At 41.4% G+C, this 576,716-nt stretch overlaps 2 protein-coding genes, 1 non-coding gene and 1 pseudogene across 10 annotated transcripts; 3 read left to right on the plus strand and 1 right to left on the minus strand.

Moving 5' to 3' along the window:
* Positions 1-29,376: 29,376 nt before the first annotated feature.
* Positions 29,377-277,323, minus strand: LOC126271856 (proton-coupled folate transporter-like). 8 transcript variants are annotated; one of them, XM_049974247.1, is made up of 12 exons: positions 277,263-277,323; positions 276,768-277,071; positions 196,391-196,514; positions 194,228-194,506; positions 193,080-193,254; positions 189,960-190,146; positions 180,160-180,307; positions 178,465-178,566; positions 177,014-177,151; positions 174,138-174,221; positions 173,791-173,947; positions 171,359-171,797 (listed from the first exon to the last, which is right to left on the minus strand). In XM_049974247.1, the coding sequence occupies exons 3-12, from the start codon at positions 196,491-196,493 to the stop codon at positions 171,716-171,718; spliced, it is 1,455 nt and encodes a 484-aa protein (XP_049830204.1). In that variant the 5' UTR covers positions 196,494-196,514; positions 276,768-277,071; positions 277,263-277,323; the 3' UTR covers positions 171,359-171,715. The 8 variants fall into 8 exon arrangements, with proteins under 8 accessions (XP_049830194.1, XP_049830186.1, XP_049830177.1 ...); XM_049974237.1 differs by lacking the exons at positions 171,359-171,797; positions 173,791-173,947; positions 174,138-174,221; ... (3 more) ...; positions 276,768-277,071; positions 277,263-277,323 and adding exons at positions 29,377-29,720; positions 31,833-31,989; positions 32,180-32,263; ... (2 more) ...; positions 38,808-38,955; positions 199,263-199,332; XM_049974229.1 differs by lacking the exons at positions 171,359-171,797; positions 173,791-173,947; positions 174,138-174,221; ... (1 more) ...; positions 276,768-277,071; positions 277,263-277,323 and adding exons at positions 29,377-29,720; positions 31,833-31,989; positions 32,180-32,263; positions 35,159-35,296; positions 199,263-199,332.
* Positions 95,058-95,175, plus strand: LOC126290328 (5S ribosomal RNA; annotated as a pseudogene).
* Positions 277,324-533,712: 256,389 nt separating the features above from the next.
* LOC126271898 (proton-coupled folate transporter-like) lies at positions 533,713-553,489 on the plus strand. The gene is made up of 11 exons (XM_049974284.1): positions 533,713-533,739; positions 540,263-540,382; positions 541,946-542,224; positions 542,402-542,576; positions 544,442-544,628; positions 544,730-544,877; positions 545,856-545,957; positions 546,508-546,645; positions 546,912-546,995; positions 549,037-549,193; positions 552,820-553,489. Exons 2-11 carry the CDS (start codon positions 540,283-540,285, stop codon positions 552,899-552,901), a joined length of 1,452 nt encoding a protein of 483 aa, XP_049830241.1. The 5' UTR covers positions 533,713-533,739; positions 540,263-540,282; the 3' UTR covers positions 552,902-553,489.
* A 12,832-nt stretch (positions 553,490-566,321) lies between these two features.
* On the plus strand, positions 566,322-566,396 carry Trnap-cgg (transfer RNA proline (anticodon CGG)). The gene has a single exon. It is a non-coding gene; the product is annotated as a tRNA-Pro (tRNA).
* Positions 566,397-576,716: the final 10,320 nt, after the last annotated feature.

Below are 576,716 nucleotides of genomic sequence, written 5' to 3' on the forward strand. Positions count from 1 at the left end.
TGCTGCCGAAGAAATGTTCAAACCAGAAGGAAGTTTCCGAAACTGATAAACGCCGAAACAAAGGAAAGCTGTGTATTTTTTACATTCTGGATGAAGTTCGATCTGATAAAAGCTGGATCTGAGATCAATAGAAGACAACACTTTTACACCAATAAAATTTTGAAGAAGTTCTTCCAACGTTTGCGGCCTGTCTGCTTCAGGAATGATGATAGTATTGATTTGTCTCGAATCTAAGACAAGCCTGATCGATCCATTTTTCTTCTCAACAACATGTAATGGATTGTTGTATGAACTTACTGCAGGCTCAATAATGTCCTCGTCAAGCATAGATTGTATTTCTGTTCTAACACGATCCCTATAATGTGCCGGAATTACGTATTATCTAACACAGAATTTAGTATGCTCACGAACACGAAATTGGTATTGAAATCCCATGATTGTTCCTGTTTTGTGAGTAAAAACTGTGGAATGTGCTTGTAAAATCTCAAAAAGGTCTTGCCTATCAGTGTCATTACAATTCTCAATTGTTTGAATTTTATTCTGAATTAACTCATTACATCAAATCCGCCGTCGATATCATCCATGTCAGTACTTACAGAGTGATTGTTAGTGTCAAGTTCCGTCGAAAATTCCGAACTGTTGCCTAACAGGAGGTAAAACCGATTAATTTCTCCTCATGGTTTGAGAACCAATCTTCAAATTTCAAAGCTATTGACTTACCTTCTTTCTCTAAACTTATTTCAGCATCGTGAAAATTTCAGATTGCTTTGTATTCATTCAAAAAGTCTACTCCCAATATAATTTCCGTCGACAATAATGGAACAATAAGAAAGCTGTGGCTTTGACAAAAGAATTCTAAGTTGGTTTGTTGGCGTCCATCTACACTTTTTCCAAAGATTGCACCTTGTAATTTAATCTTACGTAACGGAAGTGTGGGGCAATCATTCGATTTGTTGCATTTGCTAAAGGCTGTTTCACTAATTACTGAAATGGGACTGCCAGAGTCAAGTACTGCCGTAAATTTTACGTTATTTACTGTAATGTGAATCACAGGATATGCAATGTTGTTATGTTTTACGTCGTCTTCCTGGAGTAAGATGTCCCTAATGTCTTCCATTTTTACGTAATTACTAGCTACGGCAGCTGCGTCGTCAGTTTCACAAGTACCTTTTGTGGCTGCCAGAGGTATGAGTCATTGCCTATTGTGTCTTTGTTGGCGCGCCTCGTTATTGGGATTTGGAGACCTAACTGCTACAAATTCACCTTGTCGAGAGGGCCCTGCCCTGTTTGAATCCCGCCAGTTCTGATGCAATTCAGGTCTGTCGTTACGATCATATCGTCTGTCGTCATGTCGGTAGATTCCATAGTTTCTTTCTTGTCGGTCACGTTGTGGAGAATTTCTCCCTGAATCGTAACTGCGCGCTGGACCGTTGCGTCTATTCTGTCTCCCTTAATAATAATTATTTTGGTTCCCATATTGTATGTTTCTCTGTTTATCTCTGTGATAGTCACTACCACGGAGAGATGATCTTTCCCTGTAATTATTACTACTCTTCCAACGGTTGTCATATGGGTGGTGTCTGTTTTGGTCACGATTTGTGTTGTGAGAATAGCCTTGTCGTATCCAGTTATTATTTCTTTCATCGCGGAATTGCGACGGATGTAACCTGTATTTGTTGTGTTCCTGTTTTAGCGTTCCGCGATAGTCATTGTCAATTTCTAATTCTTGTAAGAGTCCCTGAAAAGCTTAAATGTCGTCTTTGCAACGTCCTGCCAAAATAATATGTCGTAAATGTTCAGGTAATTTGATTAAGCAAATGCAGATGAGTTCTGAGGGGCTGTATGGGTTTGACAGGCACTGATTCGTGTGCAAAATGTCTTCAAAATATTTCACAAGACTGGAAAATTCAGATTGTTCGAAATGTTTCATCATTATGATGCTATATTTTACTCGGTCTTGTGTAGCTTGAGACCAATATGCTGAGAGGAAGGCATGATAAAATTCTCCTTCACTGTGACAATCGTGAATGACCGATCGCACTCTTTCAGCTAGTTCATTCTCTAAATAGCCGCACATACATTCTAATCTGTGCTCTAATGACCATTTGGGAGGAAAACAATGAGAGAATTGATGGAGCCACGCTTGTGGATGAATGTCGTTGCCAGAATTCTTAAATGTTAGTCAAAATCATCGTGTCGGCGAGTATCATATCGGTCATTGTTACGTCGTGTGGGCGGTTCCATATCAGAATTCGGTGCACCTTGCCAATTTCTTTCATAATTTCCGAAATGCCTTGTGTTATTATTTTGTGGCTTTTCCGTATTTCTAAGTCCCTCTTCCCGTGTTGGAGAGCGAGTGTCCTCTGAAATATGTAATTTTTGTGTTACTTGTGCCAACTGATCTTGTACTTCCCGGATTTCTCTTTTGTGTTGCGTATTAATTTGATTCTGATTTTGTTTGAATTTCTTAATTTGTTCATACTCTTCTGTGTCAGTGCTGGCTATAGGTCTTGTGTCATTCAGATCATCATCTACCTTTGCAGATAAGTTAGTGAACTGATCCGAAAGTTCGGCTACTTTCTCCGATAGTGTACTTATTTCCTCAGTGTGTTTTTCTAAACCAAGTTTCACAGTGTCCATTTGTGTTGAAATCGTATCTACTGTGTCCTTTAAGTTTTCCTGAGTTTTTGCAAGTTGCGTAACCGAATCGGTAGATGCAACTGAGTCAATTTTGGCTTGCAAGGCCTCATGATTTTCATGAACAATAGTTTGCAGTTCTTTTATGGCCGCTTCGTGAGTCTGTAATGTATTTTCATGCCGCGAAAAAATAGGTTGGAAATGCTGACAATTTTTTTTTTACGTCATTACAGACTTTTGGCATTTCGATTCGATTTTATGTAACTCAGTAGTTAAATCTTCATGTGTTCCTTCAAGCGTAAGTTCCACTGAGTCTAACTTTTGAAGTTTTTGTTCCATTGCGTCTAACTGTTGCTGTGTTTGTCTCTGGTGTTGTTCCATTGTGTCTAACTTTTGAAGATTTTGTCCCATTTGTTTCTGATTTTGTTCAAGCGTTGTGTCTAACTTTTGTAGCCTTTGTCCCATTTGTTGCAGTAATTGTAATAACAATGCACTGGTGTCTGAAACATGTTCTTCAGTGCTTTTCGGCAGTGAAGTTGCACCTGCAACATTCACATTTTGACAAGCAGAAAATGTGTCTTGACTTATTTGAGAAAACGGTGAGGACCCAAAACCTGAATATGCAGTAATTGCAAGATTGTGTCCTGTTATTCCCGATTCCTGAGGCGGGCTGTTGCCGACCGATCGATCGATAATGCTTCACTAATTGTTTCACTGTCTACACCATTGTTTGCCGCCCGCTCCATTTCCCTATGCACAATTACCAAATTACTATCTCGAACGTTAGTTAATTCATTACACGGTGGCGCTAACACACTGCTTTCGTCTTCACTGTCATTTCTCAATTTACTTTGGAGCCTAGTATTACGTTTTTCATACGCCATAATTGTCACAATATTTCACACGATAACACAGAAAAGCACAATTTGAAGAGCAAAAATAAGAAAACACATTAACACAGCACTGAAAATAATATCTAGTTAATCGCAAGCGCAGCTGCGAAATACTTGGTGCAAATATACATGCATGCCACAACTGTTTTACTGTACACCAATGAAAGACTGGAACTAAAAAGGAGATTCTCTCAACAATTACGTGCTAGCAATAAACAAAAGCTACACTAATTACACAAACTACAAGAAAAAATCAGAAGATTCCAGTGAGGTATCCTCGTCTAAGGGTCGACATATGAAACGTCCCCTTTGAACAATTATACATGACTGTGATTAAACTGACACTCTATATTTTTAGCGCAACGCAATCTGACTTTCGAAAATTTCAACAAAAGAATGGCCCTGACTAACATTAACCTATACCTTTCACGAATCACTTACCTCACTAAAATCTTCGTTACTCGAACTGCTACAACACAGCGAGCGCCACTACTGCCAGCTTAATATTGTTGAAAAGTCATATTATACATATCAGTTCATGACATCCAGTCTTACAAATGTACTGTCTCTGATGGATACACGTCCAGATCATCCGCTCTCAAAAATCTGCCATCTCACTTCCCCACGTCCACCACTGCTGGCGGCTCACCTCCAACTGCGCAACGCTACGCACTGTTAACATCCAGCTGCCCAACACTACAATAGCCAACAAAAATGAAAACCAGCCACAGACTGCACACAGCACAGCCAGTGATTTTCATGCAGAGCGCTACGTGGCGTTACCAATAAAAAAACCCAAACAGCCTACTTACACCTTTAGTCAGCCATAGTGCCAGTAGTGTCAGTGTCGTTGTAACTGCCGTCTGCTTCACATTTGCTATGCAACGAGCTATGTAAATGAAAGTATTAACTGTGTTTTTCTTAGTTGTCACTTCTTCTTCTGTATGTTTTTGCTTTTAGGAAGCTTTAATTTTCGAGTACTAGTAATAGTTCCATAGATTTCGAGTTTGTTTTGAATACCGTCAGAGAGAGTCCCTTTAGTTAGCCATAGTACCTGTAGCGTTAGTGTCGTCGTAACGGCCGTCTGCTTCACATTTGCTATTCAAAGAGCTATGTAATGTATGGATTAACTGTGTTTTTCTTATTGTTCACTTCTTCCCTGTGGCTTTGCCTTTACGAAGCTTGAAGTTTCGAGTACTGGTAGTAGTGTTCCATAGACTTCATATTTGTTTTGAATACAGTCAGAGAGACTCCCTTTATTCATCTATAGTGCCAGCAGTGCTAGTGTTTGTTTTGTATAGCGTCCAGAGACAGTTAGTGCTTATTTTCATAGTTTTCAGCAAGAGTGTCAATAACCACAGTGTTTCCTACAAGAGGTGTCTAGTAACCACAGTTTAGTCAGCTATCAGCCGCCTATAGTGAATTAGCAATCTAGTTAAAAGTTGATTAACTCTCTACAGCAAATTGATTTCTTAGGATGGATAGGATATGTGACTGCTGTGTACAGACGCAGGAGGAGCTGGCCACTGTTGGCGAACAGCTGAACGTGTTGATGGCCGCGGTCAGCCATTTTCCAGCTGCTGCCTCGGAATGTAGTGGCAGTGGGGAGGTTGTGCATCGCATGATACACCCCAGGTGTTACATGCTTCACTCATGGTCACTGCTGTCGAGACATCTTCGCGGGTACCGGGCGCTGTTGGGCCACCCTCTCCCCAAGGGGAGTGGCCTTTTCCGTGGTGTTCGTGATGCATGAGACGGTGGTCAGTGTGGAGGCTAACCGTGTGGCATCGCCCACTCTGCCTGTGACTGGACATGTGGCTCTTCCTTCAGCAGGGTCGAAGCAGGCACACAGGGGAGGGGTTTATTAGTGATTGGGAGCTCCAATTTTAGGCGGGTGATGGAGCCCCTTAGGGAAATATCGGAAAGGTTGGGGAAGAAGGCCAGTGTTCACTCTGTCTGCTTGGCGGGGGGATTTCATCCGAAATGTGAAGGAGGTCCCACCGGCGGCGATAGAGAGCACTGGGTGCACCCGACTGCAAATTGGTGCTCATGTCGGCACCAATGACTCCTGCCGTCTGGGTTCACAGGTCATCCTCAGTTCATACAGGCGGTTGGCGGAGTTGGTGAAGGCGGAAAGCCTCGCTCGCGGAGTGTAATCTGAGCTAACTATTTGTCGTATATTTTCCAGAACTGATCGCGGTCCTCTGGTTTGGAGCCGAGAGGAAGGCTTAAACCAGAGGCTCAGACGATTCTGCGGAGATCTGGTGTTCAAATTTCTCGACCTCCGCTATCGGGTGGAGAAATGTAGGGTCCCCCTGAATAGATCAGGCGTGCACTACACGCAGGAAGCAGCTACAAGTGTAGTCGAGTACGTGTGGAGTGCACATGTGGGTGTTTTAGGTTAGAGAATTCCCTCCCTAGGCCCGACAAGACACCACGTGAGACGTGGCAACGTAGTAGTAGGCAAAACGCAAGAGCGAATAACAATATTAATGTGGTAATAGTAAACTGCAGGAGAGTCTATAGAAAGATCCCAGAACTGCTCTAATTAATAAACGGTCACAATGCCCACATAGTACTAGGGATAGAAAGTTGACTTAAACCAGATGTAAACAGTAATGAAATTCTAAACTCACATTGGAATGTATACTGCAGAGACAGATTTGACAGTGAAGGGGAAGGCGCGATTATAGCGATAAAAAGTGAAACAGTATCGAAGGAAATTGACGGAGACCCGATCTGTGAAATAATTTGGGTGAAGGTCACGGTTAAAGCAGGCTCAAACCTGGTAATTGGATGTCCCTATAGGCCCCTGGCTCAGCAGCTGTTGTGGCAGAGCACCTGAAGGAAAATTTGGAAAGTGTTAAGAGCAGATTTCCCGACCATATTTTAGTTCTGGGTGGACATTTTAACTTGCCGGATATTGACTGGGAGACCAACCATTTATAATGGGTAGCAGGGACAAAGAATCTAGTGAATTTTTTTTAAGTACATTACCTGAAAACCACTTTGAGCAGTTAAACAGAGACCTGACTTGTGGCGATAACATATTAGACCTTCTGGTGACAAACAGACCAGGGCTATTTGAAACAGTTAATGTAGAACAAGGAATCAGCGATCATAAAGCGGTTACTGCATCGATGATTTCAGCCGTAAACAGAAATATTAAAAAAGGTAGGAAGATTTTTCTGTTTAACAAAAGTGACAAAAAGCAGATTTCAGAGTAGTTGACGGCTCAACACAAAAGTTTTGTCTCAAGTACAGATAGTGTTGAGGGTCAGTGGACAAAGTTCACCACCGTAGAATATGCAATAGATGAGTATGTGCCAAGCAAGATCGTAAGTGATGGAAAAGAGCCACCATGGTATAACGACTGAGTTAGAAATCCGCTGCGGAAGCAAAGGGAACTTCACAGCAAACATAAACATAGCCAAAGCCTTGCAGACAAACAAAAATTACGCGAAGCGAAATGTATTGTGAGAAGGGGTATGCGAGAGGCGTTCAATGAATTCGAAAGTAAAGTTCTATGTACTGACATGGCTGAAAATCCTAAGAAATTTTGGTCTTATGTCAAAGCGGTAGGTGGATCAAAACAAAATGTCCAGACGTTCTGTGACCAAAATGGTACTGAAACAGAGGATGACAGACTAAAGGCCGAAATACTAAACGTCTTTTTCCAAAGAGGTTTCACAGAGGAAGACTGCACTGTAGTTCCTTCTCTAGATTGTCGCACAGATGACAAAATGGTAGATATCCAAATAGACGACAGAGAGATAGAGAAACAATTAAAATCGCTCAAAAGAGGGAAGGCCGCTGGAGCTGAAGGGATACAAGTTCGATTTTACATAGAGTACGCGAAGGAACTTGCCCCCTTCTTGTAGCGGTGTACCGTAGGTCTCTAGAAGAACATGGCGTTCCAAAGGATTGGAAAAAGGCACAGGTCATCCCCGTTTTCAAGAAGGGACGTCGAACAGATGTGCAGAACTATAGATCTATATCTCTAACGTCGATCAGTTATAAAAGTTTGGAACACGCTTTATGTTCGAGTATAATGACTCTTCTGGAGACTAGAAATCTAGGAAACAGCATGGGTTTCAAAAAAGACGATCGTGTGAAACCCAGCTCGCACTATTTGTCCACAAGACTCAGAGGGCCATAGACACGGGTTCTCGGGTAGATGCCGTGTTTCTTGACTTCCGCAAGGCGTTCGATACACTTCCCCACAGTGGTTTAGTGAACAAAGTAAGAGCATATGGACCATCAGACCAATTGTGTGACTAGATTGAAGAGTTCCTAGATAACAGAACGCAGCACGTCATTCTCAATGGAGAGAAGTCTTCCGAAGTAAGAGTGATTTCAGGTGTGCCGCAGGGGAGTGTCGTAAGACCGTTGCTATTCACAATCTACATAAATGACCTTGTGGATAACATCGGAAGTTCACTGAGGTTTTTTTGCGGATGATGCTGGTAGTATATCGAGAGGTTGTAACAATGGAAAAATGTACTGTAATGCAGGAGGATCTGCAACGAATTGACGCATGGTGCAGGGAATGGCAATTGAATCTGAATGTAGACAGGTGTAATGTGCAGCTAATACATAGAAAGAAAGATCCTGTATTATTTAGCTGCAATACAGCAGGTCAGCAACTGGAAGTAGTTAATTCCATAAATTATCTGGGAGTAGGCATTAGGAGTGATGTAAAACGGAATGATCATATAAAGTTGATCGTCGGTAAAGCAGATGTCAGACTGAGATTCATTAAAAGAATCCTAAAGAAATGCAGTCTGAAAACATAGGAAGTAGGTTACAGTACACTTGTTCGCCCACTGCTTGAATATTTCTCACCAGTGTGGGATCCGTACCAGATAGGGTTGATGGAAGAGATAGAGAAGATCCAACGGAGAGCAGCGCGCTTCGTTACAGGATCATTAAGTAATCGCGAATGCGTTACGGAGCTGATAGATAAACTCCAGTGGAAGACTCAGCAGGAGAGACGCTCAGTAGCTCGGTACGGGCTTTTGTTGAATTTTCGAGAACATATATTCACCGAGGAGTCAAGCAGTATATTGTTCCCTCATAAATATATCTCACGAAGAGACCATGAGGATAAAATCAGAAAGATTAGAGCCCACACAGAGGCATACCGACAATTTTTCTTTCCAAGAACAATACGAGACTGGAATAGAAGGGATAACCGATAGAGGTACTCAAGGTACCTTCCGCCACACATCGTCAGGTGGCTTGCGGAGTATGGATGTAGATGTAGATCCCATGGATTATATAGAGTTTTCAAGACAGGTCTGATAGTTTGTCCACGACTCGAGCTTTTTGTCAAACGCCTAGTAGACACACTGGAAGGAAGACTAACGTTATTCTTCCAGAAAAGGGGGAACTACGTGAAGAAAAATATTGCACTTGGGTTCTATCACAAGTGTGAAAAATGGATCCACCAATAGAAATATCGTCGCCAACTCAAGTGCCCCATGCCAATTGTGAGAAACTAAGAGAAACTAAGGCACAGATAAATAATAAACGGTATGTTCATTAAAACAAACTTCAGCCCTCCTTCTTCAGAACAAACTTACTCAACGCAAATAGGATACCGCAACCAAGTGCCTGTCCTTGAAGTGAAAAGAAATTTGAGTTCATAGGACTGCAAGCTACGGGAAACTAAATCCCAATTTCTAGAGTTAGTATAATGGTCCATGAGGAGTGGTTTGTCTTGTTACACAAAAACACTCGTTGGTCAAAAATACTAAGTCCAAGAGGTCACACTGTACATGGTAAAATCCAGCGTGGCTCTTAAATGACAGTCGGCTTCTCCTTGTCACAGCGGGGGAGACGATTCCCTTATGTGGTCTGGTGTTGGACGGCAGGTTGCGGGATGTCTCCAGGAGGGCTTCTGACTGAGGAACAGCCGCAGCCCAGAGAACTCGTCCGTGGAGAACTGGCTCGCCGTAGCCGTGTGTTGGCCTAAATACCGTTGAAGCGCCAGGATATGGTGAGACCTGTTTTCGACCACGTCGGCCTGCAGACGCGAGTGGGTTCGTGCTCACTGCGCCATGTTGTAGCGCCACCACTACTGCCTGTAGTCCTTTGCTCTGAACTGCAGTGATATCGTTAGCTGATGTAGCCCTTGCGACTTGTTCAGCCGCTATGCACTACTGTTTAGCTGGAGTGCTATGAACCAAGATATAGCAATAACTGCCTGGTTCACAAGGCCAGAGTCGTGTTACAGCAATTTGAGCCTCGCGGGGTAGCCGCACGGTCTAGGCGTCTTGTCACGTTTCCCGCTGCTCCACCCCGTCGGAGGCTCGTCCTTCCTCGGGAATGGGTGTGTGTGTTGTCCTTACCGTACGTTAGTTTAAGTTATATTAAGTAGTGCGTTAGCTTACGGACCGATGACTCAGCAGTTTGTTCTCTTAGTCCTGGCCACAAATTTCCAGCAGTGAACACACTTTAAGGTAGTGGCCAGTGGACTCGTCTTGATTTGGATCCACCTATGGCGCTATCGGGTGGCAGCTTTTCGCACACAAGCCATGGGCCCGTAATTTACGGGAAATGCGTCTACTGTGGGTAGTGATATGGTGTCACTTATCCCCAGTACTCTACCTAGGACTTGTTGACTCCATGCCATCAAAATTAAACAAGTGATCGTTATGTTTTGTATTTATGTATGGGTTTTATCATGGAGACGCTGCTGCTACTTGTAGAGAATACGGAATACAATCTTCTAGCCACAGAGTACCAGTGTCAACACAAAATGAAATTTGTTCACTGTTGCGAATACGGACAACCATCGGCTGTTCAAGGAAGTGACAACGAAAATTTGTGCCGGAACGTGACTCGAACCCGCATTTCCCGCTTTACAAGATCTTCTGCTACTCGTGTGCGACTCAGGCCCAGGCCCAAACTTCCATATGTCGTCGTTCCCACGTCACAACACGTTCGCGCACGCACATTATGTAATTGCCATACAAGGGAAGACATTTCAGTCAAAAGTCGCTGCCTGGTAACCGTATTCGCAACTACGAACACATTTCACGTATTACGTAACGGCTGTAGTCACCGCACAGTCTGTCCCTTCGGGCTCGCATGCCTGCCCGAAGGAAAACTGCATCGTTGTTCCTAACAATGCGGGCACTACAGTATCGTATGGAGTCGTGTTCACTCGGTTTTTCTCTTAGGGGCTCCGACAGCTCTGTCTTTCCAATGTTAAAATAGCGCTTACAAATAACATGTTTTCTTAGAAAGTATTCTAGCTAGGAAGCTGAAATATTTACAGGTTATTTATTGGGGTGTCGATTTCAACTCAACAGATTTTTACAAATTTGAATTCGGTTGTTAGAGATTAATTTGTCTGCTGCAATGAAAATTCACTACTTTTGTGGCTTTTTTGGTTACAAATTCAACAAGGTTTTTGAAAAAAAGCTGTATTAAGTTACGCAGAAGGGACTGTGTAAAATTTCCTGAAAATTTGAAGCAATTTGGTTGTGTAATTCCTGAGAAAACATGTAATTTGTATTTAAAAAAAAACTTTTGGTAATCGGGCGACAAAATTTGGATTAGGTTTAAGGGCATTCCAGGTCCATAGGATATATTATCTTAATCTTCAACAAACTCCTCCAGCTTTCTCTTTGTTCTCCTCCTGTTTACTACGACTTCTATTTCTAGGCTATTTACAGCACTGTCATCAGCCCGAAGACGTTCCTTGACTAAAGCAAGCATCGTTTGTACCTTGTTGAAACCAATCTTCATTCCCATATTTCGAAATATTTTGCAGTTTACAATGAAAGTTGCGAGCTCTTTCTTCTCTTATCTTGTGTTTTCTACTGAAAATCTCGTGCTTGTACTCTTGTTAACTTTACTGTTACGGAGATCGCCTAAACTTTATTTTTCTTATTGGTCCTGTGGTAACAAGTAACTTACTTGGTCTTTCTGCTGCCACTGCTGGATCTGCTGCATTCCATTATTTAACAAAAGCATTAAAAAAACCTATTATTCATGCTGAGTGCAATGCATGTTCTGTATGGCGGCTCCTGCTGTTGATGCTTACTACAACCATATATAATGCAAGAGAAAGGGTTTGGTCAAATCTAAACTCGATAAATGATAATCCAACCAAAAACCTATATTCTGAAAGCGATTCTTTCTCTATCAGTTAAAAAAACGCTAGAAGCTATTTGAACAATCGCATCGTTTGTAAATCTGCCTCCAGTAGCATTAAAGTAATATTACAAATTAGTCAAACTCTTGAGACAGACTGAAATACTTCACAATTGAATACATAGTGAAACAATTCCCCGACAATTACAAAAGAAATCAATGACAAAAATCAATACTTAATCTAGCAATGGTTTCCCCTTAAGAATTCGACTCCTATCATTATCAAAATTACCGTCTGCTGCTACGCACATACACAAACCCTTTTCTTTAAATTAATAAGCGCGCTGCAAATTATAAAAAAATATCAACTCGCTACCATATCCTGTGTCGCTGCTGGCGGACACGGCAGTACGGCGACGACCCCTCGCCCGATACACGTGCGCACAGGAGCAGGCGGGCTCCTACACTGGCTTCCAAACTGCCGCTAGTTAATCCGTGCGCTGCGAGGCGCCACAACAATATCTTAGATTCCAGCGCTTGTGTATTCACGCTGTAGCCAACCTTTACATCCTAATAGAGTATTGCCAACTTTCAACAACATTGCCATCATTAAAAGAGTCAAAAGCTTCACACACACCAAAGTGAAGTATTTGTGTTATGGCGAACACAGTCTCGGGAATTCTTCACAATATATCACTATTTACATTTTCATTGGAGTTTTGAATTTGTACATGAACACACGTTTTCAGTAGTTCAGTTTCTCCTAAGTCTCTCAAAATTAGTTTCATCACCTCCAACAGCATCAGATAGACTTTGTTTATGAGAGTACACTTCACCAGCGAGCAATGCCTTGTTGTACTTATACCAACTGTTTCCCTTTTGGAACACAAGTAATGATGGGGAGTATCATCGGTTGAAAAAGTAGGGGAAAAAAGAGCCCAAACAGCATTCTTCATTTCATCGACATTGTGTGTGTTTTGCCGAATGTTGTTGTTGTGGTCTACAGTCCTGACACTGGTTTGATGCAGCTCTCCATGCTACTCTATCCTGTGCACACTTATTCATCTCCCAGTACTTACTGCAATCTACATCCTTCTGAATCTGCTTAGTGTATTCATCTTTTGGTCCCCCTCTACGATTTTTAGCCTCCACGCTGCCCTCCAATGCTAAATTTGTGATCCCTCGATGCCTCAGAACATGTCAAACCAACCAGTCCCTTCTTCTTGTCAAGTTGTGCCATAAACTCCTCTTCTCCACAATTCTATTCAATACATTTTATATCCTCTCGACAATCATCAGTTATTTTGATCCCCAAATAGCAAAACTCCTTTACTTCTTTAAGTGTCTTATTTCCTAATCTAATTCCCTCAACATCACCCAACTTAATTCCATTATCCTCGTTGTGCCTAATAGCTATTCCATAATAGCTCTGTATTTTGTTAATTACACTGCCAGTTAACCTTCCCTTGCCATCCAATCCCTTAACAAAATGGCTCTGAGCACTATGGGACTCAACAGCTAAGGTCATCAGTCCCCTAGAACTTAGAACTACTTAAACCTAACTAACATAAGGACATCACATATATCCACGCCCCAGGCAGGATTCGAACCTGCGACTGTAGCAGTCACGGGGTTCCGGACTGACGCGCCTAGAACCGCACGGCCACCACGGCCGGCAATCCCTTAACAATTTTTGTTTCTTTGAACATGGCTTTCAGTCGCCGATGCCTTGATCCCATTCGTTTCTGTACCTGTCTAACACACTCAAATTTCTGCACCATAACATAACGAGAAAACTATCGTCTGCATCCCTCTTTTTCTCGAAGGCACTGAATCTGCTGTGAATAACAAGGTTACAACCCGCTCATATACAATTCCCACCGCATTCTTGTATGTGAAACACCGATGTGTGGAGAAATTGCAAATGAACGAGTAATTTCATCAATACATTATACTGATGATTTCACTTTCACTCGTGACGGTATCAGTAACTTGGAGGAATGAATGGCACACAACGTGCTGTCTTGGGTACGTTTATTCACAACTGGTTTCGATCATCGATTATCTTCACTGTGAAAAATATTGTGACAACTTCACATGTCATGCATGCTCTTTATCCAGAAAATACACCATTTCTGACTTGCAGACGTCAGAAAAAAGTAGTTTACGCAATAATAGCGGCTTAAACCAGTAGAAAACACTGAAAACATGGAAAAGATGAAGCCACGTAACAGCAGCGAGCACATAGCACCATTGTTCAGGCACACCAACATCTAGTAGATAACACACAAGAATGAATAACGCTAGTAACTCTGGAGAAAACGTGCACGCCACTGTAGAGACACACTTACCCTAGCGTTCCTCCGTGAATGTGTGGTGTGGAATGATAGTCATTTGACTAGTGTGTTACTTTGACTTCTGTCATCTAGACTTTCTCTAAAACGTACTTCCAACGTTATTAGCGGAGGTTCCTTTGGCTATAGGGAAGGGTAAGCTCGAACGGCATAGCAGGGCCCCTGCTCATCGTAACAACATGGCCCTTTGAGCAACGAACGAAATCTCGGAAGCTATCGCACTCGCCAGGCTGAGAGAAGGGGGCGGGGTAGCTTGTGGCAGTGTAAGTAGGCTGTTTAGGATTTTTTATTGGTAACGCCGCCGCAATGTAGCGCTCTGTATGAAAATCACAGACTGCGCACAGCACAGCCAGTGATTTTCATACAGAGCGCTACGTGGCGGCGGCGTTACCAATAAAAAATCCTAAACAGCCTACTTACATAAAACAGCCTACTTACAGCAGAAGCGGGGCTGTGGTTCGTTGCTCGGTCTGCGGACGACAGCATTCGCCACCTGTCTTTGCATAGTGATTTGGCAACAGTCTTGTTTGGCAAAATGGCTGGTCAGGAGGTGGCCGAATTCCACCAGAAGCACGCAGTGCGGTCCGTTCGTGAGCTCGGCTACAGTATACTAAGCCTGTCGGACTCTGAGAGGCACTAGTCCCAACAGGAGATGTAAGATGTATCGTAGCTGTGTAAGAATTAAATACGTGTATTAAATTAAAGGTCTCGTGAAGACTAAACAGATAAGCCCTTTGTAGTGCAATTATAAGGGTCGATCAAAAACTTCCCGTTGGAGGGCGTTGCTGGAGCAAATACAGTATACTATATAGCCTGACTTCGATGCGGGTGTAAAAAGAGTTCCACCTAATTTCGCCACCTTATAGGTTTCCGAAATGATGCAAAATGTGAAAAATGTAAATGGCTAGGGACGTATCTATGTCAGAGGCCTAAACAATGTGCAGGAATGCACACTATATATATAAGCAAACGTCACTTGCGACTCAAAGTAACTTTTATTTTTTTTTTGAATGGTACGTGAATGTTTTTTGATACTGAAGTTAAAACTAGAGGTATAACTAGTGATGGCAGAATTGTTTCACAGCTACAGGTGTGTCAACTGATGGCACAATTGTTTCACTGCGGTAAACGTTATACCTTCTGGAGTACTTAGACTTTAATAATGGAAACGGTGTTACAGTTTCTGCCGTAATGCTGGAACGCCGTAATGCGGGTTGCCGGCATTGTTCTGGAGCAGCTGTAGGCAAACCCTTGCTCTGAGCATTGCGGCTGAAACTGTGGCACCGATTGCCTCCATTTAATCCACGCATTTCAGAGGGTATTAGGTTTAGATCAGTGAAAACAAGTTTGCAGTCACTAAACGTACCTCTAGTCTCCATCTCTATAGCAAGAAACATACACATGCCATTGAAAAAAAAAAAAAAGAAAACAAACAAAAGTTTGTGTTAAATGTGAAGTACACCTACTTGTAGGTAAGGGATTAGAGTCGCATTGGTGGGTTCCTGACGGGCGTGCTTTAGATTAGGCACCGTGAACTATGCTGACCTTATTACCACGTGCATCCAACGGGACCATCGTGCTGTTTAACAAACTCCGGTACAGAGCCGCCGGAGACTGGAGAATGTGTACGGGGCAGCATATCTGTCGAAAACCAGCGCTGTGGAGTGGTGCGACGAGTTCCGTGCTGGCCGCGACTGAGCCCAAGACGCCAGCCCATCTGCGGCACCAGCCTCAGGTGGGACTCTCTGGGACACATGCCCTGTAGTCCTGACCTCTCCCCATGCGACTACCACTCCTTTGGTCCCCAAAAAAAGCCCTTGAAGGGTCGACGATTCCTGTCGCACGAGGATGTGCAGCAGGCTGTTAGGGACTTTTTCAAGCAGCAGGACGTGGTGTTTTACCAAACGGGTGCCTTCAAAGTGGAGCGTCGGTTGGATGATTGCTTCAGTCCTCACGTCGAATTTTCCGGACTGGCACAGCGAATCTGCACAGTGCGCCTTCTGACGGATGCTTTTTGATCGCCATTTATCATTTATCAGCTGTAGAGTGGTACAGACCCCGTACAATGCATTGTAAACTAAGAAAATTAATCAATTTTATCGTATTAAGCGCCCACTGCTGAGAGTCGGCTCAAAAGAAGCGTAAATCGAAGTAGAATACTGATCTAGTATTCATTTTTGTAAGTTATTTTAGTAAAAAAATTATCACAGGTGCTCATTAAAAGTAAGAAACTCGATGTAGCGTGAAACATACATCTGCACACAAATCGACTAAGGTCTCTCAACCTGTGGTGCACCTCAGTCTGATTCGAAAAGTTGACCATTGAATCGCATCAGGAAATGCGATCGCAGTTGCGACCATCCAACACCGCACTTAAGGAAACTTTCTTTGTGTAAATTTTTAAACTGCAAAGAACGATTTCAGTATTTTAAAGATCGTGGGTGAAATAATAGTTACAGAGAATTTATAAATACAGGGTGAGATGCGAGCTGGATAGACGTGTCATGTAACATGCATGATACATATGTAAACTGAAAAACTTTACAATGTTGAAGCAAAATGTTATTTCAACGGCACTGCGAAGCGGTCACTGTGACTCGAAACAGGAGTGCAAGCGTCCTCTGAGAGCGGTCTTTTGTTAGCCTGGGTTTCTGACAGTCATGTCAACGAGCGCAGTGATACGATTTGCGTAGTGAAGAAGTGTTGCCAAATGAGTGGCGAAACTGCCAGGATGTTGGAAGAATTCTGCTACTTCTTAGGCTGTGGGAGTTTGGTAGGTGGTGAATTCTGAAATGTTTCCAACAGTAGCAGGGCTTAGTCATCCCGCGGGGTATAGGTAACTTTGTACTCTGAATAGTTCAAAGAAAGCTCGGACTTTGACTATTATGTGTGAAATTGGAATATGATGGGAAATTGAACATAAGTGCACTGCTTAGTAGCCAACTATATTACATGCGATTCACACTGCATTATTTTGTTTGAAGATTCAATAAATTTAGTGAATTTTGATAAACAGTTACATTCAAAGGATGTCCCTGTGACGGTATTTTGTTAATAAGAAGCGCCGCCTTTCTGAGACCTGCTGGCTATTCTTTATTTTGATTGGTATGAAAGTAAAAAGCTAGTACCCCCGCAGGGTCCCTTTAGACACAACTCTAGGTACATGAACATTTATTTTTGATGTCCCAGTTGACGGGCAGCGTCGCAACATTCTAACCGTCAGGTGACACTTCATCCAAATGTAACGTTTTCTGGAAGATGTATTGCAGAAATGGTAACGCTCTTCGTCACCGCGGTTTCCAAGTCTTATGCTTTTAGATGTCCCGCTGTGCGTCTTATTGAAATTCGTAGTCTATAAAGGAAAACACAAGAGACTAACTGATCGTTCGGAAGAGAATTCGAAACTACGTTGAAAATGGAGGTCGAATTCACGAAAATCAGTTTTGAGCTTAATCATTAGTCTTCGCTTACTACCTTGTGTAAGTATTTGTTTGGGCTACTTTCTAATAGCTGTAGTCTATTGGACGTATGTTAAGTGGAATGTTGTGTTCGAATTATTCTACACTTCCACATCCTAAAATGTTTACTATTGGTCCTAAATATGGGATAGAGGTATGTGTTGATGTCAGGCGACGTCCGCTCTCGGTATTATAACGATGAACATCTCTGTGTTGCACACACACCTCTCGTCGCGTCTGCCCCTACAGTTTCTTGAACATCGCCTTAACGTCCCAAAACTTACTAAAGGAATCCGTGACGAAACACATGGCTCTTCTCCTCCATGTTCTCTATTAATGCTACCTGTAACGAATTCAGATTGACAGTTGTATTATTGGAGATGGTGACAATTATTGCACTACATGAAACAATGTAAATTAGTTACACAACTGCGACGGGCATACAATTTATTCAATATCTATACGTCACTACAGATATTAGGGTTTAGTTTATGACATGTTCGAAATGCCTGCCATCATTGGCGATGATGCAGCGCAGACGAATAGTGAAATTCTGCATGGCCCACTGAAGTGTCTGAGCAGAGAAGCTGTCGATGACTTCCTGAATGACTGTTTCCAGCTCAGCGAAGGTTATGAAGTTATTGCTCTTGTAAGTAGGCTGTTTACATTTTCTTATTGGTAACGCCACATAGCGCTCTGTATGAAAAATCACTGGCTCTGCTGTGCGCAGTCTGTGGCTAGTTTGCATTGTTGTCTGCCATTGTAGTGTCGGGCAGCGGCAGCTGGATGCTAACAGCGCGTAGCGTTGCGCAGTTGGAGGTGAGCCGCCAGCAGTGGTGGACGTGGGGAGAGAGATGGCGGAGTTTTGTAATTTGTAAGACTGGATGTCATGAACTATCATATATATTTTGACTGTTAAGGTAAATACACTATTTGTTCTCTATTAAAATCTTTCATTTGCTAACTATACCTATCAGTAGTTAGTGCCTTCCGTAGTTTGAATCTTTTATTTAGCTGGCAGTAGTGGTGCTCACTGTATTGTAGTAGTTCGAGTAACGAAGATTTTTGTGAGGTAAGTAATTTGTGAAAGGCATAGGTTAATGTTAGTCAGGGCCATTCTTTTGTAGGGATTTTTGAAAGTCAGATTGCGTTGCGCTAAAAAATATTGTGTGTCAGTTTAAGCACATTCATGTATAATTGTTCAAAGAGGACGTTTCACATAGACCAGTCGTGTATAAATTTTTCAAAGGGGACATTTCATATGGCGACCCTGCCAGGATACCTCACTGGAATCTTCTGATTTTTTTCTTTTAGTTTGTGTAGTTAGTGTAGCCTTTGTTTATTGCTAGTGCGTAATCATAGAGAGAATTTCCTTTGTAGTTGCAGATTTTCATTGTTGTACAGTAAAACAGTTTTGGCATGCATGTAGTTTTTGCATGAAGTATTTCGCAGCTGTGCTTGCAATTAACTAGTTATTATTTTCAGTGCTATGATAATGTGTTCTCTTATTTTTGTTCTTCAAATTGTCTTTTCTGTGTTGTGTGAAAAATTGTGACAATTATGGCGTGTGAAAAACGTAACACTAGGCTCCAAAGTAAACTGAGAAATGACAGTGAAGACGAAAGCAGTGTGTTAGCGTCACCATGTAATGAATTCACTAACGTTCAAAGTAGTAATTTGGTAATAGCGCATAGGGAAATGGAGCGGGCTGCAAATAATGGTGTAGGCAGTGAAACAATTAGTGAACAGGGAAGCATTATCGATCGATCGGTCGGCAACACCTCGCCTCAGGATTCCGAAATGACAGGACACAATCTTGCAAATACTGTAGATTCAGATTTTGCGTCCTCACCGTTTTCTCAAATAAATAAAGACACATTTTTTGTTTTTCAAAATGCGAATATTGCCGGTTCAAATGTACTGCTGAATAGCACTGAGGAACATGTTTCAGACACCAGTGCACTGTTATTACAGTTAATGCAACAAATGGGACAAAGGCTACAAAAGTTAGACACAACGCTTGAACAAAATCAGAAACAAATGGGACAAAATCTTCAAAAGTTAGACACAATGGAACAAAATCTTCAAAAGTTAGACACCTTGGACCAAAATCAGAGACAAACACAGCAAAAGCTTCAAAAGTTAGACACAATGGAACAAAATCTTCGAAAGTTAGACACCACACTTGAACAAACACGTGAAGATTTAACTACTGAGTTACATAATATTGAATCGAAATGCCAAACAATCTGTAATGACGTAATAACACAAATTTGTGAGCATTTTCAACCTATTTTTTCGCGGCATGAAAATGCATTACAGAATCATGAAACAGCCATAAAAGAACTGCAAACTGTTGTTCGTGAAAATCACGACACCTTGCAAGCTAAAATGGACTCAGTTGCATCCCTCGATTCGGTTACGCAACTTGCAAGAACTCAGGAAAACTTAAAGGTCACAGTAGATTCGATTTCAACACAAATGGACACTCTGAAACTTGGTTCAGGAAATGTGTTCACTATCGGAGAAAGTAGCCGAACTTTAAGATCAGTTCACTAACTTATCTACAAAGGTAGATGATGATCTGAATGATACAGAAGAGTGCGAACAAATTAGGAAATTCAAACAAAATCAGAATCAAATTAATACACAACACCAAAGAGAAATCCGGGAAGTGCAAGATCAGCTGACACAGGTAATACAAGAATTACGTATTTCAGAGGACAGTCGCGCTCCAACACGGGAAGAGGGACTTAGAAATGCGGAAAAGCCACAAAATAATAACACAGGGCATTTCGGAAATTATGAAAGAAATTGGCAAGGTGCACCGAATTTTGAGATGGAACTGCCGACACGACGTAACAATGAACGATATGCTACCCGCCGACACGATGATTTTGACTATAAGCTGTTCATTACTGCACGTAAATTCAAAACATTTAAGAATTCTGGCAAAAACATTCATCCACAAGCGTGGCTCCATCAATTCTCTCATTGTTTTCCTCCCAACTGGTCATTAGAGCACAGATTAGAATTTATGTGTGGCTACTTAGAGAATGAACTAGCTGTAAGAATGCAATTGGTCATTCACGATTGTCATAGTGAAGGAGAATTTTATCATGCCTTCCTCTCAGCATATTGGTCTCAAGCTACACAAGACCGAGTAAAACATAGCATCATAATGATGAAACATTTCGAACAATCTGAATTTTCCAGTCTTGTGAAATATTTTGAAGACATGTTACATAAGAATCAATATCTTTCAAACCCATACAACCCCACAGAACTCATCCACATTTGCTTAATGAAATAGCCTGAACATTTACGACATATTATTTTGGCAGGACGTTGCAAAGATGACATTGAAGCTTTTCAGGGATTCTTACAAGAATTAGAAATTGACACAGACAGTCGCGGGATGCGGAAACAGGAAAACAATCACTACAGGTCACATCCGTCGCAATTCCGCGATGAAAGAAACAATGACTGGACACGACAAGGCCATTCTCACAACACAAATCGTGACCAAAACAGACACCACCCATATGGCAACCACTGGCAGAGTAATAGTTACAGAGAAAGATCGCATTTCCGTAGTAATGAATATGACAGAGATAACCATAGAAACAGACAATATGAGAACAAAACGATTATTATCAAGGGAGACAGAATAACTTCAGACGCAACGGTCCAGCGCAGTTACGATTCAGAGAGAAATTCCTTACCACTGAGCGACAAGAAATTAATTACAGAAATTACCGACATGACGACAGACGATATGATCGTAACGACATACCTGAATTGCATCAGAACTGGCGGGATTCAAACAGAGCAGGGCCCTCTCGGCAAGGTGAATTTGTAGAAGTTAGGTCTCCTAATCCCAATAACGACGCGCGCCAACAAAGAAACAGACAATGACTCGCACCGCAGGCAGTCGGGTGCGCCGGCTGACTCAGAGAAAAATACATAGACGCTAACCTTGAGAAATATTTTAGCATTCCTTACCGTTGTATACAAGATGATAATTGCTTTTCAGTTGAAACTCTGCGTACTAGGAAGAGTAAAGGTTTACACCACATTTCACGTGTAAAACCGTTTATTGAAAGATAATCTGCTCTTTAACTTTGTCTTTGCCATAAAACATTTCACTTCACATTTCTAGTATGCTTTGTCACACTGAGAAACTGTTAACATGCAACAATGTCTGAAGTTTACTATCCAGTCTAGAACCTACGGAACATACACTCCTGGAAATTGAAATAAAAACACCGTGAATTCATTGTCCCAGGAAGGGGAAACTTTATTGACAGAGCATGCACAATGTCGGCACTAGTACAGTGTATATCTCCCTATCGCAGCAATGCAGGCTGCTATTCTCACATGGAGACGATCGTAGAGATGCTGGATGTAGTCCTGTGGAACGGCTTGCCATGCCATATCCACCTGGCGCCTCAGTTGGACCAGCGTTCGTGCTGGACGTGCAGACCGCGTGAGACGATGCTTCATCCAGTCCCAAACATGCTCAATGGGGGACAGATCCGGAGATCTTGCTGGCCAGGGTAGTTGACTTACACCTTCTAGAGCACGTTGGGTGGCACGGGATACATGCGGACGTGCATTGTCCTGTTGGAACTGCAAGTTCCCTTGCCGGTCTAGGAATGGTAGAACGATGGGTTCGATGACGGTTTGGATGTACCGTGCTCTATTCAGTGTCCCCTCGACGATCACCAGAGGTGTACAGCCAGTGTAGGAGATCGCTCCCCACACCATGATGCCGGGTGTTGGCCCTGTGCGCCTCGGTCGTATGCAGTCCTGATTGTGGTGCTCACCTGCACGGCGCCAAACACGCATACGACCATCATTGGCACCAAGGCAGAAGCGACTCTCATCGCTGAAGACGACACGTCTCCATTCGTCCCTCCATTCACGCCTGTCGCGACACCACTGGAGGCGGGCTGCACGATGCTGGGGCGTGAGCGGAAGACGGCCTAACGGTGTGCGGGACCGTAGCCCAGCTTCATGGAGATGGTTGCGAATGGTCCTCGCCGATACCCCAGGAGCAACAGTGTCCCTAATTTGCTGGGAAGTGGCGGTGCGGTCCCCTACGGCACTGCGTAGGATCCTACGGTCTTGGCGTGCATCCGTGCGTCGCTGCGGTCCGGTCCCAGGTCGACGGGCACGTGCACCTTCCGCCGACCACTGGCGACAACATCGATGTACTGTGGAGACCTAACGCCCCACGTGTTGAGCAATTCGGCGGTACGTCCACCCGGCCTCCCGCATGCCCACTATACGCCCTCGCTCAAAGTCCGTCAGCTGCACATACGGTTCACGTCCACGCTGTCGCGGCATGCTACCAGTGTTAAAGACTGCGATGGAGCTCCGTATGCCACGGCAAACTGGCTGACACTGACGGCGGCGGTGCACAAATGCTGCGCAGCTAGCGCCATTCGACGGCCAACACCGTAGTTCCTGGTGTGTCCGCTGTGCCGTGCGTGTGATCATGGCTTGTACAGCCCTCTCGCAGTGTGCGGAGCAAGTATGGTGGGTCTGACACACCGGTGTCAAAGTGTTCTTTTTTCCATTTCCAGGAGTGTATTTAGACAGTATTTACGAGTGCATTGTTATAGTGAACAGACATCACTGTGTTATTGCGTGTGTACATTTTTGCTTGTTAGTTGCACAATTACGTAACAACTATAAGGCTCACATACTTAGAACATTTACCAGTATTGCTAATGAGATTTTAATGCAACATTTTGGTTTACTTGAAAATACATTCTGGATTTAAAGTACTTTCTGTGAGATACCAGATGACACAGTGGTTAGTTTATGTGACAGCTACACGATTTTATCACGACGCTACTAATGAGTGACAATTTACAATGTTGCTTTTGCAGTTTATCTGTTTTATATCTGCACAGTTTTTCTGAATTTTTCTGGAAAGTAAAACATGTTTTGGTAGTAACGTTTGTAGTATAGCTACAATGAGACAGCCTTTTCTCTAGCACAACAATACGTACAGTACTTACTTCATCACCGCAATAAGCGTAATAACTAAGATATCTATACGCAAAGCATTTCAATTTCGTTTATCATGAGGTAAGTACACTGACTTCTGCAGAACTTAGCTTTCGGAGGACAATAACTACGACACTTCCACAGAGATTGTCTTACAGCAAGACGCACATTTAGCGCTACAGGACACGCATTAAACTATTTATTTTTCAACATATTTGAATTACAAAGAAAGTTTTCCGTGATACATTTCATTCCATTGCTGTAATCTGTAACACCTGAAGATATAATTACATTATTCCTCAGGGGGGTACACGCTTACTTTGTGTACCATGTGTTTGGCCAACACAAGGAGCCCTAGCTAATATGATATTTGTTTATACAACTTTACACATCGGTACCATATTTCTCTAACACATAAATTACACAACTATATGATCATTTAACTGAGAGAGACAAACATTTACTTTACTACATCAGTGACAGATGTTTACGTAATTACACCATTGGACAACTTCACACTTACGAAGTTGTATTTTGTCTGTACTTTGTGAACTGTTCATATTTTTTCAGAACCATTGTGATACTATGAGAGCTTTGAATGATGTATTTGGTATGGGGTCATGATTTTTAAAGTACGTTTGAGGTAGATGACACTTTTGACATGAGCACAGATTTTTTTTAGGTTATGAAATAGGAAGCCACGACGATTTTGAGATTTGGTTGAGGTTTTATGATGTTATGATGACGATGTGTATTACGCTGTTGTGGTATGTTTATGATCAATAGGCTGATGCTATGTGAGGAATTTGATTGTGCTATGTATTTCTTATGATTAAATATTGAAGAAGTGTCGACAAATATGTATATGTGTAAAAAGGTAAGGAATAATGAGTAGTGGTTAGGGACTCTGGTTTGTGAAAAAGGATGTTGGAAACCGAGAATCGTACTTTAAGAGTTATGAAATGTGTGTATATGCGTGAATGTATCACTATGCTGGCGAATTTTTTTTGGAAACTGATATATTTACAGTATTTTGTTTCTACAGATTTGAAACGCAAATTCTCGACCTGTGAAATTTTTTTATATGAGACTGTCACTGCTGTCGTAAATATTTCGGTAAGAAAGTTAAGTGACCACCTTCACATAATGCGTCATGGGCACCCTGCTGAGCAACAGTCGCCTGGAAAAAAGCCATTAGTGTGTGCCTTTCAGAGGCACAGGTGGGGAAAAAAAATAAGAGGCCATTATCCTCACTATTGACATTCCTTTGTAGAAAGCATCGTAAATACCGCACCCTCAAACTTGAAAACATGATTACACTGTAGAGTTCTTAATTTATGATATTTACTGAAATGAAACGATGAGAAACATTTTATATCTATTGTCTTTCTAGCTGAGAGATTGCTCATTTTGTTTAATATTCAGTTTCTATCTGCACTGCAGCATTGGTTAAAATAAAATTTAATAGATGTACTAATATCACTATTTTCTGTCTACAGACCCAGTAAAGAATCATTTTATGATTTACTTTCTTGGAAAAGAGAGCACAAATAGACATTTCCCTTCACGGGAATTGCAAAAATAATTTTTTAACGATTTGGTAACTTATCTGCTAGCGTATGTTCTCGTGATGCATCACTCTAGTGTTAAGATGTGACATAGGTATTAAACATTTTTACGGTAATATTTTTTCTGCTTCAGCTTTGTCATGTTTAGATATAAATTATTACATTTATTGCTGCTCGCTATGCTTACTTGCATTTTTTTTTGTCATTGCTGTTTGTATTAATTGTTTTGTGCTGCTGCTGCTGCTGCCTTGTCCCTTAGTTAAGCATCTGAGCTCAGTAGATTTAAGTTAGCTTAAGAGAGGGTAGCCTATATAAGAGAATGAGTTGTGATGAATTTGAAGAAATGCACTGAAAGGTGCACAGAAAGCAGGTATAGATAAGACTTTTTGGAAATAATGAAGAACGAAGGGAGATCTCCGAGAAGTAAAGAAAGTTTTGTTTGCAAAATACTGCAGTAAAACAAACCCTGCCCTTTCCTTGTGTTATCCCACTATGTGTTTGTTTACCCTTGTGTATTTATGTTCTTCCTGTCTTTATATGTTTATCTGATAAGACTTATGTTGCAGAATTTTTCTAATACTAAGCTACATTCACTATGATGAGGAATACTGTTATCCTCAAATATAATTTGAATTAATAACATGTTATTTACTTTGTAAAGATGTTTACACATTATTTATTCTGTTTTGTTCTAATGCTCATGTGTGAAGTTGATGTTTCAAAAGTTATTCTGATCTTTTATGTATGTACTTATGTTGTAATTTTTGTAACACTGATGTATTTGCTATTTCGATTCTTTTGTAAAGCCTGTACTACTACAAATGTTATCTGTATTGTTATGTTCTTTAATTATATATTTTGTACCTTTGTTATTGTATTCTTATGTTATAAAATTGTAATTGACACCAGTTCATCAAATTAAGTAACTTGTAAGTTACATTTCACTGCACACGTTTCTGTTGGTCATAGTATATGGACAATATGTGAGAAGTAGGGGCTGATAGTGTTTGCACATGTGTTAATAATTCAGTAAGGGACTGGATAACAGCATTGCTGGTTGTAAGGACATTTCAAAAACAATTTTTGTGAGTGCACAAGTGGTGGTTATGGACTTGCTATATTATCCGCAAGACTCTTCAATGGTGATTGTGCGCCTGCACAGTCAAACAGATGGCTGCTGGCCATCTCTACAAGGACTACATTGGGTCTACACCTTTGATGACCCACCAATACCATTATTTCTACAAGGACTGCAGTGGGTCTGCATCTCTGGTGGCCCACCAATAGTAATCTCTACCAGGACTACAGTGGGTCTGCTCTGTGATGACCTACCTACCGATAATCTTCAACGTCGACTAACTCTGCTGTGGCCTATTACCTGTCTGCATGTCAAGAGTCAGCACTGTCTTTCGTTGGAAGGACAACACTACTTCTTCAAGACTGCTTAGAAATCCACTACTTCCAAGTGCAATTTCTTTTATTGCTCAGACTTTGAAAAAAACAAAAAAAAAACACTGCAATTTTACTATGATGAACGATCAGGACTGTCTTCATGGACTGTGAGAGAATTTTAGCTTTTGACCAACATTGTATCGATAAGTGTGTGCATTTCATTTCTTTGTTATTGTAATTATGAAAAAAAATTTCAAATCTATATTGGCCATGGCCCAAAACAATTTGTAAATTTTTTTGTGGGGAGCATGAGGGCTATGTAAGTAGGCTGTTTACATTTTCTTATTGGTAACGCCACGTAGCGCTCTGTATGAAAAATCACTGGCTGTGCTGTGCGCAGTCTGTGGCTAGTTTGCATTATTGTCTGCCATTGTAGTGTCGGGCAGCGGCAGCTGGATGCTAACAGCGCGTAGCGTTGCGCAGTTGGAGGTGAGCCGCCAGCAGTGGTGGACGTGGGGAGAGAGATGGCGGAGTTTTGTAATTTGAAAGACTGGATGTCATGAACTATCATATATATTTTGACTATTAAGGTAAATACACTGTTTGTTCTCTATTAAAATCTTTCATTTGCTAACTATACCTATCAGTAGTTAGTGCCTTCCGTAGTTTGAATTTTTTATTTAGCTGGCAGTAGTGGTGCTCGCTGTATTGCAGTAGTTCGAGTAACGAAGATTTTTGTGAGGTAAGTGATTTGTGAAAGGTATAGGTTAATGTTAGTCAGGGCCATTCTTTTGTAGGGATTTTTGAAAGTCAGATTGCGTTGCGCTAAAAAATATCGTGTGTCAGTTTAAGCACATTCGTGTATAATTGTTCAAAGAGGACGTTTCACATAGACCAGTCACGTTTCACTCTACACCTTCTCGTTAATGTAGCCCTACAAAAAAGGAGACGCATATCTTCAGATCCGGAGAATATGGAGGCCAATTTAGGCCCATTCCAGTGGCCTCTGGGTACCGCAGAGCCGAAATGCGATCCCCAAAGTGTTCCTCCAGGACAAAAACACTATCCTGTTTCTATGTGGTCGAACTTCACCTTGCATGAACCCCACCTGGTGGAAATCGGACACTTTGGATAATGGGATGAAATCATCTTCCAAAACCTTCACGGACATTTCGGTTGTCACCGTGTCAGCAATGTCTCACCGACTATTTCGTGACTGGACATTGCACACCACACAGTCACCCGTTGAGGGTGGAGAGACTACTAGATCACGAAATGCGGATTCTCAGTGCGCAAATGCTCTAGTTTTGCTGATTGACGACCCCATCTAAATGAAAGTGGGCTTGCTATACGGATATGCATGCCAATTCCCATCATACCTCAAAGCCAACCGTGCATTTGGAATGTCTTAATGTAAACCGTTCAGAAGTTATGACTATTTTATTTCATGTAGTTATATTGTCACCCTGTATATTCCTAACAAGAGTTGTGTATGTCACATGAATATGTGATTTACAATTCATTAGGATCCGAATAGCTTTATGCGGTCGTTTCACTGTACACCTGGCCTTTCAATGTGAAAATTATGAAACTTAGTGGAAGCAGAGGGATTCACAAAGTCGTCACATTGGCATAATGTTGTAAGATACGTGAAGGAAGTAATAATGAAAGCGTGGGAGAATGAATGTGTAGAGGAAAATGACAATGAACAACGACTATCTCAGTAAATTCTAACAGCAGTTCCAACGACGAATTAGGTGACAGTGGAAGTGATTGAGATATACGTGGCGTGCATACGTTAACGGTATAATGTGTCACCAAGAATTCAGTTGTGTTCACCTCCTACATTTTTCTGCGCTTATTTAGTTTATTACTTATTTTGAGACATGTTCGTTAGTGAACGTTGCTTTTAGTGGTGTTGGTCGCTTACAACAAGTATTCCGATATCTTAAGGCATCACCATCGCTACTCCACCATTACCTACAAAGATGTTGGGAACAATCGCTTAGTGGGGTACTTGTCTATTTTCTGGAGTGTGTGCAAGTATCAGTCGCATGAGCGCTTTGGCATGTTCCGAAAGAACCGACAACGCCGTTTTCTACCACTACCATCCGTCAGTCACAAATTAATTTTAATCGGAGTACATCAGTCACATTTTTTTCGAAAATTATACAACACTGCCTACTGTAAAGACAACTATAAACTTGAACTTCAAGGAATACTGCGGGGCAACAATATGAAGCATAAACAGATTGAAGCTAAGGTTGGTTTGGAAATAATTAGATATTGGTACTCAAAAAAAGGGTGAATCATTGCAGTGTATATTAAATCTCAGTTTAATTAATGCACGGACCCACGATGATTCAGTTCTGTATATTATGGATGAAGTGGAAGTTGGAATGTGAATGCGTATTTATTTGTCTCCTGAGTCGTGTTGCCGTTTTTCCTTTTATCGGGTGATTTATATTTGGTCGGACTTTAGTACTGGAAAATCATGAAGATTCGAGTGAAGTTAGCGTTTTCACATTTTACATTTCCAGGTGGTACGTTATCTTCTAAAATTTTCATACCCTCCGTGAGAGATATCGTTCCGAGAATGTAGGATCGTAACTTGCTGTAATTGTTGATTAAGTTAAAAATGGTTCAAATGGCTCTGAGCACAATGGAACTTAAATTCTGAGGTCATCGGTCCCCTAGAACTTAGAACTACTTAAACCTAACTAACCTAAGGACATCACACACATACATGCCCGAGGCAGGATTCGAACCTGCGACTGCAGCGGTCGCGCTGTTCCAGACTGAATCGACTAGACCCGCTCAGCCACACCGGCCGGCGATTAAGTTAAAGATAGTTGCTTTCTGTACAAATGTTTATTTCATAAATTCTAAAATAAATAATCTTTCACTTATACAGAAAGTAAGGAATTACAATGTTTTATTGGTACATCAGAATAAATTCTGTAAGTAATGAAAACACGCAGCAATTATCTCCAGCTCTTCCACGACGCGCTCATTAGTTCTTCTATGCAGCATTGTAGTGAACCCACAACTCGGATTATAAAAGCGGTCATTTCGTCGCTGCGCGATTTCTTGACAAGACGATCCGCCTGCCACTTTACTGCTATTCCTTCAGGGCTAACGAGCCGTGCGGCAGTTGAGATTCGATGAGATGATGACAAGACAAGTTTGAAGGTGCAGCCTGTGGCGTCTTAGGCCGACGGTGGTAAAGCCCTCTGTTTCCGTTGCTCATTCTCTTCTCTTACGGCCCCTCGATTGAGGTAACACGCAACCCTGTAACAAGCAGTCACAGTGATTCATATAGATACTACTGTTTTGCCGACATTCTACATGTGTCTTCAGGCACTAAACGAAATTTGTCGTCAAGGGAAATCACTTTTCCAGCTGCTCGTAATAGTTCATGTGCCTAAGTATCAGTAGGTTAAACGTGAAAGCAACAAATAACAAAGTAGGTTTAAATTTTGGTCATTTTGTCATCTAGTTATACTTGGGGAGAGGACGATATGTAATAATATAAGCTGTCATGAATAACGCCGAAATTGATTTCTCCAATATTAGCTTACTACCTGATTATTTATTTTCCATATTATTTAGATATATCTAGCTGTACATATGAATGTATATATGAATGTATCTAAGCGAGTGTTTATGTTCCCTATGTCCTCCTAAACCAGTGGATGGATTCCAAGCAAATTCATAAACACAACACTTATTGCCTGTAAATAATTACTTTGTGTTAAAAACCATCTGACAACGGCCTTGCCGCAGTGGTAACACCTGTTCCCGACAGACCACTGAGCTGTTGGGCTGGGTTAGCACTTGGATGGGTGGCCATCCGGTCTGCCGAGCGCTGTTGGCAAGCGGGGTGCACTCGGCCCTTGTGAGGCAAACTGAGGAACTACTTGACTGAGAAGTAGCGACTCCGGTCTCGTAAACTTACATAGGGCTGGGAGAGCGGCGTGCGGACCACATGCCCCTCCATATCCGCATCCAGTGACGCCTTTGGGCTGGGGATGACACGGCGGCCGGTCGGTACCGTTGGGCCTTCCAAGGCCTCTTCATATGGAGTTAGTTAGTTAAGAAGCACCTAGATCCCACTGGGATTGTGATGACTTTGGAGGTGAACAGAAAGAGGAAGGACAAGAAGATTGACTGTAACAGGGGTGGTGGTGGGGAGATATTGAGAGTTGAGAGAAGAAGGTGGACAGGAAAAGTGGGGATAGGGAGATGGACAGAGAGAGGATTGAGATGTGGACGGAGAGAGGAGGAAGGAGGAGATGAGTGTAATATAAGTGAGACGCACGTACGTGAGCGAGGCAGCGTGTGAAAAGCTAGTACCTTATAAAAATGTATGTATGTACGGTTGGCTCCTCCTTCTAAACCACTGGATCGGCTTCGGCTAAACTTAATGTCTGCAAAAAAAGCGCAGCCGAGGTAAGAACCACCTGCCTCTCATAGCGGTAGGGTCAGATGAAAAGGACGGAGGGTGCTATAGAAAGATAACTAAGGAAGACAACCAAATTTTGTATCTATACGACGTGTAAATTATTTTTATAGAAACACTGTGAGTGTAATATATCCCTACCATCCACAAATGTGGAGAACAAAAGTAGTGTCAAAATATAAATATATGTAAATACTATAGCATAACAGCGCGTTTTAGTATCGAATCGATAATTTTCGGAGTCACTTGGCTTATTAGTGACATCTTGATGACGTTCCACCTCTTGGGTGAGAGGGTGTGGGACGGGGTGTGGTGCGAACAAAGTCAGTGACATGTTAGCATATCTCTGTAACACCTATACCAAATCTGGTACATGTATCACTTGCACAGGAAAGAAAAAATTACTGACACCCCTATGGGTACGAGCAGGAGCGAAATGACTGGCACAAAAGCATAACTCACGAAGGCATGGAACAGTTTCTGCTAAATTTAGTATATAAATTATTCATTGTATGTATAAAAAATACTATGGGAATAAGATACCACTACTTCCTCTAGGGATACGTGTTGGGATGAGATGGACTGACACATAAAAATAGTTCTTGCTGCTCTTACATGACTTGGAATGCCTAAAACTACGGAAATCCATCTGTCTCTTGCAAGTATTGTTCAGTGCGTCAACCAGGTCGCAAGAATGAGCACTGTAGGAAGCCAATAAATTTGTCAGGTCGAAGATCATGCCACACGGTACAATACCTCAGACCCGTTTAACTCCCATGGTGTAAAACAACAAAGCATCAAATACTTGCCCACGTGAAATATACGTGACAGATGAATACGCGGGTGTAGTAGCTAATAAAACTTTGAGCTTCAGTAAAAATTACTACTGACCGTTGCAGATGCTGCCTGTTGAAGGAAATTAATAGTACAGCAGTACTCACAGCAGCAGGATGAGATCGAGCACCAGGATACCGACGGAGACGAAGTAGTAAGCGCCAGGGAGTGTGGCGACGGTGGCCTCGTAGACTTGTCCGTAAATGAAGGATCCCAGCAGCGGCGCTATCGCTTCTAGAGTCATCACCAATGCGAACACCTGACCTGCGCACGATAGACGAACACCTCGTCATTGAGAACTAAGCAGCCAGATACTCACATGAAATGGCAGTCAGTTTTCTCTTGAGCACATAACGTGTATTTGTTTGTCCTAACTCTTATAAAAAGTTGACAAAATATTTTACGAGAAATTGAAATAATAAAATACATAACAAAAAACCATAAACAGGCTTACCTATCTCGTCCATCGTCACCAGCCTCACCAACATAGTTCTGGCCAGGACCCACACCATTCCACCAAAACAGCTGACAGCACCACCTGCAAATATACAATATTTTGTTTCTTCACTCAGATAGTGACGGTGCTACTTTGGATGGAAGTATGGGAGAGGATAGCGGCAACATAAACCAACCAATCGGGCCTCGGCTATTTTCTTCTCTGACATTTGTCCCATCGGCTGGGTTTTTCATTGTAAGAATCATTCTAATATCACATGTTCCGGGAGTTCAATGTTGTGTATGTGGGCTATGACCTCCTCTCCACATACAAACACCGCTACGTGCATCGCACTGATACGTGAATCGCTATCTGTGGATTGTGGTTCTTCCGCCTTTCCACTGTGGTGACTGACCAGAGAGAGAACCGTGCTTTACCATCAGCAGCGTCATATTATCTCATTTCTCTGTGAAATGAGACACACCGTGAGTGAACTCATACAAAACATACAGACTTAACGTGCTTCTCACTTAACAACAAGGCAGTTCACATCCATATCAAGATTAGTTAGAGCAACGTTGGTACTAGGAATCGGGATAAGTAAATGAAAATGTTTTGAATCAGTTGTTACGATAAAGTCGAGATATGAAATTGGGATGATACATTAATTACAAATGAAAATATATGTACCGCTAATGACAATGTTTTTGAATAATACATACACTAACAAGTATTGGACACATGGTTTGATGCAACTCTCACGCTGGTCTATCACGTACGAACCCCTCCGTCTCTACATAACTTCTGTACCCTACATACATTTGAACCTGCTATCTGTAGCCAAGCCTTGGCCCCGATCTACAACTCACCCCCCTCCCCTCCCCACCCGATCCACACACTATCATCAGCAATTTGGCGATTCCTTGATTCCTCATTACTTTTTCAGTCATATGATCCCATCTTTTAGTCACGTTGCACCGCAAATTTCTTTTCAATCAGTTCAGTAGCTCTAGTAGCTTTACTTAATGAGCCACTCATTATACCTTCATTGCAATTGGGTCAGTTCATCGGCCCATTATGGCGCCATCTTTCAAGTGAGCGTACGCATTCAGCAGAAAGGATATTGCAACAGAAGACTAAAGGAAGCGAAACAAGCATTTCCAGTAGCTTGTAAGAAATGTTGCAAGAATCTCAGTCTCTTTCGCAGGAGCGGATAGAGAAGAATTGACACATAAGTTAACAGCCTGTTAAGTGAATATAGCAAAATAAGGAGGTTACATTCGGTCATTACGAAATTAACCTCACGTCATACTCTCATGCCAGCTCCCTTTAAATACCCCAGCTCTCCAGCTCATGTGATAAGTTGACCATTGGGACCGATTACATTCATAGTAATAGCACTCGATTCCATGGCTACAATACAATAGTGAATTTACGTCCTAGGTACTCCAGCACACTCCAGCAACTAGTCGAAGTTGTGCTCGAGCTGATGGCCTTCACGTGATGAACTTCATGCTGCTCGCCACCTACCATCTACGGTTGGAGAAAGTGACTATCTTTCGACAAGAATACATCACAGGGGGCTGCCAGCACTGAACTTCAATGCGGGACAAGAAACAGGGCCTCTCGGGGTCGACATTCCAACACTCATGTTCTCTGGGTGCTGAAACCTAGCAGGAGTAGGGGGGAGATCAATTGACCATAGAACTACGGTACGATGTCCATCGCGAATGGGTCATCAACGGTCATCGTAGAATTTGGAGAGGGGCCAATGACACTCCAGCAGCCAGCCTGAGACCGTTTTGCGCTGGGCAATGGCCTCGCCTGCTCGCGGCAGCTCACTACCTGGGCTCACGCAACTTCACCTGGGCGTGCAAAAGCGGCGCTGAGTGGACAGACGTCAGCTGGAATCCAACACGTAGCTGATGAGCAACAGCAGAGGCTGGTGCGGAAGGGCGACGACTTGTCAACAACGAGAATAAATGGTTGAACTCTGTTTTCTTTTTGAGTCATCAGTCTTGTGACTGATTTGATGTGACCCGCCACGAATTCATCTCCTGCGCTAACCTTTTCATCTCAGAGAGGCAGTTGTAAACTACATCTTCAATTATTGGCTAAATTAATTCTTATCTCTGTCTCCCTCAACAGTATGTACTTTCTACAGCTCTCCAGTACCAAGGAAGTTATCTCCTGATGGCTCAACAGGCTTCGTCCGTTCTTCTTGTCCGTGTTTTCTATACGTTTCTTTCCTCGCCGATTCTGTGGAGAACGTCATCATTCCGTACCTTATCAATTTACCAGATTTTTACAATTCTTCTGTAGCACCATCATTCAAAGGCTTCGATGCTAGTCTATTCAAATTTCCGCACAGTCTATGTTTCACAAACTACAATTCTGTGCTCCAAATAAACATTCGTAGAAATTTCTTCCTCAACTTAAGACTACTGGCTTCTCTAGGATAGTAGTCCCCTTTTCGACAGTGCTATTCTGCTTTCTATGTCCTCCTTGCTCGATCTACACGGATTTTCTTGCTGCCTAGGTAGCAGAATTTCTTAACTTCATCTACTTCGTGATTCCCAATTCTGATGTTACGTTTCTCGCTGTCTTCCTCTATTAGTTTTCATTATTTTCATCTTCATTTGATTTTACTGTAATAACTTCTCAGTAGCGTCGTTTTGCTTCACAGGTTCCAAACAGATATCCTGACTTCACAGAGAGGTGTCTCCTCTAGGCCTTCTATATTTAGACTTACACTGTACGTTTTTGGTAATGCTGCCTGTACAAGCAAAAATGTCACCGGAAACTGAAAGGTATTTTGCTTCAGAAACAACAGTCGTTAAACGTAGGTGACATCGCGCATGACTGTTATGTCATTGGATCCCAGAAAATCCTCGGTATAATGTTTTAAGAGCTATCGGATATTAACGGTGCATTAAAAAAGAGAACTAGAGGCCAGTACCCTTACGTATACGAGCATGCTGTCATCCGTTTACTCACCTATATACATAAACCTCCAGTCTGGAGCTATGGCGTACAGGATGCTGCCGACGATCTTGCAGCCGCAAGTAATGACAGCTATCCACGCGTCGTGCAGTCGCAGCCAGCGCACGAACACCAGGACTCCAATCAGGGTGCCTGTAAAGCACGTCTCCTCAGGTCATTGTCTTCTCTCTCACTGTCACGAAGCGTCTAATCTGGGGTCTCTCCTGGTGTCTAATCTCACCGAAAAGGCTCCTCACCCGTATTCTTTTGCAAGCCAGTTCTGAGTCATGTGATTAAGTACAAAATTACAGATACTAATCAACGTTTACGATTTTTGTCTTCAATTTATATGGAAGAGTGAATGGTAAAATCGTTTCTGTTTCAAATCAACCACAATTATTGCTTATACGTACTGCAATAGCACAAATGCTTGAAACTGCTGGTATTTGCTTTGATATTTAGATTTCAATATTTAGCGTTGCCGTATTTTCTGTGAATCGATTCTAAATAATTCACAACGAAAAAGTGTGATACTGAGATGGCATTGACAAGTGTCATATATCGGGCTCATGTGTACTGTTACCTACACTGGTGTCATAGTTTTGAAGAAGATGAGAAGAGTAAAAGCGAATTGGAATTTTCGAAAACTGGAATACAGACTCCCTCGTATCGTTTCATGTTTTATAGTGCAATGTGTTAATCCCACTGCACGGAATGTACCGGCAAGAATGGTCAGTATTCAGGGATATGTGAGGAAGGTTCAAAGGAGTCAAAAAAGGATATTGCGAGTCAGGGCTTGGCCAGAGCCTATTGGATGTTTCCAGAATGAAATTTACACTCTATAGCGTAACGTGCGCAGATATGAAAACTTGTGGTTAGATTAAGACTGTGTACAGGACCGAACTGGACCTAGGGAGCTTTACCTTTGGCGTGCACGCGCTCTACGAATGCGATATCGAAGCTCACCACACTGCTTTACTTCTGATAGTATCTCATCTCTCATCCTTAAACTCCAGCGAATCTTGCAAGACTAGTTCTCCTGGAAAAAAGAATGATGCGGTGACAGTTATAATTTGCCAGGAATTTTAGTTTCAGCGTACTCTCCACTGCATAGAGAAAATTTTATTCTGGACACATCTCCCAGGCTGTGGGTGAGCCATGCCCCTCAATATCCTTTTTTCTATGAGTGCTAGTCTTGCAAGTATCGCAGGAGAGAATCTGTGAACTTTTCAGATGCGGTACTGGCGGAAGCAAAGGTGTAAGAACGGGTCATCAGTCATGTTTGGACACTCAGTCGGTAAATCACTTGACAGCTAACAGCAAAGGTCCCGTATTCGAGATTCGGTCCCTCAAACAGTTTTAATCTGCTAGGGGTTTCATAAGAAACCTTGTCACTACTGAAGCTACAACTCATGCTCGATGTGCTGTTTCCATAAACTGTGCTACAAACAGTAATATTCAAATAATAAGGTACTGCTGAAGTTCAGTAAAGACACGAAATGCCAATTAGTTCTTAATAATTTGCTTAACCACAAGGGTTTGACATACTACCGTTGGTTGCAATGTCCCAAGTTTTTGCTACCGTCTTAGATCCTATAGGCTTATAGCCTATAGCAAAGTAAGTGATAGTAAAACTACTTAAGCCACAGTGCAAATAGAAACGTGTATACAAAATAAAATGTTAAAGGTTTTAAATGGAGTTGAATAGTTATTATGGACGACTTACCTAGGGCTGTGGTTCCGTTATTGTAAAAACCGTACAGCTGCGTGTCTGCTGGTCCCCACTTCAATATGTCGTTATAGAGATTGTAAGCGGGAATTGATTCACCTGCAAAACAAACAGCAAGTAGGGATTAGAGGCAGGAGAGATTTCGTGAACAGCCGAGATTACAAAATGTCACGCTTCTGCCTTGAACAGGACAACTCTACCACTGTTGAGGAGAAGGAAACACGCGAGCGGGCTCTTCGTTCCGTGGCCAGCGTAGATGCCCGCCAACACGAAAGCACCTAATTTAGTCGCAGCCGTCGCCCTACAGGCTGGAGTGTTACTGTCGTATAGGACTTGCTCTGCCCAACAAAAAAGCTAGAAACTGAGTACATATCCAGTGCTGGCCATTAAAACTGGTATACGGCGAAGGCATAAAACAAATATTTACTATTAAAAACAGGCTTGATCACGATTTATTTATCAAGGTGACCGGTTTCGACCACTACTGTGGTCATCTTCAGACCATTGAGTAGGAACCTCTTTCAGATGGAGAAGCACTACTAGTGATAAAGACTGTTTTAATAGTAAATATTTGTAAGACATTGATTACTGCCTCTCCCATAATGGATTCAAAAGTAATTCATAAAACAAATGATTAGCATTTCGGCGGAATGGCAAAAAATAGGTAGGAATAACGGCACCTAGTTTTTTGGAAGAGGAAAAATTGTGCAATAGATACGTCATTGAGATATCACAATTAATATTGTTTATGGGAAGACAGTGTTGTCCTTTGTGAAAGGTGGCGAATCGGGTCTATCGGGACTACAAGCTACCTTCCCACGATCCGGTTGCTAGCGTTGGTCGTGACCCTATAAAAGCAATGCTAATACTGAATCGACGGTTGCAGGAGAGCTACACTCAGCTCCATCCATGGTCTAAGGGTCCTACACAACTAGCGCCCGAAAGGACAGGCATTGTTCTCTCGGCCATGCGCGACCATACAGTCGGTGGCGTACCCTGAGTCAGGCAGGAAATGGGCTCGTTTGCAGCGAGAGCAGTCTCCATAAGTCCGGGGCTACCGGCGAGGACTGCCAGCACTGAGACAGCTGTTGCAGATTCCAATGGGAAAGCAGCAGACAGGGTCGCACCCAAAGACAGCACTGGACTCAGGAGGCCCACAACATCATCTTTTCGGAAGCCTACCAGTTCTGTGTACAGCAACGCGATGGACGTATCAGTGTGTCCAGGCTCTGATGAAAACCGATGTCACCACACTACATTAGTCATCATCGTAAAGGTTCAACAAAGGGTGTGACGGAATTCCGTGCCAATAAGTACACCACACGATCATCAGTCGTTCGCATAGTTTTTAATGAACACAGCAGACGCGCTGTCTCTTACGTTTTAAGGCCAGTACCTGTGAGCTGACTTGGAGACCTGTGAGACGCCATTCTTCAATAACATAGAGCTAATACTCAAGTTGCTGGTGCTGTCCTGGCCCACACAGGGTGTTCGACTTTTGTCCTTGCCAGAACGTACTTCAAACGTTTCATTCACTGAAAAGACCTAGTCACGTATCTCCGAGAACCTGGTTTGAGATAGTTCACCAGCCACTACGATTGATAAGTCCTGGCACAAAGCTGAATGCCCGCGGAATGACGTACCCGCGTGTGCGATCCAAGCTCTGTGATAACCAGTCGGACGAGAATTGTTTATGCTGTCAGCTCCGCCCACTCTGTACCCCAAATCACCTAGAAATGTAATATTTTTTCCTCTTCTGTTGGGTATAAGCACGATAAGTAAAATTTCGTTATTTACGATCTTTCGTGATGTTGCAATTTTGAAGGATATCAGGGTACGCTAAGATCATTTCTTTGAGCAACATTTAGTTAATGGCTGTATTACAGGGATATCAAGCGAATGTTTAACACATCTCTGAATAGGTTGAGTGATTACCTATAAAGGTGAGCATGCCGCTGATGACGACAAAGATGACGATGAAGATGGTGGCCCGGCCGTTATGTGGCCGCTTCTTGAGGCACGTCTTGAGCGCGTCGCGCACCAACTGCGGCCGGAAGATCCCCTTGCAGCAGCCACAGCTCTCCTGAGGGCAGCAGACACACCAACGTTTTAGAAGTATTCGTTCTGACACGCCCTTCAACAGCCACACCTTCATCGAGCGAATGATCCACACTGAGTTGACAAAAGTCATGGGATACAGATATAGAAATATTTTTTGCAATTTGTTTTTACAAAAACATTTCGATATTCACACTTTAGCTTCACATTTATCACCATAGTAGTTATTTAAACTGTCATGTCCACATCAGACTTTGGATGTGGCGAGTTCATCGTATGTGGAAACATGGAAATGTATGTATAATCACCTGAAGATGTGTGCAATCCCGAAACTCGTTGTCTCATAAACAAAGCACTTTCACCGTATAAAGAGACAGTAACGAAGTACAACAGCCTTCATTATGAATTAAATTAACTTGAGTTCTATAACGTAACAGGGGTGAAGATGTGCACATATTTATGATAATGCTCGAATAAGCAGATTTTTATGGAATATACAGCAAGTAGTCTCCTCTTTTATTCAAGAACGTGACCTCCTACCACCATACAGTGTGTGTGTGTGTACTCTCATGATTGTATAGTTACACTTTCGTTTTCCTGTTCTCTCTCTAAAATAATTTCAGGCAAAATTCCTTACGAATTGTCGTGTAAACCAGCACGCTGGCCAGTTGTTGTGTATCATCCTTTCTGCAGGCGGGCATGTGTCATTCAATTGTAGGACACTGAACTGTGGAGTTCTGAGAACCAACAAGCTTGTCTTTCGTTAATGATTTTCATTGTTTGTTAAGCTCACTAACATGCTTCTTCCAGTTTAAGTTATGGTCAATATGTGCACCCCAAAATTGGCAGCTTTCTACCCCAGTCACTGATTCTTCTCATGTACTGCATCCATTGCTGATATGACTTTATTTGTTGAATAGTAAAGAATGCAGTATGTTTATCAAAAATTTACAGAGAGTCCATTTTAGGAGGACGATTAATAATTCTTTGGAAAATATCATGTACTAATTCTTCTGTTGCTTTGTCTCTAACAGAATTTATGAAAGCACTAGTATCATTTACTGAAGTACACATTTTGCTTGTTGAATATTAAATGAAAGTGAATATTAAGTGAATGTGGTAAATTATCCACTTATATAAAAATAGGAATGGACCCAAAATTGAACCCTGTGGAACTCCTTTTGTGAATTTACTCCAATCACTACATAATTTTCTCCATTTCCTACGCCGTCTGAAATATTCAGCACAACATCTCTGCATTCTATTTGTCAAGTATGATTCGAACCAGTTGCGTGTAAATCTATATGTTCTATAAAACTTGTATTGTTCTAATGTAGTAACATGGTGTACACAAACGAAGGCGTTGCAGAGATCACAGAAAATACCAAAAGGCGATATATAATTATTTAATGCTTTTGCTATTTGATGAGTGAATGTATAAATTGCGTTTTCAGTCAAGCAACGCTTTTGGAATCCAAACTGTGATATGCTAAGTAAATCGTTTCGACTTAAGTGTGCGACTACTTTGGAGTACATTACGTTTTCGAATATTTCGGGAAAAGATGTCGGTCAGAAAACTGGACGATAACTGTTTAAATCTATCTTGTCACCTTTATTATGTAGTGGTTTAATACTTGCATATTTTAACATGTCTGGAAAAATTGCTGGAGGCAGTGCTGCACTGCGTATATCACTAACGACATCCTTATTAAGTTCTAATTACGTTTCAGAACTCTGTCTGAAATTTAGTTAATCTCACAAGAGCTATTGTGTTTTAGAATTTTTATAATTGTTTTAATTTCAGTGAAGGATGTTGGCCCTTCTTCTAGCTGCTTAAAGTTTTATGGAATGGCATTCTTAATATGTTCTCTTGCTTCTTCTACTGAACCATTTAAACCTATATTTGCTGCTGAACTACTTGCAACTTGTGAATTATCAGTGACAACATTGTCATTTAGTTTAAGTGTTGTGGAGTCTTGTACACTGCTGGTTGTTCTGTCTCCCATTTGACAGTGTCCCATGCGGCTTTAATTTTACTATCGGCATTATTCATTTCTGTCAGGACACATATACTTCTTGAGATTATAATGGCTGTTTGTTTGAAGTTCTCGTTCTTCGTAGCACGAAAGACAGTACGAAAAAATTCACAAGCCTTGTGGACCGCAGCCTTCTTCGAGGGACGGCAGAAATAGTGTAAAGGACAGCAGTGACTTACGTCCTCCGGCGGGGTGTACGGCGGCACGGTCTCCGGCAGCAGGAAGATGGCGTAGAACAGACACGCCAGCATGAGGCAGGCGGCCATCGTGTACACGCCGTAGTACTGCAGGGCGGCCGTGATGGGCGCCGACAGCCCCGAGCCCAGCATCGTGCCTGTGTACTGCGACGCGTCCAGGATTCCCAGCCTGCGGCAGCAAAAGGTCTCAGGCGGGATTCGCGGAATGCCGGCGCACAGAGGGCAAACATAAAGCTTATACCACAATCTGACGTTAACAAAGCAGCGAATGTGCATCAAATAAACTTGTTTCCTGAAATGTAGTTATTTAATACCTCGTATTATTGAAGTAGTCGAATTAAGTCAGGTGATGCTGAGGGAATTAGATTAGGAAATGAGACACTTAAAGTAGTAAAGGAGTTTTGCTACTTGGGGAGCAAAATAACTGATGACGGTCGAAGTAGAGAGGATATAAAATGTAGGCTGGCAATGGTAAGGAAAGCGTTTCTGAAGAAGAGAAATTTGTTAACATCTAGTATAAATTTACGTGTCAGGAAGTTGTTTCTGAAAGTATTTGTATGGATTGTAGCCATGTATGGAAGTGAAACAGGGTCGATAAATATTTTGGACAAGAAGAGAATAGACTCTTTCGAAATGTGGTGCTACAGAAGAATGCTGAAGATTAGATGGGTAGATCACATAGCTAATCAGGAAGTATTGAATAGGATTGGGGAGAAGAGATGTTTGTGGCACAACTTGACTAGAAGAAGGGATCGGTTGGTAGGACATGTTCTGAGGCATCAAGGGATCACCAGTTTAGTATTTGAGGGCAGCGTGGAGGGTAAAAATCGTAGAGGGAGACCAAGAGATAACTACACTAAGCAGATCCAGAAGGATATAGGTTGCAGTAGGTACTGGGAGATGAAGAAGCTTGCATAGGTTAGAGTAGCACGGAGAGCTGCATCAAACCAGTCTCTGGACTGAAGACCACAGAAACAACAACATTATTGAGGTAATAAAACGTGCTTACCACGTCGTAGTGGACACGAAAATAAAAAAAAAACGACAAACAATTAAAAAACGTACGATACTTTTATTCGAACAGGCAGTCTAGGTAGTGTGTATTGCAATAGTTGGTCTATATAGAAGATGCCAAACCTAGTCACAGTGCTCTGTTTACTTACTAAGAGAACCGACAGCAGTGTATCATAGCACCTACTATAATGTTGTTTTAAACATCTTCCCCAGCCTGGACCACTGGAGAGCTTAGGTCCTTTTCAGCTGTCATCCAATGAGATGCGACTGGACCAGGAAGGTTCGAAATCTGGAATATTTGCTTTGGACACAGCATCTTCGAAATTTGCTATACAAAAAGTAACACCTCCTGAAAACTTGCTTCAAAATTCAGGGATTACCATAGAGACGTTAATGATATCGCATTGTAGACTCGCGGTGCAACTGCATCTAACGTACACAAACTGTCGAGGTCAAGTTTCATAACTGGAATACTGTACTTATATATTTGATCTTTAGACATCTTACTTTGTACGACTGTTTTATAATTTCAAAAGTGTTTTTATGGATACGTAGAAAAGACATTTTTTCAATACTAGACTATAAACACAAACTTTTTGTTTTTCTTTCTAATAGAAAACTCGTAAAGTAAACACCAGGGCAACTCTGGGGCTGTCAGATAAAGTCTAATTAAAATTACTTGATAGTTGACGCTTCATGTGTTGGAGGTGTATTCATCCAGTCAGAGCGCTTAACATCACGCCTGAACTGTACACAGTTGCCAGACTGCCACAGAATGGCCAGTTAGTTAAAATACAGTTCCTTATCTAGCTTTTCTTCATGTTGCGTTTGGATCCCGAATCCTGTGTCTGGCCCTTTTATTTCGCATTTTATGACACACACACACACACACACACACACACACACACACACACACACACACACGACGATGGTAGTGAAATATGCACATTTCGTACACGCCACTAGCCAAAGACTGCTGGATTCTTTCGTACAAGATGCTATTTGGATTCAATTATCATCACAGAGATCGGCCTACAGTAGGTAAACGTCGTACGACATGATGTAAAACCGAACTTTTTGCACGCAGAAAATGATCGTTGCAACTGACTTTGTATTCAAATAAATATAAGGACGTAGTCTGAAGCTCCTCCGCAGTGTATGGTAACACGGCAGTGTACAGCGTAAATTAGACGGGTTCGCATATCGCCAGGTGAGAAAAACGGTTTTTTCATTCTTAAATCTTTACCAAAGTAATTCTGATTATAATTGTTTCTAATTACATGGTTTCAATGAAATATTTTATTTTTAATCTTTTGGTGGATCATTTTGATCTTCGTATTATCTTCTTTATTTGCTCTTATTTTCCTTCCTATCGTTTTCGTTTCTTATGAAGTCTGCTATTGCCGCCTATAACCTATAAATCTGTTACAATCAGAGCTGCTCGTCGCTGGCATCGCATCATAGCGCTTAGCAGAAACAAAAAGTCACAATTTGGTTTTAAGGTTGAAACTGAGTTTCTTTTTGTTTGGAATTTGCTCCTACATGTCAGCTTTAAAAGCCGGGAGCAAAACGAGCCTGATTTACAGTTCTGTGACAGGCTGCTGAACGCCATTTTGTTGAATAAAATACACTTCAAGAGGCTGTGTTTATGTTGTGACACGACTGTAAGTTCAGGGTTATAAAACAGGTTGTCTGCCAGAGTTCAGTGACTGGTCGTTTAAAATCAGAGCATCTCATGTTCCCGCCATTCTTGATGGCAGCAGCTTACAGTGTTGCTGCACGTTACATGAACAGCATTTCAGCAGCTGTTAAGTATTCCGCCATATTTGCCTTTAACCGAATGATAGGCTATGTGGCAACATTGTAGCGCCAAGTGACAGATGTCAACTTCAAGTAATTATAAGCGTATTATAGAAAGTGGTATAATGGGAGTACCGTTCAAAAAAAATTGTTCAAATGGCTCTGAGCACTATGGGACTTAACAGCTGCGGTCATCAGTCCCCTAGAAATTAGAACTACTTAAACCTAACCAACCGAAGGACATCACACACATCCATGTCCAAGGCAGAAGTCGAACCTGCGACCGTAGCATCGCACGGTTCCGGACTGCACGCCTAGAACCGCGAGACCACCGCGGCCGGCTGCGGGAGTACCGTCTGTTACGCACTTCACAGACGGTCGCCAGGTGTAAAAGTAGGAGGAAGAGAGGCGCCAGCTTCAGCTTGCAAGGACGTACCGGACTGCCTTGTCGTCGACAGGGGCGACGTCCGCGATGTAGATGTTGGCCACGCCCATGAGGTTCATCACGCCGCCGCTGAAGGATGTCACCACAGAGGGCAGCAGCAGCAACTCGGGCTGCAGGTCTGGCACCGCCGACAGCACAGCCCACGCCACGTACGCCACGGTGTTGCCTGAGCACAGCACACATAGTTTCCGTCACACACCCGGCGGCCACTGTGCGCGATCAGTGAAAACCTAAGCGTCGGTCATATTGCTCTGTGCCAACTATTTGGATTGAAAATACGCAACAAATATCGAAAATACCAATGTATGATATGTATTTGTAGTCTGAATACGGGAAACCGTTGGCTGAGTAATGAAATGACGACAAGAAAAATTGGTGCCGCGCCTGGATTCGAATACTGATTTCTAACTTAGCGCAAACTGTCGCCTTATAACTGGGCTTTCCGAGCACGAATAACGGCCAGACACAAACATCTATAGCTCGTCGATAAAGTGTCTACAACCCTCAATAGTATATCCATTACGTATATTCCTATACAGAGGAGACATTTTAATTGAATGTCACATAACTGGTTTAGGTGCAGAAGTGTGATACATCAAACTTATCCGCGGACAACGGGCAAACGACTTTCAATTAAAATGTTTCCCCTGTATGGGAATGCACTAATGGATGTATGAGTGCAGGTTGTAAACGCCTGGTTTGTGTCTTGCTCGGAGTGGAGCTTGGATAGCATAATGGTAAGGAGACTGCTCGCAATCAGTGGGAAATCTGGGTTCGCAATACGGATCTTTGACTCGAAATGATATTTGTGTACAAACTGTTACTTCCACTCACGTTAGCTTCGCAGATACTCTTCCGATGATACCTTCGTGGAATTCTGGTTTCTTACCTAATTATCTGCTATGGTAGTGTAAACAGTGATGGAACCGTGGTTAACGTACCGAGGAATGACCATATGAAGATGGGGCGGCGACCGAACTTATCGCTCCAGCTGCCGATGAATAATGCGACGAAAGCGGGGACCACCGACTCGATGATGGTCTTGTTCATGATCAGCGTGACGGCTTCGGTGCGCTTGTCGTCCGGGCAGTCGGTCGTGTCTTTCATGCGGCACACGCGCTCTGTGAGGAGGGCGCCAACGAACGAACCCACTGCCGTGTTGGAAAACATGAACAGCAGCACCATGGGCTCCACCGTCGGCCGCACCCGCCACCATTGCGCTGAAATATCCTTAGGTTAGCTCCACGCAGCACCGAACAAACTAAAAAAATTGTATTGCTTGCCTCAACGTGAGACTGGAGTCAATAAGGGCATAGAAATTTCTGTACGGGAAGTGATTTCTGTGCAAGAAAAAAGTCTATGTGTGAATGAATGTGAGACTGACAAGCAATGCCTTCTCTAATTTAGCAAGTGATCATTTAGAATATTTACAGGACAGTCCACGAGCACAATATTTCGGCGAGAAAACTCTCTTGGCACCGTCAGGTGCACTGACGTACTGACACGGCCGCATCCCCTTCCACCATAACATGGGGGGGGGGGGGGGGGGGGGGTGGTAGTCCGTGCTCGAAGGCGCACCCCACCTAGGCAAGGGAAAAACCCACCGATTAAATCGATACTAGTATTTTAGTCCGTGACAGTCGGGTATTTCTTTGGTCTCGGTTGTAAGAGATTTCTTCCATTTTTCAGTTCGCCATAGCAGCAGTACAAAAATTTTTGGTTTTTAAATAAAACTTGCTTTTAAAAAAAAGATTAGTGTTTGTTCGTACCATTTTTACATAGCTTTGAAATAATGGTTTATTATGGATACTGAGAAAAGCAATCAGCATTATTTTAATAACATTACCTGCAATTAGAAACTAGCAACAAACGACGTGGCATAAGAATTGGTACAGCATCGCAAAGACAATAATGTACCTGTTGCCATGTGGCGTGGTCTAATGGACTATCTGTGTGTGCGTGCAGTGGCCGAGAATAACCCCCACCTTCTCTATTAGGGATGCCGAAAACAGACAGGGTAAAACCGATACCAGTACTTCAGTTCTTATTTACAGATATTTTTCGATATTTTTTGCTCTCTGTTATAATACGTATTTTTTTATTTTTAGTAACAACTGAGTAAAAAACTAAAATATCAGTTAGCCACGGCAACAGTAATAAATTTTTCGTTTTCAAATGAACCTTTTTTGCAAAGAGACGAGTAATTTCTATTCATAAAATTTCCATTGCTTTGAAATACTGGGATATTACGGAAATTGGTATAAATTATGAATCAAAAAATCAAACATAAATCAATGATATAATAATGAAGAGTTTATTTATTGTTAAGTGATCAGCACAATTTTAATAACAATGGCAATAGGAAACAGCAACACAGGCGAGGCATAAGAATTGGTTCAACATTGCTTAGACAATAATTTATCTTTTACCATGTGGCGTGCAGTGTACTACGTGTGTATATGTACATGGGTGTACAAAACTTCCTTCATGTTGTGACTTATCGCTGTCGTCGTCGGGCATTATATTGGTCTTTCTATTATTTGCTGTCAAAGTGTGAACTGGACTACACGTTACGAGAACTAGATCCGAATAAAAGATTTGTTTATGTCTCGTGCATGAAATCAGTCCGTGAAACGCAAGTATCGACTTACGCAGTGCTCTAATGTTGAGATGCTACGTTCTTGTAATGGATCCTTGATATTACATCTCCTTGAATTTAAGAACGTTTTTGTATCACGTGTTGGACACTGAATGACAGACTGCTAACACGCACAAGCATTGTAAGCATGTGGTCCCAAATACAGAAACAATGTTATAGGGTGTCTTCTATTTTACATTACCTGTATATGAATTCAGTTACTTTCAAGATTGGTCAGTTAATTACGAAATGTTGCTGATGTGAGTAACCGTCTTCCGTTTCAGACTATACTTTCTTCCTTCAGCATCTTATAAGACTTTTTTTGTGCAACATAGGTGCTAATGATTTTGACATATCTAAAGGTGAATAGCGTCTACCATTATAAATTGGTGAAAATGAATGTCTATAATCATTGTTTATGGGCCGCTGTACTGCACAGAGCGCGCGCTTAAAAGTATTCATTTCGCGCACACTTCTTGTTCCCAATGTCACTGTGGGTGACAGATATGTCAGATTGCGAGAAACACAAATCCAATACTTTTTGGAGTTACCTCTTGGTTCATGAGGTAACCGCGCATGACATGTTCCTCACACGAATCTGAAGATATTGTAACACTGGGGCGTTGTGCGAAAAATTAGCACAGTTCTCCCGTCATATTCGAACACTATACTTCCTCTATGAGTGAGTCAGCATACTGGTTGCACCATATATACTATGGTATAGTCTGCATTTCATTACATCTCCCAAACTTACACTGTTAACTCTTACAGATGTATTCTATCATTTCGCAGATAACTCTGCCTCCTCTCTCAAGAAATGTGTCGTTATATTCGTCCATTATGTACTCTATGCTCCACACTAAGACAAAAAATTTCGCATATAGATATCACTGAAGTAAACTTAGCACTACCGTTTCGAGCATTCTCCTGAAGAAAGCGGAAGCTGCGTTCAGTGTTTTCTGAGGTCGGCGATTCCATTCGCGTCCTGGACTGCATTATGACCTACGATGCTCTACAGTGTCATCCTCTCGCACAAACAAGTACTGTCGAATGACCTTCATCGTGTACAGCTGATATTATTCGACGGTACATTCCATTTAGTAACGTTCGTTCACATTGTTGTTGTGGTCTTCAGTCTAGAGACTAGTTTTGATTCAGCTCTCCATGCTACTCTGTTCTGTGCATGTTACTTCATCCCCCAGTACCTACTGCAACCTATATCCTTCTGAATCTGTTTAGTGTATTCATCTCTTGGTCTCCCTCTACGATTTTTATCCTCCTCGCTGCCCTCAATTACTAAATTGGTGATCCCTTGATGCCTCAGAACATGTCCTACCAACCGATCCCTTCTGCTAGTCAAGTTGTGACACGAATTTCTCTTCTCCCCAGTTCTATTCAGTACCTCCTCATTAGTTATGTGATCTACCCATCTAACCTTCAGCATTCTTCTGTAACAACACTTTTCGAAAGCTTCTATTCCCTTCTTGTTGAAACTATGTATCGTCCACGTTTCGCTTCCATAGGTGGCTACACTCCATACAAATACTTTCAGTAACAACTTCCTCACACTTAAATCTATACTCGATGTTAACAAATTTCTCTTATTCAGAAACGCATTCCTTGCCATTGCCAGTCTACATTTTATATCCTCTCTACTTCGACCATTATCAGTTATTTTGCTCCCCAAATAGCAAAACTCCTTTGCTACTTTAAGTGTCTCATTTCCTAATACAATTCCCTCAGCATCACCCGACTTAATCGACTATATTCCATTATCCTCGTTTTGCTTTTGTTGATGTTCATCTTATATCCTCCTTTCAAGACACTGTCCATTCGGTTCAGCTGCTCTTCCAGGTCCTTTGCTGTCTCTGACAGAATTCCAATGTCATCGGCGAACCTCAAAATTTTAATTTCTTTACCATGGATTTTAATTCCTATTCCGAATTTTTCTTTTGTTTCCTTTCTCCAAAGGTGTCTAATCTTCCTGTAGGGACTATCTATCTTACCCCTAGTGATATACGCCTCTACATCCTTACATTTGTCCTCTTGCCATCCCTGATTAGCCATTTTCCACCTCCTGTCGATCTCATTTTTGAGACATTTGTATTCCTTTTTGCCTGCTTCATTTACTTCATTTTTATATTTTCTCCTTTCATTAATTAATTTCAGTTACCCAAGGATTTCTATTAGCCCTCGTCTTTTTACCTACTTGATCCTCTGCTGCCTTCACTATTTAATCTCTCAAAGGTACCCATTCTTCTTCTACTGTATTTCTTTCCCCCATTCTTGTCAATCTTCATTCTTAATGCTCTCCCTGAAACTCTCTAAAACCTCCGGTTCTGTCAGTTTATCCAGGTCCCATCTCCTTAAATTCCCACCTTTTTGCAATTTCTTTAGTTTTAATCTACAGTTCATAACCAATAGATTGTGGTCAGAGTCCACAACTGCCCCTGGAAATGTCTTACAATTTAAAACCTTGTTCCTAAATCTCTGTCTGACCATTATATAATCTATCTGATACCTTCTAGTATCTCCAGGCTTCTTCCATGTATACAGCCTTCTTTATGATTCTTCAACTAAGTGTTAGCTATGATTAAGATATGCTCTGTGCAAATTTCTACCAGGCGGCTTTCTCTTTCATTTCTTAGCCCCAATCCATATTCACCTACTACGTTTCCTTCTCTTCCTTTTCCTGCTATTGAATTCCAGTCACTCATGGCTATTAAATTTTCGTCTCCCTTCACTATCTGAATAATTTATTTTATCTCATCATACATTTCATGAATCTCTTCATCATCTGCGGAGCTAGTCGGCATATAAACTTGTACTACTGTGGTAGGCGTGGGTTTTGTATCTATCTTGGACACAATAATGCGTTCACTATGCTGTTTATAGTAGCTTACCCGCATTCCTATTGTTTTATTCATTATTAAACCTACTCCTGCAGTACCCTTATTTGATTTTGTATTTATAACCCTGTATTCACCTGACCAGAAGTCTTGTTCCTCCTGCCACCGAACTTCACTAATTCCCACTACATCTAACTTTAACCTATTCATTTCCCTTTTTAAATTTTGTAACCTACCTGCCCCTAAGAACGCCAGTTGCCTTTCTCCTGATAACAACGGCTACCTCTATCGTTGAGGCATGCAAGCCTCCCCACCAACGACAAGGTCCATGGTTCATGGGGGGGAGCATTCGTTCTTACTGTTCCGAAAACATTCCAAAGTCTGTGCTAGGTTTATGTAGTACTAATCCGAAATACTCATCAGTAATTACACTATGATGAAATATCACTCTCAGCTGGTTTGCTCAGGCTATTCCTATTTGCCAAGTGAAGATCATAATATTAATATTCATATTAGTACGCTCAGCCAGATATAACACAACATGCACCGGGACAGAAAAGAGATGAGATAATACAAGTTCTCCAATCTTTAGAATGAACAGTTACGCCGACATCACTCTAGCAAGGTTTGAAGACGACATGTGTACACCATTTAAATTCAACCTCCTTTATACACCAAAGGCAACTACGTGCAGAATATCCCGTTTTCTTTGGTACGTAGGACACTATATATTTTCTCTGCTATAGCGCGTGTTATGCCCGTTTCACAGTTAAAAGCTTTTCGTCGGGCTGAAGACGTATGTGACAAGGTTCCGTTAAGTGCGGCATATGTCATATGTGAGTGCAGGAGAGCCGTGCCTCTCGTTGTATCATTTACGATACCTTTGCGCATGGTCAGAGCATTTGTGAGTTTTTTTATCTATTGACTGAGACAACTTAGCTAAAGTCTTGATTCTAACTATAAACGAAGCCCGACGATCCCTTAAGTGTCAGCGCAATTACAATCAGATTCAGCTAAGTAGCGAAACCTAAAGGGTACGAAATATCGATATACATTCTTATAGCTACAGGCAGAAACAGAAAGAACACATGACAACGTAAAAATCTAAATATTTATAGTGCTAGAAAACTGCCTGCAAAGAAATAGGACTAGTAAATTGCTCTTTGGCCTTTACATACGACAATTATCTGGGTGGTACACGCTGTCTGGTAGCGATTATACTCACCTTTGCGTGAAGACTTGATTTCCTCCCCGTCATTGAGAATGGCTGACTGGGGGTCGGTGCAGGACACATCGTCTTGAACTGAAAGCTTCCGTTCGGTGTCCATGGTCTTCAAAGGGCAGAAACTCTGCAAATAACCCAGCAACTATTACATGCATTGGCTTAGATTGTTGCCAAATGAAGAGTAACTACTTGTTTACTCTAATGACAGAAGAAACATGAGTATTACTTCAGTCATTGTAAGATGTTTCGTTGTTGTTCTTCTGGGAGGGGGGGGGGGTATGGAATTCATGAGAGGATAATCCAGGTCAGCTGATACAGAAACGGTCCTGTTTCCAAAACTGCGATAGTGTGATTGGGTGTGGTCAGTTTACTGCCCTGGTTTACACAGTTAAAATGAGCTATGTCTCCAATGGAGAGACACGATCGTATTCGGTTGACAGCTTTGCTGTATTTGCTATATGCGCATTGCCACTAGGTATCTCCTACTTATTATTTATGTTTTCTGTTGAACATTAAAACAGATCACTAAAACCACCACTCAAATAGCGTGTTGATCCACCTCTAACGCTGAAATTGGCTGCAATGAAGGTAACGAACATGTCCTCCGCAGTAGACTTGGTCCACATGCATATGCAATGCGCTTCCTGTACGTTCCGAGGAACGATTTGTGATATCTAATCTGATTCTGTGTAATCTGCATCGAAACAATGGTACTTGAGGTTCAGGATATCAAATAGAGGTTCTTACCATTATCATACAGTATGAAAAACTTTCCTGCGAGATATTGCCCCCACCATCTGGCCCATGTCCCTTGAAGCATGTGTCAAGCTAGCGTTCTCCAGGAAAATCACGAATCCTGAAGGAAACAGCTTCATCTCACAAATCGACACATCTGTTGCTTTCTAGTCCATTGGGGTTGTTTACGTGGCGTGCCTACTGTAGACTTTGTCACCGAGTCACACGTACGAGTCGTCAGCTGCAGAGGCCCATTTGCAACACTGCGCCGTGGACGATGTCCTCCGTAATACGTGTGCTTTTACCATCGCTGACTGTTACGTCACTACAGACTGCTCACAATACCGCTCTAACGAGTTGACGAAGTAGTTGTGACGTCAGTGGTTCTGCGTGGAGCGCGGCCGCCCAGTACAGTGCCGCTCCTCCGTGACTCGCCCTCTCTGAGGAACAACGAGCCGTTCCGTCGGTGTCGTCGCTCCTCTTGTTCTTGTTGCCCAGCCACCAGGCCGTCGCTGTCGCCCAAGTCGCTTACACCGTTAGCTTCTCCACACTTCGTAGACGTGTTTTCGCCGAATTATTTCTCAGTATCTTCGATTTTTTTTCTGTTAGTATCTTTCGCGGACAGTCCAAAAGCCATTGGTCGGCCCCTGAGTATACAAACAGTATAGTCCAATTGGTGATTTTATGTTGTAATAAGTGCCGCTTGTTTATTATGTTACTATAGCAATTGGAATAACAAACTGCGACTTTCATACCAGTGCTGGGGATGGGATTATGCAGGAACATTTCCGATCATTCCACCACGGCTGCTGTGTTACTGCCATGTAATTACATTGAGGCGCGAAAAGTCATGCGATACGTCCTAATATCGTGTCGGATCTCCTTCTGCCCGGTGTAGTGAAGCAGCTCGATGTAGCATGGACCCAACAAGCCGTCACAAGTCCGCTGCAGAAATACTGAGTTGTTCTGCCTCTATAGTCGTCCATAACTGCCGAAGTGTTGCTAGTGCCAGATTTTGTGCTCGAACTGACCTCTCAGTTATGTCCCATGACTTTTCAATGGGATTGATGTCGGGCAATCTGGATGGCCATATTATTCACCGGAATTATCCAGAATTATCTCAATAGCGAGGAGTTGTGGCCCAGTGACATGGCGCTTTGTCCTCCATAAACATTCCATCGTTTTTAGGAAGACTGCAAATGGTTTCAAAGTAGCCGAAAAAAGCCATTAACAGTCTCAATAATCGATACATTTGCACCAGCGGACCCAGTCCATTCCATGTATAGTAGCGGGAGCCATTATGGAGCCAGATTGCACACTGCCTTGTTGACAGGTGGGGTCCATGGCTTCGTGGCATCTGCACCACATTCGAACCCTACCCTCAGCCTGCAATCAAGACTCATCTGACCAAGCCACGGTTTTTCAGTCGTCTACGGTGCGATCGATATGGTCACTAGCTCCAATTACCATTCCATATTCAAAGTTGTTAATTCCCGTCGTGCTGTCATAGTCATCTAGGAAATCTTTTAACATGAATAACCCGAATACCAAATGAGACCTCCTCCAGCACACTGCCCTTTTATACCTTATGTACGAGATACTACCGCCATCTGTATACGTGAATATCGCTATCCCATGTCTTTTGTCACCTCAGCCTATATCACAACTAGTTTCTTGTGTGAATGTTCCGCTTCCTTCAAACGAGGCAGTACCTCTTTGGTTATAATTTTCTGAATCGCCTCCATATCAGTGCGGAGCAGAGGAACAGTAACCATATGTTCGTTGCTGTCTGCTGCTTTCACAAGAAAGAACACATTTACCACAGCTTCTAGTAAAGTGTGGACTGCACTTACTCATTACTGCAAATATTTTGTTGTAAACTACTTGCGAAGAAAAAAATCAGAATATACTGGTACAGAATGATTTCAGAGATGTGGGTAGACATTAAACAAACATTTACAACAAGGAAGTACTTTAGATGCACTGTCGAGAGTAACGAATTTTACAAAGCGACGGAATGAGGAGACTGGGATAGGACATAGGAGAACGCAAGAAAATACAAGTGGCCTCGTGAAGCTCCAGTGCAGAAAAACCTGATATCAACCAATGCGGAGCGTAGTTCGTCAAAAAGCAAAGGAGGAGAAGAAGATCGTAACAGTCATCTTTGACGAAGCAAATACTTTATTTACTATGTACGACTAGAGACGCAAGCATCATAATCATTTTAGGCAAATAAATCAATACTAAGAAACGCAAATAATAACTGAAATTACGCTAATCAGGTTCAAATGGCTCTGAGCATTATGGGACTTAACTTCTGAGGTCATCAGTCCCCTAGAACTTAGAACTACTTAAACCTAACTAACCTAAAGACATCACCCACATCCATGCCCGAGGCAGGATTCGAACCTGCGACTGTAGCGGTCGTGCGGTTCCAGACTGTAGCGTCTAGAACCGCTCGGTTCCTGCGGCCGGCCGCTAATCAGGATTAGCAGTGTTGGCCCATGTACTACTGCCCTACACAGAAATACAAGATGTTGTTGTTGTTGTTGTCTTCAGTCCTGAGACTGGTTTGATGCAGCTCTCCATGTTACTCTATCCTGTGCAAGCTGCTTCATCTCCCAGTACCTACTGCAACCCACATCCTTCTGAATCTGCTTAGTGTACTCATCTCTCGGTCTCCCTCTACGATTTTTACCCTCCACGCTGCCCTTCAATGCTAAATTTGTGATCCCTTGATGCCTCACAACATGTCCTACCAACCGATCCCTTCTTCTAGTCAAGTTGTGCCACAAACTTCTCTTCTTTCCAATCCTATTCAATACCTCCTCATTAGTTATGTGATCTACCCATCTAATCTTCAGCATTCTTCTGTAGCACCACATTTCAAAAGGTTCTATTCTCTTCTTGTCCAAACTAGTTATCGTCCATGTTTCACTTCCATACATGGCTAGACTCCAAACAAATACTTTCAGAAACGACTTCCTGATACATAAAGCTATATTCGATGTTAACAAATTTCTCTTCTTCAGAAACGTTTTCCTTGCCATTGCCAGTCTACATTTTATATCGTCCCTACTTCGACCATCATCAGTTATTTTACTTCCTAAATAGCAAAACTCCTTCACTACTTTAAGTGTCTCATTTCCTAATCTAATTCCCTCAGCATCACCCGATTTAATTTGACTACATTCCATTATCCTAGTTTTCCTTTTGTTGATGTTCATCTTATATCCTCTTTTCAAGGCACTGTCCATTCCGTTCAACTGCTCTTCCAAATCCTTTGCCGTCTCTGACAGAATTACAATGTCATCGGCGAACCTCAAAGTTTTTACTTCTTCTCCATGAATTTTAATACCTCCTCCAAATTTTTCTTTTGTTTCCTTTACTGCTTGCTCAATATACAGATTGAATAACATCGGGGAGAGGCTACAACCCTGTCTCACTCCTTTCCCAACCACTGCTTCCCTTTCATGCCCCTCGACTTTAATAACTGCCATCTGGTTTCTGTACAAATTGTAAATAGCCTTTCGCTCTCTGTATTTTACCCCTGCCACCTTTAGAATTTGAAAAAGAGTATTCCAGTCAACATTGTCAAAAGCTTTTTCTAAGTCTACAAATGCTAGAAACGTAGGTTTGCCTTTTCTTAATCTTTCTTCTAAGATAAGTCGTAAGGTCAGTATTGCCTCACGTGTTCCAACATTTCGACGGAATCCAAACTGATCCTCCCCGAGGTCTGCATCTACCAGTTTTTCCATTCGTCTGTAAAGAATTCGCGTTAGTATTTTGCAGCCGTGGCTTATTAAACTGATAGTTCGGTAATTTTCACATCTGTCAGCACCTGCTTTCTTTGGGATTGGAATTGTTATATTCTTCTTGAAGTCTGAGGGTATTTCGCCTGTCTCATACATCTTGCTCACCAGCTGGTAGAGTTTTGTCAGGACTGGTTCTCCCAAGGCCGTCAGTAGTTCTAATGGAATGTTGTCTACTCCGGGGGCCTTGTTTCGACTCAGGTCTTTGAGTGCTCTGTCAAACTCTTCACGCAGTATCGTATCTCCCATTTCGTCTTCATCTACATCTTCTTCCATTTCCATAATATTGTCCTCAAGTACATCGCCCTTGTATAAACCTTCTATATACTCCTTCCACCTTTCTGCCTTCCCTTCTTTGCTTAGAACTGGGCTGCCATCTGAGCTCTTGATATTCATACACATGGTTCTCTTCTCTCCAAAGGTCTCTTTAATTTTCCTGTAGGCAGTATCTATCTTACCCCTAGTGAGATAAGCTTCTACATCCTTACATTTGTCCTCTAGCCATCCCTGTTTAGCCATTTTGCACTTCCTGTCGATTTCATTTTTGAGACGTTTGTATTCCTTTTTGCCTGCTTCATTTACTGCATTTTTGTATTTTCTCCTTTCATCAATTAAATTCAATATTTCTTCTGTTACCCAAGGATTTCTAGCAGCCCTCGTCTTTGTACCTACTTTATCATCTGCTGCCTTCACTACTTCATCCCTCAGAGCTACCCATTCTTCTTCTACTGTGTTTCTTTCCCCTATTCCTGTCAATTGTTCCCTTATGCTCTCCCTGAAACTCTGTACAACCTCTGGTTCTTTCAGTTTATCCAGGTCCCATCTCCTTAATTTCCCACATTTTTGCAGTTTCTTCAAGATACTTAAAAATAAAATACGGAACATTCCTTCCAAAGTCATCGTCTGTCACTTTTTGTCACATAAAGACGAACTGAGTGCGAATATATTTTGAAAAAGCATAATCGTTTGGGAAAGAAGTGATGTGGTGAGAGTAATGAATGCAGAGAACTTGAAAGAGAATCAACTATATATACGGTCTGTATTCTATGCGGATCAGTCACAATAAGGTGAGAGATACGTCTCAAAATACTTTTTATTTAATAAATTATACAGCTGGGGAATCGAATCTGGCAGGAATTCTTTAATTCACGGTCTCAAATAAATTATTTCTTGCAACGCCAATACTGTCTTACATCAAGCCGAATCACTTGAATAACTGTGTGACTGGCTGATACAGCTTATCACTATTGCAGACGACGTTTCTTCTCATAGCGCTAACTTACAGATACGACAAACAAGCATCGTAGCTTCTTACCTGTGCTCGGCTGTGTTCCGCGGCAAGTAGACTCAGGCTCATTGTGCTTCACTTTAAATATGGAGAGACCGGATGCCTGTCAAAGGGGTTTTCACAGAATCCTAATGCTCCGCTCTGAGATAAAAGCAACAAGTATCTCAAGGCTCAAGCGAAATGTAATCAAGATAAATATCAAGTTTTACGATAGCTAACAGTTGCGTAGATTGTATTCTTATCGTTTCCTTCCTGTCACGGTCTGATACGCGCCGAAGGTAGCGACAGATGCGGCTTGTAGGTGGCGATTAGTTCGGCCGACAGTATGTGTTAGTCCGAAACCGATGGAACCCGCCTTAAAATGATGAGGATAGTGGTATCTTTTGTTGCCTCGCAGTTACGTAGTTGACTCACATGTTTGTCGGTACCTTTGTCCAGTAAATGGTTTCCTGATGAACTCTGTTCCTAACTTCCGCTAGTAGTTTTATCTCTGTGCGCCTACTAAACTTAGTTTTTACATTTTATCAGCTCTGTCGGTACTTACTGTTCTTTCTATTTACCGTTCCGTTCAGTACCAAATTAACTAGCGCTGGTTGTTTTTATAGATTTCCCTCTAATCTGTTCCTTCTGTTTGTAGTGGTTTTCCACTGATTGCTTTCCTCGTCTTATTTTCTAACATGTCGTCACTTCATACTTTATTTAAGGGGAAATTGTATGTACTAAGCCGCCAATGTCAAATTATCGAATTTTATGAGCAATTATCCTGGAAACTTTTTAAGACACTAACTTACCATTTTCTATAATTATTGAATGCACCTTTCTAGATACAATGAACTAGAATTATTACTAAAATTGTATTGTTGGGCATGTTATCTTTTTTTCCAAACACTCAATTTTTTGACAGAATTTTGTAAATAAATGAACATAAAAACAAAACAAGTTCAGGATATTTTAATTATTCTAGTTCCATATGTTTTGCAAAAACAGACATAATGTCTTTTGGGACAACAGCAATCAGTGAAATTATAATGTTACTTAAAAACCGTCTTGATTGCAAATATTTTTATTCATATGACCGGTTTCGGTTCATTCAGAACCATCTTCAGATCTGATATTTCAGTTACAGGAGTAACCCGTCCAAATCCAGCAGTTCTGAATGAACCGAAACCGGTCACATGAATAAAAATATTTGCAATCAAGACGGTTTTTAAGTAACATTATAGTTCCATATGTGTTGAGTCTCGCACTTGGCATGCTGTGAAAATTTCACGTCTCTACGATCAGCACTTTTTTTAGAAAACGGCCGTTTACTGCAAATTAATGTAGTTCAGAGATATTGAGATTTAAAACGTTTTTTATTACAAACTCTTATACAGACTCTTATACGTCTTTGATGCATTAGAATTGCCCTCGCCCATAGTCTGTGTCTTATTCAGTGTCACAACAGCCCACTTCTTACGCCCTCATTTTCTTTATTGCTTCTTATGTCATTTGCTGAGCAGCTAACTCTGCTTCACGTACACGAAACTCATCCAGTTCCCGCAGTGCGTTAGCTGTGTTCTGTCCAAATCTTACCCCTAACTTCTCCAGAATCTTAAGTCTTTCATAGTTACCACAATTAAAAGTTATTACAGCATCAGACACTCCTCACTTTAGAGCCATAAGGCAAGCAAATACGTTTTTAGGCACATGGCACCATACAACATTACTGAAGGACTCATTCACATTCTGGGTCTTCCCATGTACACATTTCTTTAGTAGCTCAGGATTCACCAAACCTCTGTGAATAGGTTTGATTGCCTCCATTACTGCCAAAGAAAGAGATTGTTTATGCGTAAATTCATGCAGGGGGCCAGAAAATTCAGGTTGCCTATAATTACACCAAGTGTTTGGTGGAGGTGGACACAAAGCATAACATGGCTTGTCATCGGTTGATATTCGATGAAAGGAAGTGCTCCACACAGCTCTTTTCATCTTCTCTAAGTTGTCACAGTTATCTATAATGGCCTGCCCATTATCTTCCTGTAATTCATCAATTACTTTGTCCGTTAGTCTTCGAGCACATTTATTGTCTTGCCATTCGACAGTTTTGTGTTAAACAGTTTCATATTTAGGTTACGCAGCCGTGTTCCCATCCTATCCTTTCCTTGACATGTCCTACACACTCAAGTTTTTGTATAGGAACATCATATGGCTTACTGTTTTGTACTGCAATTAAAGCCTTGCTATCTTTATCACCTAAGTAAATCACATGTCTGACACGTCTCCTTCTGCGAACGCTGGGAAATATTAGCTGCTCCTTTTACCTCCATTCCTCCACTTGTGTCATCATAATTTTTTATACACTGCTGCTTATGAAGTAATCTGTTCTTCTGGTTCACTGTACAACATTGGCAATACTTACTTCTCCACTGTCAATAGTTATTGCAGATGTAAAACCATTTTTAGAACCAAACCCACGCTTTTGCCAGAATCCAACCACAGAAATACTGATTTCTATGTCACCCTCATTTATTTCAACAGCTTCTGATGTAGCAGCAACCATTAAATCTTCAGCTAAAGCATTTACAGCGTCCCCAATTGGTGTTACATATTTCGCATACCTAGAAGGTGGTTTTGGCAAATTCAACACAGTGCAGAGAACATTACCAGCCCTTGCTCCTTTACCAATGCATCTAAGGCCATAGAACAGTCTCATATTAGTTTCATACAATTAATTACCTGAACTGAGCCGTGCATGGCTCGTGTTCATCCCATTAATGGTTTGTCAGCTTCTATTACGGTAGTGACGCCTCGTTTTCTTATTACATTTACTGGCGTCACTAACTTCCTGCTTCACTTGCCTATGAGTGGCAGCAGCAGCACGTATCGATAATCGCACTGTCGTACCATCTCTGGAGCGACCGATAGTATTTCCAGGTCGTTGTTTGTTGGTAGTCAGTGAGTGGGAGACGCACCAGTAGTGCAGTCGCGACAGAGCAGCAGTCGCGGACGGACCAGCAGTCCAGTCGGTCGGTTGGCGTGGAGCAGCAAGCAAGCCCCCATAGCGTGGAGTCGGGCTGGAGCTGCTGGCGGCGTGCACGCCCGGTTGGGGTGTGAGGTGCTGCTTGCGAGTGCTACGAAGTTCGTCGCCCACCGATCTTGGCCATGAAAGTTGAGTCCTCAATCAACTTACTACCGAGCCTCAACTGTTTAAATTTCTTCGTTTGATCCTGGTTGTCGCTTTTGGGACATTCCTGCAAGCAACAACGTGTATGTATTTAAGTCGGCTAAGATTTCAGCTGTCTTCCTGTGAAAATTAACTTAATTATTCCTTGTTATGGACGTTCACCAGCGGTATCTTCTGCCTTGTGGCCGTTGACGTTCCGGTTACCTGCCCGGGTCGTTGACGTAATTTTAGGTAGTGTGGTGGTGGTGGTGGTTAGTGCTCAACATCCCGTCGACAACAAGGTTATTAGAGAAGGAGCGCAAGCTCGGGTTAGGGAAGGATTGGGAAGGAAATCGGCCGTGCCCTATCAAAGGAACCATCCCAGCATTTGCCTGAAACGATTGAGGGAAATCACGGAAAACCTAAATCAGGATGGCCGAAGACGGGATTGGACCGTCGTCCTCCCGAATGCGAGCCCAGTGTGCTAACCACTGCGCCACCTCTCTCGGTTTTTGGTAGTGTACTTTCCTTGTTGTGCTGGGCTGTGCAGCGTGACGTGTAGTTAGACAGCTGACGTGTTGTTGGTCGTTGTGGGCGCCATTATTCTGTGCGTCGTGTATTGAAGTCTTGTGGTCGTTTTGCTGGTTGCGTGGAGCGGAACTAATTTGGTTGATTGGTCGGTCGGCTGTCTGTCCGTTGGTTTGCCTCAAGATTAAGAAGTTGTTGGACAGGCTGCTTGTCTCATATAAATGGGCGTTAGTGTTACAAACCCAGGTCGACGCTTGGAAACTTCTGAGCGCCGTTCCTTGTGTGTTATGTAGTAATTTCCCTGTTTGGATTTTAGTTATTTGGTTGGTCTGCATCTACATCTACACCCATACACCGCAAACTACCCGACGATGTGTGACGGAGGGCACTTTGAGTACCCCTATCTGTTCTCTTTTCTATTCCAGTCTCGTATTGTTCGTGGAAAGAAAGATTGTCGGTATGCCTCTGTGTGGGCTCTAATCTCTCTGATTTTATCCTCATGATCTCTTCGCCAGATATACGTAGGGGGGGAGCAATATACTGCTTGACTCCTCGGTGAAGGTATGTTCTCGAAACTTAAACAAAAGCCTGTACGAAACTACTGAGCGTCTCTCCTGCAGAGTCTTCCACTGGAGTTTATCAATCAGCTCCGTAACGCTTTCGCGATTAGTGAATGATCCTGTAACGAAGCGCGCTGCTCTCCGTTGGATCTTATCTATCTCTTCTATCAACCCTATCTGGTACGGATCCCACACTGGTGAGCAATATTCAAGTAGTGGGCGAACAAGTGCTCTGTAACGTACTTTCTTTGTTTTCTGATTGAATTTCCTTAGGATCCTTTCAATTCTTCTGGCATCCGCTTTACCGACGATCAACTTAATATGACCATTCCATTTTAAATCAGTCCTAATACCTACGCCCAGATAATTCACAGAATTAACTGCTTCCCGTTGCTGACCTGCTAGTTTGTAGCTAAATAATAAAGGATCTTTCTTTCTATGTATTCGCAGCACACTACACTTTTCTACATTAAGATTCAATAGCCATTCCCTGCACCATGCGTCAATTCGCTGCAGATCCACCTACATTTCAGTACAATTCTCCATTGTTACAACCTCTCGATATACCACAGCAACATCCGCAAAAAGCCTCAGTGAACTTCCGATGTTATCCACAAGGTCATTTATGTACATTGTGAATAGCAACGGTCTTACGACACTTCCCTGCGGCACACCTGAAATCACTCTTACTACGGAAGACTTCTCTCCATTGAGAATGATGTGCTGAGTTCTGTTGTCTAGGAATTCTTCAATCCAATCACACAATTGGTCTGATAGTCCATATGCTCTTACTTTGTTCATTAAACGACTGTGGGGAACTGTGTCAAACGCCTTGCGGAAGTCAAGAAACACGGCATCTACCTGGGAACCTGTGTCTATGGCCCTCTGAGTCTCGTGGACGAATAGCGCGAGCTGGGTTTCACACGACCATCTTTTTTTAAACCCATACTGATTCCTACAGAGTAGATTTCTAGTCTCCAGGAGAGTCATTATACTCGAACATAATACGTGTTCCAAAATTCTACAACTGATCGACGTTAGAGATATAGGTCTATAGTTCTGCACATCTGTTCGACGTTCCTTCTTGAAAACGGGGATGACCTGTACCCTTTTCCAATCCTTTGGAATGCTACGCTCTTCTAGAGACCTATGGTACACTGTTGCAAGAAGGGGGGCAACTTCCTTCGCGTACTCTGTGTAAAATCGAACTGGTATCCCATCAGGTCCAGCGGTTTTTCCTGTTATGAGCGATTTTAATTGTTCCTCTATCCCTCTGTCGTCTATTTGGATATCTACAATTTTGTCAACTGTGCGACAATCTAGAGAAGAAAGTACAGTGCAGTCTTCCTCTGTGAAACAGCTTTGGAAGAAGACATATGGTATTTCGGCCTTTAGTCTGTCATTCTCTGTTTCAGTACCATTTTGGTCACAGAGTGTCTGGACATTTTGTTTTGATCCACATACCGCTTTAACATATGACCAAAATTTCTTAGGATTTTCAGCCAAGTCAGTACATAGAACTTTACTTTCGAATTCATTGAATGCCTCTCGCATACCCCTCCTCACAATACATTTCGCTTCGCGTAATTTCTGTTTGTCTACAAGGCTTTGGCTATGTTTATGTTTGCTGTGAAGTTCCCTTTGCTTCCGCAGCAGTTTTCTAACTCGGTTGTTGTACCACGGTGGCTCTTTTCCATCGCTTACGATCTTGCTTGGCACATACTCATCTAACGCGTATTGTACGATGGTTCTGACCTTTGTGCACTGATCCTCAACGCTATCTGTACTTGAGACAAAACTTTTGTGTTGAGCTGTCAATTACTCTGAAATCTGCTTTTTGTCACTTTTGCTAGACAGAAAAATCTTCCTACTTTTTTTGATATTTCTGTTTACGGCTGAAATCATCGATGCAGTAACCGCTTAATGATCGCTGATTCCCTGTTCTACGTTAACTGTTTCAAATAGCCCTGGTCTGTTTGTCACCAGAAAGTCTAATATGTTATCTCCACAAGTCGATTCTCTGTTTAACTGCTCAAAGTAGTTTTCAGGTAATGTACTTAAAAACATTTCACTGGATTCTTTGTCCCTGCCAACCGTTATAAATGTTTCGTCTCCCAGTCTATATCCGGCAAGTTAAAATGTCCACCCAGCACTATAACATGGTCGGGAAATTTACTCTAAATACTTTCCAAATTTTCCTTCAGGTGCTCTGCCACAACAGCTGCTGAGCCAGGGGCCTATAGAGACATCCAATTACCATGTTTAAGCCTGCTTTAACCGTGACCTTCACCCAAATTATTTCACATTTCGGATCTCCGTCAATTTCCTTCGATACTATTGCACTTCTTATCGCTATAAGCACGCCTCCCCCTTCACTGTCCAACCAGTGTCTGCAGTATACATTCCAATCTGAGTTTAGAATTTCATTACTGTTTTCATCTGATTTCAGCCAACTTTCTGTCCCTAGTACTATATGGGCGTTGTGACTGTTTATTAATGAGAGCAGTTCTGGGACCTTTCTATAGACTCTCCTGCAGTTTACTATTACCACATTAATATTGTTATTCGCTCTTGCGTTTTGCCTACTACTACCTTGCCGCGTCTCAGGAGGCGTCTTGTTGGGCCTCGGGAGGGAATTCTTTAACCTAAAAAACCCACATGTGCACTCCACACGTACTCCACTACACGTGTAGCTGCTTCCTGCGTGTAGTGCACTCCTGACCTATTCTGGGGGACCCTACATTTTTCCGCCCGATAGCGGAGATCGAGGAATTTGCACCCCAAATCTCCGCAGGATCGTCTGAGCCTCTGGTTTAAGCCTTCCACTCGGCTCCAAACCAGAGGACCGCGATCGGTTCTGGAAAAGATACGACAAATAGTTAGGTCAGATTACACTCCGCGAGCGAGGCTTTCCGCCTTCACCAACTCCGCCAAACGTCTGTATGAACTGAGGATGACCTGTGAACCCAGACGGCGGGAGCCATTGGCGCTGACATGAGCAACAATTTGCAGTCGGGTGCACCCAGTGCTCTCTATCGCCGCCGGCAGGGCCTCCTCCACATCTCGGATGAGACCCCCCAGCAAGCAGACAGAGTGAACACTGGCGTGCTTCCCCGACCTTTCCGCTATTTCCCTAAGGGGCTCCATCACTCGCCTAACGTTGGAGCTCCCTATAACTAATAATCCCCTCCTCCCGTGTGCCTGCTCGGACCTTGCTGAAGAAGCTGCCGCACGTCCACTCACAGGCAAAGCGGACGATGCTACACGGCCAGCCTCCACATTGACCCTCCGCCTTGACCATCGCGAACGCCACTGAACCCGCCACTCCCCTTGGGGAGAGGGTGGCCCAACCGCGCCCGGTACCCGCGAAGATGTCTCGACAGCAGGGACAATGGGTGAAGCATGTAACACCTGGGGTGTACCATGCGACGCACCAGACTCCCCTCTGCCGCTACACTCCGAGGCAGCAGCCTGAAGACGGCTCACCGCGGCCATCAACACGTTCAGCTGTTCGCCAACAGTGGCCAGCTCCTCCTGCGTCCGCACGCAACAGTCACACATCCTATCCCTTCTATGAAATCAGTTTACTGTAGAGAGTTAATCAACTTTTAATTATACTACTAATTCACTAAGGACTGCTGATAGCTGACTAAACTGTGGTTACTAGACACTTCTTGTTGAAAACCATGAAAATAAGCACTACCTGTCTCTGGACTGTATTCAAAACAAGCACTAGCACTAAGGCACCACACCTGATTAAAGGGACACTCACTGATCGTATTCAAAACAAACACGAAATCTATAGTACTCGGAAATTAAAGCTTCCTAAAAGCAAAAACACACGGAAGAAGAAATGAAAATTAAGAAAAATACAGTTAATACTTAAATCAACGTAGCTCGCTGCACAGCTGATGTTTTACATTCAGCCGAGTATCAGTATCTCTTAAATTAATGTTCTTGTCTTGCCCTTAAGTCAGAGACCGGCAACAGGCGGACCGCGGTCCGTATACGGACCGCGGAAGTTCGAACCTTGGACCGCCAAATATTCTTAAATACAGTCCGACGTCCAATTAAGTATCCAGGCGCCTCGTTCGCACTAAGCTAGTAATTTAGTCGAGTACTGAGTAATTTAGTAACTAAATGTGTCTGAAAAGCAAAAATTTAGTCGAGTAGATTAGCAAATCATTTAGTGGAGTCCATCCATTGCATTCTATATTTCTCGGCGGTTAGCGCCTCCCACCACGCGCCACTGCTCACTCGTTCATTCATTAAACAAGTCCGAACCTGTCGTTTTAGTCAAAGAGAGCACAGTGGGCGGTCGTTCTTTACTTCGTTTCGTCAATCGCACGCAGCCCGCTGAGCAATTATTCATTTGTTTTACAATTTGTCGTGTGAAAAACCTTTTCGTACATACATACCTACATTAATAATGGGTCCTAAAAAGCGAAAAGTGGACACTGAAAATAGGAGATTTTTGACTGAATGGACTGAACAATATTGTTTTACGCTGCCTGATAGGCCTCAAGCGGTTCCAGTTTGCTTAATATGTAATAAAACTTACGCTGTTTTTAAAAGTGTCAATTTAAAGCGACACTATGAAACATCTCCTCAGCAATTCCACAAAAACTTTCCTCTTGGCAGTGAGGTTCGTAAACAAAAACTACAGGTAATATTAGATAATGTATAAATGTAATATGTATAACTGCTTTGTAAACTTATCACGATAAAATTTAAATTTAAATTACAGGAATATCTCACTTCTTACGAAAAAAGCACGAAATTGCTGGTTCGCTGCATGAGTGAGCAAGAAAAATCGGCAGAAGCAGCTTTACGTGTGTGCTGAATACTTAGTAAACACCAAAAACCATTTTCAGATTCTGAAATAATGAAAGAATGTATGTTGGAAGTAGCCTCGGCACTTTTAGAAGAAAAAAGTATGTTGTCGCTGCAATTCAAAGTATTCCAATATTGGCAAGAAGTAATACAGAAGAACGATAATTTTAGCTACTGATAGAAAAGTACTCTACTTAAACTTTTGGAAAAGGCACCATGCTACGCCATTGCACTTGACGAATCATGTGACATTGTTGATGATGAACAAATATCTATTTTCGTTAGTTTTTCGACATTGAAAATAAGATATTCAGGGAAGAATTGCTCGCAATATTGCCTTTGAAAGGTAACACTCTAGGAGAAGGTTTATTCAAAGGTATTGACGAATTTATTAATAATTCCAACATTCTTTATGATAAAAGAGTGTCGCTTTCGACTGACGGCACCCCAGCGATGATTGGCAAAGAAAAAGGTATGGTAAAGAAAATCAGGGATCAGAATCCAGGTCTAATATCGTATCAGTGTAAATTCAGACTGCCCTTTGTGGAAAACCCAGTGCTACACTGAAAGAAGTAATGAACAGCTTGGTGCAGTTGATTAATTTTATGAGATTTCATTCTTCTCATCAACACCGAAAGTTCAAGAAGTTTCTTTCAGAATGTGATGCAGCGTATTCTGACTTACTGCAATACAACAATGTTCGTTGGTTAAGTAAAGCTAAAGTTGGTGAACGTTTCTGGCTAATAAAGGAAGAAGTAACCTCCTCCTTGCAAATATTGAATACGCAGAGAGCAAAGAAGCACTTAGAGTTCATAGCAATCGAGCGCAATATGCTAGCTGTGGCTTTTCTGAAGGATATTCTGAAATATTTAAATGCGCTCAACATAGAGTTACAAGGGAATGGGAAATTAATATGTGATCTGATACAAAGCGTGTCTGCTTTTCGTCGTGAGCCAGATATTTTTGAAAACGATATTTCAAGGCACAAATTTATTCATTTCCCAATAATTCTTGAGTATAAAAAAGAGAACTCTGAAGAAGACATTGCAGTGTTTGTAAGATTTCTGTCCGATCTAAGGGACGAATTTGCTACAAGATTTAAAGACTTTGCAAAAATTGGAAAGCTGTCTCAATTCCTAAAATTTCCTTATGAAGTTGATGCATAGGCAGAATTGACTGATGTGGCTGCTAAGTTGTTCAGCGTTTCAAAGTCTTCACTTCAAGTGGAGTTAATCGACTTGCAAGAAAATATTTCTTTGCAGATGTATAAAACTGTATCCACTGAAGAATTTTGGAGTAAACATGTCTCAGAAAAATATGAAAATTGTAAGAAAGAAGCTATCAATCTGGCCACTATGTATGGTTCGGTATATATATGCGAATCGTCGTTCTCGAAAATGAACTTTTCGAAGAACACATATCGGTCAAGGTTGACGGACGCCCTCCTCGAAGACATACTTCGTATTTGCTGTACCCTTCGTATACCGAACATTAAAAAAATACTGGCTCATGACCGTCTATTTAATTTCTCACATTGGAAACTAACTCGACTTGAAAACAAAATAAATAGCAGTACCTTTAAATTATTAGTTTTTTTCTGGACCTCCATAAAAAATTTTAAACCGAATCCGGACCCCACTGAAAACTACTTGCTGACCCCTGCATTAAGGCATCAGATCGTTATATTTTTATATGAAGCCTTCAGCCGAATTTTACTGGAGAGGTTTTAAGATAAGGCATTCTGCTTTTTAGATTGAAATTCTTTCTAGGCCTTAAGCTGTTAAACATATTTTGTTGATATGTGGCTTTCAGCCGAGTTTTAATATCTCTTAAATTAATCATCTTCTCTTGCCCTTAAGGCATAAGATTATTATGTTTTTGAATGGGGCCTTCAGCCCAATGTGCATGAAATGTTTTAAGATAAGACCTTCTGCCTTTTGATTGAAACTCCTCTTATTGCTTAATATGCGACCTCCAGCATAGTTCCATTAAAATTAAACTGCTAAGGCGTTCAGCCGATTAGATTGCAGATTTAGAAAATATTCTTGGGTGAAACCTCCAGACGAACCTCGTATTTCAATTTTGCTTAAGCCTTGTGTCTTGGATTTTGAATGCGGCTTTCAGCCGATCTAAAGTTAATCAAAGAAGGTCGATTAAAGTTTTGAGTGTTTTGCGTCCTTGTTGTAATATTGTGTGTTGATAAATAAAGTATGTATGTTGAGTGCAACTGACACGAACTCATTGTGGCCCCTTTCCACAAACTAACCCGCTCTGTCCTCCTGGCAAAGGCATTTCATGAACACTCTGATGAAATATGAAATCCTTTTTCGTTTTTGCACTTCTGACATTTAATGATTAGTTTAGACACAACATCTATACCCGCAAAAACAGCAAGAGACAGTTTCAGAAAGAACTTGTGCAAGGATTTGTAGATCATCAATGACGTTGTCCATAATATCGTTACTTTTACCACTGTCACCAGTTTCTAAAATTACTTTCCTTTTGGATGCACTAGGGGGCGTGGTCACTTCAGAAACATTATCGTGGTTTCCTTGACTGCTAGCACACATGTTTTCAAGTACTTCAGAAGAAAATGCAGGTCTCACAAATCTGTTACCCGCAAATTTGCGTTTCTTGAACTTACTTTTACTCTTAGTCATTTTATTTAAGTACAAAAAGCAATAGAAATTACCTCACTACAAAAATAGATGATGATCACACTAACTCCACGAAAACTAGTATCAGAAAGAAAGGACTGATGAGTTTATTCGTAATGCCAACTTCAGAGACGTAGCACTAGGTACAAAACAAAGCAATTCAAGCCTTCTAGACTGTGTAGTTTCCAAGGTATGACTGCTCAACTGTGGCAGTATATGTGTAGCCGCGAAATTTGACAGTCACACGTCAACATTCAAAATATTATTTGAAGGTCTCACAACTATCTGATTTTAATGTATTATATACCAAAACGTTCAGGAAAGTCCAAAGACTGTTATGGAGTAGAAAACAGAAATTTTCAAATTTCAACGAATTTCATGTTCAATGTCCCGTTAACAGTGGTTAATAATATAATTCGGGAACATTTTCATCACTGTTCGACACTACGAAGGAACACTTTGATTGCGATTTCGCGAAAGGCCAGTGATATGTATGGTATTTGACGCCCTACATACTGTCTACTATGCATCCAGGATATTTGGCTGCTAAAGGCATCCGTGGATGGGACTTGAGATGTTCAATGCTGAGCACAGCATGAGGAGCGTAGTTTAACTGCCTAGTCGACGAGTAGTTCACAATAATTCTGCAGTGCTAGCGATGTTGATACAAAGCAAAGCAGTAGTAACTATAAACAAAGTGTACGTTGCCTCATATCTATAGGAACATCGGCCGAAGTTGACATTTTGTCAGAAAGGAATTTCGCAAGCGAGAAAGAAGTAGCAGATGAAATATTAGCTTTCCTTAGAGACGAGTCAGTGGAATGTGTGCTGTCCAATAAGCTTGACTGTATGGACAATGTACGTGAGGAGTACAGTGATACGTGATTAACAAGTGAAAGTGACAGCGAAACAGGTGTCCAGCCATGTACTTCATCCTTGTTAGGCAGGGAGTCACAAATCCCATCCCGCATCAAGTGAGACGTAGTAAAGGACAATCGTTGTCCAAGGAGCGGGTACTAAACATAATTACGTAAATAGAAGATCACCTGTGATGTAATAATAAAGAGATGGAGAGATATCGAATAAGCCCACAACAGTATGACAGTACAGTGCACAAGAAGAACTACGGATATTCAAGGGAGGACAAGGCACACTTGGCACAAGGACTCATGTGTGCGCGTTTCAAGGATGCTCGATAGACTGTACAGCATGTGTACGACAGTGACTTTCTGCGGTAGCACATCAAATTGCGAGCGACGTAGATTACAGTGTTTTCGAAGGAAGCAATGTGTGGTAGCATAACTTCAAACAGCGCTACAGAATTGGAAGACGTAAGATAAGGAAACTTCAAACGAAGCGTCAGCTTGATGATGCACAGCAAACTGTGGAATCTGCCCGAAAATTTGTGCATATGATAAACAAACTTATCCCATCGTTCAGTAAGGAATTTGTTTCCTAGTCCGACCAATCGGGATTTGAAGAGGAAAGGCATATGAAAGAAATCCTTGAAATTCGAGGTACGAGGAGAGTTGTATCAAAATCAACGAACATAAATGCCTTGGAGCATTCATATAGAATTACGTCTACTGTTAATCTGGATGGTAAATTGGGTGGAGAGTTATATACTGTGCTATGAGAAGGTGAAGGTACTCTGTCCCCCTACGATTCTTTGTCGTGTTCATGATCTTGGAAGGACACGAGGGAATATATACGTCACAGCAAGCAAGAGTGTGAAAATGGGAGTAAGAAAACTACAACTATGGTATGAGCGCTGCGTTAGGGCAATAGCTGGTCAAAAGAATTTGCTTTTGGTTAATTCGTTTTATGCGTATAAAAATCATGCTCCTTTAGAGCAAACTACTCCTCCTGAAAAGTATTTGACATTGCAATTCATACGACCACGAGCCAACGGGAAGTTCAGCCTGTGGGTGTTTGTTTTATTTTATTCATGCTTATAAAACATACTACCGCACTATCTGCAGCTACGCCTGGGAGGACAGCCGGTTTCACGATAAGCTCTACGACAGACTCTTTCGCATTCCGTTGCAAGCCATCAGAATCCATCAGTTCATCTACATCTACATGGATACTCTGCAAATCACATTTAAGTGCCTAGCAGAGGGTTCATCGAACCACCTTCACAATTCTCTGTTATTCCAATCTCGTATAGCGCGTGGGAAGAAAGAACACCTATATCATTGCTCACGAGCTCTGATTTCCCTTATTTTATCTTTGTGATCATTCCTCCCTACGTAAGTCGTCGTCAACAAAATATTTTGCATTCGGAGAAGAAAGTTGGTGATTGTAATTTCGTGAGAAGATTCCGTCTCAAGGAAAAACACCTTTCTTTTAATGATATCCAACCCAAATCCTGTATCATTTCTGTGACACTCCGTCCCATATTTCGTGATAATACAAAACGTGCTGTCTTTCTTTGAAGTTTTTCGATGTACTCACTCTGTCCTATCTAGTAAGGATCCCACACCACGCAACAGTATTCTAAAAGAGGACGGACAAGCGTAGTATAGGCAGTCTCCTTAGTAGGTCTGTTACTTTTTCTAAGTGTCCTGGCAATGAAACACAGTCTTTTGTTAGCGTTCCCCACAACATTTTCTATGTGTTCCTTACAATTTAAATTGTTCGTAATTGTAATTCCTAGATATTCAGTTGAATTGACGGCTTTTAGATTACACTGATTTATGGTGTAACTGAAGTTTAACAAGTTCCTTTTAGCACTCATGTGGATGACCTCACAATTTTTGTTATTTAGGGTCAACTGCCAATTTTCGCACCATTTCGATATTACTTCTAAATCGTTTTGCAGTTTGTTTTGATCTTCTGATGACTTTATAAGTCGATAAACGACAGCGTCATCTGGAAACAACCGAAGACGGCTGCTTAGATTGTCTCCCAAATCGTTTATATAGATAAGGAACAGCAAAGGGCCTATAACACTACCTTGGGGAACGCCAGAAATCACTTCTGATTTACTCGATGACTTTCCATCAATTACAACGAACTGTGGCCTCTCTGACAGGAAATCACAAATCCAGTCACATAACTGAGACGATATTCCATAAGCACGCATTTTCACTGCGAGCCGCTTGTGTGGTACAGTGTCAAAAGCCTTCCGTAAATCCAGAAATACGGAATCGATCTGAAATCCCTTGTCAATAGCACTCATCACGTCATGTGAATAAAGAGCTAGTTGTGTTTCACAAGAACGATGTTTTGTAAACCCATGCTGACTGTGTGTCAATAGACCGTTTTCTTCGAGGTAATTCATTACGTTCGTTATATTCTAAAATCCTGCAGCATATCGACGTTAGCGATATAGGCCTGTAATTTAGTGGATTACTCCTACTTTTCTTGAATACTTGTGTGACCTGTGCAACTTTCCAGTATTTGGATACTGATCTTTCGTCGAGCTAATGGTTGTATATGAGTATTAAGTATGGAGCTCATGCATCAGGATAAACCGAGAGGAACCTATTTGGTATACAGTCTGGACCATAAGACTTGCTTTTATTAAGTGGTTTAAGTTGCTTTACTTCTCCGAAGATATTTACTTGTACGTTACTCATGTTGGCAGCTGTTCTCGATTCGAATTATGGAATATTTACGTCGTCTTCTTTTGTGGAGGCATTTCGGAAGGCTGTGTTTAGTAACTCTGCTTTGGTAGCACTGTCTTCAATAGTATCTCCATTGCTATCTCGCAGATAAGGCATTGATTGTTTCTGGCCGCTAACATACTTCACATACGACCAGAATCGCATTGGATTTTCTGCCGTGTTTAGAGACAAAGTTTCGTTGTGGAAACTGTTATACGCATCTCGAATTGAAGTCCGTGCTAAATTTCGAGCGTCTATAAAAGATCGCCAATCTTGAGGATTTTGCGTCTGTTTAAATTTGGCCTGTTTGTTTCGTTGTTTCTGCAACAGTGTTATAACCCTGTGTACCAAGGAGGGTCAGCTCCGTCGTTTGTAAATTTATTTGGCATAAATCTCTCAATTTCTGTGTTCAGTTATATGATCTCATATGTATTTTTTAAAGAGGGAATACCTAGCTGAACGTCCTGCGGGGATTTGTAACTCCCGGGGAGTTCATCTTCGGTCTTGGTGGTACGGACCTTTGAGATCACTCCATTTTCCATTCGATATTGATGATGCAAATTAATAGTTTGTTTTGAACATTTCTTGAATGTCGGGGATATTCATTTTGTGAAGTAAAATACATGCATCCCATCGAAGTTTGAACTCTGCGCTGTAAGGTTAGCCGCATTTAGTAGAACTAATCGGCCGCCAAGTGCTGGCAAGAGGTAACATGAATTTGACATACGGCTGCACGCCAGCGGGCATCGGTTCAAAATGATTCAAATAGCTCTGAGCGCTATGGGACTTAACATCTGTGGTCAGCATTCCCCTAGAACTTAGAACTACTTCAACCTAACTAACCTAAGGACATCACACACATCCATGCCAGAGGCAGGATTCGAACCTGCGACCATAGCGGCGGACATCGGGGCTCAGGGCTGAACGAAGGCCGGATGTCGGCAAATCGCAGATGCAGCAGCTGGACAGTGGTCGCTCGGTTAGCAGAAAGCATAGGCGGACTCTAATACAAGCTAAAAGGAAGAGTCTTACAGCTCTTTGAGAGTCCATAATAATTTACAGTCAAGTATTAAACACAAATCTCAATACATCTGCGTTCCGTTAGCCTCCCATTTCATCTGTACATCATGTTGTTGTTTCCAGTGTGTCTCTGAAAAGTTACTTTTTTGTCACCCTTGTGCCCACTAACATCCACAATTAGTTTCCGATTTACAGCAAATACTATGCAATACATAATCCAAAACCATTGACATTTCTTTGTTACGATATTTAATGTTTTTTAAATGCATTCACGAGTGAGGTCATAAGATGCCCTCTTATTTGCTATTATTATTTTGATAAAAATTTCATGTGTAAATCAATGTTAGTTATAAAAGAACATTTCTCAACCTATGTATTGTAATTTTTAAATATATGTTGGCACATGTATACCTATGAAAAATACATGTTAATTACTTGTGGATATAACAGTAGCATTATAATCCTTATCAAATCTCAATGTTAATAATTGCATATACTACTTGTTAAACTATTTGTTAAACTACTGGCCAGCAGGATGTTTATACGAGTCTAACTACAACTGTATTCAAAGTACTCCTATCGTTGGGCATCAAAAGATCGTGCGATCTCATGGCTCTTGGCTTTGTCATGGATGTCGTTTTAAATATCTGTGAACAATAAAGTGCACTTCTGCGCACACAAACAAACACAAATGAATGATTGCCTCTTCCTCATGTCATGCTCTGGGATGCTTCCTGCGGACAATCATAAACTACATAGCAAGTTTAGTGCAAAATTATTGGTACTTCATTTAATCACACTGTCTGGTTTACATTTATCGCAGAGTTTTGATGACAAATCCATACATTCATTACAACAAGACGAAGCTTTTCCACATGTCAGAACAGTGACTGCAGTACATATATTTTATAAGCCTGCTGATTGCAACTAATCTAACACACATCCCCTACTAAGTATAATACTTCGCCAATAACTAAATGCTGGTAGTACCAAACAATGTAGAGCGAAAATCTCCAATTGATGAAAATTTCTCATTTATTTTTCATGCGAGTGGCACCAGAGCGTCTTAGGGAGAGATAGATGTAATCGTCTTATAAGTGACCAGCTACTAAAAAAAAAAAAAAAAAAAAAAAACACGATCGCAATGACTATGTTACCGCATAAAAAGTGGTCTTGTTTCTGCTGGCGCACACAATTAGTGCTAACGATAACCAAGTTAAAAACTATACAAGCGTTAAATCCAGGCATGCTACAGTTTCTGAATAAAGTGGTCCTCCACACAAATATCGCGACATTGGATATAAATGTTGTTCACTAGGGTGTATATTAACACACTGAAAGTGGGGTTACACGCCGCCAGTGGCGTAATCTCGCAATAAAATCACCGAATTTAGAAACCGATTCGGCTAAGGAACTTGGTATGGAGCCAGTACTGGCAACTGCCTGTTGTCGCCGCTAGATGTTTCTCCAGTATTTGTAATGCATTACATCACGATGCCAAGTGAGAGGTTCTGCGATACATCCATTGGGTTATAGGCAAAGGAGTATGATAGTGGATAGAGAATGGTCACAGTATACTATACGACGAATCACTTTGAAAAATGCAATGCTAGATTGAAGCTGTAAGACATATACAAAATCTTATGACCAATACCCCAGCTTTTCAGATCTATAGCGTTATACTTTTCGGTAGAAATGCCGTCTGTGATTTGGAATCAAGTCTTTCCATTCAACCACATATGTGCGTTGGGTCCTATGGAGATGTCTTTTAATGATTACAGTCACTAGTGAATCATCTTTGTGGCTCTCTCATATCTCGAAATGAGTCATATTTTTCAAACTTATCTGTTGCAGTAAAACTCCAACATGGTTTTGTGGACAGTCCCTGTGCATTTGTACTGTTCCTCAATATTTGCCCTGATATCCCCGCAGCTATGTCCATGTGATCGTTCCAATGTAAGTCGGAATTGAGGAGAAGTCGGAGAGCTCTATATCTACCGCCATCTGCAACCTGTGTAGAAACAGGGTGAGACGAGTTAATGCAACAGGACTGTGTTTCCACCACTCAGTGTAAATTGTAGCATGTTGTCATAGCTCAGCCAACTGTGTATGACGATTAAGGCCAGCGCCAAATCAAGCTGTCTCGTGCAACATGAGGCAGTAGTGGAAAAAGTAGTTACAGGCACTAGGAGAAGAACAAGGATTCTGCTGATGCCATGCAATGCGTTTCCAAGCTCTTCGTCCCTCAGGGAGCATTCACGTCTCTCATGCAAATATTGTCACCACTATCGTATTCCGTCCCATCCACCATAGGAAAATAGCTATGAACTATAAAAGGGCCGGTAACATTATCCAGTAGAGAACTTGATAAGATATTACCGCAGCCCTCTCTTCCGAAATACAGATCAAAAAAATACCGTCTGTGTGCTGGCATCGAGGATATGTGGCGATCCTATTAAAAATACAGGTGGTCTTCCACTAAGTGATCGAATTCGCCCACACAGAACAGTGTAAAATTCCCTCCCCTGTACCGTGGGAGAACCACATCCGACAGACTATTAATCGCAAGAGAGGGTCCCTATTTTGTTGTTGTTGTTTGATACATTATTCCTTGTCGTGTAACTTATCCAAGCAGTGCAGTGACTGCCAATAACATGTCTCAATCCATTGACTCCATCCTGTTTTGGCACTCTCCTGTAGATGAACGAAGATTTATGTGATATACTCCGTTCCCCTGCCGCAATTCGGGCATAAAAGTGATTCTTTAGTTTCATAACTACGGTGATTCTAAGTTAGTGACAGGTGTTTGTTAAATACTGCAATACCCAAGTATACATCTCCTTGACAGATGTCCTATTTACAGAGTTAATTGTAGCACTACATGTAAGTTAACATGTCGAGCACCGCTGCTACATATTTGTCTGTTTCCTTATAAGAGGTATTCTCTGTTACTAATGATCATATTATATAGGACTTACGAGAACATAGCATAATTTCTGAACTTTGATCGGATGTGGAAAACTGTATTGTGCATGTATCACAAAGACTCTAGTTTTAAGGAAGTAGTGTTATCTTATTAAAGTCTACCACCATAATCAGTGGCAAAGAAAACTTGTAGAGTGAATGTATGTCAAATGTTGGACATTTATGTCTTTCATTAGAGTGCATGCATGTGTTTATGTTCTATGATCATTTCTCTTTTACCAATACCTTCTTGGTTCTGACCACAGACACCACAAAAGTGCTTTAGTATTGATAGCACAGTTGATTTACATATAATGCTTCAAACTACGCCTGTTTGGAGTTTCATCATACTAAAAAGCACAGGTTTTTTCTTCTTAAACATCTGTTGCATCATCTCAGCACTATCATATCTACAGGAAACCGATAACGAAGTGCTAAATTCCTCGAAATGCGCTCATGTGGAGAAATCTTGTGCACTTGGATAGGTGCCATGTATAAGATGGGCGCAGAACAGTAGTTATGTACTCGGTTTGCTCTGGTCCTTCATGAGACGTGGAATGTAGCGGTTTACTTTTGGTCAGATGCAGATTAAATTGGTGAGTGTTGCATGGAAGGTTGGTCAAAGACAATGCAAGGAGATCTTTGTCTCTAACTTTATCCTAAGAATGCAAAAATTCTCTATGACTCCCATCTGAATAGGGAAAGATAGGCAATCATAATCGTAAATTATGCACTATGACTGAAGTACTAGAAGTATATGGATCGTTATCTGCTATTCCTCCATATATATATATATATATATATATATATATATATATATATATATATATATATAATTCGAGAATTGACTATGAATGGATATACTACACAGTCATATATCTACATCCGCAATCTCGTATATGATACTCTCAAAGCAGAGGAGGTTTGGTTTAGCAATGATACAGAGACTGGGAAACATGCTACTGTGTCACTGGTAAGAATTATAATTATGACAAAAAACTGGTAAAATTGCTAAAATTTATCACACTATAAACTGTAATGCTTGTTACAATACATCGATGGTGTCTTTTTGATCCCAATCATCGACTGGTATGCTGTAGATTACCAGATGTTGATTGATTGACATCACTTGTTCAAGATGGAGAAAAAGTCTTGGTGGATGGGCATCACCTTCTGGGGATGGCTTGTATCAAAACAGTGACCACATTCATGACCACAGTATGAGTAATCAATCGAAACGGAGCACCAAGCCATCTGTTACTCCATCACAATGAAAGATGAGTTTAATTGTAAAGGTCATCAATCATCTTCAGACAGATGTTTGGAAAAGCTCCACAATGCCACAAAACTCTTCCAGTTTGCATATGTTGTGATGCCTTGTGCATTTTTGTCATAAGAAACACCTCCTCTGTCACTTATCTCAATAGTCCTGTGTGTGATGTGGGAGCAGCAGCAACTTAATTTACATCATGTCATGTCCAGCTTTCAGTCTGAGCCAATGGATCGAAACGTGTTAATCCCTCTTTAGAACCTGACAAAGACCTCAAGGTCGTGAGAAAAAAACCCACAGAAGAACAGACAATGTATGGAACAACAAAATATGGACCCTCTCTTGTGACTAATAGTCTGTAGGATGTGGTTCTCCCTCGGTACAGGCGATGGAACTGTACACTGGTCAGTGCAGGTGAATTCGATCGCTGAGTGGATGAATACCTATATATTTAATAGGATCGCCACATATCCTGGATGCGAGCACACAGATGGTATTTTTTTCGATCTGTATATCAGAAGACAAGGCTGCGGTAATATCTACTGGGTAATGTTACATGCCCTTTTATATTTAATAGCTTTTTTCCTCTCGTGTATGGCACAGAGGACGACAATGGAGGCAACGTTTGCATGACAGATGTGAATGCTCCTCCCAGAGGGACGAAGAGCTCTACCAGCGTGTAGTTAGGAAACGCATTCCAAGGCATTAGCAGACTCCATGTTCTTCTCTTAGATTCCACAACTGCTTTTGCTGTCTTTTTCTACTACTACCTCATGTTGCAGGAGAAAGCTTGATTTGGCGCTTTCCTTAAACATCGTACTAAATTGGCTGAGCAATGACAATATTTTACCATTTACACTGAGTGGTCAAATGACGGTGCTGTCGCATTAAGTCATCTCACCTTGTTTCTACATAGGTTGCAGAAGGCGGTAGACATAGAGCTCTCCGACTTCTCCTCAGTTCCGACTTACATTGAAACGATCACATGGACATAGCTGCGGGGATATCAGGGCAGAGATTGAGGAACAGTTACAAGATGCACACTGACTGTCCAAAAAACCATGTTGGAGTTTTACTGCAGCAGATAAGTTTGTAAAATGTGACTCATTTCGAGAAATGAGAGATCCAAAAAGATGATTAACTAGTGACTGTAATCATTAAAAGACATCTCCATAGGATCCACCGCAGGTATGTGGTTGAATGGAAATACTTGATTGCAAATCCCAGACAGCATTTCTATCGAAAAGCGTAATGCCATAGATCTGAAAAGCTAGTGTATTGGTGAAAGGACATTATATATTTCTTACGGCTTCAATCTAGCATTGCATTTTTCAAAGTGATTCGTCGTATAGTATACTGTGACCATTATCTATCCACTATCATCCTCCCTTGCCTATAACCCAGTGGATGTATCGCAGAACCTCTCACTTGCCATCGTAACGCATTACAAATACTCGAGAAACATCTAGCGGCGACAACAGACAGTTGCAAGTACTGGCTCCATACCAAGTTCCTTAGCCGAATCGCTTTCTAAATTCGGTGATTTTATTGCGAGATTACACAACTGGCGACGTGTAACCCCATTTTCAGTCTGCTAATACACACCCCAGCAAACATCATTTATATCCAATGTCACGGTATTTGTGTTGAGGACCACTTTATTCAGAAGCAATACCACACCTGGATTTTACGTTTGTATAGTTTTTAACTTGGTTAGCGTTAGCGATACTTGAGTGTGACGGCAGAAACAAGACAACTTTTTATGCAGGATGACAGTAACACAATCTTTGCGATTCTGTTTTTTTAATAGCTGGTCGCTTATAAGACGATTACATCTTTCTCTTCCTAAGAACTCGCAAGAAAAATAAGACGTGGCTTATAAACTATGTGTACTGTGTCAATGTTTCGACATGTGCAAAGAAAATGTCTTTGTCCTGTCGTAAGGAATGTATGGATCTGACGACGAAAAATTTGCCATAAACGTAAAGGAGGGGAACGACACGTGGAAAAATACGTCCAGTCATGAGAATGGTACAGATTTTCGTATTTCCAGAGCCGCAACCGTCAAGGGGGGGTGGGGTGGGGGGGGGGAGATTGTCGGAAACTAGTGCAGTTTCCTTTCCTGAACCCGTCCATCTGATTAGCTACAGCTTATTCTATATTGTTTTACATTTTAACGTATTTAAATATTCAAATCTTGACCACTGTCACGTTCTAAATCAAGTAACAATAATATCCATTACATAATAAACGACAAATGCTTTTACACAAAACCAATACAATTTCGTTCTTAACTCTGAATGTTACGGCCACTAGCCTTGCATCAATGTGCTTTCTGATAAATAAAGTACAAAAGTAACTATTATGTACTAAACTTTGCAAGAAATATTCTTTTACCTAATGATTCAATAAGGTGCCATGCTGTCATCGTTACATGTGTTATGTGTGGAGGAAATGATGATCTGATGCATAACTGAAAATACTGATAATTTAAATTTACTGTATCTTTTAAACAAATAAAGTTAGAGATTTGATATTTACAACGTTTATCATTTTAATGATGCGCTCTGTACGAAATGTCGATCGTTAAGATCGACCAAAGCGTTCAGATTTTAGCATTCAGGTCTTTGTTAGAAAACTTGTTAATTTTACTTTACTATTATAACTATTATAGATATAATCAGTATGATATAATCAGTATTCAAGGATTATTGGGATCACCATGAAAATTTATTAAGGATGGCAGATTAAAATTACTGTGGCTTCATTCTCTGAATTACTAAAGAATTAAATAATGTTCATAAATGTTTCTCTTTATGGTCGATCTTATGTCCGCCATATTTAACAATGCTACGTCTCCCTGACATTGTAATTCTGTCAGAGACAGCAAAGGACTTGGAAGAGCAGTTGAACGGAGTGGACAGTGTCTTGAAAGGAGGATTTAAGATGAACATCAGCAAAAGCAAAACGAGGATAATGGAATGTAGTCAAATTAAATCGGGTGATGCTGAGGGAATTAGATTAGGAAATGAGACACTTAAAGTAGTAAAGGAGTTTTGCTATTTAGGGAGCAAAATAACTGATGATGGTCGAAGTAGAGAGGATATAAAATGTAGTCTGGCAATGGCAGGAAAAGCGTTTCTGAAGAAGAGAAATTTGTTAACATCGAGTATAGATTTAAGTGTCAGGAAGTAATTTTTGAAAGTATTTGTATGGAGTATAGCCATGTATGGAAGTGAAAGATGGACAATAAATAGTTTGGACAAGAAGAGAATAGAAGCTTTTGAAATGTGGTGCTACAGAAGAATGTTGAAGATTAGGTGGGTCGATCACGTAACTAATGAGGAAGTATTGAATAGGCTTGGGGAGAAGTGAAGTTTGTGGCACAACGTGACTAAGGGATCGATTGGTAGGACATGCTCTGAGGCATCAAGGGATCACAAATTTAGCATTGGAGGGCAGCGTGGAGGGTAAAAATCGTAGAGGGAGACCAAGAGATGAATACACTAAGCAGATTCAGAAGGATGTAAGTTGCAGTAAGTACTGGGAGATGAAGAAGCTTGCACTGGATAGATTAGCATGGAGAGCTGCATCAAACCAGTCCCAGGACTAAAGACCACAACAGCAACACGTTTCCCTGGCCACAAACAGCTTCTACGGGCCTTCTGTATGATGTAGGTTCCTGTCTGTTTCACTTGCACACTACAGCGCTTGGATCTCATTCAGCACAACACACGCCTGTGAATTTCCCCATCTCGTTGCGAATCTGCACTCTTTGTGGCACACGGTTCTGGATGACAGAGTTCTTTTCACAATTCCTGAAGGCTGACTCTTTCAGCCGTATACTTAAATGAAAGCAAAATGCTCGTTACTCACAAAAGCCAACAGCACCCTCTAGTGGTGATGTTGTGAAGTAGTTCTGTTGGACTCTGGACCTCAAGGAATGCACAGGATGCAGCTACAGCCTATGACAACTGAAACTGTTTAAATAAGCAATGCACACAATATAAAAGCTTATGTCCATCCTATCTGGGAGCCCATCACAGCCTGAGTCCTTTTTCTGCCAATTTCCAGATGGGGTGGGGAGGGGTGGCAGTGGCAGGGGGAAGGGGGATGAGGGGGTGGAGTTAGGTTAGTGGAGGTAGCCCAGTTGACCTATTTTCTCTCCAAAGTCTTAACTTCCTGCCATGACGTCAGTGAGATGTTGCCATATCTATGGTCCCTGTCTTGGATCTGCCATCTTGAGTAAATCTGGCAGCAATGTAGAATGGGGTGGTCAACCATTTAGGTTACTACTAATGGCCACGATGTTTCTGGAGGTTTCATCGCACCTGGAAGCTGCGTCCATAGGTGTATTTTTGCGAAAACTTTGCCTCTGGCAAAACGCGCCATGATGTCCTCCACTTTATGAATAGGTGTGGGTTAACGTCAGACGTGACATTGATGGCTGTCTAAAGGTCTCCATAAATTCTTGAGTAACCATTTTGTTATTCCATTATCACCATTGGGGTGGCCCAGTGATTATTTTTAACGAGGTCTGAATTCTATCATCCTGCATGAACTGCAGTTTGAAGTGAACTTGTTCCGTAGAGCATAAGGATAGTTTTCTACCTTAAAAAGTCTGAGCGTCGCCGCAGGCAATAAAGAGACGTTACCTCAAAGCCAGTGACGCTGACTGATGGATGTGAGAACACTGAGGTATATTTTCAAGAAAGGTTCTGTAGGTAAGAGCTTTAAACGATCGTAGACGCTTTGAGTGTCATCTGAATGAGAATCCATAGGAGTCCAGTTGGGCACCATCAACGTTCATGTCCTTGGGTGAGTGGCACATCTCTGTCATGTGTCCATTTTTCCCCACAGGCTGTGCTCTTTGACCTACAAAAGTAGAGAGGCTGGCATGTATGTGTTACAAAACAGTTACTGCATGAACGTAATTTCTGGGTGTGCGACAGTCTCTACAAAGGCCTTGCAACCAGGCGTTCCACTCTCTATACGACTGCTCATTTTGTTTACGGTAATGTTGTTGTGGTAGATTTGTGCTACGTGCACCTCTGAATAATAATAGCTAACAAACAGAATTAATTTTAAGCGTTCATAGGTGAAGCATGTTATTCAACATCAGGACTGAGGTGCTGCAGTAGGTGAGAAACTTATGCTTCTGCATAGATAAGGAAAGTGTATGTTGCTGGACATCGCCTGATATACGATGGATTATGTAGTGTTTTCAAGGCTGGTCACATAGTTTGCCCACGCTTGAGCTTTTTGTCAAACGCCTGTAACGCTGGAGTAGCGACCCTTTCCCAAGGAGTCGATACGAGAAAACCTTTTGGAGATTTCTGGTGTCGTGGTGGTGATGGCAGCCATCTACTCTAAGATCAACTCTTGAGTCCTTTGGTTGTGTTGGAGAAGCATTACGACTTGGTCACGTCCGTAGTAGATACACTGCAAGGAAAAACGAACGTTGTTCTCCCAGGAAAGGAGAAACTACGTGAAGAAAAATATTCTACCTGGCATCTATCACAACTGAAGTGGTCCAAGCCAGTTCTGGCACAGAGAAACTAAAGCCCAGGTAAACATTAAACGGTATGTTTATTATAACAAACTTCAGTCCCCCTTCTTGAGAACAAATTTACACAACACAAATAGCAGTTCGCAATATGAAGTGCCTGTCTTTCAAGTGAAAGGAAATATAAGTCCATAGGACCACAAGCCACGGAAAACTAAATTCCAATTTCTTGAGTCAGTATATTGGTTCGCAAGGAATGGATTGTCTTGTTACACAAGAACACTCTTTTGAGTAAAAAAGTACTAGGTCCAAGAGGTGGACGCTGTAGAGGCTAAAATTCGAAGTAGTTCGTAGATGGCAGGTGGCTGCTCCACGTCACAGAGGGGGAGACGATTCCTGTGATCAGTCTGGCGCCGAACGACAGGTTGCGGGTTGACTCAAATAGGGCTTCTGACTGAGCAACAGCCGCAGTCTAGAGAACTCGTCCGTGGAGAACTGGCTCCCTGTAGCCGTGCGTCGGCCTAAATACTGATGAGGCGCCAGGTTATGGTGAGACCTGTTTTAGAGCACTTCGGCTTGCAGAAGCGACTAGGTTCATGCTGATTGCGCCCTGTTGTAGCGCTACCACTGCCGCCTGTATTCCTTTGCTCTGAACTGCAGTGGTACTGTTTGCCGATGTAAACCTTGTGACTTGTTGCGTGTTTCACCGCTATGCACTAGTGTTAAGCTGGGTGCTATGATCCAAGATATAGCAATAACTGCCTGGGTCACAAGGCCAGAATCGTGTTACATCAGTTTGAGGGACATAACAGTGAACACATGTTAAGGTTATGGCCAGTAGATTCGTCTGATTTGACTCTATATCTGGCGCTATTGGGTGCCAGTTTTGCGCATACAAACCATTGTCCGCAATATACGGGAAATGCGTGTACTGTGGGTAGTCATATGGTGTCGCTTATCCCCAGTACCCTACCAAGGACTTGTTGAATCCATGCGATGCAAATTAAGCAAATGATGGTTGTGTTTTGGCTCATCACTGTATTTATGAATGGATTTTATCATGGAGACACTGCTGCTGTTTGTGGAGAATCTTTCTTCTTTTTAGAGTTCAACCCAGAGATTGGGTTGCATCAGAGTGCCATTCCTCTCGTCTTTCTGCCTTCCTTTTCATTTCCATGTATGTGTTACATCCAACGGCATTCATGATCTGTTGCGTGTATGAAATTTTTGGTCGCCCCCGTCCGATTCATTCCCTCATCAGCTCCTTCTCCTATTGTTACAATGATGTTGGGTCGTAGGATTTCATGTCTGGACGTGCCTCCATAGAGAGAATACAAAAGACAATCTTCTAACCGCGGAATACCAGAGTCAACAGTAAATGAAATGTATTCACTGTTGGAATACGGAAAACCATCAGCTGTACAAGGGAATGACGACAGTGAAAATTTGTGCCGGACCGTGGCTCGAATCCGGATGACCCGTTTTACTCTAGAGGATCCCCTTAACCGGTTTTGGTATCCGTGCACTACTCACGCCCAGACCCAAACTTCCATATGTCGTCGTTCCTGCGTCGCAACATCTTCTCGTATACACGTTATGTAATTCCCAAAGAAGACAAGACACTGCCTGGCATCCGAATTCGCCACTACGAATACATTTCATATATTTCATAACGGCTGTAGTCCCCGCACAACCTGTCCCTTGGGACACACATGCTCGCTCGAAGCAAAATTGCATCGTTGTTCTTAACAATGCGGGCACTACAGTATCGTATGGAGTCGTGTTCACTCGGTTTTTCGCTTAAGGCACTCCGGAACCCCCTGTCTTTCGAAAAAAGCGCCTGTAAATTACGTGAATCCTCAGCTAGTACTTGACCTAGAAAATAAAAACAATTACAGGTGTTTTAATGGAGTATTGGCTACAACTTAATACAGGGATTTTTAAAAGTTTGAGTTTCTTGGTATATTTTGTTTACAAATTCAACAATACTGAGATTTTTTGAAAAAAAGACTCTTCAGTTACGCTCAAGGGACTGTGTAACATTTCCTGAAAATTTGAAGCAAATTGGTTTCGTAGATCCTGAGGAAACATGTAATTTGTATGAAAAAATAAAACTTTTGGGAGTAGAGCCACAAAGCGTGGATTACCTTATTAGTACTTTCTAGGTCCATAGGAAGGTTTATCTTTATCTCCTGCAAACTCCTCCTCCATCTTCCTCTTTGTCCTCCTCCTGTTTACTCTGTCTTGTATTTCTAGGCTCTTCACAGCCCTGTCAGCAGGAAGAGGTTCCGTCTCTACAGCAAGCATCGTTCATACCATGTTGAAACCAATCTTCATTCCCATATTTCCAAATACTTCGCATCTTACAACGTTGCCATCATTGAAAGTAGCAACAGCATCGTACACACCAAAGTGAAGTGTTTCTTTTCGAACGGTCTTGAGGATTCTTGATCATATAACACTATTTACATTTTCATTGGGATCTTGAGTTTTTCCATGAACACACTTTTTCAGCATTTCAGGATCTAGTAAGTTCCTGAAAATAGATTTTATCCCCTCCACTACCGCACTAGACAGACTATGTTTATGAGCGAACACTTCACCAGTTAGCAATCCCTTTTTGTACGAGGGTCACTCCAAAAGAAATGCACACTATTTTTTTTTTAATCCATCTCTGATTCTACATGTTTGAAAGTTTTACAGTGTGTAGATACATCCTTTAGGCACAATATTTTCATTTCTCCACATAATTTCCATCCCTCTCAACTGCCTGACGCCATCTTGGAACCAACGCCTGTATACCCGCACTGTAAAATTCTGGACCAACCTGTTGGAGCCACTGTTTGGCAGCGTCTACAAGTGAGTCATCATCTTCAAATCTTGTTCCACGTAGAGAGCCTTTCCGTTTCCCAAATAGATGATAGTCACATGGAGCCAGGTCAGGACTGTAAGGCGGCTGTTTCAGAGTTGTCCATCCGAGTTTTCTGATCGTTTCCATGGTTTTTTGACTGACATGTGGCCGTGTATTGTCGTGCAACAGCAAAACATCCTGCTTTTGCCGATGTGGTCGAACACGACTCAGTCGAGCTTGAAGATTCTTCAGAGTCGTCACATATGCATCAGAATTTATGGTGGTCCCACTTGGCATGATGTCCACAAGCAAGAGTCCTTCGAAATCGAAAAACACCGTAGCCATAATTTTACCAGCAGAAGGTGTGGTTTTGAATTTTTTTGCTGGGTGAATTTGCATGATGCCACTCCACTGATTGCCTCTTCGTCTCTGGTGAAAAATGATGGAGCCATGTTTGATCATGTCACAATTCTTCCAAGAAATTAATCTCCACCATTCTCGTAATGTTCCAAAGATTCGCTGCATACCGTTTTTCTTGTTTCTTTGTGAGCCACTGTCAACATCCTGGGAACCCACGTGGCACAAATCTTTTCTAACGCCAACACTTACAGTGATCTGCAAACACTTCCTTCCCCTATCGCAATGTAGCGTGACAATTCTTTCACTGTGATGCGTCTGTCAGCAGTCACCAATTTGTTAACTCTCTGCACATAGTCTGGAGTGTGTGCAGCACGAGGCCTGCCGCTGCGAGGACAATCCTCAATATTGGCCGTGCCCGCTTTCGTCACATAACATGTTTGCCCACCGACTAACTGTACTGCGATCGACAGCAGCATCTCCATACACCTTTTTCAACCTCTTGTGTATGTTTCCCACAGTCTCGTTTTGACAGCTCAGGAATTCTATGACAGCACGTTGCTTCTGACGAACGTCAAGTGTAGCAGCCACCTTGAAGACATGCTGTGACGGCACCACTCACGGGAACAGGTTGAACTAAGTTTGAAAACAAGTGGGAAGGATGTATCTACACACTGTAAAACTTTCACACATGTAGAATGAAAACTGTATTCTTACAGAAATAGTGTGCATTTCTTTTGGAGTGACCCTCGTACTTGCACCAACTTTTTTCTCCTCTGGGAGACGAGTAATGATTGGGACATTCATCAGATGAAGAAGCAGGGGAAAAAAAGAGTCCAAACAGCGTCCTTCATTTCATCGACTTTGTGTGTTTTGCCTAATAGCCATCCCGTAATAGTTCTATATTTTGTCCATTACGCCGCCAGTTAGCCTCCCCTTACTATCCATGCCTTCACCATCACTAAGTTTCTGTTTCTTGTACGAAGCTTTCAGTCGCCGATGTCTTGATGCCATTCGTTTCTGAACGTGTCTAATACATTCAAATTTCTGCACTACAACATCGTTATAGGGCTTCAGTTCTGGAAGGTGTTTGAAACTTTTAGAACCACCGGTACCAATGTAATTTACATGTCGTACTTTATCGCGCGAAACACAACGTCGAACTTTAATTAGCTGTGCAATTATTTTCATGAGTACCTTTAGTTTTTTGCGGACACCTAGAATATTTAGATATTACTGCTACGTCTAAAACTTTCCCAATATTCATACCGGTGGCAGATACTACTCTATGAAGAGATGTGTGCCCCCATGTATGCCAGGTATCATTCAATGCTGCAGTCAGTTCTCTATGACCAGTGTTTTCTATTACTGAAGCTTCAACAGCTTTCTTCATAAACTCTATACAGACATCTTATACTTTAGACCTTGTAAATCTATTACAGTTCCGTAAAATTGGTGTGGGGGGGGGGGGGGGATGTGGAAGATTCATCGTGACAAAGGAAACTGTACCTGCAGTAACATGCTTAGTAGCTGTACGCAAAGCACAAATAAATCTAACAGATTTTGCAAAAATTCCGTTGAGAACGACGTATCAGATATTTCATTCACATACGATTCTTGCACAAAACATTCATACGTTTCACTAACTGAACCAGGCATCCTCTGCGAAGAACTTTCTCCATTTCTTAAAAGCCTTCGGAGGATTTGTAATCACTTTACGTTTACCCATGATTATCCTTTAATAAAAAAAGAGACTTCATTGATCAAAATTCACTACGAATAGTTTCAAATATTTTCAGGACTACGAAGAGTAAATAAACATGAAACACACTACAATCGTGCGAGTAATAATATAGGACAGTCACAGGTTAGCCAGAACACTTATTTTGTAACATTTTTTTTCTCTTACATCACTGAGATGTACATGATGAGCATGTACATTCACTAGTACAACATTTGAGAGCAGTTTGACAGCGCCACTGTGGGTCACGCCGATGCAGAAAATATTTCAAGAAAATTTACAAATAGTTGGAATTATCTGACCTCCATAAATTATAAATCAGTTGAAAGGTGAAAGTCTATAGTTTTTTAAAATATAAAATATTAAAAACTGAACATTTCATGATTTTGAACATTCCAGGAATTCCTTAGCTGCATGAGGCTGATGCAGTACCGCACATTCAAATCTTATCTGATAGTGCTAGAAGTACAAGACGATATTCACTTGCTAGAACACAGTTCTGGAAAAAAAAACACACACTGGATTTCTCCACACATCGGTATTTCAGAAACAAGAGTGGAGTTGGAATTGTATATGAAACGTATGTATTCTTTTTATTTACAGCGGATTCAGTGCTCTCGAGAAAAAGAGGAATGCAGACGATAGGAATTTTGTCGTTGGCTAGTTGCAAATGATCGAGTAATCCCATTAACACATTTGACTGATGATTTCACTTTCACTCGTGAACGTAACAGTAACATACATGGTACATAACATACTCTCTTGAGTACATTTATTCACAACCGGTTTCGTTAATTGATTATCTTCACGGTGAAAAATATTGTGACAACTTCACATGTCGTACATGCTCTTCAACCAGAAAATACACCATTGCTGACTTGGAAGTGTCAGAAAAAAGTACTTTACGTCCTAATAACGGCTTAAGCCAGTAGAAAACACTGAAAACATGAAACGATGTAACAGCAGTGAGCACATAGCACCATTGCTCAGGCACACCAACATCTTGCACACTGGACACGCATTCGGGAGGACGACGGTTCAATCCCGCGTCCGGCCATCCTGATTTAGCTTTTCCGTGATTTCCCTAAATCGCTCCAGGTGAATGCCAGGATGGTTCCTTTGAAAGGGCAAGGCCGACTTCCTTCCCCGTCCTTCACTAATCCAATGAGACCGATGACCTCGCAGTTTGGTCTCTTCCCCCCAAACAAACCAAAGCAAACCAAACCAACGTCTAGTAGATAACACGCAAGAATGAATAACGCTAGTAACTCTGGAGAAAACGTGCACGTCACTGTGGAGACACACTTACAATAGCGTTCCTTCGTGAATGTGTGGTGTGGAATGATAGTCATTTGACTACTGTGTTACTTTGACTTCTGTCATCTAGGCTTCCTCTAAAACGTACTTCCAACGTTATTAGCGGAGGTTCCTTTGGCTACAGGGAAGGGTAAGCTCGTACGGCATAGCAAGGCCCCTGCTCATCGTAACAACATGGCCCTTTGAGCAACGAACGAAATCTCGGAAGCTATCGCACTCGCCAGGCTGAGAGAAAGGGGCGGGGTAGCTTGTGGCAGAAGCGGGGCTGTGATTCGTTGCTCGGTCTGCGGACGACAGCATTCGCCACCTGTCTTTGCATAGTGATTTGGCAACAGTCTTGTTTGGCAAAATGCCTGGTCAGGAGGTGGTCGAATTCCACCAGAAGCACGCAGTGCGGTCCGTTCGTGCGCTCGGCTACAGCATACTAAGCCTGTCGGACTCTGAGAGGCACTAGACCCAACAAGAGATGTAAGATGTATCGTAGCTGTGTAAGAATTAAATACGTGTATTAAATTAAAGGTCTCGTGAAGACTAAACAAGTAAGCCCTTGTAGAGCAATTATAGGGGACGATCAAAAACTTGCCGTTGGAGGGCGTTGCTGGAGCACATACAGTATACTATATAGCCTGACTTAGATGCGGGTATAAAAAGTGTTCCACCTGATTATGCCACCTTATAGGTTTCCGAAATGATGCAAATGCAAATGGCTAGGGATGTACCTATGTCAGAGGCCGAAACAATGTACAGGAATGCACACTCCATAAATATAAGCAAACGTTACTTTCGACTCAAAATAGCTTGTATTTCTTTTTTGAATGGCACGTGAATGTTTTTTTATACTGAAGTTAAAACTAGAGGTATAACTAGTGATGGCAGAATTGTTTCACAGCTACAGGTATGTCAAATGATGGCACAATTGTTTCACTGCGGTAAATGTTATACCTTCTGGAGTACTTAGACTTTAATAATGGAAACGGTGTTACAGTTTCTGCCGTAATGCTGGAACGCCGTAATGCGGGTTGCCGGCATTGTTCTGGAGCAGCTGTAGACAACCCTTGCTCTGAGCATTGCAGCTGAAATTGTGGCACAGATTGTCTCCATTTAAATCCACGCATTTCAGAACGTATAAAGTTTAGATCAGTGAAAATAAGTCTGCAGTCACTAAACGTACCTCTAGTCTCCATATCTATAGCAAGAAACATACATATGCCATTGAAAAAAAAAGAAAAGAAACAAAACTTTGTGTTGAAAGTGAAGCACACCTACTTGTAGGCAAGGGATTAGAGTCGCATTGGTGGGTTCCTGACGGGCGTGCTTTAAATCAGGCACCGTGAACTATGCTGACCTTATTACCACGTGCATCCAACGGGACCATCGTGCTGTTTTACAAACTCCGGTACAGAGCCGCCGGAGACTGGAGAATGTGTACGGGGCAGCATATCTGTCGAAAACCAGCGCTGTGGAGTGGTGCGACGAGTTCCGTGCTGGCCGCGACTGAGCCCAAGACGCCAGCCCATCTGCGGCACCAGCCTCAGGTGGGACTCTCTGGGACACATGCCCTGTAGTCCTGACCTCTCCCCATGCGACTACCACTCCTTTGGTCCCCAAAAAAAGCCCTTGAAGGGTCGACGATTCCTGTCGCACGAGGATGTGCAGCAGGCTGTTAGGGACTTTTTCAAGCAGCAGGACGTGGTGTTTTTTTTTTAGCAAACGGGTGTCTTCAACGGGTGTCTTCAACCCTCACGGCGAATTTGCCTTCTAAGGGAAACTTTGTATCGCCCCTACCATTTAGCAGCTGCAGAGTGGTACATATGCCCTATAATTTATTGCAAATTAAGAAAATTTATGAATTTTATTGTATTAAGTGCCAAAGCTGAGTGTCGGCTCAAAAGAAGCGTAATTCAATGTAGAATACTGATTAGTATTAAAAGTCGGGAATTAACATTTATTTAGAAATTAAAAATTTTATCAAAAAATATTGGAGGTGCTGATTAAAAAAAACTCGACATAGCATGAAACATAGATCTAAGGACGACTGAGGTATCCCACCCTATGGTCCGATTCGTAAAGTTGAGCGTTGAGTCGCATAAGAAAATGCTATCGCTGTTGCGACCTCCCAAGGCGGCACTTAAGCAACAGTTCTTCGTGTAAATTTTAAACTGCAAACAATGACGTCAGTATTTTAAGGATCGTGGTTGAAATAATAATTACAGAGAATTTACAAATACATTGAGATGCGTGGTGGATACACGTATCATGTAACATGCAAGACAAGAATGCAAACTAAAAAAATTTTCAATGTTGAAGGAAAATGTAATTTCAACGACAGTGAGTAACGATCACTGTGGCTCGAAAGAGGGGTGCAAGAGTGCTCGTGAGGGCGGGGTTTGGCTAGACTGGTCTGCGAGCGGTCGAGCTAACGAGTGCTGTGATACGATTTGCGTAAGGTAGAAGTGATCGGAGTTGAGTGGTGAAACTACCAGCATACTGGAAGAAATCTGCAGTTTGTTAGGCTGTGGGATTTGTGGTAGGTGTGGAATTCTGAAATGTTTCCAAGAGTCTTTAAGAGTCATTCAGAGTAGTGGGTTATAGCTAGCTTTGGACTCTGAATAATTTAAAGAAAGTTCAGACTATGAATACTTTGTGTGAAGTTGAAATATGATTGGAAACTGAATGTAAGTGCGCTGCTTAGTAACCAGCTAAATTCCATGCAATTCACACTGTATTATTGTGTTTGAAGATTCAATAAATTTGGTGAATTTTGATAAACAGTCTCATTCAAAGACTGTTGTTTGTTAAGAACAAACAACGTTTTCCTTTGATTTCTGTTGGCATAAACGTAAAAGTTAGTACCCTTCAGCGGGCACTCTAGACAACCTTAAAGCTAGGTACATGAACAATTATTTTTGAAATCCCAGTTTACAGGCAGAGTCGCAACATTATAACCGTTAGGTCACACCTCACCCAAATATAACATAATCTGGAAGACGTAGAGCAGAAATGGTCACGTTCATCGTTAAAACAGGAAAACACAAGTGACTAGCTGATCGGTCGGAAGAGAATTCGAAACTGCGTTGAAACTGGAGGTCGAATTCAATTTCGAGTTTAATCATTAGCCTTCGCTCAGTACCTAGTTTGGGTTACTTTCTAATAGCTGAACTCTGTTTCCAAAAAGAATTGGGCGTGTGTTATGTGGAATGTTGTGTTCGAATTATTCTACACTTCCACATCCTAAAATGTTTACCATTGCTCCAAAATATGGGGGAGAGTTATGTGTTGAAGTCATGCGACGTCCTCCCCTCGGTATTTTACCAATGAACATTTCTGTGTTGCATACACATCTCTTGTCGCCTCTGCCCCTGCAGTTGTACTGAACATCACCTTAATGTCCCCAGGCTTACGAAAAGAATCCGTGACGAAACATATGGCTCTTCTTCTCCATGTTCTCTATTAATGCTACCTGTAACGGATCCAGACTGACAGTTGTATTAACGAGCAGTACCATCTCAACAAGAGTTTTGTAAATCACGTGAATAGATAATTTACAATTCTTTAGGATGTAGATAGCTTTCTGCGGTCGTTTCACTGTGCACCTGAGCTTTTAATGTAAAAATCACGCAAATTAGCAGAAGCCGAAAGACTGACAAAGGGTTATAAACCGAAGTTTGTCATCATATTGGCATAATATTGTAAGATACGCGAAGTAAGTAATAATGAAAGCATCGGAGAATGAATGTGTAGTGGTAAATGACGGCGTACAACGATTATTTCAGTAAATTCTGACAGCAGTTCCAATAACAGCACAGATGATAGTGAAAGTGATTGAGATTTAAATGGCATGCATACGTTAATGGTATAATGTGTCACCAGGAATTCAATTTCGTTCATCTCTCACATTTTTTGCGCTTATTTAGATTACTACTTATTTTGTACATGTTTGTTACTGTAGGTTGCTTTTAGTGCTCTTATTCGCTTATAACTTGTATTCCGGTATCTTAAGGCATCACCATCGCTACTCCACCATTACCTACAAAGATGTTGGGAACAATCGCTTAGTGGGGTACTTGTCTATTTTCTGGTGTATGTGCAAGTATCTGTCGCATGAGCGCTTTGGCATGTTCCGAAAGAACCGACAACGCCGCTTTCTACCACTACCATCTGTCAGTCACAAAGTAATTTTAATCGGAATACATCAGTCATATTTTTTTCGAAAATTATACAACACTGCCTACTATAAAGTCAACTATAAACTTGAACTGTCTAACTTTCCAACGATTTATAATGAAATATCGTTCATCTGCTGTTTGCAGCTCATCTACCATTAAACGTATTGTGACTAAATTGGAAAGTACCTAAATATGAAGCTTCAGCTAACAATGCGGCACTGCTGAAAGCATACTGTGGGCCAACAATATGAAGCATAAACAGATTGAAGCTAAGGTTGATTTGGAAATAATTAGATATTGGTACTCCAAAAAAGGGTGAATCATTGCAGTGTATATTAATGCTGAGTTTAATTAATGCTCTGACCCACGATGATTCAACTCTGTATATTATGGATGAAGTGGAAGTTGGAAAGTGATTACGTATTTTACTTCTCTCTTGAGTCGTGTTGCCCTTTTTCCTTTTATCGAGTGATTTATATTTGGTTGGACTTAAGTACTAGAAAATGATGAAGATTTTAGCGCTATCACATTTTACATATCCAGGTCGTACGTTATCTTCTAAAATTTTCATAACCGACGTTAGAGATATCGTTCCGAGCATGTAGGATCGTAACTTTCTCTAATTGTTGATTTAGTTAAAGATAGTTGCTTTCTGAACAAATTTTAATTTCATAAATTTTAAAATAAATAATTTTTCACTTATACACAAAGTAAGGAATTACAATTTTTTATTGTTACATCAGAAAAAATTCTGTAAGTAATGAAGACACGCAGTTGATTGTCTCCAGCTCTTGCACGACGCGCTCATCCGTTCTTCTGTGCAGTAGTCTAGTGAACCCACAACTCGGATTAGAAAAGCGGCCATTTCGTCGCTGCGCGATTTCTTGACAAGGCGATCCGCCTGCGACTTTCCTGCTGTCTTCAGGGCTAGCGAGCCGTGCGGCAGTGGAGATTCGATGAGATGATGACAAGACAGGTGATGACGTTGCAGCCTGTGGCGTCTTAGGCCGACGGCGGTAAAGTCTTCAGTTTCCGTTGCTCATTCTCTTCCCTTATGGCCTCTCGACTGAGGTAAGACGCAACCCTGTAACAAGCAGTCACAGTGTTTCATATAGTTACTACTATTTTCCCGATATTCTACGTGTGTCTTCAGGCACTAAACGAAATTTGTCGTGAAGGGAAATCACTTTCCTTGCTGCTCGTAACAGTTCATGTGCCCAGGTATCAGTAGGTTAAATGTGAAAGCAACAAATAACAAAGTAGGTTTAAATTTTGGTCATTTTGTCATCTAGTTATACTTGGGGAGAGGACGATATGTAATAATATAAGCTGTCCTGAATAACGCCGAATCTCACTTCTCCAATAATAGCTCACTGCTCGACTATGTATTTGCCATATTATTTAGATATATCTAGATGTATATATAAATGTATGTATGCATATATCTAACCGGATGTTTGTGTTCCCTACGTCCTCCTAAACCAGTGGGTGTTTCCAAGCAAATTCGTAAACACAACACTTATTGCCTGTAAATAATTACTGTGTGGTAAGAACCATCTGCCAACGGCCTTGCCGCAGTGGTAACACCAGTTCCCGTCAGATCACCGAAGTTAAGCGCTGTGGGGCTGGGTTAGCACTTGGATGAGTGGCCATCCGGTCTGCCGAGCGCTGTTGGCAAGCGGGGTGCACTCGGGCCTTGTGAGGCAAACTGAGGAACTACTTGACTGAAAAGTAGCGACTCCGGTCTCGTAAACTAACATAGGGCTGGGAGAGCGGCGTGCGGACCGCATGCCCCTCCATATCCGCATCCAGTGATGCCTTTGGGCTAGGGATGACACGGCGGCCGGTCGGTAACGTTGGGCCTTCCAAGGCCTCTTCGGACGGAGTTGTGATGACTTTGGAGGTGGACAGAAAGATGTACTGCAACAAGGGGGGGGGGGGGGGTGGGAGAAGAGAAGAAGGTGGACAGGAAAAGTGAGGATAGGGAGATGGACAGAGAGAGGATTGAGATGTGGACGGAGAGAAGACGAAATAGGAGATGAGTGTCATATAAGTGAGACGCTCGTACGCGAGCGAGGCCGCATGCACGTATGTATGTACGGTTCGCACCTCCTCCTAAACCACTGGATCGGTTTCAGCCAATCTTAATGTCTGCAAAAAAGCGCAGACAAGGTAAGAACCACCTGCCGCCCATTGTGGTAGGGTCAGATGAAAAGGACGGAGGGTGCTATAGGAAGATAACTAAGGAAGTGTGAACCCATGACAACCAAATTTTGTACCTGTACGACCTGTAAATTATTTTTACAGGAACACTGTGAGTGTTGGGACTAAAAGTAGTGACAAAATATAAAAATAAGTAAATACTATGTCATAACAGCGCATTTTAGTATCGAATCGATAATTTTCTGAGTCACTTGACTTATTAGTGACATCTTGATGACGTTTCACCTCTTCGGTGAGAGGGGGTGGGACGGGGTGTGATGGGAACAAAGTCAGTGGACATGTTACCATATCTCTGTAACACCTATACCAAATTTGGTACATGTATCACTTACACAGGAAAGAAAATTTACTGACACCCCTGTGGGTACCAGTGGGAGTGAAGTGGCCGACACAAAAGCATAACATACAAAATATTTCTTGCTGTTCTTAGTTGACTTGGAATGCCTAAAACTACGGAACGCGATTTGTCTCTAGCAAGTTTTGTACAATGCGTCAACCAGATCGCAAGAATGAGCACTGAAGGAAGCCAATAAATTTGTCAGGTCGAAGATCGTGCCACACGGTACAATACCTCAGACGCATTAAACTCCCATGGTGTAAAACAACCGACCGTCAGACACTTGCCTAGGTGAAAAATACGTGACAGATGAATACGCTGGTGTAGTAGCTAAAAAAAAGCTTTGTGCTTCAGTAAAAATTATTTACTGACAGTTGCAGATGCTGCCTGTTGAAGGAAATTAATAGTACAGCAGTACTCACAGCAGCAGGATGAGATCGACCACCAAGATCCCGACGGAGATGAAGTAGAAGGCGCTGGGGAATGTAGCGACGGTCACCTTGTAGACTTGTCCGTAAATGAGGGATCCCAGCAGCGGTGCTATCGCTTCTAGAGTCATCACCAATGCGAACACCTGACCTGCGCACGATAGACGAACACCTCGTCATTGAGAACTAAGCAGCCAGATACTCACATGAAATGGCAGTCAGTTTTCTCTTGAGCACATAACGTGTATTTGTTTGTCCTAACTCTTATAAAAAGTTGACAAAATATTTTACGAGAAATTGAAATAATAAAATACATAACAAAAAACCATAAACAGGCTTACCTATCTCGTCCATCGTCACCAGCCTCACCAACATAGTTCTGGCCAGGACCCACACCATTCCACCAAAACAGCTGACAGCACCACCTGCAAATATACAATATTTTGTTTCTTCACTCAGATAGTGACGGTGCTACTTTGGATGGAAGTATGGGAGAGGATAGCGGCAACATAAACCAACCAATCGGGCCTCGGCTATTTTCTTCTCTGACATTTGTCCCATCGGCTGGGTTTTTCATTGTAAGAATCATTCTAATATCACATGTTCCGGGAGTTCAATGTTGTGTATGTGGGCTATGACCTCCTCTCCACATACAAACACCGCTACGTGCCTCGCACTGAAACGTGAATCGCTACCTCTGGGTTGTGGTTCTTCCGCTCTTCCGCTGTGGTGACTGACCAGAGAGGACCGTGCTTTACCACCAGTAGCGTCATTTTATCTCATTTCTCTGTGAAATGAGACACACCTTGAGTCAACTCCCACAAAACATACAGACTTAACGTGCTTCTCACTTAACAACAAGGCAGTTCACATCCGAATCATGATTAGTTAGAGCAATGTTGGTATTAGGAATCGGTATAAGTAAATGAAAATATTTTGAATCAGTTGTTATGATAAAGTCGTGATATGAAATTGGGATGATACATTAATTACAAATGAAAATATAAGTATGGTTCATGACAATGTTTTTGAATAATACGTACACTAACAAGTATAGGCACACATGGTTTCATGCAACTCTCACGCTGGTCTATCATGTACGAGCCCCTCCGTCTCTACATAACTTCTGTACCTTACATACATTTGAACCTGTTATCTGTAGTCAAGCCTTGGGCCAATTTTTCAACTTACACCCCGCCCCCCCTTCCCGACCCACACACTATCGTCAGTAATTTGACGATTCCTTGATTCCTCGGTATTTTTTCCATCTTCTGATCCCTTCTTTTCGTCATGTTGCACCACAAATTTCTTCACGTGATGAACCTCATGCTGCTCGCCACCTACCATCTACGGTTGGAGAAAGTGACTATCTTTCGACAAGAATACATCACAGGGGGCTGCCAGCACTGAACTTCAATGCGGAAACAAGCAACAGGGCCTCTCGGGGTCGACATTCCAACACTCATGTTCTCTAGGTGCTGAAACCTAGCAGGAGTAGGGAGGAGATCAATTGACCATAGAACTACGGTACGATGTCCATCGCGAATGGGTCATCAACGGTCATCGTAGAATCTGGAGAGGGGTCAATGACACTCCAGCAGCCAGCCCGAGACCGCTTTGCGCTGGACAATGGCCGCGCCTGCTCGCGGCAGCTCACCACGGCCCTGGACTCACACAACTTCACCTGGGCGTGCAACAGCGGCGCTGAGTGGACAGACGTCAGCTGGAATCCAACACGTAGCTGATGAGCAACAGCCGAGGCTGGTGAGGAAGGGCGACGACTTGTAAACAACGAGAATAAATGGTTGAACTCTGTTTTCTTTTTGAGTCATCAGTCTTGTGACTGGTTTGATGTGACCCGCCACGAATTCATCTCCTGCGCTAACCTTTTCATCTCAGAGAGGCAGTTGTAAACTACATCTTCAATTATTGGCTAAATTAATTCTTATCTCTGTCTCCCTCAACAGTATGTACTTTCTACAGCTCTCCAGTACCAAGGAAGTTATCTCCTGATGGCTCAACAGGCTTCGTCCGTTCTTCTTGTCCGTGTTTTCTATACGTTTCTTTCCTCGCCGATTCTGTGGAGAACGTCATCATTCCGTATCTTATCAATCTACCTGATTTTTACAATTCTTCTGTAGCACCATCATTCAAAGGCTTCGATGCTAGTCTATTCAAATTTTCGCACAGTCTATGTTTCACAAACTACAATTCTGTGCTCCAAATAAACATACGTAGAAATTTCTTCCTCAACGTAAAACTACTATCTTCTCTAGGATAGTAGTCCCCTTTTCGAAAGTGCTATCCTGCTTTCTTTGTCCTCCTTGCTCGATCCTCACGGATAATCTTGCTGCCTGGGTAGCACAATTTCTTAACTTCTACTTCTTAGTAGCGTCGTTGGCACTTCACAGGTTCCAAACAGATATCCTGACTTCACACAGAGGTGTCTCCTCTAGGCCTTCTATATTTAGACTTACAGTGTACGTTTTTGGTAATGCTGCCTGTACAAGCAAAAACGATGCAGGAAACTGAAAGGTATTTTACTTTAGAAACAACAGTCGTTAAACATACGTGACATCGCACATGACAGTTATATGTCATTAGATCCCAGAAAATTCTCCCCAGATGTGTTGAGTGTTATCGGATATTAACGGTGCATTAAAGGAGAGAACTAGAGGCCAGTACCCATACGATACCAGCATGCTGTCATCCTTTTACTCACCTATATACATAAACCTCCAGTCTGGAGCTATGGCGTACAGGGTGCTGCCGACGATCCTGCAGCCGAAAGTAATGACAGCTATCCACGCGTCGTGCAGTCGCAGCCAGCGCACAAACACCAGAACTCCAATCAGGGTACCTGTAAAGCACGTCTCCTCAGGTCATTGTCTTCTCTCTCACTGTCACTAAGCATCTAATCTGGGGTCTCTCCTGGTATCTTATGTCACCGAAACGACTCCACACCAGTATTTTTTTGCAAGCCAGTTCTGAGTCATGTGATTAAATACAAAATTATAGATACTAATCAAGGATTACGATTTTTGTCTTCCCTTCATATGGGAGAGTGAATGGTAAAATCGTTTCTGTTCCAAATCAACTACAATCATTGCTTGTATGTACTGCAATAGCAAAAGTGCTTGAAACTGTTGGTATTTCCTTTGATATTTAGATTTCAATATTACCCATCGCCGTATTTTCTGTGAATCTATTCTAAATAATTCACAACGAAAAAGTGTGATACTGAGATGGCATTGACAAGTGTCATATATCGGGCTCATGTGTACTGTTACCTACACTGGTGTCATAACTGGAATACAGACTCCCTCGTATCGTTTCATGTTTTATAGTGCAATGTGTTAATCCCACTGCACGGAATGTACCGGGAAGAATGGTCAGTATTCAGGGATATGTGAGGAAGGTTCAAATAGGCAAAAAAGGATATTGGGGGCCAGGGCTTAGCCACAGCGTAGTGGATGTTTCCAGAATGAAATTTACACTCTACAGCGAAACGTGTGCAGATATGAAAACTTGTGGTTAGATTAAAACTGTGTACAGGACCGAACTGGACCTCGGGAGCTTTACCTTTGGCGTGCACGCGCCCTACGACTGCGCTACCGAAGCTCACCACACTGCTTTGCTTCTGATAGTATCTCACCTCTCATCCTTAAACTCCAGCGAATCCTGCAAGACTAATAATGCTGGAAAAAAGAATGATGCTGTGACAGTTTTAATCTGCCAGGAATTTTAGTTTCAGCGTACACTCCACTGTATAGTGAAAATTTCATTCTGGAAACATCCCCTCATGTTCGATATGCTGTTTCCATAAACTGTGCTACAAACAATTATACTAAAATAATAAGGTAGTGTTGAAGTTCAATAAAGACACTAAATGCCAACTAGTTCTTAATAATTTGCTTAACCACAAGGGTTCGACATACTGCCGTTGGTTGGAATGTCCCAAGTTTTTGCTTCCGTCTTAGATTCTATAGGCTTATAGCCTATAGCGAAGCAAATCATAGTAAAATTACTTAAGGCACAGTGCAAATATAAACTTGTATACCAAATTAAATGTTAAATGTTTTAAATGGAGATGAATAGTTATCATTAAACGACTTACCTAGGGCTGTGGTTCCGTTATTGTAAAAACCGTACAGCTGCGTGTCTGCTGGTCCCCACTTCAAAATGTCGTTAAAGAGATTGTAAGCGGGAACTGATTCACCTGCAAAACAAACAGCAAGTAGGGATTAGAGGGAGGAGAGATTTCGCGAACAGATAGACTACAAAATGCGTCACGCTCCTGCCTTGAACAGTACAACTCTACCACTGTCGGGGAGAAGGAAACGCGCGAGCGATCTGTTTGTTCCGTGGCCAGCGCAGATGCCCGCCAACGTGAAAGCAGCTAATTACGTCGCAACCGTCGCACTACAGGCTAGAGTGTTGCTGTCGAATAGGACTTGCTCTGTAAAACAAAAAAAGATAGAAACTGAGCACGTATCCAGTGCTGGCCATTAAAACTGGTATACGGCGAGGGCATAATGCAAATGATTAGCATTTCGGTGGAATCGCAGAAAGTAGGCAGGAATGGCGGCACCTAGTTTTCTGTAGGAGGAAAGATTATGTAATAGATATGTCATTGAGATATCACAATTAATATTGTTTATGGGAAGACATTGTTGTCTTTAATGAACACAGCAGACTCGCTGTTTCTTACGTTTTAGGGCCAGTATCTGTGAGCTGACTTCGAGACCTGTGTGACGCCATCCTTCAATAACATAAAGCAAATACTCATGTTGCTGGTGCTGTCCTGGCCCACAGAGGGTGTTCGGCTGTTGTCCTCTCCAGTACGTACTTCAAACCATGCATTCACTGAAAACACCTAGTCACGTGTCTCCGAGAACCTGGCTTGAGACTGGTCACCAGCTACTACGATTGATAAGCCCTGGCGCAAAGTTGAATCCCCGCGGAATGACGTACCCGCGTCTGTGATCCAAGCTCTGGTTGACTCGATACCAAGGCGGACGAGAACCGTTTTTGCTGTCAGCTCTGCACCCTCTTACCCCAAATCACCTAGAAATGCAGTAGTTTTTCCTCTTCTGTTGGGTATAAGCACAATAAGTAAAATTTCGTTATTTACTATCTTTTGTAGTGTTGCAATTTTGAAGGTTAGCAGGGAACGGTAAGATCATTTCTTTGAGCAACATTTAGTTAATGGCTGTATTGTAGGAATATCAAGCGAGCGTTTAACACATCTGTGAATAGGTTGAGTGCTTACCTATTAAGGTGAGCATGCCGCTGATGACGACAAAGATGACGATGAAGATGGTGGCCCGGCCGTTATGTGGCCGCTTCTTGAGGCACGTCTTGAGCGCGTCGCGCACCAACTGCGGCCGGAAGATCCCCTTGCAGCAGCCACAGCTCTCCTGAGGGCATCAGACACACCAACGTTTCTTTAGAAGTATTCGTTCTGACACGCCCTCCAGCAGCCACACCTTCATCGAGCGAATGATCCACAATGACGTGACAAAAGTCATGGGATACAGTGTAAGTAGGCTGTTTAGGTCTTTATGTTGGTAAAGTCACGTAGCGCTCTATATGAAAATCACTGACTGTGCTGTGAGCAGTCTGTGACAGGTTTGTATTGTTGGAATTTGCTATTGTAGTGTTGGGCAGTGCTGTTAACAGCGCGTAGCGTTGCGCAGTTGGAGGTGAGCCGCCAGTAGTGGTGGATGTGGGGAGAGAGATGCCAGAGTTTTGATAGCGGACGATCAGAGACAGTAAATTTGTAAGACTGAATGTCATTATATAATGACTTTTGAACACTATTGAGGTAAATACATAACAATGTTCTCTATCAAAACCTTTCATTTGCTAACCATGCCTATCAGCAGTTAGTGCCTTCAGTAGTTAGAATCTTTTATTTAGCTGGCAGTATTGGCGCTCGCTGTATTGCACTGATTCGACTAACGAAACTTTTTGTGAGGTAAGTGATTCATGAAAGGTATAAGTTATTGTTAGTCAGGGCCATTGTTTTGTAGGGATTTTTGAAAGTCAGATTGCGTTGCGCTAAAAATATTGTTTGTCAGTTTAGTGTTGATTGGAATAAGTAAAGGGAGAAATGTCCAAGTACGTTCAGCTTTGCTCAGCTGTTTGAAAATCAAATAATGTAAGAGGTTTATCAGCACGGTCATTCATTCATTTTTCTAAGGGGACGTTTCAACAGATATACACATATTTTTTACAACTTTTTTACAAATATATTAAATTTTTCACACTTTAACTTGACATTTGTCACGAACTTCCATGTCCACATCAAACTTTTGACGTGGCGAGTTCATCGAGTGTGGAAACATGAAAATGAATGTATAAAACCCTGACGATGTGCGCAATCCCGAAACTCGTTGTCTCCTAAATAAAGCACTTCCAGTTTTGACTGGTAATGCATCTTATTCTACACCATATAAAGGGACAGTAACGAAGTACAACAGCCTCCATTGTGAATTAAATTAACTTCAGTTCTATAACGTAACAGGGATGAAGAGTTGCACAAATTTACGATAATGCTCTAATAAGCTGATTTTTAAGGAATGTGCAGCAAGTAGTCTACTCTTTTATTCAATAGTGTGACCTCCTACCACCTTACAGTGTGCGTTTACTCTCATAATTGTATAGTAACACATTCGTTTTCCTGTTCTGTCTCTAAAATAATTTCAGGCAAAATTGCTTACAAATTGTCTTGTAAATCAGCACGCTGGCCAGATGTTGTGAATCATCCTTCTGCAGGCAGGCATGTGTCATTCCATTGTAGGACACTGAGCTGTGGAGTTCTGAGAACCAACAAGTTTGTCTTCTGCTAATGATGTTCACTGTTTGTGAAGCTCAGTAACATGCTCCTTCCAGTTCAAGTTAAGGTCAAGATGTGCACCCTTAAATCAGGAGCTTTCAACCCCACTCACTGATTCTTCTCATGTGCTGCATCCATTGTTGATATGACTATATTTGCTGTGTAGTAGAGAATGTAGTGTGTTTATCCAAAATTTGCAGAGAGTCCATTTTAGGAGAACCATCAATAATTGTTTGGAAAATACCATGTACTAATTCTTCTGTTGCTTTCTCTGTAATAGAATTTTTGAAACCACTAGTATCATCCACTGAAGTACCCGTTTTGCTTGTTGAATATTAAATGAAAGTGAATATTAAATGAAAGTGCAATGTCATCCACTTATATAAGGAATAGTAGTGGACCAAAAATTGAACCCTGTGGAACACCTTTTGTTATTTTACTCCAATCATTACACTATTTTCTACCTTTTCGATTCTGTCTGAAATATTCAGCACAACCTTCTGCATGTAAAGCCATCAATTCTATAAAACTCGTATTTTTCTAATAGAGAATCATGATGTACACAATCGAAGGCGTTGCAGAGCTCACAGAAAATACCAACGGATGATTAATTATTATTTAAAGCTTTTGCTATTTGATGAGTGAATGTATAAATAGCGTTCTCTGTCAAGCAACCTTTTTGGTATCCAAACTGTGATATGCTAAGTAAATCGTTTCGGCTTAAGTGTGTGACTAATTTGGAGTACATTACTTTTTCGAATATTTCGAAAAAAGATATCAGTAAGAAAACTGGACGATAACTGTTTAAATCTGTCTTGTCACCATTCTTATGTAGTGGTTTAATACTTGGATATTTTAATGTATCTGGAAAAATTTCTTGAGTCAGTGCTGCACTGCATATATCACTAATGACATACTTATTGGGTTCTAATTACGTTTCAGAACTCTGTCTGAAACACCGTTAATCCCACAAGAGCTTTTGTGTTTTAGAATTTTTATAATTGTTTTAATTTCAGTGAAGAACATTAGCCCTTCTTCTAGGTGCTTAAAGCTTAATGGAATGGCATTTTTGATATGTTCTCTTGCTTCTTCTACTGAACCATTTAAACCTATATTTGTTGGTGAAGTACTTGCAACTTGTGAATTATCAGTGACAACATTGTAATTTAGTTTAAGTGTTGTGGAATCTTGTACACTGACTGGTTGTTCTGTCACAGTGTCCCATGCGGCTTTAATTTTATTATGTGCATTATTCATTTCTGTCAGGACACGCATACTTCTGGACATTTTAATGACTGTTTGTTTGAAGTTCTCATTTTTAGTAGCACGAAAGACAAAAATTTACAAGCCTTGTGGACCGCAGTCTTCTTCGCAGGACGGCAGAAATACTGTAAGGGGCAGCAGTGACTTACGTCCTCCGGCTGGGTGTACGGCGGCACGGTCTCCGGCAGCAGGAAGATGGCGTAGAGCAGACACGCCAGCATGAGGCAGGAGGCCATCGTGTACATGCCGTAGTAGTGCAGAGCAGCCGTCATGGGTGCCGACAGCCCTGAGCCCAGCATCGTGCCCGTGTACTGCGACGCGTCCAGGAAGCCCAGCCTGCGGCAGCCAAAGGTCTGAGGCGTGATTCGCAGAATGCCAGCGCACAGCGGGCAAACAAATCGCTTATACCACAATCTGACATTAACAAAGCAGCGAACGTGCATCGAATAAACTTGTTTTCTGAAATGTAGTTATTTAATACCTCGTATTATTGAAGAAAAAAAAAGTTGTACTTACCAGTTGGTAGTGAACACGAAAATAACAAAGGACGAACAAATCACAAACGTATGATACTTTCATTCGAACAGGAAGTCTGGGTACTGTGTATTGAAATAGTTCATCTATATAGAAGATGCCAAACCTAGTGTTGTGTACATAGTTCTGCGTAATCAGCACGTACACAACTTTCCTACTAGAGCGCGCCCTGCTAAGCACAACAGTGCAGGCGCAGCGCTCGTCTGTCTCCGCACTACGAGATGGCACTGCCATAGAGACAGACCAAATTCTGCTTCTGACAATCCACGTATTAATATGTAACGCAGCCAATGAGATTTCTACTAGCGTAGAACCTTTTCTCCTCACGGATCACACTCGTGCAGTGATACATGATAGCGTGAGGTATTATAGCGAGTGTACAGACCTCCAATTAGTCAGTCTGCATTTGTCTGCACCAGTCTGTACCAGTCTGCATTTGTCTGCACCAGTCTCTAACAGTCTGCATTAGACTGCACCAGTCTGTACCAGTCTGCATTAGACTGCACCAGTCTGTACCAGTCTGCATTAGACTGCACCAGTCTGTACAAGTGTGCATTAGTCTGTACCAGTCTGTACGAGTTCTACATTTGTCTGTACCAGTCTATAGTCAAGTTTCAGTCTGCGCCAAATAAGATTGTCATATTCCTGTACATAGCCATGAAGTTAAATGTATACACACTTTTGTCAAGTATCAGAGATATATATGAGAATAAGGTTAACACACCAATACCAAAGGAACTTCAGATTGTCAATTGTAAATAACATCCAGAGCCAAGGTAAGTAATTTTTGTGCTGGTTATTATTTTAATAAATGTGTGTGAAAATTAATCAAGTTCTGTTGAAAGTTGGTCACCATCAATTTGCTACTCTAAGCATGCAAGTGACATTTCTATCATCTGACCGAACGGCAGAAGATAAACACGCCATGATAAGACCACGAGACACATTGTTGACACTCGCCTACTTCGTTAGAGCGACAAGTCAAATAATCTGATGGTGTGTGTACTGAAGGTCTTACAGTACGCACACCACACCTAGCCACAGTGCTCTGTTAACTTACTAAGAAAACCGACAGCAGTGTATCATCGCATCCACTAAGATGTTGTTTTTAACATCTTCCCCAGGCTGGACCACTGGAGAGCTTAGGTCCTTTTCAGCTATTATCCAATGAGACGCGATTGTGCTAGAAAGATTCGAAATTTGCTTTACAATAAGAAACACCTCCTTAAAATTTGGATCAAAAATCATGGAATGAAATCGCATTGTAGACTCGCAGTGCAAGAGCGCCCAATGTACACAAACTGTCAAGGTCAAGTTTCTTAACTGGAATACTGTAATTATATATTTGTACATTAGACATCTTACTTTGTACGACTGTTTTATAATTTCAAAAGTGTTTTTATGGATACATAGAAATAAAGACCTGGCATTGTGGAGTAGATGCTAAGTCCCAATATAGACCTAGTTATGTATATAGTAATATGCCTTTTACATTGTATACCCACTCCTGTCGTAAAGTTAGTAATGAAGAGAAAATACATGTATGGATGAAAGGACTTGGTGTACTTGAGGAAAATGTAGCTCTAACTGGTGATGTAACTCTGTACTATAATTATTAATAAAGTGTGAACTGTAGCATCAGCCATTAACCGGACAAGGTTGCAAGGAGCTCAAGGATGCAAGAGTTTTAAAAAAATAACAAAGCGTAGTCAATACTTGACTATAAACACAAACTTTTTGTTTTTCTTTGTAATAGAAAACATGTAAAGTCAACTCCGGGTTTCTCAGATATAGTCTGATTAAAATTACTTGACAGTTGACGTGCTGGAGGTGTATTCATCCAGTCAGAGCGCTCAACATCACGCCTGAACTATACACTGTTGCCAGACTGCCAGAGACTGGTCAGTTAAGCTAAATTACAGTTCTTTGTCTAGCTTTTCTTCATGTTGTGTTTGGATCACGAATCCTGTGTCTGGCCTTTTATTTCGCATTTTATTACACACAAACACACACACACACACACACACACACACACACACACACACACACACACACACACACACACATGACGATGGTAGTGAAATACGCACATTTCCTACACGCCACTAGCCAAAGACTGCTGGATTCATTCGTACAAGATGCTATTTGGATTCAATTATCATCACAGAGACTGGCCTACAGTAGGTAAACATCGTACGACATGATGTAAAATCGAACTTTTTGAACGCAGGAAATGGTCGTTGCAACTGACTTTGTATGCAAATAAATATAAGGACGTAGTCTGAAGCTCCTCCACAGTGTAGTGGTAACACGGCAGTGTACAGCGTAAATTCGATGTGTTCGCATATCGCCAGGTGAGAAAAACGTTTTTTTCATTCTTAAATCTTAACCAAAGTAATTCTGATTATAATTGCTTTTAATTAATTGGTTTCAATCAATTTTTTTATTTTTAGTCTTTTGGTGGATTATTTTGATCTTCATATTAACTTCTTTATTTGCTCTTATTTTCCTTCGTATAGTTCTCGTTTATTATGGAGTCTGCTATTGCCGCCTATAACATACAAATCTGTTCCAATCAGAGCTGCTCATCGATAGGCATCGCATCATAGCGCTTAGCAAAAACGAAACGTCACAGTTCGTTTTTAAGGACGAAACTGAGTTTCTTTCTGTCTGGAATTTGCTCCTACATGTCAGCTTTAAAAGCCGGGAGCAAAACGAGCTTGATTGACGCGACTGTAAGTTCAGGGTCATAAAACAGGTTGTCTGCCAAAGTTCAGTAACTGGTCGTTTAAAATCAGAGCATCTCATGTTCCCGCCATTCCTGATGGCAGCAGCTTCCAGCGTTGCTGCACGATGCATGCACAGCATTTCAGCAGCTGTGAAGTGACCCACCATGTTTGCATGTCGCCTATAACCGAGTGCTAGAATTTATGGCAATACTGTCGTGTCATGCGACAGATGTGAACTGTCAAGTAATTTTAAGCGGACTATAGAAAGTGGTATAACGGGAGTACTGTCTGTTACGCGCTTCACAGACGGTCGCCAGGCGTAAAAGTAGGAGGAAGAGAGGCGCCAGCTTGCAAGGACGTACCGGACTGCCTTGTCGTCGACGGGGGCGACGTCCGCGATGTAGATGTTGGCCACGCCCATGAGGTTCATCATGCCGCCGCTGAAGGATGCCACCACAGAGGGCAGCAGCAGCAACTCGGGCTGCAGGTCTGGCACCGCCGACAGCGCCGCCCACGCCGCGTACGCCACGGTGTTGCCTGCGCACAGCACACACAGTCTCCGTTACACACCCGGCGGCCACTACGCGCGATCGGTGAAAACCTAAGCGTCGGCAACCTGCTCTTGGCCAACTATCTGGATTGAAAATACGCAACAGATATCTAAAATACGTATATATGATATGTATTTGCAGTCTGAATATGGGAAACCGTTGGCTGTGTTATGAAATGACGACAATAAAAATTTGTGCCTCCCCTGGACTCGAATACTGATTTCTTACTTATCGCAAATGGTCTCCTTATAATTTGTATGTCGTAGCACGACTAATGGCCATACACAAACATACATATCTCGTGAACCAAGCGTCTACAATGTGCACTCGCACATCCATTATCTATATTCCTATCCAGAGGAGACATGTTAATTGAATGCTGCATGCCGAGTTTGGCGGATAAGTGTGATATATTGCAAACGACTTTCAATTCAAAAGCTTCCCCTGCATGCGACGGCACAGAATGGATGTATGAGTGCAGGTTGTAAGCACGTGGTTTCAGTCTTGCTCGGAGTCGTGCTCGCTATCAGTAGGAAATCTGGGTTCGAGTACTGATCTGGCACAAATTTTCAGTGTCGCGTTTCCGTTATACGGCTGATGGTTGTCCATCCAGTCTTGTCCTGAGGAAGGCTGTTGTAATACGGTCGAAACGTTGGTTTTATAGTATACAATTAATGTATTTTACACAATGATGTGGAACAACAGCCATAAGAATTTTAATCATCACAGCAGAGGCTGCAGTAGACTAAGAGTTATCTTTAATATAAGTCATACAGATCTTTGACTCGAAATGATATTTGCATACAAACTGTTACTTCCGCTCATGTTAGCTTTGCAGATTCTCTTCCGATGACACCTTCGTGGAATTCTGGTTTCTTACCTAATTATCTGCTACGGTAGTGTAAACAGTGATGGAACCGTGGTTAACGTACCGAGGAATGACCATATGAAGATGGGACGGCGACCGAACTTATCGCTCCAGCTGCCAATGAATAATGCGGCGAATGCGGGGACCACCGCCTCGATGATGGTCTTGTACATGATCAGCGTGACGGCTTCGGTGCGCTTGTCGTCCGGGCAGTCGGTCGTGTCTTCCATGCGGCACACGCGCTGTGTTAAAAGCGCGCTGTCGAATGAACCCACTGCCGTGTTGGAAAACATGAACAGCAACACCATGGGCTCCACCGTCGGTCGCACTCGCCACCATTGCGCTGAAATATCCTTAGGTTAGCTCCACGCAGCACCGAACAAACTAAAAAATTTGTATTTCGTGCCTCACCGTGAGACTGGAGTCAATAAGGGCATAGAAATTTCAGTGATGGAAGTGATTTTTGTGCAAGAAGAATAGTCTATTCGTGAATGAATGTGAGACTTATAAGCCTTGCCTTCTCTAATTTAGCAAATGATTATTTCGAATATTCACAAAACAGCCCACGATCACATTATTTCGGCGAGCAACCCTGTTGGCATCGTCAGGTGCACTGACATACTGACCCGGTCGCATCCCCTACCCGCCGTAACCTCAAGTGGCAGTCAGCGCTCGAAGGCCCACCCCACCTAGGCAAGGGAAAAACTCACCGATTTAAGTCGATACCGGTATTTTAGTCGTGGATACTCGGAATTTTCTGTTTTTCTTTCTCTCTTTCCACTTTTTTGCTAACAATCAAGTCAAAACAGAATGTGAGTTCTTGTGCTAAAAGTTTTGTTTTGTCTATAAAACTTGTTTAAAAAAAACGAGTAACGCTTTTTCGTACCATTTCCATAGCTTTGAAAAAACGGGCCATTATGGAAACTGAGAAATGCGATCAGCACTATTTTAAAACATTACCTGCAGTTAGAAACTAACAACAAACGACGTGGCATAAGGATCGGTACAGCATTGCACAGAGAATAATGTACCCATTGCCATGTGGCGTGGTATATTGGACGATCTGTGTGTGCGTGCAGTGGCCAAGACTAACACCAAACTTGTGTGTTAGGGATCCCGAAAACAGACAGGATAAAACCTATACCAGTATTTCAGTTCTTGTGAACTGATATTTTTCGTTATTATTTTGCTCTCTGTTATAATACGAGTTTTTTATTTTTACTAACAACTGAGTAAAAAACCAAAATATCAATTAGCCATGACAACAGTAATAAATTTTTAGTTTTTAAATAAACCTTTTTTTGCAAAAAAGTGTAATTTTTACTCGTAAAATTTCCATTGCTTTGAAATATGTCCACAGCTCGTGGTTGTGCGGTAGCGTTCTCGCTTCCCGCGCCCGGGTTCTATTTCCGGCGGGGTCAGGGATTTTCCCTGCCTCGTGATGACTGGGTGTTGTGTGATCTCCTTAGGTTAGTTCGGTTTAAGTAGTTCTAAGTTCTAGGGGACTGATGACCATACATGTTAAGTCCCATAGTGCTCAGGGCCATTTGAACCATTTTTTTTGTGAAATATTGGAATATTACAGAAATTGGGAAAAGTGATCAGTACAATTTTATTAACAACGGCGATAGCAAACACCAAGACAGGCAAGGCATAGTTGCTTATACGATAATGTGGCGTGCAGTGTACTACGTGTGTATATGTACATGGGTGTACAAGACTTCCTTCATATTGTGACTTATCACTGTCGTCATCGGGCATTATATTGGTCTTTCTATTATTTACTGTGACTGTGTGAACTAGACTATACTTTCCGAGAACTAGATGCGAATAAAAGATTTGTTTGTGTCTCCTGTATGAAATCAGTCCGTGAAACGTAAGTATCGAATTACGCAGTACGCTATTGTTGCGATGCTACGTTCTTGTAATGGATCATCGATATTACATCTCCTCGAATTTAAGAACTTTTTTGTATCACGTGCTGGACACTGAATGACAGACTGCTAACATACACATTGTAAGCATGTGGTCCCAAATACAGAAACAATGTTATAGGGCGTTTTCTATTTTACATTATATATAGGAATTCAGTTACTTTCAAGATTGGTCAGTTAATTACGAAATGCTGAAATACAACAATGGTAAGTCTTGCTGATGTGAGTAACCGTCTTCCGTTTCAGACTACACCTTCTCCCTTCAGCATCTTATAAGACGTTTGCTTTAATTATCCTAAGTGTTAATGATTTAGACTTCTCTAAAGGTGAATGGCGTCTAACATTATAAACTGGTGAAAATAAATGTCTATAATCATTGTTTATAGGCCGCTGTACTTCACAGAGCGCACGTTTAAAAGTACTCATTGACTGCACACTTCTTGTTGCGTTTGCCTCTGTGGGTGACACATACTTCAGAATGCGAGAAACACAAATCCAATATTTTTTGGAGTTAACTCTGTTGGTTCATGAGGTATCCGTGCATCACATGTTCCTTACACGAATCCGAAAGTACTGTATTTGTGGAACGCTGTACGAAAACTTAGCACAGTTCTAACTTCATATTCTGACACTATAACTTCCTCTGTGAGTCAGACAGTACACTCATATACTGTGGAATCGCAGTAGTCTACGTTTCACTTAATCTCCCAAACTTACTCTGTTAAATCATACTGATGGATTCAACGATTTCGTAGATGACTCTGCCTTCTCTCACTAGATATATGATATTATATCTCTCCATTATGCACTCTATGCATCACACTACGACAAAAAATTTCACATAATGATATCACTGAAGTAAACTTAGCACTACCATTTCGACATTCTCTTGAAGAAAGCGTAAACTGTGTTCAGTGTTATCTGAGGCCTGCGATTCCATTCGTGTCCTGAACTGCATTTTGACCTACAATGCGCTACCGTGTCATCCTCCGGCACAAACAAGTACCGTCGAATGACATTTATCGTGAACAGCTCAGATTCTTCGACGTTACCTTCCACTTTAATAACATTCGTTCGTACTGTTCCGAATACTTTCTAAAGACTTTGCTACGTATATGTAGTACTAATCCGAAATAATCTTCAGTAGTTACGCGTTGATGAATTATCACTCTCGGCTGGTTTGCTCATAAAGATCATAAAATTAATATACATATTATTATGCTCAGACCAATATTATACAACATGCACCGGGACAGAAGTGAGATAATATAATACAAGTTCTCGAATCTCTCGAATAAACAGTTACCCCGAAGTTATTATATCAGGGTTTTAAGACTACATGCGTACGCCGTTTATTTGCATCCTCCTTTATGCACCAAAGCCTACTTTGTGCACAGTATCCCATTGTCTCTGGTTCGTACGACACTATATACTTCATCTGCTATAGCTCGTGTTATATGTCTGTATCACAGTTAAAAGTTTTTCGTCTAGCTGAAGACCTATGTGACAAGGTTCCGTTAAGTGTGGCGTATGTCATATGTGGCTTTGAATGCAGGAGAGCCGTGCCTCTCGGGGTATCATTTACGATACCTTTGCTCATGGCCAGAGTTTCTTTATCTATTGACTGAGACAACTTAGCTAAAGTCTTGCTTCTAACTATAAAAGAAGCCCGACGATTCCTTAAGTATCCGCACAATTACCATCAGAGGCAATGGTGTCAGTCGCAGAGTGAAACCTAAAGGCTACGAAATATCGTTATACCTTCTGACAGCTACAGCCAGAAACAGAAAGAACTGAAGACAATGTAAAGACCTAATATTTATAGAGTCCTAGGAAACTGCTTACAAAGAAACAGGACTAGTAAATTGCTGTTTGTCCTTTACATACGACAATTTCCTGGGTGATACACGTTGTCTGGTAGCGATTATACTCACCTTTGCGTGAAGATTTGATTTTCTCCCCGTCATTGAGAATGGCTGACTGTTGGTCAGTGCGCGACACATCGTCTTGAACTGAAAGCTTCCGTTCCGTGTCCATGGTCTTCAAAGGGCAGAAACTCTGCAAATAACCCAGCAACAATTACATGCATTGGCTTGGATTGTTGACAAATTAAGAGTAATTACTTATTTACTCTAATGATAGAAGAAACAGGAGTATTACTTCAGTCATTATAAGATGTTTAGTTGTTGTTCTTCTGGGAGGGTGGGTATGGAATTCATGAGAGGATAATCCAGTTCAGCTGATACAGAAATGGTCCTGTTTGCAAAACTGCGATAGTGTGATTGGGTGTGGTCAGTTTACTGCCCTGGTTTACACAGTTAAAATGAGCTATGTCTCCAATGGAGACACACGATCGTATTTGGTTGACAGCTATGCTGTATTTAGGTATCTACTACTTATTATTTATATTTTTTGTCGAACATTAAAACAGATCACTAAAACCACCACTCTAATAGCGTGTTGATCCACCTCTGACGCTGAAATTGGATATGCAATGCACTACCTGTACGTTCTGAGGAAAGATATGTGATATCTGCTCTGATGCTCTGCAATGTGGATCGAAACAATGGTACTTGAGGTTCAGGATATCAAATGGAGGTCCTTATCATGATGTTACAGCATGAAAAACTTTCCTCCTGGATATATCCCCCACCATCTAGCCCACGTCTCGTGAAGCGTGTATCAAGCAAGCGTTCTCCAGGAAGAACAAGAATCCTGACGCTGTGTGAAGGAAACAGCTTCATCTCACAAATCGACACATCTGTTGCTTTCTAGTCCAATGGGGTTGTTTACGTGGCGTGCCTACTGTAGACTTTGTCACCGAGTCACACGTACGAGTCGTCAGCTGCAGAGGCCCATTTGCAACACGCGCCGTGGACGATGTCCTCCGTAATACGTGTGCTTTTACCATCGCTGGCTGTTACGTCACTACAGACTGCTCATAATACCGCTCTAACGAGTTGACGAAGTAGTTGTGACGTCAGTGGATCTGCGTGGAGCGCGGCCGCCCAGTACAGTGCCGCTCCTCCGTGACTCGCCCTCTCTGAGGAACAACGAGCCGTTCCGTCGGTGTCGTCGCTCCTCTTGTTCTTGTTGCCCAGCCACCAGGCCGTCGCTGTCGCCCAAGTCGCTAACACCGTTAGCTTCTCCACACTCCGCAGACGTGTTTTCGCCGAATTATTTCTCAGTATCTTTTTTCTGTTACTATCTTTCGCGGACAGTCCAAAAGCCGTTGGTCGGCCACTGAGTATACGAACAGTAAAGTCCAATTGGTGATTGTGGCACAGTGACATGGTTCATTGTCATCCATAAAGATTTCATCTTTGTTTGGGAACATGAAGCCAATGAACGGCTGCAAATGGTCTCAAAGTAGCCGAACATAACCATGTCCTGTTAACGATCGGTTCAGGTGGACTGGAGGACCCAGTCCATTCCATGCAAACACAGCCGACGCCATTATGGAGCCATCTCCAGTTTGCACACTGCCTTGTTGTCAGCTTGGGCTCATGGCTTCATGGGACCTGCACCGCACTCGAACACTACCATCAGCTCTTACCACCTGAAATCAGGACTCATCTTACAAGGCAATCGTCTAGTGTCCGATCGATACGGTCACGAGCCGAGGAAAGGCGCTATAGGGGACGTCGGTTTGTTAGCAAAAGCACAAACATCGTTCGGATGCTGCAGTAGTCCATTAACGAGAAATTTCACCGCATTGTCGTAACTGATAGGTCCGTCGTACGTCACAAATAGATTTGTGCTGTTTTTGTTTTCATTTTTTTTTTTTTTTTTTTTTGCAGTGTTACGTTCTGTTAGGACAGACAGCTCTACGTATACGGCACTGCTCTCTGTCGTTAAGTGAAGGCGGTCGGGCACTGCGTTGTCCGTGGTGAGAGATAATGCCTAAAATTTGTTATTCTCAGCACACTCTTGACAACGTGGAAGTCAGATTATTGACTTTCCTAACGATTTCCTAAACAGAAACTTCCATTCTTCTAGCTCCAACTATCATTCCACAAAATTACCACATATGGAGCAACCAGTCTCGAAATCACGTTTTATTAACTTTTGCTAATCGATTTCAACTGATTAACATACAATATCTTCCCTGGGTAGTCTTAAGCAGAGATCAATCTTAAAGTCAAACCACATGGAGCCCACCATTCATATCATTCCACATTCAGAGTTGTTAAATCCCATCGTGCTGGCATAATCATGTCGGAAATCTTTTTAACATAAATAATCGGAATACAAATGTCAGCTCCACCAATGCACTGCCCCTTTATGCCTTGTGTACGCAGTACTACCGCCATCTGTATAGTGCATATCGCTATATAATTTCATTTTCAGTTCAGTCTATATCAAAACGAGTTTCTTGTGTCAACGTTCCGCCTCCTCTTCAAACGAGGCAGTACCTTCTTTCGTTATAATTTTCCGAATCGCCTCCATACCAGTGCGTTCACAAGAAAGAACTCATTTACTTCAGCGTCTAATAAAGCGTGGACTGCAATTACTCATTACTGCAAATACAGTATTTTGTGATAAACTATTGGCGAACAAAGAAGATCAAAATATACTTGGACATAAGGATTTCAGAGATATGGATGGACATTAAATAAACATTTACAACAAGGAATTTCTTTAGATGCTCTATCGAGAGCAACGAATTTAAAACACGACGGATTGAGGAGACTGCGACAGGAGGACACAAGAAAATACAACTCTGCGCGTGAGGCCCCAATTGAGGAAAACCTGATATGAACCAATGGGGAACGCAGTTCGTCAAAACGAAAAGGAGAAGAAGAAGATTGTAACCATCATCTTTGATTAATCAAATATTTATTTTACTATGTACAACTAGAGACGGAAGTATCTCGCGGTTCTAGATGCGCAGTCCAGGACCGTGCGACTGCTACGCTCGCAGGTTCGAATCCTGCCTCGGGCATGGATGTGTGTGGTGTCCTTAGGTTAGTTAGATTTAAGTAGTTCTAAGTTCTAGGGGACTGATGAACTTAGACGTTAAGTCCCATAGTGCTCAGAGCCATTTGAAAGGAAGTATCATATTCATTTTAGGCAAATAAATCGTCACTAAGAGGCACAGATAATAACTGAAATTACGTTAATCAGGACTAACAGTGTTGGCCCATGTACTACACAGTGTCCACCTACACAAAAATACATGATACTTTAAAACAAAATACATGGGGAACTATAGAGTGCAACATTCCTTCCAACTTTATCTTCTATCACTTTAAGTCACATAAAGACGAACTGAGTGCGAATATCTTTTGAAAACGCATCATCGCTTGGGAAAGAAGTGGAAACCACAGTGAAAATCAGAAACATTTTATTTGCAAGAGTTAGCTACACTTTTTAGGTACTTCTCTACATAGTCGCCGCTCCAACTTAGACATTTGTCGGAGCGTTATACCAAATTTCCAACCCCATCGTCATAGAAGGCAGTCGCCCGTGCTTTCCAATAATTATCTACGCTGGTCTATAGCACGTAGCCTTCGCTGAAGTGTTGTCTTCGGATCCAGCGTTTCATGTGATCAGAGATGATACTCAGGACGAGCCAATTAGGGCTGTGTTGTTGGTGATCGAACACTTCCCATAGAAAAGGCTGCAGGAGGATCTTCACTGCCCCTGGAGAGTCCTGCTGAGAATTGCCATGCAGAAGGAAGTGCGTGGCAGTTGTGTTAGGTGGGCTGCATTCATTAAGGCGAAGGCTTAAATCTGACACTTAAATCTATACTCGATCTTAACAAATTTTTCTTCTTCAGAAACGCTTTCCTTGCCATTGCCAGTCTACATTTTATATCCTCTCTACTTCGACCATCATCAGTTATTTTGCTCCCCAAATAGCAAAACTCGTTTACTACTTTAAGTGTCTCATTTCCTAATCTAATTCCCTCAGTATCACCTGAGTTAATTCGACTACATTCCATTATCCTCTTTTTGCTTTTGTTGATGTTCATCATGTATCCACGTTTCAAGACGCTGTCCATTCCTTTCAACTGCTCTTCCAAGTCCTTTGCTGTCTCTGAGATAATTACAATGTCATCGGCGAACCTCAAAGTTTTTATTTCTTCTCCATGGATATTAATACCTACTCCGAACTTTTCTTTTGTTTCCTTTATTGCTTGCTCAATATACAGATTGAATAACATCGCAGAGAGGCTACAACACTGTCTCACTCCCTTCCCAACCACTGCTTCCCTTTCATACCCCTCGACTCTTATTACTGACCTCTGGTTTCTGTACAAATTGTAAATAGCCTTTCGCTCCAAGTATTTTACCCCTGCCACCTTCAGAATTTGAAAGAGAGTATTCCAGTCAACATTGTCAAAAGTTTTCTCTGAGTCTAAAAATGCAGGAAATGTAGGTTTGCCTTTCCTTAATCTTTCTTCTAAGATAAGCCGTAGGGTCAATATTGCCTCACGTGTTCCAGCATTTCTACGGAATCGTAACTGATCTTCCCCGAGTTCGGCGTCTACCAGTTTTTCCATTCGTCTGTAAAGAATTCGCGCTAGTATTTTGCAGCTGTAACTTATTAAACTGTTCAGTAATTTTCACATCTGTCAACACCTGCTTTCTTTGGGATTGGAATTATTATATTCTTCTTGAAGTCTGAGGGTATTTCGCCTGTCTCATACATCTTGCTCACTAGATGGTACAGTTGTGTCAGAACTGGCTCTCCCAAGGCTGTCAGTAGTTCTAATGTGATGTTGTCTACTCCTGGGGCCTTGTTTCGACTCAGGTCTTTCAGTGCTCTGTCAAACTCTTCACGCAGTATCATATCGCCCATTTCATCTTCATCTACATCCTCTTCCATTTCCATAATATTGTCATCAAGTACATCGCCCTTGTATAGACCCTCTATATACTCCTTCCACATTTCTGCTTTCCCTTCTTTGCTTAGAACTGGGTGTCCATCAAAGCTCTTGATATTCATGCAAGTGGTTCTCCTTTCTCCAAAGGTGTCTTTAATTTTCCTGTAGGCAGTATCTATCTTACCCCTAGTGATATAAGCCTCTACATCCTTACACTTGTCCTCTAGCCATCCCTGCTTAGCCATTTTGCACTTCCTGTCGATTTCATTTTTGAGACGTTTATATTCCTTTTCGCCTGCTTCATTTACTACATTTTTATATTTTCTCCTTTCATCAATTAAATTCAATATTTCTTCTGTTACCCAAAATGTTTCTACTAGCCCTCGTCCGTTTACCTGCTTTCACTACTTCATCCCTCAAAGCTACCCATTCTTTTTCTACTGTACTTCTTTCCCCCACTCCTGACAATTGTTCCCTTATGCTCTCCCTGAAACTCTGTACAACCTCTGGTTCTTTCAGTTTATACAGGTCCCATCTCCTTAATTCCCACCTTTTTGCAGTTTCTTCAGTTTTAATCTACAGTTCATAACCAATAGATTGTGGAATTGTCTTACAATTTAAAACCTGGTTCCCAAATCTCTGTGTTACCATTATATAATCTATCTGATACCTTTTGGTATCTCCAGGGTTCTTCCATGTATACAGCCTTCTTTCATGATTCTTGAACCAAGTGTTAGCTATGATTAAGTTATGCTCTGCGCAAAATTCTACCAGGCGGCTTCCTCTTTCATTTCTTTTCCTCTTTCTCATGAGGCCACCTGGCGCCTCAGTTGGAGCAGCGTTCGTGCTGGACGTGCAGACCGCGTGAGACGACGCTTCATCCAGTCCCAAACATGCTCAATGGGGGACAGATCCGGAGATCTTGCTGGCCAGGGTAGTTCTTACACCTTCTAGAGCACGTTGGGTGGCACGGGATACATGCGGATGGGCATTCTCCTGTTGGAACAGCAAGTTCCCTTGCCGGTCTAGGAATGGTAGAACGATGGGTTCGATGACGGTTTGGATGTACCGTGCACTATTCAGTGTCCCCTCGACGATCACCAGAGGTGTACGGCCAGTGTAGGATATCGCTCCCCACACCATGATGCCGAGTGTTGGCCCTGTGTGCCTCGGTCGTATGCAGTCCTGATTGTGGCGCTCACCTGCACGGCGCCAAACACGCATACGACCATCATTGGCACCAAGGCAGAAGCGACTCTCATCGCTGAAGACGACACGTCTCCATTCGTCCCTCCATTCACGCCTGTCGCGACACCACTGGAGGCGGGCTGCACGATGTTGGGGCGTGAGTGGAAGACGGCCTAACGGTGTGCGGGACCTTAGCCCAGCTTCATGGAGACGGTTGCGAATGGTCCTCGCCGATACCCCAGGAGCAACAGTGTCCCTAATTTGCTGGGAAGTGGCGGTGCGATCCCCTATGGCACTGCGTAGGATCCTACAGTCTTGGCGTGCATCCGTGCGTCGCTGCGGTCTGGTCCCAGGTCGACGGGCACGTGCACCTTCTGCCGACCACTGGCGACAACATCGATGTACTGTGGAGACCTCACGCCCCACGTGTTGAGCAACTCAGCGGTACGTCCACCCGGCCTCCCGCATGCCCACTCTACGCCCTCGCTCAAAGTCCGTCAACTGCACATACGGTTCACGTCCACGCTGTCGCGGCATGCTACCAGTGTTAAAGACTGCGATGGAGCTCCGTATGCCACGGCAAACTGGCTGACACTGACAGCGGCGGTGCACAAATGCTGCGCAGCTAGCTCCATTCGACGGCCAACACCGCGGTTCCTGGTGTGTCCGCTGTGCCGTGCGTGTGATCATTGCTTGTACAGCCCTCTCGCAGTGTCCGGAGCAAGTATGGTGGGTGTGACACACCGGTGTCAATGTGTTCTTTTTTCCATTTCCAGGAGTATATATATATATATATATATATATATATATATATATATATATATATATATATATATATATATATATATATATAGTGTGGTCCATTGATCGTGACCGGTTCAAATATCTCACGAAATAAGCGTCAAACGAAAAAACTACGAAGAACGATACTTGTCTAGCTTGAAGGGGGAAACCAGATGGCGCTATGGTTGGCCCGCTAGATGACGCTGCCATAGGTCAAACGCATATCAACTGCGTGTTTTTTAATAGGAACCCCCTTTTTTCTTACATATTCGTGTAGTGCGTAAAGAAATATGCGTGTTTTAGTTGGACCACTTTTATCGCTTTTAATAGAAGGCGCTGTAATAGTCACAAGCATATGGCTCAGAATTTTTAGACGAACAGTTGGTAAAAGGGAGGCTTTTTTTTTAATTAAAATGCAGAACGTAGGTACGTTTGATCATTTTATTTCAGTTGTTCCAATGTGATACATGTACCTTTGTGAACTTATCTTTTCTGTAAACACATGCTGTTACAGCGTGATAAAATGTAAATATCACAATCCATCTGGCAATACGTGTAACGACATTCCTCTCAACAGCCAGTAGTTCGCATTTCGCCATGTTCGCACAAGCATTGACATTGTCAGACGTTGTCGGTGGATCACGATAGCAAATATCCTTCAACTTTCCCCACAGAAAGGAATCATGGGACGTCAGATCCGGTGAACGAGCGGGCCATGGTATGGTGCTTCGACGACCAATCCACCTGTCATGAAATATGCTATTCAATACCACGCGAGCTATGTGCCGGACATCCATCATGTTGGAAGGACATCGCCATTCTGTCATGCAGTGAAACATGTTGTAGTAACATCGGTAGAACATTACGTAGGAAATTAGCATACATTGCACCATTTAAATTGCCATCGATAAAATGGGGGCCAATTATCCTGCGTCCCACAATGCCACACCATACATTAACCCGCCAAGGTCGCTGATGTTCCACTTGTGGCAGCAATTTTCGATTTTCCGTTGCCCAATAGTGCGTATTATGCCGGTGTACGTTACCGCTGTTGGTTAATGACGCTTCGTCGTTAAATAGAACGCTTGCAAAAAATCTGTCATCATCCCGTAATTACTCTTGTGCCCAGTGGCAGAAGTGTACACGACGTTCAAAGTAGTCGCCATGCAATACCTGGTGCACAGAAATATGGTGCGGGTTTAATCGATGTTGATGGAGCATTCTCAACACCTTAAGTAACGTAATATCCGGCGAGCGGTCCGGACACTTGGATGATGTCGTCCAGGATACTGAGCAGCATACACAGCACAAGCCCGTTGGGCGTTTTGATCACAATAGCCATACATCAACACGATATCGACCTTTTCCGCAATTGGCAAACGGTCCATTTTTAAACGAGTAATGTATCACGAAGCAAATACCGTCCGCACTGGCGGAATGTTACGTGATACCACGTACTTATAAGTTTGTGACTATTACATCGCCATCTATCACAAAGAGAAAAAAGTGGTCCAACAAAAACATTCATATTTGTATACGTACTAGACGAATGTGTAAAAACAATGGGGGTTCCTACAGTTCCTACCATAGCGCCATCTGGTTTCCCCCTTCAAGCTAGAAGAATTTCGTTCATCGTAGTTTTTTTATTTGATGCTTATTTCGTGGGATATTTGCCCTGGTCATTATATTTAAATGCCCGGCAGTCTGTGTTCTATGTGGATCAGTCACAATAAGCTGGGAGATACGTCTCAAAATACGTTTTATTTAACTGAGGAGCTGGAGGATCGAAACTGGCAGGAGATGTTTAATTAACGGTGTCAAATCAATAATTTCTTATAACGCTAATGCTGTCTTAAATCAAGCAGAATCACTTGAATAAATGTGTGACTGGCTAATACAACTTTTCACTATTGCAGACGACACCTCCTCTCACAGATACAAATATAAACCAGCATCGTAGCTTCTTACCTGTGCTAGACTGTGTTCCGCGGCAACTAGACTCAGGCTGACTGTGTTTCACTTTAAATTGGTAGGGACCGGATGCCGCTCTCAGGTGTTTTCACAGATTCTAATTGCCCGCGCTGAGATAAACTTAACAATTAAAGTATCTAATGACTCAATTGAAATGTAATCAAGACAGATATCAATGAGTACGATAGCTAACAGTTACATTAATTGCCTTGTTTTCGTTTCCTTCCTGTCGCGGTCTCACACGCTCCGAGGGTAGCGACAGATGGGACTTGTGGGTGGGGATTAGTTCGGCCGACAGGATGTGTTGTCTCACAGTGACATAGTTAACTCACATCTTTCTTGGTACCTTTGTCAAGTAAATGATTTTTCTAACGTCATCAGTCCCTCGACTGATTTCCTGATGAAGCAAGTCCTTTTCTACTTTCCGCTAATATTTTTATCACTGTGCGCCTACTAAACGTAACGTCTTTAGTTTGTACATTTTATCAGCTCTGTCGGTACTTATTGTTCTTTTTCTTTACTGTTGCGTTCAGTACCAACTTAACTAGTCCTGGATGTTTTTATAGATTTCTCTCTAATCTGCACCTTCTCGTTGTAGTGTTTCTTTTCTCCTTATTGCTTTCTCCGTCTCGTTTTTTAGCGTGTTGTCACTTCATATTTTATTTAACAGTGGCTAATGATATCATTCGAGAACATTTGAATCATTGTTCGACAACAAGAAGGAACCCTTTGATTGCGATTTCGCAAAAGGCCAGTGATGTGTATGGTATTTGACGCCCCACATACTATCTACTATGCGTCCAGGATATTGGCTGCTAATGGCAACCGGGGATTGGACTTGAGGTGTTCAATGCTGAGCACAGCTTGAGGAGCGTAGTTGAACTACCCAGTCGACGAGTAGCTCACAATAATTTTGCAGTGCTAGCGGTGTTGATACAAAGCAGAGCAGTAGTTACGATAAACAAAGCGTACATTGCCTCATGTCTATAGGAACAGCGGCCGAAGTTGACATTTTGGCAGAGAGGAATTACGCAGGGCGAGAAAGAAGTAGCAGATGAAATATTAGCTTTCCTTAGAGACGAGTCAGTGGAATGTGTGTCAGTGGAATGTGTGCTGTCGTATAAGCTTGACTGTATGGACAATGTACGTGAGGAGTACAGTGATGATGATACGTGATTAACAAGCGAAAGTGACAGTGAAACAGGTGTCCAGCCATGTACTTCATCCTTGTTAGGCAGGGAGTCACAAATCCCATCCCGCATCAAGTGAGACGTAGTAAAGAACAATCGTTGTCCAAAGAGAGGGTGCTAAACATAATTACGTAAATAGAAGATCACCTGTGATGTAGTAATAAGAAGATGGAGAGAGATCGAATAAGCCCACAACAGTATGACAGTACAGTGCACAAGAAAAACTACGGATATTCAAGGGAGGACAAGGCACACTTGGCACAAGGACTCATGTGTGCGCGTTTCAAGGATGCTCGATAGACTGTACAGCATGTGTATGACAGTGACCTTCTGCGGTAGCACATCAAATTGCCAGCGACGTAGATTACAGTGTTTTCGAAGGAAGCAGTGTATGGTAGCATAACTTCAAACAGCGCTACAGAACTAGAAAACGTAAGATCACGGAATTTGAAACGAAGCGTCAGACTGATGATGCACAGCAAACTGCGGAATCATCCCGAAAATTTATGCATATGATAAACTAACTTATCCCATCGTTCAGCAAGGAATTTGTTTCCTAGTCCGACCAATCGAAATTTGAAGAAGAAAGGCATATGAAAGAAATCCTGGAAATTCGAGGTACGAGAAGAGTTGTATCAAAATCAAGGAACATCAATGCCTTGGAGCATTCATATAGAATTACGTCTACTGTTAATCTGGATGGTAAATTGGGTGGAGAGTTATATACTATGCTATGAGAAGGTGAAGGTACTCTGTCCCCCTACGATTCTTTGTCGTGTTCATGACCTTGGAAGGACACGAGGGAATATGTACGTCACAGCAAGCAAGAGTGTGAAAATGGGAGTAAGAAAACTACAACTGTGGTATACGCGCTGCGTTATGGCAATAGCTCGTCAAAAGAATTTGCTTTTGCTTAATTCGTTGTGTACGTATAAAAATCATGCTCCTTTAGAGCAAACTACTCCTCCTGAAAAGTATTTGACATTGCAATTCATACGACCACGAGCCAACGGGAAGTTCAGCCTGTGGGTGTTTGTTTTATTTTATTCATGCTTATAAAACATACTACCGCACTATCTGCAGCTACGCCTGGAAGGATAGCCGGTTTCACGATAAGCTCTACGACAGACTCTTTCGCTTTCCGTTGCAAGCCATCAGAATCCATCAGTTCATCTACATCTACATCTACATGGATACTGTGCAAATCACATTTAAGTGCCTAGCAGAGGGTTCATCGAACCACCTTCACAATCCTATATTATTCCAATCTCGTATACCGCGCGGGAAGAATCAACACCTATATTTTTCCGTACGAGTTCCGATTTCCTTTATTTTATCTTTGTGATCATTCCTCCGTTTGTATGTCGTCGTCAACAAAATATTTTCGCATTCGGAGGAGAAAGTTGGTGATTGGAATTTCGTGAGAAGATTCCGTCGCAACGAAAAACGCCTTTCTTTTAATGATGTCCATCTCAAATCCTTTATCATTTCTGTGAAACTCTCTCCCATATTTCGTGATAATACAAAACGTGCTGTCTTTCTTTGAAGTTTTTCGATGTACTCAGTCTGTCCTATCTAGTAAGGATCCCACACCACGCAACAGTATTCTAAAAGAGGACGGACAAGCGTAGTGTAGGCAGTCTCCTTAGTAGGTCTGTTACATTTTCTAAGTGTCCTGCCAATGAAACGCAGTTTTTGGTTAGCCTTCCCCACAACATTTTTTATGTGTACCTTCCAATTTAAATTGTTCGTAATTGTAATTCCTAGGTATTTAGTTGAACTTACGGCTTTTAGATTAGACTGATTTATCGTGTAACAGAAGTTTAACAAGTTCTTTATACCACTCGCGTGTATGACCACACACTTTTTGTTATTTAAGGTCAACTGCCACTTTTTTCACCATTTCGATATTTCTTCTAAATCGTTTTGCAGTTTGTTTTGATCTTCTGATGACTTTATTAGTCGATAAACGACAGCGTCATCTGGAAACAACCTAAACGGCTGCTCAGATTGTCTTCCAAATCGTTTATATAGATAAGGAACAGCAAAGGGCCTATAACACTACCTTGGGGAGCGCCAGAAATCGCTTCAGTTTTACTCGATGACTTTCTGTCAAGTACAACGAACTGTGACTTCTCTGACAGGAAATGACAGATCCAGTCACATAATTGAGACGATATTCCATAACCACGCAATTTCACTATGAGCCGCTTGTGTGGTACAGTGTCAAAAGCCTTCTGGAAAACCAGAAATACGGAATCGATCTGATATCCCTTGTCAATAGCACTCAGCACTTCATGTCAATAAAGAGCTAGTTGCGTTTCACAAGAATGATGTTTTGTAAACCCATGCTGACTGTGTGTCAATAGACCGTTTTCCTCGAGGTAATTCATTACGTTCATTATGTTCTAAAATCCTGCAGCATATCGACGTTAGAGATATGGGCCTGTATTTTCGTGGATTACTCCTACTTTTCTTGAATATAGGTGTGACCTGTGCAACGTTCCAGTCTTTGGGTACGGATCTTTCGTCGAGCGAACTGTTGTATATCATTGTTAAATATGGAATTAATGCATCTGCATACTCCGAGAGGAACCTATTTGGTATACAGTTTGGACCATAAGACTTGCTTTTATAAAGTGATATAAGTTGCATCACTACTCCGATGATATTTGCTTCTACGTTACTCACGTTGGTAGTTGTTCTCGATTCAAATACTGGAATATTTACTTCATCTTCTTTTGTGAAGGCATTTCGGAAGGCTGTGTTTAGTAACTCTGCTTTGGCAGCACTGTCTTCGATAGTATCTCCATTCTATCGCGCAGAGAAAGCATTGATTGTTTCTTGCCGCTGACGTACGTCACGTATGACCAGAATCGCATTGGATTTTCTGCCAGGTTTCGAGACAAAGTTTAGTTGTGGAAACTGTTATAAGCATCTCGCATTGAAGTCCGCGCTAAATTTCTAGCTTCTATAAAAGGTCGCCAATATTGGGGATTTTGCGAGTGTTTAAATTTGGCCTGTTTGTTTCGTTGTTTCTGCAACAATGTTCTAACCAGTTTTGTGTACCAAGGAGGATCAGCTCCGTCGTTTGTTCATTTATTTGGTATAAATCTCTCAATTGCTGTGTACACTAATATGATCTCATATGCATTTTTTAAAGAGGGAATACCTAGCTGAACGTCCTGCGGGGATTTGTAACTCCCGGGGAGTTCATCTTCGGTCTTGGTGGTACAGACCTTTGAGATCACTCCATTTTCCATTCGGCGTTGATGATACAAATTAATAGTTTGTTTTGAACATTTCTTGAATGTCGGCGATATTGATTTTGTGAAATATAATACATACATCCCATCTAAGTTTGATCTCTGCGCTGTAACGTTAGACAATTTAGGCGAGCAAATCGGCCGTCCAGTACTGGCAAGAGGTAAGACGAATTTGACATACGGCTGCACACTAGCGGGCATCTGGGCTCAGGGCTGGACGGAGCCCGGATGTCGGCAAATAGCAGAGGAAGCAGCTGGACAATGGTCGCTCGGTTAGCAGAAAGCCGAATGACCAGCATAGGCGGACTCTAATACAAGCTAAAAGGAAGCGTCTTACAGCTCTTTGAAAGTCTAAAATTATTTTACAGTCGAGTATTAAACACAAATATCAGTACATCTACATCTACATCTACATGACTACTCTGCAATTCACATTTAAGTGCTTGGCAGAGGGTTCATCGAACCACAATCATACTATCTCTCTACTATTCCACTCCCGAACAGCGAGTGGGAAAAACGAACACCTAAACCTTTCTGTTCGAGCTCTGATTTCTCTTATTTTATTTTGATGATCATTCCTATCTATGTAGGTTGGGCTCAACAAAATATTTTCGCATTCGGAAGAGAAAGTTGGTGACTGAAATTTCGTAAAAAGGTCTCGCCGCGACGAAAAACGTCTATGCTGTAATGACTTCCATCCCAACTCGTGTATCATATCTGCCACACTCTCTCCCCTATAACGTGATAATACAAAACGAGCTGCCCTTTTTTGCACCCTTTCGATGTCCTCTGTCAATCCCACCTGGTAAGGATCCCACATTGCGCAGCAATATTCTAACAGAGGACGAACGAGTGTAGTGTAAGCTGTCTCTTTAGTGGACTTGTTGCATATTCTAAGTGTGCTGCCAATGAAACGCAACCTTTGGCTCGCCTTCCCGACAATATTATCTATGTGGTCCTTCCAACTGAAGTTGTTCGTAATTTTAACACCCAGGTACTTAGTTGAATTGACAGCCTTGAGAATTGTACTATTTATCGAGTAATCGAATTCCAACGCATTTCTTTTGGAACTCATGTGGATCATCTCACACTTTTCGTTATTTAGCGTCAACTGCCACCTGACACACCATACAGCAATCTTTTCTAAATCGCTTTGCAACTGATACTGGTCTTCGGATGACCTTACTAAACGGTAAATTACGGCATCATCTGCGAACAATCTAAGAGAACTGCTCAGATTGTCACCCAGGTAATTTATATAGATCAGGAACAGTATAGGTCCCAGGACGCTTCCCTGGGGAACACCTGATATCACTTCAGTTTTACTCGATGATTTGCCGTCTATTACTACGAACTGCGACCTTCCTGACAGGAAATCACGAATCCAGTCGCACAACTGAGACGATACCCCATAGCTCCGCAGCTTGATTAGAAGTCGCTTATGAGGAACGGTGTCAAAAGCTTTCCGGAAATCTAGAAATACGGAATCAACTTGAGATCCCCTGTCGATAGCGGCCATTACTTCGTGCGAATAAAGAGCTAGCTGCGTTGCACAAGAGCGATGTTTTCTGAAGCCATGCTGATTACGTGTCAATAGATCGTTCCCTTCGAGGTGATTCATAATGTTTGAATACAGCATATGCTCCAAAACCCTACTGCAAACCGACGTCAATGATATAGGTCTGTAGTTAGATGGATTACTCCTACTACCCTTCTTGAACACTGGTGCGACCTGCGCCATTTTCCAATCTGTAGGTACAGATCTATCGGTGAGCGAGCGGTTGTATACGAGTGCTAAGTAGGGAGCTATAGTATCAGCGTAATCTGAAAGGAACCTAATCGGTATACAATCTGGACCTGAAGACTTGCCCGTATCAAGCGATTTGAGTTGCTTCGCAACCCCTAAGGTATCTACTTCTAAGAAACTCATGCTAGCAGATGTTCGTGTTTCAAATTCTGGAATATTCCATTCGTCTTCCCTGGTGAAGGAATTTCGGAAAACTGCGTTCAATAACTCCGCTTTAGCGGCACAGTCGTCGATAACAGTACCATCGGCACTGCGCAGCTAAGGTATTGACTGCGTCTTGCCGCTTGTGTACTTTACATACGACCAGTATTTTTTCGGATTTTCTACCAAATTTCGAGACATTGTTTCGTTGTGGAACCTATTAAAGGCATCTCGCATCGAAGTACGTGTCAAATTTCGCGCGTCTGTAAATTTTAGACCATCTTCGGGATTTCGCGTCCTTCTGAACTTCGCATGCTTTTTCCGTTGCCTCTGCAACAGCGTTCGGACCTTTTTTGTGTACCACGGGGGATCCGTTCCATCTCTTACCAATTTATGAGGTATGAATATCTCAATTGCTGTTGCTACTATATCTTTGAATTTGAGCCACATCTCGTCTACATTCGCATAGTCAGTTCGGAAGGAATGGAAATTGTCTTTTAGGAAGGCTTCTAGTGGCACTTTATCCGCGTTTTTAAATAAAATTATTTTGCGTTTGTTTCTGATGGATTTGGAAGAAATGGTATTGAGCCTAGCTACAATGACCTTGTGATCACTAATCCCTGTATCAGTCATGATGCTCTCTATCAGCTCTGGATTGTTTGTGGCTAAGAGGTCAAGTGTGTTTTCGCAACCATTTACAATTCGCGTGGGTTCGTGGACTAACTGCTCGAAATAATTTTCGGAGAAAGCATTTAGGACAATCTCGAAAGACGTTTTCTGCCTACCACCGGTTTTGAACAAGTATTTTTGCCAACATACCGAGGGTAGGTTGAAGTCCCCACCAACTATAACGGTATGAGTGGGGTATTTATTTGTTACGAGACTCAAACTTTCTCTGAACTGTTCCGCAACTGTATGATCGGAGTCTGGGGGTCGGTAGAAGGAGCCAATTATTAACTTAATTCGGCTGTTAAGTATAACCTCCACCCATACCAATTCGCACGGAGTATCTACTTCGACTTCACTACAAGATAAACCACTACTGACAGACACAAATACTCCACGACCAATTCTGCCTAATCTATCTTTCCTGAACACCGTCTGAGACTACGTAAAAATTTCTGCAGAACTTATTTCAGGCTTTAGCCAGCTTTCTGTACCTATAACGATATCAGCTTCTGTGCTTTCTATTAGCGCTTGAAGCTCAGGGACTTTTCCAGCGCAACTACAACAATTTACAACTATAATTCCGACTGTTCCTTGATCCAAGCACGTCCTGTAAGTGCCAAGCACCCTTTGACATTGCAGCCCATCCCGCACTTTCCCGAGGCCTTCTAACCTAAACAACCGCCCAGTCCTCGCCACACAGCCTCCGCTACCCGTGTAGCCGCCAGCTGAGTGTAGTGAACTCCTGACCTATTCAGCGGAACCCGAAACCCCACCACCCTATGGCGCAAGTCAAGGAACCTGCAGCCAATACGGTCGCAAAACCGTCTGAGCCTCTGATTCAGACCCTCCACCTGGCTCTGCACCAAAGATCCGCAGTCGGTTCTGTCAACGATGCTGCAGATGGTGAGCTCTGCCTTCACCAAATCAGATAGCCGCTGGAATCCAGAGAGAATTTCCTCAGATCCAAAGCGACACACGTCATTAGTGCCGACATGTGCCACCACCTGCAGCTGGCTGCACCCTGTGCTCTTCATGGCATCCGGAAGGACCCTTTCTACATCAGGAATGACTCCTCCCGGAATGCACACGGAGTGCACACTGGATTTCTTCCCCTCCTTAGCCGCCGTATCCCTAAGGGGCCCCATTACGCGCCTAACATTGGAGCTCCCAACTACCAGTAAGCCCACCCTCTGCAATTGCCCGGACCTTGAAGGCTGAGAATGATCCTCTGAAACAGGGCAGGCAGCTGCATCTGGCTCAGCCAGAGACAGTGCCTGAAACCGGTTTGTCAGACGCACTGGGGAGGCTTTCTGATCAGTCTCCGGGGACGCCTTTCGCTGCCTGCCACGCCTTGGAACGACCTCCCAATCAATCACAGGCGAGGGCTCAGCCCCACAGCGGCAGACCGATCTGGGGACAGACGGGACGAGGTTGACATCCCCGTGATACACAAGTCCGGCTCCCCACAGTGGTGCCCATTGGCAACAGCCTCAAGCTGCGCGACCGAAGTCAGCGCCGATTGCAGCTGTGAGCGAAGGGATGCCAAGTCAGCCCTCATCCGAACACAGCAATCGCAGTCCCTGTCCATTCTAATCGATGTTGAACAACAGTTACCGAAACACGAGCCCGTGCCTAGATAACGCAAGCGAAACACGCAAAGAATGTATCAACTAACCTGTACAGATGCCTAACGACTGCGCTACAATCTGCTGAATTTACGATTACAGTAACTAAAACTCGAAATTGCACCTCCTATACGAAACTCACACGCAATTTAAATAAGAATCTACGAAGTAAACAGTAAAGCGCGATGCATGTGTGATTATAGAAAAATGAGGCGCATCCAGTAACTCAACAATAAAATCAATATCTTTAAAACAATAAAAGTTAATAATTTACAATGACTAGATATTTGCACACTGAACCTCTGAATAAACAGCTTTTAATTGCTTCAAGTGATTGCAACATACGATACCTCAGATGATAGCTCTCCACTAAAGCTATCGTCACTGAAAGCTAAGTATCTGTATCTGTTTAGTTTCTTGATTTGTTACGTTTTAATATCTTTTTTATTACGGAAATATTTGTCAGAAGGTCGTATTCTCCACATTTATACAGCAAATGGACACAGCATCAGTACCTCACATTTTGTCATATTTGTTTTTTCTATAATGAACAGTTTACTATTTTGCTAGTGACTTTATTCAAAGGTTGATTGTGTGTGGTGTTAAATAACTGTGCTAATTTAAAAGTGGTCAGTCACATGTTTTAGCTGACACCACAATTGAAAATACAACCAAAACACACTCCTGTTAAGAAGGCACAAATAATTCTTTATATTATGTCTGGTGCTAATCTGTAGTCATTTAACGAGAACTCACACGCGCGAGAATACTGACTTATTTAGTTATGTACCATCTATTACTTAAATTTATTATAAATGAGAGAAGGTAAATGAATGTTTATAGCTTTTTCTTTATTAAAATGTTGTTGTACTATATTAGTTGACTGCTGAAAAGTGATCAAGATGAGTCAGATCATGTATGTAGAACAAGAGGATGATATATTTTTGGTGGGGACGGCCTTCAGCCAATAAGAGTTGGACACCGGCGGAACACTGCAGGAGTCCAGTAGGGACTGGGCCTTTCCAAGTGAAGAGCTCAAGAGCGCTGCTCTGGACACTTTACGTCGAGTGCTGGAAGGAGGCAGACCTTCCAGTGGTAACGTGCGTGGTTCAGTCGTATAGGTGACTGATTCTGGGCAGTGAACGGCTGCAACAATACTGTAACTGCTGAAGGGACTTGCATTTCGAAAGGTCTGAATGTGCTTCATAGTAGGACTAACTTCTGCCGCATTATATACGGAACTGAGAATTGATGCAGTATGAGTTACTGTTATTTGCATTGCGTGTGTTAATGTGTGAATCATAAGGTTGAACACTGAACTATTTTGATCTGAAAAATCTCTCGTGTATTGTAATCAGGAAACGGACATTGTTTCCGGGAGTCTTTGATGACTGTTTAGGAATTTTGCTACCATCTCGAAACGCTCTTGACGGAACTTTACCACGCTTGATGAGGGTGTTTCCTGTCTCTCTTTTAACTGAATATCGTAATACCCCCTCCCGTTTATTTGAGATGTCCTTTCTTGAATAAACAGTATGCAACATAATTTTCTGCCGTCTACATCGATTTCAGACGTTGTAATAGATCACTTGTTATTAAATTGTTCATCTACCTTTTACCTTAAATTTCTGTCTTCTTTAGTAATTCGCAATTCTAGCCAGTTCAGGATAGCCAGGCTGCAGGACAGGGCCTACAGGTTATTATTTGCAACGAATTAGGTGTGGTGCAAGACAGCAGAGTAGCGCGGATCACCCCTAAAAGTACATCAAAGTGTTCTTTCTAAAACAGAGCCGTGCATTGTCCAAGTACCTAAAATACGAGTAACCGCAGGTAAAGACGCAACTGGGGTGCTCGTATTGACTGCAATTTGGAAGAGCAACTACTCTAGCAGTGAGAGTTAGGTAAAGTCGCAGCACCTCTCCGCAAACTCATTTTCTGCGCACTCCTGGTGCACGTGGTTAGTCATTAGCAGTTAATATTTTTCATGTCATAACTCTTAAGACAGTGCTTTTAAATGAGCCTAACTAAAGATTAGTTCTGCAACCTCGCACTCAAGGGGTTCCTTGTAAGCAAAGATTTTAGTGAATAGATCTTCTCTGACACTAGAATGACGTGAGTGTGCGGAATTGTTCCAGTGCAAACATATGGATTGTACATGACCTTACTTGCCATAAGCGTAAAACTGTGCTTTTCTGGATGGCCGTTATTGGAATTTGTGCCGTTAATAGCACCAAGAGCATGACTTAATACTGTTGACCTGTTTAGAGAACTGTTTACGGGGCATGACACACACGAGCTGTTGCTGCCTAATGGGCCACTTGCTAGTAAGGGACGATATGGCGCAACAAATTGGCGGTTGCTGAAAGTTATCGGCTGACACGGCACCTGGATCGTACTGATCCAGAAGGTGCACCACATGCTGAAACGATTGATGTAACTGTTTCAAAATTTGTCTCAAAGTCTGACATCAGTCACATTGTGCAAAATCACATCACGCAATGTAACATCTGAATATAAAGCACCACAAGCACATTTGAAGTTGCGTTTCCTCGCCATACCCTGAAAATCTGTTACCAACTTCCGATAAATTTATTCTGACTGTTTCTTGCAACGAAAGAATTGGTACCTAGCTGCCACCACATTCACTTGTTGGCCATAACAGTTAGTTAGCGAATCTACAACCTGACCATAGGAAAGTTCACTCGGAGTTCTGTTAGGGAATAATTTCTAAACGATCCGAAACACAGCACTTCCTACTGTTCACAAAAAGTAATGTCGTTTCATAGCACCTGGTACGTTGTGAACAATTATGTGGGCTACAGACTGCAACCACTGGAGCCATTCCTCTTCTTTTTCATTAAACTGACGAAAACGTTGTATATCACTTGCAGCTACGGTGGTTGCCTGTTGCACTGTATTTGCGGCTTGATTCGCCAGGAGCTGCTGTACCATGTTTAGCAGCGAGGCAATTTACTGGTTCTGAAGCTGAAACGTCTGTGTTAGCTGCGTTGCACCTATCGCTTGCAGGTGAGGCGCCTGAGCAAGGGGGGAGGGGTATGGGGGGAAGGAGTGGGATGCTCATTTTGGACTGCGAAAATGCAATAAACAGACAAGGCAAGCAATAAAAATAGGCGCACAAGCAAAGATAAGTTCTGCAATGCCTATTTGAAAACTGATTTGTAAAAACTATCCATGATACTACTCCATGGGGCTGTAAAAGTAATGTGCGCAATGAATAATAATGAACGCTAAAATGATGATTGGCTCTGTCTGAATATCCCCCTGAGCAGATCTTAGAATCTCTTAATGCTCTTTAACATATAAATTACAACCTAAACATAAATAAATGATTAAGGCAACTAACACTATTCAATAATGAACGTTGTTTCTTATTATACACTTACTGTAGATTAAAACAACCATCCATTTATTACAAACACTACCTTAAAAGATGATCTACAGTGGTGTGGAGCCTCAGTGGAAAGAAACTAACGTGATTACAGCTGTTTAGCTTTATAGCCCCAATAAGCCGAAACACCATATGTACTGCGTCCGGTGCGTTTGAGTGATGGTTCTGGTACACGCCTGCGACGATGGAAGAACTCCAGCCATAAAATAACCTCTTTCAAACATTAGGACGGCAGAAGGCGGTCCTATGACTAAAACATTATAATACTGTCTTCTCCTCTCTGTGTTCTAAAGACGAGAAACGCAAACTCTCAGTCACAAGGAGTTCAAATAACGTCTCAACGTAAGTATAAGCAGAAGAAGTGCTCTCAAACACTGAACACTATGTACTCAACGACGACTTCCAACCTGGAGGTGACGTCCAGAACCGTATAAGTTCGCAACAGTACAGCACCTAACCGTTCTAATGATAAACTCTTCTGAGAGCAAAGAAAGCAAATGAGTCTCTACCAACAAAGCTGATACTGTGCGACCGTCACACAGGGGCGCTCAAAAACAGAAGACCACTTCTCTACACCGCTGGCCTCCCAGCACAGCTCGGCTCCCTCTCCCTCGTAACTCGCAAAACTAATCATCTTCTCGAAACCACGGAATATTCACCCTCTCTAAATATTATTCCAAATGCTCACCAACCATATTTTAGTCTTTTGGCATCAAGCGTGGAAAGTTTGCGAGGAAATACCTATACTCATATAATGGTATGCTTCTGAGTAAAAAACCCTGGAAATAACCCAGCCTATGTGATTTCTGAGGTGACGCTTCCTCGTTCCTCTTGGCTTCATCCAAAATTTTCGTACTTTTCGAAGTGTAATCCTTCCGGCCTAGCTACAATACCAGCCAGCCACTCCATCACCTTTCATGCAAAACTTTTAACAATTATTTGCAAGAGTAGATACCTTTTGTACATTCTGGACCACTAGACCAATCTTATACAAAATAAAAAATTACTCTCTAACACTCGCAATTTTTTATTTTCCATAAGATTGATCTAATGATCAGGAACATACAAAAGGTATCTACTATTCCAGTAATATAATATAATATAATAGTATAATTACAGCTATAAAAATCATTTATTTTACATACATTTCCCATAGGTGAATGTAATGTAATTAAATATATTAGAGAATTAAGTATTGTTTTTTAAATATCTTAAAGAATAAGTATATAAAATTATTTACTTTCTGCTTTCACAGGCATAAGATTATTATGAGTTGTTGTTTGTAAATGCTTTTTGATATAAGACTTAGTTACAGTCTTACCACATTCACAAGTAACTTTAGTTTTCTTACAATCTTTACATACATAAGAATGTCCACCAGTTCGATATTTTTCTTTATAAAATTGTTCAAAACTTTTTTGGTCATACATTCACTACACTGTCTTAATTGCGGCTTGGCACAGCTTAAAGGCTGCTTTACCTGTCGCTTAGTGTTGTCCATTTAAGTTAAATGAAATTAATTAGAAAGTTTTTTTAAATTTCCCATCATGAAACTCATTTTTTCTATTTTTATTTTTCTTCATTCCTTTATATTTCAGTTTCATTTGTTCTTTTTTAGTTATTTCAAGTTCCCAAGGATCAATTAACTTGCAATATCTATCTGGTAAAATACATTTAAAATCATTATTAAGTTCCATGCATATTTTTTTTCATATCTAGTATTTAAATATTCACAGTCAGTAATGTTATACAAAACATTAATCTCAAGTTCAGCTATTTTTTTTATCTCTTTCGAGACACTGACATCATTAAGCTTCTTGATTATAGTCTCCATTTATATAGAAAAAAAATTCTTCAATTTATACATAATTTTTATTAGATTATGAATAATGAGTAATGACCATACAGTAATGTATCTGTTCTATTTTCTAAAACCCATCTTTGATTATCATGACACTTAGTGATTTTTTGTTTACTTGAATTGTATATATTTCATTTTTTTCACTTTAAATTAAATTAAATTTTCTATATTGTTCTATATTGTTATACAAACAATCTTTATAATCTTCTAAACATATTTCTTAAATCCTTTAGATTTCTTTTCTATTTTGTCACCAATTTATAAGCATGCGTCTTTGCTCTTAAACCGCTAATTCCTTCTGTTATTTTTCCATTACATTCATCTTTCATTTTCCCAACAACTTTTTTGTTTACTTGTGGGGTATTATATATGTTATCTGTTGGATAGTCACTTGTATCAAAATGATCAAGCATCGATTTCGTATCTTCGTAGAAATCTTCGATTTTAATATTGTAAATTAACTATCTGTATCTTGATAACATAATTCAATATTTTCTCCATATTTAGGGTTCATAACTCTTAGTGAAAATCGTACATCAATTCTTTAGATAAATCAAGTATACTTAATGCAACATAAATAGGTTTATTAATTATTATTTTAGTTTTATTCATATGAATAGCAGCTAAATTTTCAGTGAATGTAGTTCTATGTTTGAAGTTTGGCTTAGTTCTAAGTTTATCACATTCTTTATTATCTGAAGCTAATTTCATATATTGCCTATTTCTTATATTTTCCATTGTTTTACCAAATCAAGAATTATTCATTAATTTATAGAAATCTTTGTCAAAATCATTTATTGCTTTTATTTTTAACTGTGTGTTTGGGTAAATATAGTTCTTTAACCAATTAGATTAATTAAATTTAAAAACTTTATGTATTTGTGTAAGTTTAATTCCGAAATATAGATATTGTTTAAGATTTCTATAATGTACAACATATTTATGTTTTTCATTAAAAAGTAGTTATTAATTTACTTTCATTTGTACCTGTAAGATGGTTTGATTCAGGAGCTAGTGGTAAATCTTTATCTAAATAACGTAGTTCTTTTGAATATTCTAGATCTACTTCAAGTATATATCCATATTGACTATTGTTTGACATTTCACATATTTCTGTAGAATTAAAGGTATTTAGTTCATCGCATTTAAATCCTCCATATGGTAAATATTGATTCATAGCATAACTATATAAATTATTTGCATCTAAATACATTATATAATTTGATATTTCTTTATTATTATAAGTATTAAATATTTATTATTTACTTATACATATCTATTACAACATTCTGAAATTCCACCTCTTATTCCTTTTTCAACCATTAGAAGCATATCATAGACATATAATAAATCAAGTTTTTGATTTGTAATATTTAACATTCCATAAGCCTGGTGCTGTAAAATACCAAAATCGATCTAAATTATATGTATTTATGCATGTTTTTCTAAAATTTTCAAAAATATCACTTAACAATAATACATCAATTTTAAGATATAAATCATTATATTCACCAAGATTTTTAATTTTGAACTTTTCCCAAACTAATTTTGAATGTTCATAAAATTCATCACTTATGTCACATTCATTTAATTCATTATATAATTTATCTTTTGTTGGTAATTGTGTTTCTATAAAAATTTTTCCAAGAATCCATGTAATCATGTGGATAAACACCTTTTGTAACTATTAAGTTAAATAATTTGGGAGAAAAAACTTTTCAATATTTTTAACTAATTATTCTCTAAATTTGATGAAAGTTTATCAAGTGAAGAAGCCATGAATCTAAATGTATCAACAAATATCATTTTTAATTTTTTTGTATATTTACCAAAACCAATATATTTATTTTCATTATTTGAGGTTAGTTCTATTTCATTATCATCATAACCAACTTCTTTTACAAAAAGATGACAATCATAACCAGATAAATAAATAGGTACAAAATCGGGTTTGTTTAGTTTTAAATTACAATTATTACATAATGGAGCAATACATTTTCCACTTAAATGATCGTGATGATGTACTTTATTATTCTTTTTTCTATAAGAACATTTACATAGTGTACAAATTTTAGTCATGAAACACTTTATATTCATCAAGTGTAATTGGGTTCATTTCCTCAATTTTTGAATAAATTCTTCCAATTTCTTAAACTTCTTATTTTATACATTCTATAGATTTTTTATGGGAACTATATCTTCTATAAACAACAAGATCTTTATAATTTCCATATACACATTTAATATAATTACAAAATCGACATGGTTCACATTTTTAATATTTCATTGAATATGGTGTTTCTGGATTTGGCTCACAATTATCCATTTTTAAAAGTAAACTTTCAAAATCAGCATAAATAACAAATGGAACTTTATGTGTAAATTGAAATTTTTAAAATATACACATTCTCCTTCACCGGGCATTTCAACTTTTAATGGTTTATTAGTTAAACAGTTTGTTGTATGATTGTCATATATTTCCTTACTATTAAAGTGTAGTAAACATAAATCACAAATAAATTTTACTTCAGTATGTTTAGTCATTTGACTTGATACAAGTCTAGATAAAAAATTTATGTAACAAAAATGTGAATTATTACATTTCTTGAAATAAAGTAGATTTACATGTTTTTCCTTTTTAGATTTTGTTATTTTTAATGGATACACTTGATAATTTTTATCTTCATCATCAAATGAATAAACATTAATAGATACATTAAATATTTTTTCTATTGTTGGAATATGATCAACTAGTGCAGGAAATTCAATATTTTCGAGTTTTTTAACAAGATCAAGACCATCACGTTTATATTTTGTTATTCTGTCAGAATGATCATCTATTATTTTTCACATTAACACATGCTATCTTATTTTTAATTTTATCTGGTAACTCAATATAAGATGCTCCACTTAGTGGAACATATTTGTTAACTGCTAGCTGTAAAACAATAATTCTATTTAATGACCATCCAGATCCCTGTGCTTGAAAATTAGAGAATTTTCTAAAAAAAATATTACCATTTGAATTTTTTATTAACATCTTTTTCTGTTAAAATAGTATAGTTGGTGTTTGTGTCCAAATTTTTTAACTTTTTCATTTATTTCATCTCTTTGTAGTTTATATTCAAAATATAAATTGATATTTATCTTTACACCATGATGTACTTTCAAATAGTCTTAACAATTTAAATTTTTTTAGTTTTTACAGCGTTTAACAAATGATAAGGATATAGTATATCTATATTATTTTCTAAATTTATATTTTGTAAACAGTTACCAAATACCATTTCAGCTAAGTAATTTATATTGTTTTACTATTTTTTGGTTTTACAAATATATTTGTAGATAATGGAAATATTCCTTTTAATGGTTTACCTTCTTTAGTGAGAAAATCATCACAAACATCATAAAATGGTACTTTTCCCAGAGATTTTCACTAAATTCAACTTTATTATTTTTAATAATATTTGTTTGATTATCATTTACTTCTTCAGCAACAGCTGTCGCAATTTTAGAACTGTGTTCAGGTATATAAACTTTAACAACATTTTTATAATTATTACTTACTTCAGTTACATAAATTTTACTTACTTCATTTGTATCACTTTCAGATGTATTATTTTTAACAATTTTTGTATTATTTTCTGATATATTATTTCTAAAAACATTTGGATTATTGCTAATAATAATTGAACGAGCACTACTAATAAATTTAAATAAATCAGCTATATTTTACTTTTAATATCCTTGGAAATGATTTATTCTACAAAATTCACAAAGTCTTACAACAGGAAATTGTTGATTAGCAAGTTGTTCGAATTGAACAGCACTGTGTTTTTCCATTTTGCACTTCGTTTTATTACTACAATGATTTATTTGATTGTACAGAATATAGTTTTAATAAAATGATAATTAAACAAAAAAGGTGAGGATTATTATTTAATAAATAATTAAGAGCGAATTACCTTTTTGTTTATTTTAACAATCAATTAGTTTGTAAATGAGTAGTTTATTTTTTAATTTAAGAATCAAATATTTAGGTCTTCTGTTTAATACAAAAGTTCATTATATTTTAAAAATCATTGTTATTATTAAAATGATAGCTTATTTATCATAAAGGATTATTATTTAAAGTTAAAGCTTTCTTATTCTATATATATTCTAAGGAACATTTCTTACAATTATTATTATGTTAATCTTTATATGATGGATTTATATAAAAACAATTTCAATCTTTAATTTCTTGATTAATTTTACATTTCTTAATTTCGTCTCTTATAACTTCATCAGTATTATCTTTGTAGGATTGGATTATCCTAAATTTTTTATTTTTAATGTTCTTCACTTGGATTTAGTCTTAAATGTTCTTTAAATTAGGATTTAGTAACACTTTTTCCACATATGCAAGAAATTCGATATTTATTATAATTCTCTACATGATATTTATTTAAACATTGTCTACATGTAATTCCAAAACCATCTTTCGTTTACTTTTCTAAAGTGAAATTATCAATTAATTTCTCGATATAACAATATTTACAAAATTTAGTGTTTGGGGAACAATCTTGTTGAACTTGTACATGCTCCATTTATATTGAAAAAAAATTACTGGAATTGTAAAAAAGTAATTTTTTGATATTTTAATTTATTCATATAAATTGTTTTAAAACTAATCATCAACAATAATCATTAACATAATCATCATCAGATTCATAGTACTTTTCTAAATTGTCAATTTCTATCAAATAAAGGATCAAAAGAGTGTGTGGTTATTGTTAAAGAATCGAGTGTAGCTAATATTTATATTTTAATGTTGGTTCTATATTTCTAATTAAACGTAATCTTAAATACAAACTACAAATTTCACATAATATTTATCTTCTCAAAACTAATAAAAATATTTCTCTTAAATGGAATCGATTGTAGATATGTTCAACAACAGGCTCACATATGACTATAAACTAATTTATCATTATTATTGATAAGAAAATAATTCATGGTTTGAAGCTAAAGATGTTGCTGATATTTGAGAATACAAACAACAATTATGCAATTACTAAGCATGTTGACTCAGAAGATTAAGGAAGTTTTGCTACTATTTTGGGCGTCACATAATGCAAGTCCACAAGTCCACATCTAGAATTGATAAACAAACCATTTTCATCAATGAATCTGGATTATATCCTGTAATTTTAAAACCAAAAACCAAAAAGAGGCTAAACAATTTTTAAAAAATGGGTTGCTCATGAAGTTATACCACCAGTTAGAAATCATGGTGAATATAAGATTAGAAAAGAGATGATTGATGCTTATAAATATCTAGTAAAGCACAAAGATTATTGTATACAACAATAAGAAGAATTGAGTAATAATATTTCACTGAAATAATTCAATTAAAAGATGATAGAATAAAAATTAAAGATAATAAATTAAAATAAAATATGATCATATTCAAAATTTCAGAGAAACAGTTAATATGGCTTTGGAAATAATAGGTAAAAGAAATGAAGAAATAAATAATTTATTACCACTTGTAGTTCCTAAAACAATTAATGAAAAGTTAAGACCAACTTTCATTCTTTTAAAGTTATTTGATGATGAATGTGAAAATGTATATTATGTCATTAGAACACTACAAAAACATTTATAGAAACAACTATATAAAATTGAAAATAGACATCCAAATTGTGAAAAAATGTTACGAGTCAATTATAATCCTAATTAAATAAATCTGTATCAAAGAATGAAAGAAAAGGATTGACTATCATATAAACTATTTCAATATTTTGAATAATTATACATACGAACAATTGCTTCATGAAATAATTATACGTAATCAAACAGAACTACTATAAAATAACTATCTTTATTTACCCAACTATTGTGTGAATTATAAACCTGACTATTTCTCATTAACTTTATTATCTGTCCTTTTTAAAAGTTTTTCAACTAAGTATACATCTGGATATTTCTTTTTCTGTTGTTCTTGTTCATAAAAATTACCTTTTATATCATTAAACTTAAATGTAACTCAGGTAGAATGAATATTATCTTCAATTTCAAATATCTCTGTTAACCAATTAGCTGTATAACCTTTTTCAAATGGCCTTCTAATTTACAAATGCCCTTTTTATCACCTTTAATTAATTAGAGACAATATTAGTAATTTTCAAATTTTTAATTTCCTTCTATTGCCTTCATTTTTATTGTAGAATGTTTGGTGTTATATTCATCAATTAGATTTTTAACTATATTTATCCATTTATATTTTCCTTGTAAAGAAAATTTCTTTCATATCTTTTCTTTAAGTGTTCTGTTAAAACATTCAACAACAGATGCTTTTAATTCCGAAAAAGTAGAATTAGTATTAATGTTATATTTCTCCATTAATTCTTTAAATTCTTTATTTTAGAATTGTTTACCATTATCTTTTTGTAAATTATTTGGTTACCTATCTATAAAACTTTTTTGAAAAGCATCTACTATATTTTAAGCTGTTTTATCTTTAATAGGAACAGCAAATGCATATATAGAAAAAACATCTATTATTGTTAATAATGATTTATAAGCTTCCCATACTTTAAAATTTGCTTTTAAAGTACCAGAATCCATTTCAACTAAATCAGATTGCCATAATTCATCTATACGAAAAGAAACAACATTTGTTCTTTTAAAATTCTTGCTCATTTATTTATGTAATTCATTAATTATTCTTCACGAATATTATTATTTAGACCCTCACCATTTACATTTTTTTTAACAAATTTGCCCTCTTTTGATTTACAAACCGTAAAAGACCTGTAATACTTTGTCTACATTCTTAGTTGTTACTCAATGTGGATTCTGTCTATCAGTAAACTTTTTACAGTTTAAACAATATCTATGATTGTCATTTGAAGTATGATATACCATTTCTATAGATGAAAAGAACTATTAAGTTTTTAATTATTTTACCAGATATAATTAACTTTACATTAACTGAAAAATGTTAAGGGAACTTTTAACATGACCTTTTAATTGTGCATATAAAAAGGTTGATGTGTGTACTGGTATTGATTGATTATTGTTATTTATTTATGATATTCACTATTATTTAAACTTACTGATATATCAAAATCATCAAAGTCTACATATCCATTTGTATGTTTAGCAAGGACAATCATTCTTCTATGTATGAAAAGATATTCAAATACCTACATTTTTGATTCCAATGACCTTATATTATATGATGATTCCTCATCAGTTTTGATCTTATTTCCAAACATGTCGATTTATTAAATTTAAAATATCATTAAAATTATAACATAATTTTAAAATGAATAAACATAAATGACAACATAATACTTCATCAAAATTTTGAATTCTCTCTGTATTTTAATATAATTCTCTTTTTCCGAAATAGTTCACTAATTGTGTTTGTATATTACTGCCAAATGAATCAAAAACAAGATTTTTATCTTTATTTTTATAATATCAAATCCAATGTGTACAAGGATTATCAGATGTTTCTAAATTTACTATACCACTTCAATTTTAAATGGCTTATTTGGTAATTCATCAATCATAATTACACCACGAAAGTGTTTAATTTTTAATTGTTTAGTAAGTTTCTGTATATCGAAAATACTTAATGCACTAGGATATTTATTAATTATTTTTTCTAATTTTTTTCTTTATTCCAGTTCCTGCTTTCTTTTCCATTTCTAAGTTACGTCTTTTTTTCTTCAAAATCTTTTCAGCTTTCTTTTGGATTATAACTGCATCTGCAATTGCTGCAGATCCACCAGCTAAAGAACCAATTGTTTCTAAATATGGTAATAATAATTGTAAAATCCAGCCTTCATTTTGTGTTAATCGTTGACCATCTTTCTTTTTTGTTAAGTATTCCATAATTTTTTAACAACAGGAGTAGCTAATTTTACAAGCAAATTTCCACCAACTTTCTTTTATTTCTTCCTTTTTTGAACATCTGTTAAAATAGCTCAATTTCATTTAGTTGTTCATAATTGAACTTTAATTTAATTGACTTTGGTTTAGTTTTGCCTCTAGGTAGCAAAGGATAATAAATTGTAATATAAATTTTAATATAAAATAATTTATATAGCAAAAATTTAATAAAGATTTTTTAAATATATAATCCCCAACCATTTTCATCAACATTAATTCCCATACCTAATTTTCGTTTTCCATACATTATTCCTCTAACTGCTGTTGCTGCAACTTTCTCTTTTAAACTACCATCACTTACATGTATTCTTTCTTTTGCAGCCTACTGAAGTTGTTTATCTGCTTCATGTCTAGTTTGTAAATGTTTATGATCTTTGTATGCGATATCATGCTGTTTACAAGCTTCATCTAATGGATTTATTCCTGGATCAGCACGTTTTAATCTTTCTTCAAGTTTAGTAAATGATTCACAGTAATATTTTCCAAAATTTATGTGGAAGACTATTCGAAAATCTAGATATGGAGTGCCTTTTTGTTATCAATTATAAATCACTATATTTATTGGTTAACATTTGTGCAATATTAACATTTTCATTACGATAATTCTTATTTCCAGCTAGTTCTTCACCATGAATAATCTATCAATTAATTGTCTATCATCATTCATTCAAACATATTCAATTTATTTATCTTTTATTTAAACCTTCACCTATTTTTTCAGGAGAACTTCGTCCTCAGTCATCTATGGTATGTCTTCTTAAGTTTGGAAAATAATCATCAACAATTGATGTTATCAAATGTTTATATTTATTACCTTTACTAAATCTTATTTTATTTGGATTGCTATCAGAATACAATGCACCTGAATTATATAATATATCTGCATAATTTGATAAATCTAGACCACCGAAATTTTCATTCATATCCTCTATAGTAATTTGTTTTTCATTTATATGTCTCAAAAATCCATCTCTACTTTCATATGTTTCCACAACCATTTTTAATTTATCTACACTAAATTCTACAGGCAAATTACCAACATATGGAAACATGCCAACAGGATTTAAACCAAATCTTTATCTTCACTATGATTAATGTACTTTTACATTCTTTCAATTATATTTATATTTTGTTTTCATTTTGATGACTACTTGATTCGTTTTCTTCTTGGTATTTATTTAATACATCTTGAATTTCTGATTCACTTAATGTATAATCATATTTTCCAGGATTATCATCAGACCAATCTTTTAATTGTTCAATTGGTGACAACTCTCGAAAATCATCTATATGATGACGATGTGGAATCATTTGTTCTTCAGCTTCTCTATTTTCTTGAATTGCTTTGAGAACATTATCTCATAAACCTTTGATTCCTTGTTTAACTTGTTCAATTGCATAACAGGTTGATCTTCCTTTTTATATTTTTCGTATTCTCTTCTTGGTTGCTTTTTACGAAGCTTAAATTGTTCTTTCAATTCTTCAACTTTCTTTTTATTTTGTTTAGCTTGTTTAACAACTATTTCATCCTACTTTGCAAACATTTATTAAGGAAGAAAAACCATTAATTATTTTTATGTTTATGTTTAACATTTATATTTATGTTTAAAGTTTATGTCTACAATTTCGATTAAGTTAATGTTAACATTTATGTTTTTAATTTTTGAATACATTTATATTCATGTTTATGTTTAAGTTTAAAAAAATAAATAAGTTAATGCATTTTACTTATACTTTTATCATAATAATAACTACCACAAGTGTCTGGTCCACATGTAGCATTATCATTAGCATGAACAATTTGTAAAATGTTGACTATAAATTGATTCTACTTTTTCTGATTTTTTATATTTTTTAAGTAATTAAGAGCTTCTTTAAATTCATTTATATGTTCAGGTAAATACCATCATCATGGTCTAATAGATATATAATATCATTTCTTAAATTGTCCATTTATTAGAGATAAAAATGTTTAAATATTTATAAAATTTCTGAATTTACCTTCATTTGGTTTTCTTGGCATATATATTGTGAAAATACCAAACTCATCATTCCAACATTTACTACATATTTCTTTAAAATTATGAAACTTTAAATCTCCACCAACAATTTCATGATAAATGTGATTTAAATTTGTACCATCTTGTCTCAAGATATTTAAAAAATTGTGTCTTAACTAACCGTTTAGTTATTTTCGAATACGTTTGAGCTAAATATAAGCAATCTATACCTTTGTGTCTGCCTCTAGTGAAATAATCTCTTACAATATCTTGATTTTCTAAAATGAAATCATCGAATATCACAACTGAATTATCTTCACATTTATCTAAAGGAAAAATTTCTTCGTTGTTTTGAATAAAACTAACAATATTTTTAATAATTTTATCTTCAATTTTTTACATTGTTTTATAAATTCTTGATACTTTGGCTGATCTTAGCTTTTTGAATAAACATATAAATGATTAATTTTATTCCAATTTAACCATCCTGGACCTAAAATACACTTATCAATCATTAATGTTATTTTTCCACAAACACTTGGTATAATTATTGCACATCTAATAGAATTTGGTAAATGTTTACCATGTTTGTTTTTTAACTTATTTTATAGATTTCTTACTTTAGGTTCCCAATCTCTTTTATTCATTTATTTGATAATTTTTTTCAGTAGTTATTGGGTAGATTATTTCAACTTAGTGATAAATCTTCAATACTTAGAAAATGATTAACTGTTCCAATACATGATTTATTGTGATGGAGAAACGATAGAAATTCCTATTAGTCAATATAGTTTTAAAAATTTAGAAAAAATTATTAATTCAAAAAAGCCTGATATCCATATTAAAGCCAATGTAATTTTAAACAGAATTGTTATTGAATGTGATAAAAAATTGTATATGGATGTAGCAGATAGTATTGGAAGTTTACTTGGTTTTTGTAATCGAATTATTTTCCTAATAAAAAAGCTGTAACTAAAGACGTTCCTAAAAGTTTTCCTTTGGAATTAATAAATATAAATTTTAATGTTGCTGATGGAATGTATGTAAAACATGATGATCATTATCATAAAGAAACTAATATTATTGCTTCATTTAAACATAATGCAGAGTTTGGTGGATCAATAATTTATAACCAAAATATCCTGTAAATGTTCCTATTTTTAATACAATTCAAGATATAGAAGTTATTATAACTGATGATGATGATAATTTAATTGACTTTAATGGTGCTACTGTAACAGTTGTTTTAGAAATATGTTAGTCGGAGACTAAACTCTGCTTTACTGTCGCTAGTAAAATTTTTTCCTTAAAGAATAATTAACTGCTAAAACAATTTTAACCGCCTCATAAATAAAATTGAAAGTTATCAATTGTATTCAAGTCCCTGTGAATGAGAAAACTAAAAATAATTTAAATGTTCCTGACAAGGAAGCAGAAATTGAAATAAATATTGGTGATGGTTGACTTCATCCAAAATAATGCACAATAGTAAATGAATTTTAGTAATATTGGAAATGATAGCACAGATTATCCAACTCATGATGGAAAATCAAACAAAAAATTAATTGATAATTATGTAGCAAAACTGTTTGATGTTATAACGATCAAGAAAGGAAATAATGTATATCTTTGTGGATTTCTTAAATACTATAAAGAAATTATGTGTGAAGGAGATTTAACTGTAATTTTTACACATAGTTCATCTCCTGGAGACACAAGTATATGTTGGTCTGATAAAAATGATGCTGGAATTGAAATAAAAGGTACACTTCCTAAAGAAGGAAAAATTGAAATACAGTCAATGGAAATTCATGTACCAGTTGTTAAATATGAACCAAATTATGAACTTGAACAATGTGAAATTCTTCTTAAAAATCCGAAAATTTCTATTTCTTTTTATGAACTTCAAATACAAGAAGTTGCCGGATTATGTGGGAAAAACAATTTTGAACTAGATATTACAAATTACTATAACTCTAATAAATTTGATATACCATAGTTCATATTTGTTACATTTCAAACAAATCGTATAAATAATTAATTAGTTGGTTTATCGTTATTTGATCATGTTAAACTACAGAATATTTATTTAAAAAAGTTTAGAAATGAAGTTTTTCCTCAAGAAATGTGGAATATTAATTCGCCAAACTATTTTCTGAATGGACATGATACGTTTCTTGATTTTAAAAGAATAACTTTACTAAAATCGGATTTTGATATTAGTCCATTTACTTTTATAAATAATTATCCGATTTATGTTATCAATATGACATGCGGAAAGAATGGTGTAGCTACACAGAAAACTACTATGAAACTTTGTGCAATTTGTAATGATAAAATTCCAAATGATATACTTGTTTATGTAATTATGTATGGTAAAAAGAATCTTACATATGATGCACAACATAGATTACTTATGGAAAATTTTTAATTATTAACATTTTCTTCTATGTAAATAAATGAGGAACTTAAAAATTTATAAAAGTGTTAAATTCTTGCTTATATACATTTCGGAAACATTTTAAGGAAGATAGAAAAAATAAACACTGAAAATTTTAGTATCTTACTTTCTTAAAGATTTCTGATTTGCTTCATTTAATCTTATAGCTGCTAAAGCAGATAGTAAATAATTTCATGTACTTATTCTTTAATATAATTTTAAAAAAAGCGTTTTCCACAGAAGCAAAAATAGGATATTTTTGGGCTAAAAGAAAGTTGCAGAAAAATGCTTGCTTTAAATTTTTTTTAAAAAAATAATAGTTAATTCTCTAATTTATTTAATTACACTACACTCTCCTATGGGAAATCATATAAAATAAATGATTTTTTACTATAGCTATTATTATATTATATTATTATTAGGTAAAAGGGATAAAAAATTGCGAGTGTTAAGGAGTAATTTTTTATATTTTATAAGATTGGTCTAGTGATCCAGAACATAGAAACGTATCCTAGTTACAAGGTGTACGTGACAGTGTCAGTCTTCTTTAAATATTCATATATACGAAGTACAACCTCTCAAATGATACCAAATTGTGGTTGTAGATCACAGCATAGTATGTAGATGGGTTTTTTAAGTTGCAAAATTATAGCCACGTTACTATACCCCCACCTTATGAGCTATTGTGTACTGGGATGAGGTAATTCATATAGTATTATCTCATCCAGTACAAAATAAAATAACCATCAACTGTCTGTCCAAGTGAACTAATAAGAATATGTGCTCTTTTACAGTCATTCTGTGTTCATTCATTGGTTTACTGCCATAAATTTACTTATTACATGTTTATTGTAATCTGATGGCGCCTTATGTTTGGAACATTTTTCCTAGATGTGACAACTGGAATATACAACATCAAAACTAACAATACAAAATTTTTATGCTTTTTGAAAAAGGCAGTTCACATCTTTCGTTACACTTAACGTCCATGATCTCTGTCATTCATCCATTCCTAAGACATAGCTTGAGGCAAGAAATGTTAAATTACCCCAATCTTTTCAAAATGGTCATCCAATAAATTAGCTGTGCTTCATTTAGCAATATGCAGAACAAGCAGTTAAGTTGATCATTCCAGAGGTTATCTATTGCTCATTATAAAATTATATAAATTTCTATGAAACATCCTGCATAATTTTACTTGGCCATATTTATGCTCTTGGCTTACATTTTAAAAAGCATCATTTTACAAACTGAGTGATACCCTAAAATCATTTCAAAAATCTTGTGTTGTAAATAAAGCATTATTTGATAAGCTGAATTTACATTTACTGTGAAACCTAATGTTTGTAATAAGAGTTCGGATTGACCACCAACTAATGTTCTTGTTCACAGTGTATAAAAGTGTAACACATCAAAACATAAAAACCCATAGCATCATTATCAGAAATGACAAAACATAATTTCACATAAATAAAATTTTGGAAATACACAAATATATAAAAACATCATTATCAAAGAGAATGATGTACAATAATTTTACATGAATAAATACACAAATATTTTCTTAAGACTACCATGAAAAATAAGTATAGGATGTTTACCAACTGATAAATATCGGAAACTGTTAGTTTGTGGGTCTTAGCAGTGATTATTTGATATTAGTCATGGTGGCTTGCAAAGTAGGTTATCTGTTTGGTGACACTATACATGGAACATGGGTCATTGTGTGTGACACAAATTCCTCAGAAGTTAGTGCCATGTGACTGTTACAGATTATGATGTTGATCACCCTCTGTCTGACAGAGGTCCACAGAAGAAAACAAATACAGTTCACAGTTCTGTACACCTATTAGCAGTTGCACTGTCGGCTTAACTGCCTGTAGTATGTGTGCAATTGGTTTATCTCGTCTCCATTGTGTAGTACAATAGTGCAGACAAGTTAATAGTACTGTTTAAACACCTATCTTGCCCCAAACCAGTAGCGCTGCTACGGCTGCTGCCTGTTACCTGAGTCGTCATTGTCTGCTGCTCAAGATGTTCAGGTATCCTCATGAATAGCTCAGCTGTTTGCCCATGTCCATGACCAAGCTTTGTTTTACAGACGGCATTCCGTTAGCCTCCCATTCCATCCGCACATCATGTCGTTGCCTTCCAGTGTGTCTCGCAAATCCACAATTAGTTTCCGATTTACAGCAAATACTATACAATACATAACATAAAACCATTGACATTTCTCTGTTATGAAATATAATTCTTTTAAAATTCATTCACTAGTGAGTTCATTTATCGTTGCATTTATTATTGTCCTAATTGCGCAATCAGCCAAGATGCTCACTTATTTACTATTATTATTTTGATAAAAATTTCACGTGCAAGTCAATGTTAATTATGAAAGAAAATTTCTCAACCTATGTTCTGTAATTATTAAATATCTGTCAGCACCTGTACGCTTATGAAGAAGTACATGTTCGTTAGTTGTAGATATAACAGTTGCACTATAATCCCCATCAAATCCCAATATTAATAATTGCAAATACTTATTGTTAGTTAAACTGCTGTTAAACTACTAGCCTGTAGGATATTTATACCAGTCCAACTACAACCCTATTCAATGTAATGGTATTGTTGGGTATCACAAGATCGTGCGATCTTGTGGCTGTGGTTTTATCATGGATGTTGATGTAAATATCTGTGAACAATAAAGTGCATGTCTGCACACACAAATATACACAAATGAATGATTGCCTCTTCCTTATTTCATGCTCTGGCGTGATTCCTGTGGGCAATTATAAACTACATAGCAAGTTTAGTGCAAAATTATTGATACTTCCTTCAATCACACTGTCTCCTTTACATTTATTGCAATATTTTGATGGGAAATTCATACATTCATTAAGACAGGAAGAAGTTCTTCCACATGTCATGACACTGACTACAGAACATATAGTTTATATGCCTGCTGGTTGCAACTTATCTAACACACATCCCCTACTAAGTATAACACTTTGCCAATAACTAAATGCTGGTGGTATCAAACAATGTCGAGCAAGAGTCTCCAATTGATGAAAATTCCTCATTTATTTTTCATGCGAGTAGTGAGAGATAGATGTAATTGTCTTATAAGCGACCTGCTATTGAAAAAAACACGATCGCAGTGACTGTTACTGCATTAAAAGTGATATTGTTCTCCCCGCACACACAAGTAGTTGAAAATTATACAAGTGTTAAATCCAGATATGGTAATGCTTCCAAATAAAGTGAGCGTCCACACAAATATTGTGATGTTGAATATAAACGATGTTCGCTGGAGTGTGTGTAACAACAACGATGCTGCACTATGGTATGTATAAGTAATATTTTTTCTTTTGATTTATCAATAAACTTGTGTAATTGATGTTCTGATTTCATTTCTTTTTTGTTTCATGTCATTATGTTAAGAAAACAGGTAATAAGTTTCAATGTGAATATTAATGTTTATGTCAAATGTCAAGTAATATTGTAATAGAATTGAAATGTAACAAATGTTGAAACTGTTGTAAGATGTTTAAAATTGTAACTGTGTGTCTACTCCATACGTAGGCAATGTGTTAGGATATGTAGAATGTAAAACCTCGGGCGAATACCCTGTCTGTAAGGGAGCGGTAAAAGATGGATGGCAGGCGATCGGGGGGAAATGTGCACGGGCACTGCACGGCACAATAGGCTTAGCAGCAGTAGTTGTTGGAGTTTGGCACTGGTTTGAGCAACACCTTCTGGAGCGAGGAGGCTCTCCTGGAAGACGTAGCTTCACTCAGCCTCAGGTATGCCGTTCCAATGCCCACACAGAATGGCAAAATTCCATTGGCACAAAATGGAAAAGTATTACAACGCCAAGAAGAATTAAAGTGCCGATACATCAAGAGCCATAGTTGTGGTTCTATGTGTGCTCTGTGCCTTGCCATCTCGCCTCCCGCCAACCGCCGCACCGATACTACCAGGTTGAAACTTTTAGTACTGTATTCGTATGGATCAGAGAGTGAACTGTGCAATAATAACCTAATTTTACCAGAACTTTCCCATCATTTAATTATCCTCACAACTAACCTAGACAGGGTCCTTTCCAAATATTGTGCAATCCAAGTGTCCTAAAATGAAAAATTAAATTTTGTGTAAAATAATAATTATTTGCAGACCTAGCTATGTTAGAATGGTGTTTAAAGAAGTGTTTTGTTAATGATCAGTAAGTGAATAACGAAGGTCTAACGAAGTTGAAAGACAACTTTAATATTGATATAGTAATGAAGTTTAATTACTTCGAGATAGATATAAAGGTATTTAAATGAGCAGTAAATAAGATGAAAAGAGTAGTAACTTATATACTGCAAATCTTGAATGCATAATAAATTCAGTAACCATTTTTTTAATACAGTGATCATAACAGTTTCAGGGTCCGCCCCTCTTTATTCATTTGAATTCTGAAGTGTTCTAAAGTGGTTAGATCAGCAAAAGTTAAAGTCAATATAAAAGTCAAAATTTATCAGTGTTTTATCTTTATCAAAATTGACATTTTGTGTGTGGCACGAAAGTGATATTTCTAGGGTGACCTATGTCCGATTTTAATCAGATTGATAGACAGTATAAAGTTTTGTAGTATACATTACAGTGTAGTGTTATGTATTCATGGTTTTTCCATATCAGCACAGAACGTGAAACTATCAGTTCAATAGATTTTCTGGTTCTAAAATTCTACTATATTATGCAGTGTTACTACTTGTTGTTTTGCATGAATATCTACCAACTTGTACAGGGAAGAAACTCAGTTAATGCCTAATTAGGCTTGCGACCGTATTATTATCAAATTCGTAGCATCTTCAGTGTTGCTTTTGGTTTGTCCTGACGTGTAATTGCATTTCGAACTTGCTTGATGGATCATTGTTATTACAGAGTGGGTGTAAGTCTGATTTGCCACCATTCAGGTACACACGATCGATATCTATACAAAAATCCTTTTCGCATAAGGTGAACCCCGCTCACCTACCATAGTACAGGCTGTAACGAGTACTGTGTCATGTGGAGATTACAAGTGTATTAACATACTGAAAGAGGAGTTACACGACACCAGTGGTGTAACCTCGCAATAAAATCACCGAATTTAGAACGTGATTCGGCTAAGGATCTTGGTATGGAGAAGGTATTTGCAACTGCCTGTTGTCGCAGCGAGATTTTTCTCCAGTATTTGTAATGCATTACATCCAGATGCCAAGTGAGAGGTTCTGCGAACCATCCACTGGTTGATAGAGAATGGTCACATACAGCAGACAGTATACTATGCGACGAATCACTCTGAAAAATGCAATGCTAGGTTGAAGTCATAAGAAGTATACAAAATTCTATGACCAATACACTCGCTTTTCAGATCTATAGTGTTACGCTTTTCTGTAGAAATGCTGTCTGTGATTTGGAATCAAGTTTTTCCATTCAACCACATACCTGCGTTGAGTCCCATAGAGATGTCTTTTAAATATTACAGTCACTAGTGAATCATATTCGTGGCACTCTCATATCTCGAAATGAGTCACATTTTTCAAACTTATCTGCTGCAGTAAAACTCCAACATAGTTTTTTCGACAGTCCTCGTGCATCTTGCAACTGATCCTCAATCTCTGCCCTGATAACCCCACAGCTGTGCCCATGTGATCGTTCCAATGTAAGTTGGAACTCAGGAGAAGTCAGAGAGTGCTATATCTACCGCCTTCTGCAACCTGTGTAGGAACAGGGCGAGATGAGTTAATGCAACAGGACTGTGCTTTGACCACTCTGTGTAAATGGTAACATGTTGCCATAGCTAAGCCAACTGTGTACGATGTTTAAGGCCAGCACCAAATCAAGCTTTCTCCTGCAACATGAGACAGTAGTAGAAAAAGCACAAGAAGTTATGGGAACTAGGAGAAGAACAAGGATTATGCTAATGCCTTGCAATGCGTTTCCAAATCACAGACAGCATTTCTACTGAAAAGCTTAACGCTATAGATCTGAAAAGCTAGTGCACTGACCATAGGATTTTGTATATTTCTTACTAGTTCAATCTAGCATTGCATTTTTCAACGTTATTCATCACACAGTATACTGTCTACTGCATGTGACCATTATCTATCAACCATCATCCTCCCTTGATTATAACCCAGTGGATGTATCGCAGAACCTCTCACTTGTCATTGGGATTTAATGCATTACAAATACTGGAGAAACATCTATTTTGTTCTTAATTCAGAATGTTAAGGCCACTAGCCTTGAATCAATGGGCTTGCTGATGAATAAATAAAGAACAAAAGTAACTATTATGTACTAAACTTTACAACAAATTTTCTATTACCTAGTGACTCAATAAGGTATCATGCTATCATCGTTGAATGAGTTTTGTGTGGAGGAAATGATGATCGGATGCTTAAGTGAAAATTCTGATAATTTAAATTTACTATATCTTTTAAACAAATAAAGTTACAGAGTTGATATTTACAACATTTTTCATTTTAATGATGCGCTTCTATATGAAATATCGATCGTTAATATCGACCAAAGCGTTCAGATTTTAGCATTCTGTCCTTTGTAACAAAACTTGTCAATTTCACTTTACTATTATAAGTATTATAGATATGATCAATATTCAAGTTTTATTAGAATCACCCTGAAAATTTAGGAAGGATGGCAGATTAAAAGTACTGTGGCTTCATTCGCCGAATTACTAAAGAATTAAATAGTTTTCATAAATGTTTCTCTTTATGGTCGATCTTATGTCCGCCATAGTTAGCACTGCTACGTCTCCCTGGCTACAAACATCTTCTACGGGGTTTCCCTATGACGTAGGTTGTTGTCTGCCTCACTTGCACACTACAGTGCTTAGGCCTCTTTCAACACAATATATGCCTGTGAATTTCCCCACCTCGTGGTAAATCTGCGCTCATTGTGGCACATGGTTCTGGATGACAGGGATCTTTTCACAATTCCTGACAGCTGATTCTTTCGGTCCTATACTTAAATGAGAGAGAAATGCTCGGTAACTCACAGATCCAACAGCACCCTCTAGTGGTGAAGTAGTTCAGTTGGACTCTGGACCCTAAGGTATGCACTGTATGCAGCTACTGCCTATGATAACTGAAACTGTTTAATTAAGCAATGTATACAATATAAAAGCTCATATCCATCTTATCTGGCAGCCCAGCACAGACTGAGTCCTTTTTCCGCCAATTTCCAGATGTGGTGGGGAGGGGTGGCAGTGGCAGGGGGGAAGGGAAATGGGGGGTGGAGTTAGGTTAGTGGAGGTAGCCCAATTGACCTATTTTCCCTCCAAAGTCTTAACTTCCTGCCATGACGTCGGTGAGATGTTGCCATATCTATGGTCCCTATCTTGGATCTGCCATCTTGAGTAAATTTGGCAGTAATGCAAATGGAATGGTACCCCATTTACCTTACTACTAATGGCCATGATGTTTCTGGAGGTTTCATCGCACCTGGAAGCTGTGTCCATAGGTGTATTTTTGCGAAAACTTTGTCTCTGGCAAAACGCGCCATGATGTCCTCTACTTTATGAATAGGTGTGGTTAACGTCAGACGTGACATTGATGGCTGTCTAAAGCTCCCCATAAATTCTTGAACATCCATTTTGTTATTCCATTACCACCATTGTGGTGGCCCTGTGATTATTTTTAACGAGGTCAGAATTCCATCATCCTGCATGAACTGCAGTTTGAGGTGAAGCTTGTTCCGTAGAGCATAAGGATAGTTTTCTACCTTAAACAATCTGAGCGTCGTCGAAGGCAATAAAGAGACATTACCGCAAAGCCAGTGACGCTGAGTGATGGATGTCAGGACACTGAGGTATATTTTGAACTAAGGTCCTGCAGATCGTAGACGCTTTGAGTGTCATCTGAATGAGAATCTGTAGGAGTCCAGTTGACCACCATCGACGTTCATGTTCTTGGGTGAATGGCACACTTCCGTCTTGTGTCCATTTTTCCCCACAGGCTGTGCTCTTTGACCTACAAAAGTAGAGAGGGTGGCATGTATGTGTTACAAAACAGTTACTGCATGAACGTAATTTCTGGGTGTACGACAGTCTCTAGAAAGGCCCTGCAACCAGGCGTTCCACTCTCTATATGACTGCCCATTTTGTTTACAGTAGTGGTGTTGTGGTGTTGTTGTGGTAGATTGGCGCTACGTGCACTTGGCAATAATAATAGCCAACAAACAGAATTAGTTTTAAGCGTTCATAGGTAAAGCATCTGATTCGACATCAGGACTGAGGTGCTGCAGTAGGTGAGAAACTTACGCTTCTGCATAGACAAAGAAAGTGTATGTTGCTGGACGTCACCTGATATACGATGGATTATGTAGTGTTTTCAAGGCTGGTCACATAGTTTGCCCACGACTCGAGCTTTTTCTCAAACTCCTGTAACGTCGGAATGGCGACCCTTTACCAAGGAGTCAATACGAGAAAACCTTGTGGAGATTTTTCGTGGCGTGGTAGTGATGGCAGCCATCTTCTCTAACATCAGGTTTTGAGTCCTTTGGTTGTGTTGGAGAAGTATTACAACTTGGTCACGTCCGTAGTAGATACACTGCAAGGAAAAACGAACGTTATTCTCCCAGAAAAGGAGAAGCTACGTGAAGAAAAATATTCTACCTGGCATCTATCACAACGGAAGTGGTCGAAGCCAGATGTGGCACAGAGAATCTAAGACCCAGGTAAACATTAAACGGCATGTTTATTATAACAAACTTCAGTCCCCCTTCTTGAGAACAAATTTACACAACACAAATAGCAGTTCGCAATATTAAGTCCCTGTCTTTGAAGTCAAAAGAGATATAAGTCCATAGGACCACAAGCCACAGAAAACTAAATTCCAATTTCTAGAGTCAGTATACTGGTTCGCAAGGAATGGATTGTTTTGTTACACAAGAACACTGTTTTGAGTAAAAAAATACTAGGTCCAAGAGGTGGACGCTGTAGAGGCTAAAATTCGAAGTAGTTCGTAGATGGCAGGTGGCTGCTCCACGTCACAGAGGGGGAGACGATTCCTGTGGTCAGTCTGGCGTCGAACGACAGGTTGCGGGTTGACTCCAATAGGGCTTCTGACTGAGGAACAGCCGCAGTTCAGAGAACTCATCCGTGGAGAACTGGCTCCCCGTAGCCGTGGGTCGGCCTAAATACTAATGAGGCGCCTGGATATGGTGAGACCTGTTTTCGAGCACATCGGCCTGCAGACGTGAGTGGGTCCATGCTGACTGCGCCCTCTTGTAGCGCTACCACTGCCGCCTGTATTCCTTTGCTCTGAACTGCAGTGGTATCGTTTGCCAATGTAACCCTTGTGACTTTTTGCGTGTTTCAGCCGCTATGCACTAGTGTTAAGCTGGTGTGCTATGATCCAAGATATAGCAATAACTGCCTGGGTCACAAGGCCAGAAGCGTGTTACAGCAATTTGAGGGACATAACAGTGAATACATATTAAGGCAGTGGCCAGTAGGTTCGTCTGATTTGACTCTGTCTGTGGCGCTATCGGGTGCCAGTTTTGAACATACAAACCATTGTCCCGTAATATACGGGAAATGCGTGTACTGTGAGTAGCCATGTGGTGTCGCTTATCTCCAGTACCCTACCAAGGACTTGTTCAATCCATGCAATGCAAATTAAGCAAATGATGTTTGTGTTTTGGCTCATCACTGTATTTATGCTGTATTTTATCATGGAGACACTGCTGCTGTTTGTGGAGAATCTTTCTTCTTTTTAGTGTTCAACCCTGAGATTGGTCTGCAGCAGGGCGCCATTCCTCTCGTCTGTCTGCCTTCCTTTTCACTTCCATGTGTGAGTTACATCCAACGTCATTTATGATCTGTTGCGTGTATGATATATTTGGTCGCTTTCGCCGATCCCTTCCCTCAATTTTCTGGATGTGCCTCCACAGAGAGAATACAGAAGACAATCTTCTAACCACGGTGTACCATACTCAACAGTAAAGAAATGTATTCACTGTTGGAATACGGACAACCATCAGCTGTACAAGGGAATGACGACAATGAAAATTTGCTTCAGACCTGACTCGAATCCGGATTTCCCGTTCTACGCGAGAGGTTCTCCTTAACCTCTTCTGGTATCCGTGTACTACTCACGCCCAGACCCAAACTTCCATATGTTGTCGTTCCTGCGTCACAACATGTTCTCGTATACACGTTATGTAATTCCCAAAGAAGACAAGACACTGCCTGGTATCCGAATTTGCCACTACGAATACATTTCATATATTTCATAACGGCTGTAGTCCCCGCACAGCCTGTCCCTTGGGACACACATGCTCGCTCGAAGCAAAATTGCATCGTTGTTCTTAACAATGCGGGCACTACAGTATCGTATGGAGTCGTGTTCACTCGGTTTTTCGCTTAAGGCACTCCGGAACGCCCTGTCTTTCGAAAAAAGCGCTTGTAAATTACGTGAATCCTCAGCAAGTACTTGAACTAGAAAATAAAAAAAATTACCGATGCTTTAATGGAGTATTGGCTACAACTTAACACAGGGATTTTTAAACGTTTGAGTTCAGTTGTTGAAGATTGCTCTTTCCTATTGCAATGAAAATGCACTACTTTCTTGGTATATTCAACAATATAGAGATTTTTGAAAAAAGACTGTTAAGTTGCGCTCAAGGGACTGTGTAACATTTCCTGAAAATTTGAAGCAAATTGGTTTTGTAGATCCTAAGAAAACATATAATTTGTACGAAAAAATAAAACTTTTGGGAATAGAGCGACAAAGCGTGGACTATGTGACGACTGCAATTCTACCCTGTCACTAAGTATCGCGAAAATACCAAAAAAATAACGTGTTAACTAACGCAGTCCAAATCAAGCCGTATCTAAATAGACGTCTCTCCAAATTTTACTTCCCAACACAATATCTGACCGTGCATTTATCCCAGTTTAGCATAGAATAACCATATTAAATAGGATTTAAGTACACTGACAAAAAAATTTGTTTCTAACATCAATAAACAAAAGAATACCAAAGTTGAGTGATGAACCCACAAATTTACACGACTCTCATTCAAAGTAATCACAACCCATGTGGTTTGACAGCTACCCACCTTTGAATTACCCACTATAGAATGTTAGCACCAATAGCAAGCGAGCTTCACTGTCATTGGTCGACGTTTAAGAAATTAATGGTGGGCGCCCTTGTCCAAGTAGTAAAGCATTACAATACTTCTGGTAAATGCTACGGCACACGAATTTAGACACATACCCTCCAAAAGTTATAAAAAAACTACACATGCAGCGGCAGCGGATTTAAAATGTAAAAAAAAGGAAATAATTAAAATGGAAATGACTACTGCTAATGAAAGTCAACGATATCTACATAGAACACACCACTTCGTGGGGAACACTTTTATTCTAAAGAAGACAAATGTTACGTGTATGTCAGCCAAAAGGAAATTAAAATTGTTTGCAATAATTTTGAGTCTTTGAAAGGAGAGCGCTGCTTTTAAATCTTATCTTGTGTGTTGTGACGATGGTCGCGATATCGACGGCAGCTGGCTGGTCCAGGTGAAACGCTGTTATCTGCTCCCACGGTCGTGTGATTGCAGCTGATGATTTTTTCCTCGTTATCGGGTGGGCGGTGGGATTCATTAAGCTGCAAATCTGATTACAGTGGCCTTTTACAGGCCACAGGCTGGTCGATGTAATTATTGTTACAGATGTCCGTATGTGCACAGTTTTAATGTTTCTGGCGCACGCAATTTAATTTTACTTATGCCACAAACAGTTCATAAAACTTGCCGACAGCGAATTCTGTACAAAGTCAATTCGTACACTCCTGGAAACTGAAATAAGAACACCGTGAATTCATTGTCCCAGGAAGGGGAAACTTTATTGACACATTCCTGGGGTCAGATACATCACATGATCACACTGACAGAACCACAGGCACATAGACACAGGCAACAGAGCATGCACAATGTCGACACTAGTACAGTGTATATCCACCTTTCGCAGCAATGCAGGCTGCTATTCTCCCATGGAGACGATCGTAGAGATGCTGGATGTAGTCCTGTGAAACGGCTTGCCATGCCATTTCCACCTGGCGCCTCAGTTGGACCAGCGTTCGTGCTGGACGTGCAGACCGCGTGAGACGACGCTTCATCCAGTCCCAAACATGCTCAATGGGGGACAGATCCGGAGATCTTGCTGGCCAGGGTAGTTGACTTACACCTTCTAGAGCACGTTGGGTGGCACGGGATACATGTGGACGTGCATTGTCCTGTTGGAACAGCAAGTTCCCTTGCCGGTCTAGGAATGGTAGAACGATGGGTTCGATGACGGTTTGGATGTACCGTGCACTATTCAGTGTCCCCTCGACGATCACCAGAGGTGTACGGCCAGTGTAGGAGATTGCTCCCCACACCATGATGCCGGGTGTTGGCCCTGTGTGCCCCGGTCGTATGCAGTCCTGATTGTTGCGCTCACCTGCACGGCGCCAAACACGCATACGACCATCATTGGCACCAAGGCAGAAGCGACTCTCATCGCTGAAGACGACACGTCTCCATTCGTCCCTCCATTCACGCCTGTCGCGACACCACTGGAGGCGGGCTGCACGATGTTGGGGCGTGAGCGGAAGACGGCGTAACGGTGTGCGGGACCGTAGCCCAGCTTCATGGAGACGGTAGCGAATGGTCCTCGCCGATACCCCAGGAGCAACAGTGTCCCTAATTTGCTGGGAAGTGGCAGTGCGGTCCCCTACGGCACTGTGTAGGATCCTACGGTCTTGGCGTGCATCCGTGCGTCGCTGCGGTCCGGTCCCAGGTCGACGGGCACGTGCACCTTCCGCCGACCACTGGCGACAACATCGATGTACTGTGGAGACCTCACGCCCCACGTCTTGAGCAATTCGGCGGTACGTCCACCCGGCCTCCCGCATGCCCACTATACGCCCTCGCTCAAAGTCTGTCAACTGCACATACGGTTCACGTCCACGCTGTCGCGGCATGCTACCAGTGTTAAAGACTGCGATGGAGCTCCGTATGCCACGGCAAACTGGCTGACACTGACGGCGGCGGTGCACAAATGCTGCGCAGATAGCGCCATTCGACGGCCAACACCGCGGTTCCTGGTGTGTCCGCTGTGCCGTGCGTGTGATCATTGCTTGTACAGCCCTCTCGCAGTGTCTGGAGCAAGTGTGGTGGGTCTGACACACCGGTGGCAATGTGTTCTTTTTTCCATTTCCAGGAGTGTATTATGAGTGCCGTGATCGCGAAAAAGCGTCCTGGGCGGGAATGTACTCACACACAATAGACAGTTCGCCTAAGTTCAGAACAACTGTTACTGATTATAGGCGTCCGACAGTTCATCGAAACGCGAATAAATATGTAAGTTCACAGTACTTGAGTGTACGAAAACGCAGTCAATATACAAGTGCAGTTCAATTCACAGACACAGAGCTACAATACCGCCCATTCTCGGTTGCATTGTCATAGTTACTTCGTCTCACGGCACAGTCTCAGTATTTACTTCGCCCAGTTTCTACACTCACTATTATCATATCACGTACTGGTATAAAACAGTCATTCAAAACGTACATCGCTTAACACTAAACTCAATCTTCACCAGTTCGTAAAAGTCACAACTCCCATAGTAAAACATGTGTCCGCCTCTCTAGCTACCCAACAACACAAAAACCCCTTTGTTGGATGGACTATCGATATTGCTCTCTCTCTTTCTCAATACTCTCGCCCACAGTTTATACAACATCAAAGTAAATTACATATATCTTCACACAACTATTTTCTACCAAACTTATTACAGTAAATGATACACACAAAAAAATTAAAGCTTTCCACAATCAATAAACTCTAAACATATTTATCTACTTACAAAAAAGAAATAATTTCCAGTTACATATCACACCTAGAAAACAACTTTTATCTCTATATTACAGGACAAAAGAAAAAATGCGCTACAACATCAAAGATATATGAACAGACGGGAAAAAACAAGATAAATGTATATATCCATCGCAAAATAACGATGTCTTCACAATTACCTTATTAGTGCGTTCTAAGTCCATAGGATGGATTATCTTTATCTTCTGCAAACTCCTCCTTCAGCTTCCTCTTTGTCCTCCTTCTGTTTACTTTGTCTTGTATTTCTAGGCTCTTTACAGTCCTGTCAGCAGCCTGAAGAGGTTCCTTCTCTACTGCAAGCATCGTTCATACCATGTTGAAATCAATCTTCATTCCCCTATTTCCAAATACTTCGAACCTTACAACATTGCCATTACTGAAAGTAGCAACAGCATCGTACACGCCGAAGTGAAGTGTTTCTTTTCGAACAAACACGGTCTTGAGGATTCTTGATCATATAACACTATTTACATTTTCATTGGGGTCTTGAGTTTTTCCATGAACACACTTTTTCAGCATTTCAGGATCTAGTAAGTTCCTGAAAATAGATTTTATCCCCTCCACTACCGCACTAGACAGACTATGTTTATGAGCGTACACTTCACCAGTTAGCAATCCCTTGTTGTACGAGGGTCACTCCAAAAGAAATGCACACTATTTTTTTTAATCCATCTCTGATTCTACATGTTTGAAAGTTTTACAGTGTGTACATACATCCTTTAGGAACAATATTTTCATTTCTCCACACAATTTCCAACCCTTTCAACTGCCTTACGCCAACTTGAAACCAGCGCCTGTATACCCGCACTGTAAAATTCTGGACCAACCTGTTGGCGCCACTGTTTGGCAGCGTGTACAAGGGAGTCATCATCTTCAAACCTTGTTCCACGAGGAGAGTCTTTCAGTTTCCCAAAGAGATGACAGTCACATGGAGCCAGGTCAGGACTCTAAGGCGGGTGTTTCAGCGTTGTCCATCCGAGTTTTGTGATCGCTTCCATGGTTTTTTGACTGACATGTGGCCGTGTATTGTCGTGTAACAGAAAAACATCCTGCTTTTGCCGATGTGCTCGAACACGTGCAACAGTAAAACATCCTGCTTTTGCCGATGTGGTCGAGCACGACTCAGTCGAGCTTGAAGTTTCTTCAGTGCCGTCTCATATGCATCAGAATTTATGGTGGTCCCACTTGGCACGATGTCCACAAGCAAGAACCATTCGGAATCGAAAAACACCATAGCCATAACTTTTCCAACAGAAGGTGTGGTTTTGAATTTTTTTTTCTTGGACAAATTTGCATGATGCCACTCCATTGATTGCCTCTTCGTCTGTGGTGAAAAATGATGGAGCCATGATTCATCACCTGCCACTATTCTTCCAAGAAATTAATCTCAACCATTCTCGTAATGTTCCAAAGGTTTGCTGCATTCCGTTATTCTTGTTTCTTTGTGAGCCACTGTTAACATCCTAGGAACCCACCTGGCACGAACCTTTTTTAACGCCAACACTTTCAGTGATCTGCAAACACTTCCTTCCCCTATCGCAATGTAGCGTGACAATTCGTTCACTGTGATGCGTCTGTCAGCAGTCACCAATTTTGTTAACTCTCTGCACATAGCCGGCCGCGGTGGTCTAGCAGTTCTAGGCGCTCAGTCCGGAACCGCGCGACTGCTACGGTCGCAGGTTCGAATCCAGCCTCGGGCATGGATGTATGTGATGTCCTTAGGTTAGTTAGGTTTAAGTAGTTCTAAGTTCTAGGGGACTGATGACCACAGATGTTAAGTCCCCTCAGAGCCATTTGAACCATTCTGCACATAGTCCGGAGTGTGTGCAGCACGAGGCCTGCCGCTATGAGGACAATCCTTAATATTGCCGTGTCCGTTTTCGTCACATAACATGTTTGCCCACCGACTAACTGTACTGCGATCGACAGCAGCATCTCCATACACCTTTTTCAACCTCTTGTGTATGTTTCCCACAGTCTCGTTTTGACAGCTCAGGAATTCAGTGACAGCACGTTGCTTCTGACGAACGTCAAGTGTAGCAGCCACCTTGAAGACATGCTGTGACGGCGCCACTCACGGGAACAGATTGAACTAAGTTTGAAAACAAGTTGGAAGGATGTATCTACATACTGTAAAACTTTCACACATGCAGAATGAAAACTGTAGTCTTACAGAAATAGTGTACATTTCTTTTGGAGTGACCATCGTACTTACACCAACTGTTTTCTCCTTTGGGAGATTCATCGGATGAAAAAGTAGGGGAAAAAAGAGCCCAAACAGCATCTTTGATTTCATCGACATTGTGTGTGTTTTGCCTAATAGCCATCGCATAATAGTTCTATATTTTGTCAACTACGCTGCCAATTAACATTCCATTCCATCCAACCCTTTACCATCACTGAGTTTTTGTTTTTTGTACGAATCTTTCAGTCGCCGATGTCTTGATGCCATTCGTTACTGAACGTGTTTAATACATTCAAATTTCTGCACTACAACATTGCTATAGGGATTCAGTTCTAGAAGATGGTTGAATCTTTTACAATCACCGTCACCAATGTAATTTACATGTCGCACTTTCTCTCGCGCAACAGAACGTTGAATTATTCTGGTAACAATAGCCTCTTCCATTTCTTCACTGCTGCCACTTTAATTAGCTGTGCAATTATTTTCATGTGTACCTTCTTTCTTTGTGGACAACTACAATACTTAGATGTTACTGCTACATCTAAAACTTTCCCTGTGTTCATACCGGTGGCGGATACTACACTATGAAGAGATGTGTGTCCCCGTTTATGCCAGGTATCATCGAATGCTGCAGTCAATGTTATATGACCACTGTTTTTTATTACTACCGCTTCCACAGCTTTCTTCATAGCTTCTATACAGACATCTTACACTTTAGACCTTATAAATCTATTACAGTTCCGTAAACTTGGTGGGGGGATGTGGAAGATTCATGGTGACAAAGAAAACTGCACCTGCAGTAACATGCTTAGTAGCTGTACGCAAAGCACAAACAAATCTAACAGATTTTGCAAAAATTCCGTTGAGAACGACGTATCAGATATTTCATTCACATCCGATTCTCCCATAAAACATTCATACGTTGCACTAACTGAACCAGGCATCCTCTGCGAAGAACTTTCTCCTTTTCTTAAAAGCCTTCGGATGATTTGTAATCACTTTACGTTTACCCATGATTATCCTTTAATAAAAAAAGAGACTTCATTGATCAAAAATCACTACGAATAGTTTCAAATATTTTCAGGACTACGAAAGAGTAAATAAACATGAAACACACTACAATCGTGCGAGCAATAATATAGGACAGTCACAGATTAGCCAGAACACTTATTTTGTAACACTTATTTTCTCTTACATCACTAAGAACAGCGGATTTAATGCCCTCGAGAAAAAGAGGGATGCAGGCTATAGGAGTTTTGCCGTTGGCTAATTGCAAATGATCGAGTAATCGTATTAACACATTTTACTGATGATGTCACTTTCACTCGTGACCGTATCAGTGTCTTCGAGAAATGCATGGTACATAACATGCTGTCTTGAGTATCTTTATTCACAACCGGTTTCGCTAATTGATTATCTTAACGGTGAAAAATATAGTGGCAACTTCACATGTCGTACATGCTCTTCAACCAGAAAATACACCATTGCTGACTTGCAAACATCAGAAAAAAGCACTTTACTCCATAATACCGGCTTAAGCCAGTAGAAAACACTGAAAACATGAAACCATGTAACAGCAGTGAGCACATAACACCATTGCTCAGGTACACCAACATCTAGCAGATAACACGCAAGAATGAATAACGCTAGTAACTCTGGAGAAAACGTGCACGCCACTGTGGAGACACACAATTGCGTTCCTCCGTAAATGTGTGGTGTGGAATGATAGTCATTTGACTAGCATGTTACGTTAACTTCTTTCATCTAGACTTGCTCTCAAACGTACTTCCAACGTTATTAGCGGAGGTTCCTTTGGCTGTAGGGATGGCTAAGCTCGTACGGCGTAGCAGGGTGCCTGCTCGTCGTGACAACATGTCCCTTGGAGCAACGAGAGAAAACTCGGACGCTATCGCGGCGTAGCTTGTGGCGAAATCGAGACTCTGTTTCGTTGCTCCGTCTGCAGACGACAGCATTCGCCACCTGTCTTTGCAGAGTGATTCGGCAACAGACTTGTTTGGCAAAATGGCTGGTCAGGTGGTGGCCGAATTCCACCAGAACCACGCAGTGCGGTCCGTTCGTGAGCTCGGCTACAGCATACTAAGCCTGTCGGACTCTGAGAGGCACTAGTCCCAACAGGAGATGTAAGATGTATCGTAGCTGTGTAAAAATTAAATACGTGTATTGAATTAGTCTCGTGAAGACTAAACAGATAAGCCCTTGTAGAGCAATTATAAGGGGCGACCAAAAACTTGCCGTTGGAGGGCGTTGCTGGAGCACATACAGTATACTATATAGCCTGACTTTGATGCGGGTATACAAAGTGTTCTACCTAATTATGGCACCTTATAGTTTTCCGAAATGATGCAAAATGTGAAAAATGCAAATGGCTAAGGATGTACCTATGTCAGAGGCCCAAACAATGTGCGAGAATGCACACTCCATAAATATAAGCAAACGTTACTTTCGACTCAAAGTAGCTTTAATTTCTTTTTTTAATGGCAGGTGAATGTTTTTTTATACTGAATTTAAAACTAGAGATATAACTAGTGATGACAGAATTCTTTCACAGCTACAGGCATGTCAAATGATGGCACAATTGTTTCACTGCGGTAAACGTTATACCTTCTGGAATCTTTGTAATGGAAACGGTGTTGCAGTTTCTGCCGTAATGATGGAACGCCGTAATGCGGGTTGCCGGCATTGTTCTGGAGCCGCTGTAGGCAACCCTTGCTCTGAGCATTGCAGCTGAAATTGTGGCACAGATTGTCTCCATTTAAATCCACGCATTTCAGAAGGTATAAAGTTTTAGATCAGTGAAAATAAGTGTGCAGTCACTAAACGTACCTCTTGTCTCCATCTCTATAGAAAGAAGCATACAAATGCCATTGAAAAAAAAAAGAAAACAAACAAAAGTTTGTGTTAAATGTGAAGTACACCTACTTGTAGGCAAGGGATTAGAGTCGCATTGGTGGGTTCCTGACGGGCGTGCTTTAAATTAGGCACCGTGAACTATGCTGACCTTATTACCACGTGCATCCAACGGGACCATCGTGCTGTTTTACAAACTCCGGTACAGAGCCGCCGGAGACTGGAGAATGTGTACGGGGCAGCATATCTGTCGAAAACCAGCGCTGTGGAGTGGTGCGACGAGTTCCGTGCTGGCCGCGACTGAGCCCAAGACGCCAGCCCATCTGCGGCACCAGCCTCAGGTGGGACTCTCTGGGACACATGCCCTGTAGTCCTGACCTCTCCCCATGCGACTACCACTCCTTTGGTCCCCAAAAAAAGCCCTTGAAGGGTCGACGATTCCTGTCGCACGAGGATGTGCAGCAGGCTGTTAGGGACTTTTTCAAGCAGCAGGACGTGGTGTTTTTTTTTTAGCAAACGGGTGTCTTCAACGGGTGTCTTCAACCCTCACGGCGAATTTGCCTTCTAAGGGAAACTTTGTATCGCCCCTACCATTTAGCAGCTGCAGAGTGGTACATATGCCCTATAATTTATTGCAAATTAAGAAAATTTATGAATTTTATTGTATTAAGTGCCAAAGCTGAGTGTCGGCTCAAAAGAAGCGTAATTCAATGTAGAATACTGTTTAGTATTAAAAGTCGGGAATTAACATTTATTTAGAAATTAAAAATTTTATCAAAAAATATTGGAGGTGCTGATTAAAAAAAACTCGACATAGCATGAAACATAGATCTAAGGACGACTGAGGTATCCCACCCTATGGTCCGATTCGTAAAGTTGAGCGTTGAGTCGCATAAGAAAATGCTATCGCTGTTGCGACCACCCAAGACGGCACTTAAGCAACAGTTCTTCGTGTAAATTTTAAACTGCAAAGAATGACGTCAGTATTTTAAAGATAGTGGTTGAAATAATAATTACAGAGAATTTACAAATACATTGAGATGTGTGCTGGATACACGTATCATGTAACATGCAAGACACGAATGCAAACTGAAAAAAATTTTCAATGTTGAAAGAAAATGTAATTTCAACGACAGTGAGTAACGATCACTGTGGCTCGAAAGAGGGGTGCAAGAGTGCTCGTGAGGGCGGGGTTTGGCTAGACTGGTCTGCGAGCGGTCGAGCTAACGAGTGCTGTGATACGATTTGCGTAAGGTAGAAGTGATCGGAGTTGAGTGGTGAAACTACCAGCATACTGGAAGAAATCTGCAGTTTGTTAGGCTGTGGGATTTGTGGTAGGTGTGGAATTCTGAAATGGTTCCAACAGTCTTTAAGAGTCATTCAGAGTAGTGGGGTATAGCTAGCTTTGGACTCTGAATAATTTAAAGAATGTTCGGACTATGAATATTTTGTGTGAAGTTGGAATATGATTGGAAATTGAATGTAAGTGCACTGATTAGTAATCAGCTAAATTACATGCAATTCACACTGTATTATTGTGTTTGAAGATTCAATAAATTTGGTGAATCTTGATAAACAGTCTCATTCAAAGACTGTCCCTGAGACCGTATTTTGTTAAGAAGAAACACCGCTTTTCAGATACATGTCGGCTTTATTTGGATTCTGTTGGCATAAAGGTACTGTAGACAACTTTAAAGCTAGGTACATGAACAATTATTTTTAATGTCCCAGTAGACAGGCAGCGTCGCACCATTCTAATCGTCAGGTCACACTTCATCCAAATCTAACATTATCTGGAAGATGTATTGCAGAAATGGTCACGTTCATCGTTAGCGAAGGAAAACACAAGAGACTGACTGATCGGTCGGAAGAGAATTGGAAACTGCGTTGAAACTGTAGGTCGAATTCCATTTTGAATTTTGGCATTAGTCTTCGCTCACTACCTTGTTTGGGTTACTTTCTAATAGGTGAATTCCGTTTCAAAAAATAAATAAATAAATAAATAAATAAATAAATAAATTGGACGTATGTTATATGGAAAGTTGTATTCGAATTATTCTATACTTTCACATCCTAAAATATTTACTATTGCTCCTAAATATGGGGGAGAGTTATGTGTTGAAGTCATACGACGTCCTCCCCTCGGTATTTTACCAATGAACATTTCTGTGTTGCATACACATCTCTTGTCGCCTCTGCCCCTGCAGTTGTACTGAACATCACCTTAATGTCCCCAGGCTTACGAAAAGAATCCGTGACGAAACATATGGCTCTTCTTCTCCATGTTCTCTATTAATGCTACCTGCAACGGATCCAGACTGCCGGTTGTACTAATGTGCAGTACCATCACAACAAGAGATGCAGATTGGTTTCTGCGGTCGTTTCACTGTGCACTTGGGCTTTTAATGTGAAAACCAAGCAAATTAGCAGAAGCACAATGACTGGAAATGGGTTATAAACCGAAGTTTGTCATCATATTGGCATAATATTGTAAGATACGCGAAGTAAGTAATAATGAAAGCATCGGAGAACGAATGTGTAGAGGAAAGTGACGGTGTACAACGATTATATCACTAAATTCTTACATCAGTTGCAATGACAGCACAGGTGATAGTGAAAGTGATTGAGATATACGTAGCATGCATACGTTAGTGATATAATGTGTCACCAGGAATTAAATTTCGTTCACCTCTCAGTTTTTTGCGATTATTTAGATTATTACTTATTTTGTACATGTTTGTTACTGAACGTTGTTTTTAGTGGTGTTGTTCGCTTATAACGTGTATTCCGGTATCTTAAGGCATCACCGTCGCTACTCCACCATTACCTACAAAGATGTTGGGAACAATCGCTTAGTGGGGTACTTGCCTATTTTCTGGAGTGTGTGCAAGTATCAGTAGCATGAGCGATTTGGCATCTTCCGAACGAGCCGATAACTCCGCTCCCTACCACTAACATCCGTCAGTCTCAAAGTAATTTTAGTCGGAGTACACCAGTCGTATTCTTTTCGAAAATTGTACAACACTGTCTACTGTAAAGTCAACTATAAACTTGATCTGTCTAAGACGCAACGATTTATAATGAAATATCGTTCATCTGCTGTTTACAGCTCATCTACCATTAAGCTTATTGTGATTAAACTGGAAAGTACCTAAATATGAAGCTTCAGCTAACAAGGAGGCATTGTTGAAAGCATACTGCGGAGCAGTTGGTTGGTTGGTTTGGGGAAGGAGACCAGACAGCGTGATCATCGGTTTCATCGGATTAGGGAAGGATGGGGAAGGAAGTCGGCCGTGCCCTTTCAGAGGAACCATCCCGGCAGTTGCCTGCAGCGATTTAGGGAAATCACGGAAAACGTAAATCAGGATGGCCGGACGCGGGATTGAACCGTCGTCTTCCCGAATGCGAGTCCACTGTCTAACCACTGCGCCACCTCGCTCGCTGCGGGGCAGTAATATGAAGCAGTAAGCAGATTGAAACTAAGGATGGTTTGGAACTAATTAGATAGAGGTATTCCAAAAAAGAGTGAATCATTGCATTGTATATTAAAACTTAGTTTAATTTATGCTCGGATCCACGATGAATCAATTCTGTATATTATGGATGAAATGGAAGTTGGAAAGTGAATACGTATTTTATTTGTCTCTTGAGTAGTGTTGCCCTTTTTCCTTCTATCGAGTGATTAATATTTGGTCGGACTTTAGTATTGGAAAATGAAGATTTGAGTGAAGTTAGCGTTATCATATTTTACATATGCAGGTGGTACGGTATCTTCTAAAATTTTCAAACCCACCGTCAGAGATAACGTTCCGGGAATGTAGGATCGTAACTTGCTCAAATGGCTCTGAGCACCATGGGACTTAACATCTGAGGTCATCAGTCCTCTACAACGTAGAACTACTTAAACCTAACTAGCCTAACGACATTACACACATCCATGCCCGAGGCAGGGTTCGAACCTGCGACTGTAGCGGTCGCGCTTTTCTAGACTGAAGCGCCTATAACCGCTAGGCCACATCGGCAGGCTATTAAGTTAGAGATAGTTGCTTTCTGTACAAAATTTTATTTAATAAATTGTAAAATAAACAGTCTATCACTTATACAGAAAGTAAGGAATTACAATGTTTTATTGTTACATCAGAATAAATTCTGTAAGTAATGAAGACACGAAGTTGATTGTCTCCAGCTCTTGCACGACGCACTCATACGTTCTTCTGTGCAGCATTGTAGTGAACCCACAGCTCGGATTATAAAAGCGGTTATTTCGTCGCTGCGCGATTTCTTGACAAGACGAGCCGCCTGCCACTTTCCTGCTATCTTCAGAACTAGCGAGCCGTGCGGCAGTTGAGATTCGATGAGACGATGACAAGACAGGTGATGACGCTGCAGCCCGTGGCGTCTTAGGGCGACGGTGCTAAAGCCCTCTGTCTCCGTTGCTCATTCTCTTCTCTTACGGCCCCTCGACTGAGGTAAGATGCAACCCTGTAACAAGCAGTCACAGTGATTCATATAGTTACTACTGTTTTGCCGACATTCTACATGTGTCTTCAGGCACTAAACTAAATTTGTCGTCAAGGGAAATCACTTTTCCAGCTGCTCGTAATAGGTCATGTGCCTAGGTATCAGTAGGTTAAATGTGAAAGCAATGAATAACAAAGTAGGATTAAATATGTTATAAAATAAACTGTCATGAATAACGCCGAAGCTGACTTCTCCAATAATAGCTTACTACCCGACTATGTATTTGACATATTTAGATATAGCTAGAGGCATATATAAATGTATATATGCATGTATCTAAGCGAGTGTGCCTGTTCCCCATGTCCTCCTAAACCAGTGGGTGAATTCCAAGCAAATTCGTAAACACAACACTTATTGCCTGTAAATAATTACTGTGTGGTAAGAACCATCTGCCAACGGACATGGCGCAGTGGTAACACCTGTTTCCGCAAATCACCGAAGATAAGCGATGTCGGGCTGGGTTAGCACTTGGATGGGTGGCCATCCGGTCTGCCGAGCGCTGTTGGCAAGCGGGGTGCACTCGGGCCTTGTGAGGCAAACTGAGGAACTACTTGACTGAGAAGTAGCGGCTCCGGTCTCGTAAACTTACATAGGGCTGGGAGAGCGGTGTGCGGACCACATGCCCCTCCATATCCGCATCCAGTGATGCCTTTGGGCTGGGGATGACACGGCGGCCGGTCGGTAACGTTGGGCCTTCCAAGGCCTCTTCGGACGGAGTTGTGATGACTTTGGAGGTGGACAGAAAGAGGAAGGACAAGAAGATGGACTGCAACAAGGGGGGGGGGGGGGGGAGAAGAGAAGAAGGTGGACAGGAAAAGTGAGGATAGGGAGATGGACAGAGAGAGGATTGAGATGTGGACGGAGAGAAGACGAAATAGGAGATGAGTGTCATATAAGTGAGACGCTCGTACGCGAGCGAGGCCGCATGCACGTATGTATGTACGGTTCGCACCTCCTCCTAAACCACTGGATCGGTTTCGGCCAATCTTAATGTCTGCAAAAAAGCGCAGCCGAGGTAAGAACCACCTGCCTCCCATAGTGGTAGGTCAGATGAAAAGGACGGAGGGTGCTATAGAAAGATAACTAAGAAAGTGTGAACCCTTGACAACCAAATTTTGTATCTGTGCGACCTGTAAATCATTTTTACAGGAACACTGTGAGTGTGGGGACCAAAAGTAGTGACAAAATATAAAAATATGTAAATACTATGTCATAACAGCGCATTTTAGTATCGAATCGATAATTTTCTGAGTCACTTGACTTATTAGTGACATCTTGATGACGTTTCACCTCATGATTGAGAGGGGGTGGGACGGGGTGTGGTGGGAACGTCAGTGACATGTTAGCGTATCTCTGTAACACCTATACCAAATCTGGTACATGTATCATGTATCACTTGCACAGGATAGAAAATTTACTGGCACCCCTGTGGGTACCCTTTGGAGTGAAATGGCCGACACAAAAGCAAAACTGGCGAGCGCATGGAGCAGTTTCTGCCAAATTTAGTACATAAATGATTCAGTATATGTATAAAAATAATATGTGAATAACATACCACTTTACCTCTAGGGATAAGGGATGGGATGAGATGAACTGACATATAAAAATAGTTCATTGCCGTTCTTAGTTGACTTGGAATGCCTAAAACTACGGAAATCCATCTGTCTCTTGCAAGTATTGATCAATGCGTGAACCAGGTCGCAAGAATGAGCACTGTAGGAAGCCAATAAATTTTTCAGGTCGAAGATCGTGCCACACGGTACAATACTTCAGACCCATTTAACTCCCATGGTGTAAAACAACAAAGCATCAGATACTTGCCCACGTGAAATATACGTGACAGATGAATACGCGGGCGTAGTAGCTAAAAAAAGCTTTGTGCTTGAGTAAAAATTATTACTGACAGTTGCAGATGCTGCCTGTTGAAGGAAATTAATAGTACAGCAGTACTCACAGCAGCAGGATGAGATCGACCACGAAGAATCCGACGGAGACGAAGTAGAAAGCGCCAGGGAGTGTGGAGACGGTGGCCTGGTAGACTTGTCCGTAAATGAGGGATCCCAGCAGCGGCGCTATCGCTTCCAGAGTCATCACCAATGCGAACACCTGACCTGCGCACGATAAAAGAACGCCTCGTCATTGAGAACTAAGCAGCCAGATACTCACATGAAATGGCAGTCAGTTTTCTCTTGAGCACATAACGTGTATTTGTTTGTCCTAACTCTTATAAAAAGTTGACAAAATATTTTACGAGAAATTGAAATAATAAAATGCATAACAAAAAACCAGAAAGAGGCTTACCTATCTCGTCCATCGTCACCAGCCTCACCAACATAGTTCTGGCCAGGACCCACACCATTCCACCAAAACAGCTGACAGCACCACCTGCAAATATACAATATTTTGTTTCTTCACTCAGATAGTGACGGTGCTACTTTGGATGGAAGTACGGGAGAGGATAGCGGCAACATAAACCAACCAATCGGGCCTCGGCTATTTTCTTCTCTGACATTTGTCCCATTGGCAGGGTTTCTCAGTCGAAGAATCATTGTAATATCACATGTTCCAGAAAGTTCAATGTTGTACATGTGGGCTATGACCTCGTCTCCACATACGTGCCTCGCACTGATACGTGAATCGCTATCTCTGGGTTGTGGTTCTTCCGCCTTTCCACTGTGGTGACTGACCAGAGAGAGAACCGTGCTTTACCATCAGCAGCGTCATGTTATCTCATTTCTCTGTGAAATGAGACACACCGTGAGTCAACTCATACAAAACATACAGACTTGACGTGGTTCTCACTTAACAACGAGGCAGTTCACATCCAAATCATGATTAGTTGGAGCAACGTTGGTATTAGGAATCGGGATAAGTAAATGAAAATATTATGAATCAGTTGTTATGATAAAGTCGTGATATGAAACTGGGATGATACATTAATTACAAATGAAAATATATGTATCGCTAATGACAATGTTTTTGAATAATACGTACACTAACAAGTATTGGCACACATGCTTTGATGCAACTCTCACGCTGGTCTATCACGTACGAACCCTTCCGTCTCTACATAACTTCTGTATCCTACATACATCTGAACCTGCTATCTGTAGTCAAGCATTGGGCCCGCCCTGCAACTTACCTCCCCCCTCCCACCCCCACGACTCACACACTATCATCAGCAATGAGACGATTCGTTGATTCCTCAGTATTTTTTCCATCATGTGATCCCTTCTTTGAGTCAACTTGCACCAAAAATTTCTTTTCCATCAATTCAGTTTAGTAGCTCTAGTAGCTTTACTTAATGAGTACCCATCTTACCCCCCTTGCAAGTGGGTCAGTTCATCGACTGTCAAATTAGGATACGCATTCAGCAGAAAGGGGATTGCGACAGAAGACCAAAGGAAGCGAAACAAGCATTTCCGTTAGCTTGTAAGACATGTTACAGGAATCTCTCTCTCTTTCACAAGAGCGCATAGAGAAGAATTGACGCATCAGTTAACAGCCTGTTAAGTGAAAATAGCAGAATAAGGAGGTTACATTCGGTCATTACGTAATTAGCCTCACGTCATTCTCTCATACCAGTTCCCTTTAAATACCCCAGTTCTCCAGCTCATGTGATGGGTTGACCATTGGGACCGATTACGTTCATAGTAATAGCACTCGATTCCATGGCTACAATACAATAGTGATACGTCCTAGGCACTCCAGCACACTCCATCAACTAGTCGAAGTTGTGCTCGAGCTGATGGCCGTCACGTGATGAACTTCATGCTGCTAGCCACCTACCATCTACGGTTAGAGAAAGTGACTGTCGTTCGACAAGAATACATCACAGGGGGCTGCCAGCAGTGAACTTCAATGCGGGAACAAGCAACAGGGCCTCTCGGGGTCGACATTCCAACACTCATGTTCTCTGGGTGCTGAAACCTAGCAGGAGTAGGGAGGCGATCAATTGACCACAGAACTACGGTACGATGTTCATCGCGAATGGGTCATCAACGGTCATCGTAGCATTTGGAGAGGGGTCAATGACACTCCAGCAGCCAGCCCGAGACCGCTTTGCGCTGGGCAACGGCCGCGCCTGCTCGCGGCAGCTCCCCACGGCCCTGGACTCACACAACTTCACCTGGGCGTGCAACAGCGGCGCTGAGTGGACAGACGTCAGCTGGAATCCAACACGTATCTGATGAGCAACAGCCGAGGATGGTGAGGAAGGGCGAGGGCTTGTAAACAACGAGAATAAATGATTGAGCTCTGTTTTCTTTTTGAGTCATCAGTCTTATGACTGGTTTGATGTGACCCGCCACGAATTCATCTCCTGGGCTAACCTTTTCATCTCAGAGAGGTAGTTGTAAACTACATCCTCAATTATTGGCTAAATTAATTCTTATCTCTGTCTTCCTCAACAGTATTTACTTTCTACAGTTCTCCAGTACCAAGGAAGTTATCTCCTGATGGTTCAACAGGCTTCGTCCGTTCTTCTTGTCCGTGTTTTCTATGTGTTTCTTTCCTCGCCGATTCTGTGGAGAACGTCATCATTCCGTACCTTATCAATCCACCTGATTTTTAACATTCTTCGGTAGCACCATCATTCAAAGGCTTCGATGCTACTCTATTCAAATTTTCGCACAGTCTATGTTTCACAACATAGAATTCTGTGCTCCAAATAAACATTCGTAGAAATTTCTTCCTCAACGTAAGATTACTAGTTTCTCTAGGATAGTAGCCCCATTTTCGAAAGTGCTATCCTGCTTTCTTTGTCCTCCTTGCTCGATCCTCACGGATTATCTTGCTGCCTGGGTACTACAAGTTTTAACTTCATCTACTTCGTGATTCCCAATTCTGGCGTTACGTTTCTCTCTGTCCGCCTCTATTAATTTTCATTATTTTCGTCTTCCTTTGATATCCTGACTTCACACACAGGTGTCTCCTCTAGGCCTTCTGTATTTAGACTTATACTGCCTATACAAGCAAAAACGATGAAAGGTATTTTGCTTTAGAAATAACACTCGTTAAACATACGTGACATCGCACATGACAGTTATATGTCATTAGATCCCAGAAAATCCTCGTTATAATGTGTTAAGTGTTATCGGATATTAACGGTGCATTAAAGGAGAGAACTAGAGGCCAGTACCCTTACGATACGTGCATGCTGTCATCCGTTTACTCACCTATATACATAAACCTCCAGTCTGGAGCTATGGCGTACAGGATGGTGCCGACGATCTTACAGCCGAAAGTAATGACAGCTATCCACGCGTCGTGCAGTCGCAGCCAGCGCACGAACACCAGGACTCCAATCAGGGTGCCTGTAAAGCACGTCTCCTCAGGTCATTGTCTCCTCTCTCACAGTCACTAAGCGTCTAGTGCATTATGTTAATCCCATTACGCGGAGTGTCTCGGAAAGAATGGTCAGTATTCAGGGATATGTCAGGAAGGTTCAAATGAGGCAAAAAAATATATTGCGGGCCAGGGCTTAGCCACAATCTGGTGGATGTTTCCAGAATGAAAATTACACTGTACAGCGCAACGTGCGCAAATATGAAAATTTGTGGATAGATTAAAACTGTGTACAGGTCCGAACTGGGCCTCGGGAGCTTTACCTTTAGCGTGCACGCGCTCTCGACTGCGCTACCGAAGCACACCACACTGCTTTACTTCTGATAGTATCTCATTTGTCATCCTTAAACTGCAGCGAAACTTGCGAGACTAGTACTCCCGGAAAAAAGAGTGACACTGTGACAGTTTTAATCTGCCAGGAATTTTAGTTTCAGCGTACACACCACTGCAAGTGAAAATTTCATTCTGGAAACATCCCCCCGGCTGTGGACGAGCCATGCCCCTCAATATCCTTTCTTCGATGAGTGCTAGACTTGCAAGTATCGCAGGAGAGAATCTGTGAAGTTTGGAGATGCGGTAATGGCGGAAATAAGGAAGTAAGAACGAGTCATGAGTCGTGTTTGAACACTCAGTCAGTAAAGCACTTGACAGCTAACACCAAAGGTCCCGAATTCGACACTCGGTCCACCACACAGTTTTAATCTCATAGGATGTTTCATAAGTAACCTTGTCACTAGTGAAGCTACAACTCATGTTCAATATCCTATTTTCATAAACTGTGCTAGAAAGACAGTAATATCCAAATAATAAGATACTACTGAAGTTCAGTAAAGACACGAAATGTCAATTAGCTTTTAGTTCAAAAAATGGGTCAAATGGCTCTGAGCACTATGGGACTCAACTGCTGTGGTCATCAGTCCCCTAGAACTTAGAACTACTTAAACCTAACTAACCTAAGGACATCACACACATCCATGCGCGAGGCAGGATTCGAACCTGCGACCGTAGCAGCCGCATGGTTCCAGACTGCGCGCCTAGAACCGCGAGACCAGCGCGGCCGGCTAGCTTTTAGTAATTTACTTTGCCACAAGGGTTCGACATGCTGTCGTTGGTTGCAATGTCCCAAGTTTTTGCTTCCGTCTTAGATCCTATAGGCTTACAGTCTATAGCAAAGCGAATCATAGTAAAACTACTTAAGGTATAGTGCAAACAGAAACGTGTATACCAAATAAAATGTTAAAGGTTTTAAATGGAGATGAATAGTCATCATGAAACGACTTACCTAGGGCAGTGGTTCCGTTATTGTAAAAACCATACAGCTGCGTGTCTGCTGGTCCCCACTTCAATATGTCGTTATAGAGATTGTAAGCAGGAACTGATTCACCTGCAAAACAAACAGCAAGTAGGGATTAGAGGCAGGAGAGATTTCGCGAGCAGCTAGACTACAAAATGCGTCACGCTCCTGCCTTGAACGGGACAACTCTACCACTGTCGGGGAGAAGGAAACACGCGATCGGCCTGTTTGTTCCGTGGCCAGCGCAGATGCCCACCAACGTGAAAGCAGCTAATTAAGTCACAACCGTCGCACTACAGGCTAGAGTGTTGCTGTCGTATAGGACTTGCTCTGACCAACAAAAAGGGTAGAAACTGAGCACGTATTCAGTGCTGGCCATTAAAACTGGCATACGTCGAGGGCATAACGCAAATGATTAGCATTTCGGCGGAATCGCAGAAAATAGGTAGGAATAACGTCACCTAGTTTTCTGTAAGAGGAAAGATTGTACAATAGATATGTCATTGAGATATCACAATTAATATTGTTTATGGGAAGACAGTGTTGTCCTTTGTGAAAGGTGGCGAATCGGGTCTATCGGGACTACAAGCTACCTTCCCACGATCCGGTTGCTAGCGTTGGTCGTGACCCTATAAAAGCAATGCTAATACTGAATCGACGGTTGCAGGAGAGCTACACTCAGCTCCATCCATGGTCTAAGGGTCCTACACAACTAGCGCCCGAAAGGACAGGCATTGTTCTCTCGGCCATGCGCGACCATACAGTCGGTGGCGTACCCTGAGTCAGGCAGGAAATGGGCTCGTTTGCAGCGAGAGCAGTCTCCAGAAGTCCGGGGCTACCGGCGAGGACTGCCAGCACTGAGACAGCTGTTGCAGATTCCAATGGGAAAGCAGCAGACAGGGTCGCACCCAAAGACAGCACTGGACTCAGGAGGCCCACAACATCATCTTTTCGGAAGCCTACCAGTTCTGTGTACAGCAACGCGATGGACGTATCAGTGTGTCCAGGCTCTGATGAAAACCGATGTCACCACACTACATTAGTCATCATCGTAAAGGTTCAGCAAAGGGCGTGACGAAATGCCGTGCCAATAAGTACACCACACGATCATCAGTCGTTCGCATAGTTTTTAATGAACACAGCAGACGCGATGTTCCTTACGTTTTAAGGCCAGTATCTGTGAGCTTATTTCCAGACCAGTGTGACGCCATCCTTCAATAACATAAAGCAAATACTCATATTGCTGGTGCTGTCCTGGACCTCAGTACGCACTTCAAACCATTCATTCACTGAAAACACCTAGTCACGTATCTCCCAGAACCTGGCTTGAGACCGGTCACCAGCTCCTACGATCTGTAAGCCCTGGCACACAGTTGAATCCCCGCGGAATGACGTACCCGCGTCTGTGATCCAAGCTCTGTTTGACTCGGTACCCAGTCGGACGGCTACGGTTTTTGCTGTCAGCTCTGCACCCTCTTACCCCAAATCACCTAGAAATGTGATATTTTTACCTCTTCAATTTGGCATACGCATAATAATAAAATTTCGTTATTTACCACTTTTTGTGGTGAAGGTTAGCAGGGAACCCTAAGACCATTTCTTTGAGCAACATTTAGTTAATGGCTGTATTATAGGAATACCGAGCGAGCGTTTAACACATCTGTGAATAGGTTGAGTGCTTACCCATTATGGAGAGCATGCCGCTGATGACGACAAAGATGACGATGAAGATGGTGGCCCGGCCGTTATGTGGCCGCTTCTTGAGGCACGTCTTGAGCGCGTCGCGCACCAACTGCGGCCGGAAGATCCCCTTGCAGCAGCCACAGCTCTCCTGAGGGCAGCAGACACGCGAACGTTTCTTTAGAAGTATTCGTTCTAACACGCCCTTCAAAAGCCAGACCTTCATCGAGCGAATGATCCACACTGAGGTGACAAATGTCATATGATAGAGATGTACACATATACAGGTGTTGGTGGTATCGCGATCACATTGCATAAAAGAGCAGTGCAATGTCGGGGCTGTCATTTGTAGTCACGTGATCCACTTGAAAAGGTTTTCGACGTTCGCAACTTGTCTGAAGAAGATTCTGGACAAATCGAGGGAATGATTTGGCCACCCAGATTACTCTACGTGAGTCCCATCGAACATTTATGGTACATCATCAGGAGGTCGGTTTGTGAAAAAAAATCCTGCCGAGCAACACTTTTTGGCAATTATGGACTGTTATGGAGACAGGATGGCTCAATTTTTCTAGAGAACTCTTGAGTGCATCACATATCGAGTTGTTGCAATACGACAGGCAAAAGGAGTCCGATACGATGTAAGGAAGTCCCCAGTACATTTTATCACCTCAGTGTAAACTGTGAAAAAAAGATTTTGTATCAGTCTCACAATGGGCTAAATTCTTTTCTAATACTATAAGGCAGAAAGGTGGAACGAGTATATAGAGGGTTATACAAGGGCGATGTCCTTGAGGACAATAATATGGAAATGGAAGAGGATGTAGATGAAGAAGATGAAGTGGGAGGTATGATATTGCGTGAAGAGTTTGACAGAGCACCGAAAGACCAAAGCCGAAACAAGGCCCTGGGAGTAGACAACATTCCATTAGAACTACTGGTAGCCTTGGGAGAGCCAGCCCTGACAAAACTCTACCATCTGGTGAGCAACATGTGTGAGACAGGCGGAATAGCCTCAGACTTCAAGAAGAATATAACAATTTCAAACCCAAAGAAAGCAAGTGTTGACAAGTGGGAAAATTACCGAACTATCAGTTTAAGCCACGGCTGCAAAATACTAACGCGAATTCTTGTTACAGACGAATGGAACAACTGGTAGAAGCCGACCTCGGGGAAGATCAGTTTCCGTAGAAATGTGGGAACACTTGAGGCAATACTGACCCTACTTATCTTAGAAAATACGTTAAGGAAAGGCAAACCTACGTTTCCAGCTTTTGTACACTTACAGAAAGTTTTTGACAACGTGTTGACTGGAATACTCTCTTTCAAACTCTGAAGCTGGCAGGGGGAAAATACAGGGAGCGGAAGGCTATTTACAATTTGTACAGAAACCAGATGGCAGTTACAAGAGTCGAGGGGCATGAAAGGGCAGCAGTGGCTGGGAAGGGAATGGAACAGGGCTGTAGCCTATCCCCGGTGTCATTCAGTCTGTATATTGAGCAAGCAGTAAAGGAAACGAAAGAAAAATTCAGAGCAGGAATTAAAATCCATGGAGAAGAAATAAAAACTTTGAGGGTCGCCGATGACATTGTAATTCTGTCGGAGACAGCAAAGGACCTGGAACAGCAGCTTAACGGAATGAACAATGTCTTGAAAGGTGGATATAAGATGAACACCAACAAAAGCAAAACGAGGATAATGGAATGTAGTCGAATTAAATCGTGTGATGCTGCGGGAATTAGATCAGGAAATGAGACACTTAAAGTAGTAAATGAGTTTTGCTATTTGGGGAGCAAAATAATTGATAATGGTCGAAGTAGAGAGGATATAAAATGGAGTCTGGTAATGGCAAGGAAAGCGTTTCTGGAGAAGAGAAATTTGTTAGCATTGAGTGTAGATTTAAGTGTCAGGAAGTCATTTCTGAAAGTATTTGTATGAAGTGTAGCCGTGTATGGAAGTGAAATGTGGACGATAAATAGTTTAAACAAGAAGGGAGTAGAAGCTTTCGAAATGTGGTGCTACAGAAGAATGCTGAAGATTAGTTTGGTAGATCACATAAGTAATGAGGAGCTGTTGAATAGAATTGGGGAGAAGAGGAGTTTGTGGCACAACTTGACTAGAAGAAGGGATCGGTTGGTAGGACATATTCTGAGTCATCAAGGGATGACCAAATTGATATTGGAGGTCAGCGTGGATGGAAAAATCGTAGAGGGAGACCAAGAGATGGATACACTAAACAGATTCAGAATGATGTAGGTTGCAGTAGTTACTTGGAGATGAAGCACAGGATGAAGTAGCATGGAAAGCTGCATCAACCAATCTCTGCACTGAAGACCACAACAACAACATTTTCGTTACTAATCTTTTGACCTCAGGAACTTGCTCCATACAGCCAAGTGTATAACAGATACAAAAGTAAACTTCCCTTACCAGAGTAGTTCTGAGAGTAAGCTGTGTTTCCAATACAGCCCCACTTTCGTTCCCAGATACGAGTGTGTTTGAAAACTTTTTTGAGCAGCTTGGTAGTGCCAATAATAATAATTCTAATAATAATAATAATATGGTTATTAAATTCAACATGCAGAAATTTGGATTTTGTACCCTTGTGGATACTTAGACATCAGTATTGTAGCTTTTTAGGGTGTAGAATAAGATGTGTTGCAGTTGAAGGGGATTTATTTAACGTAACACCGATTTAGGCCGTGAACCTCTCTTGAGGTGACTATACATTCAGTTTTCGTGTTTAATATACCTGAAATATCCAAACTGTAATTGCACAGTTGTCTCATTTTTTACAAAAACATTTCGATTTTCACACTTTAACTTCACATTTGTCACCATAGTAATTATTTGAGCTGCCATGTCCACATAAAACTTCGGATGCGGCGAGTTCATGGAATGTGGAAACATGAAAATGAATGTATAATCACCTGAAGATGTGCGCAAACTCGAAATGCGATGTCTCCTAAATAAAGCACCTTCAGTTGTGACTGCATCTTATTCTACACCGTATAAAGGAACAGTAACGAAATACAACAGCCACCATTATGAGTTAAATTAACTTCAGCTCTATAATGTAATAGGGATGAAGAGTTGCACATGTTTACGATAATGGTCGAATAAGCAGATTTTTATGGAATATTCAGCAAGTATTCTACTCTTTTATTCAAGAATGTGACCTCATACCACCTTACAGAGTGTGTGTACTCTCATAATTGTATAGTAACACTTTCGTTTTCCTGTTCTCTCTCTAAAATAATATGAAGCAAAATTGCTTACAAATTGTCTTGTAAATCAGCACGCTGGCCAGTTGTTGTGTATCATCCTTTCTGCAGGCAGGCATGTCTCATTCCATTGTAGGACAGTGAGCTGTGGAGTTCTGAGAACCCACAAGCTTGTCTTTCATTAATGGTGTGTCCTCTGCAGCTACGGTTTCGGATCGCTCCTCAAGAGCGAATGCCGTGTAAGCAAATTGCACAACGGAATTAAACGAACGTGATACATTATGGTCGGGCCCTAAGCACTATAACCTTTGTGGGTCCCGTCTAACGTGCTATTGATTCTTCCTGAGGATGGGGTTTGCTTCATTAACTATGTAACGTAAATCAAGGAACTCAATTATTCATGATTTAATTTGTAAATGGCATAGCAAAACCTCGAACTAGTCTAGCATTCATTACAAACAGTTCACTGAAATCAAGTAGTGCGTAGGTGATCAAAATTGTTTGTTATACCTCGTTGTTGGCAAGGAACTGATCGGGATTAGAGTAATAAACTGACCAAGCTGCTTTTCTATTATCGGTATCGTAACACGGAGGTAAATGTTGAGCATGCAGTGGTTGTCAGGTGAAAGGATGACAGCCAGTGAAGTCAAGCATAATACCAGGGGAAAGCGATCGAGTTAACGCATCTGCCCTGCCCAACCATGCAGCTGCTGCGACACGATCTTGCCACAGTCAGGAAGTGCCTTCTGCCTCTTCTCAGAGTTAGCATCCTTTTTGTAGTAGTGCTTACAAAGTGCGCAGCTCAAGTCTTTCTCTCTCTCCATTATATCAAATCTAAGTGTTCATCCTTCTCTAGCGTATGCAGCAAAAGTGTCCAAAACATAACTCTCTTTGTTCTGGTGACTGTGCCTTGTGTGTGTCTGCAGTTTTTCGATCAAGCTCTAAATTTACCACCAACACTTGCCTGTGGTATATTTTCTAATGGTTTGAGTCATCCCTCCAGAGGCTCCATAAAACTATTCCTCCAAACAATTGACTTATCACCCACCTCCATTTAAAAGGGGGATGCAGAACCTACGTCTTTGTCGCCACCGTGGGAAAACAATAAGGAGAAAATCATCTTGATTCTCTTATTGTCAGTCTGAAGAGCCACCAGCCACGCAATAATAATTCAGGCTAGATTGAGTTGGTGTACGCTTCCTAAAGATACACTCCTGGAAATTAAAATAAGAACACCGTGAATTCATTGTCCCAGGAAGGGGAAACTTTATTGACACATTCCTGGGGTCAGATACATCACATGATCACACTGACAGAACCACAGGCACATAGACACAGGAAACAGAGCATGTACAATGTCGGCACTAGTACAGTGTATATCCACCTTTCGCAGCAATGCAGGCTGCTATTCTCCCAAGGAGACGATCGTAGACATGCTGGATATAGTCCTGTGGAACGGCTTGCCATGCCATTTCCACCTGGCGCCTCAGTTGGACCAGCGTTCGTGATGGACGTGAAGACCGCGTGAGACGACGCTTCATCCAGTCCCAAACATGCTCAATGGGGGACAGATCCGGAGATCTTGCTGGCCAGGGTAGTTGACTTACACCTTCTAGAGCACGTTGGGTGGCACGGGATACATGCGGACGTGCATTGTCCTGTTGGAACAGCAAGTTCCCTTGCCGGTCTAGGAATGGTAGAACGATGGGTTCGATGACGGTTTGGATGTACCGTGCACTATTCAGTGTCCCCTCGACGATCACCAGAGGTGTACGGCCAGTGTAGGAGATTGCTCCCCACACCATGATGCCGGGTGTTGGCCCTGTGTGCCTCGGTCGTATGCAGTCCTGATTGTGGCGCTCACCTGCACGGCGCCAAACACGCATACGACCATCATTGGCACCAAGGCAGAAGCGACTCTCATCGCTGAAGACGACACGTCTCCATTCGTCCTCCATTCACGCCTGTCGCGACACCACTGGAGGCGGGCTGCACGATGTTGGGGCGTGAGCGGAAGACGGCCTAACGGTGTGCGGGACCGTAGCCCAGCTTCATGGAGACGGTTGCGAATGGTCCTCGCCGATACCCCAGGAGCAACAGTGTCCCTAATTTGCTGGGAAGTGGCGGTGCGGTCCCCTACGGCACTGCGTAGGATCCTACGGTCTTGGCGTGCATCCGTGCGTCGCTGCGGTCCGGTCCCAGGTCGACGGGCACGTGCACCTTCCGCCGACCACTGGTGACAACATCGATGTACTGTGGAGACCTCACGCCCCACGTGTTGAGCAATTCGGCGGTACGTCCACCCGGCCTCCCGCATGCCCACTATACGCCCTCGCTCAAAGTCCGTCAACTGCACATACGGTTCACGTCCACGCTGTCGCGGCATGCTACCAGTGTTAAAGACAGCGATGGAGCTCCGTATGCCACGGCAAACTGGCTGACACTGACGGCGGCGGTGCACAAATGCTGCGCAGCTAGCGCCATTCGACGGCCAACACCTTGGTTACTGGTGTGTTCGCTGTGCCGTGCTTGTGATCATTGCACACCGGTGTCAATGTGTTCTTTTTTCCATTACCAGGAGTGTATTATCTTCAGCTGGAGAATATCCTTTCTCTTACTCAGAGATTCTGACAAACTTTTCACGAAGTCTCTCAACCAACCGGAAAAGTTTCATGTCACGCTGTGGGTGCGTGCTGCAACCACAAAGCTAAATTTGTGAAACAGCGCAGAGACGGAGCTTAGTTTTAAGTCGGTAGCGGAGTCTGTCGGAATATGGTCCCGTGGCTCTAGAGATTCTGTCTCCTGGAGTCTTGCTGCCACACAATAGTTCTGCCACCTTCCATGGAGCAAGTGCCCCGTCCGGTCTGAAAGAAAGCCACCTCCCTCATCCCCAGGGTCACTCCGCAGTGATGTCTGCGTTCTTCCTCACACACGCACTCACCCTCAATGGTCTCCTGTCCATTTGAATACACAGTTATTACAACATGAAAGAAATGAAATCAGAATATAAATAGCCCAGAGAGTTAGTAGTGCCGTGAGAGTCACACTTGATTTAGATTCCAAGAGTTCTAACTGTCATTAACACACTAATTCGTTCCATCATCTTATACATGAATGAGATGTAAGTAGCCGGAAAAAAACTAGCCATCTCTCAGAGCCTCAGTATGCTTGTCTGAAAATTATTTCGTCATTTACAGTGAAACTAATGTGAGATTCTCCCCCCCCCCCCCCAGCTCATAACGCAGGTATGTTCTTGTTGCTGATGCTGAAATTATGGCTGAGACTAGTTTGGATCAAGGCAGATGCAAAAATTACATACATGACTGCAGAATGATAATAACTATATCTGGCTGAGTATATCAACAAATGTTATAGAATGAATGGTCAAAATTGTTACTGCTACAGGTTGAACTCCTCTCTAAGCCACTGACAGCTTTAGCATCGGGTAATAAAAGCTATTTTTTCCTCTAGTGTTGTAGGTATGCACATCACTGCTCTTCTCAATTTATGATGGATTATTTATAGCGAATTTCATTAGGAAAAACATGTATTGTGGCGATGCAGATACAATACTTAGCTCCTTGAAGAGGTACCTACATGATGTCCGTAAGTGAAGACGACATATTATTCTTAGTACTCGCTATTTTGCAATCAACACCTAATTGTTTACCAAAAAATTATTCCATACGACATTGTTGTGTGGAAAGATGCAGAGTATGTCAGGAGGTTAGTATGCTTAATGCAAGATCAGCATCATATTAAGAACAAAACTAGCTGAACTTCACTGTTTGTGAAGCTCAGTAACAATCTTCTTCCAGTTTAAGTTATGGTCAATATGTGCACCTTAAAATCACGAGCATTCTACCCAACTTACTGATTCTACTCATATGCTTAATCCATTGTTGATATGACTCTGTTTGTTGTATAGTAAAGAATGCAGTCTGTTTATCCAAAATTTACAGAGAGCCCATTTTAGGAGAACCTTTCATAATTCTTTGGAAGATATCATGTACTAATTCTTCTGTTGCTTTCTCTCTAAAAGTATTTATCAAACCACTAGCATCATCCACTAAAGTACCCGTTTTGCTTGTTGAATATTAAATGAAAGTGAATATTAAGTGAAAGTGGAAAGTCACACACTTATACACTCCTGGAAATGGAAAAAAGAACACATTGACACCGGTGTGTCAGACCCACCATACTTGCTCCGGACACTGCGAGAGGGCTGTACAAGCAATGATCACACGCACGGCACAGCGGACACACCAGTAACCAAGGTGTTGGCCGTCGAATGGCGCTAGCTGCGCAGCATTTGTGCACCGCCGCCGACAGTGTCAGCCAGTTTGCCGTGGCATATGGAGCTCCATCGCTGTCTTTAACACCGGTAGCATGCCGCGACAGCGTGGACGTGAACCGTATGTGCAGTTGACGGACTTTGAGCGAGGGCGTATAGTGGGCATGCGGGAGGCCGGGTGGACGTGCCGCCGAATTGCTCAACACGTGGGGCGTGAGGTCTCCACAGTACATCGATGTTGTCACCAGTGGTCGGCGGAAGGTGCACGTGCCCGTCGACCTGGGACCGGACCGCAGCGACGCACGGATGCACGCCAAGACCGTAGGATCCTACGCAGTGCCGTAGGGGACCGCACCGCCACTTCCCAGCAAATTAGGGACACTGTTGCTCCTGGGGTATCGGCGAGGACCATTCGCAACCGTCTCCATGAAGCTGGGCCACGGTCCCGCACACCGTTAGGCCGTCTTCCGCTCACGCCCCAACATCGTGCAGCCCGCCTCCAGTGGTGTCGCGACAGGCGTGAATGGAGGGACGAATGGAGACGTGTCGTCTTCAGCGATGAGAGTCGCTTCTGCCTTGGTGCCAATGATGGTCGTATGCGTGTTTGGCGCCGTGCAGGTGAGCGCCACAATCAGGACTGCATACGACCGAGGCACACAGGGCCAACACCCGGCATCATGGTGTGGGGAGCGATCTCCTACACTGGCCGTACACCTCTGGTGATCGTCGAGGGGACACTGAATAGTGCACGGTACATCCAAACCGTCATCGAACCCATCGTTCTACCATTCCTAGACCGGCAAGGGGACTTGCTGTTCCAACAGGACAATGTACGTCCGCATGTATCCCGTGCCACCCAACGTGCTCTAGAAGGTGTAAGTCAACTACCCTGGCCATCAAGATCTCTGGATCTGTCCCCCATTGAGCATGTTTGGGACTGGATGAAGCGTCGTCTCACGCGGTCTGCACGTCCATCACGAACGCTGGTCCAACTGAGGCGCCAGGTGGAAATGGCATGGCAAGCCGTTCCACAGGACTATATCCAGCATGTCTACGATCGTCTCCTTGGGAGAATAGCAGCATGCATTGCTGCGAAAGGTGGATATACACTGTACTAGTGCCGACATTGTACATGCTCTGTTTCCTGTGTCTATGTGCCTGTGGTTCTGTCAGTGTGATCATATGATGTATCTGACCCCAGGAATGTGTCAATAAAGTTTCCCCTTCCTGGGACAATGAATTCACGGTGTTCTTATTTCAATTTCCAGGAGTGTTTAAGGAATAGTAGTGGACCCAAAATTGAACCCTGTGGATCTCCTTTTGTGATTTTTACTCCAATCATTTCATTACACTATTTATTTTGTAGCTTTCCGATACTGTCTGAAATATTCAGCACAACCTTCTGCATGTAAAGCCATCAATTCTATAAAACGTGTATTTTTCTAATAGAGAATCATGATGTACAGAATCGAAGGCATTCCAGAGATCACAGAAAATACCAACAGGCGATATATTATTATTTAAAGCTTTTGCTATTTGATGAATGAACGTATCAATAGCGTTCTCAGTCAAGCAACCTTTTTGAAATCCAAACTGTGATGTGCTAAGTAAATCGTTTCGACTTAAGTGTGTGACTACTTTGGAGTACATTACTTTTTCGAATATTTCGTAAAAAGATCTCAGTAAGAAAACTGGACGATAATTGTTTTAATCTGTCTTGTCACCTTTCTTATGTAACAGTTTAATACTTGCATATTTTAACATGTCTGGAAAAATTCCTTGAGCCAGTGCTGCACTGTGTATAACACTAATGACATCCTTACTAAGTTCTAATTACGTTTCAGAACTCTGTCTGAAATCCCGTTAATCTCACAAGAGCTTTTGTGTAATTTTTATGATTGTTTTAATTTCAGTGAAGAATGTTGGCCCTTCTAGCTGCTTAAAATTTCTACTGTACCATTTAAAACTATATTTGCTGGTGAAGTATTTGCAACTTATGTATTATCAGCGACAACATTGTCATTTAGTTTAATTGTTGTGTAATCTTCTACATTCACTGGTAGTTCTGCCTCCCGTTTGACAGTGTGCCATGCGGCTTTAATTTTACTATCGGCATTATTCATTTCTGTCAGGACACATATACTTCTGGAGATTATAATGACTGTTTGTTTGAAGTTCTCGTTCTTCGTAGCACGAAAGACAGTACGAAAAAATTCACAAGCCTTGTGGACCGCAGTCTTCATCGCAGGACGGCAGAAATAGTGTAAAGGGCAGCAGTGACTTACGTCCTCCGGCGGGGTGTACGGCGGCACGGTCTCCGGCAGCAGGAAGATGGCGTAGAGCAGACACGCCAGCATGAGGCAGGCGCCCATCGTGTACATGCCGTAGTACTGCAGGGCGGCCGTGATGGGCGTCGACAGCCCCGAGCCCAGCATCGTGCCTGTGTACTGCGACACGTCCAGGATTCCCAGCCTGCGGCAGCCAAAGGTCTCAGGCGGGATTCGCGAAATGCCAGCGCACAGCTGGCAAACATAAAGCTTATACCACAATCTGACGTTAACAAAGCAGCAAACGTGCACTGAATAAACTCGTTTCCTGAAATATAGTTATTCAATACCTCGTATTATTGAAGTAATAAAAAGACGTAGTGCACACGAAAATAAAAAAGTACAAACAAATCAAAAACGTACGATACTTTCATTCGAGCTAGTGTTGTGTACATAGTTCTGCATAGTCATTGCGTACACAACTTTCCCAGTAGACCGTGCCCCCCTATGCACAACAGCACAGGTGCAGCACTCGTCCGTCTTTGCACTATGAGATGACACTGCCATAGAGAAGGACCAAATTCTTCTTCCGCCGATCCACGTATTAATATGTAGGGCAGCCAATGAGATTGCTGCTAACGTACAATCTTTTCTCTTCGCAGATCACATTTGCACAGTGATACATGATGGTGCGAGGTATTATAACGAATGTACAGACCTCCGATTAGTCAGTCTGGACCACTCTGTACCAGTCTATAGTCAAGTTTCAGTCTGCGACTAGTAGGATTATCATATTCCTGTACATAGCCATGAAGATAAATGTATACACACTTTCGTCAAGTATCAGAGATATATATGAGAATAAGATTAACATACCATTACATAATGGACTTCAGATTGTCAATTGTAAATAATATCCAGAACCAAGTTAAGTTATTTTTATGCTGGTTATTATTTCAATAAATGTGTGTGAAAATAAATCAAGTTCTGTTTAAAGTTGGTCACCGTCAATCTGCTAATGTAAGTGTGCAAGTGGCATTTCTATCGTCTGACCGAACGGCAGAAGATAAACATGCCACGATAAGACCACGATACACATTGCTGACACTCACCTACTTTGTTAGAGCGACAAGTCAAATAATCTGATGGTGTGTGTACCGAAGGTCTTACAATACGCACACTACAAATAGCCACAGTGTTCTGTTAACTTACTAAGAGAACCGACAGCAGTGTATCATCACATCCACTAAGATGATGTTTTTAACGTTTTTCCCAGGCTGGACCACTGGATAGCCTAGGCACTTTTCAGCTGTCATCCAGTGAGATGCTTTACAATAAGGAACAGCTCCGGAAAATTTGGATCAAAATTCACGGATTACCATAGAGACGTTACTGATATCACACTGCGCCCAACGTACACAAACTGTTGAGGTCAAGTTTCTTAACTGGAATACCAAATGGTTCAAATCGCTCTGAGTACTATGGGACTTAACATCTATGGTCAATCAGTCCCCTAAAACGTAGAACTACTTAAACCTAACTAACCTAAGGACAGCACACAACACCCAGTCATCATGAGGCAGAGAAAATCGCTGACCCCACCTGGAATCGTACCCGGGAACCTGGTAACAGGAATACTGTACTTATATATTTGTACATTAGACATCTTACTTTGTAATACTGTTTTATAATTTCAAAAGTGTTTTTACAGATACGTAGAAATGAAATTTTTTCAATACTTGACTATAAACACAAACTTTTTGTTTTTCTTTCTAATAGAAAACTTGTAAAGTCAACTCCGGGTTTGTCAGATATACTCTTATTAAAATTACTTGACAGTTGACGTTCTGGAGGTGTATTCATCTAGTCAGAGCGCTTAACTTCACGCCTGAACAATACACTGTTGCCAGACTGCAAAAAAATGGTCAGTTAGTTAAATTACAGTTCCTTGTCTAGCTTTGCTTCATGTTGTGTTTGGTATCACACATGTCACACACACACACACACACACACACACACACACACACACACACACACACACACACACAACAATGGTAGTGAAATACGCACATTTTGTAGACGCCACTAGCCAAAGACTGCTGGATTCTTTCATACAAGATGCTATTTGGATCCAATTATCATCACAGAGAGCGACCTACAGTAGGTAAACGTCGTACGACATGATGTAAAACCAAGCTTTTTGAACACGGGAAATGATCATTGCAACTGACTTTGTATGCAAATAAATATAGGGACGTAGTCTGAAGCTCTTCAGCAGTGTAGTGGTAACATGGCAGTGTAGAGTGTAAATTTCAGAGGTTTGCATGTTGTCAGGTGATAAAAACGTTTTTTTTTCTTTCTTAAATCTTTAACATAGTAACTCTGGTTATTAATGTTTTCAATTAATTGGTTTCAATCAATTTTTTTATTTTTAGTCCTTTGGTAGATACTTTTGATCTTCATATTATCTTCTTCATTTGCTCTTATTTTCCTTCCTATCTTTCTCGTTTCTTATGGAGTCTGCTATTGTCGCCCATAACTTTTAAATCTGTTCCAATGGGAGCTGCTCGTCTGTAGGCATCGCATCATCTCGCTTAGCAAAAACGAAGAGTCACAATTCGCTTTTAAGGCTGAAACTGAGTTTCTTGCTGTCTGGAATTAGCTCCTACATGTTAGCTTTAAAAGCCATGAGGAAAACGAGCCTGATTTACAGTTCTGTCACAGGCTGCTGAACGCTGTTTTGTTGAATAAATTGCACATAAAGAGGCTGTGTTTAGGCTGGGACACGACTGTTCATTCAGGGTCATAATACAGGTTGTCTGCCAAAGTTCAGTAACTGGTCGTTTAAAATCAGAGCATCTCATGTTCCCTCCATTCCTGATGGCAGCAGCTTCCAGCGTTGCTACACGTGTCAGGAACAGCATTTCAGCATCTTTAAGTGACCCGCCATATTTGCCTTTAACCGAGTGATAGGTTATGTGGCAACACTGTAGCACCAAGTGACAGATGCCAACTTCAAGTAATTTTAAGCAGGCCATAGAAAGTGGTATAACGGGAGTACTGTCTGTTACACGCTTCACAGATGGTCGCGAGGTGTAGATGTAGGATTGAGAGAGGCGCCAGCTTGCAAGGACGTACCGGACTGCCTTGTCGTCGATGGGGGCGACGTCCGCGATGTAGATGTTGGCCACGCCCATGAGGTTCATCATGCCGCCACTGAAGGATGCCACCACAGAGGGCAGCAGCAGCAACTCGGGCTGCAGGTCTGGCACCGCCGACAGCGCCGCCCACGCCGCGTACGCCACGGTGTTGCCTGCGCACAGCACACACAGTCTCCGTTACACACCCGGCGGCCACTACGCGCGATCGGTGAAAACCTAAGCGTCGGCAACCTCCTCTTGGCCAACTATCTGGATTGAAAATACGCAACAGATATCTAAAATACGTATATATGATATGTATTTGCAGTCTGAATATGGGAAACCGTTGGCTGTGATATGAAATGACGACAATAAAAATTTGTGCCGCACCTGGACTCGAATACTGATTTCTTACTTATCACAAATGGTCTCCTTATAATTTGTATGTCGTAGCACGACTAATGGCCAGACACAAACATACATATCTTGTGAACCAAGCGTCTACAATGTGCACTCGCAAATCCATTATCTATATTCCTATCCAGAGGAGACATGTTAATTGAATGTCGCATGCCTGTTTTGGCGGATAAGTAAGATATATCGCAAACGACTTTCAATTAAACAGATTCCCCTGTATGGGACTGCACATAATGGATGTATGAATGCAGGTACTAAGCACGTGGTTTTGGTCTTGCTCGGAGTGGTGTTTGTATAGGCTAATGGTAAGGAGACTGCTCGCAATCAGTAGGAAATCTGGGTTCGAGTACTGATCTGGCACAAATTATCAAGGTCGCATATCCATTATATGGCTGATGGTTGTCCATCCAGTCTTGTCCTGAGGAAGGCCGTTGTAATACGGTCGAAAAGTTGGTTTTACAGTATAAAATTAATGTATTTTACACAATGACGTGGAACAACACCCATAAGAATTTTAATCGTCACAGCACAGCTGCAGTAGACTAAGAGTTATCTTTAATGTATGTCATAGAGATCTTTAACTCGAAATGATATTTGTATACAGAGTGTTACTTCCGTTCACGTTAGCTTCACAGATTTTCTTCCGATGATACCTTCGTGGAATTCTGGTATCTTACCTAATTATGTGCTACAGTAGTGTAAACAGTGATGGAACCGTGGTTAACGTACCGAGGAAAGACCATATGAAGATGGGGCGGCGACCAAACTTATCGCTCCAGCTGCCGATGAATAATGCGGCGAAAGCGGGGACCACCGCCTCAATGATGGTCTTGTACATGATCAGCGTGACGGCTTCGGCGCGCTTGTCGTCCGGGCAGTCGGTCGTGTCTTTCATGCGGCACACGCGCTCTGTGAAGAGGGCGCCGACGAACGAACTCACCGCCGTGTTGGAGAACATGAACAGCAGCACCATGGGCTCCACCGTCGGCCGCACTCGCCACCATTGCGCTGAAATATCCTTTGGTCAGCTCCAGGCAGCACCGAACAAACCAAAAAATTTGTATTCCGTGCCTCACAGTGAGACTGGAGTCAATAAGGGCACAGAAATTTCAGTGATGGAAGTGATTTTTGTGCAAGAAGAAAAGACTATTCGTGAATGAATGTGAGACTGATAAGCCTTGCCTTCTCTAATTTAGCAAATGATCATTTAGAATATTCACAAAACAGCCCACGATCACATTATTTCGGCGAGCAACCCTGTTGGCATCGTCAGGTGCACTGACATACTGACCCGGTCGCATCCCCTACCCGCCGTAACCTCGAGTGGCAGTCAGCGCTCGAAGGCCCACCCCACCTAGGCAAGAGGAAAACTCACCGATTTAAGTCGATACCGGTATTTTAGTCGTGGATACTCGGAATTTTCGGTATTTCTCTCTGTCTTTCCACTTTTTTACTAACAGTCAAGTCAAAACAGAATGTGAGTTCTTATGCTAAAATTTTTGATTTTTCTATAAAAGTTGCATAAAAAAACGAGTAACGCTTATTCGTACCATTTCCACAGCTTTTACATAATGGGTTATAACGGAAACTGAGAAAAGCGATCAGCACCATTTTAATAACATTACCTGCAGTTAGAAACTAGCAACAAACAACGGGGCATTAAGAATCGGTACAGCATTGCAGAGAGAATAATGTACCTATTGCCAAGTGGCGTGATATATTGGACGATCTGTGTGCAGTGGCCAAGAGTAACCCCAAACTTCTCTATTAGGGATCGCGAAAACAGACAGGATAAAACCGATACCAATATATCAGTTCTGCTTAACTGATATTTTTCGTTATTTTTTGCTGAAGTAAACTTAGCACTACAGTTACGAGCATTCTCCTGAAGAAAGCGTAAAATGTTTTCAGTGTTTTCTGAGGCCTGCGTTTCCATTCGTGTCCTGAACCTACAATGCGCTACCGTGTCATCCTCTCACAAAAACATGTACCGTCGAACAACCTTTACACGCTCAGATTCTTCGACAGTACATTCCACTTTATTAACATTCGTTCGTACTGTTCCGAATACTTTCTAAACACTTTGCTACGTTTATGTAGTACTAATCCGAAATAATCTTCAGTAGTTACGCGATGCTGAATTATCACTCTCGGCTGGTTTGCTCATGAAGATCATAAAATTAATATTCATATTATTATGCTCAGACCAATATTATACAACATGCACCGGGACAGGAGTGAGATGATATAATACAAGTTCTCGAATAAACAGTTACCCCGAAGTTATTATATCAGGGTTTTAAGACTAATGTGTACGCAGTTTATCTGCATCCTCCTTTATGCACCAAAGCCTACTTTGTGCACAGTATCCCATTTTCTCTGGTTCGTACGACACTATGTACTTCCTCTGCTATAGCTCGTGTTATATGTCTGTATCACAGTTCAAAGTTTTTCGTCTAGCTGAAGACCTATGTGACAAGGTTCCGTTAAGTGCGGCATACGTCATATGTGGCTTTGAGTGCAGGAGAGCCGTGCTTCTCGGGGTACCATTTACGATACCTTTGCGCATTGTCAGAGCATTTGTAAGTGCCTTTATCTATTGACTGAGACAACTTAGCTAAAGTCTTGCTTCTAACTATAAAAGAAGCCGACGATTCCTTAAGTATCCGCACAATTACCATCAGAGGCCATGGTGTCAGTCGCAGAGTCAAACCTAAAGGCTACGAAATATCGTTATACCTTCTGACAGCTACAGCCAGAAACAGAAGACCTAATATTTATAGAGTGTATAGCAAACTGTTGCAAAGAAACAGGACTAGTAAATTGCTGTTTGTCCTTTACATACGACAATTTCCTGGGTGATACACGTTGTCTGGTAGCGATTATACTCACCTTTGCGTGAAGATTTGATTTGCTCCCCGTCATTGAGAATGGCTGACTGTTGGTCAGTGCGCGACACATCGTCTTGAACTGAAAGCTTCCGTTCCGTGTCCATGGTCTACAAAGGGCAGAAACTCTGCAAATAACCCAGCAACAATTACATGCATTGTCTTGAATTGTTGACAAACTAAGAGTAACTAAAAATGGTTCAAATGGCTCTGAGCACTATGGGACTTAACATCTATGGTCATCAGTCCCCTAGAACTTTAGAAGTACTTAAACCTAACTAACCTAAGGACAACACACAACACCCAGCCATCACGAGGCAGAGAAAATCCCTGACCCCGCCGGGAATAGAACCCGGGAACCCGGGCGCGGGAAGCGAGAACGCTACCGCACGACCTAGAGATGCGGGCTAAGAGTAACTACTTGTTTATTCTAATGATAGAAGAAACGTGAGTATTACTTCAGTCGTTGTAAGATGTTTCGTTGCTGTTCTTCAGGGTGGGGGGTGGGGGGTATGGGATTCATTAGAGGATAATCCAGTTCTGCTGATATAGAAATGGTCCTGTTTGCAAAACTGCGTTAGTGTGTTTGGGTGTGGTCAGTTTACTGCCCTGGTTTACACAGTTAAAATGAGCTATGTCTCCAATGGGGAGACAGGAACGTATTTGGTTGACAGCTATGCTGTATTTGCTTTATGCGCATCGCCACTCATTATCTCCTACTTATTATTATTATTTTTTTGAGCATTAAAACAGATCACCCCTCTAATAGCCTGTTGATCCACCTCTGACCTTGAAATTGGCTGCAAGGAATGCAACGAACATGTCCTCCATAGTAGACGAAAACTTGGTAGTCCACACGCATAAGTAACGAACTTCCTGTACGTTCCGAGGAAAGATATGTAATGTCTAACTAATAGGTTCGTCGTACGTTACAAACAGATTTGTGCTTTTTTTTGCAGTGTTACTGAAGCGCCTAGAACCGCACGGTCTCAGCGGCCGGCCATTGAAGGCGGTCAGACACTGCGTTATCCGTGGTGAGAGATAACGCCTGAAATTACTTATTCTCAGGACACTCTTGACAATGTGGAAGTCAGATTATTGAAATTCCTAACGATTTCCTAAAAAGAAACTCCCATTCGTCTAGCTCCAACTATCATTCTATAACATTACCAAATATGCAGCAACCAGTCGCGAAATCATGTTTTATTTATTCACTTTTGCAAATCTTTTTCAACTGATTAACAGGTAATATGGGCCCTGAGTAGTAATACTGTCTTAAGCAGACGTCAAACTTTAAGTCAAACCATATGGAGCTCACCATTCATATCATTCAACATTCAGGGTTATTAATTCCCATCGTGCTGCCATAATCATATCATAACGCTATCCCATCACTGTTGTCACCTGAGCCTATATCACAGCGAGATTCTTGTGTGAATGTTCTTACTCCTCTTCAGACGAGGCAGTACCTTCTTTGGTTATAATGCTCCGAATCGCCACCATACCAGTGCAGTGCGGTGGAACACTAACCATATGCTCGTTGCTGTCTGCTGCATTCACAAGAAAGAACTCATTTACAACAGCTTCTAGTAAAGTGTGGACTGCACTTACTTATTACTGGAAATATTTTGTTGTTGGCTACTTGCGAAGAAAAAAATCAGAATATACTGGTACAGAATTATTTCAGAGATATGGGTAGACATTAAACAAACATTTACAACAAGGAAGTACTTTAGATGCACTGTCGAGAGTAACGAATTTTACAAAGCGACGGAATGAGGAGGGACGCAGTGTCCGACCGCCTTCACTTGCCGGCCGCTGAGACCGTGCGGTTCTAGGCGCTTCAGTAACACTGCAAAAAAAAAGCACAAATCTGTTTGTATTTTCTTGCGTTCTCCTATGTCCTATACATAGGAGAACGCAAGAAAATACAAGTGAGCGCGTGAGGCTCCAATTGAGAAAAACCTTATATGAACCAATACGGAGCGCAGTTAGTCAAAACTAACAGGAGAAGAAGAAGATCGTAACCATGATCTTTGATGAAGCATATATTTAATTTACTATGTGCAATAGAGACGAAAGTATCATAATCATTTTAGGCAAATAAATCGACACCAAGAAATGCAGATAATAACTGAAATCACGATTAGCAGTGTTGGCCCATGTACTACAGTGTTCCTCTACACAGAAAATACAAGATACTTTAAAACAAAATACGTGTGGAAGTATAGGTTGCAACATTCCGTCCTACTTTATGGTCTTGCACTTTTTGCCTCATAAAGACGAACTGAGTGCAAATACCTTTTGTAAAAGCGTCATCGGTTGGGAAAGAAGTGGAAACGACAGTGAAAATTAGAAAACATATTACTTGCAAGAGATAGCTACACTTTGCAGATACTTCTCTACATAGTCCGACTTACACATTTGTTAGAGCGTTATACCAAATTCCCCAACACCATCGTCTTAGAAGGCAGCCGCCTGTGCTCTCCGATAATTCTCTACGCTGGTCTATAGTCCGTACCCTGCGCCCAAGAGTTGTCTTCCATCCACTGTTCCATGTGAACAGAGGTGATACTCAGGACGAGCCAATTAGGGCTGCATTGTGGGTGATCGAACACTTCCCATAGAAAAAGGCTGCAGGAGCGACTTCACTACCGCTGCAGAGTGCAGCTGTGAATTTCCGTGAAGAAGGAAATGCATGGCAGTTGTGTTAGAAGGGCTGCATTCACAAAGGCGAAGCCTGTAATACTGTCTTAAATGAAGCAGAGTAACTTGAATAAATGTGTGACTGGCTGATACAACTTTTCACTATTGCAGACCACACCTCCTCTCACAGTGCTAACTTACAAATACAAACAAGCATCGTAGCTTCTTACCTGTGCTCGGCTGTGTTCCGCAGCAATTAGACTCAGACTGACTGCGCTTCTCTTTAAATATGGAGAGACCGGATGCCTCTCTGAGGTGTGTTCACAGAATTCTGATTGCCCGTTCTGAGATAAACTTAACAATTCAAGTACCTCATGACTCAGGCGAAATGTAATCAAGACAGATATCAAGGAGTACGATAGCTAACAGTTGCGTAAATTGCCTTGTTTTCTTTTTCTTCCTGTCGCGGTCTCACACGCTCCGAAGGTAGCGACAAATGCGGCTTGTGGGTGGGGATTAGTTCGACCGACAGTATGTGTACTCCCAAACCGATGGAACTCGCCTTCAAATGATGAAGATAGTGGATTCTTTTGCTGTCTCACAGTGACATAGTTGACTTACCTCTTTGTTGGTACCTTTGTCCAGTAAATGATTTTTCTAACGTCACCAATCCCTCGACTGCTGATTTCCTGATGAAGCAAGTCTGGTTCTACCTTCTGCTAATATTTTTATCTCTGTGCGCCTACTAAACGTAATGTCTTTAGTTTTTACATTTTATCAGCTCTGTCGGTACCTATTGTTCTTTTCCTTTACTGTTCCGTTCAGTACCAACTTAATTAGTGCTGGATGTTTTTACAGATTTCCCTCTAATCTGCCCCTTGTCTTTGTAGTGGTTGTTTCCTTATTGCTTTCCCCGTCTCGTTTCCTAGCATGTCATCGCTTCTTACTTTATTTAACAGTGGCTAATGATATAATTCGGGAACATTTGAATCACTGTTCGACAACAAGAAGGAACCCTTTGATTGCGAGTTCGCAAAAGGCCAGTGATGTGTATGGTATATGACGCCCCACATACTGTCTACTATGAATCCAGGATATTGGCTGATAACGGCAGCCGGGGATGGGACTAGAGATGTTCAGTGCTGAGCACAGCATGAGAAGCGTAGCTGAACTGCTAGTCACCGAGTAGCTCACAATGATGCTGCAGTGCTAGCGTTGTTGATACAAAGCAGAGCAGTAGTAACTATAAACAAAGCGTACATTGCATCATATCTACAGGAACATCGACCGAAATTGACAAACGCTTCTGTTAAGAAGGCACAAATTATTCTTTAAATTATGTCTGGCGCTAATCTCTAGTCATTTAACAAGAACGCACTCGCGCGAGAATATTGACTTATTTATATATGAACCAACTGTTACTTATATTTGTTGTAAATGATGTGAATGTAAACGAATGTTTATAACTTTTCTTTTATTTAAATATTGTTGTAATATATTAGCTGAGGGCGGGAAAAGGGCCAATATGAGTCACAACATGAATGTAGAACCTGAAGATTATATATTTTTGGTAGGGACGGCCTTCAGCCAATAAGAGCTGGACAGCACCGGAACACTACTGGAGTCCAGTAGGGATTGGGACTTTCCAAGTGAAGAGCTCAAGAGCGCTGCTCTGGACACTTTTGGTCGAGTGTTGGAAGGAGGCAGACCTGCCAGTGGTAACGTGCGTCATTCAGTCGTGTAGGCGACTGATTCTGGGCGCTGAACTGCCGCTATAATTCTGCAGCTTCTGAATGGACTTGCATTTCGAAAGGTCTGAATATGCTTCATAGTAGGACTAACTTCTGCCGCTTTATTTACGGAACTGAGAATTGATGCAGTATGAGTTACTGTTATTTGCATCCAATGTGTTAATGTGTGAATGATCAGGTTGAACACTGAACTATTTTTAACTTATGAATTTCTCGTGTGTTGTAATCACGGAATGGACTTTGTTTCCGGGAGTCTTTGATGACTGTTTAGGAATTTTGCTACCATCTCGAAACGCTCTTGACGTAACTTTACCACGCTTGATGAGGGTGTTTCCTGTCTCTCTTTTAACTGAATATCGTAATACCCCCTCCCGTTTATTTGAGATGTCCTTTCTTGAATAAACTGTATGCAACATAATTTTCTGCCGTCTACGTCGATTTCAGACGTTGTGATAGATCACTTGTTATTAAACTGTTCATCTATCTTTTACCTTATATTTCTGTGAACTTTAGTAATTCGTAATTCTAGCCAATGCAGGATAGCCAGGCTGCAGAACTGCGCCTACAGGTTATTATTTACAACGAATTAGGTGTGGGGCCTGACAGCAGAGGAGCGCGGATCTACCCGAAGAGTACATCAAGCTGTTCTTCCTAGAACAGAGCTGTGCATTGTCCAAGTACCTAAAGTACGAGTAACCTCAGGTAAAGACATAACTAGGTTGCTCGTATGGACTGCATTTCGGAAGAGCAACTACTCTAGCAGTGACTTTTAGGTACAGTCGTAGTACCTTTGGCAGACACATTTTCTGCCCTCCCTGGTGCACATGGTGAGTCATTAGCAGCTAATAATGTTCATGTCATGACTCTTAACACAATGCTTTTAAACGAGCCTTACTAAAGATTGAACTTGCAACCTCGCACTCAAGGGGTTCCTTGTAATCAAAGATTTTAGTGAAGAGATCTTCTCTGAGAGTCCACACTTTACAATAATAGTGAGTAGGACCATTTTGTTGCACAAAAAATGTTACTAAATCAAAAGTATGCACAAAAAACACATAATTTATTCTACACTATTCAGTTCTGAGAAAGATCAAAGTTTCTGATTCGTACATGTATATGAATGTCATCTTGAACTGCTGCAAGTCACGCAGTCACTCCAGAGTAGTGGCAGACCTGGCTATGCTACGTTGTTTCGTTCTAAGTCCAGACTTCGCTTGTAGTTTGTTCACGAGGCCTCTAGTAGCATGGTGTGTTATGACCACGTGCTACATGTTTCCAATCGACTACACAACAATACAAAAATCGGTAAGAATCCACCACTATGGCATTGGAGGCATCATAACTACATGTGAATAGTGAGATGCTGCTGTCGTGTTGAAATGCAGTTTGAAAAGACTTTCTAAGGAAGAATTTTGTCTGTGGCTCTCAAATGTCTGTGATGTAGCAACCACAAACTTCAGAGATGATATTAAAAACAAATTATACCCTCATGTTTGGCACTGCCCTGGCACTATGCTCCAAAACTCACATAAGATTACAGCAGACGCCTTGTGCGTGTGCTTGTCTGTATGTGTGGGTATGCTCGTGGCATTCTGTCTTACAAGAGATTGTTCATCAGCTTGACTTTGGGTCACTTATGACTCACTGACTGTACCAACGCCTGTCGCCTGAGGTGCATTAGATATTATCGTCACTGCTCACAATTACTACAAATTATTTGTACTCTCACCAGTGACTACAAACGCTGGGAAGTTTCAGCAGTCAAAGCCACACACTTGCTTCAGTACAGTTACGGCGCTTCATTCTAGCAACGTAACGACCAGCCAGTTGGTGCTCATAACCCACACACATCTTCGCTGAGCACAAGACTTCATTCTTTGGATTACCCGTTTGCCAGTCATATCACTAACTGGACACCAGCTTAGCACGAGCGTCGACTTGAGTCGAGTCAGGCTGAGAGAACACTCATGTGAAACATCTACATCCAGCTCGGTGTACATACAGCGCAAGCCACCGTGTAGTGTGTGTCCAAGTGTACCTTGAACCATTACTAGTCATTTCTGTTCCGCTAGGAGGCAGAGCGAGGGTAAAGGACAGTCTATGTTACTGTTGTGATCTTCAGTCTGAAGCGTGGCTTCATGCAGCTCTCCGTGCTACTCTGTCGTGTGCAGGCCGCTTCATATCCGAATAACTACTCCAATCTGCATCCTTCTGAATCTGCTTATTGTATTAATCTCTTGATCACCCTTCCAGCCCTCAAGCTTCCCTCAAATACTAAATTGGTCATCCTTTGACATGTAAGAATATGTCCCACCAACCAATCTCTTCTCCTATTCAGGTTGCGCCACAGATTTCTTTTCCCGAAATCTTAGTTCAGTACTTCCTCATTAGTTACGTGATCTACTAATCTTATCTCCAGCATTTTTCTGTAGCACCACATTTCAAAACCTTCTATTCACTTCCTGTCTAAACTGTTTATCGTCCATGATTCACTTCCATACAAATATATTTAGGAGACACTTCCTGACACTTAAGTCTGTATTCGACGTCGACATAGTTCCCTTCTTCAGCAACGCTTTTATTGCCATTGCCAATCTACATTTTATATCAACTCTACCTCGGCCATCATCAGTTATTTTGCCTCTCAAACAACAAAACTTATCTACTAACAAAACGTATCTAGTTTCCTCAGCGTCATCTTATTTAGTTCGACTACATTCCGTTATACTTATTTCGCTTTCGTTGATGTTCATTTTATGTCCTCCTCTCAAGACGCGTCGACTCTGTTCAGATGCTACTCTAAGCCCTTTGCTGTCTGATAGTGTTACAGCGTCATCAGCAAACCTCAAAGATTTTACATCTTCCGCATGAAATGTAATTCCTACTCCATATTTTTCCTTCTGTTCCCTTTACTGCTTGCTCAATGTATAGATTGTGTAACATTACAGGACATATTGGGACATATTGAAGTATTCGATACTGTAGACTTTTAGGGGATGTCGATACAGATATGCAAAATGTAAAGCGAAACTTTGGTGATGTTTAAATATTGTACTGTGTCAATATTAGGACATTTTGCACAGAAAGAACAAAAATAGAATTAATGTAAATATATATTAGTGTTAGTAACCTATTTTCATTCAATTTTGTAATTATATTTCATTTTGTAAAAGAAAGACTCACTGTTTGCTGTAGCTCTGATTAATTGTATAAATTATCAGTTTTGAGCTAAATTATTTCGTATAATATGGACAAGATGCTTTTGGGGACTCACCAGCTAAAGAGAAAGTCTGTGGGTGAGCGTTTAATGCACACTTCTGGAACTTTCTATGGAGAAGTTCAGTATTATGATCGCAAAAATGCAAAAACTTGTGAAAACTGTTTCATGGCCTAATTTCGAAAGACGATTTGTATCAAGAAATATTGCTAAAAAGATTTATTTACGTTTTGAAACGCGATTTGAATCATTTTACATATAAATAGTTGTTCTAAATCACTCAAGAAATATCCAGAATCAAATGTCAAGATATTTCTGGAAACATCGGTACAAATCTGGTGAAGGTTATCCAGAAGCTGGTAGAAAAATGTTATAAAATCTATTTGGAAATTATGCTTGTAAGAATTTATATGTACTGATCCTTTCACTTACTTTAATCTGTACTAAAATTCTGTAATGTCTAATTTAGTTTTAAGTCGTGAATTGCTATCGTATTGTAAACAAAACATTGTCAAAGACTCTCATTGTTTGGAAAGATATTAATACACCTAGGAGTTGTCAGTGGCCAGTTCGGATGTGCAGTGCGGTTGGCTCGGAGAGTCGGTTGTTGAGTCTGTGAAGTCTGTCAGTTCTGTTTGTAAATAAACGTCTTTAATGAACAATTACTTGTTGTCGTCAATATGAACTCAAGACCTTTTGCACGAAGCAGACATCTCCTAATGAAATGTTATAATTTGGTTGAGGAAGCTGAGATCGCTATAAGTGCAAACAAATTGAAGTGGAACGTTTTAATTTGGTGTTGAGGAGCTGAAATGTTATAATTTGGTGGAGGAAGCAGAGGATTTGACGACCACCCAGTGATTCTTCAAAATAAAATACGTCTCTTCTGGGATCACAAGAAGAAAATACGTCTGTTTTGGGACCACAAGAAGAGGATATACGACGGTCCAGTCATTCTTCAGAAGTAAATACGTCGATTCTGGGGTCACAAGAAGAGGAGTGAATCAACCGAGCGAAACCATCCTGGAATTGAAGAAATTTCGCAAAACACGGACACCAACGACCGCCGACGGACACTAAGATGAGTACCTGCTTCCTAAAATAATGGAAAAGGACGCAGATTTCAGTATTGACAGCGGTGTAGCGAGTACACCTATTAGGGAAAGTGCTTCTGACAGTGTAAGAATGTTGGAAATGTTAAAACAAATGTTTTCAGAGTTAAACTCGAAGTTGGATAACACAAACTCGAAGATGGACGATTCTCGTGCCGAATTACGTCAACAAATTGAACAGACACAACAACAGATGGACAGGTCGATTTCGAAGGCTATGTGTGATTTAAAATCAGAAATAAATTCAAATACAGAACAGATTGCTCACACTAATCAGGTTCTCGAAGAATGGCGAATTACTTTTGAGTCAAACCAAAAAGAACTTGAAACTTCCTGGCAGATTAAAACTGTGTGCCCGACCGAGACTCGAACTCGGGACCTTTTGCCTTTCGCGGGCAAGTGCTCTACCATCTGAGCTACCGAAGCACGACTCACGCCCGGTACTCACAGCTTTACTTCTGCCAGTATCCGTCTCCTACCTTCCAAACTTTACAGAAGCTCTCCTGCGAAACTTGCAGAACTAGCACTCCTGAAAGAAAGGATATTGCGGAGACATGGCTTAGCCACAGCCTGGGGGATGTTTCCAGAATGAGATTTTCACTCTGCAGCGGAGTGTGCGCTGATATGAAACTTCCTGGCAGATTAAAACTGTGTGCCCGACCGAGACTCGAACTCGGGACGTTCGAGTCTCGGTCGGGCACACAGTTTTAATCTGCCAGGAAGTTTCATATCAGCGCACACTCCGCTGCAGAGTGAAAATCTCATTCTCAAAAAGAATTTAGTTGTCGTGTGGACACGGTTGAGAGCAAAATTTCTGTCCTTGAAACTGATTTAAGTAACGAAATTTCAAATAACCAGTCAAAACTTAAAAAAGTTGTTGATTTTGTAAATGAGGAAAATTCTCAATTGAGAAATGAATTTGACCAGACAAAACGATTTTTTCAAAGCAAAATTGAATCTTTCAAATCTGATTCTGACAAAAAGGTCACAGAAATTTGTAGTAGAGTAGGTAATGTCGAAAAAACTGTAGACAGAAAATTTATAGAAATACAAGAAACTATGTTGCAAAAAGGTTTTAGTAATAGTTGTAATGGGGTATGGGGAAATTTTCCCATTAAAACTTATCCCGGTGACAAGAATATACACCCAAAAGACTTCATGCAATTCTGCAAGGAGCAGTTCACGTCCATAATGACAGATAGTGTTAAGATAAAATTTGTAAAGAAATTACTTGATGGTGAGGCGCTTTCGTGGGCCAATCAGAATTGTTCCGCGGAAATGTCCTTTGAAGATTTCGAAAAACGTTTTCTAACCAAATTTTGGTCTGAAACTGAGCAAGCTCGAATCAAAAGTGAATTCTTGAATGGTCCTAGTTACAGAGAATCTGATGGGTCAATGAAAGCCTATTGTGAGAAACAGTTGCAAAAATTAGTGCATCTGGATAAGCCATTTGATGAGCTAACTCAAATTGATGCACTAAAACGGAGACTTCCGAAAAGAGTAATATGGTCCAGATGAGTCCATAGAACAATTCTTGAAATATGTGGACAAACTTGATAGAGCCTTTGAACAAAACAACAGATTTAACGACTTTGTAGGTTCATCACACAGAGGGTGGGAACCGAACCGTGGAAATAATAACAATAATAGTGAACGAGGAAACTTTAACAACAACAGGGATAATTATAATAGCAATGACAGAAGAAATTTTGGTAGGAATGATCAGCACTTTAATTCAAACAGAGAATGGGAAAATCGAAACAGGTCCTGGGGTAATGACTTGAGAGAAGGTAACCCGAGGCAGGGAAACTACAGACATAGGCCTTTAAACGACTAAATGCTCCACTGGGAGTCTGTCAGTTTGGGGCAAGGAATTTTCAAAATCAGGCTAATTTCACCCGGAACAGACAGCACTATAATCAGAGACCTAACCAGTATAGACAGTATGCTTATGATCGATCTGTAGATAGAGGTAATGAAAAAATTAAAGTTGACAGGAAATTTTGGAATGTCATCAGAGAAAATACTAGAAACAACTGTAACAGGAACCAGGTTACCTTTGATGACGTAGGCTTAGAAGATGATATAATTGCAAATTTATATAATCAAGAAGAAGCACCTAATGCTGAAATGAAAGGTAAGGATAACTTTGATAATTTTGGATTGTACAAACTTATGTGTGGTGATGTTTTAGATGTAAGTTGTCATAATGATGTTCGTACTGAAGTTTCTGGAAAGTCTGATATTCATGTGGATGTGGTTGGTGAAGATGGTGTAGTGAGTAATGTTGGTGATACTAGTAGTGTTTGTAGTTTAAGCTCAGGCAATGATGATGATAATGTTGATGTTAAGGCTAATGGTGATTATGTACTAGAAGGTTTTGATGGTGAATTGGATGGAATAGTTTATGTTGAAGTTAAGGAGGATGTTATAAGCAATAGCGTTGAGAATAGTTGTGCCAGGAACTCTAACTACATTCCACATGAGAATCAGATTGTGCCAGTTCAGCTTAGTAATACATCAGGAGACAGGGGGGTTGATTGTGCTGATACATCTGAGATTATTTTGAAATCTGTTTGGGACAAATTTAAAGATTACAGTGATGACAATGATGTTAAGATCAAATTAAGGGAAATTTGTGAATCAGTTTCTGCTTTTAAGCCTAATGAAATCATCAAACGGGGTACTAGTCAGGATGTGTGTGAGGTAAATAGTAATCCAGACATTCCAGTAAATTCCAGTGGACCTAGAAGTTTGAAGAAAGTATTGCCTAATAAAGAAAACCTAAATATGGAACATAGGTATGATGAGATAGCAGAAGATCTTTTGTATGAAGAACAGGAAGAAAGGGAAAACACCACTATTGGTAGTCCATACATAAAAATTAAAGCTGCAGGTTGGGAAGGGTATTGTTTGATTGACACAGGGAGTCCAATTAGTGCTATTTCAAGCAAATTAAGAGATATAATTAAGGATGATCCTGACTTTGTTGAATTACCAGTTGTTGGAATAAAAATTAGAGGCATTACCGGCAAACTGAGCAAAATTGTTAATAGACAGGTGTTGTTGCCCTTCAGTATAAATGATGTACAGTTTACTCAAGGATGTCTTGTAATAAGTGACCTAAATGAGAATGTACTGTTGGGTATGGACTGGATATTAAAAGCTAATGCAGCATTTGATTGGGAAAAGAGTTTGTTTACCTTTATTGATCCTAAGACGATAGTATGTTCCAGTACTGACATGTCGGTTCAAAACTGTGCTGATAAGGGAATTGAAATTAGGGACGTTACATTTTCTAAAGACAGTGGTTATTGTCTAGAGGAAATTACTGAGGATTATGATGATGGAGAATATGGGGATATAGTTCAAGAAAAATTACGGGAATCAGATAATTTGAACCAAGAACAGAAGGTAGAGTTAGAAAGATTATTGTGGAATTACTGTGATGTTTTTGATGATAGACTTGGCAGAGTAAAGAATTATCAATGTAAACTCAGATTAAAACCACATGAGCCATTCTTTATAAAACCTTATAGTGTACCCATTGCAAAGAGAAAATATGTAGAAAAGGAACTTCAAAAGATGGAAGAGTGGGGCATCATTGAGAGAAGTAAGAGCCAATACAATAATCCTTTGGTAGTGGTTGCAAAACGTGATGGCAGCGTCAGGCTTGTACTAGATTCAAGACACCTAAATAAGTATCTGGAAAGAGAGACCCGATCATCCCGAGAATATAGACGAATTACTTCATAAATTTGAAAGAATGAAATACATGACCAGTTTAGATCTCACATCAGGATTTCACCAAGTAGAATTAGAAAATGATTCTAGAAAGTATACTGCCTTTTTGTATGGGGGAAGATGTTACCAGTATTGTGTGGTACCATTTGGGCTGAATGTCTCAGTAGCCGAATTCATTAGAGCACTTGACTTTGTTTTGGGAAAAGATCTTTTATCAAAATTAACTGTGTATGTAGATGACATTTTGATCACTGGAGAAACTTGGGAAGAACATGTTAATACTTTGAGGGAGGTTTGCAATAGATTAAGGAAAGGGGGAATGTCACTTAAATTATCTAAATGTAAGTTTGGTATGAAAAAATTGAAGTTTCTGGGGCTCAGTATTTTTGAGGAAGGTATTTTGCCAGATCCTGAAAAACTCGAGGCAATTGCAAAATTCCCAATTCCAAAAACAAAGAAACAACTAAAGTCATTTTTCGGGATGTGCGGTTACTACAGAAAGTTCATTAGTACCCAAGCTCTAAATGCTCCAAGTCTTAACAGATTGCTGAAGAAAAACGCAATGTGGGTTTGGGATCAGGAATGTGAAGCTGCTTTTGAAGAAATAAAAACACAGTTATGTAACAGTCAAATTTTGTACCATCCTGATTTAAGTTTACCTTTTTGCATTATGGCAGATAGTAGTGATTATGGCCTAGGTGCTCACCTTTTCCAAGAAGTAAATATAAATGGGAAAATAGAACACAGGTCTATTGCTTTTGCTAGTCGAACCTTGAAATAACATGAGAGGCAATACACTGTTACCAAGAAAGAACTTTTGGCCATTTACTGGGCATTTTCTAAATTCAGAAATTATTTATTGGGAAACCAGGTAGTTGTCTACACAGACCATAAGGCATTAATTTATATTCAAGAATGTAGGTTGCATCATGGAAGGATTACCAGGTGGGCACTCTTGTTACAACAATTTAATTACTCAATAAAATATCTTAGAGGACCTGATAATGTAGTTGCTGATGCTTTATCTAGACTACCTGTGGGGTGTGACTTTGAAGATGACAGTGGGGAATGTGAAAAAGAATTCAAAATTATGTATTTAAGAGGGGTGGACAATGAACAAGAAATCAGAGACATTTGTAATGACATCCGACGGAATCAGAACCATGATGAGAACTGTAAACTGGTCAAAAGTTATTTAGGGAAAAAGGGACATGAAAAAGTGGGAGATCATTACAAAATCTACAAGGGGATTCTATTCAAGAGAAACAGTGTAGATAGCGATGTATGGAAATTATGTTGCCCTGAACAGTACATCAATGTACTCATCAAGTACATTCATGAAAGTTTTGGTCATTGTGGGATTCAAAAGTGTATCCAGAAAATCCAAGAAAATGTGTACTTTAACAACATAGCCAGGAGGGTTAGAAAAATTTTGACGGGTTGTGACAGGTGCCAAAGAGTAAAAGTATCCAACCAAACTTGTCGAGGATTGATGCAAAACATCTTACCAAAAGAACAACACGAGTTAGTCGCTGTCGACTTATATGGACCATTACCGAAGACCAGAGGAGGCTATTGCTACATTTTTGTTATGGTTGATGTTTTTTCAAAATTCATTAAGTTATACCCTCTTCGCAAGGCAAACAGTAAGAGCATTATTTCAAAAATCAGAGGAGACTATTTTGGCAGGGTTGGAAAACCTCAGAAAATCTTATCAGACAATGGGACTCAATTTACTTCTGGAGTATGGAAAGCTTTTGTTGAAGATGAAAATATAAGTCACATTCTTATTGCAGCTTATCATCCGTCAGGAACCCCTTCGGAGAGATACATGAGGGAAATTGGGCGATTCTTTAGAACCTACTGCAATACTGATCATGCTAGTTGGATTGACTATGTTGAGAAATTCGAAGATGTTGTGAACAGCCTACAGCATTCCTCAACAGGGTTTTCGCCTCATGAAATACAGTATAATAGCAAACCACCACATCCAATTAGTGATTTCATTGATTTTCCAGTCTGCAAACCATTAAGTACTCAAGAGAGAGAGGAAATAGTGAGAAAGACCATGAAATCTCAAGGTGATCAGAGGAAATGTAGACATGACAAAAGATTGAAGCCTACTCAATTTAAAATTGAAGACTTGGTCCTTGTTAAAACACAAGAGAAGTCTAAAGCCATCAGTGGTGAATTAAAAAAGTTTTTTGACATATACATTGGACCTTTCAAGATTCAGGACAATCCTCATCCAAAATGCTTATCGTCTAGTCTACCCAAATTCTGGCAGACTGTTTGGCCTACGAAACGTGACCGAACTGAAATTGTATAAAAAAATGTAAAAAAGTATTTTAGATAATAGATGTTTATAGACTTTTATATGTAATCTTACCAAGATATTTTTGTATACTTTGTTATGTTGTATTTATCTGATTCCTCAGGGGAGCATACATTCTTTGTGTGCTAAGTGTTTGGCGAGCACTAGGTCCCCTAGCTATGCAATTGTCATATTTCATTTTCGTATTCTGGCATTGCATCTTACACTTATTCTGTGATCCTGAATAATCAATTTTCTCCATCTGTCAGTCTATCCTCTCTTAGCTTTAAGAAATTATTTAGAGTAAATTTTCTTGAGTAATTAGACTTTAGAAAATTCAAATTTCTGTGTCCTTAAAAACCGGTCCACCGACTATTAAACGCTTTTGCTAATGTTTAACTGGGTTTGACCACTGTATGCTGTATATTCATAGCGGACTGTGCTATTGCAGCCTGTGATAGCCTGCAGTGTATATGGAAACCATACGGACTGTGAAGATGAGAATGAAATACAGTGTGTGGCATTGAGGTATACCGACCTTTAAGGAAGAAGATCACCGGTCTTCAAGAAAGAAGACACCAAAGATATGTGAAAAACTTTTCTGTTTTGAAATGTAAGGACATCAACCCTTCCGCCGCGTTTCACGTGGAAGTGCTGATGGGGGGGGGGGGGGGGTGTTGTGTAACATTACAGGACATATTGGGACATATTGAAGTATTCGATACTGTAGACTTTTAGGGGATGTCGATACAGATATGCAAAATGTAAAGCGAAACTTTGGTGATGTTTAAATATTGTACTGTGTCAATATTAGGACATTTTGCACAGAAAGAACAAAAATAGAATTAATGTAAATATATATTAGTGTTAGTAACCTATTTTCATTCAATTTTGTAATTATATTTCATTTTGTAAAAGAAAGACTCACTGTTTGCTGTAGCTCTGATTAATTGTATAAATTATCAGTTTTGAGCTAAATTATTTCGTATAATATGGACAAGATGCTTTTGGGGACTCACCAGCTAAAGAGAAAGTCTGTGGGTGAGCGTTTAATGCACACTTCTGGAACTTTCTATGGAGAAGTTCAGTATTATGATCGCAAAAATGCAAAAACTTGTGAAAACTGTTTCATGGCCTAATTTCGAAAGACGATTTGTATCAAGAAATATTGCTAAAAAGATTTATTTACGTTTTGAAACGCGATTTGAATCATTTTACATATAAATAGTTGTTCTAAATCACTCAAGAAATATCCAGAATCAAATGTCAAGATATTTCTGGAAACATCGGTACAAATCTGGTGAAGGTTATCCAGAAGCTGGTAGAAAAATGTTATAAAATCTATTTGGAAATTATTCTTGTAAGAATTTATATGTACTGATCCTTTTACTTACTTTAATCTGTACTAAAATTCTGTAATGTCTAATTTAGTTTTAAGTCGTGCATTGCTATCGTATTGTAAACAAAACAGTGTCAAAGACTCTCATTGTTTGGAAAGATATTAATACACCTAGGAGTTGTCAGTGGCCAGTTCGGATGTGCAGTGCGGTTGGCTCGGAGAGTCGGTTGTTGAGTCTGTGAAGTCTGTCAGTTCTGTTTGTAAATAAACGTCTTTAATGAACAATTACTTGTTGTCGTCAATATGAACTCAAGACCTTTTGCACGAAGCAGACATCTCCTAATGAAATGTTATAATTTGGTTGAGGAAGCTGAGATCGCTGTAAGTGCAAACAAATGGAAGTGGAACGTTTTAATTTGGTGTTGTGGAGCTGAAATGTTATAATTGGATAACGTCGTAGATATGCTACAACCCTGTGTCACTCCTTTCTCAACCACTGGTTCCCTTTCATTCCCCCCCCCCCCCCCCCAAATCATAACTGCCGGCGGTTGTTTGTGCACAAGTTGTAAATAGCCTCTCGCTCCCTGTGTTTTACCCCTGCTACCTTTAGAATCTCAAAGTGATTATTCTGGTCAACATTGTCAAAAGCTTTCTTTAAGTTTACAAATACTATATAAGTTGATTTATCTTCTCTTAACCTATCTTCTATTAGAAGACTTAGGGTCAGTATTGCCTTGTGTGTTCCTACATTTTCCAGGAATGCTGGTTGAACTTCCTCGAAGTTGGCTTCTGACAGTTTTTCCATTCTTTTGCAAATAATTCGTGTTAGTATTTTACAGCCATGAATTATTAAACTGATAGTTCTGTAATATTCACACCTGTCAGCAAACTCTCCACATTCCTCCTAATTTCTCTTATTTTCATGTCCCCTACGTGAAACGTACGTTGGTGGCAGTAGAATCATACTGCAGTCAGCTTCAAATGCCTGCTCACTAAATTTTCATAACAGTGTTCCTCGACAAGAACGTCGCCTTCTCTCCAGAGATTCCCATCTGAGTTTCCGAAAAATCTTGCGTACTGATCGTACCTGTCGGTCAATCTAGCAGCCTGCCACTGGATTGCTTCGATGTCTTCCTGTAATTCAACCTGGTAGGAACGACAAACACTCGAGTAGTGGTCAAGAATGGATCGCACTAGCATTCTATACACGGTCTCCTTTACAGATGAACTACACATTTCTAAATGGGCCGTCTGGGGTATTAATAGCCACTACAGCTCTATTTAGTCCTCAATTTTTGGATCAGTACCGCTTTCGTTGCACTAAAAGCCACATCTTCATTTGAACATATGACTAAAACATTAGAGAGGAAAAACTCGGAATCTTTTTACTCAACATTCGTTACCAGTCAGAACAAGACACAGCTAAAATGCGGTGTGTTATAGAATAAAACAGCCGGATTACAATACAGTGAATGAATCCGCTTCTCTGATCTATACGGAACAGCGTACATGGGACGGGGCTACGTGCTGAGCTCACTATTTGCAGCATGGTTCTCATTGTCGGTCTCGGTCCCCAGATTTGGAGCGAATTGGAACATCCAAACCAAAGTCTAACACAATTCTATGATGATATCGAATGCGAATTTCTCGACCTCCGCTGTCGGGTGAAGAACTGTAGTGTTCCCCTTAATAGGTCAGGTGTGCTCTACACATACGAAGCAGCTACTACAGTGGCGGAGTACGTGTAGGGTTAGAGAAATCCCCCACCCTTGGGACCAGAGACAAATTGCTTGCCAAGTCAAAGATACATCAACCACAATTTTCTTAGAGAATGAAACTTCCTGGCAGATTAAAACTGTGTGCCCGACCGAGACTCGAACTCGGGACCTTTGCCTTTCGCGGGCAAGTGCTCTACCATCTGAGCTACCGAAGCACGACTCACGCCCGATACTCACAGCTTTACTTCTGCCAGTATCCCTCACGACCTTTTAATCTGCCAGGAAGTTTCATTTCAGCGCACACTCCGCTGGAGAGTGAAAATATCATTCTGGAAACATCCCCCAGGCTGTGGCTAAGCCATATCTCCGCAATATCCTTTCTTTCAGGAGTGCTAGTTCTGCAAGGTTTGCAGGAGAGCTTCTGTAAAGTTTGGAAGGTAGGAGACGAGGTACTGGCAGAAGCAAAGCTGTGAGTACCGGGCGTGAGTCGTGCTTCGGAAGCTCAGTTGGTAGAGCACTTGCCCGCGAAAGGCAAAGGTCCCGAGTTCGAGTCTCAGTCGGGCACAAAGTTTTAATCTGCCAGAAACTTTCATCGTTATTAACGTTCCTAATCATGCCGTTGTAATTGGGGTGACTCTAACTTGCCAGACATATTGGGAGAGTCATGCTATCAAAACTGGTGCCCAAGGCAGGAATTCGTGTGACATCGTCGAGAATGTTCTGTTCGAAAATTACTTCCAGCCGATAACACAGACGTTCGAAACTTTTTTACAACTTTTTTACTTTGATGGCTGATCTATATAGATTTTTATGAACTGAATACAAACCTAGCTTTAGTTTTTAGTATCATCCCTGGTTTTCGAGCAATATGCTTTTCATTATACGGTATAAAAATCCCGTGCTTTACGGTAAATGGGTAAATTAATAAAACAATTCGTTGCAACATCAGCATGGTTTGTATTTACAGTGAGCTGCTTAAAACAATGATTTGTGTTAATAGAGGTTTCACTTGTCAGTTGGAATTGGTTTTTATTTTCTTTCTCTTTTTTTCTTTGAAGTTTCTTGTGTAACTTTCTCTACAATGATTCCCTTGCCGAACTTCTCGGTGAAGTGACTAACAGCAGTCCCCCACCATGTTGGTGTTCCAGCGGCATTGATAGCGTTTTTCCATCACGTTAATATCGTGGTGAAAACGCTCTCCTTGTTCCTCACTAACATCTCCCATATTGTCCGAGAAGTAATCAACGTGATTGTTCAAAAAGTGAACATCTAGGCTCATTAGACAACCTAAAGTTTTTAAACTTCTTTAACATTGTAGCTATAATAGAAAGATATTTAGGGGCTTTTTAATGTCCTAAGAACTTTGTAACGGCTTGCTTGAAAGATATTCATGCTTCTTTCTCATTTAAGATCATTGTGGATTCAAAGTTAACATCAAACATCAATTTTCTAATGCCACGTCCGACAAAGACGCCTTCTTTTAGTTTAGCTTCTGAAAGGTGTCGAAACTTTTGGCAGAGATACTTAAAACACGGCCCATCCTTACGCAAAGCCTTTAGAAAGTGGTTCATTAGGCCTAACTTTATATTTAGAGGTGGTAGGAGTACGTTTATTGGATCTACAAGGTTTTTGCGTAGAATGTTCTTCTCACCAGGTTTTAAAGGCTCTCTCAAAGGGCAGTTCTTTCTACGCCATTGTTGATCTGTAGCCCTACTGCCCCATTCACACAAGACACATAGAAATTTGTAAAGCCACCTTGCTGACCAAGGAGCATGCATGTTACTTTTAGATCACCACTTATCATCCAACCATGAGCAGAATAGCCTATTTTATTTAGCACTATTTCAAGGTTTTCATAGCTTTCTTTCATATTTACAGAATGTCCAACAGGTACAGATGCATAGATGTCCACATTGTGTTATAAAACAGCCCTTAAACTAGTTTTGGATCAATCAATAAACAGCCTCCAGTGTTTCTTTTTGTATTCAATACCAAACTCATTCATCAGACCGGGAATGTCTGAGCAGTACACTAAATGAGCTTCTTGTTGAAAAAACTTGGAAAATTGCTGCTCTCTCTTTCTATGCGTGTATATGCTGGTTCCAACTGCCAATAAGTTCTTTTCTTTTAATCTAGAGCCAAGAAGATCAGCTTTTTCTTTCATTAAGCCCAGATCCCTAAACAAATCGTTAAGCTCGGTCTCAGTAAACAACTTGGGCTCTAGACTTTCCGTATTACAATGGAATTCATTATCATGTGGTTCATGTAAATCAGATTGTACATCAGTAAATACTTCTGTTGGAATAGAATTTAAATCATCTGGAGGTTCAGGAACCAGCAAATCTACACCATGCCCTACTGGTCGGATGACGGACTGAAGGTTAGGGTATCTTATTACCTTCTTGTTTTTCGAATTATGACCAGTAATATCAACACTGCAGAAGTAGCAATCATCAGAATGATTCCTTGGCACCCTCTATATCATAGGAACAGAAAATCTAAAGGCTTTTTTTCTTCTTTTTGGAGCATTTTTTCAGACCTTCAACACACACATAACATACCTTATGTATCGCCCAAGATTTATCTTGATCACCAAGTTTAGATCCAAAGTTTGATAGATAAACCTTTTTCACAAAGTCTTTAATGTTACTTTGGTGTTTTTAATCATAAATTCACCAAAAATATAACAAAAACTGTCAGCAGAGTTTTTACAACCACGATTAGGCATTGTACTGAGCAGATGTACAGGAAACAGGAAACTGAGGTTAGCTTGACAGTAGATAAAACACCATCTGTTAACACAGATATAGAATCGACCTTTTTTGCCGGCAAATGTTTTTCAGCAGTGCTACCAACATCATCCACATTCATTATACCTCCTTTCTAAATTATTTTAACTATATAAAAGCAGTTACATTCTTTAAAAAACGATTAATTTAATAAATTTAATTATAAAATGTGAAGAAATAGTGGGTGACACTATTTTTTAAGTATCGTATTTGGTTTTACCATCGTAAAAAACATAAGAATAAGGTATTTTCAGCAGAAAAGTTATTCCATCGTTGGTCTGTGTAATTAGAGATCCAACTTGTGACGGTAACGTCTTTGAACACCTAACAAACAAACTTATCGTATCAGTTAATGTAGAGGAAAGTATCAGTGGTCATAAAAACTGTGTTAGCAACCATGATTACGGGTATTATAAAGAATGTTAACAAAGATGGAAAACTGTTTTTACCTAACAAGAGTGACAGGATACAAATTGCTGAGTACCTGCTTAGTCATCAAATATTCAGTGCTGAGGACAGAGATGGCGAGCGCAAATGGAAAACATTCAAAAGTATCATTCATCATGCCTTTAAATAATGAAAACTGTGAGGTTATCCACATGAGTACTTAAAGTGAATCTACTAAATTTCGGTTCATGAAAATTACATAAATCTAACGGCTATGAATTCAACTAACTACTTGGGGTTTAAAATTACGAAGAACGTAAATTGAAGCTATCAGATAGATAATTTCATTGGGAAAGCGAATCAGGGACTGCGATTTGTTGTCCGACCACTTAGAAAATGCAACTAAGGAGACTGCTTACACTATGCTTGTACGTCCTCTTCTGGTCTACTGCTAAATGATATGGAATCTGTATCAGATGGGATTTACGGAGGACGTCGAAAGTGTTGAAAGAAGGGTAACTTGTCAGTATTATCACGAAACAGTGGAGAGAGTGCCACGGATGTGGTACAAGAAATGGAGTGGTAATGATTGGAACAAAGGCATTTCGTTTCGGAATCTTCTTAAGAAAACTCAATCAATAACGTATCGTCTGAGTGAAAAAATATTTCATTAGGCCCCACCTACATAAGAAGAAATGGTGATCATAATAAAGTAAGAGAAATCAGAGCTCATGTGTTACAATTAAGTGTTCATTTTTCCTGCGTGCTGTTCGAGAGTGTAATGATAAAGAAATAGATTGTAGGTGGTTCGATCAACCCTCCGCCAGAGAGTTGAATGTTGTAAGACGTCGCGGTCTACTGACCTTCATTGCTTACATGTTCCGCACGTCAAGACGCTTCATTCGAACCCAAACTTGATAAGATAAAGTCAATGTTGTATAAGTTCATGTAAACGATATGGAATTGACAAGTGAGCGCACCATGGTTGAAATACTTGAGGCTGGCGTGCACACATGCATTCCAGACATTACAGTCACAGAGACTTTTAGTTCAGGAGAGAGGCCGCGCAGCGGGACGCCAGGCCCTTCAGAGGAACGCTCAGCCCCGTCAGCCGGTGGTTGCCCGTAGCGGACAGTGTGGGCCCGAGTGGAAAGGGGGGAACAACTCTGTGTTCGGCTTAAAAGCAAATTCCGCTATATTGTGTGGGAGCGGCCAGCCTATGCATTCTTTACACATAGCACGCAGTTTCAGAGATTTTCACAGGGAGACAGCAAACGCTAAACGCCAAAGCTATAGGTGTCCGGATTGGTCGCCTTAAACGAAACGTCATTCTCCCGTTTTAGAAGAACAATGCTGATTGGCAGACGATATTTCTGATGCCTTGAGCTGAAGGAATAATGGAAGAGACCGAAAGATATACCCCTTCACGTCTGGAGTGCAGAGTGCAGCGGTGCCATTCCGTTGTCGCTCTTGGACCAAGAACACGTAACGAGAGTGTGCGCGCTCATCTGTGTACTCGAAAGAGCGAGGAACAAGTCTCTCCTCAGTACTTCACTGGGAGAGCACCTCTGTCGAGAGCGAATCAAAGGGCGACTCTATATTGAGTCCTTGCGATTAAGCGTTCTTCACTGTGTTGGCCCACACACTTATTCTGTGGTATGAACGGACAGAGTTATAGTTAAACGCCTGCGAGCGAATTTTCAGTGGCATCGCGGTGGACTGGTTATCTGTGCGGTGTACCACGCCAATAATTAGACTAGGGGTGAATAGGAATCCTTGACTTCATCAAGGCATAGGGAGAGTTTGATTGATGAAGGTCAATCCAGTTAGAATGAGAGTTATCTTATTTGTCAGCAGCGAGCGGCGCAGGCAGCAGTCATCGCAGCTTACGATATTGTGCGCTACAGTTATTGCGAGCCCCATATTTCCTCCACAACAGTACACTTCACTGTACTTCACATGCGACAGCCTCGACTGTACCTAGCAACATTCTAAAGGAGAATTATTCAAGTTGAGTAGACGCGCCTCTCAGCCATTCTGCCAGGACAACAAGCATGTTAAACTTTGTATAGAAATTTCATTAGCGAATCCTATCCTTCAGAGGTAATTTCACATTCCGAAAAGAACCAGGATATAACTTGTTCAATTCATAACTAAAAGTGCCATTGTGATTTCTCAGAATTTTGCAAAAATAAATAACAACTTTCGTTAGTTTCATGTTGTTCTTACAGTAACTAGCACTACTCCAGTACCCAAGTATCCCATTAGTTACATAAGAAATTTTGTGAATTTTTCTGTAATTTCCTTACAGGGGACGACTCCAGAAGAGATTTATTGCTGAACATTTTTCAGGCATTTCTCTTTAGAACGTTAGGAGTATCTGTCTGATTTCTGTGGTTTGGGTGGAAATTGCATCTTGCAGGAGCCACAGGGTAAAGGGTACATCTCAGGTTAATCCGTTGCGCAGAATAACAGAATAATAGATCAACCCCACACACCTCAGAATGTTAATTGCAGAGTAATACTGTAGACGCAGAGTAGTCATCTAGACGCCGCGCTGTCTTACACCTTGTAGCAGTCTAGTCTTCAATTCACAATAGAACGCTGCGTTGCAGGGTCCTGACAAACAACTGCTGTATCGCCCATCTTTGTATTTACGATGGTGGCTGGCCCACATACCCTTTTGCTGGTTGCGATGCCGAAGCAACTGCTGTGTTTGACCAAGTGTTCCAGAAGGCACCATCCATTTTGTACGGGATTAAGATCATGCGATTTTGGCGGGCTAGTGAAGCTCGACAGGGTGCCAAAGGTTTCGTCAAGCCAGGAACATTTATGTACCTGAATGTTACCTTAATCATATAGAATCAATGTTCCTGAGACATGCTGCCCCTCAATTTCATCTACGATATTGATATTTCCCGAAGCAATGATTAAAATGTTTGTCAGCGCCAGGATTCGAGTCCCGATCTCCTGTCTACTAGGCAGGGGCACTAGCCGCTATGCCACACTAGCACTGCAGGTACCACATCTCTATGGAATTCCCTAGTACGTTCCCACCCCCACCCCCCCCTGATACAGATTCATGGTTGAGGCTCGAGTTGGTATTTATATCAGGGAGGGATGAACACCAGGGTATTCTGTGCAGCTCCACTGGCCACAGTGCCACTGTTACCTCACGACTACTCCATCTGCCTAGTAAGGAAGAGACCTGGGTCCCAATAACGGCGTTGACACAAATTTTAATTCATTTTTTCTGTCTACACATTAATATATATACATAAAAATCGATTGCTGTGTGTATGAGAGACCATCAGCTGAGAACACCTTGATGATTTTGTTGATGTTGTGTTCGTTATTGTCAGACAACGTTTGTATGAAAGAAATTTTTTGGAAAATCTAACGGAAAAGTCACAAATTAACATAAATTGACGCTTTATGAAATATCATCAATTAAGAATGGCTCATAGTTTTGGCTGATTTTTGTCCTTGTTGTGTTCGTAACTGTAAGAACAAAATTTGTATTAAAGAAAATTTATAGAATATCCACCAGGAAAGCCGGAAATTAAAATCAGTTGTGAAAGATCATCAGTTGAGACGGCTCGAGAGTGTTGGTTTTTTTTCTGTGTCTGTAATTTTGGATGGTAATGGTATTTTTGGTATGAAGAAGAAAATAAATACATATCTGCGTCCACTTTGACAGTTCTGCTGGCACATGGTTCCATAGGAAAATAAAATTAGTTTGGCAGTTACAAATATACAGTACTGGCCATTAAAATTGCTACACCACCAAGATGACGTGCGACAGACGCGAAATTTAACCGACAAGAAGATGATGCTGTGATATGCAAATGATTAGCTTTTCAGAGCATTCACACAAGGTTGGCGCCGGTGGCGACACCTACAACGTGCTGACATAAGGAAAGTTTCCAACCGATTTCTCATACACAAACAGCAGTTCACCGGCGTTCCCTGGTGAAACGTTGTTGTTATGCCTCGTGTAAGGAGGAGAAATGCGTACCATCACGTTTCCGACTTTGATAAAGGTCGGGTTGTAGCCTATCGCGATTGTGGTTTATCGTACCGCTACATTGCTGCTCGCGTTCGACGAGATCCAGTGACTGTTAGCAAAATATGGAATCGGTGGGTTCAGGAGGGTAATACGGAACGCCGTGCTGGATCGCAACGGCCTCGTTGTACTAGCAGTCGAGATGACAGGCATCTTATCCGCATGGCTGTAATGGAACGAGCAGCCACGTCTCGGTCCCTGAGTCAACAGATGGGACGTTTTCAAGACAACAACCATCTGTACGAACAGTTCGTCGACGTTTGCAGCAGCATGGACTATCAGCTCGGAGACCATGGCTGCGGTTACCCTTGATGCTGCATCACAGACAGGAGCGCCTGCGATCGCGTACTCAACGACGAACCTGGGTGCACGAATGACAAAACGTCATTTTCTTGGATGAATCCAGGTTCTGTTTACAGCATCATGATGGTCGCATCCGTGTTTGGCGACATCGCGGTGAACGCAAGTTGGAAGCGTGTATTCGTCATCGCCATACTGGCGTATCACCCGGCGTGATGGTATGGGGTGCCATTGGTTACACGTCTCAGTCACCTCTTTTTCGCATTGACGGCACTTAGAAACAGTGGACGTTACATTTCAGATGTGTTATGACCCGTGGCTCTACCCTTCATTTGATTCCTGCGAAACAATACATTTCAGCAGGATAATGCACGACCGCATGTTCCGTCTGCTGCCCTGGCCAGCACATTCTCCGGATCTCTCACCAATTGAAAACGTCTTGTCAATGGTGGTCAAGTAACTGGCTCGTCACAATACACCTATCACTACTCTTGATGAACTGTGGTATCTTGTTGAAGCTGCATGGGCAGTTGTACCTGTACACGCCATCCAAGCTCTGTTTGACTCAATGCCCAGGCGTATCAAGGCCGTTATTACGACCAGAGGTGGTTGTTCTGGGTACAGATTTCTCAGGATCTATGCGCCCAAATTGCATGAAAATGTAATCCCATGTCATTTCTATTTTAATATATTTGACCAATGAATACCAGTTTATCATCTGCATTTCTTCTTGGTGTAGCAATTTTAATGGCCAGTAGTGTAATACAACGTGTATAAAAAAAATCGTCTGATTTGACATGTCATCGTTTCTGATACTAATAACCATATAAAATGAATTTTGGTTTTTGATGAACGGAAAACTCAATAAGTCTTTTTCATACCTTTTTGTAAGTTTTAAGTGTGCCCCCCTTGAGATGCACGTCATATGTCAGTGCTCTATTCAAATTGTTCACACATTGGAGCGAGCATGTCTTGAGTTACAGCCTCCACAGCGGCTATAATGCGACGTTTCAGTTCATTCATTGTTGTTGGTAACGAAGGCACATAAACAGAATCTTTTATAATCCTCCAAAAGAAATATTCACATAAAGTCAGGTCCGGTGACCTTAGAGGCCAGTAATGTAAGGTTGAACCATTAAATCCAGTTAGATCGATTCATCGTTCAGTAATCCTTTTATTTAAAAATTCCGCACTTCCAGATGCCAATGTGGCAGTGCTCCAGCCTGCTGGCAAATTAAGTTGTTCGAATTAGTCTCCAGCTGTGAGGCAAGGAAGTTCTCAAGTATATCGAGATATGTGCTTCCTGTAACTGTTTTCGGCAGAGAAGAGTAGACCGTATACCTTTCCCCGTGAAACTACACAAAACACCCATTGCGAACATTTTAGGTTAGGCTCATGACCGTTATTGACATTAAATGAAACAACAAGTTTACTGTTACCAGTCGCTGTTGCTCCAATAATAATTCTTAGATAATAATAGTTCAAATGTTCTTAGTTGAATGCAAAATGATTGATTTAATTAAATTTTGGAGAGTTCCTGTCATGTTGTACAATTTCATGTCGTTGTTCCTCACCCCATGTTCTCACATCATGACGGTTCACATTTTCATTTAAATGGAATGGTGCCTTACCACTAAACACTAAACATGGAAGAAAACTGTCATTCTCCGTCTTCTCAAGAACGAAAACACAGAACTCCACAATTTGTTGTTTGAAACCTTCATGGAGAGCTTTTAGTAGCTGAATTTTGTATGGTAAACGTCGACGCAACACACGCCAGGTGGACGTTGGGGGCATGTTGAGCTGTCGAGCTGCACGGCAACGGATTTCTGCGAACTCCTTATGAAACTATGCTGGATGCGTTCGACGTCAGACACTCGGGGACGGCCCGGCTACTTGCCTTTACACATACAACTTGTTTCTCAGAATTGTTGATTCCATCGTGTAATGCTCTGTGCTGTAGGACAATATCTAGTACGAAAGTCACACTGAACATTTATTACTGACCCGCACTGCGCAAAACATAGAACACAAGACGCTTTCTGTTGTCCCGACACCATTTTTACTAGAACTGAGGTTGGCGCACACTGCTGCTACCTGGCGGGAACTATGCAAAACTCTTTCCAATAGTACGTTTTTCAGTCACATATCTCAAATAACATAATGGTTATGGTCTTTTTAAATCGGATGATTCTTTTTGATACACCCTGTATCTGTTACACATGAACGGAAAACGCTGATATCGAAAAACTCGAAATTTTTTTACCGATTTACTACAAATTTTTACGACGCTCTAATGAACGTTTGGATAAACATAGGTTATATATTTTTAATACATTATATATATATATATATATATATATATATATATATATATATATATATATATAGATATGTATGTAATATATAAACGGGAGACATCCGTGCCAAATATCTCTAGAAGGTTTTGACCGATTTTCTTCAAACCTTTGCATGATAAAATCATGAACATTCGGAAGGAAATGAACATAGAAAGTGAGGAGGAGGAGATGGACAGAAAAGTAGGAAGACGTTATTTGCAGGGAGATGGAATAGGAAAGAGAGGAGGGATAAGAAGATGAGCAGAAAGAGAGGGGAGGGGGGCTAGGAATTATAGGACGTATCTACAATTCCCATACATATTTAACAATTGCAAAGTATTGCGGTGTTCGCTAGTCGTAGATGAATATTACCATCTCAGAGGACTGGTGTGTCCATAGCATATTCATTATCAAGATGCAGAACGAGGGGAACCAATTGGTCACTGAGAATGTTGAAGTAAACATAGTGGTTCATGATCACGGTAGCCTCAATGAATGGACCCAACCATGCTAAAAAACAACTTCCAATAAGTATCAGCAGAACTGCGGTCATGATTAAAACACTACAAACACTCATTGGGCTCTTAGTATATTCTATGTAGTGCCTCATATGAAAAGAGGCGGAATTGTGACCTGCCGACGACACCACACGATTCCAGTCAGCTGCAGTTTCTGTTCCGTCCATTGTAGACATTCTGAGCAATGGCCTTTTGCTAGGTACCCGTGTCCAAATGCCTGTCGCATGATGTCCCCTTAACAGTGTCCGCCTGGAAACTGGATGAGATGGACAAACATTGACTGACAGCAGCATTCGCTGTCACATCTGACACCGACTCTCATTGACAAGGTGTGACACGGCCTCTGGTCCCTGGCAGTTACGATTCTTTGACGACTCCTCTTCGTATGCCGTTGTCATGGCTAGGATTGGTTCACTATTTTTTACACTGAAATGTACTTACTGACACACAAACATATCGAGTACTTCATTTACGGCGTGATCGTGGGCACGTTGAGAAAGATAGCTCTTTCCTGCCACCAGTCGCACTTATCCTAATGGCAGTTCTGTCTGACTCTTTTGCGCAGGCTAAGTTTGTTTAAAACTGTTCCTGTTTTTGTTTAAAGTATGGTATTTTTATACCAAATGCATGCGTATTCCCTCTCATTATTGTGAGCTTGTTTACGTGTTTTGTTGACCTATCTTCACTGCCGTAGCATGTCGAGTTATCTAGTGGTGCTTCTCCTGTGTTTCTGGTTTCCCAGACTTGCAGTCAGCCTATTTTTAGACTAACCCGAACATTCGCAGAACTGTCAAGCAGTCTGTTTGTTCGGTCTCTGATCATGGGGATGCCTATTTCATGATGGAGTTCCAGGGTAGGGTGACATAGGAGGTGGTTTATTTCCAGTCCTAAGACTCTACGCTGCCAACAGTGTCACATTACAGCCGGCGAATACGGCAATCGTTTCCACATACAGTGGCCTTGTACTATAGTTATAGCAACACCGCAGTGTGTTGGAAGCGTCGACTCTGGATTTACCAGGGGGTACAGAGCCTTCAGACAGACACTCGCTTTACCCCAAACTTCGTGGATGTGTAGTTTCCAGGTGAGGCTAACCCTAGGTACTTTGCCGTGCGAGGTCAGGGGATGGGGGATCATATGATCCGCAGTGGCAATTCCGCAGTTCCATTGGAACTCTGTGCCGTGTTAATATGACGATTTGGCTTTTCTTGGCGGTAAGCTTTAGACGCCACTTCGTGACCCATGTCCCTAGGGCGTCGCAAGCCGTCTGAAGGCGGCGATGCATGACATCAGTTTTCATGGAGCGAGCATACAGTGTCGTCAGCATAAAGCGCTAACGAGGCCCTCTACGGCATTGGAACGTCAGCGGTATAGAAGGGGTAAAGCAGGGGGCTGTGGGCAGGTCCCTGCGGCACTCCTACTTGTATTGGCCTAACTGTCTAAATGAAATCTTTGACATCGGTGTTCTAGGTCAGATCACACAGGTAAGATGCGCTAAGTCTGACAGTAGCCCCAATACCATGAGTTTGTAGAAGAGATCCTCGTGCCATACACAGTGAACCTCCACAAGTCGCAGCAACTGGTGTCGCATCTTGGGCTGCACCGGAAGCCAAAATTTTCATGCGGAATCAATCCCTCTCTGTCTACAAGTACATGGTCTATAAGCCTAAACGTAAATACACATGCACAAAAAAATCTTAAAGCTTACTATGTCTCTCTCTTCCTCTCTCCCTTTTCACTCTCCACTCTACACACACACACACACACACACACACACACACACACACACACACACACACTCACTCAAAATTCACAGACACCTCTGAAAGATTCAGAACAGCTGCCAGGAACACTCTCAACTGTGCCACTCTCAGCCATCTTGTTTCTACACCTTCAACTGTTCGACTGCCGCCATATTTGTTTTTACAGCAGGTAAACAGTGAAACAGTGACAGTGACAGTGGCAACTAATCTTTGACAGTGATGAAGACGAGGAAAAAGAAAACGTAAGTGTAACATTATGTAAATAGACACACACACGTTAATTTCAGGCATAGAAATAACAATTTCGAATCGTAATTTTGGCTTGAACAATTTATCAGCTTTAAGGTGTAAGTGGTTGCAGATGACAAACTGTGGAACAAAACAGTCACTGTAGAAACACAACACATCAGAAAAACCACACCATGTGGTAAAAAGGTACGAATTGATAATTTATTTGTTTTTCAAATATCTATAATTACGATTTAAAAAACTATTAGCAACATACAAACATTAAAGAACGTTCTTTATCTTTAACAGATGAGAAATAAAAGCCCACTGAAGACGCTGCAACTGCAGTGAAACATGTTTGGGTTAAAAAACAAAAGTGTGTTTTGCTAAAGGCGGACTCTGTTTAAAAACATACACTCAACAAGATTAGACGAGACAGTGAGCAGGCTTGTGGGGGACGGCAACTACCTGTGCATGTTTCCTGGCAGTGTGATAATTACCAGTTCTCAGTAGGAGGTTGGAAACCTCGGTAATAGGTCGTAGGACACCATTACCGTGTGAGAAAGTATCATCAATGTCAATAGTAAAATTAAGTCTACAACCACAGAAAACACAAGGTCCGTCGACAAGTGCAGTAGCAGCACCACTCTTCACTGGAATGCGGTTCTTCTTGTCGCCTGCTGTTGTGGCGAACTCGATGTTCTCGATGGTTTTATACACTGTCTGTTTAGAACGGAGCGCGCGTAGAGGCTCATTCACGCTGCTGCTGCTGCTGCACAGGCAACTGCATTGAACGCCGCCACGATGCGTTACAGGAGAATTCGTCGCCGTTCTAAACAGACAGTGTATAAAACCATCGAAAACATCGAGTTCGCCACAACAGCTGGAGACAAGAAGAACCGCATTCCAATGAAGAGTGTTGCTGCTACTGCACTTGTCGACGGACCTTGTGTTTTCTGTGGTTGTAGACTTAATTTTAGTATTGACATTAATGATAATTTCTCACACGGTAATGGTTGGCTCACTGTAGCCACTGTACATGGAGGTACTGGAGTTCCTAACGTTCCTGGACTTGAACGTTTTGTTGATAGAGACATTATTGCCTATCGTACCTACCATATGGCAGAACTTGCAAATAAAGACTGTGGTAAATCAGCTTATATGCCTACTTCACCATTGTCTTTGTATACTCGTAATAAGAGAAGAATATCTGTAAATGAGTCTGTATTCATTTGGGTTAAAGGTAAAGGAGTATGTGAATATGTAAAGTTTGTTGGTGACTGTACTTTGTATTTTCATAAATAAATTCATCTGTATGCAAACTGATCTGTAGCGTCAGCCATTAACCGGACACGGGTACATCACGAACCGGGGGGCTCAAGGATGCAACAGCTGTGTCCTATTAATAGACTTATCGCTTGACCTTGTTGACCTCTCGCAGCTGCGGCCGGCTGACGCACTCGTGGCGGCGCGCCAGCGGACGCGCACACTCTAGAAAACCCAGTGTGCGCGTCCGGGATAACACTCCGCCGGCACTGTGAAAATATTCTAAGTCCAAGCCACTGCATATACTATATAAGTGAGCGAAAGCCCCGCAGAGGCTCAGTCGCGCTGCTGCTGCTGCACAGGCAACTGCATTGAACGCCGCCACGATGCGTTACAGGAGAATTCGTCACCGTTCTAAACAGACAGTGTATAAAACCATCGAGAACATCGAGTTCGCCACAACAGCTGGGGACAAGAAGAATCGTATTCCAGTGAAGAGTGTTGCAGCTCACGCTCTCGCTGATGGACCTTGTGTTTTCTGTGGTTGTAGACTTAATTTTAGTATTGACATTAATGATACTTTCGATCATTGTAATGGTTGAAAACCTCGGTAATAGGTCGTAGGACGTCGGGTGGGAGTTTCTTAAGCCTGACAGGATCCACGTGGTCACATCCTCTGGCCTTCCTACCGTTTAGAGCGCGAAGTTGAGGCCACGCGGGGTGGTGTCCAGACAGTTGCCACGCCGGACACTTGCCACCCTGGACATTTGCCACGATTTTACCTGCTCCGAAGGGTAGGTTCCCTTGTCTCCCCCTCCCTCTCCCCCTCCTCCTCCTCCTCCTCCTCCTCCTCCTCCTCCTCACCCACCTGCCCAGTTTGCTTTTGAAGTTCCTAACATGACCATCAGTATGGAAGTTATTACAACGAACAAGGGGAGGCCTCCTGCTCATTACGAAGGTTACGCGTATCTTAAACAGAGGAAATCTAAAGAAGGTGTTGTTACATGGATGTACTTACGCCGAAAAGCGGATCATTGCAAGGGAAAGCTGCTTTCGAGGAACGGAGAAGTGTTGAACGTATTAGAACATCTCTGTGGACCACCTGATGATGCGACTCTGAAAGTGAGAAAGCAAGTAGAAAGGGCGAAGAGAAGGTCTCGAGAAGAAACTACACAGTTATCGGAAATATACGCAGATGAAATGGTAAATCTACATAATAAAGTTTATGACTTTGTTACAGTGATACATAATTCAGAATCTATGAAGAGAACCATGCAGCCGGCCGCGGTGGTCTCGCGGTTCTAGGCGCGCAGTCCGGAACCGTGCGACTGCTACGGTCGCAGGTTCGAACCCTGCCTCGGGCATGGATGTGTGTGATGTCCTTAGGTTAGTTAGGCTTAAGTAGTTCTAAGTTCTAGGGGACTAATGACCACTGCAGTTGAGTCCCATAGTGCTCAGAGCCATTTGAACCATTAGAACCATGCGTCGTCGATGGAGTCAAGAGCGAGGAAACCAACAAGAGCCTAAGAACTCTTATGAAATTGATCTTCATGAAGATCTATTAAAAATGGGAGATGGCAGTAGTTTACTTCTGGAAGACTATAGATTAGAGGTGATAATAATGATTTTTAGTGGAAGCAAAGGGAAAGAAAGTTTAAAAACAAGTTCCCATTTTTTTATGGATGGAACATTTAAGAGATGCAGCAGACAGTTTGCACAGATCTACACCATATACGTAGACTTAAGAGGCCCGATTAAAGAAACAAACTTTCTTCCTAATGTATTTGCAGTGCTCCCTAATAAGAAGAAAGGCACATATGTTCGTCTGTTTGGTCTGATAAAACAGGCAGTCTCTGAGTGTTGTCTTAAACAAGTAAAGGTGGACTTTGAGGCAGCTGCGATATCTGCCATTCGTCAAGTTTTTCCCACAACTGAAATAAATGGATTCTATTTCCATATGAAGAACAGTTTATGGAGAAGAATTCGGGTTCTCGATCTAACTGAGGAATACCGCTAGAACGAGGATTTAAGTCTTCACGTCAGCATGTGTGCAGCGCTGACAGTTGTAAAACCGGTGAACGTAAGCAATGGATGGATCGAGATTCATGCAGAAGCTCCTGATAACAGAAGGTTCTCTCAATTTTTTTGACTACTTTGTGAATAACTGGCTAGAAAATGAGGATATCGCAATAGAAAGTGGGACTGTTACGGAAAAAGGCACCCAACGACGAATGCTGTTGAAGGGTGGCACAGCAAAATAAATAGTATTGTTGGAAACCCTCACCCTAGAATCAACTATTTGGTGGCGTGCTTGAAAAAGGAAGCAGAGCTCACAAACTGCATGTTCATCAAATGGGAAATGAAGGTAAGAAGAGGAAGAAGAAGTACTTGAAGCTGGACGGGAGGATAGAGAGAATCGTAAAGAATTATGAAGAAACTGGCATCATTAAGCCTTGCTTGAAGCTGGCCGCGGTGGTCTCGCGGTTCTAGGAGCGCAGTCCGGAACCGCGCGACTGCTACGGTCGCAGGTTCGAATCCTGCCTCGGGCATGGATGTGTGTGATGTCCTTAGGTTAGTTAGGTTTAAGTAGTTCTAAGTTCTAGGGGACTAATGACCACAGCAGTTGAGTCCCATAGTGCTCAGAGCCATTTGAACCCTTGCTTGAAAGCCATTGCCCATATTCAGAAACTGGACTAAAATACGTAAAAAATAATGTGTTAAAATTATGAAGACCACTGAGTCCTAGCAGATTACTGAGATAAAATTATTAAAACATTGAAGCAGCATTATCGAAGCTAATGCTAAGTTGTAATTGTAAATAGAGTGTACATTAGTTCAGCGTGTTTAGGCTGATTTTACACACTCCAGGATGGTAAATGGTCATTTATCTTTTTCACGGTCCAAAGCCCGTGAAAAGTGTGATGCGAATCAGCCTTTAATGTAAAAATTAAAATGTGTTTCAAGCCTCACAAAAATATACCTATTGTTATCACGTTAAGATAACTTTTTCTGCCTTCCAATATTATGGCCATACTATTAAATAATTGTGAGTTCTAAATTAATTTTCTGAAGCTTCAGAATCGCAACTATCAGCTAAAATATCATGGTTTGTTAAACTGATAGTATACGCTTTTGTAAATATAATGGGAACTGAACCTTTGAATTGCACCTAAAATTGACATCCCAAAACTGATCTGATCCTAAGGTTGACAATTTTGGCACCTCAAATATTTTTTAAATATAAGTTTAGCTGCAAACATTTATAGTAGATGCAAATCTACTTAAATACATTTAGATATAGTCCTTCAAAAATTAAAATTTCTTACTAAAGTATTGATTATCTTTAAACAGGTCAGTAGAAGCAAGGCGCTTATTACTGAAGACTAATTGTTACTATAGAACATCAGAAACAAATGTATTAGGGCTACTTTTCTTATACATCAGTGACATTGATCATTTCCTCTGTCACTGACTGTGTAATATTAGTTGCTTTGCAACATCAGGGATATTTACTTCTAAACTATGTTTCATTTCGAATTCTGGAATATTTACTTATGCCTTCTTTGGTGAAGGAATTTCGGAAAATGCATTTACTAACTCCACTTTAGTGGCACTGTCATCAGTAACATTACTGTCGCTGTCGTGCAGTAAAGGTACTTACTGAGCCTTTGGGCTGGTTTACTTAACATGAGACCAGTATCTCTTTGGATTTTCCGCCACATTTCTAGAGCGAGTTTCGTTGTGGAAAGTATTAAATGCATCTCGCATTGAAATCCGCACCAAATTTCGAGCCTCAGTAAAACTTCACCATTTTTGGAGACTTTGCGTTCGTCTAAATTATAAGTGCGTTTTGCGGTGCTCCTGCAACAGCTTTCTGCCGTGTTTTGTGTACCATGGGGGATCAGTTCCGTCTCTAATTAATTTATTTGGCATGAATATCTCGAGTGCTGTTGATACTATTTCTTTGAACTTAAGCCACATGTGGTCTTCATTTGCATAGTTAGGAAGGATTGGAGACTACTCTTAGAAAGACGTCACCCGCATTCTTAGCTGCTTTTGTAAACTGATTATTTCGCGTGTAGTTTTGGTGAATTTCTTTGTTAGAGAAGTGAGCCTCGCTACGACTGCGTGTTAACTAATCCCTGTATCCGTCGTGATTAGGATTATTTGTGGCTAAGAGGTCAAGTGTGTTTTCGTAACCATTTACAATTTGAATGGCCTCGTCAACTAATTGTTAAAAATAATTTTTCAAAAGCATTTAGAACAATTACGGAAGTTGTTTTCTATTTACACTCCTGGAAATGGAAAAAAGAACACATTGACACCGGTGTGTCAGACCCACCATACATGCTCCGGACACTGCGAGAGGGCTGTACAAGCAATGATCACACGCACGGCACAGCGGACACACCAGGAACCGCGGTGTTGGCCGTCGAATGGCGGTAGCTGCGCAGCATTTGTGCACCGCCGCCGTCAGTGTCAGCCAGTTTGCCGTGGCATACGGAGCTCCATCACACTGGTATCATGCCGCGACAGCGTGGACGTGAACCGTATGTGCAGTTGACGGACTTTGAACGAGGGCATATAGTGGGCATGCGGGAGGCCGGGTGGACGTACCGCCGAATTGCTCAACACGTGGGGCGTGAAGTCTCCACAGTACATCGATGTTGTCGCCAGTGGTCGGCGAAAGGTGCACGTGCCCGTCGACCTGGGACCGGAGCGCAGCGACGCACGGATGCACGCCAAGACCGTAGGATCCTACGCAGTGCCGTAGGGGACCGCACCGCCACTTCCCAGCAAATTAGGGACACTGTTGCTCCTGGGGTATCGGCGAGGACCATTCGCAACCGTCTCCATGAAGCTGGGCTACGGTCCCGCACACCGTTAGGCCGTCTTCCGCTCACGCCCCAACATCGTGCAGCCTGCCTCCAGTGGTGTCGCGACAGGCGTGAATGGAGGGACGAATGGAGACGTGTCGTCTTCAGCGATGAGAGTTGCTTCTGCCTTGGTGCCAATGATGGTCGTATGCGTGTTTGGCGCCGTGCAGGTGAGCGCCACAATCAGGACTGCATACGACCGAGGCACACAGGGCCAACACCCGGCATCATGGTGTGGGGAGCGATCTCCTACACTGGCCGTACACCTCTGGTGATCGTCGAGGGGACACTGAATAGTGCACGGTACATCCAAACCGTCATCGAACCCATCGTTCTACCATTCCTAGACCGGCAAGGGAACTTGCTGTTCCAACAGGACAATGCACGTCCGCATGTATCCAGTGCCACCCAACGTGCTCTAGAAGGTGTAAGTCAACTACCCTGGCCAGCAAGATGTCCGGATCTGTCCCCCAATGAGCATGTTTGGGACTGGATGAAGCGTCGTCTCACGTGGTCAGCACGTCCAGCACGAACGCTGGTCCAACTGAGGCGCTAGGTGGAAATGGCATGGCAAGCCGTTCCACAGGACTACATCCAGCATCTCTACGATCGTCTCCTTGGGAGAATAGCAGCCTGCATTGCTGCGAAAGGTGGATATACACTGTACTATTGCCGACATTGTGCATGCTCTGTTGCCTGTGTCTATGTGCCTGTGGTTTTGTCAGTGTGATCATGTGATGTATCTGACCCCAGGAATGTGTCAATAAAGTTTCCCCTTCCTGGGACAGTGAATTCACGGTGTTCTTATTTAAATTTCCAGGAGTGTACAATAGGGTATGAAAATGTATTTTTGTCAACATGCGGAAGGTAGATTGAAGTAACTGCCAACTATAATTGTATGAGTAGGGTACCTATTTGTGATGAGACTCAAGTTTTCTTTGAACTGTTCAGCAACTGTTTCATCTGAGACAGGGGGTTGGTAAAAGGAGCCAGTTGTTAATTTATTCCGGTTGTCTAATATAACATCTGCCCATACTAAATCACAGGAACTATCTGCTTCAAAGTCGATTGTGATCTCACATTACTTATGCTTAAGTTGCCCTTCTTGTTTCTGTTGTAGTGCAGATAATTACCATTACGACTTTTTCCTCCAGAATCTAAGTTGCTTTCTCTGTGACCCTGTAAATACCAGAGCTAAACAATGTAGAACAACAACGTACGTTACAAGCGTATCATTCTGTATTACTTCATTTCCTTATTTCTAACATTTTAAAATTGTAAGTCGACTTTAGATCACATCTCAATCATAGATTTTCTTATCTCTATTTAGTGAACCTGTTTTCAGTTATGTTTTGAACATACACTTTATTAACTAATGTTTATAGAGAGTAAATTAATGTGGAGTATGTCGTTCTTCTTTTCAGACATTCACATGCCCATTTTTTCTTTCCCTATTGTCTTTTGGGTATGCAGTTGTAGTAATTAAAGTAGGCACAAATGTAGTGATTAAAAAGAAATGATTAGCGTACATTCGCATTCTCGTTACATCGTTCCTTTCTTGTTGCTCCCATGTCGATGGACTCTTTCTATCGCAATCAGTAAACGTGAAAGGAAGCTACCGTACAGACAGAGGAATCTATATTTATATTTGGCAGAACTAATTACATACTGACTTAATCGTCGGTATTGCTTTCTTTTCCCAAAAGTTATAAATATTTCGATTTCGGAATAGAAGCTCTGTATTTGGCCAAGATGTTGAAGATGAAGAAGATCTCTTACGTACTGGTAAGATGTGGAGACGGCAGTTTGAAAGCGGACAGAGGTAGTGCGGGGAAGGGCGTCCCGTACCTGAGGGATCACTACTCAAGCTATCTGGCGAAGGGGCAAGTGTGGCGAATGTCCGGCGTGGCGAATGTCCGGCGTGGCAAATGTCCGGCGTGGCAAATGTCCGGCGTGGCAAATGTCCGGCGTGGCAAATGTCCGGCGTGGCAAATGTCCGGCGTGGCAAATGTCCGGCGTGGCAAATGCCCGGCATTCACGCGGGGTAGCCAAGAGATCTAAGGCCGTCTTGTCATGGTTCGTACGGCTCCCCCCGTCGGAGGTTCGAGTCCTCCCTCGGGCATGGGTGTGTGTGTTGTCCATAGCGTAAGTTAGTTTATGTTAGACTAAGTAGTGTGTAAGCTTAGGGACCAATGACCTCAGCAGTTTGGTCCCTTAAGCCCTTACCACAAATTTCCAAATGTTTTGCGAAGTTCGATTTTCTCCTCTGTTATCACTATGATGGCATCACCTGCTGTTTCTTCCGCGACAAAAACAGGTAGTCTTTGTTCTGCCACCGAGAAAGGTGGCGCAGGCTTTTGCATACAATAGTCGTGAGGACGACCATCCAGCACTAGGTTTTCCGTGATTTCTATAAATATATCCAGCCAAAGGCCGGGATGATTCCTTTGAAAGGGCATTGCCGATTGCCTTTCTTCTCCTTGAAGTAATCCGAGCTAGTACTCCATCTCTAATGACCTCGATGTCGATGAGACGTTAAACATTAATCTTCCTTCTTTCTCTGTACGTCCCCATGTAACCCCATCTTATGAAATCTGATTCTATACAATCGACAGACACGTACAAATCACTTCACTAGCGTGACTTACATTAGCGGAGAGAGTCACTCTGCTGTCTGGTACCAGGTTGACATCGTTCACAGTGGTTCAAAGCAATGTGTTGTATGAAAGGTGTGAGTGATAATTTGTCCAGTGAGCATATAAACTCGGCTACCTTGGCTCACCGCATAAATTACTACTCACCCCCATAAAAGAACACGTGCTGACAGCCGGCCAGAGTGGCCGAGTGGTTCTAGGCACTTCAGTCTGGAACTGCGCGATCGCTACGGTCGTAGGTTCGAATCCTGCCTCGGGCATGGATGTGTGTGATGTCCTTAGGTTAGTTAGGTTTAAGTAGTTCTAAGTTCTAGGGGACTGATGACCTCAGATGTTAAGTCCCATAGTGCTCAGACCCATTTGAACATGCTGACAATACAAACTGCGGTCATTTCCAGATGAGATCTGCATCTGCATACATACTCCACAAGCCAGGGTACGGTGGGTGGTGTAGCGTAACCTGTACCATTCCTAATCGTTTCCCGTTCCACTCGCAGATAGAGTAAGGAAAAACGGTTGTCAGTGTGCCACCGCATGAGCCCTAATTTCTTGTACCTTATATTCGTGAGCAGTTCTCATTCAGCTTGAAATGCCACTTCTCTAAATTTTGTCAATGATGTTCCTCGAAAAGAATGTCACTTTCCCTTCAGGGATTCTCATTTGAGTACCTGAAGCATCTCCATAACACTTTCGTGTTGTTCTGCAGCTACATATCTACATAAATACTCCGCTAATCACCAAGCGGTGTGTGGCGGGGGGTACAATTCACGCCAAAGTCATATTTCCCCGCCTCTGTTCCACTCGCAGATCGCACGATGGAAAAACGACTATCTGAACGCCTCAGTACGAGCTCTTATTTCCCTTATCTTTGAATGATGCTCATTACTCGATTTGAAAGGTGGTGGTAATAATTCAGTATATGCTCTACATCCTCGGTGAAGATTGGATTTCGGAATTTAGTGAGCAGCCCCTTCTGTTTAGCGCGTCGTATATCTGCAAGTGTGTCCCAAATCACGAATCTTGCCGCTCTTCTTTGGACCTTCTCAGTTTCTTGAATCAGATCCAACTGGTAAGGGTCTCATACAGACGAACAATACTCTAAGACTGGACGGACTACCGTATTGTAAGCTATTTCTCTTATTGAAGGACTGCATCACTTCAGGATTCTACCAATAAACCGCAATCTAGATTTCGCCTTACCCGTTACTTGTGTAATCTCATCATTCCATTTGAATTCATTTCCAATAGTCACACCCGGATACTTGACTGATGTTACCGCTTCCAAAGACTGATCATTTATTTTGTACTCATATATTAATTGGGATTTTCGCCTTGTTATACGCAGTAGGTTACACTTACTAATATTGAGAGATAACTGCCAGTCACTACGTCACGCATTTATTTTCTGCAAATTCTCATTGATTTGCTCACAACTTTCGTGTGATACTACTTTCCATTAGACTACAGCATCATCGGCAAACAGTCTAATGCCGCTGTCAATACTATCAACCAGATCGTTTATGTAAATCGTAAAAAGCAGAGGACCTATTACGCTGCGCTGGGGCACACCTGAAGTTACTCTTGTTTCTGTTGAAGTTACCCCGTTCAGGACGACGTACTTACTGCTCCTTGTCTGTTAGAAAACTTTCTATCCAACCGCATATGTCACTGGATAGACCGTAAGCGCGCTCTTTTTGTAGCAAGCGACAGTGCGGAACTAAGTCGAACGCCTTACGAAAGTCGAGAAATATGAAATCAACCAGGGAGCCGGTATCTAGAGCCTATTGTATATCACGCACAAAGAGGGCCAGCTGTGTCTCGCATGACCGCTGTTTCCTAAAACCGTGCTGTTATCTGCAAATGAGCTTCTCAGAGTCTAGAAAGGTCATTATGTCTGAAAACAAAGTATGTTCCATGATTCTACAACAAATCAATGTCAGTGAAATAGGCTGGTAATTATGTGCAGCCGATTTTCTACGTTTTTTATAGATTGGCATGACCTGGGCTTTCTTCCAGTCCCGTGGAAATTTCCGCTGTTCCAATGATCTCTGATAGATGACGGATAAGAATGGTGCTATATTTGTAGCTTAGTCAGCATAAGATCTTACGGGGATACCGTCTGGGCCAGATGCCTTTCTGGCGTCTAAGGATCTTAACTGTTTTACAATCCCAGATACACTAAACACTATGTCAGCCATCCTTTCGTTTGTTCGATAATTGAAAGGGAGAGTGGTGCTGCAGTCCTCTATCGTAAACGAGTTTTTGTCCGCAGCTCGTGGTCGTGCTGTAGCGTTCTCGCTTCCCGCGCCCGAGTTCCCGGGTTCGATTCCCGGCAGGGTCGGGGATTTTCTCTGCCTCGTGATGACTGGGTGTTGTGTGATGTCCTTAGGTTAGTTAGGTTTAAGTATTTCTCAGTTCTAGGGGACTGATGCCCATAGATGTTAAGTCCCTTAGTGCTCAGAGCCATTTGAACGTAAACGAGTTTTTGAAAGCTAGGTTTAGAATTTCGGCCTTCTGTTTATCAACATCAGTTACATTGTTCAAACCTACTGGCAGCAAATTTAGCAAATAGCAAAGGGGGGGGGGGGGGGTGCCTTGGATTTGCTTCGATGTCTTCCTTTGACCTGGTGCCCATACCACATATTCAAGGGGTGCTTAGGCATTGCGGTCTCCCTTATAGATGAACCACACTTTACTAATGTTCTCCCAATAAAAAGAAGTGGGCCACTTGCCTTCTCTACCATTTCATGTCGCTTTCCAGCGTGACGTGCGTGTGCGTGTGTGTGTGTGAGAGTGCGTGTTTGTGTGTTTGTATGTGTGTGTCTGTGTGAGATGGTCTGTTTTGATAGAGTTGTCATTCTCTGTATATTGCAGCTCACTTTCATAACCAGCTTATTTTAAGCTTTTTGTCTTAGGAAACGTCCAAATTACCTAAGCTTCTACTACGTAATAGGACTGTAATGTAAAATACAAGTTTTCGACTTCGAGAACCTTGTGCTTACTTGGGAGGAGACGAAAAACCGCGTTAATTTGGCAGTTTTTTTCATCTTTTTCTCTATAACTATTGCTTCCTAGGGTACGCTTCTTGCTGAGTATTAAATTTCCTACAATTGTCAGTGGTTAAACTGTTGATGCACCATATATTTCCCACGATATGAAGCTTCAAATGAACAGCAAATTCTTCAAGCTTTAAGAAGCTGCAAAAAGGACAGCGTTGTAATTATATTATAAGGACTGGCACGAGCAGAATTTGGAAGAAATGGAACCAGTCACTGAGGCTAAACGGAAAGCACTGCTTGCTCACAAAAGAAACCCAAATGAAAGAACTCGAGATGACCTACGAAAAGCAAAGAACAGGACACAGCAAACATCCAGGAGATGCGCAAATAACTACTGGCTGAATTTATGTGCAGGTATACAGAAAGCGGCCGATTCTGGGGATACTAAGGCAATGTACGATGATATTAAGAAAGCAATTGGACCAATCAGAAAAACAGCTTCTCTGAAGTCCAAGACGGGTGAAGTCATTACTGATGAAGGCAAACTAATGGGACGCTGGGTTGAACACTACCTCAAGTTGTATGCAGTCGCGAATGAAGTTAGCAAGGATGCATGTGACGCCATCAAACAAATGCCAGTTATGGAAGTTCAAAAATGGTTAAAATGGCTCTGAGCACTATGGGACTTAACATCTGAGGTCATCAGTCCCCTAGAACTTGGAACTACTTAAACCTAACCCACCTAAGGACATCACACACATCCATGCCCGAGGCAGGATTCGAACCTGCGACCGTAGCGGTCGTGCGGTTCCGGACTGCATGGCCTTGAACCATTCGGCCACTCCCGCCGGCAGTTATGGAAGAACTAGATGCAATGCCTACTGTGGAAGAACTTAGTAGAGAAATAGATTCTCTTGCTAACGGAAAGGCCCCAGGTGAAAGTTGGGTTCCCTGCAGAGATTATTAAGTATAACAAGTCTGTGCTTCTCAAACATTTATATTCACTTATCACAACCAGCTGGGAAGAAGGTTATGTCCCGATGAGTATGCGGAATTCGAGGATAGTTACTCTATATAAACAGAAGGGAACATAGGTGACTGTAACAATTACCGAGGCATTTCATTACTAAGCGTAGCCGGGAAAGCTTATGCAAGAGTCATCCTAATGCGATTACAGATCTTAGCTTCCAGAATCTACCCAGAATCTCAGTGTGGCTTCAGGCCCGGCCGATCAACCGTAGATATGATCTTCTCCCTAAGGCAGCTACAAGAGAAATGTCGTGAGCAGCAGAGGTCACGTTATATTGCTTTCATTGACCTTGTTAAAGCGTCTGATTTAGTGAGCAGAAATGGGCTTTTCAAACTGTTGCAGAAGATTGAATGCCCGCCTAAACTACTACAGATCTCTTTTTCCATGAGAAAACACAAGCAACATTCTGCTTCAACGGTAAAACATCAGAAGCATTCCGTGTTAATGGCGGTGTGAAACAGGGTTGTGTGTTAGCTCCTACATTATTTGGAATTTTCTTTTCCCTTCTGCTCAGATTTGCCTTTGAAGACTGTGAGGAGGGAGTGTATCTACATACGAGATGTGATGAAATCTTTTCAACACTGCTCGCCTCAAGGCCAAAACCAAACTAATTACAGTTGTTATCCGGGAGTTGTTATACGCGGACGATGCAGCTGTAGTATTGAACACAGAAGATGGGCTACAGTATATAATCAACAAATTATCAAATGTGTGTGAAAAATTTGGTCTACTCATCAGCCTTCAAAAGACTAAGATCATGGCGCGGAGCACTACCAACCTTCCATCCATCAGCACTGATGGAATCCTCTCCAGGTAGTTGATGACTTTACCTACTTGGGATCCACAATATGTAGCAACTTGTCCATGGACACTGAACTTACTAACAGAATCGCAAAGGCATCATCTGTCAAGGCTAGATTGAAAAACAGAGTATGGAACAACGGACTGCTTACCACACAAACTAAATTAAAAGTCTACAACGCTTGTGTTATAAGCAACCTTCTCTATAGCTGTGAGACATGGACAACTCTTTCTAGGCATTAATCTCGACTCAACAGCTTCCATCTCCGCTGTCTCCGAAAGATCCTTTAGATCTCTTGGAGAGATAGAGTACCCAACACCGAAGTCTTTCATCGTGCAAGCACAACCAGCATATTTGCACTCGTGAGTCATCGACGTCTAAGATGGTTGGGACATGTCAGGGGCATGGATCCTGAACGGATACTGAAACAGCTGCTGTACGGAGAACTTCAGGAGGGTGTGAGGCCAGTTGGACGACCGCATCTTTCATTTCAAGGATGTCTGCAAGAGAGACCTGACCAAGACCAGAATCAATCCAAGTCGCTGGGAAAGCATTGCAGATGACCGTGTCAAGTGGCGAGTAACTGTGCGCAACGGCGTCAAGCTCTCAGAGGACGAACGCACACAGGAAGAAATCAGGAAGAGGACAAAGCGAAGAGACAGAGCGGCTTCTGTTCGAAGTCCTTCAAATTTCACATGTCCAAACTGCAGTAGGGACTGCCGCTCTCGAGTGAGACTTTTTAGCCATAGCAGGCGCTGCAGACTCTGAACCAAGCATGTTACACCATCATCCCTCAAGGATGGACGGATGCCATTATTACTATAATTAACTCATGCTACATTTTTTAAAGGATAGTGGTAGACGCTTCTAACAGCGATAACAAGAACCGTCCGCCTTCCACCGCACCCATAACGCCAACGGGATGCTTATTTCTGCAAAGGCTGCATAATAACGGCAAAGATCAAGGATTTTCCTGGTAGGTTCTTCAATTTTCAATGTTTAATAATCCGAAGAACAAGATTCTCTTCCCTACCTTCGATGGGATTTTTATTTGATGCTGGGTTCCCAACCGATTATTTTGAGATGGGGAGACAATGGTCGGGAATTCATATTATTGTGTTATGGACTTACACAGCGGACACTGAATAGCACATTAATCTGACTATGCAATGTATACAAAAATTTGTGTATTGTCATCTGTAATATGCTGGAGGGATGTGTTGAAGTCCTGTAGGCAGTAATTTAGTAATCTTTGTATTTGTATACACATTTTCTTGTGACTTAACATACGTCGTACCAGTTACATAAATAAATAAATACAGAAAAATTTCCATTACAATACAATCTCATTTCCTACCAATATTATGTGTATTTTAAAAATGCAAATTAATAAATACAGACTCACACATAACAAATTAACGCCTTAACCTCTTTGTGCAAATGGCAAGTCAAAATGATCGTCAGCCTATTTACCCTCAGAAATGATATCGCCGAGTCGGATGTCTCCGTCATTGTAATCCCTATCAGCATCCGCGTCGTTGAGGTCGGGGCGGATTCTCACATGCAAGCCCATAACAATATTTCCAAATGGCCGAGCAACGGAGTCCTGTTATTTTTCAGCTGCAAAACCTTCGGTACGTTTTCGAAAACGATTTCTAATAACGAGCCACGAGCTGTATTTTTCATTGATGTTGTCGGCATCACCACCGCATCTCTCCCTATTATTAGCTTCCAGTCACAAACAGACAGAATCCATCTTTTCACTGCAAAGCTGAGTAGGTAGATATGAAAAGAACGGCGGCGGGAGGCATGTCAAGTAGGCAGCAGTCTCGCCTCACATTCAGAGAATCCTTGGTAAAAATCGTCCACTATATCTGTGATTATGCCTCGACAATGCCACAAGAAACCTTTCCCCTGCTTCAAAAATTTGGGATGATATTTGCTTCAGGACTCCTTGAAAATATTGTCACACAAGGATTTTTTCCTGTAAATAGTACTTTCTCCTTTACTTATCCAAAGGTGTTGGAGTAGTGTCACACAAAGTTCAGAGAGCCGCACACTCTGCTTCTCAGTGCCAACGTTTTCCTTGTTTCACGGGAAGACCTCAAATCCATACGTTGCTCAGATGTTCCTGAACGTACCTGAGCGAACATCTCTCTTTGTTACCAGATGTGTTGGAGGTATAGCACAGCCAAATTCCATAGAGACACCGCACTAGGCGTTACCTTCATAACACTTCAACGCAGTCAAAGACCTACGCTATCGCCATGTATCATGTACAAGCCCGACCAGAATTTTTCAGCACAACGAATAGTGAAGAAACATTCAGTCGTGAATATGTGAAATTCCTGAAGATTGATTTTATCTCTAGATCTGATCGTGTCCTGATAGTACAGATGTGCACTGTTAGACCAGTGTAAATGATTTTCAGTTCTAAGTAGGGAATAATTTATCAGACACATTTCACTACAGGTACCAGTCTCACATGCGTCGACTTTAATGAAGTTTTCTCCTGAGTGTATACCTGCGGATGAACTGAACTCGTCGCGTAGCATTACTACTACAGTAATGTGCGAATAAGCCCCGTTGTCAGCAACAGCACAGGCAGAGATGGAGGGTACAGACCACTTCGCATCACCGCATCACTCCGGCCAACATGGCCAGCCAACTCTCTGACCCGAGCAGGAATCAACATCCCATTGGTAGGGAGCAGCGTTTCTTCCCAAAGAGTGCTACAGGCACTTACCATTATGCTATTAAAAATGACTTAAATCTAAATTATAATGCTAAAAACTGCGTTTTTACCGCTTTTAGATAATTTGATAAATTAGTGATTTCTTTAAAGCTCTGTATCTTGATAACCATCGGCTTGAAAAGGCGTTTAACCAGTGCTAATTGTAACAAATGTAACGAGGTGCAAGAAAGGTTTAGTCGTGGAACCTACGGGAAAAAAGTCCCAACAATGAAACGTAAGAAGTGCTAAACTTTCATGGTTTTTCGGTCCCCCGGACTGTATTGTAACATCCTCCATACAGTCTACATTTCGCGCAACAAGTGTTTCGCACCTCGAAGACATACTTTCTTCAGCAAAACTTAGCTTGTACACTATGTGATCAGAAGCATCCGGACACCTGGCTGAAAATGGCTTACAAGTTCGTGGGAGTGGCAGCCCTGAGGACAGGTATCGATGTCGGTCGGTGTGGACTAGAACGGAGTTCCAAAACATCCCAAAGGTGTTCTATAGGATCCAGGTCAGGACTTTGTGCCCGCCAGTCCATTGCAGCGATGTTACTGTCGTGTAACCACTCCGCCACAGGCCGTGCATTAAGAACAGGGGTTCGATTGTGTTGAAAGATGCAATCGCCATTCCCGAATTGCTCTTCAACAGTGGGAAGCAAGAAGGTACATAAATATCAATGTAGGTCTGTGTTGTAACAGTGCCAGGCAAACCAACAAGGGGTGCAAGCCCCCTCCATGAAAAACACGGCCACACCATAACACCACCGCCTCCGAATTTTACTGTTGGCACCATACGAGCTGGCAGATGATGTTCACCGGGCATTCGCCATACCCACACCCTACCAGCTGATCGCCACATTGTGTACCTTGATTTGTCACTCCACACAACGATTTCCCACTGTTCAATTGTCCAATGTTTACGCTCCTTACACCAAGCGAGGCGTAGTTTGGCATTTACCGGCCTGATGTGTGGCTTATGAGCAGCCGCTCGACCGTGAAATCCAAGTTTTCTCATCTCCCGCCCAACTGTCATAGTACTTGTAGTAGATCGTGATGCAATTTGGAATCCCTGTGTGATGGTGTGGATAGATGTCTGTCTATTACACATTACGGCCCTCTTCAATTCCCGGGCGGCCGTTGCTCAGCTCTAGTTGACGCAGGCCGCGCGGGATTAGCCGATTGGTCTTAGGCGCTTCAGTCATGGACTGTGCGGCTGGTCCTAGCGGAGGTTCGAGTCCTCCCTCGGGCATGGGTGTGTGCTTGTCCTTAGGGTAATTTAGGTTAAGTAGTGTGTAAGCTTAGGGACTGATGACCTTAGCAGTTAAGTCCCGTAAGATTTCACACACACACACACACACACACACACCTCTTCAACCGTCGGCGGTCTCTGTCAGTCAGCAGACGAGGTCGGCCTGTGCGCTTTTATGCTGTACGTGTCCCTTCACGTTCCCACTTCCCTATCACATCGGAAACAGTGAACTTAAGAATGTTTAGGAGTGTGGAAATCTTGCGTACAGACGTATGACACAAGTGACTCCCAATTACCTGACCACGTTCGAAGTCTATGAGTTCCGCGGAGCGCCCTATTCTACTCTCTAACGATGTCTAATAAGAACTGAGTGTGCTCATATGGAGTATCTGGCAGGAGATGAGTAGATGGCAGCACAATTCACCAAATATGAAAAACGTATGTTTTTGGAGGCGTCCGAATAATTTTGATCACATTGTGGATGTAAATATCTTCCTTGGGATATCATTGTTCTAGAAACGCGTATCTGCGAACTTTGGTGCTTTCTTCTTGTATATGAAATTACAGTGGGGCATTTCCGCACATGTTAAATGTACACAGCACTCAAAGATGGTGTCATCTTTCCGAACTGGACTGAAAATCCTTAAAATCGGTGAAAAATCAAGTTAAATAGAAAATGCCTAAGTCATTACATCACGCCAAAATACACCAGAGTTAGTATACGTAATAGATCATACAGTGCGCAATGTGTAGACAAAAAGGTGAAGTGTTATGGATTAAATGCGGCATTAGATTAGCGCACAAGACAAAGCATCTGGCAACGTGCGCGGCTGAAGGGCTGCGATGTCGGCTCCGGGCCAATCTGAAACCTCTTGTTTCCAAGAAAATTTTCTTTTTTCTAATTCTGTGTATCGTGAAAGAGAAATAATACATCACAGACGCTGGTGGAAAAGCAGTCTACTTCTCGCTGAGTGCTGTGTCCGTCTTACTCAACCGTCAAACATTATTTTGCAACTCACGTGTTGTGAACTTAACGAAAAAAAAAAGGAATTTAACGTTCTGAATAGGAGGCTGAATTATAACCTCCCAACGAAGTTTAGCAATCCGATGTCCAAAAAATTCATTGCCGAAGAGAAAAATGGATGTGAAATTTCAAAGGTACCCAAATTTGTACAGGCCAGTATGGCGATTACTGCTTGTAATTCTTTGCGTGCTCAGCATTGCAAGCCCCTGTATACCCAGTACTAAGTACTAAATGAAATTAGACAGCTCAGACTTAAACCGTTCCAAAATAGAGTCATTACTTTAGTGTTAATTACCGACGACGAATACATTGCTGAAGCCAAATATTTTTTGAAGAAAATGATGTGGTAGAGTATTGCAGCAGCGAGGGCACTGCCTAGGCGCGCGCTGACAGCTGCCGCTATGCAGTAGCGGTGCTGCTCGTCGCTACAGGAGTAGTGGTTAATCTTCGTGTTTTACTGTCGCTGTTAGTACACATCGGTAACACGAATGTTGCAGTAGACTAATTTGGCAGCACTCTATCGAATGGACACGTAAAATTTTGCTTTAAACATCACTTTATTTGTAATAGAGACAGGTCACACGATAGACGTGATGAGTGGAATTTGTTTGGGCTGACTCCAGCTACACACTGAATAACCGAAATTGCAAATATGTGCCGAAACACCAGAGAAAATGTGCCTGACGACTCTTAGGAGAGACACTGTCATCTATATAACCAAGAAAAGTTTAATATCAGCTTGAACAGGATTATGAGTGAGAAACTGAGCTATTGTTAATACACTTAAGAGACAGCTTAACAGAGAAGGAAGTGTAGTTGCTTTCGCGTATACGATTTGATTTATTTTTTAATTCGTGGTCAGAATCTGTAAAAATGATGCTTGTGTTAAGAGGCGAACAAAACAGCTTTAAAGATATCTGCTACAGTTAAAGACAACTCACTAATTATCTAGTATTTTTTTATTTCAATATATTACTCCATTTGCCTTTTTTGATGAATGATTATTTGTTTCTTTCAAATATCGAACATATTCAAACTCATTGTAGCTGCAGAGCAACCCGTCAATTTTATGCAGTGTGCGCAGCCGCTAATTGTCGCGTAAGTCCGTAAGTCAAACATTAGTGCCTCTTGGACCCAGCGTACAGCACATTAAACTGAGGGACTACTCGCAATGAAAATGAGTCTGAAGATTTTTGACAATTGTAATCATAATAATGACAAATGCGGCAATATTAGGATAGTAATTAGTTGACACTTTAGCCGCCCGGATGGCCGACCACATTAACGCGCCGCTTCCGAGATTTGGGAAGGCGAGCTAGCCTAGGATAGAGTCCACCTCGCGGATTAACGACGAGGGCTGGTGAGCCGGACAGCGGTTTTCCCACATCCAGCTACGTAAACATTCTACTGATGTACACGATCCATCTCAGATACACGCTACACAAACATTCAGAAAACGCTCTCACACTTGAACATAGATTTACGCTAGACGCACACACGTGGGGTACACAGATTCCTTCCAAAGGGTGTTGGTGACGTCAGAAAGGGCATGCGGCCACCATCTCCGCTAATACTGCCTCAACCCATAGAATAGTGCGGAGCCCTTAGCCGAGGTGGTACAAGGAATGAAAAAAACTGTGTGTCCTACTGCCACATCCATAACGTTCCAGTTTATTTAGCCATGCACCTTGCTCTAAACAGTCAAAGGCTTTTGTTGAGTCACACGAAATATGTGCAGTTCTTTGCACGAACATCTTTCACTGCAACTTGGGGCTGATACGAGAGCTATTACTTACATCTTTGTGAGGATTAATATGATCAAACAGGATAGATCTTAATGATCAGTCTAGTTAAGTCCAGGAAGGCAACACCTCGATGGACGGCTTCATCAGAAACAAATACAGATGGACAGCTCACCAACCAGCACTGAAGACAGCGTGCTGACTGAGTGCTTGCAGCCCTCTGAGTTGAATGTGTGACGAATTACACAACGACCGACTCCTAAATAACAAAAGTGTCTTCAGATTTTTGCTCCCATGTGATCAGCTTTCGAAACAGTCGTTTTGACCTCAGAATCCGTGGTTTGAAAGCACTCGGGCTTGCGGTGAGGTTGCTCTGAGCGTTACATTGCCGAGGTTTAGCAGTGTCTACGTGTGTCGGCCATCTCTTGAGCCGCTGGCACAACGGTTCACCATGAGTAGGCCTGCGGGACACCCTGCAGACACGTGCGAGTACCTGAGACATACGTATGTCGAACCGAATGAAAGAATGTTGGAAGCAGAGGACTGAGGGATCTTAGGAAACGGTTTTAGGCCATAGGGCAACCCAAGCCGCTGCTGACATCTCATCTTACTGCTAGAAGTTTGGCTAAGTGCACAGTAACCTCGACACTGAAAACTTAAATGCCTCTGACATACTTTATTTGAAGAAGACTGATTTTTCTCACCAGTAGTTCTGTTTTTGATCTTGGTGTCTATGCCACATATACGTTAAAAAGTTAGCTTCTGCTTCATACACGTAGAAACGCTAGTGTTATTATATTTGCTCTCATGAGACTTCTCGCTACTCTGAGAATATTGTAAGACGTGTATATTTTTATTCTCTATTGTCAAACCACAACTTATGAAAGATGTTTATATTTTATTAATAGAATTAAGTAGGAATAATTAATATTTGTCATTTAGGAAAGAATTGTGGTAGCAAGGAATGTCTGCACCGAAGTATTGTTGGCGGGAGAGACCGCACATTGCTATAATTTTAAAAAGAGAAGGAGAGAAGACGTATGGATACATTTTTAGAAAAGAGCGGGAAAGACCGCGTATTGATAGATTTTGTAATGGTAGCAGAGATTGTCTGCACCAGAGAGCATTGTTGAGGGGAGGGACCGCTCTTTAGCGTTCGTAGGAAGTCAGTAGTAAGCGAGATGTGAAGCGACTCGGTAGTAGGTCTGAAGCGAGAGGTTGAGAGGAGCGGTGTGCCTGCCAGCCACCAGCTATGATACACAAGAAATTATAAACGGATGACAGAGACATCATAAGAGGAACTAACATTACTGATTTTTTTTCTTTTGTGAGAATCCCAAGATTACTGAAGGTATGTTTGTGCAATGCTAGTTGTAAGATTATTGTAAAAAATAAGTCCCATTTTAACGTTTGTAAAATCATTTCATTACCAACAGTAAATATTTGAAGAATCGTTTTCAGAATATAATTAATTTTTGCCAGAAATATTGCATTACTGATTATAATCCATCCCAAATACCATCAACGTAAAACTTTGCAAAATTTTATTGTTGTCAAGAAAAAGTTTAACTATGAATTACGTAACTTCAGCCAAATTAATTAATGAATAACTTCAGCTTTGCTATTAAGGAATAACGTCAACTTTGGTAATAAATACAGCCACTTATCATGACAGCCCAACAGCAGCTAATAGAGTAAAGTAAAACACAGTAAGTATATTCATGTCGCAGTTCGATGTAGCAGAGAGATGGCGTTCCAGTAACAGTAAAAAACGTAAGGAATAGTTTTGGGTTATTGCAGATAACGATTGAGGGCCATGACAATGACACATTCTATGTTTCGTCGAAATAATCAGCAAATCACTTTTAATAAGCAGCATTTAAATTTGTATGCGAAGATTGCACTTATTATTATTGAGAAAGATAATTAATTTCAAAGGGAAGATATCATTTGATATTATTAAGCAACAGATAGAAATCTTAAAGGAAGGTTTCATAGGTTATTGTAGAAGGGAAGGTTGCGTAACAAAAGAGATATAGAGGAGACGGGAAGGTTCCATTATCATTAGCCAAAATAACACTGTTTCATCCAGCTTCCTGTATTCCTACTTCTCTCCCCTGCTCCATGCACTTACGATTCCCATAACCTCACTCTTTGAAAGTTCCCACGACAATGTCTTACCATTTCCATCACAATCATATCCAAACTGCGTCCACATTAACTGATTAACGGCCGGCCGGTGAGGCCACGCGGTTCTAGGCGCTTCAGTCGGGAACCGCGTGAACCCTACGGTCGCAGGTTCGAATCCTGCTTCGGACATGGATGTGTGTGATGTCCTTAGGTTAGTTAGGTTTAAGTAGTTCTAAGTTCTAGGCGACTGCTGACCTCAGATGTTAAGTCCAATAGTGCTCAGAGCCATTTGAACCATTTTGAACTGATTAACATCAACAGCACCAGAAACAAATCATGGCCGAAAGCGCTGCTTTCTCGGCGAACACATGGTACCTGAGCATCAGTGGCAAAAGACCAAATGTCGACAACTAGGATTAAATTCATATTCTAAATTGGGCATCATAACCTCCATATTAATGACTTGCGTAACATTGTAATATTTTGTTCACTATTTTGTGAACTATCCGATCAAAAATATCCCCAGACGTTAATACGAGGTGTGACCATTTTCCGCTTTTATGATGCTTGAACTAAGCTGGGGACACCTTCAGTGAGGTGCCTATTGTCTGTGTACGAAAGGCAACCATTGTTCCTGGAGAGCGAGAACCAGAAAAGGTACTAATGTTGGACCCTGGGGTCTGGAGTAAAGTCGACGTTCCGCCTCATCCTAAAGCTGTTCCACTGGATTCAGATAGGGACTCTGAGCAGGTCATTTCATTTCAGGAATGTTGTTGTCGACAAACCGTCGCCTCACAGATGCCTGTCATCTCGACTGCTAGTACAACGAGGCCGTTGGGATCCAGCACGGCGTTCCGTATTACCCTCCTGAACCAATGGATTCCATATTCTGGTAACAGTCATTGGATCTCGACCAGCGCGAGCAGCAATGTAGCGATACGAGAAACCGCAATCGCGATAGGCTACAATCCGACCTTTATCAAAGTCGGAAACGTGATGGTACGCATTTCTCCTCCCTGCACGAGGCATCACAACAACGTTTCACCAGGCAACGCCGGTGAACTGCTGTTTGTGTATGAGAAATCGGTTGGAAACTTTCCTCATGTCAGCACGTTGTAGGTGTCGCCACCGGCGCCAACCTTGTGTGAATGCTCTGAAAAGCTAATCCTTTGCATATCACAGCATCGTCTTCCTGTCGGTTAAATTTCGCGACTGTCAGTTAGGTTAGGTTAGTGGTGTTTAACGTCCCGTCGACAACGAGGTCATTAGAGACGGAGCGCAAGCTCGGGTTAGGGAAGGAAATCGGCCGTGCCCTTTCAAAGGAACCATCCCGGCATTTGCCTGAAACGATTTAGGGAAATCACGGAAAATCTAAATCAGGATGGCCGGAGACGGGATTGAACCGTCGTCCTCCCGAATGCGAGTCCAGTGTGCTAACCACTGCGCCACCTCGCTCGTCGCGACTGTCGCACGTCATCTTCGTGGTGTAGCTATTTTAATGGCCAGTAGTGTACTTGCTTGTGCGTCTCTCGTTACATGTAGTGGCCAATAATGCTTTACATATAGGTGTCCAGATATTTTTGATCAGATTCTGAATTCTTATGGATTAAGTCCGCTTCCCCCTAAGGAAAATGAAATAGCAGGAAAGAAAACTACCGGGACAACAGTAGCTGCAGCAAAGGGAACGACACTTGCAACAGCGGCCGAAACTTTAGATAAAACAATAACGTGACAACGTGATCACGTTAACGGAAACTGAAGACATTATGAAAGATTACCTTTAGAATTATTTCGATATCTAAACCATAATTCTCACCTAATCGCACTTCAACAGGTATCGTTATCAGCTCTACTCACAACAGGAAATCAGAAACTTGACAACTACGAACCACTTCACTGTTAAGAATCTAACAATTACGATCTTCCGTCGTGACTGAGTGCAATGGAAAGGAGAACTGCCACGCACATAGAGTGCATCCGCCTGATTTTCGTTTGAAAAGATAACAAAGACCATGAGATAAATCATCTCGTGAAAGAACTGCCTCTTTATCAAATAGTTGTAACACATTCTTTGTTTCCTGCCATTGTAAAACACTATCACAAGCACAGACGTTTCTGACTGCCGCTATAGACCCAGTAGCCCACTGTGTATTGCTGAATGTTAAGTTTTCAATGTGAATAGAGGTTCCTGTAATCTAGTCCTTACGGTCACTGCTCGATGTGTATGTAGTGTTGAGCAGTAGGCCCTCTACTCTCCATTGGAAACTGATTCTCTGCGTGCTGCCAGGAAGCTTACGTGTATTGACTTTCGATTCTAAGGAACTTTGCCAGCGGAGTTTACCGATACATCGGGAGCGCTATCATCTGTGTTCCCAAGCTGCGTCCACGCAGACCGCACAGGGCTGCAGAGTACAGTTAGTAGATGCGCAGCTCTATGGTCGGTTCACTGCGCCGAGCTGTACTGTTCCAACCAGCGACCAGCACGATTCGCTGACTGCTAGTACATCAAACTGAGCGGTTTGCTCGTGCGTTCTTTCGTTTTTGGACGTACTGCTCGCCCACTCTGTTGGAGGGTGATTTCGCTGGGTTCGTGTATTTGCACTGTAGTTGAATGGTATTTTGTACTGAGTGGACCCGCAGACGAACTGAACAACTCACAGAACTCCACAGAGAAAAGTGAAACATCTAGCACAGTAACTAAAATATATAAGAAAAAACAAATATCATGCTTAGCGGTGGATCACAATGCGGACGAAATGTAAAACGAAATGAGTTCCTTCTTATCTCATTTGATCTTAGACGAAGGTATGTGAGTACATGCATTTACGGTATCGAATATAAGATAGTGCATTTTATTCTGCCGTTTACTCTTCCCAATGCGATACTGTTCGTACAATCTTTGTCAAACTCCAAGCCACTGCAGCCGTCTCTACTCCCTCCAAACACACTCAGTGGGAAAACAAGCAGTACGCACCATAAAGGAATTATCCGAATGGGACAGAAATCGATAAATGTAATGTACATGTACAGAAAAAGCCGGCCGGGGTGGCCGAACGGTTGTGGCGCTACAGTCTGGAACCGCGAGACCGCTACGGTCGCAGGTTCGAATCCTTCCTCGGGTATGGGTGTGTGTGTGATGTCCTTAGGTTATCTAGGTTTAAGTAGCTGTAAGTTCTAGGGGACTGATGACCTCAGAAGTTAAGTCCCATAGTGCTCAGAGCGATTTGAACCATGTACAGAAAAACAAATGATTACATTTTCAGAAAAACTGGATGATATATTCAAGAGGAAGAGTTTCACAAATTGAACAAGTCAGTGTCAATAAAGCGTTGGTCCACTCTGGTCCTTACGCAAGCTAGTATTCGGCTTGACGTTGATTGACAGAGTTGTTGGATGTCGTTCTGAGTGATATCGTGATACTGTCTCATTCTATCGTCAAAATCTCGAGCTGGTTGCAGAGCCTTGCTCATAATGCTCCAAACGTTCCCAATTGGGGAGTGATCCGGCTAACTTGCTGGCCAAGGTAGGGTTTGGCAAGCACGGAGACAAGCAGTGGGAATTCTCGCCGTGTACGGGCGGGCATTATCTTGCTGAAAAGTAAGCCTAGGATGATTTGCCACGAGGGGCTATAATATTGGACACAGAATATCGTCGATGTACCGCTGTGCTGCGAAGGTGACGCGGATGACAACGAAAGAGGTGCCACTACAAAGAGAAATTTCACGCCAGATCTGGTTGTCGGACTGTATGGTTGGTACCCCACCGCTGTTCTGGTCCTGGGCCTCTCCAAACACTTATTCGGCCAGTAATCTCATTGACTGGAGTATAATTGTCTTCCGTGGTGAGTTCCGCTTCGAATTGATCTCGATAACCAGCGAAGATTTGTTTCGTAAGGAAGTCCCACAATCAAGTAGGAATCACGAAGGTGACAAGAAAAGAAAAAAAAAAAAGGATTTGCAGCTATTTGCGAACCCCATAACAATGTAACCTCTGTACCGTAAAGTAGCGCCTCTATTAACTATGCTACCTTGGAGTTTTTGTATGTATTGCATCCGTACCGTTACGTTTCCACTACTCATCAGCCATTGCTTCATGTGTAGTCCTCTCTCACGTGAGTGTTGTAATGCAAGTGTACAACATAACATTGCCATAAGAAGTATACGGCACCTGCATCCGGCCTCAGCCAATACCCTGTAGGTAAAGCGCAAGGGTGAGCATGCTGTCTTGAAAGCGAGGCAATTGTCGGCTACACCAGGATACAGAACGCATATACTGCCGAAACGCCAAGTGATCGTCTTTCGCATTAACATCGATCGCAAAAGTTTACAAAATGACCAAACAGTCACGTTATCGTATTATTCTTCGAACTCGTAAAAAACAAAATTGCAAGCAGCACAACGACGTCAGTGGTAAAGACGGTGTCAACATATCTGGTAAGGAAAGCCAACTGTTTTCAGATCCAGTACCAGTTCGCCAAATGTCTAGACCAAGTAAATCGATGCTGGATGATATCTATAAAAGTACACTTACTACATTTGTCCGCCTCACTAACTCCACCCAGTGTAAAAGGTCATTTCTTTTTAAGTCTTCAGTCCTCTGAATGGGTTGATGCAGCCCGCCACGACGTCCCCTCTTGAGCCAACCTCTTCATCTCAGAGTAGCACTTGCAACTTACGTCCTCAATTATTTGCTGGATGTATTTCAATCTCTGTCTTCCCTCTACAGCTTCCTCTAGTATAGTGGTCCCCAACCTTTCTGGGACCATTACCCCTCAGTGCAGTGAGATATCAGGTAGTACCCCCACCCCCCATCTCACCCTCATCAAGATTACTATCTAACTACACTTTAGAATGAAAAAGAATTTCTTTGAACACTTTCAGATTTAAAATGACGGATCAGAAATAATGTTTAATTTTTTTTTAGATGTTTGTCAAACCACGAAATAATGAGTCAGTGAGACTGTAGGTACGGCTTACTTCGAGCAATCTTTTTTATACAATCATAGAGCAATTTTCAGTACACTGCGAGTGTTACCCAAAACCAGTACCAGCCAAAGAAAGCTGTCTATCGACATTGAGTTAACACTTGTTAGAAAACATGCTTCCATTGCGCCAGTCCTCTCCCTAGCAACACTTGCTTCACTCATCTCTTGCACCTTCATTTAAAATCTACTGAATTAAAATGTGCACACTTTACTTAGACATAATGTTTTTAGATCAGTTGACTGCGGGACTCCTTACTCTTAAGCTGGCTGCCAATGCTTTGTGTCCTCACCTATCACTAATAATAATAATAATAATACAGTGTTTGCCCTATGGCAGTATATAGCCATTGCATAGGTGCTCTTCTGCTGTCAATTAGTTCGCTTATTGTCACAAAGCGAACAACGAAGCAATTTCTGATCTACTGCAGGAATGACCCACAACTCAGAAAAGCCATTTTCATGAGATATTTAAGCATATGTGACGTTTATGTCTCAGTTTTACTGTCATAGATGCAGGGTACAAAGCTGTATCTGTGTAATGGATGGTTTATGAGAAAAAGATGATATTCATACATACGTTGCACAGTTGCACAAGTAGTAACCCCCACAACAATGTGTCATATGTTACGGATAATATAGTTTCGTGATAAAAACTCAGTTGAATCCTTTTGATTTTGGCCCTCGGAAAATTATATTTCACCGCTCAGGGAGTAATAACCCAAAGATTGGGAACCACTTCTCTAGTACAAAGGAAGTTATTCCCTCATGTCTTAACAGATGTCCTATCATACAGTCCCTTCTTCTGGTCAGTGTTTCCTACGTATTCACTTCCTCTCCGATTCTGCGCAGAACCTCTACATTCCTTTCCTTATCAGACCACATAATTTTCAACATTCTCTGTAGCACCACGTCTCAAATACTTCGAGTATCTTCTCTTCCGGTTTTCCCATTGCCCATATTTCACTACCACACAATACTGTGCTTTAAACGTAGGTTCTCAGAAATTTCTTCCTCAAATTAAAGTCTTTGTTTGAGACTACTAGACTTCTCTTGGCCAGCAGTGCCCTTTTTGACAGTCCTAGCCTGCTTTTAACGTCCTCCTTGCTCCGTCCGTCGTTGGTTATTTTGGTGCCTACGTAGTGGAATTCCTTAACTTCATGTACTTCGGACCATCAATCTTGCCGCGCGGGATTAGCTGAGCGGTTTAGGGCGCTGCAGTCATGGACTGTGTTGCTGGTCCCGGCGGAGGTTTGAGTCCTCCCTCGGACATTGGTGTGTGTGTTTGTCCGTCGGATAGTTTAGGTTAAGTAGTGTGTAAGCTTAGCGTCTGATGACCTTAGCAGTTAAGTCCCATAAGATTTCACACACATTTGAACACCATCAAACTTGATGTTAAGTTTCTTGCTGTTCTCATTTCTGCTACTTCTAATTACTTTCGTCTTCCTTCGATTTACTCTCAGCCCGTATTCTTTACACTTAGACTGTCCATTCCACTCGGCACATCATGTAATTCTTCTTCACTTTCACTGAAGATAGCAATGTCATCAGCGATTCGTATCATTGGTATCCTTCCACCTTGTATTTTAATTCCACTACTGGACCTTTCTTTTATTTCCATCATTGCTTCTTCGACGTATACATTGAACAGTAGGGACGAAAGACTACATCCCTGTCTTACACACTTCTTGATCTTTCACTCTTATTATTCCCTCTAGGCTCTTGTACACGTAGAATATTACTCGTCTCTCCTTATAGGTTACTTGTATTTTCCTCAGAGTTTCGAATATCTTGCACCATTTGACATAGTCGAAAGCTTTTTCCAGGTCGACCAGTCTTGATTTTCTCCAGTCTTGCTTCCATTATCAACCGCAAAGTCAGAATTGCCTCTGTCGTGCCTTTACCGTTCCTAAAGCCAAACTGATCGTCTTCTAACACATCTTCAGTTTTCTCCTCCATTCTGCTGTATATTATTCTTGTCAGCAACCTGGATGCATGAGCTATTAAGCAGATTGTGCGATAATTCTCACACTTCTCAGCCCTTGCAGCCCTCGGAATTATGTTGGTGATATTTTTCCTATAGTCAGGTGGTATAGCGCCAGTCTCATGCATTCTACACACCACCGTAATTCCCGTTTTGTTGCCTCTTCCCTCGATGATTTTAGAAATTCTGATAGAATGCTATCTGTCCCTTCTGCCTTATTTCATCTTAAGTCTTCCAAAACTCTTTTAAATTTCGATTCCAAATCACGAGGCCGCATCTCGTGGTCGTGGGGTAGCGCTCTCGCGTCCCACGTCCGGGTTCCCGGGTTCGATTCCCGGCGGGGTCAGGGATTTTCTCTGCCTCGTGATGGCTGGGTGTTGTGTGATGTCCTTAGGTTAGTTAGGTTTAAGTATTTCTAAGTTCTAGGGGACTGATGACCATAAATGTTAAGTCACATAGTGCTCAGAGCCATTTTTTCCAAATCACGATCCCCTCTCTTTTCTAAAGGGACTTGTGTTTCATTTTCTATCACATCAGACAAATATTCCCTCTCATGGTGGTCTTCAGTGTACTCTTTCCACTTATCCGCTCTCTCCTCTGCATTTAACAGTGGATCTTCAACTACCTTGCGTATTCAGCGGAGCAAACGTCGGCTGACTAGACAAAATCCTTTTTTTGTTTTGTCTCATGCTACTTTACTAAAGGAGTAGCACCATTCTTAAATACAGAATAACAGTTTATTATTTCTTCACAAACATACACGAATACAAACAAGCAGGACTGACCAGTCTCTTTCTCAAACCAGAAACAACTGAATTTTCCCGTTGACGTTCTTGTCAGCTCTAATTTCCTGTCATCGGTATTCCCTGGGAGCTGAGCATGGGCTGGGGTCTCTCTGGTGCTACTTCCGATGACGTCATGGACAGACCGACTCGGCGCTGCACGCAGCTCGAAAGGAATTGGTCAGACAAGAATACAACAACCGCAAACTACGAAAACGAAACAGTTCTAAAAGCAAGATAAAATCTCCTTAATAAGGAACACACTAATTCTCTTCTCGTTCTGGTTGTTCATTTATTTGAAGCTACACAACATGGATATACAAATAATATGTAAGGGAGACTTTGTGTCCTTAAAACTCTCAAAAGTCACTACTTTTGCTTTTAATTTCGCCGAAGTGTGTTTTGACTTTCCTATACGCTGAGTCACACCTTCTGACAGTCATTTCTTTTTCGGTTTCTTCTCATTTTTCGTGCAACCATTTCGTCTTACCTTCCATGCACTTGCTATTTATTTCATTCCACAGCGACTTTTATATCTGCAGTCCTGAATTTCCCTGAACGTTTTCGCATTTCCTTCTTTCATCGATCAACGTAAGTACACACCTGAAAAAAAGTTTTGCATCACCTCGCTCCCGAGAGCTCCGGAACCTATACAGAAAATTGGAATAGAGATCAACATAAACATCATTTCCGCCCTTTCTATTGCTCATGACAACCACACACTGCATGTTATACCACCATACAGCAAGAAATTCAGAGCTGGTGGTCCAGATTGCTGTAAACACCGGTACCTCTAATACCCAGTAGCACATCCTCTTGCATTAATTCATGCCTGTATTCGTCGTGGCATACTATCCACAAGTTCATCAAGGTACTGTTGGTGCAGATTGTCCCACTCCTCAACACTGATTCGGGGTAGATCCCTCAGAGTGGTTGGTGGGTCACGTCTTCCATAAACAGTCCTTTTCAATCTATCCCAGGCATGTTTGATAGGGTTCACGTCTGGAGAACATGCTGGCCACTCTAGTCAAGCGATATCGCTATCCTGAAGGAAGTTATTCACAAGATGTGCACCATGGGGCCGCGAGTTGTCGTCCATGACGACTAATGCCTCGCCAATATGCTGCCGACATGCTTGCGCAATCGGTCGGAGGATGGCATTCACGCATCCTTCAGCCTTTCACGACCACCAGCGGCGTACGTTGGCTCCACATAATGCCACCCCAAAAAAGCAGGGAACCTCCACCTTGCTGCACTCGCTGTACAGTGTGTCAAAGGCGATCAGCGTGACCGGGTTGCCTCGAAACACGTCTCCGACAATTGTCTGGTTGAATGCATATGCAACACTCATTGGTGAAGAGAACGTGATGCCAATCCTGAGTGGTCCATTCGGCATGTTGTTGGGCCCATCTGTACCGCTCTGCATGTTGTCGTTGTTTGCTAAGATGGACCTCACCATGGACGTCGGAAGTGAAGTTGCGCATCACGCAACCTATTGAGTCGTAACACGATTTCCTGTGGCTGCACGAAAAGCGTTATTTAACACGGTGGCGCGTTGCTGTCAGTGTTTCTCCGAGCCATAATCCGTAGGTAGTCGTCACCCACTGCATTAGTAGCCTTTGGGCGGCCTCAGCGAGGCATGCCATCGACAGTTCCTGTCTCTCTATATCACCTCCATGTCCGAATAACACCTCTTTGGTTCACTCCGAGACGCCTGGACGCTTCCCTAGTTGAGAGCCCTTCCTGGCACAAAGTAACAAAGCGGACGCTGTATTGGCCGTCTAGACATTGTTGAAATACAGACAACACGAGCAGTGTACCTCCTTCCTGGTGGAATGATTGGAACTGATCGGCTGTCGGGCCTCCTCTGTCTAATAGGCGCTGCTCATGCATGGTTTTCTACATCTTTGGACGGGTTTAGTGACATCTATGAACAATCAAAGGGGCTGTGTCTGTGATACACTATCCAGAGCCAACATCTATCTTCAGGAGTTCTGGGAACCGGGGTGACGCAAAACTTTTTTTGATGTATGTATTTCTTCTGTTACCTACGGTTTCTTCGCGATTACCTATGTGCCTTTTTGCCTATGTTTTTCTCTCTAACTTCTGTGTACTGCCTACAAAGATATTACTTATTGCAGCTTCTACAGCCTTAGAGAACTTCAAACGTATCTCTTCATTCCTTTGTACTTCTGTGTCCCACCACTTTGCGTATTGATTTTTCCTGACTGGTCACTTCAACTTCAGCCTACTCTTCATCACTACTACTTTGTGTTCCTAGTCTGTATCTGCTCCTGGGTACACCTTACAATCCAGTATTGGATTTAGGAATCCCTGTCTGACCATGATGTAATATAACTGAAATCGGACCGTGTCTCCCGGCCTTTTAGAAGAATACCTCCTCCTCTTGTGGTTCTTGAACACAGTATTCGCTGTTACTAGCTGAAATTTATTACAGAAGTCAATTAGCCTTTCTATTCTTTCATTCCTAGTACGAAACTCATATTCTTCCGTAACCCTTTCTTCTACTTCTTCCACCACAATCGCATTCCAGTCCCCATGACTATTAGATTTCCACCTTCCTTTACGTACTGAATTACCCGCTCAATAGTCTTATATACTTTCCCTATCTCTGATATATATATATATATATATATATATATATATATATATATATATATATATATATATATATATATATATATATATATATTCAGTAACAGAAATATTTTTACTACAGACAAGGGAGAGATTGAGTCAATAATTAAATCACTCAAGACGAAGGACTCTCATGGATATGATGGAGCGCCTAGCAGAATATTAAGGTACTGCGCTTCACATGTTAGCCCTGTATTTAGCCGTATTTGTAATTTTTCCTTTAGAAATGGTCAGGTTCCTAAACGATTCAAGTACTCAGCAGTAAAGCCGCTTTATAAAAAGGGAGAAAAAGGATAATGTAGTCAGTTTTAGACCTATTTATATGCCATCAGTGTTTGCTAATGTTATTGAAAAGGCTGTGTATGTAAGGATAATTGATCATTTTATATCACACGATTTTCTGTCAGATGTACAGTTCGGCTTTAGAAGTCGTTTAACAATTGAAAATGCTATATTCTCTTTTCTCTGTGAGGTACTGAATGGGTTAAACAAAAGGTTTCGAACGCTAGAGATATTTTTTTGGTTTAACTAAGGCATTTGATTGTATTGATCACAAAATGTTGCTCCGCAGTTGGACCATTACGGAATACGGGGAGTAGCTCACAACTTGTTCACCTCTTACTTTAGCAACAGACTGCAAAAGGTCATTATTGACAATGTTGAGAATGCCTGTGATGTGGGGGGGTCTCAGTGGGGTACGGTCAAGTGGGGGGGGGGGGGGGGGCGGAGGTGCGCCAGAGATCAGTGTTGCGGTCACTCCTGTTCCTTATTTATATAAATGATAGGCCCTCTAGTATTACTGGTAACTCTACTAAAATATTTCTGTTGGCTGGTGACACTAGCTTGGTAGTAAAGGATCTACATCTACATCTACGCAAGCCACCCAAAGGTGTGTAGTGGAGGGCACTTTACGTGCCACTGTCATTACCTCCCTTTCCTGTTCCAGTCGCGTATGGTTCGCGGGAAGAACGACTGTCTGAAAGCCTCCGTGCGCGCTCTAATCTCTCTAATTTTACATTCGTGATCTCCTCGGGAGGTATAAGTAGGGGGAAGCAATATATTCGATACCTCATCCAGAAACGCACCCTCTCGAAACCTGGCGAGCAAGCTACACCGCGATGCAGAGCGCCTCTCTTGCAGAGTCTGCCACTTGAGTTTCCTAAACATCTCCGTAACGCTATCACGGTTACCAAATAACCCTGTGACGAAACGCGCCGCTCTTCTTTGGATCTTCTCTATCTCCGCCGTCAACCCGATCTGGTACGGATCCCACAATGATGAGCAATAGTCAAGTATAGGTCGAACGAGTGTTTTGTAAGCTACCTCCTTTGTTGATTGACTACATTTTCTAAGGACTCTCCCAATGAATCTCAACATGGTACCCGCCTTACCAACAATTAATTTTATATGATCATTCCACTTCAAATCGTTCCGCACGCATGTTGTGTGCAACATTGAATTGGTATCAAATAGTGCAGTTCATGACCTAAGTTCAAGGTTTGTAGAAAATAAACTAACGCTAAATCACAGGAAGACTCAGTTTTTACAGTTTTTAACACACAATTCAACAAAACCCGACGTTTTAATTTCACAGAATGGGCATATTATTAGCAAAACTGAACAGTTCATATTTCTAGGTGTTCAGATAGATAGTAAGCTGTCGTGGAAAGCCGACTTTCAGTATGGTGTTCAAAGACGTAATGCTGCCATTTTTACTATCCGAACGGTGCCTGAAGTGAATGATCGTTCGACACGAAAATTAGTCTACTTTGCTTATTTTCATTCGCTTATATTTTGGGCTAACTCTTCCCATTCTAAAAGGAAATTTTTGGCTCAGAAACGGGCGGTTCGGGCAATAAGTGGTGTAAGTTTACGAACCTCTTGTCGAACCCTGTTCACGAGTCTCCGTATTTTGACATTGGCCTCTCAATTTATATATATTCCTTACTGTCATTTCTTGTTAACAGTATTTGCTTATTCCCGAAAATAAGCAGTTAATACTCGTCAGAAATCAAACGTGCATTTGGATCGGACTTCCTCAACTCTTGTGCAGAAAGGTGTGCAGTATACTGCTGCATCCATTTTCAATAAGCCACCGCTCGAATTCAAACAGCTTAGCAGTAATCCACGCGCTTTCAAATCGAACCTGAAGAGTTTCCTCAGGGGTCACTGCTTCTATTCTTTCGAGGAGTTCCTTAAAAAATTAAGCTGATTCTTGTTGTATTTTTGATTGCGTTTACTTAAACTTATGGCTTGACTTTTTTCGGGTTGATAAACATTTTATTTTTCTCCGTTATTACTTTTATGTTGCAATTTCATGTACTGACACATTCCATGACCTTGGAGATTTGCTCTTGAATTTGGTCTTACGGAACTTGACGTGTAAATAAATAAAAAAAGAAACATCAACTGCCTGAAAGGCGGGCCAGAAATTCAACGACCTGCGCGGGCGTGATCCTCGTGCATAGGGCTCCACGAACATCATCTGGAAGGGGTCTCGCATTGTCGTCCAGCACATATAGTTCCGTGTAATACTGGTGGAGAGCACGAACAGTATCATCTTGCGCAGTCAGGTGACTGCCTTCGGAACTGTGAGCGACGTAATGAAGGAGCGACGACGTCGTGTATGGTGGCGAAGTAGGTAACAGAAGAGTGTCAACTCTCTGAGGTTTAGATTTGACCTGTAAGCCTCATACAGAAGTTTGTAATAAAATTCGTAAGTTTTCCTAAAGTCCTGGCTCAAGCAGCACAGTATAATGTAAGAACTGACGAAGATTCAGGTTAAATCTGTCGACCAGTCCAACAGCTAAGAGTATCGCACACCGGAGTGAAGGCAACGCTCCCGCACGATGCCAATAAAATAACACCACGCGCTTTCCGTGAGGGGGAAGGGGGGGGGGGGGGACATTCAGCGTCCATAGAGTCCGAAACAGTTTCGCTGGTTGCCGTTTAAAGTCTACATCTACATGGTTCCTCTGCAATTTACAGTTAAGTGCCTGGCAGAGGGTTCATCGAAACATTTTCGTACTACTTCTCTACCATTCCACTCTCTAATGGCGCGTGGGAAAAAGGAACACCTAAATCTTTCCGTTCGAGCTCTGATTTTATTATGATGATCATTTCTCTCTGCGTAGGCGGGTGTCAACAAAATATTTTCGCATTCGGAAGAGATAGTTGGTGATTAAAATTTCGCAGATAGATCTCGCAGCAAAGAAAACCGCCTTTTTTTCAGCGACTGCCACCCCAATTCGCCTATCAGATCAGTGACACTCTCACCCCTAATGCGCAATTACACGAAACGAGCTGCCCTTCTTTGTATTTTTTCGATATCCTCCGTCAATCGTTCCTGGTAAGGATCCCACACGGCGCAGAAATATTCCAGCATAGGACGGACAAGTGTAATGTAGGCTGTCTCTTTAGTGGGTTTGTCGCATCTTCTAAGTGTTCTGGTAACAAAGCGCACTCTTTGTTTCTACTTCCACACAATACTGTCTATGTGGGCTGTCCAATTTAAGTTGTTCGAAATTGTAATTCCTAGGTATTTAGTCGAATTGACAGCCTTAGATTTGTGCGATTTATCCTATACCCAAAATTTATCGGATTTCTTTTAGTACCCATGTGGATGACCTCGCACTTTTCTTTGTTTAATGCCAATTGCCACTTTTCGCACCACACAGATCTTCACTGTAGATCATTTTGTGATTGGAATTGCTCGTCTGATGATTTTACTAGACGGTAAATCACAGCGTCATGTGCAAACAGTCTAAGGGGGCTGCTCAGATTATCACCTAGATCATTTATGAAAATCAGGAAAAGCAGAGGTCCTATGACACTACCTTGCGGAACGCCAGATATCACTTCTGTTCTATTCGATGATTTACCGTCTGTCACTACGAACTGTGACCTCTCTGAGAGGAAATCACGAATCCTGTCACACAACTGAGACGATACTCCGTATGCATGCAATTTGATTAATAGTCGCTTGTGAGGAACGGTAACAAAAAGCTTTCTGAAAATCTAGGAATATGGAATCGATCTAAGCTCCCTTGTCCACAGCACTCGTTACTTCATGGGAATAAAGAGCTAGCTGTGTTGTACAAGAACGATATTTTCTGAATCCGTGTTGGTTATGTATTAATAAGCCATTTTCTTCAAGGTGATTTATAATGTTCGAGTACAGTATATGCTCCAAAATCCTACTGCAAATTGAGGTCAAGTGATATGGGTCTGTAATTCAATGGGTTACTCGTAGTTCCTTTCTTGAATATTGGTGTGACCTGTGCTACTTTCCAGTTTTAAGGAACAGATCTTTCGTCAAGTGAGCGGTTGTATATGATTGCTAACAAAGGTGCTATTGTGCCTGAATATTCTGAAAGGAACCTAATTGGTACACCATCTGGACTGGAAGACTTGCCTTTCTTAAGTGATTTGAGTTGTTTCGCAACACCTAAGATATCTACTTTTATGTCATTCATGCTAACAGCTGGTTTCGAATTCTAGAATATTTACTTCGTCTTCTTTCGTGAAGGAATTACGGAAAACTGTATTTAGTAACTCCGCTTTAGTGGCACCATCATCGGTAACATTTCCATCGCTATCATGCAATGACGGTATTGACTGCTTTTTGCCACTGGTGTACTTTACATACGACCAGAATCTCTTTGTGTTTTCTGCCATATTTTGAGACAATGTTTCATTGTGGAAACTGTTAAAAGCATCTGGCATTGACGTCCGCACTTTATTCGACCTTCTGTGAAACTTAGCCAGTCTTGGGGATTTTGCTTCTGCAACAGTGTTCTGACGCGTTTTGTGTACCATAGTGGATGAGTCCCGTCTCTTATTAACTTATGCGGTGTGAATCTCTCCATTCCTGTCGATACTGTATCTTTGAATTTGAAGCATATCTGATCTACACTTACATAATTAGCTTGGAAGAAATGGAGACCCTCTCTTAGGAAGGCATCAAGCGAAATTTTTTCTACTGTTTTAAATAAATAATTTTGCGTTTATTTTTAGTGGTTTTGGTTGATATGGTTTTGAGCCTCGCTACAATGACCTTGTGTTGACTAATCCCTGTATCTGTCTCTCTATTAGATCGGGACTATTTGTGGCCAAGAGGTCAAGTGTGTTTTCGCAATCATTTACAATTCGTGAGGGCCCATGAACTAATTGTTCTAAGCAATTCTCACAGAAAGCATTTAGTACAACTTCGGAAGATGCTTTCTGTCTACCACCGACTTTGAACATGTCTAGTGGTCGCCAGAGCACAGTGATCAGAAAAGGAAACGGGGATGACGTCAACGACGCGTATCATATCGCAATCGGATAGATAAAACCTATCGACACGGCTACGATAGCTGGCGGTAAAAAATTTGTATCTAACCAAGGTGAGGTATTTCTGCCCTCACAAGTCACGGAAACGCGTCGAATGGACCAATTCATTTAAGTCAGGACAAAAATTATAATGTGGAACTGATCTCTAGGAAGTAAAACAATTAAAATCACCACCTAACATGAGACACCGATGACTCTTGCACAAAAGATAGACAATATCCTCTCTGTGAAATTGTGAACGCCCCACTGCGTGACTCGAACGAGACGGAGCATATTAAAAACACGATATCCTATTCCGCTACCAGAAACAAGTTATTCAGTGTCGGCAATGATAATTCTCTCACGAAAGAACAACGCAGTAAACGTCGCATATGCAGGGCCACTTTAAAAACAGTCTGATACACAGGGAAAGCAATCCTGGTGAACAGAGGTTTTTGCAAAAGCGCGAAAATCATAAACAAAGTGATGAAGCCAAACGTACACCTGCGTCAATTCTGCTAACATTTAGAGTAATCCTCATCACCGGCGAGCAAGTCGGCCAACGTGGCGTCGACTGAAATAAGACTCGCACTCGACGGCCGAACTTCCCCGGATGGGGCCTCCCGACCAACGATGCCATACGGTCATTTCCATTTTAGAGTATTAAATGTGTAAACTTGAATCATTGGTCAGATAAGGAACAGATGAAAACAGAAACAAAGAAACAAAACTTATCGTCATAGTCCATCGCGGCATTCATCAGCGAATGTGAGGTAGGGGGGATAGTGTTGCGTCCTGTAGAAACTACACGTTTTTTTTTTTTTTCTTGCAACAGCACGATCCGGCTCTAATCGTTGTTTATGCGGGCTATGTGGCAAGTTATCCTCCGCCGCCGACGTGGTGGGAGGGTCGTTCACTGCATCCAAGTCAACCACTGCTGGGCCTTAATAGGGTGCTGGATACACAGCAGAGACCCCGGCGAAAGTGACTGACCCAGGTCGGTAGGAAAATTAGACGGAGAACGTGCGTCACGGGAGACGAAATATGTGAAACTACCCACCTACAAGACCGGCTTCTCTAAGAGCAAGAAATCAGAGCCGAGATCAGGAGTACTAGGCAAGGAATGGGGTGGGGGGTGGGGGTGTTCCGATCCGTGGAGAGGTTCAGAGGAAAGACGCCTGGATATCGAAGGAGCAAAATAACGCTCCGTCTCAACTCCCGGTTCGTTAGTCCTGACTCAATACCCATCATCCAGAGGACAAACAAATACACGAGGATCAGGTGGAGGGAGGGAGAGGAGGGGCGGCAGGGCAGGGGGGACATCAGCAGCAGTATCCACATCCAGCGTAGGGCACCTGTTATTTTGGATTACTTGAGCATCCGTGCGTGGGGCAGTTATATCAGAACCCGTCTTCGATAGTAACGGCGGAATCAGAAGACTGCCCGGCCCCTGGTTCAGTGCCATTGGGGACAAAGTCCGCCACCGTTAACTTACGCCGCTGATCAAGACAAGATCGCAAAACAAAAACCTTTTGCGGACTGTTGTTGCGATGATGGCCAGTCTCGTTACATAACAAGTACGTCCCCAGGTGGCCAGTGTATGTAACGAGTATACGGTAGCCACTTACATGTAAATAAGACGGAATATTGTGTTCCGCCTGCATTTCTACTCAACGAATCCCACTGTAACATTGAAGTTTGTAGTGGCCGGACCATCGTTCAAGGCGAATGTTTCTGACTTCACCATGCTTAAGCAAAACGTCTTTAATGTAAACATTATCTACCTCGGGAGGCAGAATGAACACGCGCACGTTCGTGTTTTCAACGTTAGTGTTCGCTAGGAGGACTGTACTAAGTCATCGCTGTGACGGAAAAAAAACCTGAGAACCATGTTTAAGCAGTCATTTTTCGACTTTTAACGGGTTCACAAAGTTAACAAAGAAAACCGAGTACAGTGTCGAAATACTTGGTGTGTACATGATCCGAAGTGATGCTGAAAGTATCTACCAATCAATCATGGCTTCCCAGAGAACTGGGCTGCACATGACGGGTCGACTTAGCAAAGGAAAAATTCAGGGTGCCATTACGTGGAATGCGTCTGGACACTATGGGAACAAAAGAAGCGGACAACGCTGCTACCAAGAGGACACCCAAAGGAACACAAAGGCGAATTGGACGTAAGGTACACACTCACAAAGCACAAAATGTCACGTAAATACCAAACTTTCAATACTCGTAGCGCTGTGACGGAGCAGAAGTAAAGAACGCCCTATCAATATGGCGTTGCAAGTGGAAATGTGTGCCGTTAGACTACCAGGGCCGACCATGCACTAATAATTTCGTGAGTATAGTTAATATAATACCTGTGTTTAAATAAGCTCATAGGACAAGACGTTAGTAACCTTACATGTGCCGGCCGCGGTTGTCTCGCGGTTCTAGGCGCGCAGTCCGGAGCCGTGTGACTGCTACGGTCGCAGGTTCGAATCCTGCCTCAGGCATGGATGTGTGTGATGTCCTTAGGTTAGTTAGGTTTAAGTAGTTCTAAGTTGTAGGGGACTGATGACCACAGCAGTTGAGTCCCATAGTGCTCAGAGCGATTTGAACCATTTCAACCTTACATGCGCTCACTGATGGCAGTGGAACGCTGCAGCTAGTGTGCACCTGGTACCAGGCAGTCACGTGACCCTCCAACGCTGACGCATGTGGTGTCAGTGAAGTGGTATGTATGTGTCACAAGGTTGTATGGAATCATAACAGTAAGACAGGTCATCGTCGAGACATGACGGAAAGCCAGAACGAGACTGTCAGGCAAGGGAGTAATCATAGCTAACTGTCAACGGAGTTGTCTGATTTGTTGGTGCAGCAACGCAGACTGGCCAGCGTGTGTACAGGGAATGACAAACGACTCGCAGGCAAGCAACAGAACGTAAGAGTAGGTGTCGTAACAAGTCCCAAATTTACAGGGATCGGGGAGAGTGTCGCACCTGACAATGGCAGTTCATGTCAAATCCGACAGAAAGTACTGCTGTCAGTGAATGCAGGTCCATCTCGTGCAGCTTCTTACCAAACATTGCAAAGGGACCTCCACACAACGAACTTTTCAAGTCGGGTACCTTGCTAAAGGCCATCGCTCACAGTGACATAAAGCCTTCAATCTATCAAACAACAAAGAAACTGGGCAGTAGCTGACTGACGGTGAGTCGCGCTTTCGCCTCTTTTCAAATGATGCGAAGCGTCGAGTGCACCAAAGGCCGAACGAGGCGTCTAACTCACAATGTGTGGAGGGTTTCATTCAAGAATGTCATGTATTGGAGTGTTTTCCTCGGCGTGGATTAGGCCCGCTCATTCAGATTACTTTGAACATTAACCAGGATGTTTATTTAAACATTCTTGAAGACAGTTATTCTGCTCTTTCTTCTAGGTCTTCATTATGAGTATACTGTGATTACTCCATACTTCCAAGATATTTATTTATTTATTTACACATCAAGTTCCGTAGGACCAAAATGAGGAGCAAATTTCCAAGGTCATGGAACGAGTCAGTACATGAAATTAAAATATAAAAGTAATGACACATAAAATAAAATGTTTATGAAACCGAAAAAAGCCATAAGTTTAAGTAAACGCAATACAACAAGAATTAGCTTAAATTTTCGAGAAACTCCTCGTCAGAATAGAAGGAGAGACCCACGAGGAAACTCTTCAGTTTCGATTTGAAAGCACGTGGATTACTGGCAACATTTTTGAATTCTAGTGGTAGCTTATTGAAAATGGATGCAGCAGTATACTGCACACCTTTCTGCACAAGAGTAACGAAGTCCGATCCAAATGCACGTTCGATTTCTGACGAGTATTAACTGAATGAAAGCTACTTATTCTCGGGAATAAGCTAATATTGTTAACAAGAAATTACAGTAAGCAATATATAAATTGAGAGGCTAATGTCAAAATACGCACACTTGTGAACAGGGTTCGACAAGAGGTTTCGAAACTTACACCACTTATTGCCCGAATCGCCCGTTTCTGAGCCAAAAATTTCCTCTTAGAATGGGAAGAGTTACCCCAAAATATAATACCATGCGACATAAACGAATGAAAATAAGCAAAGTAGACTAATTTTCGTCTAGCACGGTCACTCAATTTGTAAGATGTGTATTATTGTTTATTGTCAAATCACAATTTATATAAGATGTTTATATTTTATTAATAGGATTAAGTAGGAACAATTAATATTTGTCATGTTGGAAATAATTGTGGTAGCAGGGAATGTCTGCACTAAAGTATTGTTGACAAGAGAGAGCGCAAATTGATATAATTTTTAAAAAGGGCGGGAGAGACCGCATATGGATACATTTTAAGAAAAGAGCGGGAAAGACCGCGCATTGATACATTTTGTAATGGTTGCAGGGATTGTCTGCACCAGAAATTATTGTTGGCAGGAGAAACGGCACTTTAGCGTTCGTAGGAACTCAGTAGTAAGCGAGAAGTGAAGCGAGTCGATAGCAGGTTTGAAGCGAGAGGTTGAGAGGACCGGTGTGCCGATAGAGAAAGAGAATAAATTTCAAAGGGATGATTTCATTTGTTATTATTAAGCAAGAGATAGAAATCCTAAGGGAAGGTTTCATAGTTTATTGTAAAAGGGAATGTTATCAGTAACAAAAGAGATATAGAGGAGACGGGAAGATTTCACTTGGCGACATCCAATCGGTAAGACTGTTTAGTGAATCTATTGTAAAAATGGATATACTGACTCTGACAATTGTGTTAATAAGCTAGTGTAAGTGGCGCAACGCTTATACTAAACTGTATACCTTTAATTCACAGCCCATCGGCAATTCTGTTTGCTCTATTGATTCTGCGTTGAAAAGTGTTTGTTCAGTGTTAAATCCGCTTTAAACAGTGATATATTGTGTTGCGTGTGTTAATTATAGACAATGTCCCGCAGAATAATTACTCGTTCTCAAAGTGATAAAAGTATAGAAAACAGTGACGAATAATTCTTTTCAGGAATAGACAGTAATAATACGTGTGAAAAACGCGGTAGTGAAACATTAGGTGACCAGAGATTCGATAGCAGTAATGATATGGAATCTTTTGACGAACAATCAACTTCAGAAATGCCAACTGATAATGAGACATTAGTGCAAAATAATTTGTTTTTAAATACCACAGACGCTCCACAGCCACAAATTACGCGTAGGAGACATAATAGTTTCAGTAACGAAACCACTATAATGCAGTCAAACAGTGTGACCCCATTACGTGCCGAAACAGATTCAAACGGTACACAGATACACGATCTGCGCAAAACTTCCGAAACCACGGAAGAGGTGACACGATTAAAATCGTCTGAGGATGTTCAAATGAACACAGATGTACAACATTTAACAACGAACACAGATACACACAGAACTCAATCCGAAACGGATCCAATAATGGCATTTTTGCTACAAATGAGACAAGACATGAATCAAAACTTCAACAGAAGGGCATAAGAACCAGCAAATCTCAAACACGAAATCAAAGTAGAAATTCAAGCAGTCGCTGAAAAATCAAATCAAGACTTACACGCCAAGATGCAATAAATAACAGATAAACAAGAAGCATTCGCGGTTAGCATACGAGAAACAATGACAGAGAACATTTGTAAACAAAACACTCACATTGATGAACGTTTTAACAATCACACAGAAAACTGTTTGATACGTCGCCGCAAACTGGTGCGATAGCAGGATAAAGAACTATTACAAACAATTAATAAACAGCGACAGGACGACAAAAAGAAAGTGTTTGCTCAGGGAAAAACTTACGTGGACAATTACATACACTCGATTTCGGAAGAAATCGAAATTGTTAAGGAGACAAATATTCAAATAGAAGAAAGGCTCGCAGAAATCCAATCACACACAACTGAGGCGAAAATTTCTACAGACATTGAAATCCAGAATATTAGGGGTAAATTAACAGAAGAAGTTCTGACACTAACTGACTGAATGCAACACATAGAAATCAAACAAAACTCAGAAAATTTGAAAGCAGATTTTAAGAAAGTAGCGAGAAGTAATCGTAAATTACGAAACGAATTGACAGAAAAGATCAACGAACTCACTACAAGAACAGACCACTTAGATACTACCAATGACAGTAAATCAGATGACACTACACCAGTCTCAGTTCAACAGATTTCTAATAGTAAAGATACGCAAATTACAAATGTGCAACAAACAATTACAGACCTAGAATCACTTAATAATTTTTTACATCTAAAAATCAATTCTTTACAGCAAAAGATAGCTGACACACAAGAAACAACTGCAAACAATTAATTCCAGCTGAACACACACCATTACGACATGCCTCAGATGCACAATACATATAATGTCGGTAGACTTCAGAGAGTAAGAGATCTTAACCAGGCAGAAAGACGCACAAATTTATATTCACAACATTACGAAAATAATTACACACAAAGACATGACGGTTTCGACCACAAGCATTTCCTTTCAGTGAGAAAGTTTAAAACATTTAAAAACGACAGGACGTTGGAATTTGATTACTCGATAAATAGTACAATTCTCAAGGCTGTCAATTCAACTAAGTACCTGGGTGTTAAAATTACGAACAACTTCAGTTGGAAGGACCACATAGATAATATTGTCGGGAAGGCGAGCCAAAGGTTGCGTTTCATTGGCAGGACACTTAGAAGATGCAACAAGTCCACTAAAGAGACAGCTTACACTACACTCGTTCGTCCTCTGTTAGAATATTGCTGCGCGGTGTGGGATCCTTACCAGGTGGGATTGACGGAGGACATCGAAAGGGTGCAAAAAAGGGCAGCTCGTTTTATATTATCACGTTATAGGGGAGAGAGTGTGGCAGATATGATACACGAGATGGGATGGAAGTCATTACAGCATAGACGTTTTTCGTCGCGGCGAGACCTTCTTACGAAATTTCAGTCACCAACTTTCTCTTCCGAATGCGAAAATATTTTGTTGAGCCCAACCTACATAGGTAGGAATGATCATCAAAATAAAATAAGAGAAATCAGAGCTCGAACAGAAAGGTTTAGGTGTTCGTTTTTCCCGCTCGCTGTTCGGGAGTGGAATAGTAGAGAGATAGTATGATTGTGGTTCGATGAACCCTCTGCCAAGCACTTAAATGTGAATTGCAGAGTAGTCATGTAGATGTAGAAATGCCGAACCGGTCAAACTTTCACATGACTCATCGCCAAGAAAAGGCGACAGGTGCAAACAATTGCATGGGTCAGATGCAAAATACACAAAACGAACAAAGGCAGCCTTTTCAGAGAAACACGCGTACCTCGCTGCATAACCACAGTTATGACGGCAGAAGGAGAGAAAACGAACACCGACCGCAAAGGACATTCTACAATGATAATTTTCATAGAAATTTAAACAGTGCACAACAACCAAGTTATCGTATGAATGTACCAGACACAAGATTCTCATCCGCCACCTACCGCTAATAATCAAAACGGTAGAACAGTACAGCTCATAGAAAACACACAACACTCCCCAACAGAAAATGAAATGTCAGAACATTTATGACTAGAGATAGCCTGATGAATCTCTAAATGACGACACTATGGATAAGGACAGAGAAAAGATAACGAAACACCTTGTTACAAGAAAAACCGATCATGCAGAAAACTATATGCCACCTAACAATCCAGATAAATTTAAAGTCACAAAATATTTTAGCAATAATTGATTCAGGCTCACTAATGTGCGTAATTAACGAAGACACATTTAACAGATGCAATAGCGATAATGATTATCCAGTATTCCCGTTACACAAAACTAAAGTTAAAGGAGCATTTCCAGGAAATATCATTGAAGTCAAAAGACAGACACAATTAACGTTTGTTTTTGCACGGCAAACTTTCCACAGCAGTTGTTGGATAGTTCCACATTTAACAACTGATATAATATTAGGAATGAATTTTCTCGTACAGTACGACGCAAAGATTGACTTTAAATCGTCATACCTAACATTACAGAAGGAAGACTGTGAAGTCGTAGTGAGATTTCAAAACACAGTATCCTCAGAAGAACAAAATATGCACAGTATCGAAATTATTGCAGATTCGAAAGATAACGATTGTTATCTTACACTATATACGAATACACATAATAACGACATGGCAGAGGAACAGGAGTATAATGTATTAGAGGCAATTACACGCAAGGCTGGAGACAGTATAGCAGAAGTCGACACAGAACGCACAGAATTAGGAAATATTCTTGTGCAACATAATACAATTTTTACCAATGTTCCAGGAACGCTGACAGGATTTATGTAATAATTTCAGGTGAAACCACACGAGGCTTTCAAAGCAAAACACTATCCAATCCCGCATATATACACAGAAGCAGTTAAGAAAGAGTTACGAGCAATGATTGATCAGGGTATAATTGAACCAGCAGCAAGCCAATATATAAATACATTAAACATCGTTGAAAAGAAGGATGGATCACTCCGTTTAGTTTTAGATTCACGTGAGGTTAATAAAATAAACATTACAGAAACTGACCGACCACAGACGTTAGAAGAGTTACTGCAAGAGTTTCATGGCACCTCTATGTATACCACCCTCGATGTCAAATCAGGATTTTGGCAAATCCATTTGTATCCAAATTGCCGAACGTATACGGCATTCCTTTGCTTTGGTGAATGTTACCAATTTTGTAAACTTCCGTTTGGACTAACGATTTCGTCTGCAGTAGAGGAGGACGGTAAGACAATCGTTAAACATATTGCGTTTGCAAGCAGGATACTTTCTCCAGCAGAGCGCAATTACTCTGCAACAGAATTAGAGACGCTGTGTGTAGTATGGGCATTTAAGAGATTCCGTCATTATCTATATGGAAGACACACCACAGTATATACCGATCACCGAGCAATCCAGTTTTTGTTATCAGCAAAACTTACGCATGATAGATTAAGCCGTTGGAAATTATACCTACAAGAGTTCGACTTGACTATTGTACACATTCCAGGCACGCACAATATTGTTGCCGACGCACTATCGAGATCTATTCAGCATAAACGACTAGAGAAAGAAAATACCTTCTGCTACAACAACCATAGTATTATGTATATCAAACAAGTAGCTTTCGAAAACTTTATATCATCAACATTACAGGACATAGAGAGAGAACAACAGAAAGATGAAACACTAAAAGAGATTTTAACGCTTTGGTGAGACAAGAGCAATGCAAAAATCAGACATAATTACACTATACATCAAAATATTCTGTTTATTCGCTGGTACCCAGACGGCAACAATTGGCTTTTATGCATTCCAGAAAGGATCAGAAACAAATTGATATGGTATACGCATCTAAGCTATGCACATTACGGAGCTAGGAAATGCTATCTAATTCTTCGACAAAATTGTCACTTCAACAATCTGGAAAAACACATTCGCAAAGTTACAGCACCCTGCAAGGTATGTCAGAAAACTAAATCATCTTCAGTATCACATATTCCACCACTGTATCCCATCATACCGGATAAGTTAAGACACATGGCAGCAGTAGATCTTTTCGGTCAAATCCCCAGAACAAGTAAAGGTTATAGATATATTCTAGTAGCCGTAGAACTGACATCCAAATTTGTAACATTTTCTCCACTAAGGAAAGCAACAGATAGATCAGTACCAAGAGCATTTGTAAGAGATTTTCTATCAATAGTAGGACATGTACAGAAAGTTATTTCAGATAACGGACCGCAGTTTAGGTCAGACATATGGAAGCAAATGTTAGAGAGTAAGAACATAACACCAATTTACATATCAAGATATAACAGTTCTTCTAACCCGTCAGAAAGAATAATGAAAGAGAGCGGGAAACTTTGTAGAATTTATTGCTACAGAAAGCATACAACATGGGACGAATACATTTCACAGTTTCAGGAAGTAATAAATGCAATACCTAATGAGTCAACGATGCTCTCACCAACTGTAATACTGACGAATAAAGACCCACCGAATAAACTTACTGAAATGATTACTTTTGCAAAGAAGCGTAGACTTCGTCATTGTGAGATAATATACATGGCACAAGCGAACATTAAATGAGATACGGATCGTCGGAAGAGACAGCAGAAGCAGGTAATTAGATTACGCAAGCACGAGATTGGCGATAAGGTTCTAGTTCGTACCCATTATCCGTCACACAAAGGGAAGAAACGCTGCAAAATTTTGAATTTCTATGCGCAGGACCGTACAGAATTCGAAATACACATTGAGACACTCAGAACAAAAAAATCAAGAGGAAACCATCATATGTCAAACATAAAGAAATTCTTAAAATAGAAAAAATACCTTCTTACAGGAATACATATAGGCAGAGTATAACAATGAGCTTTTTGACACATTCCAGCAAGCCCGAGCACAGTGAGCTACTAATGGGTTCTTTACGCGCACAACAGGTCACCTCGATTCGACTGCAGATAAATACACTGAACATTAATAGCAGTCTTAGAAGCGTTCTCGCAGGACATTTATTTCACATTATGTAAGGTATGTGAAGCAATTAACAGGGCTACTTTAAAAGTAAATGTATAACACATACAAATAATTTTCATACAGTAGTAGCAATTAGATGTATTCTTTAACACGTGCATGCAGCATTGTTGTCATAGTTCACCAAAATAAACGTAGTTTTAATTATAATATAAGTATTGAATTTGGAGAAATGTGGATAAATGCTGTACAGGTCATTCCAAGAGCTGACGCTTTTTTCCAGATGCAGAGAGATGTTGAAGTCATGCCGTGCGCTGATGATTATTAACCATGAATATTTTGTTATAGGTATTACAGAGAGATATTGAAGTCGTGCCGAGCGCTGATGATTATTAACAATGAATACTTTATTATAGGCTATGCAGAGAGATGACACGAGGTACAAAGGAAAGAGAAGAATGAAGATGTTAGTATGTAAGGAATACAATTCAGTAATGGTTAATTTGATAACAGGTGACACAGTGCAGCGTAGCACTACGGATGGAGAAACCACATTAAATTGCTTACTATATGTACATTGCTATGCGAAAAATGTTTTCTGCATTGAACATGATATCTTTTACATCAGATACATAATAGGAAAAACAGATCACACCAAATGCCAGCATACCGATTCGCACTCTACGTAAAATACAAATGTTTTCTCTTAAATAACAATGACGATGTGTGTTACACAACTGAAACATAATATGTAGTCGACTGACAATATGACTCGTAACTGACGAACACATTACCGAACATACTGAAGTCCAAGTAGTAATTTTATGAACCCTGGGAATTATTCCAGAAAACATGTTTACAAAAATAATTGTAACAACTCTTAACAAATATATATTCACAAAATCGTTAGTGAAGTCACAGAAAGTGACATATTTTATCAAAATGTACTTTCATATTTCAAAAACTATGTCTTTCTGTAATTATTTATGTGTGTACCTGCTAAAATACTTTCATATTTCAAAAACAGTGTCTTTATCTAATTATTTATATGTGTACCTGTTAGAGTCACAGAAAGTGACATAGTTTGTATAAAGGTACTTTTCTATTTTATTTAAAATGTTGATGCCTAAATGCACTATTAAATTCCACTTACAGAAATATTTGTTTATGTTATTGACTGTCACGTAACGTAATATGTATTGTAGGCTGAATTCACTACAGATGGAAAATGTGTTTTTTATGTAATTGTTTAAAACAATAAACTTTTCCTACATTCACACAAGGTGACATATTTTGTCCTTTTAAACGTAAAATAAGAATACGGTAAAAATAATTTTATGAGCACAGAGGGAAGAGATGATGTAAAATTTGGTAATAACGGTATCAACCATATCCGTGAACCTTTTGACAAAATGATTATACCTGTACCTTAATTCCTGTGCATCCCCATGGATATGGAGCACAAACAAAGTGAATAGTGAACCACGTTACTTCAATCTACGTGGTTTTCTATGAGGTGTCGACATACCAAGAGGCCCACCACAGTTATGATGTACGTCAATAGGTGCTTGCATACCAAGATGCACACCATCACTACTAATGGACAGTTGCAGTTGGAACTTGTACTTGACGTAGCTGCGGCAACTCAGGCAATGGTTAACTTAGTGCTTGGTTACACTAAAACAATGGATCAAAGAGACGACGGAAGTACACGGCGAATCCTAGTGTTGTGCTATGTGAGGGAAAGAAACGGAATTTTGAGTGCATTCAAAGACAGTTGCCAGTGCTTTGACCATGATATCCAATTCCTTTATTTCCCTTCCTTGAATATGGTACCAATAGATGCAAATTTATAATGAAACATAAACTATGTTCTAATTTTTGCCATCCATTACTATTAGAAATATAAATAACTTTTACTACCTGATGTACACTTCCAACTTACTGACTCATATTATTTGTATATTTTGATGTAAACTCTTTTGAATATTTTCTTTGTCAGACTTAGGAAAACAATTTCTTATGACAGTATATATACGTGCTTTGTTAAAAGAAATATTCTATCATTAACTTAGTTATTACTACACATATTTCTATAATCAAATTTTCTCCAAATGACTTAACGACGTAGGAAAGTTTTAAGGAAACCCAGTGGAGAGTTATGTAAGATGTGTATATTTCTGTTGTCTATTGTCAAATCACAATTTATGGAATATGTTTATATTTTATTAATAGGATTAAGTAGGAACAATTAATATTTGTCATGTTGGAAATAAATGTGGTAGCAGGGAATGTCTGCACCAAAGTATTATTGACAAGAGAGACCGCAAATTGATATAATTTTTAAAAAGGGCGGGACAGACCGCGTATGGATACAGCTTAAGAAAAGAGAGGGAAAGATCACGCATTGATAATTTTGTAATGGTTACAGGGATTGTCTGCACCAGAAAGCATTGTTGGCAGGAGAAACGGCACTTTAGCATTCGTAGGAACTCAGTAGTAAGCGAGAAGTGAAGCGAGTCGGTAGCAGGCGTGAAGCGAGAGGTTGAGAGGAGCGGTGTGCCGGCCAGCCACTAGCTATGATTTACAAGAGATTATAAACGGATGTACAGAGACATCAGATAACTATTATAATAAGAGGTACTAATATTATTGAATTATTTTTTTGAGAAACTCAACACTGCTGAAGGTATGTTTGCGCATTGCTAGTTGTAAGATTATTGTAAAAAGTAAGTCCCATTTGAACGTTTGTAAAATCATTTCATTCAGAATATAATTAACTTTTGCCAGCAATATTGCATTTCTAATTACAATCCATCCCATAAACCATCAACGTAAAACTTTGCAAAATTTTATTGTTGTCAAGAAACAGTTTAGCTATGAATTACGCAACTTCAGTCAAATTTATTAAAGAATAACGTCAGCTTTGGTAATAAATACAACCACTTATTATGAAAGACCACCAGCAGCTAATAGAGTATAGTAAAACAGAGTAAGTATATTCATGTCACAGTTTGATGTAGCAGTCAGATGGCGATCCAGTAACAGTAAAAAAGGTAAGGAACAGTTTTGGGTTATTGCAGGTAACGACTAAGGGCCACGACGACGACACATTCTATGTTTCGTCGAAATAATCAGAAAATCACTTTTAATAATCAGCAATTAAATTTGTATGCGAAGATAGAGAAAGAGAATAAATTTCAAAGGGAAGATTTCATTTGTTATTATTAAGCAAGAGATAGAAATCCTAAGGTTCCACGTCAGTTTACTATATATCTGAACATCTAGAAATTTGAACTGTTCAGTTTCACTAATCATATACCCATTGTATGGATGTTTATTAGTGTTTGTAGGAATCCACCACACGTTTCTGGTTTGAAGAATATTCGAGAACATTATGACAACTCGTCTGTCCTACTAAATCATCCAGTACAAATTTTCATAGGAAATGTCTGGAAGTACTTCGAACAGAGGGTGAAAAGTATCAGTCAACATCCGCAAAACTTGATGGCTCTTTGGATCAATGAGTGACTTCAACTGAATATGGTATACTTGAAGAAATTTGTGGCCTCTCTTCCACCCGAATCATCGTTATCAAGACTAGGGGCAGTGTCAACGGCATTAGCGTAATGTCTCCTGTGGGTGACTAATTTTCTGCCGTATGTGCTCGTTATTTCTAAAAAAATGTAGCCAGTAACAACACTAAATACAACAAGAAAATGTCTGTAAATATCTGTCCCAAGGCAAATAATGCTTTCAATTTGTTCAAGACAGACCTATCCTTTCAAATTTTTTATGCTAAACTTGTGAGCTCAAACTGTTTTCCATCGTTAAAGAAATAATTGCAATCTTAATAAACGATACTTTACAGAAAAAGATAAAGAAGAGTAGCACATTTACAAAGAGTTTCAATAAATCAGTGAAAGCCGTGCCAGTTTCCCTGACAATCATCGATACACTTTCTTTGGACGTTTTGAAAATACATCAAAGTCGTAGAGGTACCTCCATTTCCAAATAGCATAGAGTCACTGGAAATCTCTATTTCCAAGCTACAGCATCCAGTAGCTTGTACCGTTCATTATTGCAGGTCCAGTCAATGTTACCAAACATTACAACTACGTCTCTTCATGATTCTTTGCAAATAGTATACTGAAAGAATTATTTCAGTCAAATGTTTACCTACTTTTTAATACGTGAGGTTGTCTAATGGCCATGTTTTTCCATTTCCTTTTTTAGTGAAAGTACAGCACTTGTAATTCTGAATCGCTTCATTTTCGACGATCTGCACGTATGAATTGGAGGCAGGGGTCCGTCCACGAACACATTGCGCATTCCTGTCTTCTCGAGCTGCACTGTACTGTATAGGTCTGCGCAATTCTGTGTTGTTCGCAGCGCGGCGTATCTTAAACGCACTTCCGTTACTAACCACAAATACCGTTAGGGTTATGAGTGCATGGCATATAACTGAAAGAATCTGTAGCACCCTAAAGAGGCTTCTACAAGATGTTTGGTTATGAACTTTGTACAACATTGTTATTGCATCTTCCCGTGGAATAAATACTTCGGAAGAAGAGCACCTAACATGGATGTACCTTTGATGTCTTACAGCTGTAATGTGAACGTCAGCCACACTCCAGCATGAGGCGGCTGCCAGACAATGTGATACTGTACTTCACAAGTCTCACGGTTTTCTTCTAAATAATTTCATAATTACTGGAGCAGAATCTTGCTAATGAATGCTAAATATCACCTACGTTTGTTCGGATTGATCACAACAATATATGTTGTTGATGTGGTTTTCAGTCCGAGGACTGGTATGACGTAGCTCTCCACTCTAGTCTACCACGTGTACGCCTCTTCACCTCTGCATAACTACTGCAACCTACACCAGCGCCAGTCGCCTTGCCTCGTCAAATGTACCGATTCTCGCCAGATCACCGAAGTTACGCAACGTCGGGCATTCCCAGCTCTTGGATGGGTAACCGACTGAGTACGCTACGTGCTGTTGTCTGCTTTCCCTTCGCCTAAGAGGAGGAAGGGTGGTGGCGTAAAGTCCCTAAACTTTGCGCTAGTGTCCTGGTATTGAATTCCACACAGCGTCTCATGAACACTTGATGATGATGCGTCCATCGCATGGGGCCGTTAAGTTCGACGCACCCTTAGCGTTACTCGAGAGTAATAGTCTGTGTGACGACACCGTGTTACACCTTCTTCATCGTCAAAAATGTGTTTGTATGTGTGTGAGTTCTAAAGGGACCAAACTACAGAGGTCATCGGTCCCTAGAGTTACACACTACTTAAAGTAAGTTAAACCAAACTATGCTAAGAACAACACACACACACACATGCCCGATAGAGGACTCGAACCTCCGGCGTGTCTTCATCATCATCCAACACAAACATGACACCACGCAGTACTCCTGAAATACCTTTCCAAATAGGCGGTTGAATCAGCCCTTCGAGATCTTCCATACAACAGTGCCACAAGACTTTATTTTTACTTACATGAGTCTGCATCTGCTTATTATAATGAAACACTGGTCTCGCTCTACAATTTTTATACCTTCCCCTCTCAACAACACGTCCCTCCATTACCAAATTGACGATTCCTTGATGCGTCGGACGCATCCCATCAGCTGATCCCTTCTTTTAGTCCAGTGGTACCATAAATTACTCTTCCTCACATTTCGAATCAGTATCTCCTCAAAATAATTATTCGATCACCATTCTCCTATACACCACATTTCAAAATATTCTAACCTCTTCTTGTCTGGACTGCTTTCTGTCTACATTTCACTTCGGTACAAGGCTACATCAGATAAATATCTTCAGAATAAAAATTTCTAACATTTAAATTTGTATTGGATGTTAAGAAATTTCCTTTTTTCAGAACTGCTTTTCTAACTACTACCAGTTTGCATTTTGTATCTACTCTACCTCGGTCATCATCACCTACTCAGCTGCCCAAATAAGAAAAATCATCTAACACGTTTAGTGTCTGTTTTCTTGAACTTTACTTTCGTTTTCAAACTTCTTTTGGATTCCCTTCACAGCTTTCTCAAGGAACAGATGTATGCAGCTTACTCTGGTACTTTATCGCTGAACCTAACATGAAGAATCAACGCAATCTGCTTTCTTTAATTCCGCACAACTCTTTGCATTCACTGTCAGTCGGTACACTAAGTGCGCCCTGAAAAACATCAAGACAAAGCTCAGCACAGATTAAACCTTTAAAGCGAATGCATCATCCACGAGTAGAGAGATGTCTCTCCCTCTGACTTAAGCAAAAAAATGGCTCTGAGCACTATGGGACTTAATATCTGAGCTCATCAGTGCCCTAGACTTAGAACTACTTAAACCTAGCTAACCTAAGGACATCACACACATCCATGCCCGAGGCAGGATTCGAACCTGCGACCGTAGCAGCAGCGCGGTTCGGGACTGAAGCGCCTAGAACCGCTCGGCCACAGCGGCAGGCTAAGAAAAACAGGACGCATACTATCAGTCGCTTGGCGCAGAAAGCAGCCGGGTGTTGTGTCGGCAGGCAATTTGCTTTGACATTAGTGGTGCTCATGCTAAGTAAAGAATGGCGATTACAGTGAAACGTCCCGTTTGAAAAATTATGAATGACTGTGCTGGTAAACTTCTACGTTATTTGATTTTCAAACAGCTGAGCCAAACTGAACGTACTCAGACAGTTCTCTCTTTACTTATTCTGATCATCACTAAACTAACACTGAATATTTTAGCGCAACGCAATCTGACTTTCAATAATCCCAACAAAAGGATAGCCCTATACCTTTCATGAACCACTTACCTCACGATAATCTTCGTTACTCGAACTAGTGCAATACAGCGAGCGCCAATACTGCCAGGTAAATAAAAGATTCTTACTACTGAATTCACTAACTACTGGTAGGCATAGTTAGCAAATGAAAGATTTTGATAGAGAACAAACAATGTATTTACCTTAATAATGCTAAAAAGTCACCATATATATATCTATCAATTCATGACATCCATCTTAACAAATCGTCCGCTCAACACTCTGGCATCTCTCCCCCCACATTTACCACTGCTGGCGGCTCACCTCCAACTGCTCAACGCTACGAGCTGTTCACATCCAACGATGAGCCCAACCAGCCACAGACAGCACACAGCGCACACAGTGATTTTCATACACAGCACTATGTGTTATTACCAACATAAAAACCTAAACAGCCTACCTACAACAGTTTAACGTGCTACTGGGAACGATGTGATACAACGATAGAGCACAGGCTGTGCTTAGACAAGAAAGGAGAGCAGGAACAATTCCGTAATTGTCTGAAATGATTTACGGAAAGTAGGAGAACCATACATCCACAGCGAGTGGATAATATGGAACACCACAAACACAATACATTACCTTGACTAACACGTAAACTGCTGGCATTCGAAGCAGCTTCCAGCGGTCTAGGGATGGATAAATATACGTCCTGTACTGTTTTCAAGGAAATCTTATGCCATCCTTTCTGCAAAATAGTGGCCAGTCCAGGTAACGATGATGGAAGTGGATAGTGATCACATCCTTCTCTACAAAGTAGACCGCGAAGGCTCACTACTATTTAAATCTATTGTCAGTGGTTGCCATGACAGGTGCAGAATCTGATACTCGTACTGACAGAAACAGTCTTGGACCATGCGAGCAGTTGTAACAGGCGTCCTGTCGTCTTGAAACGTAGCATCACCGTTGGGGTTCCATGGGATGCACCTGATCAGTCAAAATTGTCACATAATCCTTGCCAGTAATTCGACCTTGCAGAGTACCCATGGGGCCCAAAGAATACCACGATACGGCTGCCCAATTCGCCACCGAACTCCTGCCATGTTTCACCCTTGGGACGTAAACTCGGCCAGGAGTTGGAAACGGCATGAAAAAACATATCTCTGGTATCTATGGCATTTCAGTATGTTTGTTACAGTTTCCAAATGAGCGGGTCGACGATGTGACCTATTTTACACCATATTTTAGTTCTAGGTGATGTGTAATAATGGTGTGTGAGTAGGGTCTCCCGTCGGGTAGATCGCTCGCCGGGTGCAAGTCTTTCGATTTTACGCCACTTCGGCGACTTGCGCGTCGATGGGGATGAAGTGATGATGATTACGACTACACAACACCCACTCCCTGAACGGAGAAAATCTCCGACGCAGTCGGGAATCGAACCCGGGCCCTTAGGATTGACAGTCTGTCGCGCTGACCACTCAGCTATCGGGGGCGGACTAGCTCTACGTGATAATGCTTCACTTTTGACGATGCCATTATGTCTTTATCACATAAGGACACGGTGTAGTACAGCTACATTTTACCTTATTTTATCTGTAGATTCCCAGTTTGTATGACAATGTATCGTGATGTGAAATAGTGTATTGTTTTGAAAGGTGGACTGCCCAGTAGTTGTGTATTTTTTATATTGTAGATCTGAAGATAGTCATTACTGACTGAAGCCGGTCATCGCCTAAGGACTTTATATTGCGAATGAATTGAATTGAGCGTATTTCATCGTTAGCCGGGATCCCCCTATTCGGAGAAGTTCGGCCGCCAAATGCAAGTCTTGATTCATTCGACGCCACATTCGACGACATGACGTTCTTCCAATGCCCCACAGTCCTGCTTATGGAGTTCCCTTCGTGTTGTGTTGGTGCTGGCAGGGTTCGCGTGTGCGACATTCAATTTTGCAGCTTTTGTCCTCTTACTGTTCATCACAGTCCTCTTCAATTGCCACCCGTCGTGATAAATCATCACATAATTTCGTCCTCGTCGTGGCTTAGCAGATGATATTTTTCCGCTTTCCCTGTATGCAGCACAAATCTTCGATACGGTGCATCTTGAAACACCAAACATTTCGGTTACCTTGTTTACGGAACCACAGACCATACGAGCCCTAACAATGATCTCACGATCGAATTCACTTAGCTACGATATAACACACTCACAACCACACAGAACACTGTTCTGACCACAACAGCGCAGCCTGCAGGCCCGCCTGACATACTTTTTTTTATTCTGAAGAACGAATTTCTCGCAGTGTTTCCATTTTTTGTCCAACTCCTGTAATTCTGCTGCATAAATATCATGCAAGGCACCTGAAGGCGGGGTTAAGCTGTTGCACTACCACTTTTCATTTTCCAGTCATGAAGGGTGCGAGGGAAGAATATCTTTAGTTAAAGCTATGTGTGAGCTCGAATCTATCTAATTTTAGCTTCGATATCTTGACGTGAGATAAACTTAGGAGAAGGTTACTTCTAGCATCGCACGCTCTCGTGAATTTGGCTGTGTACCCAGGACGAACCGCGCTGCTCTTCTTTGGATCGTCTCGATCTCCACATCAATTCTACTCGCTGAGGCTCCCAGACTGAAGAGGAATACTCAAGTATGGGTCGCACTAAATATATATAAGCTGCCCCCTTCATTGGTGTACTACTATTCCTGAGAATCAGTCCAATGAATCTCAATCTGTCATTTGCCTTTCCTATGTTGAGTGTTATGTGGTTATTCCAGCTAAAATAACGATCTACGCGTAGTCTCAGATATTTACTAATGACTCTTTGAGCAAATTTATGCACACTACACTACATCTGTCTCTGTCGAGTGTGCGCCAAGCATAATGGTATAAGGCCTTTGTACTTACATCGGATAGATATGAAGGTTAACCTGTGCTGTAACTATCAGAAAAAACAAGAACTAACTGCTTGCTGTTTTCCTGCGGTTTCTTCGAACCACATCCATACCGCTTGTTTCAAAACTCTGTGAAGTTGAAGGTGACCCTTTCCAGCAAATGTTCCTGTTTTCTTGTGTCATGGGGATACTCGGAAATGCATGATGTCCCAGGATGAATGGTCAATTTTCATGAATATGACAGGAACGATTATTCGATGGAAAAAGTCTAGTATCCATGCACTCTAAAACGCATACCTTAAGAGCTATGAGGACTTCTTCATTTTAGGTGCTGTTAAACAAACCCCTTTTGCTGCAGGCACCTTCTGTTCCATATTTTGAAAGGTAATAGAATGGCCAAAACAAGAAGGAAAGCCCAGTAAACACCAATGGGCAGTAAAATGTATATGTTAAGAGCTTTGATCGCTTGTTTACCTTCGCTTCTGTGAAAGATACTTCTTATACTGAACAAGTGCTCATAGTTCTTAAGGTACTCATTTTAGAGCCCGTATTTACTTGACATTTTTGCTTGGAACGATCGTCTGTATTATATCCCTGAATTCTGATCATTCCCCCTGTGCAAAGCAATTTTCTGCTTTGTACGAGTGTGGGTCTGAAATTTGACGTACTATCTGTGTTTGCATAAACATTGTAATCCTCAGGCTTACATTCCCCAATCTCTAACCTTCCCGCACGTATCAGTTCGCCGCTACCGGGATTCGGGTGGGCGCTCCGGCTCAAAAGACGACGGCCGGTGTGCTGGCCAGCCTAGATGTGCTTTTTATGCGGTTTCCCAAATCTGACTAGATGAATACCGGATTGGTACGCACGTATCGCCTCAGTTACACGATTCACAAATATTTCGAAAACGTTCGCACAATTCCACGTGGATAACACTACACACACATCGTTGGAGTACACTAAATCGTTTCTGGAGAGACGGCAACAGGAAGGGCATACAGTTAACATTATCAAATCTGATATTAACCACGCCAATCCAGTTTATATACGAGCTAAATGAAAGTCAAGAAGCAGGGAATGTTCCGCAATCTCTATTGAGATTTTAACCATAATCCACGCTGATTGACAAAAAAGTGACATACCTAGAAGAGCAGCGGGAAACTACATGAGACCTCACAGGATAAGAATGTATTTCACATTATTTCAGTGATTAGAAAATCGAGTCAAATTTACAAATAGCTTGCGGGTACTAGCCCATTTATCATTATTATCAGAAAATGAAACACCTATAGCCGTTTTTATGATGTAGGTATTTCATTTTCTTACAATAGTGGTTCAAATGGTTCAAATGGTGCAGAGCACTAAGGGACTTAACATCTGAGGTGATCAATCCCCTAGAACTTAGAACTACTTAAACCTAACCAACCTAAGGACATCACACACATGCATGCCCGAGCCAGGTTTCGAACCTGCGACCGTAATGGTCGCGCGGTTCCAGACTGAAGCGCCTAGAACCGCTCGACCACACGGCCGGCTACAATAGTGAACGGCCGTGTCCTCCAGACCGCCAGTCAAAAGGGTGGACATACAAAAACACCAATCATCATGACGTGCACTCCCTCTGGTCGGAATGGAGGTACTGATTCGCTTGAGAGGGTTGCCATAAAGCCGTTGTACCTTTCTGGGTAGCGTAGAACCGCGGTTCTCGCTGAACACAATAAGACGCCATTTATTCACAGCCCATGCTTCCCTTTTACGGATCCTCTACAAACACGGTAGTTTATGTTGTACTGTTAACGCCAGCCTGCACATGGGACAGAAATACTCTAGTCCGGCAGCCGCTGGCCGCCGATCAACGGAGGAGGAGACAGAGAATGCTGCAGGGCGTCCATTAATTACTGTCCTTGGATGGCAACGCAGGTGTGAAGGAGTTACGATTTGCTTGGTGCATTGTACGGTAATTCTCTCTTGTGGTAGCCAGATGTGTTCGATCAGAAGCTTGACGATGATTATGCCTGCCATCACTACACCATTGTCTCATCTGAATGCCCCTCAAACATGGTTATTGCATGATTCGACCAGGCGGCCAATACAGAGATGACGCCTTTGAAACTCTGTCACGTGGTGATAATGTCTCGCTCGAGTACGCAGCATCTCCGTGACTTCCATCATCATTATCATCATCATCATCATCATCGTTTTCTAACTCCAGTATCTCGGGTGTGGTGTACAAGCACTCGCAATATCCTGTCTTCATACATCTTCTGTTCCAGGATAACTTCTCAATTGTGCCCCTACTCCACCACATCTGATCATTCTCAGTATGTCCCCTTACCACCGAAGCTTGCGATTCTTTATGACACTGGTAACAGGAGCCTCAGTACCAGCGACTTTTATTTTCACCTCATTCCGTGTCCTTCACAGTGATCATTCAGCATCTGACGCTGTTCACGCCCCTTCTGTTCCCTACCAGGCCGCATACCAACAATAAACCCGAAAGATAACAATGCGTTGTGGTGGCCGATCTATCCGTCACCGAGAATTTCAACTCCACTCATTTACATTCCCGCTGATGGAATGTAAGTCTACGAAATTATATTGACAGTTGACCATGTCTTGTAGGTGCTCACACTTTTGTCAGGCAGTGTATTTTGTCTATAAGTGATATTCTGCAACATACGTGGGCGCTATAAAATAATCTTACATCATTCTTCAAGTGGATTATATTGTGATTTCTCTGTATATATAATTTTATATTGTACCAAGTTGTTGGAAATACGGTTATGTAACCACTAGCCAGGTAATTATTCCATAAAGCTCCGTGCGGCGGTGATATTCTACACTCAAAATATCTGTCTTGACTACAATTCTTTACTATATTTCTTTAATCCTTACGCATTTCACTATTACGCCATTGTCAAAGGAATAAAACCCTGTTGATAGAAAGTGTCGCGAAGAAATTAATTACATCTTCCTTTGAAAATGGCATAATGCCGAAACGCATCAGGGTTAAAGCAATGAAATAAAGAATTGTTTCAAGACAAAAGTTTTATTAAACCTCCAAGACAAAAGAAATTTTTTAAATACTCTAATAACCTGCAGGTATTCCTGAATTTCGCTACAGTTTTCAAGCGTTGAGACTTCTATATATACAACGGCACCATTCGCGGACAGCCGCGTCTAAATTACGACGTTATCGACGAGATAATACACTCCTGGAAATTGAAATAAGAACACCGTGAATTCATTGTCCCAGGAAGGGGAAACTTTATTGACACATTCCTGGGGTCAGATACATCACATGATCACACTGCCAGAACCACAGGCACATAGACACAGGCAACACAGCATGCACAATGTCGGCACTAGTACAGTGTATATCCACCTTTCGCAGCAATGCAGGCTGCTATTCTCCCATGGAGACGATCGTAGAGATGCTGGATGTAGTCCTGTGCAACGGCTTGCCATGCCATTTCCACCTGGCGCCTCAGTTGGACCAGCGTTCGTGCTGGACATGCAGACCGCGTGAGACGACGCTTCATCCAGTCCCAAACATGCTCAATGGGGGACAGATCCGGAGATCTTGCTGGCCAGGGTAGTTGACTTACACCTTCTAGAGCACGTTGGGTGGCACGAGATACATGCGGACGTGCATTGTCCTGTTGGAACAGCAAGTTCCCTTGCCGGTCTAGGAATGGTAGAACGATGGGTTCGATGACGGTTTGGATGTACCGTGCACTATTCAGTGTCCCCTCGACGATCACCAGAGGTGTACGGCCAGTGTAGGAGATCGCTCCCCACACCATGATGCCGGGTGTTGGCCCTGTGTGCCTCGGTCGTATGCAGTCCTGATTGTGGCGTTCACCTGCACGGCGCCATACACGCATACGACCATCATTGGCACCAAGGCAGAAGCGACTCTCATCGCTGAAGACGACTCGTCTCCATTCGTCCCTCCATTCACGCCTGTCGCGACACCACTGGAGGCGGGCTGCACGATGTTAGGGCGTGAGCGGAAGACGGCCTAACGGTGTGCGGGACCGTAGCCCAGCTTCATGGAGACGGTTGCGAATGGTCCTCGCCGATACCCCAGGAGCAACAGTGTCCCTAATTTGCTGGGAAGTGGCGGTGCGGTCCCCTACGGCACTGCGTAGGATCCTACGGTTTTGGCGTGCATCCGTGCATCGCTGCGGTCCGGTCCCAGGTCGACGGGAACGTGCACCTTCCGCCGACCACTGGCGACAACATCGATGTACTGTGGAGACCTCACGCCCCACGTGTTGAGCAATTCGGCGGTACGTCCACCCGGCCTCCCGCATGCCCACTATACGCCCTCGCTCAAAGTCCGTCAACTGCACATGCGGTTCACGTCCACGCTGTCGCGGCATGCTACCAGTGTTAAAGACTGCGATGGAGCTCCGTATGCCACGGCAAACTGGCTGACACTGACGGCGGCGGTGCACAAATGCTGCGCAGCTAGCGCCATTCGACGGCCAACACCGCGGTTCCTGATGTGTCCGCTGTGCCGTGCGTGTGATCATTGCTTGTACAGCCCTCTCGCAGTGTCTGGAGCAAGTATGGTGGGTCTGACACACCGGTGTCAATGTGTTCTTTTTTTCCATTTCCAGGAGTGTATATACATAAATTTAGACGGCCCTATGCCACATTCCTCTGGAATGCAAGCCCAGTGCAGTTACCACTGGCTGGTCCTGAAACTGCTACTGTTTATTCATCTATTCCATTTCACTGTAGGATGTCACCTTGTGTTCTGGAGTACCTTCTTCACAACAGGCACACTCGGAAGTCTGTCTTCTACTAATTCGATGCCAGTAAGCGGCATAAAACCAAACACGACCAGTCAAGAAATGTTTCAGACGTTTTGAAGGATTGAGCTACTTCATTCCCAGTGTCTGTTTCATATCTGGCAGAAAACCACAGGTGAACCTCACTATTAGGGCACCATCCCGACTTTTCTCACATAGGTGGAGAATCTGAGTTTGAACTTGCTACTTGCTTATGGCTCGTATTCCTATTAAATTGGCCGGGCGGAGTGGCCGAGTGGTTCTAAGCGCTACAGCCTGGAACCGGGCGACCGCTACGGTCGCAGGTTCGAATCCTGCCTCGGGAATGGATGTGTGTGATGTCCATAAGTTAGTTAGGTTCTAGGGGACTGATGACCTCAGTCCCATAGTGCTCAGAGCCTATTAAATTCGGCACTTCATAATATTGTTCTTTCTCCAGCCAATATATCGCCGCTTTTTTCCTTACCTGGAGGTCGAGTGGAAGCATTACAAGTATTACTTGCAACACCCTAAAGTTCCCGTCAACCGATGAATTATTCCACTTTGCACCCTGTTAACTATCCCTGTCGGTTTGTGGGCCAAAGCATTCACCCAGTGTCCCATGATCGCACTTAAGATAGCGTTAAGATACGGTCTTATTGTTTGCATTGGCATCATATAATCGTAAATGGCGAGACCAGTAGTTTAGTTCATCGTGTTCCTCCTAGCTCTCTTGCTCATTTCTTCAGTTTGCGCTCCATAATTTTGTCGTTCGTCCAAGAATGTCTGGTGATGGACTTTCTCTTTATAGACTTGTCTCTTAATGTAATGATCTGGTCTCTTAAAAGGTTCCATTTTAAGAGCATGTATCGGGCCATTTAGAAGAGTCGTCAAACCGCCCTCTTCTTGTAACTTGCTGAAACTGACAACAGAGACTGTGGCCACAGACAATGTCTCTCTGCTTGAATATCTTCAAATTCCGAATCAGATTAGCTTTGCCGTTATCAGATACGTTCACACTGCCTAATAATATACCGCAGTTAAATTAGTAAAAAAAAAAGCAAATGGAATGTGTGAAGTTTTCAGACTGCAGGGAAATACTCATTTGGGGTAAAGTAGTAAGAAACAGAAAAGTTCCCCTCTTAGGGAAGGTGCGTCCCCCCTTTCCACCCCACTAAACGTCAGTCAAAATTTTTGCACAAAATGTCTCATTTTTGGAAGAGAACTGTAATTACATAAATATTCCTCTATAAATTCTATAAAAAATCCGTTGTTCGTATTTACGTTTGAAAAATAGTTTGACAAACACAGGAGTTGGAACAGGATTCTGTTAACGCACAATCTTCGTTAGTTTCCTTTTTGGTTACTCAGTTATGTACATGAAAGGACTAGTTAAGTTCTATGGAAATATTTCGTTAACATGCAACTTGATGAAATTTCTTGCGTGTTGGGTATTATTGAAATCAGGATTAGGGACCCAACAATGACAACGGTGATTTCCCCCTCCCGTTCACTCACCGTTTCCCACCACTGCCGCTACCGTTCTTCCCAGTTGGGTTGAGTTTATGTGGTGGACATATTAAAACCGTGCTGGACAGCTCAGATTGTTATGTTCCGTAGTGTTTCTTTCTGAAAATGAAACCGAAAGAGGCCACAAAGAAAGCAGAAGAAGATGAAGAAACCCTTAAATCGATGGCCTTCCTGTCATATGTGGGTAGCCTCTCATCAAAAATAGCTCGCATTCTCGGCAGACACAAAATAAAAGTGATTTTTCGTCCTCCACCTGCGACAGCTGCACTCGTGGGCTCCGTCAAAGATGATTTGCTGTTCCAAAAATCTGGAGTTTACAAAATTCCATGTGAATGTGGCCTCTCTTACATCGGATAAACAACTCGTACTGTCCAAGAAAGATGTACACAACACCAGAGGTACACACGACTTTTACAAACTAACAAGTCGGCCGTGGCAGAGCACTGTATTGATAATAGTCACAGTATTGTATGACAACGTCGAAATTTTGGCAACTACATCGTCATTTTGGGACTCGATAGTAAAGGAGGCAATTGAAATTCTCTTCACGAAGAACTTAATTAATAGAGACAGTGGTTTCAATCTTGATAAATCCTGGAATCCGGCACTTGCTGTAATAAACTCTCAAAGACGTCGTCACAGTGCAGCTCACAATGATATATCGATATGCCAACAAAGATCACTTGCAGAGTCATAGATACAACTCGCGCATTATGCACGTCTCTGCCGCCGACCAACGTCTCTGGCGCATTCGCATCTGTGGCCGCTTGCGCAGTCGCACGGTACAACAGTATAAAGGAACGAAGCGAGCACTGGAGCGGCAGACTTGCGGCTCACTCTGAAGATGGCTGAACGTTTTACAGCCGAAATATTAGAAGAAGAAGAAGAAGAAGAAGGAGGAGATTTATTGCGGCTGCACACCCGTAACTTAATGGAACAATATTACAGTCTATTTTGTCTTATTTATACATACACATACAAAAATACATATTTGTAAGTAGGTAAGTGAATAATACCGCACGTGGACGATAATGGTTCAAATTTATTACTATAATGTTATATAAGAAGATTATAACTTTGAAATGTGTGCTAGTTGTAGCTAGCTAAAATGAAGTCAGTTAATGTTGGTAGCTGCGTTCGGCGCATGAATACTCAAACAAGGGATACTGTAAAGTTACAGGTGTGAGTCTCAAATAAATTTCTCGCGTGATTTCGCGATGAAGTCTTTGTTCTGTCTCCTGCAGTAGATACCAATATGTGCACGAATTGGTGCTTCTAACGTATCATTTTGCATAATTGTCATACATTAAATTAAAAATCAGGAAATGAATGAATGAGCCTTGCCATACACAGCTAATAAGGGTACCAGGTATATTGATATGTGTTCCAATTTTGGTATCGCTGAACACGAAATATTACTTCCCGAATAATCGTGCATTCTCACTGCACAAGAGAAAGAAAAAAAATGTAAATACTGTAACCCGATGTAAAATTAATAGTGAATTTCTGATTATCTCGTAATTAAAACTCTCGTGAGGGGGCCAGACTCTGTATAAAATACTATATAAATAAGGCAAGAGGAAAAATGAACTTAACTGGTGCAGTTCAATTAATTAGCGGTGTACTGTGCATTCACAACTGTTAGTGAAAGTGAAGATAATGTGAAATGGTGATATAAAGTGGTTTACACTCGATTGTTGTGGGCGTTGTTTAACGAACATGTAAAAGGTTTTTACCGCTTGGAAAATGACTCACAGACACTGTATGCTGCACGACTATTTACTGACTGATCATTAACTAGTGCAGAAAGAAACACTATGCGTCTCCCAAAAATAATTTGTGTTTAGATTAAAGTTGTCATGGTTATAGGATAAAATTGTGACCTCTTGTCAATGCCACGAGAATGCCTAATAAATATCAGCGTAAAATAATATTGATTATTATCAATTCGCAAAGCAAATCAATTGTATACTAACGTGGACTTTTGTTTCGGCAGACATATGTATTTCGCTTGTGCAACAATTCTAATACGAGTGTATGTATCTTTCCATATGATCCATCAAACGTGGGTGTCCTTACTGTCTTCTGGTATCCTGTCCTGAACAGCCTCCAGGTACCCAGTCGACGGATTCCGATAACCCGTCGTGGATGGCTCTGATTTTCAATTATGGTTCCTGCGCCGTTATGCAACCATGTCCGCAGTTCTTCGCAATCTGTCAATCTTCGACAACACAACCATCAGTAACCCATCCTACTCGTAGTTTTCTCTTGAAATTGTTGTAAACGAAGAAACTCATTTTCATTTGAAACGCTTTAAAAAGAAACTTCCATGGAAATTAGATAATTCGTGCTCTCGGGTTAAGATATTAAGTGAATACAACAACTTAACAATTAGCAAAACTTTACTCATAATGATGATATAACCAACATAACCCATGTAAAAATTAGAACTTATAGTGTCAGATGAAAACTTGCTTGTATATACTGTGCACATAAGAACAAATTATGTGATTAACAAAAAAAAAAAAAAAAAAAAAAAAAAAAAAAAAAAAAAAAAAAAAGACATGCACAAGGACTTGATCTCAACTCTAAACTAATTTGTTGTATAAATCAAAAAGATAAGGTCTGAAGGTCCCGCAGCAGTTTTTGTTCTCAGTGCTATCCTGCTGTCTTCACTCGACTGGAGGTTCAAAAATTAATTAGTGTATTATATTGATTCAGACATTTAGGTCGGAACGTACAGCATTTGTAATAAAAGGAGAATTTATAATCCATCAATCCTAGTAAATCTTCATGACGTATGAAAACTGTGATTTAGTGCAAAGTGTTTTTAATTGCTTTTAGCACTGTATTGTAACCATTCCCGTGCCTCAGTCAAGGGGGGAAAGAAAGAACACAATGATATTTTTGTCTTCGTTCTTAGCCTCCATAACTTGATTTGAAAAGACAGTGACGTTGTATTGAAAGGGAAATAACACTGTTATTACGAAAAAAGGATCTGCATGGTATTTGGACTTAGAATAAGGCCTGTTTTAAATCTTGTCTCCCAGTGTAAGAAAGGAGAATATTTGTCATTTTTGTGTCACTTGTTTTAGACTTTTTTTGTGATCTGTTCTTATGTTTTTCTTCTTGGTTATATCTGCGAATGCACTTTGCTTGCTGCTTCTTCCACAAAAGGTTTTAAAGTCTTAAGTGGCGCGGAAGTTTACTGTATCCAATAAGCACTTGTGAGTTATGATACTTAACACTAGTAGCAAGTTTATCATTTCAGCAGTATACTGTCCACCAGTCAACAGTGTAAATGTACGCGATTGGGGGAATCACTCAGAGCAACCATGACTTCCCTGATCATTTAGAACTGAGACAATGAAATATCTTTGTTTGGTGCTAGTGCATGTGCAATGGATCGCCGGCAAAACGATTGTATAATGTACACACGCTAATTATGAGCAAGAGATTAACTGTTACGTAAATTTTTGCCGGACCAAACCTCGTAAAACACAAACATACCACGTTTGATTTTGGAAATAGTATCCTTCGTACCGTATTTGGTTCCAGACGAGAGCTGACGTTAAAGACAAATTATTAGATTTTGAACAACAGTCTATTACGAACTGAATCAACTTACCAAATGAAATTCCCATTACATCCTGAGATATTAAGACGCAAAGTTGACGCTTGAAACACCCGACATGCGTTGCTAGCCTCAGGACGTGCGCTAGCAGCGCATGTCGGGTGTTTCAAGCGTCAACTTCGCGTCTTAATATCTCGGGATGTAATGGGAATATTGCGATGCAATCAACGCCATTGTGTATGTCCTTTGTCGTGCTATGGATTGCTGAAGAAAAAATATAGGAGGTCCATTTAAAAGAAAAAACATAAGTTTGTGTTAAAAAACACTTATACTTTCGTTTTAGAATGTTTCCAAATATGTACATTCATGGGCCCCAACCCTTCATTGATACCGGTGAAAGTCGTTTTCCAATAGCTGTTATTGTTCCAGAGATATTTTGGGTGGACAAGATAGCTGGGACACCCTGTATAAGAATGTGCTGACGTGTTGTGGAGCACATTGTAAGGATGTTGTTATTTGCTTCACCCATCCTTCGTAGACTTTAACAAACATAGGAACCGAAATACAAGCACAAGCAACAACAATCCGCTGCCTGAGAGTCTGACCTTCAGCACATCCACAGTTGCTGCACATGTTCCCACAGACGGAAATATAATGAACGTTGCGTTCATTTCAGTGGATCTCTAAGGGGCCAAACTGGATATCTGGGAATGTCCGGACAGCTAGGGCTTAATGAAGAGCGGCAGTCGGCAGTGGTGGTCGAGCGGTTCTAGGCGCTTCAGTCCGGAAACGCGCGACTGCTACGGTCGCGGGTTCGAATCCTGCCTCGGGCACGGATGTATGTGATGTCCTTAGGTTAGTTAGGTTTAAGTAGTTATAAGTCTAGGGGACTCATGATCTCAGATGTTAAGTCCCATATTGCTCATAGCCATTTGAACCATTTGAAGAGCGGCACTATCGCGCAGAAAGAAAGTGGAAATGTCCTGTCCTCAGACAGCAACGACGGCAGCACATCTTCGTCTAACAGCTGCAGATTAACAGGGCGCTGGTAGTGTATCCTTTATGAAAAAGGGACCATATATTTGAGAACCTTATATTCTACACCAAACCTTCATATTCGATGCGCCCTTTACCTTCCATGAAGCCATACAGGGCTAACCTCTGACCAGTATCTGTGATACTATTTATTTACCTTTCAGTTCACATAAAAGTTAGCTTCATCCGTAAACATTACGTCACAGAGAAGCGACGATTTTCGTATAGATTACGTGGCACTCAATCTGCAAACTGAACCCGACGATCTGCATTGTCTTTCAGATTATTAGCGCACGGCCAACTCCAGTTTCCTGCACGATGCTGTGGCCACTGCGCTCTCCTACACAGTACCTGAAAAGCAGTTGGTGTTGCTTCATTCGTAGCTGTTTTCGATTTTCTTGTTTTAGGTTTGTCTGTGGCAGAAGCAGTTACAGGAATCTCGCGAGAATTAATTAGAGCACTGCTTTGTGGGTAAAGGATGTTCTGTGTGAGCGGCATTGGATGAAATTCTCTGCAATAACACGAGTGCTTCTCTCTCCTGATATCGCGAATATCTCAGTGCGTTCGGCTTGTGCTAATGTCATCAGATTTTGTAACACCTACAAGAAAGAAATATCAGCCACATCTCGAGGAAGAATAATACTATTTTCAAATGAAGTGCACGATTGTTTTCTCATGTAATTCTCTCCCTGTTTGATAAGTCACATGAGTTTCTTTCCGTTTTTAAAATTAGGAATTGGATCGAAGTTAGTGACTTCAGGAAATGATAACCTTGTTGGTAACATAGCCTCACAGATCCCCCCCTTGACGTACCATCACCTCCTTCTCCGCCATCTCACAACACTCTGGGCTATAAATTTCTCTTTATCCACCTATTTTTGTCTTGGAAGAATGGTTCCATACATTTGAGCATCCCGAATATAAAACTCGCTTGTCAGTAGTGCTACATTCCAAACTGAACCGATTCCAGTATCGGCATCAGGTCGCCATCTGGAACTGCACCCGCAAGAAACTGCGTTTGATCACTTGGACGCCACTTCATGCGATCACCATGTCCTTCCTTCTACTATTTGGCTGCAGATTCCCCAAGAAATTTACTTGCGTGTGACTAGCAGCACCATAACTTCTGCAGATAACACACCTCACCTTCTCTGTCTGAGCCATGCTGCATCTCGCGTTGGTGCGTTTGTAGGTTTCCGCCCTCTGTTGGAGGACAGGCTGTATCCTTTAGTTTACGTGGTTGCGGTTGTTTGCCTTCTTCTCGTCTTGACTGGTGCCACTCGTTTCGCAAACGTTGCCTGTCCGCTAGTGGCAGCACCGGCGGTTATCGATATGTAGTAACTGTTGCTCTATCTTTGGGGCGACGTCGTTCCTTTTCCATGTCGCGTGAGTGTGGCAGTACAGTTGGGGACTGAGGAGGAGCCAGGTCCGCGCAGTGCCAGAACACGCAGGGACCGCTGGTGGCGCGCATGGACTGCCGGATGGAAGGGCTGTCGTCACGGGGGTGCACGACCTCGTCGTAAACCAGATCCTGAAGGCTTTAAGGTGAGTGCATTTCAATTCAAGTAGAGAAACCTCCACCACTGTGACATCTCGCGATTTTCCAGAGACTTGGGTTCGTGTTGCTGCTCGTAGTGTCACCAAGGCGAAGAGCTGTGAGTGGAGTGCTTGGGGAAAGCGGATTAGCCATCTGGAACCTGGAGAACCGTCAGCCAGCGGTATTTTTCCTGCCTGGTGGCCGTTAATGCCCCAATTACCTGCCCTGGAGGTCAGTGTATGTAACGGCAGTGTACGTTTCCTTGCCTTGCCGCTGCTGTCCGGTAAGGCGTGTAGTTTTGAAAGATTTCTTGATTGTAGGCCGTTTGTGATTCTTCTACTCTGGTGGTAATGATTCCTTTCTCGTTCCGGGCGGTCTAAGCACAGTATTCTAGGGGCATAGTGCAACCCGCCGGTTGCGGCTTTGTCGTGTTATTCCATTCTTGCATCAGGTTTATTGGAAGTCAGGTAGCTTCAGCAAGATTATCATTAGTCATTCCTTAGACTGCCACTAGTGTAAGTTACCATCTTGTGACTGCAACTCTTGGCTGCCCATCTCATCGCTCGCGAGAGTGTTTGTTGCCGAACCTTCTCAGAGGTCGGTTCCTGGAGCACCGTCTGTGACTGGTCCTTGTGTTTTATTATTGCAATGCCTACATTAAAGGTTATATATGTCTAGTTAATAGTTCCTTTCGCCTTCTGGAATAAATCTAGCAGTGTAAGGGTTGTGTTACAAGGTTACCACAATCTTATTTCACCCGTTTGGAGGTCAGTTGCTTGTTTCTTTTAATTAACCTTTGCTTGTATTTGCTGTTTTACAGTAGGTTGCTAAATTTTTTATACAACTGCCGTTCCTGGCGTATAATTCGATATTTGTATTATAGCAGTAAGCCTTAAAACCTTATTTACTGCCATTTCTGGCGCCTGATACCTTCTGCTGTGTTTGTGGCCACTAACCTTTTAATATTTCAGTACCTGAAAGTTGTAATTGCAGCAAGTTCTTAAACATGCTGAAATCGTTGCCATTATTTTCGTGTAGGGCCCTCTTCAGCTGTGATCACACTGGCTTTTTTTAACATTATTTGTATCTGTATTTCATGGTGACTTGCTAAATTGTAACGCTCTCAAAACACTATTATTTACACAGCTGTTTATTCCTTCATTAATATCATGTGGTATTTATTATTTATTGTTGAGTCTGTAATTACTGTTTTAAAAATAAATGTGTGTAACTGTAAAAGGCAACCAGTAGTAACTAATTACGGGCCCGTCCACAATCGTAACCGAATTCTGCCTTCCCTTGATAACCAGGTTCCACTGTCCTTATAGTGCATCTAACGGACGAACCTTATGTGCACTAATTGTAAGTTCCTTTTTCTCGATTACCTCAGTACATCGTCAAAATCTTAAGGTTGGGGTGGTCTCTTCCTCTTAAGGTTGGGGTAATATCCTTTCCCGCTGTCCTCTTGTTGTGATTCCCCCTAACCCCAACCCGTCTTTTCTCTTGTGTCACGGAAGATAAATTTTGTTTCTAGTTTATTCACATTTTTGCCTTGACAGGATATCATACTTTATTAAAGAAGAGCATTTATCTAGAGATATGTGAGGTTTTAGTTAACAAGAAGATATTTAGTTTTGAACAAGATTTTAGGTTGCACAAACACATTAGACCCTAAGAAATATTCCAGTATCCTAACAGATTTACGATTTACAATAAAGTATACAGTTTCCAAAAACATTGTTACTGCCAAGGAGATTTTTGTATCATATATGATTTAGGTTTTTAAGAAAGAAATAAGATTCCAACAAGAGTTTCTCTTTTAGAGAAGAATTTTCAGCGAATCATCTTCTTTGCTACAGAAGAATGCTGTAGATTAGATGGGTAGATCACATAACTAATGAGGAGGTATTGAATAGAATTAGGGAGGAGTTTTTGGCACAACTTGACAAGAAGAAGGGACCGGTTGGTAGGACATGTTCTGAGGCATCAGGAGATCACAAATTTAGCATTGGAGGGCAGTGTGGAGGGTAAAAATCTTAGAGTGAGACCAAGAGATGGATACACTAAGCAGATTCAGAATGATGTAGGCTGCAGTACGTACTGGGAGATGAAGCAGCTTGCACAGGATAGAGTAGCATGGATAGCTGCATGAAACCAGTCTCAGGACTGAAGACCACAACCACAACAACAACAACAACATCTTTCTTTATCCATGCAACGGCTCGAATACTGACATCCAGGATCTCAGGCCAGCAACCGAAACCAAGTCGCAGTTTGGCAGCGTCAGCAGGTGAGGCTTCCGCAGCGGGTGCTTCCACGTGACCGACGTCAGGGGGATTCCCGCCTCATCATCGACCGACTTGCCAGTTTTGCCACAGCAGGCCGTAGAAGCCACTGCACACGTTCTGACGCGGCCTCGTTGTATGGGGCCTAACACAACTGCCAACTTGTGCAAACAGGATTTGTAGCACCAGGACCAGCCCGACAGCAGGTCGTCACAGCTGGGACATCCGATGGCTAGAGGTCTGCGCGGGTAAGAAAAGTGCAATCCGCATCCGCACCGCATCCTTAAGTTCCTTCTCCACATCCGCAAATATTTAAGTTTTGAATGAGTGATGAGTAGTAATGGACAGCAGTACTTAGAATTATCGTATGTAATGACATAGTTAGTGTTAGGGTGCTATTTCTGCGACAACTTAACTACTTTCGACTTCTTAAATCACAGGAAACGCTCTATACCTACTCTAAACAGGAAAGCATTGGCGCTCCGGAGCACACACAGTAGCGGCTCGGATCTCGTGAGATTGGAAACGCTATATAAAAAAATAAAATTCAATGCAATAGTATTAAATGATGAAAATACGTGTATAGAAATAATTATATTTCGCTGCTCTTGTGCCAAGGCAGCTGAAAATGACGATGGTTTTAAACTCTTTCTAGCACATTGCATCATTTACTGACAGTTTTTTTTGTACTGACTGCTCGGATGTGTCAAATTTTGAAGCCATTCATGTCAGCTGATGATTATATTATAGCTTACGTGTTCAGTCCTCGTCATTTCCAGGTGAAAATATTTACAGTATTAGGCCTACACTGCAAAACGCTGGCGCACCTGTGAAAAAGTTAAACTGCCAGCAGTAATTGACGTTGTCTGGAAGAAATAACTCGTCTTCCGAAGAGTGGCAACAAAATCAGTGGTTATAGAAATTAGGAGTGGTTGGACGAGGCAGCAGTTCCTTAGCACTCACTGCACCGTACTTGGCCCCCACATCAATAAGAAGCTGTGACGTCTCGAGAAACCCAGATCCACACGCAACTTCGAAAGGTAAAATGTCTTTGCAGACAAGATTTATAAGTTTTTCTGTCGTGGCTGTCTTCAAATTTGGCGGAACTTCAGGAACTTTCACGTTTCTCCTGGTATTTAAGTAAGTAATTATGCTACTTCGTCGAGCCTCATACGAATGTTCTAGCAAATGTGAAGTTTCACTTTTATGTCCAGTGTAGGAATATACTTTTTTACATGCAAAACAAGCCACTATATCTTTTATCTTTTCGTTGCCATCAAATACGTATGCGATTTTTTTCCAAATTGGCGATTTCAATTTGTTTTCCTTCACTAATGTAAAATCACCTTTTTTCACCTTACACGAAATTGTATCCATCGATATGGTGTTCATTTGAAGAAAGAACTCTCACTGATATTTGCTACGATACACGTTGTCACTCGGTCACTACAAAGCGCTAACTGAAGTCAGCGGAAAATCGCAACGGGCACCTGTCTGGCACACAGTGGGCAGGTTTGCCACCCAACGAGCACTTCACAGACCGTACAAAAGACACGGTCGCGGAAACGGATTAGGCGCAGGTCTCTTGGGTACAGCTACGTAGGTCGTAGCCAGGGGCTGAGGACAACATACATCCGCTCTACCCGAGCCCTGCAAGATTCCAAGAATGTCAACAGACTTGAAGTTTTGAACTAACATTGCAACACACGTACTGGGCAGATGGCTTGCTTATTATCCGCAGATGACCCTCGGATATGGGGGCCGGTCGCGATTTTGTCCGCCAAGTAACAAATACCGCGGATATATCCGCGGATATCCGCGTCCGCGCAGAACTCTACCGATGGCGCACAAGCTGTGTCGGTCGTCGCCGCATCTAGTACACTGCCTCCACCCGCCCGCGAACCAACGACCGCTACTTGAGAGCTCAACCCGATCGCAAGGACACCGCTGCCATCCCGCGGCCGTCAGCCGCCGTCCGCCAACATAAGTGGTTACCGAGGTCCCGCTACCGTCCACGGGAAATGCCTGAGTCGGTACGCTCGTACCGGTAACTCCTCGAATCAGGTGATGTGGGAACGCTATCTGTAGGTACTAACATAATGAGAGATTGGAATTTCAAATAATTCAAGTACATGTTTACTATGCTAAATCGCATTGTGGTATTGTTGTTGTTGTTGTGGTCTTCAGTCCTGAGACTGGTTTGATGCAGCTCTCCATGCTCCTTCATCTCCCAGTACTTACTGCAACCCACATTCTTCTGAATCTGCTTAGTGTATTCATCTCTTGGTCTCCCTCTACGATTTTTACCCTCCATGCTGCCCTCCAATGAAAAATTTGTGATCCCGTGATGCCTCAGGACATGTCATACCAACCGGTCCCTTCTTCTAGTCCCGTTGTGCCACAAACTCCTCTTCTCCCCAATTCTATTCAGTACCTCCTCATTAGTTATGTGATCTACCCATCTAATCTTCAGCATTCTTCTGTAACACCACATTTCGAAAGCTTCTCTTCTCTTCTTGTCCAAACTAGTTATCGTCCATGTTTCACTTCCATACAAGGGTACACTCCATACAAATACTTTCAGAAACGACTTCCTCACACTTAAATCTATACTCGATGTTAACAAATTTCTCTTCTTCAGAAACGATTTCCTTGCAATTGCCAGTCTACATTTTATATCCTCTCCACTTCGACCATCATCAGTTATTTTGCTCCCCAAATAGTAAAACTCCTTTACTACTTTAAGTGTCTCATTTCCTAATCTAATTCCCTCAGCATCACCTGATTTAATTTGACTGTATTCCATTATCCTCGTTTTGCTTTTGTTGATGTTCATCTTACATCCTCCTTTCAAGACACTGTCAATTCCATTCAACTACTCTTCCAAGTCCTTTGCTGTCTCTGACAGAATTACAATGTCGTCGGCGAACCTCAAAGTTTTTATTTCTTCTCCATGAATTTTAATACCTACTCCGAATTTTTCTTTTGTTTACTTTACTGCTTGTTCAATATACAGATTGAATAACATCGGGGAGAGGCTACAACCCTGTCTCACTCCCTTCCCAACCACTGCTCTCCTTTCATGCCCCTCGACTCTTATAACTGCCATCTGGTTTCTGTACAAACTGTAAATAGCCTTACGCTCCCTGTATTTTACACCTGGCACCTTCAGAATTTGAAAGAGATTATTCCAGTCAACATTGTCAAAAGTTTTCTCTAAGTCTACAAATGCTAGAAACATAGATTTGCCTTTTCTTAATCTTTCTTCTAGGATAAGTCGTAAGGTTAATATTGCCTCATGTGTTCCAACATTTCTACGGAATCCAAACTGATCTCCCCCGAGGTCCGCTTCTACCAACTTTTCCATTCGTCTGTAAAGAATTCGCGTTAGTATTTTGCAGCTGTGACTTATTAAAATGATAGTTCGGTAATTTTCACACATGTCAACACCTGCTTTCTTTGGGATTGGAATTATTATATTTTTCCTGAAGTCTGAGGGTATTTCGCCTGTCTCATACATCTTGCTCACCAACTGGTAGAGTTTTGTCGTGACTGGCTCTCCCAAGGCCGTCAGTAGTTCTAATGGAATGTTATCTACTCCCACGGCCTTGTTTCGACTCAGGTCTTTCAGTGCCCGGTCAAACTCTTCACGCAGTATCTTATCTCCCATTTCGTCTTCATCTACATCCTTTTCCATTTCCATAATATTGTCCTCAAGTACATCTCCCATGTATAAACCTTCTATATACTCCTTCCACCTTTCCGCCTTCCCTTCTTTGCTTAGAACTGGGTTTCCATCTGAGCTCTTGATATTCATACAAGTGGTTCTGTTCTCTCCAAAGGTCTCTTTAATTTTCCTGTAGGCAGTATCTATCTTATCCCTAGTGAGATAAGCCTCTACATCCTTACATTTGTCCTCTAGCCATCCCTGTTTAGCCATATTGCACTTCCTGTCGATCTCATTTTTGAGAGGTTTTTATTCCTTTTTGCCTGCTTCATTTACTGCATTTTTATATTTTCTCCTTTCATCAATTAAATTAAATATTTCTTCTGTTACCCAAGGATTTCTATTAGCCCTCGTTTTTTTTTACCTACTTTATCGTCTGCTGCCTTCACTACTTCATCCCTCAAAGCTACCCATTCTTCTTCTACTGTATTTCCTTCCCCCATTCCTGTCAATTGTTCCCTGAAACACTCTACAACTTCTAGTTCTTTCAGTCTATCCAGGTCCCATCTCCTTAATTTAGCACCTTTTTGTAGTTTCTTCAGTTTTAATCTACAGTTCATAACCAATAGATTGTGGTCAGAGTCCACATCTGCCCCTGGAAACGTCTTACAATTTAAAACTTGATTCCTAAATCTCTGTCTTACCATTACGTAATCTATCTGATACCTTTTAGTATCTCCAGGATTCTTCCATGTATACAACCTTCTTTTATGATTCTTGAACCAAGTATTAGCCATGATTAAGTTATGCTCTGTGCAAAATTCTGCCAGACGGCTTCCTCTTTCATTTCTCCCCCCCCCCCCCCCCAATCCATATTCACCTACTACAATTTCTTCTCTCCCTTTTCCTACTGACGAATTCCCGTCACCCATGACTATTTAATTTTCGTCTCCCTTCACTACCTGAATAATTTCTTTTATCTCATCATACATTTCATTAATTTCTTCATTATCTGCAGAGCTAGTTGGCATATAAACTTGTACTACTGTAGTAGGTGTGGGCTTTGTATCTATCTTGGCCACAATAATGCGTTCACTATGCTGTTTGTAGTAGCTTATCCGCATTCCAATTTTCCTATTCATTATTAAACCCACTCCTGCGTTACCCCTATTTGATTTTGTATTTATAACCCTGTAGTCACCTGACCAGAAGTCTTGTTCCTCCTGCCACCGAACTTCACTAATTCCTACTATATCTAACTTTAACTTATCCATTTCCCTTTTTAAATTTTCTAACCTACCTGCCCGATTAAGGGATCTGACGCTCCACGCTCCGATCCGTAGAACGCCAGTTTTCTTTCTCCTGATAACGACGTCCTCTTGAATAGTCCCCGCCCGGAGATCCGAATGGGGGACTATTTTACCTCCGGAATATTTTACCCAAGAGGACGCAATCATCATTTAATCATACAGTAAAGGTGCATGTCCTCGGGAAAAATTACGGCTGTAGTTTCCCCTTACTTTCAGCCGTTTGCAGTACCAGCACAGCAAGGCCGTTTTGGTTAATGTTGCAAGGCCAGATCAGTCAATCATCCAGACTGTTGCCTCTACAACTACTGAAAAGGCTGCTGCCCCTCTTCAGGAACCACACGTTTGTCAGGCCTCTCAACAGATACCCCTCCGCTGTGGTTGCACCTACGGTACGGCCATCTGTATCGCAGAGGCACGCAAGCCCCCCCCCCCCCCCCCCCACCAACGGCAAGGTCCATGGTTCATGGGTGGATTGTGGTATTATAACCTCCAAACTCGCTACGCACTGTACAAGAAAACATCAGGCTTAACGTAATACAGCTACTAATCTGATACGTATGAGACAAAGGATCACAGATGACAGAAGGTTAGTTGTATGGCTCTATTACTCACGCATGTACATAGAAATAATTGTTACGCCCCATCTCTTTTCCTCTACATCTCTTCTGATATATATATTGAACCAGCATTTGAAGGAAAACATTCGACAAATAATCGAGAAATCGCGAGAGTTGTGTGTTCCTCTTTTCATTTGTTTCCTCGGCTGTAGGAAAGCCTTTGAATTACTTGTCTGCGTAAAGATGCGGCAGGTGCTTGTAGAGCTCGGTATCCCATCACACTCGTTAGCACTGATCAGAAGTCTCGTAATCACCAGGGAGCTGTGAAAATAAGCGCTTGCAAGTCTGATTTCTTTAGTTTATCAAAAGTTGTTGGCCACGGTTATTTCCCATCCTCCCAACTGTATAACATCTCTGCCGAACATGTCATTAGGAATGCTCTTGATGATTGGATTAAATGCGTCTTAGTTGATAGAAGAACTATTAACAATTTCCGATTTGCTGATTAAACCAGGCTTACAGCCAGCAAAGAAGACCTGCTTTACAAGCTGTTGCTGTATTAGCAAAATAATTTACTAAAGCTGATCCTGCGGTCGAATAATAGAGAGTAGATAAATTATGCCTAGAGTTCATAAATAACAGAGAGTAGATAAACTATGCGAATTATAAATTAATGAAAACAAAAATGGTTCAAATGGCTCTGAGCACTATGGGACTTAACTTCTGTGGTCATCAGTCCCCAACAACTTAGAACTACTTAAACGTAACTAACCTAAGGACATCACACACATCCATGCCCGAGGCAGGATTCGAACCTTCGATAGTAGCGGTCGCGTGGTTCCAGACTGTAGCGCCTAGAACCGCCCTGTCAGTCCGGTCGGCTAAATTACTGAACATAGGCAACTCTGCCGATTTAACTTTTGTGTAGATATGGTTATTTAGTAAGGTCCGAAATCCTACTGAATGCTGGTCCTACAGAAATAGTTGCGTATATGAAGTCAATTACTGAAATATATCACCAGCCCTTGAATTGTGTAGTGTGACACGAAAGATGACAGAATCCCCAACGTGGACTCAGTACATAAGTTCTTTCGCCCGCATTCTTAGACGCCCTTAACGAAGATCCAGTAATTGGTTCGAAGTGTCTCTACACAATTAAAATCACACCAGTTTGTCGTACTCTCCGATGGAAGGAAACTAAAATCTCTCCTTCACGACCGACATCCCGAACTGTTCTCCCCTTTCTCTGTCCGTCCTTCTCCCAAGAGCACCTCCAACATCTCGCAACGTCGTGACACTTCAGCCAATGAGATCTCGAGCAGCTCCCCACCAAGTTACTGACTTCGACAGTTATGAAAATGGACCAACATTCCTACATTAACGATTCTACAACTTAAAATATATATTATAATTGTGGTATCGTTCAGAGACCACGACACCACGCCAAAGTCAGCAACGCGAACCGATACCACAGACTAATAGCAAAGCCTCGCCGCGGTTTGCGACAGCCAAAGGGAGGCACTGCAAAAAACCACCCCTCCCTCTGAGCAGAGCAGCGACCTCAAGCTGAAGTCAGCATGGTGTCGAGCATCCAAGAACTCAGCTCAGTTCATAACCTCATATGAAGGATTCAGCGTCATAGTGTAAGTTGTTAAAGCTTCAGATGAACTACTATTGTAAATGACGAACATTGTACCTCAGGAGAGGAGTTTGTCACTTACTGCATCAAGTGATGCATTCATAAGCAATGATAGCTGTAGATTATACAATAGTCCTATGGTAAAGATGTGTGCCAAAGTTAAGTAAATCTTTTATTCAATTGGCCATTAAGTGAGCTAATATTTCATGCATTCTAGTTTGCTAATTCTTCTCCTATAGCAATAAAAGCACCTGCAGTTATAGCTAGACGAATGTAGATCCATATGTACGTGGTGTCTGTTCTTTCAGACAGACAGATGTGCAAACCACTACGCCATCCAGACACAGTGGTCACCGCAACTGCATGGACTACCCTAGCGCACCTCCCTTCTGATCCAAATTCTCAAGTTATACCACATAATATCTCCTCATTACCCTCATTACTTGCGACATATCGTTGATTCCTTTAAGAAGTCGAGCTTGGTGTGCATCAGCAGTGTAGAGATCATTAGCTGTCATCGACACAGGGTGTCAGTGCATAAGCACATCAAACTCGCACTTACGGGAATCAGTCGAGTGTGGTAGCCTACAAGTTGAGAGGCATGATAGGAAGCATAAAAGAATAGTCCGTGTCGTGGTGGCGACCACTGTGTTCGGATGTCGTAGTGGTCAGCGCATCTCTTTAATTAGCAGGAGGCATAGGTTCGAATACTGATCTGGCAGAAATTTTCAACTTACTCCATTGATTTAAATCAATGCCCACTGGCAGCTAATGTCTTTAATTCCTTTGTATCTTGAAAACAGTTTAGTCTGGTCACAGCAATACTGGACAGTTTATGTCATGACGTGCCTTCTGATACCAATTTTTAAGATTTTTAATTACATGTCTTACATATCTCATTAACATCGATATATCTGCACTTTTAGTGCATCCTTCTTCGTATTATAATCAGCACTGATGATAGATTAATAAATTGATTCTCTAATAACTACATGCTGGTTCATTTTATCATTGCAAGTGTGGAGATTGATCTGATTTGTCCCCTTAGACATATAAACTAAATGCTACAGAAAATTTAACAAGAATGTAGTATCATGATGGTTACTGTGCAGTGCCTTTACTGGACATACGATATACTGTCTACTGCAGAATTTTTGTTCCTCAGTAAGTGTAAACATTTGTGTTGGAATGAACGGTTTAGTTGTAAATTTGTTTATCATTGTAGTTGGTAATTTTTTATAAGATGTACTGCATTTCACTGATTGACTTAATGATCATGCATTTATTGCACTATTTTTTGGGTTCATTGTAAGGTGGCAGAATAAATGAAGGTAAGATAGCTTTATAATCGCAATGGGAAGGTGAATATGACACCTAACTTAATTCGGCAGTTATGAGCAAATTTGCCTATGTAATGCAAAAAGGGATGACAATCAGTCAACAGTAATTAACACACCGTTCCTATATAATACATGTCTATGAGCAGAAGGCGCATCAAGCAGCGAGAAGCATTTCAGTTTTGAATTCAGAGGGGTAAGAGCAGAGGCAAGGCCACACCATGGGGGATACATCGGAAATCACTTACAGGGGCATCCCAAACCAGGTCAACGACCGACCAGGTGACTCAGAAGGGGAGAGCGAGTTACCGGGCCATGGGAGGGAGGACAGGTAAGAAAGCTTTTAAGAACAGCATTTCAGAATTCCAAATGGATACTAACGAGACCAGTGCGATCACATGTCCAGCGAGTGGTATACACATGAGAGACAATGAATGCAATTGTCGTCTGGCATGGGCACAAAACGTCCGATTGGCGGAAACGTACTAGGAAGGAGTAAAGAGCCGATGTTTCAATGCAGTTCAATGGTAAGGCCCTTTTGATTGGTAGATAGAATTTCAACAGAATAAGAGAAACGCTCCTATTGGTCGAAAAAAGGTGATGTGACGAACGAAAGAACCCAGGAGGGGAAACAGTTCGGCTATAAGAAAGACAACATGGAAATTTTGAGTGGACTCTTCTCTGAATTGGTGTCAAGTGCAGAACGGAGCACGTAACGCTCTGTACGATGCAGAGGAGAAATTTGAGTGAACACTGTATTCACAGCAGCTGATATCCAGCTAGAAATTAGCTGTAGCATCGTTTAGCTCCAACTGTGGAGAAACGAACCAGCCAATTGGTTAACTGTTTTTGCAAGAACTGAGAGGGCACTATAATATGCACGCTGCTCCAGGCATGCGCGTGTATATAGCCATATTCTAAGTCCAGGGATGAGTACATGTTTTCTCACAGAATGAGAGACATAAGGAGAGTTTATGCTGAAAAAAAAAATCAGCAAAGCTCTTAATTAGTTTTATAGGAGTTTCAGAGGGGAGAGCAGCCAGCAGACGACAGCTCATCGCAGCTTAAGGCATATACCGAATGCACAGGTGTAAACTTCTTGGTTCACCAGCTTGCGTTCACTGTAAACTCGAGCAAACTTGGGTAATCTTTTGCTCAATTTGCCACATATCTAACTATCCACTTTAGACTTGATTGTCATCCTAAAAACACTACCGAACTTTGGACCGGAATTGGACGATTTTTCATAGTACTGACCAACATCATAAAGAAATCGTAAGAATAATTTAGTAAAGAAACTTATAGTTAAACTTTAATATTGTCATGTTTAGGCTAATTTAACTTTCTGAGGATTAAAAATTAATATTTTTTTGTTTAGGATTGTTTCATTTTTTGATGTCGACAAGACGTGTTATCCCGACAACTGTTTGACATTGTCACATTGTAAACTGTGTAAAAGTGTTTATTTCTATACAAATATTGCAACATTAAACGAGTCAATACAGTTCACACAGTTGCATTCAATCCTAGAATAAGTAAACCAATAATAGTACCTTACATATGGCGACCCTGCCAGGATGGCCAATGGTCTGCCTGGATGGCAATTAGTAAAACGAATAAGAAAAAATTTTTTTGAATATTGAATAAATTTTTTTACGTTGATTTGTGATGCGGTTACCCAATGTACGTAAATGTATAGTGGACAGAATACAGTAAATCTGTGATCAAAAGTGTAGAAAAGTTGTATTAGCAATTAGAAGAACATTTGTGATTGTGTAAAAGTAGCTTGTGCATGATCTTGGTGGCGCGTGTGGTATGATTCATGGCGTTGTTGAGTTAGGTTGAAATTCCACAAGCAGTGAACGGCGTTGCTAATGATGTTTACATAATCTAAGAAACTTTCTATGATATTTTGGGAACGGATAAGATCATATAATTTGATGTTAACGAGAGCGCAAGCTCGCGCAATACGAGAAAGACAGTGGTTTGTTAGACGATCAGAGATGGCGGAAGAACGGAGAGTATCGCAGATAGGTCAGACTGAAGATCTTGACGAAATAGAGATTCATGTACAACATAAAGTATCAAGTGCAGTTCACGGAACGGAACGTACTGATAGTGCAGATGGAATAGTAGCAGTTTCAAGATTGGTATCACAGTCTGAGAATGCAGAAAAACGAACTAATGACAGACCTAGTGGGTCAAAAATAGTCAGAGGACTAGCAACTTCGGTATGTTGAACCAAATATAGTAATTTTGAACCAAACGGAACAGTTTCCAACAGAAATAATGTGAGTAAGTAGGTCTGCACTATGCGCAGAAGTCGGTGAAACGCCAAGTGGGAGATGCGAACGGCAAAACTTTCTCATCAAATGGTGACAGGTGGCGATGGCTAAGAGCCAGGACGTGTGTTTGCAATATTGAAGCAACTCACTCTGGTGGTAAAGCAGACAAATGCAGGGTAAGCAGACTTAAAAACGGAAACGGCGGATTTAAAAATAGAAACAACAAACTTAAAAATAGAAACAAATGCAGGGTTAACGAATTTAAAAGCAGAAACAAATGCAGGGTTGGCCGATTAAAAAACCGAAACGTCAAATTAAAAAACAGCAACAGATGTCGGGTTATCGGCCACGAATGCTTCAGTTTGAAACTTATGCTGGGTTCGACAAAGCCTGCGAAGATCAGCAAAAATTACGAACGGAAGTTAATGAACTGTTTACTGAAATCCGGAGAGAGGAGAGAGACTTGCGCGAGCTTATACAATCGTTAATGGCTTACCAGAAAAAGATGCGTTCTGACGTTGACCAGGTGCAGGATGCAGTGTCTAACGTTAACCAAAGAGTGGATAAGTTACCGCGTAAGGCGTCTGATAAGGCGCAACAGATCGTGGAAGAGTACAATGTCAGATGACGTGTCACGCGAGCCGCATTAAAACGATTCGACACACGCACTGAAAACATAGTCTCGAAAAATCAGAGACAGTATGAAGACCTTCGTACAGAACTGAAATAGTGTATCGAAAATCGTACAGAAAACAGTAGCGAAGCAACGCAATATGTGGTATCATCCGACATAGTGATGGACAAAAATCCAGAAAAAAAACAAGTCAGTTGCACAATCTTCCGTAGCAGTAGCGGAAACACAAAAAAACTTCACGAAATTCCAGTCATATATCCACAAGAGGTTGCGTCAGTATTTACGGAAACGAAATAAAGCAAATAGGAAAAGAGCAGTTAACACAACTGAGCGAAGCAGGTGACGTGCGGTCACGGCAGACAAGGGAGCGAGAAACGGTAAACTCGCGCATTGCATAAGAGCGTCAGCCGACTCTCCGAATTTACGCGAGTGACGCGAGAACAGAGCAAGTCGCGGCGACGCATGTACCAATTGCGCAATTTCCAAGGTACAGCACAACAGATTATAGACCCCAAGGAAATATGAATCTAATAGGAAGGCAGAATACTGAACTAGTATCAGGAAATGTAAATGAATCTTTCAGACCGATTACAAGGGGAACGGTTCAAAAATGGTTCAAATGGCTCTGAGCACTATGGGACTTAACTACTGAGGTCATCAGTCCCCTAGGACTTAGAACTACTTAAACCTAACTAACCTAAGGACATCACACACATCCATGCCCGAGGCAGGATTCGAACCTGCGACCGTAGCGGTCGCGTGGTTCCAGACTGTAGCGGCTAGAACCGCTCGGCCACACCGACCGGCAAGGGAAACGGTACGGCGTAGATAACTGCACTCCACTGCGTAGACACGTTACTAAATGGGACGTACAAACGTCATATCAAGACCCAAATTTGGTAGAACGAGTAGAAGAGAACATGAAACAGTTGAAAGAAACGGGTAATATTGTGAAAACACAAACGCCGTATGGTGAAAGAGAAAAATTTGACAATTATCGCTTTTTGACAGTCAGAAAATTCCAACATTACAAAGAATGCGGGAACGGCTTACAGCCACGCACATTTATAAATCAATTTCAGATCGGTTTACCAGACCATTGGCCACTTAGCCATAAACTTGACTTAATTTGTGTGCACATGGACGGCGCAATAGCGGAAACCATGCAAAGAGTAGCTGTAAACTGTCAATCGTATCAGCCATTTAGATACGCATTCTTGGAGCGATACTGTTCCACAGAAACTCAAAATAGAATAAGTATGTGTTGTTACAGAAAGAGTTGTTTGAAATTTAAGTATAAAAGAAACCAATTATATTTTTCGAAGAAATTACAAAAAAGAATCAGTGTTTAGATAATCCATATAGTGATGGGGAACTGATAAGGATATGCACAATGAAGTTACCGTTACGTTATCAGCAATCATTGGTTTGTAGGACAGGTGTAAATATACAAGCATTTAAATGAATGCTAAGGGAACTTGAATTCATTTTCAGTGAAGATGACGTGAAGAAACAACGTATAGTGAGAGAAAACAAGAATAGGAGAAATAACAGCAACAGATCAGGCTTTAAGAATAATTGCAATGGCAATAGTAACGTAGGGAAAGGTAATCGCTTTTAAAGGAATGGTAATCGCCCATGGGTTAATAATAATAACTATGGATTTGGAAACGCACAGAGGACAAATAATAATTATGGTTTTGGTGGGCCGCGGAATTACAATAGTTGATTTGGTCCTAGAAACTACGGTGATAAGTATGATCGGAGATATAATCCCCGTACCAACGACGCAGGAAGGTTTAGAGGTTTTCAGCAGCATAATCCGGGTTATTCAGGTGATAATGGAATGGCCAGAACGCAGAAAGGTTGGGAAAATCAGGCTTCAGCGGGACAGAACACGCGAAATGAAAGGTAAAGGTATTCGAGTTGAGGCCACCAAACCCAGATAAAAGACAGAATTGACGAGATGAACGGTACATAGACCAGTCACAAGTAATTCGATCGAATAATGAAGTTAACTGAAAAATGAAACATCTAAAGAGACTTAGTTGTGATAAGCAAGATTTTGAAGTAGGTTTAGGGGGAGATCAAATACAGACACTAGCATGCTGGGATTCAATTGACTGGTAATCGACCGACAATGGGGGACAGGAATTAGTAACGGTGAAGATAGACAGTAGTACAAAGGTTGATGATGATGACCAAATTCGTGGAAAGATGTAAATAGTGGGAAGAAAAACTAACGCAGAAATGATTTTAATAAGGAAGAGTATGATGAGGGAAGAAAGGAATATAAAAGATCAATATCGAGAAAAAAGGAGAAAGGGATAAGCACACCTGAGAAAAAGAAATTTTAAGCTTTAAAAATAATGCAGTAGAAAAATAGAGCAAATTTTTGAAAGGGAAAATATCAATAAAGCAGGGATACAGAGTATTTTGAGGTTCTGTTAAAGCTAAGGACAAAAAGAAGAGATTGAGAGAAAAAGACGCTGGAGTCGGAGTCAAGGTGCGAAGTTTGCAATATAACACAATATACTTGCAATTATAAAACTAAAAAAGAAGTACATTTTGAAAGTCACTAACTTACTAACCGTCATAACCATCAATTTCACTCTTACTATATATCGTGATGAAGATAAGGAAACCATGATCTTTATTTTAAGAAAAGAGAATGGGGAACATAGGGATAAGAAAAACTGTTTTGGATAGAGTAATAATACTTTTTGTAAAGTCATGAAAGAAGTTTAATGTTTGTAAAGTTTTAGCGTAATTTAAGGTAATCATTGTATCAGCTGTGAAGTTAGCAGACAAGGTGCAGCATCATCGCGGTCAGATCGATGACAAGACTGCGGATAGCGGTTAGGCGTGAGAGGAAGGGACACTGAGTGTGAGTGCCCGGTACGTCAGCTACGAGATGACGAAAGAAGAGGCGTTGGTGGAAGCAACGTTCCCACATGATAACTCCTCTGTGAAAAGTTTGGAGAGCTACAATGAATCCTGGATACAATCAACATGTACCATGACGTGAGCTTTATTCATATGAAAGCCACTTTCTGTTACTCAATGTGCAGAACAGCGGAAACTGTTATCGGACCGTACGAAATACGACAACTGCGAAACAATCCCTGAACACACATGGGAGGGAACAAGAAAACGATGGAAGGCTGTTCAAGTTATTTAGATGATCAACCGTTTACAATGAACAATAGACAACAATTGCAAAGAAGACGCCATGAGAACGGATTAAACGAGAACAGTGTTAAACAGGTCTTCAATCCTAATTCCCAGTCCACAGAAGAGAGAAGATACAAGTGAGAAGACAGCAAGATGCACCAAGAACAGAAGATGCATCGCACAAGATTTCGAAGAATGAAGAGCCTGGACCAGAAGAGATTAAGAAACGTTTTCAAATCACAAGACCATTATTGCATCTAACTATCAACGAGATTTCAATTTAACTGTTCTAACGATATAAGCACCCAATATTTTTTATGGCAAATTGCAATACCTTCATATGTCATACCGAAAAATGAGAGAAAACTATTCGTATGGAAACCTAGAGACGAATTGACCAACGATGAACCAGCATAAAAAGTACGACGAATGATGAAGGAAACTTTTATGACATCAAAAGTGAATCTCCAGTACAACGTCACCATGGGGATATGCATCATGGAACAAAGGCTACCAGGCAGTCACGACATGCTCAGACCTTCAACAACCTTTCTCTCTGCCGATCGTCATTCCATGCTCAGCAGAGACATAACAAGGCACACAGCCGACTGTCATTCCATGTGCGACGAAGACACGTCGAAAGACATGGAGAAAAAAGTGTCACTTTCAATGAACCATGTTAAAGATGTAGGAAAAGAACTGGCTGTGATAGACTACTATGCGAACAAAAAGGAAACAATCTAAATTTTTTTGTTTAAAAATAATTTGAATTAGAAAGCTTTTGTGTGTTAGCACTAGATTTTATTAACAATGTTTTTTATATTGATATATCAATAATATTACCTTGAATTATATATTTTTTAAACATGTTTAAGTTAAGAAAACCTAATGTTAACATTTTCGGAGGGTTAAGATTCTAGTTTAATGTGTTCATTAAATTATATAGGATCGATAAGCATGAAGGGGTTTAGTTATTCAATGAAGTCAATTTAAAATTTTGTAAAGTAATTAGTAGGATTAGAAATTTAATACGTTTGTGAGAATCAAATTTGAAAAATTTTGTTAAGTTATAATACATACAGTTAAGATTTTTGGGGAATATAAATATGTTCATGTAGAGTAAAGTCATGGGAATGGTTGAGTTATAGAAAATAAAGCTTTATTGTAAGTAATTATACTGCTTAAATTGTAATTGATATGGAAGCTGAAAAAAATTATTATAGAAGGGGAAGATAATGTTAAATGAAGGTTTCCTCAACTTAAATACATATTCATCGTCATTTAACATAAATTAATCAAGCAAGAAATAGATCAGTTTCAAAGTAGAAAAACTAAGGAGGTGATACAAATTTATACTCAAACTGCTTGAATTTAAAATTACAGTTAAAATGTAGACAACTATTTTGGAAAAAAACCTTAGATTAGTTAAATAGAACTGTATAAAAAGCAGAAAATAAAAAGATAGTGTTTACAAAGAAAAAAGAAAATCACTTAAGAGGTCTAATCCATAAATAGGAAATCAAGTACAATGTAAACTAGAAGTGTAATGAGACTGAATGGAACCACTGTTTAAGTTATACAAACTGTTAAAATAGGAAGTTGGTCAGTAAATATGTCAACTGCTGCAGTCAGCAGTTGCAAGCAGCTTTGCACTGACGTCAATCCATTTCTCAACCACTGATTGACCCAGTGCGAAACTGAATGCAGAAGAAGGAGGATATGTAAGATGGCAGAATAAATGAAGATCTGATTCGCAACTTACATGAGAGCTTTATACATCGCAGTGGGAATGGGAATATGACACCTAACTTAATTCGGTTGTTATGAGCAAATTTGCCTATCAGTACGTAATACAAAAAGGGATGACACTCAATCGACGGTAAATAACACACCGTTTCTATATAATGCATGTGCAACAAGCAGCGAGAGGCACTTTAGTTTGTAATTCTGAGGGGCAAGAGCAGAGGCAAGACCACACCATGGGGGATACACCGGAAATCACTTACAGGGGCATACAAAGCCTGGTCAACGACCGACCAGGTGACTCAGAAGGGGAGAGCGAGTTACCGGGCCATGGGAGGGAGGACTGGTAAGAAGAATTCCAAATGGATTCTAACAAGACCAGTGACACATTTGCGATCAAATGTCTAGCGAGTGGTACACACATGCGAGATAATGTATACATTTTGACGTCTGGCGCGGGCACAAAACGTCTGATTGGCGGAAACGCACTAGGAAGGAGTAAAGAGCGGAAGCTTCCATGCTGTTTAATGGTAGGGTCCTTCCGATTGGTAGAGAGAGTTTCCACAAAATTGGGCGAAAAAAGTTCTGACATGACGAATAAATTAACCCAGGTGGGGAGACAGTTCAGCTATGAGAAAACAATATGGTAATTTTGAGTGGACTCTTCTCTGAAATGACGTAAATGCAGAAGGGAGCGCATAACTCTCTACGACGCAGAGAGGAAATTTGAGTGAACACTGCGTTCACAGTGGCTGACATCCAGCTAGATATTAGCTGTAGCATCGTTTAGCCCTAACTGTGGAGAAACAAAACAGTCAATTAGTTAATTTTTTTGTGAGAACTGGGAGGGCATTATAATATGCACACTGCTCCAGGTATGCACGTGTATATTGCCATTTTCTAAGTCTAGGGATGAGTACATGATTTCTCACATAATGAGAGACACAGGGAGAGTTTATGCTAAAGAAATTCAGCAAAGATTTTAATTAGTTTTATAGGAGTTTCAGAGGAGAGAGCAGCCAGCAAACGACACCTCATCGCAGCTTAAGGCATATGCCGCGTGCAGAGACGTAAAGCATGCGTCCATTGTGAACTCGAGCAAACTTGGGTAATCTTTTGTTCAATTTGTCACATATCTAACTATCCACTTTAGACTTGATTGTCTCCCTAAAAATAGTACCGAACTTTGAACCGAAATTGGATGATTTATCATAGTACTGACCAACATCATAAAGAAATCGTAAGAATAACTTTGTAAAGAAACTTAAACTTTAATACTGCCGTGTTTAGGGTAATTTAACTTTCTGAGGGTTAATAATGTAGTGTTAAGATTATTTCACTTTTTGATGTTGACTAGATGTGTTATCCTGACAACTGTATTAACATCGGCACATTGTAAACTGTATCAAAGCGTGTATTTCAATGCAAATATTGCGACATTAAACAAGTCAATACAGGTCACACAGTTGTGTTCAATCCTAAAATAAGTAAACCAAAGACAGGGTGTTACCAAAAGGTACGGCCAAACTTTCAGGAAACATTCCTCACACACAAAGAAAGAAAATATGTTATATGGACATGTGTCCAGTAACGCTTACTTTCCATGTTAGAGCTCATTTTATTACTTCTCTTCAAATCACATTAATCATGGAATGGAAACACACAGCAACAGAACGTACCAGCGTGACTTCAAACACATTGTTACAGGAAATGTTCAAAATGTCCTCCGTTAGCGTGGATACATGCATCCACCCTCCGGCGCATGGAATCCCTGATGCGCGTCCTGGAGAATGTTTTATTGTATTACAGCCGTCCACAATACGAGCACGAAGAGTCTCTACATTTGGTACCGGGGTCGCGTAGACAAGAGCTTTTAAATGCCCCCACAAATAAAAGTCAAGTGGGTTGAGGTCAGGAGACCGTGGAGGCCATGGAATTTGTCCGCCTCTACCAATCCATCGGTCACCGAATCTGTTGTTGATAAGCGTACGAACACTTCGACTGAAAAGTGCAGGAGCTCCATCGTGCATGGACCACATGTTGTGTTGTACTTGTAAAGGCACATGTTTTAGCAGCACAGGTAGAGTATCCCGTATGAAATCATGATAATGTGCTCCATTGAGCGTAGGTGGAAGAACATGGGGCCCAATCAAGACATCACCAACAATGCATACCCAAACATTCACAGAAAATCCGTGTTGATGACGTGATTGCACAATTGCGTGCGGATTCTCGTCAGCCCACACATGTTGATTGCGAAAATTTACGATTCGATCACGTTGGAATGAAGCTTCATCCGTAAAGAGAACATTTGGACTGAAATGAGGATTGACACATTGTTTGGATGAACCATTCGCAGAAATGTACCCGTGGAGGCCAATGAGCTGCTGATAGTGCCTGCACACTCTGTACATGGTACGGAAACAACTGGTTCTCCCGTAGCACTCTCCTTACAGTGACGTGGTCAAAGTAACCTTGTACAGCAGCAAGTTCTCTGACGCTGACATTAGGGTCATCGTCAACTGCACGAAGAATTGCCTCGCCCATTGCAGGTGTCCTCGTCGTTCTAGGTCTTCCCCAGTCGCGAGTCATAGGCTGAAATGTTCCGTGCTCCCCAAGACGCCGATCAATTGCTTCGAACGTCTTCCTGTCGGGACACCTTCGTTCTGGAAATCTGTCTCGATACAAACGTACCGCGCCACGGCTATTGACCCGTGCTAATCTATACATCAAATGGGCATCTGCCAACTCCGCATTTGTAAACATTGCACTGACTGCAAAACCACGTTCGTGATGAACACTAACCTGTTGATGCTACGCACTGATGTGCTTGATGCTAGTACTGTAGAACAAAGAGTCGCATGTCAACACAAGCACCGAAGTCAACATTACCTTCCTTTCATTGTGCCAACTGGCGGTGAATCGAGGAAGTACAGTACATACTGACGGAACTAAAATGCGCTCTAACATGGAAATTAAGCGTTTCCGGACACATGTCCACATAACATCTTTTCTTTATTTGTGTGTGAGGAATGTTTCCTGAAAGTTTGGCCTTACCTTTTTGTAACAGCCTTTTTGTAACACCCTGTATATCACCTTACATACTTTCAGGTTATTAAAGCGTGTGCTATGTCTGTCTTTAGCCAATCGTATTCCCTACTTAGGGTCCAACTATCTGCAGTCCAGTGCGGCTGAACTGCGGCTACCGGAAGCCCTTGAGACAAACAGGATGTGGCGCGTGCGTCACTGCAGGTGACGTTGCGTGTCTTATGAGTGCTAGTAGCCGTCTCTGGCGGGGAGCGAGTAACCACTTCAGCAGAGTTTAACAATTCTTACTGCACGTTTAAATGTTTGCGCGCTCTCGATAGCACACGACGAAGTTAAGGCCTTTAGGGTGCACCTTTTCAATTACATACTGATTTCCTGCTTGCCCTGCTCGGAGTCGAGCCTTCGCGAAGTATGGCAGAAAGCCGACTAGTGTGATGTCACAAGTCTGTTGCAGGGCCTGTACTTCTAGTGCACCCCGGGCTGCCTGTAAACGCTGTGTCGACAAAATCAGCTGTCTTCACTCATTGTCCGTAGGCCATCTTTGTACCTGCTTTGCGCAAACCATTTCCAGCCTTTCGGATGGCTGTTCGTATTTATTAGAGCTCAAAACCCACTTTCAGTGTTTGGTACGTTCCACTGCTCGCTCGCGATTCTCCAAAACCTCATTAAGTTAAAGTATTCCATTGTAGGCACGCCTTGGTCGCACTTTCGGAGTAGAAACTTTACTTCTATCGTCCAACAAACACAAGCTACTTGTTATGTTCAGTTCGAGTCACAGGTTTCCCCCTAGACTCGCTATGTTGTAATAGGGATTGGAGATCAATCTCAGGAAGTCCAAACTCATAATTGATCAAGGAACACAGGTACAACTGTGCTGCTGCAAGACATTTATTTTTTGTCAAAACAACGTACAAAATACCTGCAAATTACTTTGTCTATTATTTTTTAATACAGACGTTTAATTATTTCTTTTTTATCACTACCTACTTGTTATTAAAATCTTTTACTAATCATTTTCTCTTCGACGACATCCCCTGATTGCCATGTCGGCTTGCGAGACCAAACTACCTAACGAGGAACTAAGATAATCTTTGAATCTAACCCATATCTGGATGGCATTACTTACGAAATCGCCCATCTCTTCAGTCTCTTCATTGTATATATAATTATATCATGTCCGAAAAATTGTATAAGACGCAAGTGGCAAGCATCACTTTCTCCACATATTCTGGACAGATCTTGGGATGGTAAATCCTAAATTTTTGGAAAAATATTCAAAAAGCGTTTTCTGAAGCTCTTCGTGCTGTGTTATGTCTGTAACAGTATAGTTTTTTGATTAGCCATCTAATTGTGTACTAGGACAAGGCCTCAACAAATAAATGTTTAATGGAAAAGTTTAGTCTCCGCCGACCACATAAGGCAGTCGAACTCTCATTCCTAGTAGTACTTTTGGATCTGTTATATTCAAGGCATTTGTTCCTAGTATTGTTAGTAAATTTGACCGTGAGAACATCCTCGTATAGCTGTTGTTTCCAAGTTCACTAACGTTCACACATACAAACTTGAAGTCAGCACTTACTGAAGCAAATAAAGCTAGAGAGAAAAACTTCTTACTACTAAAATATACGGAGCCACTTTTTCGTGGCTAGACAATTTCTATGTCCTTCTCAATACGGTAGAGATAAATCCATTATTCAGAAAATTCTGTTTCACTTTTCTTCCATTTCTTTTCATCTATTAGAGATATTACTGTCCTCGCTAACACTACTCACAATGCTGCAAATGTAGTGTGTACGATTTCTTGAATGGTTATATCTACCAAACGAAAATATTCTGTGATAATCGTGAATGAATAGCCAGTGATAAGGAATCTAAAACAAACAAACTTTAAAATTAATATTTTTATTTACAGGTATTCACTGCAAAGAAAAATGGAAAGCTTTGAGAGGCAGCTATCAACGCAAGAGTGGAGATGGTGCTACTAAAAGTAAAAAATGGAAATACTAGTGCCAAATTAAGTTCTTAGGGCCGTATCTTCAGGAGAGAGTTACAGGGAGTATGACTGAAGACATTGAGTCAATTACTAGTGGTGATAATGTTGCTAATGACATTTCTCTTGGGAATGTAATGGCAGTTCCTCCTGAGCCGGTAAATTCGTCCCTATCTTCTTCATCGGGAACATCAACGATGTTCCAAAATGTTATTGTGGGGAAAAGGAACCGAACGCATCAGTTATCAGCATTCACTGTTCCACAGATTTATTTGAATTCACGACCAGCTACGACAAAAGCGGCAACAGCTGAAAGTGGAGACAGTATAAATTTCTTTTTCAGAGCTATGGCTGACATCGTCGAAACCTTGTCCCCAGAGCTATAGCTCAGGGCATTCGAGAATCTACTGAAAAACTCGACATCGTCCACAGGACAAACTAGAGCACTAACAAAGGAAACAGTTCCAGCACATATAATAATATAAATAAACTATTTCACAACCAATTCCACCTACATGTGACTTAAACAGTTCCTCAAAATTTAGAATATAGCGATATCACGCCCTCAGAATATTGAAATACAGAAAGTTCTGATTGCTATTAGTAATCATCAGCACAATATATCTAATACAGCCACCTATGAATAACCCAGAGGAAAGGAGAACGGTTGTCAAAGCATTCCTTACGTAAATCCGAATAAACAAACGACCTAGAATGACATAACCTCGGATAAGTTTCTACAGTTGCAAAATGTTACATATGACTATAATAATATGTATCTTCTAGCAAATAAAAAATAATTACCTAGTATTTAACGTGAGTTTTTTTCAAAGCCTATCGAGTTTCTGAATCGTGTATAAGCTTTTGCTATATGGGACTCCATAGTTTGTACTAACTAGCTGAATTTATAACGAAACATTCGAAAGGATGTATGAAATCTCTTTCGAACCTTTTTAAACCTTGGAAAAAGTGTGTAGTATTCTTATTTTTCATATCGTGAATTTGAAATACACACATCAAAACAAGTTTTGCATCACCCCGGTTCCCAGAACCCCTGAAGATAGATGTTGACTGTGAATATTGTAACACAGACACAATCCCTTTGACTGTTCAGAAATGTCAGTAAACCCGCCCAAAGATGCAAACAACCATGCTTGAGCAGCGCCTATTAGACGGAGGGGCTCCGACAGCCGATCAGTTCCAGTCATTCCACCAGGAAGGAGGTACACGGCTCGTGTTGTCTGTATAGTTTAACCATGGCTAGACGGTCAATACCGCGGTTCGATAGCGTCCGCATTGTTACTTTGTGCCAGGAAGGGTTCTCAACAAGAGAAGTGTCCAGGCGTCTCGAAATGAACCAAAGCGATATTGTTCGGACATGGAGGTGATACAGAGAGACAGGGACTGTCGATGACATGCCTCGCTCAGGCCGCCCAAGGGCTGCTACTGCAGTGGATGACCGCTCCCTAAGGATTATGGCTCGGAGGGACCCTGAACAGCAACGCCACCATGGAGAATGATGCTTTTCGTGCAGCCACAGGACGTCGTGTTACGACTCAAACTGTGCGCAATAGGCTGCATGATGCGCAATTTCATTCCCGACGTCCATGGCGAGGTCCATCTTTGCAACAACGACACCATGCAGCGCCGTAGATATGGGCCCAACAACATGACGAATGGACCGCTCAGGATTGGCATCACATTCTCTTCACCGATGAGTGTCGCATGTGCCTTCAACCAGAAATCGCCGGACACGTTTTTGGAGGCAACCCGGTCAGGTTGAACGCCTTAGACACAATGTCCAGCGAGTGCAATAAAGTGGAGGTGGCACGTACGCCGCTGGTGGTCATGGAAGGCGACGCAACGACTGTATGATACGTGAGTGTCATCCTCCGAACGATAGTGCAACCATATCGGCAGCATATTGGCGAGACATTCGTCTTCATGGGCGACAATTCGCGTCACCACGGTGTACGTCTTGTGAATGACTTCCTTCAGGATAGCGACATCGCTCCACTAGAGTGAGCAGCATGTTCTCCAGACGTGGACCCTACCGAACATGCCTGGGATAGATTGAACATGCCTGGGATCTATGCCGAATAGCCGTCGCGGAATGGGACAATCTGGACCAAAAGTGCCTTGATGAACTTGTGGATAGGATAACACGACGAATAGAGGCATGCATCAACGCAAGTGAAGGTGCTGCTGGCTATCAGTGGTACCAGTGTGTACAGTTGCGCGCTCTGAATTGGGAGCAGGAAATTATAGGCACCAGGAGCCGACACCACAAGATGAGATGGAGGAAATCTAGAGCAAATAATCGTGGATGGAAAGGTGCTGTGCTCACCCACAGCGGACTTCGTCAGCTGTTCGTTTATGCTCAGTGCGTCTCCCCTGCATCATCTGGATGGTCTGTCCTATATACATTTTCCTACACTGACAATGGATGGGGTAAACTCCCACTTTCCGGAGTCCTAGACCATCCTTGACTGATCCCAGCAAAGTTCAGTGTGCCATCCGCCTGCACGCTGGGTACAGCGTCATGTGTTGATGGGAAGATGAGTGGCTGGAAGTGGCAGACAATAAGCTCCATATAGTAAAGCCCATAACGCGGCCGTGGCGTACCTCCTTCCAGCCACGTCGACGGGACATCGTTCTCCTTGCTCGCCTTCGCTTAGGCCACAGTCCTATGAGGAGCCTTTCCTTTAGCTTTTCAGTGCATTTACTTCCGTTTTAATCCTAGGTATAGTACCTTCCACCTCTCCTTCGTTGTCTTAAGACGTGTGATACAGAGTGAATATGTAAGTAATTGCGAATGAGGTAGGAATTAATGTCCTGAGATGCATTGAGTGATCATGAGGGCACGACAGCCATGTCTATGAGAAATAAAAGACGGGACGCCGAATGTGACCACAGTGGCAGGCTTCACGTCGCGATGTGGCGCGGCTGGTCGTTCTTCGTTGGACACAGTCAGGCCACAAGCGAGAAGGCCATAGTCAAGAAGAAACGCCTCCAAAGAGGAAGGCGCCGTAAGACGCCAGCCCCCAAGACAGCTCATACAGGTTCGAGTTGACGACAGCAGCTTCTGGTAGTAGCGTGTTGGTGACGTGGGGTGGGGTGGGGGGTAGGGTAGGGGAGGCCTCTTGCTGTCTGCTGCAACCGACGAGGCGACTGTGGCCTTTAAAGCCGCCGTGGAGACAGACAGGGCTGCTTTCAGGACCGCGCTACAAGAAAGTAATGCGCGCCTTCCTTCACCACCGCCCCATCCTCAGGGCGAGAGCCTGGGCCACGCCGACCACCCTCCTGGCAGCTGCTTAGACGCGAGAAGTCATCGGGGAGGTCGCAGAGAAGAAGACTTCTGCTGTCACTGCCTGTGCAGTGGATGAGGAATTATTGCCACGGCAGGCCGCTGCCTGAGGTCTCAAATATACGGCGTGACTAACGGGTGTAGTCGAGAGGATCAGGACACAAGTTCCACCTTCTGCGGCGAGGGGTGGACATCCAACACTGTCACCTACTCGTACTTTCAACGTCTTTCAACCGCTTTACATAGAAGCTCAAGACATTACCAATGTACAGCCGTGCAGCTTTTCCATTTCCAAGATGCTCGTTCCCACGCTCTGGGGTATAACAGTCTGTCGTTTATAGAAACTGTTTATGTCAATGGATTTCCCAATTTGCGGCTCGCTTCGTCGCCGGAGAGATTCCCTATATTCGTCTCTACTCCACTTACATACTTTCCTTAAGTGCCCACAGCGCCGCCAGATGAAATCCAGTCTCAGGGCGGGCACCGGTCAAAGTGTTCTGCCTCATCAGTGTATGTGGCTTCATTAAAAGTGTCTTTCCGTTCAGTCGATTCATGCAAAATGAAATACTGGTAATTAGTTTACTAAGTGCGGGTATAAGCTTTATAAATGGTAGAATAAAGTCGTGCACTAGAGCTGGACTGCAAACCATATTCTCACCCTTCATGAGCAAAGCACTGGAGTCGGGATTACTCCATTTCGACTAGGGGATTGTATCAGATCTGCAGCTTACCATTTGCTTTTGCCCAAAATCAGCAGAGAGTCTCCCATGATGTTGGTGTACTAGCACCGCCAGGAGAATGCTCGAATCGTGCAACTGGCCGAGGGGTATTCGAGTTGAGTTTCCAGTCCTCCACGGAGATTTGTTTATGAAATGAAGACAGCCGAAACAGAAGAATGCCTGAAGCTGTGCAGGAGCCAAATTGCTCCTGCATCCGCTGCTTCCACACTGATGTGGAACAGCCCAGCGCATCTTGGAAGAAATGGTGATTAATCTTCGGAAAATTGGTCTCTCACGCTTTCTGGGATACTACTCTGTCCATTGGAGGTGGTAACGTTTTCCTCTGGAATTTATAGTACAGGAGAAAGACCTCAGATATTACAATTACCAAAATTTTTCTCTCCAGGATGGCAAATAAAAGTACTGATTATTATGCAGTTCCGTGACGGGTGAGAGCAACTTTTAAGGACGGCAAAGCTGAGCAAAAAATATACATAAATGAAATTAATGATTACTGTCAAAAGATGTAAATTACATATTAATGTAATTATCAGGTTACCACCTATTAGTAGCAAGTCATTGACGCGACTGCCGACGCCATTGTTGGAAGGTAATTGACCGAACAGCCCAACATGATTCTTACCTAAAAATATACTTAAGAAATGAAGAGAAATGAACGGCAACTCGATCTCAGGATGGTTCTGCTTAGCGATATGGAATGGATAACGAGAGGATGCGTAAAGTGTTTTGTCAGTCTGTCCTCGAACAAACTGTCACCAATCCTTTCTTTACGGCATCTGAAAAGAAGGATATAAATATTCATACAAAGTTGTTCAAAATTGTTCAAATGGCTCTGAGCACTTAACATCTGAGGGCATCAGTCCACTAGAACTCAGAGCGACCGTAGCAGTCGCGCGGTTCCGGACTGAAGCGCCTAGAACCACTTGGCCACAACGGCCGGCGCTCTGCAGTTACTTTTGCTTCCATTACCTGTATTCACCACTCTGAGTAACAAACGTAACCATCAAATGGCGCAGTCGACATTACTTTCTGTGAGTGAAACGCAGTTGTTTTCGTTAGAAGTGTGTGGTACGTCAAACGCTGTGCAACGGCCGTTATCAAATGACGTCATCAAATATAGAAAGAATCTGTCGTGTGTGTCCTGCCCCATACCTTTCTGACAGATTAATTCTACTCGTATGTGCCAGCGGACTCGAACCTGCGTCCTGTCCTTTCCGGTCGGACAATTCTCTTATAGACAAATATCCAGGTACGACTGATTTGCCTCACATATTCCATCTGAAGGCAGTTAAGCTTGAAAATAACTACCCAATAACGAATAAAACGTTTTAGATGAAGATCAGAGTGCTGAACTGTGAACGCCATGGGTGAATTTGTTGAAAATGATGCGCATCTTAAAGTTTCCCACTCGACCGTCCATTAAGTGTAAATTTAAAAACATTTCATAAATCAGGCTTGAGTAATAAAATTATATAGGGAAGCAACCTTGAATTGTGAACGAGGAGCATGACAAGAATGCTGTTGTTGTTCAAAAAAGCGAAATATAAACTGACACTCCGAATATGAGTGCGTAGTGTATGATGCTAAAAGCGACGTAGCGGATGTGCTAAACATTATCAAGACAGGAAGGAAAGTGCTTAATATGTCTGGCGTAAAGGGGGTTTATCGACGAGATAGACTGCTTGGAATACGAAAAGTAGGAATGAAAATACGGCGAAACACGACAATAGCTTGTTAGAGTGCGTGTTTATACACCTCCAGTCTGCTGTCAAACACAACGTAATGATTGTACCATATATTATCAGGACAGGAAGGGAAGTGCTTAATACGGATTCTTTGATGAGATATTTGTCGGTGAAGTCATTTTCCCAGAGTACTTACTCAAAGGTTCATAATCTACAGACAGGAAACACGTGGCATCGGTGTAAGTCAATAGCTATGTCATTATCTCAGATGATAACAAACCGGGACATTGGCCTACCAATGTGCAGGTCTCTTAAAAAGCTCAAGTGCTTGGTAAGAGTTGGTAAAGGTTACTCCACAGGAAGAAGATCAAGGGTTTATCTAGATATGACGGAAGTATTAAGAAGGCACTCATCATCGTCTGTCGCTAGCGCTCAGGAAGATTTAGTAAACATTGACTCATAATACCTAAGTTGCGAATTTAATACGAAGCAAATCACACCGACTTCCATACACCAGTGAAAAATCTGAAAAATCAAGAATTACTGTATGACCTGTATGTCGAGTTTGATGTCATTTATTAGAAGGACAGAACACAGGAGTTAAAAAAAATTTGAAGCACAGTTTCAGACTAACAATTTTCGCTGGAACTTTGAAAATGATGCGTAAAGTAACATCAGTTAGGATAACGAAGTCTAACGAAGAGGCGTTAATCGTGGACCTAAGATTGATCTAGCACCAATACCTAAGTCTGTTGTAACGGACCTTACGAAAGTTAAGGCAGTTGCTTAGCAAGTACGATATTCATCTCTTGAGCTGAAAGTGTGAAGGATGGAGGGAAAAAATTCGAATATGTTTTAGACAGGTATGTGACGAAAGATGTTCTGAAGAATGGAAAAGACAGACCGTAGTTAAGTTAGAAGGATACTATTAAAGGAATTTTATTACAGATATAAACAAAGCTAAAGTCTTAAAGTAAAACAAAAGATGAATAAAGCCAATAGTAAGATAAATGATAACTATCAAATACTTTGTCCTCGATGGTGAGTGTTCATCGGAGGTGAGGGTATCATCTGGAGTGCCCCAGGAAAGTGTGATAGGTCCGCTGTTGTTTTCTATCTACATGAATTATCTTTTGGGTAGGGTGGATAGCAATGTGCGGCTGTTTGCTGATGATGCTGTGGTGTACGGGAAGGTGTCGTCGTTAAGTGACTGTAGGACGACACAAGATGACTTGGACAGGATTTGTGATTGGTGTAAAGAATGGCAGCTAACTCTAAATATAGATGAATGTAAATTAATGCAAATGAATAGGAAGAAGAATCCTGTAATGTTTGAATACTCCATTAGTAGTGTAGCGCTTGACACAGTCACGTAGATTAAATATTTGGGCGTAACATTGCAGAGCGAAATGAAGTGGGACAAGCATATAATGCTCGAGCGTGTGGTATCCCTATCAGGTGGGATTGAAGGAGGACATAGAAGCAATTCAGAGGCGGGTTGCTAGATTTGTTACTGGTAGGTTTGATCATCACGCGAGTGTTACGGAAATGCTTCAGGAACTCGGGTGGGAGTCTCTAGAGGAAAGGAGGCGTTCTTTTCGTGAATCGCTGCTGAGGAAATTTAGAGAACCAGCATTTGAGGCTGACTGCAGTACAATTTTGCTGCCGCCAACATACATTTCGCGGAAAGACCACAAAGATAAGAGAAATTAGGGCTCGTACAGAGTCATATAGGCAGTCTGAAACGTCCCCTTAGAAAAATTACACAAGACTGTGCTTAAACTGACACACAATATTTTTAGCGCAACGCAATCTGACTTTCAAAAATCCCTACAAAAGAATGGCTCTGACTAACATTAACCTATACCTTTCACAAATCACTTACCTCACCAAAACGCTTCGTTACTCAAACTACTGCAATACAGCGAGCGCCACTACTGCCAGCTAAATAAAAGATTCAAACTATGGAAGGCACTAACTACTGATAGGCATAGTTAGCGAATGAAAGATTTTAATAGAGAAGAAACAATGTATTTACCTTAATAGCTTTAATATATATCAGTTCATGACATCCATTCTTAGAAATTTCAAAACTCCGCCATCTCTCTCCCCACAGCCACCACCGCTGGCGGCTCACCTCCAACTGCGCAATGCTACGCGCTGTTAACATCCAGCTGCCCAACATTACAATGGCAGACAACAATGCAAACTAGCCACAGACTGCACACAGCACAGCCAGTGATTTTTATGCAGAGCGCTACGTGGCGTTACCAATAAAAAACCCACACAGCCTACTTACAAGTCATGTTTCCCTCGTTCTGTTTGGGAGTGAAACAGGGAGAGAAGATGCTAGTTGTGGTACGAGGTACCCTCCGCCACGCACCTATGGTGGATTGCGGACCATGTATGTAGATGTAGATGTAGATGTATATTAAAGTATGTATTAGACTGAAGAAAGAAACATAGCAAATCTTGAAGTTAGTCGTCTACCTTGTCACTTATTGTTCATATTGGCACCGAAAGGCCCGGCAAGGCAGAGCACACTGACATTTATCTTTCGAAGTTTTTTGTAAAGATTCCTTTTGATAGACGTACGAGTATTGAAAATACCGATATAGATGAAGTACAATCACGCAGAGACGAAAGGCCACTGGATCTGAAGGAATATTTACACTGGTCTATGCACATTATACTATAGAACCTGCTATCGAATTTGAGCAGTTTGTTGTAGATCACAGTGCCAATAAACTGTTCGAGTCAATTGGAACATGACGTAGGTCAGTCTTATTACCAAAATGATTCGGGCATAGATATGCGTAACTACACAGCGCAACGTAATTGAAGGGTAATTTTTTTCGAAACCCAGTAATTATCTCGCACTGTGACGCAGAAATGTGAAATTCGGCTAAGAGGTGCCTATAACCGTCCTCCATAAAAGTGCGAAAGCATGGCGCCATGCGGGCTCGTCGACGCTTCAAACAGCGATGTGTCGAGACAGCGAAGAAAAGCCCGGAGCTCAGGAGTTAACGTGCAGTATTAGGCGGGCAAATCATATTTCACCACAATTCCGCCTAACGCTACCGTGGACGTGTCACATGATGTAACTGCCTTGGCACCCCCCTCTTACTCACATTTCACCCATTCTTTTGACGCCTATGGGATGGAGGTGAGAAACGCAACGCCCTCCATTGAAATCACGCTGTTTTCTCATTGAACAGATTAGGGGAGAAGGGACCGGTTGGTAGGGCATGTTCTGAGGCATCAAGGGATCACAAATTTAGCATTGTAGGGCAGCGTGGAGGGTAAAAACCGTAGAGGGAGACCAAGGGATGAATACACTAAGCAGATTGAGAAGGATGTAGGTTGCAGTAAGTTCTAGGAGACGAAGAAGCTTGCACAGGATAGAGTAGCATGGAGAGCTGCATCACACCAGTCTGAGGACTGAAGACCACAACAGCAACAACAACAACATAATATTCACGATGCTAAATGTCATTAAATAATATATGATTCTTTCCAAACATAGGACACCGTCGTCAATGATACGATATATCATAGCATCTGTGATACTCATATGTTAGTAAGCTCTTTGTATCAAAACATGTGGTGCGTGGTAGAAATCTTCTCAGTGACAAATCTAAACTGTTTAGTGAGAACAATTTACGTGTGCAACAATAAGAATGCAGTGGAAATGCATTTACATCTGTTGGACAAATGTTATGGAAACAAACACTCCAAACCGACGTTTCACGTAAGTCACATGCAACGAAAATCTGTAACGCAACTATGTGTGTGTGGCGTGTTTATAATTATGTATTATTTATATTTTAGGAAAATAAATCTGTAAAAAAAAACACACACAACATGTCATAAAGACAGCGTGTAAACCGTCTGAGGATGAATCACAACGATTCGCAACCGGTAACGGTGCCCTTTGAATAAAGGAACTGAAAGTAAATTTGTGGCTGGTTGCTGTCCTAACACCATCAATATAGACTTATGCTGTCGCAAGTATGTTGTACATTATGTCCTTCCTGGAAAGTGGACGTCTCTTCCATATACACTCCTGGAAATTGAAATATGAACACCGTGAATTCATTGTCCCAGAAGGGGAAACTTTATTGACACATTCCTGGGGTCAGATACATCACATGATCACACTGACAGAACCACAGGCACATGGACACAGGCAACAGAGCATGCACAATGTCGGCACTAGTACAGTGTATATCCACCTTTCGCAGCAATGCAGGCTGCTATTCTCCCATGGAGACGATCGTAGAGATGCTCGATGTAGTCCTGTGGAACGGCTTGCCATGCCATTTCCACCTGGCGCCTCAGTTGGGCCAGCGTTCGTGCTGGACGTGCAGACCGCGTGAGACGACGCTTCATCCAGTCCCAAACATGCTCAATGGGGGACAGATCCGGAGATCTTGCTGGCCAGGGTAGTTGACTTACACCTTCTAGAGCACATTGGGTGGCACGGGATACATGCGGACGTGCATTGTCCTGTTGGAACAGCAAGTTCCCTTGCCGGTCTAGGAATGGTAGAACAATGGGTTCGATGACGGTTTGGATGTACCGTGCACTTTTCAGTGTCCCCTCGACGATCACCAGAGGTGTACGGCCAGTGTAGGAGATCGCTCCCCACACCATGATGCCGGGTGTTGGCCCTGTGTGCCTCGGTCGTATGCAGTCCTGATTGTGGCGCTCACCTGCACGGCGCCAAACGCGCATACGACCATCATTGGCACCAAGGCAGAAGCGACTCTCATCGCTGAAGACGACACGTCTCCATTCGTCCCTCCATTCACGCCTGTCGCGACACCACTGGAGGCGGGCTGCACGATGTTAGGGCGTGAGCGGAAGACGGCCTAACGGTATGCGGGACCGTAGCCCAGCTTCATGGAGACGGTTGCGAATGGTCCTTGCCGATACCCCAGGAGCAACAGTGTCCCTAATTTGCTGGGAAGTGGCGGTGCGGTCCCCTACGGCACTGCGTAGGATCCTACGGTCTTGGCGTGCATCCGTGCGTCGCTGCGGTCCGGTCCCAGGTCGACAGGCACGTGCACCTTCCGCCGACCACTGGCGACAACATCGATGTACTGTGGAGACCTCCCTCCTCACGTATTGAGCAATTCGGCGGTAGGTCCACCCGGCCTCCCGCATGCCCACTATACGCCCTCGCTCAAAGTCCGTCAACTGCACATACGGTTCACGTCCAAGCTGTCGTGGCATGCTACCAGTGTTAAAGACTGCGATGGAGCTCCGTATGCCACGGCAAACTGGCTGACACTGACGGCGGCGGTGCACAAATGCTGCGCAGCTAGCGCCATTCGACGGCCAACACCACGGTTCCTGGTGTGTCCGCTGTGCCGTGCGTGTGATCATTGCTTGTACAGCCCTCTCGCAGTATCCGGAGCAAGTATGGTGGGTCTGACACACGGGTGTCAATGTGTTCTTTTTTCCATTTCCAGGAGTGTAAATGAATACTGATTTCGTAGGTATGAATCGTATGAAACTCAGCTCACTTGGTTCGTCAGTAAAATTCTGAAGGCAATAGATAGCATCGCTCAAGGTGGTGCCTTGTTTCTTGGCTTCCGCATGCAGGCATACACAGTCCTGTAGTTGAAAAATTACGCGTTTAGGGAATTCAGACGAACTTAATGAGTAAATTAAAACCTTCTTAGTAAAAAGAACTTAGTGTGTCTTTCCTTACGGTGATGGATCACCAGTGGTGATTGTAGCTTTGGAACACAGGAAGGGAGATAGCTTAACGTCTCCTCGGAAGGAAAACAAGATCAGAGCGTCGTGTCTTGTCAACTACGCGTCCTCGGAGACAGGGTCCAAGCTAGGATTGAGGAAGGATAGGGGAGGGAATTGGCCCTGTGTTTTCAAAGGTATCTTCCCGATACTTGCTTAAAGCGACACATGAAAATCAAGGATAACCTAAATCTGAATGGCCATAGTGTGATTTGAACCACCATTCACCGGCGGCTGGTTTTGTATTAACCATTGCGCCACTTCGCTCGGTGAGTGCCTTTTGGTTTACCACAATCACTTTGCCGTTCATGATATGTACAGGGTGAATTAGAACTCCACCGACAAGCTTTCAGAGGTTTTCAGGGATACTATCAGAGTATAAGGATCGTGACAGAGCTGTTGTGTTTGGTTTCTTGTCTCAGCTTTGTATCTATACCGCACTGAAAATGGTACATAACTGTGCATCAGTCAAAGTTATGCTCTGTGTGTCTCGTTTTCATTCGCTGACGGTGCCTGCTGCAGCCGATATTAATACCCTATTTTACTCGTTGGTCTCCAGTTTTCCTTCAGTACTTCTATGTTCAGTCTGGGGTTTTGTTTTCCGGCTGTGTTATTTGAGTGTTAACAGTGATAAACAACAGTACTATGGATAGGTTTACTGATGAAGAGTTGGTCGATATGTACTTGGTATATGAGTTCACAGAATGGAAGAGTGGCATAACGACGTTCTACTGAGCTGTTTCCGCAACGATGTCACCCACTCCACATTACTTTCGCATCCGAGAATTGTTCCATTACACTGTGTTGTACGTTTTTGTTATTGTATATTACGGGCTTCTTCATTATTGTGAAGATATTTTCGTAGAAACTCATCGTACTCGTACACAGACACTAGGCAGCTCTACGAAAGGCGTTCAGTAAGGCAACCATTTTTTTTTCTCTGCCGACTTAGGTTAAAAAATGCGGAATTTGTTGTGGAACATCTTGGAGTATTTCCGCTTTATCTTCTATTGTTTCATGAAGTTCCGATGAGTGGCGGCGCTACACGTAGCCTTCAAAATGGCGTCTACAACGGAACTGGCCGGCAGATGTCGCTTCAGTCTGGAAACGCACGACCGCTACGGTCGCAGGTTCGAATCCTGCCTCGGGCATACATGTGTGTGATGTCCTTAGGTTAGTTAGGTTTAAGTAGTTATAAGTCTAGGGGACTGATGACCTCAGATGTTAAGTCCCATAGTGCTCAGAGCCCTTTGAACCTTTTTTTTTTTGGTAACGGAGCTGCGATCCAAGCAGAGAGCTGCCATTGAGTTTCTTTTGGCGAAAAATCAGAGCATCGCAGTATTCATACGAGCTCGCAGAATGTCTACAGAGACCTGGCAGTGGAAGAGCACCGTGAATCGTTGGGCAAAGCATCTATCATATCACAACAAGATTTCACAAACCTGTCCGATATCCCATGTGCCGATTCGCAGCACACAACTCTAACTCCTGCAATTTTGGAACGTGCGGACACTCTCATTCGTGGTGATGGACGAATCACAATCAGACATTTCGCTGCTCAACTGGACGTCTTTGTTTCCCACTGCTGACTCACTCGTTCACCAGTTGGGATACTCAAAGGCGTGGGCCCGTTAGTTTCCTCACCACCTAACAGAAGACCATTTGTACGGAATTGTTTGCACTTTACGAGACTAATCGTGACTGTTTCTTTTATTTTCTAACATCGCCGCAGGAGACAATACTGGGGTTCATCACTTCGAACCGGAAACAGAAAAAGTTCAAGGCTGAACCCTTAGCCGGAAAGTCATCGCGATGGTTTTCTGGGACCCTGAAGGGATTTTTCTGTTTGATGTCCTCCATCAAGGAGCAATGATGAACTCTGAAGTGTATTGTGCTACCCTAATGCAATTAAAAAAAAAAAAAAACAACTTCAGCGTCTTTGTTGTCACGAAATAAAACGAACTTCTCCTTCTTCATGACGAGGCAAGGCCTCACACAAGTCTGTGCACCTGAGGAGCTCAGTAAACTTCATTGGACCCTACAGCCCGGATCTCGCACCTTCGACGTCCATTTGTTTGGCCCAATGAAGGATGCTCTTCACTCGAAGCAGTACGAGGGTCATTGATACAACAAGACGTCGACGTCACAAAATGTTGTGTTTTGGGACGAAGGCGCCCCAGTCTGCCCTACAGCGAGGACTACATTACCGTGTGGCCAGCATACGGGCAGCATTTACTGCACATCGGCACAGCGAACAAGTATGGAATTAGGGCAGTCTTGGCAGCAGGGAAGTTTTAGAGCCTGAGGTGCCGTTCGTCCTTCAAACAACTGCACGTCCCACGGATCAGCAGTTCAATGCTCTGTCACATGTTGTGGCTGCAGCATTTACTGACTTCATAAAAGCATTCGAGGCGGTAAGGAGCTCGTTGGGCAGTGGGGGGTACTAGGACCACAAAATAAGGTACACTAGAACAGAAATTTATGGCCCATAAAATTAAAGAATTTGCAATAATGAAGTACACAGTTAAAAACAATCCTTGAAATGCTAGTAAGATAATAATTAAAAACAACAAGGGACGCCCCACGTTGGAGGGCCAAAATGGAAGTTACGAAATAATTCATGTACCAAGCAGCTGCTAGAAATTTGTTAATCGCCCTGCGGCGTTGCTCTTTACGCCATTTGATTATACTTAGAAACTGCACCAACGCTTTAAGGGCCAATGATACACATCTTTGACACAAGCCAACAATAATTTAGAGTTTAAGGCAGATACAGTACAAGCGTTTAACAAGCAATTACAGGTCAAGACGAAACAAATTTTTCTCAACAGCTGCATAAATGGCTTAAGGCCCAATGATAAGTGTCTACCTTGACGAAACTATTTCAAGCTACACAGTTCGTTAAGAAACAAGTTTTCTCGGCCTTAAGGCCAGTTTACCAATAACAGCTACCAATCTTAAGTCGAGTTAATACCATTTCAAAGAACCTTAATAGCACTTACCACAAATGCAGAGTAACAAAATTAAAGGCAAGCGGCCATGTTAGAACTTTACAATTGGGGAAGTTGCTTCAGGATTTGCAGAAATTGTTTTGGAGAATTATAAGCTTAAACACAGAGGGCTTTACACTGAGGTGACAAAAGTCGTAGGACAGCGAACGCACATGTACAGAAAGTGGCACTATCACGCACACGAAGAATAAAAGGACAGTGCATTGGCGTACCTGTCATTTGTACTCATGTGATTCACGTGAAAGAGTTTCCGACTTGGTTATGACCGCATGATGTGAACCAACAGATTTTGAACGCGAAATGGTAGTTGGAGCTAGATGCATAGAACATTCCAGTTCGGACACCGTTAGAGAATTCAATATTGCGCGATCCACAGTGTCAAGAGTGTGCCGAGAATGCCAAATTTCAAGCATTACCTCTCACAAAGGGTAACGTAGTGGCCGACGGTCTTCAGTTAAAGACTGAGAGCAGCGGCGTTTGCGTAGAGTTGTCATTAGCATCAGACATCCAGCACTGCGTGAAGTAACCGCAGAATGTGGGACGTACGATGAACATATATATTACGACAGTGCGGCGAAATTTGGTGTTAAAGGGCTATGGCTTCAGAAGACCGACGCGAGCGTCTTTGTAACAGCACGACATCGCCTGTACTGTCTCCCTGGGCTCGTGACATTATCGTTTGGCACTACATGACTGGAAAACAGTGGCCTGGTCGGATGAGTCCCGTTTCAGTTGGTAAGAGCAGCTGATAGTGTTGGAGTGTGGTGCAGACCTCACGAAGCTACAGCTACTGACCCAAGTTGTCAACAAGGCAGTTTGCAAGCTGGTGGTGTCTCCATAATGGTGTGGGCTGTGTTTACATGAAATGGACTGTGTCACCTGGTTCAACTGAGTCGATTATTGATAGGACATGGTTATGTTTGGCTACTTGGAGACTCTTTGCAGCCATTCTCAGGGACACAACTGTTCGCAATTGGTTTGAATAACGTTTTGGACAATTCGAGGGAATGATTTGGGCACCCAGATCGACGTATTAGAGAGGTCGTTCTTGCACAAAATCCTACACCGGAAATACTTTCTCTATTACGGACGGCTGTAGAGGGAGCATCGCTCATTATTTCTGAAGGGGACTTCCAACGAATTGTCGAGTCCATTCCACGGCTAATTGCTGCACTACGCCGGGCAAAATGAGGTCCGACACGATATTAACAGGTATTATATGACTTTTGTCACCTCAGCGTATGTAGATGTTGAAAAGTGCAAGCCATCTTCGAAGAAGAGTCGGCCCACACACTGTGTGGTGTTACCCGTCAAATATCCCTTGCTCGCCATTGCTCTGCAACACCAGGCCTATGTAATGACGTTTAGCTGCTCTTAATCTTAAATGCGGAGGCTTCACGCCATATGAGGTCGTCAGAGATCATGTACAGTGCTGTAACCCTAATGAGTTAAGGATCATTATGTATGTAGTCTTGTTCGCCTCCTCAACTGAGTGGTTAGCCTCAGCTGACTGCCATTTTAGGGCCCTGGATTCGGTTAAAGTTACTGCCATGGATTTTTACTTGGTGGTAAGACTGAAACGGCGCCCACTGAGCTTCGTGATGGCAGCTGAGGAGCTACTTGAACGGAAAGTAGCGGCTCCAAGATTTAGAAAGCTGCCAACGGCGGGAGTGAGGCGTGTTCACCGCACGCTACTTCATACCGATTCCGTATGACGCCATTGGCTGACGACGACACGGTGGTTGACTGGTTCCCATCAGCCTGTCTGTGGTCACAATGGTGATTCTTTCCTTCTCTTTCCTTTATGCACTTGTACGGTATTCAATCATATGTACCATAGTCGGGTTTGCTGCTTTCAGACACTTTGGTGGCTTTTAACCTTCGTCACGCCACTACTCGAGATGTCTCTTGGATACATGTGACGATTTTAATTTTTTGAAAGATGACGGTTCTCTTTTTTGGTGTGGATTTGGCAAATACAGAACTGAACATCAGGCTCATTAGATCTTAAAATTGACGTCAATAATTGACTTAATGTAATGCAGAAGTTTAGTAAATTGAAAAACAAAAGTATATTACAGATTTAAGTAAATTATTAAACCAATCAGAGTGTATCTCAGTGTCTTGATTGCTCCCTACGGATAGACAATGTTCACAAACTATTTACCTATGAATTCCTAGACAACCATCCGTAGTGTTTATAAATGTTCGAGGGAGGACTCGAACCTACACCGGGATCAGCCACACCGTCCATGACTGCAGCGCTTGAGACCGCTCGGCTAATATCGCTGGCAGCGCATGGTCTAGCCACGTGGCTGGGAATTCACTGGTGACGCTGTGTTGATGAGGGAGACACGCTGGGAGTGCCAAAGATGGCGGACTTTGTGAAACCTTAATGGCAAACATCTCACAGTTCGTATAGAAATTAATAGTAGCCAGATGAATGATGACATCTCAAAAAGAAACATATACATTACCATTATTTGCACAGATTTTCAATATCTTTATTAATTTAAAGTTTAGTATCTGTAGGTAAATTATACAAGTAATACCAGCAACGAATTTACAAATCTAAACGCTTCATCCGATTTCGTCGATCATCGTGTCTTTAGAAAGCAATTAGTGCAAACCTAAATTGGTATGAATTACAGGCATGTAACTTGAATAGTATGTGAGTTATTGGAGATCAAAGTGGCCGATTCCTATCGAGCGTGTCGGGCCATAAGTACTCCACAGTTACACGAAATAACGGTAGCAGCATGCTTATAAATATATTTATTCACCTATGTCTTTTTTATATCCGATATATACTATTCATATTTACTGTGTTTTAGAAAGCACTGATCCATTAGGCTACTGGCCTACCTTTTGTTCTATACCTTTGATATATGTCTATTTAATTTGTTTATGTATTTAATAATGTGTGTTAGATCGTGTTTATGATCCAGCCGTAGGAATATTTATTTAATTTCAAGTTATGTCGAAAATGTTTCATTATGATTGTGAGTGTGCGTTGTCTTGAAGACAGGATGGGAGCGCTCTAGCCAATCACAGCGCTCGTGAATGGGGTGACTGTATGGAAGTGGGCGAACAGTACGAGAGAGGTGAGGTAGTTCGGAACGGTACGGCAGGAGACGGGGAGGCTGGACGCGACGGCGCGATGGAGGGCAGTCGCGGGAGGGACTTGGGAGAGTGTGGAGTGGTTTACGCGCGGTCGCGGCGGATACAAATATTTCGTACTGCTGACTTCTGCACTTGTTGGATTTCCGTGGCTTCTACAGTGAAGACGTAGTGTGCGTTTAGAAGTGAATATCTCGCGAGCTTTGTCGTTGTTCATAACTAATTACGTGCAGTAGGAATCTATTGTTTCCCTGTTATTCAACTTGTCCGTAGTCAGTTAAGTTAGATTAAATAGTATGTAAGGTTAGGGACCGATGACCTACGCAGTTTCTTCCCATAAGATCTTACCACAAGTTAACATTTTTACATTCAATAGCGGTGACAATGCGTTACGTGAATTGGCGCGATGTACCTAATAGATACAGCATGACACACGTGTTAACATCTGCCTCGTTCGCGAAATCGGCATTATGGAGATAATGTTGAGACTTCCGTTAAACAACATCACTGGCAGGATGCAAGCTCTCCTGGGCCGGAAAGCACTAATCTCTATTTATCGCGGTAATATTGAAGGAAAATTAGGCCATGTGCCTCACAGATACATACGTGACTGACGAAAGGTTAAGAAGTCGAGTTGACTTGATTATTAATTATACGCTGTTTTCTTCATAGAAGTGCATTTCTTGTTTTTTCTCATACCGTGTTTCTGGAAGTACTCAGTTCAGTTCAGTTTTTAATTTGTTTATATTTGTCTGACTGTGAAGCTGCTGCAAGACGCAGAACTTACTACCATATCGTACATTTGAGGCTGTGCTGGCATCAGAAAGAGACTAGTGATTCCTTGTGAGTATACAGTGAAATTGAATCCTATTATTTCGCGCTGTAAATGGCAGAGCTGGTGTTCTGTTATGGTTTAGGCAACAGTATCAGGCGACAGATCATGTCACGTGCGACGAAAGATATCCGCAACGTTGCTATCCTCCTGTGGAAGCAAATATTCAGCAGGCTGATGCAGCAACTTGCTGTCACTGAGTTATCCTCAACAAGGATAAGAGAACTATGAAGAAACCCCACCACCACACAGTTCGCACTCTGGAATTACGAGGAGCGAATGTTGCGTAGAGCATGATCTTCAAACAAGCGTGTGAAGAATTGAAGCTGCTGAAGAGGTAAACTACGCTCCTGTGTGGTAAGTCCTGCGCAAGCAGTTACTTTAACCATGTCATGTGAGCAATCTCTCGGTCGTCTAGGCCACCGTGTCGGATTAAACTTCTGCCGATAGGTTCTAAGACGGGGCGATGAAGGTCTTAAGTTCACAGTTTTGCAGTTGGTTCAATGAGACAGGATACACTCGAAGTACGATAACAAATAACCTCGTCGTGCGATAATGGAAGAAAGACATCAGTTTCACATTAGTATAGAGTAGGCAAGAATTGTGGTTGACAGACTCTTAGGGCCATTCCATTTACCAGACAAAATAGCAGGTGCTATTTGTCATCAGTTTCGGTGTGATAAACCATCCGCGGCGTTGGAGAAAGTTGCCCTTCAGAAAGATAAGGGATTTGGGTTATGCACGACATGGCGCAACCACATTTTCTAAAGCTGGCAAGACAGTACCGCACGATGGATTGATTGTGGAGATCTAGCATCATGGTCACCTCGTTCACCTGACCTTAATCACTTAGAGTTATGGTGTTGGAAATATTCAACACATTTGTGTATTTCACAGCTACCAACAATGTGCACATATTACAACCCTATGTGTCCCATGAATACTGCTAAATACGAGGGCAGTCGGGTGTATTCATACGAGTTCGTGATTATTTGAGTAGGGTGACCAAGGAATGTATTGCAATGAGTGGTTACTTCATTGATCACCCCCTGTTGTATCAACCGACAGGCGGCTATCGTTCAACAGAATGGCCCTTATCTCAAAAGAAGTATTTGTTTCCAGATATATGTTTGCAGGACCTTGTTTCGTCCAATAGGTATATCGAACACTTTTTTTAAACTCTCTTTATAAATGTTGAACAAGCGATACTTAAAATCAAGTAAAATAGCCAATATAAACGTGCATTTACGTCTTCTGAAGTGGTGGATACAACGAAAAAGTTACATTAGTAGCAGCGAAAGCTTGAAATCCTTTTGTCGCAGAGCGTGATGCGTGGAAATAATTCTTGTTTTTTAAAATCATAAACTTATTTTCCCACATCAGTCTCGAATATTAATTTATAAAACCCCCGTATGTTAAAGTCTGTAGTTCGTGTTTCGTTCATCATATTGGCAGTGTGTTGGCCACACACTGAAAACCTCCTACCCATTTTCAAATTTAATCTGAGTACTGTCTTTAGTGTCAACGCCTTGAAAATATTTCCCTCGTGTACAAGATTTTGACTCGTAATTGAATGCCAACGGTATCGATTTCTTTTTATTACGTATTTGGGGTAGGAAAAATTTTCATAGGACAACAGTAAATGTAGTGGATCTTCAACATATGTTCAAGCAATGTAAAATTACTTCCAATGTAAAGCTTACTGACACGATATGAAAGTGTATATCATTCCCCCCTAAAGGCAGCATGCTTGCAGTTGGGATACAGACTCATTGTCGTATAAACTAAAACTTGTGCAGAAGAATCATGAAGCACATTAGTCATTCTCAACATATTCAAGAACAGAACATGCCTGAAATTTTTCTACCGCTCAGACCTATCTTATTCTTGCTGCAATATACATGCAAAGAAGTAACTTTATAATCTGCCGATGGCAGCTTGTATAAAAAACACTTCCACTGGAGGTAGAGCGTAATTGGTCAAGTGTGCTCCCATGGTTACGGCACATGCAACCAAGAAAGCACGATAAATAATTAATGGTTCCGGGATGAACGATAATTACAGAGAAATAGGAATAATGGTTTATCGTTATTCAAGAAAAATAACACGTTAACTGAGCAACTAAATTACAGAAGTCATCTAAGGGCGACGTGGAATACAGTGACCACAAATCATCAAATTCTGAACAAAAGAAAATTCTTATTCGCATTGTAATTCTAAATAAGTGGGATAGTAACGAGAGCTGTGACCTATATTCACGGATGGGTCTATGAGAGACCGGTCCTGATCCTAGGAGGTGAACAACGGATTTAACACTTGTCACAAAGAAAGTACATCGGATGGAGGCAGCAACTGTAGAATGCAATCTTACTGAGGAGAAGGTAGAAAACAGCGAAATCAATTTCAATGGTAAAGTTTATTAAGAACCTGTTGACCTAATTTGTAAAGTAGTTGCATTCATGAAGCACTTTCTGACGACAGCCAGCACGATTTTTGTGGTTTATTATTATGAAGATGAATTTGATCTTCGTTTGTGCCTGATGGCTACATATTTACCGTACCTCCAGAACATTATATAGCCAGTGTTAGTGATTGATCTGTCTGAACAAGACGTTTTCATAGGCGGCTAAACCTAGATCATGGGGTTTTAATAAAAAGTACTATTGTTAACTGATCTGACTGCTTTTCACAATTTTCTCACGAAGGTCACATCTGTAAAGTTAAAAAGTTCTCTGGAGCTCTGTCCTACCTAATACTTGCTGTAATACGCATGCAAAGAAATAACTGTATAGTCTGCCGATGGCAGCAAGCAAAAAAATCTGCTTTTTTCAGAACTTTCGGGTGCTGTTGCGAATGGAAATTACATTATTTTTATATAGATGTGAACTGACAAGACAGGTGGCGGTTTATTCGAAGGAAGGAATCTGCTGTTTAGAAGTTTTGTCGGCGACGAGGGGCGGTGTAAGACAGTCGTCGGCCTCAACGCGACCTCTACAATTTTTTATCAGTTCTCAGGTCTCCTTAACATTTTTCATTAAGCACCCATTTGTTTAGCCAGGTACACGTGTCGATTATCTGAATACTGAACTGATTATCCGAAGTACGAGAACGGTGCAGAGTCCGTGCGAACACGCAGTATAGCCCTGCATTCCTTCAATAACCAATCAGATATAGTGGGGGTGAAGTCATTTGACTTGCCTTCAGACAGAAACTTGAAAGCCTTGGTCTCTTGTGTTTCAGCTCTGTCTTATGACGGATGGCCCACAGTCTTGCCGCAGTGGTAACACCGGTTCTCGTCGGATCACCGAAGTTAAGCGCTGTCAGGCTTGGAAAGCGTTTCGTTGGGTGGCCGTTCAGGTTGCCAACCGCTCAGCACTTGTGAGGGCAATTGAGGAGCTACTTGATTTAGAAGTAGCGGCTTCGGTCTCGAAAGTTGACAATGACCAAGAGAGCGATGTGCTGGCCATGTGGCCCTCAGTATCCACATTCAATAACGCTTTCGCCTTAGGATGACACGGCGGTCGGTCGGTACCTATGGGCCTTCCGTGGCCTGTTCGGACGGAGAGATTGCGCCATCTGCCTCTGCTATCTTGTGTTTTTTCTGTCACAAAGCAGAAGGCTGCATCTTTTCTTTTTCTAATCTGCCACTACTAGCATCTTCTTGCTAAGTTCACTTCCAGAGGAGACAGGCCGTTTGTCTATCTCTCTCTGCCTCTCCATTATTCCTTCGCCCCTAAAAATGTGACTGTTTCTTTCGACCGTCTTCAACTATTGCCAGTTATCCCTGTAGCTCATGTACTCTGAAAGGTGCTAATGTAAACCGCATTACTACAATAAACACAGACTTTTTCCTCTTGTATTTACATCTCTCAATCACCTACTACTTTCCATCTACAACCTACTCGGTGTCCTGTACCAGAAGTGTCCTCGGTGTCCTGTACCAGAAGTGTCCTGTGCAAATCGATGATCAGAAGTGCGATGTCGAATTCCTCTTTCCCCGGCTTTGCAAGGTGACCATCTAGCGAACGTCTTCATATATCCTGTACATGAGCACCAAAGTTAGGACCGAAATATTTTCTGGCTTTAAACCGGGCCATTTTTGTAGGGACAATATGCGTGAATGTACGTTATGCTAGGGGAAGCGTTCACAACCGTCTTGTGGTTGCTGGTTCCCCCTGGCGCCGCTGTGTCCTCACTGCCGGTCACGCTGTGCTGCAGCCGCGTCCCTGCGGGCACTGGAAGCAGCAGACCCACTGTAAGTGTTTCGCAGCTTGTGTGTAGCTTGGTGACACCTTGCCACAGAGCAGACATAGCCACTTAGTAAATGCCGCTGCCTGTAACGGCCCAAGAACTTTTGGTCCTATGTTTTCTTTTCAGCTCTGTCCCGGTGTATTCCAAGACATTATAAACATCAGTATTTCGCAGGTTGAGCGCTCTGTAACGGTTATGCAGTTTGGTTAGGATGATGATTTATGAAAAGTTACATTTTCATCCTGGAGCTCATACCACGGAGTATGGAAGTTGTGTATGACATTCCTTGCAATGATCATTATTTCGCCGGCCAGAGTGACCGAGCGGTTCTAGGCGCTACAGTCTGGAACCGCGCGACCGCTACGGTCGCACATTCGAATCCTGCCTTGGGCATCGAGGTGTGTGATGTCCTTAGGTTAGTTAGGTTTAAGTAGTTCTAAGTTCTAGGGGGCTGATGACCTCCGAAGTTAAGTCACATAGTGCTTAGAGCCAGTTTAACCATCATTATTTCCATCACACTCCTTTCGTTACACTTATTTTCTTGATTTTTTTCAAAACAGAGGCGTCCAGAAATCTCAAAATTTAGGAAAAGAATAAGATATTTCTTTCGTCACCTTTGATCCGAAGTATGCTTTGGCGTCTTATACGGCAAGTTGCGCACTTGAGATGTGAGAGACTCAAGGAAATGTGCGTCACCATTAATAATCACTACTGTGCGGCCGGTCTCGGCGGAGGTTCGAGTCCTCCCTCGGGCATGGCTGTGTGTGTTTGTCCTTAGGGTAATTTAGGTTAAGTATTGTGTAAGCTTAGGGACTGATGACCTTAGCAGTTAAGTCCCATTAGATTTCACACACATTTGAACATTTTGAATAATCACTAACTCACGACTTTCATCGAAATCTGATCCCCTTTTATTATGATCACGAAATGCCCAAAGCTATATAAAACTCGGTGTTTGGAATCAACCGCTCAGAATCATCGAACAGCTCACGAAACAAATGTTTCTGCAGTTTCGATATTGTTTTCTTGGCTTACCAGACGAATATTTTTTCGGGAATGTCACCACAGTCGTGATAAATATTGTTTTGTTTCTATGGTGCTCTTATAAACTGCACTAAATATTAAGTGAAAGAAAATTTTCATTAGTGTATCGCGACAGACGAGAGACGGGCTGTATATTGATATCTAAAGAAGAACCATGTATTTCACTGTTCATAATCAAACCGAAATGTGCTAGAATACTTTCAGAATACTAAACAATCTTTCGTCGCAACTTTTTTTGTTTATTTTATTAGCGGTCTCGATCTATACAATCATAACGTATGTCTGAAAACAAATACACTCCGTGAAATTGAAATAAGAACACCGTGAATTCATTGTCCCAGGAAGGGGAAACTTTACTGACACATTCCTGGGGTCAGATACATCACATGATCACACTGACAGAACCACAGGCACATAGACACAGGCAACACAGCATGCACAATGTCGGCACTAGTACAGTGTATATCCACCTTTCGCAGCAATGCAGGCTGCTATTCTCCCATGGAGACGATCGTAGAGATGCTCGATGTAGTCCTGTGGAACGGCTTCCCATGCCATTTCCACCTGGCGCCTCAGTTGGGCCAGCGTTCGTGCTGGACGTGCAGACCGCGTGAGACGACGCTTCATCCAGTCCCAAACATGCTCAATGAGGGACAGATCCGGAGATCTTACTGGCCAGGGTAGTTGACTTACACCTTCTAGAGCACGTTGGGTGGCACAGGATACATGCGGACGTGCATTGTCCTGTTGGAACAGCAAGTTTCCTTGCCGGTCTAGGAATGGTAGAACGATGGGTTCGATAACGGTTTGGATGTACCGTGCACTATTCAGTGTCCCCTCGACGATCACCAGAGGTGTACGGCCAGTGTAGGAGATCGCTCCCCACACCATGATGCCGGGTGTTGGCCCTGTGTGCCTCGGTCGTATGCAGTCCTGATTGTGGCGCTCACCTGCACGGCGCCAAACACGCATACGACCATCACTGGCACCAAGGCCGAAGCGACTCTCATCGCTGAAGACGACACGTCTCCATTCGTCCTTCCATTCACGCCTGTCGCGACACCACTGGAGGCGGGCTGCACGATGTTAGGGCGTGAGCGGAAGACGGCCTAACGGTGTGCGGGACCGTAGCCCAGCTTCATGGAGACGGTTGCGAATGGTCCTCGCCGATACCCCAGGAGCAACAGTGTCCCTAATTTGCTGGGAAGTGGCGGTGCGGTCCCCTACAGCACTGCGTAGGATCCTACGGTCTTGGCGTGCATCCGTGCGTCGCTGCGGTCCGGTCTCAGGTCGACGGGCACGTGCACCTTCCGCCGACCACTGGCGACAACATCGATGTACTGTGGAGACCTCACGCCCCACGTGTTGAGCAATTCGGCGGTACGTCCACCCGGCCTCCCGCATGCCCACTATACGCCCTCGCTCAAAGTCCTTCAACTGCACATACGGTTCACGTCCACGCTATCGCGGCATGCTACCAGTGTTAAAAGACTGCGATGGAGCTCCGTATGCCACAGCAAACTGGCTGACACTGACGGCGGCGGTGCACAAATGCTGCGCAGTTAGCGCCATTCGACGGCCAACACCGCGGTTCCTGGTGTGTCCGCTGTGCCGTGCGTGTGATCATTGCTTGTACAGCCCTCTCGCAGTGTCCGGAGCAAGTATGGTGTGTTCTTTTTTCCATTTCCAGGAGTGTATAATGTCCAAAATTTAGCAGAAACACCATTACAGTGGTATACCAGGATACTGTAGAGGCCATGTATGTAAATTATGTAAGGTAGGTAAGAGAGAACATAATTCGATTTTACACTATTTTATAAAACACAAAAAAATGTTAAGCACCGTCAACAGATGTATAGACATTAAAAGCTATAATGATATACTACATGTCTTTTAGACATTCTGTGTTTTGTGATGATCGTATAAATCGAAACAGTAATAAAACAAACGAAAAACTTTTCGATCAAAGACTATTAAAAAATTGCAAAGCTGTTAATCAACGGTTCGCTGTGTGCTTCCGTATGATAATGTCACATTTTATATTCGAGGATAGTTTCAGTGCTACTTCTAGTAACGGTGCAATATGTAACAACTAGGATAGTCGAGACACGCTTTTAAAGCACTTTTTAGTCTGTTCTTGTGGGAGTAGTCTGCAACCTTTTTGACTGAGAGATTATTTTGTTCATTTAATTCTAGATTATTACATTATTCTGGTTTTTAAAGTAATGTAATTAATTTCTGAATCCTTAATACTGAACGAAATTATTGTATTATTTTACGCAATGCTTACTTAGTAAACATTTTAATTTGAAGTGATTTTTATGTGTTTATAGTCGAAATGATTCTGTCTTTGTACCTTCTACTATCCTTCTTCTGACCAGATATTTGTGGAATAGATTTTGTACCATAAAGAGCTAGAATATGTTTATGCAAATCTCTGTAATGTTTGTCACCTATTATCTGAAGTTTCAGTTTGTCTCTTTCTGTATTTAGGAATGATCTCCAATTTTCTTGTGTTTTATGTGAGCTCAGCAAGTTAAGTATTAGTAACGTTCTTGAAAATGCACATTGGTCGGTGTTGATGGTATACAACTAGTACTGGATGGTCATGCATTTCTTTGAAACGAAAAAGTTATATAAAGTCCGCCACATTTAAGAACAGTTACTCCGACTGACTAATCCGTTTTAGTACCCCGAAAGTAATTACGCTCTACACTGTTATTAACATTTAGAGAATTGCCTGTCTCCTGTTTCGAAATACCTTTTTTCGTTCTTATTTCCAGACGTCACTCGTAACAACTGAAAATAATGCGCACAGTTTTGGTTTTATTGGTCTCTGCGATTTGTGTACAGTCGATTGTTTGCCTTCTGCGTTTCGTTTTAAAGTTTGCGACACTGTAATTCGCCGTAGACATATATTCGATGAATTTCCCTTTAGCCCAACGCAACTCACTTACTTTAAATCCCAATTGCATTATTCTCTAGAGCACGCCCAAATACAACATGTTAGCCTACTAAAACCATGAATTTTGTAACTGAATCTTTGCAAAAGATATACTACATCTATGGTCATGATGCACCTTTGACATGCGCATTATCAGAACTATTTACATAGAATAAGAGTGAAGAACGATCAATATTGTCCCGATGACTCGAGATATCTTTCGAAATAGGTGATCCCAGGAACATCATCCCGGCAAGTAAAAAGTACAGGGAAGGGCAAAGAAACTTACACAAGTAACTTTGTAAACAATGTGTTGCATTTCCTACTTCAGTACCTGCTATTATTGCATGGGAACAATTATACCATTTACAAAACTTTAACTTCGTTTCTGCCTCAGACAAGCATTGGTTTATTAATTTTAAAAAATGACGTGCCTCTATTCAAATATCATTCTATGTGTAAATGAGTGTAAAGGAAATCTGCGGGCCGTCGTTACTCATGTAACACCATGATTGAACTCATTTATGTGTTCAGGGGCGTAATTATAGTAATGAGAACTTCGGGGCAATGATACAATGTGGGCCCCACTTCCCCGCAAGAAAGCGAAAAAAGTCAAAACAGGAATGTAAACATAAATCAAAGAAGTAGGTAAATTAGCATAAAATTTAAACTGCTAATAATATTCATGCCCTCACTGACCCAAATTCTTTTCTTACTTAAATCAGTTTTCCTCGTACAGTATGTGCAGAATGATATACTTTTTACAAAAATCTATAATTATGGTATCACATTTTCTTCAAACATATCATCATTTCGATGTGTGTAAAAGACAGAAGATAATTATCATGAGCGGATGGCATAGGCAAACCTAATTGCCTCATCTTTAAGATCATCGTGATAGCCGATAAATATGAATAAAGGTTGAGTTGGTTTAAATGTTGAAGAGATGCTCTTTCAGCCCACTTTCATCTAACTGTTATTTACTCCGGAATTAGTCTAGCAGCCTAGTTTTCTGCTATTTTTCCATCCTGTTGTTCGAGAAATAATTGAGGACCAGTCTACTTTATTTTGTGTTTCACAATAGCGACCTTTTTACTTTTTATTAATCCCCATCATGAATAAGCTCTGTAATACACTGACGAGAAAAAGTCACAACATCAAGTAGGAGTTGTGTGACACTCACGAAAGTTGGTAGCTGTGTTCCTGCATCTGAAAATTGATGTCTATTTCACGTGATCCGCATAAGAGTGGCGCTAGTTGCGCCTATATGAAGGTGCAAATCAGGTTTGCTTTAAATACACGCTCTAACAGTCGTGATACATTGGACGTGGTGAGTTGAAGTTGTCGTGAAGGGCTTTAAGGCGAAACAGACGCCTTTATCAACACATCACTGAGTTTGAACGAGGTCGTGTAAAAATAGTTCAAATGGCTCTGAGCACTATGGGACTTAAAATCTGTGGTCGTCAGTCGCCTAGAACTTAGAACTACTTAAACCTAACTAACCTAAGGACATCACACACATCCATGCCCGAGGCAGGATTCGAACCTGCGACCGTAGCGGTCACGCGGTCCCAGACTAAAGCGCCTAGAACCACACGGTCAAAGCGGCCGGCTAAGTTCGTGTAACAGGCTACGAGAAGCCGGATGTTCTTCTGCGACACTGTAGAAAGACTTGGCACAAATATAGTCACTGCACATGACTGCTGGCAGCGGTGGTCACGAGAATGTACAGTCACAACAAGACCGGGCTCCGGAAGGCCACGCGGCACTACCGAGAAGGGAGGCAATTGTGTTTGGCGAGTGGGTCTGGCGCATTGTACTGCATCTGCAGCAGCAATTTGAGCAGCAGTTGGCACCGCAGTGACACAACAAGCTCTTAAAAATCGGCTACTTCAGTGACAGCTCCGAGCCTGACGCCTGTAGCGTACCTTCCACTGATCCCAAATCACCATCATCCGCGACTTCAGTGATGTCCAACGAGAAGTCATTGGAGGGCAGGGTAGAAGTCTGTTGTGTTTTTTGATGAAAGCTGACCCAGCGTCGTTGACAGGGATGGCCCTGTGTTGGTTAGAAGGAGGGCAGTTGAGAGCCTATAACCAACCAGTCTGTGGGCTAGACACACTCGACATACATCTGGAGTTATGGCCTGGGGTGCGATTTCGTGTGGCAGCAGGATCACTCTCGTAGTTATCTCACGCACCAAGACTGAAAATATGTGCGTCAGTCTGGTGATTCTATCTACTGTGCTGGCATTCATGAATAAAGTTCCAGGGTTTGTCTACCAACAGGATGACGTTCGCCCACACATCTCTGAAGCAACTCAACATGCTCTACAGTGCCGACAAGTTGCCTTGGGCTGCCCGATCATCAAACCTGTTTCCAATCGAGAACATCTGGGCCACCATCGGACGACAGCTCCAGCATCATCCACAAACTGCATAAGCCGTCCATGTACTGACCGACCAAGTGCAACGGGCAGGGAACTCCATCCCACAAACTGACATCTGGCACCTGTGCAACACGACTTGAGTGTGGGGGTCAATCAATGAGCATTTGTACCAGTACAAACCAGAGCAGTTTTACTTCTTTCCTGTACAAAGTCATGGGACTTCCCATTGAGTCCTGTTCAATCGTGCCCTGTAGCCCGGTGTTGTATAGTACAACAGACATGCCGCCTTTTTAGCGTTTTGTGATTGCCCAAATGCACTCATTGTAAAAAGCAGTGGAAATTTTCCCTTGAATTTCTGTTCAAAAGTTTGTCCGGTAAAGTGGCGTGGTCCAGAACAGTGGTCTCCTGCCTCTTTTAGCATCCTTCGATCGAGCAATCATCGGCCGGCTTTCCTAGTGTTCCGCGATTGGCCAACGTTTCCCCCCACCTTGAAAAGAAGCGGCGGACAAAGGCAGCTGACAGGGGTGAGTAGGAAGTTTTCTCGGAAACACTGTCCCTGGGGACATATCGAGCTCCTCGGAGTACGCCTAGCAGTTTCAGTTTTGGTCGGGATTTTCTAAACCTTTGGTGTTGCAATGGAGGTAATCATCGCATTTACTTAAATTAACAGTCAAGAAATTCATTTAAAAAAGGCTGCTTTTTTATTTTCTCATTTTAATGTGGATTTTGATGATTCCATACAACAAATCCCTATAATTGTATCTAAATTTGCGTGAGTCAGCCTTTGCCAACTTTTATTACTATTTTTTTTTTTTTTTTTGATGGACTGGTTTAGGAACTGGTTACACCTTCGATAGCTCCTTTCACACGTATCGTATTCAGTTTTTTGAATAGAATGAATACCCATAGTTTGGAAAAGGTCTCAGTAGGTTGCGATTCATTGAAGTTATTTAGACCATGGTGAACATGGTGGACTTGGATGCTTGTTCCTTCGGACCCTCCTGTAATTCGGTAGTGGTATACTGTGGTATGTAAATACTGTGTAATTTGTTACCATAGTTTTAGATCACATGCATGATGGTGCGTTGTGAGACTTACAATTCACGATCATGCATGTGATAGTTTATAACTCTTCCTAAAGTATCTGTGTCCCACCGAGACGCCGTGTTGGTGTTAAAGATAACGAATGATAAGTGAAAGTCCCCACTTCAGCTGAAGGAGATATAACGGTAATATTTGTCTCTTGATGCACGAAGTGTACCGTGCGAGGGAAGAGATTCGCTGTTAACAAAGGTCAGTTTCATGGAATATGAGGCACCCTCCTACTTCTTCATGTACTGAATTTCAATCTCCCTGTGAAATCACTGACACAAAGAGGCTTTTCCTCGGGAGATGTGTGGCAAATACGTAATGAAGTCAGTTCCCTGTATCGTCGTGTCTAACTCTCAGCACTAATTTGCACTGCGTATTCAGTTAACGTACACGGTGAATGAAACAAATTTTCATATGGACTTCACATAACGCTGCAGACAGTGGGAGTGTGTTATGGAAATGCTGTTCCGTCTTTTGTAGGAATTAAACAGCTCTTCGGATGTCATTGCCCTATTACAAAATTGGTGTCCCGGAGAATAACATCTGGGCTTTTGTATACGAATGAGAAGTGTAGATAGGATTTTCACAAAGAACAGGGACAATTTTTAATGGGTTTATAACTTACTTCCTTTCTTAACAACAAGTAACTGGTTGCGAATAAGTGTTACCAATTATTAGGCAAAAAATATGTAATTCTGACTGCGGGCTATGCCAGCCTCTAATGTTAGCAAAACTCGTCGAGGTGCTTCGTTTTTATTCCTTTCTTTGAGAACTTACAGTCGAGGTCCCGTCATTAGTAGATGCCGAAAATTTTGTCAAGCAATAGTTCGACTGGTCCTTTGTGACTGCATAGTTCCTAAGTGGTCACATCGGGCTACATTGTTCATATTCTCATATTTCAAGACCTTAGGCAGTGTATTTATTCCGCCTTGTATTTTACATTGAAGAATAAATCTGTAGGATTCATTTACGTTACGAAGACCTACTGGTGAACTCCGTTAAATTTTTTACTCGTCAGGGTTACGATCACTGGGCAAAATGTCGCTCAACCACTTAAAAAAGACACTAATGTCTTTGGAGAGCCTTTTATTGTGCAAAACTAATAACAGGTGGTCATTTGACTCTCCACCCGTGAAGTCAATCACGACAGAGATGTGCTGTATGTTTACCAGTAGGTCGCATGAACTCTTCGCAGTAAGATGGATCTACGAGGGCCACTGATTAAGTAATGCAACACATTCTTTTCCTGGGCCAGTTTCGGTTGAAAAACCGCAGAATTTGTTGTGGGACATCGTGAAATACTGCCGCTTCAGCCCTATAATTTCATGAAGCTCCCATAGGTGGCAGCGGTCTCCGTAGCCCTTAAAATGGTGTCTGTAATGAAGGTACATTCCAAGCAGATATTCATATTCACTTGCAGAATGTCTACGGAGACTTGGCAGTGAACAAAAGCACTGTGAGCCGTTGGGCGAGGCATCTCTCATCCTCGCAGCAGGGTCGTACAACCCTGTCGGATCTCCCGCGTGCCGATCAGCCGCACACAGCTGTGTTCCTGTAATGTTGGATCGTGACGTCGCTCTCCATCGAGGTGATCGACGAATCGCAATCAAAGATTTCGCTGCTCAACTGGACGTCTCTGTTGTTAGTGCTGAGACACTCGTTCACCAGTTGGGATACTCAAAGGCATATGCCTGCTGGATTCCCCGCCGCCCAACAGCAGGCCATAAAGAGCAACGAAGAACCATCTGTATCTAATTGCTGCGCTTTACGAGGCTGATCCTAGCAATTATTGTAGAATACTGTCACAGGCGATGAAACATAGTTTCATTACTTTGAACTGGAAACGGCACGGCAATCCACACCACGTGTCCTTCGAAGAAAAAGTTCAAGGCCGTATCTTCAGCCCGTTAAGTCATGCTGTCGGTCCTCAAGGGCTCTGAAGTGATTATTCTGTTTCATTTCCTCCCTTATTGTGCAACGATATCGTGCTACTCTCAGGAAACTTTCGAAATGACTACAGCATGTTCGTCGACACAAAAATGCGAACGCACGTCTCCTTCATCATGACAGAGCAAGACCACGCACAAATCTGCGCACCCGGGAGAAACTCATAAAAATTCATAGGACTGTTCGTTTTCATCCACCCTACAGCCTGGACGTCGATCAGTATAGTGTTACCGTGCAGGCACACAAGCCCACCCTCTAAGGTGGCGTAAGGAATGAATGGAGATAATGTTGAAAAAGAAGTCAGTTAACCCATATTGAATATGAAGGGGCGATCTGTATTTACTTCGTTAGGAGAAAAAAAACTTCTTAGCCAAGATCGCAATAAAACACTGTATTGTGGATAACCGGTTTCGTAAACTATTTTATGATCATCAGATCTGTAATAACATTACAAAAGGGGCTAAAAACTGTTAAATAGATAATTCCACATTAACCCATAGAGGAATCAATGGCAACATACCTTCGTACAGGTTATTATAAAAATCTTGTGCTTGATGCTCACAAAATCTTTCCATTAAATCTCCAGATGCACAACGTATGACATGAATGATGTTTTGGCTCGTCAAAAGTAAAAGTTAAAATTACTAGGTACGCAAATTACCACAGCATGGCATCCATATGATCACACGTCATGCCTACTAGGGCGCCAAAAGACTGACTGTCAACAGCCAACGCGTGAAATGAACTGACAACAAGCACGACAGCCGTCGCTGCAGTGCATAGTTTCTACCATTAAAAGTCAAATACGTAATTTAACTATTTGATAATTTATTGCTGACAAAACACTGTTATGGCATCCTGTACATCATTCTTAAACGATAAATGCATTATATCATCACAAAACTGCAAGTACCTTTATGACAACATAGCTAAATAAGTGCTAGCATAAATATTAAAGAAAATAAAAAATTTTAAAACATTATAAAAAGAAGTTAGACTGAATGAAAAAAAATTTAGGGAATTATTAGAATACAGAGGTGTTCAGCCCAAAGTCTGGAGCTGGCGCAACTAATGTTAAAATTATGCTATTATAGTGCAGCACACCATGCTTAGAGCACGGAAATATTAGGCGATGTGATTGTTTATATCAAGGCCGTAATTACTACGTGGCATGCCACCAGAAAGCGGTCAAAATTGTTACAGTCTGCTTCCTAGAATGAGCACATGGACGTGGGTAGCCAAATAATACTGAAAACAAAACGTGATCCTGAATCACAACCCTAGGAAAGCTCATTCATTTCATTACATGAATATAAATTACGAACATAAATAACGATGCCTAGGAATATTGCCATGTAGCCAACAATCTGTCTTCATCCATCAACCTACACAAAGGCAATCCAGTGTGGATGGTACTCTGAATAACCCACAGAATACGCCAGAGATGCAGCATGGACTCAAATAATTAATACTCGAATACCTGTAGGCTATCATTAATAAAACGTTCTATTACGCCATTGTAGCTCGAAGTCCACTTGCATCAGCGTATAGTCACAGGTACTAAAGAGCTAATTACACCAAATACTCGACGCCTGCTTGCAGCAAGGTAGAACTACCATCTGTCCGAAGAGTAGAAGACTATAAATTATCTAGATACCTAGCTATGAAGTGTATCGTCATCATGCATCTTGCACACCGCTACATAGCTTTGCTTTGAACGTAGACCTCGAACTACGTAGTGGTATATATGTCGCGTGAGTGATGATGTATTTCGAAGATAATCTCGTAGAAAACATCTGCGGCTATTTTCAAAGGCGGATGAAACATAGTAACCAGCATCCTCACAGTCTGGGATCTAATCATCAGCTGGTTATGGCAGACCCAAAAAAACTTGTCGCCTCTTTCTTGCCGAAATGAGGCCATTGTGAAGGCTAGGGGCAATGTTATACAGATCTATAGTGATATCTCCTGAACGCGACCAATTTGTTGTCGCTTAAACTCTTTTTAACTGCATACACGGGTTCAGATACGCCAACCCAACGGGTTAGATTTAGTGTCTTTAGTGTTATTTTGGAAGTTTTAACTGAACCAGTATTTAAATCCTGCCTATGGAGCAAGCTGTCGCCAAAAAAATTATGGATGTGCGTATTTGCTTCAACATACAGCTGTGTTTCTTGATTAGGTTCACAGCAACTTTAAGGACTACTTCATTTTTGCACACATTGTATTCAGAACTGATGACGGATTCTCTACCACAGCCTGGGCCGCAACATTTGAGCACGTGTAGTTCCTTTCGTTCTATGGGTTGAGTTAGAAGCTAGAATCTTAATGTAGATTGATCTTTGACCTGGATAAAGGAAGTCAGTGATTTGCAAATTTTTCCTTTCCCTTTCAGTTCCTTCTTATACATTTTCTCTTTCTTCTATCCTTCGTGCGATTTTGTGTCCGGAGGGTGGGGGGGTAAAAAGGGAGGTGGAGGGAGGGATGCGAAAATGGCCTTGCTACTCTAACCTAATTACACCCTCCTACTGTCGATGCGGCTTAATAACTTTTGTAATTACGCAGTGATCGGTTATCGTACGTCCTCCCAGAGTAAACAACACATCGCGACGAGTCGCACATCTCAACAATACAAGGGGGACCCTGTGGCGGTATGAGCCGTTGCGCAGCATCAGTTCGAGACGAAGACAACTGGCGAGCAACATGAGTGTGTTCGTCCCAGTCAGTACAATGTTAAAAATAGCCTTGAAATGCAGTAAGAACATGGAGCAGCCACAGCAGCCAGAAGGTACGCTACCAACGTCTTAGTTCTGTTAATCCGTGCCTACCCAAAACTCAGGCAATGAGCTGATTACTCCTTTTGGCGGACGCATAACGACATTGTGACAATCATAAATGTATGCTGAATGTGAGGTCTTTGACAAGGCACTAATATTCAGGGTAATTTGATTTTTCAAACCATTCGTCCAAGCTATTGTTAATTTCCAAGAATTATTGCCTATCGAAGTTGGAGCGCTCCAAACGATCCATATCGAAGTTGCGATAGTAAATCGATTATGGAAGTCTCGTGACGCGCATTATGATAAATTACTTGTGATCGTCATTTGTATCAGTTTTGCGTTGTTTTTTCACTTTGAGTACATTACGTTCCCGCCCAAATTGTCTGTGACAGTTTCTCTTCATAGCGAGTGTAATGTGTGCTGCTTCTCAAGTTTTTTCTGCGGACTGCCTCACATGGAAAACTCTAATTCCATGCATATGCAGTGTAGACAAATGTTTGACTTTTTCCTGAAAATATGGACTTCTGCCGGATGACGACAAGAGAGACTGTATTGACTGTGGTGGTGTGAAGTCTGTGAAACTGCGTAAGAGGAGTGCGGTCACTGAGATTCCGTTGCAATTTCATTGCGGACTTTGTGGAAAGCGAACCAGCATTAGGAAAAATGCGTGGTACGAGTCCTCTTAATTATCGATTCAGACGAGCGTAATTCTTATGTCGTGCTGGATTCGTGATTGTACTCTGCAAGCCACAGCATCAGAAACTGAGCTATCGGTGAATACCGTCTGTGATTACTTCCGGTTTTGCCGAGGAGTGTGCTACGTCATAGTGACAAATGACGGTGTGCCAATTGGTGGACTGAATAAAATAGTGCAAGTAGACGAGTCTCACATTGCTAGAGTAAAGAATCAGAGAGGACGACCTTCTAAAAGTGAGTTACATCATATTTGGGTTTTTAGTGGGATAGAAACGGAGTTACGCAAGTGTTTCGTTGTCAGAGTATTGTCGCGAGACAAGATGACTATAATGGGTCTTATAAAGCATTTCATACTGCCAGGAACAAAAGTCATCACAGACGGGTTTCAGTCATACCAGAGTCTCAAAGCTGAAGGCTTCCAACACGAATTTGTGAACCACTCTGTCGAGTTAGTCTCTTCAGATGACGCCAGTGTCCATACCTAGAACATAGAACGCCTCTGGTAATCTGTTAAGTCAACCATTAAAAGAGAAGGACGTCCACGACAGAGGGACGAACTGTATTTGTTCCACTACCTGTACTTTCACAACTTGCGTTTGCAGGGGAAAGTCGACGCATGCGACACTCTGCCGATATTCCTACGCGATATTGGCAGAGTTTACTCTGGGTATGGTATGGGAAAAAAGGACTTGTCCCTGCAGCTTATACATCACGCGGACTATCACAAGACGATAACACCGACGATGAGTAAGGTAAGTCGTCTCCTTTCCATTTGCGAGTGCTTCTCTAACGCTTTTCTTTTTTCGTTCTGTAGTGACACCTTCAAACATACTCGTAACACGCGCCACGAGACTTCCGTAATCGATTTACTATCGCAACTTCGATATGTATCGTTTGGAGCGCTCCAACTTTGATAGGCAATCATTCTTGGAAATTACTAAGCTCTTTATTACGGATTATTATATCTGAAGCAGTTTGAGCAGGGAATGCAGAATTTCATAAATCTTGTAATTACAGGAAAATATGAGTACTACAAAGTACACATTACCCTGCGAAGCACCCTGCAGTGACTTGTGTAGGTGACGTCCGACAAGTCGAGTGTGTCACTATGTCTTGAAACACACTTTCTCCATTCACGTGTGAACAGAAATAATACAGTCTTATAAGACTTTCTAACATATTTCGGATTTAAAGTATTCACGGAAAATTAATTTGCCTTTTATGTTACTGACGTCTCGAAAAGCATGGGTATCAATAAGAAGAAATGCGATTTTCCGTGGTACTGGAGTTCGTAAGCTCAGTGACAGTACAAAGTGCCCTTGCATTCTCCAGTTCTAGTCTCCTTGAATCGTTAGAGGTCGGTGGTACAGGAGAATTTGTTGAGAATTTATGGTAGGAAGTATCATTTGCCCATGACCTCTTAAACGACCTGGCGTGGCACATAAAATAGCCCCATCATCGATGAGTTGACAGAGGGGCCCCATGCGGGAGCCATATTCGCCGCCAGTCTCAGCAGCGATATCACCGGCATTCGGTCGCTCGCTATAATCCCTCCACACGTGAGTGATTAATCAAGCAGTTACAATCAGTATCTCAAACATCTCTGTATCAGCAAGTTGTGCTATGGTAAACGAACTGCTTTGTCTAGCAACAGTGGCAGTTAATCAGTATATGTTGGCTGATACTTGTAAAGAAACAGGATTTCAAATTTATTGAACTTGTTTTGCAACACTGTTTTTCGAAATCCGCTTAGGCAGCGTTCAAATCTAAATCACCTGCTGCTCAACTAAAAAAAAAAAATAAAGAAGCGTTACAATTTTGTGACTACCTTTGATTACTTCCTTATTTTCTTTTATAGTTATTTCCTTCTGTTCATGATTCCTTTTTTCTACCTCCAAATAGTTCATGCTGGATACATTCATTTTTTCTTGAAAGCACATGCAATAGCGTCACACTGTTCTGGTCTTAGGAGAGACTGTGGTTAAAACCCTGTTGTTAGGCCATATTCGTAGATTTACGTAATTTGCGAATTATTTGATAAGGCGAATGTTGAGATGACTCACTTTAAATGACACAGCCAAATTACTTTGCTGTGTTCGTTTCTAATTGCACAGTCGCCGAAGGGACATTAAATCCTCACTTCCTTCTTTATCTGATGTACATGCATTATGAGTCTCTCATAATCTTTCCTAGAATTTTACAGTTAGGTTTGTAATGTGATTTAACACTGCGATCATTTATTTTACTTGATAATTATTCTGCACAACACTCTAAGCGCATTTTATTTATTTACTAGCCTATCTCTTTGTGACAGAATATGTTTTTCGTTAACACCGAATTTGTTGTATGTCTTTGCAGTCTGTATTTCGAAAATATATCTTCAAGTCCTCAATTCCTTTTTCGTACGTTAGTCTTGTGATTTAACAAGAAATAGTTCCACAATAGCGCTGCAATACCGATGTCTCTATAAAAATGTTAGTTACAGAAGTGCTGCTGGTTCACACAACCCTCTTTCTAAATTGTATTAGGGGGAGATAAATTACATGAATTGTCAAATAACTGTGGTTCTCGAATAGGCGTGCCATAAAATTAAATTAGGTCTTCCTTAAATATAACTAATTGTGCCTGGAGATTAAAAAGTTCAATTAGACGTCTAGCGTTTTAGTGCGTAACTCAAAATCACCAGCTGGAGCCCAGTTAATTGTGACTCTTACAATTTACTTCTCATGAATTTCTGCAGCTGCAGCGCAGGCTTCAAAATGTTGAAACTAGAAAATCTAAGAATATCAATGTTTTTATATTTGGATTTCATCTTAAAATAAGCCATAACTTCAACTTCACTTTTCAGAACAGCACGTGTTCTCTGAATAACTGTGAATTGTAACTTAAAGTGAAAGCGGCCATAATGGACAAAAGTTGTACTGCTTTATTTGCTTCTACAGTTGCGTAGTCCCATACAATGCGCATTTAGCTGAGAGTATAGGTGGGCAATTATTAGAGAAAAGACATCATTTTAAGTCTAGCTATGCCGTTGTTATTTCACCCTCTCGTTCTGGTAAAGCTCGTCGAAGTGCTTATCTACGATGTTTATTGGTTTGACAGGGAATTTACACTCCATGCCTCATCTTTAAAATATGTTGAAACTTTCGCCAAGCAATCTATCGAATAATCCTTTAATGGCAGCTGTTTCCGACATTTCCGTACATAAGAGCTGTGACGACCACACCCCTAGATTTCAATATCTTTAGTCGCTATATCGATTCTTACTAGCATTTTACATTAACTAATAAAGCTGTGCGATTCAATTGTGTTATTAAGACCAACTGCTACACTTCCTTCATTATTTTTATTACACGTAACGATTATGGTCGAAAGAGAAATAAGAACGCCAGTGAATCTCTCTTTGCGTAGTTAGCGTCGTGTATGCAAACCGACGTTATAGATTCAGTGGCTATGATGTTACGTTGGAAGTACTCACAGAACAAATTTGTGAACCCTACTACCAGTGGCAGAAACATTCGTTGATTTTCTCAAATGTTTTGTTGTGCAGGGGTGTTTCCTGATACGTTTCACAGCGTCTATGAGGACTAAATTTAAATGGTGGGATCCGCTTTTCTTTTCCTTTTATTCATATCATTTTACGTGTCACTCACGAAGGACGCTCGGTTACAGTGTTTTTTCACATTTCTCCCTTTCGTTTTACAGATCCAGGTGACTAATGTTTGGATCCTAACATAGATTCATTCTCGACATGAGGAAAGGAGGTAAGCAATATACATACTGTTACTTCTGAAGTATTTACAGACCCATCTACCTGTGTGATTATATTACCACAACGAAATACATCCGTTCACTTATAGGCTTTAGTAATATTTCCACTTTACTTGCCATTTTAACTTCCTCTTAATATTACTCCCTTTCTTTCCTTCGACCATTGGCCTAGTTTCTTTCCCCTGTGTAGTTACACTCCTGTTTGTTTCTTGTGCTATAGCAGTTAAAATTATTCTATCATTGTTACAATTTATGATAATTGCAGCGGTAATTGATAAAGAGGGTGGCTGTATACTCTGATTGACTAAGGCCATTAAGTAAGTAAGTGAATAAATAAGTTTCAGTACTTCCAGATATTTAAAGTTTTTTGTTTTGTCATGTCTATGTTGGTTTTGAAATGCAAAACACTAGTTTCAGAGCTGGTGGCCAACATTATCTGGATCTAATGTTTGCTGCTGTTTAACTAATTGTGGCCAAGATAGATACGAAGCCCACACCTACTACAGTAGTACAAGTTTATATGCCAACTAGCTCTGCAGATGATGAAGAAATTGAAGAAATGTACGATGAAATAAAAGAAATTATTCAGATAGTGAAGGGAGACGAAAATTTAATAGTAATGGGTGACTGGAATTCGAGTGTAGGAAAAGGGAGAGAAGGAAACATAGTAGGTGAATATGGATTGGGGCTAAGAAATGAAAGAGGAAGCCGCCTAGTAGAATTTTGCACAGAGCACAACTTAATCATAGCTAACACATGGCTTAAGAATCATGAAAGAAGGTTGTATACGTGGAAGAACCCTGGAGATACTAAAAGGCATCAGATAGATTATATAATGGTAAGACAGAGATTTAGGAACCAGGTTTTAAGTTGTAAGACATTTCCAGGGGCAGATGTGGACTCTGACCACAATCTATTGGTTATGACCTGTAGATTAAAACTGAAGAAACTGCAAAAATGTGGGAAATTAAGGAGATGGGACCTGGATAAACTGAAAGAACCAGAGGTTGTACAGAGTTTCAAAGAGAGCATAAGGGAACAATTGACAGGAATAGGGGAAAGAAATACAGTAGAAGAAGAATGGGTAGCTCTGAGGGATGTAGTAGTGAAGGCAGCAGAGGATAAAGTAGGTACAAAGACGAGGGCTGCTAGAAATCCTTGGGTAACAGAAGAAATATTGAATTTAATTGATGAAAGGAGAAAATATAAAAATGCAGTAAATGAAGCAGGCAAAAAGGAATACAAACGTCTCAAAAATGAGATCGACAGGAAGTGCAAAATGGCTAAACAGGGATGGCTAGAGGACAAATGTAAGGATGTAGAGACTTATCTCACTAGGGGTAAGATAGATACTGCCTACAGGAAAATTAAAGAGACCTTTGGAGAGAAGAGAACCACGTGTATGAATATCAAGAGCTCAGATGGCAGCCCAGTTCTAAGCAAAGAAGGGAAGGCAGAAAGGTGGAAGGAGTATATAGAAGGTTTATACAAGGGCGATGCACTTGAGGACAATATTATGGAAATAGAAGAGGATGTAGATGAAGACGAAATGGGAGATACGATACTGCGTGAAGAGTTTGACAGAGCACTGAAAGACCTGAGTCGAAACAAGGCCCCCGGAGTAGACAACATTCCATTAGAACTACTGACGGCCTTGGGAGAGCCAGTCATGACAAAACTCTACCAGCTGGTGAGCAAGATGTATGAGACAGGCGAAATACCCTCAGACTTCAAGAAGAATATAATAATTCCAATCCCAAAGAAAGCAGGTGCTGAGAGATGTGAAAATTACCGAACTATCAGTTTAATAAGCCACGGCTGCAAAATACTAACGCGAATTCTTTACAGACGAATGGAAAAACTGGTAGATGCAGACCTCGGGGAGGATCAGTTTGGATTCCGTCGAAATGTTGGAACACGTGAGGCAATACTGACCTTACGACTTACCTTAGAAGAAAGATTAAGAAAAGGCAAACCTACGTTTCTAGCATTTGTAGACTTAGAGAAAGCTTTTGACGATGTTGACTGGAATACTCTTTTTCAAATTCTAAAGGTGGCAGGGGTAAAATACAGGGAGCGAAAGGCTATTTATAATTTGTACAGAAACCAGATGGCAGTCATAAGAGTCGAGGGGCATGAAAGGGAAGCAGTGGTTGGGAAAGGAGTGAGACAGGGTTGTAGCCTCTCCCCGATGTTATTCAATCTGTATATTGAGCAAGCAGTAAAGGAAACAAAATAAAAATTTGGAGTAGGTATTAAAATTCATGGAGACGAAGTAAAAACTTTGAGGTTCGCCGATGACATTGTAATTCTGTCAGAGACAGCAAAGGACTTGGAAGAGCAGTTGAACGGAATGGACAGTGTCTTGAAAGGAGGATATAAGATGAACATTTACAAAAGCAAAACGAGGATAATGGAATGTAGTCAAATTAAATCGGGTGATGCTGAGGGAATTAGATTAAAAAATGAGACACTTAAAGTAGTAAAGGAGTTTTGCTATTTAGGAAGTAAAATAACTGATGATGGTCGAAGTAGAGAGGATATAAAATGTAGACTGGCAATGGCAAGGAAAGCGTTTCTGAAGAAGAGAAATTTGTTAACATCGAATATAGATTTATGTATCAGGAAGTCGTTTCTGAAAGTATTTGTTTGGAGTGTAGCCATGTATGGAAGTGAAACATGGACGATTACTAGTTTGGACAAGAAGAGAATAGAAGCTTTCGAAATGTGGTGCTACAGAAGAATACTGAAGATAAGGTGGATAGATCACGTAACTAATGAGGAGGTATTGAATAGGATTGGGGAGAAGAGAAGTTTGTGGCACAACTTGACTAGAAGAAGGGATCGGTTGGTAGGACATGTTTTGAGGCATCAAGGGATCACAAATTTAGCGTTGGAGGGCAGCGTGGAGGGTAAAAATCGTAGAGGGAGACCGAGAGATGAGTACACTAAGCAGATTCAGAAGGATGTAGGTTGCAATAGGTACTGGGAGATGAAGCAGCTTGCACAGGATAGAGTAGCATGGAGAGCTGCATCAAACCAGTCTCAGGACTGAAGACAACAACAACAACAACTAATTCCCCTAAATAAACTTATGTTGTGTGCAGTATACTTCCTCATTTCTGTCGCATATCGCTGTAATCGTTGAAACTTTCGTGATGGTCGTTTATTACGAAGTTCTTATAGAGTTTGAGCTGAATGCTAAGTAACAAACTTTCATCTAGTTTAAATGTTGACATTTCACTGTGATCTTTCTGTGTGTTGTAACTAATGGCTCTCCAGGTTATGTAATGCATGTGACTTTAATTCGATTTTGCTTCAGTTCTTCTAACTTAACAGTAGGAATACTACGGCAATGGGCAAATAAAAGAGAATATTTTCTCTCACACTTATGAATAAGATATTTCAGTTTGTGTACAAAATTGATATCATAAATTCATCATCAAAATTGATTGGTGTTCAAACCTGCAGCTTGTGAATCTAGGTTCTTCTGCGATTCATATTTTAGAGATTAAATGTGAGAAGAACACCTACAGGTCTATCAATTTTATTTCTTTGGTAAGATTTACTTTAGCGCACTTCTCGTAGCATGGAATTACTAAGCGCTGGTTGGAGTACCCAAGCGCCCAGCTCTTTGGAGACAGAAACCGCCTCAATACACACTAAGTGAAGATGGCATAGGGCGTCTGGTGTGTCTCAAATGCTGACTCCCGCAGTCTACGCCCCCTGCTGTTCCCACGACAGCCTCCTTGTCCCCTCCCCCCCCCCCTCCCCCCTCCACTCACACAGTAATTCAAAGGTTACTGCCACGAAATATAATCACCTCCTGTTGCCTTCATTTGGCAGCCATTACGATTTACTGGCCTATCACTGTTTCAGTCCCCACTCTGTGCCTCTTGCCAACACGTGGCCCGCTGTAAACATGTGTGCCACATACTTTTAACTGACATTTGATAGCTCTTATCTGCGTACGAATTATCGCAACAGGCAGTGTAACGCCTTGGAAGTGGCTTTTTAATGTTTTGGGTACTACATGGGAACTTGCTATTTTCATCTTTTTCATCTCTATAATCTTTTTATCTGATCCCTTTATAAATATTTTGCCATTTTTCCTTAGACTTAAAGTAAAGAAAATGTTGCGTGATTTACCTTTCACTGATGTTTTAAGTAGTCCCTTAGTTTACAGGAAATTTATTCGCAATTACGAATATGAACCACAATCGGCTGTATATTGGAATGACGGCAATGAATATTAGTGCTGCACTGGGATTTTCAGCTTAACCTGAGCGGTCGCCTTAACTACTTTAGCTGCCCAATGCAGGAATCAATGCCAGACCAAAACGTTCATGGGTCTCAGTCTATGTGTCACATCCTGCACATGTACCTTATGTATATTCCCACCCAGGAAGGACATATTTATTGAAATGGCCTGTAATTGGTGAATAAATAAGAAATAGGAGTACCTGTATTATTAAGAAATACAGAGCTATGTTCCTTGAGACATGAAGCATGCATGCCTGAGGAACCATTGCATCATACTTATTAATAACACAGGCACTTCTATTTTGTGTTTATTCACTTAGTTTGCTTCAGTTGTGCTTACTTGTTCTTGATTAATGTGTATTGAAGCTCTTGCACTTGGAATGTTTTAGAAATTTATGCTGGTTGCACGGATGCAATTCTGTTCGAGATATCCCATTATGTTTGAGTTTAGATATAATGTAGGCTTCTACAACTGATGCTCGTCGATTAGATCGGATAGTAACTTTGTGAATCACTTCTGCTACCTTTCTTGTAGATGAATCTGACTTGACTTTATTTCCAATGGCTGTGTGCACCTTTTGTGTAGAACAGATGTACGGCATATTAACTCACTCGTATAACTCATGGTTTGTCAGCTAAGTCAGCAGCAAATATTTTAAACCTACGGGCGTTCCTCTGGGCCCAGCAGCTCGTTTAATTTTCGCGATTTCGGTTGTTTCTCAACACCACTGACACAAATGCCAGAACCACTTACGTCTGCGTTGGTGCATTAATTAAACTGTTACCATACTCCTGAATATTGCTTAGTAAAATCTGAAAACGGAGTTCAGCATTGCAGCTTTTTTTTCTTTTTTTTCCCTCAATTCGAGTTCCGGTGTCATCTGTGAGTGTCAGGACAACACGTTGTGCCGACCGCGGTGGCCGAGCGGTTCTAGGCGCTCCAGTCCGGAACCGCGCTGCTGCTATGGTCGCAGGTTCGAATCCTGCCTCGGGCATGGATGTGTGTGATGTCCTTAGGTTAGTTAGGTTTAAGTAGTTCTAAGTTCTAGGGGACTGATGGCCTCACATGTTAAGTCTCATAGTGCTCAGAGCCATTTGAACCATTTGAACAACACGTTGTACCACAAACAGCCTTATCAATGTGACCAGAATTTCTTTGTGTTCTGTGAGAGATCTTTTGATAATATTGTACTACAGTCGTTACGCATTGACCTTTTTACAGGCAAACATGTTTCATTCATCATATGTCTCCCTCAGCCTTATGCTTTGCTTTACATATTTTATGCAGTAGTCGCTGTTTCCTTTCCAGTATCCATATACCATACAATTGTAACACCATAGCTCTAATACTCCAATCATTTATTTTGGTTTTTGTTTCATTTAATATTACATCATTAACCGTCTGTAAATGTGTCTGATTGAATTGATAACACAAAATTGTATATTCCTTTCTTTGTTTAAAACTTTGATGTTGTGGCTTGATTCTATGTAAAGTAGTGTATCTGTTAATTAAATTCTTTGTCCCATTTGGAGGGAACAAAACTTACTGTATATAATTGTAATTTTGTGTGAATAATTTTTGGTAGAAATGTCAATATGTGCAAATTTTCTGTTTTATTTATTGTATTTGTTTGCTGTTATGTAAACTGCTGATCCTCACTTAGGGTTCTTAGTTAGTTTGTATGTAAAAGGTGTTGTGGTTCCCCTTGGGGACGGAACTGTGTAGCGCGCGCAAAGTGTGGTTGGCCCATGTAGAAAAGGTGGAACAAGAGTCAGTCGGGGACGAGCCACCAGTCGGGGACGAGCTACCAAACTGTGCACTGCCATGTAAAAGATGCATATTGTGCTGGTTCCGAGAGAGGAATTTTCTGCTCTTTTCTAATGCTTCGGATGGATGGATAAATAGCTGGAACTATTCTGGAATTTTTATCTATCATCGCCACCAAGAAATGACAGAGTCCAGCAATTCTACCTGCAATTCCACCTACCGACATGCAATCGCCACCACATTGCGCAATCACTGTAATGGAGTACTATAATAATGTACAGTGAAGGATCAGCTAAATGGATGTGTTAGTGTGCTCAAATATAAGGCAATTTATAACTGCATTTATGTACCTACCTTGATTTTTCTCCTTATCATAACACCTCTCAGGTTCCTCTCCGTTTGAACTAGAGTGATTTCCGAGTGTCCCTACTGAAAGAACATTAACAGTGTTTTTGATAATTAATCCCTCTTGAACATAAAAAAAGAAAGTTAATGAAAGTAATTTTCCTAATAAAACTGCTTATTAATGCATTGTTGCCAACTTCAAATTAAGAGTTCGTAAGACTGAGGCTTATAAAGTTTTGCTTCGTAAATGATCTCATTACTGCCTGTTGTAAATCACAGAAGGTGAGTCAGTATCTTACATATATGTTAATTTTGTGTCTCAATGTAGTAAAAGTGGAAAACTGCAGTGTGGAACGTTATATACTCAAGTTTGCTAAGTGTTTGTCTCTCCTGTGTATTAGAAGTGCTTATTAATAATATAACAGGATCCACGGTTTGTCTATTGGGTTAATGCTTGGTAACAAGTGACGGAAAGACCACTAATTAGGAAAACCTTAATTTCTTTAATCATATGATAGTGAGGAGCAACCTGTAAGTGGATTCAAATTAACTTTCATTTTAAATAGTAACGTACTTAACTGAGAGAGACTTAACCCATATCCAATTAATGATTCTGCAGTTAATAATAATAACGTTATAAAGACCATTCAGTTTGTGTAAGCCCTGAAAGTAATAGTGTGTTTCAGTATCTGTTATAATTTTGCAAATACTTTGTGCTGCTTTAACTGTTAGTTTCAATCTTACCGTACACATATGTATGTGTCAAGAGTTCACTGCACTCGCGTGTGACAAAGTATAGGTTGTGTTTACCCATTCAAGTTACTAATAACTATTTTCTTGAATGAGAATGTTAGTCATTCTCTTGCCTAGTTAGGCTGGCGACCGTTTTCTTTACCTGTTAAACAGTGCAGATAGGCAAAATTTTGTTTGTTACTGTTCAAATATTTCCGTAATTCTGACTTTCATTTCCGATAAGCCACCTCCGTTAGGTACAACACGGTCAACACAACAAAATTCCTCCCAGAGGGTAACACTGCTCTGTTGCGTTATACCATAATTGCTTTAATAATATTGTTTTATTTCACAACCTGCTTTAAGGTTATGTTTCAGCAGTAGCAGACAAAAGTGTTATACAATGTCCGCCCATCATTAGCACTTTTACTTGATATAGTTCTTGCCAGCGGATGAACAACTGTTATTTTAAACTTGAGCCACATTTCATGTACCTGCACTTGCCTGGGGGTAAATGCTTTTATTTCCGTTTTTAGACATGACTGACTGCCTGTTTACCTGACTCACTGAACATCTAATATCCCCAATTGATTAAGTTGCTCTTCAGTAATCATTGTTTTTGTAACTGGTTCATTGTCACTGATACCAGTTTCGATAGGGATATCCTCAAAGGGGTAAGGTTTATTAGTTGCCATAAAATCTAATATATTTCGGTCATGACTTGTCTACTTTTGTACCAAACAGTTTTCTTAGGAAACGTTTAACTATTAACTCGCGGTATGACTAAAATCTCCTCAAATACACTGAGACCTGCGCCAAAAATGTCACTGCTGTCATTATCAGATTTTAGTCAGCTTTCTGTACTTAGTGCTGTATGAACTTCGCTGCTTCAAACTCTGCGGTTTGTTGTGGAAGCTGAATTAGTGGACCAAAGTGAGAGGGCAATAGGGAGTTAATACAAAGACGCACAACAGTTCAACCATCTTACAACAACGGATCAGCAAGAGTTGGACAGTGGCTATGTGACAGTCTTCCCTATCTACATGCAGAGTTATACTTGTAACTCTCATTTTCTTCTGCTTCAGCTCTGCCTTGGAGAAGATGGCTTGGAAATCTTGTATTTGTCTTGTTACAAAATGGTCTGTCCAGAACGTTTTTCAAGTCAAGTCAGTTGCAAATAATTGTGGTCTGGTGAAATGATGCAATGTCATTCATAAAAATTCCATCGTTGTTTGCCAACATGACGTCCATCAGTGGCTACAAATGGTCTCCAAATAGTCAAACATAACCATTTCCTGTCAATGAGCGGTTCACTTAGACCAGAGAACCCAGTGCATTACATGTAAACACAGCCCACACCACTACGGAGCCACTACCAGCTTACACAGTGTTTTTAGACAGCTTGGGTCCGTAGCTTAGTGGGCTCTGCACCACGCACAAACCTTACCATCGGCTCTAACCAGGAGAAATCGAGCCTCTTGTGACCAGACCACAGTTTTCCAGTCGTCTACGTTCCAACCGATATGGTCACGATGGCGATGCCATACTGTTGGTAAAGGCAGTCACGTCGGTCGTCTGGTGCCACAACCTTTAACGCCAAATTTCGTCTCACTTTCCTAACAGATACGTTCGTCGTACGTCCCACATTAATTTCTGCGGTTATTTCACTTGGTATTGTTTGTCTTTTAGCACTGACAACTCTACGTAAAGACTGCTAGTCTTCGTCGTTAAGTGAAGACCGCTCGCAAATGCATTGTCTGTGGTGAGAGGTAATGCCCGAAATTTGGTACTCTCGCACCCTCTTGACACGTGTGGGTCTCGGAATATTGAATTGCCTAACGATTTCCAGATTAGAATGTCCCATGCGTCTAGCTACAACTACAATCCCGCATTCAAAGTCCATTAATTCTTGTCGTTCAGCCATAATGGCGTCGAAAACCTCTTCATGTGAATCAGAATCACCTGGGTACAAATGACAACTCCGCCAATGCATTGCCATCTTATAGCTTGTGTATGCGATACCACTTCATTCGGTATGTGTGCATATCTCAATCCTGTGACTTTCAACGCCACAGTGTTTGTCACAACCTGAAGAATGTCAGTCAAACACTCTGTAAATGCATATGTCAGCTTAACGCCTTAGGTTTTGTGTCTTTAGTGTTACCTTGAAAGTACCGACAGAAGCCATTTTTAAATCCTGCCTATACAGCATGCCATTTCCAAAAAAATTGTAGATGTCATCGTTCGTTTGAAACATAGCGATGTTTTTCGATTAGCTTCACAGCATCTTCGAGGGCTAAACAACTTTAATTGTGACTTGATTTGCTTCTGAACGCTATTGTACTCAGAACAGATGACTTATGTTCCACCATAGCCTTGGCCGCGACATTTGCATACATCTAGTTCCATACATTCTATAGTTGATGTTAAGAATCCAAATTTAGACTGATCGTTCACCGGGGTAAAGGACGTACATGATTTGCGAACTTTACGTCAGAAGCAGAATCAATTTTATTACCTTGACTTGGAGAAAGGCTGATAATTTTTTTCTAATATTTCCTTTTCGTTTCAGTTTTATACATTTCCCTTTCTTCTTTCCTTAGGGTGCCTTCGTGTCACCGGGGGTGGAGGGGTGAAGGGAAGTGACAATGGCCTTGCTGCTCCAGCCTAATTACGCCTTCGGACTGCCGCTTAATAGTTTTCTTTATTATGCAGTGATCGGTTATCGTACGTCTTCCTAGAGTAAACAACAGATCGCGACGCGTGACACTCCTCAACAATACGGGGCCGGGAGGGGGGGGGGGGGGGTCCGGCGGCTAAGATTCAGTTTGAGACGAAGACAACTGGGTGGCAACATGAATGTGTTGGTCCCAATCAGTCAAATGTTAAAAATAGTCTTGAAGTGCAGCAAGGACGTGCAGCAATGAGAAGGTAAACGTCTTCCTGCTATTAATCTGTGCCCACCCAAAACTCGGGCATTAAACCGATTGTAACTTCTGGAGGACGCAACACGTAAATTCTAACAGCCATGAGTATATATTGAATATGGGGGTCTTCGACAAGGCAGTTATATTCAGGGTAATTTGATATTTCAAACTAGTCATTCAGACTGTTTATTACGGATTATCTGAATTAGTCTGTGTGAACAAGGCTGAATTTCATCGATCTTGTAAATACAGGAAAAGCGGAATACTACAAATAATATATCGCTCTCGAGGTAATGTGCAAAGCGCATATTCGTGTTCACTTGTTTAGATAATTCCGACAAGTCGCGTGTGTCACTATGGTGTCTTGAAGTACACATGCTCCACTCCCATGTCATCAGAAATAATAAGTTTTTGGAAGACTTTTCTTTCATATTTCCGATTTAAACCGTTGACCTGTATTCTTGACAGAAAATTAATTTGCCTTTTACATTATTGGCGTTCCTAAAAACATGTATATTAAAGAATTGAAATGAGATTTTCAGTTGTTGTTTCTGCTGACGTCTAAAGAAATTTATTGTCATTGTGATACTGGAGTTTGTAAACGAAGTACAACACGCCCATGCATTATAGGCTTCTTGTCTCCCCGAATCGTTGGAGGTCGCTGATATTGGGGCTGTTAGTATTTTGATTTCTGCCGCTGCTAACACTGGTGTTGGAACGATACTGCACACAAAAGGCCTGACGAAGTAATCGTCATTCCTAAATGCTGTTTTCTGTTCGGTATAAATAATTTATGGCAGTGTGTATCAATTGCTCATGGCTTCTAACTACAGCGTGTACCCCCTGATGGGAGAAGTCAACTAGTTCAGTCAGTGACGAGTTCATTGAGGGCCCCCTACGGGAGCCACAATCGCTGCCAATCTCTGCAGCGGTATCGACTACATTCGGTCGCTCTTTTCGATCCCTCTGCACAGTGATTTAGCATGCACAGAAGTGCCAGTTGGTCTGCGTATGTTGACTTATACAGGAGTTCAAATATATTAAACATGTTTTGCAAGATTTTTCTTGAAACCTATTATTTAAGCACGTAGGAACTGTTCGAATCTATATTATCTGCTACTTCACTGAAAAAAGTGAAAGTTCGTTACAATTTTGGTGCTCCCTTCGATCAGTTCATTTATAATTTGTGGTATAAGCGAATTTAATTTAATTACAGAAGTTACTTTATTACTACAACAGTTTACAAAGCAAATAACCTAACTCTGTATGACGGTATACGTATTTTTCGTTAAGACCAAACGTGTTGTGTACATCTCCGAAGTCTGTGTTTTCGCAAATGTATCCTCAAACCTAAATGCCTTTTTATATATTAGTCTTGTGATTTACGAAAAATAGTTACACAATAGCTCTGCAATCCCATCTGTCTATAAAAATGTTTGTAACAGAAGTTCTGGTCATTCACACACTTTTTCTAAATTATATTAAGGAGAGATTACTTATACGAAACGGTAAGAGAATTATGTATAGCTATCGAATAAGTACGAGTTAAAAATTTAAATGAAGTAGTCACTAAATATTACTTCTACTATTTTAGTGCATAACAGCTCGTCTAGTACATTATGACAACCATCCTCCCATGAATTTCTGCTGCTACGGCGCAAAATGCTAAATACTAAAAATCTAAGAGTATCAATGTTTTATATTTGTATTTCTTCTTAATATAAGTCATAATTCCGTCTTCAGTTTTCAGAGCAGCTCTTGTTCACGGAATAACTATAAATTCTGAAATAAAGTGCAGGTGGCCGTAACGAATAAAAGGTGTACTGCTCTACTGATCCACATATTGCAGCAACTCGACATGGCATGGACTCAACAAGTCGTTGGAAGTCCATTGCAGAAATATTGGGCCTTGTTGTCCTCATAGCCATCCATGATTGCGAAAGTGTTGCCGGTGTATCATACTGTGCACGAATTGATCCCATAAATGACGATGGGGCTCAGTCGGGCTATCTGTCTGGCCAAATCATTCGCTCGAACCGTCTAGAATGATCTTCAGACCAACCGCGAAAAACTGTGGTTCAGTGACATGACGCATTGTCATCCATAAAAATTCCATTGTTGTTTGCGAACATGAAGTCCTTGAGTGGCTCCTAAAGGCCTTGAAGATGGCGAACATAAGCACTGTCAGTCAATGATCGGTTCAGTTGTACCAGAAGGCCCAGTATATTCCGTGTAAACACAGACCAAACCATAATGGAGAGACTATCAGCTAACACAGTGCCTTGTTGACAACTTGTACCAATGTCTTCATGGAGTCTGCACCACATTCGAACCCTATCATAAGCTCTTACCACCTAAAATCGGGACACATGTGCTCAGACTATGGTTTTCAGTCGTCTAAGATCCAGCGATATGGTCAAGAGCAAAGGACAGGGCTGCAGGAGGTGCTGTGCTGTCAGCAAAGGCACTCGCGTCGGTCGTCTGCAGCAATAGCCCATTAACGCCAAATTTCGCCTCCCTGTCCTAGCAGATACCTTCGTTGTATACTCTACATTGCTTCTTGCTATTATTTTGCGCTGCATAACTCGTACGTCAGCAGTGACAACTCCACACCAACGCTAGTGTCTTCCCCAATAGCTGAATGGTCAGCGCGTTGGAATGCCACGCACGGGGGCCCGGGTTCGATTCCCGGCTAGGGAGGGAGATTTTCTCCCCTCATGGACTGAATGTTCTGCTGTCGTCATCATTTCATCCTCACTGTCGACGCATAAGTCGCCCAATGATGCGTCGCAGTCAATAAGACTTGCAGTTGGCGCTCATTTCCATTTCACCAACGCCAGTGCTCTCAGTTGTTAAGTGAAGGCCGTTGGCCAATGCATTGCCCGTGGCGACAGGTAACGCTTGAAATTTGGTATTCTCGGCAAATTCTTGACACGATTTATTTCGGAATATTGAATTCCTTAGCGATTTCCGAAATGGAATGTCCCATGAGTGAAGCTTCAGCTACCATTTCGCGTTAAAGGTCTGTTAATTCCCGTCGTGCCGCCATAATCACGTCGGAAACCTTTTCACACGCATGACCCGAGTGCAAATGACAGCACCGTCAATGCGCTCCCCTTTTATGCATTGTATATGCAATACTACCGCCTTCTGCCTATGTGAATATCGCTGTCCAATGACTTCTGCCACCTCAATGTACATACTTCAATAACTTACTTCTCTTTTAATATTAGGTATTTTGTTGTGAATAAAAGTGCAAAATTATTCCGAAAATAAGGTATCATCATAAGTCAAACTATGCATGCCTCTCGTCCTGGTAAAGTTCGTCTGATAGGGAATTTGCACTCTATGCCCCATCTTTAAAATATGTTGAGCTTTCAACAAGAAGTTTATCGAATGATGTCTTGATTCTATCGGTTTCCGATATTCCATTACTTAAGAACTGTGACTTACATACTCCAAGATTTCAGGATTTTCGTGTTTTGTATCGATTCTTTAAATTGAATAAGAAATCAGTTTGATTCATTTGTGTTTTTAAGACCAATTGTTTCACGTTGTTCATCTTTTCTTTTTACACTTAAGGACTGTGCTTGAAAAAGAATTAAGAACGCTAATGAGCCTCAGCTATGTGCTGTAGGTTTTGTGTTTTTAGCGTTATGATGGACGATGACTCAGAACGAATTTTTGAACCCTACTACTGCAGCATACAGTGGCGTAAAAATTCGTAGATATTCTAAAATATTTCGTTATGCAGAGGTCTTTCCGGATCGGCTTCTTTGAGGACTAAATTTCAGTTGTGACCATTCTTCTTTTGTTCAGTATTTTAAAAAACATTCGTGACGGACGGACGGTCGTTGGCAGCAATATTTGCTCATATTTACCCCCTCCCGCTCTATAGATCAGTCAGCTGATGTTTGTGCCATAATACAGACTGATCGTTGACATGAGGAAAGTGGGTAAGCAATTCACATACTGCTACATCTGAAAGACTTACAGAACCATCTTCCTGTATGATTACACTACAACAACGAAATACAGCCCACCACTTATGGGTGTTACTAATATTTCCACTTTGATTGCAGCTCAAATTTTCCCTTAATACAGGTATGTCTCCCTTTCTTTCTTTCGACCATTGGCCTAGTTTCCCCTGTATGGTTCCACCTGTGTCTTTCTCTTGCAGTAAACAGTTCTAGTTATCCCGTCCTTGTTTAACTTATGTTTATTGCAGCGGTAAACGATGAAAAGGGTGCCTGTATAGTCTGATTGACCGAGGCCAGTAAATAAGTAAGTGAATAAATAAATTCTAGTACATCTGCATTCTTAAACTTTTGTTTCGTCATGTCTCTGCTGTAGTTTGAAAAGCAAAAGACGAGTTCCAAATCTGGCGGTGAACATTTTCTGGATCTCATGCTTGCTGCACAGAGATTAACTGATCCCGCCAAATAAACTTATGTTGTACATATGATGTTGTCCTATTTCTGTCGCATGTAGTTATAATCGCTCAAACATTTGTGATCGTCGTTTGTTATGAAGTTCTTCTGGAGTCTGAATTAGGTGCTAAGTAACAAGTTCTTGTCTTATTTGAATGTTGACATGTTACTGTGGTCTTTTTATCTGTTACGATTAATGGCTTTATAGGTTCTCTAATGTGCCTTGTGTGTAATTCAAGTGAAATTAATTCAGTTTTACTTCTGTTCTTGCAACTTAATTGTAGGAAAGCGGTGGTAGTGGATAAAGTAGACAGAATGATTTCACTCACGCTCATGACTAAGATATTTCATTTTGAGTACAAAATTGATGTCATAAATTCATCATCAAAATTGGTGTTTAAGTCTGCAGTCTATGAATCTTGGTGCTTCTCTGATATATATTTTATAAATTGAATGAGAGGACGAACACCTGGAGGCCATTTCTTCGGTACATTTGGTTTTAGCGCATTTCTCGTAGCTCGGAATTACTAAGCACTGGTTGGAGCACACAAGCGCCCAGTCTTCTGGAGACAGAAAACGCTTCAATACACATCAACTGTAGACAGCGTGCGGCCTCCGAAGTGTATCAAACGACGCCCGCAAACTACGCCTTCTGCTGTTCCCACCGCAGATTCCTGGCCGCCCCCCCCCTCCCACACCCCCTCCATCACAACCAAGAGACCAAAGCTTGCCGACAGGAAGTGTATTCATCTCGTGTTGTCTATCTTTGGCAGCCATTACGATTTACTGGCTTATCACAGTTTCTGTCTCCACTCTGTGCCTACTGCTTACACGTGTGTCACAGTCATTTAATTGATGCTTGATAGCCGTTATCAGGGTACAAATCTCGCATTATGTGAAGTAACATCTTGGAAGATGCTATTGAAAGTTTTGAGTACTGGATGGGAACTGTGTAATTCAACTTTTTTCCAAAGTATAATAAATTATACATATACAGTTTTTTTAAAATAATATTTTTAAATTTCATAAAAAATGTTACGTTTGTATATCCAAAGGAGCCTAACAGTAAATGTGTTAATATACTGTACAGAATAGTAGAAAATTTCATTGCCGTATTTTCAAAATTGTGGAGGTTTGAGTTCTCCCTCGGGCATGGGTGTGTGTGTTTGTCCTTGGGATAATTTAGGTTAAGTAGTGTGTAAGCTTAGGGACTGATGACCTTAGCAGTTAAGTCCCATAAGATTTCACACACATTTCAACATTTTTTTTCAAAATTGTGGATTTGGCACATCTTTTATATGGTGTGTGTTTCCCAACCCCCTGAAGAGCTGTGACGTTCATACTCTTTGATTAAAGGCTTTTATTTCACATTGACTAGCAAAGCTGTTTCGTTAATTGTGTTTATAGCCCAATTGTTACTCATTGTACCTCACGTTTGTTACACATAGGAACTACGTTTGTAAAAGAATTGCTAACACTAATGAACCTCTCTTTAAACGAGTATTTGGGGACGTATATGCCAGACGAATGCCATAAGTTTGGTGTCTTTGGCATTACATTGGACGACATCACAGAATGAATTTTTGCAGTGTACAACTGTAGCATACTATGGCGAAAAAATTCGTAGTTGTTCTAAAATGTTTAGTTATGCAGAAGTATTTTCCAGATGAGCTTCACAGCGCATTTGTGAACTAAATTTAAATTGTGACCATTCTTCTTTTACATAATATTTCACATGACTTTCGTGACGCACGGTCCGGTACGTCGTTGGCAGCAATATTTGCTCACATTTACTTTTCGTTCTATAGATCAGTCAGCTGATGTTTGTGCCATAATACAGTCTGACCTTTCACATGACTAAATGAGGTAAGCAATTCAGATACTGTTACTTCTGAAGGATTTACAGAATCATCTACCAGTATAGTTATATTACCACAACGAAATACAGCCCATCACTTATGGGATTTACTAATATTTGCACTTTACTTTCGGTTTCAAATTTCCCTTAATTTTTCTTGCTTTCTTTCCTTTGACCATTGACCTAGTTTCCCCTGTACAGTTACACGCCTGTCTCTTTCTTGTGCTATAGCAGTTTTATTTATTCAGTCGTTGTTTTAATTTATGTTTATTGCAGCGGTAATTGATAAAGAGGGTGACTGTAATGTCTGATTGACCAAGGCCAGTAAGTAAGTAAAAGAATAATAAATTCCAGTAGCTCTACATTTTTAAACTTTTTGTTTCGTCATGTCTCTGCTATGTTTTGAAATGCAAAAGACGAGTTCCAAAGCTGGTGGTGCACGTTTTTTGGATCTCATGTTTGCTGCTGTTTCGCACAGAGATTGACTAATTCCCCCAAATAAACTTATGTTTTGCATCTGATGTTGTCCTACTTCTGTCGCATGTCGTCGTGATCGTTGAATCTTTTGTGATCGTCGTTTTGTCATGAAGTTCTTCTGAAGTTGCTAAGTAACAAATTCTTGTCTTATTTGAATGTTGACATTTCACTGTTGTCTTTTATGTGTTGCGATGAATGGCTTTATCATTCATGTGAATTTAATTCAGTCTTACTTCTGTTCTTGTCACTTCATTGTAGAAAAACGATGGTAGTGGATAAAGAAGAAAGAATGTTTTCTCTCACACTTATGACAAAGACATTTCATTCTGTGTACAGAATTGGTGTCATAAATTCATCATCAAAATTGTGTTTAAACCTGCAGTCTATGAATCTTGGTTCTCCTACGATATGCATTATAGAGATTAAATGTGGGAACGAACATCTAGAGGCCTGTGAACTTCGTTTCTTTTTTATGTTTTATTTTAGAGCACTTCTTGTATCTCGGAATTACTAACTGGTTGGAGTACAAACGAGTAACTAGTTGAAGTACAAATAAGTGCCCAGCTATTTGGAGACAGAAACCGCCTCAATACCCATCAAGTGAAGACGCCGTATGGCGTCCGGAGTGTGTGAAGCGACGCTCGCAGTCTGTGCCCCCTGCTGCTCCCACCGCAGGCTCCTTGTCCTGTCCCCCCCCCCCCCCTCCCGCCCCTCTCTCTCAACCATGAGTCCAAAGCTTACCGCCATGAAGTGTATTCACCTCATGTTGTCTGTCTTTGGCAGCCATTACGATTTACTGACCTATCACAGTTTCTGTCCCCACTCTGTGCCTCTTGCCAACACGTGTGTCATAGTCCTTTCAATTATATCAGATAGCCCTTATCAGCGTACGAAACCCACATCATGCGGAGTAATGTCTTGGAGGAAGCTACTGAAAATTTTGAGTAATGCATAGGGACTGGGTACATTCAACTTACACACAATAAACTTTACCTTGTTCTTTTATAAATGTTTTTTTCATTTTTTCTATGTTTTTAAGTATAGGAAATGGTTGTAAAGTTTATCTTTCCATGACGTTGTAAGCAGTCTCTTAGTTTAGTTCACTTGTGTTATATGTTCTTCATTAATGTGCATTTAGACTCTTGGGCTTAGAATGTACTAAAAAATATGCTGGTTGCACAAATACAATTCTGTTCAAGACACCCTATTATCCTTGAGTTCAGAATATGTTATATTTTCCTACAACTTATTTACATCGATGAGACTGGACAGTAGTTTTTTGGACGACTTCTGCTACCTATCTTGTAGATGAATGTGACCTGATTTTTGTTCCAGTCGCTGGGCGTCGTTTTTTGTTCAAGAGATTACGGTATATTATCTGAGCGAAGTAACTGCCGGTATATTAGCTAACTCAGCAGCAAATTTTGTATAGGAACTTCTCAACACAACTGACACTTTTATATCTATTACTAACGTTTCCAGAATTAAATGGGGATTGTACACCCGAATCTTCCTTAGTAAAGGAAGATGTGAAAATCGAGTTCAGCATTTCACCTTTTTTTTTGCCCTCAATTTCATTTCCTAAGTCACTTGAAAGTGTCTGCACAGTAACGTTGTACTACTGACAGTCTTCCGATGTGACCACATTTTCTTTGAGTTTTGTGAGAGCTCTTTTGTTAATATTCTCCTTCAGTAGTCTCTGGAGACTTCATGCTTTGCCCTTTTTACACCAAACGTGTTTCATTCCGCATATGTCTGTCTGCAGCCTTATCCTTTGTTTTACACCTGCTACACAATGCCCTCTGTTGCCTTTTTAGTGTCCATAAATAATACATAGTCTCTCCAGTATGAACAGTTCTACTAGATACGTGTCTACACAGTGCTTGATCAATTATTCTTTTAAGCTTGAGTTGCAGTTCCTCTACCTTCAATTGCCAAGAGGCAAATGTTTTCTGTTCCATTTCTAGAAATGACGTGATTGCCTGTTTATCTACCTCACTAACATCTAATCTCCCCTTAGGTGTTTTCGCTGCTCTTTAGTAATAATAGTTATTACAACTGCTTCGTGGTCACAGATCACGTTCAGTAATATGGATATCCTCAAACTGGTCAGGTCGGTCTGTTACTGTAGAATCTCATACATTTCCGTCATGAGCTGTCTACTCTGCAGCAAGCAGTTTCCTTGGGAAGCTAGTAGACTATATTACAGGACGACCCTCACTTAAAAACTGTAATAATTCATTTGTTGGATGATTGAATTTGCCTCAAACTTTGGCAGTATGTTTGGGGAACGTGTGTACTAGCGAAATGAATGTTTTTCTAAGGTTTTTGCTTACATCTGATGTGGGTGTGGTGATCTGAAGAAATACCCAACTACAAAATTGTGTTCACTCTTCACACAGTGATTGCCCAAACAATCACATATGGAGCCTCAGTTTCTGTCTCGGTGTATTTAGGTTTCTTCTCTACGAGGACAAACGCGCCATCTCCATTTCCAGTTAGTCTATTATGTCGATATATACTTAGATCTACGCCAAAAATCTCACTACTGTCATTATCGGACTTTAGCCAGCTTTCTGTACCTAGTATTATATAAGGTTCGCTCCATTATAGGACTGCATCAAACTCTGGCGTTTATTACGAATGCTGAATTGATCGATCAAAGTCAAAGGGCAGTGGGGGGTTAAATACCAAAAGGCACAACAGTCCAGGCGTCTTACAATAATCGATCAGCAAGAGTGGGCCAGTGACTATGTGATATCGTTCCTTATGTGCAATGGTTATCGAATGTATACGAAGGGAAACATGAATGATGGCAGGTTTATTTGACACACATTCGTCTAGCGCAGAAATAAACTGGATCTGACAAACGCTCGAAGATAAATGCTAATTATCCCATGAAATCCTACATAAAAATTTCACGGACCAATACTGAGTGAAGAATCTGGAGATATTCTTCATATCCCTACCTACTGCTCCCTTAAGGACAGCGGAGACAGATCGAAACTGATCGTAGCACACACAGAAGCAGTCATTCTTCCTGCACTAAACATGTGATTGTATCGGAAGACTCCCTGAAATATGATAGTGTGCTAAGTTCTTCCTGGCATACACTTCACAATGGACCACAGGATATGGATGCGTTTATAGCTGTAACTGCGGAGCCGACTTAAAATGGACCAAGTTCTCAGTGCTCTCACGTCCTTTCTTGAATCCTCGTAGCAAACAAATCATGTTGGTCACGAAAGCGTTCTTTTTCCGAAGAGTCATACTAAATAGTAACCAGTTACAGGAGCAACATCACACTCGTTATGATGTTCTGTTGCGTTGCACGCCAGAAAGCGCCTCTACTTCAGTCATCACAACAGGAGTCTCAAGTTCAGCGATCGTAAAAGCTCAAATGGGCGAGCAGTTCAAAACTGTTCTCTTACATTCGGTGCCCAGCCGACAAAGGAAATGGGGTAAACAATGCATGTAGTCACAAAACTTTGTACAGTGGTAGGAGGGGGTCTCATGAAGAACATACTAAAAATAAAAAAATCCCTGCAGGTTAGGTGAGAGGGGAGCGTTGTGAGCATGAAGGTGGGGAGGAGAGAGGGGAAGACCGGTTTTTTACGTTTTCCCTATGTGGGTGCCAAGCCCATAAAGAACCTTTTATGGTAATCCTTGGGAAACTTTACATCTGCAGCATGTAGGTCCGCACCAGAGCAGACACGTCTTCGGATTGTGCCTCCCCATTCATTCTTCCTCTCCTGTCCCCGAACTGTAATTATATTGTTCTAAATTAAGGCTGAACAATGTAAACCTTTAAACGCAGTCCTTGGAGTTTTGTCTTCTGTTCATGAAGAAATTCGTCGTCAACAGCTTCCACACAGAAAGTTTTAAAATCAAATTTGACTTCAGCTGAACATGAACATGGGCCTTCAAGTGACGTCGATAGCTGTCCGTCTGAAAGAGCACCTCTAAAGAATCTTTTAACTGAAACAACTCTCGTGTACGCTATTCTGCAAGATGCACGATCGACACCATGTATTCTTGTTCCCAAAACCTCCAGCTTTCCCATCGCGATGTAGGTCAGTGACATTACGCTTACAGATTAAAGTTTTCTCCGCCGTTGTTTACAGGAATGTGTTGTTAATTACTACAAATACATACTCACTAAATAAGCTGAAAATGATTCCACTACATAATTTTTTCCTTTCTTTTGTTTGCCTGTTGGCCTAATTTCCCCAGTACAGTAACGACCCCCGTCTGTTTCTTGTACTATAAGTAGATGTGTACATTCAATCTTTCTTATAATTCATTTATGCTACATCAGTATTATTATAGAAGCTGACTGTATAGTCTGATTGACTATGGCCAGTAGATAAGTAAGTGAATAAATAAATTACATTCTAATTTTTAAACTTTTTTGTTTTGACTTGTCTCTGCTGTGTTCTGAAATGAAAGAGACGAGTTCTAATGCTAGGCGTCAACAGATACTGAATCTCATATTCGATGCTATTTCACACAGAAATTAACTAATTCCTCCCAGATAACATATTGCCCCATTTATGTCGCATTTCATTGTAATCGTTGAAACTTTCTTTACAATCGTTTGTTACGAAGTTCTTCTGCAGTTGGAATTGGATGCTAAGTAACAAACTTTTTTTTTAGTTTGAGTGTTGACCTTTCACTGTGATCTTTCTATGTGTTGTAACTAACAGCTTTCCAGTTTCTCTAATGCACTTTCTATGTAAGTCACGAGAATTTAATTCAGTTTTATTTCAGTTTTTGTACCTTCATTGTAGGAATACGACGATAATGAATAAATAAGGAACAATACTTTCTCTCACACTTATGACTGAAATATTTCATTTTGTGTACAAAATTGGTGTCATAAGTTAAGCATCAAAATTGGTGTTTGAATCTGCAGCTTATGGATTTTGGTTCGCCTGTGGTACATATTTTAGAGAGTAAATGTGAGAACGAACATCTACTGGTCTATGAGCTTCATTTCTTTGATACGATTTATTTTAGTACAGTTCTCGTAGCTCGGAATTACTAAGTGTTGGTTGGAGTACACAAGCACCCAGCTCTTTGGAGACAGAAAGCGCCTCAGTACACATCAAGTGAAGATGGGGTATGGCGCCCAGAGAGTATTAAATAACGTCCGCAGACTATGCCGTCAGCTGTTCCCAACAAGGACACCTCCTCCTCCCTCCCCCATACCCTGGAGTCCAAAGCTTACCGCCATGAAGTGTGTTCACCTCGTGTTATCTGTCTTTGGCAGCCATTACGATTTACTGACCTATCGCAGTTTCCGCCCCCACTCTGTGCTACTTGCCAACATGTGTGTCACAGTCCTTTAATTGACTTTTGATAGCCCTTATCAGTGTACGAATATCGCTTTATGTAGAATAACGTCTTGGAAGAAGCTATTGAAAGTTTTGAGTACTGTATGGGAATTGTGTAAATTCAACTTTTTCTGTAGTATAATCCTTACCTCATTCTTTCAAAGATGTTTTTCTCATTTTTCCTAAGACCACGGTTGTAAAGTTTATCTTTCACTGATGCTGTAAGTAGTGTCTTAGTTTACTTCGCTTGTTGTTATATGCTCTTGATGAATACACGTTTAGGCTCTTGCACTTAGAATGTTTTAGAAATTATGCAGGTTGCACAGATGCAATTCTGTTCGAGATGCCCCAGTATAGAATATGTTCTAGGTTCCTACAACTTATGCACTTCGATGAGATAGGACAGTAGTTTTGTGGATCGCTTCTATTATCTTTAATGTGTATGAATGCGATTTGATCTTTGTTCCAATCACTGGGCGCCATTTTTGTTCAAGCGATCTATGGTATATTTCCTGAGCCATAAAGCTGACAGTGCATTAGCTAGCTCAGCAGCAAATTTTGTATAGGAACTTCTCAACACAACTGAAGCTACTTCTCAACACAACTGAAGCTTATATCTGTGTTACTCACCTTTGCAGGGGTGCACAAATAAAATGGGGTCCATTTTTCTGAATCTTCGTTGGAAAAGGAAAGTGTGAAAATCGTGTTCAGCCTATTACAGTGCCTCTTGCCAACACGTGGCCCTTTGGTAAGATGTGTGTCACATTCCTTTAACTGACGTTTGATAGCTCTTATCAGATAGCGAATTCACGCCTGATGTGGTCTAATGTCTCGAAAGTAACTATTTAATGTTTTGAGTACTGCATGGGAACTGGGCACATTCAAGTTGTTCCTCCCTACAATCTTTTCTTATACTTTTATAGACATTTTGTGATTTCTTCCTACGACTTTAAGTATATAAAATGCAAATGTGTTCGAAATTGCGAATATGTACCACCATGAGCAGTACGTTGGAATGATGTCAATATAAATTTGTGCCATACTGGTACACGAACCCGGATTTCCCGCTTAACGCGAGTGTTCGCCTTAATCGCTTTTTTTCTGCATTTTGTTCGTTGTTGATCGTTGTGTTTGGTCGTTGCGTGCGTCACATGACATCCGTTCAAGTTCGTTGTTGGTCCTTGTAATCAGTTTATTTTTATTACAGAGGCCAACCAGCTCTCTGACCGAACACGCTGAGCTACAGTGCCGGCATCGCTTCGGCTATTCACACATGAATCACGGCCAGACCCAAATTTCCCTATGTCGACGTCCATGGGTTATAACCTGCACTCTTACGTTACATACGTTCCCGTCCAGCAGGGACGTATTTGTTAAGAGTCGAAACAGTGAAGTCATTTTGTCTACTCACATAAGAGAACTGGACAGGAAATGCTGGGAAGGTATCGACCGCTACTGTACCGGACAACTAAGAATGAATGTCCGCTTTAGCAGTTCAGAGAAGGATATAGAGATTTACGTAGATTTTGTCCATGTGTGTATGTTACATTAGTATTATTAGTAAATAAATTTAATATTCTGTCTTATCCGATTTCATTTAACATTAAACAGCTACTTATGTTTAAAAAACTGTTTTTAATAATCTGCGACTTTTCAGTCATCTGCATCGCACGAAGTGTACATACATTAATTCTTGTCCCGTAGGTCATGAATACGACATTTCGCAATGATGTGGAACGTTTCACTTTAAGTTTCTTTACACAAAATAATAAATAACTTATTTTTTTGCGGTTACTCCTGCGTAAGTTGACATAGAGAAAAATCATTAGGGGGCGTTATTTGTGGGAAATTCCATGTAGTATTAACTGTAGTTTTTGCCGGAGTTTGCAGTTTTCGAGTTATTCAAGAAAAACGTAAAAAGTAACCATGAAACACAATGAAGACAAAATCAGATTTGATTGTGACTTCGTAAACATACGTGAAACCGATACAGGCACATAGACACACATATAGAAAAATAGAGGAGTTGCGCAATGTTTTGATAACTGTACTACATTTATAAGCAATTTTGGAATACGTGGCGAGAAGTGATCACATGTGCAGAGGTGACTTAAGATCGGTAAAATTACAAAAATTGACTGAAATACTTATAAATTGAGGGAAAATACGCCAAAATGTGGGGAAAAGTAAGGGACAATGTTTGCTTGGTGCTGGAAAGTTCTTGTACATGGCAACGAATATGTGACAGCCAGAGGAATACAAGAAAAAGTTGACATGAAAGAACTGGGAACCAGCGAAATAATCGTTCTTCGTGGACGCCGATAAGGTGGAATAGATTGTTTAACTTGGATTATCATTAAATGTAGAGTAATAAATTCATACATGTCGGATCACAAGCCCAGGTGTGACCCAAAAGTTAGCAGCATCTATCTTACAGATATTTATAAAGTGTCCCTAGGTAAAGAGCATTTTATTACTAGCTTGGGGGCTGCAATATACAACTACACAATAGATCGCATGTTTGACCTTGCGCAAGGCTTTTATGTGCTTTAATCTCTAACAAACAGTATTTACAATGTGCTTCTTTGCATTCCCTAGCAATCACAACCATGCAGTGTCAGCTAAGAAATACCTTACACAACAGTTACTGCATTGTTTTAACAAATTTTTGCCTTATGTCTATTGAGGTAACACGGGTACATACAAGTTGACTGCTGTCTCTGACACTTTCCTGATAAAGAGAACTATCTGCTTCTAAATTGACATGGATGATAGAAAGTAGATGAAGTAATTTGTTGAGAAGGGCAAGTTGTATCGATGTATGATTTAATGGATGACTGATGATGCATTCTAGAGAGATGGAGATGTTGCAACAGGTCATTTTCCAAACATTTAACCATTTTTTCCGTTGTTCTCTTAGGATGTATCAGTTGTGTGGTATAAACTGCGTTCGGGTCGTATAACACTGTATGTTCTATGTGTGACTTAGAGCGCTATGTACCTGCAATAGTTAACAGCAAACCTCCGCATACCAGTCAGCATATGACTTCAACGCATGTTTGGTGAATCATGTCTACCAAACTTTTGGGAAATCTATTTCGGCACCCTCCTCTAGATGAACGAAGATCTATTCAAAGTATTCCATTCTCCTGCCTCATTTCGGACATAAATTGAGTCTTCAGTTTCATAACTGCAGTGACTGTAAGTTAGTGGCAGGTGTTTGTGAGGCACTGGAATCCCTGTATATATATTTGCTTCACAGATGTCATGTGTGCAAGAGACTGTGCTAGAGCAGCGTATTGTTTAATTTCACATGCCAGACACTAATGCTATGTTTTTGTGTATTTCCTCATACAATGTAGTTGTTTCATGCATTTTCCGTTGCTGACGATCATTTTATAGGACTGATGCGAGCGTAGCACAGGTTCCGAACTATAACCATAACCAGAAGTGAACATTGGGAGCTATATACCTCCAGGCAGCTATACAGTGCATGGATCACGAAGAATCTATGTTTTTTTTCCTCTTTGGTGTAGAAGGTAATAGTTTTATCATGTTAAAGTTTCTCATCATAGTGAGTGGGTTAGAAAACTTGTAGGGTGAATCTATGACACGTGTTGCAAATATATCACTCTGTGTTTCATTCCACATGACTAATATATCGGAAACCATAGTGCTTTAACATGATGACATGCTTGAAGTGCAGAACTGTTTAGCCTTATGGGTGTTTGTTTATGTTCTATAATCATTTGTCTCTTTCCAATACCTTCTTGGTATATAATCCAGGCAGTACAACAATTCAACAGAATTAATAGCACAAGAGATGTCAAACTCCTTCCATCTGGAGCTCCAATGTGCATAAATCACACATTTCTTCTTCTTCTTAATCGTCTTATATCACTACAGTATTCTCAAATGTATCAGGGTCACATCTAGTACACACCAAGAAGGAGTGCTAAACTCTTCAGCATGCGAGTGTCTAGTGAGATTGTGTGTAACTGGATGGGTGTTGTGAGGAGGGTTGGTACTGTACAGTCTTCAGAGAATGGCAGTTACCAGTTACAGTACTGTAGTGGGAATACTGGTCTATATCAATAGCGTCGATCAGAAAACGTTTGGAGCACGTGTTACACTCTTTGCGAAAGCAGAATATCAGAGTGTATTGATTACATGGAACTCAGCTCATTCTGTTTCTTCACGAGGAGTCAGATGTAGCGAGTATAGAACCCTCCTACTTCTGCTCAGTCCCAAATTAAATTGGAAACAATGTCCACGGAGGATCGATTCAAGGCAGAGGATGACTTATGAGTTGCCTAGAGAGAAACCATCTAGAGTTTTGTTCAGGATCCTTAGTTGATAGATTCCATGAAGGAATTGCTCGTTTCGAAATAGAGTGCAGAGTGATAGATCTTTGAATCTCCAATTTTATCCTATGAATGTGAGAATGCTTTGTAACTCCCATCCTTATAGGAGGAGAGGCAAAACATAATAAAATCTTGCCAAATTAAAAAAAAAGGAAATTTGGATAAGGAACGTAGCTTTTGCCGTCCCCTCTGCTGATAGCTATATCCTACACTAAGAAACAGAATTTGTGCCATGCGTCGTAGACAGCGTAATAGGGTTTGCAATATGTCCACATTAAATGACCCCCACAAAGGGGGTGGTTTAGAAATGATAAAGAAATTGAGAAACGTGCTGCACTGTCATTGGCTGATAGAATCACGAGATAGACGCTATGAGACTTTTGTTGATGTGACATCACGTTGAGAGTGCTGATTTCGACCTCCAGTAATTGAGTAAATTGTGTTAAAATTACGGAAAACCTGTAAAATTACGAAAACTGATGGAAAATATTCAAAACTGACGAAAAGATGACAGAAGAGGGTAGGGATGAAAGCACATGTTCGCCTTGGTGTAAGAAAATCATTCCATTTCTCCACTAGTGGGATTGACAACTGATGTTATGTACTGTCTACGCTCTATGGGTCTTAAGACCTGCAGAATACCCCTTTGTTCCACACGCAGAAATGCACTGTAAGTCATAAAATTGAGAGACGCATTGTCCAAGGATTTGGGGGTCAGTTAGACTACCATCTAGGACACCGAAATATGCACCACAAATATGAGGAATCAATGATCGGGGTATTTTCGAAAACAGAGGACCAATACATTTGCTACCTCGTTACTGTGGAAGGTAAGATGAAATATAGAGATCATCACATTCAGGTAGCTGTTTGGAAGCGCTCCACAATGTCACAACCTCTTCAAGTTTCCGTATATATAGATGTCCTCCACATTTTTGTCAATAAGGAACACTACCTAAGTCTTTTATTTCAACCATCCTGTGTGTGGTGAGAGTAGCTTGACTTACACAATGCGATGTCCAGATATCTGTGAGAGCCGACGGATCAATACACTATGTGATCAAAAGTATCTAGAGACTCGGCTGAAAATGACTTAAAAGTTCGTGGCGCCCTTCATCGGTAATCCTGGAATCCAATATGGTGTTGGCCCACCCTTAGCCTTGGCGACAGCTTACACTCTCACAGACATACGTTCAATCAGGTGCTGGAAGGTTACTTGGGGAATGGCAGCCCATTCTTCATGGAGTGCTGCACAGAGAAGAGGTATCGATGTCGGTCCGTGAGGCCTGTCACGAACTCGGCGTTCCAAAACATCGAAAAGGTGTTCTATAGGATTCAAGTCAGGACTCTGTGCAGGCCAGTCTATTACAGTAATGTTATTGTCGTGTAATCACTCCGCCATAGGAGATGCATTATGAACAGTTGCTCGATCGTGTTGAAAGATGCAATTGCCATCCCCGAATTGCTCAACAGTGGGAGGCAAGAAGATGCTTAAAACATCAATGTAGGTTTGTGCTGTGATAGTGCCACGCAAACCAACAAGGGATGCAAGCACCCTCCATGAAAAATACGACCACACCATAACACCACTACCTCCGAATTTTACTGTTGGCACTACACATGCTGGCAGATGACGTACACCAGGCATTCGCCATAGCCACACACTGCTATTGGATCGCCACACTGTGCACCGTGATTTGTCACTCGACACAACGTTTTTCCTCTGTTAAACCGTCCAACGTTCACGCTCCCTACACCATACAAGGTGTCGTTTGGCATTTACCGGCAAGATATGTGGCTTATGAGCAGCCGTTCGACCATGAAATCGAAGTTTTCTTATCTCCCGCTTAACTGTCAGTACTTGCAGTGAATCCTGATACAGTTTGGAATTCCTGTGTGATGGTCTGGATAGATGTCTGCTTATTACAAAATGGCTCTGAGCACACCTCCTGTACGTTAGCATGCTGTTTTTCTCATTGTGATAGCCCTCTAACTAGTCAGAAACGAGTGGAGGACTAGATATTATTCTAACTAATAGAACAGTGCCCTCGGAACGTGATGGGATTTCGAGAGAATTAGCAGGTGTCTATGTGTCTATGACTTAGAAGGGAACATCTCTTACTCGTGGTAATCACGTGGATACACATTCTGTATGTCGAAGGCTAGAGGATTCGTGCAAATACGGCAGGTAAGCGATACTCTGACAAAAGTATGGTTGAGAGATGAGCTATATATCGCTTCTTCTAAGTATTGTGGGCAAATATATTACAACTTCTCATATTCGTTTCGTGAAGTGACTGCAGTGAGAAAAATCACAGCAGGGATGCAATTAAATGATCAATTTAATTGCTTAGTCAATTAATTTGATATAAACAGCTTGCTTGTATGGGCGAGGGGAGGAGGCAGGGATTGATTGTTTCCCAGGTGGTGAGGGTGGAAGATGAGGAGGGGTGAGGTGTTTCTCATAAGGATATTTTATCCCTATGGGATCAACCACTCAGGGGTTATAAATCAATTAGCATAACAAAGGATTAAGGTGAGGGAAATGGGGACATAAATCAAACAAGTTTGCCCCTGAATATATGCTTGGCCCTGAATGTGTGCAGACCACAATGTGGTTTGATATAAACTTTACCCCACTACTCAGCACCAGTTGGAGACCAGTGGAGAGCAGCAACAGCAGCAGCCAGACTAAGGAGTTATCATCCCATAGATAGACTGTGACACCACAACCTAAACAGCTGGTTTGGCGTGGTGCCACAACAAGGAAGCCTATACTGCTGAAGAGTAGCATCGCATTGTATTCAGCAATGATTCGTGGTTCTGCATTATGCTACATGATCACCATCGGCGAGCATGGCTGCTACCTGGTAAGGGGCCCCATTCTCTTTATGTACACTCCTGGAAATGGAAAAAAGAACACATTGACACCGGTGTGTCAGACCCACCATACTTGCTCCGGACACTGTGAGAGGGCTGTACAAGCAATGATCACACGCACGGCACAGCGGACACACCAGGAACCGCGGTGTTGGCCGTCGAATGGCACTAGCTGCGCAGCATTTGTGCACCGCCGCCGTCAGTGTCAGCCAGTTTGCCATGGCATACGGAGCTCCATCGCAGTCTTTAACACTGGTAGCATGCCGCGACAGCGTGGACGTGAACCGTATGTGCAGTTGACTGACTTTGAGCGAGGGCGTATAGTGGGCATGTGGGAGGCCAGATGGACGTACCGCCGATTGCTCAACACGTGGGGCGTGAGGTCTCCACAGTACATCGATGTTGTCGCCAGTGGTCGGCGGAAGGTGCACGTGCCCGTCGACCTGGGACCAGACCGCAGCGACGCACGGATGCACGCCAAGACCGTAGGATCCTACGCAGTGGTGTAGGGGACTGCACCGCCACTTCCCAGCAAATTAGGGACACTGTTGCTCCTGGGGTATCGGCGAGGACCATTCGCAACCGTCTCCATGAAGCTGGGCTACGGTCCCGCACACCGTTAGGCCGTCTTCCGCTCACGCCCCAACATCGTGCAGCCCGCCTCCAGTGGTGTCGCGACAGGTGTGAATGGAGGGACGAATGGAGACGTGTCGTCTTCAGCGATGAGAGTCGCTTCTGCCTTGGTGCCAATGATGGTCGTATGCGTGTTTGGCGCCGTGCAGGTGAGCTCCACAATCAGGACTGCATACGACCGAGGCACACAGGGCCAACACCCAGCATCATGGTGTGGGGAGCGATCTCCTACCCTGGCCGTACACCTCTGGTGATCGTCAAGGGGACACTGAATAGTGCACGGTACATCCAAACCATCATCGAACTCATCATTGTACCATTCCTAGACCGGAAAGGGAACTTGCTGTTCCAACAGGACAATGCACGTCCGCATATATCCCGTGCACCCAACGTGCTCTAGAAGGTGTAAGTCAACTACCCTGGCCAGCAAGATCTCCGGATCTGTCCGCCATTGAGCATGTTTGGGACTGGATGAAGTGTCGTCTCACGCGGTCTGCACGTCCAGCACGAATGCTGGTCCAACTGAGGCGCCAGGTGGAAATGGCATGGCAAGCCGTTCCACAGGACTACATCCAGCATCTCTACGATCGTCTCCATGGGAGTATAGCAGCCTGCATTGCTGCGGAAGGTGGATATACACTGTACTAGTGCCGACATTGTTCATGCTCTGTTGCCTGTGTCTATGTGCCTGTGGTTCTGTCAGTGTGATCATGTGATGTATCTGACCCCAGGAATGTGTCAATAAAGTTTCCCCTTCCTGGGACAATGAATTCACGGTGTTCTTATTTCTATTTCCAGGAGTGTATTTGAGAGACTCACTGGCTACATGGTGTGGGGAGCCATCGAGTATGACTGAATTGAAAATGCCCTCTTATGTAGAGGGTGATGAGAAGTGTGAAAAGCTTGTAAGGGCGTTTGCAGCATAGGTTGTGTTGAAAAATAATTCTCATGAAAAAATTTCAATACACTGCTCCGTTTTCGGGATAATTAGCGCTAAAGTTAGCCAACTAGACGATTGTGTGTGCAAGCTCAGGAGGTCCACCAGACATGGTGTCACCAATATGTTCTTCGTTTGGCTTCCTAAAACCGAACAAGACAGTGACAAAAAATTAATCATGTGACAGTATTAAGGACTGAACCTCAGCCTGAGCAGTTTGGTACACTATCATCTACGCTATGAGAATAAATAATACTAATTGTATGAGGTGGGTAGTTTGAATTGCGCATCCAGTGGCCAGATTGGCTAACTTCAGTGCTAATTAACTCGGAGACAGCATAACATATCGAATTTTTTCTTAACAATTATTTCTCAGCATAGTCTACCCTGCAACACACTTAGAAGCTTTTCAGACTGCTTATGACCACTGTATATAAAGCTTAGACCCATGAATAATACGAAAACGCTATCTGAGCACAAGGGAAATCTTCACTGAAGAATAGGGGCAGAATAATTGTGAGCAATGTAATAGGCATGAATAGGCATTTAACAGACTTCCGTGTCCATATGAATTTCTCATAAGGTCATGGCATAACATTTACGACACACAAGTAACTCAACTTGCAGCCAAACCAAGTGCATTGGGCTTGTTCGACCCACTCTGTAAGCGTAACCTTTTGGCTGAGAAATCTGAATACCAACAGACATGAAGCATTAACGTTACGTAGACCGATGTGCTGCCACCATATTCTGCCAACTCCAACTGCCAATTTACCTTCTGTTCTGAAAGATCACGCAAAAAAATAGGTTATTCATATCGCTCACTGTAATTATTGAAATACATATACATCGATTGCGATTATAATTAACTAAAATTGCTATTTTTGTTGAAGACAGAATGAACACAGTGTGGAATGGGTGTAAACTGATTGCAAAGTGCAGCCTGGCAGGAAAGATGTCATAATTTGAAAATAATGGCAAGAGGTCATGAGTAATTTTTTAATGTCTGAGTAGAAAATTATGTAATTGCATTCAAAGTGTAGTAATGCCACCATTCTTGTATGTAGCACAAGGTACAAAGGGTCGATACTCGTGAGATAACTGACCAGAAGTCAATCTACATGCATCTTCAAATACTGAAAGGGGCTCTTTAAACAGGAATATGATGAGTTCAAATGCTGCAATATTGGGACTGATTGACGGGAAGCCCGACTCTTTACCATGCTTTGAAAGTCACTCATCTTGCAAAGCCATGAACGTATGATATCATTATGTAAAGTAGTTGCCAACGTTCTGACAATACTGTGCATACAATACTGTATAAACTAGGAAATAGGCACACATTTACAGCAAAATACATGCAAGTGCACAACAGACTCTGACATCAGTTATAGTCAAATCTTCCACAAATTTAAAGCGTCTTGTCACACCTTCCCATGCCAAGTGTCAGCGCCTAACTAGACTTTGTTTTGAACACAAAAGCATGAAACTTACTATTATCGATTTATAGGCCACAAACACTGTATGAAAATATCACAGAACTATTCATTGCCACAAAATACACTGATCAAAAAATTATAAGGCCACCGAGAAGGCACCTGAAGTTACAGTAACAAAGACATGTAGTGTCTGGGTGCAAACATTAATATTATTAACCTCGTTATGTTGCCATTTAAGAAAATGATGACTTCATTTTGGCTCCACGATGTTACAACAGAGACGAGAAATATGAAAAATTAGATAACTAAGGCCACAACTGGTGTACTTGATAAGACAACAATTAATGCATAGAAGGGCAAGAGTTAAAATTAGTAAATTCAAGGTGTGATTACGAGATAATACCACCAAAAACACACAAAATGTGTAAAAAAATTAACATTGGTAAGGCCATGATTCTGGTACATGACAATATACAAACAGAGACATCAGAGGAAAGATGTCATCGAAGGAAGTCCTGGCTTCTAAGAGCATTCATACTGTTTCATTCTAATTGAGCTTCAATTAGGATAAGTAGTAAATTTTAAGTAACAGATTTCTGAAACATACATTGTTTAACAAACCCTATTTAGTGTCACATATGTTGTTCAAGTACATGGCACAGACACTGACACACTATTGGAGCTTCTAAGTTAATCTTGGGATGATTCATACTTCAGGGTGTAGCAGACAGTTTCATATGGTAATGTGGAAGACACACTATAATTGTGTTGCACTTGACTGAGTAATTTGATAATATCGATTAATGCCTGCTATCCCACTCCAACATGACATCTCACAACGTGATGTAATCATACCTCCAGTGGATGGACTTCTATGAGTCACCCCTTATTGGTAGTCTGGTCAACCTTTTGACAGTTTGCACCTTTTTCTCTCTGGAAGGTACCACCAGCATCCGCTGGAGTAAGTGACGTTCTCCTGGGTTGCAGTATGTGATAATTATTTCTCCAGAAGCAATTTGCACCATCTCGCCAGGATAAGTTGTCAGCTTTGAGTAGGGACCATTATAACGCCTAATGCCAGCATTGAGTGACCACCAATACCTCACATCTTGATATGAAAGTATGTACACAGACAATTGGTACAGAACTGACGAAGTAACTTCTAAAGAGTGAAAAAGTAAATTGCTGCACTGTGGGTAGGACATTCTTCGTTTTGGTATGAAAAGATTGATTTTTTCATATCTCTAACAATGAAAAAAGTTACTTCAGCATAATTTTCTACAGTGAAACGGGGGTAACACAGACACTGCAGAAAAAGAAGCTTCAGATATATGCAGCAAATCGTTTACACTTATACAGAATTCTTTGAGCTGAGTATCTGCCAGACATGCCATACAAAAGACATCAGAGTGCACCACTCTCCAAGCATACTGTGCGGAGTCATTTGCCTCCTAGATGATGTACATACCAGGAACTATTCTATGCTTCTGCTACCAGATATTCAAATAGTCCACTCATCTACCAATAGTTACAAATGCGACCAAAGAGAGTGCTGGAATCCAGATCCACTTGATTCGTCTGTCAAATAGCCTGCAGTTGCACTTTAGTACACCAAGCACAAAATTTAAGCAGCTGCATGCTGTTACTCGACCAGTTACCGTTCCCAAACTCTACAATTATCTTAAGTTCTCTCCAGTAATCTATTATGTCTTGAGTTATTTACAGTTGTCAACCATTTCGAGTCGTCAGACAATCAAAGATTAGACAAAGATTAGTTGAAGGGTTACTCAAAGTGTTTATCTATTGAACTTAGAAACCTTTAAATGTAGTCCAATACTGAACTTTGGATTATATTAGTCATCACATACTGTTAGGTTAGAACAGGTTTACAACTATTGTATCAAAGCAATACCATCTAAGGAGAGTGAAAGATAAGTTATATTTTTTGATATCCATTATTTTAATAAATTATTGCTCTTGTTCCTCATGCACTGTTCTAGGTATATTGCCCTGTGACTGACCATGGCAAGCATACTAGTGCGCCACTTTCCTATCACCACAGAGCTCTATAGCTGAGGATTTATATCATGCTAGCTTTTAGTTGAGTACCTGAGTTATTGATGAATACAACACTTAATATCAACAAGGACAAATGAAAATACACCCTTTTGAGATGGACATTCAAACATAAAATACACAGTTCTATTTACACCACCCCTTTTGTGTACTTTCAGTTAATGATTCCCAGGATCCTTCTAGTTATGACGTCTTAATTCTTCATGGTTCATCTTGTGTTTCAAGATCTTGGTGATACATCTTGCACTCAAACTACACTTCATCTGACTATATGCTAGCTATTGCCTTTCACGAACTTTTAAGTTTGGCTACTTACAATGCTACATTAGTGTTCGTTCAAATTCTACAAAAAAACCACGATTCATTACATGTAATACTGAAAATGAAATAGATTTAATACCAAATAATGAAGATAGACATATTAGTTTAGTAAAAAAATCGAAAATGAGATTCATGAACACATTTAAATTTCTGACTTCCTTATGTGACAGATTGTCTTCAAACTTAAGAAAGAATCAAATGACAAACATAAGAACTTTTTTCCAGGAGCTACAGTGTATTTTGTAATTAAACTGGATTGTAGGGAAAAATTTGAAGAATGTATCGTTCACTAAAACAAAAATTCTATAATAATAGAAATGAATGTGATATTAGTGATGACCTTTTATAAATGTACAAACTTAATTTGGGTAAATTTTAACTAAACAATCTTGGTAACTATCAAGATTTATATCTAAAATTAATGTTTTATTCTTAGCTGATATTTCTAAAAATGTAAAAAACATTGTATGTAAGCTTATAATTTAGATCCATCTTGGTATCTTACAGCATCAGGTTTAACTTGGGACTCGATGATATTAACACTTAATTTGCTATTATTAGATGATTATGATATGATATTAATGATTGAAAAAATTATTTAGAGGCGTTGTATCTAAGTGTTGTAAAAGTCATGTCAAAGCAAGCAATAAATACTAGAAAAATTAGAATTCAATTAAGAAATCAAGTTGTTCAACATTTTTAGATTAAAATAATTTATGTGGCTGGGCTATGATTTTTTTGGAATGAGCATACGTATTTGTCGAAAGAATTGATGTACAATTTTCATTATAGGGTTATGAATGTAAAATATTGACAAAGAACTGAACTTTTTTTATCAAGATACTGGCGGTTACATTTGTAATATACAAACAGAATATTTTTATGAAGATATGAAGGATATGCTTGATAAATTTGATACAAGTGCTTATTACAGAGATACCATTTAAAAAAGTTCTCAAGCAAATAAGAAGTACTAGGTAAAATGAAAGATGAATGTAACAGAATAATAATGGAAGAATTTTGTGTATGATAAAAAATTTATATTTATCAAATTGGTGGTACTCAGGTGGAAAAACTCTAAAGAAGTTAAGAAATATTTTAAAAAATAAAAAAAGGTTAAGAGATTATCAAGATTGTTCATTTAATAATTTTGAACAATGCAGAACAATGAATTTGATATGAAGTATAAACATGTAATATAGTCTGTTAGTATGAGGCAACATTACTTTATGGACATTCTCAAATAATTAGTTGAGAGAATTCCTAGAAAATTACAATTAAAAGATTTTTTATAAAATTTGCATTTACCATATATTTATGTATTCCATGGAAAAATAAATCAATTATATCCTGCTTTTTGATTGCTAAAGTATATTACCAGTCATCATAACCATCTTTTAAACTCATAACATCACTAAAATTTGGTAAAATTCTCTTATCATAATATCAATAGACAATGTGTATGTGGAATTTAGCATTATTATGGATTTTTAAGAGATCATCTGTGATGCTTCTTTTAAAATACAATAAATATTAAAACGTTCTAACTTTTATAATACTTGTAGAGAACTCTTTGTACCGAAAAAGTATTTTAATGTAATTTTTAAAGCAATTAATTACTTAGAGAAGAGAAAATTTTTTTTACTTGTTTTACAGAGTTATCTCACGTCCTAATCCACAACATCAAGATAAAATAAATGAAAATAGAAAGATGTTTTAAATGTTTTGTGTCTAGATTTTATGACTGAAACATCTTTGCTGTTTATTTTTTTAAAAAATACTATTTGACTAGATATAGCTTTCACTTTATGGCTTAGTTTGCTAGGAAATGAAAAAATTGTATAACTTAAAGCTATGTTATGGAAAGGGATAGAAAATATGACGAAAAGATAGAGGAATGAATGGCAATTAAAAACCTGCTTTGAAGAAATTGTGAAATGGTTTGCGAAACTGGGAAATATTGCAGAGAAATAATCGAAAAGTGATAAAAATGGCTGAGAAAACGGCGAATTTTGCTCATGTATATGTGACAGCCAGTTTAGTTATGATTTTTTTTGTTTCCGGACGATGTGGAAAAAATGTGTTATTTTCAGTAATGTTTACTTAAAATTTCGCAACTTTTTCATTTTCTTCCAAATGGAGCCAGGAACCCCAAACCATATTTACTGTCCTGCTCCGAACTGAGCTCCAGTGACCAGTGAAGATATGTATGGAGGTGCTCCAGACAGTGATGGGACACCAATCTGACTGTCACCTGCCACATGGCCTGACAACTGGAGGTGTTTGTCTGGGCTGCCATTTCAGTCAATAGCAGGACTTCCTTTTTTGTCCTCCACAGAGAGAGAGAGAGAGAGAGAGAGAGAGAGAGAGAGAGAGAGAGAGAGAGAGAGAGAAATGTATGCTGATAAGTAGATACACAATGAGTGCCAGAAGTGTTACATGTATAGTCATCAGAGCGTTCATGTGATGGCTTTTGGTTCGAAAGTGAGAAATAAGCAAATATATTATGCAAAGTATTTTATTTACATTATTCATTAGCAACATACGAAAGAGACGAAGAAGAAGATACAAAGAGAGAAGGTATGAAGAGAAGTTGTCAGCTTCCAGCTCTAGAAGAGACAACAAATTGAAAGATTTAAATGATAAATATATCCACCAATGTCATGGATTAGTCGATCTACATATTAACATTTTTGGGGGCTCTTTTTACTTGCCAATAATCGGTTGGTAGAGTGGAAACTAACGAGGCTGGTAATTTCTAGCTTGGTTTGGTGAGATAGAGGATGAGTTATTACATCTGTTCTGGTCTCCACTGTCGTCCTATCTAATTTTATTTACTTGTCAAATTAAATACTTTAGGTTTTGTCTCTTACTTATTTTGAAAACGAGTGCATATAGTTCACAAACCATCTTAGGTCTAATTTTTCGGGTTCACAAGTTTCGAGTTTTAATGTTATTTTAAGTGCATTACGTTACTATATTAACAGTATACACATATATTAGTGTCCCACATAACTTTAGCGACTCTTGTGGTCTCTAGTTAACAGAATATTGCTGTTAATGTGTAGATAAAGTCTGTAAAAAGGCTGTAAACAACCATGAGCAGGAAGTGTTTGAGCTGCCACAGGAGAGTTAGTTCTGGGGTCTATGCAGCTGTTGTGACAAATTCTTACATGGGGGAAGGGGGGGGGGATGTAGTGGCATGGGAACTGCGGAAGTAAATGGGTCTCTTCCATGTTATTGCAAAGTATGTTCAAGGTATAGAAAAACAGCTGAACAGAAAGGGGAGATTGGAGTTCTTAAGGCTGAGCTACGTAGTGCTAGGGAGGAAGTGGTGAGATTAAGGGGTGAGACAGTGAAGACAATTGGAAAGTGACAGCAACAAACAGAGGGCAAAAAGAACAATATCTTACAATTGCATTATTGGCTCAAACAATAGTTTGACTTGCTACCTCAGCTAACAAACGAAGAGGCTCAAGTAGATGTAAGTGTAGTTAATGTTCAACTAAATTTCACTAGAAAACCAACTGTTTCAAAAGAAGCAGAAAGTAGGAGGAAAGGCCTGTTGTTATGTAGAAACCATGATAGCAGTTTGCGCCAGATCATCCAGGAAAAATTAGGTGACATGTAGCAAGTCAAGTTTTTCCCAGTCCAGTAGATGTCTTAGCCAAGTGATAGAGGATATAGGCTAATTGGACAAGGATTTTACACAGCAGGATCATCTTGCAATAGTGGCCGAAGCAAGGAACAGTATTGTATGGATGAGGTCTGCAATATTGAGAGTGACCCAGTAAAAATAGCATTTGCAATGAAACATACAAATATTGGCTTCATTCCTGCTTTCATGTGGTAGGATTGCCCCAAACTGAACACCTTTGTTGAGAGACTCAATATGGAGTTAGAAGGCTGGCCGCTGTGATGAATGGTTCTAGGTGCTTCAGTCCAAATCCCCACTGCTGCTACAGTCACAGGTTCGAATCCTGCCTTGGGCATGGGTGTGTGTGATATCTTTAGGCTAGGTAGGGTTAAGTAGTTCTAAGTCTAGGGGACTGATGATCTCAGATGCATGGATGTGTGTGATGTCCTTAGGCTAGGTAGGGTTAAGTAGTTCTAAGTCTAGGGGAGTGATGATCTCAGATGTTAAGTCCCATTTCATGGAGTTAGATCAGCTGCTTTGTCAGGCATTGGGCTTGGTTGCTGCTGATACTACTGCTAGGTGGGATTTCAGAAGAGATGACCTGCATATCAGAAGGGAAGGAAGGATAAACTGACTGGAATGAAAGCAAAATCTTTGGTGGGGAAGAACACTGACACTCATAAGAGTATCTCTTTTTTAGACTATCATCAGTGTCCAATGATTCAAAATTGAATGAATTTAAGCTCAATGAGAAGCTCAGGCAGCCAGGCACTAGAGGATAAAATATCACAAGATTTTAATTAAAGTAGAGTGAAAGATAGTGTTAGTCTATCACATATTTCATTAAAATACATTGAAAAATAATGCTAGCGTATTACTTCATCTTTGTTTAGGAAGTTTGGAAACTGAGGGCGGATTAGTTGTATTATACCTGTCTGAACATCATATAAAAAAGTTATGGAAAAGGTAAATGTATGTGGAGATAAGGTTTCAACACATGGAAGTAGAGATGCTATTGAGAGAGGAAATGATGATACATTAAAATTTATCATAGTGCGAAAAATTTAAATACTAAAAAATTTATGCAGAGCAACACATAGAAGCATATGCCTGTGAGCTTAAAGTAAATAATGGTACTTTTATAATTTTAGCTCTACATAGGTCAGCCTCAGGAATTTGTAAGCTATTTATGAAAAACTTGGATTGTTTGTTATGCTGTCTGTCAGACAGAGGGAAGAAAATTATTGTTTGCAGGGATTTCAGTGTAGATTTTCGGAAAGAGTCTGACAGAAAGAATGAAACTGAAGTATTATTTAGTTCTTTTAATTTGACATCAGTTACTGATTTTCCTACTCAAGTAGTACAAAAAGGCAGCACACTGATTAATAATACTTTTATAGACGAAGATAAATTTAATGAAATAAAAATGAGTCCCGTTAGGGATGGCGTTTCTGATCATGATGCACAACTAGCTACAGTATATGACGTAGCTCCATACAGTAATGCAAAACAGTCCTCCAAAACAGTGTGTTCAGTTAACGATTTAACGTTTACAAATTTTAGGGGTAGCTTGCAACACTTAGACTGGGATGGGGAGTACAGGGATACCGATGCTGATTTAAAATTTAACTTTTTTCATGATACTTTGTGTGTATATTGAAAACTGATTCCCTAAGAAAGCAATGAAACATAATTGTAAGAAACCATCTAAAAAGCCGTGGTTTACTAATGGGATAAAATATATATCTTGTAAACAGGAAAAGGAAATATATCTTATAGCTAGAAAGCGTATTGACACAGTAACAGACAAAAACTGTACATACTGTATACAAAAAGTTATTTAAAAAATCCAGAAGTATGTGGATTATGTCTGAGATTCGCACATCTGATAATAAAATTAAAACAGTTTGAAATATTGTTGAATGGGAAACAGGGCAGCTGAGAGTACAGGGAGACTGTACTTCTATCAAACTCAATGAAAATTTTGTTAACAAAAAGTGAGAAGTAGAAAATATTCTTAATAATCATTGTTAAGTGTTGTGAGAAAATAGGCTCCAACTCCTGATTAGAAAATGCAAGGCCATATGTGGAAAAGACAAAACCTATGTAATTTGATGTAACTGAAATTCAACCCACCTCTCTTTCTGAAATTGGTAAAATAATAAATTTGCCAAAAGCAAAAGCTCACATGGAATTGATGGCATTTCCAACAGGGTACTAAAAGTTTATTTCCAATAGATAAGTAAGATTCTCACCCACATAAATTGCATAAAACGAGGGATATGTCTCTGCTAACAACAACTGCCCTCTCACTTCTGCTGACAGCTTTATCCAAAATTCTTGAAAAAGTAATGTATTCAAGAGTAGCTCCAGATATTTGTAAAAATATATTGTTTCACGATGAAATATTAAATGCTGTGAATAACCGAAGATTACCCATTGGGATATTTTTTGATCTGTGAAAGGCTTTTGACTGACTGAACCCTGGAATTGTTTTGCATAAGCTTAAGTATTGTGGAATGAGTGGGACAGTGCACAACTGGTTTAATTCATATTTAACTGAAAGAATGCAGAAGGTTGGATTTGACAGCACTGACAGTCTGCAAAAATCAGCAAATTCCTCTAACTAGGGATGTATCAAGAATCGTGTCCCACAAGGATCAGTCTTGGGTTTCTTATTGTTCTTAATATATATTAATGATTTGCCATTCTGTATTCATGAAGATACAAAGCTAGTTCCTTTTTCGTGATGATACAAGTATAGTAATCACACTGAACAACAAGATGTAGCTGAGATGATGACTTTCACAAAAAATAATAAGTGGTCCTCGGCAAATGGACTTTCACTGAACTTTTGGAAAACACAGTATACAAAGTTCTGTACAGCAAATGGCGTAACCCTACTGATAAATATAGACTTTGAACATAAGTCTGTTCCTAAAGCAGAATATTCAAAATTACTGGAGTGTGCATTGAAATTGAAAAGGAAGAAACACACTGATGACCTGCTGAAACTTTTGGTTTTGCTGTGTATGCTATTAGGGTTATTGCAAATTTTGGTGATAAACATATCAGCAAATTAGCCTACTATATCTATTTTCATTCGCTACAGTCATGTGACATGATATTTTGGCATAATTCATCAATAAGACAAAAGTGTTATAGTGCAAAACTGTTCTTTACACTGGAGCTCACCTTGCAGACATTTATTTAAGGAACTAGGGATATTTAAAATACCTTTACAGCACACATATTCAGTTATGAAACTTGTTATTAACAACCCATCACAGTTCAAAAATAACTGCAAAGTGCATAGCTACAACAACAGAGGAAAGGGTAATCTTCACTACAATGGGTTAAATCTGACTTTAGCCCAGAAAGAGATGAATTATGGTAGCACAAATGTCTTCAGATGTTACCAAATAGTGTTGAAAGTCTGTCAGGTAGCCAAGTAGCATTTAAAAAGACATTAAAACAATTTGTGAATGACAACTCCTACTCAATAGATAAATTTATAGATATGAAGTGGTAATTATTGACATATAGTATATGGTGAGTTTCATCTTGATGAACAGTTTTAGTATGTTTGATCACCAATGAGGCTTTTTGACAGTAGTCGATTTGACTGTGTATAACAGAAACGTTGTAGCTTCCATAGCTAATTATACTTATATAATTAGATCAGTCAGACTCTTGAGGTAGGATTCTTTAAGACACAGTATTGTGGGTCAGACTCACAGTCTTGCACTTGCACCATGTTAGAAACTAGATACTGCATTACAAGGTAACGAACACATTTCCTTGTCTAGTCAAGTCCACGAAGAATTGACACTGCAGCAATAGATGTATCATATCAGATCTTCTTACAAGGAAACATGGCTTTTGCCTATCATAGCATTGGCAAGATAAGAAGAAACACAAAAGGTTTGGTGGTAACAGGGTTCAGCAGTCTTAAGATCTGGCAGTGTTAAGAAGTGGTTGCACATCTGCAAACAATGGAGATTAGTGTCATAATATTTGTATTTAGTTAAAAATGTTGGACAATTTTCTGCGAAGTCATCAAGCAGAAATTCGTAACTAGTGCCTGAAGAGCACATGGCCACCTGCAGCACACCACATGAACAATATAACTCCTACAACCACTCACACTCTCACATCCCTACCAGTAACGTCATGTGGGGCTATTTTAGAGGTTACAAAATTCATAAAAAGTGCTGGATGGGGAACCTTTTGTATTGACCTTTAGCTAATCCATCTCACAGAAGACAGAAGAAGTGAAAACCGGAGATGTAATATTCCTTTACTGTATACCAACGAAAATAAAATGTCTTGTAGTAAGGAAGTGTTTTCAGATACAGACATATTTGTTTCTCCTTAAGAATTCCTACCAACTCAATCATACCTCTAGTTGTGTTGAGCAGGATATTATTCTATAATTATGTTACTTGTCATTAACGCCATTAATGGTACGCTTTGTTTTTATTCCGTTTAATTTGCTCTCAGCACTGTTGCCCACAGATTATTCTAGCTTTGTTTAGCGAGGAACTTTTCCTGTCAGCAATTGACTGTTTGACTACTGAAGCACACGGCGCTGGTTGTGGCCACAAAACCTCCCTTCTCCCTAAAGGAACCTGTCGCTTTCACTTCCTGGAACCTGCACTCAAACACCCTAGCGCAATTCCTTATACCTTTGTTTCTTCGCCAGTGATGACTCAAGAGTGACAACTGTCCATTAGCGGGATCCTTACACGTTCTGCACCTGAACACACCAAGCTCCATGTCGCACATACAAATGTCAAATCCATGCCAGCTCGTCTTGACGAGTTCCATCATATATTTCATGACGTTGATATCCATGTAATACTTCTGTTGGAGACCCGGCTCAAACCAAGTATTCTAAGAAGTTCAGTAAACCTAGATGGCTACATGTTTCTAAGACTTAACAGGTGTAACTGATGAGGGTATGGAGTAGGAGCGAACATGCTCGTGCATTGTGATTGAGCACCTACTGTGGTACACATTTCCAACAATAATGAAGATAATAAAGTGGAACATAGTTCATAGAGATTAATTCTCTTAACAGAAACTGCCTGACATGTGTCATCTGCAAACCACCTAAAGTAGGTGGGTTGGCCTGCTTCGAAACTGGTCTTTCGTCTCAGATCGACATATGAGCATTTAATTATACTTGGTGATATAAATATAAATTTTCTGTATAATAGTGAATCCAGTGTGAAATTTAAGCGTATGTTGCCCTCCTCAAACATGTTGCTACTTCAGCTTCTTCCTACCCATCATAAAAAACGATAGCCACAGTCTCATAGACATATTTGCAACGAAATCCTCAGAGTAAATCATACCTCTCAAATATCTGCGCCTGGCACGTCCTCCTGTGAAATAATTTCCATGACATACTGGACAGAATCTTCCAGAAAGAACCCAGTACTGACCACATACTGAGACTTCAAACGTATTAATTTAAGTGGACTTGAAACTGACGCGCAGGCAGTAGTTTAGGGGACGTCTTATATACTCTTCTCGGACATAAACGAAAAACTTCATGGTTTTACTAACAAATTTACTCAAGTATATGACAAATATGCTCCCCTAAAGACCAGTAAAGTAAGAAGGAAACGTGCTCCTTGACCTAACGAGGAACTAAAACAGCTCATGAAGCTCAGAGACTGTGTACATCAGAGATAGAAACTACCCCCTACAACTGAAAATTATATTGCTTACAATTAGAAACTGAACAGAGTTAGTTAAGCTATGAGAAATACTACACTCTGGCATGTGTGTATTAACCAACATCGAAAACAGATCAGTTGTCCTAAGGAAAACCCTATGTGGTCTTGGTATATGCAAAACACAAACTGCAGCTGATCTATTGTTCCACCTGAAGAACCAAACTGATACTTCTCATTTCCTACAACAACCCAACTGCAAACGAAACAGAGAGTCATTGACTACTGTATGGGGGTAAACAACTGTAGCCATGAATACTTCTATCTGAAGCACGTTACTTGCAATACCATCAACAAGCCAATATGCATGTCAGACTACATCTACTGGACACGATGGTATCACAGTCCTAACAGTCCTAATGAAGACTGGTCCACTATTGTCCACTATATCAGATACCTACAACCACTCATTAATCACAAGTGTTTTCTCTGGGACCTGGAAACAGGGACTAGTTAAGTCATTACCGAAAACAGACGTTGCCACAGCATCCCCTGATTACAGATCTGTTTGCGTTCTTCTACTGTCAGTGCCTTGGGATATATAATCCATGACCAGCGAATGAACTACTTAACTTGGAACATCTTACTAGATGAACACCAATCAGGCGTCTATAAACAGTGCAGCACAATATCTGCCTTAATAAAAGTAACAGTTGACGTGAAGCTGGCCATGGATGCACAAGAGGTGACTATCATGTGCTTCTTAGACTTCAGAAAATCTTTTGACACTGTCAACGTCAACATTCTACTTTCCAAATTTAGCATTCTAAATTTGTCGCTAGTGCAGTGGTCATATCTGACATCTCGCCAGAAATGCATCATGTCTGTCATCATAAAGTCACAATTGAGGCAGGCAGCATCAGTGGGTCCCCAAGTTTCTATTTTAGGTACTATGCTCTTTTCATTGTTTGTCAATGATGTATCATCAGTTTAGTCCTATTGGAAATACCATATGTGCGCTGATGACCTGCAATTATGCCTAAGTGCAAAACAAATAAACTTGAAGACAGCTTGTGACGTTATAATACAAATGTTCTACCTAAAGATTTTACCCATTATGTTTACTGCAAATATCATGTGCTTGTTTTATTCTGTATTTCTTTAGATACTATGCGTTAATAAGAAATGTGAGATGTGCTATAACCTGTGCAAATTGTTGTGTGTGTTTGTTGTATTTATTGTGAACTAATGCTGTTAGAGAAGCTTAGGAGAAGCAATATCGTTGGCTGGAAAAAAGACTGTGTAGGAGCACTGCCTCTGGATGCCTGTGTGACATCACAGTAGAGTGCCCTGGAGATTTACTTGGTTGTGAGATGTAAGAGTGAACACAAGCAAGTCCACGACAGCTTAGTGTTTGCAACGAACAGTAAGGTTGTTTTATTTCCATTCAAAATAGAAACTTACCCAGTGATACGAATTACCCAGTGATATTCTCAGTAAACTTCATTTTGATTGTGTTGTACGTGAAAACTATAGCTACCTCATCTTATCATTATCCTCAATCATCGTCACGTGCTTAGGGTCCGATTCCGTTCCAGTAATTGAATACCAGAGTGTAGTTCTTTAAATAACTGAAAGTATTAAAAGACTGTTACTGCCAGTTTAGTTGATGGCTGAAAGGTAATTGAAAGTAATTAATAATGAAGCATCAATAAATTATCAACGTTGTTCAATAATATTTAGAGGCTTATCAAACTTGCTAATTGACTGAAGACAAAGTAGACTAACTTAAAATTAAAGAAGTTCAGGACATTTCACAGCAAAGAATAGAATAAATTAAGTCCACAGATTTCACAACTTTGTCCGTTACAGTAATATCGTCATGTAGTGGCTTGGTTCGTATTTTGGCGTTGTCAATCTGACGAAAGTCAACACTGCTTATTTGAGCCAGTAAATGTCCCTCATAATTATAATCTATTCAAAGTATGTAGCTTGACATGTCAAGGAATCTGAGATTACCTAAATTATTGTTGTAACAAAAGAGCTACCTTCAGTCAATCATTTCCTTTTTTATAACGACTTCAAATATCTATTTAAAAGCGGTGCCATGTGATTTAATATCACTGGTAAAAAGGAAATTCTAAATAGGTTTCCTAACAGATAGAATGAGTGGACAGGCCATGGGTATTTTTGGCAATGCAGTTCTCTTATAATTAGTGCTTTTATGCATCTGTCTTAAAGGGACTGCATCCACAAAAGCTCACAGGTTTATAGTTCTACCACTCATTGCAGCCTATTATAAAAAGTCAACCATCTTTCACCATATGGAGTGGAATATCGTCTCGTGCCTAACGCTAAGTCAGAATATTTATCTCGTTCAGTTTTGTACCAGACTGGCAACGGTTCCGCAAGTCCAGTGCTAGAAACGGAAACCGATTATGTAAGTTACTTATGGATTCCTTTCGTTAGCTAGGAAGAAATCCACAGGGATAAGTAAGACCTCTTTTTATGTAAAAATAGATTTCATTAAAAGAAGCAATGCAAATCAACATCACGTTTAATTGTTTTATTACAATGCGAAATTGTTCTTGTACAAACAGAAGTAGCTCAGTATTCAGACCGGTTCTACTACAAAAGAAAGATGTTCTTATACAAACACAGAATTATTTAGGTACTCAGACCTATTCCATTATAATGTGACAAGATATTTGGGGGAATGTATTGCCTCAGCAACCTAGCCTCTCCACAATGGTAAAAGAAACGTAATGGGAAATGAATCATTGGACCCAATCGTTATGACTATACAATTACATTATTAAACCACAAGAGAAAGAAATTGCCATCACACAACAAAGAAAAAGATCGGTGCAAGAACAGTAAAATGCCAAAGTGGCCTCCAATCCACAAAACAATAAATCTCAATAAAACCCATTAGGCGGGTTTTTCGTGTAGGAAATACTGATTACACCACCGCAAATGCAAGCAGTTGCTATGAGATAAATTTAATATAAAGTCAAACTCTAACCACACGGTCATGTCCTCCATCATAAAGCCTCTTGTTGTTGTTGTGGTCTTCAGTTCAGAGACTGGTGTGATACAGCTCTCCATGCTACTCTATCCTGGGCAAGCTTTCTTCATCTCTGAGTAACTACTGCAACCTACATCCTTCTGAATCTGCTAAGTGCATTCACCTCTTGGTCTCCCTCTACGATTTTTACCCTCCACGCTACCCTCCATCACTAAGTGGGTGATCCCTTGATGCTGCAGAACGTGGCTTACTAACCAAACCCTTCTTCTAGTCAAGTTTCCCACAAATTCCTCTTCTCCCCAATTCAGTTCAGTACCTCCTCATTAGTTATGTGATCTACCCATCTAATCTTCAGCATTCTTCTGTAGCACCCCATTTAGAAAGTTTCTATTCTCTTTTTGTTAAAACTATTTATTGTTCAAATTTCACATCCATACATGGCTACACTCCATACACATACTTTTAGTAAAGACGCCATGACACAGCAATCTATACTGAAAGTTAACAAATTTCTCTTCATCAGAAACGCTTTCCTTCCCGCTGCTAGTCTACATTTTATATTCTCTCTACATTTTATATCCTTTCCTAATCTAATTCCCTTAGTATCACATGATTTAATTAGACTACATTCCATTATCCTCGTTTTGCTTTTTTTTATGTTCATCTTATATGCTCCTTTCAAGACACCATCCATTCTGTTCAACTGCTCTTCCAGGTCCTTTGTTATCTCTGACAGAATTACAATGTCATCGGCAAACCTCAAAGTTTTCTTTACTGCTTGCTCAATATACAGATTGAATAACAACGGGGGTTAAGCTACAATCCTGTCTCACTCCCATTCCAACCACTGCTTCCCTTTCATGTCCCTCGATTCTTATAACTGCCATCTGGTTTCTGTACCAATTGTAAATAGCCTTTTACTCTCTGTATTTGACCCCTGCCACCTTCAGGATTTGAAAGAGAGTGTTGCAGTCAACATTGTCAAAAGCTTTCTCTAAGTCTATAAATGCTAGAAACATAGGTTTGCCTTTTCTTAATCTATTTTCTAAGATAAGTTGTAGGGTCAGTGTTGCCTCACGTGTTCCAAAATGTCTATGGAATCCAAACTGATCTTCCCTGAGGTCAGCTTCTACCAGATTTTCCATTCATCTGTTGAGAATTCGTATTAGTATTTTGCAGTCGATGTTTATTAAACTGATGATTCGGTAATTTTTACATCTGTAGTATAAGATTAATTTCTTGCTTTCACTGTAAAATATTTCAGAAGAATTTAGACTTCATTGTGACCTGTTTTACAGAATTCAGCTATTTCAGTAGTTATGCTATAACTCATGGTCCTGTGAGCAAAAGTTTCATTAAAGGTACAAATCTACAATAGCTTCTATTTGAATAGGTCATGTTTTGTTATATGTTTGTAACTTCTCGTCTTTTGTTTACATTTAGTATATTAAATAGCTAAAAGTTTTTAACTTTTGTTGTATCTGACATGTACTTCTGGTCAATAAGTTCTCTTTTATGTGAAGTATGTTCTTCCTCTCAAGATGTAATTCTCATTTCATGAGAAACAGGTAACATGTTTCTTTCTTAATTAAAACTGTTATTGGCAAAAGCTATAATGTCCATAACCTTCATGTATTGATGTATTAGATAAGTCATTTGCAGCACAAGGCCTATATTCCATTTAATATTTTTAAGTCTTTACATACGCAAGTAAATATTTTGTTTAGCACTCATTTACCTCAATTAGGCGGAAAACGTTTTCTATTTGCCACTCAAAATATATACTTAGTGGTTGACTCTGTAATGCCTTTCAGCTAAAGTTTTACTTTGGTGAAGAAAGTTACTCATCACTACCACTATTATATTTGTATGTTGTCAACATTCCTTAAGATCACATTTAGACACATGTTTGGCTATGTTGTGGTCATTTACTCCCTGTTTCTTTTTTTTTTACAGTATTAGTGTTACTGATATACTAGGCTTCTAATTAAGCACCTAACTAAGTTTTATTTATATGTGATATTTTCCTCTAGATGTAGTCGATATTTTATAGTAATTTTTTATTACTGTAAATTAGATGCATATGAATGCTGGCCGATGTTTCAAACTACTTCTGAACAGTGTATTTTAGCTTGTTTTCTTTTATGAATACTATTTTCATTACATTTGTAATATAATTTACGTTTATTTGTATACATATCATCGAGTATATGCAATGATTATGCGACTGTTTATCATTAGAGTTTTATAATGAGTTTTACTTTGTATTGTAAGTTCAGTGTTTTTCTACATTTTGGAATAGCGACTTCATTTTTCTGTGAAACTATACCAAATATACTTTACAGTGACACCTAGGATGTTCATCAAAGATAGCTTAGTCCCCTGTTTATAGCAAGAAACTTCTCATTGAGATATTTTTGTGCCGTATGACGAAAACGCTTTGCAAAGATCTTTGACCAACTCCTCAATATTTTATAAAATTATAAAACTTTCACTTCTGATATTCTTCTGAGTGCTGCTCTGTTTATGCATGTTGCTAGTATGTTTGCCTTTAAAAGTCCTGTGTGGTATACTGGAACTCATGGAATGCTGTACATATGAGTTGTGGCCTAAATTGAGTAATGATGTGAGGTTGTAGCTTAAACTGTTTTAACCCTGTAAGTATTCATGTATATTTTGTACTTACTTGGAAAAGAATTTGTAACGTTTTCTGCATACATGTATTTTATTTTTATCTATTTTTGGCCAGAATCTGTGAAAATAATTTCTGACTGAAACCAGTAAATACTTGGTTATCAGCTGCATAAAAATACAGCTGGTGGTCAACCATGCATTTTATACAGAATAACTGAATTTTCAGGGGATAATTGCAAAGAAGACAGAAAGTACTAATGTTTACTTACTGATGAATTCCCTAATACCCTAAATGCATCACAATTAGTCCTATTTGTCCTTCACTGAGAACATGCATGCACACCTGTCCAAGATCTGCAACATCTAGCTTCCACCTACTAGCATCAAATGGCCATGTCCCCTTATCACCAGAGGAGATGTGCGTCACTTTGGGCGAGAATTGGCGTATCCCAAAACTGGCCAGTCAGAGGGCACAGTTTTTGTCATGCTACTAGATGCCGTTCTACCTAACAGCCCGAAATTAGAGGGATGGCTCATGTTTCGCCACAATTCATTCGGAGTTTCGTCAGGCAGGTGTGTGAGAAGCAAAGCTTCAAAGATGTTACTACAATGTGTGAGAATAATAAAAGGGACAAGTTTGACCTCTACAAAGCATTCAGACTGCTGGACCATGCTTACGAGAAGAACTATCATGGACAGAAAAGAAAGCCATCATGGCTGCACTAGAGAGACCGTTGAATCGAGTATAGTGTGAAAACACAAAATATTACCTTGCCCCCATCCTCTCTCACTAACCAATGTGACCAGTATGAAATCAGCACAGGACGTTATCTACCCACACAGGCATCTTACTGCATATTATAAATTAATGAAAGAATATGTACTTTCATAAACACATTAAAAAGTTTGAAAAGTTGAAAGCTATGCATGATAAATGAGAATGAATGCACATCTCATGTTTCTCCAAATCAGCAGTGGGGAAGTTACAAGCTATTGAGAATCTCAATAGTGACCTATGTGCACTGTTAAAATGGGCACAGAATACAAACTTAAAATTCAGTCCATCCAAAACCCAGGCAGTACATTTACTCAATCTAGGATCATTAGCTTGAAACATCAGGAATCCGCAATATCTCTTAATCATAAATAGTAAAAATATCAACTTCTCTCTCCCAGCAAACAGGCTATGAGTAATAATAGATGAAAATGTAAGCCAGACTGAGCACATTACTGCAATGTGCAAAAAAGCATCAGCACCTCTCCATGATCTACAAAAATATAAAAAGCTCTTCCCACTTCACCTAAAATAGAAACTGGTACAAACACTTATACTTAGGTTATGCATGCCAGTGTTCATTAGGTCTGTGGTGTGCGAGGCTTTGACCATATTTCACCATCATATAAATTGCATTGTGGGTGCATGCACACAAGTACAGAGATTTCCATAGCCACTATCTTACCTGCTGTCTTATTTCCTGTTTCTCATATCTCTCTTTGACCTTAATGCTCTTGTCTGAATGACATTGTAGAAACACCCATTCCCAAAAGAGGAAAATCCTTTCTGTCCCATTTCATAGTTCAGCCACATTCTTGAAGTCCTTCTCAGTAGCAGGACCCTGGCTCTGGAATAACCCCCCCAAATAGTATTAGAGAACTGAATAACATCTTCTGCTTCAAAATGCAGTTAATGATCTGTTATTATTATTATTATTATTATTATATCATCAGAATCAACATAATTAGTTGTACAGCATCAGTTGTAGAAGTAGTGCCAGCCTTAACTCCGTTAATTCATAGTCAATATAATAGACTCACAATGTTTCTATGGGCACTAAAATCATTTTTATACTGTTTGTGTTATTAAAACTGTTATTTCTGTGATGTAAAAAAAGGTATAGTGTGTGTGTGAAACACTGATCCATAGTAACAAAGAGCTTAATGGCCCTAATCATATCAGGCTAAATAAATAAACATATAAATAACATAAATAAATATACCACAAAGAAATTGTTAAACAGAAATAAGTAGTCAATTACAAGTAGTTCAGTAAGATTTTTGGAACATTTGACTATATAACCTAAACTCGAGCATCAGCCATGTTCCAATGGATGTCGTGAACACATTTCCATTTCCTTTTTGACAGTGGTTAATGTTTATTGTTGATGAATGCACAGCCTCATGAAGTCATATAATGGTTGGTAATCACTTATACTATTATATTACAAAGATCACTTGTTTTCTATCAGTATGAAGGTTAAGTGTTTCCAGAGGTCTCGCAATTCGAAACTCTCGTACTCCTATTTCTTTCAGGGTAAAAAAGGTCGTCTTATTTTCCAGTCTCCTAAATGGAGTCTATTACCATGATTTTAAAAATACTCACTGCAACAAGATGAAATCGACACCAAGCTGGCAGTGGATGTCAGTTAGATGAGTTGTCACATTCCTTGAAGACGGAGTGGATGGAAGACCTAATCAACAAGCAGAAGATCTCCACAGTCCCCGCCAGCGCGAACACCATTCCTGCAGACCAGGCATAACTATCGTTCGAGATGACATGGAATACAATAATACTAAGGAACTGTCCGATACGGCTTTATATCGTACCTCTCGTCATTTGGATCAGTTTCATGTGTTTTCTGTTAGACCAGGATTACATTAGTTTTGTTTAAGGCTCTTAAATTAATAATGAAGCCTCAGTAAGTTATCTATTTTGTTCAACAATATTTAGGGGATAAATCATTCTTGCTAATTGATTGAAGAGAAGAAAAAGTAACTTAAATTTAAAGTAACACTGGCATGCGAAAATGCAGCGAATGGTAAAGAGTATACCTGCACTCTTCTGAACAGGTGCTGCAGCATGGAGTTTCAGTTTGCGAATGCCATATTGATTGTGGTTCGACAGTCACGACACGCTGTTACCTGTCTGTAGCCGCGAAACGCTGTAGGGAACTAAAGGTCGTATGACGACTGTGTGCCTGCAGTTGAATGAGTCATTCCGCTGCTGTGTAAATGTCATCTCGAGTGTACAGCATCAAAATAGCGACAGCAGATACCTAGTGTCTGTGTCACTAATGTTGGAACTTCCTTGCATATTAAAACTGTGTGCAGGGCTGAGAGTCGAATCCGGGAACTTCACCTTTCGCTGACAAGTACTTTAGCACCAAGTTGGTAGAGCATTTGCCTGCGAAACGCTTTTAACATTACCATGAAGATTTAAATCATCTCACACTCCACTACAAAGACAAAGCTGAGTGTTGAAGTAGTGCTGAACTATCGTGAGCAGTGAGGCATCAAGAGATTGGCAAGACGTAACATACTGATAGGCCAGTGCTGTTGGGAAAGGGGAGAAAAGTCGCTTCCCGCTACCAACAGGAAACACCAGACGAGGCGTGTTAGTTCGATATGAAAGAGAGTATAGACCGTTGTTAGTGGCGAGATGACCAATGGTCCAACTACGTAACTAGAAAGAATATTTTCCTTCACACACATTGTCATCTTTTCTCCGGTCGTAGTTGCTGACCTATGACATCAGTGAACACACTAAGTTTGACGTTAGAGGTAGTCAGTCGATGCTAAAATATACTGTTTATTGGCTGAATCATATTGTATGAAATGGTTCTGAAAAATAGACTTACTGAATATTTTCTCTTTTATGTTTGTTATTTATCCATTTTTCTACTTTTTCTTCGACTTTATTAGTATGCTCCAAGAGGAAATCCTATCTCTATATTTTCTACCCTCTCGGTTATGTTCTGATTATCTTCTTTCATGCTATTCTGCTCTATTTGCAGATTTTGTACATCTGTTGTTATACAACGTACCAAATTTGGAAATTCCTGGTATGCTTGTTTCAAGCTGTCTATTTCTGCTTTCATGACTTGTAACTTTTAAGCTGTTCATATTTTCTGTATTCCGTCTCTTTTTCCTTTTCTTCCTGCTGTCTCTGCCTTTCTAAGTGTATTCTTTCCCTCTCTCTATCTCTCTCCACGTGTTGCTTCTGGAACTGATCTAACTTCATTAAAAATGCAGTCACGGCGTCGTAACCCGATGCAGCGCACCAACTGTTTGCTTAGTTGCGGGCGTGGCTGTTTCACTCGCAACAGTTGGCAACACGCTTCTATCAACGCGACGCTCTATTTCTGCGTGCTGATTTGCAATTTCTACTTCATGATCAGTAATATTTTTCTGTATATTTCTATTGGAGGTGAATCCCATGGGGATTTTATCCAATTCGTTATCACGACCTTCTCGTGAATCTGCTTCCATATCAAATTCTCTCCTAGTCTTACTGCGTAATCTCTTTGACTCTGAACGAGACATTGTTCTATCTATTCTATCACAATTATTTTCACATGGCAATCACCACAGAAATAATAATAATAAAATTTCTAATTCTAGACAAATTTACAGCAAATATAAATTTTCTTGACTACTTGAGTTACTGTTTGCAAGACACTACCACGAGGTACGAACCATGAATATTGGCAGACAACACGACACACGAAAGCAAGGGACATTTGCAGAAGCCATTACCTTCGTCTTTGTTGTCGGCTTTATTCTTATTCACGTCTTTTGTATATTCCAGGTCCTCCGTTTCTCTTTACGTCGAAAATAATAATCCTCGTACACAAGAAACAGATAACATATACAAGCATTAGTTTTCTTATATTAATAATATATTCTTTCCACATACATAAATTTTCCTGAACATCGAGCCCCACGTTTGGCGCCAGTTATCGTGTAATGAATAGGTAAATTTTTAATTGAATATTTCATATAACGATAACTGTGCCGTTATTCTTATTGTACGAAATGGTTGAAAAATAGAATTCATGAATCTTGTCTCTTTCATGTTTGATAAAAGTTACGGCGAATTCTTCTCAGGGCGCTATCACCAACAATGGCATACATATCCCAACGTGAAGACACCAGTCCTACTTTCGATGGATTTATGATCCTTTTCTAATTTTACACGAAAATACATTTAATCAACGCTTAGTTATTTTTTGTGTGGGGCTGGATGCTCCATGATAGCTGCCTATGTGTAACGGCAGCGTAAACATTCATTGGTATCGTTAGTAATAAAAACTGTACCTCTGGCCTAATATGAATTGAAAAATACTACAAGAAGCCGTTTTCAGATTATTAAGAGTATTTTTTTATACTTTTAGCATTATACGACTGTTGGAAGAACTTACATAATTTTTGTCAGCAATGGCGTCGCTACAATAAAGAGCCTACATAAAAATGGCCAGGGCAACATTTAATTACTACGCACTGAATCATATATAGGATAGGTACTCGCTACTGACAAAAACTCCCACTACAATTATTAATCTCATAATGTATACTAAGCACAGTTATATTGCTACTACAAATATTGTCTCAGTTACAGACCGTGAACAATTAACGTCCGTCAGCGAGAACAGCAGAATCGATAAGACAAATGAAACAAAAAAACACTCATTCTTCCTCTACAAAAGAACACAGATAATAATGTTCGTTAATTCTGATAGCGCAGGTAGCGCTCCTCCATTCTTAAGTCTCTGGAATTTTTTCTACTATTTTTTCTACTGGAGGCAATGCTATAACCGGTTGCGACACTTAAATCATTCTCAACAGTCCCTATTACTTCTTAGAATTATTGTAGGAGAGCTAGTGATATCCATGCTTCCACTACACATTGTCGCAGCAGCGAATAAGAAGTAATGTGGAATATTGAGAATGAATTTAGTATAGAAACCGGTTTAGCCAATATACCACATACGTGATCATCGATTTTCAGCGTCTATACTCTTTTCTTGTATCTGTGTTTGTGTCTTTCCTCTTTGTGTACATGACTGAGTTTAGAGTGTGTCATATTTTTGTAGTTTAAGAGCTTCCGAAATATGGGCGGAGGTAAAACAGTACTAAATTCTGATGAGTCGTTGGCAACATCGGTTGTGGACGCATATTACTGATTGGACAAAAGAGTTACTTGGACGGCGATGTGATTGTAATGAGAAGCACATGGTCAAATATCGTAATCAACCAATAATCGACTACAGCAGTGGGTGCCAAGAAATGGGAACATTAACTAGTATAAGAAATAGTGCAGCTACATCCAACACTGAACGCCAGAGTTCTCTAGGAGATATCGATCTTCGCACCTATGAATGAACATATAAGTTTTTTTCATTTTACGTATGTCTTAGAGCCACTGTCACATTGTCACTCGATCATAGGAAATGTGGATTTACAACCGCTGTTCACTGGCACAATGATCTGCATTCGTTCAGAGAACAGGGGAGTTTCTCGCACATCTGTAGTGTCGGTCCTGTCTTTCGTTCATATCAGAACATTTAAGATAATCAGTTTTCTCAAAGAGCACCACGTCTTCCACAACACAGGCGAAGCAGCGCAACACGTTTTCGCACGATGAGCAACGAACTGTGTGCGATCTCTGGCTCTCAGCTACATACAATACGTGCAAGTATATGAGGGACGTGTTGACCTCCATTGAGAGCCTGACGATGAAAATCGTGTATCGTCATGAACACGAACAACTGTCTCAGGATTTAAATCACCAAACGGAATGTCAGCACTACGACTGCAGATCAGAGGAAAAACTAATCTGATAGTGGAACCAAATAGGTGCTTGTCCTCGTTACTTAAATGACTTTATTTATTGATGAAGAGTGCTTAGTATGAGGGACAACCACAGAGCTCTCATAATGTTCCCTAGAAGACATACCGCATATGTCCCTTAAACTATTTTAGGATGGGGGTTCTTTTGCACGTTTATAATGTTGGTTCTTATTCAACAATTGTTGTTTCTAGGGCTACGTCCAGACCTTTTTCCTCTGGTCATTTTATTGATGATGGTTGCATACCTCATGACGCCAGTTCCGTGGAGGAAGCTAGAGAACATACATTATAACTTACTCTTATGGAGATTTTAAGGACGTTATGCACTGAAAGGTCCGTGTTCTTCGCTTGCTAATCAACATTGCACAATTCGTTCCGTCCTGGCTTAAGATAGCTCTAACAACAATTTTGGAACCTTCCTTAGGTCAACAGTTTGTCACCTGAAGATGTGACTGTAATGTCGTGAAACTAGTCGTGATGAATCAATAATTTTGACGTAGTAGTAGAGGTTTTCAGCAGTTGAAATTTATTTAGTGTGTCGGTAGTCCAATAAAATCTTTTGTTTGCACCGCTCTGAACAACATTATTCATCATCCTCTTGTAAACAGAGTCTTTTCACTGTCAGGGTTTGTGACCACTCTGAACAACATTATTCATCATCCTCTTGTAAACAGTCATTTCACTGTCAGGGGTTGTGACCACATTGTCAATATGTAAAATTCCCCCGACGTTTCGGTCAGCGCTGAAATGGCCTTCCTCTGTGTGTTTCGTAAGCAAAACGCCCTGAAAAAGGTCATTTGCAATAGTTACTGAAACATCTTGAGAAAGACCATTTGCAATATTGGCCGAAATGTCAGAGGAATTTTACATATTGACAAGGGAGTCAGATTACCTGGAGAATGTTATGGTCAGTGACAACGGCCGCCGAAACCTATGTTTACAGAATTATTTCACCTCTCCACGAATCACTCTACCAATGAACTTTGTACATGAGCCATTACAGGTGGCAGGGATATGATTACTGCTTTGTACAGCTAATTTCTTAGGTGAGCCAGTACGATGACTGGGTTTACCACTTCCCCCAACTTTCGAATTCCACTATAACAGGCAGGCAGACGGTTCGGAGTATTTAACTACAGTGACAGCTACTGAAGTGAATGACCGTAGCTGGCCGGAATGGCCGAGCGGTTCTAGGCGCTACAGTCTGGGACCGCACGACCGCTACGGTCGCAGGTTCGAATCCTGCCTCGGGCATGGATGTGTGTGATGTCTTTAGATTAGTTATGTTTAAGTATTTCTAAGTTCTACGGGACTGATGACCTCAGAAGTTAAGTCCCATAGTGCTCTGAGCCATTTTTGAATGAGCGTATTCTGAAGTGCCTTTCAACCATACCTCTTCTGACTTCTCCCAAGTTTGCCTTTGACACAAAAATTCGTATATGATTTGACGCATGGTTTTAACACCAAAGTTAAATCATGCAGTGTGTCCTCTGGAGTATACAGGATTTTTAGTCATGCACTGTAATATGTACACCCTGACGCAACGGATTTATTGAAACCTCTGATTCCTGCTTTTCTTTTTAATTATCTCCATTTCTTCATTAAAGTGATCTCGAAACCTAGAACATCTACTGATCTTTAGTTAATCCTACTCAGTATTCCGCAGCAGAGATCCGCCTTAAATCCAAAGGGAACATATTCTTTGTTTTCCTTTATTTTAATATTGTGTTTCACAACGCCTGAGGCTCAAGCACATTATGTAATTTTACAAATTATGTTCTTCCATAGATGGTACCACATCATACTGATTAATCTAACTTGAAGATTAAATTATTATTTGACTGATTCCATCTATTACTTAGTTCTTTTCGTTGACATTATGTATATAACTTTGTTGTTATTGCTGCCTTCAGTCTGAAGCCTGAGCGGATGCAGCTGTCCCTGCTAGTCTTCATCTCTGGTTAACAATAAAAACCGACATCCATCTGAACCTACTTGCTGTCTTCAAGCCTTGGTCTTTTCACACCTATACGATGTATCTACTATGTACCTTTACCGACAGTTGGTATCATACATGTGAATAATATTGTTCTGCTTTCATATTTGTGTATTTACTTCACTAAATGTTTTTACGAGATTTACTTCTTTTTCTGTATAAACGTGAGAAACATTGTGTAACCTCACTGGTTCACGCAAGTGGAATTATAGAACTGTTATCTATGGGAGAAGAAGGTCGAGGGAAGTCCCTCGCCGTCTGAGAGATGAAAACGGCAATAGAAGAGGTGGAAAGGCGCGTAATGAGCGCGCCGCCAGTAACAGGACGGTTACTGGTCTGTGGCCAGCCACTGAAGTAGACACAACTGGAGTGAGTGACGAGACTGAAATACCTCCAGATTATACAGGGTGTTACAAACAGGTGCGGCCAAACTTCCAGGTAACATTCCTCACACACAAATAAAGAAAAGATGTTATGTGGACATGTGTCCGGAAACACTTAATTTCGATGTTAGAGCTCATTTTAGTTTCGTCGGTATGTACTGTAGTTCCTCGATTCATCGCCAGTTGGCCCAATTGAAGGAAGGTAATGTTGACTTCGGTGCTTGTGTTGACATGCGACACATTGCTCTGCAGTACTAGCATCAAGCACATCAGTACGTAACATCAACAGGTTAGTGTTCATCACGAACGTGGTTTTGCAGTCAGTGCAATGTTTACAAATGCAGGGTTGGCAGATGGCCATTTGATGTATGGATTAGCTCGGGGAAATAGCCGTGGCGCGGTACGTTTGTATCGAGACAGATTTCTAGAACGAAGGTGTCCCACCAGGAAGACGTTCGAAGCAATTGATCGGCGTCTTAGGGAGCACGGAAGATTCCAGCCTATAACTCGCGACTGGGGAAGACCTAGAACGACGAGGACACCTGCAATGGGCGAGGCAATTCTTCTTGCAGTTGACGATAATACTAATGTCAGCGTCAGAGAAGTTGCTGCTGTACAAGGTAACGTTGACCACGTCATGTATGGAGAGTGCTACGAGAGAACCAATTGTTTCCGTACCATGTGCAGCGTGTGCATGCACTATCAGCAGCTGACTGGCCTCCACGGGTACACTTCTGCGAATGGTTCATCCAACAATGTGTCAACCCTCATTTCAGTGCAAATGTTCTTTTTACGGATGAGGCTTCATTCCACCGTGATCAGATTGTAAATTTTCGCAATCAACATGTGTGGGCTGACGAGAATCCGCACGCAATTGTGCAATCACGTCATCAACACAGATTTTCTGTGAACGTTTGTGCAGGCATTGTTGTTGATGTCTTGATTGGGCCCCATGTTCTTCCACCTATGCTCAATGGAGCACGTTATCATGATTTCATACGGGATACTCTACCTGTGCTGCTAGAACATGTGCCTTTACCAGTACGACACAACATGTGGTTCATGCACGATGGAGCTCCTGCACTTTTCAGTCGAAGTGTTCGTACGCTTCTCAACAACAGATTTGGTGACCGATGGATTGGTAGAGGCGGACCAATTCCATGGCCTCCACGCTCTGCTGACCTCAACCCTCTTGACTTTCATTTATGGGGGCATTTGAAAGCTCTTGTCTACGCAATCCCGGTACCAAATATAGAGAATCTTCGTGCTCGTATTGTGGACGGCTGTGATACAATACGCCATTCTACAGGGCTGCCTCAGCGCATCAGAGATTCCATGCGACGGAGGGTGGATGCATGTATCCTCGCTAACGGAGGACATTTTGAACATTTTGTGTAACAAAGTGTTTGAATTCACGCTGGTACGTTCTGTTGCTGTGTGTTTCCATTCCATGATTAATGTGATTTGAAGAGAAGTAATAAAATGAGCTCTAACATGGAAAGCAAGCGAACATGGAAAGTAAGCGTTTCCGGACACATGTCCACGTAACATATTTTCTTTCTTTGTGTGTGATGAATGTTTCCTGAAAGTTTGGCCGTACCTTTTTGTGACACCCTGTATTAGACGAGCCTTGGGTGGAAATGACATTTGTACACAGGAGCGTGGCATATTGTGGTGCGGTTACGTTATTTTTCCGTCGCCAACAAGGGGTTTTACATTGCATGAAGAGGCAGCCCGGCGTCGCCGCCACAACAACTAGTCTCAAGTGTTTCCATGGCATTTGTTTGATAGAAATATTAATTAAGCTCTTTACGTCAGGCTTATGTCATTGACCTTTATCACTTTACTTTTGTTAGGTCTCTACTCCTCATCCATGAATATTTCAGAGTGATCGTGTAAGCGAGAGTGTCTATTTGAACAATTAACTAGATTAACTGACGCTGTGTGCAAAGTCCTGAGTAAAATTAGTTTTCCAACTTCAGAGAGAAGGCTGTCCGCGCTTTCAGAGAGTTAAAAAAATTCGTAACACATTATGTTATATTTACTTCCTTTTGCCTAAAGAAGTAGAATAAAGTGTATTTTAGGATCTATATCAATTTTGAACTGAAAAGTGTTTTAGAGAATTTGTTGTGGAGGATTAACAGTTTAATGGCCCTCATGTCCTAGACATTATGTAGATATATCCTTAATCAACTTACTGTCAAGAGTGTATGTTTGTTGTGTATCATGGCGAATAGAAATATTACTTCTCAAAGTATCATTGACTACTACAACAGTTTTAGGATCTCCATGATTAAGACATTGTGTCAGTTTTGTGTTTTCGTTAAAGAATATCTCGCTAAATGGCTTGTCTTGTCTCGGGTTCTTCGGCCAAGATTTTTTTGACGATTTTTCTGGCGTCGCCAGCACAAGTGCCTATCATTGTCAAATCTTCACTCTCCGTTGCTGGTGGTGAACTGAACACCTTGCTTGCGCCTTATAGTTTGTGTATAGTAAAGATTTGGCTAAAACTACTGAAGTAGTGTTCCACAACAGAATCAGATTTCCGGTATTCTGTTCACTGTGTTGGTCTTGAGTCAATAAATTCTCATTAGAGAACACAGTGGTTGCTCAACTCGTCAGCTAGTACACGTTGGAGTGACAAAATGTTTATTGCCTTACTCATGATTAACAGTAGGCAGTGTGTTCTGGGGTGATTCCATTTCGGTTTTTTATTGTGAATGTAAGGAAAGTTACTGACTTACATTTCATTTTTGAAATTTTAAGATTATTAATATTTGCTTTGAATTTATAAGTCAAATCTGGGCTGGCGACTGTTAGTGTTTTCTTTGCAATGTGTCACTATTATTATTTAAGGAGCCTTGGTTTGTATATCGTTTTTGATTTAGTTTCCCTTTTAATACTTTGCTATGTCAGGACACAATATCCACAGTTCGATTGCTTTAATCCTTAAATTCACGATCACAGACAATTAACCCTTTAAAAGGATACCATTCCTTAGGTCTCAACAGCTGTCAGTCTTACGTACAAGGAATGTGAGTCTCAGTGCCTTAGCACACTTACGTTATTCTTCTTACTTGTTGCTGCTCGACAGGAGACTGTCAATCGGCGCGAATTTTCAGAAGCAGCATTAAGAAGAGAATTAAAAATTATCGTATATATCTGCACTTGTAAATAATAATTTGAGACGTTATTGCTATACCGAGATGGATATGAGGACATTAGAAGTGCGTTTCGAGCAGACTGGGGAAGCACAGAGAGGTGAATGGAATTTGATCCATACTGCACGCGGTTACCAAGCAGTGTGTGTAGATAGCACCACTGCACGGCAAGAGATTTAATGTAGCGGCTAACGGATACGTAATCAAAGCTACTGACATTGCGAACCCAGTGCAAATAAAACGACAAGCTGAGGGCGGAACTAACGAGAGAGTATGGAATAATGGGATTGTTTCAGAACAAAATCTAAACCACAGTTGAATTTGAATGATGTGTTAAGAATTTTGACAACCGAAATAGCTAATCAAAATGTACTGACAAGAAAACCAATATCCAAAATTGATAGTGAAATGAAGCAACAGAATACTAAAACTGACATTCAGATCAAAGCATGGAATGCTGAAGTAAGTAAGGAAATTTATTATATAGACAAAACAGAAGGAGTCTTAAATACAGAAATTAGAAATATTAAAGTAGAAATAGACCGAGCTGAACTCCAATGTCGTGTGTATGGAGGGTGAGATAAATTTCATTGACAAGAAATTCGAATCCGCAATACAGAGAATCCAGGAAAATGTTGAATCTATGATAGAGACAATGTTGAACCAAAAATTAGCCATTTTAAAACCCGAAACTGTCGATGAAAACAGACGGAAATGTCAAATTTGAGAAAAGTTGTTTCTGACACTGAAACTGAATTAAACAATAAGTTTTAGTTAGTGAACAGATGTGTGCCAAAAACACTTCCGACATTCAAGGCAAAATTTGTAACCTTGAAAATACCAAGTTGTGCCAAGTGACATTAAACATTAAAATTTAGGATGAAGTGGGGAAGTCTGATCCACATAAGGACCAAAACGGGAGCCACCCGCAAATTTTCTAAAGAACTGGAAAGTATTTTTCCTAAATACATGACCGATAAGGTCATTACGGCGAAGCATTTGCGTCTGAACCTACGCACAGAGAAAATAACTTTTAATGAGTATAGCCGGCAGTTTATTATTGAATACTGGTCTGAACAAAAACAAAACTGTTTGTGGCAAGCATTTATTACGATCAGTATGTATGACAGCAGGGGTATAAACATCGTGGTTTAGGAGATTAACACGTCTTAGAAGTTGGTGTTCAGAATCTTAAATTTTCTGAGTACTTTGGAACAAATACCAGGAAGATTCTAAAAGACATGTAGGCAGCATCATAAAAGTTTTGCTACATTTCTGGAACACAATAAGGTTTAGGAGTACTGGAAAGGGAATCGTGAATTCCGCCAGTTTAAGAGTCAGAATAATCAAAGTAACAAAGGAAAGGCCAACCAAAATTACCGGGACGAAATGATGAGTGGAGGATGTGGACGTGGAACATTTAACTCAGCATGATGTTATAGTGGATTCAGACCACGTCACTTCAATGAAAGAAATGAGTGAAACTAATGGCCACGTACATAGAGAGTTAAACAAAGGCGTGGAGGCTTTGACTCGGAAGTAAGAGACACGAATGTAATAGAAGTATGAAGTACCGTGCGTCGAATAGAAACAGCTGTTGCGACAAGTGTGCACAGAGACGAGTCGCTGCAGGCTGGTCGAGCTGTCACGCACAACCGAGCAGCGGGCTCATCAAGCTATTTTGTGAACAGACTAGCTCAGGCAGTAAGGCAGAGGTGACGTCACTGCAACAAATGTTGAACCCACTCTCTAGAATAGGCCTATTGCGACTGTACCAGATGAGAACGAGCAAACATTAGTAAATAAAAAAAGAAGTGATAACAGCAGTTTACCTAAAGTACGAGTAAGTTCGCTTTGTGACAATGAGTTGTTAGGAATCCTTCGTTGGTTATAACAGACTGTACAAAGGTTTGAAACTATCTGAATGAAGAAAGAAGCAACAAAAATCTCATATATGAAGAGAAAGGGAAGGGCGTTCATAATTAGACACCATTTAATACAAGGAGGAAAGTTGTGCAGTGACAGGCAGCAATGCTAATGGTAAAAATGAGATGTGTGTGAAAACAGGAAGTGTTGCGCTAAGTTCAAGAACTACTGATAAAGATGGAATTTTTATTAACGAACAAAGAAACGTCACAAGTGACAGGCGAATCGATAGTGACATTATCAGACTGCAGATGAAATATTCCTGGTTAATGAAGTAAATGTAACAAACTCTTGCACAAAGACGAGATGATGCTCTTCTGGACAACTGCGTATGCGGTGTGATTGAAACCAATGACAATAATGCAATATATGCAATGAAAGCTGATGTTTCACGAGCTGATGCCAAAAGAAATCGCTGTTTGAGGTCTAATGCAATACAGATCATAATGTTCAATTATTCTCCTTAATGTCCATACAAAACGCATAAATTGAAACCAAACCATAAAAAACAGAAATCTCCAGACAAGACAATACATTATAAACACAAAGTAAGCAAAAAAAGATGTGGCGACCGGAACAGAAAAAGCTGCCAGATAAAAGCGTGTTGTTATGCACAAAATATCGTAGAATGACCGGGAGGATTAGGAAAATACAAATAATAGTACACTGCTCTTATTCCGATAGAAATATGAAACATAAAACTGTTGTGTTACTGGTTACTGGGTTTCAAATTAGCGCATTTTCCCAGTCAGTTTCTAATACCTCATCATCATTTATCATCATTTAAGACTGATCATGCCTTTCAGCGTTCAGTCTAGAGCATAGCCCCCTTATTTCTAATACCTATAAAAAATAAATCAGGGCTGGTTACTATGACTGTGACAGGTGTCTGGGTAGAACTGGGAAAGCTGGCAACCCAACAAAGAAGGAAATAATTACAGATTTTACTAGAAAAGCGGATGAATTTGAGCATGAGTTCTTCGTGATTCATGAAAGTACACTACAAATCGTCCTTGAAACTAATTGGTTGATTAATCAGAATGTGCTTGTTGATTGTAAAGACAAAACTGTTGATACAGGTAACGTACCAGGAGGTTTAGAAGTGGAATTTGAAGCACAGGAATGTGAGAATAATCAACAGTTTACATCCTCGCAAATATGTCGACTCTGAAAATGATTCATAGCTAACCATTTTCATAGTCACCATATGCAACACTTGAGTAGTACGGAGAAAATCAAGGGTGACTTAAGGAAATACCAGGTCGTATGCATGTACGAAAATCTTAACCGCGCTACAGTAAGAATCAGTCCAACAGGAAACTGATAAAATGTTGAAAAGAGTGTCACTGAAAGAAGAAACGGTGAATGTAATAACCCACTGATTACCGAAAATAAGAAAGACAGACAAGTTAAGAGTCCAAATCGGTGCACGGTTCTCAAACAAAATAGTAAAGAGACAAACGGATCAGAGTGAATATGCTATTGAAATGTACAGAGGTTCAACAATGTATGCTATATTACCAGCGTTCACTTTATGGCAGGGTACTGGCTAATTCTTTTGGATAACGAACAGTGTCAATACACAGTTTTTCTGTTTACTGATAAATTTTACCATTATAAGGTTGTACCTTTCGGTTTGGGTTTGGGAACAGAATTGAATACCAGACAGTCATGGGCAGTACCTGATTTCGAGACAATCATGAATTCGTTTGTGCACAAAACTACAAGGTTTACTCCAGAATAAATTTTGTTGGGGATTAAATTAAAAGTTTGGTAGAAGAAAGAGGAGGGGACAGCACATCAACTAGAACTCGCCACTGGGTCTCTCGAACCACTCAATCAGACTCCTGACCATGTGACATGACGCATTATCTTGCTGAAAAATACCACTGCCGTCGGAAAACTAGATCGTAATGAATGGGTGTACGTGGTCTGCAACCAGTATACGATAATCCTTTGTCGTCATGGTTCCTTTCACGAGCTCCACTGGACCCATGGATGCAAGGAGGTATATAAACTACATAGAGTGGCTATCTGTGAGGTAACAGCGCTCCCAGCGGCAGCAAAAAGCAACACCGGCCGCCATTTTTTGCAACGTCTACATGTCAGTATATTTACATTTGGTGTATAGTACTGGCGTTAGAAAATCACTGTTTTCCGATTGTAATTTGTTTTAAAAGTCTTATTGACCGATCGTGAATCATGCCCAGTGTATGTGCAGCGTACAATTGCGCTAATAGAAGTGATAAAACAACTGGTACTTAGCGTCTTGTGCATAATTTTCGTGTTTAAGCTGTATACAAAATGTAAATAATCTATTGTATACACGTCTCTTTATTTTTAGATTTCCTCTGAAAAAGAAAGAGCTGTCAAGTCGGTGGGTAGCCAATATGAGGCGAGATAAGTGGCAGCCAACTCAATATAGTTACATATGCTCGTTTCACTTTGAAGATAGATACATGTATAGTACAAACGAGAAAAGGCGACTTCTGGCAAACGCAGTACCGACAATATTTACGTTTGCTGACCATCTGCAGAAAACAACTATAGTATAGAGACAAGCAAGCAAACGGCCTGTCAGTGAAGAATCAGCTTCCTTATCAAATGAACCAGGTAAAATAGTTTTCCTGTTATTTATTTGCTATATGGGTTATGTGTGAATTTTACTATTAATCACTGTATGTTTAAAGAAAAATAAAGCTTAATGATAATACTTCATTTTTGTAGGTGAAAGAGTGAATCAGAATGATCATACAGATCATTCTTATTGTTTGCCTAGCCCCAAAAAATTGAAACAGAATTATGAGGCACTACAGAAAAGGACTGAGAAACTGAGGAAGCAAGCGAAACATGCAAGGCAAAGTGTTTCAAGAAAGAAGAAACAAATTGTGACATATAAAACAGTGGTTGTAGGCCTGAATAAGAGACCTCAAGACAGTGCTTCTGAAGCGATAGGATGTGACAAAAATAGTGATATTCTGACACTTTTTGAAATGCAAAACAAATGTTCAATTCCTGAATATCGTAAAGAAATAAGACAGTTTGCCCTTACACTCAATTTTTACTCCTTCTAAGTTTATAATTATTTGACGAAGTCTGTTAAATTACCCCATCCTGCGCTGTCAGTTGGTCGTTTTTGGACCTACTGAACTATTTAAAATTGTTTTTGATCTAATCTATATGGCATTGCAGCGAAATGAATTGCAACATTTCGTAATAAACTTTTCAATTAATCGAAGTCAGAAGTGTGTCTCATTTCTTTTAGCCTTCATCACTATATGTTTTACAGTAGAGAAATCAGATTGTCAGTGGCTTTTTTTAACGCAATGCGTAGTAAACAATAACAACTTTCAGTACTAGCAGACGACGTGTAGGCTGCATCTTAGCGCTACAAGACATGGCGGCTGAGTTTTCATGTTGCTTCAAAGATGGCGGTGCCATAGCCAGTCTATGTTGTTTGTATAGGTCGTTGCATGGATGCCTACGTGAATGTTTCCCAGAACATAATGGAGTTGCCAGCTTGTCTCCGACCTGCGCTACAGGTGCTCTGCCCAGCATTGAAGTCTGATGTCAGTTCCGCCACAGTTCTCCACCTGTCCTGTTTTACCAGTCTGCCCAACCTACGACGTCCGACGTCTGTGATGACGGATGGCCGCCCAACCCCACGACGTTTGGACGTTGTTTCACCTTGGTCTCGCCACGTGTTGAAAGTCACCGCATCACACCTCCAACACCTGGCAAGTCGTGCAGTTTCCAAAATGCTCGTGCCGAGACTACGGGCCATCACAATCTGCCCTCGGTCAAACTCAAATAGATCAGGCCCCTTTCGCATTATACACGTGGACAGCATTTTGTGTATATTATAATTTGTTTTCACAGTTCATATTATAAATATGTTATTTGTATGAAAATGAAAGTAATCCTTAAAGGCGCAATTACGACGAAAGGAGGAAGCAAGTTATTTAATGGCCTGTACAAAGTAATTATTGGCAGCCAAATAATTAATAATGTACCAAAGTGTTGATCCTTCCGTTAATCGCTCAATTTTGTGATTAGCAACCATTTTTTTTACAAAATTAAAAATAAATAAATTTACTGAAATTTCTTCAACCAACTGTCAAAGTTTACGAGTAGTAGCCACTTTTCTGCAGAATGTAAGGTAACTTATTTGGTGACGTTTCCTTAATGAACTTACGAATACTATGAGAAGCAGGAAATTTTGTGTGATGTAAGGAAAACTCTGTTGAATAACATTGTCTGCCTGTTTGTAGTTTTCTAAACTTTATGTATGATGTTGATAAAGAGACCAATCATCTAGAAACAAGAAACATATCAAGTGTAAACTTGAATAATGCTTGCCACACGAATGTGTGGTGAAAATACACTCCTGGAAATTGAAATAAGAACACCGTGAATTCATTGTCCCAGGAAGGGGAAACTTTATTGACACATTCCTGGGGTCAGATACATCACATGATCACACTGACAGAACCACACGCACATAGACACAGGCAACAGAGCATGAACAATGTCGGCACTAGTACAGTGTATATCCACCTTTCGCAGCAATGCAGGCTGCTATTCTCCCACGGAGACGATCGTAGAGATGCTTGATGTAGTCCTGTGGAACGGCTTGCCATGCCATTTCCACCTGGCGCCTCAGTTGGACCAGCGTTCGTGCTGGACGTGCAGACCGCGTGAGACAACACTTCATCCAGTCCCAACAGATCCGGAGATCTTACTCGCCAGGGTAGTTGACTTACACCTTCTAGAGCACGTTGGGTGGCACGGGATACATGCGGACGTGCATTGTCCTGTTGGAACAGCAAGTTCCCTTGCCGGTCTAGGAATGGTAAAACGATGGGTTCGATGACGGTTTGGATGTACTGTGCTCTATTCAGTGTCCCCTCGACGATCACCAGAGGTGTACGGCCAGTATAGGAGATCGCTCCCCACACCATGATGCTGGGTGTTGGCCCTGTGTGCCTCGGTCGTACGCAGTCCTGATTGTGGCGCTCACCTGCACGGCCCCAAACACGCATACGACCATCATTGGCACCAAGTCAGAAGCGACTCTCATCGCTGAAGACGACACGTCTCCATTCGTCCTTCCATTCACGCCTCTCGCGATACCACTGGAGGCGGGCTGCACGATGTTGGGGCGTGAGCGGAAGACGGCCTAACGGTGTGCGGGACTGTAGCCCAGCTTCATGGAGACGGTTGCGAATGGTCCTCGCCGATACCCCAGGAGCAACAGTGTCCCTAATTTGCTGGGAAGTGGCGGTGCGGTCCCCTACACAACTGCGTAGGATCCTACGGTCTTGGCGTGCATCCGTGCGTCGCTGCGGTCCGGTCCCAGGTCGACGGGCACGTGCACCTTCCGCCGACCACTTGCGACAACATCGATGTACTGTGGAGACTTCACGCCCCACGTGTTGAGCAATTCGGCGGTACGTCCACCCGGCCTCCCGCATGCCCACTATACGCCCTCGCTCAAAGTCCGTCAACTGCACATACGGTTCACGTCCACGCTGTCGCGGCATGCTACCAGTGTTAAAGACTGCGATGGAGCTCCGTATGCCACGGCAAACTAGCTGACACTGACGGCGGCGGTGCACAAATGCTGCGCAGCTAGCGCCATTCGACGGCCAACACCGCGGTTCCTGGTGTGTCCGCTGTGCCGTGCGTGTGATCATTGCTTGTACAGCCCTCTCGCAGTGTCCGGAGCAAGTATGGTGGGTCTGACACACCGGTGTCAATGTGTTCTTTTTTCCATTTCCAGGAGTGTATATTCGATATTAATGAAACATAATGATATACTGTGTTCAGAATGAACATAAAATTCATTGATGTTGTGAAAATTATGTAAATATTATCTGTATATTGCAACACGCGTACACTTTCTCATAACACAGGGTTGCATGTTGTTGGACGTTTCATTGATGCTGTCCTTAGCAGTAAACATCACTGAAACTTGGAGCATCTGTAACACCTTTATGAGTGTTGTACGTCTATGTTGTAGACATTTCATATCATGATTGTAAATATTCTAATATTATTGTGTCCATAATTTTGTATGTATCCATTTGGTTCATTTATGTCACTGAATGTTATTACGGGATTTACTTTTTTCTGTATGAAAGTGAGAAACATGCTACATGACCTCACTGGTTCACGCGGGGCAATCTTAAAACTGTTATCGTTGGGAGAAGGTGTAGGGAAGTCCCTCGCCGCCTGTGGGATAAACGCGGCAATAGATGAGGTGGAAGGGAACGAAATGAGCGCGCCAACAGGCCAGTTAATGGTCTGTGGCCAGCAACTGAAGTAGACATATTTGGATTGACTAATGAGGTTACATTTTCTCCAAATTGTATGAAACAAACCTGGGTGGAAACGACGTTTGTACTCTGCAACGTGGCATATTGTGGTATGCTTTAAATTATTTTTCCGTCGCGCAAGAGAAGATTTATTCAACAGAGTATATATGAAGAAGCAAGGTTGCGAAATACAGTCCAGCGTCGCCGCCCCAACAATATCTCATCTCTTCAACATCTACAGGTTAGTCATATAAGAGTTTGGAGCGTTATAACGTTAGAATCACTGTTTACGTGGCTTTTATTTACTATGATCACTCAGTGTGCGTCAAGCATCCATCATCGACATATATCATTCTCTATTTGAACAGTTAACTACATTCATTGCTACAATGTGTAGAATCTCGAGTGGAATTAATTTTCATGCCCGAGAGATAATGCAGCCCACACGCTCAGAAAGTGAAATAATTACATAAAATATTAGGTTACATTTCTTATGTTTATGTAAAGATGTACAATAAAGTGTAATTTAGGTGCTATACATATCTGGTTCTGAATAGTATTTCAAAGAGTCTGTTGTAAGACATAACAGTTTAAGGATGCCCGTGTCCTAGACACTGTGTGGAGATATAATTAATCACCTTATTGCAGGAGTCTGTCTGTGTGGTATGTATAGAGTGGAATAGCGTCATTGAAAGCTATAATAGAATTAGGGTTTCCGTGATTTAGACATTTGTTTTGTGTTTTTGTTAAAGAATGTCTTGATTGCGTCTTATATGTTTGTGTATAGTAAAGGCTTGGCTAAAATTTCTTAAGTTTTATAGCATAACAGATTCAGAATTACCATATATTGGGCATTGTCTTGGTCACCGGTCAATTAACTCTCATTAATGAACGTAGTAGTTGCTTAACTTGTCAGCTACTACACGCCGATGAGATAAAGTTTATTACCTTACTCATGAGTACCAGTGAGCAAACTAATGATGGTAGCAAATGACTGAGGATGCTTGTGTGTTCTCGCCTGATTCCATTTTCGTTATACAGTCTCTACGTAAGGAAAGTACCTACTTCGGTTCATTTTTGAATTTTTGAAGTTATTAATATTTGCTATGAAATTATTTGTCCGATTTGAGCTGGCGACCGTATGTGATTTCTTCACGAAAGAACCTTGGTTCGTATCTCGTTCATTATTTAATATCTCTTTTTAATACACCGCTGTGTCAGAAAACGATATATACAGTTCGATTCCCTTAATTCTTAGGTTTCAATAGCAATGAGTGTTACATGATGTTATTGTAATATACGTCAAAGAGCATTAGAACACTTACGTTAATATTATAGTCCACTGCTACTATTTTTACCCCACTTGCGTTACCAGACTGATAATTCCTAGATGTCGCATGATGTGTCGTACCACCTCATCGCTTTTTTTACTCACGTTTAACTAACACCATAAGACTTGTTTCTACCAGAGATATATTTGATACGAGTTTTGGTAGCCACTTTCTCGAAGAAGTCCCCAGACTATAAACGGAAGAAAGATTCATTATCAATTAATGTTAAGTATATCCTTCTTCTTGACCAGTCTCGTCAGCTTGGCTCTGAAAAGCTTCCAAACCACCACTCCTGGACACAAATGTGAAACAGATTCCAATAAATGATAGCCAATAGTGTTACATGACGATAATTCGAGAATTAATGAAGAGAACAACAAGCAAACATCAACAAATCATTTTGCATCTCCATGTGAAGTAAATTTCCATGATTATAAGTTTTCGTTGCCACTTCCACACGTACATAATAAGGGCCACAGCGTTTAATATATACATGCATGTCATTGACAACTGGATAAAGCCCTCCTCTAAAATCTTCCATCGATTACAGCTTGTAGAGACACGCTTCCACATTTCTCCATCCCGTTACTTGCAGCTGAGTCCTCGTCTCGATTTTTTCTGATCTCTTAAGATCCACAAACATAACGCACCCCATTCGGTTGTGTAATGGACAAATTATAGCGTTAGATGTTCCCCAAAAGAAATCTGTAAACAGAGTAAACTTTTGTTGTATTTTAAATGTAAATGGTATTCAGGTGCGGTAAAAAGGAAAATTTCTTATTTTATAAAAGGACTTGGTTTAGATTAAGGATAAATACCATATTCATGGTCATATATTTTTTAACTAAATTTGTTTTCTTAAGAGTCATTCATTAGTCTGCTAGGCAAATTCAACTCTTGTGTAAAAATGTTCAGTAGGTAAAAGAAACTAATTGGAATTCGTCTGGCACTTATACCAATACATGTTCTAACAATTTGCTTAAAAACGTGAATTTCATTTTTGAACTCAGTTTGCGTCACCAACTAAAATAGTATGTAAATACGACGAGTCATGTTGATGTACTCTGCGGCTGCCAATTTTACATTGACGACAGAGCTTATCTGAGTTTATACGCAATTTGCATTTTGTCAGAACCTGCGTGCGAAAGTCTCTAGGCGCCTAGGTAGAAGACCAGAAGTCGGATTCTGAGAGCGATAAGTTTTTAAATGTCAAAAGCATAACCACAGCGACCAATCGCTGTCTATTTTCTATGATACATCAGGGACGAGGTAGTGAGTGGGTGATTCACAGCTGTTTTAGAAAGTTCATTTCAGAAGGTGCAGAACTTCACGATGAAAAAACTGACAGAAGAAGCTACGATTACGTACACAAGCAATAGTTCACGTCAGCAACAACTGATATATTGGATTTTTTGGAAAAAATTTGCTATAAATGGTTACACAATAAACTTTATTGTCCATCTAGATAAAATATATCTCTAATGTTATGACGTTTTCGGAGCCCTGGATCCATCTTCAGATCATTACAAAGATAAAATAGTAACATCATTCACGTAATTAAGCTTAATCAAAGGCAATATGGTTTTAGCAAGAGCAAATCAATCGACGCCGCTGTAAATGATCCGTTTACGAGATTCGATAGGAGTTACGACAGGTGCGCTGTAGCCTCAAGGTAGCCGTCGGCAGAGTGTTTGATAATCTTAGGTGGCCTTCATTATTCGTGAGGTCTACATCTTGACGTTACTCATATCTTTTTTAACTCCTTCAGAAGAGATTTTACGGCAGATTAGTGACACGAACATCTCCTGATATGACACTCAAATTATAGATAATCTAAGGGTGCCCCATGTGGGATCTTCATGCAGTCCCTCCTTCTGGGGTGTAGTGATTTGGTAGCAAAGATGGACGTCCTTATATTTTCGGACGATATCCTCATAGTAGTTAACTGAAGCTCAAGTGTAACAAATTTCTATCCAAGATTCAGCTGTGGTGTGAACCCAGCAAATTGAGGATTGCTGCTAAGAGCATTGTGTACTTGTTTGCTGAAGGAAAAAGTGTCGAAAACGATCGCAGTCAAGATCTGCGTGTGTCGAATCTTGTTCAGTGAACGTACAAGGTGTCTTCCACCCTTCTTTATTTATTCCTTTTCTATATTAGTTTCTTTTCGCAAAAATTTAATAACAGTTATGTAGAACTATGTAATGTTGAGTCGTGTGCTGTATAATAACGGTTTACCGAAGAAAGAGGAAACGGTATTCATGTAATAATAATAATAATTATTGTTATTGTTAGACGCGGCCTGCAGTAGCTGATAACATACCGAGATACATATACGACGCACACGGGGATGCGACATAGGGGACGCACCCGGTGATCCTACATGAGAAGCTGACGAGCGCTATTAGTGCTTCGCACAACTTTGAGGGAATGTACGAAGACAACCACGCGCTTAACAGTAGCTGCAGGCGGGGAACTCTCCCATCGTAATAAGTACGCACACGCCGTTATCAATTTCTGTTATTTCGTACTGCACAATGTGATCCAGAATATCTTGCATTATAGCGTACTATTCAGAAATGTCGCTGTTTAGTAGTTTACCCATGGCCTCCATACTTCATACAACTATACTTTTATTAACTGGAAGCTGAAAATTCCTCCTCTTGAAAAATTAAGAACACGTTACTACAGCTTTTACTTTTTTTCATCTTACCTCAAAAATTAGTTTAAAAACGTGTTATTATCTTATGATTCTTTAACATCACAATGCAATGGCGTGATAACTCTGCGGTTACTGGTTGACTGGCGTTAGCGCCAGAATCGCTGAAAGCAACGAAATATTCTGTGTTCGTCTACGGATAGTCTGTAAGCCAAACGATCTCTCGGATATGTGTGGACCTAGTGCAGAGCAACAGAACAATTGCGGCTTACATAGACTTAGTCGAAAGAAGTCTAAGAACCTGTACGATATTGGAAATCGTTTCAACACCACGAGTGATTTCTTCTTCAAATACGAATATTCACATAAAGCAATTTTACGTGTTGTCCAGGAAAAGACGTGCTACCTTCATAGCACACGTCTGCTGCAGGTCCACACGCTAATATTCGTGGCTGGCTCACCAGGTTGACTACAGGGTAGACTTACTGTAGACTTAAATCAGGTGCGCTAACCATATCGTCTTACAAGCAGGGACATAATTGGCTGTCTCGTGTTGCAACTGAATTATTAGTCCGAGGTCATGCTTAGGAGCCAAGGCGTTTTCAGCAGGGATACTCAGCTAAGAAATCAGTACTTGAAGTCACATAAATGAATTGCAGGATTGTGCCAATCTCCTTTCCTGTAGTTATATCAGTTATTTTATCCACAAAGGCAGGTACCACCTAGCTGATGGTGAATAAAAATTGATCAACACACGCTTCAACGGCAAAGGAAAATATAAACTCATTTTACTTCTCGAAATAAGACGATAAACAGATTTCGACAGGTTATCGAAGCTGACACCCTGCGCAATTTATTTGCGATTATGAAGCAAATCGTTTTTAATATGGTATGAAATGGCAAGTGGCGTGAATGGAAATTTCCCCAGTCTTCGTTCCCAGCTAACATAGGAATTGTGTTTACATATCCGAACTATCACACGGGATACTGGCAGATGATAGCTCAGAAATGACTATCTATCCCCCCGATGCGACTAACCGTTACGTGCAGGTATGGTCCAGAACACCGCTCCACGACCGGGGAACAGCCAGTAATGCTATCGCGATGAGAGCTTTTAACACGCTAGAGCTCGTAAGAAATTACACGATGTCACGAGATATGACTCGAAAATGAAAACAGCTGATGCAGCCGTGAAGTACGCCTACTTTCAGGCTACGAATTGATCATTTAAGTGCTTAATGCCCAGCTGTGCAAGTGCGAGGCTTTTTTAGTGTAGCATCATGCGAATTGCGCCCTTAAAAACTGGAGCAAACGTTGTCTCAGAGCTTACGTGTGTGCTTGCACATACTATACCACATAATCAAAGTTCATGAAAAATAGTAACACGACATCCACTCGAACGGATATTTCATTATTGCGGGACTGACATTGCAGCCTTTGCTTAGAAGCAAATCATTGGGCACAAAACTCAATAAACCCTCGTAACAGTAGCAGAAACCGCAGGAACCAAATTAAATCTATTTGATTTACTTGGACAAGCATTGAACACTCCACTACAAGACATCAATTATGACAGACTAATGGTTAAAGAAATAGCACATATTATTAGGTCATCGAAAAGCAGTAAGTCTTCTAGTTCTGATTCTAATGCTACTAAGTATAAAAATACTGTACAGACTTGGCAGCTTCTCTGTTTCCCTACTAAAGCTATCTTTCGAATCAGTCTATGAGTGAACGCGTGTTTCCTGAAGAAAATGAAGTATGTAGTGGTATCACTTCTTCATAAAAGTGGATATAAGCAAGTGACCTCTAATTGTAGTCACAGTTCTCTTCTTCTGTCCCTCAATATCTATGAGAAAGTATCTTATTACAGTTTCCTTAATCGCTTTTCGCCGACCGGAGTGGCCGAGCGGTTCTAGGCGCTACAGTCTGGAACCGCACGAACGCAACGGTCGCAGGTTCGAATTCTGCCTCGGGCATGGATGTGTGTGATGTCCTTAGGTTAGTTAGGTTTAAGTAGTTCTAAGCTCTAGGGGACTGATGACCTCAGCAGTTAAGTCCCATAGTGCTCAGAGCCATTTGAACCTTAATCACTTTTCTCACAATAGCAACGACTTGATTTGAATTTATTAAAGGAGTTTTTACTTGTGAGGCTAACTGAGGAGCTACTTGATTGAGAAGTAACGTCTCCGGTCTCGGACACTGATATACGATCGGGAGTCCGAATCCAGTGACGCCTGTGGGTGAGGATGACACGGCGGCCGGTCGGTAAACTTGGGCCTTCCAAGGCCTGTTCGCACGGAATTTTTTTTACTGAGGATTCACTGATCTCAAAAAATTGGTTCTGGTGGAATTAAACAAGGAGAATTATCCTATCCGCATTTCTGCAACCTTTCCAAGCCTTAGAGTGTGGAGCTCGTAAAATTCTACTAGGTAAATGAAAATGTCAAGGCGTTAAACATATCCAACCCGTACGGACGGATTCGTAATTCATCATAAGAAGACATGTCACATTAAGAAACTATATCAGAGGAACAGAATAAATTCAAGAAGGTAAATATTAAGTATGATGTGGGAACCACCGCACAACAAGTAAAAACTTACTAGACACGCTCTCATCTACATGGAGGGAAAGGAATGAAGAGCACAGACGAAAGGGATAGCGGCTCAGTTGCTTCTGCCTATCAAAAAACAAATTTCCTAGTGAATTTATATCAAGGGGTTGGCCTCGGTATGCAAATGTACTAGGGGAAACGAGACACTATTTGATGACTTCGGGCTGTGCTTGCCGTAGCGACGAAAGACCAAGTGAATATGAGTCCCAGTCCGTATTGGTCGCTTCCGCTGCCGATGTAGGGAAGGTGATGATGGTGAGCCCAAAAGTCATTATAATAATAACACCATGTAGCCTGGTACAAGTCTTCCAGCTGGAAACCACTTCGGCGACTTTCGTGCCCAGTCTTCCAGCTGGAAACCTCTGCGACGACTTGTGTGTCCCATAACCATCTCGTTTATCCGACAGGACAAAACAGACGTCCAGCTTAACGTGTATTTCGAACATCCTGTCTTACCTGGCGACTTCCCACATCGGTGGGAAGTGAAGGTTGGATTAAAGACAGGCTAAAAATTTCTCTTGTCCGACCAGGATTCGATCCCGATACAATTCCAATTCCAGTCACGCGCTTCATCGCTAGACCTCCAGGCTCGACAACGCCTAGTTGATGCTCTTCCACATGAGAAGCCTGCCGGAGTAGGCGTGACCCCCACTGTTTTACGTGCTGGTGTCGCTGAAGTAACAGACGAGCTCCAGGATAAATCTTCCCACCAATGAGGCGAAAACAAAAAAAAAAAAAAAAAAAACAAAAAAAACACCACCAGCTCCGCCGTCGGAAAATCGCGCCCGATACTACGTTCAGTCCTTACTCTAGCAAATTACACTGAAATAATTTTTGCATCACCTTCGTGGCTTATGTAGTTTCTGTTTTTTGATCGTAAACCTCTTTCTCAACATACGTTGGGCCACAGAAAACGTTACTTACAGCCACCTGTATGATGAAGGCGAAACTAAGCTTGCTTTTCACGGGCAATTTAGCTTAAAAGCGACTATTATGAATAAGAGAATAAGATTCCCAACTCTGTAGTGCGTAAACTTGATCACTGACGTCGGGTTTGTATGATTCCTAATGATCATCGCATGAGAGTGAGGAGGGTTTTAGACACTTTGCCTCAGACGTTCAATAGAGGGGTGGGTAACCGAGTTTTGGGCCGGTAACTTGGGTGGATGTCGGACTCAAATCATAGATATCGAGGGTAATATGTAGCCTGTGCAGTTCAGGAATATAGGCCTTCAGCTTATTGTTAATACCTACAATTAACATTCCGGTTCCGTGCACACAGCTGCAAAACAGGAAACACGGTGAATACGTGACAGCCGAGGAAGAACTGCGGATGGCTGTCCCCAGGCCGCTGTCACTCTACTCGCTGGTACGTTGACCATGACGTTGTTTTATCCAGAGCGTAACGCCACCTAACGAGCGTTTTCACACCAGCAGGTGCCATGCGCTGGCCCAGAACATCTATCAGCTACTGTGGAATGGGTGAATGCGGCGCATGAAAAGGTCATCCAGCACCGGCGGACATACACTCCTGGAAATTGAAATAAGAACACCGTGAATTCATTGTCCCAGGAAAGGGAAACTTTATTGACACATTCCTGGGGTCAGATACACCACATGATCACACTGACAGAACCACAAGCACATAGACACAGGCAACAGAGCATGCACAATGTCGGCACTAGTACAGTGTATATCCACCTTTCGCAGCAATGCAGGCTGCTATTCTCCCATGGAGACGATCGTAGAGATGCTGGATGTAGTCCAATGGAACGGCTTGCCATGCCATTTCCACCTGGCGCCTCAGTTGGACCAGCGTTCGTGCTGGACGTGCAGACCGCGTGAGACGACGCTTCATCCAGTCCCAAACATGCTCAATGGGTGACAGATCCGGAGATCTTGCTGGCCAGGGTAGTTGACTTACACCTTCTAGAGCACGTTGGGTGGCACGGGATACATGCGGACGTGCATTGTCCTGTTGGAACAGCAAGTTCCCTTGCCGGTCAGGGAATGGTAGAACGATGGGTTTGATGACGGTTTGGATGTACCATGCACTATTCAGTGTCCCCTCGACGATCACCAGAGGTGTACGGCCAGTGTAGGAGATCGCTCCCCACACCATGATGCCGGGTGTTGGCCCTGTGTGCCTCGGTCGTATGCAGTCCTGATTGTGGCACTCACCTGCACGGCGCCAAACACGCATACGACCATCATTGGCACCAAGGCAGAAGCGACTCTCATCGCTGAAGACGACACGTCTCCATTCGTCTCTCCATTCACGCCTGTCGCGACACCACTGGAGGCGGGCTGCACGATGTTGGGGCGTGAGCGGAAGACGGCCTAACGGTGTGCGGGACCGTAGCCCAGCTTCATGGAGACGGTTGCGAATGGTCCTCGCCGATACCCCAGGAGCAACAGTGTCCCTAATTTGCTGGGAAGTGGCGGTGCGGTCCCCTACGGCGCTGCGTAGGATCCTACGGTCTTGGCGTGCATCCGTGCGTCGCTGCGGTCCGGTCCCAGGTCGACGGGCACGTGCACCTTCCGCCGACCACTAGCGACAACATCGATGTACTGTGGAGACCTCACGCCCCACGTGTTGAGCAATTCGGCGGTACGTCCACCCGGCCTCCCGCATGCCCACTATACGCCCTCGCTCAAAGTCCGTCAACTTCACATACGGTTCACGGCCACGCTGTCGCGGCATGCTTCCAGTGTTAAAGACTGCGATGGAGCTCCGTATGCCACGGCAAACTGGCTGACACTGACGGCGGTGGTGCACAAATGCTCGCAGCTAGCGCCATTCGACGGCCAACACCGCGGTTCCTGGTGTGTCCGCTGTGCCGTGCGTGTGATGATTGCTTGTACAGCCCTCTCGCAGTGTCCGGAGCAAGTATGGTGGGTCTGACACACCGGTGTCAATGTGTTCTTTTTTCCATTTCCAGGAGTGTAAACTCTAGCAGACAGTTGGTGTCTGGTACATTTCTTACATTACATATGCACATACAGTTTTCAGCAGGTTTTTCTAATTTGCTTTTATCTCTAAAAATACTTAGTTAACATCCATAGTTGTCAATGTTAAAATTGTACTAGTCAAAATTAAAATACATAATAAAATCATCGTTTTTGTATGATCGAAAACAAGGGACGATTTCTATAACCATGGAGATGGCGTGGACCTGGTTTCCTCCATGATGTGCTTTTGTGGTTCCCGCTGTTTCGGTGTTGTGCCACGAGCATTTCAGTCGTCAGCAGTCATCACATTTGACCTAAGTCTACACCATCTCCATGGGTATAGAAATCGCAGTTTGTTTACTGTCGTACAATAACGATAACTTTATTGTGTTTTTTAATTTTGACAGGTACAGATTTTAACCTTGACGACTATAGATCTTAACTAAGTATTTTTAGAGATAATAGCAAATTATTAAAAACCTGCTTAATGCAGTATGTACATATGTAATGTAACAAATGTACCAGACACCACGCGTCGGCAAGAGTTTTATAGTTAATATAAATGACGTACATTCTGCCAACCAATTTAATGTGACACAGCTTGTGAAGGTTGCTGAGTGTGGACGGATTACTCCTGTAACTGAAACTGCAGGTACGTTCTGGTGCATCTGATGTTGATCAGATAACACGAAATAGGCTTGCATTTGTGAGATAGTAAATTAGTATCATTGGCATTTCAGATCTGAACGTGGTTCTAGAGGAACCGAAACCGGTCGTGTGAATAAATATTTTGCTATCATGAGGGATTAGAAATAACATCTTCACTCTCACATCTCTTATGTTGCGAACTATTTGCTTTTCGTTTTTTGAGAGGTGGTAGTTTGGGCAAAAACAAGGAAAAAAAGTCGAGTAAACATAGGCTCTTAACAGATAATGAGTACTTGTTCAGCAAAAGAGTTGCGTTTCACAGCTATTAAGGTATGTTCTTAAGAGCTCGTTTACTGGACATTTCTTCCTTGTTGTGGTCCACAATACCACCATTCAAAATATGGAAGCAAAGAGTTTGCAGTAAAAGAGATTTTTTTCACAGTGTCGAAGATGAAGTGCTCATAGTTCTTAAGATACGCGTTTCAGAGCCAATGTTTACTGGACGTTTTCTTCTTATTTCAGCCCGCGCTACCACTTCTCAGAATATACGACAATTTTTTAACACCCTTTATAAAGTAAATTAGTCATATCTCTACGCTTCCTTTCCAAACTACCCAGTATTTCAAATAGTCAATGCCACTTTAATGTACTGAAATTTTCCCATAACTTCACACATCCTATGAAAATATCCTGATTTGTCTCTGTTCTTTCTTCAGCTGATCCAGCATGACAAATATTTAATTGGAAATCTACACTGAGATGAAAAATGTCATGAGATACCTCCTAACACGGTATGGAATCCCTTTTGCCCTCAGCCGTGATGTATCTGTGGACGCCCATAGTTATAGAAGTGTTGCCGGTGCAGGATTTTGTGCACAAACTGACCTCTCGATTATGGCACATAAATGTTCCATGGGATTAATGTCAGCCGATCTGGGTGGCCAAATCATTCGCTCGAACTGTCGAGAACGTTCTTTAAACAAATCGCGAACTGCTGTGGCTCGATGACATGGCGCACTGTAATTCGTATAAAATTCCATCGTTGTTTGGAAACATGAAGTCCAAGAAAAGCGTAAAATGGTCTCCAGGTAGCCGAACAGAACCATTTCGAGTTAATGATCAGGTCAGTTAGACTAGAGGACACAGTTCATTCCATGTAAACACACCCGAAACCGTTCTTGAACCACCTCCAGCTTGCACAGTGCCTTGTTGACAACATGGGTCCATGGTATCGTGAGGTCTGCGCCACACTGTAACCCTACCATCAGCTCCAAGCGACTGAAACGGGGTCTCGGCTGAGCAGGCCACAGTTGTCCAGTCGTCTAGCGTCCAGCCCATATGGTGACGAGGCCAGGTCAGGTGGTGCAGGCGATGTCGTGCTGTTAGCAAAGGCACTCACGTCGGTCACCTGCTACCACAGCTCATTAACGCCAGATTTCACCCCACTGACCTAACGGATATGTTCGTCGAACGTTCCACCTTGATTTCTGTTATTATGTCACATGGTGTTGCTTGTCTATTAGCACTGACAACGCTATGCAAACGCCATTGCTCTCGGTTGTTAAGTGAAGGCACTCAATCACTGCGTTGTCCGTGGTGAGGGGTAATGAGTGAAATCTGATATTCTCGAACACTCTTGACACTGTTGATCTCGAAATATTAAATTCCCTAGCAATATCCGAAATGGAATATCGCATGTGTCTACGTCTAACTGCCATTCTGCGTTCAAAATCTGTTAATTCCCGGCGTGCGGCCATAATCATGTGGAAACCTTTTCACATGAATCAACTGAGCCCAAATGACAGCTCAGCCGATGCCCTAACCTTTTACTCGTAATACCTTGTGTACACGATCTACGACCATCTGTGTATGTGCACATCTCTGTCGCATACGTTTGTCACGTCATTATGAATTCATTTCAGTAGTTTCCGCTTTCAGAGTAATCTTGGCGACTACGGAGAATGCAGAAGCTGAACAGGCGCTGGCTGGCTCCATCCATAACATTGTCTGTGCAGCACCAGCGGAGTCACTGGCTGCGCTGTAGCCGTGCTGGCTGCCGCGTCACGGTCTCAACCTCTGGCCACTCTAAGCGAGTAAAGTGCAGCAGGACAGCTGCAGCCTTTTAAACACAATAAATTTCTGTGAGGTCCGTGCAAGACGTTTAATTTTCAAAATACGTGTCGCACTACGTATCTACATACTGGCTCCCATGTAGTGAGGTTACGGAGCGAGTCAACGCAGTGGTTAACACACTGGACTTGAATTTGGGAGTACGGCAGTTCAAATTCCCGCCAGGTTGTCCAGATTCAGGTTTTCCGTGGTTTCCATAAATCACTGCAGGAGAATGCTGGGGTGGCCCCTTTAAAAGGGGCGCGGTCGCTCTCCTATCCTATCCTTCGGTAATGCGAACTTGCGGTCCACCTGGAAGGACCGCGCTGTCTACGGGACGTTAAACTCTGATTTTCCTTCCTTCATTGCTTACTTCTCTGTGATACTAAACATTGAGGGGGTATTTGTTGTTCCGACCGCACGGGATTAGCCGAACGGTCTAGGCGCTGCAGTCATGGACTGTGCGGCTGGTCCCGGCGGAGGTTCGAGCCCTCCCTCGGGCATGGGTGTGTGTGTTTGTCCTTAGGATAATTTACGTTAAGTAGTGTGTAAGCTTAGTGACTGATTACCTTAGCAGTTAAGTTCCATTAGATTTCAGACACATTTGAACATTTCTAAAGGACAAACAGTATTTAGGTTTTAATGCTAGTTGTTTACATGTAACGATCATTACTGTGTTCATGTACCGAAGAAAAATTAATCTTTTAAATTGTGTCCTTCCTTTTAAAGACGTGTGTATAATTAAAGTGCAACGTAGTCCCAGAATAGCAAATCATTTGTAAATATAGGGTGATTAAAATTTAAACTTTGAGAACACTGTAGATATAACCCCACTGGTCACAATGACGTGAAAATGCAGCGGAATATTATCGGAGAAGGGGGAAAACGTATGGGAGAAGAAGAAAAGATAGTATGAAAACTGATCAATAGATAGTAGTATGTGTGAGAATGCGCACGAAGCATTGAAGTTTGTATAAACACGCAGGGTACACGGCTTTTGCTCCTTTCGCGTCTGCGTCGTTCGTCATGACTGTCTCAATGAAGGATCGCGCTCTGCTTGTAAAGCTGTATTACAAGAATGATGACTGCGAGCACGTCGCTCTGCAGAAGTTCCGAACACTGAAGGGTTTGAAAAAAGGCGTTGGTCCGATGACTGCCGTGGGTCTGAAGAAAATGATTCGGAAATTCTAAAAGACGGGTTCTTTTTGTATTCACCCTGGTAGAGGGAGGAAACGAATTGATTCGACGTCAGTGGAAGCAGTGGCCACAGCAGTGCAGGAGGAGACGAGCGATGGTGTGCAAACGTGTACGGAGAATTGCCCGAACATTGGACATAACAGTGAGCAGAATGCGTAAAATCTTACGAAACAACATTCTTTGCTATTCATTCAAAACTGTCCGCGTGCACGAGTTGCTCTCTATTGACCTGCCAGCAAGAGAGACCTTTGCTTTATAACTTCTCGCTCGCATGGAAGTGGACAGTGACTGGCCTTGGAAGATTTTGTGTAGAGACGAAGTCCACTTCCATCAGACAGGGTATGTCAAAACAAAGAATTGTCGAACCTGGGCAACGGAAAATCCACACGCAAATCAACCAGTACCACTTCATCTTGAAGAGGTCATTGTGTGGTGCGGGTTTATGGCATCATTTATCATAGGGCCATATTTTTTCGAAGAGACAGGTGCTCTATGAGTGTATTTTGCGCAACCACGTCATTCCAGCTCTCCAACAGCGCGAATGTGTGGATAGGGTACTTTTTATGCAAGATGGCGCACTTACGCACATTGCAAATCAGGTTAAGCAGCTGCTCAAACGCAATTTCGGAAATGCTAGAATTGTAAGCCGCCATTTCCCTACAGCCTGGCAGTCCCGATCAGCTCATCTTAATACTTGTGGCTTCTCGCTGTGGGGCTGTCTGAAAGATGTTGTGTTCAGTGTTCCGACTACAAACTTCGTTGCATTGAAGGCACGCATTGCGCAACACTTTCTGAACGTAACCCCGGAAACACTTCGATCAGTTGTGGAACACGCTGTTTCTCGATTTCAACATGTTGCAAATAACAGTGGACAGCATACTGAACATGTTCTGCACCACTCACACGGAAATTAATAATCCGATTTGATTGGATTGATCCTTTTTATGTGGTTTTTGGCCTCAGGACGATTAAAAACCGATGTGAATGAATGCTTTCTATGCTGTTTTTGGCCTCAGGACAATTGAAAACCAATTCTCCCATCCGTGGATATGACCCTTCCGTGGTGGATGGGCTTACGTAACTAACAGTATCACACCTGTACACCCATGCACACTGAGTATAACAGTTTGCTTAACGTCAAGCGTACACCTTAGGCATTGTTGTAGGATTCATTTGTCATTTGTGGTGCTGCACACTGTGTGTGTAACAGGATGTCATCCACGCTGTCATTTGATAAGCCATAACGTGAGCGGGGAGAACAGTTATCGAGAGGAGAGACCGCGCTGTTAGTGAATTTTTTTTGTATGAGCGGCATACAATGCTGCACTGAGAGAACATCGCCGATAGAGATGTCTGACGTGAGACACGATGTTATTAAATGGTTTATAGCAGGTAATAGCGAAATTGTGAAACACAGGTGAACTGGTGTGGCACCTGGAAGACGAAGGTTTCCTATCCCGGTGGAAATTATTGACGAGCTTGCTGTTGCTCTAACTGACCGTCCGCCACCTTCCCCGGCTAGCGCTATTGCCTGTGCAGCGTCGCGAGGATTGACCATCCCACGGTCAACAATACGGAAAGTTTTCAGTCTTTCTTACTGGTACCTGTAGTCTAGAATATACAAACGGTGCAGCAACTAAACCCTCATAATCTATGTTCTTGATTTTCTCTTCGGTTTTCTGACACGGACAGAAGTTGAAGACTTGGGACTGGCCAATGCTCTATGTAGGCACATTTTCCACTACAGGGTGCAGTGCATAGACAGAATTGCCGAATCTGGGGTACTGTTCAATCGTATATTACGCACGAAGAGTTATTCCACTCGCCGTATGTGACTGTGTCGTGTGTGTTCACATGCTTCTTTATTAAGGAGCCGTCCATCTTTGGAAAGAATACACCCAGAGGGTCTGTCAGGTCTACCGTGAGGACTGCACGTTATCCAAATTTCCTCGTCCAGCATGTGATTCCGGTTTTGGAAGAGCACAATTTTGTAGAAACCAATGCTTTCATGCAAGATGGGGCATCATCTAATGTTTTCTAGGAGCTGGTTTTCGCTGCCCGTTGCTCTGTGGCTTTTTTCTTGTTTTGAGAAGCTGATTTCAGCTAACTTTATTGTCTGCTGTATACGTCGCAGACACCTATTTGAGAGATGATATTTATAATTTTTAAACCAAAGATTTATTTTGGCGCAATGTTTAAGTTCTACCTATTTTTTTAATTGCATTTTATCTTAAACCTATTTTGTTTCAGGCAAAATTTTAAAGATCAAACACTGAGGTGACAAAAGTTATGAAATAGCTATATGCACATACATACATGGCGGTACACAAGGTTTACAAGGGCAATGAGTGGACTGAACTGTCATTTCTACTCAGGTAATACATGCGGAAAAGTTTTCGGCGTGATTTCGGCCGCAAGTCAGGAATTAACAGACTTTGAACGCAGAATGGTTAGAGCTAAACACATGGGACATTCCACTTCAGAAATCCTAAGAGAATTCAGTATTCTGAGATCAACAGTGTCAAACCTCTGCCGAAAGTGCAAAATTTCTGGTGTTACATCTCAGCACGGACAACGCTGTGATCGACGGGTTTCACATAACTAACGAGATCAGCCGTGCTTGCGTAGATTTGTCAGTGGTAACAGACAAGCAACTCGCCCAGAAATAACCGCAGAAGTCAATGTGGGACGTAGAGTGAACGTAACTATTAAGAAGTGCGGCGAAATTTGGTGATAATGGGTTATGGCAGCAGACGACCGACGCGAGTGCCTCTGCTAACAGCACGACAGCGTTTGTAACGCCTCTCCTGGGTTCGTGAGCGTATGGTTTGGATTCTAGACGACTGGAAAACTGTGGCCTGGTCAAATGAATACCGCTTTCAGCTGGTAAGAGCTATTGTTAGGGTTGGAGTGTTGAGCAGATCTCATGAACTCATGGACCCAAGTTATCGACAAGGCACTGTTCAAGCTAGTGGTGGCTCCATAATGGTGTGCGCTATTTTTACATGGAATGGAATGGGTCTCCTGGTCCAGCTGGATTGCTCTTTGACTGGAAACGGTTATGTTCCACTACTTGGAGACCATTTGCAACGATTAAATGACTTCATGTTCCCAAAAAGCCATGCTCAATGTCATTGAGCCATAATTATTAGCGATCGGTTTCAAGAACATTCTGCACAGTTCGAGCGAATGATTTGGCCACTGAGATTGCCCAAAACGAATGCCGTCGAGTATTTGTGGGACGTAATCGTTCGTGCATGAAATCCTGCACACGCAACGCTTTCGCAGTTGTGGGCGGGTATGGAGCCAGCGTCGCTCAATATTTGTGAAGGGGAATTCCAAAGACCTATTGAGTCCATGCGACGCAGAATAGATGCCGGGAAAAAAATGGTTCAAAGGGCTCTGAGCACTATGCGACTTGACTTCTGAGGTCATCAGTCGCCTAGAACTTAGAACTAATTAAACCCAACTAACCTAAGGACATCACACACATCCATGCCCGAGGCAGGATTTGAACCTGCGACCGTAGCAGTCGTTCGGTTCCAGACTGTAGCCCCTAGAGCAGCACGGCCACTCCGGCCGGCGATGCTGGGAAACATGAAGTCTGACACCATTTTAGGAGGTATCCCATGACTTGAGTCACTTCAGTGCGTTCATGACTTTGTAACACGCCATTGTAAATAGTGGTCATGTTCAGCTGTTTTGCTGCATCTGTAAGGGCGGTGTCCTAAAGATGGTTCTATATTATGGACTATGAGTGTTTACCATATTTTTATGACGTTTTCATACCAGGTGACGTTGCCAATCATAGCTATTATTTTATTTCCTCTTTTGTTAACTTCAAGAACACAGGTAAATTTGTTACTTCCTCATAAGGCAATGCGAATAACGATACTCCATGTGATGATGATAACTTATCACAACAATATTTTCATGAATGTACAGTTTTTTAGATGAACTTAAAGACGATCATTAGTATTGAAAACGGTCATTCAATAAAACAACTGCCTGCTATAGAAGGCGGCTGTGATTTTCACATATTGCCGAACTTTGGATTGCCATTACCTTCACAGTGACCCCGTTCCTCATCGAACACCAGATGATAGTGATGTTTGCAGCACAGTGCATCGATCATCATTACAGAAAGTAAACGAAATCGATTGCCTTTCCTGTGACCCAGCCGGGCTCCTGTGCGAGACTTGGAGTCACGTTGGTGGGGCCTCCCGTTAAATGTGTGATCACCGGAAGCCGCGGCGTCCACTCAGATAAGCGAGCAGGTGGACGAGGAGGCGCGTGCCGGTGACACTCAGCGGGGCGCCGGCTTATCGCTTCCTGTCGCTGCGTAGCGCCAGTTTGTCAACGAGTCCTCCTGGGACTGAATGGTTCTCGAGCGGAAACCGCGACCTCCCTCACAGTATTGCGCAACAAAGGGAATAGCTTCACGTCTTTGTCGTAACCGCTTACAAGCTGGATCATCGGACTGCATAAATGAAACGACGCAACGAGCCAAGTGGCACCGACAGGGTGTATACGTACACGAGGAAAAAAATTCCCGGATTTCCCGGTTAAAAATACACTTTCTCCAGGATGAAAATGCACTTTTTCCTTGGTAAGTAACAATATACTTTTCCTTGGAACTGTAAAATTTACCAATCCTTTCAATGGTTGTGGTTTTATGCACGGGCGTAGAATTTCCCGGCACTTTGGAAAACGAGACTCAGGAAAACACACGTTTTGGAAAGATGTCTGATGTGCAGCAACATGTACACTGCGTATTTTGGTATTAAACAAAAGTATAAATTCGAATTTCACCAAACACCGCATGTTAGTTTCCGAATGATTGAACTCGAGACTGCAATGCGCTTTTGGAAGCCAGTCGTAGCTCATGTCAAGCGATTTCGCCAGTCAATGACAGAGGATATTCAGAACATAGTATACGTGATGTAGTCAACCAATAGCAACATCACTGTAAAGTAGCGCGAACAAACAAATAGGAAAAGGAAATAGTTCAAATTAATATACATAGTGTTGCTACACGTTTAATATTGGTCTCAAAGATTAATACGCTGCAAGAGAAGCTAAGCTTTCAGACATAATGTTGATCTTTTTTGCGCGTGTTACACTTTAAGATACTTCACACAAATGTGCCAGTAAAATTTTTAACAACGACATAATTGTCTGATCTTCTGGGCTCGAAAATATTCTAAACGTTCGTCCTCAAAAGATTTGAATTTTGATTGAGAGTCAAACGCTCTGCGATTTAAAAAAATCATGCGACATTCGCGCGCATAGTTCATCTTGCATACAAGGAAATTTTCTTTGAAAGTGACACTTTTCAAACAACCATTCGGAATATTTTCCCGCGACCTGTTAGAAATAGATTCGTTCCAGCAGTTGCCAGAGCGCGCCAGATAACAGGCGACGGCGCGCTTGCGCAGCTACGATGACGCAGGAAGCCCGTACGTTCGTACGTGCAAAACACTAAAAGATCTTACATTATGTCATTAAAAAACAAGACATTAGAGGATACTCGAAGGGCATGGGAATTTTGTGAACCATACTAAAATGCATAATTCGGCATTCGTATGTCCAGATTCACATGTACATTTTCTTGGCGTACCAGTACTGTTTATTTCATGTTAAGTTCTTTACTATAGCATAATGCCATACGTACTAGAAGATGAAAACGTGAACTTGAAATGCAGCGAACAGTTGAAACTAGCCAATGGTGTGGAATTACATACATCGTTTCAAATAAATTGACTGCCTCAGCAGAACAGTTAATAAAAGTCAAATTTCTTTAACAAACCGACAACAATAACTTCATTGTTTTGCAAGGCGACTAACACTTGAGTGTCAGAAAGGTGGCAACAAAATAAAATCAGAAACCAATAACATAGCCTTTTGTAGTTATGTGAATGTATTTTAATTCACTTGATAGCTCCCGGCCACAGAAATCCGTTTTGTTTTCATTTGACGTGAGGGCAATAAAGGAAGAGGAAACAGCAAAATCACTTAACATAACGGGTCACGTGGAGACTACCACCTCCCCACTACAACTAAGACTGCTCTGTGCATCAGGTCCGGATCTACGATATTTCCGAACCGGGGCAATATTAGATAGTGGCACTACCACTCCCTCGAGCGTTTGAGGTAGGAGGTGAGAAACTGAAAACTTCGACTTTTCAAAAATACCTTCATTTTGTAGCGCACATCTTGCTGAAGAGTCTGATACATAAAACATCTACGTTCGAGGGAACGTAAGACATGTTATTTGGTCTTAAGTGTGCCAAAGTGCAGTACCACGCCACTTCCACACCACTCTTCCATTGCACGTCTCTGTATTTCGCACTGTGGAATTCAAACGTGTAGTATTTTGTAATCAAACTATAATGAGGCCACGTGAAATTAAAATGTCCTGTGGTGCCTCTCCTGATCGCAGTCGGCCGGTTTGACATCTTGCCCCTCTTAAAAAGAATCTCGCAATTAATACTGGATGGGATTATTTGTAACCGGCAAAACAAGAGATCTTCAGAAAATTTGCTGTCTTTACTGCCTATTAGCTAGTAACTTGCTGCTGTGGATGACATAAAATTAAATATAGGATACATAAAATGAGTGAAGGCAAGAGACAAGCAAGACAGTACACATTTCTTCAATCCTTAAGTCCTAGCTTTTTTTTTCTATGTAATCTTGCCACCGCTTTATGTGGCGTACTTTCTTTTCTGGGAAAGGCTATTACCCCGTTGAAGTTCATCAACGTTTTGCTAAATGAAAAAATGAAATGTCGTTGTCTAATGCTAGAAAAGCTGTTAATACAAATTGTACCCAAGACTGGTGTGGTTCCTCGAGCTGGTTACGTGTCACTGTCTGCTAGATAAAACGAAAGCGGCCGCCTAATATTGCAGCAATTTTTACACACATCAAATAAATGAGACCGTTTTGACACAAATGGTCATTTTTATAACACGACGGAATATAATTCACGAAGTACCAATATCAAATGCCTATTAGGCCTACCAAAAGCAAAAAGTTCTATGTTAGAAAATAGTTCCACATTTCATTCGTATTCTCTAGCTTCTGAAACATGAGATCGAAAAGTACGAGTACGAAATTTTTGTATAATCGTCATATTCTTCCGTAATTTGTGTGAGTCCGTTTCTTCTCCTTCCTCGTTCTAACAAACAATCATGTCATCACTAACTCTGAAACTATTCCTACCAGTGTAAAAACTTATTCTCTGGTTAACTTCACTAAACTTGCCATAATCACTGCTTTAGTTATCCCGCATTTATTCTCCGGTTAGGCGTTATTACGTGTTCGTACAACGCGTTTTCCGCGCTACTCCCAGAATAGAACTTTAGCGGATGTTAGCCAGGGACTGTATAACTGGCCCTTAGTAGTGTAGTGGACTGGACAAAAATTTTCTGTCAGAATTTCACTTTCTTGGATGCACGGAAAAGACAATACGTAATCTTTGTTGCCTGTTATTCCTGTTAGTCGTTTATTTCCACACTGGTAGTCTGAATCTGTGGAATCCGCTAGTATTATAACAACGCTGATAATTTACAAACCCAGTCAACCGCATAAAAAGCGATTAGCGTCCACCCGTTCGATTTTATTCCGCTGAGCTCGTATAGACCCGTCCCCTTTTGTGTGCAGGAAAGTTTATTTCTAGATTCCCCTGGCAGAGACATCACCTACACTATGCACCGTTCAAAAATCAACTTATGATTAACTGAGAAATCAACATAGAATTTGTTCAAATATGTTCAAAACCAACAGGGATGGGTTCAAAATCATATAAGTAATTGATAGACCAAATTGCGCCCGATGCCAGGTGCTTTGTGAAAAAAGGTCTTTTTCCTCAATAATATTCCAACGTCGGAAAAACGCGCCCAACACTACGTTCAGGTCCTTACTTCAGCAAAGTATACTGAAAGAATTTTTGCATCACCTTCGTGGCTTATGTAGTTTCTGATTTTTGATCGTAAACCTCTTTCTCAATATACGTTTGGCCACAGAAAACGTTACTTACATCCACCTGTATGATGAAGGCGAAACTAGGCTTGCTTTGCAGGGACAATTTAGTTTATAAGCGACTATTATGAATAACAGAATAAGTTCCCCAACTCTGTGGTGTGGAAACTTGATCACTGACGTCGGATTTGTATGATGCTTAATGATCATCGCATGAGAGTGAGGAGGGTTCCAGGTACAAATGAAAGTTTTAGACATTCTGCCTCAGAGATTCAATATGGAGGTGGATGGCCGAGTTTTGGGCCGGTAACTTGGGTGGATGTCGGACTCAAATCATAGATATCGAGGGTAATTTGTAGCCTGTGCAGTTCAGGAATAGAGGCCTTCAACTTATTGTTAATACCTACAGTTACAAATCCGGTTCCGTGCACACAGCTGAAAACAGGAAACACGGTGAACACGTGGCAGCCGAGGAAGAACTGCGGGTGGCTGTCCCCAGGCCGCTGTCACTCTACTCGCTGGTACGTTGACCATGACGTTGTTTTATACAGAGCGTAGCCCCACCTAACGAGCGTTTTCACACCAGCAGGTGCCATGAGTTGGGGCAGAACATCTATCAACTACTGTGGAATGGGTGAATGCGGCGCATGAAAAGGTCATCCAGCCTCGGCGGATATATTATGGGTCTGCGCGATATTGAACTGTCTCCTCTCATATTTTGGTAACAATTTACAGAGACCTAAACCCAAAAATGTTCAAAAGTAAACATATGATACAAAACATTTTGGTCATTTTATTGTACCGGGTTGTTATAGTTAAAGTGCTGTTACAAACAGAGGTCCAGGTCTGGCTGTAATTGTTCTGTGGCAGCGAAATTTGGTATGTATTCCAATGCGTTAATGTGGAACCAATTTACATTGGGACAAAATTAGTTCCAATTTTGGCCAACAGGTGTAAATCTGACGCTCTGAATGCAAAAAGACGTATAAAAATATTTTCATTGGGAATGGGACGTGGTAAGACAAGGTCAAACAAGTGAGAAAGACATAATGTTGCTTTTATTTCACAGTTTCTTCAATAAGAGCACCGGAGACGTCGACTAGATCCTGCATCCGCAAAATGACGTAATCAACAGTTGCACTGCAGCAGTTCCAGTAGAATCTGAGGAACGTTTTCCAGTATACTGGCCTTAAGAGCAGGCAGAGAGCGAATGTGTCCCTGGTTCTTCTACATATCCCCAGAATAAAAAGTCACATTGATTCAGATGAGGTGGTCTTGCAGGCCATGCATCTGGAAAACCTCTGAGCATAACACGACCGTGGACGGCTGCATAAAGCAGATCTTTCAATGGGGAGCATGCATGTCGAATCTTACAGTTACTTGTCTCAAAACCCACAAATTCCGATTTTTTATTTCCACTGTTTGCCTTGTTCACGTAAAGCAAGTACTACTACAGTTACTTCAACATTTCCTTTCACTACTTTTATTACTTCTTTGACAAACCAGTAGAATATTTTACTCTTAGGTTGAAGCTCAGGGTTTTCGACTGGTTTTACTTTCTTTTCCGTGGTGTGTAGAAGGCGGTAAAACATGTATCAAATATTTTGAGAGCTGACAGTATGGTCAAAAACAAGAAGAAATGTCCAACAAAAATAGGCTCTAAAACGCGTATGTTAAAAACTATCTTCACTCTTTCCAATAACAGACATAATGTCTGCAGGGATAACGCAATTACTTTTTTATTCTATGTTACTTATAATCCGTCTTGACTGCAAATATTTATTCACACAACCGGTTTCGGTTCCTCTAGAACCACGTTCAGATCTGAAATGACAATGATACTAATTTACTATCTCACAGATGCAAGCCTATTTCGTCTTATCTGGTCAACATCAAATGTACCAGAACGTACCTGCAGTTTCAGTTACAGGAGTAACCCGTCCACACTCAGCAACCTTCACATGCTCCGTCACATTAAATCGGTTTGCAGAATGTACGTCATTTATATTAAATATAAAACTCTTTCCGCCGCGTGGTGTCTGGTACATTTGTTACATTACATATGTACATACTGCATTAAGCAGGTTTTTAATAATTTGCTTTTATCTCTAAAAATACTCAATTAAGATCTACAGTGCCAAGGTTAAAATCAGTACTTGTCAAAATTAAAATTCGTAACAAAATTATGGTTTTTGTACGATCGCAAACAAATGGCGATTTCTATATCCATGGCGCTGGTGTAGAGTTATTTTCGTCCATGGCCTGCTTCCGTGGTTCCCGCTATTTCGGTGTCTGATGTCCATCGGCGTTGCTGAGAGGGCCGCGCAGGAGGCCACGTCAACGAAGCTAGGCGCTGTACGCACCTTCCACCTGTTTCCCCGTGCACCATCTCTCATCCTTCGGCTTGGACTACTATACGTAACAGTGATCATTTCAGAATGTCGTAGAAATACTAAAACAGGCATTATGATTAAACTCGCTTTGATCGTTAAGGGTTAAATCCGGGTCTTTCTTTTTGTGGGTGTATTTTTCAAGTTCTAAAATGTTAAGAAACCGTCCCTTATGAGCTTTATGTAGGATTTTGTTCAATGTTCGTGACTGAGTGCTTTAAGGCAGACATATGCGCCCCAAACACTGTTTTGTTTTGAGAGTAGTTGTGTTCCCTGAATCTAATTTAAAAGTTCCTACCAGTGTGCCCTATGTGTTGTTTATAGCAGTCACCACATATGATCTTAGATACACCTTATATACACTTGAATCCTGAAAACTGAAGCTCCGGCACAAAATGTGTAATAGTAGGAATAAATTTCAGGATTCAGGTGTATATAAGATAATTTTATTATGTTTTTTAATTTTGACAAGTACAGGTTTTAATCTTAGCAACTATAGATTTTAACTAAGCGTTTTTGAAATCTGATATTCTTAGCACACTCTTGACACTATTGACCTCGAAATCCGAAATGGAATGTGCAATGAGTCTAACTCTAACTACCATTCTGTGTTCAAATTCAGTTAATTACCGGCGTGCGGCCATAATCACATGGAAACCTTTACACAAGAATAAACTGAGTACAAGTGACAACTCTGCCGATACCCTGCCCTTTTATACCTTGTGTACGCGATACTACGACCATCTGTGTATGTGCACATCTCTGTCCCATGCGTTTGTCACTTGAGTATAAGTTCATTTCAATATTTTCCGCTTTCAGACTAATCTTGGCGACTGCGAAGAATACAGAAGCTTAGCAGGCAGTGGCTGGCATCCATCGAAAACATTATCTCTGCAGCACCGCCAGTCACTGGCTGCGCTTTAGCCGTGCTAGATTGCCGTGTCTCCGTCTCACCCTCTGGCCATTCTGACACTCTGAGCAAGTATAGCACAGCAGGACAACTGCAGTCTTTTAAACATAATAAATCCTGTGAGGTCCGTGCAAAAAAAAAAAAAAAAAATGCTCTCGGCCCTATTGGACTTAATATCTGAAGTCTTCAGTCCCCTAGACTTAGAACTGCTTAAATCTAACTAACCTAAGGACATCACACACATCCATGTCCGAGGCAGGATTCGAACCTGCGACCATACCAGCAGCGCGGTTCCGGACTGAAGCGCCTGGAACTGCTCGGCCACAGTGGCAGACGCGTGCAAAATTTTTAATTGTGAGTATACGTGTCCCACTACCTATCTACATATCTACCACCAATGTTGTGAGGTTACAGAGCGAGTTAACGCAGTGGTTAACACACTGGACTTGAATTTGGGAGGACGGCAGCTCAAATCCCAGTTTGGTTGTCCAGATACAGGTTTTCCGTGATTTCCATAAATCACTCCTGGAGAATGCCGGGATGGCTCCTTTAAAAGGGGCGCGGTCGCTTTCATTTCCCATCTTTCGGTAATCCGAACTTGCGGTCCACTTCTAAGTGCCGCACTCCCTATGAAACGTTAAACTCTGATTTTCCTTCCATACTTACTTCACTGTGATAGTTAACATTTAGGCGGTACTAGTTGTTCGTAACTTCATTAAAAGTACAGCTTAGTCCCAGAATAGAGGGTGGTCATTGTACTGTCTGCCATCGGGTTCCCCTAAATAGCAAGCAGCACCGCATAACAGCCAAGCTATGAGGGAAACAAACCAACAGCCAAACAGGCGAAGACATCAGGTGGAGACGCCGAAGATTCCAGTCGATTAATAGGAGCCTTTCCGTGCAGAGGTCGCCGCGACATATCCGGCCACGCATTCCTACCCCGGGTTTCTGTTGGCTCCAGCTCACTATATAGGCCCGGCCGGTCGAAGGCAGATCAGTCTTCGTCCGCTGCTAATGGCAACCGCTATAGCAGAGTCTCCGAGAAGATATCACCGAAGCCGCTGTACTGAACCGCCGATCTAAGTACCAGCCGACCAAGAGGAACCACATCTCCGGCTAGATCGACGGACGTCTACATCTATTATACAGCCAGCTATTATATTGTAGAAGAAGTTACGTTCCATAAACTGTTGGAGAATACAACAGTTATCATTAAAGTTAAACTTTGAGAACGCTGTAGAAATAACACCACTGGTCAGAATGACGTCAAAATACAACGGAATATTATCGGAGAAGGGGGAAAACGTATGGCAGAAGAAAAAAATAGTATGAAAATTGATCAATAGATAGCACACTATGGGTCAGAATGCGCACGACGCATTGAAGTTTGTATAAACACCCAGGGAACAACGGCTTTGGCCGTGCGGTTCTAGGCGTTGCAGTCTTGAACCGCTTGATCGCTACGGTCGCAGTTTCGAATCCTGCCTCGGGCATGGATGTGTGTGATGTCCTTAGGTTACTTAGGTTTAAGTAGTTGTACGTTCTAGGGGACTGATGACCACAGCAGTTAAGTCCCATAGTTCTCAGAACCATTTGTACACGGCTTTTCCTCCTTTCGCATCTGCGACGTTCGCCATGCCTGTCTCAATGCAGGATCGCGCTCTCCTTGTAAAGCTGTATTACAAGAATGATGACTGTGCACACGTCGCTCCGCAGAAGTCCCGAACACTGAAAGGATTGAAAAAGACGTTGTTCCGATGACTGCCGTGGGACTGGAGAAAATGATTCGGAAATTCTAAAAGACGGGTTCTTTTTGTATTCAACCTGGTAGAGGGAGGAAACGAATTGACTCGACGTCAGTGGAAGCAGTGGCCACAGCAGTGCAGGAGGAGACGAGTGATGGAGTGCAAACGTGTACGGAGAATTGCCCGAACATTGGACATAACAGTGAGCAGAATGCGTAAAATCTTACGAAACATCCTTCTTTGCTATTCATTCAAAACTGTCCGTGTGCACGAGTTGCTCTCTATTGACCTGCCAGCAAGAGAGACCTTTGCTTTAGAACTTCTCGCTTACATGGAAGTGGACAGTGATTGGCAGTGGAAGATTTTGAGGACATATGAAGTCCACTTCTATCTGACAGGATATGTCAAAACACAGAATTTTCGATTCTGGGCAACAGAAAACCCAAACGCAAATCAACCAGTACCACTTCATCTTGAAAAGGTCATTGTGTGGTGCGGGTTTACGGAATCATTTATCATACGGTCATATTTTTTCGAAGAGTCAAGTGCTCTATGAGTGTCTTTTGCGCAACCACGTCATTCCAGCTCTCCAACAGCGTGGATATGTGGATAGCATCATTTTTATGCAAGATGGCGCACCTCCGCACATTGCAAATCCAGTTAAGCAGCTGCTAAAGCGCCATTTTGGAAATGCTAGAATTATAAGCCGCCGTTTCCCTACAGCCTGGCCGTCCCGATCACCTGATCCTAATACGCGTGGCTTCTGGCTATGGGGTTGTCTGAAACATGTTGTGTTCAGTGTTCCGATTGCAAACTTCGCTGCGTTGAAGGCACGCATTACGCAACACTTTCTGAACGTAACCCCGGAAACACTTCGATCAGTTGTGGAACACACTGTTTCTTGATTTCAACATGTTGCAAATAATGGTGGACAGCATACTGAACATGTTTTGCACCACTCACACGGAAATTAATAATCCCATTTGATTGGATTGATCCTTTTTATGGGGTTTTTGGCCTCAGGACAATTAAAAAACGATGTGAATGAAAGCTTTTTATGCTGTTTTTGGCCGCAGGACAATTGAAAACCAATTCTCCCATCCGCGGATATGACCTTGCCGTGGTGGATGGGCTTACGTAACTAACAGTATCACACCTGTGCACCCATGCACACTGAGTATAACAGTTTGCTTAACGTCAAAAGTACACCTTAGGCATTGTTGTAGGATTCATTTGTCATTTGTAGTCGACCAATATTAAATTATAATGCTTGCAGCACCTTTTATTGCTACATTTTGTAACTATTTATTTTTCTTCTGCCATCCGTTTTCCCTTTTCTCCAATAATATTCCGCTGCAATTTGACGTCATTCTGACCAGTGGTGTTATGTCTACAGCGGTTTGAAAGTTTAAGTTTAATTATAATCACCCTGTACATACTGCAGCAACCAGGTGGTTATAAGTAAAGTAAAACCACTCTAAGATGTCCAGGGTGGGCTGTAATTAATATGCGGCAGTGAAGCGTTATAGATAAGCTAATGCTTTTGTGCGAAACCGATTTACGGTGGGTACATAATTAGTTTCAATTGTAGCCACCAGGTGCAAATGTGGTGCTGTACACTGTGTGTGTAACACTATGTCATCCACGCTGTCATTTAATAAGCCATAACGTGAGCGGGGAGAACAGTTATCGAGAGGAGAGACCGCGCTTTAGTGAATTTTTTTTTTGTATGAGCGGCATACAGTGCTGCACTGAGAGAACATCGCCGATAGAGATGTCTGACATGAGACGCGGTGTTATTAAATTGTTTATAGCAGGTAATAACGAAATTGTGAAACACAGGTGAACTGGTGTGGCAACTGGAAGACGAAGGTTTCCTATCCCGGTGGAAATTATTGACGAGCTTGCTGTTGCTCTAACTGACCGTCCGCCACCTTCCCCGGCTAGCGCTATTGCCTGTGCAGCGTCGCGAGGATTGACCATCCCACGGTCAACAATACGGAAAGTTTTCAGTCTTTCTTACTGGTACCTGTAGTCTAGAATATACAAACGGTGCAGCAACTAAACCCTCATAATCTATGTTCTTGATTTTCTCTTCGGTTTTCTGACACGGACAGAAGTTGAAGACTTGGGACTGGCCAATACTCTATGTAGGCACATTTTCCACTACAGGGTGCAGTGCATAGACAGAATTGCCGAATCTGGGGTACTGTTTAATCGTATATTACGCATGAAGAGTTATTCCACTCGCCGTATGTGACTGTGTAGTGTGTGTTCACATGCTTCTTTATTAAGGAGCCGTCCATCTTTGGAAAGAATACACCCAGAGGGTCTGTCAGGTCTACCGTGAGGACTGCACGTTATCCAAATTTCCTCGTCCAGCATGTGATTCCGGTTATGGACGAGCACAATTTTGTAGAAACCAATGTTTTCATGCAAGATGGGGCATCATCTAATGTTTTCTAGGAGCTGGTTTTCGCTGCCCGTTGCTCTGTGGCTTTTTTCTTGTTTTGAGAAGCTGATTTCAGCTAACTTTATTGTCTGCTGTATACGTCGCAGACACCTATTTGAGAGATGATCTTTATAATTTTTAAACCAAAGGTTTACTTTGGCCCAATGTTTTAAGTTCTAGCTATTCTTTAATTGCATTTTATCTTAAACCTATTTTGTTTCAGGCAAAATTTTAAAGATCAAACACTGAGGTGACAAAAGTCATGGAATAGCTATATGCACATACATACATGGCGGTACACAAGGTTTACAAGGCCAATGAGTGGACTGAAGTGTCATTTCTACTCAGGTAATTCATGCGGAAAAGTTTTCGGCGTGATTTCGGCCGCAAGTCAGGAATTAACAGACTTTGAAAGCAGAATGGTTAGAGCTAAACACATGGGACATTCCACTTCAGAAATTCTAAGGGAATTCAGTATTCTGAGATCAACAGTGTCAAACCTCTTCCGAAAGTGCAAAATTTCTGGTGTTACATCTCAGCACGGACAATGCAGTGATCGACGGGTTTCACATAACGAACGAGATCAGCCGTGTTTGCGTAGATTTGTCAGTGGTAACAGACAAAAAACTCGGCCAGAAATAACCGTAGAAGTCAATGTGGGACGTAGAGTGAACGTGCCCATTAAGAAGTGCGGCGAAATTTGGTGATAATGGGTTATGGCAGCAGACGACCGACGCGAGTGCCTCTGCTAACAGCACGACAGCGTTTGTATCGCCTCTCCTGGGTTCGTGAGCGTACGGTTTGGATTCTAGACGACTGGAACACTGTGGCCTGGTCAAATGAATACCGATTTCAGCTGGTAAGAACTGTTGTCAGGGTTCGAGTGTTGAGCAGATCTCATGAACCCATGGACCCACGTTATCGAAAAGGCACTGTTCAAGCTACTGGTAGCTCCATAATGGTGTGCGCTATTTTTACATGGAATGGAATGGGTCTCCTGGTCCAGCTGGATTGCTCTTTGACTGGAAACGGTTATGTTCCGCTACTTGGAGACCATTTGCAACGATTAAATGACTTCATGTTCCCAATAAGCCATGCTCAATGTCATTGAGCCATAATTATTCGCGATCGGTTTCAAGAACATTCTGCACAGTTCGAGCGAATGATTTGGCCACTGAGATTGCCCAAAACGAATCCCGTCGAGTATTTGTGGGACATAATCGTTCGTGCATGAAATCCTGCACACGCAACGCTTTCGCAGTTGTGGGCGGGTATGGAGCCAGCATCGCTCAATATTTGTGAAGGGGAATTCCAACGACCTATTGAGTCCATGCGACGCAGAATAGATGCCGGGAAAAAAATGGTTCAAATGGCTCTGAACACTATGCGACTTGACTTCTGAGGTCATCAGTCGCCTAGAACTTAGAACTAATTAAACCCAACTAACCTAAGGACATCACACACATCCATGCCCGAGGCAGGATTTGAACCTGCGACCGTAGCAGTCGTTCGGTTCCAGACTGTAGCCCCTAGAGCAGCATGGCCACTCCGGCCGGCGATGCTGGGAAACATGAAGTCTGACACCATTTTAGGAGGTATCCCATGACTTGAGTTACTTCAGTGCGTTCATGACTTTGTAACACGCCATTGTAAATAGTGGTCATGTTCAGCGATACTTAGCGACCAAGATGCGTCAGCTGTTTTGCTGCATCTGTAAGGGCGGTGTCCTAAAGACGGTTCTATATTATGGACTATGAGTGCTTACCATATTTTTATGACGTTTTCATACCAGGTGACGTTGCCAATCATAGCTATTATTTTATTTCCTCTTTTGTTAACTTCAAGAACATAGGTAAATTTGTTACTTCCTCATAAGGCAATGCGAATCACGATACTCCTTGTGATGATGATAACTCATCATAATAATATTTTCATGAATGAACAGTTTTTTAGATGAACTTAAAGACGATCATTAGTATTGAAAACGGTCATTCAATAAAACAACTGCCTGCTATAGCAGGCGGCTGTGATTTTCACATATTGCCGAACTTTGGATTGCCATTACCTTCACAGTGACCCCATTCCTCATCGAACACCAGATGATAGTGATGTTTGCAGCGCAGTGCATCGATCATCATTAGAGAAAGTAAACGAAATCGATTGCCTTTCCTGTGACCCAGCCGGGCTCCTGTGCGAGACTTGGGAGTCACGTTGGTGGGGCCTCCCGTTAAATGTGTGATCACCGGAAGCCGCGGCGTCCACTCAGATAAGCGAGCAGGTGGACGAGGAGGCGCGTGCCGGTGACACTCAGCGGGGCGCCGGCTTATCGCTTCCTGTCGCTGCGTAGCGCCAGTTTGTCAACGAGTCCTCCTGGGACTGAATGGTTCTCGAGCGGAAACCGCGACCTCCCTCATAGTATTGCGCAACAAAGGGAATAGCTTCACGTCTTTGTCGTAACCGCATACAAGCTGGATCATCGGACTGCATAAATGAAACGACGCAACGAGCCAAGTGGCACCGACAGGGTGTATACGTAGACGAGGAAAAAAATTCCCGGATTTCCCGGTTAAAAATACACTTTCTCCAGGATGAAAATGCACTTTTTCCTTGGTAAGTAACAATATACTTTTCCTCGGAACTGTAAAATTTACCAATCCTTTCAATGGTTGTGGTTTCATGCACGGGCGTAGAATTTCCCCGCACTTTAGAAAACGAGACTCAGGAAAACACACGTTTTGGAAAGATGTCTGATGTGCAGCAACATGTACACTGCGTATTTTCGTATTACACAAAAGTATAAATTCGAATTTCACCAAACACCGCATGTTAGTTTCCGAATGATTGAATTCGAGACTGCAATGCGCTTTTGGAAGCCAGTCGTAGCTCATGTCAAGCGATTTCGCCAGCCAATGACAGAGGATATTCAGAACATAGTATACGTGATGTAGTCAACCAATAGCAACATCACTGTAAAGTAGCGCGAACACATAAATAGGAAAAGGAAATACTTTAAATTAATGTACATAGTGTTGCTACACGTTTAATATTGGTCTCAAAGATTAATACGCTACAAGAGAAGCTAAGCTTTCAGACATAATGTTGATCTTTTTTGCGCGTGTTACAGTTTAAGATACATCACACAAATGTGCCAGTAAAATTTTTAACAACGACATAAATGTCTGATTTTCTGGGCTCGAAAATATTCTAAACGTGCGTCCTCAAAAGATTTGAATTTTGAATGAGAGTCAAACGCTCTGCGATTTAAAAAATTCATGTGACATTCGCGCGTAGAGTTCATCTTGAATACAAGGAAATTTTCTTTGAAAGTGACACTTTTCAAACAACCATTCGGAATATTTTCCCGCGATCTGTTAGAAATAGATTCGTTTCAGCAGTTGCCAGAGCGCGCCAGATAACAGCCGACGGCGCGCTTGCGCAGCTACGATGACGCAGGAAGCCCGAACGTCCGTACGTGCAAAACATTAAAAGATCTTACATTATGTCATTAAAAAACAAGACATTAGAGGATACTCGAAAGGCATGGCAATTTTGTGAACCATACTAAAATGCATAATTCGGCATTCGTATGTCCAGATTCAGACGTACATTTTCTTGGAGTACCAATACTGTTTTATTTCATGTTAAGTTCTTTACTATAGCATAATGCCATACATACTAGAAGATGAAAACGTGAACTTGAAATGTAGCGAACAGTTGAAACTAGCCAATGGTGTGGAATTACATACATCGTTTCAAATAAATTGACTGCCTCAGCAGAACAGTTAATAAAAGTCAAATTTCTTTAACAAACCGACAACAATACCTTCATTGTTTTGCAAGGCGACTAACACTTGACTGTCAGAAAGGTGGCAACAAAATAAAATCAGAAACCAGTAACATAGCCTTTTGTAGTTATGTGAATGTATTTTAATTCACTTGATAGCTCCCGGCCACAGTAATCCGTTTTGTTTTCATTTGACGTGAGGGCAATAAAGGAAGAGGAAACAGCAAAATCACTTAACATAACGGGTCACGTGAAGACTACCACCTCCCCACTACAACTAAGACTGCTCTGTGCATCAGGTCCGGATCTACGTTATTTCCGAACCGGGGCAATATTAGATAGTGGCACTTTCCCTCCCTCGAGCGTTTGAGGCAGGTGGTGAGAAACTGAAAACATCGACTTTTCAAAAATACCTTCATTTTGTAGCGCACATCTTACTGAAGAGTCTGATACATAAAACATATACTTTCGAGGGAACGTAAGACATGTTATTTTGTCTTAAGTGTGCCAAAGTGCAGTACCACGCCACTTCCACACCACTCTTCCATTGCACGTCTCTGTATTTCGCTCTGTGGAATTCAAACGTGTAGTATTTTGTAATGGGTGCCATCAAACTATAATGAGGCCAGGTGAAAATAAAATGTCCTGTGGTGCCTCCTCTGATGGCAGTCGAGCAGTTTGACATCTTGCCCCTCTTAAAAAGAATCTTGCAATTAATACTGGATGGGATTATTTGTAACCGGCAAAACAAGAGATCTTCAGAAAATTTGCTGTCTTTACTGCCTATTAGCTAGTAACTTGCTGCTGTAGATGACATAAAATTAAATATAGGATACATAAAATGAGTGAAGACAAGAGACAAGCAAGACAGTACACATTACTTCAATCCTTAAGTACTAGCTTTTTTTTCTATGTAATCTTGCCACCGCTTTATGTGGCGTTCTTTCTTTTCTGGGAAAGGCTATTACCTCATTGAAGTTCATCATCGTTTTGTTAAATGAAAAAATGAAATGTCGTTGTCTAATACTAGAAAAGCTGTTAATACAAATTGTACCCAAGAGTGGTGTGGTTCCTCGAGCCGGTTACGTGTCACTGTCTGCTAGATAAAACGAAAGCGGCCGCCAAATATTGCAGCAATTGTTACACACATCAAATAAATGAAACCGTTTTGACACAAAAGGTCACTTTTATAACACGACGGAATATAATATACGAAGTACCAATATCAAATGCCTATTAGGCCTACCAAAAGCAAAAAGTTCTATGTTAGAAAATAGTTCCACATTTCATTCATATTCTCTAGCTTCTGAAACATGAGATCGAAAAGTACGAGTACGAAATTTTTGTATAATCGTCATATTCTTCCGTAATTTGTGTGAGTCCGTTTCTTCTCCTTCCTCGTTCTAACAAACAATCATGTCATCACTAACTCTGTAACTATTCCTACCAGTGTAAAAACTTATTCTCTGGTTAACTTCACTAAACTTGCCACAATCACTGCTTTAGTTATCCCGCATTTATTCTCCGGTTAGGCGATATTACGTGTTCGTACAACGCGTTTTCCGCGCTACTCCCAGAATAGAACTTTAGCGGCTGCTAGCCAGGGTCTGTATAACTGACCCTTAGTAGTGTAGTGGACTGGCCAAAAATTTACTGTCCAAATTTCACTTCCTTGGATATACGGAAAAGACAATACGTAATCTTTGTTGCCTGTTATTCCTGTTAGTCGTTTATTTCCACACTGGTAGTCTGAATCTGTGGAATCCACTAGCATTATAACAACGCTGATAATTTACAAACCCAGTCAGCCGCATAAAAAGCGATTGGCGTCCACCCGTTCGACTTTATTCTGCTCAGCTCGTATAGACCCGTCCCCTTTTGTGTGCAGGAAAGTTTATTTCTAGATTCCCCTGGCAGAGACATCACCTACACTATGCACCGTTCAAAAATCAACTTATGATTAACTGAGAAATCAACATAGAATTTGTTCAAATATGTTCAAAACCAACAGGGATGGGTTAAATATCATATAAGTAATTGATAGACCAAATTGCGCCCGATGCCAGGTGCTTTGTGAAAAAAGGTCTTTTTCCTCAATAATATTCCAGCGTCGGAAAAATCGCGCCCAACACTACGTTCAGGTCCTTACTTCAGCAAATTATACTGAAAGAATTTTTGCATCACCTTCGTGGCTTATGTAGTTTCTGATTTTTGATCGTAAACCTCTTTCTCAATATACGTTTGGCCACAGAAAACGCTACCTGTATCATGAAGGCGAAACTAAGCTTGCTTTGCACGGACAATTTAGCTTAAAAGCGACTATTATGAATAACAGAATAAGTTCCCCAACTCTGTGGTGTGGAAACTTGATCACTGACGTCGGGTTTGTATGATAACTAATGATCATCGCATGAGAGTGAGGAGGGTTCCAGGTACAAATGAAAGTTTTAGACATTCTGCCTCAGAGATTCAATAGAGGGGTGGGTAACCGAGTTTTGAACCGGTAACTTGGGTCGATGCGGACTCAACTCATAGGTATCGAGGGTAATTTGTAGCCTGTGCAGTTCAGGAATAGAGGCCTTCAACTTATTGTTAATACCTACAGTTAACATTCCGGTTCCGTGCACACAGCTGAAAAACAGGAAACACGGTGAACACCTGACAGCCGAGGAAGAACTGCGGGTGGCTGTCCCCAGGCCGCTGTCACTCTACTCGCTGGTACGTTGACCATGCCGTTGTTTTATACAGAGCGTAGCGCCACCTAACGAGCGTGTTCACACCAGCAGGTGCAATGAGTTGGGGCAGAACATCTAGCAGCTACTGTGGAATGGGTGAATGCGGCGCATGAAAAGGTCATCCAGCATCGGCGGACATATTATGGGTCTGCGCGATATTGAACCGTCTCCTCTCATATTTTGGTAACAATTTACAGAGACCTAAACCCAAAAATTTTCAAAAGTAAACATATGATAAAAAATATTTTGGGCATTTTATTGTACCAGGTTGTTATAGTTAAAGTGCTGTTACAAACAGAGGTGCAGGTCCGGCTGTAATTATTCTGTGGCAGCGAAACTTGGTACGTATTCCAATGCGTTAATGTGGAACCAATTTACATTGGGACAAAATTAGTTCCTATTTTGGCCAACAGGTGTAAATTTGACGCTGTGAATGCATAAAGACGTATAAAAATATTTTCATTGGGAATGGGACGTGGTAAGACAAGGTCATAAAAGTGAGAAAGACATAATGTTGCTTTTATTTCACAGTTTCTTCAATAAGAGCACCGGAGACGTCGACTAGATCCTGAATCCGCAAAATGACGTGATCAACAGTTGCCCCGCAGCAGTTCCAGTAGAATCTGAGGAACGTTTTCCGGTATACTGGCCTTAAGAGCAGGCAGAGAGCGAATGTGTCCCTGGTTCTTCTACATATCCCCATAATAAAAAGCCACATTGATTCAGATGAGGTGGTCTTGCACGCCATGCATCTGGAAAACCTCTGGGCATAACACGACCGTGGACGTCTGCATAAAGCAGATCTTTCAATGGGGAGCATGCATGTCGAATCTTACAGTTAATTGTCCCAAAACCCACCAATTCCGATTTTTTATTTCCACTATTTGCCTTGTTCACGTAAAGCAAATACTACTACAGTTACTTCAACATTTCCTTTCACTACTTTTATTACTTCTTTGACAAACCAGTAGAATATTTTACTCTGAGGCTGAAGCTCAGGGTTTTCGACTGGTTTTACTTTCTTTTCCGTGGTGTGTAGAGGGCGGTAAAACATGTATCAAATATTTTGAGAGCTGACAGTATGGTCAAAAACAAGAAGAAATGTCCAACAAAAATAGGCTCTAAAACGAGTATGTTAAAAACTATCTTCACTCTTTCCAATAACAGACATAATGTCTGCAAGGATAACACAATCACTTTTTTATGCAATGTTACTTATAATCCGTCTTGATTTCAAAATATTTATTCACACAACCAGTTTCGGTTCCTCTAGAACGACGTTCAGATCTGAAATGCCAATGATACTAATTTACTATCTCACAAATGCAAGCCTATTTCGTCTTATCTGGTCAACATCAAATGTACCAGAACGTACCTGCAGTTGCAGTTACAGGAGTAACCCGTCCACACTCAGCAACCTTCACATGCTCCGTCACATTGAATCGGTTTGCAGAATGTACGTCATTTATATTAAATATAAAACTCTTGCCGACGCGTGGTGTCTGGTACATTTGTTACATTACATATGTACATACTGCATTAAGCAGGTTTTTAATAATTTGCTTTTATCTCTAACAATACTCAATTAAGATCTACAGTGCCAAGGTTAAAATGTGTACTTGTCAAAATTAAAATTCGAAACAAAATTATAGTTTTTGTACGATCGCAAACAAATGGCGATTTCTATATCCATGGAGCTGGTGTAGACTTATTTTCGTCCATGGCCTGCTTCCGTGGTTCCCGCTATTTCGGTGTCTGATGTCCATCGGCGTTGTTGAGAGGGCCGCGCAGGAGGCCACGTCAACGAAGCTAGGCGCTGTACGCACCTTCCACCTGTTTCCCCGTGCACCATCTCTCATCCTTCGGCTTGGACTACTATACGTAACAGTGATCATTTCAGAAAGTCGTAGAAATACTAAAACAGGCATTATGATTAAACTCGCTTTGCTCGTTAAGGGTTAAATCCGGGTCTTTCTTTTTGTGGGTGTATTTTTCAAGTTCTAAAATGTTAAGAAACCGTCCCTTATGAGCTTTATGTAGGATTTTGTTCAATGTTCGTGACTGAGTGCTTTAAGGCAGACATATGCGCCCCAAACAGTGTTTTGTTTTGAGAGTAGTTGTGTTCCCTGAATCTAGTTTGAAAGTTCCTACCAGTGTGCCCTATGTGTTGTTTACAGCAGTCATCACATATGATCTTAGATATACCTTATATACACTTGAATCCTGAAAACTGAAGCTCCGGCACAAAATGTGTAATAGTAGGAATAAATTTCAGGATTCAGGTGTATATAAGATAATTTTATTATGTTTTTTAATTTTGACAAGTACAGATTTTAATCTTGGCAACTATAGATTTTAACTAAGCGTTTTTGAAATCTGATATTCTTAGCACACTCTTGACACTATTGACCTCGAAATCCGAAATGGAATGTGCAATGAGTCTAACTCTAACTACCATTCTGTGTTCAAATTCAGTTAATTACCGGCGTGCGGCCATAATCACATGGAAACCTTTACACAAGAATAAACTGAGTACAGGTGACTACTCTGCCGATACCCTGCCCTTTTATACCTTGTGTACGCGATACTACGACCATCTGTGTATGTGCACATCTCTGTCCCATGCGTTTGTCACTTGAGTATAAGTTCATTTCAATATTTTCCGCTTTCAGACTAATCTTGGCGACTGCGAAGAATACAGAAGCTTAGCAAGCAGTGGCTGGCATCCATCGAAAACATTATCTCTGCAGCACCGCCAGTCACTGGCTGCGCTTTAGCCGTGCTAGATTGCCGTGTCACCGTCTCACCCTCTGGCCATTCTGACACTCTGAGCAAGTATAGCACAGCAGGACAACTGCAGTCTTTTAAACATAATAAATCCTGTGAGATCCGTGCAAAAAAAAAAAAATGCTCTCGGCCCTATTGGACTTAATATCTGAAGTCTTCAGTCCCCTAGACTTAGAACTGCTTAAATCTAACTAACCTAAGGACATCACACACATCCATGTCCGAGGCAGGATTCGAACCTGCGACCATACCAGCAGCGCGGTTCCGGACTGAAGCGCCTGGAACTGCTCGGCCACAGTGGCCGACGCGTGAAATATTTAAATATTGTGAGTATACGTGTCCCACTACCTATCTACATAACTACCACCAATGTTGTGAGGTTACAGAGCGAGTTAACGCAGTAGTTAACACACTGGATTTGAATTTGGGAGGACGGCAGCTCAAATCCCCGTTTGGTTATCCAGATTCAGGTTTTCCGTGATTTCCATAAATCACTCCTGGAGAATGCCGGGATGGCTCCTTTAAAAGGGGCGCGGTCGCTTTCATTTCCCATCTTTCGGTAATCCGAACTTGCGGTCCACTTCTAAGTGCCGCACTCCCTATGAAACGTTAAACTCTGATTTTCCTTCCATACTTACTTCACTGTGATAGTTAACATTTAGGCGGTACTAGTTGTTCGTAACTTCATTAAAAGTACAGCTTAGTCCCAGAATAGAGGGTGGTCATTGTACTGTCTGCCATCGGGTTCCCCTAAATAGCAAGCAGCACCGCATAACAGCCAAGCTATGAGGGAAACAAACCAACAGCCAAACAGGCGAAGACATCAGGTAAAGACGCCGAAGATTCCAGTCGATTAACAGGAGCCTTTCCGTGCAGAGGTCGCCGCGACATATCCAGCCACGGATTCCTACTCCGGCTAGATCGACGGACGTCTACATCTATTATACAGCCAGCTATTGTATTGTAGAAGAAGTTACGTTCAATAAACTGTTGGAGAATACAACAGTTATCATTAAAGTTAAACTTTGAGAACGCTGTAGAAATAACACCACTGGTCAGAATGACGTCAAAATACAACGGAATATTATCGGAAAAGGGGAAAGCGTATGGCAGAAGAAAAAAAATAGTATGTAAATTGATCAATAGATAGCACTGTATGGGTCAGAATGCGCACGACGCATTGAAGTTTGTATAAACACCCAGGGTACACGGCTTTGGCCGTGCGGTTCTAGGCGTTACAGTCTGGAACCGCGTGACCCCTACGGTCGCAGGTTCGAATCCTGCCTCGGGCATGGATGTGTGTGATGTCCTTAGGTTAGTTAGGTTTAAGTAGTTGTACGTTCTAGGGGACTGATGACCACAGCAGTTAAGTCCCATAGTGCTCAGAGCCATTTGTACAAGGCTTTTCCTCCTTTCGCATCTGCGACGTTCGCCATGACTGTCTCAATGCAGGATCGCGCTCTGCTTGTAAAGCTGTATTACAAGAATGATGACTGTGCACACGTCGCTCTGCAGAAATTCCAGACACTGAAGGGTTTGAAAAAAGGCGTTGGTCCGATGACTGCCGTGGGTCTGGAGAAAATGATTCGGAAATTCTAAAAGACGGGTTCTTTTTGTATTCACCCTGGTAGAGGGAGGAAAAAAATTGATTCGACGACAGTGGAAGCAGTGGCCACAGCAGTGCAGGAGGAGACGAGCGATGGTGTGCAAACGTGTACGGAGAATTGCCCGAACATTGGACATAACAGTGAGCAGAATGCGTAAAATCTTACGAAACATCCTTCTTTGCTATTCATTCAAAACTGTCCGTGTGCACGAGTTGCTCTCTATTGACCTGCCAGCAAGAGAGACTTTTGCTTTAGAAGTGGACAGTGATTGGCAGTGGAAGATTTTGAGGACATATGAAGTCCACTTCTATCCGACAGGATATGTCAAAACACAGAATTTTCGAATCTGGGCAACAGAAAACCCACACGCAAATCAACCAGTACCACTTCATCTTGAGAAGGTCATTGTGTGGTGCGGGTTTACGGAATCATTTATCATACGGTCATATTTTTTCGAAGAGACAAGTGCTCTATGTCTTTTGCGCAACCACGTCATTCCAGCTCTCCAACAGCGTGGATAATGTGGATAGGACCATTTTTATGCAAGATGGCGCACCTCCGCACATTGCAAATCCAGTTAAGCAGCTGCTAAAGCGCCATTTTGGAAATGCTAGAATTATAAGCCGCCATTTCCCTACAGCCTGGAGGACACGATCACCTGATCCTAATACGCGTGGCTTCTGGCTATGGGGTTGTCTGAAAGATGTTGTGTTCAGTGTTCCGATTGCAAACTTCGCTACATTGAAGGCACGCTTTGCGCAACACATTCTGAACGTGACCCCGGAAACACTTCGATCAGTTGTGGAACATGCTGTTTTTCGATTTCAACCTCTTGCAAGTAACGGTGGACAGCATATTGAACAAGTTTTTCACCAGTCACACGGAAATTAATAATCCGATTTGATTGGATTGATGCTTTTTATGCGTATTTTGGCCTTATGACTACTTAAAACCGATGCGAGTGAGGCTTTTTATGCGGTTGTTGGCCTCAGGACAATTAAAAACCGATGTGAATGAATGCTTTTTATGCTGTTTTTGGCTTCAGGACAATTGAAGACCGATTTCTCCCATCCGTGGATATGACCTTGCCGTGGTGGATGGGCTTACGTAACTAACAGTATCACACCTGTACACCCATGCACACTGAGTATAACAGTTTTTCATAACGTCAATACACCTTAGGCATTGTTGTAGGATTCATTTGTCATTTGCAGTCGACAATATTAAATTATAATACTTGCAGCGCCTTATATTGCTACATTTTGTAACTGTTTATTTTTCTTCTGCCATACGTTTTCCCTTTTCTCCAATAATATTCCGTTGCAATTTGACGTCATTCTGACCAGTGGTGTTATGTCTACAGCGGTTTGAAAGTTTAAGTTTAATTATAATCACCCTGTACATACTGCACCAACCAGGTGGTTATAATTAAAGTACAACTCCTCTAGGATGTGCGCTGTATGCAGTATTTGTTATGTGGTAGTGAAACGTGATAGATAAGCTATTGCTTTTATGCGAAACCGATTTACGGTGGGTAAATAATTAGTTTTAATTGTAGCCACCAGGTGCAAATGTGGTGCTCTATACTGTGTGTATAACAGGATGACATCCATGCTGTCATTTGACAAGCCATAACGTGAGCGAAGAGAGCAGCTATCGAGAAGAGACACCGTGCGCTATTTTTGAAACTTTTTGTATGAGCGGCAGCAATTACAGTGCTGCACTGAGGGAGTATCGCCGACCGAGAGGTCTCACGTGAGACGTGATGTCATTTAATGGTTTAGAGAAGATGATAACGAAATTCTGAAACGCGTGTGAACTTGGTGTGGCACCTGCAAGACGAAGGTTTCCCGCTAGTGCTTGTGCAGCGTCGCGAGGATTGACCATCCCACGGTCAAAAATACGGAAAGCTTTCAGTCTTTCTTACTGGTACCTGTAGTCTACAATATACAAATGGTGCCGCAACTAAACCCTTACAATTCTATGTTCTGGATTTTCTCTTCGGTTTTCTGACACGGAGTACGTGGGACTGGCCAATTTTCTATGTAGTGACGAGGCAGATTTTCCACTACAGGGTGCAGTGCATAGACAGAATTGCCGAATTTGTGGCACTGTTCAATCGTATATTGTGCACGAAGAGTTATTCCACTCGCCGTATGTGACTGTGTAGTGTGGATTCACAAGGACCCGATCTTATTTGGGAAGAATACACCCAGATGGTCTGTCAGGTGTACCGTGAGTTCTGCACGTTGTCCAAACTTCTTTGTCCAGCATGTGATTCCGGTTTTGGAAGAGCGCAATTTTGTAAAAACCACTGTTTTTATGCAAGATGGGGCAACATCTAATGTTTTCTAGGCTCTGGTTTTCGCTGCGTGTTGTTCTGTGGCTTTTTTCGTGTTTTGTGAAGCTGATTTCAGTTAACTTTATTGTCTGCTGTATACGTCGCAGACACCTATTTGAGTGCTAATATTTATAATTTTCAAACTAAAGATTTACTGTGGCCCAATGTTTAAGCTATAGCTATTTTTAATTGCATTTTGTCTTAAACCTATTTAGATTCAGGGAAAATGTTAAAGATCATGGCTTCAAATGGTTCAAATGGCTCTTAGCACTATGGGACTTAACTGCTTAGGTCATCAGCCCCCTAGAACTTAGAACTACTTAAACCTAACCAACATAAGGACATCACACACATCAATGCCCGAGGCAGGATTCGAACCTGCGATCGTAGAGGTCGCGCGGTTCCAGAGTGAAGCGCCTAAAACCGTCCGGCCACACCGGCCAGCTGACGATCATTGGCTAGCTATAGGCACATATGTAGATGGCGGTACACAAGGTTTAAAAAGGCAATGCATGTCATTTGTATTCAGGTGATTTACGTGAAAAAATTTTCGGCATGATTTCGGCCACAAGACGAGAATTAACGACTTTGAACGCAGAATGGTAGTTAGAGCTCAAGACATGGGACATTCCATTTCAGAAATCGTCAGGGTATTCAGTATTCCGGGATCAACAGTATCAAGACTGCGCCGAAATTACAAAATTTCAGGTGTTACCTCTCACCACGGACAACGCAGTGGTCGACGGATTTCACTTAACAAACGAGAGGAGCCGTGCTTGCGTAGATTTGTCAGTGGTAACAGACAAGCAACTCGGCGTGAAATAAACCGCAGAAATCAATGTGGGACGTAGGACGAACGTGCCCGTTAAGAAGTGAGGCGAATTTTGGTGATAATAGGCTATGGCAGCAGACGATCGACGTGAGTGTCTTCGCTAACAGCACGACAGCGTTTGCAGCCGATCTCCTAGGTTCGTGAGCGTATCGTTTGGACTCTAGACGACTGGAAAATCGTGGCCTGGTGAAATGAATTCTGATTTCATCTTGTAAGAGCTGAATAGTGTTCGCGTGTGGCGCAGATCCCTCGAAACTATGGACCCAATTTATCAACAAGGCACTGTGGAGGCTGGTAGTGGATCCATAATGGTGTGCGCTATTTTTATGTGGAATGGATTGGGTCTCCTGGTCCAGCTGAACCGGTCTTTGACTGGAGACGGTTATGTCCCGCTATTTGGAGACCATTTGCAACGATTAAATGACTTCACGTTCCCAAACAGCGATGCTCAATGTCATTGGGCCATAATTATTAGCGATCGGTTTCAAGAACTTTCTGGACAGTTCGAGCGAATCATTTGGCCACTGAGATTGCCCAAAACGAATCCCGTAGAGTATTTATGGCAAGTAATCGTTCGTGCATAAAATCCTGCACACGCAGCACTTTCGCAGTTGTGGGCGGAAATTCAGGGTGGTCCATTGATAGAGAGCTGGCCAAATACCTCACAAAATAAGCATCAAACGAAAAAACTACAAAGAACGAAACTTGTCTAGCTTGGAGGGGGAAACGAGATGACGCTATTGTTGGCCCGCTAGATGGCGCTGCCATAGCTCAAACGGATATCAATTGCGTTTTTTTTTTAAAAAAATAGGAACCACAATTTTTTTGCATACTCGTGTAGTGCGTAAATAAATATGAATGTTTTAGTTAGACCACTTTTTTCGTTTTGTGATAGATGGCGCTGTAATAGTCACAAACATATGGCTCACAATTTTAGACGAATAGTTGGTAACAGGTAGGTTTTTTTAAATCAAAATCCAGAACGTAGGTACGTTGCAACATTTTATTTCGGGTTGATCCAATGTGATGCATGCACCATTGTGAACTTATCATTTCTGAGAACGCATGCTGTTACAGCGTGATTACCTGTAAATACCACATTAATGCAATAAATGCTCAAAATGTTGTCCGTCGACCTCAATGTGTTTGGCAATACGTGTAACGACATTCCTCTCAACAGCCGGCCGCGGTGGTCTCGCGGTTCTAGGCGCGCAGTCCGGAACCGTGCGACTGTTACGGTCGCAGGTTCGAATCCTGCCTCGGGCATGGGTGTGTGTGATGTCCTTAGGTTAGTTAGGTTTAAGTAGTTCTAAGTTCTAGGGGACTGATGACCACAGCAGTTGAGTCCCATAGTGCTCAGAGCCATTTGAACCATTCCTCTCAACAGCGAGTAGTTCGCCTTCCGTAATGTTCGCACATGCATTGACAATGCGCTGACGCATGTTATAAGCCGTTGCCGAGGATCACGATAGCAAATATTCTTCAACTTTTCCCACAAAAAGAAATCCGGGGACGTCAGATCCGGTGAAAGTGCGCGCCATGACCAATCCACCTGTCAGGAAATATTCTATTCAGTACCGCTTCAACCGCTCGCGAGCTATTTGCCGGACATCCATCATGTTGGAAGTACATCGCCATTCTGTCATGCTGTGAAACATCTTGTAGTAACATCGGTAGAAAATTATGTAGGAAATCAGCACACATTGCACCATTTAGAGTGCCATCGATAAAATGGGGTTCAATTATCCTTCCTCCCGTAATGCAGCACTATAAATTAACCCGCCAAGGTCGCTGATGTTCCACTTGTCGCAGCCATCGTGGATTTTCCGTTGCCCAGTAGTGCATATTACGCCGGTTTACGTTACCGCTGTTGGTGAATGACGCTTCGTCTCCAAATAGAACGCGTGCAAAAAATCTGTCATCGTCCCGTAATTTCTCTTGTGCCCAGTGGCAGAACTGTACACGACGTTCAAAGTCGTCGCCATGCAATTCCTGGTGCACAGAAATATGGTACGGATGCAATCGATGTTGATGTAGCATTCTCAGCACCGACGTTTTTGAGATTCCCGATTCTCGCGCAATTTGTCTGCTACTGATGTGCGAATTAGCCGCGACAGCAGCTAAAACACCTACTTGGGCATCATCATTTGTTGCAGGTCGTGATTGATGTTTCCCATGTGGCTGAACACTTCCGGTTTCCTTATATAACGTAACTATGCAGGGAACGGTCCGGGCACTTGGATGATGTCGTCCAGGATACCGAGCAGCATACATAGCACACGTCCGTTGGGCATTTTGAACACAATAGCCATACATCAACAAGATTTCGACCTTTTCCGCAATTGGTAAACGGTCCATTTTAACACGGGTAATGTATCACGAAGCAAATACCGTCCGCACTGGCGGAATGTTGCGTTATACCACTTACTTATGCTTTTGCGACTATTACAGCGCCATCTATCACAAAGCGAAAAAAGTGGTCCAGCTAAAGCATTCATATTTCTTTACGTACTAGATGAATAAGTAATAAAAATGAGGGTTCCTATTTTTAGAAAACGCAGTTGATATCCGTTTGACTTATGACAGCGCCATCTAGCGGGCCAACCATAGCGTCATCTGGTTTCCCCCTTCAGGCTGGACAAGTTTCGGTCTTTGTAGTTTTTTTCGTTTGACGCTTATTTCGTGAGATATTTGGCCCGGTCATGATCAATGGACAACCCTTTAGAGCCAGCATCGGTCAATATTTGTGCAGGGGAATTCCATGCGACGCCGAATTGATGCCGGGAAAAAGGAGGTCCGACACCATATTAGGAGGTATCCCACGACTTGAGTCACTTCAGTGATTTCATGACTTTGTAACACGCCGTTGTAAATAGTGGTTATGTTCAGCGACAGCTAGCCACCAAGATCCGCCAGCTGTTTTTGCTGCTTCTGTAAAGGCTGCGTCCTAAAGGCGGCTCTATATTATGGGCTTCGAGCGTTTACCATAATTTTATAATGTTATGTTTTTATACCCAGTGACGTTACCAAACATGGCTATATATTTTATTTGCCTCTTTTGTTAACTTCAAGAGCACAGGTAAATTTGTTACTTCCTGATAAGATACTGCTTATGATGGTGATAACTTATCATAATAATGTTTTCATGAATAAGCACATTTTTAGATGAAGTTGAAGACGATCATTAGTATTGAAACAGGTCATTGAATAAAATAACTACCTGATATAGCAAGCGGTTATAATTTTTACATATTGCCGGACTTTGGACTGCCATTACCTTCACAGTGACCCTCTTCCTCATGGAACTCCGGATGATAGTGGCGTTTACAGCGCAGTGCATCGATCATCATTAGAGAAAGTAAACGAAATCGGTTGCCTTTCCTGTGACCCAGCCGGGCTCCTGTGGGAGACTTGGGAGTCACGTTGGTGGGGCCTCCCGTTAAATGTGTGATCACCGGAAGCCGCGGCGTTCACTCAGATAAGCGAGCAGGTGGACGAGGAGGCGCGTGCCGGTGACACTCAGCGGGGCGCCGGCTTATCGCTTCCTGTCGCTGCGTAGCGCCAGTTTGTCAACGAGTCCTCCTGGGACTGAATGGTTCTCGAGCGGAAACCGCGACCTCCCTCACAGTATTGCGCAACAAAGGGAATAGCTTCACGTCTTTGTAGTAACCGCTTACAAGCTGGATCATCGGACTGCACAAATCAAGCGACACAACGGGCCAAATGGCACCGAGGATAAGACGTTGTTCTCGTCTTTGGGAGGACGACGGTTGAAATCCTCGTCCGTCCATACCGATGTAGGCTTTCTACAACTTCACTAAGTCCCCTGAGTCACTCACCAGAGGAAAGATGGGGGGCGGGGGGGGGGGGGCGGAGGAGAGGGTTACCTGTGCAAATGTGTGGCCGATTCCCCTCTAGATCCGTCTCCAGTCACTTCGTCCTCCGTTCTCCCTTCAGAGGAGCAGCAAACTGTCATTTACTCGATATATATGTCTTCGAAGGATTCAACGGGACTTTGCTATCTTCAGTCATCTTAGGATTTCTACTATATTTCATTGCTTCACAAAAAAAATGGTGTTTCATAAAATTGATGATTACTGATGACTTTTCAGTGGTTACATATACTTCAAAAGTATGAATCAATTTTAAAGTAAATCGTGTAAGCAGTAAGTTTTAAATCACTCTGTACACACACGTAAGTGATTGTTAGAAGTGTGATCCGTCTGTCCCAACTGACTTGGAGCGAAATCCATCATCACACTCCGAGTGCAGTATCTGGTGCTTTCCGATAAGTTATTACAGCACATTACGTAGATATTACGATATGTGCCAAGTCCAAAACTAATGAAAGGAATGAATCAACTGTCTACGTCTTTCTTTACAGAAAGAACGTTCGTACCAACATGACTGGTCAGCCGTGCTCTGTAAGAGCTTTGACGTTAGCACTGGAAGTGCGGAATGCTACGTTTGTTTAGGAAACATACAATGTTTTCCATTATTTCCGTAAAGTTTATATGCAATATTTTTTGATACAAATATCGTAGGATTTTAAATTTTATCCGTATCGTGTCTTCTGCGATCTAAAACTTACGCCAAGTGAATTTCTGTGAATTCTCGTAATTATTCATACCTGCCATCCTGTCGTCAACTGGCGTTTCAGATGGTCTCACACGCGCTTTACAGGAAGCAAGTCAGGGGAGCAACCGGCCACAGATGAGTCGGAACTTGACGCGGGGAGTCTTGATTAGCTCAAGCTGTATGCGGACGAGTGTTATATTGCTGGAAAAGTGTCTCTGCTAGACCTTGTAGGAGAGCTCCCACATGGGACTGAAGAACGTCATCAGCATGTCGTTGGTCTGTTAAGATTCCTTTTACAACAATTAGGGGAGACCGAAGGCTGTGGCCTACAGACCATTTCGCCGGCTGTGGGCGCAGTGTGGTGCGCGGCAGCATGGATGGGATTGCACCGTTCACCAGACAGCCTCCACACCCGTGTGTGGTTATCGTCTGTCCCCAAAACGAATCGGAATTCATCACTAAACGCTATGTTTTGCCAATCTGTGGCGGTTCTTATACTAAATCGCTGATGTCGCATTGTTCACGGCAGTACATGACGGCAAATTTGCAGCCACAAGGTGCCTGGAAATCGTTTGTGAAACTTACTGCACCCGTACATCTCCCCATACTGTGGAGTGAGTCACTGCAGGAGCCCTGATAGCTTGCCGCACGACCCTTCAAAACTTTCGCCTCATCGTCTTGCTGGTTGTTCCAGACGCGGTACGTCGTAGTTAGGTGCCATCTTGTGTCCATTGCTCCCAATATCGTGTGACGGAATACTTTGAGCGATCGATCTGGCGAGCCACACGGCGTGTCGGTCAGCCTGTGGTTTTCATGACGGTGATCATGCCCCAGGTCTACCTGGCATTCTGCGCCTACTAACGTCTGCCTCGAGTCGCGATGTGATAGTCGGTGTGTGACCCGTACACCGTGAGACGTTTAAACAGAACCCGCTGTCCGATTCCAGAGCCACTGCAAGGTCTGTGGGCACGCCCATTGGCAACAAACTTGGATCACTTGCGTTTCGGATCTCAATTTACTTATTTGCGAAGTTTCTCGTTTGTACCTTTCTTCCCTCTGTGTGCGCTGTTTTCACTGTTCCTGAGAGTATATAAGCTGATGAGACTTTATGTTAGAATGTATCTAAGTTTAAAGAAAAAAGGAAATCCACTCAAAGACAGTAAAGGGAAAGCATAACTCTTGTCATTTTCTGCTGACACTATAGTAATTCTAATTTCTTTTGATTTAAAGAGTCACACTTACTGCCCTTTACTGCCGAAATATAAAAATTCAATGCAGGCCAAAATGGCTATTGCTGGTTGATGACCTGCTTGGTGGTGAATAACTGTGTATGTAGTTAGTATGAACACAAAGGAAATTATTCTGTATAAAGTTAACCGGCCTTCGTGAAAAGATACGACAAGATCGACTTTCAAATGGCAAATAACGATAGAGAGCTTATGGCACGCAATCGTTGCATCAACAAGCAAGCTGCTCATAACTGAAATTAAATGCCCGAAAATCATTTACTTCACACAAATGGAAAAAGTAGAAGTGAGAGGTTGATCATTTTACAAATTAAAACACATTTTGAAGTAAATTGTCCATTTATTATTGGTAAAAAGGCTACAAATGAGACACTCGCATCTGTTTCGTGCCGCTTCCAAGACAATAAAAAGGATAAGACCAAAACCAAGAATTTTTTTTACACAGGTAAGGTAACTGCGCTCGTAGAACAAAGTTAACACAACGTCAGCGCTTTGTAAGATGAGTTTTCAAAGATACTCTGACTTTTTTACAGGTATAGATGTTCGCTGTTCATTTACATCAGCTTCAATTCACAAACACTTCATTAAAAGGCACAAGAGCCTATCTTCTTACTTTTCACAAAAATATAAGTTATACTGCCCCATCGAATTATGAATGCAGTATTCATTAATGCAATCTGGAGTTCAGTGATACACTAGAAGTGATTAACATCAATTGTTATGAAAGTTTTTGCAAGAAAACAGTAGATTTTAGTTACTTGCATATTGTAACTGATTACATTATGTTCGTGGTTAAGGAATTATTTGACTAAACTGTGCTGGTTCATATTTAAACTCGAATTTGCTAAACAGACATTATTGTTAGATTCTGCTGGTGCATTTTAATCACCTCTTTAAATTAGTTGAAAATCTGATCAAATTTACTCTAGATAATTAGAGATCACAGCGTGTCGTCGAAGTCAGAATTACTTTATTGATGCTCAGGATCAGGTTTAACATTTTTGCCCTCTCCCGCAATTTAGGCTAATTCCACTGGAAACCTGAGGTAAAACTGGGACAGGACCTTCAGATTTTACTACCTTTGTTGATTGCAAATAACTTGGATCAGGAGTGGATGCCACATAATTTTAAGAAATCAGTGTTAAAGTGTATGATTATTGGCAAAATTCATGTGCTTCATACAGTACTAGTAAAAATACGATATTCTACGGTTTTCAGTGAGGTTTAAATTTTGTCAGTGAGCATGAAGTACACAGTTAAAAAGTCACCTGCTGTTGTTAACGTATAGGAAAAGAATTGCATGTCAGCAAGTGTGTTAAAACCGTTTGTTTCCCTCAATAAAATTTAGCATTTTGAATAGTTGTTGGCGGCTTATGGTCTTCCGTGTGGAAATAAGTCAAATCGGACCTAAGATAGGTAAGAAGTGTCGGTTATCGAAGGCAGGAAACACTGTAGATAGGTGGGAATCCGGGCAGCCAGGCCGATGAAGTGGTAAGTATTAAAAGCCTCAGCGTAAGTTGGTTTCATTCCAGAGAGGTATCCGGCTGCTCGTCAGATACGGGGTATTTAAGAATAGGTATTTAAGATAATACTAATTTATTGTTCCATCTCAGTTACACTCTGAGTCGGAACAATGAATGAGAATTATCTTAACTATATACTCGTATACGGTTGCTGACTTCTCTCACGACGATTATGTTGACTACAGTGAGATATGGATAACATGAATGTTTAGTAGGTGAATGACAACCAGCCAGCTTTGTATCAATAACATGTAATATACAGAAGTCCTGTGTTAGGTTGTTCTGTAATAAAACACATTTGAAGGTCTGTTCACTGTCCATTGACCTGTACATTTCGTATATTGATTCATTTAATGTCTATTATTTACGACCTGTAGAATACTTCACAGGCAAGTATTATAAACGTCGATGTCCACTACATGCACAAAAGGAATGTCTCCGTAAGCTTGAATCTAGAATTTGGCTCTGTAGAGTTTACGTCAATATTGGTCACGCGACAATCCCATACAGCGCAGACACTATTGGTGGTTACAGCAAGCAAGCATACAGTTGATATTTATTTGTTCCTTCACAGCAGCCTGACGTGCGCTTGCAGTAGACTCACATGAAGTGGTTGTTTCATTCGTCTGCTGCTGATGTGCGAGACTGGATCACAGATGTGACACATTATGCTACAAACCTGTATAAGGTTAAGTGAGAAATCACAGTTTATTCATTAATGTACTGGACTACATGTCCTTATCAAAACTTCCTAGTATCACTTAGAAGAGCGTCATTTACTTTGTAAAGCTTAAACACAAGCACTTCTGTCCAATGTTCGTAGTATGACAGACTTATAATTCCATTTTAAGTCCACAGAAGATGTCATGTTTCTTTTGCCCATTGCCCAACATTCAAGGCTATTAAATAAAGCAAAAAAAAAGTCTGAGAGAAGCAGAGAGGGAGACTAGGAATATTATAACTAATTTATCATTATGCTCTCTATGGTCCAACATAAAATTGCAGTTCCAACGAGGGTACTTTGGAAATCTAGACGGCGTACGAATTTGTGTAGACATTTAGCTTTGCATTAATATTCAGTATGATTCACAAAATTCTCAAATACTCACAAACAGATATAGAATGTCCTGTGTTTGATACCTACCCATGCTAGTTTCGATATGAAAACTAGCACACCAGGAGAAAACTTTAATCGGGGTCACACTTACCTCAACGTATAAAGAGCATTTGAACTCTGTCACAACATTATGTTTCCCTAGAACAAAAAATGAACGTGTGTCTGCACCGATATTGTACACTGAGCTGACAAAAGTCATGGGATACCTCCTATTGTTGTGTCTGAACTCTTTTTGCCCTGCGTAGTACAGAAAATCGACCTGGCATGGACTCAACAAGTCGTTGCAAGTCTCTTGCAGAAATGCCGAGCCATGCTGCATCTACAGCCGTCCATAATTGAGAAAGTGTTGACGGAGCATGATTTTGTGCACGAACTGACCTCTCAGTTATGTCCTATAAATGTTCGATGGGGTTCATGTCGGGCCATTTGGGTGGCGAATTCATTCTCTCGAATTTGCCAGAATTTTCTTCACTTCAATTGTGAACAACTGTCGCCCAGAGAAATGGTGCAATGTCATCCACAAAAATTCCATCGTTGTTTGGGAATGTGAAGTCCAAGAATGGCTGCACATGGATTCCAAGTAGCCGAAAATAACCATTTCCAATCGATGATCGGTTCAATTGGACAAGAGGACAGTCCATTCCATGTAAACACATTCCAGCTGAAATCGAGGCTCATGTCTCCAGACCACGGTTTCCCAGTCGTCTACGGTCCACGTGATATTGTCACGATCCCAAGAGAGGCGCTGCAGGTGATGTCGTGTTGTTACAAAGGCGCTAGCGTAGGTCATCTGCTGCCATAGGCCATGAACATCAAATTTCGTTCCACTCTCCTAACGGTTACGCTCATCGTACGCTCCACAACGGTTTCCGCGGTTACTTCACGCAGTGCTGCTTGTCTGTTGCTAATGACAACTCTACACAAAAGCCGCTGCTGTCGTTCATTAAGCCAAGGGCGTCGGCCACTGTGCAGTGTATGGTGAGAGCCTGAAATCTCGAAATATTGAACTCCCTAACGATTTTCGAAATGGAATATCCCATGCGTCTTGCTCCTTGTACCATTGCGCTTACAAGTTCTGTTATTCCCGTTGTGCGGCCATAATCACATCAGTAGCCTTTCACATTAATCACGTGAGTACAAATGATAGCTCCGCCAATGCACTGCCCTTTTATACCTTGCGTAGGCGATGCTACCGCCATCTTTGAACCAGCAAATCGCTGTTCTACGATTTCTGTCACTTAAGTGTAGCCCGCATCTCGTAGTCGTGCGGTAGCGTTCTCGCTTCCCACGCCCGGGTTCCCGGGTTCGATTCCCGGCGGGGTCAGGGATTTTCTCTGCCTCGTGATGGCTGGGTGTTGTGTGATGTCCTTAGGTTAGTTAGGTTTAAGTAGTGCTAAGTTCTAGGGGACTGATGACCACAGATGTTAAGTTCCATAGTGCTCAGAGCCATTTGAACCATTTTGAACTTAAGTGTATGAACTGATGTAAAAAATGAATTCTTAGGCCTTGACTGCGTTATAATGTATAGCGATTCGTCTGTTTACGAGAATTAAATGAACAAATACAATACAGAAGAATGTCAAATAAGTCGCTATCTCTCAGAATACAAGCCCTATGAAAGTTTCGGACAGACATAAGGAAGCCCGGTTATTAGTTCACTAACTTCTACTAGAATTCCACAACTTGCCTTGTAGGTTAGAAAAATACGTTTTTCTCCAAACAGGTGCGTCCAGCAACGTCACGTTATGGCAAGGTAGCTTGTAGCTGGTGGCAGAAGTAAGCATAGTAGTGCTGAATCTTGTGTAGAAAAAGTATTTGTTTGTTGTGGTCTTCAGTTCTGAGAATGGTTTGATGCAGCTCTCCATGCTACTCTATCTTGTGCAAGCTTCTTCATCTCCCAGTACCTACTGCAACCTATATAAAGTATATTACTCGAAAATTCTGTTATGCATATGGGTTAGTGACACTCGAGATGGATAATAATATAATATATAATAATATATAAAAAATACATTCCGACAGTTTAGGAAATTCAAATCTGCCGATGAACAGGGTTAGAGATGCTCGAAGAAGAAAAACTCTAACGCCAAAACTTTTACACTAGCGAGTGATCGTCTTTTGTCTAGACGCTTGGGAAATCACATTCATTACTTATCTTCAGAACAGGAGATAGGCAGGAAATCGGTAACAAATGCAATGAAAAAGAGAAGACATAGCTTCATTAGTGCTTTTCTCTAATTTCTTTGAAACATAAAGATATACGATATATATTTTGTGAGTTAATGAGCATCTTGCCAGAACATTCATTACTCGCAAAGTTCACTGTCTACCTTTCAGGAAATAATGTTGTTTTAAGAAAACGTATCCTTCTGTCCTCGTATTTGAACAGACAAGCCTTCTGCGCTTTGGAGAACAAAATGCGTGCGAGAGTTTAATCCTCGTGTTAACAGTTTGAATCGACTCACCCCAAAACTTAATTTTTGTGAGTTCTTTAGAAGAGTAGGAACGGACTCTTACAGGCGGATAAATAATGTCGGCTATGATTCGGAAACAAAAACTGACAAGAACACTAAAAGAATCCTGGCATTCATTCACAAGAACACTGTTCCTTTTGAAGTGTGTGTCGTGCAAAACTTAAATGTTACCGCTAGCTAATAAAAGTCCTTCAGTTGAAGTTCATTATTTTCAGATAATTTCTCTCTGTTAAACAGTTTATCGTCATTCTTCCCCAGCTAGGGTATTCAAGATAACATTCTACATTTTTGAAAACTTTTGTAACAAATGGATTAGTTTTACACTGCCACGATCCTACAATATGGTTTAATGATGTGTTGCGGCGAGTGGTCAAGAAATATCACACGCCTGCTGATATTTCCGGAGATAGTTTTGGACAAGTTGCAGAATTCGTGTGCTGAGCAGTAAAAGTTGCGCAGTTCTGGTGATCCACGCGTTTCGACCGCATTGACACGCTTGATGTTTGTTCCCACTGTTATCACTGGTATGCACTTGCCAATAACATTCAAGATCGGCGGATGTGAAAGCTGCGAGAACGCTATTTCAGTAACCTACGAGTTGTCACGTGCTAATGACCGATGAAACAATCAACGCCTCATTGCCATCCACGCAGTCAATGTCGCCGGAAGGAAAGGTTGCGATAATACTGTTTCAGTAACCTGCGAGTTGTCACGTGCTAATGACCGATGAAACGATTGTAATCCGCGCAGTCTTAAGCCACTTGAACGAATTTCCGGTTAATATTTCAAGATAATGTACATTGATGCAGAGATAAAGCAACTTCTCAGTATCGCCACTTTATCTCTGTAGAACTCTTTTATCAGCGTAGTCTGTTGTGTAGGCCATCGTGGTCTCATGTTATTATTCCACTCAGTGTTAGACTGTGGGAAGACATGGACTATGACTTTACTTGCAGGCGGCCACTAATTTGCATGAATACTGGTGGAAGTTGGTAGAAATCGCAGCACAAATAGAATATTTAGAAACTAGCACAAAGAGACATATTCTGAAATCAGCACAGAACAACGTACGTTTAATCGAAGGCAGCCTCCACTGGCGTAGGCACATTCACAAGTGACATGTGGAAGTAGCATTCACCTATAGCTACACAAATTTAACTGAAAACACTTCAGAGAGAAAATACTGAACCATGAGAACTAGGTTTCGGCAAAAAAAGTGAGGATGACAGATTTCGGTGAACCTTACTGTATGGCTAGCTGCTGCTCTCCTGTAGTATAGCGAAATGGCCAGGCAACCAAAACGTCGATCGAATACCAACCTTGTTATTAGACTGTGCCTGAAGTTACGAACATTTAAGCATCATCATTACACGGTGAAGCGTACGTGTGGACAACGGGCAGTCATTGGCGACATAGCAGCTAATGGACATTCGAAGGAGACGTTTCATAAAGGGCCTGAGCGGCGATGCTCAGGCATTTTGTCAGCTGTTCGACACCTCACGCTAGTGTGTCTGCGGCTGTAAAAAGTAGGTCCGTTACCAACTGGCTGGGTGGTCAAGCGGTGAGCTGTCGCATGCTGGGCCATAGACCTGTCCGCTTGGTTTTTACCCCAGATGGCTCCTAACCTTGCTCAGCGTCAGCCGTAGGCACGGAGAGAGGGGGGGGGGGGGGGGGGGGGGGAGGGATGTTCTGTGTCCGTGTGCACCTCAAGACTAAGAAGACACTCCTTCTAAACTTGAATCTTCTTAACGGCCACCGCCATTTTCAACAGTACTTACATGTCTGTTTGGTGCACGAAAATTCTTGTACATGGAAATGAGTGAGTGACAGCAAGAGGAATGCGAGAAAAAGTCGACGTGGAAGCACGGGTAACGAGGGAAATAGTAACTGGTCGTGGACAGCGATAACAATCCTGGAACAGATTGTTTAACGTGGATGGCCTCCAAATATAGGGCAATAAATTTATATATGTCGTATCACAAGCCCAGGTGTGATCCCAAAGTTATCGACGAGAAACTAACAGATTTTTATAAAGTATCTGGACATGTGACTACCATAAACTTTACGCCGTCTGTAGCTCAACAGCATTGTATTATTAGCTTCGGGACTGCAACGTACAACTACCGAATGGATCGCGTGTTTCACTCTGTGCAAGACTGTTTAGGTGTTTTTAAACTCTAACAAACAGTACTTACAACGCGCTTCTCTGTACTTTCTAGCAATCACAACCATGCAGTGTCAGCTAACAAATATCTTACGGAACAGTTGCTGCATGGTTTTTAACAACATTCTGCAGTATGTCTACTGAGATGATAGGAATACATGTGTGTCGTCTGGGATGCTTTCCTAGAAAAGAGAATATGTGCCTCTAAATTGACATGGATCTGCATTAAAGGATCATAGAAAGTGGATGGAGAAATCGGTTGAGAAAGGTTGTAACGAGGTATGATTTAATGGTAGAGAGCTGGAGATGTTGCGGTAGGTCATTTATCACACATTTAACCATATTTTTCCGTTGTTCTCTCGGGGTGTATGAGTTATGTGGTTTAATCTGCGTTCGACTCGAATACAACTGGCTGTTCTGTGAGTCGTTTAGAGCGCTATCTACGTGCAATCGTTAACGGCAAACCTCCCCATACCACAGTCAGCATAGGACTTCCAACGTGTCTATGATGAATCATGTAAGCCAAACCGATGGAAAACCTATTTCAGCACCCTCTTCTAGATGAACGAAGAGGTGTGCGTAGTACTCCATTCCCCTGCCATATCTTGGACATAAATCGAGTCTTCACTCCTAAGTTAGATGTTGTGTGGGAGCTACTGTGTTCTGTCAGAGATTTAGTGCAGCACGGCGTGCGTTTCACGTGTCAGACTCTACTGCGGCTATGCATTTGCCTATTTCCTCACAAGATGTTGTTTCATACATTTTTCGTTGATAATTATCACTTTATACGACTGATGTGTGCATAGCATAGTTCCCGAACCGTAATCGGACGTGAATAGTGGGGACTATACACTTCTGGAAAGCTGTATAGTGCCTGGACCACAAAGAATCTATATCTTTTCTTTCCTTTGGTGTAGAATGTAGTAGTTTTGTCGTCTTAAAGTTTCTCACCATAGCGAGTGGGGTAGGAAACGTGCAGGGCGAATGTATGTCACGTGCTGGAAAAATATATTTCCTGCAATGGAGTACTAACAGCGTTGCATTCCATGCAACTAACATATCGAAAACCACAGTGCTTTAACATTATAGCAAGTTTATGTACAGAACCATGTAACCTTAGGAGTGTGTGATCATGTTCTGCGATCATTTCTCTCTTTCCAGTATCTTCTAGGTGTGGAAGCCAAACACTACAATACTACATAATTGATAGCACAAGTGATTTACGTAAAATATTTCATACTCTTTCCGCCTAGAGCTTCATCATGCATAAATCATACGTTTCTTCTTCTCCTTGTTCTTCTTCTTAACTGTCTGTTATATCAACACAGCACTCAAATGTATAAGGCTCATATCTAACATATATTAATAATAAATGCTAATCTCCTAAGCATGAATGCATCTAGACAGATCGTGTATAATTCGATGGGTGATGGGTGTAAGATACGTATAGTGTTTGCAGAACGGTAGTTCGGTATTCGAATGAGAATACCGATCTATACTACTAGCTTCGATCGGTTGTACAGGCTTAGAACACGTGTTATGGCCTTTCCGAAATCAAAACATCGAAGTGTATTGATTACATTCAGTTTCAAATTAAATCGGAAACATGGTTGCAGGGCGGGTTGGTGAAAGACGAAGGAACAGTTGAAAGATGCATAAGGAGACGAGCTATAGTCTTGATCGAATTCTTCGCTGATAGATCCAACGAAGAGGCAGCTAGTTTCGAAATAGAGGACAGAGTGCTGTTATGGATAAAATTCTTTGTTGTGGTGGTAATAATCAAAGGTGTACGTGAGATACTTCAATCTCTGACTTTATTCTACGAATGCGAGAATACATTGTTACTCCCATTCACATGGAGGGGGGGGGGGAGGCAAATCGTAGTAATATTTTACCGAATTTGTGAAGTGTTTTGGCTAGGGATCATAGTTTCTGCACCTTTTCTATGCTGATGGCTGTTTCCTACACTAAGAAAAAATTTTTTTTTCTGTGATGTTGGCAGTGTAACAGGGTTCGTGATATGTCCATATGTCAATTTAAAGAGACGCAAAATCCACAAGATTGGCGATCGTTTCCAGAAGCTCGAAATTTAGGGCGGACTTCAATGCGACATGCTTATAACAGTTTCCACAACGAAACATTGTCTCGAAACCTGGCAGAAAATGAGAAGATATTCTGGTCGTATGTGAAGCATGTTAGCGGCAAGAAACAATCAATGCCTTCTCTGCGCATTAGCAATGGAGATACTATCGAAGACAGTGCTGCTAAAGCAGAGTTACTAAACATAGCCTTCCGAAACGCCTTCACAAAAGAAGACGAAGTAAATATTCCAGAATTCGAATCGAGAACACCTGCCAACATGAGTGACGTAAAAGTAAATATCATCGGAGTAATGAAGCAACTTAATTGCTTAATAAAAGCGTCTTCTAACAGAAAGTCACCGAGTAAAACAGAAGTGATTTCTGGCGTTCCCCAGGGTAGTGTTACAGGCCCCTTGCTGTTCCTTATCTATATAAACGATCTGGGAGACAATCTGAGCAGTCGTCTTCGCTTGTTTGCGGATGACGCTGTCGTTTATCGACCAATAAAGTCTTCAGAAGATGAAAACAAACTGCAAAACGATTTAGAAAAGATATCTGAACGGTGTGAAAAGTGGCAGTTGACCCCAAATAACGAAAAGTGTGAGGTCATCCACATGAGTGCTAAAATGAATTCGTTAAACTGCGGTTACACGATACATCAGTCTAATCTAAAAGCCGTAAATTCAACTAAATACCTAGGAATTACAATCACGAAAAAGTTAAACTGGAAGGAACAAATAGAAAATTTTGTGAGGATGGCTAACCAAAAACTGCGTTTTATTGGCAGGACACTTAGAAAATGTAACAGACCTACTAAGGAGACTGCATACACTACGCTTGTCCGTCCTCTTTTATAATACTGTTGCGTGGTGTGGGATCCTTAGCAGGTAGGACTGACGGAGTGCATCGAAAAAGTTCAAAGAAAGGGAGCACGTTTTGCATTATCGCGAAATATGGCAGAGAGTGTCACAGAAATGATACAGGATTTGGGCTGGACAGCATTAAAAGAAAGGCATTTGTCGTTGCAATGGAATCTTCTCACGAAATTCCAATCACCAACTTACTCCTCCGAATACGAAAATATTTTGTTGACACCGACCTACATAGGGAGGAACGATCACCAAGGTAAAATAAGGAAAATCAGAGCTCGTACGGAAAAATATAGGTGTTCATACTTTCCGCGCGCCATACGAGATTGCAAAAATAGAGAATTGTGGAGGTGGTTCGATGAACTCTCTACCAGGCACTTAAATGTGATTTGCAGAGTATCCATGTAGTTGTAGATATGGCACTCGCGAAGTAATGGTGGGGATGGTTTAGCAATGATACAGGAGTTGTCATTGGCTGATGGCACAACGAGACCGACCCAGCTAGACGCTTTATTGACGTTACAAGTCATCGAGAGTGTTGGTTTGGACTTCGAGTAATCAGGTAAAATGCACTGAAACTCCGGAAAACCTGGCAAAATTACGACAGTTGATGAAAATACATAAAACTGATGAAAATACGACAGAAATGTGGATGAATGAGGGTAGTTACATGCTCGCCTGGTTGTATAGTCATTCCATTGATCCACAAGTGTGACTGACAAATAGTTGTGGTTGCTGCCCGTGCTCTATTGGTTTAAGTCCCGCCGAATACCCCGTTGATCCACAGGCAGTTATAGATTGTAAGCCATAAAAATAAAAGATGCAGTGTCCAAAAATTTGGGTGCCAGGATGACTACCACCTAGGACACAGAAACAGCGACCATATACCTGGCTGAAATACGCACCACCAACATGAGGAATCAATGCTCTTCATCTCTTCAAATATGGAACAAAGACATCTGCTCTACTGTCCCTGTGGAGGAGGAGATTAAATGTAGAGGTCGTCACCTATGGACAGCTGTTTGTAAGCGCTCCACAATGCTGCAAACTCTTGCAGTCTCCATATGTTGCCATGTTTTCCAAATTTTTGTCAATAAGAAACATCACCTCTCTTTTATTTCAACCATCCTGTGTGTTGCGGGAGCAGCTTACTTTATACTGTGCAATATCTATCTTTCTGCGGAAATCAATGGATCGAAACATGCTAATGTCAGTTTAGCACCTGACACAGACCTCAAAGGCATGGCAGAAAAACATAAGTATGGCTACTTACAATGCTGTAGTCATACACTACAAAACAGTGTATTAGTGTATCAAACTGCTTATGAATCAACAATACAAGAACCCTCTGTTGTGATTGACAGTCTGTGGGGTAGGTTCTTCCGCCAGTACAGACGAAAAGAACTTTACACAGGTCTGTGGAAGCGACTTCGATCACAAACTGACTGCTGGAATGGCCCAATACATAGATATTTAATGGGATCTCACATATGGTCGATGTCAACACGCAGACGGTATTTTTTTTCGAAATATCAGAAGAAACAGATACAGTAAAATTTTATTGCATTCTCTACCAAGTGATGTTAACGAAGTTTTTGCAGCTGGTTGTTTTATTCCGTTGCATGTTATAAAATATAAAAATATTGAGGAAGGATATATATATATACTCTGCTGTCAACGAGCACTCAGACACCATTACACTGTCGTATTTCTAACATAGTAACCATAGGAATATGAAAATGGGGGACATTTATAGATAGCCATGAATTGTAGGTGTTATGCTTCTGAATTTCTTTCTGCAGTCCATAGATACCCTGTGTGGTTGTGAATTTCCTCCTGTACGTTAGTGTGCCTAGTCAGTCATGGGTGATGGACTAGACAGTTAGTGCTGTCAGAACATGATGAACTTTCGACAGAATTAGCAGGAGTCCGTGATTTAGCGGGGGATATCTCTTACTTGTTGAAATCACGTGGATTCAAATGCTATAAAACGAAGGTTGGAGGATTCGTGAGAATACAGAAGGAAAGCCATACTCTGCCGAAAGAGGAGTAGGGAGGTGGGCTCTACACCGTTTCTTCTAAGTATTGTGAACAAACATATTACAATCTCTCACATATGTCTCTCGATGTGACTACTGTGAGAAAATTAGGGGCTAATACGAAGGTTTTTACCGAAAGACAATTAGCAGCAGAATGTCTGTTTTTTGTTTTCTCAATAATAAAGAGACCACGTTCTCCTGTTAGTTTTGTGTGCTTGTAAATGGCTGGAGTGACATCTTAATAGGCACCTGTATGCATACTCCCCGTGCCATCGTGCAGTGCGCAGTGAAGGGTACCCCATACCTCTACCAGTCATATCCTTTCCCATTCCACTCGCAAATAGAGAGAGAGAAATAAAGAGTGCCTACACACCTCTGTATGAGCGTTAATTTCTCGTGTCTTATTTTCATGATCCTTACACGAAATGTATGCTGGTGGCAGCAGAATCTTTCTGCAGTCAGCTTCAAACGTCAGCTCCCAATAGCGTACCTCGGAAAGAACATCCTCTTCCCCCCAGGTATTCCCATTTGAGTTACCTGGAGAGCTTAATCCGACTACAGGAAAAAAAATAGGTCACCATGCCAGGGGCCCCTCATGATACATTTAATTACTTAGTCAATCAGTTTTAATATCAATAATGTGCCGCTGGGTGGATGGAAGCGAGGTCAAGAGTACTACGAATATAATCCAAAAATGAGTTTAATGTTCTAGTCGTGTGATGCAGGACACTAGAGATATTAAGCTGATAAGAACTTTTTTATTTTTTTTTATTTTTTTATTTTACCAGATGAGAAAATACTTAGAGGAAACACAGCTTATGTCATACTGTTGTACTGTATTTTCACAAGTAACGGTACTTTAGCGACGTGAAAACGCGTGTATGGTCCGATTTCTTCTGTCTTCGAAAATAACTCGCATGAAAGGAAGGAATCTTCATTTCGCCCGAGAAACTCAAGGTGTATGGACAGCAACATCCCTGTTTCAGATTGGGTAAAGTTGATTTTTTAAACTGTGGAGTCGATTTCGGGGTGGAATTTCAGTTAGGACTACACGTCCAAGCCACACGTGCTCGTCTTGTAGTGTTCGCAGCCTGTGGCCGACCGGAAGCCGTGGCTTAGCCTCACACGAGTGGCGCGTTCAAAGAATGCTCCGACCTGTTGGGACAAGTGTTGGCGGCGGACCTAGTGGCGCCCCTTGGATAGCTGGATAGTGAACTTAGCCAGTATGCTGGAAGAGTGGCAACAGAAGCAGACATGCGTGTTGCACGAGAAGAATCAATATGGTGAGTGTTTGCGCTGTACGGTTGTTCCCCCTCACGTAAATTGATCGGTTGATGGCTGGATGGCCATGGTGACAGTCTCTCTGGCCGTTGAGCATGTGGTAGAGTCAGCGTATGGATACCTGGAGATGGTCTCTCAACTACTAGGGTGGCTGGAAGGTTTTTTTCACCAGAAATATTTAGTATAAGGTGGATACGTTGTGATGGAGGAAGGTTCTTGTGTCCTCAAACGTAGGTGCATACAAGTCCTCGGATATATTTATTGCTACAATATATTTGTGGTGGAAATTTAATTATACGATTTGCAAAATTTTTACATTTGATTCTCAAATGTTGAAAATATGTTTTATTATAAAGAAGAATCATCATAAGATGGTGGTGAGTGTTTGCAGCTATCTACTTCTGCAAATTGTTAAACAATTAATTTGATAGAATAGGGCAAATGGACTACTTTCCGCCATTTTTGATGTGCAGTTGCACGAGCGTTCCCTTTGTCCCAGCATTAGCCAGTAGGAGCACAGTATTCTGACCAAGCGACGTGGGGCAGTGATTAGCACATTGGACTCTCATTCGGGAGGTCGACGTTCAAACCTGCGTCCAGCCATCGTGATTTAGATTTTTCATGATTTTCCTAACTCGCCTAATACAAATACCGGGCCGAGTGAGGTGGAACAGTCGTTAGCGCATTGGACCTGCATTTAGGAGGATGACAGTTCAAACCTAAGTTCGACCATCCTGATTTAGGTTTTCTGTGATTTCTCTAAATCACTTGAGACAGATGCCGGGATGGTTCCTTCGAAAGGGTACAGCTGACTTCCTTCTCCTGCCTTCCCTAATCTGATGGGAGCAATGACCTCACTGTTTGGTCCTCTCCTTCAAATCAACCAACTAACCAGCAAATTCCGGGATGTTTCCTTTGAAAGGATATAGCCGATTTCCTTGCCTTTCCTTCCCCAATCCGAGCTTGTACTCTGTCTCTAATGTTCTCGTTGTCGATGGGATGTTAAACATTAATCTCCTCTCTCTCTACCAGTATTCTGAGGAGGTATGAAAACATCCGTTTGCGAGTTTGAAGAAGTTGCTTCTGCATGCGTGTGTTTACACAAACTGGATGTTATTGATGCTTTGTTTGGGGGCCACGATAACAAATTGAGGTCGGATAGGCACATCACCTTCTTCTATGGATTTGAGGCGCAGATGTTACAACAGGAAGTAGCTACTTTAGAGAGAGGGGAGGTGGTTTGCTGGGTATCTAACATCAAAGGACGCCGACTTCCGGTCCGCGGTCGGTGGTATTTAGCATCGTGCACTGTAATTAGGGTACTGGGCGGTTTTGACCCCTGCGGCGGCGCCTGAACGAAGACACATGCAACAGCGACGCAAAGCAGCTGCTAATATACCACACTTTATTCCATTCCTTGATGTTTACATTCTTATGTTATGCGAAGTGGGTGCAGGTGGGTGTTGATGTGAGCTGTACCCAAGTGGGGGTGGCTGGTGTCCTGAAAACTGATCAAATAAAGAATATGAAAATTGAATCACAGACTGTTATTGACATTGATTTGAATTTCGTATTGTGAGATCCGTCCACTCTGCCACTGACTGAATCTTTTTGCCACCAATTTCCAGATGGGTGAGGGGACGATTGGGGGATTTCCTAGGACTGGAAGGGGGTATTTAATTGATCAATTTAATTACTTAGTCAATTAATTTGATACCAAAAGTGTAGTCGTATCAGCGATGCAGAGGCGGGGAGGATTGGAGATTTCCAGAGGGATGTGGGGAGAAGGAGGGGGAGGAGTGGAGATTTCTCAGAAGGATTGATTATCCCCAGGGGTCATACATCAATGTCCAAGGGCTCATAAATAAACTAGCATAACAGTAGGTTAAGATTTGAGGGATAATTTGCCCCTGATATATCCTTACCCCTGAATGTATGCAACCCACACAAACAAAATGGCTCGGTACCCATTTTACCCCAATACTGATGGTCAAAGATCTGGAGGATACAGACCATTGCAGTGGATAGAGTAGATTATAAACCAGACTGGGATGGGCTTGCAGCAAGCAAGTAGTCATGCCAAAGACACGGTGTTGTGGAGACATGTTGTCAAGGAGCTTACCACGTGAAACAAATAAACCCTTTCGTAAAGAGACTGTTTTTGAATAAGAGTGTCATTTCTGTTCGTTGCATTGCGTATTTATTTCAGTTACTTTCTGTAAAATACTCTAGCATTTCTTTTTAGGTATGGTCAAAGTTTTATCGATGCATGTTTATTACTTTCACCCTCGAGTTTTTCACACCAGTGTAAATTAATGGTCTGGTGTCACTGTTTTCAAAGAAAGCCGAAACTGCCTAGTTGCTACATTCACAACTTTCTGTCAGCCTCGTCAATACTGTATGCTACTACAATACTTAATTAAAATTCACCTAGATGTATCGTTACTACAGTTCTTCTTGTAGTTACAGATTTTATTTTATAAATTCTTGACATGTCTCCTTCCATTGACAGTTTATATTTCTGCTTAGGCTATTTGTTAAGATTTGGTTTGGGTCCTCATTTCTTTCTAGTGTTATGAGACACTAACCCATAACTATCGTTAAAATCTGCCTTTTAAGGAAGGTTTTAATGTGTACCACATGAGATGGAGGTAGCTGTTCCACCTTATCGCTGTGTCACATTGTACCCTATGGCAGTGTGTGTGTGTGGCGCATTAGCCAATCTTGTAAGTGTAGTATGGTATAGTGAGGCTCTGGAAAAGCGATGGACGCTAATGTGTTCATTTATGTAATTACTTTATTATGTATATTCTTTCCATCATCCTTATTATGTTGCTATGAATTATAGAAGGAGTGTTTATTTTGATTGTGGGTTCGTCTGTACAACAACTGTACGTAACTGCTGTGGGGACCTGATGAATATGCACCTGTAGCAGTAAGCTCTTCGAGGGTTGATAGAATCCTCCTCGTACTCCCCCTCAGGGAATAGCAGAGTGTCCATTAGGGACACTCCACCATTTTTCGGCATGCGGTTCCTGGTCTGGCTAGAAGGTGGTCGGAAGCTGTCATGGGCTACGTCATGAAGTTTACAAAAGTTGAAGAGGGTGAGGTATGTTATTGTTAAGATTACTAAACCATTCTTTTTCAGCAAAATTATAGGCAGGGTTATGTGGCGACCACTCTTTTTAGTAAACTTAAAGATAAATTAAATGGTTAGAAGTTTGGTATTTTGTCTAGAGCATGGAACATAATAGAATGCAGTAATAAAATCTTGAGGTGCCTTCAGAGCTTTTGGTGTTCTTTGAATTCTGCCATCAGTTATCCTTGCCTTTGATTATTAACGTAAATTAGTTTGCCAAATATTAAACTAATATTCTTTGTAGCATGGGCCTCTCCCAGTGTGTTGAGTACAACTAATTGGTCGCCACTGTACAACAAAAGACAGTAGAGGTTATAGTACGATTTCTGGTTAGGCATTTGGCGTGTGAATTGTGTGAGATACTTAAGTAAACTGCCGTGTGACATTCCTTGCTAATTTTTTTTCTGGTCTGCTGGTCGTTGTCTCCTCACCGCCAAGTGAGCCGTTCAGGAAGGATTCTTGGCCACCTGCATCCTAAATTAGGGACAGATAGGAAATAGGTGTAAAGTTTAATTTTGTAAAAAAACCGAGAACTATCCACGTGGGGGAGTAAATATAAGAAAAATTGATTTCCTGCTATCCAGTTGGAGTTAGATACACAAATCAATGAGCAAAGAACCTCCTTGAGGTAATTCATCTAGGATTGGTGTGTGTCTAATGTGAAGTTTTAATTGTGTTCCACGAACGATCGACTAAGTTGTGTTCCAATCTACCGCTTTGACTTCCAAAGTGGTGTTGGCTGCACAGTCACTGCAAAATGATCACTCCTATTGAAACTCATATTAGGACAAATATGTGGCTATGGAGAATTTAGTAGAATGTAATAAATTTTATATTAGCCTAATTTAAGAATTTATTTGTCTACTTAGCCCCATGCCCCAGATTATGGTATTTCATCGCTCGTTCCCGTCAAAATCAAATAGTGCCAGTAACTAAGCTCAGTTACTATTTAATTAAAAGCGTTTCCAGTAGAATGAGAATGAACGACGAGCATGATGATCATGGGAGAGCAGTGGAAAGAACAGTAGTAACATAATATTTCTTCTTATGGCTAACATCCCATTATAAATTAAATCTTCAGCTGAGAATCTTTGGTTTCATAGTGTATTAATTTCAGCCCCAAAATCCATCCTTATAGAAATCCCGATTTGTTATCCGAATTGATGAATTATAATCAATCAGTAAAACATTTGGTAAAGTCAGTGAAAGGTAGATCTTGCCTGACTGCTAACTTACTTGGTTGCTTGAGCCCTCTCATGCGTTATCCGTTATGCAGAGATTAGCAGATTGTATTACACTTAACATTCCAATAATTATTTTGGGCTAACCCCTTTTTATAAAATCCCAAGCATTAAATCAAGGAAGGTAACCAGGGTAAATGTTCTCATTGGAAACGAAGTGCATACAGCCTGCAATGAACTCCCTAAGAGTTCGGCGCAAGGAAATCTATTAGAGTCAGACGTAGCTATATGCAATGAAGGAGATCGGAAACTAACGATAATCGTTCAGCATTTTGTTTTCTTAATTATACATGGCACACACTGCAACTTCTTGAAAAAATTTCTAATCTTTTCTGATACGGCCTTCTTAGTCTTAGCATCGACAGGTTACCTCTTGTGTAACATAATACTCCGCCAAATGGCCGACACCAAGGCTCTCCGAGTAACGCCTCAACACTTGCTAGCCTTGTGCTTACTCTGAACGATAACGAGATATACTTACTGTTCGATTTTAAAGATTATGATGGCAACGATTCAAAAACAAGAACCTGGTTGGATAAGAAATTGCAAACACATCACATATATGTGCAGATCTCACTCGAGCGATAACATGATCGTAGCCAAACGCATTTTCGCTAGTTCCCTACACTTAAAATCAACAACGATTAAATATTTGGTGAACTGACGCCATTTGCATCGTTGTCTTTTTTCGTGATATTATTTTACGTCAACTTTTAATCCTTTGTTTCATATTTTCGACTATTTCTGATATCAGTAGAGGAGTGCGATGAAGGAGAGTAGTTTTAATTTGTCCAACTGTTTCCGAAGCGTACGAATCACAACAATCTAACGATCACACTCGGGTCAGAAAGCCAGTGAGAGTCGATGTTAGACAGGTTAGGTGGTGACGTTAGAAGTGTCGGACCGAGCTCTGAGGTCTGGTAAGTTTTTCAGTCTTACGTCCGAATGCATCAGTGAAACAGCGGTGTTCTTCATAACATTTTAGCTATGTGAATGCTGCAAGCAATATCGTCTTCTCTGGCACGCAGGAAATTGGCCGGCTGCTCGCTCAGGCATCAGCGAGGAATGCTGGACACAGGACTCTAGCAGCTCACGTAGCTTGTGGCAGGTCATGCACACTGTCTGATAGCGAGGCGGGAGTGGGGGCCGGCGAGGCAGTCGGCAGACTGGGCCTCAGCACTCTCAAAGGTGGACTCATGCTTATACCTGCATACACACGTGGCTGATGACGGCTGTAGTGAAATCGGAAACCAAAGGTGCAGGCGGTACAAATACAGCATGGTAGATGGCGGCCAGGTGCAGGAGAGCCTACTGTGTGACAGACCACATTACAGGCCTCGGTCCACATCAGTACGGGTTTATGCTACACAAGTCTATCGACGATGTGGTAAATAGGGCTTTACGGGTAACTCAGAGCCGACAGGAGAAATCTGTGATGGCAATGTTACTTGATATATCTGACCCGTTTGATAACCTTTGGCGTCTTCTGGTATTCGCAAAGGTAAGGCAATAGTAGTGATACCGGCAAACTAATGAATAAATTTAGAACAAGAGACCACACAACTCCTCTTAGACATTACTGAATAGTGTAACATTAGTAAACTAACAACTGCAGCTAATAAAACGGTGTGTTTACTACTGGAAGAACTTAAAACTACTTAAAAGAAATCTCTGCATCAAACTAAAATAACACTACCTTGCAACGCAAAAGACTGACAAAATAACCAGGTTTACACATTGATGACAAGCTGAAGTTCACTGAACATACCAGACTTAACGACCGACAAAGAAATGAAACTAATGCTTCAATTAGCAAGATTAAAATCTACAAAATATAGACTACTCACAAAGACAATCAGTACGTGTTATATCGCACTATTCGAATCCTTAGTATGCGTTGCAGCGAGCGCTTAGGTGCATCAGTTGTAGCTTGCAACACACAAAATCTTTGGGAGACGTGGCCAAAATAATGTTCTGCTCAGGAAATCGGATACCTTCGGTACAACGTCTGCAGAGGCACTGTTCACGATGATGGGAGTGTATTCTTTTACAGTACCATCCGCCAACGAGCAGCAGGCGCGATAAGGTAATTGAAGTTATAGAACTGGACATCACAGAAAGGCGCCAATTAAATCACTGCCTGGCCGAAAGAATGCGCTTGGCAAAAAAGGGGCGCCGCTTCTACCCCGTTTTCCCAAACATCAAGCGACGGATGAGCCTAAAACATATAGATCCCATATGCTGCATGGTCCGTTTCTTCACGCATTATGATCCACACCCAGACCAGCACCATCGGTTTGGTCTCAGTCGAACAGCCATGTGCACTTGCGGGGAATTATGAACCCCTGAAAGAGATAGAGAGATGTAAGATAAGACTAAAATAGGGAACACTGAAATGGATCAACTGCAATAAAATTTTTTAAAAATTCTGTAGAAAAGTCTTCTGTAATACGTGAAATTTAAATGATGTAATTGTTTATAAAGCTAAGGTAAAGTAATACCTGTAATGGAAACGGTATAGTTGGCCTAAAAGATCAAGTTTTACCTTACACAAACACAAACACCAAGCACTTAACACGCAGAAAAGGGAGGGAAAGATACACAAATAATGTACCGATCATGTCATATTGTTGCTGTTGTTGTGGTCTTCAGTCCTGAGACTGGTTTGATGCAGCTCTCCATGCTACCCTATCCTGTGCAAGTTTGTCCATCTCCCAGTACCTTCTGCAACCTACATCCTTCTGAATCTGCTTAGTGTATTCATCTCTTGGTCTCTCTCTACGATTTTTACCCTCCACGCTGCCCTCCAATGCTAAATTTATGATCCCTTGATGTCTCAGAATATGTCCTACCAACCGATTCTTTCTTCTCGTCAAGTTCTGCCACAAACTCCTCTTCTCCCCAATTCTATTCAATACCTCCTCATTAGTTATGTGATCTACCCATCTAATCTCCAGCATTCTTGTGTAGCACCACATTTCGAAAGCTTCTATTCTCTTCCTGTCCAAACTATTTATTGTCCATGTTTCACTTCCATACATGGCTACACTCCATATAAATACTTTTAGAAACGACTACCTGACACTTAAATCTATACTCGAAGTTAACAAATTTCTCTTCTTCAGAAACGCTTTCCTTGCCATTTCCAGTCTACATTTTATATCTTCTCTACTTCGACCATCATCAGTTATTTTGCTCCCCAAATAGCAAAACTCCTTTACTACTTTAAGTGTCTCATTTCCTAATCTAATTCCCTCAGCATCACCCGACTTAGATCGACTACATTCCATTATCCTCGTTTTGCTTCGTGTCATATGTAAAGCACATATTACCTGTAACAAATGTAATATACCACAAAAACAAATACACTTCCGTACATAAGAATCTATCTAATGAATATTAATGATATATTTTGAACGCTACCTCGAATGTGACGGGAACGATGATTTGCCGAGATAGCTAGCTAGATAGCTAGGTCGTAGAATCTCTAATACAAATTTATGTATTTTTCTATTATCTTTTGTTTCTCCTTCTTTAATGGAAGAATCCCGTGGTTTTAGAAATTTTTCCGAATTTATAGTATGTCATCAACTTATAATACGTTATTTTCATTTCTGTCTTCCTAAATTTCTGTCTTCTATACATAAATAATTAATTTTAAGGTTTTCCGTTTCTGAATTACTTTTAAGTCTGTATGTATTTAAAGCTGCCGTGTTGTTAAACGTTATTAAGATGAGAAATATCAAGCAAGTTTCACATTATGTACATGTATAATTGCCGCGCAGGATTAGCCGAGCGGTCTCAGGCGCTGCAGTCATGGACTGTGCGGCTGGTCCCGGCGGAAGTTCGAGTCCTCCCTCGGGCATGGGTGTGTGTGTTTGTCCTTAGGATAATTTAGGTTAAGTAGTGTGTAAGCTTAGGGACTGATGACCTTAGCAGTTAAGTCCCATAAGATTTAACGCGCATTTCAACATTTTTACACGTATAATTAATATCATGAAAATGCGATCTTTCTTAGTAACAAGACGGCAAGTCATTTGTAAATGGCAGCAAATAAATAACTCAGGTGCACAGCCGGCAATTATAAGATGGCAGCTTGCAGTTAGTCGGTTTGGCCCTTCACCAGTGGGAGGTCCAGCAGGTCTGCATCTTGTAATAGTGACGGCTGCGACCCGCCGGTAGCAGCAGCACTGAGCGATGAAGTCCAACCACAGCCGGCAGGCTGCTTTCTCGCAGAAAGTCTTCAAACAGGCAGCAAGCAGCACGGCGCGGTTCGCCAGCAGAGTTAGCCGGTAATTAGCCAGACTGGTGATGTGGACAGAATGACCAGACTCTGAGGACGAGATGTCTGTAATAGGGTTATTTAAATCCAGACGTCACGTCATTGTAGCAGGTTAGGCGGCCATTTACTCTCGTTTAACCAGTGGTGTCAGTGGACTTGTTTGCATCAAGTTTCTCAGTTACTGACGGTTTTCCATGCCTCCGCATTTCGCGTTACTACTAGAGCGCCTTGGGATTGCGAAGATGGGATGTTGCATGTTATTACTCTGTTTGCACAGTTTGCAAATCGACACTAGGTGCTCTTATACTACACCATTTGCGCTGCTTGTTGTCTCTCTGCCCGCTGTGTGGCAGAGAATTACGAGCGTCGTCCTGCTTTTTCGTTAGTGGCACTCTTTGCGTGCTGTAGATTATGTTTGTGACACACGATCTGGGTCACATTAGGTTCTTGCACCGTGTGTGTCGAGTAACAGCTTCGAAATTCATTAGTGTACCCGGGGACGGGGATGTTGTGCAGCAATACACTGAGATGACAAAAGTCATGGGACACTTCCTGATATCGTGTCGGGCCTCCTTCTTGCAGGCATAGTACAGCAGCTCGGCATGGCATGGACTCAACAAGTCGTTGGAAGTCTCCAGTAGAAATCTTGAGCCATGGCGCCTCTATAGGAATCAGTAGTTGCGAAAGTGTTGTCAATGCAGCATTTTGTGCACCAACTGCCCTCTCGATTATGTCCGGTAAATGTTCGTTAGGATTCGTGTGGGGCGCTCGAATTGTCCAGAATGTTCTTAAAACCACTCGCTAACAATTGTGGCCCGGTGACATGGTGCACTGTCATCCATAACAATTCAGTCTGTGTTTCGGAACATGAAGTTCATGGATAGCTGCAAACAGTCTCCAAGCAGCCGAACATAACCATTTCCAGTCAATGATCGCTTCAGTTGGACTACAGGATGCAGTTAATTCCATGTAGACACAGCCCACACCGTTATGGAGCCGCCACCAGTTAGTAAAGTACCTCGTTGACAACTTGTATCCAAGCCTTTGTGGCGTCTGCGCCACGCTCGAACCCTACCATCAGTTCTTACCAACTGAAATCGGGACTCATCTGACCACGCCACGGTTTTCCAGATTCAAATGGCTCTAAGCACTATAAGACTTAACATCTGAGGTCATCAGGCCCCTAGACGTACAACTACTTAAACCTAACTAACCTAAAGACATCACACACATCCACACCTGAGGCAGGATTCGAACCTGCCACAGTAGCAGCCGCGTGGTTCCAGACTGAAGCGTCTAGACCCGCTCGGCCTCAGGGGCCGGCTGTTTTCCAGTCGTCTAGGTTCCAGCAGATGCGCTCTTGAGCAGAAGAGATGCAATGCAAGCGACGTTTTGCTGTTAGTAAGGCACTCGCGTCGGTCGCCTGTTGACACAGTCCATCAACGCCAAGTTTCGACACACTGTCCTAACGGACATGTTCGTCGTGCGTCCCAGGTTGATTTATGCGGTTATTTCACGCAGTGTTGCTTGTCTGTTAGCACTGAAAACTATACGCAAACGCCGATGCTTTGGTGGTTAAGTGAAGGACGTCGGCCACTGTATTTTCTGCACTGTGAGGTAATGCCTGAAATTTGGTAATCTCGGCACACTCTTGACACTGTGGATCTCGGAATATTGAATACCCTAACGATTTCCAGAATGGAATGTCTCCTGCGACAAACTCCTACTACCGTTCCGCGTTCAGAGTTTGCCAATTCATCTTGTGCGACCATGATCACATGCGAAACCTTTTCACATCAGTCGCCTGAGTAGAAATGATATCTCCGCCAAGCCACTGTCTTTTTTACCGTGTGTAAGCGATTCTGCCGACATTTGTATATGTGCGTATCACTATCCCGTGACTTTTGTCACCTCAGTGTATGTTTGAGATAGTATAGTTCCGTTATTATCCCGATACACGTTCTTTGAGTAGAATTGATTTTTAGTTCTCCGCTATAAATGTCTGAATACAATACATGTCGATGTTGTTGTTTTTGTTGATGGTGTTTTGTTGCAGAGTTTTGATATCTCCTAAGTATTGTTTTCTCAACATTACATAATGAATGAGGTTAAATCATTGATGTGTATACAGAATCTGCCATAAAATCAGTTGTAAATACGTATATTTTTCTGTCTCACAGACGCACACACACGCACACACACATATACGCACGTACGCACACACACACATACACACACACACGTACCCACTGGCATACATGCACGCATGTATGCATGTAAACAAGTGTTCCAGAAACCCTTGTAACACGTGTATATTTCTATTATCTATTGCCAAACCACAATTTATGGAAGATGTTTATATTTTCTTAATAGGATTAAGTAGGAATAATTAACATTTGTCATTTTGGAAATAATTGTGGTAGCAGGGAATGTCTGCAGCAAAGTATTGTTGGCGGGAGAGACCGCACATTGATATAATTTTAAAAACGGCGGGAGAGACCGCATATAGATACATTTTAAGAAATGAGCGGGAAAGACCGAGCATTGATACATTTTTTAATGGTAGCAGGGATTGTCTGCACCAGAAAGCATTGTTGGCGGGAGAGATCGCATTTTAGAGTTCGTAGGAAGTCAGTAGTAAGCGAGATGTGAAAGCAAGCCGGTAGCAGGTCTGAAGCGAGAGGTTGAGAGGAGCGGTGTGCCTGCCAGCCACCAGCTATGATTTACAAGAGATTATGAACGGATGTACAGAGACATCAGCTAACTATTATCATAAGAGGAACTAATACTATTGATTGCCCGGCCGCGGTGGTCGAGCGGTTCTAGGCGCTTCGGTCTGGAACCGCGCGACTGCTGCGGTCGCAGATTCGAATCTTACCTCGGGCATCAATGTGTGTGATGTCCTTAGGTTAGTTAGATTTAAGTAGTTCTGAGTTCTAGGGAACTGATGACCTCAGATGTTAAGTCCCATAGTGCTTTTTTTTTTTTTTTTTTTTTTTTTTTTTTTTTTTTTTTTTTTTTGAGTAACTCATGACTACTGAAGGTATGAAGGTATGTTTGCGCAATGCTAGTTGTAAGATTATGGTAAACATTAAGTCCCATTTGAACGCTTGTAAAATCATTTCATTACCAACAGTAAATATTTGAAGACTCGTTTTCAGAATATAATTAATGTTTGCCAGCAATATTGCATTACTGGTTATAATCCATTCCAAAAACCATCAACGTAAAACTATGAAAAATTTTCTTGTTGTCAAGAAAACGTTTAACTATGAATTACGTAACTTCAGTCAAGTTAATTAAAGAATAATGTCAGCTTTGCTGTTAAAGAATAACGTCACCTTTCGTAACAAATACAGCCCCTTATTATGACAGCCCACCAGCAACTAGTATAGTAAAACAGAGTAAGTATATTCATGTCGCAGTTCGATGTAGCAATCAGATGGCGATCCAGTAACAGTAAAAAGTTAAGGACCAGTTTTGGAGTATTGCACGTAACCACTGAGGGCCACGACGACGACACATTCTATGATTCGTCGAAATAATCAGCAAATCACTTTTAATAAGCAGCATTTAAATTTGTATGCGAAGATTGCACTTATTATTATTGAGAAAGAGAATTAATTTAAAAGGGAAGATTTCATTTGTTATTATTAAGCAAGAGATAGAAATCCTAAGGGAAGGTTTCATAGGTTATTGTAGAAGGGAAGTTTGCGTAACAAAAGAGATATAGAGGAGGCTGGACGGTTTGACCCTTATGTAAATATCCATCCTCGAACACGATAACATATCTACCCTATTAATGAACAGAGGAGTCGTGAGAATACATTACTATTACCTAGACTGGTAGGCAAGTCCTCATTAAGGGCCGAACGCCTCTGCCGTCACGATGAACTACACCAGATGACGTATGGTTTAGAGGACGCAACAACTCACATTCACACAAAGTAGATTCTCTCAACAGTCAACAAGTCTTTTAGGCATTAACGTACCACGTCCAGAGATCTGCGTAACAACGGCGCCTAAACTAAATCAACATGTGATGGAGATCCACCGATAAGCAAAACACTGACAACGTGCCTAATAGTCTGTTGGTATACATCAGGAACTCAGTACATCAGCGATTCTGCGTTGCATGAACTGTGCAATTTCTTGGTAGGTTTCCCGAGACATATGGCTCCTGATGTCTACGCACACACCACGCAGTTTTCGTAAAATACGGTCCTTGAACTGTTGGCGCTGAGCTGGCGGCCGTCCGCTTCTCAGATGTGTTCCATCGTGTTCGTATGATGGACAGGGTACCAACCTGAGTTCACTATCGTCCTCCTCAAACAGCTGTACCGTCGTTGTGGCCTTGTGACACCGAGAGTCATCTCGCACGGAAATGCCTTTGGCGCCGGGGAAGACGTCACGCGTGAGGGAACGCAGGTGGTCCGCAATAATATTCGTGGTTTATTTTTGAAGGACATCATCTTTTCGCCAGTGACTGTTATACGTTTTTATTACACTTCTGCAATTTCCGCCTTAGGTCATTATCAAGTGCTGATATTATGATAATGGCATAAGGCCGAAATTAAGTGCAGTAAAAACTTATAACAGTCACTGGCGTGAAGATGATGTCCTTCAAAAGTTTTTTATGACGGTGAATCTCAGTTACAAGTCTATTCGTGGTGTTTTTGTTTGGCGTGCCGTCACGCTGCTGGTTATAGCTCTACATATCAACGGTGATTTTTAATTTAAAGTTCAAGGATTTTGCTTTTGGTGACATACTGAATACTTCACGTTTGAAGATTATGAAGAGAGTCATTTAAGCGGTAGGAAAACGTGCAACACGCGGAAAAAGTCTAACACTTGTGAAATTTTTTTCGCTTTCAATATGGATAACTCAAGGGGTGACTGGCCGTAGGTGGTAAATGCAACTCATGACATTTGTGGTTTCACGAACGATTGTTTTCAAGTTCATTATTCATCATACTCAATGTGGAAGGTTCATAATTAAAGGAAAGGCCAACGACAACGCGGGAGTTAGAGATGTGGTAGGAAGGATAGGGAAGTAAACTGGCCGCGTCCTCTCAAAGGAACCATATCATCATTTACTTTACGCCGTTTAGGAAAATCGTGGCAAATCTAAAGCAAGATGATCAGATGGTGATTTGAACCAACAAGTCCATGGACAAGGCTGTAAGGGTACCGAGTTCTCTCATACAAGTCATCATAACTAGTGAGAAGACATGGTTCTTTGTGTTAACTCCATTAAAATAAATTATTACTTCTAATAAAATCATCTTAACAACCGTCGTGAGTCAAAAAGGTAATGTTATGAATCTCCTGGCACAAAAAATGTGTTGTGTACTATAGAATGCTTCTACAGGTACGTCCATCGTAACTGCCATCTGCTCTCAACAACTGAGGAGCCTCGCGGTCACAGTAAAGGAAAAACTGTCAAGTAGACTGCATCAGGTACTGCTACTCCACGATAATGTCCGCCATCACTCTGCTGTTCTTCTGATTTAAAACCTCCGAAATTTTACATATTACGGTCCTTATCGAGTAACAATGCGGAAAATATGCTTCAAAATGGTTCAAATCTCTAAGTACTATGGGACTTAACATCTGAGGTCATCAGTCAACTAGACATAGAACTACTTAAACCTAACTAAACTAAGGACATCACACACATCAATGCCCGAGGCAGGATTCGAACCTGCGACACTAGCAGCAGCGGGCTTCCAGACTGAAGCGCTTAGAAGCGCTCGGTCACAGCGGCCGGCAAATGTGCTTCAAATTTGGCTTTACAGCCCTCTTCAACTCCAAAGTAAGAGATGTCAACACACTGGAAGCCGAAACATTATTCGAATACCGTCAAACTCGTTTAGATAATGTGGGAGACTATATTGCTGATTATTAATTTTCTCTCTTATGTTTCTGTTGTGGTCAATAAACTAACGTACACATGAATCACACCTTGTCGTAATAGCCTTACGACAAAAGTCGTATTGAATAAAAGAAAGTAATCATAACACGATCATGTCAAAATCGTCACGAATTAGCGAGATATTATACACTTTTGGTCTCGAAACGGTCTGTGTCTATGTGAAATCCAAATTCATACTGAAGTACCACGAAAGTATAAAACTGTAGCAGTGGGTACAGGCACATACGAAATCCAGTTAACATACCATTCCAGTGCCACAGTTGTGCCAATAGACCTAAATATTCACAAAAAAGCTGCAAATTATCTCAGTAGAAGTCGAAAAATCTGGCATCAGAAAATGCAGTTCACAGCTATCATGGCGCCTTGGATTACTGCCACAGGTCCGATAGAAGCCCAGATGCATGTCACCCACAGCATAATATTGCAGGGGCCAGCACGCCCAGCTGGTGCCTCTACTGTGTTCAGGATGGTTGTGGTAGATTCCTGAACGCTTAGGCAGATGCGGTTACAGGAGGATCAATTATGAGACATGTTTATACAATAATTTTGAGCAACAGCATCTTCTATTCTGTGCTAGGCCTATGGGATGGATCCTCAGTGCCGTCTGCTGGTGTGGTCCTCTGACTGGACGTCTGAGAGGATGAAGGAGTGCGGGGTCTCTCTTGTGATTGCCTTCCCACACAATGTCGTGGAGTTGTTGGCTGCCATGATGCCCGACACTACTGTTCTACCAGGCACTGCATGTTGCTGAGTTGTAGCCTGTCTTTTGATCGACACTAACGCCCATCAGCTGACTGCATTGTCATGATGTCATGCTGGTCGCTGGTCCTGATCCACCCTTCAGAAAGCTGGTGGTGGATCAGAGGCTGGGACGTTAAAGTAGCCCGTGTCCCAGCTCGGTGTCATGGTGATGGTCTCTTTTGTGGTCATCAGTGGCAGTTGTCATTCCGGTCTCGAAGATACCTCGTGGCAGGTCACAAAGATGTAGTCTTTCTCGCCCAACAGTGGGTCGGGGATGTACTAGAGCAGTGGCACTATATTGCACAAACTGTTACCTAACACCAAACAGAGAATCGAGTGGGAATGAGGCGAATGCCGTCAATCCTCCTGATGAAGTGTCTACTGACCTGTTGGTTGGTGTTGGGGAAGATGTTTTGCTATTAGACGTTATTCATAATGAATAAACCATCTTTCTTTATTCCTAGCACTCAACAGTCTCTCACAATGATATGTTTGCTTAATGATTTATTTCGGTACATTGGCACTCTTGACAAACCCACAATGAGTGAAGTGAATCACGCTTCTTGCATAATGTTCCGGAGGCCTATCGAGCCTTGCTTGGTTCTGTCTCTGTCACACACTTTCTGCTGAATCACCCGCATTCACACACTGCCTCGCTGAGCTTACTGCTACTGCTGGCCTGCTTGCCTACCGTACTCGCTTACGAGCCATGCCGCAACTGTTGACACACTGGGCCCACTGTGTACACAACCCTCGGCCAGTGAAATTAGAAATTTAAAGTACTGTGTTATGCAAGATTGCGAGATGAACTGGCTCCAAGTAATAAGAGAAAGGACAAGGGAGACTCCCTGCACATTTCTGATGAACATGTACTCCAAGCAAGAAATAAAACATTTTGTCTCATACGTCAAATCCGATAGATCCTGCTTCGTTGCGCCCCAATATTCCTTGCCCCCTGCGGTCTCAGGAGGGTAACCTGTGTCCGAAAGTACTCTCACACCTGAAGATTCTCCCCTATGTGAGAAATCTGACAGGCTCCAGACACTGTAAGATGGTAGCCGGTATGTCTCATCACGGACCACGTTTCTTCTAGTGGAAGGAACAGACGGAGAGACTGCGATCGGAAGAGCCATGTCTGAGTGGTTCACTGTTTGGGGCATCCAATCAGAGAGCCTTCACGTGAGTATCTACACTACTGCTGGGTGTGAACGCCGGGAAATAACTAAAACCAATAATCACTGCTATTGGCCTGAGGAGACGCTGATAACGACTTCCGGATTCTAAATTGCTGATAACGTTTGATGCAGTGAGTGACAATCGTTGCTGTTGAGAAATCGACGAACTGTTCAATATCTGCACACTAAGTGACGAAGACGGCCTATCACAAACGATCGGCACAGAAAATAACTCTAAACACGAATATGACTGTTGTGAATCGATACCCGTTCTATGTCAGACTACTAACAAAGATATCTTTACTTCTCCAACCCATAAACAGGAAGACCAAGGTCATCTACGATGAAAGATCGACGATGAGAATAATTTGTTGTAAAGTATGCTCGCGTCGAAATGTGAATCCACGTTTCCGTAAGTCTTGTGGCAATACTTTTAGGAGTGATTGCAAGCAGGCAGGATACGATAACCCGATTACTTTTAATACTTTCTGACAGGACTGTGTTCCATCAAATTGCAAACTTATCTCGGTGATTGGCGTTTTCGTGAATAAACAGCGTCTCGACGTCTGATTATCTCTAAATTCAAAGTACAGCTACAGCGAGAGATACAGTGTCTTCCAGCGTACGAGCAACTGCGACACAGGCACACATTCAGCCCGTGCAGTTCTCGTGTTTATTCACTTATACGAGTATTTACATATATAGGCGGAATCTGGTATTTAGTTTCGTGTTCGATAAAAATTACATGTGTCTGATAACTTACCCTCTAAAACACTGGTCCAAAAGCGTTCCGTACAATTTAGACGTGATTTTCGCCTTGACAGTGTTAAAACTCGTGCGTATGTCGTGGTATATTTTGTATCTTAGAGTGTAATGAAAATTGTATTTCATGCTATACAATCTGTTAGAATATATGCGTTATACTATCTCAGCATTAATATCCTTGTCCAAAGAAGTTCAGTGTATGTTAACCTGAATAAACATATATTATCGATAATTTTCGGAAGTTACGAGTGTTTGGCATCACATATTTCGTAGAAAATCGCGTTTGTGATCTGCTGTTATAGTAGCACATAATACAACTAACACATCACGCAACATTTAGTTTACCTTTTCTTCGTAGTGTATTCTGTGTGCATTAATCGTAAATCGACCCTGTTTCCAATTTGTTAGCGAATATAACGTCAAAAAGTTTCAGGAAAATAGTACGTTCTATCCCAGGTTTTCGTGTTACCCTAATAGAAATCTAGTTTTTCGTACTAACTGCTTCAATACTTAAAGGGAATTACTAATATTTACAGATTCGCGTAACAGATCAACAAAGAAGAGAATCAGCAAGCTTATTTTTAAATTATTTCTTTAATGTTCTGAGAAACACTGCACCTCACTGCGAATGGTGGTTTTGAATACAGGATGAGTTAGGTGACGTTTGTAAGCAGCTGCAAATCATCCTGAGTGCTATCAAATAATTGAAACATGCTGAAAATGGGTGTGTTAGGAATGCTCTTGTGAACTGTGTAAGGGAAAAAAAACCAGAGATACCTCGTTTACCTTCCTCTCGTAAATGTGGGGTCTCCTCTACAGAAAGAGCGCTCTCCATCACTACTCGTCCACTTGACTGTGAGTGGTGCGGAGTGGTAGGATAGGCGTTCTGTGCGGGGGAGACAGAGAGAGACCAGGGATAACTCAATGTGCTTTTCCCATCGCCCTAACCAACAAGTTCGAGGTGCTGTCTTCTTCCACTGAAACTGAAACCGAGATAATGAGACTCACTTCACCCAATGAGAAACCTGCTGTGTCCTGTGTACAAGAGAAGGCAAGCGAAAGGGTTTTGATCCGTTAATTGTCGGCAATTCAAGTGCACAGCGAAAAATGGGATACCTTAGTTAAATGGCAGTGGTGGATGGGAAGGAACACCAGGTGCTCTCTGTGTTTATATTTGGAGGCCTCATTCAGCATGTTGAAGTGGCTATTTCAGCAGAAATTGAGGGAACAGGATGCAAAGAACTGCGGACTGGAGCACACATTGGAACAAATGATGCCTCTCCTATGTGCTCTAAGGTCATACTTGGATCATTCCAGTGACTGGCAGAGAAGGTTGACGAGACCAGCCATGCTCATGAATTCTCACTGAAACTCACAATTTACAGCAGTGACCCCATAACTGATCATGACCTTCCGATTCTGAGCTGAGTGGAAAGAGTGAACCAGAGAGTTAAAAGATTCTCTAACAAGCCAAGTTCCAAGGTCTTGGACTTGTGCCGTGGGGTTGAGAACTCTGCAGTCCCCCTAAATAGATCACGTGTGCACTACACATCAGAGACTACGAACCATAGAGCTGAATCTATGTGAGTACACACATGGGTGTTTTAGATTAGGAGGCTCTCCATGTAGCCCAGGTAAGGTCAGCTGTATGGAGTCCAGAAGTGCCAGAGTAAGATCTAAAGATGACCCCTACTAGCGAGAGCATCAAATCCTAGAGATAAACTACATAAAACTTCTACAACAATGTGTCAGAGTTTGAATCGCTCCCAAAGAGCAACCGTGCTCATAGAATACTAGATAGAGAAAACTGGTTAAAACCCTAAATTGATAGGAGTAAGACTTTTGGGGAAAATCTACATTTATATCGATAGGCTAGACTAATGCGAAATGGAGGTAGTGCATATGTCGCAGTAAATAAGAAATTCGAATCCACTGAGATGGAAACTGATGCATGCGAGATTGCCTGAGCAAGCCTCAGTATCAGGAGAATACATAAACTTGTAACTGGTTTCTTGTATCAACACCTGAACTGACCTACAGATGTAATAGAAAAATTTGGAGGGAAGCACAGCTCAGTGGTACAATAAACAGGAAAAATTAAAGTTTTGCAAGTGGTAGGGGTGACAAGGCGTCTTGTAAAACAGTACTAAATGCCTTCTCTCTCAGAACGACCCAGAACAGTTTGTTCGGAGGCTGACTCATGATGGAAATATGTATGACCTAAAGAAGAAAATGACCTGACATATTCGAGCACGTACACAATGCAACAATTATCAGTGACTATGTGGCAGCTGCAGAAATAATGTCTACCAAAGTACAAGGGGAACGAAAAACAGATAGAAGGTTTTATATGTTCAGAAGACTAGGTAAAGAGGAAGTAGTGTCATACCTCAATAACCAACTCGAAACAACTATCTCTGGAGACGAACATGTAGAAGCACAAAGCGTCAGGTTTAGAAGAGTAGTCGGCAAAGAACTTGGTAGATTGTATCTAATACAACACTTCATGACGCGATTGACCCTCTGTGGTACACAGTCATTGTAAAGAAACTTAAAAAGAGAGAGAGAGAGAGAGAGAAAGAGAGAGAGAGAGAGAGAGAGAGAGAGAGAGAGAGACTAATTCCTGCGTAGTAGATGCAGAACAAAGCATAGGGCTGTAGACAGGGACGCGCTGAGTGGAATGTATTTGGTTGTCAAGAGGGCAATGCGTAAACCCTTCAATGGTTTTCGAAGCAAAACACTATCGAAAGGCCTTTCACAAGATCCAAAGAAATTATGGCCATGTAGGCTCGTAAAGGATATAGCAGTACGGACGTCAGTGTTCAGACACTAATGGACAAAACAGGAACTGAAATTGAGGTGCAAAGCAAAAGCAGAAGCGTAGTACTGTTTTAAAATGTTCCTTTACAAAGGAAAATTACGCGGTATCGGCAGAGTGAAATTCGCGCACCGGTATAAAACTGAAGAAGATATTAGTGTCAGTGGTGTTGAGTTCATCGACAAAACTGAACAATGGCCCAGGATCCGATGAAATGCCTATCAAATTCATTACCGTAATTGCGGCTAACTTAGACCCTCCTTTAATTACAAGTATAATCTGCCACATATCCTCCGAACAGAAAACAGTGCCTGTTAGCAGGAAGAAAGGTAGGTCACACCTGTCTGCAAGAAGGTTAGCAGAAATGATCCACAAATTATAGTCCAATATCGATGACATCCGCTTGTTGTAGAGTATTAGAACATACTCTGAGCTCAAGCTTAATGAGATATCTCGAACGTAATAACCTCCTCCATGCCAGCCAGCATGAATAACAAAAACATCGATCATGTGAAATTAAACTCCCACTTTTCTCTTATGACATCCCGAAAGCCATGGATTAAGGCAGCCTGATAGGGTATCTCTTGATTTCTGTAAAGGATTTGGCTCAGTATCACATCTACGCTTATTATCGAAAGTATGATCGTGTCAGGTGTCAAGCGAAATTTCTTCCGTTGTTGAGGACTCCTCTGTACGGAGGACGTAACATGTTATCTTCAGACATGCTACAAGGAAGTGTATTGCGTCACTTGCTGTTCATAATATGTATTAATGAGCTGTCAGACAATACTGATAGTGACCTTGGACTTCCTGTGGATGATAGAGTTATCTATAATGAAGTACTGTCTGAGAAAAGGTGTACAGATATTCAGTCAGAGCTAGATAAGATTTCAGAATTGTGCAAAGATTCGCACACTGCTTTATTCGTTCACTAACATAAAATTATGCCTTTAAGGAAACTAAGGAACTTAGTATCTTATTACTACAATATGGACGATCTACACATGCAATCGGTCAACTCATACTAACACGAGGGTGTATCAAAGTGTATGTCTATGAAATGGAACTATCACATAGGTTCACTCACAGCTAAAGTAGGCGGCATGTTTCGGTTCATTGATAGATTTCTATGGAAATGCAATCAATCTAACAAGCAGACTGCAACCCACTACCTATCAGTCCCGTAGGGGGCGGTGGCAAGATTAGATTGGTTACTACACACACAGAGGCCTTTAAAAATTCTTTCTACCATCCATGCTTGAATGGAAAGAGTCCCAATAAATGCTGAAACAGCAAGTGCCCTCTACCATGAACTTTACAGTGGTTTGAACAGTAAGGATATGCACATAGAAGTGGAGTACTTATGTAACTAATATCCTTCATGAGCGTCGTCTTGCATAGTATTTTCACTTTTGTTTTTGGAGATATTTGCAGTCCAATTTTTGTGTATGGATCTGGTGTCGATCTGAGAACATCCGGCTAATGGAAAGTGTCCTTCGACGCTCAGTATCGTTAGAAAATATCTGTATTTGATCAGAACATAAAAACATTCATTAAAGAGAATTTTTGTATGTCTAGTCGATGGAGTGGTGACAGATCAGTACGACGCGTTAGTCAGTAGAAGGATCTTCGTTGACTGTGCAGCAAATAATATCCAGTATTACCGGCAACAACTGGATCAGAAGCTGCGTTCTCTTCGTAATACCATCACATAATGACCTACCCTAGTCAATGCTCAAAATCACTTACAATAATTATAAAGTTACTTTTCATTAGGAATGTGGATGCAATCAGCAACTGTGATATGTCTACATCTACATGACTACTCTGTAATTCACATTTAAGTGCTTGGCAGACGGTTCATCGAACCACAATCATACTATCTCTCTACTATTGCACTCCCGAACAGCGCGTGGGAAAAACGAACACCTAAACCTTTCTGTTCGAGCTCTGATTTCTCTTATTTTATTTTGATGGTCATTCCTACCTATGTAGGTTGGGCTCAACAAAATATTTTCGCATTCGGAAGAGAAAGTTGGTGACTGAAATTTCGTAAAAAAGTCCCTCCGCGATGAAAAACGTCTATGCTGTAATGTCTTCAATCCCAACTCGTGTATCATATCTGCCACACTCTCTCCCCTATAACGTGATAATACAAAACGAGCTACCCTTTTTTGCACCCTTTCGATGTCCTCCGTCAATCCCACCTGGTAAGGATCCCACACCGCGCAGCAATATTCTAACAGAGGACGAACGAGTGTAGTGTAAGCTGTCTCTTTAGTGGACTTGTTGCATGTTCTAAGTGTCCTGCCAATGAAACGCAACCTTTGGCTCGCCTTCCCCACAATATTATCTATGTGGTCCTTCCAACTGAAGTTGTTCGTAATTTTAACACCCAGGTACTTAGTTGAATTGACAGCCTTGAGAATTGTACTATTTATCAAGTAATCGAATTCCAACGGATTTCTTTTGGAACTCATGTGGATCATCTCACACTTTTCGTTATTTAGCGTCAACTGCCACCTGACACACCATACAGCAATCTTTTCTAAATCGCTTTGCAACTGATACTGGTCTTCAGATGACCTTACTAGACGGTAAATTACAGCATCATCTGCGAACAATCTAAGGGAACTGCTCAGATTGTCAACCAGGTCATTTATATAGATCAGGAACAGCAGAGGTCCCAGGACGCTTCCCTGGGGAACACCTGATATCACTTCAGTTTTACTCGATGATTTGCCGTCTATTACTACGAACTGCGACCTTCCTGACAAGAAATCACGAATCCAGTCGCACAGCTGAGACGATACCCCATAGGTCCGCAGCTTGATTAGAAGTCGCTTGTGAGGAACGGTGTCAAAAGCTTTCCGGAAATCTAGAAATACGGAATCAACTTGAGATCCCCTGTTGATAGCGGCCATTACTTCGTGCGAATAAAGAGCTAGCTGCGTTGCACAAGACCGATGTTTTCTGAAGCCATGCTGATTACGTGTCAATAGATCATTCCCTTCGAGGTGATGCATAATGTTTGAATACAGTATATGCTCCAAAACTCTACTGCAAACCGACGTCAATGATATAGGTCTGTAGTTAAATGGATTACTCCTACTACCCTTCTTAAACACTGGTGCGACCTGCACAATTTTCCAATCTGTAGGTACAGATCTATCGGTGAGCGAGCGGTTGTATATGAGTGCTAAGTAGGGAGCTATAGTATCAACGTAATCTGAAAGGAACCTAATCGGTATACAATCTGGATCTGAAGACTTGCCCGTATCAAGCGATTTGAGTTGCTTCGCAACACCTAAGGTATCTACTTCTAAGAAACTCATGCTAGCAGATGTTCGTGTTTCAAATTCTGGAATATTCCATTCGTCTTCCCTGGTGAAGGAATTTAGGAAAACTGCGTTCAATAACTCCGCTTTAGCGGCACAGTCGTCGGTAACAGTACCATCGGCACTGCGCAGTGAAGGTATTGACTGCGTCTTGCCGCTAGTGTACTTTACATACGACCAGAATTTCTTCGGATTTTCTACCAAATTTCGAGACAATGTTTCGTTGTGGAACCTATTAAAGGTATCTCGCATCGAAGTCCGTGCCAAATTTCGAGCGTCTGTAAGTTTTAGCCCATCTTCGGGATTTCGCGTTCTTCTGAACTTCGCATGCTTTTTCCGTTGCCTCTGCAACAGCGTTCGGACCTTTTTTGTGTACCACGGGGGATCCGTTCCATCTCTTACCAATTTATGAGGTATGAATCTTTCAATTGCTGTTGCTACTATATCTTTGAATTTGAGCCACATCTCGTCTAAATTTGCATAGTCAGTACGGAAGGAATGGAAATTGTCTTTTAGGAAGGCTTCTAGTGACACTTTATCCGCTTTTTTAAATAAAATTGTTTTGCGTTTGTTTCTGATGGATTTGGAAGAAACTGTATTGAACCTAGCTACAACGATCTTGTGATCACTAATCCCTGTATCAATCATGATGCTCTCTATCAGCTCTGGATTGTTTGTGGCTAAGAGGTCAAGTGTGTTTTCGCAACCATTTACAATTCGCGTGGGTTCGTGGACTAACTGCTCGAAATAATTTTCGGAGAAAGCATTTAGGATATGACTGCGATGTGAAGTACAGCAATCAGCCGTCCTTTCCTTTCAGGTTATATTAAGCAAATTTAGATTCCGGCGAGTGCGAAGCCATTACCAATGTACTGTTTCATAGTTTCAATGCATGTCCCAGTACGTCAGTCCATTGTTGTTCGAGCTTCTATCACAGTTCGTTCAAGATATACACTGCCATGTTCCGAGAAAGCCGTTACCAAAGAACCAACCATCTCATTCTGTTCAAACTCACAACTTAGTGATACTACAGCTTTTGATGTTGGAAACGTTTACTTGCCCTTACAATTTCATTTACAGTTCGTTTGGGACTCTTCAGTAAATGAGCTTGCTGTTACGCTTTTCATTCTGAGTGACCCAAGTGAAGGTCCTGCTGAGCCAACATGTACACTATTTCCATGCAGTCTTAGTCATTTAGTGCTGGAATAGTGCTCAATAAGTCGCCCGAGTTTTGTTTTGTTCAAACCACTATCTCTCGAGGTTGCGATATCTACAGATATCGCTGTATTTGCAAAGTAAGGAGAAAATATGGAAACAGTAAAAAGAAAGACACATTACTAAATATAAAACGTGTGGGAAATTCGTTGGCCTTCACAACAGATTCAAGTTGTCTCAGGATCGATAAATACGGGTCTGAACTGTTTTCAAGTGAATATTATACCATTCTTCTGCAAAATAATGGCAAGTTCAGGTAACAATGCTGGAGGTCGATGCGATCACGCACCATTCTGTTCAATGTATACCACAAAATCTCAACAATGTTGAGATCTGGCCACTGTGGCGGTCAGTGGAGATACGATAATTCATCCTCGTGCTCACAAAACCAATCATGGACGATGCGAGCTGTGTGAACAGGGTCCCTGTCCTCTTGGAACGTAGCATCACCTCTGGGGAACGAATGTTGTACTGCAGAATGGACCTGATCAGACAAAATAGTCACATAATCTTTGCCAGTACCGCGATGCTCCAGAGTAACCATGGAACCCATACAATAACCGAATGTGGTTGCCCTTATCATCACCGCACCACCGGCGTCTTTCATTCTTTGGACGTAAACTCGGCCAGAAGTCGGAAACCGTGAAACGAGACACTTCCGACCAAATCAGACTTTCTTCCATTGTTCAGAAGCATAGGGTTGATGGTTTTGGCATCACGTTTCCCTGATACAAGCATTTGCGTCACTGATGAGAGGTTTAGGACTTCCACCTCGCCCTCAAATTCACTGCTTATGGAGCTCTCTTCGAGTTGATTTGGTGCTGACTGCGTTCGCGAGGGCTACTAATGGCGTTCAGCAAGTAATGAAATGCGTTGTTTTCTGAAAGCAGGGTGGTTTATTCAGGATTTCATTCACCATATTATTCTCCACTCTTTTGGCTTCGTTGCTCTTTATGCTATTGCGTTAGACGGCAAGCATACAGCTTTAAGTACCCCAACTGGTTGAACAGACGCCCAGTTAACGAGCGAGGTGTGTTGTTGTGGTCCAGGTATCACCTCGAATGAGAGTGTCAGCTCGTTCCAACATTGCAGGAGTAATAGCTGCGTGCGCCCGGCCAGCATGCGGAAGATCAGATTTGCCCGACTTTGTTGCGGTGATGACAAACATCTCGCCCAACGGCTGTCTGTGGTCTTGTTCATTGTCAGGTCTCCGTAGACATGCTGCAAGCGCCTGTGAATATCTGCAATGCTCTCGTTTTCCATCCAAGGGAAGTCAGTGACACCTCTGAGCTTGGAACGCACCTCCGTTGCAGACGCCATTTTGAAGACTACCTACAGCTCCGCCGCTTGTCGGAACCTCATGAAACTATAGGCGCTGATGCGCGAATTTTCCACTGTGTCTCACAACAAACTCCACATCGCCTCCTGAATTGACTGAGAAATAAGTGTTACCTATTTAATGTCCTTTATTCTTCATCACAACCCTCTTTAATGGCCGACTGTCACGATCACTTAACACATATTTTCGTCTGCGTTGTGACTTAGTGCATGACGTTTTTCCGCTTTTTCTGTATGCGGTATAAATCTTCGATACGGGACCTTTTGAAACACCAAACGTTGGTTCCGAAAGCACCTCCCATACGAGCACCAATAATTATTTATCTACGTTCGATTGCAATGAGCTCCGACGTAATACGCTCACAACTACCGGAACACTTTTGTAATCACGACTGACACTTGAAAAGTGTTGAGGAGATCCCGTAGGTGCCGTTGGTGGTCAAGTTCAACAGCGCAACCGTTTATGTTCAATTATGCGTTTCAATATTTTTGTCCAACCATTGTAGTATCAGCAAGCCAGTTTCTATCTACTTCTATATCCTCTCACTGAAAATCTCTTGGCAAATAAAGGAAAAGACAGAAGAATCGCATTTATCGATCTGTCGTTCTGTTCAGGACTCGTAGGAAAGGCGGATTTACTTCTTGTCTATAAATAAATCAATATTCTCCTGTGGCCGTTATCCCTTCCATATGACGGAGACATTATAACCAGATCTCTTAAAATGACCCCTGCCCGATTTGTCTCCGGGACCATCTATCCCCCTTTCCCTCCCAAAAACGGCGTAGCGTCTTTGATTAGTAATCAAAATGTCTTAGGTCTCGGGTCCGCCCACACAACCCTTTAAATTTTGAATAAAAGTTATCATCAGGGTCGGCCGAATACTTGCGACGTAAGAAGTCAACCTCATTTAGCCAACAACCATGCCAAAAAGGGCGGAAGGACAAACAGAGGTTCAGGGCACTCTCTTACCCTTAGGGTTGAGGACAGTCCTTAAAGGCAGAAGAATCAGCAATGATCATCGGCATGAGGATGCAGAAGGCCAATGGAAACGAATGCATTAAAGACACATGATGTGTACCGATAGGACATGTGGCTGTAACAAAAAGGTATCATGATGAGCTCTCCATTGTTAAAAGAATTCGGACTAGTCCCTAATTCGGATCTCTGGGAGGGAACTGGCATGGGGGGAGGTGACCATGAAAAAAAGATTGAACAACCAACGAACGGATAAAATGTCGGGGCGTGGAATGTCGGAAGTTTGAACGTGGTTGAGGAGCTAGAACAACTGAAAAGGGAAATGCTAATCTTCAATCTAGATACAAGCTTTTTTCATCAGACGAGTACAGGACACTCTCAACAGCAGCAGAGGAAGGTACGGCAGAGAGTGATTGACTTAGAACTGATCAGTGACAGGATTGTTCGCGTCATAATTGACAGCAGACTGACACCGATAACAATAGTTCATCTATACACACCAATGTCCCAAGCTGAAGATGAAGAGACACATAACGTATATGAGGATACAGAGCAGATAATTCAGTACGTAAAGGGTGATGAAAATCTAATAGTCATGGATGATTTGAATGCTGATGTAGGACAGTAAATAGAAGAAAGGGTTACGAGAGAATATGGATATGGTAGAAGGAATGAAAAAGGAGAAAGGCTAATTGAGTTCTGCAATAAATTTCAGCTCTGTTTAACTATCACAAGAGGAGGAGGTACATTTCGAAAAGGCCAAGAGACACTGGAAGATTGTAGTTACATTATATCATGGTCAGACAGAGATTCAAAAATCAGATACTGGATTTTAAGGTATACCCACGAGGAGATATAGATTTAGATAATAATTTACTAGTGATGAAGAGTAGGCTAAAGTTAAAGAGACTGGCCAGGAAAAACAATGCACAAAGAAATTGGATACGGAAATACTAAGGAATGAAGAGATTCGCTTGAAGTTCTCTGATGCTACATATACTGTGATAAGGAGCAGCTCAGTAGGCACTGAAGCTGAAGAAGAATGGACATCTCTACAAAGGGCAATCACGAAAGTTGGAAAGAAAAACATAGGCGCGAAGAAGGTGACGCAAAGAAACCATGGGTAACAGAAGAAACACTTCAGTTTATCGTTGAAAATTCGAAGTTCAAAAATGTCCAAAAAGATTCATGAATACAAAATACAAGTCATTTAGGTAGGAAATAGATACTAAGTGCACGGAACCTAAGGTGGAATGGCTGCATGGAAAATCAGAAGAAATCGGAAAATCAATGATTTTCGAAGGACCGACTCAGCATATAGAAAAGGCAAAATAACTGAGGCGTGGTCGGCTTGCGTTAATGCCGTTTTTATTCCTTTTGGGCATTTTGTCACCTTCCCTGGTCGTTAGCGTAGTTTTGCAGCAGTGTGTTTACCTCGCCCTGATGATGCTGTCCGGCACGGCGTGTAGTTCGACAGCTTCGTGTTCTTCTCATTTTCCCTTTCATTGTTTATTGTGCCTTGACTATGTTTATACGCCAATTATTAACACGTAACCCTGCTGCGACCCTCGTCTTCACTGGTACTTTCAGTTGTCGTGCCGGTGGTTGGGTGGAAGGGAATTGATTGGGCGGTTGGTTGGTTCGTCAGCTGTATGTAGGTCGTACTGCAGCCTGATTGTTTAGTGCTACACGTGGCTGTCTGTCTCACCTAAACTGTGGTTAGAGTTTCCTCCCCTGGCCGACCCTTGGAACACTTCTGAGCACCACTGTCTGTTGTTTGTGATTGTCATCTTTTTGGTTTCAGGTACTGTGCCAGGCCGTCAGCCATGTATTAATATTGTCTTCAGCCGAACTTCATAACAACTTTAAGATTAGGCCTTCAGCTGTGTTTCATTTAAAATTCTTGTCGCTCTGCATTTAGGCCTTCAACCACGTTTGTTTCAGAATCTATCGCTTTAATAAGTAAATCCTTGTCTTTAGGGTTTCTCTTTAATTATCTTGAATTCTTGAAACGGCCTTCAGCCGTGTTCTGTAAATGTTTATCTTAAGGTTGCCATAAATTATTATTGAGTAATTGTTTGGGACTTCAGTCGGCAAGATACTTCAAGTTTCCCTAAGATTTGTTTCTGTTGCACTGTGTAAAGGCTTACCTTTAAAGTCCCTCTTTAATTACATAAAGAATTTTTTTAAATTAGGCTTTCAGACGAAGAAATAACTTGAATTTTCCTTGGTATGGCCTTTAGCCGGAATTTGTAAATGCTTGGCTTTAAAGAATTTCCTTAGCTGATCTGAAATATTATTTCGACCTTTATCCGAGAAGATATTGTATTTTTACTTAAGTAAGGCCTGGTGTTTTAAAAGCAGTCGTTTAAACTTATTCTGGAGCAGTTACTTGGACCCTCAGTCCTGAAATGATCTTTGTTGTTTTAAAGAGAAAACTGTGCATTGGTTTGAGGAATAAAGTTGTGTGTGTTCTTGTATAACAAACAGTAACTGACCTTGGCCCCTTTCCCCAACCTGATCCTCTCTGTCCTACGAAACCAGATTTCAACAGCCTTCGGTGAAAGTAGTAACAAGGGTGGTAACATTAATAGTGTAATCGGAATTCCACTGTTAAATGCAGAAGAGACAGCCGATAGGTGCAAAAGTACATTCTATGACAGGGAAGACCTGTCTAATGTCCTGACAGAAGAAGAAACCCGAGTCGATATAGAAAAGATATGGGCTCCAGTATTGGAATGAGAAATTAAAAGAGCTTTTTATGGCTTATGATCGAATAAAGTAAAATAATAGATAACATTCCGTCAGAATTTCTAAAATCTTTGGAGGAAATTGCAATAAAAAGACTATTCACATTGGTGTGTAGAATATATCAGTCTGGCCATATAACATCTGACTTTCGAAAAAATATCATCCACACAATTCCGAAGATTGCAAGAGCCAACAAGATCGAGAATTGTTGCACAATCAGCTTAACAGGTCATGCATGCAAGTTGCTGACAAGAATAATACACAGAACAATGGAAAACAAATCTGAGGATATGTTAGATGACGATCAGCTTGGCTTTAGGAAAGATGAGGGCACCATAGATGCACTTGTGGCCTTACAGCTGATATTGGTAGCAAGACGTAGGAAAAATCAAGACACGTTCGTAGGATTTGTCGATCTGGAAGAAGCCATTGAAGAAAGTATGACAAAAATAAAAGAAAGGTTCCAGAGTCGAATTAACATTCAGGGTGAAAGGATATCAGTGATAAGATTCGCTGACGATATTGCTATCCTCAGTGAAAGTGGCGAAGAATTACATTATCTGGTACATGGAATTGACAGTCTAGTGATTAAATGATTTGGACCGAGAATAAATCGAAGAAAGACGGAAGTAATGAGAGGTACCAGAGATAAGAACTACGACAAATTGAACATCAGGATTGGTGATCACGAAGTAGATGTATTTAAGGAATTTCGCTACCTAAACAGCAAAATAACGCGGGACGGATGGAGTAAGGAGGAAAGGGAAGTCTACTAGTAGAAACGTAGACCTTAATTTGAGGAAGGTGGACTCATAAGGTAAGGAATAAATAGGTTCTCGGGAGAATCGGTGAGGAAAGGAATACATGAAAAACACTGACAAGAAGAAGGGGAGGATGGGAGAGCATCTGTTAAGACATCAGGGTATGACTTCCACGATACTAGAGGGAGCTGCAGAGGGTTAAAACTGTAGAGGAAGGCTGAGATTGGAATACATGCACAAATAACTGATGACGTAGGCTGCAAGTGCTAATCTGGAGGACGAGATCACCAGAAATAGTGCACAAGCGCAGAAGCTCATACTGGACAGTGATAGAAGAAGAGAAACGACTGTGTGATTTTCAAAGGGATTATCCTTAAAGTCGCTATAAGCAGTTCGGTGAAACCATAGAAAATATATACTGACCTTTACACCCCGCTCCTTCTTGATTTAGTACAATTATCATTAGTACCAGTTGTAATGTATTCTTTAAATGATCGCATTCTTCGCAAATACGACTAAATAATTTTATGTCCACGACTGATCAGTTTCGGCTTGAATCCGTTTGCAAGAAGCCAACTTGAGAACAGTGGCATACAACATTCACAAATGATATCCCATATGAAACGACAGTAAATTATAGATTCGAAACCAAATGCCCTCATCATAGACCTGTGGTTAACAAGGAAGTGAGCTTACACACTCATAAGAGTTACTGTCATTATTGCACTAAACATCATCGATAATAAACCTTGAGACTTGGGATGAAATAACTTGGAAACCTCTTCATTTCGTAATAACCTAGTTTTATGTGGGTTTCTGGACTATAATATAGTTTTTCATTATGTTGAGCAACATTACAAACTAATCACAAGTACCAAAACTAATATTTGAGTTATCTGTGCTGTTATATTTGTGCCCGTGATAAGCAATCAGCTGTACATTACATTCAGTCTGGTGTAAAGTGCGCAGGAAGTCAGAGATATGTTTGGTTTATTTATCTCTGTAATTGAAAAACGTTTCTTATCGTAGTCTTTTGGCGTCTAGCCGAAGGTTATTATGTTGATGTCAACATCGATTATGATCTTGATCGAACTCTTGAAAGAATTCATGCAGTATAGGACGAGAGGAACGATTTGTCTTCTCCAAGGCTTCCACTTAACACCTGTGTGAAATTTCGCTTCGATGGTTCTTTTATGTCTTACAATTACATGCTTCGTTCCAGTTTTATAGTATTTTTATCTTATTGATGTTTACTTAAAATCGATACTAAGTTCTACTATATATCTACAACACACTCCAAGAACAAAGAGTCAAACGAAGGTTCTTGAAGCGGTGTGCCTAGCAGATTTCTACATCTTTTCGGAATTTTTCTAAAGAATAATAGTCTGCGTTGAAATGGTTCAAATGGCTCTAAGCACTATGGGGCTTAACATCTGAGGTCATCAGCCCCCTAGAACTTATAACTACTTAAACCTAACTAATCGAAGGACATCACACACATCCATGCCTGAGGCAGGATTAGAACCTACGACCGTAGCAGTCGCGCGATTCCGGACTGATGCGCCTATAAATGCTCGGCCACTGCGGCAGGCTGTGAGTCTGCCGTTCACTTTTTCTGTAACTGAATGTAATTATCAGCAACACTTCAGATCACTTCTCGCGATTTATCTTATACCGTACGTCTGATGAATGTGTCAAACTACAGGCATATTACCAGCGTTCTAAACAAAGAGTTATAGGATTCTTCCATAACACTGGCAGTAATAATTCAGTAATATGCATGTAATAAAATAAACATTTAATTTTGGCGAGTGTGTAAAGTAAATATGGAACTGTCGAAAAGGGAAACAAAGAGAAAACATAACATTGGCAATGATTGGTAGGTAGATCGCAGACCAATATATAGACTTTCTATCATTATCTGCAGACGATGCTTCCCTTGCCGCCCCCAAGCCATTGTGACATGAGCTGGACAGCCGAAATGGGAAGTCCAAGTCATTAAAAAGGTTCTGCTGTTGTTTCCGCTGAGATGTCACTCGCTAGCGTCACGTTAGCAACACGACTGTATCTATCATTAGCCGTAAATACATGGGGATACCCCTCTGGTGACGGAAGTAGGCCCCAAAATCTACGTATACGCGTGAGAAACGGATTGTTATTTCAGGAGATTCTCACACTGGCTTGATTTATGTCTGAAAACGTTTCACTGTTGACATACTACACACGTTCTCGGCCACTGGCGACAGTCTTTTATAATGCGGGGCCACAAATTAGTTTAATGGTGACTTTTGTGCTGGGTAGGAAAAAATTGTTTAGGCGGTCAAATACTGCTTTACATAGAATTACAGGCACTAATCTTACCGGTTATTCGAGACATATGACACAAAATAAGGGTTTTGGTATCTATTGTAGGTATAAACTGGAGGACTGTTGAATTCCTTTTTAAATACTCCTGTATTTGTCTAGCTTGTAGGGAAACTGTGACTTAAGTTTTGCAGATTACTTGGCCATGCACTCGGTGGATATGTACCCAGTAGAACTGTTCTGGAATGGACCCTCCGTTGTATACAGTCACTGTAAAGAAACGCATTAATAAACAGTGACTTTTGTACCATAACAGGTGTGAAACAAAGCATAGGATCAGAGGTAGAGAGCGGCTAAAGCATTCAGCTGTCAAGATAACAATGCGTGAACCTTCAGTGACTATCGTAGCAGGATTTTGTCAAATGATCTTTAACTAAACCGAAAGAAATTCTGGTTGTTTGTAAAGGTTGTTAGTGGCACCACAGTGAGTGTCTAGTCACTCACATACGAGACAGGAAGTGAGTAAACGTTGAAATGCCTAACTCCTTTTTCTAATATTCTGTTAGGTAGTGAAAACACAGAACTGCCCCAGTTTAATCCTCGTATCAGTGAAAAGGTGGTGTTGAGAAACAGCTGAAATCATTAAAACTAAACAAAGCTCTAGGTCTCATTGTAGTACCTACCAGAGTCTATTCGGAATTTACAGCTGCGTTAGTCCCTACTGCAACTATAGTCTATTGCACGGCCCTCTAAAAGAAAACTGTGCCGAGTGGTTGCAAGAAAGCATAGGCCACCACCATTTACAAGAAGGGTAATAGAAGTGATTAATAAAACTACCGTCCAGTATCCTTGACTTCGATTTGTTGTATAATCTTCGAATATACTCTGATCACAAACATAATGTTGTATCTCGAGCAGAATGACCACCTCCATGCCAACCAGTATGGATTCCAAAAGTGTCATCATGTGAAATACAACTGCCACTTTTATCACTTGAAATACGGAAAGCTTTGGTCGAAGGCAATCAGGTAGATGCAGTGTTTATTGATTTCCGAAAAGCATCCGACTCAGTACAACAACTTTCCTTCATGTCAAAAATATGATCATGAGGCTATCAAGCGAACGTGTCACTGGATTGAAGATTTTTGGCCGGGAAGCTGTAGCATGTTATCTCGGATAAATAGTCATCTTCAGATGTAGACGCTCCCCAGAAAACTTTGTTGGGTGCATTGCTGCTCACATTGTATATCAATGAGCTTGGGGAGAACAATAGTACCCTCTGACGGTTTCCAGATAATGCATTTTTTCTAGAACTTAGTGCTGTCTGAAACATGCTGCACAAATATTCAGTCAGATCTTGATAAGATTTGTAAGTGTTGCAAAGATTGGCATCTTCCTTTAAATGCTCAGAAATGTAAAATTGTGCACTTCAAAAAAGAAAAAATCGTGGTATCGTACAAGTGTAATATCAATGAGTCACAGTTCGGCTCAGAAAGCTCATACATCTACGTGGATGTGAAATGGAATGATCACTTGGACTCAGTCATGAGTAAAGCACGTGAAAGACTTTGGTTTATTAGTAGAATACTGGGGAAGTGCAATCAGTCTACTAAGGTGACTACTCAGAAATCAATGGTGAGATCGGTCCTAGAATGTTGCTCAAATGTGTGGGACCCATACGAAATAGAACTAACAGTGGATATTGAACGTATATAAGGACAGCAAGAATTGTCGCAGGTTTCTTGGACCCATGGGACAGTGTCACATAGATTCTGGCAGACTCTTGAAAATAGACGTAGTCTGTCCCGATAAAAGCCTAGTCTTACAGCTTAAAGAACAGGCTTTAAATGATGACTCAAGGAACGCACTACAATCTCTTATGTATCATTGACTGAGGGATTGTTTAGAGTTGATTAGAATGCTCTTTGAGTGTCTTAAAATAAAACTTAAGTGGTTTATGGTCAGCACAGATTTCACACTGTCTGGCTTTTACAGAGGTCGTAGAGAGTTTCAGAGAGAGCATTAGGGGGCGACTGACAAGAACAGGGGAAATAATTACAGTAGAAGAAGAATGTGTAGCTTCGAGAGATGAAATAGTGAAGGCAGCAGAGAATCAAGTAGGTAAAAAGAGAAGGGCTCGCAGAAATCCTGGGGTAACAGAAGAGATATTGGTTTTAACTGATGAAAGGAGAAAATATAAAGTTACAGTAAATGAAGCATCCAAAAAGGAATACAAACATCTAAAAAATGGGATCGACAGGAAGTACAAAATGGCCAAGTAGCGAGGCTACAGGACAAACGTAATGATGTAGAGGCATATATCATTAGGCGTGAGATAGATACTGCCTACAGGAAAATTAAAGAGACCTTTGTAAAAAAGAGAACCACCTGTAATAATATCAAGAGCTCAGATGGAAAACCAGTTCTAAGCAAAGAAGGGAAGGCAGAAAGGTGGAAAGAGTATATAGAGCGTCTATACAAGAGCGATGTAGTTGAGGGCAATACTATGGAAATGGAAGAGGACGTAGATGAAGATGAAATGGGAGATGTGCTACTGCATGAAGAGTTTGACAGACCACTGAAAGACCAAGTCGAAAGAAGGCACCGTGAATAGACAACATTCCATTAGAACTTCTGATAGCCTTGGGAGAGCCAGTCTTGACAAAACTCTCCCATCTGGTGAGCAAGATGTGTGAGACAGGCGAAATACCCTCAGACTTCAAGAAGAATATAATAATTCCAAACCCAAAGAAAGAAAGTGTTGACAAGTGTGAAAATTACCGAACTATCTGTTTAAGTCACGGCTGCAAAATACTAACACAAATTCTTTACAGACGAATGAAAATACTAGTAGAAGCCGACCTCGGCGAATATCAGATAGTATTCCGTAGAAGTGATGAAACAATTGATGCAGTACTGACTCTACGACTTGTCTTAGAAGATAGATCAATTAAAGGCAAACCTACGTCTCTGGCATTTGTAGACTTAGTATTCCAATCAACATTGTCAAAAGCTTTCTCTCTCTTTCAAATTCTTATGGTGGCAGGATTCAAATACAAGGAGCGAAAGGCTATTTACAATTTGTACAGAAACCAGATGGCAGTTATAAGAGTCGAGGGACATGAAAGGAAAGCAGTTTTTGAAAAGCGAGTGAGAGAGGGTTGTTATTCAGTCTGTATATTGAGCAAGCAGTAAAGGAAACAAAAGAAAAATTTGAAGTAGAAATTAAAATCTATGAAAAAGAAATAAAAACTTTGATGTTTGCAGATGACATTATAATTCTGTCAGATATAGCAAAGGACCTGGAAGAGCAGTTACACGGAATGGACAGCGTCTTGAAAGGAGGATATAAGGTGAAGAAATGCAAAACGAGGATCATGGAATGTAGTCAAATTAAATTACGTGATACTAAGTATATTAGACTAGGAAATGAGACAATTAAAGTAGTAAATGATTTTTGTATTTGTGAAGAAAAATAACTGATGATGGTCAAAGTAGCGAGGATATAAAATGTAGACTGGCATTGGCAAAGAAGGTCTCTTTGAAGAAGAGAAATTTCTTTACATCGAGTACAGATTTAAGTATCAGGAAGGTTTCTCTGAAAGTATTTATATGGAGTGTAGCCATGTATGGAAGTGGAACATGGACGATAACTAGTTTAGACAAGAAGAGAATAAGAGCTTTAGAAACAAGGCGCTACAGAAGAATGCTGAAGATTAGATGGGTAGATCGCGTAGCCAATGAGGAGGTACTGAATAGGATTGGAGAGTAGATGAAGTTGTGGCACAACTTGATTAGCAGAAGGAATCGGTTCGTAGGACACGTTCTAAGGCATCAAGGGATCATCAATTTAGTATTGGAGGGAAGCACAAAGGGTACAAAACGTAGAGGGAGACCAAGGCACAAAGACACTACACAGATTCACAAGGATGTAGGTTGCAGTAGTTACTCGGAGATGAAGCTTGCACAGGATAAAGTAGCATGTAAAGCTGCATCAAACCATTCTCTGGACTGATGACCACCACAACAACAGCTGCTTTTACGTAATGGCAGAAGTGCTTTACTCCTTCAGGAACGGACAGCAGCGCTTAGTTGTGTGCACTTCAATCCGTTTATGTTTCTATCGGTTTGCAGGAGGACAAAAATCTGGAGTTTTTCAACACTTCTCAACATTTTGATGGAAAGCTGTCCAGGTAGTATACGGGCCAGCATCTACTATTACTGCTAATGAAACATTACAGACTGGATGAGACAAGAGAAGTGCTTCTTGGTAGCTGGCTTTTACGTTTTCAAGACACATTGCATCTCTGACGTCCACAGAAGGGGCTGCTCGCCTGGGGCGTTGTGACCTGTCAGTGCTGCAACCAGTGGTGCCTGTATGTCTGGTGTTGCCAGCAGGTATCGGCGGTAGAAATTAACGAATCCTAGGAATCTTCTTAGCTGAAAAATTTCATTGGGCATGTGACGTTTGTAAAGCACTCTAACTTCTCTTTCAGTGCACAAATACCAGTAGCAGAGAATAGATGGCCCAGGAATGATACTTGTTTTTGACGCAGAACACTTATTGTTTCATTTACTCTTAAATTGTATTTCGTATCCCGTCGAACACTCACTGAGGTCTTTCTCATATAACGGTGTCTCTGGGAAAACACCAAATTCAGAAAGTCATCTACAAAACACTGTATGACTGTGAGGCATTTTTTATAGCAAATGGCATATGCAGATGCCCGATAAGAAAAAAAGGTGTTATCACTGCGATCTTATGCCACATCAGTCTGATTATAAACTTTTTTTTTAGTTAGACACTCTAAAAATTGTAGCTGAACCTAATATATATGTGAAATTCCGTTATTCATCTACATATGCATGACTACTTCATTCGATGTTGAATAATAAAGCCTGGAAAGATAATATTTTCTCTCCATACTCTTGTGGCATTTTCAGCGATATTTTGGTTTTGGTTCTCATGCTAAGTCCATGACTCTTCATAAACCTGTAGCACCAAACGACTCCAACCGTCAAGTCTTACGAGGGTGCATTTCAATCGCTTTTGTATTAATTCCAATGCCTTTTGACGGTGTCCTTGAATTGGTTTCCATACGACATCACCTAGTTTTTATCATTTTGCATTCAGTCTTCTATTTGCACATTTAGTCGTCCTCATTTTTTCAGTTCTTCCTTATTAGCTCACCAACCGCGAATGGTTTTTTCTGTTGGCGGGGAGCCAAAATGCCGCTCAGCTGCTCTGTTTCTATGTTTTCTGGATATGCTATTACTTTCAATTTATAGCCCCCATCATATGGACACCTTTTATTTTTTTCCATTACGAAACTAGCTACTAACAAAAATATTGTTCTGTTACCTATAACACAAATCACTTTCATTTCAAGTTCACTAGCGTATCATAGGCTAGACACTGTTCAGGGTTTGTGATGCCATGAAGCACACAGTGTTAACAAGCTTATGAATCCACGCAACTTACTTTCGTCGCATCGGTGCACTGCTGCTGCCAGTTCAATCCATTGGTGTCAGATAGAGATGGTTTCCTGTGGCATCGATCATATGGCAATTTTTAAGACTGTCGGGAATTATAAATCAAACACTCGATAGTTTCATATTAATTTAGAGTAAAAGACGAATCTGAATTTTAGAGGCAATTTGTCGAAGAAAAAAGAGCATCTCATGGTCTGTAAAATACGTTGTACGTACAGAAAAATTTCTACTCATACAGTATTTCAAAGTCGTGTAACCACCTGTAGAAAAAATAATTTTTCAATTTTGTCTTAGTTTTGTAAAACTAATTTATTCAATGTCCTGCTTTGTAATATACCTATGTATTCTTAGCAGGACAAATATTAACATAAATCTGAGAAATGGTATAGACTGATCAAGCACCTCGAGATGAGCCATAGGGCTGGAAATGCTTCTTGCACTGAAATAAAAGTCATGAGTTGAGGCTGAAGGCGATTTGTTTTTTGTTGTACGCAAGTAAAACAGTCACGATGCATCGCTGAGAGGGCGGATAACTTTAAGATATGTAGAAGGATCGACGAAATTCCTTCAGAATTATTAGGTACTTTGCGATAATCACCTATCGCTAATCAACTCAGTAAACAAGATACTCCTTAGATGACTCAAAGAATTATTTTAAAAATAGATTGCAAAAAGAAAATCTTGGATTTATAGCATTTGCTGTTCTAGAAACATCTTATGGTAATGTTGACTGGAATAGAGTCTCTGAAATTCTGAAGTTAGCAAGTATAAAATACAGATAGCGAATGTTTATCTAACACTTGAAGTAAACCAGTCTTCATATCTTAGAGTTGAGGGATCTCAGAAGCAAGGAGCAGTTTGAAGGTAGTGAGATAGGTCTGTAGGCTCTCCCAATGTTACTTAATATGAGGAATGCGAAAAGAGTAAAGATAATAAGTTAGAGAGTTGCAGATGGAATTGAAATACAAGTGAAAGAAATAAAACTTCGAGGTTTATCGATGACATTGTAACTATGTCAGAGAGAGTAAAAGATTTGGAAGTTCAGTCGCACTGTAAGGACAGTCTCTTAAAAGAGGTTAAAAATCAACAATGGTAACTCACGGGTAACATAATGTAGTCGATTAACTTAGACGATTCTGAGGGAATTAAAGTAGGAACAGAAACACTGAAAGCAGTCAACGTATTTCGCTATTGGTGGAGCAAAAAAACAGATGACGGCGGAAGTTAAGAGGATATAAAATGCAGATTAGCTATAGAAAGAATAACGTTTGGCAACAGAAAGAAAAAATTACTTAAAAAGAGATATATGATCATACAATGTAAGCTTTCACGGCTGGTACTGTCTTCACTTAAAACTTCCGGGCTCATGGCCGTGGTCGATGTATAAAACTCTCCCCTGACGTTTCGTCTCTGACTGCGGGCGACGTCCTCGGAGGTGCAGCATTTCGCCGCTTTACGTCGGAGGATATCTCCCGCAGTCGGAGACGAAACGTCAGGAGAGAGTTTTATACATCGACCACGGCCTACCAGCTAGGAACGTTTAAGTGGAAATGAGATATATTTTAACATGCAACATGAATTTCTGTCCTGGGAAATCTTCTGTGAGAGTATTTGTCTGACTTGTAATGTGGAACATATAAAGCACAGACGAAAAGCGAGATAAGGTTCTGAAATGTTGTGATACAGAAGAAAGATGAAGGTTAGAAGGGAGGATCAGATAATTACTGAAGAGCTATAGTCGTATTGAGGACGAACGAGCTTATGGCTGAGCGTGTCTGAAAGTGGAAATCGGCAGCAATGTGACATGCTGAGGGTAGAGAGAGACCAAATCTTGGATACGGAAAGCAGGTCGAAGTGGATGTAGTTTGCAAGAGTTATGTAGAGATGAAGCGATAAGCACGAAATAAACTAGTGTGGCGAGCTGCATCACACCAATCTTCGCACGTAAGTTACCACCCGACAGTATTATGGAAGGAGCAAGTGTCGCTTACTGCACTGGACATAAAGGCCTTTCGAGCCATCCCCTGATTTCTCACAAGTAGCAAAAGCCAGATCACCTGAGATGCAGCTCAATGCCATGACGTGTGTCGTAGAAATCTAACTCGATTGTTTCAGGTCACCACAAATATGTTTTGCGGAGATATTTTTAAAACCGATTCCAAAAAGGCAGGAAACGATATAGTGATTAAATACTTACTGACAGGATGTACTCCGTCACGTGAAAACTTATCTCGGGGATCGCTGCTATCGGGGTCCACTATCGCCGCCATATCTGGTTATCGCTGTATTTAAAGCACATCTGCAGCCGAAGAGAGCAAGTCTTGCAGGGTACTACCAGCCACGACACAGGTGAGATATTCTGCTGTGTGCCTCCGTCTGTAATGACGAGCGGTACTGCAGTGTAGTGTAATTTAAGTGTTGCAGTTAATCTGTCGTAAATTAAATCGACTACGTACCCATCCTAAGCCTCGTCAGATATATCTTTGCTCTTTTTATGGGTATATTGTACGTAATATGGATGTTTAGTCAATCTAAAAACAGACGGATTGTCGGATGTGTCTTCTGACATCCAGTGTCTCACTGTAAAATATCTCATTTACTCCACTCGGATGTTCATTGAAGAAAACAGCTAATTGCGAAGAACATCGTGTATTACCAACAAGCTAGGTAAAATACTCCCGTCACTCAGCAGCCATTCTCAGTCCCTATTCAAGATAATTTAATATGGAATTGATTGTGAGTGTTTTTCTTCCAGCATCAATAGATAAACATCAGAACAGAGGCCACAGAATAGGTTTAGCGCGTAAAATAAAGCATTAAAAACACACTTTTGAGAGAGATTGGTTTCTGAAATTTCACTTGTATTTCATTCTCTCTCTTGCCTGTCATTTCAAATTTTTGCATCTGCACTATTCACATATAACTAAACAACATTAGGAAAATCTACTCAACTCTTTTTCTCACGAATCAATAACGTCTACTGAACTTGCTTCGTAGATATCTCCCTCATACTTGCAACATTGCTGAATCCTTTGCAGGCAATACCTATGAACGGAAAGCTGGACACCTGTTTCAATCTCAAATGATTGAACATAATCAATCAGTTACCATTCGTGCTCAGTGTCATTCCAGTACTCAAATAGTTGTCAACTCTCAGGTTATGAACAAAGAAATTGTGTCTTGTAGAACCAGTCATCATTTCATATTTCACCAGAGTTATAACTTACGTTCTCAGGTAAAATAGAAATTTTCTGTAATAAGCCATTTCTGTTTTCATCTACATCTACATCTACATGACTACTCTGTAATTCACATTTAAGTGCTTGGCAGAGGATTCATCGAACCACAATAATACTATCTCTCTACTATTCCACTCCCGAACAGCGAGCGGGAAAAACGAACACCTAAACCTTTCTGTTCGAGCTCTGATTTCTCTTATTTTAGTTTGATGATCATTCCTACCTATGTAGGTTGGGCTCAACAAAATATTTTCGCATTCGGAAGAGAAAGTTGGTGACTGAAATTTCGTAAAAAGGTCTCGCCGCGACGAAAAACGTCTATGCTGTAATGACTTCCATCCCAACTCGTGTATCATATCTGCCACACTCTCTCCCCTATAACGCGATAATACAAAACGAGCTGCCCTTTTTTGCACCCTTTCGATGTCCTCCGTCAATCCCACCTGGTAAGGATCCCACACCGCGCAGCAATATTCTAACAGAGGACGAACGAGTGTAGTGTAAGCTGTCTCTTTAGTGGACTTGTTGCATCTTCTAAGTGTCCTGCTAATGAAACGCAACCTTTGGCTCGCCTTCCCCACAATATTATCTATATGGTCCTTCCAACTGAAGTTGTTCGTAATTTTAACACCCAGGTACTTAGTTGAATTGACAGCCTTGAGAATTGTACTATTTATCGAGTAATCGAATTCCAACGGATTTCTTTTGGAACTCATGTGGATCATCTCACACTTTTCGTTATTTAGCGTCAACTGCCACCTGACACACCATACAGCAATCTTTTCTAATTCGCTTTGCAGCTGATACTGGTCTTCGGATGACCTTACTAGACGGTAAATTACAGCATCATCTGCGAACAATCTAAGGGAACTGCTCAGATTGTCAACCAGGTCATTTATATAGATCAGGAACAGCAGAGGTCCCAGGACGCTTCCCTGGGGAACACCTGATATCACTTCAGTTTTACTCGATGATTTGCCGTCTATTACTACGAACTGCGACCTTCCTGACAAGAAATCACGAATCCAGTCGCACAGCTGAGACGATACCCCATAGGTCCGCAGCTTGATTAGAAGTCGCTTGTGAGGAACGGTGTCAAAAGCTTTCCGGAAATCTAGAAATACGGAATCAACTTGAGATCCCCTGTCGATAGCGGCAATTACTTCGTGCGAATAAAGAGCTAGCTGTGTTGCACAAGAGCGATGTTTTCTGAAGCCATGCTGATTACGTGTCAATACATCGTTCCCTTCGAGGTGATTCATAATGTTTGAATACAGTATATGCTCCAAAACCCTACTGCAAACCGACGTCAATGATATAGGTCTGTAGTTAAATGGATTACTCCTACTACCCTTCTTGAACACTGGTGCGACCTGCACAATTTTCCAATCTGTAGGTACAGATCTATCGGTGAGCGAGCGGTTGTATATGAGTGCTAAGTAGGGAGCTATAGTATCAGCGTAATCTGAAAGGAACCTAATCGGTATACAATCTGGACCTGAAGACTTGCCCGTATCAAGCGATTTGAGTTGCTTCGCAACCCCTAAGGTATCTTCTTCTAAGAAAGTCATGCTAGCAGATGTTCGTGTTTCAAATTCTGGAATATTCCATTCGTCTTCCCTGGTGAAGGAATTTCGGAAAACTGCGTTCAATAACTGCGCTTTAGCGGCACAGTCGTCGATAAGAGTACCATCGGCACTGCGCAGCGAAGGTATTGACTGCGTCTTGCCGCTTGTGTACTTTACATACGACCAGAATTTCTTCGGATTTTCTACCAAATTTCGAGACAATGTTTCGTTGTGGAACCTATTAAAGGCATCTCGCATCGAAGTACGTGCCAAATTTCGCGCGTCTGTAAATTTTAGCCCATCTTCGGGATTTCGCGGTCTTCTGAACTTCGCATGCTTTTTCCGTTGCCTCTGCAACAGCGTTCGGACCTTTTTTGTGTACCACGGGGGATCCGTTCCATCTCTTACCAATTTATGAGGTATGAATATCTCAATTGCTGTTGCTACTATATCTTTGACTTTGAGCCACATCTCGTCTACATTCGCATAGTCAGTTCGGAGGGAATTCAAATTGTCTTTTAGGAAGGCTTCTAGTGGCACTTTATCTGCTTTTTTAAATAAAATTATTTTGCGTTTGTTTCTTATGGATTTGGAAGAAATGGTATTGAGCCTAGCTACAATGACCTTGTGATCACTAATCCCTGTATCAGTCATGATGCTCTCTATCAGCTCTGGATTGTTTGTGGCTAAGAGGTCAAGTGTGTTTTCGCAACCATTTACAATTCGCGTGGGTTCGTGGACTAACTGCTCGAAATAATTTTCGGAGAATGCATTTAGGACAATCTCGGAAGACGTTTTCTGCCTACCACCGGTTTTGAACAAGTATTTTTGCCAACATACCGAAGGTAGGTTGAAGTCCCCACCAACTATAACCGTATGAGTGGGGTATTTATTTGTTACGAGAATCAAACTTTCTCTGAATTTTTCCGCAACTGTATCATCGGAGTCTGGGGGTCGGTAGAAGGAGCCAATTATTAACTAAATTCGGCTGTTAAGTATAACCTCCACCCACACCAATTCGCACGGAGTATCTACTTCGACTTCACTACAAGATAAACCACTACTGACAGACACAAACACTCCACCACCAATTCTGCCTAATCTATCTTTCCTGAACACCGTCTGAGACTTCGTAAAAATTTCTGCAGAACTTATTTCAGGCTTTAGCCAGCTTTCTGTACCTAGAACGATATCAGCTTCTGTGCTTTCTATTAGCGCTTGAAGCTCAGGGACTTTTCCAGCGCAACTACAACAATTTACAACTAAAATTCCGACTGTTCCTTGATCCAAGCACGTCCTGTAATTGCCAAGCACCCTTTGACATTGCAGCCCATCCCGCACTTTCCCGAGGCCTTCTAACCTAAAAAACCGCCCAGTCCACGCCACACAGCCTCCGCTACCCGTGTAGCCGCCAGCTGAGTGTAGTGAACTCCTGACCTATTCAGCGGAACCCGAAACCCCACCACCCTATGGCGCAAGTCTAGGAATCTGCAGCCAATACGGTCGCAAAACCGACTGAGCCTCTGATTCAGACCCTCCACCCGGCTCTGCACCAAAGGTCCGCAGTCGGTTCTGTCAACGATGCTGCAGATGGTGAGCTCTGCCTTCATCTCGTAAGCAAAACCGGCAGCCTTCACCAAATCAGATAGCCGCTGGAATCCAGAGAGAATTTCCTCAGATCCAAAGCGACACACGTCATTAGTGCCGACATGTGCCACCACCTGCAGCTGGCTGCACCCTGTGCTCTTCATGTCATCCGGAAGGACCCTTTCCACATCAGGAATGACTCCTCCCGGAATGCACACGGAGTGCACACTGGATTTCTTCCCCTCCTTAGCCGCCGTATCCCTAAGGGGCCCCATTACGCGCCTAACATTGGAGCTCCCAACTACCAGTAAGCCCACCCTCTGCGATTGCCCGGACCTTGAAGGCTGAGAATGATCCTCTGAAACAGGGCAGGCGGCTGCATCTGGCTCAGCCAGAGACAGTGCCTGAAACCGGTTTGTCAGACGCACCGGGGAGGCTTTCTGATCAGCCTCCAGGGACGCCTTTCGCTGCCTGCCACGCCTTGGAGCGTCAAGTCAGTTAATTTCTTCCACTATGCCAACATTACGTCTACCGATTGAGCTTGGCTGGCTTGCTATGTCAAATACCATAACATTATTGACTTTATTTCAGAATAATTTCTGATGTTTTCATAAACGAAGGCGTCATTTACCAAACGGAAGGTTTAAACTAACATTTCATTCCAAATCATCACGAGGAGGCGTCAATAATGTAATCTCTTCATTTTGCCAATCAGATTCTGAAAACACTTCAGAGGCCGTTGATGACTCTCGTTTCGTAAGTCTCTATCTACCCTGTCATGTCACAGAGTTGCCGAGTCATGAAATATATTAGCAACACTCGAAGTAGAACGAATTTTCATATGTACACTTTATCGTCGTATCTGTGATTAGCATTTCGTCGCCGGACGGTGTGGCCGTTTGGTTCTAGGCTCTTCAGTCTGGAACCGCGTGACCGCTACGGTCGCAGGTTCGAATCCTGCCTCGGGCATGGATGTGTGTGATGTCCTTAAGTTAGTTAGGTGTAAGTAGTTCTAAGTTCTAGGGGACTGATGACCACAGATATTAAGTCCCATAGTGCACAGAGCCATTTGAGCCAGCATTTCATCTAATATACTGAATCGCTTTGAAAGCATAAAAAATTGCGGATTTTGAGATACCGATATATCGTAAATTGTTCCGTAAAATCTAACCTTACTGGTGAACACATATAAAATATGAATATGAAAGAATCACCATGCCTTCAATGCTTGCGTCTGTGGTTATGATTCATTGTTTACGTGAAATTTCCCTGCCTTCTGTGGAAGGGCCTTGGTACGTTCCATCGTCGTTTTGTTTTGTAGTGAAGCAAGATCTTTCGAATTCCATTTCCCTTCTCTCGCTTAAATGTTCTTCCCATTTTACTTCATTGATCTGTGTCTTATTACTCATTCTGGAAATGTTAAGTTCCTTCGATACATCACTATTACTTTTTTTGTAGTGTACCACGTACTGCAAAACTCTTATCTCAGTAAATTCACTCTTTTTTGGACGGAATACAACAAATATTCCGACTGAATCTTTTGAAGAAGATATTCAGTCTATTAGTAACAAGGTAAAATGTATAACACCATTATACTGTGAAAACTTTAAAGAAAAACTGAAATTCGATTATATCCTTATATCGCCAGTTAACAACACGTATTATACTGAAATAAACAGAATCAACGAGGCTTAGACATTAGACTGTGTCATGTTGCAGGATGATAATGTAAACTTTACATGAATCATACACTGACTAATGTAAGTTGCTGTAGTGGGCCAAACGGTGGTTTATTATATTACTCAATAATGCTGTCTAAAACGTAGAATTTTTTTCTTGTTGAAACTGAGTTTGGCACTGAAGCCGAGAGATATACTCGTAGAAAAGGAAGATTTAGATATCTCCACAGAAACTGATAAACCTTCGTTAATCTGTTTGACTGATACAACGATATTCAGTTCGTTTTTAGAGAAAATATTTCGAGTATTATAACAATAGTAGGATAATAATAACAATAATAATAATAATCGTAATAGCAGCGTCACTCTCATTTCTCCGCCAGAAAAATTCTGCCAATTAGGAACGCTGCCGAGATTATAGTGGGACAATTAATGACGAAAATTATCATGATAACGTACCGTTAACATTGCCAATTGAAACGCTGAATGATTCAATCAGACTTTTTCCCTGCGTTGAACGCACCTTACCCTTTTTTAACTTTCCATTCCTGTAGAGAACATTTTCCAAAACCACTGAAGATTTTCTTCTGTTACTAAGAAGAAAGTGATGTTTAATTTTTATTGCAGTTCACGAAGTGATTATGTGTGTTCATATAGGCCGAAATACAATTACCCTACCCATAGTTTATTCACACATGTATTATCACGGATCTTTATCCCATAATGGTGATTGGCACAGAGCCAGAAATCACTTCGTTAAAAGTCATGTTGCATTAATATTTTTCTTATTGCTTTTCAGAGTGCTTGATAACAACCACAATGAAGTCTACGGCTGACGTCGCAGCTCCGCAAGAAGCGATGTCTGATGAGAAGAGAAGCGTGGAGGATGAGCCTGCAGAAGTCTCTCCACCACCCGCAGGTGAGTGTGTGTCTAGGCGTGTCACGCGGGCTGCGTTCACTCCTCTGTGGGAGGGGAGGGACACAGGTGTCGCCTCTCGTAGCTCCAGATGTAACAGTCACTCACAAACAGACGTTGGCGGGACTCTTTCGGGGTCCTTCACAGCAGGAATGCAGTGTTGATTTCTGCCGAGCCCAATGTCAAAGTTCAGTATACGAGAATAGACCTCCTCTCGACTACCACAGCTCCCTGCCATCCTGGACAGTAGGTACACGTCTGCGAAACAACAGGGACACTAGTTCCTGGCAGCTCATGATTTAAGTCTACTAACGGGTCACACAGACTGCTACCTACCAGTTTAATTGCCTCTTCTTGTGATATGAAAAGCAGTGAAATCATTCATCCAGATTTAATGTAATTCTCTCGGTGCTCAGGTTGCACTATACTGCAAATCACAAACGAAAACAGGAGACTTTTAAGTTCACACGTGGTAAAATGTTGATCAAACTCCCTCCTAACTGCACTTCGCAGAACAATGTAGTATAGTCTGCACTGAAAAGCACATCAATCAAAAAGTGAATCAATTGTGAAACTTGCAGAACTTTTCACTACTTTCAGGGGCAACAGTATGGATTCTTGACTGATCTGGAATTGTAACATAAGCCAATACAGCCTTGCAGTGCCGGTACTGCGAACGGCTGTTAGCGGGAGCAAACTACAGTCATTATATTTCCCTGAGCCATGCATCTCTAATGTATGATTAAATGAAGACTGTATCCACTTGGGTAAAATATTTCGAAGATAAAACAGTCCCCATTCAGATCTCCGAGTAGGTAGTACTCAGGAGGATGCCGTCATAAAGAAAAACAAAAGCGCTATTCTACGTGTCGGAGAGTGGAATCTTATAACCATTAATAGGGGAGACTGGTTATAAAATTTAAAAAGGGAAATTGGTAGGATGAAGCTAGATACAATGGAAATTAGCATAGTCCGGTTGCAGGAAAAACAGAACTTCTAGTTTAGTGAGTACAGGGTTCTAAATAGAAAATCAAATGAAGGTAACGCAGGCGTAAAATTAATAATCGGTAAGAAAATAGGAATCCCAGTAAGTTACTATGAATATCATAATAAGTGCATTGTCACAGCCAATATAGATATATACGCAAATATGATTGACTTTGTGGAGGCTTTGGTTGGGGAAGCCTGTATTTTGGCCGTCAGGAACCGTTACACCTTAAAAACCACCTCTTCGCCAGCAATGCTTTCTTCTTCCGAGGTAACAGGAAGACGTTGCTGAATGCCATGTCAGGAGAATTTGTGCTCTAGGTCAAATTAAAATTCCAGACAATCTGCATGTGTGACTGTGTGCGGTGCAGACTTAGTTCCGGCTTGGCTGTGTGCCCTAACACTCTGTGACGGTTTACCCTCACCGTGGCAGTCCCCAAACCACTCGGCATCACTTTTGACGATGATAATTGGGTCTCTGCCTTTCTCAGTGGTGACGAAGCCACAAGTCTCTTTAATTCCTTGTCTCGGGATCACTGTTATATCCTCAGCAGTTAAGGCATGTGCGTCGTGTTGCAGTGAAGTGGTGGCGCATCCGCCCGACGGTGGAGCCGCTGGTGGTGCTCTTCATGTTCTCCTACATGACGACACACTCGGTGGTCAGCGGGCTCTTCCTGGATCGCGTGTGCGGTTCCAGCGACCCCGACGTGTGCACCAACGAGCACCGCGCGTACTCCAGCACGCTGACCACCTGGAAAGGCATCATCGAGGCAGTCGTGCCAGCCGCTGTGTCACTCTTCATCGGCAGCTGGAGCGACAAGTTTGGACGGCGTCCCATCTTCATCTGGTCCTTTGCCGGTATGTCCAGAGCAGTTGTCTCTCACTATTCAAACATGTTTTCCAAACTGGCATTACTTCACAGTTTACGCCCACTGCAGTCACTAATACATTGACAGCTATCATGAATAACCTAACCCCGAGCAACGTCATTCTAATGATAGCGATCGATTCTAAAATTCGTCCCCTTTCTTTCAGGGAACGCCATCAGCTATGGCTTGTTCTCTGGACTGTCTGCAATTCCAGACCTAGCGGCAGAGTGGTTGTTGATGCCGTCCATAGTGGCCACCTTCAGTGGCGGCATGATGAACCTCATGGCTGTTGCCAATGTCTACATTGCTGACATCAGCCCTGTGGGGCAGAAGGAGCTCAGGTAGGTACTCATTGTTTATTACATATTACACTCATTTAGATGAGGCTATTAATGGAGTGTGTGCAACTTGAGATCGAATTAATTTTTTCGTCTATGTCAGTGTTACCGTACTGAAAAAGACCATTGACAACCTATACTTGGAGGAATACATTAGTTGCGGTATCTAGACATGATGATATTCTACTCTAGCTTAATTAGGAGGCCGAAAATGTTGAATAGATATCTTCGAGATTTCTCTTTGCTCGTAAGCCAGTAATAGAAACTAAACTCAGGTATTAGTTCGTAAGTAAGCACTTTACAGAGAAGCAAAGAATGTTTACAGAAAAACGATTTGATTCATTCCTAATCGCTAAATCGGCGCTTCGAAAATTCTTACAGTGAAACTCTCTCCTCACGCAGTTTTCAGCGATGTCTGTAAGTCGCTACCGGCGTGACGTGTCCTCTATTGACATCAACAGGAGAGTTCCCCTTTTAACTCCGAGGCTTACGGCGTCTGCCTGTGTGCTTCCTGCAATGAATCCCCGCGTCCGTTACAAAAGCAATGCCTCCCACTACACGGGTCATAAAGCTGCCAGTCAATGGCCTGCAGTTCATACTACACAGAGAACACTGTTTCAGAGCAATCTAAAACTCCTCCTACGATTGAGTCAAAATCACTTCTCTGCTTTATGGGAGGAAACGTAACTCACTGCCTTTCGTGAGAAGATCTGCGATGGGTCAACTCGCATCCGCCGTTTGTGACCTCTGCGCATTGCCTTGCACTAAAAGCATGTGTCCCTTTCTTGGAAGATGCTATCGCTCTTCACAGCCATCTTCCAGCAACTGGCTGTTTTCCCCAATTTGTTTGGCGTCTCACTCATCAGCCTCGCCATGGGGAGGTCGCCATCAGGGCTGTAAAATCGCTTTGCACTGTTCCCTTTAGAGCAGTCAAACACCCATCTCAGTTGATCACGACGGCGACTTTTCTAACCAGCCTTCTGGCAACCACTGCTGTCACAGGAAGGCGAAACAGTCACGGCACCCTGCCGCCAGCATCCTGATCAACTCAAAGTAACTCCCAGGCGTACAATGCTACAGTAAATATTAATACTTGGTGTTATCCAGTGTCAGTCAAAGAAATGATCAATTACCTAAGCACCCATCGTTAATGGCAATCTCAAATCGAATAAAATATACAAGCGAACTGGTATAATATTACACACATAGAGACAAAATGTTGCTGACTTACACTTGTGAAATAAATACTATACCATAAATAAAGCTACAATATTTGACGCTTCTCACATGAATGGATGACAATTACATGTAGTCTATTAGTTTGGTAAAGTCGATGGAAGCAGACTGATTTAGAAATTATTAATCGAAAGTCCAGTATGTAATATTTTATTAAGTCTATGGAACTAATCTCCCATTATTAAACCGAAACATTCTCTATGAATCGCCTGGAGACACTATGGTCGTATTGTCATAATAATGTCAAAGTCGGCGTTAGTTGCTCGTCAATGTAACTGAGTACTATGTAGTATCTTAGGCTGATTGTAAGCAAATGCACGTAACGACACCGGTATGGTATAAAAGCACCTTTGAGAATCCGGCTTCAGTTGTAATATCACATACTATTTCTCGAACACGCCTCGAAAACCCAGATGGCGTGCAGCAAACTATTCGTGTTGATAAAAATATATTTACACCGGAAGTGGCGTGCAACCGTTTTAAGTACGACCTCATGCGAATACAAACCATAGCAGTGGCACAGGCGGAATTGTGATCTAAATGTAATGGGCTGGAAACCGGCATTTTCATCACAGAGCTAGTAGAGCCTTTTGAGTGGATCTCTTGTGACATCGAGGATGTGCTGCCTGCAGATTGGGCATCCTGGACGCCTCGATGTACTCGGCCCAGATGGTGGCGTCTGGGCTGTCCTCGCCGCTGTACTCGGGCCTCAACTACCACGGCATGTTCGCGCTGGCCGCCGGCCTCATGCTGCTGTGTCTGCTCTACTCCATCTTCCTGCTGCCGGAGACCACTGCGCCCTACACGCCGCCTCAAGACGTGAGTTCCTGGGCTCGAGATGAGCCGAGCTCCTACAGTAAGTCATGTGAATCTGCAACAGGTTTAACGAAAACTGACGTAAACGTGTCTCGTGTGCTCAGGAGAGCTGCGGCTGCTGCAAGGGGATCTTCCGCCCCCAGCTGGTGCGCGACGCGCTCAAGACGTCCCTGATGAAGCGGCCCCACCACGGCCGCTCAGCCATCCTCATCGTCATCTTCGTGGTCGTCACCGGTGTCCTCATCTCCCAAGGTACGGCCAGTCGTCGCATTCGACATCGAAAGAAACCTACGAACCCTTTTTTGTTACAGTAATATTGGTTCTGCTAGTGATAAATATCGAAGAGATAGTCCATATGCTTTTGCAGTTAATTTTTCCAGATAATTTCAAGATCGATTCAACAGTTACGCACCAAGTCTACCTTATAGCTGAAAATTGTTCGGAATGTTAAGCTATTTAACACGCACTCCTTACATAGATGTCTACAATGTCGCAACGCTAAAGTTCTTCTTCACAAGGGAATAACGTTTAGAGAATATAGTATTGCCGGCCGTAGTGGCCGTGCGGTTCTAGGCGCAACAGTCTGGAGCGGAGCGACAGCTACGGTCGCAGGTTCGAATCCTGGCTCGGGCATGGATGTGTGTGATGGATGTCCTTAGGTTTAATTACTTCTAAGTTGTAGTTGATTGATGACCACAGAAGTTAAGTCGCGTAGTGCTCAGAGCCATTTGAACCAATACAGTATTTCGTGACAGCGATCATCACGCAGTTTGTAAAAATGCTGAAAGTAGCGTTCTTTGTAATAAAATTCATTAAGATCGTCTTGAATCAAGAAATTGGACCCTCTCCTTCTGAAAGATGTAGCACTTCCTTAACTATGCTTACTGTTACCTCTTGATCTCTTGACGGATAGTTTCTTGTGCGTCTCTTCCCTTGCTTTCCATCCATCAGTTTCCAAGGAGTGGTTTATTTCGTTTAACTATGAATTTGTGTAGAATATAGAGGCAGATGACTGAACACAATCACTAACTTTTTCAGTTACTTGCTTTCATGTTATTAGCAGGGTAAACAGCTATTCAAATTATTTACAACAATTTAACATTGCCATTTAATAATATTACAAGAAAAGATTAATTATACACAGATGTTTAATGACCCTAGCCTAGAAACTCGTGTAGGAAGCAACATCGTATAAAATACGAATCGCAATACTGTGTTATATGTTTTCAGGAGAAGGCATAGCCAACTACCAGTTCGTGAACGCCAAATTCCACTGGACGATAGACCAGAACCTTCTGTATGGATTCTTCAACAATGGCACCACTGCTGTAGGTGAGGCACTACGCATTACTTCTGCTTCCAACTACGTCCTGAAGTATTTGGTATTCATTTATGAGAAGTGAAAATACAGTTAACTTTAAAAATACTTCAATTGACATAATCGTAGATTGATCTGAAAATAGCTTTCTCTCTCTCTCTCTCTCTCTCTCTCTCTCTCTCTCTCTCTCTCTCTCTCACTGTGCTAAAAGCCATACGATGTGCAACCGCAACTGGGCATCCAGCAATTACATGAGAATTTCTTCGTGTCCTATCCAGTTCACAGGTTCTGCTTAGTAATAGTGTCCGGTTTTGTTTTCTGCTTAATGCGTATTATTTTATGGTGTTAAGATACGTTGAGTAAAAGTCTTGTGAATTAGAAACATATTTCCAGTTTTGTTGCTAATAGCTGTAGAACAGATTGTCTTTCAATAAGATTATAAATATTCGGCGTTCTTAGATTCCAATTACGAATACCCTGCAGTCATGGACATACATTTACACTGGTTCACTATATCGATGAACAAGTGAGTTACTGTTTTAACACCACGCTTGCTGTCTGCAGGTACCTTGGTGGGCGTGATGGTGTTCGTGCGGTGGCTCAAGTTGGGCGACGGCTGGATAGCCCTCATCACCTTCTCCTGCAAGATCGCTGCCTCCATAATATATGCCGTATCACCAGAGTCCTGGTTTATGTTTCTGGGTAAGTTGTCAACTATCCCACGACGTTTTATTGGCTATGACTTGTTGTCATTAACAACAACCAATTTCCCGACTCCTAGTCTACATTTATCCAATATTTACGCCATGAAGCTTCCTCCTCTATGTTGCAAGCTTTATATGTTTTTATGTTTCTTTGTACGACTGTTATTGTACAGAGTATATTCAGAGGAAGCATCGTGTAGCTGTATTCTTCGTCATGGTGCTACAGGTCTCCCGAGAATGAAATGTGTTCTGATTTTTTTGCAGGCGGAGCTATCGGTTGCTTCGGAGCCTTGATCTGGGTTCTGGCCAGGGCGATGCTGACGAGGCTGGTCACCAAGGAGGAGATAGGTGAGTGCAGTTCAGAAACACTCTCCTTTATAGTAGTGAATTACAGTGTACTACTGAACGCTAGAACATCATGGCAAGAAGAGCGAAAAACCAGAGAGATGATAACTTTCTATGAATCCGAATCTGGAGCATATGAAGGCTGTTACGGAAGCTACAAAGTCTCAACAGACAAATGTAATGCTACAAACTAGGCCTAGTTGGGAGTTGTAATGAAAACAAAGTCATGATATGTTGCCAGACGAATATAGGGTGGTATGAACAGCAATAGAAGACAGTATATCAGGATCAAGATTAGGATTTTTTCATTATAGGAATGTAAGACAACGAAGAAGTTACAGTGAAAAATTCAGCGATATCTCTATGCTCATCAAAATCGAAACAGAAAGAATGCGAATGACTAGAGTTGAGATGTACATCCCAACATTCCTAGCAGAATATGGCGAGATGAAGAGAACACATGAGAGCATTGAACGCGTAACTTAGTATGTAATAATGAGTAGAATTACTAATAACTACAGAGTATTGGAACTATGTAGTACAGGAGAACAGAATTGAGTTATGAGAGATTAGGAGCTCCTTAATAGGAAAAAGGCAGGAGAAGGATTCCTTGAATTGTGCTGTAAATTCCAGCGAATAATAGCGAATACGCCATTCGAAAATCTCAGGAGGAGGAGGAGGTGTACTTGCAAAAGCCTAGAAGACGCAAAGAGATACCAGCTGTGCTACATCATCATGTGACACAGATTTCAAAATCAGATGTTGTAGTAAAACGCATACCCAGGAGTAGGTATCGACTCAGATCATAATTTAGTGCGAGGAGAGGTAACACATCTTAAGACAAGGACTCCTCTAGTATCAGACATGTATCTTATTTGGAGAAAGAAATAATAATTGCACTGAGAGCACAAGATGTACAACAAATAACTGATGATATTAAATGTAAGTGCACCTCTGAAACGAAGACAATGGCACAGAAGAAGATATCATGGAGAGATCGATCAAATCAAAGTCTGATGACGAAAAGTAACATAACGAACATTTCTCTACCGAGAATTAGGTTGCCATAAAAAATGTTATCTATAATGACTCAGATTCGCATTTGATATATCGAAAATTTTGGGCAACTATAAATGGGAAAAACGTAAAGAATCTGGAAATGTAAAACGGAAATTAGCATTTTACGAAGAGGAATCTACTTGGAGTCACGAAGGTGCTAGACAGAAAACACCAGAAACTAAATTAAAAGTACGATTGTGTTCCAGTGAATGAAGAATAGTCTGTACAGAAATTTACACTTGTTTAGTTTTTCAATTAGTCTAAACAACTGTCAAAATATGGCTTCAACCTTCTATTTATTTTTTATAACCGTAATGACAGGGTACTAACACTAAGTAACATAATTCTTGGTAGGGTGCAGTTCATACATTGCACGTATTGGAATATTAATATGAAATGTAATGGAACAATGAGGTACCTACGCAAAATACCCTTCGAGGCGTTCCACGGCGTCATGTGTTATTAGTACTCGCATATCTAATATGGACACCTTGAATGTGACCAAAACGTTGGAAGCTTTAACAGTTTTACACGGCAACATGACAAGTATTGCCAGGAAAACTTCATTTCGATATTGGTGTTTACTTATCTATTAATGTCTTTTCAGATATACACCATAGCCAGAACGGATCATAGAAAGATGCAGCGATGAAGGTTCACTCAACGTTTAATCAAAAATTCTACAAAAATGTTTGAGACCACTACACAACAGTAACAATACTATCATTGTACGTACTGAACCTTGAGAAATGGCAGATTTCAGTTTTTTAACGCTAGAGAATAACCACCAGCTCACTTTCGGTGTTGAATAGGTTAATACAGAAGATTAGAATCTAAGTCTATTCGCTGACTGTATCCGATTTCAGTACTACCAACATTGAGGAACAATTTCCGTATGGTTACTTGTTTGAGGTGCAAGGTGTATATGTGGTTGCAGCGTGGAGAGTCTGATGAGCAGCGCGCCGTCTGTTTCGTGTGTCCACAGGCCAGGTGTTTGCACTGGCGGTCACCCTGGAGGCGCTGACTCCTCTGGCGGGGCCTCCCATCTACAACGCCGTCTTCAATGCGACCATCGATTACTTCCCTGGAGCCTTCCACCTTTTGTCCGCGGGGATCATGGCGCTCGACCTCGCTGTGCTGCTGTGAGTATTCTTACACCAATATATCCCAGTCTACGGTATGAGGTGACAGGAATAACAACATGTCGTACTTTCTGTACTATTCACGTCATGGAACGCACCGTGAAACGGTGACAGTTTCAGAGGACGTAACTCCCTAGTCCATCTATATTCGCCAAGTCTGTGGGGACTTAATGGTCTTCTGTAGAGTTTCTGGTTTGATTGAAAGAAATGTTTACAAACGTCCTACTGAGCTGAAATGCAATGCTCTTGCACAGTCTTGGTGGACTCCATGTTGCTTGTAGCGTCGTTATGGAAGATGATTAAAACAATCATTGAAATGCAGTGTGTGAAAATTAAATTTTGAAGCTGGTTGAACAGCCACAGGTATATATTTTTAAACAACCGCCTATTCACGCTTAGCATTGTCATTCCACTGACAGAGTTAGGTGTCTCATCATTGCAGACGATGCTATGTTCTTCGCTTGCGGAGAATCTTGTTCACTGTTGTGTAAATCTAATCTTGTTTCATTCATTGCGAAAGTCGTTAGAGGGGATGGTAGTATGTCGGGAACTGTGTGTATGTCTTAAAGTGTTGACGACCCTCAGTGCTCCGCAAGAAAGCGAAGAGGAACCTTTTAGCAAGAAAGTGTATGCGAAGAAGAACGATGGTAAGGTGCGTCAGTCAGAGAAGATGAAAGGGAGGTTAGGGTTTATCGTCTTGTCTGCAACGGAACTTTTTTGGCCAGTAGTAATTTGTTTTTGGTTGCGGCCAACGTTTGACAGCTGACAGTACTGCGTGAGGTAGCCGTGGTTGTCTTCCGCGTTATCTTCTTGTGCTTTACTCTATTTCTAGAGATGATGATGATGACAGCGGCCAGTCTGGGAGCCCGGCCTGTGTGGAACCCAGCCACCTGGCGCAAGCCTTTTTAGCTAACACCGCTCAGACGACGGATACCTACAGCAAGACGAGAAGTTCGAAGAAAGTCAAAACATAAATTTGTCTCATGAATAGGTCAGGGACAGTCTTGAACTAATAGTCAACTTGCAAAATTTAGATTCATTTATCTGTCATGTCAGGTACTAATAGAGAAAGCTAGTCTATGAGACATCGGCAAGATGTTGCCGACAGATAGGAGTACGAAAGTCGAATTATATTAAGTAGCCCCATCTCCTCGTAAAAGTTAAATAATTAGTAGATTTTGCTCTGGGATGGGATACTGCTAACGCGGAGTAACGGTACAGTTATGCATAACATGCTCTTTATTCTGTAATTGATACACGACGAATATATGTCCAAGTTGCCGGTAAAGCAGGCGTGTATTCTCACATGCAAAATATTCTGAAGGTGCCGAGTGCCATCCTGCGATAGAGGGTCCCATGTATCTTGCATCTCTTGCTGCAAATCGGCAACGATTCTTGCAGCTCCTGGAAAATGTGTGTGTTGCTATTTCATCGTGTCCTTTACCTGTTGAGTTGGTGAGAGATCTGGTGATCTTGCTGGTCAGGGCAGTTGTTGAACACTAGAAAGGCCACGTTCCGTCACAGCATCCGTATGTGGATGTGCGTTTTACTGCTGAAGAAGCACATCGCTTAACTGTCCAGGAAACAGCAAGCTGTAAATGTAACGAGCACTGGTTACTTTAGTCTGCAGAAACACGAAATGTGACTGTCACTTATAACTGACCCACACACGCCACGAATCCTGGGATGGAACCTGTGTGTCGTGGACCAATGCACCCCTGAATACTCAGGTGACCAGGTCAACGTCATACACGTGTATATCCAATACTCGCCCACAGAGCCCACACCCTTCAGTGAAGACAACAGAGCGCCATTCCAGTCAGCTCTTTCACGACTCTGGAGCAGCTACGCTCGGCGGTGTCGTTCTGCCAGTGGTAGCCTGCGCAGAGGCACACTTGATCTTAATTCTACTGCAAGCTGTCGTTTCCCACTGGTCTCTCGTGTCACATCAGGTGCAACAAGTGCACTTATTTCATCCTTGGATGTTGTTCAGTCGGCCACAGCTGCTCGCACAGTGCGTCGATCTTGAAGAACGTCGAGAGCCTGGTCAACAGGTGTGGGAATGTTCCAAAGATCACAATTGAAAACAACGACACACCAGCGTTAAATTGTGCCTAACATTGGCGGCAATCCATACATACGTCCATTCAGCTTCCCGTAGGCCAACAATGAGACTATGAATGGGTGAAGCTGTACTCGTTGGCCGGGCATATTTCTACCCTAGAACTCAGAGAGTGGCACTGTTAGGTGCAGCGTTCCGCAAGGGTCGGTGCTGGGGCCACTGTTGTTTCTTACTTGTATGATGATATGCCTTCTAGTATTACACGTGATTCAAAAATACTTCTGTTTGCTGATGACACCAGCTTGGTAGTGGAGGATGCTGTGTGTAATATTGAAACTTTATGAAATAATGTAGTTCATGAAATAATTTCGTGGCTTGTGGAAAGTAATTAGATGCTAAATCACAGTAAGACTCAGTTTTTACAGTTTGTAACTCACAATTCAACAAGAACTGATATTTTTATCAGACATAATGCGCTTATTATAAGCGAGACGGATCAGTTCAAGTTCCTAGGCGTTCCAATAGATAGTAATCTGTGTGGAAAGCCCATGTTCAGGATCTTGTTCAGAAATTAAATGCTACTTTATTTACCATTAGAACGGTATCTGAAATAAGTGAGAGTTCAACATGAAAAGTAGTCTACTTGGAATACTTTCATACGATTATGTCATATGGTATTATTTTTTGGGGCATTTCTTCTGATTCAAAAAGGGTATTTTTGGCTCAAAAACTGGCTGTTCGAGCTATATGTGGTGTAAGTTCGAGAACCTCTTGTCGACCCCCAATCAATAGTCTGGGAATTCTGACATTGCCCTCACAGTATATACTTTCTTTAATGTCGTTTGTTTTTAGCAATATTAGCTTATTCCCAAGAGTTAGCAGCTTTCACTCAGTTAATACTAGGCAGAAATCAAATCTGCATGTGGAATTTACTTCCTTGACTCTTGTACAGAAAGAGTGCACTATTCTGCTGCATCCATTTTCAATAAGCTACCACAAGAACTCAAAAATCTTAGCAGTAGGCCAAACGCTTTTAAGTCTAAACTGAAGAGTTTCCTCATGGCTCACTCCTTCTATTCTGTCGTGGAGCTCCTGGAAGAGCTGAAAAATTAAGCAAATTCCAGTGTTACATTGTTGATTTTCTTTATTTAAACTTACGAATTGTCACATGAATACGTTTCTTGTATTTCATTTTATATGTTTCTACTATCGTGTTATAATTTCATGTATTGACTCATTCCATGACCATAGAGACTTGCCCTTCATTTCGTCCCACGGAACAATAAATAAAGAAATAAAAATAAAGCACAGTTCTTGCCTGCAGGCTCGAAACATAGGGTGCACGAACAGCCCTCCTGAGTTCTATACGATCGTCGATGACCGCGACAGATGTGTCAGTAATATTATAACTCTGTCAGTACGCATGCTCGTATTATGGCCTGGTGCCTGTGAATAGAGTTCTTGAAGGTGTTGCATATTTGTGTCTGGCGTTGTACATAAACAGATTAATACAGCTGTATGGATGCAGTGGATATGAGACTTTACCGCCTACTTTTTACTGCAGGTTTGCGGTTTACCTGAACCGCGGAGCGAAGAAGGAGGGGCAGCAGCGGCGGGAAGAGGAGGCGACGCCGCTGCCCGCGTGAGGAGCGCGAACTACTGCCGGCCCGCCTCTCTGCCTGCGGCCTCCTCCTGAATCTCGCGCCCTCTTCCTGTCCGGGGCGCTCACAGCAGGCTGTCTCGGTTGCTAGGAGACCACAGCTGGGACGGCCGTGCCTGCTGTGCAGTGACGCTGCTGGGCCGGCTTACTCGCTGGCTGCCCGAGTGCGACGTGGCAGAGCCATAACCTCTCTTTCGTTGTGTTGCCTCACAGCCTAACACTCATGTATCCACTGAACGTTTCAGTTCATGGATGTCTGTATTTATAACTATAATTTCTTGTACATATAATCATAATCGTACGCATATCTATTTGTTTTGATACAATTATTATGCAGTACAAATATATTTCACTTAAATCTTCAAACTCATTTTAAGACTGCCTAGTTATTTATTATATAAATCGGTAGTTACAACTCCAGTTTTTTAAGAGATTTACGATTGTACATATGTGTAGAGTATGTATGAAATACATGGGACATATGTATAATTACATCATTTGATAAAGTTTTTATAAAATATTGCAAAGGTTTTACTATTTTCTTTCCATTAAACACCATTTCATACATAAGAAAGAAGTTAGAAATCAGTACTTGCATTAACAGATAATCTCTGTTTTTAAAACTTATAATTCAATAAATTTGTTCCCCCATTCTAAATCTTACATCACAATCCAGATCTGCACTACTCTGTGAGTCTACAACATCAGCACGCGTTCTTCTCATTTATGTCACAAACAGTACAAAAATTCGTAATTTGTAATGCTATGTAGAAATGATTACTCCTTAACCTGAGTGTACTGACTTACAAATCATGTGGCACTCTTTCGAGGTTTCTACGATGTCTCAAAATACTTCACAAGCGAAGATAGATCAGCAGCATTACTGTCGGACGAGAACTCTCTGTCCTGCACATCAGAAAACAATGTCGATGTGATTAGTAACCGTGGTAACATTATAGTATTAGTCTTGCTTAACAAAACGCAACACTCGTAACACTCACTTAGTATTAGGAACTAGAAGAAACCGAAAATGAACAGCAGCGAAATATTAAACCCACAAAGGAATATACAACGCGAGATAGCCTATGAGCCAGTGATTGTAGCCTATTTGCCCTAAAGAACTCTTTAATTGAGAGCTTATTGCAAGGTTCACAATGTGAGATAGTCTGGACAAAGGTAAGCATTAAGGTATGTCACACACGCCAATACGCTGGTTTTGTAGACCACCTGCGTCAGTGACTGTAGTATTACCAACGCGTTTCAGAGTTCACCTACAGAATACCATGAATAAGTTAACCTGATCATGCTGTTGTAATGGTGGTGATTTGGGGGGCGAGGGTGGGGGGGGGGGGGGGAGAGAGAGACTACGTATCGACATTTACAGGGTGTTACAAAAACTACAGTGATTAGTGCACTTAATAATCAGATAAGAAACGTAAAATTTCCAGACTCACATCACTGCCTCTTACATACTTGAAGGAGTTTCACAAAATTCTCAGACATTTGAAAGAGGCGCGTACATTGCGTTCTGAAGCGGTGTTTCCGCATGTTAAGAAATGGGACAGCATGTGCTCGTCCAAATTGAGTATTAGGATTTTTATACCATTATCGTCGCAAGTTGCTTTGCTGTGTTACTTTTTGTTAAACAACCAATATACTGTTTTCTGTACAGCAGGTCTGTGCATCAGACACAACTGGAGTGAGTGACGAGACTGAAATACCTCCAGATTATACAGGGTGTTACAAAAAGGTGCGGCCAAACTTTCAGGAAACGTTCCTCACACACAAATAAAGAAAAGATGTTATGTGGACATGTGTCCGGAAACGCTTAATTTCTATGCTAGAGCTCATTTTAGTTTCGTCAGTATGTACTGTACTTCCTCGATTCACCGCCAGTTGGCCCAATTGAAGGAAGGTAATGTTGACTTCGGTGCTTGTGTTGACATGCGACTCATTGCTCTACAGTACAGGCATTGTTGGTGATGTTGTGATTGGGCCCCATGTTCTTCCACCTACGCTCAATGGAGCACGTTATCATGATTTCATACGGGATACTCTACCTGTGCTGCTAGAACATGTGTCTTTACAAGTACGACACAACATGTGGTTCATGCACAATGGAGCCCCTGCACATTTCAGTCGAAGTGTTCGTACGCTTCTCAACAACAGATTCGGTGACCGATGGATTGGTAGAGGCGGAACAATTCGATGGCCTTCACGCTCTCCTGACCTCAACCCTGTTGACTTTCATTTATGAGGGCATTTGAAAGCTCTTGTCTACGCAACCCCGGTACTAAATGTAGATACTCTTCGTGCTCGTATTGTGAATGGCTGTGATACAATACGCCATTCTCCAGGGCTGCATCAGCGCATTAGGGATTCCATGCGACAGAGGGTGGATTCATGTATCCTCGCTAACAGAGGACATTTTGAACATTTTGTGTAACAAAGTGTTTGAAGCCACGCTGGTACGTTCTGTTGCTGTGTGTTTCCATTCCATGAGTAATGTGATTTGAAGAGAAGTAATAAAATGAGCTCTAACATGGAAAGTAAGCGTTTCCGGACACATGTCCACATAACATATTTTCTTTCTTTATGTGTGCGGAATGGTTCCTGAATGTTTGGCCGTACCTTTTTGTAACACCCTGTATAAAGTGGGAGAATCACGCAGTTAAAACTGGTGCCGCAGAACCGAATTCCAGTATAATAATCATTTTGAATGTCTTGTCTGAGAATTACTTGGAGCAGATAAGGCAATGTCTCAGCCATCGTAACAACTTTTATTATTATGAGCGTATGGCATTGGCGGCCGGGATAGCTTACGCGGGGCGGTTCGGCCGACGCTCAGCAAGTTCTTTAACGCCACTACGGCGACTTGCGAATGAATGAGAATGAAATGATGAAAGACACACAACATCCAGTCATCTCGAGGCACACAAAATCCCTAACCCCGCCAGGAATCAAACCTGGGACTCCGTGCGCGGAAGCGAGATCGCTACCGCAAGACCACGAGCCGCGGACTTCGTAACAACTAACAGACCCGAACTCTTGTAGTCAGTTAACGTCGAGTAGGCAGCCATCTGTGATAGTATCAGTGATTATCAGCACTACAAGGAATGTTGCGAGACGTAGGAAAAAGTTTGGTTTGCAAGCGTGACAAGAGATAATTTACAGAGTACTGTATCTAAGCAGTCAACATCTTATAGGCAGCTCTCAGAACGAAGATGAGGAAGACAAAGTGGAAAGCTGGCAGTGCGCTGTTAGTGAATCCGTTTTATGTGAACGGCACCAACTACAGTGCGGCACTGACGGAGTAACGCCGACTGAAGCGTCTGAGGAGATGCCCTGTTTAAAGAACACGAAAACACTGGTGAGCTACAGGAAAATTAAAGAGACCTTTGGAGAAAACAGAACCACATGCATGAATATCAAGAGCTCAGATGGAAACCCAGTTCTAAGCAAAGAAGGGAAAGCAAAAAGGTGGAAGGAGTATATAGAGGGTGTTTGCAAGGGTGACGTTCTTGGTGACAATATTATGGAAATGGAAGAGGATGTAGATGAAGATGAAATGGGAGATATGATATTGCTCTGAAGAGTTTGACTGAGCAGTGTAAGACCTAAGTCGAAACAAGATTCCAGGAGTAGACAACATTCCATTAGAAGTACTGATCGCCTTCGGAGAGCCAGTCCTGACTCTACCATCTACTGAGCAAGATTTATATGAAAGCTGAAATACTCTCAGACTTCAAGAAGAATATAATAATTCTAATCCCAAAGAAAGCAGGTGTTGACAGATCTGAAAATTAACGAACTATCAGTTTAATAAGCCATGGCTGCAAAAAACTAATTCGAATTCTTTACTGGCGAATGGAAAAACTGGTAGAAGCCGACCTCGGGGAAGATCAGTTTGGATTCCATAGAAATGTTGGAACACGTGAGGCAATTCTGACCCTACGATTTATCTTAGAAAACAGATTAAGGAAAGGGACACCTAGGTTTCTATCATTTGTAGACTTAGAGGAAGCTTTTGACAATGTTAACTGGAATAGTCTCTTACGAATTCTGAAGGTGGCAGGGGCAATATACAAGGAGCGAACGGCTATTTACAATTTATACAGAAACAAGATGATACTTATAAGAGTCGAGGGGCACGAAAGGGAAGCAGTGGTTGGAAAGGGAGTGATACAGGTTTGTAGCCGATTCCTTATGTTATTCGATCTGTATATTGAACAAGTACTAAAGGAAACAAAAGAAAAATTCGGAGTAGGAATTAAAATCCATGGAGAAGAAGTAAAAACCTTGAAGTTTTGCAGATGACATAATAAATCTTTCAGATACAGCAAAGGACCTGGAAGTGCCGAACGGAATGGACAGTGCCTTGAAAGGAGGATGTAAGATGAGCATCAACAAAAGCAAAACGAGGATAATGGAATATCGTCAAATTAAATCAGGTGATGCTGAGGGTATTAGATTAGGAAATGAGACACTTAAAGTAGTAAATGAGATTTGCTATTAGGGAAGCAAAATAACTGATGATGGTCGAAATAGAGAGGATATAAAATGTAGGATGGAAATGGCAAGGAAAGTTTCTTTGAAGAAGAGAAATTTGTTTACATCGAGTATATATTTAAGTGTCAAGAAGTCGTTTCTCAAAGTGTTTATAAGGAGTGTTGCCATGTCTGAAACTGAAACGTGGACGATAAATAGTTTAGACAAGAAGAGAATGGAAGCCTTCGAAATGTGGTGCTACTGAAGAATGCTGAAGATTAGATGGGTAGACCACATAACTAATGAGGAGGTATTGAATAGGATTGGTGGCACAACTTGATTAGAAGAAGGGATCGCTTGGTAGGACATATTCGGAGGCATGAAGGGATCACCAATTTAGTATTGGAGGGCAGCGTGGAGGGTAAAAATCGTAGAGGGAGACCAAGAGATGAATACACTAAACAGATTCAGAAGGATGTAGGCTGCAGTAGGTACTGGGAAATGAAGAAGCTTGCACAGGATAGAGTAGCATGGAGAACTGCATCAAACCAGTCTTCAAACTCAAGACCACAAAAACAACAACAACAGCACATTGCATCTCAGTTGTAGGTTTATCAGACGTGTTCTATTGTCTAGCATTTTGATGATCTTGGAGAAAGAAACCCTCTTCCTTAAAAATCAACAAGAATGCTGCAGATCTTGGATACTCAGCTCACTCTGTTCGTCCATGACATTCATAATGACATAGAGAAACATGCTAAGGCATCATGCCGCTTTACTTCATTTCCGGAAGGTATTCGCTACAGTTCCGCAACGTCGTTTAGTGTGGTACCATATTCATGATTGCATACAGGACGCCCTTGCAGGTAGAATTCAACATGTCGTTCTTAAGACAGCATAACCGACAGACGTAAAGGAAATGTCCAGATTACGCAAAGTCAGTTTTATAGGCCGTTACTATTGACAATTTGTATTAATTATTTAGTGGATGACGTTGAAGACGAAGATATTGTTGTCTATAGGATCGTTGCAACGCCAGAAGGCTGTAACGAAGCGAAAGGAGAGCTGCAGAGGATCAACAATTGGTGTAGGGACTTGCAGTTACCATGGACGTAAATAAATCTACCGCAGCGCGCAAAAAATAGACGAAGAGATCCATTGCCGTTCGACAACTTTGTAGGTGACATACCACTTGAAGCAATGAATGAAATAAAATTCCTAGGAATAGCGTCGTTGATTAGTAATCAAAACGTTTTCGGTCCTGGTTTCGGACCTCACCACCGTTTAAATTTTGAGTAAAAGTCAACAGCAGGGGCGGCTGCGGACGAGAATAAATTATGTCGAGAAGTTATTAATGAAGAAAATAAGGGGATAAGAAGTCAATCTCGTTTAGTCAAAGTCCTTGCCAAAGAGGGTGGAAGGACAGGCATACTTTCAGGGCTCTCTCTTGCCATTAGGGTAGGAAACAGTCCATAGAGGTAGAAGAATCAGCAACGATCAACTTCATTAAGATGCAGAAGGAATGGAAACTAATGAATTTAAGACACATAATGTGTATCGACGGGACATGTTGCCTGTAACTGAAATGTGTCATGACGAGCCCTCCATTGGCCAAAGATTCCAGACCAGGCTCCCACTCGGATCAGTGGGAGGGGACTAGTAAGAGGGAACTGACCATGAGAAAAATATTGAATAACCGACGAAAGGATAACGTTCTACTTATCGGGGCGTGGAATGTGAGAAGTTTGAACGTAGTAGAGAAGCCAGAAATGCTAAGACTAAATCTAGATATAGGGGTGTCAGTGAAGTGAAATGGAAAGAAGACAACGATTCCTCGTCAGATGAGTATAGGGTAATCTTAACAGCAGCAGATGGTACAGCAAAGTGTGACTTAGTGTCAACAGTTCAGTGACAGAAATGTTCTTCTCAGAATCTAAAGCAAACTAACACTGACAATGATAGGTCATGCATACATGCTGAGGTCGCAGACTGAAGATGAAGAGACAGAAAGTATACGAGGATACTGAGCGGATAATTCAGTATGTAAAGGCAGATGAAAATCTAATAGTCAGGCATAATGGAGTGATGTTGTAGGCGAATGAATAGCAGAATGGGTCATGGGAGAATGTGGGTTTGGTACTAGGAGTGAGAGAGGAGAAAAACAAAAGGAATTCTGCAATAAATTTCAGCAAATAATAGCGAAATATTCTGTTCAAGAATCACAAGCGGAGAAAGTACGCTTGGTGCAGCCTTGAGATACGGGAAGATTAGTTCTAGATTACATCATGGTCCAGCATAGATTACGAAATCAGATACTGGACTTTAAGGCCTCCCCAGGAGGAAATGCAGATTCAGACAGCAATTTAGTATTGATGAAGAGTAGGCTAAAGTTTAAGGGACCGGTCATGAAAAACAATGCACAAAGAAGTGGAATCCAAAGTACTAAAGAATAAAGAGAAACGATTGAAGTTCTGTGAGACTACAGATTCTGCAACAATGAATTGCTCAGTAGGCAGTTCAGCTGAAGAGGAATGGATATCTCTAAAAAGACCAGTCACTTAAGTTGGAAAGATAAAAATGTTAAGGGAGATTCGGGACTAGTGAAATACAGTCACTTAGGAATAATATATAGTGGATAGGAAATGCAGAGAATCTAAGGCGAAACGGCTGCATGGAAAATGTGAAGAAATCGAAAAAGCAATGATCGTTGGAAGGACTGACTCTGTATACAGAAAAGTCAAAACAACCTTTGGTGTAATTAAAAGCAAGAGTTTAATGGGAATTCCACTGTTAAAGCAGCGGAGAGAGCCGATAGGTAGAAAGGTACACTGAACGTATCTATAACGGGGAAGACTTGTATCATGACGTGACAAAAGAAGAAACCCTGGTCGATGTAGAAGAGATGGGGGATCAAGTATTGCAATCAGAATTAAAAATTGCTTGGAAGACGTAAGGTCGAATAAGGCACAAGGAATAGATAACATTCCATCAGAATTTCCAAAATCAATTTAAGAAATGGCAATAAAACGACTTTTCTTAATGTGTAGAATGTATGAGTCTAGCGATGTATCATCTGCCTTTCGGAGAAATATGAACCACACAATCCCGATGAGTGCAAGAGCAGACAAGTTCGAGAATTATCGCACAATCAGATTAACAGGTGATGCATGCAAGTTGCTGACAAAGATATTACACAGAACATTGGAAAAGAAAATTGATGATCCTTTACAGGACGATTAGTTGGGCTTTAGGAAAGGTAAAGGCACTAGAGATTCAGTTGTGACTTTGCGGTTGATAAAGGAAGTAAAACTCCGGAAAAATCAAGACATTATTTTTTGGATTTGTCAACCTGGAAAAAGCTGTCAACATTGTCAAATGGTTTAAGATGTTCGACATTCGCAGGAAAGTAGTGGTAACATATAGGGAAAGACGGGTAATACACAACATATACAAGAGCCAAGAGGAAAGAATAAGAGTGGAAGAATAAGAACGAAGTGGCCTGATTAAAAAGGATGTAAGACAGGATGCGGTCTTTCTCCCCTGCTGTTCAATCTATGATTCGAAGAAGCAATGACTGAAATACAAGGGGCATTCATATGAAACCAGGTCACTAGTGTAAAGTAACGGTAACGATTTTATTAACTCAATAATGTAGTTATACACAGTACACATGCTCAAAAATAGTCGTCAAAACTGTAAAGCGTTTGCGCATTTATCCCCTTGCGATACTAGCCGGTCGATTCCATCCTTGAAGAAGCTAGAAGGCTGCTGTCGGAGCCAGGTACTTCGTCGTTCTTTGCGTATTGATGTCCGCGAAGATCTTGTTTTAGATGACCAAAGACATGAAAGTCACATGGCAAAACGTCGGGACTATACGGTGGATCTTCCATCGTTTCCAACCGAAACTGCTGCAATGTCGTTTTCACGGCATTTGTGGTGTGTAGAGTGTAGCAGGCATTATCATGCAGAAGGATAACACCATTGGACAACATGCCTCAGAGTTTCGATTTGATGGCTCGTCTAAGTTTCTGTAAAGTGGCTTGATAAGACTGTGCATCGATGGTGGTTCGCAGTTCCAGGAACTCGAACAGCAGTGGACACTTGTGGTCAAAAAAGAAGGACATCATGAACTTACCAAAACTGCTGTGCACGGCCTTTGATTTCTTTGGATGTGGTGAAGTCGCATGCTTCCACTGCTTGCTCTGAAACTTGCTTTGCAGTTCAAAATGGTGACACCATGTTTCGTCACCTGTGACAATACTCGACAGAGAGCAGTATTCCTCCTCATCGTAACGTTGCAGATGAGTCAAAGACAGCGCCATTCGAGTATTGCGCTGCGCGGCGTTCAATTTGTGGGGATCACACTGCGCACGGATTTTTCGAAAGTTCAACTGTTGATGGATTCTGATTGTGAGGGTACTGGTGTTTAGTGTCTGTAAGTGGTTGTTCTTTGGATGGCTACAATGCCCAGTGGCGCAGAGAGTCGCTAGGAATGCGGTTGTTGAGAGGCTGTGGAAGGTGTAGGCTGCGTGAGCCAAAGGCGGTTGCGCAGCGAAGGATTTATCTCTGTGTTTAATAGTAGTGGCACACGGTTTGAATAATAGTGTGTTTATGTTTGTGCAGTGTGCGGAAGGAAATAAATTAAATTTTACAAGTTCTTAATGCGTCTCTATCAGTTAGTACCACACAATTGCATTTAACAATGAACGAAGTCTCGATATACACGGTCAACTACAACAAGAAGATTGTAACATAATAATCATTAATTTATCCATATAATCTCCAAGAAGACGGGAGCCTGTATTTGGCAACGCGTGTATCGGACGTCGATTCCTTCGCAATCTTTGGATCATCGGAGAAGACGGCACAACAAACGGTGAGTGAAGCAGCTAATTGTGACAGCGGTGGTTCGTTTCTAATTGTTTTCCACGTTGCGTAGGAACAATTAGGAAAGGACCTCTGAACTATGTTAGAGACTGTGATACTTATAATACGATCTTTTAAATTAAGTGTTGGAATTAATTATTAATGGACAGTGATTTTTGTGAACATTGTTAACATGGCGGACACAACGCAAAACAACAGTGAAGTTATTAATGAGGAGGGACAAGTCAACGCTTTAGTCAATGTAGAATGGCAGTTTGGACCTGAGAATACCATACCTAACGTAATGGAAGATGGTGGTGCAGTTAGTTTCGATTCAACGACCCTTAGTTCAATACCAGTGAGTAGTCAACAAACGAGAACGAGGGTTATTACTAACGATTTGATAGTGCACATGTTGAGAGAAATCAAACAGGAAAGTAGGAACGCACTTAATCAGAATCATAAGGAGCTCCAAAAGAGATGTGATACCAAACATGAAGAACTTGAAAATAAAATGCAAGATCTTAACACAAAAGTTAATGAACAAGGTAAACAATCGAGCACGTTAGTTAACAAAGTTCAAGAAACAGATAAGGCTCAAAACGATGAAATTTTTAAAATTAAGAGTACATGTAAGGCAACAAAGAAACAATTGTTAAGTTAGTTCAAGGTGTACAGACACAATGTATTAAACTGAGTACCGAAATAGGCGAAATTCGCCAGAAGGTAATGTCATCCGAAAATGGTTTGAAGAATGTCAATAAAGGCGAAACACATATCTGGAGCATCAGTATTTCAGAAAATTATTCACAGAACAAAGAAAATTGAATCTGCATTCTTGAGTAAATCTTTGTCGCGAGAAAAACAATGGGATGTAAAATCAAAGATTCTTACACCGTGGAACTACGCAAGACCTTATGGAACAATGCGTGAATATATGCAGAAATTTTGGAACGACAATCCCTGTCTTGATGATCCGGTCAAGGAAGAGGAATTGATGTTAATTTTGATACAGAAGCTACCTTTCGCGGTACGTGAAAAGTTAGCACTCACTCCAAAATTGAACATGGAGCAGACCTCCCTAATGATCGATAGAATTGATGTACTTAACCATGAACGCGAATAGCGCGAGAGAAGTAATGACGATCGTCATTCGTGTAGTAATGGCTCACCGCGACAAGAGTTTATGACCGAGCAGATTTGATAGAAGACGGGACGGGAAACAAAGAAGAAATGAGTTTTACGCACCCAACAGATTTAATTTCAATCGGTACTCAGATCGATCACATTATGAAGAAAACAGAAGACAACAACGATCGCAGGAACAAGAAAGGAGCCCAGAGCGTAATCCACAGGAACTTTAACCGGTAAACTAATTCAAGTTTCGGAGACGACCCGCTCCGAAACTCAAGTTACAAGAAATGGGTCGGATGTAGCGATTAACGCAATCAAATGTGAACAAGTGGATGATATTAAAGACGATTTGTATCGAGAGGATGAAAATGATGAACAAGAAATCTTAATGCCTTTTGTAGAGGTGGAGGTATGCGGAATTACTGTGGACGCACTACAGGACTCAGCGAGCGAAGCGAGTGCAATTTCAGAAAATCTGTTGTCACAACTAAATAATCTGGTGGCATTTCCAACATTCCCTGTGAACGGCGTACGTATTGTTAGTGCTGTAGGTAATAGAAGCAAACTCAATAAAGGTCAAGCTCTATTGAAGTTTAGAATCAATGAAGACGAGTATGAGCAGAGCGTATTAATTGTAGGATCTCTTAATGTCGGATTAGTTCTTGGAATCGATTGGTTGACTGAAATGAGGTGCAATATTGAATTTGAAATGGGTCGTCTGCGGAAGAGAATAAATAGTGTCGAGAAGAAGATAATGTTTAAAGGATTTATTAATGAAGAAAATAAGGGCGATGCGTGCGTGAAGATGAGGCTAATGCGCTTCCGTGGAGCAGACGAACTGGCGACTTATGATTCTGAGCCAGATCCTGCTCTGCGTGAGAAGAATAATGATGAAAATGCGCTGGCTGGTATTCGAATCAAGATTCAGGCGTCAGTGAACTTGACAGAAACAAAAAGAGAGGAATTAATGGAAGTGCTGAGACGCGAAGTTGACCTGTTTTCAAAATTACCTGGATTAATTAAAGGATGTGTTGGCAAAATTAAAGTCAAGAAACATGAATAATTTCGCAGCAAATCGTATGCAATACCTTTAGCGATGATAGAAGCAGTGATCAAGGAGACCAAAGGGATGTTCGCTAATTAGATACTTGAAAGATCACATAGTGAACATAATCTGGCAAAAATCATAGCCTACAACATGGTGAGAACATTAAGTTGTATAAGTTTCCTGAACTATCACAAGGAAGTGTCAATTAGTGAGCGTGTTTAGTTATAAATATGCTACGTTACTGATGGGCAAACCTTTGGACGCTTGTATCATGTATTTTGGTTTTCAGGAAGCAGACAACAGTGCACAGTTATGAGCGCGTTAGTCTTTTGTTACCTCACGCTGGCGTAATGTTATTTTATTGTTTTCATGCCTGTCTGCCAATGGCATTCCACTCCCGGCGCGCTATGGTTTGGGGGAGGGGGAGTTGGCTGACGTCACGAACAGCTGACTGACATCCGGCACTTCTCAACATAACGGAAACTTGCCACCGACGAACCGTACGGTGGAATGCAGCTATTTTTCGTGGGCGTAACAACAGCTCCTGTCTCCAGCGGCGTCGATGTCACTCTTCCACCACATCAACCGTCGAAGCAGGGTGTGACGACCAGCTCAACACATAGGACAGTGATAAAAGTACAGTAACAAGTGCTGGTGATGTTCTCCTTTGTGCTCATCAGTGGCAGTTGTCATTCTGGTCTCGAAGATGCCTCGTGGCAGGTCACAAAGATGTAGCCTTCCTCGCCCGACAGTGTGTCGGAGATGCACTAGAGACGTGGCACTGTATTGCACAAACTGTTACCTAACACCAAATAGAGAATCGAGTAGGAATGAGGCAAATGCCATCAATCCTTCTGATGAAGAGCCTACTGATCTGAAACTTCCTGGCAGATTAAAACTGTGTGCCCGACCGAGACTCGAACTCGGGACCTTTGCCTTTCGCGGGCAAGTGCTCTACCAACTGAGCTACCGAAGCACGACTCACGTCCGGTACTCACAGCTTTGCGAAAGGCAAAGGTCCCGAGTTCGAGTCTCGGTCGGGCACACAGTTTTAATCTGCCAGGAAGTTTCATATCAGCGCACACTCCGCTGCAGAGTGAAAGTCTCATTCTGGAAACATCCCCCAGGCTGTGGCTAAGCCATGTCTCCGCAGTATCCTTTCTTTCAGGAGTGCTAGTTCTGCAAGGTTCGCAGAAGAGCTTCTGTAAAGTTTGGAAGGTAGGAGACGGATACTGGCAGAAGTAAAGCTGTGAGTACCGGACGTGAGTCGTGCTTCGGTAGCTCAGCTGGTAGAGCACTTGCCCGCGAAAGGCAAAGGTCCCGAGTTCGAGTCTCGGTCGGGCACACAGTTTTAATCTGCCAGGAAGTTTCATATCAGCGCACACTCCGCTGCAGAGTGAAAGTCTCATTCTGGAAACATCCCCCAGGCTGTGGCTAAGCCATGTCTCCGCAGTATCCTTTCTTTCAGGAGTACTAGTTCTGCAAGGTTCGCAGAAGAGCTTCTGTAAAGTTTGGAAGGCAGGAGACGGATACTGGCAGAAGTAAAGCTGTGAGTACCGGACGTGAGTCGTGCTTCGGTAGCTCAGTTGGTAGAGCACTTGCCCGCGAAAGGCAAAGGTCCCGAGTTCGAGTCTCGGTCGGGCACACAGTTTTAATCTGCCAGGAAGTTTCATATCAGCGCACACTCCGATGCAGAGTGAAAATCTCATTCTGGAAACATCCCCCAGGCTGTGGCTAAGCCATGTCTCCGCAGTATCCTTTCTTTCAGGAGTGCTAGTTCTGCAAGGTTCGCAGAAGAGCTTCTGTAAAGTTTGGAAGGTAGGAGACGGATACTGGCAGAAGTAAAGCTGTGAGTACCGGACGTGAGTCGTGCTTCGGTAGCTCAGTTGGTAGAGCACTTGCCCGCGGAAGGCAAAGGTCCCGAGTTCGAGTCTCGGTCGGGCACACAGTTTTAATCTGCCAGGAAGTTTCATATCAGCGCACACTCCGATGCAGAGTGAAAATCTCATTCTGGAAACATCCCCCAGGCTGTGGCTAAGCCATGTCTCCGCAGTATCCTTTCTTTCAGGAGTGCTAGTTCTGCAAGGTACGCAGAAGAGCTTCTGTAAAGTTTGGAAGGTAGGAGACGGATACTGGCAGAAGTAAAGCTGTGAGTACCGGACGTGAGTCGTGTTTCGGTAGCTCAGTTGGTAGAGCACTTGCCCGCGAAAGGCAAAGGTCCCGAGTTCGAGTCTCGGTCGGGCACACAGTTTTAATCTGCCAGGAAGTTTCATATCAGCGCACACTCCGATGCAGAGTGAAAATCTCATTCTGGAGCCTACTGATCTGTTGGTTGGTGTTGGGGAAGGGGTTTTGCTATTAGACGTTATTCATATTGACAGAACCATATTTCTTGATTCCTAGCAGTCAACAGTCTCTCACAGTGCTATCTTTGCTTAATGATTTGTTTTGGTACATTAGCCCTCTTGACAAACCCACAGTGATTGAAGTGAATTACGCTTCTTGTATAACTTTACGGAGGCCTACAGAGGCTTTCCTGTTTCCGTTTCTGTCGCACGCTTCCTGCTGAACCACTCGCATTCACACACCGCCTCACTGAGCTTACTGTTTCTGCTGGCCTGCTTCCCAAGCGAACTCGCTGACGAGCCATGCCGCAACTGTTGACACACTGGGGCCAATGTGTACACAACGTTCGGCAGTGAAATTAGAAATTTTAAGTACTGTGTTATCGAAGGTTGCGAGATGTACTGCCTCCAAGTAATTAGAGAAAGAACAAGAAAGACTTCTTGTACATTTCTATTGAACACATACTCCAAGCACGAGATAAAACATTTTGTTTCATACGTCAAATCGAATAGATCCTGCTTCGTTGCACCCCCAAATTTCCTTGCCCTGGGTCTCAGGTGGGGAACCTGTGTGCTAAAGTACGTGCACGCCTCAAGATTCTACCCCACGTGAGAAATCAGACAGGCTCCCGACACTGTAAGATGGTAGCCGGTATTTCTCATCACGGACCACGTTTCTTCTAGGGGAAGGAGCAGACGGGGAAACTGAGAGATCGGAAGAGCCATGTCTGAGGGGTTCACTATTTGAGGCATCCAATCAGAGAGCCTTCACATGAGTACCTACACTACTGTGGGGTGTAAACGCTGGGAAAGAACTAAAGCCAATAATCACTGCTATTGGCCTGAGGAGACGCTGACAACGACTTCCGAATTCTACATTCCTGATAACGTTTGATCCAGTGAGTGACATTCGTTGCTGCTGAGAACTCAACAAACTGTTCAAGATCTGCACACTAAGTGATGAAGATGGCCTATCACAAACGATCGCCACAGAACCTAACTCTATAAACGAATATGACTGTTGTGAAACGACCTGTTCTATTTCAGACCACTAACAAAGATATCTTTACTTCTCCTACCAATAAACAGGAAGACCAAGGTCATCTACGATGAAAGATCGACGATGATAATATTTTGTTGAAAAGTATGCTTGTGTCGAAATGTGAATCCACGTTTCCGCTTGTTTGTGGCAATACTTTTAGAAGTGATTGCGAAAAGGCAGAATACGATCACCCGATTACTTTTGATAATTTCTGACAGGACTGCGCTCCATCAAGTTCAAACTTATCTCAGTGACTGGCGTTTTCATGAATCAACAGCGTCTCGACGTCTGATTATCTCTAAATTCAAAGTACAGCTACAGCGAGAGACAGAGAGTCTTCCAGAGTACGAGCAACTGCGACACAGGCACACATTCAGTCCGTGCAGTTCTCGTGTTTATTCACTTATACGAGTATTTACATATATAGGCGGAATCTGGTATTTAGTTTCGTGTTCGATTAAAATTACATGTGTCTGATAAATTACCCTCTAAAACACAGGTCCAAAAGCGTTCCGTAAAACTTAGACGTCCTTATCGCCTTGACAGTTTTAAAACTCGTGCGTATGTCGTGGCATATTCTGTATCTTAGAGTGCAATGAAAATCGCATGTTATGCTATATAATCTGTTATAATCAGAATATGTGCTTTTTACTATTTTAGCACTAATACCCTTGTTTAAAGACGTTCAGTGTATGCCAATCTGAATAAACGCATATTTTCGACAATTTTCGGAAGTTGCGAGTGTTTGCATCACATATTTCGTAGCAAATCGCATTTGTGATCTGCTGTTATTGTAGCATACATTACAACTAACACATAGAGTGACATTTAGTTTACCTTTTCTTCGTAGTTTATTCTGTGTGCATTTATCGTAAATCGACTCTGTTTTCCAATTTGTTAGCGAATATAACGTCAAAAAGTTTCAGGAAAATAGTACGTTCTGTCCCAGGTTTTCGTGTTACCCTAATAGGAATATCGTTATTCCTACTAACTGCTTCAATACTTAAAGGGAATTACTAATTTTTACAGATTCACTCAACAGATCAACAAGAGAATCAACAAGCTTATTTTAAACTTATTTGTTTAATGTTCTTAGAAACACTGTTCCTCACTGCGAATGGTGGTTTTGAACACAGGATGAGTTAGTTGACGTTTGTAAGCAGCTTTAAATCATCCTGATTGCTATCAGATAATTGGAACACGCTGCAAATGGGTGTGTGTGTTAGGAGGACTCCTGTGAGTTGTGTAAGGGAAAAACCAAAGATTCCTCATTTACCTTGCTCCCCTGTTGGTGCTGCCTCCTTTACAGAAAGAGCGCTCTCCATCACTACTCGTCCACTTGACTGTGAGTGGTGCGGAGTGGTAGGATAGGCGTTCTGTGCGGGGGAGACAGAGAGAGACCAGGGATAACTCAATGTGCTTTTCCCATCGCCCTAACCAACAAGTTCGAGGTGCTGTCTTCTTCCACTGAAACTGAAACCGAGATAATGAGACTCACTTCATCCATTGAGAAACCTGCTGTGTCCTGTGTACAAGAGAAGGCAAGCGAAAGGGTTTTGATCCGTTAATTGCCGGCAGTTCAATAGTACAGCGAAAGATGGTGCACCTTAGGGAAATGGCAGTAGTGGATGGAAAGGGACACCAGGTGCTCTCAGTGTTTATACTTGGAGGCCTCATTCAGCATGTTGAAGCGGCTGTTTCGGCAGAAAGTGAGGGAACAGTATGCAAAGAACGGCAGACTGGAGCACACATTAGAACAAATGCTGCCTCTCATGGTCATACTTGGATCATTCCAGTGACTGGCAGAGAGGGATGACGAGACAAGCCTTGCTCATGAATTTTCACTGAAACTCACAATTTACAGCAGTGTCCCCATAACTGATCATGACCCTCTGGTTCTGAGCTGAGAGGAAAGAGTGAACCAAGGAGTTAAAAGATTCTCTAACAAGCTAAGTCCCAAGGGCTTGGACTTATGCCGTGGGGTTGAGAACTATGTGGTCTCCCTAAATAGATCATGCGTGCACTATACATCAGAGACTGCGAACCATAGAGCAGAATGTAAGTGGGTACACACAAGGGCGTTTTATATTAGGTAATGTACGTGGGTACGCACAAGGGCGTTTTAGATTAGGAGGCTCTCCATGTAGCCCAGGTCAGCTATATGGGATGCAGAAGTGAAAGAGTAAGATGCAAAGAAATGCCCACTAATAGGGAGAGTATCAAATCCTAGAGGTAAACAGCAAAAAATTCCACAACGACGTGTCAGGAGAATGGTGCTCATATAATACTAGATAGAGAAAACTGGTTAAAACCCTAAGTTGATAGGAGTAAGATTATTGGGGAAAATCTACATTTATATCGATAGGCTAGGCTAATGGCAAATGGAGGTGATGCATATGTCGCAATAAATAAGAAATTCGAATCCACTGAGATGGAAACATGCATGTGAGATTGTCTGAGCAAGCCTCAGTATCAGAAGAATACATAAAGTTATAATTTGGTCCTTCTACCAACACCTGGACTGACCTCCAGATGTAGCAGAATAATTTGGAGAGAAGCTCAGCTCAATGGTTCAAAAGTTTCCTAAAATCATACTATCATCGTGGAGACTTCAATCGTTCAACAATAAACTGGGAAAATTACAGTTTTGCAAGTGGTAGGGGTGACAAGGCGTCTTGCAAAACACTACTAAATGCCTTCTCTCAGAACGACGCGGAACAGATTGTTCGAAGGATGACTCATGATGGAAATATGTATGACCTAATGAAGAAATTGACCTGACATCTTCGAGGGTGTCCACAATGAAACAGTTATCAGTGACAATGTGGCAGCTGCAGCAAATAACGTGATAGATTGTATCTAATACAACAGTTCATGATGAGATTGACCCTCTGTGGTAAACAGCCATTGTAGAGAAACTTTTATAAAAGCAGAGACTAATTACTGCGCATCAGATGCACAACAAAGCTTAGGGCTGTAGAAGGGGAGACGCTGAGTGGCACGTATTTGGTTGTCAAGAAGACTATGCCTAAACCCTTCAATGGTTTTCGAAGCACAATACTATCGAAAGACCTTCCACAAGATCCAAAGAAATTATGGCCATGTAGGCTCATAACGGATATAACAGCACGGAAGTCGGTGTTCAGACATTAATGGACAAGACAGGAACTGAAATTGAGGTACAAAGCAAAAGCAGACGCGCAGAGCTCTGTTTTGAAATGTTCCTTTACAAAGGAATATTCCGCGGTATCGGCAGTGTAATTCTCGCACCGCTGCAAAAATAAAGCAGATGTTAGTGCCAGTGGTGAGTTTATTGATAAAACTGAGCAAAGTCCCAAGATCCTATGAAATCCTTATCAGATTCAGTACCTAATTGCGGCTAAGTTAGACCCGCTTTTAATTGCAAGTATAACCTGACGCATATCCCCCCCCCCCCCCCCAAAAAAAAACAGTGCCTGTCTACAAGAAGAGTAGTAGAAATGATCCACAAATTATCGTCCAATATCGATGACATCCGTTTGTTGTAGAGCTTTAGAACGTACCCTGAGCTCAAGCCTAATGAGATATGTCGAACATAATAGCCTCCTCCATGTCAGCTAGCACGAATTCCAAATACATTTATCATGTGAAACCCAACTCCCACTTTTTTCGTATGACATCCCGAAAGCTATGGATTAAGGCAGCCAGATACGGTATCTCTTGTTTTCTGTAAAGGATTTGGCTCAGTATCGTATCTACGCTTGTTGTCAAAAGTATGGTCGTGTGAGGTGTCAAGCGAAATTTGTTGCGGGATTGAGGATTCCTTGGTTGGGAGGACGTAACATGTTATTTTGGACAGAGAGACGTCTACAGGTATAGCAGAAGTATCTTCAGACCTTCTACAAGGAAGTGTGTTCGGTCCCTTGCTGTTCATACTGTGTATTAATGAGCTGTCAGACAATACTGATAGTAACCTTGGACTTTCCGTGGATGGTGGAGTTATCTATAATGAAGTACTGTCTGTGAAAAGGTGCACAGATATTCAGTCACAACTTGATAAGATTTCAGAATTGTTCATAGATGGCAACCTACTTTAAACGTTCACTAACATAAAATTATGCCTTTCAGAAAACTAAAGAACTTAGTATCCTATGACTACAATGTGGACGAGCCACACATGCGATCGGCCAACTCATACTAACACCGCGGTGTACCAAAGTGTATGCCTTTGAAATGGAACGATCACATAGGTTCACTCGCAGGTAAATTTCGGTTCATTGATAGAATTCTACGGAAATGCAATCATCTAACAAGCAGACTGCTTACAGTTTACTCGTGCTGTCCATCTCAGAATGCTGGTGAAGTTCTTGGGACCGGAATCAAGCTGAACCGACAGGAGATACTTAATCTATACAGAAAAGAGCAGCACGAATTGTCACAGGTTTGTCTGACCCGTGGGAGAATGCCACGGAGATACTGAAGATACTTATGTGACAGGATGTAAAGATAGACGCAAACTATAGCAAGAAAATCTACTTACTAAGTTTCATGAATCGGCTTTAAATATTGAATCTAGAAACATGCAGCAGCCCCCTACCTGTCAGTCCCAGAGGGCGCGATGGCAAGTTTACATTGGTTACTGCGCACACAGAGGCCCTTAAACATTCTTTCTGATATCCGTGCTTGAATGGAAAGAGTCCCAAAAACTGCTGAAACAGCAAGTGCCCTCTGCCATGTACTTTACAGTAATTTTCAAATTAAGGATATGCACGTAGAAGTGGAGTACTTCTGTAACGGATATCCTTCATGAGCATCGCCTTGCATAGTATTTTCACTTTTGTTTTTGTAGATATTTGCAGTCCAATTTTTGTATATGGACCTGGTGTCAATCTGAGAACAGTCGGCTAATGCAATGTGTCCGACGCTCAGTGTCGTTATCGTTAGAAAATATCTGTATTTACTAAGAACATAAAAATATTGATTAAAGAGAATGTTTGTATCTCTAGTCGTTAGAGCGGTGACAGATCAGTACGACACGTTATCCAATAGAAGGATATTCGTTGATTGTGCAGCAAATACGAATATCCAGTATTACCTGCAACAACTTTGTCAGAAGCTGAGTTCGAGTCGTAATCCCATCACATAATGACCATTCCCAGTCAATACTCAAAATCACTTACAATTAGTATAAAGTTTCCTTTCATTAGGAATGTGGATGCAATCAGCGACTGTGATATGATTGTGATATGAAGTACAGCAATCAGTCGTCCTTTACTTTCAGGTTATGTTAAGCAAATCTAGATTCCGGTTAGTGCGAAGCCATTACCAATGCACTCTTTCATAGTTTCAGTGCATGTCTCAGTACGTCAATCCCCTGTTTTTCGGGCTTCTGTCACAGTTCGCTCAAGATTCAACGAACTGTGACAGCAGACCAAAAAATCGTGGAGTTCGAGATGAGCTGCGTGTTGAAAAAAGCGCAAATGTTTTTGCATGCCACAATTTTTTGAAAATTCTTTAAAGGTGCTGAGGATGGGAGACTGAGGCAGATGGTATGCCACGTTTTAGTGTGACTCTTTCAAATAAACGGGAACATATCATTTTTTTTTAAGGGAGCATTTTCAAGGTGGTGTATATTACACTGCCATGTCCCGAGAAAGCCGTTACAAACAACCAGCCATCTCATTCTGTTCAAACTCACACACTTACTGACATTGCAACTTTTGATGTTGGAAACGTTTACTTGCCCTTACAATTTCATTTCATTTACAGTTCGTTTGGAGACTCTCCAGTGAATGAGCTTGCTGTAACGCTTTTCATTCCGAGTTACACAAGTGAACGTCCTGCTGAGCCAACATATACGCCATTTCCCTGCAGTCTTAGCCATTTAGTGCTGGAATACTGCTCAATAAATCGCCCGAGTTTTGTTTTGTTCAAACCACTATTTCTCAAGTTTGCGATATCTACAGATATCGCTGTACTTGCAAGGTGTGGAGAAGATATGGAAACAGTTAAAAAAAATACACGTTACTATATCTAAAAAGTTGTAGGAAAATGGTTGGCATTCAGAACAGATTCAAGTTGTCTCAGGATGGATAAATACAGGTCCTGTACTGTTTTCAAATGAATATTATACCATTATTCTGCAAAACAGTGGCAAGTTCAGGTAACAAAGCTGGAGGTCGATGGCGATTACACACCTTTCTGTTCAAAGTATATCACAAAGTCTCAACAAAAATGAGATCTCGCGGCTGTGATGGCTATTGGAGTAGCGATAATTCATCCTCATGGTCATAAAAACAGCCCTCTACGATGCGAGCTGTGTGAACAGGGTCCCTGTCGTTTTGGAACATAGCATCACCATTGGGGAACGAATGTCAAACTGTGGAATGGGTGTTATAAGACAAAATAATCACATGATCCTTGGCAGTACTGCGATACTACAGATTAACCATGGAACCCATTCAATACCCAAATGTGGTTGCGTACATTAGCACCGAACCACAGGCGTCTTTCATTCTTTGGGTGTAAACTAGGCCAAAAGTTGGAAACGGTGTGCAACAAGAATCTTCAGACCGAATCAGACTTTCCTCCATAGCTCAAAAGCACAGGTTTTATGGATTAGGCATCACGTTTCCCTGCTACATGCATTTGCGTCACTGATGTGTGGTTTAGGACTTCCACGTCGCCCTCAAATTCACTGCTTATGGAGCTCTCTTTGAGTTCATTTGGTGCTGACAGGGTTCGCGAGGGCTACTAATGGCGTTCAGCAAGTAATCAAATGCGTTGTTTTCTGAAAGCTGGGTGCTTTATTCAAGATTCCAATACACCATATTATTCCCTACTCTTTTGGCTTCGTTGCTCTCTTTGGCATTGTGTCAGACGGCAAGCATACACCAACAGGTGGACGAGACGCCCAGTTGACGAGCGAGGTGTATTATTGTAGTCCAGGTATCACCTCGAATGAGAGTGTCAGCTCGTTCCAACATTGCAGGAGTAATATCTGTGTGCCCCCGGCCAGCAAGCGAAATATTAGATTTGCACGACTTTGTCGTGGTGAAGACAAACATCCCGCCCAACGGCTCTCTGTGGTCTTGTTCACTGTCAGGTCTCCGTAGACATACTGCAAGCGCCTGTGAATATCTGCAATGCTCTCGTTTTCCACCCAAGGGAACTCAGTGACACCTCTGAGCTTGGAACGCACCTCCGTTGCAGACTCCATTTTGAAGACTACGTACAGCTCCGCCACTTGTTGGAACTTCATGGAATTATAGGGACTGAAGGGCGAATTTTCCACTGTGTCTCACAACAAACTCCACATCGTCCTCTGATCTGGCTGAGATATAAGTGTTACCTACTGAATGTCCATCGTCTATTCAGTGCTGCGGTGACTTTCGCAACAGTCGTCCCCTTGTTCTTCATCACAACCCTCTTTAACGACCGACTGTCACGACGACTTAACACTCATTTTCATCCACGTTGTGAGTTAGCGCATGATGTCTCTCCGCTTTCCCTGTATGCGGTATAAATCTTCGATACGGGACCTTTTGAAACACCGAACGTCTCGGCTATCTTGGTTACAAAAGCACCCACCATACGAGCAGCAATGATGATTTATCTACGTTCGGTTGCAATGAGCTCCTACGTAATGCGCTCACAACTCCCGGAACACTTTTGTAACCACGACTGACACTTGCAACGTGTTGAGGAGATGGCACAGGTGCCGTTGGGGGCCACGTTCAACAGCGCAACCGTTTATGTTCAAGTATGCGTTTCAATATTTTTGTTCAACCGTCGTAGTATCAGCAAGCCATTGTCTATACCCCCTCACTGAAAATCTCGTGGCAAATAAAGGAAAAGACAGAAGAATCGCATTTATATTTCTGTTCAGAACTCATAGGAAAGGCAGATTTACTTCTTGTCTATAAATAATTCAATATTCTCCTGTGGCCTTTATCCCTTCCAAACGTTACAGGCGACGGAGACATAATCACCAAACCTTTTAAAATGACGCATGCCCGTTTTGTCTCCGGGACCATCTTTCCCCCTTTCCCTCCCAAAAACGGCGTAGCGTCTTTGATTAGTATTCAGAATGTCTTAGATCTCGGGTCCGGACCCACAACCCTTTAAATTTTGAATAAAAGTTATCATCAGGGTCCGCCGAATACTTGCGACGTAAGAAGTCAACCTCATTTAGCCAACAACCTTGCCAAAAAGGGCGGAAGGACAAACATAGGTTCAGGGCACTCTCTTACCCTTAGGGTTGAGAACAGTCCTTAAAGGCAGAAGAATCAGCAGTGATCATCGGCATGAGGATGCAGAAGGCCAATGGAAACGAATGCATTAAAGACACATGATGTGTACCGCCAGGAAATGTGGCCTGTAACGAAAAGGTATCATGATGAGCTCTCCATTGTTAAAAGATTTCGGAGTAGTCCCCCATTCGGATCTCTGGGAGGGGACTGGCAAGGAGGGAGGTGACTATGAGAAAAAGACTGAATAACGTTCTAAGTGTCGGAGTGTGGAATGTCGGAAGTTGTGGTTGAGAAGCTAGAAAATCTGAAAAGGGAAATGCTAATGTTCAGTCTAGATACAGTAGCGGTCAGTGAAGTGAAATGGAAAGAACATAAGCGGTTTTCATCAGACGAGTACAGGACACTCTCAACAGCAGCAGAAGAAGGTACGGCAGAGAGTGATTGGCTTAGAACTGATCAGTGACAGGATTGTTCGCGTCATAATTGACAGCAGACAGGCACCGATAGCAATAGTTCATCTATACACGCCGATGTCCCAAGCTGAAGATGAAGAGTCACACAACGTATACGAGGATATTGAGCAGATTATTCAGTACATGAAGGGTGATGAAAATCTAATAGTCATGGATGATTCGAATGCTGGTGTA

This window comes from Schistocerca gregaria, chromosome 1 (assembly GCF_023897955.1).
Source record: "Schistocerca gregaria isolate iqSchGreg1 chromosome 1, iqSchGreg1.2, whole genome shotgun sequence".
Lineage (NCBI taxonomy): Eukaryota > Metazoa > Arthropoda > Insecta > Orthoptera > Acrididae > Schistocerca > Schistocerca gregaria.

Excerpts from the sequence above, each read along its gene's own strand:
- LOC126271856 (XM_049974237.1), bottom strand. The coding sequence starts at position 196,493 with ATGGACACGGAACGGAAGCTTTCAGTTCAAGACGATGTGTCGCGCACT. Across the intron at positions 31,990-32,179 it reads GGTGACGATGGACGAGATAG|GTCAGGTGTTCGCATTGGTG; the intron begins GTAAGCCTGTTT and ends TATCGTGCGCAG. Across the intron at positions 29,721-31,832 it reads CTCGATCTCATCCTGCTGCT|GGTTGCGTGTTACCTCAATC; the intron begins GTGAGTACTGCT and ends TGCTTGTTACAG.
- LOC126271898 (XM_049974284.1), top strand. The coding sequence starts at position 540,283 with ATGAAGTCTACGGCTGACGTCGCAGCTCCGCAAGAAGCGATGTCTGAT. Across the intron at positions 546,646-546,911 it reads GTCCTGGTTTATGTTTCTGG|GCGGAGCTATCGGTTGCTTC; the intron begins GTAAGTTGTCAA and ends ATTTTTTTGCAG. Across the intron at positions 549,194-552,819 it reads CTCGACCTCGCTGTGCTGCT|GTTTGCGGTTTACCTGAACC; the intron begins GTGAGTATTCTT and ends TTTTTACTGCAG.